Source organism: Lepidochelys olivacea (assembly GCF_965140295.1).
Source record: "Lepidochelys olivacea isolate rLepOli2 genome assembly, chromosome: 12".
Taxonomy (NCBI): Eukaryota; Metazoa; Chordata; order Testudines; family Cheloniidae; genus Lepidochelys; species Lepidochelys olivacea.
The window spans coordinates 37,548,520-38,125,235 of NC_140422.1; the positions used below are offsets into that span (position 1 = coordinate 37,548,520).

General features: G+C 42.7%; 3 protein-coding genes across 7 annotated transcripts; 1 reads left to right on the top strand and 2 right to left on the bottom strand.

The window, feature by feature from the left end:
- Window positions 1–22,080: 22,080 nt before the first annotated feature.
- SLC7A5 (solute carrier family 7 member 5) lies at window positions 22,081–82,893 on the bottom strand. Its single transcript, XM_084644321.1, has 10 exons — window positions 81,960–82,893; window positions 55,155–55,280; window positions 35,322–35,427; window positions 34,173–34,217; window positions 32,525–32,648; window positions 31,264–31,367; window positions 29,804–29,900; window positions 28,183–28,332; window positions 25,898–26,075; window positions 22,081–23,030 (listed from the first exon to the last, which is right to left on the bottom strand). The coding sequence occupies exons 1-10, from the start codon at window positions 82,537–82,539 to the stop codon at window positions 22,975–22,977; spliced, it is 1,566 nt and encodes a 521-aa protein (XP_084500447.1). The 5' UTR covers window positions 82,540–82,893; the 3' UTR covers window positions 22,081–22,974.
- An 11,176-nt stretch (window positions 82,894–94,069) lies between these two features.
- Window positions 94,070–126,778, bottom strand: CA5A (carbonic anhydrase 5A). 3 transcript variants are annotated; one of them, XM_084644982.1, is made up of 7 exons: window positions 126,508–126,778; window positions 111,966–112,163; window positions 102,624–102,742; window positions 99,964–100,059; window positions 99,744–99,806; window positions 97,672–97,827; window positions 94,070–95,330 (listed from the first exon to the last, which is right to left on the bottom strand). In XM_084644982.1, exons 1-7 carry the CDS (start codon window positions 126,635–126,637, stop codon window positions 95,151–95,153), a joined length of 942 nt encoding a protein of 313 aa, XP_084501108.1. In that variant the 5' UTR covers window positions 126,638–126,778; the 3' UTR covers window positions 94,070–95,150. The 3 variants fall into 3 exon arrangements, with proteins under 3 accessions (XP_084501108.1, XP_084501107.1, XP_084501109.1); XM_084644981.1 differs by lacking the exon at window positions 126,508–126,778 and adding an exon at window positions 115,384–116,197; XM_084644983.1 differs by lacking the exon at window positions 126,508–126,778 and adding an exon at window positions 113,364–113,467.
- On the top strand, window positions 115,713–387,912 carry BANP (BTG3 associated nuclear protein). Of its 3 annotated transcripts, XM_084644987.1 has the most exons (15): window positions 115,713–115,773; window positions 116,985–117,142; window positions 119,756–119,821; window positions 167,176–167,326; window positions 170,392–170,486; window positions 174,950–175,149; window positions 204,713–204,835; window positions 206,254–206,429; window positions 245,983–246,222; window positions 272,001–272,168; window positions 288,820–288,950; window positions 293,720–293,782; window positions 296,592–296,636; window positions 381,427–381,570; window positions 387,230–387,912. In XM_084644987.1, exons 4-15 carry the CDS (start codon window positions 167,257–167,259, stop codon window positions 387,299–387,301), a joined length of 1,527 nt encoding a protein of 508 aa, XP_084501113.1. In that variant the 5' UTR covers window positions 115,713–115,773; window positions 116,985–117,142; window positions 119,756–119,821; window positions 167,176–167,256; the 3' UTR covers window positions 387,302–387,912. The 3 variants fall into 3 exon arrangements, with proteins under 3 accessions (XP_084501113.1, XP_084501112.1, XP_084501114.1); XM_084644986.1 differs by lacking the exons at window positions 115,713–115,773; window positions 116,985–117,142; window positions 119,756–119,821 and adding an exon at window positions 142,670–142,754 and having other exon boundaries at window positions 387,230–387,911; XM_084644988.1 differs by lacking the exons at window positions 115,713–115,773; window positions 116,985–117,142; window positions 119,756–119,821 and adding an exon at window positions 164,482–164,498.
- Window positions 387,913–576,716: the final 188,804 nt, after the last annotated feature.

Consider the following 576,716-nt stretch of genomic DNA (forward strand, 5'->3'; position numbering starts at 1 on the left):
ATCTGGTGGCAGCTGTGAAATGACATGGTGGGCTTCATCCCACTGACACATGCTCATGTAATAAACCACCATATCTGGGCCTCACTGGCAGTCTTGAGAAAAAGGCCAAGGACTGGATTGGTCATGGGAATTCAGTCCCCACTCATGCCTGTCTAGAGGTGACCTCAGCTTGGCAAATGAGGAATTGGGTGCTGTTTGATTTTATAGCCTCCCATGGACCCTCCATCTCTACCTTCCTTTTAAGAGTAATGCACACAGGGGAGTGGGGGGTCTTTGTCCTCTTCTAGTAGCTGGTCCACATAAGAAGTTTATCAATTTGCTATTGCTGCTAGGTAATGGAATCAGCTCAAACAATAGAGCTTATGCTTTTAGCACTGAAGGTCCAGGCTTCAGACCCTGCTGTCAGCCCAGGGGGTGGTTAGTCATATAAGCATATACCACCAGCTCCCACCTAAACACTGTTATTTCCTTGTCTAGACCAGCCTCTTTCTAGTTCCAAACCAGCCAAGCTATATCTCTTGTGGGGATGCTATTCCCAAGCAGCCTTTTGCTTTTTGTGTAGCTGCATGGGTAAGCCCACTCTTTCTCCAAGGCCTCCCAAGGTCTGTCTCTGTGTTAACTTGTCCATTCAACATGACAGAATTATCTCTGATTCTTGTCTCTTCTCATTCCCTTTCTCCAGCCTCAGTGTCTCACCTGTACTATTGCTGAATCACCCATATTTGCGGTTAACCGCTGCTCATAAATCCAGCTTTCATCTCCTCTAATTGCCCTCAGCAGGAGGCATGAAAGAAGTTTCCTTGTCTCGATGTTGACTTTCAACTCCGCTTTCAAGAAAGCTTCGACATGTAGCACCTCTGGATTAATAATTAAAGTCCCATGGGCCAACAGCCGTTTCTGATGCAATGAGGTAGCCAAAGTGATATTGTGTGGGAGTTTGAACACGCCTCCTTCCTTAGCGCCAGGGCTGTTTGCGCTTGGAGCATGGCAATCATGAATGCGTCATTCGCCCAGCCTCAACTTGCACTGGTGGAGCAGAGCTTGGTACCAGACTTTTGTGCCCGAGGAAACAATGGCAGTTGATCCAGGAAGTCCACTGTTATGTAACTATTTGGGTTAACTTAATAAGCGTAATAAAATCTTATTAATCCATCCTCCCCCTCTATTCTAATCAACTTAATGAAGCAACAAGTTTTGGACAGGATTGGGCCATCCTGTACAAACTCTTTCACAACCCTCACATCTCTTCCCCAGCCCATGGGTAAAGAGTAATTTGTCTCTGCAGCTGAAGCGGTAAAGGCCTGTGTTTATGGAGCAGGAGGATCAGTGTTGTACCCCTGTTGTTACTGGGAAGCTCAAAGTGGCGATGGCTGCACAGTGAGAGCTATGAAATGGCTCTGGCTTTTCTCTTATGATGTACTGGCCCATAAGGGCTGTTACAAATAAGCAGTAGGTCAGAATGCAGGAGGCCCAAAGCTAACTTCCACCCCCCTTTCCTGTGCCCAGTGCAGGAAAGGATTAAGGGAGAATTCGGCCCCCAAAGCCACGCAACAGAAAGAAAATGCCACACAGAGTATTTTACAAATTTTTTCCCTTCAATTTAGCTTAATACTGAAAGAACGGCAAAAATTGTTGACTCTTCCTTGGGGGTTAGCAATTAGTACAGCTGGTCAGAAACCAGTAACTATTTTCCATAACACATTTTGAAATTGATGAAATGTTTTCAGTTTTTTCAAAAAAAATTCCAGCCTTTCTTAAAGAAAAAGTAAGTTTTGAGCCCTTGTGGCTGTGGAGAAACCTTCAAACCGTGACCCCCGGGCACCCTAAAGGCTCAAAAAGCAGAAGGCCAATAAAAAGAACAACCAAATCGACCATTTTAACATAATCTCATGATTTTAAAGGCAAACTCATGATTTTTGGTGGGCCTGATGCATGATTTTGGGACATTTGGGGTTGGCCATCCTGCATAGGGGCTATTTACGTTTCAGGCGACTTTATCTACCTAGGGTACTTGTGAGGTCTCCATCAGCAGGGTAGCGAAGCACTAGAATTTAGCAGTAGTGAACAGTGCCAGTTTTGAAGCCCAGGACATCCTCTAACTGGGTAGGTGGGCAACAAAGGAGAAGTGATTTGACTGCAAGGCATTACCAACAGGACTAAGGCTCCAAAGTATTAATTACATATGAGGGCATTTTACAGGTATTCATGGAGATCTCTGTTGGTACAGCACTTACCCTGATGGCTCTCTAATCCTGAATGGAGCCTGTGGGGATTACAGCAATATAAATATATCGCAATTAATGGGAAGAGAGTACATTTCTCAACACAGCTGTTTGTAAACAAAGGAATGGGTTGGGATAGGAACTGAATTGCACTGGTTTGAACATGTGTCCGCCTGGAGCTATACCTGTGAAAAACCACAAACACAAAATGGAGAAAGTGCAGACTCACTATTTCTAAAGGTTTTCTTCTGCTACCCAGCTTTCCCATCCCTCTGCGGTGCACTGGCTACACTCCAGGGCCTACAGCGGCGCAGCTGCACCGGTGTAGCTGCTCTAAGCCGACGGGAGAGAGCTCTCTCGTCGACTTCATTAATCCACCCCCAAGGAGCGGCGGGAGCCATGTCGGTGGGAGAAGCTGTCCACGCCGGCGCTTAGGTTAGTGTAACTCACATCGCTCGGGGGGGGTGGCTTATTTACACCCTTGAGCAACATAAATGATATCAATCTAAGATGTAGGGTGGCCATAGCCTGGGTCTTAACTCTGCTAATCTGGAAACTTTCAGCACCTGCTATAACCATCTCCATTGTTCTTTGCTCTACTCCCAACCCTCGTTAAAGCAACCAGTGTTAGAGGGTTTATGTTCTTGTTATGGGCTGCATTAAACCCCATTGAAACAGGTGGGAGTAACCACTGCCCTTCATTTTAAGATAATTGTAAGAAATCTTTAAGCTCCTTTATGGAAGCTGGTAGCTGAAACAATAGGAGTCTCCATCCAAGGGAGAGGCTCATGTCACCACTCAAAACAAAAGCACACTCAGTGCACGGAAATTGAGCCAAAATCAGGCCTGGTCTACACTGCCAAGTTTTGTCTGCAAAAGGCAGCTTTTGGTGCTGAAACAGCAGAGGTGTACACACTGCAAAGCTACTTTTTTGTGCTGAAACTCCTCAGTTGCAGCACTGTAATAAAACCACCCCGGACAAGAGTCCTAAGGCTTTTTACGCCATAGTGCCGGTGTAAACAACACCTTGCTTGCTTTTATTGGGTAACTGGCCTCCAGATGCTCTGCTTGGAATGCTCCTGCTGTCTCCCACACTGAACACAGAGGCAGGAAGGCGCGCACATGCGTGTGTGTGTGAGAGAGACTCTGTGCTGTGCACAACCAGAGAGGGAGGCAGGGGCAGATGTCAGGGTTTCCCTGTTCCCCTGCTTCAAGACAGGTTGCTTCCGCGGCTGTCTGAATTTAGGAGATAGCATGCTGACACACTCACTCTCCCCCAACACATGCTGTCTGTCCCTCCCCGCCCCCCGCCACACGCTCCCTGTCACACACTCCCCACACCCTCATTTGAAAAGCCGCTGGCAATCTAGCAGGATGCCCATGGAACAATGGGATTGAGAAACCTGTGTAAGCAGTGTCAGGATGAGCTCCACCCTGACATCTGGTGGTGAGGTGTGGCAAGTTGTGGAAAAGAACTTCAGGGGCCGATCTCATTTGCATAGGCACACCCACCACGCCTAGAATGAGACCATAGCTGCCCAAATGGTCACTTTGGCTGCTGTGGGATCCCCAGTGTCTCTGTTATTGGGGCAGGAAGAATAAATTGTTATTACCCTGATTATGGGAACTGTGCTTGGAACTGTACGTGGCCTTTTGTTATGATGGAGGGATTCACCATCAACTAAGTAGCACTCGCTAGGCAAGGGTCATGGGTTCCAAAACTGTGTGAATGGAGAGAGGCTGGGGACAAGTAGTAGTACTTGGTGGCATGGGCCCCTTGGTGAGGGCCTTACATGCTGATTGCACTTCCTCCTCTCTCCACTGTGGAATATCAGAGCTAATTTTGATTTCATTAGAAGTCTAGTTATAGGCTGCTGAGCTCACTTTGGGCTGACAGTGCACCAGCACTGGGGCTCCCCTACTATAAGCTGAATTCACCTAAGAGCTGAAATCACTGAGTGTTGTGTTAAGTAGTGGGGGAGCCTGAAGATATATTGTGGAGCAGTTTGCGGGACGGCTGGTGAAGCAGTTCGACGCGGAGCAGTGTGTGGATGGCAGGAGCTGCTTGTGGGCCGTGGAGCTGAGTTCGTGGGGCAGCTGAGCGAAGGAGTTCGTGGGGCGGCTGGCGGAGCGGAGCGCAGCTGAGCGAAGGAGTTTGTGGGGCGGCTGGCGGAGCGGAGCGCAGCTGAGCGAAGGAGTTCGTGGGGCGGCTGGCGGAGCGGAGCGCAGCTGAGCGAAGGAGTTTGTGGGGCGGCTGGCGGAGCGCCGCTATGGAGCTATGGGGCGGTCAGCTTCAGATCACGTAAGGTGCCTCTTACCCCCGTCCCATTTCCACCCAGGTTGGGAGGTAAAGCTCCGCCGATAAACTTTCGAACTCTGGGGCTGCCCTGACCAGGGACAGAGACTTTTGGGGCATTGGACTTTTGGGACTTTGGGTGATTTGGGGTTGCTGGACTCAAGAACCAAAGGGAAAAGGGCATGCCCCAATTTGCCTGGGGTGGGGTTGTTTTTGCTCATGGGTTGTGTTATGAATCCTGTTGGTGGTGTTTCCCCAACATAATGCCACATTGTTTCTCTCTGTTATTAAAAGACTTTTGCTACACTCAGACTATGTGCTTGCGAGAGGGGAAGTATTGCCTCTTGGAGGCGCCCAGCGGGGGTGGTATATATTTTCCCAGGTCACTGGGTGGGGGCTCGAGCCGGTTTGCATTGTGTTATTGGAATGGAACCCCTAGATATTGAACCCGGCCCTTGTTGCTGCCAACTCTGACGGGCAGAAGGGTTACACCTGCATCATGGGACGCTGTACCTGCCCCATGAGGCATTGCAAACCCTTCCCAAAGTACCCTGCGGCCAGTTGCACAGTGAGATACCTGCCCGCTGTGCACTTGCAAAAGCTGCTGGTGTGGATGCGCTCCAGCGACACAAGGAGCACAGTGTGGATATGCAACAGCGATTTAATTACAGCGCTTTAATACAAGCGGTATAACTTTTGGTGAAAAAACTTGGCAGTGTAGACATAGCCTTAGTTCAGCCTTGTGGGCAGAGGGGTTTCTCTGGATACTGTTTGGTGGCAGCAGCGTCTCTGTGTGTGAGACAGAGAGGCAGGAAAAACAGCAGAGAAGCAGCAGAAAGTCCAGGACACAGCCAGAACAACCACTGAGAATGTGGCCCTGAGAAAAACACCCAGCGAGAAGGAGTCTTACAGCTGAGTGCTTGCTGAAAAAAGACTTGGAATTGTGAGGAACTGAGAGCTGTTTGATTCCTGCTATAATCAGGGGGAAAGGACTTTGTACATTCATTGTAAATAAATAATTGCATCAAAGCAGTACCTAACATCAATTTCTTGTCCTAGCTGAAACAACCTGCTTGACCCCAACTTTTAGCTAACTGCTTGGGTCAAGGAGGAGGACCGCTATTGTATTTTAGTCAGTGCAGCAGCAACTACAGGGTTAATTATGAGTGCTGCATCACTAAGTGCCTCCATGTGTTGTTTTTTCACTGGAAGTGCATGAGCAGGGACCAACTATGACACATTTGAAGCCAGTGGGAGGTTTGAGCACGCAGCATGCAAACAGAGCGTCCAAAATAAGTAGCCACTTTTGAAAATGTAGGCTTTTATCTCTTTGGGCCTGATCCAGCACCCCTTACACTCAATGTGTGCCTATTGATTACAGTGGGAAGTGGATTGGATCCTAAATGTCTTTGTTTCCCCAACTGTAAAATGGCCTTCTGACATTGACCTACTTCCCAGAGAGACTGTGAAACTTAATTGCAAAGTATTATCTTTGGGCCTGATTCTGGTCTCACTAAGGGTCTGGTCCAAAGCCCATTGAAGTCACTGGGAGTCTTTCCATTGACTTCAGTGTGCTTTGAATCAGACTCTTAGGACTTGTCTACACGGGGAAATTGACCAGAATAGCCATTCTGGAATAGCTCCTCATGTGGACACTCTTATTAGCTATAGCACTTTAATTGCTCACCCTACCTTATTCCAGAATAACTTCCACATTTAGACAAACCCTTACGGGAGTGGAAATCAGTATCTCCATTGAAGAAGTAGAGTTATATTGGTAAGTGAGAAGAGGGTCGGACCTATTATTTACAGTGTTATAATGCCCTCAAACAGTGACAGAACACACACTGATGGCCATAAGATTTCTGACAAAGCGCCAGAATGCGGCTTCAGGACAACATATGGGCCCTAAGTGTCATCAGCCCCCAGTTCCTTTAACAACGTTGATAAAAAGGAGCAAAAACAAAATAAAGTTACAATAGTTGCAGTTTGGCAGCATTAGTGAGATTTGCTTCAAGCCAAAAATCAGCATTTGTTGCTGATTTTGTTATGGATTGGGCCAGTCTGGGGGTGAAATGTTGCTTCCTTTTCCCCCCGTTACTTCTGACATCTTGCAAAGTGCAAAAAGCAGTTTGCACTGCTCCTGATTCTCTGGAGCTTGCTGTCAGCACAGTACGTTCTCTTGGGATCACTGAGCCTTTTTGCAATGATCCAACCCGTTGCAATTGGACAGATACCTGACCCATGCCTCACAAATGCACAAAGCAGTATGAGCCCCTTGGTTGCCAGTGTCAATGGGAGGATAAAGAACAAGGCAGGTCATAGAGTTTGAACTTTCTTTTCCCCTCTAAAAGTCAGGTCTCTCTTTTGCATCTTTATCTGGGATCAAACCTCACCAGGGCAGGAGGATTTCTCTACGAACTCCCTGTACATATAATAATGTAGCTACCTGACTTCCTCATTGGACACAAACTCTTGACTGTATGAAGGTTGCACACCGTTTTCTGTCCCTGGACACCAACTTCTCCTCTTTTACATACGTACTTAGTTTGCCAACATCTGTTTAATGAAAGCAAAGGGCCAGCAGCCACCTTTATCTCAAGTACTTGCATGCCTGACCCTGTTTTGCTTATTTTCTGCCACGCAGTACATTGTGGGGATTGAGTCACTCATGATTAGCAGTAGCTGTCTCATTTGTGCAGCACCTGGCTGGGGCACGCTCAGTCCTCAAAAGGAAATATTTTATACCAAACCGACGTCTCTGTTTGCAGTGTAGTTATGCTGAGGATCTAGCCTGCACCACCACGTTCATGTTTCTCGTCACAGTGACAAGCCTCCTGAATGCTTAAAATGCTCATGCCTGATTTATGCGCTTTCGTTAGCCCAAGTCTAGGAAGAAAGCGCGATCAACAGAGCCTCAGAGGCAGGACCTGTTATTCCATCAGGCTGCAGTTACTCTATTTGATTAAACTGCATTGGTTAGCAGAAGAGGCCTCTCCACAGATTCTTCTCCTCACATCCTAAATGTCCTCCTAAGAGCATTAAAACCTGGAGCCTTGCCTGCTAAATTGACAAAACAAACTGGCATTAAAACATGCTCAAAGTGGGTAACGTTTTAACATAATTAAGCTGTTAGGGTTTTTTATAGGAATAGGGCCTGTTTCTTATCATTTTGTCATGGCACGCAGAGAGGCCTTTCAGCACGAGCACCTACACATGTCATTGTTATTCTTACCCTATGATATGCACTATTGTACACTACCCTGGAGGCAACCAGCTTAGCAACTTCAGAAAGGATACGACAACTACAGTATAGGAACGATTGTTTAGAAGTCTGTTTTCTGAACAGAGTCCTGTTTGATGGTATTGTGATTCATTTTCGATTTGAACTGAGTGATGGACCTATCGCAGGGTATAGGCAGAACTGACACATTAAAATATTAAATAAATAAAAATAGCTTCTGCATTTACACAAGTGAAGTGAAAAATTACAAGGGCCCTCAGTCCCCCCAAGTGAGGTCCTGTGGTGACAGGACGCCTTGGTCCCCCCGCCTAGGAGCCACTGCCAGAGGGATGTGCCGGTCCCTTTCGGGAGCTGCCCCAGGTAAGCACTGTCCAGCTGGAGCCTGCACCCCCTCCCGCACCCCAACCTCCTGCCCCAGCCCAGAACCTGCACCCCTCACCCCATCCTGCACCCAAACTCCCCCCAGAGCCTGCAACCCATACCCCCCCATGCCCCAACCTCCTGCCCCAGCCCAGAGCCCGCACCCCACACCCAAACTCCCTCCCAGAGCCCACATCCCACACCCGCTCCTGCACCCCAACCCTCTGCCCCAGCCTGGTGAAAGTGGGGGAGAGCAAGCGATGGAGGGAGGGGGGATGGAGTGAATGGGGGCTGGGCCTCAGAGAATGGGCATGGCAGGCATATGGCAGGGGCAGGGAAAGGGTGTTTGGGTTTGTGGGTTTAGACAGTTGGCAACCCTAAACTGGGCACGATAGTCCATATGGAGGAGAATAACGACCCGCAGCAGCAGATGAGGACAATAGGCCATACTCCACGTGTGCCTGGAAATCTCCATTCCTCTCATGTTTTTCCAGGGCACAGGAGGAGGGATACATAGTTATATGGACTTATGGTCTCCCCTCTCACTCCAGATCTCTCACGGAGCCCTCTGGGATTTGGTTATGAACTCCCACAAAACCTGATGCCCAGAGACTGGCTTGTCAAGGATGGGAGGTCCCTGTGCTTTACCACACTAGCCAGAATCATAGAATCATAGAATATCAGGGTTGGAAGGGACCCCTGAAGGTCATCTAGTCCAACCCCCTGCTCGAAGCAGGACCAATTCCCAGTTAAATCATCCCAGCCAGGGCTTTGTCAAGCCTGACCTTAAAAACCTCTAAGGAAGGAGATTCTACCACCTCCCTAGGTAACGCATTCAAGTGTTTCACCACCCTCTTAGTGAAAAAGTTTTTCCTAATATCCAATCTAAACCTCCCCCACTGCAACTTGAGACCATTACTCCTCGTTCTGTCATCTGCTACCATTGAGAACAGTCTAGAGCCATCCTCTTTGGAACCCCCTTTCAGGTAGTTGAAAGCAGCTATCAAATCCCCCCTCATTCTTCTCTTCTGCAGGCTAAACAATCCCAGCTCCCTCAGCCTCTCCTCATAAGTCATGTGTTCTAGACCCCTAATCATTTTTGTTGCCCTTCGCTGGACTCTCTCCAATTTATCCACATCCTTCTTGTAGTGTGGGGCCCAAAACTGGACACAGTACTCCAGATGAGGCCTCACCAATGTCGAACAGAGGGGAACGATCACGTCCCTCGATCTGCTCGCTATGCCCCTACTTATACATCCCAAAATGCCATTGGCCTTCTTGGCAACAAGGGCACACTGCTGACTCATATCCAGCTTCTCGTCCACTGTCACCCCTAGGTCCTTTTCCGCAGAACTGCTGCCTAGCCATTCGGTCCCTAGTCTGTAGCGGTGCATTGGATTCTTCCATCCTAAGTGCAGGACCCTGCACTTATCCTTATTGAACCTCATCAGATTTCTTTTGGCCCAATCCTCCAATTTGTCTAGGTCCTTCTGTATCCTATCCCTCCCCTCCAGCGTATCTACCACTCCTCCCAGTTTAGTATCATCCGCAAATTTGCTGAGAGTGCAATCCACACCATCCTCCAGATCATTTATGAAGATAATGAACAAAACCGGCCCCAGGACCGACCCTTGGGGCACTCCACTTGATACCGGCTGCCAACTAGACATGGAGCCATTGATCACTACCCGTTGAGCCCGACAATCTAGCCAGCTTTCTACCCACCTTATAGTGCATTCATCCAGCCCATACTTCCTTAACTTGCTGACAAGAATACTGTGGGAGACCGAGAAGGATCTGTGTTTCCCCCAGAGGTCCCAGCCTAGCCCTAGGGCATCAGAAAGGAACTCTTGGGAGACTTGTTATTGAGGTGGCAGCAGGAGGAAGGGCAGAGTCTGAAGGGCACTCGTGCTTTGGCAGTGCCCAGTGCCTTCCATCGAGCTGCCTGAGGGGACATGGTATAGGCTGAACTCTGCAGTCTGGAGCCTGGATGCTGGTGATAGCTCTTGGGACTTAGGTACCATCTTACCTCTGGATTGCTGCCCTCCTGGTGTCACTCCCCTCATGGAGATGAGGGATGGAAAGTCACTTGCTGCTGAAGCTTGTTTTTCCAATGCTACCCAATGTCTTTCCTGCCTGGCTGAGGTGACTCCTTACCAGACTGCGCAGCTAAGACAATGCCAACCAGAGCCAACTTCTCAATTCCTCCCTTGCTCCTTATCTACCCAAAGGAGAGGCAGCGGAGACAGCCCTTCCAACACAGTGAGTGGTGAGGGGGACAACAGCATTCTGTGCCTTACTATAGGGAGGCAGACCGGGAGACTTTCCTTATGCTTGGTAGGCCTCCCTCAAGCCCGCAGGGACATCAGCCACTGCAAGATGCCTCAGACAGGGAAATAGAGCTAAGGGGAAAACTCCCCCACATGCAACCACAGGCCTGGGGACACAGCTGGGATTTACTGAGCCAGCTTGTTAGTCATTCTTAATTAATCTTGAAAACAAAAGATTAGAATTTTTGTTCCAGGGAGGACTGGGGGAGCTGCCTGCCTGCCTGCCTGCCGCCACACAGACGCAACACAACTGCTGGGAACGCTGGGGGACATTTCCCTGCTGCCAGTGATTGACAGGACTGGCTCTGGCCCCAAGCTGCAACCTGGCTAAAATACTTGTCTAACAGAGCCATGGATTTTAGGATGATGAAGGAGCATTATCACTCACTTATACTGCTGTAGTCCCTGAGGGCTCATCCAGATCAAGCCACTGTATTAGGCAAACAAACACACACATAAGGTGGGATTTTCAAAGGTACTGAGGTGCCCAAAGATGGAGATAGGCACCTAACCTGCTTAAGAGCCTTTGAAAATCCCACTAGACACCTATCTGCAGCTTTACACTCCTAAATACCTTTGAAAATCTGGCCCTAAGTGGGTTAAAAGCATCTGTTCCAGTGACTTGTAATGGGACTTGCGCCCTTAGGCATTTTGAAAATCTCACCCATAGCATGCAGTAGGAGCAGTGGCGGATTAATGATTTTGCTGCCCCTGGGCCCAGAAATAATTGCCGCCCCCTCAGCTCACCTCCGCTCCGCCTCCTCCCCTGAGCGCACCGCTGGGTTCTGCTTCTCCCCACTCCCTGCCAGGGCTTGTGTGCGAAACAGCTTCACGAAGGAGGGGGAGAAGTGGGGGAACGCGGCACGCTCAGGAGAGGAGGCGGGGCTGGGGCAGGGATTTGGAGAAGGGGACCAATGGGGCAGGGAGGGAATGGGGAAGGGGTGAAGTTGGGGTAGGGCCAGGGGCGGAGGGCGCAAACCGGCACCGGGGGAAGCAGCCTCTGGCTGCTATTATAAATTTGCCACCCCTGCAAATTTGCCGCCTTAGGCTTAGGCCTTGTCAGCCTAGGCGTTAATACGCCGCTGAGTAGGAGAAGTCTTAAAAAGACCAAAGACCAAATGTAAACTTGTGAGTCATATAAGAATGTTACCCCAGAGAAGATAAAGGTAAGCTCTGGTGTAGCTCCCATGGCTTACGCCTACTTAGGCTATGTCTACACTACGCAGCTTTTAGCGATACGGCTGTGTGGCTACAGCCGTGCCGCTAAACGTCGTACAGTGTAGCCAGGGTTTTATCAGCTCTCTGGCTGATAACCCCCACCCGAGCGCCATTTGTACCTGGCAAAACTTTTGTCTTTTTGGGGAGGAGGGGTTAACACCTCTGAAAGACAAAAGTTGTGTCATTCAATTGCCAGTGTAGACATAGCCAAGGCTTCAAAGCAGATGTAGGCAATTTGTTTAAAAAGGGTGGATTGCAAAAGAGCTCTTTATGCAAAACAGAAGTTAAAGTTGTTTTCTGTGAAGTCATTCACAATTACCCCCCCACACTTTTAACATATCCTAGCACCCTCCTTTACCCCTTGTCGTTCTAATGTTAATGCTTACCAGGTAGCTTCTGATTCAAATATCTGTAGGCCACAACATTTGGAATAAATAACGGGTAATTGGTGGGTATTAAGTGGGGTTTCAACTGATCCAAATCCAGGAACAATTTCCCTGCAATGCATATTTGAGCAAGACTCTAAGACAACAAGAGTCATTATACACCCCAGGGCAAAATGTGAATCCAATTGGAAACACACTGGCAGAACTCATTTCACTTGAGAGTGAGGTTCCTTGCAAGGTTGTCCATTAAGGAGGAATTTAGCTAAAAAGGCAATTAAATTAGGGGTCCTGGTCTCACACACAATATGTAAGAGTTAAGATGCTTACTGAGACTAGACTCTGCAGTTATGGATTTCATCTGGTAACATCAAAAGTGAAGGTCTGATGAAGCTTTCACAGTGACATTAACACCACCACCACCGAGCTCTTAAATAGCAGTTTTCATCTGTCAATCTCAAATATGTTAGACTGCATGACCCTGAGAGGAGAGAGAGTGATTTTGTTCTAGGTTTGTGTAGCACCTAGATCAATGGGGTCCTGGTGCATGAACAAGAATCCTAGGCACTATGGTAATACAAATAATAAACAACAATGCTTTTACACAAAAGGGGTAGGTATCAATTTATGCCTGGGAAGTGGCTTGCCCAGTTGCAGAACCCAGCTCTCCCGAGTCCCACACTAGTGTGCTAACCACCAAACCCCACTGCCTTCCTCTGAAAGGTTATGCCTGCATCTATTATTCCCACTATCGAAAAATGCACCTATTTTCTGGTTACTTTCCTTATATTTTAGCACACCCCCATAATACAGGGATTTTGGAAATTAACAGCGGGCAACGTTTTCACATAATGGTCCATCTGCAGCCTGCTCACCACAAAAGCATTGGGATATATGTTCTTCTTATGAGATTTGTTTCCATGTGGTGGAGTATAAAGACAAGAGATTTAACTGTAAATTAAACACAAGATACTTCTTGTGCTGATACACTGAAAATTGCCATGTACGCACAAGAGACACTAATGCAGAGTTATTTCGCCTTAAGCATGTACCAAACAAAGTTTCATCCTCTCCCAAACCTCCCACTTAATTATTCTGTTATACAATGTCTTCATATGAAAGAGGCCACTTTGGCTTAAAATGTCAGGGGACAATTCCCACAAAGGCTTTGATGTCTGCTTTCAGAGCCAGTACTACCATTCAGTCATGCTTATATGGGATGGACAGTTACTAATGGAGGAGAAGTCAAAGGTGACCTCCAAATGGAAAAATAAACTGGCCCCTGTCCTTTTATGCTTCTTTTAAGTATGATGCAGAAAAAGGTGTGGAAGGTTTATGATCATTCCTTAAGAACATAAGAACAGCCATACTGGGTCAGACCAAAGGTCCATCCAGCCCAGTATCCTATCTACTGACAGTGGCCAATGCCAGGTGGCCCAGAGGGAGTGAAGCTAACAGGTAATGATCAAGTGATCTCTCCCCTGCCATCCATCTCCACCCTCTGACAAACAGAGGCTCGGGACACCATTCCTTACCCATCCTGGTTAATAGCCATTAATGGACTTAATCTCCATGAATTGATCCAGTTCTCTTTTAAACCCTGTTATAGTCCTAGCCTTCACAACCTCCTCAGGCAAGGAGTTCCACACGTTGACTGTGCGCTGAGTGAAGAAGAACTTCCTTTTATTTGTTTTAAACCTGCTGCCCATTAATTTCATTAGGTGGCCCCTAGTTTTTATATTATGGGAACAAGTAAATAACTTTTCCTTATTCACTTTCTCCACACGACTCATGATTTTATATACCTCTATCATATCCCCCCTTAGTCTCCTCTCTTCCAAGCTGAAAAGTCCTAGCCTCTTTAATCTCTCCTCAAATGGGACCCATAATCGTTTTAGTTGCCCTTCTCTGACCCTTTTCTGATGCCAATATATCTTTTTGTTGTTACCTTTTGACTTTTTGGCTAGCCGTTCTTCAAACTCCTTTTTGGCTTTCTTATTGCATTTTTACACTTAATTTGTCAGTGTTTATGCTCCTTTCTATTTACCTCACTAGGATTTGACTTCCACTTTTTAAAAGATGCCTTTTTATCTCTCACTGCTTCTTTTACATGGTTGTTAAGCCACGGTGGCTCTTTTTTAGTTCTTTTACTGTGTTTTTTAATTTGAGGTATACATTTAAGTTGGGCCTCTATTATGTTGTCTTTGAAAAGTTTCCACTCAGCTTGCAGGGATTTCACTCTAGTCACTGTTAATTTCTGTTTAACTAACCGCCTCATTTTTGCATAGTTCTCCTTTCTGAAATTAAATGACACAGTGTTGGGCTGTTGAGGTGTTCTTCCTACACAGGAATGTTAAATATTATTATATTATGGTCACTATTTTCAAGCGGTCCTGTTATAGTTACCTCTTGGACCAGATCCTGCGCTCCACTCAGGACTAAATCGAGAGTTGCCTCTCCCCTTGTAGGTTTCTGTACCAGCTGCTCCAAGAAGCAGTCATTCCTACCCTATCCTTCCTACCTGATTGTTGTCCACATTAGAAATTCAGGTCTTGTGAACCCTGGAACATAATGAGGGTGATGGGGAACCAGCAAAATGATACCACCACAAGAGAGAAATCTGCACAAATTTGAGAAGCAATTTTGTGGGACTGTCTAAAACTGCTTTTTGTTTACTTTTGTCTACACCTATTTAGCTTCAACACCTAAGTAACACAGGATTGAAAGGATGCCTTGGTTAAAGATTCAGTAGCCCCACCCTTTCGATTAAGAGCCAACAGCGCACATGCCTGGAGATCCACAAGTCATTCTCCAACAGAACCAGGGACAACTGGACTGGGGAGTGCACACTTATCTGCATGGTATTTCCAAGGGCCCCAAGGCAGGAACCATCTTTATTTTGTCTCTTGCACACTACAGATGGACGACATAAGAATAACTCATTTTTTAGAGTTTTGCCTGTTAGCTGTAAGTGGAGCTGCCATCACTTCCCTTGAGGGACCTACCGCACAGCCCAATGTATCTCACTGAAAGTTTGCCAGCCTCAACTATCCCTTTAGTAAATTGCATCATCCCTATATTTAATTATCCTTGCACTAATTTATCCTTTTATTTATTCCATCTACTCCTGTATTATACACACTAGTTCCATCCTTGCGAATTCCCCTTTCTCTTTAGTGTTCACACCCTTCAAGTATGTGTAAGCTGGTGTCATGACCTGCTTTCCTTGTCTCTTAGCCAAGCTATACATATTTAGCACCTTTAATCTCACCGCATATCTTCAAGCAAACTTAACTCTTTTTTATGCTCTTCTCTGAAATTCCCTCCAGTTTGCAGAAAGATTTCTGCCAAGGTCTATTACTTCCCAACTGCAGGGCACCATTCTTCTGTTTATGCTGCTCAAACATGCAGAGGGTTTTTTTTACGGGGTGGGGTACTTTTATCACATGATAATCTGTCTCACTGTCAGACCTAGGTCTCTTACAGCATTACTGCTTTCCAGATTTTTCCTGCCCATTGACAAGTCTAGCCCCATCCATCAGAACAAACAGAAATGAACAACAGTCATGTGGATCAAGATTCAGGAGTTATGACATCTGGGTTCTTTTTCAAGCTTCAACAGGCTTCATTGACTTATCCCAGGCCATATCACTTCTCTCTGCCTTCGTTTCCCCATCTGTAAAATGGGGCTCATAATACATAGTTGACAAGGGAGTTAGAGGACAAAGCCTCATGTCTGTGAGGAGCTTTGAGATCTTCTGAATGAAGCTGATACGGAAGTGCAAATTATCTTTGTTATGGTACATTACTATGCCAGCACCCATCTGCAAGCGGAACCCTTGAAAATGCAATTCAGAGGTCCATGTCAGATGACGTCATTAGGTTTGTTTTTGCTTTTTTTTAAAAAAGACAAAGCAGGCAATTTTTTGCAAATAAAAGTTTTCAAGGCAAAGTCCAGCAACAACACTTACAATTAATATTTCTTTGATCAAATAAAAACCAAAATATTTTAATGTAACAGATTTGTTAACCAGAAACAATAAAAGAATTGAGAAATACTAGAGAAAAATAATACATTGCATTAGACATCTCATTTTACAAGGCAATTTGATTAAGTTACTAATGACTGATAGAACAGCACTCTAGGACGATCTTGGAATAGCCATATTGACAAGAACGCAAACATTGTAAATAGCTCTTACTGTAGAAATATTAAGACTAAAGATATTTACCCATTAAAGTGAACAGATAATAATCTAGATCAACCATAAAATTAGTATTTTTAAAAAAAAAACAAAAACAACCAGGTGTAACAAAATCCTAACCTATATCTAGATTTTTTTGTTAAGAAAATTAAAACAACAACAAAAAACCTGCATAATCTTTAAAAGAAAAATTTCTAAAAAGTCAGATTATTCACTAGGTGCAAAATTCACCTGTTTTTGTTCAGAGGGCCAGCGCGAGGACTACACAACACTTCAAACTCCCTATTTTAAGGGCTTAAACGGGACTTAAGTCTTCACGCTGTCCTTCTGAACAAACAGGGGGCAAAGTTCTCCCTATACGTGAAATTCATCACAGTGTAGAAGACCCAAAGCCATCTGCATCACTTGGCCCCTCAATATGAGACTGCATATGGCACGCCGGACATTGTGCAGAACCTCTGTACTGGGGTGAATGTCACACTAAGGGAATAATTTAGGTATAAAGTCTCCCTCAGACTTTTCCAATTAAATTCAATATTTAAAAAAATATTTTTTGTATTAAACACTACAACTGGAGGGAGAGACATCCTTTCTAACGCAAGGAACAACAGTGATAAAGAGCAACTAAGGGCAGGACCTGTGAACAGCAGGTCTCTAAAGGGCCATCATCTTACACTAGGGACATCTAAATATTCCTCACTGTTCAAAACAATGGTTCAGCTCTACCAGTATTAGAAACATGGAGAACCCTATTAGATGGGCTGCCAGTTGCCGCTGTTACCTTGAGCACCGTCACTCTGTTCAAAGCAGGTCTGACTGACATCTTGCTTAGACCACCAGCAGCAGCCAGTGCCCATCTACACTACAGCTCCCAATGCTGCAGTGGAGAGAATGGTGAGAAACCCCCCTACCATGGACTGAGCCAGAGTGAGGCTGAACACCTGTCACTCCCAGTGGAGTCAGTGAAAACTGAGAGGAGTTAAGCATCTTTCATGATCAGGCCCCACAAACCCACTTGCTACTGTTCTCATGCAGGCAAAATTCCTATGAAAGTCAAGAGACCAAATTCATCACGGCCACAACTGGGTGTGCAGCCTCCATGAAATATTCAGCAGCCTAGGGAACTTTATAACTTCCATGGGAGTTTCACCTGAAGGAGTGTTGAGGTTTGGCCTGCAGTCAGTATCTTGAACTCCATTGTCCCCACAGGAGGATGCCACTTCCTGCAGCTGAATAAAGCAGATACTATGTGGGCTCCCAGAGTGAATACAAGGCTGTCATTGACTCCAGAGAGTCCTGCTGATGTTAAAAACGTCAGACAGCTCACTGCAAGAGCTTCAGCAAAGGTCCTGGAGGAAATTAAAGCCATCTCACTTCTGGCCTGCCTCATTTCAGCTCTAAAAGAGGACTCAAACTTTAAGAACATTGTTTCAATATATTTTTTAAATTAAAAAAAAATTGTAGTTGTTCAACAATTCTTTTAGCCTTCCCTTTGATGTCACTGAAAGGGGAGTTACGCAACCGTGCCTCGTAGTAGCAGCTCTCTGGTGTTTTGTAAATGGTAGCGTTTGGAATTATTACCACTGAATACCATCTGTTTAAGGTTTCAGGGGGGTTTCACAGACAAAAAGGAAAAGACCTCCCAGTGACACCACTAAATAGAAAATGACCCTGTCACGTTCAGACAAACCTAAATATGCATTCCAGAAACATCTTCAAATCATCAGGTACCTTCTTCCTTCCAATCACTGCCAATGGCCAAGTTATTTATTAATCTGTAACTTTGAATAATACACATAAACTGAAAGACCGGAGAGGTGGAACAGGCTATGTCACGATCCAGCAGTGGAGACAAACTGACCCCAAGAAAGCCACACCAAGGAATTTCAGTTATATTCCCATCTCAGCTGTCAGCATTCGCTTGAAGCAGGGAAGAACAACAGAGCAATTTAATTCGGGTTTCAATCAAACTGGATGATCTTTAAAGTTTGCTGGACAGCAACAAGGTATGTTCAGTGGGTGCTACTAAAAATAAAGCTCTGTTTACCACAACATGATATTCGGAAGGGGAAATGCAGCATATACTGCAGGAAGTTTAATCAACCAGGATAACTTTTTTTTTTTAATACACCACCACCTACAGTATTTCACCTGCCCTCCAAAATTAACACTGAAGTCCCAGTTAAACCCCTGACACCATCTCGATGAAATCCCAGCTGGCCTGGTTTCCTTTGCATTATTTTGCCGTGATGGATGTGGGTAGTACCCTGGAAGGATGACGAAGGGCATAGTCTCATTTCAATTAGGGTGGATGTTTATGGGTTAGGGGGACAGAGGAAGAGCCCTATAATGCACTGGGGAACATACCCATTGAATCAAGCACCCCTCTCCCTTACCCTCTAGGTATCAATAAGGCAAGGTTGCCATGAACATTCAGTGACAATTATTTCCCTGCAATTAATCCTAAAAACTAGTTGCCATGGTCCCATACACTCTATTCTATTAACACTACAGTAAGTTGTAGCTGTTGGGGTCACAACTGCACAACACTATGCTACAAAATTCATTTATAAGATACTTCCCTCATTGGGGAAATTGACTAAACGGCAACAGCAATTAGTCATTAGTCATTTACAAGTAACAATGACACTTTCACTGTGGTTTCGTTTGAGCGTGTGCAAGGAGAGGGTTAACCTCTCTCTTTTGGGTCACCCAGAACATACAATAGGATGACTGATCATGGGCAAAACCATATCTAGTCTAGATGATTTACATGCAGTCTCTCCAGACCCACTCTCAGCGCCTCATGCCCCCTATCAGCTGGCACATTTCACCCTGCTTTTGATCAGAAAGGCAGCAGAGGTCTTTCACTGGATGTACTCTCTCCTCCCATACCAAAACTTTAGCTTAACAAGTCCAGCCTCAAAGCTGGTATCTCCAAGCTTCTGAATGATAGTTATGGACCTCAGCATTGGGATGTAGATTCTACTGAGAGCATCTATATTTGTAACAGCAATTTCTTCTCGTTGCCCGAACTGCTTTCAACTTTTTTTCTCCCCAAACAAAATTCATTCAGTTTTACCCCTTTACCCATTCCCTCTCAAACCCCCAGAAATACATACATCTAGGCCACCATCCCCTGGATGAAGAGGACTACCTGGGATTCCCTTCCAAGACAATCAGTCTGGTCCCTGAAAGATGAACTTGCACACTGGGAAAACTCAGAATGAGATTTCAACCTTGGCCTACCAGATACTCCTCCTGCATCATCCTGTGATGATACAGCAGTTCTGTTTTTATGATATAGTTATTGCCATAGAAACAATGGTGATGTCACAATGGAGCATTGTGATTTCACCACAGGAGCACGCAGACTGACACAAGAGAAAATTTTTCACCGTTCGCGGATGTCGGGAAGGAAAGTTATTAAAGAGAAGCAAGCAGGTGGAAGTTTTAATTAAGACTTGTTAAAAAAAAAAAAAACGAACTCCCCAGTGTGAAAATCCTCCTTTACACATAGGTCTTAAAGGTTAAACAAGAGGAAATCCATTTTAATCTATTCTTCACCCCTGAAGCTAGTTCAGAGATGGGTCCAAACCAAGCAACGCCAAAACTCTGGGGAGGTTTGGAGCCGGATCTGAACTTTTTATGGCTTCAGCACAGCTACTAATTTACTTCAGCTTGGGGTGGGAGAGGGATGAAAAACCCTCTCTCCTGCCCCCCCTGATAATTCTGCAGTTGGCTACATGGCACTTAAAGTCCCTGCCAGCCAAGGGGGCTAGAGCCCAAGTCAAGAAATTCAAGCCTGGTACCCCATGTGGCTGGTCCTAAGAACACTAAACCCTAAAAGAAAAGAGAATCTAGCACTAGTGAAAGGAGTCAGATTGCCCGAGGTTTCCCCTTGCTGACCTGCCACAGCACCTCAACCTTGATCTGGAGGAGGAGGAAAAGAGGAGCTCAAATTCCCTGGCCCATGAGTTGTTCACCTGTCCACTGGGAATAGGTCTGAGACCTACCAACTCACTGCACATAGTTCCCCTCAACAGCTATCGGATGTGTCACTACCGACCCAGGCTGGACTGGAACAGGTGAGCTAGCAGTGAGATGTTTTACAGGACAAATGAGCCATCCACTCCTCCACTCGTACTTTCTAAGAACAAGGAGAATTTTTTTTTTTAATGGCAGCAACAGTGCTGTTTATATAACTTGTTGATTTAACTACAACCACCGGTCATTTTCTCCAGATGGTCTTAGGAGATGCTGCTGTCTGGAATTGCTACAAGCTGCCTGCCCTCCTGGCAACACAGCTTCATAAAAGGACAGTGCATCGACTAACAGCTTCAATATGCTTATTGCCTTTCTTTCCAGAAATCTTCCATGCTGACAAAAGAATGCAAAACAAAGCAGAGAGACACCTGACAGAGGCAGAGTTCTACATCCCTAACTCTACAGGGTTACTACTTCAAAACATCTTGCTTTACAAAAAACCAGTACTGCAGGGCACAAGTTTAATTATCTTTTTCTAAGGGATGGGGTGGCCAGGCAAAAGCATAAAGGAGACCCTGGAAGTGACCAGAACAGCTCATATAAGGAAAATATGCTTTTGCTTTTAAAAGAGACCACCACCTTTCACCCAGATGAGTTCAGGGCAATTTGTTACAGAATTTGGGGCCCGTGTCCTGCTAAAGAGACAGATTTTTTTAGGTAAGGAAGCAACACAGTCCTTAACAGAATGATCCTGACTACATGGGAACATAACAGGTTACAGCACTCTGCATGCAAGCATAAGAGTCTATATTCAAGTTGGAATGGGAAAGTTGGCTCCCTATAGTCACCCAGAAAACAGAGAGACAGTCACATGGCCCGTAGAACTGCAGATCCTGGTCAGCATCCAAAGCAGTACCACCCTCTGGGAGGCAGAACATCCTGGAAAGAAGGTCTAATGCCAGCCAACCAGAATCTGGTGCTGCAGTTTTACGTGAAGGAGCACTTTTCCAGTGCATCGCTTCTAGGAATGGTGAGAGAAACAGAACATCAGTCAAACTGATGGTAGACAGGTAGCAAAGTGACCCCGGAGGCTCCCCCATTTGGGGACACTCATGTTTCTCTCCACGCCAGTCTTACCTAGTCCCATCTCCTCTTAATACACTTCTAGAAGAAATGGTGAATACTGCATTAATAAAGACATCACAGCAGCCAATACACTCACATGCAATCTGTGAGAGTGAGCTAGGAGAATCCATTCCAAACATTCTCTGTATGACTTGTTTAAGAGCAAGCATCAATTACACTGAATGCTGATGGAGTGTGCCACTTGTTGGCATGGCACTCAACTCTGTATGTGCTTGACTCGAACCAGTCTTCAGGATAATGTAGAATGCAGCCATCTCACCACCTGGCCTTCTGCTAATTTTTCAGAAGGCAGCTTAAACTTCCCATGAAACCCTGCCCTTTGGACCCTCACCTGTACACCAGTACTAATTTACAGGAGTAGATGATATGCATTCTGGGTACTCAAGGATAACAATGGGACTAGTGTAACTACAAAAGTAGCCTGGCATGCTGGCCTAATAATCAAGAGAGGGGAACAGCAGAAAACAGGCAACTGAGCATGATCCAGATTGCTCTTTTCAGCATCAGAATGAAATCAAAATACATGTACATGCCCTATGCTCTCAGACATTCATTCTGCTTCACCTGGGCTTTCGCGGATCACTGCCATGGCACCTCACCGGCAAACTCCAAACCATCCTGGAGAATATATTTGTGTGAGTGTGTGTGCATGCGGGTGTCAATTATCAAACAACGCCTCTTGAACAATCTTTGCTTTGCAAACATCTCTAAGAATTTGCTAATATTTATTTTAAGTCAGTAAAAAGCAGAAACACTTGGAGTCCCTGAGGTGGGGGGAAAACCCAAAACTATATATATATATTTATATATATCCAATGGATTACAGTTTTAGTATCACTAAAAACAATAATAAAAACAATTCATGGGGGGCAGCGAAGAAGTGCCAGGGATCCAGTTAAAATCAGTGCAAGTCCTTGTTTCATACCAGCAGCGTGACTGTCTCAGTCCATTTCTTTTGTCTAGCTGTGGCCAGGAGTGTTTAGCCTTCTGAAGATCTCGCTTGGTAAGCTGGTTGGGTTTGTTGCATTTGAAAGAAAATGACTGGGAGGACTGTTTTGCAGCCCTGTGGCAGTGTGAAATCCCAGTCCCTTGCACAGGCACATGTGTAACATTGACGGCATTGGAATTTCCATTTCCTTGAGCAGATTCAGCTGCAGACTCTGTGATGGAGAAACTAAATGCTAACCTTAAATTAAAACAAGACAACAAATAAGCACAAACAGAACTGAAGTCCAGCCATCAGTCACACACACAGACACAGAGAGAGAGTGCCTGATCAGTTTCCCTCTAACTAGACATGCTGGAGCCTCTTGAGGTTACCAGTAGAAACTCCTCTTCCTAGGCTAAATTCGCACCCCAAGAACTCTTCTTCGAAGTGTTGCTCAGCAGCCTGGCTTGTTGGTGGTGATGAGGCCAGGGAGGGGAAAGCAGGGCATATCAGGGAGTGGGGTCTCAGGGATGCAGCAGCTCTACCAAGGTGCTCAGGGTATCTAGATTTATGAGGGATGAGAAAGGTTTTCTTTTGCGTTGTTTTAAAATAATAATGTGCGTTTCCCCGAGCCGAACGTCTCTGCTTTTCCTCCTTAAGACTCTTGAGGAACCACTTCCATCAGCTTCTGGCACAGGACTGTCACGGAATCTGAATGGGAGGAAACAAGAGCGAGTTAAAGGCACCGGAATGCAAGTTTTACTCATTTCACCCTGGAGAGCTGGTTGCTTGTTTCATGATCCTCTGCCTCAAATGGCCTGACAGGGCAGCCGTCCCACTTTCTTCTTTCAAAGGAGTCTAAGTACTACATAGGTCTTCACTGCAAATCAAATACAGTAAGTCCTCGCTAAACGTTGTAGTTCTGTTCCTGAAAAATGCTACTTTAGCTTATACATGTTATAAGTTTTAAACAAACAATTTAATACTGTACACAGCAGTGATGATTGTGAAGCTTGGTTCAGGTGGTGGAGTCAAAGGGTGGAAGAGGGTAGGATATTTCCCAGGGAATGCCTTACTGCTAAATGATGAACTAGCACTTGGCTGAGCCCTCAAGGGTTAACAAATGGTTGTTAATGTAGCCACACACTCTACAAGACAGCACAAATGGAGGGAGGAAACACAGCATGGCAGAGAGAGACAGAGACACACACTGTGTGTGTGTGAGAGAGAGAGAGATGCATTGGCCCTTTAAGTAGGCTGACCCCACTCTAAGTACATTGCCTTTTTAAGTAGATCAGCAAGTTGAGACAGCTGCCGCTGCCAGCAAGCTCAGTCCTCAGCCCTGTCATGTCCGCCCCCTGCTCTGTGGGGATGGGGTACAGGAGTGAGGGAGGGGAGGGGGACACCCTGACATCAGCACCCCTCTTTCCCCCCTCTCTGAACAGCAAGCAGGAGGCTCCCAGGAGCAGCTCCAAGGCAGAGGGCAGGAGCAGCACATGGCAGTGGGGGGGGAGGGACAGCTGAACTGCCCGGCAATTGATAGCCTGCTGGGCAGGTGCACAGTGAACTTAGGGGAGCTGCCAGTCCACTCTGGTTCCAAGCCCCCACCAGCTCGCTCCAACGGGCTGCTCTTTCTGCAAGCAGTGGACAAAGCAGGCGGCTGCCAAACAGCATTATAAGGGAGCATTGCGCAACTTTAAACTAGCATGTTCCCTAATTGATCAGCGACATAACAACAAAACAACGTTAACCGGGACGACGTTAAGTGAGGAGTTACTGTACCAAGGCCATACGCTGCCTCAGTCCTTACCCACGACTTCCATCTGAAACAGCAAGAGTTTGTGCATAGAATAAGGGTAAAAATTAACCCGATGGTGGTGTCAGAGTATGTGTATTGACTATGTGTACATTTCTAAATCCAGTCTTATGACCTGCATGCTCATGGGAATTATCAGTTATTACTGAACATATGTGCACATGCCATTTAACACCTGTGCATATAAGTAAGGCCCAGATTTCAGAACTGTACATGCAGTTACTGCGGAGTCAGAGCAACGGTGCCTACACGTTGTGAGACAGCATTTTTGCTTGCATGGTTCTGAGTATCTGATCCTGTTCATGCATTTTCCTTAAGAACACAGCGATGTTGCACTGTCACAAGCAACCAACACAAGGGCAAATCAGAATGTGCAGCCCACTGCTGTGCTTATACACAACTGTGCAACAACAAAAGAGGGGGGCACATGCACAGTGGAGCGGGGAGGAAATTTAATTAGGAAACATTTCAACTGCAAACTTATGAGGGGAGGTATAAATTGTAAGATTTTTTTTTTTTAAATCATACGTTACCTTGACAGTGTCTTTTTAAAGTGTGTTTCAAATGGTTCTGTGCCCTCACTGCTACACTGAGTGTTCCCTGCACATGAGACAATCTTGGCAGATACAATTAATAGGGATTCTCTTGAGCTGGATCTGATCAGATTATCTACAGCATATTAATACATATGCGGGCATAAGGCTCATGTATGCCTAATTAGACACTTGTCAGATTTCTTATTTTGTGTTCTTGGACTCTTTTCTCTATTCTCTGCTTAAAAGCCTGTCAATTAATATGCTAATTTGCAACTCAGTCGCTGTGGAAATAGTTTTACCCAGACCGAAGCCTGATACTTAGAATTAAAATAAATAAATAAAGTCCTGAGCACTGTTAAAAAGTACTTTTCTTGTTAATAGAAAGCACATAGATAAAGTTTGGCATTTCTGCTTGTGTGCTTTTCTAGGTCAGCCAGCTGTATTAGAGTCTCAGACAGATGGTGGAGTTTAGTTACTTAGACAACACAGCTTGACTTTCTTGAATCAGTTGTTCAGACAGAGAGATTAGGTGGTGCCAGGCAGAGAGCTCTCCCTCCCTGAACACTCGCTGTGGTGTCGACTTTGACAGCGGAGACACACCTATCTTACATGAACACCTTACAAATAAAGCTCCCAAGAGAATCTACCAGGATATTGTCCATTCCCTGGCTGTGCTGTCTTACGCTGATGGTAGGGAGGGCATTGACTGGACCAGGACTCGTCTCCCTTGGCTATGTGAAACAGACAACATGTTGGGGGCTAATTCTGATCTCACCTCCATTAGAATTAGCCTCTCTGCACTCAGATTTTTACACTGTATCTCCATCCCCCTTCCCAGCTCACCCAGCAGGCTATTTTCCTCTGCTAATAAAGCTACGACACTGCAGCTCTTCGGGTGGCATAAGAAAGGCAGCCTCCACAGCTCGCTGGGGATTTATGTCCCAACCCATCATTTCCCTGTTTGCGGGGGGCGGAGCGAGCTTCCTATGTTTGGTCTGTGATTTGCCATGACAACAGGTGGACTATCATTCTGGGTGTCTGGAGCACAAGTTGACCAACCCATTACCAGCTGGATTGTTTAACAGAAACCCATTATAGGCCTTTGCAATATGAATTACAGCCAGTGCTACCTGCCTTAGCATGCTTAGTAAGAAGTGAATCACCATCTATGGAGCCAAAGCCAAAGGTGCACCCTGCAAAGGCTGACGGCTGTGGCTATAACTTACAGATGCTTTGGAGGATCCACTTGGGTTTGTTTTTCCACCAAACCCCAAAGAAGTAAACGGGGATCCCACTGAGGATGATAGCAAAGCCGATAGCACATTCCACTGGTGTCATCCAGAAGGAGACCACGATCAGGAATAAGCAGGCCAGGGTGAAGAAAATGGGCAGCAAGAGGTTAACCTGGACACAGGAAACAAGAAAGGGGTGGGAAGTTAGTCCAGGAGAATCGGAAACAGAGGCCAGTTACTCACAATTGAAGTTTATGTCCCTACAATGTGTGTGCCTGGTTTTGACCTGGGAGGGGAAGTGTTTGGATTCTCAGACAGACCCTGTGCAGATCATACCCCTGACTGCTCACAACTGTGAATGAGAGGTTGTGGATTTTTAGTTTCCCATGGGAGGACAGGATGCTCTTCATCCATCAGTTGTGGCAACACCCTGGATAGCTAGAAGTATTATCACCCCTGGTTTACAGAGGACATAAATAGGGCACTTGGAAGGCTGGCCTGACTTCTGGCCCCTTTCTTCCTTGGCAGAGGTGCCTGGTTTCTAATCTTAGATGAGGAACTTTCTGGACTCCACTCACATCTGCGTCTGAGCTCTTAAGGGGTATAGTAGAGGGACCTGGGCCCACCCTCTCTATCTGGTCCCAGCCCAGGGTCCTCTGTGAAGCAGCACTGGCAGGTTCCTCTGGCAGAGAGTCTAAGTCCACTGATCTGAGCTACTTCCTACTGATGTCCCTTCAGTTTGAGGTGTGGCCCCTATCGTCCAGTCTGTAGTGACTCATCTGGAGTAGCCCGCAGGCCATCAGTGGCATCCTACCACGGCCTCAGGTCCCTCTGGGCATGGGTGGATATAAGTGTAGAAGGGGCCTAGCCTCACAATGTCCTTCCAGTCAAATAGTACAGTTTACTCAGTGCTGGGTGCTTGCCAGTCTTCTCAACGGTCTCTCTCGGTCAGGGACACAGTGCTGCTCCCTGGCGGCTGTCCCGGCCATCAGACTTGTAGTGATGCTCCCCTCACAGAGGGGGGCAGAGTGACCTTCTGCCTCTTCGCCAGTCACCCTGAACTGAACCAGCTTCTCTCCTTTCCTTCCCTCTCCAGTCCTAGAGCTGGCTGCAGGTACAGATGCATGGGGCTAGCAGGTCCCATAGGCTCTCATTAACCCTTTACTGCTGGTGTGACATTTCTCTGCTCCATCACAAAGAGGTGAAGTGACTTGCCTAAAGCCACACAGCAAATCCCTGATACACCTGGAACTGGAACCCAGGAGTTCTTGGCTCTCAGTCCCACACTCAGTCCATCCATTATATATAAAACTATAGAGTATCTCAACTAACAGTCCCGAATGCAGCAGTATGACTAATGTGAGCTGTAGTGATTTAGGTCGTTGCTTTAGAACACCACAGGACTCTTAAAATAAGGGAGCAGACCCCAGCTTTCAGCAGGGAAGCCACTTGCTAAGAGCCATCTTGGGAGCATTGATCTGGGAAGGTCTGGAACGTTTGTTGCTTTTTGGCTGTTGGCGGCTTGGTGGGGATTTGAGTGCACTCAGAAGATGACGGCAGAGAATGCCTTTGAGAAGGGCTGACTGACTCCAGTGCTTGACACGATCTTGGCCTCAAACCAGATGGGCCCATTGTGCTGCCAGGGTGGCCGAGGACAAATCAAATAAAAATATTTGTTTAAAAAACAAGCTACAGGGAAGAGAACTTTTAAGTCAATTTCACGCTGGTACAAAGCGTTCGATTGAGAGCCACACGGGCTGACGTCCTTTACTAATAATCCCCAGAGCAGGTTTAGCACGGAGAGCTTTCCTGTGTGCTGCCCTGCCAAGGTACCTCACCCCTGACACGGAGGGAATTTCCACGACCTGGGTGTCTCAGCCCTGCGCCTCTATACCGATGAGGGAGCCAATGAGATGGAGTTTTGTGCAATGTGGATTCCCACCTACCAGGAACCAGTCTGACACCAGACACTCATTTCACACAGGCCTCTATTCATTCACATCGAACTTGGCTTGCTCTAAAGTTGCACCTCTGCACAGTAAAGCAGCTGGATCTTCCACTCCTCCCTACACAGATTTTCTCACCCTTACTGCTGAGGGGGAAATTTCTATACATGGAAGTCACATCCTAGAACACAAAAGAACTGCCCCTCTCCCGGAAGTGCCGCCATAAAGCCTCCACTCCCACCACCTTCCCACTAGCATCACAGAAGCCTGAGCACGGAGGGGGAAGCTCTGTGTCTGCAGGGCTCCCCACTACGCCGCCAACACCATCCTCACCTTGATGGGCCTTTCCAGCTCTGGCTTCTTGTAGCGGAGCCATATCATGCCAACGATGGCCAGAGCCACGCAGAGCCAGTTGAAGAAGCTGAAGAAGTTGATGACGGAGAAGATGTCATTGGAGAAGGCGTAGAGCACGGTCATGAAGCACTGCGGCCAGAAACAGAAGTCATGAGCAAAGGGATAGGCAGGGGAGAACACCATACGCTACCAAAGACAAGTGTCTGAGAGCAATTGCCTACCATCCAAGAGCAGTGAAGGATTTCCAGACATACGCAGAAGAGGTGGCTTAATTTTTACTAATTTAACCAAGTCTGATCACTGCATGGAATTATTTCAAAGTGAAACTTGCAATCCAGGGGTCTACTATGAGGTTGAGGGCCACATAAACAAAACACAGAAAAAAAGAAGGGTGGGTTTTTTGAGGATGAAAAGGAGGGGAACTTTCTTAGTGCTTAGCAAACCAAGGGTCTGAACGAGTCAGACAGAATCAGCCACATTAGGAACAAGGAGGACCTATGGAACATTTCCCCACACAGCTCTGCTGAATGCACCTCCATTCTGACCCGTGCTACCCCCTGTATTCCCAGCCTGAGTGCCCTCTGTGTGGCTCACCCAATGCATTTCAATCACGACCAGCAGGGCACAGTGCTCTTGCAGTCCTTGATCCCTGCCACAGCTGTACCAGTGCCCCCAAATCCAGTCCTGCAGCACCTGCTGCTCTTTCTGTCTTGGCATGTGCTCTGTGGGGGCCCCCAGTCATGACATCCCCTGCTCCTCCCCCCTCAGCTATTCCCATTGTAGACAGAGAATTTGAAGTGCAGTCAGTCTGACAAGGATGAGTGAGGTGAGATTGAGCTGAAACATGGACTGGATGATTCAGCAGGGATCTCCACTAAACTAACTGAATCTGTGACCATGTCATATTCTATCTGCTCTTCACTTCCTCTTTCACCCAGCCACGCTTCCTCCCAAAGGTTTTTATTTTGAAGTGCAGAGACGCCCACAAAGACTGTAACTACAGCCACTGTTCTACAGCTGTGGGTGCTCTGAGAGCGTCAGGGAACATCCGGAGAACGCAGATCAGCCAGAGGAAAGTTGTGACACCAAAGTGACACACATTTTCCCCAGGGGCCACCCATGGCTTTTCAATTTACTGGGGCTGGTGGCAGTCTGGATTCTCTGCTGCAAAACTTCTCCCCTCCCGCAAGTTCCTAGAACTGTGACTTAACGTACAGTGGTAACAGCTGACATTAATTTACATGCTAAGAAACAGCATATAGCCTCATCAGTGTTGCCTGGCATTTCAGCTTCCTGTGTAGTTCTGCGGTCCCACTAGGATATCCTCACCCCATGCGCTTCATTAAACCTAGAAGGCAGGTGGGGCCTGGGAGGACTACTCCCTATGGCATACTGGCACAAGGAGAAAGAGGAGGTTCACCTTCCACTGGGACAACAAACAGTAATTGCTTATTTGGGTTCAGTGGAGTATCCCACAGTCATTTTCCTGCCACCCCAGGAGGGGCAGGCACTGATGGATCTTGGCTTGCTCCACCTTCTTGACTGGTTGCGTTCTCTCTGCCACGCGTCACCTTAATCTGAAAGCCCATAGGACACTTACTGTGAAGAGAAGAGATGGCACTGGAGTGAGAAGCTTGGGGTGAATCATGGACAGGACAGAGGGCAGGTGACCCTCCCGGGATCCCACGAAGAACAGCCTGAGGGCAACAGAGCAGTTAGTCCACCTGGCACAAGTGTTGGCAGTCACTCACTCAGTCCAGGTTTGCATTCAGTACAAAACACGGTACAACAGCGTGACAGAAGCATAAGCGTTTTGGAGTGAGCCAGGCTGAAATGACACTCTGAACCAACCTCTAGTATGTAAGTATTTCCACACTAGTGGTGCACTGCTATTCCAAGTGGCAATTTTCTGCCACTTGAGCTCCCCACCCCTGCTATTAATTATTTGCATTAGAGTGGCACCAGTTGAGAGCAGGGCCTCAATGTGCAGCTTGCCCTCTACATCGAGAAGGCAGAGTGTGGGAGGAAGAAAGTATTATCTCATCTCCATTTTACAGACGGGGAACCAAATCAGAGTGATTAAGGGCCTTACTGCAGGTCATACAGGGACTCTGTGGCACAGCCGAGATCTGAACCTGGCTCTCCTGGGTGTCAGTCCATTCCCATCCTCTCTCCTCTTTTTGGGGAATCCTCAGTCTTTGTTTTTGAGGCTTTATAAGCATCTGGGTTTACATTAAAAATGCTTTCTTGAGCACTGCTGTTAAAGTCCAAGTCTGTATTTATTAGGGGGACCTGACAGCAAGTGTGAAAAATCGGGATGGGGTGGGAGGTAATAGGCACCGAATATCGGGACTGTCCCTATAAAATCGGGACATCTGGTCACCCTGCTATTTATTTAGTCTGCAGCCGAAGACACCCAATGACTTCAACAGGATTTTGTCCAAAGACCGCGAGACTAAGGCCTCCGCAAGGACCTGGGATTTGGCCTTTGGATGCTATTTAAAGCAACGATACTCCGCTCACGAGCCACGAGTGGCTCTTTACTGTGGCCCCTGCAACCGTCTGCAGCACATGATCTTAAACCACAGTGTGACCTAAGTTGTTAACCAATCAGGATACTTTTACTGTGTTATCAATCAACCGCAGCGGATAAAATAATAGTTGGCCCGTCATTTTGCTCTGAGGATTACATTTATTTATTTTTACAGGCAGCGTGCCTAACCGGTCTTCATTTGGAGCTGTCCTCACAGGAGCGTAGATATAGATAGATACATTATACATTTTAAATGAAACACTGAATTCACACGACTGTGGCTCTTTGGGGTAATGTGGTTCGCTAATTTGGCTCCTCGGGCACTGAGGTTTGAGTATCACTGATTTAAGGCTTTACAGAAAAAATGATCATTCTCCCTCCTTACATAGTGCACGGACCCTTCCCTCTCTGCATCTGTCCAGCGGCAGAACCTCAGAGACCTTGCTCCTGTGAGGACAGCTCCAAACAAAGACAGGTTAGGCACAGTGCCTGTAAATGGGATCTGCAGTACTGAGCAAAAAACATACCGAGAAGAAGTGAAGAGGGATCCATTGACAGACCCAAAACACGATAAGCCAACGAAGATGGGTATGATCCAAGACATCATGCCAAGGTGATAGTTCCCAAAGTCCTAGAAGGAAGCAACATTCCATCAGCATCTTGCCTACAGGGACTTGTATCTATTTACCCAGACAAGTTTTTAACATAAAATGCCCCATTCAGGTTGACTGTACACACACAGACTACTGAAGATTTTTCATACTGTTTTTTTCACATGTCCAGAACATTTTACGGAATTACATGATAGATAGAAGGCACTTCCCTGACATGCAACCATCTCTGGGGCAGAACATGACATCCATTAGAACAGCTTCAGCAACACCACACAATGGTTTAGGACAGAAAGTCTGGGAAAATACTGGATCCAGCTGCAACAGCAGGAGGATTCAGATATGCAAAATGTCAATTTAGTCCAGGACACTGGAGCAGACACCCCTGTTTTGGCAGGAAGTGCCATGTTCTCTTTAATGAGTCTCAGTTTTACATCTCAGCCTGATTCATCTCAGTATTGCTCCAATTTTATGCCAGTGCAATTCCGCTATTTTAGTGGAGTCATGTCAGCATAAACCTGGAGTAATGCAACCAGAGCTGATATCTCTAGCAGCCACGGCACCACAAAGCACCGTGCTGGTGTCTGGGTTCAACGTTACCCACAGGAGAGAATGCTGCCTGTTGAACTGCCAACACCAATTTATGCAGGGCTGGAGGGTTCCCCTCCAATACGGACCACACCCAGTCTTGCTTAGCTTCCAAGCTCACACAAAGCTGCACACTCTCCATAGGGCCAGGGAGCCGGATTTGTGTGGGTGCTTTAATTTTAACTATTCGAATAATGCTTATTTGTTTTTTAAAAAAAAAATCAAGTGCAGACTGACCCTTGGAGAGATTAGCCCGGTTCAATATTGACGGTGCGACCTTTTCCCATAAATGTCACACTCTGGTAACTGATTGGACAGTTACATGGCCAGTAGCCGGCAGCTAGGGTTATTTATGAACAACAATGCCATTTATTTCCCTCCCCCATCCTTGCTTATTGCTCTGATTAATCCAGCTCAGTGTCATGTGGGGACAACCCTTCCCCACCTCCCACCTACTGTCAAACATCAGCTTCTTGTAAGCAGCCAGGGTCAGTGTTGAATGAATGGGAAGATCCAACTAGAGATAGCACGAGGGATTCAGGCAGCGTAGAGAAATAGATAAGAGCATTTTTGATGTGACTCATCTTACCACGGCCACAGCTTCAGACGACAGCATTTGTTCTGTTGACAGGGTAGTGAAGTAAGCCAAGTTCGTCAACACGTAAACTAAGGTGACTATGGGCAGTGAAATGATGATGGCTAGAGGCAGGTTTCTGGGAGGAAGAGGGAAATCATAAAGTATTAGAATCTGGGGCTCTGAAGATCAGTTGGAGACATAATTCAAGAGACAGCATGCTAGGGAGAGATGCTGCTGTTGCAGAGACCAGCCTTTCTGAATAGGTTTTTGCATTGGCTTAAAGACTGCCCAATTTATTCCGCTTTTCTTTGGTCTTGCAGAGGGTCCAATCTGGACTCCATCCTCCTTGGAGAAGTTGGGGAGAAAATTCCAAAAATAGAAGTAGCCCAGCCTGGGGGCTGGGAGGTAGCAGGAGATGGACTCTTGGGGAGAAGACAGTTTGTGAGTGGACTCTGGCTGAGCAAATGGTTCTTGGGTTCAATGCACAGACTTTCATTTCAAAAGAGCTGACATGGGCCTCCTGCCAGATACCAATGTTAGAACACGCACAACAGTCTGCTGGCCCGAGGATAAGCACTTGTGCTTGTGGCTGTCTAGCAAGGAGACGGGAAGATCAGGGCTATAGCTGGCAGTCACCAGAAAGCTGGCTGGACCCCTGCAGCCCATGGGAACCACGTTCAGCTGTAACCTAAACAAATCCTCAAAGAGAAGCTGGTGCGAAGGCAGATTTGCCCTTCCTGATAGGCTAACTTAGTTTGTGCACACTAATTTAAAAAGGAAATCCTTCTTAATGCAGCAGACAATCTGCCTGTGGAGCTCAAAGCTGCAGGAGGTCAGGGAGTCAGAGTGGCTGCATTCGGAAAGGGAGTGGACAATTACCGTCCACAAAAACATGTGTAATTACACATGTCAAGGAAAGGGTAAATGAATCTCATGCTTCGCAGCATGCTGATCACCACAGGGGTCAGGAATTGGCCTAAAGTGCAGCCAGCGGTGCCGCTGGCAATCACGCACGGTTTGCACCTCCTTGCAGGCATCAGGGATTTGCCAGAGATGTTCTGCTCTGGCGAGATCAATCTCATGTTACCAGATCCCCTCATATAACCCTGACACAGACAAGCTATGGAGAGAAAGGCCCATGCTTTGGGAGGAAAAAAATGCAGAGGTCAAGTGTGCGTGGCAAACAGTAAAACTACATCCTGGCAAGCCCCCTGGCATTTTGGTGAAAATATATATTAGATATAATTATGAAATTGCAATAGAGCAACAAAGAAAACCCCCTTCTGCCAGCAAGTCACAACTCTGAAGGAGCGGCTGCTGAGCCAGGCCAAGGAAATGGGACTTTCAAAAGAGACTAGAGGGGGAAGGTGGTTTAACAAGGGCTCCTCTTAGACAGAGATTTTCTTTTCCCCCTTCCCTGCAGAAAACCCCATCCTTTACTAACGAAGAGCAGTCTCATTATCTAGCATGCATCGCCCTCAGCAGAGGTTTTGTTTGCCCCCAAAGCGAGAGTTTGTTTTACATTCCCTGGGATGGCTAGTGACGACACTTGCTGCACACAAAGGATGGCTTTACGTTAACGGATGGAAGTGGCATTTAGAGGGTGAACAGCTGGTGAGTTTCCCTCTCTAGCCAAGAGCTCACCATGTGGTGCACATACCTGTAGGGGTTTATCATCTCCTCAGTGACAAAATTCAGGTAATTCCTGCAATTTAAAAGACAATGGTAATTCTGGTTACAGAGATCAATGAAGTTAGACAAAGACTCCAACAGCCTAACCCTAACCTCAACATGCATACGCAAGCCCCACTAGAGACACACAAACCAAAGCATGCTCTGCAAAACCGAGGGTGGCCGTGTCTCAAATTTATGGCACAAGGGCTGAGGCTACCTAAAAAACCTTCAAACAGAAGTGTTCTCTGCAGGTCCCAGCATGCAATGCAACCAGCTTGCTTGGAATAAGACGGATCACTGCATGCCGGAGACTTATGGTCAGCTAGCAGCGCCTCTGTATTGCCAGAGGAGGGCCACAATCTGCCTTTATTTTTATTGCAAATAAAGAGAGCCCAGGTTTCTGGGAGCACACATGAGAGTGTGAAGGGATTAATGAAGAAACCTGTAGGAGCTTTGGCTTGGAGTTGTCAATTGGCAGACTGATGGGTCAGAACTGACAGCTGGTGGTCACAGCTGCTGGGCCCACGACCTCTACTTTGACCTTTGCTCCTACACAAGCCACTGGCACGGTTTTGCCAAAATCCAGCCAGTTTGAACCAATGGCCCATATAAGGCATATTACCTCTGAGTTCCTGCCCACAATGAGGGATGGAGCCTTCTCAAGCCCAGAGCATGTGATGAATCCTTTCTCCCACGCTGCCTTGGTTAGCTGGAATAGCCTTGCTGTCTCGCTGCACCTAATTGTCCCCTGACTCTTCAAATATCCTTCTCCGTCTGTGACGATTCTGGCCCACCCAGACAATCCCACCTTATTTAGTGTCTCTTGGTTTCCCTGGAGTTCGCTCACCATATAACCTGGGCATTTTACCAGGTTGCCCCTATACTTGCTCCCTGTTTTAAATACTGCCACTGAAACCACTTTCTTGTACTTGCACCCAGGGACTGGGGAGGGGCTGTAAGGATTGAGCATGAAACACGCGAGACAAAAATGAAGCAATTGCACTGTTACCTTGGTGACGAGTAGAGCTAGACTAGAAGTTCTGGGCCGTGCCCTCCCTGCCAACTCTCTCAAAGAGCTGAAGACAAAGAACTAAACTACACTGTCACTGCAATGAGTAATATGCCAGCATCTTACCAGCCTCCATAGGCAAAGAGACCGCTATACAAAGCCAGAACGATGTTCCCCACATCAACATTTGTGCCTTCGAAGGAGTGTTCAGGACTCAGGTTTGACACATCACCTACATAGGGACAACAAACAAACCAGGACAGAATATTAAGATGTGAGAAGCAGACAAAGGCTGAATCCCAGAGACTGTTGCAGGTTGACACAGACAGGAGTTAGGCAGCGAAATGGTCTGGCAACACCTGGGGACAAAAAATCTGCCGATAGGGCATTAGTTGTGTTGATGCAAAGCAGGCTGCGTTAGAAAAGGTGTAGATAGGTTTCTATTGGGCTCATCTCCTACTGCGTTACTCCAGTTTCACATTGTGTGATTCCACTGTACTAAAACTAGAATAAGTGAAATTAACAACTAACTACAGCAAGAGTTCTCACAACTTTCCCACAGCGTGGATCATGCGAACAGAGAAGACCTCCTAGACACCTCCCCTCCCATTCACCGCTGCACAACATCCCATCTGACAACGGCGACGATTGCTTACGTGGGAAAGTCACATGAGGGAGCTAATGTATTTTTAGCTTCTTTTGATGCAAGTTAGCAAGTGGAAATCAGGAGATGAAAGCCCCATGAAAGCAGCCAGCTTTCCTAAGGGCACCTCTGAGCACCTAATCCCCAGCACCAAAGCCCACATGCTGTTTCTCCTGGACTCACCACTGCTGGAACTTGGGCTACACGACAAGTGCTACAGTGGTGCAGCTGCACCGATGCTGTACCGCCCCGGCGAAGACGTTCTACGCTGACGGGAGAGTGCCTCCTGCCAATATGGCGCTGGCTGGCCAGCGTGTAGGTCGCTGTAACTTGCATCTTTTTCACACCCCCGAGCGACGTAAATTAGATTCACTTAAGTTGTAGCGTAGACCTGCCCTAAGACACTTTATGTGCCAATAACAGAGGTTGGGGCCTTGATGCCATTGGCTAAATTCCAAGGGGAACAATTCTATCCTGCCTCCCAAAAGCTCCCCAGCCGTTTCAACCAAATAGGGGATCCTCGCTTATTCCCTGTCCTGAATGGTTGTGCAGCAATGCTGGGTGGCTGTTAAACAGCTGCTCCTTCCATCCCAGCGCTAGCTACATTTGAGCCGCGGTTGAAATGATTCCTGTATTATGCAGCTTGCAAAATGCTTTGGGATCCTTCCGGCTGAAAGATGCTCAAAAGACTTTGCTATTATATCATCCTTCCACCAAAGGCTGCTTTTTCTCGATAAAGACCTAGGATTTCTTCTAGTTTCACCAGTGACGCAATAAAGCAGCAGGTTATGGTATCCCCTTTGAATTGTGGGAAGGGAAGTCAGCTATCTTAGGGTCTAAATATCAAAAGTTCCTGTTATTTATCCACTATTGAATTAAAAAGCCATAAAAAGAGGATTTGATTGTAAATTTACTGAAAGCCCTTCCAGCACACCCACAGGGGTTATTTGTTTTGCTTTAAATCTCTCTGAGGTTGTTTTGTTTCATGCTGTTTGATCTGGAGCCTAAACCCAGCCACCTCTCCTTCAATGAAACAAGTGCGCTCCTTTGTGAGGGAGGAAGACAGGGGAGCAGCACAGGATTTGGTGAGGCACCTTAGCATCTGATCAGCTGGGTTGCCTCCCATGTGATTCCTCTTACAGCAGGGATCTGCATTAATCACACAGGCAACTGTTATCACATGGCAATCAGCAGCGCTCCGGGTTAACCCTTCTCCCTTTGGAAGGCTACATTCCACAGATTCATACCAGAGAAGGAAGAAAAGGGGTATTAAAAGCCAAGGCACCACTTTTTGCTTGCGCTGCAAAATTTCAGCTCCCACGCACCACCGGGCTCTCAGCAGCATCACGTTTACCCAGGCTGGCTAGAAAAGGAACACACAAAATAAAGCCGGGTGACAAGGAGACTGCTAGAATCTAGCACATTTTCATCCAGTAGCACTTTCTATCAATGAAAAAGGACAACTATCCCCTGCAATATGATGAGTCTGAGCTGGTTTGCTGGGGTGAGCTCTAAGTAAGTGCCAATGGGAGTTACCCAACTCAATGGCCTGTTTCGATATTTGTCCCTTCCACCTGACCCAATGCCTTTCATCCCACATGGTCTCTCCTTCACTGTCTGTCTCTGCCCTGCTGCCACTGCTCCCTCACCTTCAGCTGGGTTAAACCAATTAAGCCTTTAGCAGGCCCCTAGTGCCAGCAGCAAGTTGTGCCCCCCATTCTCTGAGTCTGCTCCTGCTGAGACCCGTGCTCTGATCGGGACACCTCCTGCATGCTGTACTTACCATTACGTGTTCCTCTGAATCACACGAGGCAGTCAGAGTTGGCTAAGGAAGCTAGGGCCAAGTGGCTCTCTATCAGATACTCTCACAATTCAGAATTGCCACCAGCTAAGCAGATTCTTCCTTTTGTAAGGAGCGTGGTTGCTTGCATGGTGAGAGTACACAGAACAACGAGATCTCTACGCATGAAAGAAATCAAATAATCCTGGGCCTGATCTCGGGACAAGAACTTGTCAACCCTCAAAGCGATAACTGGAAATTCTTAAGCAATTAACAGAATAAATAAATAATTGATAGATCAGGCTACACTGCAACCTACTCAAGTGCATGTTTCTTTACACCCCAGAACCTTGCCAAGGACGTTGAGTTGATTACCGCGGAAGGACTGTTATACTGATAACAGACTGTTCAGGGCTCCAGCACTTCTTTATTCCCCAACAGTCCATAGATCTCGGTCTGCCTTTCCCCCGGCTGCAGCACACAGTAACTGTCTGTTATCAAGGCCAAGCAGAGCTGCAACTCACAAGCTAGTGGCCAGGAGCACAGAATCCCTGAGTTGCCAGCCAGAAATCTGTGCTGCCAATGCAGGAAATATCCCCCAGCTGGGAACTTTATAGCTTCTGTGCAAAGAGAGTTTGTATAGTTTTAATCCGGATTTGGTGCTGTGTTGCGCTTCACAGATGCCTTGGCTTGGTGTCAGGGAGATTGGCTGCCTCTACAGGGCACATGATCAAACAGAAGTGAAATGAGCCACAGAATATGTGCTACAGAAGCAGTGTTTAAGCACCACAGGAAAAATAAAGCATAACTTTTCATTATTCCTTGGTTGGGCTGTGTGGGTGTTGGGGTGGGTGAACGGATAGGACATAACACACACACACCCCTGCACTTGCCATAGCATGTACCTAGCCCATGCCTTTGCATCACCGAGCTGCTAGTCAGCAGGGATGGAGTCAAATAATAGCTGTGTAGACGTTGTGGCATGGGCTGGAGCTCAGGCTTTGAAGCCTAGGGAGTGGGGTGGGCTTCAGAGCCCAAGCTCAAGGCTGATCCACAACTTCAAAGTGCCGTCTACACCAGTGGTGGGCAACCTGCGGCCTGCATGCAGCCCATCAGGGTAACCTGACTGCGGGCCGCAAGACATTTTGTTTATGTTGACCGTCCGCAGGCACAGCCCCCCGTAGCTCCCAGTGGTCACAGTTCGCTGTTCCCGGACAACAGGAGCTGCGGGAAGCGACAGGCCACAGGGACCAACCACTGGTCTACACAGTTATGTTTAGGGCGGTAGCGTGAGCGCAAGTCTGTCGACTGGGCTGGAAGGCTCGATTCCGCAGACGTGCCCTGAGTGGTTTAATGACAGAGCCTGCCTTCCCATTCAGTAGCAAACGTGCTCTGGAGGGCACACCCGCCAGAGCAGACATCTTCTTCCGACCCTGCACCAAAGTTCCATCTCCCCATATCAGGCAGGAGCAGCACATCCCTAGGGACATGCTTAACTGCACCAGCAAAGCCATATTTGTACAGACGCGGCAGCCAACGCGTTACACATTGTGGGACAATAAAGGTCACACCCCAGAAGTCAGTCCAGAAAGGTCTGCAAGTTATTTCTCCCCCACGGGCCAAGCCCTCGAAGCCTCACTGATGAGCCTGTCTGACTTCATCCGCCCGTCTTCAAACAAAGCCGAACAATATTCGCTAAAAAGGGCCCGGCATTTAAGCTGGAGATTCAGGGAATTCTGTTTGACACAGACAAGCATAGCATCTCCCACCCTTTTACCGCACGGCTCACAGTTAAAACTGCTGCACGTGCTCAGGAATCTGTGCAAAGGTACCCGTTCGCAGCTCAGACTGCCAGGGCCCACACATGCTCAATGGTGTCCAATACTCCCACGGAGCAGGATGTTACTATACAGGTGTAGAACACCGGTTACAGTGCTCTGTTTATACCCACTTACCCTTCCTTCCAGTGGATACCCCCTACTCAAAATACCGTCTGTTAAGAACACTGGCCTCACCTCATAGCAACAAGTGCTATAAAGGCAACATCCTTGCTTCCCCCTGCACTCTGGTTTAACTGGGTTGTACAATTACACTCTGCTCACAAATTAACCACATTAAGGTAACGAGTTCTGACACAATCCCTATTTGACGCCTGTAATTGTACCTGTAACCTCTCTGCCACCTGGGGCCTTCGTACAGAAGGAATCTTTCATTCCACGTGCTGCATGTTCAGACCTTTTCTTGGAAAGCCCTCATAATCGTATCAGGTCATGTCCATTCCCGATTTAATAATGCAGGCTCTTCTATTGAGGTTAGGCAATTCATTGTAATTAAACCTGTATAGCTGGGCTAACTGGCAACGAGAGGGGAATGCAGCCATCGAAGTCGAAGAGCGAAGGGGAGCGATGCATGGTTTTCCAAGTGGGTCTAACTCAGTAATGAAACCGAGCAAAGAGAAACATACACTAGGGAAAGCTCCCAGTGACGAGAGCTACTCAGTTGGGGCAATGGTGGGAGCCCATCAACTGAGTCATTTAAAACAAGATGGGCTGAAGCATTAGTGGGCCTATTGTAGGGAAAGCCATTCTATACTTGCCCCCGCAAGGCAATGGTTTAGATGGGACTCACATGGGTGTTGCTACCTTCTCATTTCTACAATCGGCCTATTCCTAGTGCTGCTGCCGTACGTCTAGCCTTGCCTGCTCTTTGTATGACCACTGCAAGTGAAGGATCCTCATCTCTTCTCCTGAGAGGTGACCGAGCTTGAGAGACTCTATTTCTGGCTCTGAAGGCATGCACTGGGGATTTCAGCAAGAGGCAGAGCTGCCTCGCTGCTTGTCAGTCTGGACTCCTGGGTTCCATTCACGGCGCCTGCCACCGATTGGCGTGGCCTGGGGCAAGTCAGAGCACATTTCTGCATCTCAGCTCCCCCTTCTGTAAAATGTAATAACACTTCCCTCCCCCGAGCGCTGGGAGGGTTAGTTAGCTAATGTTCATAAAGTGCTATTATTAAATTATTATTAATAATCATCATCCTCAAGACCTGGAGGCCCAAAGGGCATTCTGGTTGCCAAATTCCTTCCCCTCTAAGTGCATCATTATCTTCATCACAGAGCTCTGGGCTCTCAGAGGAGTCCAGAGTAGGAAAGAACTACTTGTCCACTCCAGCTCTGCTCCTCTGTAGGCTCATAAACCAGAAGGGGCAAAGGCTGCCTACCATCTGCCTTCCTAACCACTGCATCAAACCACTCATCTGGGTGTGACTCCTGCTAGATCAGGACCAAAATGGTATTCTCTTAGCCTCAGAAAACAACCTTCTTGATAGGTTATTGAAAGCTGCAAAGCCCAAGGAATCCATTTCAACAGCATCTTCCATACACCACCACTGCACACACCACTGTGTACACACAGCTTTGCTCAATTGTTTGTCTCCTTTGCATTTTGTTGCTACCAAGGAAGCATAATCAACCCCTTCCCCTGTGCAACCTGCTTCTGATTTCTTACAACTTTTGTATCCACCAGTGTGGAAGTTGCTCTTAAAAAATACAGAACTATTGGCTCCACACTTATGGGGCCATGTAGGCTGGGTGTCACAGGGCAAGCTTTCTTTGGGAATTAGAGAAAGCAAAGGTGGTGGTTAGAGATTTTAGGGAATGTATCAAGTTACTTCCATTTTTATCTTAGGTGCAGATGGGGTACTTCACAAATAACCCCCACCCCTTTCCCATTAGGGCAGGCTAATGGCAAAATGCAAACTCCAAACAGTCTAATGCATTCCCAGCCATTTCCCACAAGCTTATTTTATTGAGCACAGCAGGTTTAATCCACATCCATAGAAACTTGTAGCGGAGTAGGGGGTGGAGTGTGAAGGGAAGCCAGCCAACTAAGGTCCTGAATAGGGACTGATTTAAGGCCAACCAGCTTGTTCTGTAACAGAACCAACGACCCTTGGGGATGGCATAGCCACCTATCTGTTGCTTGTACTCAGTTTCCAGGATTGCAATTATCAGAAGCCACAGCCTTTAATCATAGCCCCATTTCAGTAAGAAGCTGTGGGGAAAGTACAGGGTAAACAAGAAAAGCTACCGATTGCATTGATCCATCAGTGGTCTGACCTGCTACTGCTACAGTCAAAGGCTGTTTGGAGGTAGACAGAGAAACTGTGCGGGTTGATGTGGAGGAAAAAAGAGCAAAATATGCAAGTTTTTAGTGCCATACAGTTAACAGTATTAGCACGGCTGTATTTTAAAAATGGAACCTTTAATCTGATTTGCTGTTTTGAATCTACCCTAGTGGCCAAAAGTAATTTTTCCTTGGCCAGTTTGCAATGAACTGGTGGGTCCCAAAGCTTAAACACCAACTTTGATGCAGCTAGGAGAATGTAGTGCATTTTGGGTACCTGCAAATAAGCACCACTCAGCTTCTCAAATACAGACAGACAGATGAGCACCCTGAAGAGGTAAACAGCCATAGGCACAAGTGTTTTGCCCATTTAGGGCTTGCAAACATGGTGTAGCCACATGGTGGTGACGATGGATACACAGGGTGTACTACACTGCCTATGATCGCTCTCTTCAAGCAACATTAAAATGTTGAGTCATCGCCTACACCCCCATTGCGGGACAGTCTTCCATGTGCACCATGCATAACTGCAATCACCACACACACAAACGGGCATTTGACCATACAGACCCTATGACTGGAAGAGAAATCACAGCAATTGTGCCTGTATTTTTATGCACGTTAATTTTTTTGCACCGGCAACTGCACATGGGCAAAGTCTAGGGGGTCACTAATCCTGCCCTTGGTCACCAAGAGCTTTAACACAGCAGCTGGCAAGAACAAACTGGCTGGGTAAAAACTAATTATGCCTCCTTTCAAACTAGAGCATGCAAACTGTGCAACACATTAACCTGCCATGCCCACCTGACCTCAGGCAATTGGCATGTGCCTGCATCAACTATGCCCACTTGGCCTCAGACGTTAGCATTCATCTTTGCTTGGAGATTAAATTGGTGGTTAGAGAGCAACAAGCCCATAAAGCAATCCTGCATAATTGTGTTATTCACCCTCCAGTGTGAAATGCCTGATTAAGTCTTCAACCTGTGGCCAGCCCAATATGATTTAGAGCTGCATAGAACACTGTCTGCTTTTCCAGACTCTCCATTCACTCTCCCATTTTGATACCTTCACCCACTTCTCTCTCTCTCTCTCACACACACACACGATGACAAAGAGGAACACTGAAGTTTATCTTGTAACAGCAGTTTTCCTTGAAACCTCAAGTGCTGGTAGAAGGTGACCGACTGACAGCCATGGAAACAGCCTCTCTTCTCATCATACCCACACAACTGGAATAGCATGGGCAACAACAGGGCAAGCTTTCCTTACCCCCATTCCCGTACATGCCTCAAGTGTGATCTGCAGGGCCAAATTCAAAAGATGAGAGGGGAGTTCAGTTTCCATAGCCCTTGGCCTCTCTGCTAAAGATCTGAAAGTGGGGGGAAAGCAGGAGGAAGTTGTGGCGCTGGGTGTTGCCATGTGAGCACCTGTCCACTAGGTATTTGCACTCTGACTCCCAAACTCATTCCAAACTGTCAGGAGTTTGCCACCATTAGATCTGCATAAGTGAGCTTCATGTCCAAGGTCTATGCCCCATTACTGGTCCCCTGAGTCAGCCAGCCAGCCAGCAGGCATTAGAAGAAAAATCTACTGACTGTTGTAACAATGTTAATTGTCTGCTGCTCTCTGAATGATTACGTAGAATTAACTCTGGGTATGGAGTGCAGGGAACATGGACAATGAAAACACTTGTTCAATCTGTGGCCCTATGTATTGTCAGTATCTGTCCGCAGTTTATCCTCTGAGATCCTTCAAGCCTGAGATTTTGTTAAATTACCAGCCAAGCACTGCAAATTTCCCTGTCAATTCAACAGAATATTTCTTAGCTTCTCTTTCATGGGACTCCAGAACAAACCAGACCTCTATAACCTGACCAATCTTTGCTATTCACAAAGGTTTCTTCACTCCATCCCTTGGTCTCATTACAAATTTGTCCTGACAGGCTTTTTCAGTGCATTCAACTGCCATTATTGCCAGGAGAGTGGAAGAGAGTAAACTTTCCCTCCTTCAGATCTGTTCTAATCAGGGGATTTGTCACAAACAAGGCAATTTTCTTTTTCTCCTGCCATGGAATTAGCAAAATGAACCTCACTGAAGGAGGTAGATCAAAAGGGAACTTCCTAGCACAAGGGAAAGAGATTCAATTAAAAATAAAGATACATTTACAAACACAAAGCCAAGATGTTGCCTTGCAACCGGAGTAGGTAGATAATATTTCTACTGGGCTTTTATGGATTTATTCTGTGCTGCTTTGCTTAGTCTCTGAAGGTTTGGCTCTTCAGTGCCTAACTCTTATTTTAAAAAGAGTCCCACGTACAGTGGGAAGTTTGCCAGACACAATCGTTCTTTTAAAGACCGTTTTACCCTGAACAATGAACCAGTCCATGAGGTGGGGGACCCAAGAGTACAGGATTATATAGTTTGCATATGATTAAAGGAAAAAATGAGGTTTGGGGGCTAATCTAAACCCTCCATGGCAAATGTTTGAAATTCAGCCTACCTACGTCTGTCCTTAATTCACCCTGTGTCGGTTCAAAAGCTGCAGCTCTCTGTGTTAGGTCTCTGAGAACACAGTGAAGTGAGTTAAGGACAGAATGGAAGCCTTAATTCTCAGTATTGCCACCACAATTGATTTAAGGCAGTCACTTTGAGGCTCACAGGCAAATGATTTAAAACCAGAATTCAAGAATTTTTTAAAAGTTGTGACCTAACAGAAATCTGAATTTAATTACTCACCCTTCACACATGCACCCCTCCAAAAAAAAAAATTGGTGAGAACAAGTTTTTGGTTTGGGTTTAAGCATGCCACAGCAGTGTCTGTAACCAAATATTGCAGCATTGGGCACAAGAACCAGAAATTGAATGTGACTCTTTTCACCGACCACTTTTTTTTTTTTAACACATTGAATTAAATCACCCAGCATCAATAGAAAAAAGGAAGTTAGGATTTTAAGAATGTTCAGTTTTAATAATTAAGAAATTTAAAAAAAAAATTAAAATCTGGTTTTTGACTTTAGAATGTCCTCTTCATGTTTTCCACGTCTAAATATACCAATGTATTCTTATGTGGTGCCACAGATTAAAGGTGCCAGCTTTAAAACTGCCCCAGTGAAGCTATTATATTTTTTCTTTAAACAAATCCTTACAGTCTGATTTCTTTAAGCAGGCCTTCAATAGAGCTATGGGTCTAAATGCAACAGCTGCAGAACTGCAATGGGAATAATCAGGATACAGTTTATGTGGCTCACTTCCTCGGAGAACTTTATGGCTTTATCAGATCAGATCCAAATCCAAGATCAGAAGGTAGTTCGCAGGCAGTCAAGGCCACCCCAATCCTCTTGGTTTCTCCCTTCAATTTTGCTCCAAAATACTCATCATCCATATAATAACTTTAATTGAAACCATAACAAACCAGAGGTAGACCCAGGAATATAATTCAAGAACCAGCTGCTGCAACTGGTTCCGTATGGTCAAACCCCTGAGCTCCACGGATGACTAGGCAGTCTTCCAGCCAAACAAATCTAGATGCAGACTCTAGCCCCAAGTGTTCAGACTCCCAGCACCTGTTCTAATTGCTAGATCACATTGCCTCTTCACTAGGCAATACCTGGCCAAAAAGCACCTCGACATGCTTGGAGAGAAGGTACTAAGTAAACATTAGCATATCACTAGAAGAGAGAAAAAAGACAGTCTGTAGTAGCAGTGGAGGAAAAACAGGGGTCACATCTATATTAGAACGTTCTCTCCCTTTAACTATATTTATATAGTTTAAACTGGTACAGCATGGATGCAGTTGTGACCTATTCATGTACAGGAAGCAGAATAACTATACTGACATAAGATACCCTTATACTGGCATAAGTGTGTGACACCATGACTCCCCAATATTCACCACTGTCATTAGGATATGTTTTGTACGAAGTATGCCTTGTGAGGTATCATTGTAAAAGTCTTGATCTGCTAGACATTAACCTCTCATTGAATTGTATGTGCTATCATCATATATGAAGTTATGAAGTTTGGCTATGTAGGTGTTACTGAAACCCATTCTGAGGTTGAACACACCCACAAGCAGCCTTTCAGGTACAACAGTAAAAAGGCCAAACAATGTGAATGGTTTATTGAGAAAATGCACACAAGCACCAGGATTACCCCAGGAACTGTGTAGAACAGAAACCTCTCAGAGATAGCACTACACAATGGGAACTGTTTGACTCAGGTCACAGCAAAAGAGCTTTCCAGCAAGTGGGAAGAAGATCTAAAAGGGGGACAATGACATCATGATGGTACCTCACTCTCCTCACAACAACACACCTGGAAACACCTGAGGGGCAAGGACTGAACTGGGGAAGTGATGATCCCAGGTTAGAGGGATTTTTAGCCTGTGTATGAAAGCCAATAGAGCTTGTGCCTTAGGAATCTGCCAGCCTGTTTATCACTCAGGGTGAGAATTTGCTAATTCATTTCCTACCTATCTAGTGTGTTAAACTCAGTCTCCAGCTTTGTTTATTTACCAAGATAATCTGCCTTGATCTGTTTGCTATCACTTAAAATCTATCTTTTGTAGTTAATAAACTTGCTAATAAACTGTCTAAAACCAGTGTGTAGAAATCATATTTGGGGCAGAAAGCTGTTGCATATCTTCCTCCATATTGAGGGAGGGGGCGAATTTCATGAGTTTACGCTGTACAGTTCCCTGTGCAGCAGAAGATGGTATAATTCTGGGTTTACACTCAGGGTGGGGGAAGGTGCCTTAGCGACAAGGAGATGCCTTAGCTGAGCCTTCCCATGCAGAGCCAATCTCAGCATCTGTGTGAAGCTGCAGCTGGGTGTATCCCTACCTGTGTGTGTGTGCTGGTGAAAGAGCAAGCTTGGAAAGCTTGGCAACTTATCATAGCACCAAAGTGCAAAAGGGAGCCCAGGCTGGCGGGTCAGGTGGGCTCAGTGGTACCCCAGTTCCAAGTGGCACCCCAGGGGCAATGCATCACAAGTGCATCCACATTAAGGCTTTTACCAGTATAACTATCCAGATTTAAAAAAAACAAACCAAAACATCTCATCCCTTTCTGTCCCATAATAGTAATACTGGTACAACTTTTAAGTGTAAACCAGGCCCTAGGTGTAGGAATGGACTTTTGCTCTCCTTTTGGATCTGCATTAGAGATGTAAACAGAAAGCTCATAAGAAAATGCTATTTTGCAAAGGGTAATATGGTCACATGTTTTCTTTGCCATAAAATTTTATTGCTGTTCTTAATGTAATAAAAACACTTCACAACAGAAAGAAAAGACAGAGCCAAGGACTGGGGGGGAATTGCAGACAGACAGGCTATAAAGTCTCCAAAGTTTCCACATTTGAATACGAGACTACAATATTGTTATTTTCCACTGTTTACTGATCATGTAAATATAAAACAGTCGCAGGAAAAATATTAATGAAAAATAGTTAATTAACTCCATTCAGACACAAAATGAAATGTCATGGGAACATACCAACCCTTCTACCTCCCAGACCTCAGAGCCAACCAAGTTGCTGCAAAAAATATTTCGAACTTGATGTGTACTTTGCTACAATTGACAGCCAAGGTTCAAATTCACGGAGCTCGTACCGCTAAGAGTTCGTTTTGTCCAAAGAGTACAGTGATTGGTCTAAAAGAAAACAGGGACACACAAAATAGAAATGTATTTCCTTTGGAAATAGGATTTATTGTCACCCACCTACTCAGAATTTAACAGGCTTTGAAAAAAATTACCCATTTTAAAGAGCCAGCACTTTATACAGAAGGCCTATTGATATTAGCCTGCAAGAGATCCAGCGACTAGATGTTGTGCAACCTTGTGTGATATGAGCGTACTTCTGTTACTGGAGAAAGAAGAAAAATAGTCCTCTTGCTGTATCATTACTGTAGCAGGCTTAGAGCTCTGTGGTGATATTCGAGGAGAAGTGCTAGCTTTGGGAAGGTGGAAACTAAAATATGAATGGAGGATAAGAAAGGGCACATGAGAGGAATAAGTGAATGTAGCAGACTATCAGTGAGACAGATCACTTGCCTCTTCCATTATGTGGCTGGTGAAAGTAAGTATTAGACAAGGAAGATTTCTCTACCTTGCATTTTGTTAAAGAAAAAACTAAACAAGCAAGAAGCGTAGGTCTCTTCAGTTAGGCCAACTTGTAGATATGGAATGACTGCGAGACTCATCTATTTCAGGGCAAGAGACTCTAAACAAAAGCTGCCTAGAGAAAAAGGCATGTGCAGTTCTACCTCACCACCATGTGAGTAATGAGAGTCTCCTGCCCAAAACCCACCATGAGTTTCAATTGGATAGCTTTATCATCAATTATTTGCACAGTGGTAACAGCCAAAGGTTCCAGTCCTGATTGGGGCCCTATTGTATTGGGTGCTGTATGAATAAAAAGGAAGACATGGTCTCTGCCCTAAAGGGCTTATTTGTCCTATTTGATTCTAATTGCGTTACTCTTCACTTTCTGTCCTAAATGTACTTCAGCAAGAGCTGTTAAATGTGCACTGTATTCCACACCAGAGTGGCCTGCGAAGTGCCTTAGAAATGCAAGATCCCATGGAACTGATCCTGACATGTCTGGGATTTTGCAGGATGTGGGAAGATCAACCCACCAAAAACTGGACATCCACATTTAACATCTTCCATGCAAACAACATCCCAAAATGTATTTACAGAGATAAATATTACCCAATATATTCTTATATTAGCAAACCACCATTTTCATGAAAGAACAAACAAACTGTTTACAATCCAGTCAACCTCTGACCCCTACACCCTGCCCTGTTTTGCATCTCACAGGCACCTGTTAAAGGGGCAGAAAAAAGGAGCATCCAGCTCCAATGAAGAAGACTTTGCTGGAGGGACTGAGATATAAAACACCCCTCATATGTTGGCAGAAATATTGCTTGTTAACACAAGTATGCACTAATGCTGGAGAGAAAAATGAAGAGGCACAGAGACAAGGAAGAAGGGAGGTTATCAAGTAAGATTGCAAAAGAGACACAGAGTAGAGAGGTGATAAGGAAGATATAGGATGGTTGCTACATGAACAGTGCTAAATTCTACTCTTGGTTACACCTGTGTGTCAGTAGAGTTCATGTGGATTTTACACCTATGTAACCAGGAGCCAAATTTGACTCATACTCTGCAAAAGACCTGAGAGTAAGCTTTGTGTGGAGTAAAAGTGCTCCAAAGATGTACAGCGGTATTGTTATTACGATAATAAATAGAAAATAAAAAACAAAGATTTCACTTGGCCCAGGGTAATTGCTGGGAAATTGGAGGAGAGGGTTTGTTTGTGTTTTTTTCCTTCTTCTAAAGGTGATAAAGTTCAGCAAAGCAGGAAAGGGGAGGGAAATATATTTTGCAACAAAGCCTTGAACAATGTTCCTCTAGAGCGGCAGGCACTGAGTTGAAAGGGGAATCAAATCCTCTGAAAAACCAAGGAATTCTGCAAAGACAGCAGTGTCTCCCAAAGGTCAGGCAAGAATTTAAAAGGCCGGGGGGAGGGGTTGGGGGTGTGTGAATTTGCCAGGACGAAGCTAGGAGGGACAAGTTATAAATATGTTATTGAACAAAAAAAGTGCCTGTATAGCTCCCTGAAAGAAGTTTTTTTTCATAAAACCCAGATTTCAAAATTCTCATCCACTTTTATCTATTCTATGGAAACGCTTTTTATAAGGTTTCAGAGTAACAGCCGTGTTAGTCTGTATTCGCAAAAAGAAAAGGAGGACTTGTGGCACCTTAGAGACTAACCCTCACTTTAGCTCACGAAATCTCATGCTCAAATAAATTGGTTAGTCTCTAAGGTGCCACAAGTCCTCCTTTTCTTTTTGCGAATACAGACTAACATGGCTGTTACTCTGAAACCTCTCCTTACAATGTGTATGATAATCAAGGTGGGCCATTTCCAGCACAAATCCAGGTTCTCACCCCCCTCCCCCTTTTCCAAAAACCACACACACAAACTCACTCTCCTGCTGGTAATAGCTTATCCAAAGTGACCACTCTCCTTACAATGTGTATGAAAATCAAGGTGGGCCATTGCCAGCACAAATCCAGGTTTTCTCACACACACCCCCACACAAACTCACTCTCCTGCTGGTAATAGCTCATCCAAACTGACCACTCTCCTTACAATGTGTATGATAATCAAGGAGGGCCATTTCCAGCATAAATCCAAGTTAAACCAGAACATCTGGGGGGGGGGGGGGGTAGGAAAAAACAAGAGGAAACAGACTACCTTGCATAATGACTTAGCCACTCCCAGTCTCTATTTAAGCCTAAATTAATAGTATCCAATTTGCAAATGAATTCCAATTCAGCAGTTTCTCGCTGGAGTCTGGATTTGAAATTTTTTTTGTTTTAAGATAGCGACCTTCATGTCTGTAATGGCGTGACCAGAGAGACTGAAGTGTTCTCCAACTGGTTTATAAATGTTATAATTCTTGACATCTGATTTGTGTCCATTTATTCTTTTACGTAGAGACTGTCCAGTTTGACCAATGTACATGGCAGAGGGGCATTGCTGGCACATGATGGCATATATCACATTGGTGGATGTGCAGGTGAACGAGCCTCTGATCGTGTGGCTGATGTTATTAGGCCCTGTGATGGTGTCCCCTGAATAGATATGTGGGCACAGTTGGCAACGGGCTTTGTTGCAAGGATAGGTTCCTGGGTTAGTGGTTCTGTTGTGTGGTATGTGGTTGTTGGTGAGTCTTTGCTTCAGGTTGCGGGGCTGTCTGTAGGCAAGGACTGGCCTGTCTCCCAAGATTTGTGAGCGTGTTGGGTCATCCTTCAGGGTAGGTTGTAGATCCTTAATAATGCGTTGGAGGGGTTTTAGTTGGGGGCTGAAGGTGAGGGTAGGCTTGCTCGCTAATCAAATCTGAGATAAAGCATTTCCCTATCTTTGAGAAAGTTGTAAGTTCACAGGGTAACTATACAAAGAAAAATAAGCAGAATACTTCCTTTGTCTTCTCAAAGAGAAATCTTTTATGCTTTTTAAAGCTGATTTTTTAAAAAAATTTCAATTGATAGAGAGTTTCGTGCTAGTGTCAACTGATTGCACTGGAGACTAAAATCCTCTGATAATTCAGTAAATTAGCACCAGTGCCGTTTATCCCTCCACTGACCAGCCAACATACCCTCAACCCAGTCCTGGAAAAGCCATCTCTGGGGCGACACGATATTCAGTGCCCCATTTAATCCTTACCTTCTCTGCAAAGACTGCCAATAAACGGGCTGAGTACTAACAGTATTACAGTAGTGCCCACTGTGCGCTAGGCACTTTCCATGCACACAAGACGACACAGTCCGGCCAGGATGAGTTTACAATCTGAGTGCACCAGCAACCCATGAAAGGGGGCAGGTGGGCAAGTGAGATAAAACATACAGCCTGAGCATTTTTACAAATCAGCATCAACTACCCCCAAGTGTGCCTACCTATTATTAGTTGGTCAATTTCTTATAGTCATCATACTAGAAATGGGTCTTGGGGAGGGATATGAAGGACGACACGGGAATGGCCTTACAGACTAGTCCAGGGAGAATGTTCCATACAAGAGGGATGATGTAGAGAAAAGTGCACAGACAGTTCTGGGAAGATGACGACAATTATGGGGGTGTTTCTGCCAACGCAGGATACTAGGAAACGGATGGGAACCCACGAACCAGTTACATAAAGGACACAAAAGAGTCATGGCATAGCAATTCTCAATCACTGCAGATCTTGGCTGGTTTCAACCTAGTAACCTAGAAGTGACAGGCCACATGTCCAGCATCAATGAACAGAGTTGCCTGATTCCCCTCCTGCTGACACACATTATACCTCTGCCAAAAAAATCCATTTGATTTTCGATTCTCCAGCAAGCAGGCAAATTGTACACAAGCACCGGGAACAAAAAGCTGGGCACCTGGTTGAACAGTAACTCTCTGTACTGCCATTGGCATTGGATGCCTGGCTCCTTGCTCCCTGTAGCATGGTTCGAGTGTACTGCAGAAGCTACATGTTCAGCTTCTTTGGGAAAAGGAGCCCCGCACTTCTCTTCCAGTAGTCAGTTGTGAGCAACATGGCTGTGCTACAGGCCCTGGGAAAGCTCTGGTCCCATCTGCTCACCCTCTGGTTTGCTTTCAGCCATCAATAGAGGGCACAATCTGATCAGTTACAATTGTCCGTCTATGTTCGTGAAGACCTGCAGGAGCCAGCATTGTAAGGGGTATCCCATTTCTGTCCTGCATACCTCATGGATGCTGAATACACAGACTGGTGGACGATTGTCAATAGACAACTGGGGCAGCTCAGGTCTCCGCACAAAGCCTGCAGTTCACATTTACCACTGCAATGTGCAGTGTGTGACCGACAGCCAACAGCAAACAAAGATAAGGGCTTTGATTAGTTCTTGATGAATGAACATGATGACCCTGTTGGAAACTGTCTTGGCTGCCGAAGGAGTGGTGTGCTCAGGTCACCATTGGGACAGATATTGCAATCTTATGCACTATCTTCTCTGTAACGCTTTTACCTTATAAATAAATGTATTTTGCTTTGTGGAGGCTGGTTGGTAGGTGGTGTACACTGCTGTGAGCCCTGGAGAAAGGATAACCACAGGTGCTGGACCCTGATAGGGAAATCACAGAGAGGAGTAAAGGGACTGCAAGCCTAAATTCCCGGTCTGGAGCAGGAGAGATGTCTCTGCCCGAGAGAGGTGACGACTGGGAGCCTGAAACCAATAAATGTTCCTGCACACATGCTAAAAGATCACCAGGTGTCACCCATCAATCTTATGGAGTCCTAGTAGGCCCTGAGTCAGTTTAAAGTCAGCCTTTTTATGCCAACAGCCCTTAGGTTGTCTGTTGGTCTCTGGAAAATCCGGTTTGAACCAGTATAGGGAAGTCTTCTCAGGGCATGGTACCTCTCTGGGGGTGTTACAACCCCAGTGATTTGCCACAGCCTCTGCAAAGAACTAAACACAGGGGACGGCAATTAAGGCAAATCACTGGGGTTGTAAACACCCCCAGAGAGGTACCACGCCCTGAGAAGGTTTCCCTATACTGGTTCAAACCGGATTTTCCAAAGACCAACAGACAACCTAAGGGCTGCTGGCATAAAAAGGCTGACTTTAAACTGACTCAGGGCCTTCTTTCTGACCCAGCAAATGGACAGGACCAGCTGTCCAACGGGGGGACACCAACCCTGGCGGAAGTGTTTGAAAGACTTTGACCTACTAGGACTCCATAAGATTGATGGGTGACACCTGGTGAGCTTTTAGCATGCATGCAGGAACATTTATTGTTTTTTGTATGTCTTCTCTGTAATGCTTTTACCTTACAAATAAATGTATTTTGCTTTGTGGAGGCTGGTTGGTAGGTGGTGTACACTGCTGTGAGCCCTGGAGAAAGATAACCACAGGTGCTAGACCCCGACAGGGAAATCACAGAGGGGTGTAAAGGGACTGCAAGCCTAAATTCCCGGTTTGGAGCGGGAGAGATGTCTCTGCCCAAGAGAGGTGACAACTGGGAGCCTGAAACCTTAAGTGGATGTCCTTGCAGAAGGCAAGGAGGGGTTCAAAGGTATAGTTAACCTGAAACTGTGAGAGTTATACAGCCCATTTAAGGGAATTTCTGTTCTCTCACGAGCTAAACATGTATCTGGGCAATAGCAGACTCCACACAAACACTGGGGTGGTTTTAAATATTCAAATATATATTTTTAAAAGTCTTGGTGACAGAAAGTTGGCACTTGGTGCAACAATGACCGACAGCAGGTCCCTGCTCAGACAGGAGTGCCCATTTTGCGTACAAGTTGTAAATTAACCAGGATTTTCTATTCCTCTTATTCCAATAAAGTCTCTTCTTATCACTTGCATGGAATTAAAGCAGTGGGTCAATTATCCACATGATCACTAGGATCCCTCTCACACCCTGTCTAACATGTCAGGGCTTACAGAAATATTAGTCTCCTTTAGATGTACCAATCTTTTATCATGGAGACTCTCCCCTGGGCTCTCTGATTTCATTCAGAATTACAGCCTTCCCTTTTCATTAAAAGACAACTTTGTGCAGGCAGTGATCAGGTTACCCAATAACATCAGGCTAAAGAGATCAAGATAAGAAGATGGACAGCCTGTTATTTAATAAATGTTATTTGGGCCCTTAGGTTTTGACAAAATTAACCAGGAAACCAAATTAACCAATGGCTGAATTCAGTGGAAGATACCTTGCATGGTGGAATACTTTGTGTACCATTAATATAAATTCTAGCAATCCCTTTACAGATATAAAATATGGCAGCTCATCCATAAACAAACCCATACACACCCCATCACACACTCACCTGCCTTTATAAAAGGACTTCTGGAAATGTCACTTAAGCTCACAGGAAGAGAACACAAAAAGAAAAGGAGTACTTGTGGCACCTTAGAGACTAACAAATTTATTTGAGCATAAGCTTTCGTGAGCTACAGCTCACCTCATTGAATGCATGCAGTAGAAAAGAGAACAGACTCTTGTAACGCATTTATGATAGCTTTTGAATGCACCTTTGTATAATTTTTTCTGGGGACAAATTCTCTAGAGCAATTCATATTTCTGGACCCATCTGAAGGTCACTTTAGTCTATTATGATTTTTAAAAACACAAAAATATTCTGGAGGGGAGAGCACATTCTGAAAAGCTGTGTAGCTACAATACCCCGCGAGGGAGAGGGGAAGGGGAATTAGACTGGATTATAATATTGCTATTACTATCAATTTATTTTTATTACTGTACTGCCTAGATATATCCTGAAATTTGCGAAACAGCCTTGCAGCCTACAAGCCTGACCCTCAGGACAATGAAAGAAATCCTGAATTTATTTTTAGCATCAGAAAGAGGCTAAACTCAGTCATCAGGATTGAAACAATATGGTGCCTGCAATTTCATGATGTAACAGGGCAAAAATTTTGTTCCACCACTGGTGGAGAATCAACCCCTGATCTTTCCCAAGGTGAGAGGCACAAGTGGCGCCATGTCAGTTATTTGGCAAGAAAACTGATTCAGTCATATTGAGAACGATGGAGAGGAGGAAATAACCTCTCCATATCATCTATAAATCCAGGTGTGAAGGTATCACGGCTTAGCATGTACACTAGGTTGGAGTTGGTGTGTTTATTTTTAAAGACAGTGGAAGGAATTCAGTTAAGGTGGCAACATAGCACGTAATTATTTGTCTCAAAAAAGAGTTTTATGTGCATTAGTGATTACATTTATTGACTTAAAAAAAAAAAACCCACCAAGATCACACAAGAAATAAGTGGCAGGGCTAGGAGAATCTAGGAGCCTGAACTTCCACTCCCTGGCTCTAACCACCAATCTGCACTCTCTCCCTCAGCAAAAACAGGAGACATACTCACCCTTCCCAAGCTGCACAAAACCAAGGATGATGATCAAAGCAAGAGCCAGCAGTTTCGCCGCTGCAAAAGCATCCTGGACACGGGTAGCAGCTTTCACGCTGTAACAATTCACCGCTGTGAGAAACACTAAAAACAAAGACATAAGGAGAGACAAATCAGTTTCCACTGCAACAAGTCTTTAGAACACAAAACATACCATGGGACTTCCCACCGGCCTTTGCTTTCTGTTAAAATTTAGTAAACACAAATTGCTTCAAAAGAAAGAAAGAAAGAACGAACGAAAGAACAGAGCTCACAACTGCATCCATCTTAGGACTTTCCTGCTTTCTAAAGACTTGGTAGAAAATCTCTGTATTGGGGTGGGCAAATTTTTTGGGCTGTGGGCCACATCGGGGAGACGAAACTGTATGGAGGCCCAGGTAGGGAAGGTTGTGCCTTCCGAAACAGGCTGGCCCCTGCCCCTATCTTCCCCCTCCCACTTCCCGCCCCTTCACTGCCCCCCCTAAGAACCTCCAACCCAACCAACCTCCCTGTTCCTTGACCGCCCCCTCCTGGCATCCCCTGCCCCTAACCATCCCCCCCCCCCGACCCCCTCCCCGCTCCCTGTCCCCTGACCATCTCCCCCCCCCACCCCGACAGGCCCCCCGGGATTCCCACGCCTATCCAACCGCCCTGCTCCCTGACCGATCCCCCCCCATCCCCCAGAACCTTCACCCCATCCAACTGCTCCCTGATAGGCCCCCCAGGACTCCCATGTCTATCAAACCACTCCCCACTCCCTCCCCCCAATCGCCCTTCCCGAACCTCTGCCCCAACCAACCGCCCCCTGCTCCCTGACTGCCCCCCAGGACCCCTTGCCACTTATCTTGTCCCTCCCCCCCGCTTCCTGCCCCCTTACCATGCTGCTCAGAGTGGCAGGACATGCTTATTGGAAAGCCTGGGAGGTGGGCGGGCGCAAGGCTGCGGGGGAGGTAGGACAGTGGGGGAGGGCCCGGGGGCAAGCCTCCCTGGCTGGGAGCTCAAGGGCTGGACAGGACAGTCCCGCGGGACGGATGTGGCCTGGAGGCCGTAGTTTGCCCACCTCTTCTCTATATTATTATTATTAGAGGTTTCAGAGTAACAGCCGTGTTAGTCTGTATTCGCAAAAAGAAAAGGAGTACTTGTGGCACCTTATGCTCTATTTATGCTCAAATAAATTGGTTAGTCTCTAAGGTGCCACAAGTACTCCTTTTCTTTTTATTATTATTAGAGTATATTATATTAAGTAGTAACCCTATGTTATTTAATGTAGTAGAATCCCTCCATATTATCCACAAAGTCAGAGATCTCTAGTCCCTGAGAATACTTATCTGACACTGGGTCTACATACTCCCTGGAGTATATTTTTCCGTATAGTCAAAGGTTACGGGTGAGGGACTAAAAATAAATATTTAAGATATAGTTGTTTTGGGATGAATCCCTCCCCCTTCCTATTTCTTGTCTTCAGATGGTCTCTGCAGATTACAGCTCTCTGGAGCAGAGACACATCATAAAAATAGTACTAACAGTAATTACTTAGAAGTATATGGCTTCAATACCTCCTAAAGCAACCCCATTACTCCTGTGGTCAAGCCAGCTTACATATAATAACCAAGGAAATACAGACTCCGGGAGCTATTTCTAGCGTTAATATATTACCTGTATTACAAGAGCACCCAATTGAAATTGAGGCCACATTGTGCTAGACACTCTGCAAACCCACAGGAAGAAGACAGTCCTTGCCCTGAGGTGTTTAAAGTCTCAGTAAACAAGACAAATACAGAGAGGGAGGGAAAGGGAAAGGAAAAGGAACTTGTGCAAAGTCACAATGCAGCTCAGAGGCAGAGCTGGGAATAGAAATCAGGTCTCCTGACTCCCCGACCCGCAGTGCACGGTCCACGAGATCACACTGCCTCCATTTTGCCACCTTTAATGTCAAAGAAAGCTGCTCACTAACAAAACCTTTTATTTCCTTTTAAGACAGTAAGGGATCACAACAGTTTTCACCCTGTGGTCACTCTCCGTGTCCAGCTCCCCCATCCTGCTGGGGAGATGGGCAAGTAGTGCCAGGTGAAACCAAGGTTAATGGTATGCCATATAGTGAGCAGGAGCCCACAGTCTGTTCTATAGAACTCTCTTCTGTTTGAACCCAAATCTAAGCACATCACCTCTCCCCAATGCAGAGACACCCTATGCTTGCCCCAGAGCTTGGATCCAGTACTGCACCCAGCTCCCCCCTGCTGGCTGCAGGCCTAGATCCAAGCAGTCACTGAGTTGTCTCTGGGGCAGCTGATCTTGTTGATGTTTTTCTTGAGCCATGATTTTGCAAGCAGGTTAGTTCTGATCTTCTCACATGTGGGCTGTAATGTATATTTTTTTAGTCTTCAGAAGCCTGATGAGTTTTCTAACAAGACAACAGAGGAGAAAGTCAGCCAAGCAGGGTGGTATATGTTCCAGGATGGGTCAAACTAGACCCCAGGCTACTGGACATCCCAATGCATGGCTGTCACCAGTTTACTTTTTGCAACAGGCATCTGCCTACAAATCACAAAGCAACCCCCATCCCCTATCAAACTCCTGTCAACACAACCTGGACTCACAGGATCCTCAGCCAAACACAGCAACACTTCCCCAAGATATGTAATATACAAGTCATTCATTCACTTCCCAGTTACACCTTTCATGCTGTGGGTAGGACTGGTGTGATTTTGGAGGCTGTGGAACAGAAGAGAGTGAGAACGGGCTACAGATTCACACACACCAGCTTCCCCGGCAGTCTGATCAGAAAGAAAAAGAGAGACAACAAACAAGAGTCGCTGTCAGCACCATGTGACAGTCCTGGTCCGGACTGCACTCGGGTTTTCTCTGTGGAAAGTAGGGGAGGGGCAACATGGTATCAAGCGTGCCCAGCTGACTGTCCTGGAAGGAATTAACGGGGGACGTGCCTGTGCAAAGATAGGGTGGATGGCAGAGAGCCATGTAGTCACACCACCAAGGAGAATTATTATATTCTTCTATCCACAGGCAGGGATGAGACAGTCACATTTTTATCTCTTTCCACTTTGTTCCGATGAAATCAAGGCAACACAGCCTACCACGCACAAAGCCTTCCCCAAGGGTCTGGAGGGCTAAGGTGGTCCTACCCCTCCAACTCTACATCTTGCTGACCAGCTCTTCTCCTTCCACCCACCCACTGATGAGGTGCAGCAAAGGGTTCTGTTTCAGAGGTGGGGAGAGCTGATTTGCAGATGGGAAACCCCCAAGCCAGGTGGTACTTTCCACAGAATTTTTAAAGAAAGATGTGATTATTCTCTTAAGTATTCCGCCCACCTCCCCCCAGGCTAGTCAGTGACCCCTCTCAGCTCCCTGCACTCAACCTGGCCAGAGAAATCCACAGGAGCTGGAGTCCAAGAGCACTGAGAGGCAAGGTCCTATCCAGCACTGCCAGCAGCTGAACTGCTTTATCACTGTATCACAATAGTGCCTAGGCACCCCAAGAAGGGAGCTGAGCCCAATGTGCTAATATCACTATTGTGGATATTAAGAAAAGATGATCCCTTCTTCAAACAGCTGTTTGTGCAGGGCTGTGAAGAGCCTTACTGAGCCTTCTATCCATAACAGGTCAGAGTTTACATTCCAGGTACAGCAGACATAGCATGGGTGAGATGCTTGCGTGCATTGGAGGGGGTTTTTCATTTTCAAATATTGGTGGGGGGCTCATTTCCTTTTCTTTGGGGGGGGGAAGGAGGGGGAACATAGGGGCTGAGATCTTGAATAGTATAGTCACCCATGGACTTCCAGCCTGAACACTGAAGTGATTAAAAAGCTGATTTTTCTCCTCTGGCCATTTGAAATAGCCACCCCAGGGAGAGCTGTGCAGAAAGTTTAGGCATGTGGAAACTGCTTAGATTGCACAAATTGCTAGACACATTTGTGCAGGCAGTGACTTAGATGGTGCAATCGGGCATGCCATGCAGAATTTGAACAATGCTGAAAACAGAAAAGGAGTACTTGTGGCACCTTAGAGACTAACCAATTTATTTGAGCATGAGCTTTCGTGAGCTACAGCTCACTTCATCGGATGCATAGCTCATGCTCAAATAAATTGGTTAGTCTCTAAAGTGCCACAAGTACTCCTTTTCTTTTTGAGAATACAGACTAACACGGCTGTTACTCTGAATGCTGAAAACCTGAACCTCAGCATTGATGTACCCCAAACTGGCAGAATCACACCACAGAAGCCTCCAAACTGTATTAGTTGATATTCTATAAGCCAGCTGGTAGTAACTTTCCTCCACCTACGGACTAACATCCAAAGGTCTCCAAACAGTTAACTAAGCCTCGCAGCCGCCCTATAAGGCAACAAAGAGAGGAAAAGCTGATAATCTAAGTGGGGTGGAGGAGTGAGCAGAAAACACACACATATACACACACTTAGTATTTTGCTTTTAAATGTTCTAATTTGTTAGTTCCTGACTTGCATCTGATGGGGTCTAAACATCTGATAAAGCTTTGCCTTACTCTTTCTGGGAACATCATATTCAGAAGAAATACCCAGTGGAAGGCAAGTTCGGGGAGTTACATGACTACCATGCTTCCAGAGCTGAGAATATCGTCTGTGGTGAACGTAGGTCTGCTTGCCTAAGGCCGCTCAGTACCTGACTACCATTTCCTGTACATTTGAGGGTGCAGGGACACACTATGCATGTGTGGATCTGACATAAATGGTTAGTGTTGCTCTTAGTGCTTGAATGAATCATCACAGTGAGTGGATTTCCTGGTGACTCAGCACAACTGAGCAAGACGGAACCATGATTGCATCATTCATTCAGACAGTATGAAAAACTCATTGTAGCACACAGCATGGTAAGGATGCTGGTCGTTCTAATGCCCAAGCTCTGCCCACCCAAGGACTGCAACAGAAGCTTGGCAGCAGCTTCAAGGCTGACCCAAATTTGTATAAAGTAGAGCAGATCACAGCCACCACTGTGCAACTTTCTACCGACGGCCGTGGTGAATTTGCCATCACTGGCCTTTTTAAATCAAGACTGGATGTGTTTCTAAAAGCTTTGCTCTAGGAATTATTCCGGGGCAGCTCTCTGGCCTGTGTTATGCAGGAGGTCAGACTAGATTATCACAACAGTCTCTCCTGGCCTGAGGATCTACGAAAGACAACGGGTACTAAAATGAAATGCTCGTTGTTGCAACTCTCTTGACAGTTAGAGGGGTTTCTTTTAAAGCTCCTGTTTCTGGAACCACGTGAATATGTGAGAATTTCAGCATTCATTTAAAAAAAGAATTCTGGCCCTCATGGTTGTAGAGAAAAGCATGAAAGTGTGACCCAATGTAGCCTAAAGGCTCAAAACTAAAAGAACCCAAAACGTTTGTATATATCAGGGGTCAGCAACCTTTCAGAAGTGGCGTGCCGAGTCTTCATTTATTCACTCTAATTTAAGGTTTCGCGTGCCAGTCATACGTTTTAACATTTCTGGAAGGTCTCTCACTATAAGTCTATAATATAGAACTAAACTGTTGTTGCATGTAAAGTAAATAAGATTTTTAAAATGTTTAAGAAGCTTCATTTAAAATTAAATGAAAATGCAGAGCCCCCCTGGACTGGTGGCCAGGACCCTGGCAGTGCGAGTGCCACTGAAAATCAGCTCGCGTGCCGCCTTTGGCGCGTGTGCCATAGGTTGCCTACCCCGATATATATCGTAAATTTTAAGCCCAATCTGGTGGTTTTGGGGGGACACAACCCATAAGTTTGAATGTTGGGGGTTTACAACACAAACGTTCCATCCTGACCCAGAGCTGCTCCATGCAGGACCTAAAGTTTCCCCACATGGTTCCTTTCAGGGCGGATGTAGTTCTGCACTGCATCCTGCATGGGCTGTGCTTTGGCAGACCTGCTTTAATGTTGTCAAGGTTCCTTCCCCACTCTGAACTCTAGGGTACAGATGTGGGGCCTGCATGAAAGACCCCCTAAGCTTATTCTTACCAGCTTTAGGTTAAAGCTTCCCCAAGGCACAGATTTCTTTCTTGCCTTGGGAACCAGGTTAGGTTAAAACCCTGATACGCTGCCACCACCAAGCGATTTAAACAAAGAACAGGGAAAGAGCCCACTTGGAGACATCTTCCCCCAAAATATCCCCCCAAGCCCTACACCCCCTTTCTTGGGGAAGGCTTGATAAAAATCCTCACCAATTTGTACAGGTGAACACAGACCCAAACCCTTGGATCTTAAGAACAATGAAAAATCAATCAGGTTCTTAAAAGAAGAATTTTACTGAAAGAAAAGGTAAAAGAATCCCCTCTGTAAAATCAGGATGGAAAATACTTTACAGGGTAATCCAATTCAAAACATAGAGAATCCCTCTAGGCAAAACCTTAAGACACAAAAACAGGAATACACATTCCCTCCAGCACAGCAAATTTACAAGCCAAAAAACAAAGAAAACCTAAAGCATTTTCTAGCTAGATTACTTACTAACTCTATAGGAATTGGAGAGCTGGCATCCTTGATCTGTTCCCGGCAAAGGTATCTCACAGACAGACAGGCAAAAGCCTTTTTCCCCCCCTCCAAATCTGAAAGAATCTCATCCCTTCATTGGCCATTTTGGGTCAGATGCAGCGAGGTTACCTTAGCTTCTTAACCCTTCACAGTTGAAAGGATTTTGCCTCTAGCCAGGCGGGATTTTATAGCACTGCATACAGAAAGGTGGTTACCCTTCCCTTTATATTTATGACAAACGTAGAGGAGAGAGCATAGGATTGGGAATGGAAGGCGCTGTAGCAAGCTGAAAAACCCTTCCCCCCGCGGCAATTAAAACCCATATAACACGGCTCCTTTGTTACATATTGGTCAAGGGAGATAAGACATATCCCCGTCCCTCATTACAACACTACCAAGTGGCCTGACTTGGAGGTGATTCAGCAAAAAAAGAAGCAGGCAGCACCATCACAGCTCAGCAGGAGCACGGCCAAGAGACAGAGCACTTATCATAGTGTAACGAGTGAACACACAGCATCTACATCAATGTGTTTTCTCAGAAAGGGCACTGTCAAGTTAGCTGTTCTGCAAAATAGCTCCCTGCCTGGGTAGCTAAGGCAACCTTAGGGTATGTCTACACTAGGGAAAAAGGTGTGTTTAAACATGATCATTAACACACAATAGCTTCCACCTTTTAAACACACAACTCGGTGGTGAATTCTGGGGAGAACCTAGCATTCACCTCAGCTAGCAAATGTGTTAAAATACAACAACTAACCCTGTTTACATGTGGATTTCAAAACATGAGCTAACAAACACCCTTTCTCCCCGAATGTAGACAGGCTCTTGGAGCGTTAACATTCATTTACTCCTATTCATTTAGCCATTTTGTTTCCTTTGCGACATTCCCTTTGGCCTGCACGCTAAACACTGGTCTCTTTTGTGAAAGTAGAATGAATTATATAGAAATTATAATTCATTAAAGAAATGCTACTTGAAGGGTTTGTTGAAATATAGTTGTCAGGAAGAGAAACATTAAGGAGTGTGAGACAATGGGTCCTCAAACTAATTAACTTAGAGCTCCTACTGAGCTAGGAGATTGGTAAACGTTAGTATGCAAATAAGACATGTATGTATATTTGTCAGTTTCTGCTTTCTTTTGTCTCTTATGTTAAATTGGCTTTGGCTTAGCTGTATAAATAAGTTATCTTGAGCCTCAGAGAGGGGCTCACATCTGGGTGCATTAGCAAAGCGGTTTGCTAATAAACAGAGTGGTCTGACAAATTATGTGAGTCCTGAATCTGACTTTGACATTTTCTGATCCCTCTGCATCTCTGGTTGCACCCCAACCAGCGAGGTTGTGCTACAGACTGGAAGGGGCTGCCTAAGAACCCTTCACCTGGTCTTAAACATAAAATGTTGTGGAAGTGTTTGTATTCATCTCATTTTTTAAATTCACCTTAAGTACCACCCGTGATATTGGGCATTAATAGAGAAATGACTTGCATCAGTTCACAGGGCTAAGAATTCCTACAATCTATGCCAGGCTCACACATTTTATGGGCTGGGGCAAGTCAGGACTTCAGTATGCCTCAGTTTCCTCATCTGTGAAACAGGAATAATACTACTTGCCTACCACACAGGGATGCTGCAAAGTTAATGTATGTAAAGTGCTTTCAGTGTTAGAAGTGCTATTCAAAGCGTTAAAGAATACTGTCTCATCTACTAGAGAGATGGATACATCATAGACCCAAGGGTGTGTCTACACTACAAAAAACGCCACCCCAATGGCAGAATCTCTTAGATCCTGGTCAACTGACTCAGGCTCGGAGAGCTAATGCTACATGGCTAAAATAGCAAAGTAGATATTCCCGCTGGGGCTGGAGCCTAGAGTCAAGGTCCTCCCCCCCCTCACCGGGTTGCACAGGCTAGGTGGACATGTCCACGTTCTTATTTCTAGCCCCGAAGCACAAGCCCTGCAAGTCAGTTGACCTGGCGGCTCTGAGGCTCACTACTGTGGTGTTTTTTCTGCAGTATAGACATACTAAATAGAACAGCACCTGGGCAAGTTTCACTGAGTCTTGAGGACAAATTTCAGTGATGTTCCATTTCTTAGGAGATCTCAAGTGGAAAGGGACAGGATTCTTTAATGCCTAAAGGTTTATTCCTTTGATCTGAGGCACTATGCATTAGAAGCAGGGCTTGAGTGGAAGATATTTACCCAGGGAAATTTCCATTCCCTTTAGTTCCCACTCAGCAAGTCCTAAGCTAATCACTCTATCTGAACCAAGGGGAATGGTGGTTGTCCCTCCATTAAACAGAGTCCTAGCTGACCACTGCTTTAATGGGAACAGGCGTAAAGCAGACAAGGTCATTCTAAAAAGGAGAATTTCAGCCCATGTTCAACATACATAGTGAGCTGATCCATCCTGTCTTGCTGCAAGAGCTTTACCGAACTGGGGTAACAAGAAGCTGCACTGATCTCAAGAGAGGAGACAAAGCAAACTGAAAACATTTTATTGTAAAATCCCCTCAGAGGAGGGTCTGCTCACAAGGATCCATGCACCTCTTCACCCCTTAACATGAGGTTCCTGCATTGTCCCCTCAAGAGATTTTAAGGGCAGCAGATTCCACAACGAACTGGAGGGCAAGAGGCAGAACATCCTAGAGCCCAAGGCTTTCAAGGAGAGACAGAGTGATCTTGTGGTTAAGGCATTAGATTGGGAGTCAAGGGCTATGGATTACATTGCCAGTTTTGCTCCAGTCTCCTAGCACGAACTTGAGCAAGTCACTTAATCTGTGCCTCAGTTATCCAGCTGTACAATGGGGATAACACTTTCTTACCTCACATGAGAGGCTGAGGACAAATTCATTCATGTGTGCGATACTATAGTGATGGGTCTCCCGCACCCCCTGAAGCACTTAGAACTGACCACCACTGGGAACTAGCTTTTGCTAGCCTTCTTGACGTTGCCTATTATCCACCCTCCTTCCCTGCTAAGTAGAGGAACCATACTTTCCTTCTTCTTTCTCATGCTCCTAATGCATTTCTTGCCTTTTATGTCTCTTGCTAGGTGTAACTCATTTTGTGCCTTAGCCTTTCTCATTTTGTCCCTACATGTTTGAACAATTCTTTTGTATTCATCCTGAGCAATTTGCACATTTTCACTTTTTGTTGGATTCCTTTTTGATTTTCAGGCTATTAAAGAGCTCCTGATAGAGCATGTCAGCCTCTTACTATTCTTCCTATCTTTCCTTTGCATCAGGATAAACAAATTCCTTTAAACAGATTCCAAAGGGATTTTATTTTAAACAGGATCACCAGCTGACAGCACCATGAATAAATCCCTTCAAAAAAGGGCCTAAAAAGGGTATTACTGTGCTCAGCCAGCACAGGAGAGCCCATATGGACACAGGCTCTGGGTGTTTGTAGAGCAGAGAATCCGTCCGTCTGTCCGTCCAACCTGCAGAGGTGTGGCCCTGCCCAAAGCAAACATGACATTACTTATACTGGCTTGCAGGCAAACGAGGGCAACTGCATCAGAAACACCATGACACAAACGCACGGCAGCTACAGTGCCACACAACACCTTAGGAATGCAGGAGAGTGAAGGAGTCACACCCAAGAAAATTTACAGTAAATTCTAGTGAACTATGGATACTGGATCTGGGACAGAAAGCCAGAGCAGTTAGGACAACCACAAGGGAATACTCTTAAAAAAACCCAACAACACTAACAAGCAAACAGCAAACCAAGAGCCCTTTGGCTGTTATACTAACCCTGTACATAGGAATGGGGGGCGGGTGTGTGTGATCTGATCATGTGCCATCACAGAACAGGTGCCGTAAGGGAATGGGGTTTGCTAAATATGTGCACGTGAAGCATAGAGCACTAATGCCTACCTTTCGTGTCAGGAAATCAATGCTCTTTTAAACGTGAATAAAATCTCCAGACCCTGGGCCAGCGTGTAAATATTGTAATTGCATGTAAAACAGATGGGACGCAGTTACACAGTGACTCAATGGGAGAGCTGAGAGCGGGAAAAGAAAGTCCAGATTCTCACCGGCCTGCTCTGACTTGTACAGTTTACAGAGACTAGACACTGAGTGCACCAGTCACTGCTGAACTCCAGAAATGATGACTATCTGGTTTACTATATAGGTAACCCAGTATGGAGCTATAGCAGTGGTTCTCAAATTTTTTTTTTTTTTTACTGGTGACCACTTTCACATAGCAAGCCTCCAAGTGCGACTCCCTTTAGAAATTAAAAGCACGTTTTAAAATATTTAACACCATTGTAAATGCTGGAGGCAAAGAAGGGTTTGGGGTGGAGGCTGACAGCTGACGACCCCCCCATGTAATAGCCTCATAACCCCTTGAGAGGTCCTGACCCCCAGTGTGAGAACTCCTGAGCTATAGGAAGGAAGCCCCCCCAGCTACTTCTTTCCTCCTCACATTTCATTAGCTGTATGAGTCTCAGTTTTTGGACTGTGGTGGTTACCATAATACCCTACATTTACACTGTGCTCAGGAGCCATACATTGCTTTGAAGATGTAAATTAAATGAATCCTACACTTCCATGAGAGGCGGCCAAATATCCCCATTTTAGAGCTACAGAAAGTAACGTCCTGTTCCGTCCACCTCACCCATCCAGGACCACAGGAACAAGATGTACACATCTGTCAGGTCAGGCAGGGGTACCATACTGTCTCCTTGGAGAGGAAAGGGCCAACTCTGGGTTTATGTGGCGGTGATTTAGGGCAAATCACAGCCTCTCTACCTTAGCTCCCCCATCTGGAACACTACGCAAAGGTGTTGCAAGGATTCACGTTGGAAATGTGCTTTTAGTACTGAGCATTAATTGGAAAGCCACACTTGGTCGTACTCATCTGGTGCTTATATTCATCCTTTGCTACAACTGCTCCTGAAACAGTTCCAACCTGTTTACACACAGCCCCATCCTACAGCGTAGGCTGTTCCTCCTGCTGTTCCCAAGTGTTGATTGAGGCCAAAACCGCTTTACTGGAAGGGATGATGCACCCACGTTCCAAAATACGTAGGAGAGATCAGATGAGTTGAACCAGGAGATGAAGAATGAAGCAGCCAACAGGAAACAACCTGGGAATGAAATGGGACCTGACACTTAGAGAGAACACAGCCTGGAAAGTGCCATGCTGTAAGCCAGGAGGAAAACAGTTGCTACGTGGAAAGGGAGGTTACGTTACCCCACTCCATTTGGGACAAACAGGGGCGGACATTATTCTGTTAAACACAGGGCATGACGTGGTTTGAACCACAGAACACTCAGTCGCAGAACTACCCACTGAAGGTAGAACAACCTGCTGTCCCCTGCAGGGCTCGTCTCAGGCCTAGGTACATAGGGACCCACCACATGAAGTTTAATCCCCATGGCAACAAGATGCATCACCCTGCTGAGCCCTCTCCTAGACACAAGAGAAGCTACTCTCTGACCTCCGATACTAGTAGTGTGGTTATACAGTAATGTAACCCCCGCTAGTCTCCAGTGTCTGTTTCTGGTAGCACCTCCAGCACTGCACAACCGAATTGTTTGTAGGGTCTAACACTATGCTGCTAGGGGTAGGAGCATGACATGAGGTTGGTGTAAGAGGAGACAAGACTAGCGCTGAAAGCAGACAGCAGGGAAAGAATGGGGAGAACAGGAGGTGAAGGACAGGGGTAACTCCAATATAAGATTACTCAAGTGAGGGCTAGCACACAGCAAGGTGGTATAATTTCTTGGTGGAAGGTGTGATAGGGAGATTGGCGGGCCGGGAGCACACCCACCCTCCAGCCCCGTACCCCTCTGTTAGGATGGTAAAGGTACATGTTCCTGACCTTAAGCTGGGGATCTTCAGCATTCCAACCACATCTAGGTCTAGGCCCTTAAGGAGCTATAATAAGGAAACCTGGGCCCTCCCTTTCCTGTGTCCCAGCCCAGGGCCCTGTTGGATCTAGGAGTTCTCAGAGGGGGTAGTGGGTGGAGAAGGCACTACCTGTGGGCCTTATCTGCCCTGTAGACCCCTCAGGCTCAACCATCTGTCTAGCTTCCTAAGAAGGATTCCTCTCTGCTGCAGCCTGTCCTCTACACTTTACCTGAGCTTCCTACCTCCTTTTAATCCCCTAGTCAGAGCACACCGGAGGTACCTGGACCAAGTACCGTCTTCTAACCCCTTCCGGCTCAGTATACCCCATCACAGGGGGTCGTAAGAAGAAACGTGAATAAAGAAAGACCCAAGATCTGCAAGCTAGCTCAGGATAGGAAAGTAGAAGACATACCTACACTGTACCAGGCGACTGGAGGGTAGCTAATGTAATGCTGATTTTTTAAAAAGGCTCCAGAGGTGATCCTGGCAGTTATAGGGGGGTAAGCCTAACTTCAGTGCCAAGCAAACTGGTTGAAACTACAGTAAAGAACAGAATTATCAAACACACAGATGAACACGATACACTTGGAAGAGTCAACATAGCTTTTGTAAAGGGAAATCATGCCTCACCCATCTATTAGAATTCACTGAGGGTGTCAACTAATACATAGACAAGGATGATACAATCAGTACTTGGACTTTTAGAAAGCCTTTGCTAAGGTCCCTCACCAAAGACTCTTAAGCAAACTATGCAGTGATGGGATAAGAGGGAAGGTCCTCTCATGGATCAGTAATCGATTAAAAGATAGGGGACAAAGGGTAGGAATGGTCAGTTTTCACAATGGAAAGAGGTAAATAATGCAGTCCCCTAAGGATCTATAGTAGGACTTGTGCTGTCAACATATTCACACGTGATCTGGAAACAGTGAGGTGGCAAAGTTTGCAGACGATAATTACTCAAGCTCGTTAAGTCCAAAGCTGACTGAAGAATTACAAAACTGGACAACAAAATGTCCAGATGAAATTCAATGTTGGTAAGTGCAAAGCAATGCACACTGGAAAAAATAATCCAAACTATACATATAACATGATGGGGACCAAATGAGCTGTTACCACGCAAGAAAGATCTTGGCGTTATTGTGGACAGTTCTCTGAAAACATCTGCTCAATGTGCAGCGGCCGTCAAAAAAAAGTTAATGTTCGGAACCATTAGGATAGATAATAGAAAATATCATAACGCCACTATATAAATCCATGGTACGCTCACATCTTGAATACTGCATATAGTTCTCGTCACCTCATCTCAAAAAAGCTGTGTGAGGATTGGAAAAGGTAAGAGACGGGCAACAAAAATAATGAGGGGTGTGGGACAGGTTGGGCACGAGGAGAGATTAAAAAGACTGGGACTGTTCATCTTAGAACAGAGACAATGAAGTAGCAACAGGATGTGTGCAGAAAGTGAGCAGGGAACCGTTATTGACCTCTTCACATCACACAAGAACCAGGAGTTACCCCAAATGAAATTAATAGGCAGCAGGCTTACAACAAACAAAATTAAGTACTTCTTCACACAACACACAGTCAGCTGTGAACTTGTTGCCAGATGGTATCGGTTTCCCCTGTGCAGTTCTTGGGTGTCTTGGTGGTGGGGTGGGGGTGTGTGATCGTTGCGGAGCCCTGGAGGGCGGGTGTGTGCGGGGGTCTGGACGCAAGGGGGGGCTGATGCCCTGTTTCCTGGCGGCTGGTGGCCTGGCCCTTCCCCCCGGCAGGGTGGGAGCTGGAGGGTTGGAGAGCGGGGGAGTCAGGTGACCTCCTGGCCCGGGGGGAGATGGGGCCGGGGGAGGGGGGGCTGGCGGGAGTTTCAGTTTGGGGCTGGCTGGAGACGTGGGGTGGGGGGCGGGTGTGGTTATCTGGCTCCCGGCCCCCCCAGGGTGGACCCAGCTGGGGGGTCCGGTTCTCTGCATCTGCGGGCTCTGTTTTGGACCATGTTCCTGTCACCTGGTGGACCTCTGTTTTGCTGGCTGGCTGAGAGTCACGTCTGGCTGCGGGGTTGGGGTGCAGGACCCTCTGGCTTCCCCAGGATCCCGCCTGAGCTCACACAGCTTCCACCTTCCTGGGTCTGACCTTGGAGCATTTAGCATCCTCTGCCCCTCCCTGCGCTTCCCACAGCGAGTCCGCTCGGGCGGGGCTCCTGCGGGGTCCTGCGCCCCAGCTTCACAGTCGGGCATGGCTCTCGGCCGGCCAGTGGAGCAGAGGTTTGTTGGACGACGGGACCATGGTCTAGAGTGGAGCTTGCGGGTGCGGTGGGCAGGGCCCCTTGGCTGGGTCCATTTTGGGGGGCGGTGTGCTGGACGGCCACGTATGCACTTTGCTCCATGTCTCCAGCCAGCCCCGAGCTGACTCTCTCCGGCCCCCCCTCCTCCGGGCTTTGTCCCTTTCCCGGGCGGTCGCCTGGTTCCTTTGTTCTCCGGCCCTTTGACTCTCGCCTTGCGGGGGGGGGGGGGGGGCGGGCCGGGCCGTTGGTTGCCAGGGGGCAGGGTGCTGGCCATTCTCTGTGTCCAGGCCCCTGCACGCGCCTGCCCTCTGGGCTGCTGCGGTGGTCGTGCACCCTTGCCCCACCGCCTGGATGCTTGGGAGCTGCGTGGGGGAGCCCCCGCACTGTTCAGAGGAGGCATTGAGAGCAGTCCCACTTCGTCACACAAGTCATGCCTGACTAATCTAATTGCCTTCTATGACAAGGTAACTGGCTCTGTGGATGAGGGGAAAGCGGTGGATGTGTTGTTCCTTGATTTTAGCAAAGCTTTTGGTACGGTCTCCCACAGCATTCTTGCCAGCAAGTTAAAGAAGTATGGGCTGGATGAATGGACTCTAAGGTGGATAGAAAGTTGGCTAGATTGTCGGGCTCAACGGGTAGCGATCAATGGCTCCATGTCTAGGTGGCAGCCGGTATCAAGCAGAGTGCCCCAAGGGTCGGTCCTCAGGCCGGTTTTGTTCAATATCTTCATAAATGATCTGGAGGATGGTGTGGATTGCACCCTCAGCAAGTTTGCAGATGACACTAAACTGGGAGGAGAGGTAAATACGCTGGAGGGTAGGGATACGATACAGAGGGACCTAGACAAATTAGAGGATTGGGCCAAAAGAAATCTGATGAGGTTCAACAAAGACAAGGGCAGAGTCCTGCACTTACAACGGAAGAATCCCATGCACCGCTACAGACTAGGGACGGAATGGCTCGGCAGCAGTTCTGCAGAAAAGGACCTAAGGGTTACAGTGGATGAGAAGCTGAATATGAGTCAACAGTGTGCCCTTGTCACCAAGAAGGCCCATGGCATTTTGGGATGTATAAGTAGGGGCATTGCCAGCAGATAGAGGGACGTGATCGTTCCCCTCTATTCGACATTGGTGAGGCCTCATCTGGAGTACTGTGTCCAGTTTTGGGCCCCACACTACAAGGATGTGGAAAAATTGGAAAACGTCCAACGGAGGACAACAAAAATGATTAGGGGACTGGAACACATGGCTTATGAGGAGAGGCTGAGGGAACTGGGATTGTTTAGTCTGCGGAAGAGAAGAGTGAGGGGGGATTTGATAGCTGCTTTCAACTACCTGAAAGGGGGTTCCAAAGAGCATGGATCTAGACTCTTCTCAGTGGTAGCAGATGACAGGACAAGGAGTAATGGTCTCAAGGTGCAGTGGGGCAGGTTTAGGTTGGATATTAGGAAAAACTTTTTCACAAGGAGGGTGGTGAAGCACTGGAATGGGTTCCCTAGGGGATGGTGGAATCTCCTTCCTTTGAGGTTTTTACGGTCAGGCTTGACAAAGCCCTGGCTGGGATGATTTAGTTGGGGATTGGTCCTGCTCTGAGCAGGGGGTTGGACTAGATGACCTCTTAAGGTCCCTTCCAACCCTGAAATTCTATGATATCATGAAGGCCAAAAGTATAGGTAAGTTCATGCAGAATAGGTCCACCAGTGGCTATTAGCCAAGATGCTCAGGGATGCAACCTCACAGTCTGCTGGTCTCTGAACTCCTGCGTCTCAGAAGCTGGGATTGGAGAGACAAGGTGGGTGATGTAATATCTTTTATTGGACTGACTGGCCTGGATGACGGGCACGGATCACTCAATTTCCCTGTTCTGTTCATTCCCTCTGAAGCACCTGGCACTGGCAACAGTCAGAAGACAGGATTCTGGGCTAGATGGACCACTGGTCTGATCCAATGTGGCCATTCTTATGTAAGAGAGTTGGCAACGATTGTCCTCTTACCCTTCTTTAGGCAGGGAAAATCCGTCTCTGGGGCAGGCAAGCTGGCACCTTTGACCAGAACTCACACAGTTAGGAGAGATAGAGACACCCCACTTTCCCAATCAGGAACAAAGACTCTTGCTTAGTCACAGATGAGAAAGTCTGCCTTCAGCAAAGCTAAATCTTGCATGGGGAGGTAAGAGATGTGATAGGATTGAATCCCTGGAGCTAGCTAAAGAGGACAACGGGAAAAGGGAAAGCATACTCCCTAATAAATGCTGACTGCTCCTTATGTTGCTGCCCAGACACGAGCACTTTAAATTCACAGAGGGAACCTGGCCAGATTGGAATCACAGGCATGAAGGGCAAACCTAGGGTGAGGTGAAAGTGCCAAATGGAGATGGTTTCATACAGATCATCATTTTTTGTAAACATTGGGAAACCTGCTCTCTAAATGAAACCCAGGTCCGGTAAACATGGACACTAGTAAGTCCTCACTTGGATTCATTTCCTGGAGAGCAGTCTGTTGCTCTGTGAAGAGTTTTAGTGTGAGGTGAAAAAAGTGTTGTCATTTAATAGATCTATTCTTTCACCTGGTCAGCTCTGTATGCACTACAGCCAGTGGGGCACTGGTGCTTGTTTAAAAAAAATAAATAAATAAAAAAAAAAATCCCTGTTAAGTGATTCTATCAACGGTGGGCTTCATGCAGTTTAATTTTTCTTACCCCCTCCATTAATTGTACATAAAAGGAATTTGTTGTTTTTACACCCTAGATGGCACTGACATGGCTTCTATGGAAACAGAGTCCCAACAGACTGGTGTTTAAACAGAAATGGATTCCTGGAGATTCAAACAGGGGTAACCTATGGAAATTATTGACAAATCCTGAGTGAACAGTACACTGGAAAGAGCAACTTTCAGATACTTCAGTTCAGAGGTGATGCACTCAAATCAGAAATGGATCACTGGCTGTGCTTTACCATGAAACCTCCTTGTTAAACACTGTGATGTTCAAAAACAGGCCTCTGTCTCTCATCCAATTGCTCCTCCGTCTGTGAATTCACAAGACCAGATTTGTGATGTCATAATCAATGTAATGGCAACAGACATACATCCTAAAACCAGAAAGACTCAAATTTTTGGTTTAGACACAAAACTGAGGTGGAGGAGGAAAGGACAAGGCATTTAAATGAAACAGAAATGCAACTTTTCTTTTAAAAAAAAGGCAACATGCTGTTTTACTCCAACCAACTGGACATCTTAGTATGTAAACGGACACAGCTCTCACATCAGTGGTACACTTCTACAAGAAGGCAGAGGACCTTTCCAGGCACACTAGCAGCTCGCAAGCAGAACCAAAGGGAACGATGATCAGCAGTTTGTAAATGCAGTTTGTAAATCAATAACGCCTATACGCCCCTCATCCTTCCTGTGCCAAAACTCTTTGGCTTTTTCTAATAATTTATCTAATAGTAAAAATCTGCTCTGTGATTGATTGACTGGGCAGAAACCCAGCTTGCTGTAGACAGTGTAGATTCGTTATGGCGGGCTTAACATGCTCATGAAGAGCCAGCATGAACAGTTTGCTTGGAATGGAAAGCAAAGTGATGCTGTGGTGACTGGAACACACCAGGGCATCACCCTTCCCTTTCCAAAGTGGGAGAATAATCCCACAGCACCAGTCACCGGTAGTTTCTCATGAATCCATACTTCGTTGATAATATGGGTCAGCCTTCCAAGACAGAATCCTCACCATGCTTCATCAACTCAGCAGCTACGCCACGAATACCAGCAGCATGGGCATTCTTGATCTTACAGGCTGCACATCAAACTTCCTCAACTGTAACATCCCCTGAATTACACTGAGGGGCGGTGACTGGACTCTTCACATCCTCCTGGCGCTGCGGATCTGCAGCTCTGATGGGGCAGTTGAGAAGCTCCTGAAAGCATTCTTTCCATCTCTTCAGACATTGGAAAGAGGTCATACCTTCATATTTAAATACACACTACCTAACAGCACTGACAAGAGATGGATCCTAAAACAGAGGACAGAGTAACTCTGACAGCTGCCTTCCAATCTGCATGCTGCAAGTGCTCAGTCACTATTCAAGAATGTATTACACACATGCCCTGTGTAACTGAAAATATCTGCTGATAATTTCTCAGGACACTCACAGATTTCATAATTATGTGAAAAGAAGAAGAAAATATTTCCAGCCTCTTCTGAGCTGGGCAAACCAGCACAGCAAGTGCTCATGCTGCAACAGTCAGCATTTGTGCTGCCGAAGAGAAAAAAAAGTGATCAAGAGTTCTACAGTATATACACAACAAAACTCGCAGAACTGACTATTTGATCTTAGGTGCATTTACAAATGTCTATCGCCATAACATCTAGGAATAGAACAAAAGCAATATAGTATCACAGAAGCATAATATTAGAGTTGATTGATCCTTGTAAAAGGATCACTGCAGTTGCCAACTAGTTTGGCTCATTGGTTAGAGCCAATTTTTTGTTTGTTTGTTTGTTTTTCCAGTGGGTGGTGGTAGGTGATTAAGAGGTGGCCATCCTTAAAGCGGAGTCTGACCCATAAAGGGTGGGGGGGTGGGAGGTGAGGGAGGAAATGCCTCCACACTCACATAACTTGAAAAAAGCAGATCCGATTTCAGTTAAAAGATGAATAATTTTTTTGAAAGTTTAAGTGGTAGATAATACAACTTAGCATTGTTAACAGGGTTTTATACGTACAAAGTGCTCTGTTGGGATTAGCTTCCTGATCCTCAACAAATGTCAAGTAGGTGGGTGAAGCATCAGATGTGCCAAAAAAAAATTATGTTTCATCTGGCATGCAATTTTCACTATTGCCATGAGGAATTCAAGATAGCTGCTTTGGATGCAGACAAGCATTTTGCAATTTCAGACAAAAATATCACTCGTATGCCTTTTTGATTTGTATCGATGTGTACATTCATGGCACGAGAATTTTTGGACAGGTTTGGAAATTCAGCCAGGTGAAGTTTGGATAGAAGAGGGATGGGAGACAAGAAACAATAACTAGACCAAATGAGAAACTTCAGGATTTCATAAAGTTTTACTCAAACTGAATGCTTCCCTCATTCTGACCCCATTCTTAAAAGCACCATTTTTGTTTCCAAAGCTACAAAACCACCTTTATCTTCAAGATTGGGCTACTTCTGATGCATTCTCCAATTTCATTTTCAGCAGCAATCTTTGGGAAGGTGGCTGCACTGTAGCATCAATCAACAAATTCAAGGTTGTGGACTTTATGAAAAATTCCAAACAGGTTTCGGCCTGAATCATGCTACTTAGCTTGCCTTGCAAAGAGCCAGGAATCAGCTCCCTATGCTAGCTGGCAACAGTGTGCTTCATTACGCTCATTTTGACCACGGGACTCTTGGAATGTCTGAAATCCCCCAGTTAAAGTCGCTGAGAGGGATCCTGGTGGGTTTCTCTGGAAAAGTCATTCCAATTCACAAGAAGTTTAGAAATCAAAACTCTGAAGGACTCTGCGGAAAACACAGAGTATTTAAATGCAATAAAATGTAATGGGATATTTTTGTGGAAACCAAGTCACAAAGGCACCAACAAGTGCAAGCTGTGCTACCTGGGTCCTCCCTCTCTTCCCATTTTTGTACCTAGCCCTGTCTAGTCTCAGCTCTGTTGCTGTCAGGAGCTAATATTACTCTTCAAAGCATCAAGCCACCCTTGCAGGGGCAGGTTAATTCTGAACATCAGTGGTGCAGAATAAACCCACCCAAGACGGACCAGCGGAATATTTATTTTGTGCCTGTCCACTGACTGCAAATACCAAATGAGTTTGCAATCCAGCAGACGGTTATTTGGTCTGCTGTTTACAGTGAAGTTAACGAAGCATCACACTTGCATGATATAAACACACCTGTTCCACAGCAAATATAGTTTTCAGCTGAAATGCTGCCATTGAATATTCACCTTCTTATAGGCCTGGACCATGACTCAGCATAGCACTTAAAGCTAACAGGGTGTTTAAATCTTTTGCTGAATCAGGGTTTTTAATAGAATGCTCATTCTTAAGCCCATCTGCGAGGATAGCTGCTAGTAATGTCCATACCTCTCATCTACTCCATGTGTCTTCCCACATGCTCATGAAGAGCCAGCATGAACTATAAACGGACTGCTGCAAATTCTTCAACTATTAGACTCTTTCCAGAAAAAAGACAGATGAAAAGTAATTGATCATTTAACTCGCAGTGATGTGCTTGCATGAGGGATGCCTGCTGCGTTATTTGCAGGGGGAGGAAAGGGAGTTTGAGAAGTCTACATACCAGATGATGACTGCTACAGTTTTGGCAGCGGCAGAGTTTGTCATTGGATTATTAGCAGGAGATTAACATAGGCAATTAATGAGTGACAAAATAATTTAAAAGCTAAAGAAACAGTCACTGTTTTGACACTCAAGGTCAAGAACAAAACAAAAGTCTGTATAAAAGCAGCATCAGCAAAAGAGAAGCGGAACAGAAAATTGTGATTTCAAGTATTTTGTTGAAAATAGTTTAAGTGGAAGTTAAAAGGTTGTTTTACACAACCAGCAATATATAAAGCATATGCAGCAGGCCATATAAACTGGGAATGGAGTTTGTAGAGGACACAAGGGTTCTTCTATTTAGAGCGAAGTTATATGTAAAGTGACTACCTTACACAGGATGTTTAGTGTCTTGACGAGTAACATACCCAACTCCCAATTTAAAACTGTTCCTTGAGTCATCTCCCCTTCAAGCATAGTTTTACCTGCCTCCTTACTCACCACCACTAACATTTGGATTGGGGAGATTCTGGGGGTTCAGAACCAGTATATCAAGGTCCTCCAGCCACAAGTGTGTGAAAGGCCAATTTCACTGCCTGTTGAAAGGCAACCTTTATGAAAAATGAGTTTAAGGTCTTTGAAGCCAACGCAGTTCAAGACCAGTGAATAGGCTTCAGCTCCACAGCAAGACATTACCACTTCAGAACAAGCACCTGGATGCCCATCTTACTTCCCAAGACAACCTATTTGTTAACGTCTCCAACATGTATGTCCGAAGACCAAATTTCTCATATCCTAAACTCTTGAAAAAAAAAAATCTCACTGCAACACCAAGCTCTCAGTGCAAACATTTAACAAACTGGCTTGTTAGGAAATCACACAGTAGCTCTCACTTGTTAATTCCTCAGACCAAAATTATAAAACCTACCTTCTGTTATACCTACAGGTTTTGGCACCTTGACGGCAACCAAGCAATTCCAGAAATCAAAGGTGTAGAAACTAGCAGGAGAGAAAAGTTCACTACTAGATGCATTGGATAACAAAGTAATCTTTTAAAGGAAAAAAAAAAAAGACATATGCAAGGATTTAACCCGAAGTATAAACAGAATGGTACCCTAAGGGGAAAATAAAGCTTAACGAAGAACACATGGAAATGATGCAGATCTGTAAAACTAGCAAGTTCTTTCCCATGGCATTTCGTACTAGATGTACAAGACCAAACTCTGCTCCAGGGAAACCATTAGTTCTAATGACTGTGTAAGAACAGTTCGAACACATTAATATTACCGATCAGAGAAGCAAAGCAGGCTAGAGCAGTGGGTCCCAACAAGGGGTATGCAGAGGTCTTCCAGGGAGTACATCAACTCATCTAGATATTTACAACAGGCTACATAAAAAGCAGTAGTGAAGTCAGTACAACCTAAACTTTCATACAGTGATTTGTTTATACTGCTCTACATACTATACACTGAAACGTATGTACAATATTTATATTCCAATTGATTTATTTTATAATTATATGGTAAAAATGAGAAAGTCAGCAATTTTTCAGTAACAATGTGCTGTGACACTTGCGTATTTTTATGTCTGATTTTGTACGCAAGTAGTTCTCACGTGAGGTGAAACTTGGAGTACGTAAGACCAGCTATACTGGGTCAGACCAAAGGTCCATCTAGCTCAGGACCCTGTCTTCCAACTGTGGGCAATGCCAGGTGCCCCAGAGGGAATGAACAGAACAAGTAATCATCAGCTGATCCATCCCGTCACCCATTCCCAGCTTCTGGCAAACAGAGGCTAGAGACACCATCCCTGCCCATCCTGGCTAATAGCCATTGATGGACCTATCCTCCATTAATTTAGCTAGTTCTTTTTTGAACCCTGTTATAGTCATGGCCTTCACAACATCCTCTGGCAAGGGATTCCACAGGTTGACTGTGTTGTGTGGGGAAAAAAATACTTCCTTTTGTTTGTTTTAAACCTGCTGCCTATTCATTTCATTTGGTGACCCCCTAGTTCTTGTGTTATGAGTACGCAAGACAAATCAGACTCCTGAAAGGGATACAGTAATCTGGAAAGGTTGAGAACTACTGGGCTAGAGGATTGGGAGTCAGGTGAGCTTATGTTATCATCCCTGCTCTGTCACTGAACACAGGTTGCAGCTTTGGGCATGTCACTCCTTGCATCTGTTTCCCAATCTGTAAAATGGGGATCGTTACCTTAGATCACAGGGTGCTGGGAGATCTAATTAATGTACAGAGCTTTGAAGATGAGAAATGTTAAGCAGTATTACTACCAGAGTAGGGCTTCTGATTTTAGATTTTAAACAACAAACACGACGACACACCCTCCCCCCCGATTAAAAAAAAAAAATCCCCACAAAATCCGTGTTTACCCAATAAACACCAGAAAAACACCGGCCATGGCTAGTAGTATCTAAGGGCTAGTCTACACTGAGCTGTAAGGTGGACTATGGGGGTGTGATTTCTAAATCAAGATCAGATGTTTTTCTAAAAGATCTGCTCTAGAAATTATTTTGGGAAAGCTCTATGATCTGTGCTACACAGGAGGTCAGATGAGAGACCACAGTGGTCCCTTCTGGCTCTGGAATCTATGAATCAAAAGCACGCCAACATGTTGCCCATTAATTAGCCATGCAGACTCCGCTGGTGTGCGTTAAACTTTCCCTAGTGCACTTTAACATGGTACTATTTGGCACACTATGGAACATTACAAAGAGATTACTCATTACAGCAGGGGTCTCAAACATGCGGCCCTCGGGGTTATTTCCTGCAGCCTGCCAAGCTCGCCCTCCCCCCGCTCCCCGCAGTGTGCCATGTCCCCGCTCCTCTGCCTACCTCCAGGCACTTAGTGCTTTCCAGGAAGGGGAGAGGAGTAGGGAGCCCTGTGCTCAGGGGAGGAGGCAGAGAAGAGGTGGCGCAGGGATTTGGAGAAGGGGTTGGAATAGGGGCAAGGAGGGGGCGGAGTTGGGGTGGGAACTTTGGGGAAGGGGTTGGAAGGGGACAGGAAAGGGGTGGAGTGGAGTGGGAGTGGGGCCGGGGGCAGAGGGTGTCAGTGATGCAGCCCTCGGGCCAATGTACTAATCCTCATGTGGCCCTCCTGGCGATTCGCGTTTGAGATCCCTGCATTACAGTATATATAAAGAGAAAGCCTCGAAAAAACCTCAGCTTTTGGGACAGCTATATAAAAATCAAAAATTGCTAAAAATAACCCCCCAAAAATGAAATTATAAACTCCCAAAAAACAAACCCTGTACACGTTCAGCACTCAACTCTCAGCCCTGCACTGCAGTGATTCAGCACAAGTAATCAAGGAATCTGTATTTACGTTACTCTAAAGCTTGTCATTTTGTGGCAAGCAAATAATTTGAACACAACATATACACACTCTCGGTGGTATGTATCATTTGCAGCATAAAACATATTGACATCAAGGCCACCAGTGCAAAAGATGCCTGATGCAAGTTTGAGGAAATCAACAGAACTGTTGTCTGAGGCTTCTCATTCTCAAGGAGGTGACACTTTACCTATATTGCCCATGACGTACATACTTCAATCTAAAAAGAAAAGGAGGACTTGTGGCACCTTAGAGACTAACCAATTTATTTGAGCATGAGCTTTCGTGAGCTACAGCTCACTTCATCGGATGCATGCCGTGGAAACTGTAGCAGACTTTATATATACACAGAGAATATGAAAAAATACCTCCTCCCACCCCACTGTCCAGCTGGTAATAGCTTATCTAAAGTGATCATCAGGTGGGCCATTTGTGCTGGAAATGGCCCACCTGATGATCACTTTAGATAAGCTATTACCAGCTGGACAGTGGGGTGGGAGGAGGTTTTTTTTCATATTCTCTGTGTATATATAAAGTCTGCTACAGTTTCCACGGCATGCATCCGATGAAGTGAGCTGTAGCTCACGAAAGCTCATGCTCAAATAAATTGGTTAGTCTCTAAGGTGCCACAAGTCCTCCTTTTCTTTTTGCGAATACAGACTAACACGGCTGTTACTCTAATACTTCAATCTAGTTTATTACAAAATTAGACAGGGGAGGCATGTGGCCATGGCTTCCACTAACCTTGACACTCTTAACAATTTAGCCACCAGCTGAGACACATCAAACGTCGTTCAGACAATGTGAAAAACTGATATGCGCAATCTACAGTCTGGCTTGCCAGCCAAGCCAGTTTTGCAAGGTACTTGTGAAGCAACAAGGCAGCTTGCGCATGAATGAATTCATAGAGACTGTCCCCTCCCATAATGCCCAACTGCTGCACCTTTCAATGGCCAGCGATCCTCAAATGGTACAGGAGTCTAGAAGAAACATGGGCCATTTAGAAACCCCAAATAACTAGAATCCTCTCCAAAACCCTTTAAAAAAAAAAACCAACACACACACAAATAACCCAATTGTAAAGTCAGTCACTCACCTTCGTTTGTAAAGTGCTTTGAGAACTAGAGACGAAAAGCACCATATAAGAACTAGTTTCAGAGTAACAGCCGTGTTAGTCTGTATTCGCAAGAAGAAAAGGAGTACTTGTGGCACCTTAGAGACTAACAAATTTATCTGAGCATAAGCTTTCGCGAGGTACAGCTCACTTCACTGGATGCACGAAAGCTTAAGCTCAAATAAATTTATTAGTCTAAGGTGCCACAAGTACTCCTTTTCTTTTTGCATATAAGAACTAGGTACTATTATTAGACCTAAAAAACCCACATGCAAGAAAAACCTACTCCAAAATAAACCCCAAAATTCCTCTTACTATTAGGAGAGGATCTAGAAGTGAACTAGAGGGTCAAACTCAGATCAAGTGGCAATGGAACGAAGGAGGAAAATGGCCCTAAGTTCAGAGGTATGGAAGTCAGGTTAACATCCCATTTAATGGAGCAAAGATTAGTGTTCCTAGATTTTGGCAAAGCTGCAGACTTCAAGATAGCGGAGGAGGGAAGGAAATGGTCTAGATTTCAGCAGTAGGGCAAACTTTAGGCTTTTAATGTGCATAGCACTGGCCCTAGATTTAGCAGGGCAATGTCAGATATCACCCTTACCACGATGTGCTTTGTCTACCTGAGGAAAAAGCATCCTGTGACAGCGTCAGGTGCAGCTGAGGGAGGTCTACTGGGAGCCAAGGAGGAGTTTAACCACTCTTTCAGAAATAGTGCTGAAAACAGTTTGCTCTTGGCTACATCTGCCACAAAACCACTTTCAGCACCAGTTCAGCTGTACCCAACTGACAGCCCTCCTGGCACAGAGTACCTCAGTGCTTAAATCACTCCATTGCCCAGGGCATAGAAATGCCTTGCCATAATGAATGGATTTTATCCTCACAACGCTCCTAGATGAGACCAAAAACTTCTCACCCCTAGGCACAGATGGGATGTGCACTGCACCTGTTACATGCTGCACTCCAAGGCCATTTCTGAAAGTCATTTCAGAAAGGGGGACGCCAAGGGGTCTGTGTGGTGGCTTTTTCCGTTTAAGCATCTTGATTAGAGCCTGCTGCTCAAACCAGACTGGGGGTTGGTGTCTCTCCACAAAACAGAGAACACAGGGCAGGTGGCCAGGGTGCCAAAAGAGAAGACAGCACAAGTGAGCGCTGGGATGAATTTGTCCCCCAGCGAGCAATGAGATGCAAGAGAAGACCCAGTTAAGCGTAGTGAAGCCACACGGGCGAGTAACAGAGCTCGGGGCAACAGACCGGGAGCTAGCCAGAGAGGGGAGCCATATGGGCCCACAGAATACAAGGGCAGCTGGCGGCCGGGGGCAGCTTCGGGGCAGCTCTAGAGGGGGCATCCGCAGCCAGAGGCGACCGAGCGGGCCGGAGCGCTGCGGATACTCACGGATGCAGAGACAGGCCACCAGCTTGGCCCCTTGGTCAGGCACCGGGCAGCTGGGGAAGAGCGGCTTGAGCAGGTAGGTGGCGAAGACCAGGGCCACGATGTACTGGGAGGAAGGCCGGATGATGAGCAGCTCGATCCAGAGCTTGAGGAAGGCGGGCAGGGAGCCGTACACCTCCAGCATGTAGGCGTAGTCTCCCCCGGACTTGGAGATGGTGGTGCCCAGCTCGGCGTAGCACAGGGCGCCCACGATGGAGAAGAGCCCGCAGACGGCCCACACCACCAGCGACAGCCCCGGCGAGCCGGCCTCCTTCAGCACCCCGGTGGGGGTGACGAAGATGCCCGAGCCGATGATGGTGCCGACGATGATGGCCACGCCGTTGAGCAGGGTGATGGAGCGCTGCAGCGCCACGCCGCCCCCGCCGCCCGGGGGGCCCAGCTCCCCGCCCGGGCCCCGCGCCCCGGGGCAGCCGTTCTCATGGGCCCCGCCGCCCGGCGCCGGCATCTTCTCCAGCGCCTGCCGCTCCTCCTCCTGCGCCGAGGCGGCCGAGCCCCGCTTCTTCACCCCGCCGCTGCCCGACATGGCCGAGGCCGCTGCGCGCCGGCTGCCGGGGCCCCCCCGGGGCGGCGCGCCGGAGGGATGCTGGGGTCCCCGGGCGAGGCGGGGAGGGCGCCGGGGCCCGGCTGGCGGACCAGCCGCCGGACTCGGGGCGGCGGCGGCGGCCTGGCGGGGAGCGCGCTACCGCGTGGGGCGGACCCGCGGCCGGGGCCGATGCAGGAGGCCGGGGCTGGGGCGGCCGGGGAGACGAGGCCGGGCCGCGCTGCGAGCCGCGGCTGCGGGTACCCGGGACTGGCCGCCCCGCGCGCCGCCGGCACCGTTTTGTCCGGTCCCGAGGCGCCGGGAGGCGGACGCAAGAGCCGGGCTCGCACGCGGCGGGGAGGAGAGAGGGGCCGGGGGGCGGGGCCGGGGCGGGGACCGCGGGAGCACGTGCGTTTTCCGCCCCGCGGGGCACCGCGCCCGCCCGGCACGGCACGGCACGGCACGGCACGGCGGGGGGGGGGGCGGTAGCTTTACTCACCGGGCCCACTCGGGCCACGGTCCTACTAGCTTATTTGGCCCCATGGCTAGCCTCTGAGCAACTCACAGCCTTTACCAGGCTTCTCCTCACCCCCTGCCTGAGGCCGGGAGAGTGCTCTTATCCCTGCTTTACAGGCGGGGGGCAGAGCGCCTTAGGGTACCCACAGCCTGGGTGGAGAGACTTGCCTCTGGGGGGCTTCTGCGGGCACTCTGGAAAGAGCGGGGCTTTGAAGGTGTAGCTTGGGTTGGCGCTCAGGCTTCAAAGCAAAGGACGGGGTGGGCTTCAGAACTCAGAAGCCAGCCTCGGCCCCTCAAGGAGCTGTCTACACAGCTCTTTTGAGAGTGCTAGCACAAGGTTCACGGCTGCGGGCTGTGTAGACCGACCCTCAGAGAGGAGAAGTAGCTTGTCCAAGGTCACGCCAGACGCCTGTGGCAGAGCACAGAATTGAACCTTGGTTTCCCAGTACCCTAACCCCTGGAAGATCCCTCTGCTCATGAGTGTTGTTACACACATGCTTAAGTTTCAGAGTAGCAGCCCTTTCAGTCTGTATTCACAAAAAGAAAAGGAGGACTTGTGGCACCTTAGAGACTAACCAATTTATGTGAGCATGAGCTTTCCTGAGCTACAGCTCACTTCATCGGATGCATTGGTTAGTCTCTAAGGTGCCACAAGTACTCCTTTTCTACATAGAATCATAGAATATCAGGGTTGGAAGGGACCCCAGAAGGTCATCTAGTCCAACCCCCTGCTCGAAGCAGGACCAATTCCCAGTTAAATCATCCCAGCCAGGACTTTGTCAAGCCTGACCTTAAAAACCTCTAAGGAAGGAGATTCTACCACCTCCCTAGGTAACACATTCCAGTGTTTCACCACCCTCTTAGTGAAAAAGTTTTTCCTAATATCCAACCTAAACCTCCCCCACTGCAACTTGAGACCATTACTCCTCGTTCTGTCATCTGCTACCATTGAGAACAGTCTAGAGCCATCCTCTTTGGAACCCCCTTTCAGGTAGTTGAAAGCAGCTATCAAATCCCCCCTCATTCTTCTCTTCTGCAGGCTAAACAATCCCAGCTCCCTCAGCCTCTCCTCATAAGTCATGTGTTCCAGTCCCCTAATCAATACATGCTTAAGTGTTGGCAGGAGTGTCAAGGGGCTTGCTTGTAAGATACTAAGTTTAGCTACCACTAAAGTCTACATCTTCCTGGAGAGGGTATTTAACTTTTATTTTTAAATAAAACTTCCAACTTTTAACATCAGACTCTCTTAACACTTGTGCGGGTGAGTAACTCCGTTATTGGGACAACTCACATGTATCAAGTTATTTACCTGCACAAATGTTTGCAAGATCTCTCCCTCACATTGTGTTATGGTTTCCCCAGTCATTTTCTTAGAGCGTTTATCTCCACTGGGAACAAGAAACAAAATATTGTTATCATCAGAATGTGCCATCTAGTGGTCTTTGAAACATGAGTATTTTAAAAAGTTTAAATTATTTAAACAAGCATTCACCCACATCTCTGTTTATGCACATATAGAAAAAAAATTAGAAAGACATTACCATTGCACCAGCCAGACTTCTGGAATCATTTAATTTATATGCATCTATCACAATTTGCAGTGAAATTACAGTATTCATGTTAGACCCAACTTTCTGACTGTATACAAAACTGTTACACCAAATTATTTTTTGAAAGAAGGGCAAAGATTTTCAAAGGTGACTTGATTTTGGATGCCTTGATTTTTGGACATGCAACCTGCAACACTTTGCATGGGCTCAATTTCCAGTGAAAGGGTGCACATCACCTTTTGAAAATCAGGTTCTTTCAAGTTGGGTACTCAAAAAATGAGGTATTGAATAGCTACTTTTGAAAATCTTAGTAAAAGTTGAAGAAATCTGGACCAACATTTCCTTAGATTATTAAACAAAGAACTTTAAAATCAAATTTACTTTTCACTATTTGTGGTGTTTGTTTATTTTTGCACTTCATTATCCTTGGACAATGAAATTAAATTTGCTATTTTTAGTTTTGTTTATAGACACTTTTATGTATGTGTTACCGTAATCATAGAAGACAAACATTTTCACTTTCTAGTTTTCATACAGAAGTAGGATGCTGCAAAAATTGGATTGCAAACACTAGAGAAACATTATTTCTAATAAAAATGGACTGTTCTGAACAATTGAGTGAAGATATTCATACTAATGTTGTTTGTAAAAAATTTGTTTTTAACAAAACCTGAATTGACCTGCACCTTTAAATGAAATATAGATCTACCTAGTGCAGAGGTGGGCAAACTTTTGGGCCCGAGGGCCACATCTGGGTATGAAAATTGTATGGCGGGCTATAAATGCTCAGAAAATTTGGGGTTCGTGTGTGGGAGGGTGTGATGGCTCCGACTGGGGGTGCGGGCTCTGGGGTGGGGGCAGAAATGAGGAGCTCAGCGTGCTGGAGGGGGCTCTGGGCTGGGGCTGGGGTGTGGGTGGGAGGGCTCTGGCTGGGGTTGTGGGCTCTGGGGTGCAGAAGGGTGGGACCGAGGGGTTCGGAGGGTGGGAGGGGAATCAGGCCTAGGGCAGGGGGTTGGGTCACTGGAGGGGTCAAGGGTGCAGGCTCCAGGCAGCGTTTACCTCAAGCAGCTCCCAGAAGCAGCGGCGATGTGGCCAGGCAGCTCTGCACACTGCCCCGTCCGCAGGCACCACCCCCGCAGCTCCCACTGTCCACGGTTGCTGGCCAATGGGAGCTGCGGGGGCAGCGCTTGTGGCAGAGGCAGCATGCGGAGCCCCCTCTCTGTGCCTACATGTAGGAGCTGGAGGGGGGACAGGATGCTGCTTCCAGGAGCTGCATGGAGCCACGGCACATGTGGAGCGGGGTAAACCACAGACCCTGCTTCCCGGAAGGAGCTTGAGGGCCAGATTAAAACGTCTGAAGGGCCTGATGTGGCCCCTGGGCTGTAGTTTGCACACCCCTGATCTAGTGCATTTAAAATTAGCCAACTTGTGTAGGCATTGGGAAAAATAGAGCAGTTTCTTTACTGAACACTAGGTTTTGAATGCGAAGCATTTCTTGTGTAAGTTTAGACAGGCTATGTGACCCTGGGACCTGCACTGGCGGAGGGCACAGGTGGTGCCTAGAGTTGTACAGGGATCCTGTGGGCCAGATACATGCAGTTCACCAAAGGGTGGCATGTGAGGTCTTTAGCAAGAGATGGACTAGCCCCCTGGTCATCATAATCATTGTGAAATGTATGTACCAATGATATTTAAGAATTATGTAGCAATGCTGAACAGGTTCCTTTCGGGCATGTGAAACAGACCTTTATGTTCCCGTCTGATCATACATGTATTGTCCACCTCATAACGCATGTCTGTTTGCCTACTGAGCCTGATGCTAATCAAGTGATTAAAAATCAACAAGATAAAAGCCACAGGAAGAAGCAATCAGCAGGGCAGTGTCCTGTTTATGAATTAGGACTATGGGTTGTTAAATCATATCTAGGGGTATCAAGAGACACCATGGATCCTTCACTGAGGAGACAAGCTAGCAGTGTGGTTGTCTTAGGAAAAGAGCATCACACCCACCCTGGCACTAACATGGTGTAAGGACTTTGGGTGAGCTAGTTATGACAGTATCTTGTTAATTAAGTCTAGGCTTTATAATGGGTGTTATTTTATATGTAACCATTTGTTTCCAATACTTCCACTGGCTATTGCTTTGAATCTGTTTTGTTAAATAAACCTATTCTTGATTTCACTGTAAACATACCTAAGTGCTGTTTATTAAGCAGAGCAGTGATCTGAGGTAGAACTGGTAAGCTGAGGTGTACCGTTTCTTTGGAAGCAGCAGATCCTGAGAGTGGCCAGTGGAACACGGGCTCGAACACTCCAGGGAGATGCTTGCAGGGCTCAAGGGTGGGGGTGTGCCAATCACTGACCTGCAGAGTGACAGAGAGGCCTGTGAGGCCTAGAGGAGATTGCTTGTGTTGGCTGTGGCCAGTGGATTTGGGGAGGTGACCCCTGGTAGGCACAGCTGACACTTCTTCATGCTAAGGGTGGGTGGTAGCAAGGTGCCTCCCAACCTTGGGTATCCCAGAGAAGCATCACAGATGGAATAGGTTTATTGTGAACATCCACCATTAACTGGATTTGGCATTTTCTTTTAACCCCATCATCATGTGTAAGTGGTGGTTTGCAAATCCAAGTTTAAAAATAAAACACGAAACACTTTCACAGCAAGATCTTATGTGCCAGCTTCTTGCTCCGAGCACAATATTTACAGAACTGCAACCATAGGAGTTTGTGCATGAACTGAACTGCTGTAATAGATACAGCTAATCATAACACACTTCACCAGAAACTAGCAGACAGGATCCAGAATAACTGAGTCAATAAGTCAGATGGCACATCATGTCTTGTAGGGATGTACACATTTAGTTACACAGCTACATAAACAGGACCACTTGTCACTGGATTTATTTTACCATTGGTTTAGACTAAATTCTTACCTTGTGGAGTTAATCCACTTACATTAAAGAGTGCACCTTTTCCCCAAATTTTATGTCCAGTTCATTTGCATCAGTGACATTGTTTGTCCTTTATCCCATTGCCCAAAGCTTTCTTGTGCTTTCAGCGTAGGTTCCGAGAGCTCCTCCTTCATCCAAAATTTGCTCTATTTATTCTATTTCTATACAATCCTGGTCCTCTTTGGTGCACGGGGGACCTTGCTAGCCGCAGCGTAAGGACTACAGCATTTCTCCACCCTGTCAGCTAGGCATACTTATCTCTTCATAAGACCCCAGTGGAATGCTGTAGAGTGACGCTAAAGGCCAGTTCAGAGAGCTTAATACTACATTACACAACGAATTTAATCTAATTACAGAAACTGGAGTATGATATACTTAATTGGAACACTTAATTTAAGTTTACTACATCTGAAGTTGAAAAAACATTTGCTTAATTAAAATGCATTGGCAAACTTATGCTTCATCATCATGTCCCGCATTAATACTTGCCTGTTGTGTAATCAGACTCCTTTAAAAACACTGCAAAACTGGAAACCTGAAAGTATATACGCTGTACTTCCTCTTAAATAAATAGGGCGGGTCTGCTCTCATACCAGTATTTACGTGTCGTTTGGATTTTATGGTTAATTTTGCTGCTGCAAGTGCAGGTTAACAGCTCCCCTCTCTTTAGGTTAGGGATCACATGAGACAAAGTAGACTCATTCAACAATCACTGTGGCTCACTTTAAAATAGTACCTTTTGTCTCATGGATTCAGAGCTACATAGTTGCCTTATTCCTACTGCACAGGATATTGCCCATTGATTCAGAATGACCATCAGCTTCTCTTCAGGGAAAGGTCTAGTGGGAGAACAGGATCTCCCAACTCTGACATCAGTTCCTTCTGCAAGGCCCCAGTTCAGCAGGCACATGTCAAACTTTAAGCATGCAAGTAGCTTCACGGATTGCAATGGAACTATCCATATTCTTAAAGTTAAGCACATGCTTGAATACCTTTCTGGATCAGAGCCTTAATTCTCCGTAGCTCAGTTTCTTCACCTGTATAATGGGGAGAACACCAACTGCACAGGGGTGGTGTTGGAATTAGTTCATACAATGCTTTGAAGATATAAACCAATATGTAAGGGCTAACTATTTGTATTACTTCTGACTGCTAACTTATTAGGTCTCCAAGTTATTCTGCAGAATCTTTGATGATGATTTGATTAACCAATCAATCCTCCATATGTTAATACTCAGACAGGGTGAGTTTGTCACATCAAAAGGACCTCCATAAGAAAGGCAAATAATGACCTGTATCGCAAGTAAATTGGCCTTTTGGTTATGAACACACAGGTTACTTCTATCAGGAAAACTGCCTTGATCATAAAAATCAGTTAGTCTACTGTAATCAAATAAGCCAATTCTCCAGAAAACATCTTGGATATACAAGTCTATTGTGTCTAATCAATTTCAGGCAGGAACAGTTAACCAGTATCTTAAATTTCCCGCTTTCACATCAACAAATGTATGTTTAACAAAATTAATTCAAATGGGAATCCACAATATCCATATGACATCTGAATCTTAAAGGTGCTATGGTATGGCAGGGTAGGACTGAAATTTCCTCATAGATTTCCTTCACAACTTCAGCTACAACCACCCATTTACTAAACTCTCTCTAGAACACTCCCACACCAGCATCTGTGTCCAGATACCATGCTCAGCTTCAACAATGGAACTCTACAGATAACGATATATAAGAAACCCGTATATCACCACATGTACCTTCACTGATCCAGTAACCACCACAAACAGACTAAGAAATCAGTTATCTACAGTCAGACACTCAGATACTGCAGAATATGCTCTGAGGAGGAAGTCCAGGATATACACCTTGACACAGTTCAAACTACCTTCACCACACAAGGACACTCCACCAGCAAAGTAGATTCCATCATGGAACAGGCCACCCAAATATCCTGAGAGAACTTGCTTCAATACATAAATAAAATCCCCTGATTGTACAGCCCTAGTTGTCACCTACCACCCAACACTGGAGCTCATACGGGCTATGTCAAACAATTACAACCCACACTCGATGGGGATTCCAACCAGAAAAATCTTTCCTGAGCCCCCTCCTTCTGGGCTTTACACAATCCCCCAACCTCGCCATGCTCATCATCCAAAGCAAGCTCCCCACAGACCATGACACTCCATTTCGAAGCACCACCACATCCTGCCAGAACAACAGATGTGAAACGTTAAAACATATCTTCACTGCTACAGTGATCAACACTCCACAGTACACACCTTTCAAGATCCATGGTTCCTACACATGCCAATCACAACATGTGGGGTACCTCATTCAATAGCCTCTATGTGGGTGAAACGAGACAAACACTATGCTCTTGAATGATCACTTTCCTGTGTGAGTTCAAAGACAAGAATATTGTCACCTTTGGGTGAACACTTTTCCTAAAGCAAACACTCTATACCTGACCTCTCCATCCTCATCATCAAAGGAAACCTGCACAACACCTTCAAAAGATGAGCCGGGGAGTTTAAATTCATAATTCTGCTAGACACTAAAAATCATGGACTGAACAGACACACTGGATTTATGGTGTATAACAAACTCCCCCCCCCCCCCGCCATTTTTTTCTCTTTTCTGGCTGGAGAGGAGTTAATAGGGCACTTCACTTTCAATGGTCCTTTGAAATGTGTGTTAACTACTTACACCAATAAACTTGTTAGTCTCTAAGGTGCCACAAGTACTCCTTTTCTTTTTACTTATACTAAACAATCTGTTCCACCCTGTATTTAGCTGTGATACTGGGAGTAAATCTGTCACACGTGAAGAAGAGCTCTGTGTCAGCTCGAAAGCTTGGGTCTCTCACCAACAGAAGTTGGTCCAATACAAGATATCATTTCACCCTCATGGTCTTTCTAATATCCTGGGACCGACAAGTCTACACACCACTGCATATAAAGAACTGCAAAACACAAAATGTGAAGGTCAGGAAATTATGAGCTATAGCAATAATACTTAAGTATGTTCAGTGTTAACAAATATGCAATATTAAAAAAGGAACTTAGCTGACAGTTTCTTTAGGTGATATCTAATAGTAACTGATGAATGAAATAGTAGAGTAAATGGATATTCAAAATGTACAGTCCTCCTTTCACACGGCTCAAGAGGACAATGAACCATCAAATATTCTTCAGTCAGTACTGCTTCTACACAGCCAAGTTCATTGTTTCAGAATTCCAATTCCAATACAGTTCAGTAGTGTCTTTCACAGCTTCACAGATCACAAAATGTTTGACATCTGCTTACACTCTACACATGATGAACCAGTTCATTGTTAGGGAGCAATTACATTATTTTATTGAAAGAAATTTTGCAGAACTGAAAAAAACCTTAGTTACACAAATACACACGCAGATTCTCTTGTACTATTTTATTGTGTATATATGCACGAGTTGAATATTTTCAAAAAATACAGCAGCTAAGAACTTCTTTATATCAGGTAACTAAGAATAAATGCATTTATCCCAGGAGAATAAAACAAGCCTAAAATATTCCATGTTACCAGATGATTCAATAAGTAAATAATAATTATGAGCATAGGATATACTCATACATATGTTAAAATACACAGTGCAATAACTGCCAAGAAAATAAGTACAGATAATGAGGAACATAAGGTTAAAAATGAAGGCTTTCAAACTTGACAGCAAATATGAATATTAAATAAGGAAAACCACTACAATGTTAGTTACATTATCAACACCTAGGATTACCAGGAAAAAAAAGGTCCCTTAACATGAATAATGAAATTCCAGTACTCTGGTAGCAAGCAGACTTTTGAGAGATCAATTTAATCTCCCATATAGGTATGCATTTCAAGGCAAGAAGAATTCTCTTCACCAAGACTTGAGGTCAAAAACAATGCAGCTCAAGTATAAGATAAGTTAATCACACACTGAATAGTGCTCTGAGAATTCTGGAATGTAGCAAATATTTTGTTGCAAATACAGTCATTCTAACATTATGAAGCCACCAAACAGCTAGGTTTTTATCAGAGTGATATTTAACTCACAATAATACTCCCTGTGCTGAGTTTGCCATGTTACTGCGCACAAGTTTGACAGTAAGACTGGACAGGTACTGCCCTGCAGTTACAATCCTCATTTCAGCCTTCCCTATCTTAATACCACTAACTCCAAGGTCATCTTTACCCTGCAGTAAATTAGTGCCACAGAAGTCCCCTCTTCCACCAGTTCCCAGGGGTATAAGCTGCACATTTCCAAAAAAATGCGGAAACTTTTAATTACAGCTGTATTAAATAACTAAAATGGTCATCATACAAGTCAGAACAGAATTATATATTCACACCCCTTTACACTGTGCCATCTAAAGTAAGTTAAGCCTTAAGATAACTATGTGGACATCTGTCAGACTTAATGCAGCCTTGCAAAGTCATCATGAAATGTAATTACACACTATTAGCTAACACATCAAATCATTTGCTTTTTACCATGATGCTGGAGAAATGAGGGGAAAGGCTGATGTCCCTCTTGCTGCTCCTGAAAGAACAACTCTTCCTGGGTGAACACAATTTTGCAAGGCTGATATAATCACCATACATGTAAAAAATAAAAGTCAAGCTTCTACTAATTGTATGAACATGGGACAATTTACCCTGTAATTTAAATATATATTCTTTCTTTGCCACACAGACACACAAAACCATATGAACATGTAAACACAGATGCAGACACAAGTAGTTGTGAAACTGTAACAGAAAAATCCCTGTAAAAAACTTGTTTATTGTGCTAAGAAAATATAACAAGAGTCTTTAATATTGACATCTGCTTCCAGATATTTTACCCTCATCAGAGCATAGACTATCTAACTGAAATGTACCCCCTGACTGCAGCTTATCATCTGCATAGCTGGCATGTGTGCACGTTTACGATAGACCCCGAAGAACAAAATGTATTTTGCATCTATGTATATTATGAAAGCTGTATCAACTAGTGAAATAATCTTTGCAAATCAAAAGAGAACAAGAACTTGCTAATAACTCATCAAGAAAGCTAAAATGCTTAAATCCTGGGTATGAAATTATCTAAAACCTGCAAAATCCATTCCACTGCCAGTGACTTAAAAAAAAAAATTTAAACCAGTAACTAGTCAGAAAAGTAACTTAGAGAGGCGATTGTGGAGTTCTGACTTATTTCAAACTAATATTCACTCCGTTTTTCTACCATAAGTAACCATTTTACAATCACTTCTCTCCATTATACCCATGTGAATATTTTAGATTAATTTAAGATACATTCAAATAAGATAAATTCATGGAGGATAGGTCCATCAATGGCTGTTAGCCTGGATGGGCAGGGATGGTGTCCCCAGCCTCTGTTTGCCAGAAGCTGGGAATGGGAGACAGGGAATGGATCATTTGAGGTTATGTATTCTGTTCATTCCCTCTGGGGCACCTGGCATTGGCCACTGCCAGATGACAGGCTACTGGGCTAGATGGACCTTTAGTCTGACCCAGTATGGCCGATCTTATGTTCTTAAGATTTATTTACTTATAGAATCCTAGTCATCATTAGCCTTTAAATGTAAAGGCAGCAGCATTAAGATTACAGAATACCGTAGCTGGCAATTTTTAACAGTTTAAATATCACTCCCTTACTGGGAGAGTGGCCGTGATCAGGGAAGGCATAAAAGATACCTTTAAATGACTGATTCAAAGTTACTGTCATCTTCAATGTGGTTCCACTCGGAAAAGTAGTTGTAGGAATGGCATTGCTGAGCTTCATGATCACTTTCAATGAATCCAGGCCAAGCATGCTCAGTTTAAAGAGCAAAGTGATGCTTTTCCTAGCTTGTTTGCACTGTTGTTCTAGCAGTGTTGGTCCTAGGACGAGAGAGACAAGGTGGATGAGGGAATATCTTGTTATTGGACCAACTTCTGTTAGTCAAAGAGACACGCTTTCAAGCTACACTGTGAGTACCTTTCCCAGACCTGACGAGCAGTTCTCGTAGCTCGAAAGCGTGTTTCTCTCACACACAGAAGCCGGTCCAATAAAAGATATTACCTCATCCACCATGTCTCACTTTTCCTAGCTGTGAATGCAGCAAACTTCATCTCGTCTCCAAGAGTCACACTGGGATCTTTCATTCTCACGCATAATCATGCATATAAGTTGTTCTACAGACCAAATTATGGCATCAGTTACTCCTTTCAGCCCCATAATATTTAGATGATGCCCTCAGTGACATCTGTGCCAGCCACTGTTTTCAGTTACAGGTGACTGAAAGTTGTTAAACCATGCTGTTGATGATGCACAAGAAGGAATGGAATCCAGCTCAATCCCACCAAGCTGTGGGGGCTCTGAAGGGCTAACAGATGTGAAAACGCTTCAGTGCGCAGATCGGATCTGACTACACACAGGACAGCAGATCTAGGAAACGAGAAGAGCCATTTACACACTCTTGCATTTTAGAATAGACCCACACTTTAAGGCAGATGGGGAAATTTTATTCTCAAGACAAAAAGGCCATCAGCTAGAGGCAGGGTTAATGAAGGAAGCAAGGACAACACTAAGGCACTCAAATTAACTAGGCAAAAGCCCACACTCAAAATAAACAGAGCCTCCCACCCCTCCACCCCACCCCAAAGTGTTTTCGAATCAAATATGCAAACCTGAAACTCTGTCATAAGGCTCAAAATTTAGCATTGAAGGGCTAATGTACTGATCTCACTCACACCGAGTGACCTCAGTTATTGGAGTCTTTGCCATTTACTAGCTAAGGTCAAGATTTCTCATTTGTTTTCCAAAATGACTTAAACAAATCTATTCCATATAACTTCTAAGGTCTAAAGACAGACTTAGTTTCCATCAGAAATAAAGTGTTATCCATTTGTACACAAATTTCACCCACATGATGGACATTAAACAAAGTAAAATATACAAAGTAAGTGAAACATGATGAATACAGAGAAAACTATGGCTAGCAGAGGTAGATAAAAAAAGGCCATCTGGACCATACTTTAGGATCAGTACCACATTACTCAAGAAACTGTTTTCAATCTTTACAAAGTGTATCCATTTTCTTTTTGCCTATAGAACGCGGTTTTCCCCTCCTCCCACAAAGTAATCCTACAATGGACATGATCTGTTATCTATGAGAGACTTCTTTTTGTGCCCCCAGTCTGCTAGTGTTGCTCTGTTGGGGTTATTAGTTTGAACAGAAGTCTTTAAGCAAAAGCATTTCATGAGATACAAACTAACCATGACATGGGATAGGGTGGTGAAACCCCACTCCCTTATTTTGCTTTAAATTCTGAAAATAACCCGATACATGCTATGAGTTATTGCTACTTGCTTTAGAAGTTTGGTAAAAAATAAGTATGTACTGCTACAGAAAAGCTGACCCACTGAAGGTGAAATGCCAACCAGTAAATCTCAAATCCCTTCAATGACTGACCATGAAATTCTATAGCATATACACACACTACATACAGAATTTTTAAAAATAAAGTGTCTGTTACTAACTTTTAGATAGTGTAACATGTACTGTCTCTTTTTAGGCTACCCTATGGGCTACGTTGGTGGGCATGTTCGCTGGGTCTTGTTTCAATGTTCAATAGGTGGTGGTTTCGGAAGGATGAACGGACGGTCCGATTCATCAGCGGCTGAAGCGGGCGGAAGTTGTCTACCATCCTCTTTTCTTCCTGCCCAGCTGAGGTAAAGAGCAGCATTCGAAACTCCTCAAGCTGGGAATGAAAAATGGTGAATGAGTGACTTAGCAGTCAGAAGAACAACCGGAGTAAAAGGAATACAGGATCACTCAGGTTTGGAAACTATCAGAGCTCGCACTAAACTCAGGTACGGAGAGGTCTGGGCATTAACTTGCAGCATATCTTCACCACCTGCTGGTAAAGAACATGTTCTCAACTATATCAGTACAAGATATGAACTGCCAATCATCTGTCATCTTCAGGTGAACTACATCTTTATTCACTTTTTATTTCTTGCCAATCACAAAACAGCGACGAGTCCTGTGTATTCCTGGGTTGGATATGCACCACCTTTATATAAATCTTTCTGTACTTCAGCCTTCTTAGATTACATCCTGCCTGCAACTTCTGTTCTCCTAATTCAGAAACACACATGTTGATGCATGGGAAACAGTAAGTCACATGTGTTGCTGCTAGCTCTCAAAACCCAGGCATCCAGCAGATGACGTTTTTAGTAGTTTCTTTAAGCCCATAAGGGAATTAGTGTCCTGTTCTCTGTCATAAAGGATGGGATTTTTAGGGAGCGAAAGGGAAGAGACAATACAGAAGAGTCTGAATTGAAAAAGGGAACACACTACACCTCAAATTAAAGTTTTCTTCTTTGCTCTGTTATACCTTTCTCTTCCTTTCAAGTCACTCTGTAACTCTTGCATTCCCCTTTGTGTAACATAGAGCCATATGCCCATGTATACTCCTATTCTTGACAATTTGGAATTTCTGAATTTATTGTTGGACATTAACTTCCCACGGAGTTTGTATTGGGAACTGACAGTCTTGCCATGTGTCATTGTAAAACCCTCAATAACTTGGTGAAAATGAATGAATTTGCCTTCAGTGCCTCCTAAACTAGGAGGAATTGTCAGGTCAGATCATGTGTCATTCAAATGGCACATTTTCCCATTTTTCCTAGATCTGAAACAAATCACTTTAATTCAGAGTGGTAGCCGTGTTAGTCTGTATCAGCAGAAAGAACGAGGAGTATTTGTGGCACCTTACAGACGAACAAACTGTTACTCACACCTTCTTGTCAACTGTTTGAAATGGGTCATCCTGATTATCACTACAAAAGTTTTTTTTCTCCTGCTGATAATAGCTCATCTTAATCGATTGGTCTTGTTAAGAGTTGGCATGGCAACCCCCATTTTTTCATGTTCTCTGTGTGTGTAAAAATACATCTTCCTACTGTATTTTCCACTGCATGCATCTATCTGATGAAGAGGGCTTTAGCCCACGAAAGCTTATGCTCAGATAAATTTGTTAGTCTCTAAGGTGCCACAAGTCCTCCTCGTTCTTTCTGCAAACACTTTAATGCCAAAATAATTTGGCCATTCTTGATGCATGTTTGTTTGGATGGGTGGAGAATACTGAAGAGTGCCAGCAAAAATTGTAATTTTAGCCTCTTGCTGCTCCTAATCTCTGTGCCTCTCCTGCCAGTTTGGAACTTCTCCACCTCTATTTCATGCCAAAGAGCAGTATTAAACTGGCAACTTGAGGCACTACAACTAACAGCAGCAGGTAATACACAGTGACAAGAACTGGATGAATGTTAGAGCACTCAAGTATAAATATCAACCTAAAACTGCCAAGTTCCTATTTGAAGTGGCTTGTAAATAGTCCACTTGCGGGCACCCTTTTTTTTTTTTTTTTTTTCCCCCAAGACTGTCGCTCTAACCAACTATTAACAAAACAATCCCTCAAAGGGCATTAAAAAAAGCTGATAAGCTTTGAGCTCACTGCACCTTCAGCAGTCAGAAGAAACCAAAAAGCAATTAGGGACTCTCCCCTTTTTTTTTTAAATATATCCTTGGAACCTTGCACAAGGGGAAGGGAAGGAAGGGTGTGTATCCCCAGTGCTCTGTAGAGGATTCTGGAAGTTTATAATACAAGTGCCTGGATTCCATGAGCATGTATAAGCAACGCTCACTGCCACAGGAAGACACTGAGGGCAAGAACTTTGCAAGACTCGTAAAAGAATTAGACATTTCTCTGGATAGTTAACACTATCAAAAAATTTTGAAGAGCTATTAAACGTCATGCTTAAGCCAATTTCTTAGGTCAGGATGAGACCTCTTTATGGGGCAGATTATCCCACATCTGCTACTGTGAGGCTCTTATACCTTACTCTGAAGCATCTGATGCTGGTCCCTGTCAGACACAGGTTACTAGACTAGACAGACCTTGGGCCAGGTGGCAATCTCTATGTCCTCCGCCTTACTGGTAAGTAACTTCTCTTTCTGTGGAGTGTTTATTTCCCCCTCTATCCCAGCAGGCAATAAACCATCTTTATTAAAAAGCAAACTATTAGCATGATAAATACCTGATTTTGATCAACTTCTATTGGTGTCTTCTTAATAATCCAGGTGACAGATTCAGTAAGTGGTGGAGTGGTCAAAGATCCATCATAGGTCCAATAATCTGGGCATGATGGCACCAAACAGGAGGGGTCAAAGACATCAAACTCAACAATTGCATCCTAGAATCCAAGAAAATTCATGTATTAAATATTTTAACTTCTGAAAAAAAACCTAGAGGATATATTTGAAAAATCTAAACAGTGATAAGATTAGGAACAATACAATTTGTTATTATTGATTAAATGCTGTCAATATTATTATTGAGCAACCGTAAAAAAAAAGTTAAGCACTTAAGTCCGCTTTCAAAAGTCCTGAGTGTGCTTTGACTTCAATCACAGGAGCAGAATGCTCAGTCTTTTGGAAATCAGGCCACTTACTTGGGAACCTAAAAATAAATACCTATTTTAAAAAATGTCAGCCCAAGATTATTTCAGTTTTATATGCTGAATGTGTATACACTCAGAGTTGAGCATTCTGTAGAATGTTCTTTTCAATGCACTGGAAGTTCTCTCTGAGCATGCTTGGTCAACATTTATTCAGAGGGGCTTTCATGGCATAAAATATATATATAAATATTTTTTTTCTCTGGAGAAAATTCTCTCTTAGAGGGTCTATTACAGGAAGAGATGAGGAGAGATTAATAAGACTGTGACTTTTCAGCTTGGAAAAGAGATGCCTCAGGGGGCATACGATAGAGGTCTATAAAATCAAGACTGGTGTGGAGGAAGTACATAAGGAAATGTTATTTACTCCTTCTCATAACACAAGAACTGGGGGTCACCAAATGAAATTAATAGACCGTAGGTTTAAAACAAACAAAAGGAAGTATTTCTTCCCACAATGCACAGTTAACCTGTGGAACTCCTTGCCGGAGGATGTTGTGAAAGCCAAGACTATAAGAGGGGTAAAAAAAGAACTAGCTAAATTCATGGAGGATAGGTCCATCGATGGCCGATGGCCATTAGCCAGGATGGGCAGGGATGGTGTCCCTAGCCTCTGTTTGCCAGAAGCTGGGAGTGGGCAACAGGGGATGGATCACTTGATGATTACCTGTTCTGTTCATTCCCTCTGGGGCACCTGGCATTCGCCACTGTCGGAAGACAGGATACTGGGCTAGATGGACCTTTGGTCTGACCCCGTATGGCCGTTCTTATGTTCTAAGAGTGATTGCAAGTCATTGGGTTGATATATTTTCAGTACTCTAGGCGGCAGGTCAGGCATGGGTCAACGTAGGCTCAGGTTCAATGACATTTGCAAGAGGGACTGGAAAACTTTCAGTGTTGACACTGCGAGCTCGAAAGGCACAGCTAGCAACATACTACACTGAATCACTGCACTATATCAGAGAATCAAAGAGGTCACTGATAAAATGCGTAAACAGCACAGAGCCAAGAACCAATCCTTGCAGGACCCCACTGGAAACACACCCGCTTAATAAAATCACCCTTAATATCAGCTTCCTGACTGCGAAAGTAGGGGCTGCAGAGACTTCAAAGTTATGTTCAGATAAGAAATCCTGACTGTAGGCTTTGATTAACAAATGTACACAGGAGAAAAATAATGGATACCAGAAAATCTAATATCACAGGCAGTAACCACTGACTGTCTCTCTTTACAGCACTGAGTGATTCTCTGAAAAAATTGGCTTTTAGTTACCATGTGAACATTTTTTAGTAGTTTGGCTTTGTATCAGAGGTCCTCAGCCTTCAGGTAAGGAAAATACTAAGCATGTGTCATGCCCCTCTGCAAAGATACAGTCTACATGCTTTTCTTGATTCAGGCAGATTAGAAAGCGATCACATAAAATCTGAAAGGTTAGTGATTTTCTCTACTTGAATCCAACAACTTTCCCTGTAGTTTCAAAATGCCCTAACCTCAGTCCAGTCCCCAACCCACACACATCAATGACAGTAATAAAGAGTTTATTAATGCCTTGATACTATCAAAATATTCTGTATGTTGATAAACTCACTAACAATAAGGATAGTGAGATGCAGTGGAATATTTAAACATTTAATTTAAAAATATGTATTACCTTGTGTTTAACTGCTGGTAACGCATCTACTAACTTCTGTAGTCCTGCATGATGAGCTCCCAGCTGCATTACACAGATATAAATGTGCAAGTCATCAAGAACACATTACAGAAATACCAACCACAAGAAGTTTAATAAAAAAAAAGTATATATATTTATCTGTTTTAATTTTTTAAAATTATATATAAAATGCATCACTACAGATGCAGTAACAGTTTACCTTCAAAAATACTCCTATGACAACCAAACCATTATTCTCCATGATAGCTTCTTCAAAGCTTGTGGACTTGACAGGATTCCAGTGTACTAAATGTAGCTGAAATACAAGTGAATGACAATTTCACACACATACACCAGACAGACAAACAGAATCAAAACAAATGCAGTTTGTCCTGGTCTTTGTCCTACATTTGACCCGTGACAATTTGAGATGTATAGCAGCTACCTTAAAAATCAAAAGCCACACAATGGGAAACAAAAAATATACTTGAAACTAGTATTTGTTTCTTTAGCTGCTTTTTTTTAAAAAAAGAACTAACCTCAGCCCCATACTTTGCATTTCACAGAAGACTGATTTGGTTTGTGGGTGACAGATTACAAGACTGTTATTCAAAGGTGCAGAAGGAAGTTAGCTGCATTAGGCACCTAGCTCCCCTTTGTGCCTTTAAAAATCAAATGGAAAATTTCTCTCATTATAAGAAAGAGATGAGAGATATAGAACAGACAGCTCTCCTAAGGTTAAATCCACCCCAGCCGAAGAGCTAGCCCAGCACAAGACCTATCTGCACAACTTTAAAGTGCCACGTAAGCCTTCTCAATAAGGAACTTAAGTCTTGTGCTAACTCTCTACATGGAGGTTAATTTGACATCTTATTCATAGTCTAGTTTTTAATAAATCTCAAATTACCAAACAAATAAGCAGACCCCACTATGGCATCATCAACTGGGGGGGAAGAAAGAGGAGGAAAGAACCATTTTCAAGTCCATCTCCATTTTCGTTGAATAAAAAGAAAATTATTTTCACATAAGTCACACTTTCCTCTCTGAGCCCAATGGGTATTTTCTCCCCTAGTCCCACCTCCTTTATTCACTGCTCTCTAATCTTAAATTTCAGAGTAGCAGCCGTGTTAGCCTGTATTCGCAAAAAGAAAAGGAGAACTTGTGGCATCTTAGAGACTAACCAATTTATTTGAGCATAAGCTTTCGTGAGCTACAGCTCACTTCATCGGATTGTAGCTCACGAAAGCTCATGCTCAAATAAATTGGTTAGTCTCTAAGGTGCCACAAGTCCTCCTGTTCTAATCTTAAGGCTTGTCTAGACTAGAAAGTAGTACTGCTTGAACTACGCTGATATAGTTAAAACATCTCCCCTCCCACATGGTGGATCCAGTTATACTAGTATAAGAATGGCGTTTACACCAGTTTGTAGGCTGCTGGCCTGTTCACTCAGCCCAGGAACGACTGAAACCATGCCCAGAGGCTGGTTCAGGCCCTTCCGAACAAGAACATTCAATACAATTATCCCTTCCCCACTAACCCATGATCTCCTGAAGGATCCTTACTACTCTCTGTGACGCTCTGTACCTCTGGGGAACACCCTACACCCCCATGTTCATCTTTATAAAATGATTGTGTGGTATCCAATGGAAAGTTTGTCATGTTGGGTGTCTTTGGAAGGCTCATAATGCACTGAGCATGGTTGTTAAATTATTGTTACAGTTATGTTATAATTTAATGTATTTAGTTATGAGGCTGAAAATGTATCCTCAAGGCTTAAAGCGACTGAACCACTGATCAAAGGGGAGAACCTGGCTGAAGAGCAGCTAGCCAGCCTGTGGTGAGAAGCATCTAAGTTTGTAAGGACATTGAAAGTGTTAAGATCAGCTTAGAATGCTTTTATTTCATTTGACCAAATCTGACTTGTTATGCTTTGACCTATAATCACTTAAATCTACCTTTATAGTTAATAAATTGGTTTGTTTATTCTACCTGAAGCAGTGCGTTTGGTTTGCAGTGTGTCAGAGACTCCTCCTACATATCAATTTCTTTGTTAAATTGATGAACTTATATAAGCTTGCAGTGCCCAGTGGGCATAATTGGACACTGCAGGATGGAGGTTCCTAGGGTTGTTTCTGGGACTGGAGATATTGGCTAGTGTCATTCGCTTGCAAGTAGCTGGGAGCAGCTTACATGGCAGATGAATCCGTGACTTCCGTGACCTCCATGACAAATTTGCAGCCTTAGTTATAGTTTATTCCAGTCTGAGAAGCAAAATAAGCTCTACCACTGTAAAGCACCCTTACACAAGTATAACTACATCCACAACAGAGTTCATAACAGTATAACCGTCGGTTCAAAAATATCATTCTCAACCATCATAGTTAAATCGGTATAGCTTTTCTAGTGTAGACCAGGTCTTCGTCTCATCCCCTCTATTTTCTCTTCTACCCTTTCCCCTAAATGAGAGTAACACAATTTGGGCAGAGACACAGTCCTGCCATCCAAAGCAGCATGGACAGTAACAGCAGTGACATTTTGTTGCATGCCAAGCGCTCATTCTGTGGCTTTCATTGTCTGCATTCAAAGAGTGCCATGTACCAGAAAAAAAGTGTTACTGGAATTTTCATTCAAGTAGCCAACAACCAATTTTAGGACCATGTGCTTTTCTGGAATGTATGGCAGCTCTCAGCTTATTAATGGGACAATGGCTGAACTTTGCTGCTAACTAGGACGGACAGTTACTGGTAAGCAGCAGTTCTGTACATTGACCACAGCTCAGTACTAGCTTTCTAGGCAGGATTAGGGCTGGAATCACTGAGTTCCAGCCTCCTCCTTGTGCAAATATCAGATAGGAGTACTGTTCAGCATTCCTCCCCGTACCTCGGCTGGGAAGACTTTGCTGTCAACCATGTGCTCTGAGCCCCATTCATTTATGGCTCCCCAGTGAAAGTGGAACTGCTTTAGCCTGTAATGATTTTCCAAGGGTCCTCCCATAATTACTAAAAAAGAAAAAGAAAAAACAGAAAAACAGTTACATTTAGCTGATAACTGATTTAGAACTGCCTCTGTGACATGTGAAAATAATACAGCTTTCTTCTCTCCTTGCATTGTATTTACCCAGGAAAGCTCAGATGCAGCAACTGCTTTACAGTGATGTTTTCCCCTTGGTTAATTTTACAGCTCAGTTCGCTAAAGCATCTAAACAAAATTGCTTGGGGCAAGTGTGAGACTTTAATTAGCCCACAGATGAACTCAAGCTAAAGTTAATTTATGACCTCCCATTTTATACAGTAAACAAAGCTTCTTCACCCAACTCCCTGCAAGGGAAAGAATCTTTACAAGTTCAACCAGGATTTGTCTGGCAGAGTCATGGTGGCTATACAGAACACCTTCTCTGAGCAGGTGCATCAGAAGTGGTTCACTGGGTTTTCACTGAATATTTACAACATCAGGATTGAAAGACAAAAATAGTCTCTCCATCTATGACATGATCAGTGAAACCTGGAATTGTAGGAGATACTGGAATTTCTCAGGTGACAATACAAACCATGAATATCCTCCAAATTCTTATTCTTGTACTAATACAATTAGTACATTTTGACAAACATACAATTTTAAATCTTTTTTAAATGTTACAGAAATTTAGAAAACGTGACTCTGCAAGAACTGTGATAGACACACAATTTTAGCATATCAGTCCAATATTAAACTATTTCCAAAATGCCTGTAAATATGCTGATATTTTGTATGTTGAAAACAATTTGGGTGATGATCAGGAAGAATCGAAACACTGTCTGCATATGTGCAAAAATCCAAAGCTTGTTGAAGTTAGACTGTATTATTTACAAGTGATATTTTGTGACCTTTGGTCACAATTGAATGTAATTCTTCTTAGCCTCATATTTATTAAATTATTAAAATAGCAACTCAGAATTTAGTTTAAGTAGGCGATAGACTTTTTGTAATTGGTATACTCACCAAAACTCAAATGATGTATCTGGTTTTGAATTAACTCCTGATGTTTACCTTTTTTCCTGGTGGGAATGATTCACTGGGTCACTCCAGATTAAAACACAGGATCCTCCTGATTCTAAATCCCTTTTTGCTAGTCACTAGATCATAGCACCTTCTAAATTACTGGTACCAATTACATCTAAAGGACTATTAACTAACATTATTATGTGCTTTACAAACTGATTTACTGATGTTAAATACATAGTACATAATTACTATTTTATATCAAACCACTATATGGATTAATTAATCCTAACCTCACTCTTGGAAGGAGGGGAATTAATTCTTTCCAGAGGAGGAGAAAACTAAGGTAGAGGGATTAAAGCCCAAATTTTCAGAAGTGACCAATGACTTTGGCTGCCCAATTTGTAAAACCCTGGGCCTGCTTTAAGCGAGCACCACAATGCCATATCATCCACTGACCTCAGTTGGAGTCATGAAAGTTCAGCATTTTTGAGAACTTTAGGCAAGTCACTAAAGACAGAGCAGCTGAGCGTCAGAACTTTGATTAGAACTCAGCCATTCTTGGATTTTAGTTCCATGTCCAGTCCACTAGACAATGTTGCTTTTCCAGCCATAGTTAAACCAGCCCAACATCTTGGCCTTGGCCTTCCAGAGTAGGTGTACTCATTTTTCAGAGCAAAATGCAAGACTCCCCCAGCAACCTTTCTATACGCAGGGGGAAGCAACTCTGGAGGTCAGAGTACAGACCAAGAGTCACATGACTCATTTGTGCCAAAGACTGACTATATGACCACTGGCAAGTCACTTGTCCTCTCTGCTGCTCAGTTTCTTCATGTGCATGCTAACACTTGCTCACCTTTATACACCACTAGGATCGGGGGGAATAAAAGGACTATGGTCTTGATCCTTCAGCATGGAAGCCAATGGGAATTTTGTCACTGACTTCAATGGTAGCAGGATCAGACCCTATATAATACAAGGGTGTCATTACTAACAGAGATAGTGATTTGTTCGCCTCCTGGCTAAAGGAAAGACACTTGAAAACAGCTGATGGAGCCATGTCTTTTTAAGAAGAATTTCATGCATTTACCTCAAACTTCCACTCACACTGTAAAATCCTAATTATTTGTTAAAGGAGCAGTATACCACCAAGATGTACAACTTGACATTTAACTCATCCAACACCCCAAGGCTAGTTATCTCAGCTATTTCTTGGCATCAGTGAAAAACTGAACATTAGTTTTAAAATACATTAAAGCTTTCTCTCTTCATTTTTTAAAGAGGTTCAGAGGAGACAGTAAAGCACAGTAAGTATAATGAGAGAAAAACGAAAAGGAGTACTTGTGGCACCTTAGAGACTAACCAATTTATTTGAGCATGAGCTTTCGTGAGCTACAGCTCACTTCATCAGATGCATATCGTGGAACCTGCAGCAGACTTTATATATACACAGAGAATATGAAACAATACCTCCTCCCACCCCACTGTCCTGCTGGTAATAGCTTATCTAAAGTGATCATCAGGTGGGCCATTTCCACCACAAATCCAGGTTTTCTCACCCTCCACCCCCCCACACAAATTCACTCTCCTGCTGGTGATAGCCCATCCAAAGTGACAACTCTTTACACAATGTGCATGACAATCAAGTTGGGCTATTTCCTGCACAAATCCAGGTTTTCTCACATCCCCACCACCCCCATACACACACAAACTCACTCTCCTGCTGGTAATAGCTCATCCAAACTGACCACTCTTCAAGTTTAAATCCAAGTTAAACCAGAACATCTGGGGGGGGGGGGTAGGAAAAAACAAGAGGAAACAGGCTACCTTGCATAATGACTTAGCCACTCTAAGTCTCTATTTAAGCCTAAATTAATAGTATCCAATTTGCAAATGAATTCCAATTCAGCAGTTTCTCGCTGGAGTCTGGATTTGAAGTTTTTTTGTTTTAAGATAGCGACCTTCATGTCTGTGATTGCGTGACCAGAGAGATTGAAGTGCTCTCCGACTGGTTTATGAATGTTATAATTCTTGACATCTGATTTGTGTCCATTTATTCTTTTACGTAGAGACTGTCCAGTTTGACCAATGTACATGGCAGAGGGGCATTGCTGGCACATGATGGCATATATCACATTGGTGGATGTGCAGGTGAACGAGCCTCTGATAGTGTGGCTGATGTTATTAGGCTCTGTGATGGTGTCCCCTGAATAGATATGTGGGCACAATTGGCAACGGGCTTTGTTGCAAGGATAAGTTCCTGGGTTAGTGGTTCTGTTGTGTGGTATGTGGTTGTTGGTGAGTATTTGCTTCAGGTTGCGGGGCTGTCTGTAGGCAAGGACTGGCCTGTCTCCCAAGATTTGTGAGAGTGTTGGGTCATCCTTTAGGATAGGTTGTAGATCCTTAATAATGCGTTGGAGGGGTTTTAGTTGGGGGCTGAAGGTGACGGCTAGTGGCGTTCTGTTATTTTCTTTGTTAGGCCTGTCCTGTAGTAGGTAACTTCTGGGAACTCTTCTGGCTCTATCAATCTGTTTCTTTACTTCTGCAGGTGGGTATTGTAGTTGTAAGAAAGCTTGACAGAGATCTTGTAGGTGTTTGTCTCTGTCTGAGGGGTTGGAGCAAATGCGGTTGTATCGCAGAGCTTGGCTGTAGACGATGGATCGTGTGGTGTGGTCAGGGTGAAAGCTGGAGGCATGCAGGTAGGAATAGCGGTCAGTAGGTTTCCGGTATAGGGTGGTGTTTATGTGACCATTGTTTATTAGCACTGTAGTGTCCAGGAAGTGGATCTCTTGTGTGGACTGGACCAGGCTGAGGTTGGTGGTGGGATGGAAATTGTTGAAATCATGGTGGAATTCCTCAAGGGCTTCTTTTCCATGGGTCCAGATGATGAAGATGTCATCAATATAGCGCAAGTAGAGTAGGGGCTTTAGGGGACGAGAGCTGAGGAAGCGTTGTTCTAAATCAGCCATAAAAATGTTGGCATACTGTGGGGCCATGCGGGTACCCATAGCAGTGCCGCTGATCTGAAGGTATACATTGTCCCCAAATGTGAAGTAGTTATGGGTAAGGACAAAGTCACAAAGTTCAGCCACCAGGTTAGCCGTGACATTATCGGGGATAGTGTTCTTGACGGCTTGTAGTCCATCTTTGTGTGGAATGTTGGTGTAGAGGGCTTCTACATCCATAGTGGCCAGGATGGTGTTATTACCAGCTATTGTCCAGCTATTACCAGCAGGACAGTGGGGTGGGAGGAGGTATTGTTTCATATTCTCTGTGTATATATAAAGTCTGCTGCAGGTTCCACGATATGCATCTGATGAAGTGAGCTGTAGCTCACGAAAGCTTATGCTCAAATAAATTGGTTAGTCTCTAAGGTGCCACAAGTACTCCTTTTCTTTTTGCGAATACAGACTAACACGGCTGTTACTCTGAAACCTATAATGAGAGAGCACTGGGGGGGAGGGAATTAAGACCCCACTCCTATAATGACCTCCACACCTGATCCTATTTGTTCATGTGCATCCGTGAGTACTTAGACTCATGCGAATAGCCCCATTCACCTACACAGGTTTACCCACGTGAATGAAGTTACTCACAAGCATGTCTATTTGCAAAATCAGACCCTTATGATGGACATGATAGATAAAGATAATAAACAGGGTTTACAATCCCTTTCCAGTCACTGACACTTTTTGGTTTTTCATGGCCTACAACAATGCTGATTGGTTTCACAACACCACACTTTAAAGGGACTCCCTCTTTTTTTCTAAAGCAGCAGCAGCTTGTCTGAAACTTTTTTTTTTAAACCTAGAAAGACAAGGTGGATGAGATAATATCTTTTACTAGACCAACTTCTGTTGGTGAGAGAGACAAACTTTCAAGCTCAGACAGAGCTGTTCTTTAAACTGACAGGTTTCAGAGTAGCAGCCGTGTTAGTCTGTATCTGCAAAAAGAAAAGGAGTACTTGTGGCACCTTAGAGACTCACAAATTTATTTGAGCATAAGCTTTCGTGAGCTACAGCTCACTTCATCGGATGCATTCAGTGGAAAATACAGTGGAGAGATGTATATACATAGAGAACATGAAACAATGGGTGTTACCATACACACTGTAACGAGAGTGATCACTTAAGGTGAGCTATTACCAGCAGGAGAGCAAATACTCACCAGCAGCCACACACCACACAACAGAACCATTAACCCAGGAACCCATCCTTGCAACAAAGCCCATTGCCAACCGTGTCCACATATCTATTCAGGGGACACCATCATAGAGCCTAATCACATCAGTCACACTATCAGAGGCTCGTTCACCTGCACATCTACCAATGTGATATATGCCTCATGTGCCAGCAATGTCCCTCTGCCATGTACATTGGCCAAACTGGACAGTCTCTACGTAAAAGAATAAATGGACACAAATCAGACGTCAAGAATTAGAACATTCAAAAACCAGTCGGAGAAACGTCAATCTCTTTGGTCACTCAATTACAGACCTAAAAGTTGCAATTCTTCAACAAAAAAACTTCAAAAACAGACTCCAAGGAGAGACTGCTGAATTGGAATTAATTTGCAAACTGGATACAATTAACTTAGGCTGGAATAGAGACTGGGAGTGGGTGGGTGATTACACAAAGTAAAATATTTCCCCTTGTTTATTCCCCTCCCACCCCCCACTGTTCCTCAGATGTTCTTGTCAACTGCTGGAAATGGCCCACCTTGATTATCACTACAAAAGCCCCCCCACCTCGATGGTAATAGCTCACCTTAAGTGATCACTCTCGTTACAGTGTGTACGGTAACACCCATTGTTTCATCTTCTCTGTGTATATAAATCTCCCCACTGTATTTTCCACTGAATGCATCCGATGAAGTGAGCTGTAGCTCACGAAAGCTTATGCTCAAATAACTTTGCTAGTCTCTAAGGTGCCACAAGTACTCCTTTTCTTTCTTTAAACTGAGTAATGTTACAAGTCCATTTCCATCCAATAGATGGCAGTGGTGCATATAAATAACCAGTACATTACATACCTTTCCCACACTCTCTCCCCCCCCCCCCCCCGACTTCTCTTCATTCTCCTGTTCTGCTTGTCTATAGCACCCAATGGCAGAGCTAGTCTCCTCTTTTGCAAGAGGCATGTTTTTGTCTAAGGTCAGGAATTCAGCATTTCTGTTTACCTTGGATATGCCCTTCTGTTTTCATCATTTTTTACTTTTCTTCAACATTTTCAATCTTATTTTTCAACTCCATTGCATTTGTATCCATGTTGCTTTCACCTCTCTCTCTCTCTCTATTGCAGCTGAATGATAGAAGCTGGGAGGAAGACAAAGCAGAAAGAGAAACCAAAGATAGAGGAAGAATAAGAGAGTGAAAAGCAGACTGTGGGGGAAAGAGGGAGAGAAGTTTAGAAAGTTGAAAGGTATATAAAAGAAAATCTGCCCAACTAAAAGCAGAACAGGTTAGAGTTTTCGTGCACTAAGTACAATACAATAGGATGGATAATGAACTTGTGCTGCATCTAAATAGTGCAATTATCCTAGACTGCTCCACTGTAACTAGAACACTAATAGAATTACACACTACACTGTAAAAACATGAACGTGCTACAGTGTGATTTCCTTGTTTAATGTAGACCTGGATGATGGATTAATATACAACAATATTACATTTGTGAAATAGTGACATGGGTTGTTATAACTTCAAAGAGGAACCTGGAAAGACACAGGGGTTTCAGAAATGGTGTACAGAAGTTGTAGCAAATGAGGTCTACACACGAAGTAGTTACATGACAGGCATTGCAATTTGGCCTGTAGGAGATGTTTTAGTATGCATAATCAGTTTGGGAGCGACTTTAGGATCTTCTGTTCCCAAAGACAGAAAAAAGGGAGTGATCGTCATCAAATGACATGAGGTGTTAACACTTGCAAATCTCTGCTAATAGCAACAGAAGTGCAATGCACAAATGTTTATGACAATAAGGAGGGGCAGCCAGGTGCTTGACACTCAATTTTGAGGGGAAATGATGGCTCAGAATGACTGGATAAATAGAATTCCCACACTTCCCGCCATCAGGAGATCTGTTTCTGTGCTTGTAATAAGTGAGAACAGGGACAGTCTCCACTTCAACATCTGAATCCCAACACTGCAAAAAAGCTTTCTGTAATGCTATTAATTGGGCAAATGTTGAACTTGTAAATCTTCCTTTTCTTGTTAACCTGGGGAATCCAGCATTCAAAGAACCCACAATAACGAATCTTTTTTATAACATTGTTTTCTCAATCCCTCTCCAAACATCAGCCAAAAAAAGTGTTGGTATCATAGAAATAAGATATTTATGAATATAGCATTGGGACACCTTCCCCAGAGTTTTTCTGACAGAAGTATTAAAAGTGTGAACCTCCTAAGCTAGAGATGTTCACAAGCATTTTCCGCCTGCCCCACAAAAGAGTCAAGCCTTTCCTGCACTGGAGAAATACTCATCCCAGACCACCTGTCACTCTAATTGGGAAGGTCTGAACTCATCCAGCTCTAAATATTATCTTTCCACACTGACAATTTGGATAACTACAGTGAATCAAATGCTATCCAATATCTGTGACCAACTGCTACTACTTAACAGAAGTTATTAAATATTCTATTCATACCTAATTGTAATAGAAAACTGCACTAATATGCTTTTGTCAAGTAGATTTTAAGAGGATCAACGATCAAAAACCTTCAGTTTAGCAGTAATATCTTGAATTTAAACTCACTTGAATTTTCAGTCCAAATTTTAAAATGTATCTTGCAGAGATAAAGACAAATTGGAGGAGTGGGCCAAAAGAAATCTGATGAGGTTCAATAAGGATAAGTGCAGGATCCTGCACTTAGGACGGAAGAACCCAATGCACAGCTACAGACTAGGGACTGAATGGCTAGGCAGAAGTTCTGCGGAAAAGGACCTAGGGGTGACAGTGGACGAGAAGCTGGATATGAATCAGCAGTGTGCCCTTGTTGCCAAGAAGGCCAATGGCATTTTGGGATGTATAAGTAGGGGCATACCGAGCAGATCGAGGGATGTGATCGCTCCCCTCTATTCGACATTGGTGAGGCCTCATCTGGAGTACTGTGTCCAGTTTTGGGCCCCACACTACAAGAAGGATGTGGATAAATTGGAGAGAGTCCAGCAAAGGGCAACAAAAATGATTAGGGGACTGGAACACTTGACTTATGAGGAGAGGCTGAGGGAACTGGGATTGTTTAGTCTGCAGAAGAGAAGAATGAGGGGGGATTTGATAGCTGCTTTCAACTACTTGAGAGGTGGTTCCAGAGAGGATGGTTCTAGACTATTCTCAGTGGTAGAAGAGGACAGGACAAGGAGTAATGGTCTCAAGTTGCAGTGGGGGAGGTTTAGGTTGGATATTAGGAAAAACTTTTTCACTAGGAGGGTGGTGAAACACTGGAATGCGTTACCTAGGGAGGTGGTAGAATCTCCTTCCTTAGAAGTTTTTAAGGTCAGGCTTGACAAAGCCCTGGCTGGGATGATTTAATTGGGGATTGGTCCTGCTTTGAGCAGGGGGTTGGACTAGATGACCTCCTGAGGTCCCTTCCAACCCTGATATTCTATGATTTAGCTACTATCTATTGGTAGAGCTTGGAGATTTTTTTTAAAGCAACTTGATCACATGTATTTGCTTACCACATTATCAAATCAGCATTATTTATTTTCCTCAAGAGTTTACTCAGATTAAATAGTTCTAACAGAACAATGTTCTCTTCAAAAAGGAACATGAACCTTGCTGGCTAATTATCTCAAATGCATTACTTTTATGTTAACACAAAGAGATAAACAGCCGAATTATTTCATTAATGTTTAATTCCAGAATTACAATTTTAAAATCAAGTACATTCATGCAAGCACTAGCTAAAAAAGACAATGAGATAAAATCAAAAGGAAGGACATACAGGCTTGTGCAATAAGTGTAGAAGGTTTGCACAAGGCACAGCTGAAGCCCTTAATACAGGGCAGAACCAATGCATTGTGATACTGATTACAATGAATCCTTGCTTAGAGAGAAGCTATTCCGTAAAAAGGGGAGAAAAGGCACCTTCTTTAGAAGAGGGTTATACTCTAACTTGGTTTTCAGCCTTTGTTTTCTGATTCTTACTGAGAGAGAGAGACAGATCTTACAGTATGGCATGGACAGGATTTTTCAGCAGCAGACAGAAACAACACATTAACCTGATCTTGTTGCACTCCTTACCTGATTTGTCTGTGGAATCGTCAAATTCAACCTGGAATGAGTACCCATTATTCCAGATATAGAGACATGTGTCTGGGTCATAGTGGATTTTCAGGGGCTTCAGTTGAGGGTCGTAAACACTGTCTCTCCACTGGATGTTGATTGGAGACTGCCGAGTGCCCCCAGAAACTGAAAACTCGCTCTGCCAAAGCGGATGCACTAAAAGCAGAACCCAGAATCAGTCTCTAATGTGTTGTACAGAATTTATGACAGAATGTTAGATCTTTTTGGCAACAGAAAGTGCCTCAGAATAGCATTTTCAAAGGCTAGATTCACATCAGCTGGTCTATAAGAAAATAAAGAAAACAGTACATTCCCACTTGTATGACTCAGATTTACCCAGAGAAGTGTAGTAACTTGCTTCATAGCTGTATCTGTCACAATAATAAAGCTATTCAAAGCAATTTTGTTTTCTCTCATTTGTCAGGGATAAATTTTTCCTCAATTGTCAATAAATTTACATAGGTCTTCTGTTTCGCTACTTAACCTATATAGAGCTGTGTCATGCCACTTTATTTTTGCTGATGTGTAGGCGTGGCAGGATTCAATTTTAATTTGGAACTATCAATAAAATGTGGATTTCAGGGGACACACTGAAATCAACAACAACAACAACAAAAGGCAGTCAGTAACAATCAGCATACCTGCAGGGATCAGGTATCACCCCTATGCAGGGAGCCCTCTCTAGCCCTGCTGATACAGGAGTAAGTGAGCAGGTCCATGAAAGCAGAACTACAGAGCTATGTTGCCTCAGGGCTGGTAACACCCATTCCTTGCAGGAACAAGGTGTGGGGGAGGCTGTGTTTGGCCTGGCCCAGTGGAGCAGAGACCCCTGGTCAGGACTGCATGGAGGATGAGCCCCCAGTTGTGGGAGAGGCCATCCTGCTGCTGAACAGTTCCTGCCAGGGTGTGGCTCCCACACTCCCAGCTGGTGGGTTAGCGAGTGAGCAGGGGCGGTGACACCCTATCCCTACAGGCACAAGGTGAGGGGAAGGCTGTGATCCTGGCCTGGTGAAGCATTGACTCCCCAGTCCAGAACTGCAAGGAGTAATCAGCGTCGTCATTGTCCCTGGGAGTGGGGAAGGCCACCCTGCTGCTGAATGCCTCAGTCCCCAGGCAGGAACCATTGAACAAAGGGGTGGCCCCATGGCCAGCGAATCCTCCTCCTTGCGGTCTTGGCCAGAGGTTTCTGCTGTCCCCCGCACCTTGTGCCTGTATGGATCTTGTGTCACCAGGCCCAGGCAGAGAGCCCTCAGCAGGTCTGCAATCACCATCCACAAGTGTGGAGCCGACTCTAGGCAGGAACTCTTCAGCAGCAGGTTGACCTCCCCTGTAGCCACGACTTGTCATCCTCCTTACCGTCCTGCCCAGGGTCATTGCTCTGCCAGGCCAGGACTTCTGCAGCCTCCCCCATACTTCGTGTCTCAGTGTTTTGGGCCTCTCCGCTGCACAGGGAGTCCCCTGCAGTCCCATGGTCAGCAATGCACTACCCCATCCCCCACAACTGTAAAAACAAAGTTAAAAATAGAAAAAAAAATTGAAAATTGAAAAAAATCATCACAATTAGAAAAAAAATTGAATTCTGCCAAGCCTCCTTACATACCAGTATGACCAACTGATATCAGCTCAGCTCCAGAGGCAGCAGGTAAACAAGAATATTCTTTGGAGGGCTCCATAAAAACTGGGTCTTTTCTCATCACCCTCCTCTGTTTATGTGGCACGTGGCTGGAAATGGATCCCTATTAAGCGCTTTTAAAGCACTTATTACAGCATCATCACTGATCTCACAAGGTGGAATAAAAAGGCAGATCTTTGTGCCTGCAAGGAGCCCCACTAACTGCCTAGGCAGATCAACTCGCAGGATAGGGACCTACGCATGTACTCAATTTCCAGAGAATCAGATTCAACTCATGTAAGGAAATGAGAATCAGGAGCCTGACAAAACCTGCCTGGATCTGGGAAGTTGCACGTGCTAAATGACTGAAGGACAGTGGTTCTCATAGTCGGTGGATCCCTGGAGGTCCACCAACAAATTTCTGGTCATTTACCAATTGGTCTGAAAATGAACCATAAAAATCTTGGAGGTGAGATGGGCTCAGATACTTTATTTAAAAAAATTGTACAAATTTACCTGCCTTATTTTCTTTTCTGTGAAAGGAAAGCTTAAATATTGTAACAGACCATTCATGTGACAGGTGACTACACTGTTTTCCCTCTAGCCTCTCAACAAGAACCTGAGCTCACTGAAGGTCACTGCTCCTGAGGAAGCTTGCAGCGCTGCAGCTCACTTATAGATCAGCCAGTCCCCAATCAGAACCTCACCTCTACAGCAGGGTGGGTTGGGACCCCTCAGAGGGTTGCGAGGTTATTACATGGGGGGGTCGTGAGCTGTCACCCTCCACCCCAAACCCTGCTTTGCCTCCAGCATTTATAATGGTGTTAAATATATTAAAAATATATGTTTTTAACTTATAACTCAGAGACTTGCTGTGTGAAAGGGGTCACCAGTACAAAAGTCTGAGAACCCCAGCTCTAGAGGAAATGCACACATTTTTCTCCTATTATTGTTAACACTGTTTCTGGACACTGTAATCAGGAAAAAGAAAAAGGAGGACCTGTGGCACCTTAGAGACTAACCAATTTATTTGAGCATGAGCTTTCGTGAGCTACACAGCTCACTTCATCGGATGCTCAAATAAATTGGTTAGTCTCTAAGGTGCCACAGGTCCTCCTTTTCTTTTTGGGGATACAGACTAACAGGGCTGCTACTCTGAAACCTGTAATCGGGAAAGTGTAATTAACAAGCTGCTGTAAATCTCAGCCCCTTCTATGTAACTTTTGAAGAACAGTCAGTCTATCAAAAAACGTGGAACTTCAAACGTGAGTTTAAAATTAAACAGAGACAGAAAAAGTGGTGATGTTAAACCAGCCCAATTCTGCAGGAGGAGAAGAATGTTGCTGACAAGGGGGCTGAGCCTGCGGCTGCATCAGCCCAGGATGTGATGGGGGAGCGAGAGACCTGCAGGAGGGAGGCTGAATGCTTCCACCCTGGGTGCCGGGCCGTGCCGAGTGCCCTGGAGACCCCCAGAGAGGGTGCAGGGTGCCCAGGGGAGAGGCCGGGGTGCAGGGGCTGCCCTGGGGCAGAGCGGTTCAGGGGGCCTGGAGGTTTCCAGGGGACAACAAGTGCTGGGTGCCCCCGCAGGCAGAGGCTGCGGCAGGATGCCGGGGGGTTACCGGGCAGCGGGTGCAGGGTGTCTCGGGGGGACGCCCCGCGCACCATCCCGGGGAACGGGGGCCCCCGAGGAGGGACTATCCCGGGCCGAGGGGGGCCGGAGGGCTCTGGGGCGCACGGCCCGGGGGACCCGCGGGTCGGACTCACGGGCGTCGCGGAGGCGGTAGGAGGAGCAGGCGGCCAGGCTGCAGGGCCTCGCCCCGCGCGGCTCGGCGCAGGGGGCGGCGGGCGGGCGGAGGCGCTGGGCCGAGGCCGCCAGGGCCCTTCGCAGCAGCTGCAGCGGCATCTCGGCGGGGCCGACAGCGCCGCGTCCGCCCTGCGCCAATCCCGGCCCCGCCGCCGGCTCCCCGGGGCCTGGCCCTGCCTCCGCCGGGCCCGCCCTCCCCGGGCCTACGCGGCCGCCGGGCCCGCCCGCTCGGCGGGCGGCCAGAGCCGAGGGCGGGGGGCGGAGCTGGCAGCCCCGGGGCCCTGGGTGGGAGCTCGGCGCCCCTCTGGCCTTATCCCCTCTCTGCCTCTCCGCCTTGGCTTGTCCTGCCGGTAGATTGTCCGTCTGTCTGTCTGGCCTGGCCCGTGCACTCTCATTGTCTGTGCCCGGTCTATCTGGCCTTGTCCCGAGACCCTCCGTCTGTCTGTCCCCCCGTCTGTCCGTCCTGCCCCGAGACCCTCCGTCTGTCTGTCCCCCCGTCTGTCCGTCCTGCCCCGAGACCCTCCGTCTGTCTGTCCCCCCGTCTGTCCGTCCTGCCCCGAGACCCTCCGTCTGTCTGTCCCCCCGTCTGTCTGTCCTGCACCGAGACCCTCCGTGTGTCCGTCGCCCTGTCTGTCCCCCCTGCCCCATACCCTCCGTCTGTCTGTCCCCCCGTCTGTCCGTCCTGGCGGAGTCCCTCCGTCTGTCTGTCTGTCTGTCCCCCCGTCTGTCTGTCCTGCCCCAGACCCTCCGTCTGTCCATCCTGCCCCTAGACCCTCCATCTGTCCATCCCCCCGTATGTCTGTCCTGCCCTGAGACCCTCCGTCTGTCTGCCCCCCCCTCTGTCTGGCCCTGCTGGTAGATTATCTGTACCCCCTGTCTGTCTGTCTCTGGCTTCCTGTCTGTATGTCACTGGCCCGTAGAGTTTCATTGCATGTTCCTCCATCTGTCTGTGCCTTTGATTCTCGCCATGCCTCTCCATCTGTCCATCCTGCCCCTAGACCCTCCATCTGTCCATCCCCCCGTATGTCTGTCCTGCCCTGAGACCCTCCGTCTGTCTGCCCCCCCCTCTGTCCGTCCTGCCCCTAGACCCTCCGTCTGTCTGTCTGTCCTGCCCCAGACCCTCCGTCTGTTCATCCTGCCCCTAGACCCTCCATCTGTCCGTCCCCCCGTATGTCTGTCCTGCACCGAGACCCTCCGTGTGTCCGTCGCCCTGTCTGTCCCCCCTGCCCCAGACCCTCCGTCTGTCTGTCTGTCCCCCCGTCTGTCTGTCCTGCCCCAGACCCTCCATCTGTTCATCCTGCCCCTAGACCCTCCATCTGTCCGTCCCCCCGTATGTCTGTCCTGCCCTGAGACCCTCCGTCTGTCTGTCCCCCCCTCTGTCTGGCCCTGCTGGTAGATTATCTGTACCCCCTGTCTGTCTGTCTCTGGCTTCCTGTCTGTATGTCACTGGCCCGTAGAGTTTCATTGCATGTTCCTCCATCTGTCTGTGCCTTTGATTCTCGCCATGCCTACTCCTGTCCCGTTGTCCCTCCCTTTGACTTTCCCTCTGTCTGTCCTACAGTCTGACTCTGAAATAGAGGTTTTGCACATTGCTGCATCGTCCCCCAGAACGATAATGTTGTGGCAGGTCACATCCCACCGCAGCGCAGTCTTGCTTCAATAGTTGAGATGCTTCCGTGCATGTCACAAGACGAGAAAGTCTGGACAGTCCTGCAAACGGTAGGGCAGGTAGCAGCCTTGCTGTGCCCCACTCCTCCAGCTTTAGATCTCCGGGTGCCTTACTGATGTGAATGAATTAATCCTCATAACTCCCTGTTATCAGAGCAGAAACTAAGTCATAGAGAATGTGATTCATTTGTTCTTAAAATCTCTGTTATTATTAGCACTAGTGTAGCCAGGGCGCAGGCGCTTTAATCATGGTGTCTGTGGTGGAATAGGTGCTGCTCTGTAAACATGTATGAGTGCTGTATGTCAGGGGTTCTCAACTTTTTTCTTTGAGTCGATGCCCCCTCCCCCCCCAAACATGCTATAGAAACTCCACGGCCCACCTGTGCCACAATAACTGGTTTTCTGCATATAAAAGCCAGGGAAGGCGTTAGGGGATAGCAAGCAGGGCAATTGACTGGGGCCCCATGCCACAGGGGCCCCCACAAAGCTACATTGCTCAGGCTTTGACTTCAGCCCTCAGTGGTGGGGCTCAGGGCCCTAGGCTTCAGCAGCATGCGGTGGGGCTTCAACTTTCTACCCTGGGGCAGAGCGAGTCTAATGCTGGTCCTGCTTGGTGGCCCCCCTGAAACCTGCTCATGGCCCCCCAGGGGGCCCCGGACCCCTGGTTGAGAAGCACTGCTGTATGTTGATTGCGGGTATTTACTATGTGAGTATATTGATATAGTTTAGTAGGGAGCTGTAAGGAAAGACAAGCAGGAAGGAAAAAGATGGCTCAAAATAAGCCAGAAAGGTGTAGTTTGGGAGCAACCAGGCTGCAGGAACCAGGAACAGGGACTACACTGGGGTATTTGCAGAAATTAGTAGGGCTGTCGATTAATTGCAGTTAACTCAAGCAATTAACTAAAAAAAATTAATCGCAATTAATCGAACTGTTAAATAATAGACTACCAATTGAAATTTTAAAAATATTTTTGGATGTTTTTCTACATTTTCAAATATATTGATTTCAATTACAGCACAGAATACGAAGTGTGCACCGCTCACTTTATATCATTATTTTTGGTTACTAATATTTGCACTGTAAACATGATAAACAAAAGAAACAGTATTTTTTAATTCGCCTCATACAAGTACTGTAGCGCAATCTCTTTATCGTGAAAGTACAACTTACAAATGTAGATTTTTTTTGTTACATAACTGCACTCAAAACAATGCAAAACTTTAGAGCCTATAAGTCCACTCAGTCCTACTTCTTGTTCAGCCAATCGCTAAGACAAACAAGTTTGTTTACATTTACAGGAGATAATGCTGCCCACTTCTTATTTACAATGTCACCATAAAGTGATAACAAGCGTTTGCATGGGACTTTTGTAGCCGGCACTGCAAGGTATTTACTTGCCAGATATGCTAAACATTTGTACACCCCTTCATGCTTTGGCCACCATTCCAGAGGACGTGCTTCCATGCAGATGACGCTTGTTAAAAAAATAATATGTTAATTAAATTTGGACTGAACTCCTTGGGGGAGAATTGTATGTCTCTGGCTCTGTTTTACCTGCATTCTGCCATATATTTCATGTTATAGTAGTCTTGGATGATGACTTAGCACCTGTTCAATTTAAGAACGCTTTCACTGCAGACTTGACAAAACACAAAGAAGGTACCAATGTGAGATTTCTAAAGATAGCGACAGCACTCAATCCAAGGTTTAAGAATCTGAAGTGCCCTCCAAAATCTGAGAGGGATGAGGTGTGGAGCATGCTTTCAGAAGTCTTAGAAGAGCAACACTCAGATGTGGAAACTACAGAACCTGAACCACCAAAAAAGAAGATCAACCTCCTGGTGGCATCTGACTCAGATGACGAAAATGAACATGCGTTGGTCCGCACTGCTTTCGATTGTTATTGAACAGAACTCATCATCAGCATGGACGCATGTCTTCTGGAATGGTGGTTGAAGCATGAAGGGACATATGAATCCTTAGCACATCTGGCATATAAATATCTTGTGACACCAGCTACAAAAGTGCCATGAGAACACCTGTTCTTGCTTTCAGGTGACGTTGTGAACAAGAAGCGGGCAGCATTATCTCCTGCAAATGTAAACAAACTTGTTTGTCTGAGCGATTGGCTGAAGAAGAAATAGGACTGAATGGACTTGTTGGCTCTGAAGTTTTACATTGTTTTATTTTTGAATGCAGTTATATTTTTGTACATAATTCTACATTTGTAAGTTCAACTTTCACAATAAAGAGTTTGCACTACAGTACTGTTATTAGGTGAACAGAAAAATACTATATCTTTTGTTTTTTATAGTGCAAATATTTGTAATCAAAAATAAATATAAAGTGAGCACTGTATACTTTGTATTCTGTGTTATAATTGAAATCAATATATTTGAAAATGTAGAAAACATCCAAAAATATTTAAAATAGATGGTATTCTATTATTGTTTAACGTTGCGATTAATCGCGATTAATTTTTTTAATCACTTGACAGCCCTAGAAATTAGGCCTGCAAAGGTTATCATCAGGGTAGGTAAGACTTTAGGTAAGGCAGGTATGTACATAGACTGTTGTTTTAAAAAAACCTTTTTCTCTAAATGCTTTGTTTCTAATGCAAAATAAACAATACTTTGTTAAGAAGGCTGTTTTGTCACTGTCAGAGACTCCTGAAGCATTGGTGCCTGAATTCACTTGGATCTGCTGGATAACAACAATTGATGCATAAGGTACTGTAACTCAGGGCCCAGCCTAGGAGTAGGGGAATCGTGGGATTCCACCCCGGAATAAGTAAAGGTATGAAGCTCAATACCAGGAGGGGGTATGCTCAGGCCTAGTTTACACTAAAAATTATGTTGGTTTAACTACGTCAGTCTGGGATGTGAAAAATCCACACCCCTGAGTGGCATTGTTAAGCCAACCTAAGTAAGTAAAACAGAGCTAGGTTGATGGAAGAATTCTTCCATCAACCTAGCTACTACCTTTTGGGGAGGTGGATTACATAGGCCAATGGAGAACCCCTCCCCTCAGCGTAAGTAGTGTCTGCACTGAAGCAGTGTAGCTGTACCGCTGTAGTGTTTTAAGTGTAGACAAGACCTCAGAGAGGCCACAAAGGGGACAGAGGTGCAGCCAGACCTGTAACCATGACAGTGTCATTTAACGCTGCTCAGAGCAGGTCTACATAAAATGGTTTAAAATGTCGGCGGTTGCTGTTGCCTGATCTATATTAGGGTCTTGGGCTGCAGGGCTAAAAATTGCTGTGTAGACATTTGGGTGTGGGCTGGAGCCCGAGCCTGAACATCTACATGGCAGTTTTTTAGCCCTAGGAGCCCAAGCCACATGTGCCGGAATCAGCTGACCCGGGCCAGCTGTGGGTTTTTTAGCCCCGTGTAAAGATACCCCATATGGTTAAACGCTTTGCTTGATTGCAGTGCTCAGCTTTTTGCAGGGTTGAGCCTTGAGTCCTTCTGATGAGACTGCCCTGTTACCAGACCTAGAGAGTTCTATCCCAAGAACCAACTCCAAAAATGCTGTATCAGATAGTCACAAAAATTAAGAAACATAAAAGGCAGAAGCAATTTCTCAAGTAACCAGGTCCCAGGCTATTGTTGGTAACACTGGTTGTGACTAGCACCTAGAATTGCACCCAGAAGCAGAGATAGCCCATGAACAGAATAGAACTCAGGTGTGATATGCTCACAGTGCCCCAGGTCCCTTCACTCAGAAGGCAGGTAGCAACACTCAGCAACAGATTTAGCTTCAGGGTTCAGCAAAAAGGCAACTTAATCTCTTTCTGAAAGGTATGTGAAATGCTGTACCAAACTTGCCAAACTGGTACCTGTTGTACTGCATTTTTTAAAATACCTTCAGGGCATGACTGAATCTTAGTATGTGTGTGTACATACCTAACCAAGTGGGCCCGAATTGACCCTTATTGGGGACTGGTTTCAGAGTAACAGCCGTGTTAGTCTGTATTTGCAAAAAGAAAAGGAGTACTTGTGGCACCTTAGAGACTAACCAATTTATTTGAGCATAAGCTTTCGTGATGCATCCGATGAAGTGAGCTGTAGCTCACGAAAGCTTATGCTCAAATAAATGTGTTAGTCTCCAAGGTGCCACAAGTACTCCTTTTCTTTTTGTGAATACAGACTAACACGGCTGCTACTCTGAAACCTGTCGAAGTGAGTCCAAGTCTAGATCTGGGTTCTATTCCTGGCTCTGCCACTGGACTGCTCAAATAAATTGGTTAGTCTCTAAGGTGCCACAAGTACTCCTTTTCTTATTGGGGACTGTGGGCACTAATATACTGCAAACAGTACAAATTAATCAGAATAAATAAATGTATTTGCTGCAATTTTTTAGATGTTATGTCCCACATGGGAATACATACTGCTCAAATGAAAACATAGATTTAAAAATCCTCAGATGTCTATTAATTACCAGTTGTGTCTATGGATGGTATATAGGCTTTAGAAGGCTATGAAGGGGCACCATTCTGCCCTCAGCTATGCCCTTGCAACTCTATCCACTTGAAGGGGCTGATGATATAGGTGCAGCAGATTAGAAGCTGGCCCAAGATACATTGTTTTAATTATTTGTCAATTGTCTTAGAAGTTTTATTCTAATGTAACTAAAAGGGGACACTAAATTCAACAGAATGACTCAGTGAGAAGAGATTAAAAGGACTGGGACTGCTCAGTTTAGAAGTGAGACGACTTAGGGAATATATAAATCATTAGTGGTGTAGAGAATGTGAATCAGGAAGTGTTATTTATCCCTTCACATAACACGAGAACCAGAGCAATTAAATTAATAGCCAAAAGGTTTAAAACAAACAAAAGGAAGTATTTCTTCACACAATGCAGTCAACCTGTAGAACTCGTTGCCAGGGGATATTGTGAAGGCCAAAAGCATAACTGGGTTCAAAAAAGAATTAGATAATTTAATGGAAGATAGGTTCATTGATGGCTATTAGCCAAGATGGTCAGGGATGCAGTGACATGCTTTGGGTGTCCCTAAACCTCTGAATGCCAGAAACTGGGAGAGGATGACAGGATGGATCACTCCATAATTGCCATGTTCCGTTTATTCTGTCCTTTCCCTCCACTCTTTGCTTTGTTTGTTACCTCTTTGTCATGTCTAATGTAGGCCCCAACCCTCCTCCTTGAGGTAGGGTCCTGTCTACCATCTGTCTGTTAAGTACCTACAGTACTATGTTGGTGTAGGAATAATGATGAATATTGTAGACCCAGAAAAGATCTAAATGCAACAGAACAAATCTCCTATATATGTTATACCCTCTGAACAAGTGCAGTGATATTTTATTTCAATTTACTCTGTTATATAAGCATCTTTACTCTCTGGCATCATCATGTCCTAGATTTTTTTCACCTTTGCTGTTTGAGATTGATAGATTAAGACTACCTGAATGGCTTCAAATGTCTTTGAATTGTAATTAGTTGCAGTTGCAGGGATTTTACCAGAGCTCTTTGAAATCACTCTTGAAAAATACATTTGGTGCTGATGTCAGAATCAAAAGCCTTAGGGAAAGCTTCTCACAGACGTTTAGTATCTTCAGAATTTACTAAAGAGGTGGGCTGCAATATTTAGGGTAGGTATTGAGACTGGTGTATTATATTATTCAGACTTTAGGATCGAGAATCAATCATTGGTAAGATCTAATGGGTTCTAGTTTGACAAATTGAAAGCGGAAAAGTTGAAACACTCTTGTTATTTATGTTGAAGTTTGAACTGCCCAGAGCCATGTGTGCTGCCAGACAGTTATTATAACTTATACAAACTTCACAGAAAAGAATTTGGAAGCCTGATTCTAATCACAAGTAGTGCAGTGTAAATCCTTAAATAACTGGATTTACTCCAGATTTATACTGCTGTAACTGTGATTAGAATTGGGCCCTACATCTTTTCAATGATATATCAGAATTTGCTTTTGGCAGAGACAAAATAACTTGCACTTATCTACAATTTCCTTAGATACTCCTGTGAAGAAGAAAATCAATAAGAATTTGGGTATGAAATTAGAAGAAAGAATATTAAAATTAATCCCCCTGTATTTCAGAGGAGTGAGAGGGTTAAAACGACAATTCCAGTTGGTTCTCAGGTTTATGGGTGGTCAGCTTTCTTTATTCAACTGTTCTTTTAAAATTGCTTTTTAGTGGACAATCTTGGTTTGTTTCCATGGGGAATCCCTAGAACACACTGTACGCAACTCTGAATCAAAACAGTGGGGACAGGGTACCAAACATTTGGCAAACTAAACATTTTGAGAACCACGCCCAGCTTGAGGGGGAAAAAAAATGCTAATGCTGAGCTGGTGGTGTACTTTCCATGGCAACACCTTCCAAATGGGGGGATCCACAAATAAACATATAACCAAAACAACATAAAGAAACCAAAGAAATGGTGGCTTTGCTTCAACCACTTGGATTGAATGTTAACAGAGAAGTCCAGAATGGGTTGATCTCTTTTTATGGCTCATAAATGTCTAGATTTGCTGGGTGATAGCATTGATTACTTGGCTATGTTCCGTCCCGACAAGGTGTTGAAAAGTTTTGTTGAGTTTATGTCAGTTTTGGATTATGTTGCAGGCCAGTTTATTGATGTAAACAGTCTAATGCCTTTACTTTTATCAAATGGTATGTAACGAGTTCTGTAAGCTTGTTAGGAAAGCAGCAGCGGATTGTTAAAGGTTGAGCTTCTCTTTGCTTCCGAAGTGTGTGGTTAAGATAGGAACCTGATAAAAAGCAGGTAATTCCAGCTGGCAGGGTAAAGCTAATATGGACTTAATCTTCACTACAGATACACTGTTACTGAAATCTTCCACTCTTTATCAAGCAGGCTCAAAAACTTGGGGAGGTTTTGGAGCTTGGACTAACACTAGCATGGGTCATTCAACATGTCTTCATAGGTGACTAGTAAAGAAGTTTATTTGTTAATTTATTTTGACTGAGAAGGAATAAAAAGCACCTGCTCACAAGCTCTGGGTGCCCTGCCAATTACAAAAACACAATACAGTGCCATCAGCTGAGCTTTCTCCTCCAGCCGCAGCACCTACTCAAACACTGCCCTCCACCACCACGTACAGTGGCCAATACCTGAATTCACCTAGTCTAGACGTGATAAATCGACCCCCGAGCACTCTCCCATCGACTCCTGTACTCTAGCTCCGCGAGAGGTGCAAGCGGAGTCGATGGGGGAGCGGCAGCAGTCGACTCACCGCAGTGAAGACACCAGGGTAAGTTGATCTAAGTATGTCGACTTCAGCTACGTTATTCACATAGCTGAAGTTACGTAACTTAGATCGATCCCCGCCCTTACTGTAGACCGGGGCTAACACATACTTCGGAACATGCTACATATAGTAAATCAATTCACTTAAACTCTTTGAAGACCTAATAATTGATAAGGTCTGATCTTTCTGATTTTAAAATGAACACACCATCACTCTTCTTCAAACAAATGAACAATGCCTTAATCTTTTTTTTAATATATGTTTTTAAATGGAATAAGTCAAGCTTCCTGAACAGTCCTGCAATACAGTAGAAATAAAACTAGCAGGGTAGCAAGTACAAAACTTTTAAACAGACTGTCATCTTGTGCTAAGAAAACATCTAAAAAAGTCAGAAAAGGGAAAAATACTGTCATCTGACTAATTCAAACTGTGCACTAGAAATAAATTACTAGATTTTTTTGTGGATCTTTTTCTACATTAACAAGGTCTGGCGCTAAGCTAGGCTCTGGAGAGAGAAAGTATGCATTTTTTCCAGATTAAAAAGTAAAAGACGTTTTTCAATGCTGGTGAAAGACCTATAGTTACAAGTTGTGCTACTTGTTGAGTGACTTATTCTGTCTGTTCTGAGAGGATTTAGTGCAGCTTTATTCACTGAAGTTTTCAGAACACAATGAACCAACTTTACATTTTCTGTTCTGTGGAGGACAAAGCAAGGAATTGGCTGAAATTAATTCAAATTCATTAGGGTAACATGGCACTTTACATCCTTGTAAAATTATATTATGAATTAATATGGAATTGCTGAGTGACAAAGAGTCTTGCATGTTGTATGTTACATAAGGATTCCATGCTCTGGAAGATTTATACAATACAATAATGCATCACTGCATTTGGAGACCAATCTCACAATAACTGGCTTATTGAAATGCCAAGCAATCAATGGCAGAATATTTATTTTGTGGTTTCAGAGTAGCAGCCGTGTTAGTCTGTATTCGCTAAAAGAAAAGGAGTACTAGTGGCACCTTAGAGACTAACCAATGAGCTCATGCTCAAATAAATTGGTTAGTCTCTAAGGTGCCACTAGTACTCCTTTTCTTATTTTGTGGTGTTACCTGCCAAAATGCATTTATGAATGAGGAACTATTAAAGTCTGCATTCTGCTTTGTTTTCTGCCACCCAGGTAAAATAAGGCTGTTTGGTCATTACGCAGGTGAATATAAAGAGTACTGTTTGATGATTCAATTGAACAAAGTATCACCTTTCTCTATATTCAAACAGGGCCAAAATTGCACTTTTTGAGAAAACTCAACAAAACTAATACATTTACAGAAATGAAAAAAGTATTCTGGATGAAATGCACTTTCTATGTGTAGGGTTTTATTATTTGTTATTACCCTGTGACATGATCTGCATACAAGTGATTAGACGTGCCTACCTCATGAGGAGTCCAGCCGCAAGTCATTTGTAGATATGTTAATAGTATTGTATACCACTAAACCCCTTGTGTCACCCAATCTTATTTTGCATTTTAGTAAGGAATTTAATGTGGATCTTCTGTACAGCCCATTTGGGGGCTTTGTGTATTTCTATCAAACCCTGTTTTCTTGAATTAATAATTTCAGTGTTTAATCTGTATAAGCCTGATCCAGAGCTCTTTGAAGTCAATGGGAATCTTTCCATTTACTTTGATGGGCTTTGGATCAGGCCCTAAAAGTGGTTTCAGTTACATTTACAAATATGGCTTTCATGGAAATCAGTCAGAGTGTCAGATAGAAAAAATACTGCTTTTGCACCCTGTGCATGGTTACAATTTAGAATCATAACCAGACCAATGACACCCATTGGCTCTCACTGCACAAATACTGAAGAATGATGTTTTAATCTCACACAACCAGGAGTCAAGGAAATAGTCTAGATATCATCAGGCTTTTCCATCTCCAGTTTCTCTCATTCTGTTATCTTTTGAAATTCTACTTTTGTTTTTTTTGCAATCTCTTTTCAAGGTCTCAAGTTCCCTGTGTTGGTCTCTACTGCTGTATTAGAAAGACAGTGAGAGCAAAACTTATTATTCTTATTGTCTGTGCCCCTCTTTGATAGCCCTCACTGTTGCTAACTCATACAGGTGTTCAGGGCACTATTTTAATCAAAATGAAATATACTCACATGCAGCATTCCTGTTTATCTGAGTGCAGGTGACCATGCTGCAGGGTCTTGCTGGCACCAATCGCTGCCCCCGAATAGTTTTCAGCTGCTTGCATAAATGTGCCAGACTAATTACCTTTATGCTGTTCATTAGTACAATCCTGGCACCTTGGTCAGACTTACAGCCAAAACAGCTTTCAAGAGCCTGGCAACCTATCAACACAAAGCAGAGATAAAAAGCTATGCAAGTACAGCTTTAAGATAACCAAGTGATCTCCGATCCTTTTTATAAGCCATTCTAACTGCATGGTACACACCTTTCTTTAGGGGGAAAAGAGACAACCACCCCGAACAAACAGTTAAATTTCAACAGCTCCCTGGTCTGGCTTCCTCATTGGTTGTAAAAAAAAATTGGGGGGGGGGGGGCAGGGCTAGTTGATGATTATTCTGCATGTGCTTTTCATGCCTCTTTTTTTGTCTGGCTCTGCAAACACTGCAGATTTGGAGAAATCATTCTTGTCATATGGAAGGAAAGGTTTCTTATTCATAAATATTACAATTGCTTCAAAAATCTTCATGTTCTATTACTTTTGTGGTGTTAAATTGATCTTAATTTTGTTTTTATAAAAATCACAAACATGACAATTGCTTGTTACTCAAGCTGAGCAATTTAGAGAAGGCAGCTGGGGCAGGGGAGATATAAAGCCCTTGCAGGAGAACAGATGGAGAAAATATTTTAATACAACATGCCATGCAGTGCAATCTGATGCATTTCAAAGGCTATGAATTTGTTCTTTAGAATTATCTCGATAAAACATCCCAGGAGAGGAGTAGTTCTGTAGTATCTAGGGACAAGGATGAACTTCCCCAGAATCAAGGAAATCTCCCTCACTGTCCTTTTCATGACAGTTCAACCACTGTATCAGCCAGGCAGTACTGTTTTCATTTGGGGACAGATTTAGGATTTTTCCATCCTGTATTTTTAGGAATAAAAGCACAAACATTCTATTCCCTATTTGTATTCTTTCACATATTTTTTCCAAGAATTCTATTGCTTTATATGACATGACTGTATGTAAATCCCTTCCTTTCATTTCTTCATTTCCCCCTCACAATGCTCAATATTATGACATGGCACTTGTTTTCGGAATCTCTCTGGTGGTACTGATACAACAAGTAGCTTCTGGAGCAGGGTTTCATTCAGGCTAGGTATGCAATCTTGGGCAAGCGTTTCACTTGGTAATGGCTATTCATAATGTTATAAAGTAGCAACCAGGCCTGGATAAAGTGAAGCTATTAGAAACTGAAGCCCCCTAAATGCCTGATGGCACCTTTCATAGTTCTCAAACAAGTGCTTACAGAAATTACATGGTTATGTGCGTATTGTAGGGAGAGTTTCAGGAAGAATGTATTTATAACTGTGTTTAAGGAAGAGGAAAGTTATTTTCTGAGGAAAGTTCCTCAGGGTAAAATAGAGTCATTTATGAATTGGTAGCAACTGTAAGATGTTGATTAAATTGTGAGGTCAAATGTGTGTTGCTTTATTTTGATCTTAGCCCTCAATCCTCCCTATGTTGCTGTATGTTAGAGTCTAATTAGAGGAAGAATGAAGAGGACCTATGTAGGAGACAATAGTCCCTGAGTTCTACCACACTGTACTGCCCCCTCAATTTGTCGATGTGTGAAACTAAAATACCAAATAAACTAAAGTGTCAGTCTTCATCTAATGTAACTTTTTCCCCACAATAGGACCTAACCAATAGGTCAGAGAGCCAATGACTGGCATGGTTCAGGTCAGATCCTCAGCTACTCAAAAATCAACATAATTCCACTGAAGTCCATTGAACATAGCTCCATTGAGGTAGATCTGGCATTTTGTATGGCTGTATAACACAAATGGCCGTGCAGTTTGGATGTTTTGCAAAATCCTATATGTTAGTATCTACTTCTAAGCTTAGAGCTGCCCCCCAAAATGTCCTTGGCTGCAAGACCTGGTCAACAAAGCTTTGGAGCCAAAGCAAGCTTATTTTTGGCTTCAGCCAAATATGGCTTTGGTTAAGTGCACCAGAGTTTCCAATTTATGCTTCCTGCAGTGAGTCTAGTTTAGCAAGTGGGTTTAAAAATATTTGCTGATCTGTCTTTTCAGAGGCTTCTCATTCCAATACCATATTTTAATCTCTTTCCCAATTAATGAGTTAGATTAATTAATGTCTTCAAAGCACTTTGAAGATGGAAAATGCTACATAAGGACTCTTACTATTAATAATTTAAACAAACTTTCTCTACAAAAAGGAATATTAGCAAAAATAATAAACACACATCTGACCTACTTTTTCTTATGTTTGTTTGCAAACTCCATGCAGTTTTAATCCCACAAAGCAATTGCTTCAATTAGTACTGTCCACTCATTATTTTATGATTAGTCTCACAAGATTTGGGGTTCTCTTTAAAGCTCCCTCCCTGCTCGAAGTCAGGGGACTACATGAAAATCTCAGCATTAATTTAAATAGAAAGTAAGTTTCTAGCCTTTATGGTTGTAAAATAAAGCTTGGAAAATATGACCACCCCCTGCCCGCGACTCAAAAACAAAAGGCAGATGAAAAGTACTCAGAATGTACTGGTAACCAGCTCTTGATTTTTAGGGGCTGACTCACAATTTTTGAATGCTTGGGCTCAGTAATATTTGTTCAATGCCCATTTTTCCCCGTAAACACTGAGGAACTGTATGCTAGGTCAGGCCAATAGCTTACCTATGACAATGCAGATGTAATAGGAACGGCCAAAATCTGCTCTTATTTACCCGAGTGTAAATTTGTAGTGTCTTCACTGACATCCACCGAGTGCAAGTGAGAGAAAAATTTGGTTTATATATTTTGAAGCATAGAAATTCATCACAGGAAAATGGAAGTGAGGAATTATGAACTTTCAGACCTAAAAAAAATATTTTTTAATTCACTAAAAGTAAACGTGAAGCATTTTTTAATGTTTTAATGTTCTTTTTAAAATCTGTTGAAGCACCTCCTACTCAGTCTGGCTTCAGGCTAACTGATGCCTCAGTTTCCCCCACTCAGGTCGGATCCCTTGACCTTCCCAGGAAGGATACACTCCCATGCTCAAATTTCCTTCCAGGCACAATTTTATTCTTCTAAACATAAAACTTTGGCAAAACCATCAAAACCGAAATTGTTCTTCTGCCCACCACAGGTTATAGATCCCAGGGACTTTTCCCTTTGCCTCTCTCAATGCTGAAAGAAAACACCCTTCCTTTCAGTCACAGAATCATAGAATATCAGGGTTGGAAGGGACCTCAGGAGGTCATCTAGTCCAACCCTCTGCTCAAAGCAGGACCAATCCCCAATTAAATCATCCCAGCCAGGGCTTTGTCAAGCCTGACCTTAAAAACTTCAAAGGAAGGAGATTCCACCCCCTCCCTAGGTAACGCATTCCAGTGCTTCACCATCCTCCTAGTGAAAAAGTTTTTCCTAATATCCAACCTAAACCTCCCCCACTGCAACTTGAGACCATTACTCCTTGTTCTGTCATCTGCTACTACTGAGAACAGTCTAGATCCATGCTCTTTGGAACCCCCTTTCAGGTAGTTGAAAGCAGCTATCAAATCCCCCCTCATTCTTCTCTTCCGCAAACTAAACAATCCCAGTTCCCTCAGCCTCTCCTCATAACTCATGTGTTCCAGTCCCCGAATCATTTTTGTTGCCCTCTGCTGGACGCTTTCCAGTTTTTCCACATCCTTCTTGTAGTGTGGGGCCCAAAACTGGACACAGTACTCCAGATGAGGCCTCACCAATGTCGAATAGAGGGGAAGGATCATGTCCCTTGATCTGCTGGCAGTGCCCCTACATATACATCCCAAAGCGCCATTGGCCTTCTTGGCAACAAGGGCACACTGTTGACTCATATCCAGCTTCTCGTCCACTGTAACTCCTAGGTTCTTTACTGCAGAACTGCTGTCGAGCCATTCGGTCCCTAGCCTGTAGCGGTGCATGGGATTCTTCCGTTGTAAGTGCAGGACTCTGCCCTTGTCCTTGTTGAACCTCATCAGATTTCTTTTGGCCCAATCCTCTAATTTGTCTAGGTCCCTCTGTATCGTATCCCTACCCTCCAGCGTATCTACCTCTCCTCCCAGTTTAGTGTCATCTGCAAACTTGCTGAGGGTGCAGTTCACACCATCCTCCAGATCATTAATGAAGATATTGAACAAAACCAGCCCCAGGACTGACCCTTGGGGCACTCCGCTTGATACCGGCTGCCAACTAGACATGGAGCCATTGATCACTACCCGTTGATAGTGATCAACTATTGATCACTAGCCCGACAATCTATCCACCTTATAGTCCATTCATCCAGCCCATACTTCTTTAACTTGCTGGCAAGAATACTGTGGGAGACCGTGTCAAAAGCTGCATCAGGGCCTAGTACAGGAGCCCATTTCCCCTCCCCAACTCCTCTCAGCTGATAGCCCTCTGTTCTTTACAGGGATCACCTGACACACACCCTCCCCCTTCCCAGCTGGGTCTGATCACTGAAAAGGACTGAATTGACCCAGCCCCTTAAAGGTGCAGATCACCTTGTTACAAATTCACTTATAACAAATGTGGTTTTGAATAGGAAATGTCTTTCCTTGCTGAAACTGGTTTTTGTTCATCATGCACATGTACTTCAATTTGTTATTGTAGGGTTGCTCATCATGAATGCAAAGCTGAAGGTGTTGGTTTTATGCCCTTTACTCTCATTTGCTTTTGTGTTCTACTGAAGTTGATTTATCTGTGGTATTTTTCTTTCTAAAACCTACTGCTTAGGGTGAGTTGTCTGCAGGGGTGAAAGTAATTTAAAGGACTTACTGGTACGCCGAAGTCCTGGGCAAGGGGGCGGGGCCTCAACCGGAAGGGGTGGGGCCTTTAAATCCCCAGGGCCTTTATATCGAGATTTAAAGGGCCTCGGGCTGCGGTAGCAGTGGCTGGGAGCCCCGGGCTCTTTAAATCACCGCCGGAACCCCATGGTAGCGGTAGCGGCCGGGAGCCCCGGGGCTCGGGCAACGATTTAAAGGGCCTGGGGCTGGGAGAGTCCCAGGCTCCTGGCCGCCGCCGTGACCCCAGGGCTCTGGCAGTGATTTAAAGGGCCCGGGGCTCCACTGTGGTAGCAGCTTCCGGAGCCCTGGGCCCTCTAAATTGCCGCCAGAGCCCTGGACCGCCACCGCTACCACGGGGCTCCAGCAGTGGGGCTCTGGTGGCGATTTAAAAGGCCTAGGGCTCCGGCCACTGCCAGGAGCCCTGGGACCTTTAAATTGCCGGCTTGGGGAAGCTGGCCCCTGCCGGTATGGTTGACTATGTACCACCGGACCGGCTTACTTTCACCTCTGGTTGTCTGTTAATACATTGCTTCACTACCCCTTAGTCGCTAGCCTGGAATCAAGGTGCCTACAGGCCACATGAAGTCAATGAGAGTTCTGCCTCCAAAAGGATGGCAAGATCAGGCCTTTAAGCATGCTCACAGTTATGAGTGTTTGAATGCCTGCTGTGTCCCTGAATTGTGCGCAATGGAGACACACTCTTTCTCTTCATGGAAAACTGAAAATCTGTTGTCGTCACTGTCAATTTCACTTTTTCTGGGTGTACTTTTCAGATTGCATGGGGCAAAGCTGATGCAATTAATTAAATATTTGCTTTCTTTCAACATACAACAGGGTAGTGCCATTATGTAAGCCCCGGCCAGCTCCAAACCCATGATATTAGTCAGAGGAAAATAGTGCCCGAATTAGGATTCCACTGGTTTGGAATTGTCCCACTTGGTTTTGGACTGAGAGAGGAAGAAATGTTACGAATATTCTTCTTCATGTACCAGGACTTGGAAACAACAGGTGCCCACCCACAGACCATACCAGCACCTCTCTGAAGCTACTGTCTTTTTCTCACAAGCTCAGCTTTCATTCAGAAAAGAAGATTCAAGCTGTTATGGTCGCAAAGAAAACCTCAAAATAAATGAACTGAGGGCTTGTCTACACTTGAAACGTGTCAGCAGTGTAGACCTGGCCTGAGTGTAACAGATACAGAGATGAGTCTGCGGAGAGTCTGGAACAATAGCTCTGCAAGGGCTGAACTGCCCCATTGATATCAACGAGGTGTTAACTCAGATGCTCAGTGGTTATAATTTGAAAGTCAACATCATTGGCTATTTAATTATGCATGAAAGAGAAGTGAGGGTGAGTCACAGATGTGCACAGTTTACTCTGAGTCTCATTTCCATGCCATAAGTGGGTGATGTTGGGGAGGTGCCAACACTCTTTTTCCCCCAGTCAAGAAGGAACCAAACCCAGGAACCCGGGAAAAGCCCAGTGAAACCAAGCAGCACCGACAATTACATTCAGTATATTTGCACAACCTACTGTGAGCCATGTCTCATTAAGGTGATTCTCATGAGTGGAGCTTTCTTGTTCAGTGTGATCCCTGCCATGCAGAGACGACCTGTACCTGCCAATAATGTTGGGGCAGAGTGAGGGCAATGGCTTCAGCAGATGTTACTGAGCATGCTCAGTCTGTGTGAACATGCTCAGTATAAGCCAAGCTGCAACTCTGGGGGAGCACGTGATCTGCCATCATTATTACAGACTGAATTAGTTCTGTTAAAGTAATCCTACTCAATTAGTCCTATTAAAGTAATCCTGAGTCTTCAACTTTCCTACAGAGAGCTGGCAAAGGATGATATAAATTTCATTGTTCACAGCTGTTTCTCTCAGGCCTTGATCCTGCTTGGCATGCAATTGTGAGGGCAAAGATGTTGCACTCCAAACAAGCAGGAGTGGAAGCTAGATGCTGGCACAAGGAAGGGTAACCATGATGCTTAGGTTGTGTCTACACTGTCCCAGTTCAGACTCCGGGGGTGTGAACAGAAGTGTGCCCCAAAGTGCTGCATTGTAACTCGCCCATGTGGATGCTGCTTCGAGATTGGATTGACGTAGTCCTGTTTGAAGAGAATTATGTTAACGTGAACTAGCAAGCTTTTAGTTTGGGCTGCAGCATCCATGCGGGGGAATTACAGGAAGCAGTTTGGAGTACATTGCTGTTCACAACCCTGCAGTCCAAACTGTGGGGCGGCATAGACAAGCCCTCAGACTTCTGCACTGAAGTCTCAAGCCTTCAGCATACCAGTTTCTTTGTAAGTAAGCAGGGTAAAAAGCTGGTGGAAACAAGGGGCATCCAAAGAGTTTAGCATTTCCTTCATTGGCCTCACCACTATTGCCCGGTAAAAGTAACCTCATGACTCACGTCCTTAACTCCCTATACTAACTTCCCATAGAATTCTGAATCAAGCTCAGGGTCTCAATTCTTATCTTCAAGGTGCTCCATGGCCTGGACCCAGGACACCTAAAAGACCACCTAAAACTCTTGGATTAAGATCGCTCCTCTACCACAATGAAACTTTCCAGAATAACAGTACAGCTGGTCTGTGCAAGAGACAGAACTTTCTCCAGGGCCTATGGGCCATCCCAGACTGGAACGAACCCTCCCAGGAACTGACCACCACAATCCTCTCCATCTTCTGCTCCAAATGCTTTTTCTTTAACATTGCCTTCTCTAACATATCTCTAAAAGCAAATAAATTCATACCTAAACGAGACACTCCACTGCACATGATTCTTCCCGCCCCGGCAAGAGGATGAAAGAACAAACAACACATGACAGATGTTGGTCATATTGCTTAATGCATGACTGGAAGTCCCTCAGAATCCATAGTGATATAAGAGCCTACATAGAATAAAACAGCTGCATATGTTAGCAGTGTCCTCATTAACATGGGATCTGATTCCCCTGTGCTCCCTTCGTGCTCAAGACATTGTTGATTCAAACTCAGCACTTTAGGGAATAGTTACTCGTGAGCAGTTATTTTAAGGGCACAATATTTTACTGTTAGAAAGACAGTTAAAGTGAATGAAATAGACACTTAAAACAATGATCAGAAGAAAAGAAGCAATGGCTGCTCAAACTTGCTGGGTACATTTTAGATCTTAGGATCATAGAAATGTTGGGCTGGAAGGTGACCTTGAGCAGTCATCAAGTCCCGCCCCTTGTGCTGAGGCAGGATCAAATAAACCTAGATCATCTCTGGCAGGGGTTTGTCCCACCTGTTCTTAAAAACCTCCAGTGATGGAGATTTGACAACCTTCTTTGGAAGCCTATTCCAGAGTTAAGCTACTCAGAGGGCACATCTTCACTAGCAACCTTAAAGCACTCTTGTAGCTCTGGGGCACTGTCTACATGGGCACTTTATAAGCACTGAAACTTGCAACACTCAGGGGGGTGCTTTTTCACACCCCTGAGCGAGAAAGTTGCAGTGCTGTAAAGTGCCAGCGTAGACAAGCCCTTACAGTTAAAACGTTTTTCCTAATATCTAACCTACATCTCCCTTGCTGCAGATTAAGCCCATGACTTCTTGTCCTGCCTTCAGTGGACATGAGAACTATTGATTCCTGGCCTTTGCATAACAGCCCTTAACGTATTTGGAGACTGTTCTCAGGTCCCCCCTCTGTCTTCTTTTCTCAAAACTAAACATGCCCAGTTTTTTTAACCTTTCCTCATAGGCATAGGTGCTGATCTTCTAGTGTGCCGGGGGGGGGGGGGTGCTCTCCCTGGCTCCACCCGAGCTCCCCCCACTCCACTCCTTCCCCAAACCCCACCTCCATCCTGCCTCTTCCCGTCCCCGCTATGCCTCTTTCCACCCCGCCCCTGCCCTGCCTCTTCCTGCCCCCGCCCTGAGCACACCCCACCCTTGCTCCTCCCCCTTCCCCACTGCATACCCAGTGCGTCCTGCGCACCGTGGAACAGCAGATCCATGGCAGGTGGGAGAGGCTGGGGGGAGGAGGAGTCACTGATGGGGAGCTGCCAGTGGGTGCTAAGGACCCACCATTTTTTTTACATTTCTCTGGTACCTGAAATCAAGGGGGCTACTCATGGGCAAACAGTTATGCATGTGCATGTTTGCAAGACTGAGGCCTACGAGACTCAATTGCTGCTTAGAGTAAGGCCATGTCTGCACTCCAAACTTTGGTCCATGCAAGTTACGGTAGCGTACAGCTACCAGAGTTTATACATCGCTCATGTGCATGTATATTTGGCCGCTTGCATTTGTGCTGCACATACTGACCAGGAGTGCTTGTATTGTTGCAAAGTGAGGTGCAAAGTCCAGAGTGACACAAGCTGCCATCTGGTGCAATGCCCTTTGGGAACTTTTCATAATGTGTTGTGGAATAGAAATGACTTGGCCAGGCATCTCTGAGAGCCAGCGATCAAGTTCCCAGCATGCAACTTTCTCCATCCCATAATGCCATCCAAGTCCCATAATTTTAATGCCTTTTTTTTTAATTCCACAAACCCTTGCAGCATTTTTCGGTGTCCCCCACCTCTGACACAAGTATGGAGCCTCCAAAGCGCTGTAGTAGCCTCATTAACCATGCAAATCTGGGACACTTGATTATTCTGTCTTTCCAGACCTTCAAGAAGTACCACAACACCAGAGGACACAACAATTTATTGAAGGACAGTTTGTTGAGGGACATAGTGTGACGGACAGACAGACAGTTTCCTGCAACATCCTGGGCAAACCCTATGGAATTAAGATAAACTTTACTGAACTAAATTAAACCTGATTGAATTAGGTTTAATACTTTTCTGATCCATTGTATTAAAAATACAATTGTGTATGTGCTCGTGTGGAATTGTATGTAACTCCTCTAAGAGGAGGAGGATGCTCATGAAATTTCTCTGGTTATTAGCCCCTTTGAAGCCACCCTCTGGAGAGGTGTGCTTATACTAGTTCAAACTGGATTCTCCAGGGACCAACAAACAAAGAAACGACTAATGGATCAGAAGCCTGGCTTTACACAGTCTGAAGGACTTCTTCCTGATCAAGCAAATGGACAGGATGTCTGGTCCGCAGAGGGCCCCAATCCTTAGGGAAAGGTTGGAAGAAATGGGCCTATTGAGGCCCCACAAGACTGTGTGCGCCTGTTCTGAGCTGAAGCTGTGATGAACTTGAGCCCACAAGGAAACCCATTGGGTGGGGTGTTGAAGAACGGCTCCTGCAAGAGCTCATGTTGGGGTTGGGGTGATCTCTGGTAAGCTTATTAGCATGCATGCAGGTTCTTTTATTGTTTTTAATATGTTTTCTCTGCAGTGCTTGTACCCTAAGAATAAAATGGGCTTGCACAGAAAGAGTTGTGTGGTAACTGTAACTGGGCAGTCACACTATTAACCGTCTCTGTAGAGAAAGCAAGCAGGCCTGCTTGGGCAGCCTGTCTCTGCTGAGAATAACACAGCGATGGCAGGGAACCTGCTCAGCCTGGAGATAATCCAGTCAGAAGGGAGAGCAATACATGTCTCCACCCAAGAGAGGTGATGGCCAGGGGAGCCAGAAGCCTGAGAGTGGGTGTTCTTGGTGGACCAGTGAGGGGAAATACCAGTGTAGTTGCCCTGAACTGGGACACATAATGGAAAACAATTCAAGGTTGTTGGTGGCATTCACAGCAGCTGGAAATGGTGAAGCGCCACTTCTGGGCCCAGGAAGCAAGCACTGACTGGTGGGATCCCATTATAATGCAGGTTTGGGACAATGAGCAGTGGCTGCAGAAATTTCAGATGCGAAAGGTCACATGCCTGGATCTGAGTGCTGAGCTCACCCGCCCTCCCCGCCCTGTATTGTCCTCCTCACTGTTCACAATAGGGGTCTCTGTCTCCTCCAAGGTATCCTTGTTGGTCTGTGGTACTGGTGGGGTCTCTGCCAAGTATGGTATGCAGCTCGTTATAAAAGCAGTAGGTCTGTGGTTCAGTACCAGATCTATTGTTGGCCTTGCTGGCCTTGAGGGATGCATAGCGCGGTTCCTTCACTTTCACGGAACACTGCTGCTGCTCCCTGTCATACCTCTTTGCCTGCATCCCCTGTTCATAGATGCCAGTGTTTCTACATCTGGTCCCTAGCTGTGCTTGCATGGCCACTGCTGCCCACAGGCCCAGGAGATCCAATCAATATCTCTCGTCTACTCCAGGCAGGAGCGTGTCTAGTGCAAGGACCCAGCATGGTCAGTTGGGCAGTTGCACACAACAAAGGAGAGCTGCTAAGTGTGCTCACCAAGGTGGGCAATCAGGAAAAGGCATTTCAAAAACATGTTAAGTGTCTTAAAGGGGGAGAGGGATGGTCTCCACTCCCTGTGAGCCCCCGGGCAGTGGAGTTTAAAATAGTGACCAGTGTCACAGGGAATGGGGCATTGTGGGACAGCTGCTGAAGGATTGACAGGGTCCATGCAGGTCATGCAGTATCTACACTCGCATTGCTTTGACCTCAGTAGGTCAACCGTGGCTCCATGCGATTGGAGAGGCGGTTCTCCTGTGTCACTGAGACATACTTCAGCTTAGACACGTGCGCAAATAGGTCAACGCAAGGTGACTTACCTTAGCCTATTGTAGTGTAGTTTGAGAGTGAAATACATTTAGCAGAGGTGTGGAAGCAGTACTGAAATTGCAGGAGACGCTGCAGGTTGCGATTGAGGTGCACTGACAGATATGACTGTGGGAATCCAGGTTTTCGGTATCATGGATGTTTCAGATCAAACAGATGTGACTTAATAGACAAGGCTTACAAATCTCATTAGCAGTCATAAGATGATATCATTACAGAGCTCTGTTTCAGAAATGCATATTATGTATTTTGTGACATTTTGATTGAACAGCTTTGCTTTTAATGTGCACCATATGTCAGTTCAATGTATTGCGACAGCACAATGCGCCTAGGACCATGTGTATGCTTCTTCCTGGGTGTAAGGTTTATTATCCAGAAACTTAATAAAAAGAAAAGGAGTACTTGTGGCACCTTAGAGACTAACCAATTTGTTTGAGCATGAGCTTTCGAAGCTCATGCTCAAACAAATTGGTTAGTCTCTAAGGTGCCACAAGTACTCCTTTTCTTTTTGCGAATACAGACTAACACGGCTGTTACTCTGAAACTTAATAAAGTTAACTCAAACAAAAATCTCCAAATATAGGTCATATTCAGATGCCATCAGTGATCCTAACTGCAAGTTCCTGACCACAGATTTTACGCATGGTCAAAGAAAACATCCCTAAGGAGATGTTGTAGCTAATGTTCTGCAGCTGCTCATATTCTCTTATCACCTCTTCTCTTTTCCGCCTATGTTGGGTTTTCATCTGCCCACAAATACCAGTTGTGAATGCCTGTCACTTGTTTAAACAAATGCCCTGGAAGAGTACATCTGTCTCTTTGGCAACCTTTGTTCTCCTCGTGCTGGTATAGTTGCAAAACTGTGTGCACAGAGAGTTAATTTTTTACCTCTGATAGTATGCTAGGCCTTGTGATTTTTTTAAGAGCAAGAAAGGGAAACTGATGAATGAGATACCAACTGGTGCCAGACATGGTGATCCATACTGGAGATGTTAGAATAGCAATTTTCCCAGGAAGTTCTTCTCAAATGAAAGCTAAAACAAGGGGGAAATAAAACAGATGTAATCTGTGAGCAAATGATTTTTAATAGCACTGTAGATAAAAGTTAGCATCTCTCTCTCTCTCTCTCTCTCAAAAAAAAAAAAAAAAGTGGGCCAAAATTTGGCCTTTTGAGTTCAAATAACAAATCAGGTATCATTATCTGAGTGGGAATAACAAAGCACCTTCTGGTAAGACACATTTGGATCTATATAAATAAAGAATACAATTAATATCCTGAAATTCTCACTCATTTTTCACTCCTGTTGAAGTCTATTGGAATTTGACCCAAGTTCAAAACTGAGATCCAGATCAGGCCCTGTTGATCTGAGCGCAGAGGAGGTCTCCAAGGTGGATTCCCCCCAGCTTGCATGGAGGAAGTGGGAGGATCAGTTACCTCTTCCATGTGTCACCATCTATCACCACTCCTTCCCATACCCTTCAAGGGAATCCCTCTCTGGCTGTGTGGATATATATGAACAGGGAGAGATGTGGGTGCTGAGATGGCAATAGTGAGATGGAGATTGCTGTATGACTGTCTTAACAAAAGCTTTCATAAGAAAAAGCAAATGGGCACTGATGATTATAAAAATCTAAAATAACACTTCCCAGTAAACTGGGCGAAAAACCCTTAATGGAGTTAATATACTTTTATACTACCACCTAGTGGCCACATTTTGTTTTCAATAATAAGAGGTCCTAGATATTTCTTACAAACCCAACGCACAGGGAGGTATACAGGACAACAGAGCCACATTCAGCCAAATGCAGCAAGCTATTGTAACTCATCTGGTAGCTTTGAAGCCAAAATCAACGATGACATAAATGGTGGTATAAACAGGTAGTAAGATGCGTGTTGGGGTAAACTACTGTAACTTGTACAGATTTGGCATTCAGTGGCTGTGTGAAACATGTGGAACTGATAGGCCAAGGGAGGAGCAAAATAACTAACAGGAAGGTGTATGAGGGTGCTGCACAAATACACCTTCTTCAGAGTCTGGCTGTGAGCTTCAATGCTCTTCTCATGCACAACTGTTTCATACTAGACATGCTTATGTGCTATACGATTACTTTAGAAGAAGCCCTACACCCTAGTACCAGACACTTCTCTTCAAGGCAGTGATCTTGTCAGTTCTCTACCTTCACCCACCACTAGGCCTGTCACACGAGCATCAGCTCCAATCACACCTCGGTACTCCTGGCGCACTGGTGCTACTTTTGGGGCAGCAAACGTTGCGACTGGGCTCTGCGTGATGCCCGCTGCTGTTATCTCTGCTCTTTGGAGCAACTCTTCCAGGGTCCCCCAGCTTGCTTGCTTCCTTCTCTCTCCTTATGACTATCCCCAATGATGCCTCACAGGTTTTCTTGCCTGTTGCTGTCTCTAACGTGCAGGTCTGTTGAAGTGCTGCACCTTTCTACCAGGCTATTGCTGCTCACTTCCTCCAGGATCCTCTTGCTTGAGCAGTGCATTGCCCCAGGTCTCTCTGCTACAATAGTATGCAGAGTGCTGCTAACCCCAGAGCTCTTATTATCACTCTATTTACTATTGTTGCAAAGGGGCAGTGTTCTGCTGAAGAACAGAGCTAAGGATGGAGAGCACTCCCTGGGGCCAGTTCTTTGCTGAACCCTGGTACTTTAGTAGAGCAGGTGAAAACATCCCCTGGGTAACACTCTTCATGCTCAAATAAATTGGTTAGTCTCTAAGGTGCCACAAGTACTCCTTTTCTTTTTACTCCTCATGTGGGTATGCCCCAGCCAGCAGTGAGCTGCTGCAATGGCCATATACTTTCCTCTGCATTCCCAGTCCCTGGTGCAGGGAGAAACCAGACGCAGTAAATGGAGGAAGTACTGGTGACTGGAACACATTGCATTCTTACTCTCCAGGGCTGGTGGATAACTCCTAAAGAGACATTTTTTTTTTTTTTTTACTTGAGCTTAAACGAGAGCAGTCCTGCTGCTTCTCTGACTTATGCCAGAGCCCACCAGGGCCCTCAACAGTTTGAGAATATGGGGAAAACAAAGGTATTTTAAAGCCACCTTTGCCTAATCCCCAATTCATGCTCCAAACACGTGAATGGAGCAATGGAAACCTAAGCCCAGTGTGTTATTTTTGCCAATTCCTACTGGCAGCCTGTCTTTCGGCAACATGTTGAACCTTGCTAAATGCTGCCATTCTGTTGTTTTTCACTCAGCACACAGTCAACCTGTGGAACTCCTTGCCTGAGGAGGTTGTGAAGGCTAGGACTATAACAGGGTTTAAAAGAGAACTGGATAAGTTCATGGAGGTTAAGTCCATTAATAGCTGTTAGCCATGATGGGTAAGGAATGGTGTTCCTAGCCTCTGTTTGTCAGAGGGTGGAGATGGATGGCAGGAGAGAGATCACTAGATCATTACCTGTTAGGTTCACTCCCTCTGGGGCACCTTGCGTTGGCCACTGTCGGTAGGCAGGATACTGGGCTGGATGGACCTTAGGTCTGACCCAGTATGGCCATTCTTACGTTCTTATTTGGTTTTTTTTTTTTTTGAAGCAGCACAAGTTCTGCAAGATCCAATAACCTGCCCACAGGGATGAAAATGTTGGAGTTTCCTTTAAACACACATTAGGATCTGCAGTTGACTTACAATCCACCATTTGGACATGGGTAGACTTCTTAGGGAGACTTGGGAAGGGAGTGATAGAAGGCAATGTGTCAATATGTGACAGGCTTGATGGTGGAGGATCTGTATCATAGAATCATAGAATATCAGAGTTGGAAGGGACCTCAGGAGGTCATCTAGTCCAACCCCCTGCTCAAAGCAGGACCAGTCCTCAATTTTTGCCCCAGATCCCTAAATGGCCCCCTCAAGGATTGAACTCACAACCTTGGGTTTAGCAGGCCAATGCTCAAACCACTGAGCTATCCCTCACCCCAAACCACTGAGCTATCCCTCCCTCATGTAGTTCTCATAGAGTTAGCCAGCCTGCTGCCAATTTTACAAGCTCAGTCAAGTGGCTCTTTGAATTGACAAATCTGAAGGGGTTTAAAAACACAAGACACAACACTGGGTTTTGCAAAACCCCTGCGATACCAGACCAGGAACAGAAGAAGGGGTACAGTCCGGGTTTCCAGCAATAACCAGACACAGAAGCCCCCGTGTAACTCGGCATTGGTGATTATGCATTAAACCTCACCGAGGTCGTGGGAAAATCTCCCTACTCCACAGCTCAGTGCGAGAGCGCCACACAACGCGGTGCCAGTGTGTGAAAACATCATAATGCTGCACGATGATGTCATGTCACGTCACGTCATGATGTCATGATGCCCCAGCTCAAGGTGATGAGATTTCATGGACTCCCAAAATTCATCCTTCTGGGGACATGGGGATGTATTCACCCAAGAGTAGTACCTAACGGGCATGAAATGGGGCTAACTACCCGCCCCAGCTTTCACAGAAGACGATCCAGGGCTCCTTTGGACTACAACTCCCAGCAGTTACGGCGACACGCTATGGTACTACACATCCCAGCCTGCCCCACGGGAGCGCCGGCCACAAGGCAGCGCGCTTTGGCTTCTGGGAGTTGTAGTCGACATTGGCCGTGCGGCGGTTAAGGGCGGTTGCGAGGAGGCTTCTCTGGGCGGCTGCGCAGCCTCCCGGGGAGGACGGGGGAAGCAGTGGGAGCGGCGCGGCGGCGCCTGCGCAGTGAGGACGCGGAGATCTCTCGCGAGGAAGGACGCCATTATCGCAGCCGCTCGACAAACACCACGAGAATTCGCCACCACACACGGTAACCGCGGCTTCCCGCGGCCGGATGGCTCGGGCCGGCTGCTGTTGGGCCCGAGGGCCGCGGCCCAGCACGGCTTCCCCGCTGCTCACAGCGTCGGCCAGGCAACCGGGCCGCGAGCGAGAGGCTCAGGGAGGGGCCGAGCCGGGGGGGGGCTCTGCCCCCGCCCCTACGGTTTGCGGGCGCTGGCGAGTCTCCGCCCCTCCCCCATGGGGCTGCTGGCACCGTGGTGGGGTCTCCCCGGGGGGCTGCAGCCCTCACGTCCGGGGCTCTGGCGGGGGGGGGTGTCTCCGCCTTGACCCCCCACCCCCGGCACTAGGCCCCTCACCGCACTGTGGGGGAGGGGCAGTTCTCTGCCTACCCCACTGCTGCCCCCCCCCCGTCCTACTGGGAAGGGTGGGGCTCAGCCCCCCCAGGCCCATTGGATTGCAAGGCTAGCATTTAGGGGGGAACACCCTACATTTCTCCTTCCCCCATGAGTAGCACTATAATGGGGGAGCTGTTCCCACCCCCGGTTTTGTGATGGTCTTTCTGAGAAAGCTGGTGTGAGGCAGATGTAATCCCACCCCCACTCTCCCAATGTGGCGCACACACTGCGTTGCCAGTGAGTTTTTATAAGGAATGCCTGTTTCTCTAGGTGCACCTTCTACCCCAATAATAGATTGTAAATAAAACTAGAGGGGGTGTTGGTGCCCTTTACCCACCCCAGGTATCACTTGTGGACTTCTGTAATGGAAAGGGGTTTGGGCTTGCACATACAAACACTTGATTGCAAAAATTATGTAGCTGGGCATGATGTTCTTCATGCAGGTGAATGACCTTTTCCCCGCTCTCCTCATTTGAGTTGATATTTTCTGAATCAGTCTGCACTTAGCCATCAGACATTTTTTTCCTCTTGTCTTTGGACTATTAAGATGTTTTAAAAGATTTTTTTCTCCTTATATGGTGAAAAGCATGAAACTTATAACCAAATATAGTCAATTAATTCTGCTAGGGGGCTATATAGTTTGTATACTCTTTTATTTTTAGTATTCCCAAGAGAAGAGTTTTGTTTATCTTTTAACAGAAGCACAAATTTAAAGGGGCATTATGAACTTAAAAAAAATCATTTTCTGAAAACTGTTTGCCTACTATTTTTACTGATAACACTTCATATTACTGTAAGGGAAAGTTTAGAGCTTTTTTTTTTTTTGGATACTTCTCCAATTAGTTTACTTTGTTTAACCTTCCTTTCTGAATAGTAAATTTCAGTTTAATTATAAAAAGAAAAGGAGTACTCGTGGCACCTTAGAGACTAGCAAATTTATTTGAGCATAAGCTTTCGTGATTAAGTGAGCTGTAGCTCACGAAAGCTTATGCTCAGATAAATTGGTTAGTCTCTAAGGTGCCACAAGTACTCCTTTTCTTTTTGAGAATACAGACTAACATGGGTGCTACTCTGAAACCAGTTTAATTATAGTTTCCCTTCTTTTTTAGGTCTTTCACACAACATACACAGAGAAATACTTAAAAAATGGCTGTAAAACAGTGGTTCTCAAACTTTTGTACTGGTGACCCCTTTCACATTGCAAGCCTCTGAATGTGACCCCCCCCTTATAAATTAAAAACACTTTTTAATATATTTAACACGATTATAAATGCTGGAGGCAAAGCAGGGTTTAGGGCGGAGGCTGACAGCCCGTGACTCCCCATCTAATAATCTCGTGAGCCCCCCCTGAGGGGTCCCAACCCCCAGTTTGAGAACCTCTGTTGTAAAACCATCAAAATATGCAGGGATAAGGGTGGTACTTGAAACTATTTTGAAGTTTTGAACACCAGAACTTAAGTTGAGTGTCCCTTTAATATTTTCTCTGAATAAAACAACCAATAAATTAATTTATTTAAATACATATTAGATTTTACACAACATTCATTTAACAACTAAAAATTCTAATTGATCCTGAAACCATAATAAATAGCAAACTGTATTTTAGCCTAATAACTCAGTTTGCAATAATACATTGGAAGATGACAGGTAGAAGAACTTGATAAATTGTTAGGGCAGTTAAAGATTGAATCCAGTTTTCATAGATGTGAACATCCTGCCTGTTTCAGAAATTGTTGGGCACATTCTGTGGATGTTGCTTTGTCCCAAAATCTAATTTATGGTAACTTACAGGTTTTAACATCTTTATGATCTTGTCAAGTTTAATTCATCAGGTGGCTGCAATACAGACCTAAAATTGTAAGGCTCTTTAAAATACTAGTAATGTTAATGCCTAATAGTATCACACTAATCCAGTGGACATTAGTTTTGGTGTCTGATAATGTTATGTTTGATGATCAGGATTCAACCAGTGCATGTTCTGCTAAATAATTTTTTTGAAATAGTCCTTGCTTATGTTTAAGTCTACGTTTATGTCAAGGAAGTCACGGAATCAGTGACTTCCAGAGACCTGGGTGACATTCTCTGCTTCAGCCCCAGGGGCTGCGGGACTGAGCTGGTAGCCAGCGGGCCCTAGCAGGGTTCCAGCGACAGGCGATAGGGGCCCCCCTGCAAGGTTCCAGCGACAGGTGACAGACTCCTGAGGGGGCCCTCCTCAGGGTTCCAGGGATGGGCAACAGCCTTGTGCGGAAAGGGGAGCGGGGAAGCAGGGTGATGCCTTGGGTGAATGGTTGGGTGTTTATTGTTTTCTCTTTGGGAAATATGGCCCCCCTGCAGCTTCCAGCTGCACTGAGCAGAGGGGGAACCCCATAGCTCCCAGCCACCAGGTGGCAGGGGAAATCATGGAGCCAGAGCAGCAAAAGTCACAGACAGGTCACGGCTTCCGTTAATTTTTGTTTATTGCCCGTGACCAGTCCATGACTTTTACTAAAATTAACCATGACAAAATCTTAGCCTTACTTATGTTCCCTGGACAAAAATCACAGACTTTTCTGTCGTGCACAAGATATGTTTTATACTGGTTTCCATTGATTACCTAAGGAAAGGTTAAATATATGAGATATGGGTCTTCATACCCTAAAAGAGTATTTGGGGTTGTCCTGAGTAAGATCCTGATTCTACAATGAGTGCAGAGTAGGTTCAACCCACATTAACCAAATTTGCATTGACTTATATGTGGATATTGTAGTTCTCTCTACCCCTTTTTTCATGTTGATTCATGTTCACATAGGAAAAAATTAGATGAATTCACAGAACATGTACATTCTCATTTTGTTTATCAGAACTTCCAAGCTCTGATATTTTTTTAATGAGGCATTGCTTGAGTTGGAATTTATGTGGTTCTTGTAAGAAATGTGTACATAAGGCTACTTCTCACAATAAAGTCAACCATTTGTTTTTAATGGGAAGAGATGGGAACTTCTCTGCATACACAGAAGCACATACAAAAATAAGACTATTCTAAAGGTCTGCAGATATTGCAGAAATTGAAGCAGGAATATATGCAAACCTACCAGCCACACATTTTTTGTTGTTTGAAGTAGTTATGCTGTATATACAAAACTCATTTCCAATAAAATCTTTTCTTCATGGGCGTAATTTCCTGGAATTTGGTACTTAGTTGCGATTTTAAATTATTGAAATTACTTATTTTTTATTTGTATTTTAGTTTAAAAAAGTAAAGATTCCATATTTTCATTTCTTAATTTCTGTGTGAAAAAGGAAATAAACAATTTATTTGAATTCAAATGCAGGGCCTGACTCACCACAGTTTAAGATTTTGATAAAGCTACGTCTAAATCCTTAATTTGCTCTGTTGCTGTGTTGCAGAACATATAGTAAGGCACTAGTCAGAATGCGCAATAAGTTTAAATTTCCTTATTTTAAGTACACTTGTATTCTGGTCTATAAATAAGACCATGTTTCGACAAATAAAATCATCCATTGGACAGAACCCTCTAATACCTTTCTGCGAAACAGTCATTTAAGGATCACTTGGAAGTTTGAACTTATTTTACTTTTGTTCTCTTACTGTAAATTAGAGCTTAATTATTTTACAATTAAAAATCAAATACTTCTTTATGTCCAGGGTGTGGATTTGTAGAAATAATAAAAATTAGGACTGGATCTGCTGCATAAACTCACTCATTGAACTTGTCTTCTAAAGATCAGTGAGTAACTTTTGAAAGTACATAAACGTTCATAGGTTTAAAGGCTGTAGCTATCCTCTTTTTTTAGGAAGACTTATGAAGTGGTATAAGCAAAATAGGATTGCCCTAGGAACATGATGTGCAATTCAGAAGCTGAGGAAGAACTTCAGCAGTGTTCTGCTCATGATTATAGATTGTTCTTCAATTTAATTATTTTGAATTATGTATACTCGGCAAGAATTTGAACAATATTCGTTTTCTCCCTGTATCTTAAAGCTCAGTGTGATAGTTACATCAGTTTCCTAAAGCTTGATGCCCTGAATAAACAATTAAACTACTTCCTTTTTGTAGAAATCGAGTGTTAGTTTGCAGGAAGTAAACATCTTAAAACAGGTTTCAGAGTAGCAGCGGTGTTAGTCTGTATTTGCAAAAAGAAAAGGAGTACTTGTGGCACCGTAGAGACTAACAAATTTATTTGAGCATAAGCTTTCGTGAGCTACAGCTCACTTAATCTTAAAACAGTTCTTTTTGAGAATAAGGAAGGGCTTCGATAAATGGAAGTAACTAACTGACTTGTTTTATAGTATATTATACAGGTTCATTACCATACTTTTTCTAAATTAGCTTGCTTGGAAGCTTGTATTAGAATGTTTACTTTTTCTAAATTGCTAGGTCAGAAGACTATTTTAATATAGAAATTTAATAATACATGCTAGAAAGAGAACAAAGTCACATTGCTCTTTCTGGTTGTGATGCATTCTGATTGAGATGAATCACATAAGAATAAAACACATTATTAAACAAATAGTTCTCTCTGCTAGATGCAAGTGTATCCAAATCTGAAGTCTCTACAGATTTGTAAGAAGAATAGTCATTTTTATTATAGGCTAGTTTCCTGAGTCAAATAAGACAACCTGAGTCAGTATTTATTACTAGTATAAGTAATGGTGTCTGTCCTCATACTAAATGCCTGCTCTTTGCCTGATATGAACAACATTTCTCAAGGCAGAAACCTCCATGACACCATAATAAAGCAGCTTTACTAGACAGAGAAAGGTTTCAGAGTAACAGCCATGTTAGTCTGTATTCGCAAAAAGAAAAGGAGTACTTGTGGCACCTTAGAGACTAACCAATTTATCTGAGCATAAGCTTTCATGAGCTACAGCTCATACAGTATGCATCTGATGAAGTGAGCTGTAGCTCACGAAAGCTTCTGCTCAAATAAATTGGTTAGTCTCTAAGGTGCCACAAGTACTCCTTTTCTTTTAGACAGAGAAAGGAAAACTTAGTATGCAAGCTGAAAGTTTGCAGTACTGTGTGTGGCAGTGAAAAGCCTGAATTAAGTGTTGCATCTTACAAAGCTTCCTGAATGAAGCCAGATTCATGTATGGGTCTTATTCCTGGATGGTGGCTAAGGTCTTTCACTGAAAACACTGTCTGCAGCTCCCTTCAGCCCTACCCTTATAAAATGGCTGGACAAATATAGTTGGTCTGATGGGTCAGAGGGATGCTGACCGTTGAAGCAGCTGTGCCGTAGGCTTTATACATAGGAAGTGAGCTGTAGCTCACAAAAGCTTATGCTCAAATAAATTTGTTAGTCTCTGAGGTGCCACAAGTTCTCCTTTACTTTTTGCGGATACAGACAAACACGGCTGCTACTCTGAAACATAGGACTTTGTGAGTGGTAATTATCACTTCTAATTTTACGAGGAAGGTAACTGAAACTTACTGCAGCTGTTTTCTGCACTAACTAGCGTTTCCCAATGGTCTTCCTAGTTAGCTCAGGAAGGTATTGTTCCAGTTTTCCATCCAGGCATATATCCAGGCATGTATATAACCTTGGTGATGACCATCTCTGTAAGGAAAAGGCTTAAACTTTTGATCAGCCAAAGATTAACAAAGGCGTTTCTGGCCACTGTTGTAAGCTGGCAGTGAAAGAAGAGTTGAATTTAGTAAGACCCAAACAGAGATGGAAAGGTAGAGAATAGAACTTTGATTGGTTTTCCTTACGTGCTTTAAAGTTTTCACAAGTGATACTGAGTAGAATTGATCATTTTATCAAAAATATTTTTGAAGAATAATTCAATTTTTGATATTTTTTTGTTTTTTGATGAAAAACTGAAAACTATTTTTTTTTTTTTGGAGGGGAGTTCTTTTCTGCAAAAAAACAAAACCCCCACAAAAATATGTCATGGGCAATTTTGATGATTTTTTTCCCCACTAAACTTCTTATAAAACATTATAAGTACCTTTTTTTTAACCAGAACTTAAACTATTGAACCATTGAAACAGCATATACTGTTTTGTAACACCTGTTTTTCAACACGTTTACATAAAACTCCATTTTCCAGGTACTAATAAGCAGTATTTATTGATCTGTGAACCAAGGTAGAATTTTCTTCTACAACATTTATTACTTATTTGGTATTAACTTTAGACTTCTAAGGCAAAGTGGTGAGAGCCTTTGGTCTAAAGCATCCTCTCAGAATCTCATCCATTTACCCCAGTGGGGGCAACCCGTGGGCCCGCACGTGGCCCATCGGAGTAATCCACTGGCGGGCGGTGAGACAGTTTGTTTACACTGATTGTCCACAGGCACAGCTGCCCGCAGCTCCCAATGGCTGTGGTTCGCCATTCCCAGCCAATGGGAGTCGCAGGAAGTGGCGGTCAGCACGTCCCTGCTGCCTGCACCGCTTCCAGCAGCTCTCATTGGCCAGGATCAGCGAACCGTAGCCAATGGGAGCTGTGGGTGGCCGTGCCTGTGGACTGTCAGTGTAAACAAACTGTCTCACGACCTGCAAGTTGCCCACCGCTGATCTACGCCTTTCTCTGTGGAAATAGAGTTAGCTTGCTACCATGACTCTATCCTTCCCTTCCTCTGAATATCACTCTGTAAGGCTGGGGTTCATGTTATAGAAAGGGGTGAAAAATACGGGGTGGTTCATTTTAATGTGGCTGTATTGGAGCAAAGCTGTCTGGGGCAAGGTCTGATGAAGAGGTGCATGACCTCCATGTGTGTTTCATGTCATCACCCATGTTTGGGGGCAGACTGTGCAGCCTTTTGCACTGAGTCAAACCCTGACCTGAACCCTCTCCCCCCAGGATAAAGTTGAGGAGCTCTGCAAGGAAGAGTCCATCTTTAGAGTCCTGTCTTGTGGAGTTTTCCAAAAAGAGGGTGATTGAGCTTTTATAATTAGGTAACAACATTCATTTGAACCAGACAAAAATACTGTCTGTTTAGTTTTCTACTGGACTCAACCTGTCACTGTGTTTGTTAAGCTTTATATTGTAAATGCTAAAATATAGAGATTTTTGTGTCAAAATCCTTACTTTGTTGTACTGAAACTGGAGAACGTATGTAGTGGAAATCTGGAATTACATCTGAAGATAATGAAGAATGTGGCAGTGTCTCTAAAACCTCTTCATAGGCACTAGTACAAATACATTCCAATCCAGTACAAAATAAAATGGTTTAATAAAATATTAAATAAATAGGGATTTTTTGTTCAAAATATCAAAAACAAGGAAAGGCAACAAACAGATGTCATAAAATACCTAAGGTGGTGTGTCAGTTATGTATTGTTTTTTAGCAATGGGAGCAAAGCATTAGAGGAGAAAATAGGATTTTAAAACAAGCAGCCTACACACACTTGTTGCCTAAAGTCCTACTATCCTTTGGTGCTGAAAGGCAGGTTCAACTTCTCCAGATCAGCAGGTTCTGGTGTCTTTCTGGCTCCCTCCAAACAACTACTGCCTCTTTCTTAGTCCTGCCAGAGTTTTTTGTTTTTCTCTGCTTGGTGGTTCATAAGTAAGGCTGCGTGTCTGTCACAGAAGTCACGGATTCCGTGACGTTCCACAAACTCCGTGACTTCTGCAGTGGCCAGTGTCAAACAAGTTTACTAGAACACCCAGTAGTTGGAGGCTGATATGAAAGAGGAATTGGGGGAGCCCACAAGCAAGGTACAGGAACACCCAGGAACATCATCACTCTATTTACTATTGTGAGAAACCTAGTTGCAACTAACCTACCCCTGCTGGGAAGGGTGCTGTCCTTATCTTTCATATACAGAACACACATGCACGTCTGCTGGAAGCAAGATTGAACTTTCTCTTTTCCCACACCATTTTGACAGTTCACGCTGTCTTGGCTGTACTGTGGCAGAGGTCTTTACTACTTTTCTTTCTTCCTAGCTGTCTTTAGTGGTAGTGAAACTAATCAGTCTGGTTAATTTCACTCTGCTGTCACAGTACCTAGGAAAGCTGTGAGGTGCTGCAAGAAATGGTATTGGTTATTCAGTAGTGGGCAGTCTTCGTTCAGAATTTATACCAAGCCCATGGCCCAGCGAGATGTTATGAATAAAAGGGTTTTTTTGAGTTATCAGCTTTGCAGTGAGATATAACGTAAAGTTTATAATTGAAGGTCACGTAATCCTTTTCACAAGAGTAAGAGAGTTAGCCGGGGTGTTCTGGCCAAGTTACCTCTGAGAACTGTTTTCCCACCTTATTCATTTTAGAAGTTTAATAATCTTTCCAGAGCTCTTACAGTACTTTTAATCTATACTGCTCAAAGTATCATCCCCATTTTACAGATGGGGAAATTGAGGCACGTATAGGGGAAGTGACTTGTGTAATGTCACTTAGCATTCCAGTGGCAGAGCCAGGAATAGAACCCAGATCTAGACTTGGACTCACTTCGACAGGTTTCAGAGTAGCAGCCGTGTTAGTCTGTATTCTCAAAAAGAAAAGGAGTACTTGTGGCACCTTGGAGACTAACACATTTATTTGAGCATAAGCTTTTGTGAGCTACAGCTCACTTCATCGGATGCATTCTCCCGAGAACCCAGGTCTCCTCTACCAGCTAGGCAATTCTGCTTTCTGCTGTTCTGTTAGTTACATCTGATACTCCTCCTGTGTAGAATTGCTGAACAGCTGTTACATTCCACCCTGCTTATGGCTGGCTTTCATTGGTGGAAATGATCCTTTAGCATTCCTTAACTATCTCAGATAGCTGTTGTGTTTTAAAGCTTAATATTTGTAAAGTGCTTTGAAATCCACTGAGGGTCACCAGAAGTACAAAATATTTTAAAAATAATTTAAATATTTAAACTTACCACTGCTTTTGTTGTATAATTTGTTTACACACATTGCATCAATCAGACGAGTTCAAACAAAGTTTCACTAGGTATATCTTCTAATTCACCTAAAATGGTATTGTGGACAGGGAAGTCCTCTTTGCCATATGTTGTGGTTTACAACAATAAGGCAATAACAATGCAGAATTTGGGCTTAATTATATTAATGTTCCATTATTTGCTGTCTTGTTCCCACTTATTACCTCTGCCAAGAAAAAGTTAGTTTTTTAAAAAAATTGTAGAATTGAATCATCATTTTGTTGGGAATGTATGAGACCAGACCTTTCATGAAAGCAGTCCAAAATAGTATTTGAATTTATATCATGTATTCATGGCAACAAGTGAGACACTGTCTCTTTTGATTCCCTTCTGCCCTGAGACATCTTATGACCACTGAGTTTCAACTGTGTTGTGTGTGTTAAACTGAGGATATTCTTTCCCTGAACACAAACCTCATTGATTTTAATTTAGTTGAATGAAAACATGTTAGTAAGTGGAAATTTTTTTACCTCTCATGCAGTCTGCACTTTGCATTAATCAAAAATGGGTTTAAAATATATATGAACATAAACTTCAAAGCATATGATTCAGATTGGTATAGATACATATGTCAAGCTGTCTAGAGTAGCTCATGAGCATGAGTGCCAACCTCAGGGCAGATTGTCAAGGGACAGGGCACAAATCCCCAACTGTTTGTATGTTCTATAATTAGATTTCATCAACCAAGTAACAAGTGTGAACTCCTAAAGTACTGTAACAATCTTAACGTGGAGTCACAGACAGTCTCCTTGGGCACTCTGGTCTATCTTGCCACCCTGGTATGCCTGTTTTTGTGGTACGTGGTCCCTTACACCAAAAATCACAACAGTTACTTCCAGTTCCAAAGAACCAATGACTTACCCAGGTCAGTTGTCTTTAGTTTGAGATCTGAGGTACAATATTTGTAGACAATCCTATGATACCAACTAAATATTTATTAACTAAGGCCTTGTCTACACTGGCAAGTTTCTGCACAGTAAAGCAGCTTAAGTTCTGACTTCTTACCAGAGGAGGACCATTCTATTAATTGAAAGCAAACAGAGCCCTGCAAAGTAACAGGAAATTTTCTTAAACCTTCATAGTGCATCATTTGCACCAATCACAATCAACTCCTAGCATTACAAGCACTGCACTCCTGAGCATAGCAACAAATATGAATGGCTTTTAGCTTCAAATTGCTGCCTCAAGGCATCCCTGATCTGTATGGCTCCACGCTGCGCCTCTCTAACACAAACCGTTGAAAGATGGTACCAAATCCAGACAGAAGCACAGGGATTTCACGGGGCATTGGGACAGGACCCAGCATGCCCCGCGACCCCCTCTGCCTTCCCACAACTCTTAGCAGCAGAAGAGGAAGAGATGCTCTGTGGGATAGCTGCCCAGAGTGCACCACTCCGAATACCACTGCAAGTGCCGCAAGTGTGAACATGCTATTGCGCAGGCAGCTGACAGTGTGAACACACAACAGCGGTTTCCTTTCAGTGTTCTCTGAGTGGTGCTGTAACTGCCGGTGCTGTAACTCTGCCAGTGTAGACATACCCTTGAGTTATTTACAAGGTTAAAGCAGGTAAACATGCGCGCCCAAATGAGATACAGTCTTACGCTCCAAAATGTAATAGTCGCTGATGTAATACGCCAGCTCCATATGTCCTTTAGAGCTAATCTAAGCCAAACATCTTGGGGGTCCCTTGCTTATGCTTAGAAATTTTCCCTCTCTGAATTCCAAGCAGCATAAGTGATAACAATTCCTCTTTGACAGGGATTTTTATACCCTTCCCTCAGCATTCAGGCTATGATGGGACTAAGGCTTGGGGGGAAGCAATCAACAAAGTCTTTTGTCTACTGATGTCCCACAATGGCTTGTTTGGCATCTATGCCTTCTATTGTTGGGGAGAAGATGACACCTCTTGTGGTTAGTTAGCATTTCACGCTTGGTAATGCTTCTCCATTGGCTGTGGGGATTTTCAATCTTAGCAAACATTTTTATGGTTACAGAGCAAACATTTAAATGTTACCACATAACATGGCATGCATATCTAATAAGCAAGATCTTACAAGCATTTCATAAAGTCTAAACACTAAATTCACTCTTCTAACTCTGTCTGTTTTAACAATACTAACACAAAGGTGAGTCAGACTGCTTTTCAGCTGTGCATTTGTCAATATTCAGTGAGGCCCAGGGGCTTTAGCATTAGCTGGCACCGTTCTGCCAGCATCACTACATACGCACTGTTATTTTCATACCATGCTACAAGTTCCTTTCTGTTGTTTGTTTATAGAGGTAGTCTAAACATCTTGGATAACCGAATTAAAATTTGCCCAGGCTGAACTTGCAGACAGGTTGTTCTTGGACCAGAATTCACGAACGCATTTCTGAATAGGGGATGAATTAATTATGAGTAAGATTTTTTTAAATCTTGGATATTTTCCCCTTTCCATGAACATTTTTTCATATGTGAGTACTTCATTTGGTCAGAACTTTAAGGTATGGTGAATCTCCCCCCCGCTGCCTTGTTGGTATATGCCGCCACCAACTTTTCTCAAAGCAATATTGCTGAAATGTAGCCAACTTTTAACTACCCGTACTTTTATTTTTCATACCCCTACATAAGTACCCACAATGGCAACTACATTTGTTAGCCCAGGATGCCCCTTCAGGCAGCAAAACATTGTTCAGTGTTCTTTGAATGGAAGATAAAATATACTGAAATTGGTCCCTGAGGTGTCCACCTGGAGTAATATCCTTGTCTAGACCAATTTTCTGAAAATTAGGAGCAATTGTCAGTAAAGATTCTCCACCTAGTGGATGCAAGCAATACAACTAAATAACTACATCAAATTCTGTACACTGTATTAACCCTAGGAAGGGCTGTAACTGATGTGGGTGAGTAGCTCTTGTTTCATAGAGGTGGTCGATACAGAAAACTTACATTGGCATAGCTACGTCTCACAGGAATGTGGAAAATCCACACCTCTGAGAGACATAGCTATGCTAACCTAACTCCCAGTGTACTCAGTGCTAGGCCGAGAAGAATTCTGCTGTTGACGTCACGGAGGTGGATTGACCACAGCAATGGGAGAACCTCTCCTATCGCTGTAGAGTGTGTCTACATTGAACTGCTACAGTGGCACAGTTGCGGCCATGCTGCTGTAGAGTTTTAAGTGTGGACAAACTCTTAGGGTGTGGATTTTTCACACCCTTGGGAGATGCAGCTATGGCGATGTAAGTTTTCAGTTTAGACCAGTCCTGATTTGTTATCATCCAGTAATGAAACCTATGGCTGAAGTTAATTAATAGCCAGAATAATTAAGTGTTGCATACTGGCTACGGAACCTCAACGTATGCATAAACTTGGATTAATTTAGGCCTGGTCTAAACCTAAAACTTAGGTTGACCTAGCTATGTCACTCAAGGTTTTGAAAAATTCACGCCCCTGAGGGACATAGTTAAGCCGACCTAATTCATTGTGTAGACACTGCTAGGTTGATGGATGAATTCTTTTGACCCAGCTACGGCCTCTCAGACGGTGGATTAACTACTGCAATGGAAAAGTCCCTTATGTCACTTTAGCAAAGTTTCTATGCTACCATGCCACAGCAGCACAGCTGCAGCATCTGTCTGTAGACAGAAAAGGAGTACTTGTGGCACGTTAGAGACTAACCAATTTATTTGAGCATGAGCTTTTGTGAGCTTATGCATCCGATGAAGTGAGCTGTAGCTCACGAAAGCTTATGCTCAAATAAATTGGTTAGTCTCTAAGGTGCCACAAGTACTCCTTTTCTTTTTGCGAATACAGACTAACACGGCTGTTACTCTGAAACCTGTCTGTAGACAAACCCTTAGACTGATGTCATTCTGCACATAGCTCAGTGGTTTGAGCCTTGGCCTGCTAAAACCCAGGGTTCTGAGTTCAATCCTTGAGGGGGCCATTTAGGGATCAGGGCAAAAATTGGGGATTGGTTCTGCTTTGAGCAGGGGGTTGGACTAGATGACCTTCTGAGGTCCCTTCCAACCCTGATATGCTATGATTCTATGAAAACAAGTTGAATACCTATCTCTGGGTATGTCTCCCTTAGAAACACTACTGCGGCACAGCTGCAGCGCTGTAGTGTAGACACGTACTACGCTGACAGAAGGGGTTTTTCCGTTTCTGTAGAAAATCCACCTCTCTGAGAGGTGGTAGCTAGGTCGATGGGAGAATTCTTCTGTTGACCTAGTGCTGTCTACACTGGGGCTTAGGTCGGCTTAACTGAATCTTTCAGATATGTGGATTTTTCACACCTCTGAGTGACATAGTTAGGTTGACCTAATATTTTGATGTAGACCAGCCTTCTTTGTTCAAAGGCCTGGTCTACACCTAAAAATTAGGTTGACCTAGCTACGTTGCTCAGGGATGTGAAAAATTCAGATCCCTGAGAGAGACAGTTAAGCCAATCTAAGCCCCAGAGTAGACAGCACTAGGTTGATGGGAGAATACTTCTGTCTACCTAGTTCCCGCCTTTTGTGGGGGTGGATTAACTACAATGATGGAAAAACCGCTTCCAATGGTGAAGCAAGTGTCTATGCACTGCTATACCTTCAAAGCCACACTTTCTACAGTTTATAAAGGAATAAAACAGTTGTGTATTGTTAATTTTTATACTATAGTTAATTGTAACCTATTGTCATTGTTACTCCATCAGCCGTAGTTATCATGGTGTCAGCTAATGTGACTCTTCACAATGATAGTTAAACATACTAACATTTTGTCATGTAGATGAGCCCTTTCAGTGTTTGGTTTAATAAAAATAAATAAATAAAACAGACATGGACAAATGGAGAAGTATCATGGGAGAGCATCCAAGCAAAGCTTAGTGGTGGGATACTGGGCAAAAGTAGAGTTTGAATGGTTAGTAAGGAGAGAAGGAAAAAGATGACCAAGCAAAACAGAGACTTGTACCAGCTAGGATGCAAAAGAGGGGAAATTATCTGAAAAGAAACAAGACAATGAACCTGAAGAGAACAAGAGTTTCTGTAGATTATGGAGCTTTTATGGGTTTAAAACTGAATCAGTTTTATTTAAGTTTTTAAGTTCTGACTTCTTACCAGAGGAAGACCAAACTTCCAAGATCCTTTGCTATTAAGGCATCTATTTAATTTTTCCTGTTATCATTCTCAATTTTTGGGATTTGCACTGTAGCTCATCAACACCATGTCTGAGCACCACATAATCAAAGTGATATTTTTAGGTTACCTACTTGTCTTAACTTCACTTTCATGCCAATCGACACGTACATTGGGAGGCCAGATTTCTGTGCTCTGGCTGCAGTAATATGTTTCTATAACCTGCATTCCTCTCTTTTGAGTCTTTTCAATACAGAGGTTGAAAGAATTCTCAATGCCAGCTGTACAATAGTAGCTCATTCTTAAAGGATAAACTGACCAACACCTATGCATGAGGCTGTAATGACTCTCAGTTTGTCCCCCTGTCCCACTCACAGTTGCCAGAAAGACAGAAGAGAAGCATTAAATATAATGATTTTTTTAGTGAACCAAGTCCAGTATTATGATGGTGCCTGGCTTTTTGCCTACAGGATCTTTCAGGGGCATCTCATTACAGACATACATTTTGTTTTATTCTGTATAGGGAAACTGAAAAGTATCTTTGAAATTCTTTAGCACTTTATAAACTTTCATATGTAAGCCCCATAGTCCTCGGTCAGTGGTGCAATATCTTTAGGTATGGCCTAACAGAGTCAAAAGCATTTACATTACAGTTTGGAAACTAAGAACTTCCTAATATCACATGTAATAGAGCTTGTTATAATTCTTATTATACATTGTAATATCCTAGTATTTTTATAATTAAACAGTAACAGTTGTGGTCCAGTTTAGTTACAGAATATAGGGTATAAACAATGAATGTTTTTACTTACCATTTTTGAGTAATGTGGAGTGGGAAGAAGAAAGGTAAAAGTTCAGAAATTTTAAGATGCGTTTTTTTCTCTTCATAGATTACAGTGCAAGTCAATGCAGTGTAAAATCGGACTTTCTATTTAAAATACTTTTGAGGTTTCATATTTCTATTTCCAACATGTTGGTGCATGAAGTCCATAGGAGGCTTGGCAGTTCTTCTGTTTACAATGCATTTGACCTTATACACTATTTAAAAGGCTTCTTTTTATTATGTTTTACTTATTAATATGTTATAGTATGTAGATATATAATGTATTTTGTGAGGGAATTATTCAGTAGTGTAGGAAGACTCAGTTCTGGCTGCCAAATGGAGTGACTCTCGTCTAGACACAGAGCCAGACTTTGGTTTTATAAAGGTTTTGAAAGTCAGAGAGGTGAAAGCCTGCGAAAAGCACTGTTGGGCCCTGATCCAGCAAATATTTATGCACCTGCTTTACTTAACACATGGTGAGTAGTTCCATTGACTTCAACGGGACTGCTCACAGTGTGTAAGGTTAAGCATGTATTTAAGTCTGTAGGACTGAGGCCTAAATCAGTAGTACCCATGCTGGATGCAGGGCAAATAAAGAAGGGGTTGACTGGTGACATGGAGAAGAAAATATATATTTGCAACAAAAAAATAACTATTTGAAAATGTGTGTTTGTGTTTTTCCTCTTCATTGGATTTATTCTTGTTTAAAGCAAAAGAAATGTAATTTAAAGTTTGGAGCAGGCAGAGGGGAAGTAAAATGTCACATTTTGGATTATATGGTAAACTGGAACAAATGTCCTCCTGTTACATACAATTAAAGTATTGTAGCAATCTGGCCACAGTAAAGTAGCACTCAGGAACATCAGCCAATATTTGCAGTCACTGAAACAGGATCAGCTGAAGTATACATTTCATGTATTGAAACTCTACGTTTCTAAATCACCTTATTCATACCCCCCCCCAAATTAGTTTTACAAAGTAAAATTATGTTTAATTGATACATGTTTGTATGTTAGAAAGGCTGTTGACCACACACCTGTAACTTGTTTTCCCACAGATTTTAGTATTTTAAATTAAATTTAGCCAGAAAAGATAATGCAGTCATATACATTTACCTATAAATATTTGTGTTCTTAAAGAAACATGGAATGTAAACAAAAATAGTTCTACCCTTGTCAGCTCTACCTGTTTTACACTGGTGCTTGTTTACAGTTCAAACATCACAAATAGGGCTCCATGTATTTGTGAATAAATGCTTTCAGGTAAAAAACAGAGTTACCTCTCTGTGGGTTTTCAGGCAGCTCTCTGTCTTTGCCCCCTTTCCCATTTATGAGTCTGCACTCTTCCTAATCAATTTCACTGTTGGAGTATCAGCAGTGATAGTAATAACGTTAAAAAAGCCCAAAAGCTGTTCTCAGCTCTGTACATGTGCCATCAACGGGCCTCTCTTCCCTCCCCCCCAAAAATTTGTAAACATAAATATTCTATTAAGTTGAAAAAGAAACAAAGTGTGGGAGTCTGGAAGGTAACAATACTTCAGATATTGGCTTCATTAGTATTTATTGTTAACCATACTTGGCTCTGTACAGAACATAGATTAGGTAAGGTCCCTCAAGAAGCCTACAGTCTAGGTATTGTATTTATTTGAATTAGTAAAAATTGTCTCTTCAAGACTCAAGTTATTTTATAGTCAGTCATTCTACATTGATCCAAACCCATTAGATGGAAAAACATCAAGGTGACAATATTCAGAAAACGTGTTAGGCCACGCCCAGAGGGATTAGGGGTGGGAGGCTGAGGAAAGAGTGAGTCTTTCGAACTGAGGAACTGCCACAGTTTAGTTAGTTCTTGAACAACAAAAAAATCACTCCAAATAAGATTAAAGCAATGCTTCATTGAACCAATCGAAAAAGGTTGCAACCATTTCTTTTGGTTCAGACTTTGTCTCAGTTTCAAACCTTATACTTTTTTAATTTTTGAATCTTTATCTCAAGCTCTGTTAAATGAACTTCAATTTGGTTTTCATAGCCTTTTGCTAAGAAGAGTGTAGAACTGAGGTGAAACCAATGAACTAGGGTACACTGTTTCCACGAAGTAAGCAGATTGGTGTGCATGAGAGAGGGGACTGGCACTCGAGTTTAACAACATAGGGTGTGTGAATTGCTAACCTGCAGAGGGAAAGAGCCCAGAGCAGAGCAGCCAAAAGCCACTAGCTGGAGACAATTTCCTTTAGTGGGCACAGTCAGGGCTCCCTCCTGCTGTAAGCAGGTGGTAGTGATTTACCCCCGATACTTCAGGCAACCCCCGAAAAAGTCACAGCCAGGAGCTCCACTTGCCGCTGTTTCTTTCCACCAGCTCTGCTCCCCTGTTTCTTGCCCCATCCTCCTCACAGATATCCCAAATTTTCCTAGACCTTCTATCGCAGCCCAACATCCCCATGTTTCCTCCATGGCTTCCCTCAACACCCACATTCACAATCCCTTTCTTCCACAATTCCCACAGTCATATCCCTGCTCCCCACCATGCTTCCTACTCTTCTACCTCATTCAGCTTTTAAACACTGACACATATCAATACTGATTCTTTCCAGATGGCAAGATGAATTCTGATCAGTGTTGATTTCCTCTGGAAGTTGTACCTAACTTTATCAGCCATGCAAAGAAGAAGAAAGGAAAAAAAGAAAGAAAGGAGAGTGGGAGGGGATTGTTCCTCCAGCAATAGATCTACTTCAAACAAACAAAAAACAGTACACATACTTACTTTGCAAATCTATATTACTACCGATTAGCAAAACCTCCTGGCCTAATGATCCCTTTACAAATTACAGGAGCTATTACATTAACTTCATCCATCTGTATTTTAGAAGGTGGCATTTCAAAAAATACTTGTCTTTGTAGTAGCACTTAGAACATGAATGAGTCACTGAGATGATTAAACCTAAAGATATATACTACGTTCCTTGCCTTCCTGTATCCCAAGAAAAAATTATCCTTCCAAAATTTGGGGAAATGTTCCTAGATTCTGAGAGAGAACTGTTATCATTACAGAGGAGTAACAGACTACTGTATATTTTGATGATGGAAATTTTTAATCCTCTGAAGGTTAATAAATCTTCATCTACCAAAACTTCATAAAGTTAATTTCACTTTAAGTCAATTACAAGTTTAATTTAGAGACTGAACTGTGTTCACTATCCTGTATCACATTTAAAATATCAAAAGGCAGAGAAGGGTGATAAAGAGTTCATGGTGTTCAGATAACCGCTTGCTGAGGCAAAGTTAACAGGTTCAAAAGTACCTGACTGCCTTCTGCCATAGAGAAATACCCCAAACTGTCATCTTGTCAGATCTCATATGCAAAGGCTGCACGAGTGCTTGCAATGGGAGACTTTTAGGCGAAAATAGATGTTGCAGCAAACAGTCCTAGTAAATGTGTACATGGGACCTTTTCCTCCTTATCCTATATACCTTTTATTCCTTGTCACCCAACCCCACCTCTCACTTGAGCATCTGTATCTTCCTACTGCTAGTCCCTAGCCTGCCAGTCAGCATAAAGCGTTCAATGTTTGACAGCAACCTAAAATTTTAATTTTGTTTTAATTTTTCCTGGTAGGGTTTGAGCAAAATCCAGTCAGACATTTTTGGATTAGTTAAGTGGGAAGAAACATCTTCTTCTACTATTAAACAATAGGCCACTTTTATGCACAGAAAACTTGAAAACAGACGAACTTAAACATAATGCTATATGTGGTTAACCCTCACTGAGGAACTGTAATTGTTTTCTGGAACTAAAGCATGCGCTTGCTCCCTGCTGGGAAATTCCAAGCACCTTAAACTGAAAATAAGCATTAATTGAAGTGTTTCAAATAGGAGAGTGGATAAAAAGAGATTTTTTATTTTTAATTAAATACAAGTTTCTTTTTTAAAAACAAACCTATTTGAAATTGACAACTTATGTTAAGGCCTAAATTCATTGTAATATATATTAAAATCATTTAAATTAAATGCAAAAAATAATATTAAATCAGTATATGTCTGCTGGCAAGTTTTAAAGAAAGTCAAACCATTGAACTGGTGGAAGTCACTGACTGAGCACCAACAAATTATGGTTCCAGAAGTGCTAAACCAGCTTTTGAAAGCAGTAGGCTCTTCTGCAGGTGCAGAGAGAATATCTTCTTCGTTTCAGTTTATTCAACTAGTTCAGTTCAATGACTATTGCATTCAAAGTTAAGAAGCCAATTTGGATTTGTAAAAGCAGGAAAGCTTGTTTTCCACTTCCAATCTGTACATTAAAAACTAGATGTAAAAAGATAAGATCTTCTAGTTATAAAATCTTGCAGGACAAGGTGACCAAAAACAATTACTACTTTTGTTTAATAAGGTCTTGTGCACCCTACACAGTTTCTTCAACAAAAGCCAGCTTTTGTCGACACAAAAGAGGATGTATACACACTAAATTTAATGCTCCTCCCACCAACTCCCCTGCTATGCTGACATAATAAAACCACCTCAAGGAGAGGTGTAGGGCTTATGTTGGTGTAGTTAGGGTGATGCATGTCTGTGTAGACACTACGTTTCTTACATCTGCTGTTGGCTGTTGTTCATGTCAATTTCATGGCTCGAGCTCCTGCCTTCTGAGCCAGGCTCCTGCCCGGTCTCCGTTCTAAACCAGGCCGCCACCCAGGCTCCTGGCTTGGGCTGCTGCCAAGGCTCCCCACTCCCTGCCGGGAACATGGCAGTTGACTGGACTCTGGGTGTGGATCTCTGCACTGGAGGCGAGAATCCCTGGGTGGCTTCCCCCGGCTCCCAGCTGGGAATGCGGAGGCCAGAAGCCCAGGGCGGCAGCTGGGCTCCTGGTGGGGAAGTGTGTGGAGCTGAGCCCTGGCTCTCAATCCCCCACACTGCCCCTCTTCATGCCCCTCTTCAGTCAGTGGAAGCACTCCTGGTGAGGACGCACACCACCAGCAGAAGAAGGGTAGTGTGGACATCAGCCACTGCAGCAATTAATGCAATGGCTGTAAGTCAACCTAACAGGTCAACTTGTCTACACTCTCCTTAGGAAAAAGCAATGAAAACCAAATTAAAGTTTATTTAACAGAGCTTGAGATAAAGATTCAAATAAAAAAAGTATAAGGGCTTGGAAACAAAAGGTTATAATTACAAGAAAAACAAAAAACACAATATATAACCTATACTTATTAACAAGTTACTTTCCTGTCTAGTAAGGTATTTCTCACCCACTGGTTCTTTCAGTGCTCGTCCAAGGAGGTGAGATCCACTGTTCATGAGACAACTCTCACTGGCAGAGTTATTCCTCTGTAATGGATAACTATTTGGGCCATTTCTTCTCGTATACAGTCACAAGCTATTGTCGCTTAGCCCAGGAGGCCGCCTCTTTGAAGAACTCTTCTGGGGTTCATTTGTCTTTATAAATCTCCCGTCTGCATCTACTCCAGATGGTAAACATAAGCCCCGTCCATGGATGTTCAATGTCCTTATGTTGATTAGGTCAGCTCTTCGACTTCCCCTTCTCAGGTGATAGGTTTCACTCCCAACAGATTTGAAACATAATTTCCTTCATGTCACATAGCTCTAAAGTTGTTTTCTGTATAAATATTTCTCATTAACCATGACAATTGGCTAGTTCTTAGCTTTTAGCAGATACCACAAGTCACCCTCTTTGGTGAAATATTGAGAAGATAGTCGGACATGGGTAATACACGTGCTTGGGCCTGTCTGCGTTACACTGCTCCCTACCGGCCTGCTCAGGCACTTTTCTCATCATGGTGGCAAATCTTCCCATGCTAGTTGTCATTGTTAAATTGTAACAGTGATTGTAAACAGCACATTCTGTGATCTTGGAGAAGAAAGGGAGAAAGGAAGTGGGGTAGTAATGGGAAAGGCAAGCAATAATGCTGTTGGGAGCCTTTATGCACCCATGCCATGGGGCAGAGCTACTAGGTTTACCTCCCGCTGCTCCGGGGCCCCTGCACAACCACAAAACCCCAGGGCACTTGCACTTTTCTGCTAAACCATCTTGTCTCTCCAAAGCCCCCCCTTATCCCCTCATGCCACTGTAGGTATCTTTCTCCCCTCTGTTATAGCCCTTTATTCTCTGCTGCCCACTCGGTCTCCTTGGCTCACCAGATGTCTGTATGGAGCACAGCTGGGGATGGGAAATAGGTAGCTGAGGTGTCTGAGTAGTTCATAGATTTTTAAGGCCAGAAGGGACCATTGGATCAGCTAGTCTGACCTTGACCTTCTGTCCACTATTCATTGGGTAGCTCAAAACTTGTTCTGAATAAGAGGAATAACTTCTCTTTTTATGTATATAATTTTTAACGTTTCAGAAATGGATTCAGATTGGGACATTGAAAGAATGTGTGTGACATCTGGAGTTTGTGAGGACTGATTTTTCAACTCAAGGAGTCCAAAGAAATATTGGGAAAACAGCAACATTTAAAAACAGGAGCATTTTAAAATGTTTCCTCTGGAAAAGTTAATTTTACTAGGAAAATTGTGCAGAAAATTCTGTTGTCCACTGAAGACTTATTACGCAAAATTTGTAGACTAAAGGTAGGTTTCCAAAAGTGCTTAGTGCAGGCCTAATTCTTCTCCTATTGAAGTTAATAGGGGTTTTGCCATTTACTTCAGCGGAAGCAAAGTTAGACCAATGTTGAACTCTTCTGAAAACTCTACCCTAAATTTAATCTTTTAAAGCATTTTACTCCAGCTTTAATTTCAAATTTCTGTGCAATTTCTGTCAAGTTACCAGTGCCTCCATAATCCATGTATTGTGTGTGTGTATACAAATAAACACATTTTTCCTTAATGTTTTGATGGAGGTTCTTTCTGAGTCTGGGGGCTCCAGACTCATGTTGTGCTATGCCCGGTGAGAATGTAGAAATGGCAGATTCTTGTTTGTAAAATACTATGCTTCATCATGACCTTGACCAGTTACCTGTACGCAATGTCTGATTTATTGAAAATATGTTTAAAAAAGGTGAAAATTAATGATGTTATGAGGAAATATTACCATATATGTGTGCCATTTTATAAATTACCATATCTTGGCTGTTTTAATCCTTTATATTCATTAACTGCTAAAAGACATCTGTCTAAGCTAGGATAAAGTGGGGCTTTGTGCCTGGAATTGTTTTTTTTTTTTTTTTTTAAACATATGCGAGTATTTCACCAGAACATGACACAAGAAGCTGGGAGTGGAGAAAGGAGGTCAGAAACGGGAAATTGTTTTTCACTTGCACTAAGGGAGGGCTTAACTAACTTGAACTAATTTTGTTATAACAAATGGATTTTGGAAGCGGAAAATGTGTGTATTGTATATCGGACTAAATTGAATTTAAACAAGTGAGTTACAGATCCCTTGAAAGTGATTTATAATATGCTGATGTATTCATAACTAGAACAGCACTGCTGGGCAAGGCTAAAATGAATCATGAAATATTTACTGCTATCTAGTGTTGTAAATACGGTTTTTTAAAAAAATCAAGATTTGACAGTTTGTCCCTTTTCTAATGTGTGGATTGAAAGATGCATCCCTTCAGATTAAGGGCAGGGTTCTGAATAGTACGCAGTTAGTGACATTATGAAACAGTAATTCTAGCACAGCTGTTTTATTATGTTAAGACTGGCCGGTTCCCAGGACTTCTGAGAAATGGCAAATTTAACTTGCCAAAATGGCAACCACATGCACTAACCTATTGCCAGTTTTCTTGGGCACCTTGCCATAGTCTATACAATCCCAACAGTTTTCATAGTGATCAGAATTTCAAATGAGTCAATATTGGCAGCAACATCATTTTGAGTAAACAACTCTGATATTCTGTGGCGTCCTCATTCAAAAGATACAGGCTTTTCTAATGAGCAGCTGCTGCTGAGGCCAATCTCAGAAGTCGTTGGTGACACTGTATTGTTTTTGAAAAAATTGCACTCCACCTGCCTGGTTTAATTGCTTTCGTGTGTTCAAGTGGAAGAAGGAAAGAGGAAAATGTTTATGCATAGTTGGATTTGATTCAGTGTCAAGGTTAAGGGATAAATTACCATTTCCATTGGTAAACCTCAAATTATCCTACTAGTATTCTTTGTGCCAGGTATTAAAAAAGACTGGTCTTCTGGCATGCATTGTCCATCCTTCTATAACTGTGGGGAAACACAGATGTGAACTGTTCCTATGATTTTAATTCAACTTTAGTAACCATATTAAGGAAAATCTTCAGCCTCTAAAGACCTTTGACAGAGAATTCTGCAGGAGCAGGGCTGAAAAATGTTTGGCTCTAGAATCAGGACCATGCTTTGGAAATAGATTTAAGCTTCATCAGCACTGAGCTGTAGAAATGCCAGGCTGAGGTTGGAGCCAAGAGAGTAAAAATTGAACTTTGGTTCAAATTTAGTTTTAATTAGCAGCAGAGAAGTCCCTAATCTCAGTGTGTGTTAACCAAGATTTTTACAGATCCCACAGGAATGTCACAGTTGCAGGGACAATGTCTCTATATATGTTTGTACGGGGCATTGCACAATGGGGGTGCAGTGTTGGTTTGGGTCTTTGGATGCTATTGCAATATAAACATTTAAATAATGTACCTGTTTTAAAAAAGCTTGTAAATGAAAAGAACCCTGCAATTTTGGAATGTTATTCCCTTAGTAAAGAGGCCAAAGTGTCTTCTGTTTTATTTCTTTCTGTAAATGTATGTGTAAGTATTGTTGTTATTTTTAAAAAATAAATTTTAAACAAAAATTATATTTAAAATAAAACACAAACACTTTACCATGTATTTAGTGTTGGTGAATGGCATTGAAGTGCCAAACTAGGGAGTGAAGGGACTGTCTTTATTCACAGAAGAGATACAGCACATACACTGGGATAGTGCAGGCTTTCCTCACAGGTCCAGATAGGACCAACTCAGAAGTGACAGGGGTATTTCAGTCTTGGTCCTCCTTGGAGAGCTACCAAACAAAGTGGCAATTAATGGCAGTTGACATTGTAGTTTCTGTGATATGGACATGTGACCGCTAGGAACTGGGCCAGTATTTACCCTATCTATTTCACAAGGATCGCTGAATGTTCATTAGGTGGCCATAACCAAACCAATCTGGATTTGAACCAATGACCTAAAGGTGAAAGGCTCTGATTCTCACTATCAATCCTCTGAGCCACAGCTCCTTTTAAAGAACATGAATAAAGTATTAATTTACTCTGTGTGTTAACATTCTTTTTTTTGCTGCTGTCTTTCAGGGTTGTACGAAGTGGCAGACCTTAGAGTGTGAGTTTGGGGCCTTCCGTGGTATTTGAGCGAATATTGTTGCCTGATTCTGAATGATGTCAGAACAGGATTTGGCAGATGTGGTTCAAATTGCAGTGGAAGACTTGAACCCAGATCATCCAGGTACAGTAGGGGGTAGCATTGACACAAGGAAGAGCAGTAAAATGTTATCTTCTAAACAGGGAATAAAAATCACTGTTGGGCTCATTTTACAAATTCAAAATGGTACAAAAGTTTCCTAGAGAATTTAATTCTGCCTTTAAAAATGAGTTTGTTAACATTACATTCCAGTAACTTTATCAACATGGCCGGAATTTTCCTTCTAGAACAGTTTTTTTAACATTTTGCATTTAACATCTTTAAAAATAGAGGGCTATATCCTCTCCCTGTTCTTTGTACAGAAGTAGTTTTGTGTAAAAAATCTAGGGTTAAACATTGCCTACAGTAAGTTTTTCTTCTTGCTGAGCATCTTTCTCAGGCTTTCCTCCAAATGAGAATTGCTACCCAACAAGTTATGAACCATAACTTTATAGTTGGTGTTTATTATTTCTTCCTTTACATGATTGAAATTCTTTGTATTGTACCAAAGTGGTAGCAGATTGAAATCACCTCCAAAAGCATTATTGTGACATTCGTTGTTCTTGAGAGTTTGTTTGTTAAAGGAAAATGTCAGTATTGGATGCTAGTTATTGGCCTCAATCTATATATGGAGGTAGTGGGTCTATGTGTATGTGTAAATGTGTGCAGGAACATTTGTAGGATTGTGCCAATAATTTGGGAAGACACTGATGTTAACAAGGCCCCATTCCTGCACTCAGAATCACATGGGTGAACGAACCTCTGCACTAATGAAGAACTCCAATGAAGCTGTTTGGGTTCTGCATGTGTGCAGTGGTTTACCTATATAGTTCTCATAGCAAGACTGGGGACTAGCTTTGGAATGCGGTATTAGATGATATGAGGAAGCAATGAAACACCGAAGACATTGTAAGCCTATTTGGTACACTTTTTTTCTTGTTTTTGTCCAATATATATATTTAGGACATATTACTTGTTTGCGGGGAGCTATGTTATTTATTTAACTTAGGTTTCTGCAAGATTTATTAATGCCAAATGCATCGTCGTGAATAGATGTTAATATCCAAGTGCCTAGATGCTTTGATAGGTACCTTTAAACAACAAATGTAAATAAAGAAAATCTAGAATAAGAGAGGTCACAAAAACGTTATATTGGTACATCAATACTTTTTTGATGAAGTTTTAAAAAAAGGTGAGAGGTGTGTAGTATACAAATGTAATTTATATACTAGTGATTATTTTAATTTATAGTATTAGAGTTTGTTTGCTGTAAAATGCTATATCCATGAAAAAGATCTGGAACATTCTTGAATTTTTTCGAGTAAACATGGTTTTACATCAACATGAGGAAATTCACAGCTGAGTGTAGATCTTAAGAAGGCTGAATATTTAAAATATATTTCTCAAAAAACAGACTACAAATCCCGTAGAAATCATCAAAACATAGGGCTGGAAAGGACCTTGAAAGGACCCTGTGCTGAGGCAGGGCCAGGTATACCTAGACCATCACTGACAGGTGTTTGTCTATCCTGTTCTTAAAAACCTCCAGTGATGTGGATTCCACAACCTCCCTTAGAACCTTATTCCAGAATTTATACTTAGAAAGTTTTTCCTAGTATCTAATTTAAATCTCCCTTGCTGCAGATTAAGCCCATTACTTCCTTGTTCTGTTTTCAGTGGACATGGAAACCAGTTGATCACCATCCTCTTTATAATGGATCGTACCATATTTGGAGACTGTTATCCGGTCCCATCTCAGTCTTCTTTTCTCAAGACTAAATATGCCCAGTATTTTTAATCTTTCCACATAGTTCAGATTTTCTAAACATTTTGTCATTTTTGTTGCTCTTTTCTGGGCTCTTTCCAATTTATCCACATCTTTCTGAAATTGTGGCACCCAGAAGTGGACATAGTACTCCAGCTAAGATTTCACATTTGCTGAGTAGAGAAGTACAGTTACCTCCGGTGTCTTACATATGACACTCATGTTAATGTATCCCAGACTGATATTGGCCTTTTTTGCAGCTGCATCACATTGTGGACTCATTTTCAATTTGTGATACACTATAACCCCCAGATCCGTCTCATCAGTACTACCATCTAGCCAGTTATTCCTTATTTTGTAGTTGTGCATTTGATTTTTAGCTTCCCTAGTGTAGTACTTTGCACTTATCTTTATTTAATTTCATCTTGTCGAATTCAGATCAATTCTCCAATTTGTCACAGTAATTTTGAATTCTAATCCTGTCCTCCAAAGTGCTTGCAATCCCTCCCAGTTTGGTATCATCTGCAACTTTTATAAACATATGCTCCACACCATTATCCAAGACATTAATGAAAATATTGAATAGTACTGAACCCAGGACAGATCCTGTGGGATGCCACTAGATATGTCTCCCCAGTTTGATAGCGAACCATTGATAACTAGTCTTTGAGTTTGGTCTTTCAACCAATTCCATCTAGAACAACTTTGCTTATGAGGATGTCATGTGGGACTGTCAAAAGCTTTTACTAAAATCAAGATATATCATGACATGCTGCACTCAGCATTTCAATGTTTCTCTTTATGAATACGCCATTAGAATTATTTCATAATTTCTCATAATATTGAGATGATTTTCCTCATTCAAAAGTAAGCGAATTACCAGTATTGCAGTAGTTTCTCTCCCTTGAGATAAGCTCACCATTATTTTTTCTAGATAATTTACATGAGATATTTAAGAAGCTAATATGCAACACATCATACTTAAGTTGTACATGGACATACCAAATATGTACAGTGCTGGATATTTTCATTAGTCCAGGTTATGTATTTTAATACTTAGGACTGACGTTGTTTCAGAGAGAAATATGAGAGCATATAATGGATCAAATAATTGAAATATTCGGTGTTCAAAAGGTGCTTTTCTTATGAAGTGCTAAGTAGAGTGCTTACCCATTGTTGTTACATTTTAAAATAAGTAAACAAATAACTGCTCTGCATAAAGCTAAGTCAGGCTAGAGCTGTTTTTCTCTGTGCTGCTGGATTCTTTCAGTTAGTCACTTCACTGTCTTCATAATTTATTTTGCCCCCAGAATTGTGGTGTGACCATGCTTACTTTTGCTTGCAGTTGTATTGGAGAATCATGAGGTGACAGATGAAGATGTAGAGCCTGCTCTGAAACGCCAACGGATAGAAATTAACTGCCAGGATCCCTCTATTAAGGTTGTGATAGTATACTTTTCTGTTGTTCAGAAGATCAGATACATGCAATTGCTTTTCTTTGGGGGAAAAAGGACGTTAAAAACAGAGGATGGAAAATAAAATATTAACAGTATATTTAAATGTGAACTGGGAGGGCGGGCGGGTGGTTACCCTTTTTGGAAATGTTTTAGAATTATTATTATTTTAATTATTTATCATTATTTATATGACTACAGTGCTATGAGTTATGGATCAGGACCCCACTGTACGAGGCAGAAAAAACACAGGAAAATAAAAAGGGCTTACAATCTAGGTGGTGGTGTCCGTAGTGATTGAGAAAGCAGGTAGCGGGGAGGCCTTGGGGGGAAGGGGGAGAAGAACTCATTTTAGCTATGTTGAGCTTGAGCTGATTGATAGATATCCTTAAGGAGATCAGAGAGAGAGAGGCCTGGATTCTAGCTGAGACAGATCTGGAGTAGAGAGGTAGATCTGTGAGTCATCAGCATAGAAATGTTAGTTGAATTTGTTTTGTGCGGATGAGATCACCCAGAGATGAGGTGCAGAGGGAAAAGAGAAGGGGACAAGTACGGAGTTCTGTGGATCCCACATGGAAAGCTGTAGAGGGGGATGAGGAAGACCCTCCTAAGGACACAGTGAAGAAGTGATTAGAGGTAGGAAGAGAACCATGAGTGGAAGTCAAAGAAGCCAAGTGAGGACAAGATTTCAAGAATATGTGCATGGTTGACGTGTTGAAAGCAGCTGTGACAGGTCAAGGAGATGAAGATGAAATACTGATTTGAGCTTTAACTAGGAATATATCATTAAAGACTTTGGCGAGAAAAGTTTCAGTGGCACGCAAGGAACGAAAGCCAGATTGGAGAGGGTCTAAAATGGAACCGGAGCGGAACTTCAGACAGTGATTGTAAACAGCACATTCAGGGATCTTAGAGTTGAAAGGGAGAAAGGAAGTGGGGTAGTAATGGGAAAGGCAAGCTGGGTCATGGGTGGGAGTTTTTAAGATGGGAGAGACTGAATACTGCTTGTTTGTATGGGGAAAGAGCCAGAGGAGAGTGAGAGGTGAATGAGAAGAATAAAGGAGGGGATGAGAGTAGGCATGAAGAAGATCAGGAGATGGGATGGGATGAGATGAGGTCACTGGGATTAGCGGAGGAGAGAAGATGAGAACCTTCTGCCTCCCTGACAGGAGAAAAGGAGAGAATTGTAGGAGGGGAAGGAAAGGCAAGCTATGGGGGAGGGGGAAAGTCTCATCAGATTTTGTCAGTTTTCTCTTGGAAGAAATTGGTGTGTGTTTTATTGGTAGTTAGCACAAACGCTCATATGGCTTAAAAGCTGGAGGATGGCTAAGTACCTCATTATCTTCCAGAGCCAAATCAGCTTGGTTACCTTTTAAAAACTCTTTTAAAATTATAGTTTTCTTTGAATCAGGCCAGCCACATTTGACTTGATTTCCCTGTGCTCACAGACCTTCCCCATCTCTCCCACATGTGTTTCTTATTGGTAGTGAGTATTGGTAATGTTTCAGTCTTGAGCACCAACAAACACGTAGATAATATTCTGCTGCTACACAGATTGGCGTATATAGTCTTACCTTCTTAAGATTGCCCTAGAATCTGTGAAGATCAGACAAGTCTTCCCAAATTAAGAGTGCAAGCTGCTCAGCAGCATTATCAAACAGTTCTATACTGCTCATTTTATACAATGTTTTCTGTAAGCTAGGCTAGCTGTGTAAATTTAATTTTAGATGGAGGCCACTAGGTGGCATGCTGGCTGTTTCTTAAAGTCAATTCAAGGCATATTTTATTATCACTAGGGTTGTCAGTTAATTGCAGTTAACTCACGCTATTAACTCAAAAAATTAATTGCAATTAAAAAAAATTAATCACTATTAATCACTATTTTAATCACACTGTTAAACAATAGAATACTAATTGAAATTTATTAAATATTTTGAATGTTTTTCTACATTTTCAAATATATTTATTTCAATTACAACACAGAATACGAAGTGTACAGTGCTCACTTTATATTATTTTAATTACAAATACTTGCACTGTAAAAATGATAAACAGAAGAAATAGTATTTTTTCAGTTCACCTCATACAAGTTTCAACTGTTTATTGTGAAGGTGCAATTTACAAACGTAGATTTTTTGTTTGTTTGTTATGTAACTGCACTCAAAAACAAAACGATGTAAAACTTTAGAGCTTACAAGTCCGCTCAGTCCTACTTTTTTGTTCAGCCAATTGCTAGGGCAAACAAGTTTGTTTACATTTACAGGAGATAATGCTGCCTGCTTCTTATTTACAATGACACCTGAAACTGAGAACAGGCATTTGCATGGCACTTTTGTAGCCGACATTGCAAGGTAATTACGTGCCAGATAGCTAGACATTCGTATGCCCCTTCATGCTTTGGCCACTGTTCCGGAGGACATGCTTCCATGGTGATGACGCACGTTAAAAAAATACTACGTTAATTAAATTTGTGACTGAACTCCTTGGGGAAGAATTGTATGTCCCCTGCTCTGGGTTTTACCCGCATTCTGAAATATATTTCATGTTATAACAGTCTCGGATGATGACCCAGCATATTGTTCGTTTTAAGAACACTTACAGTGCAGATCTGACAAAATTCAAAGAAGGTATTAATGTGAGATTTCTAAAGATAGCTACAGCACTCAACCCAAGGTTTAAGAATCTGAAGTGCCTTCCAAAATCTAAGAGGGATGAGGTGTGGAGCATGCTTTCAGAAGTGCTCCAGAAACTACAGAACCCGAATCACCAAAAAAGAAAATCAGCCTTCTGCTGATGGCATCTGACTTAGATGATGAAAATGAATATGCATTGGTTTGCACTGCTTTTGATTGTTATTGAGCAGAACCCATCATTAGCATGGACGCATATCCTCTGGAATGGTGGTTGAAGCATGAAGGGACAGATGAATCTGGCCTGTAAATATCTTGCAACCAGACATGCCAAACCCACGAAAAAAATGCAGAAATTGGGCTTGTGTTTGGCTTAATTGGCTTGTGAGTTGCTTGTTGGCCAGTTTTTCACTTGTAGCTTGTTGCTTCTTTTTTTTTGATCGGCTCCCGGCAAGCAGGGGCAAGGGGGCAGGTAAGGAGGGGAGAGAGTTAGGGGTGCATAGCGGGCCCACCACAGTCCCAGACTGCATGCTGGGGGAATCTAGTCACATAGAGTGTTGAGGTTCTTAGGGATTGGCTTGTTTTGGCCTTGTTTTGAAATGGGATTAGCTTGATTTTTGACTTATTATGAATGTTGGGGTGCTTATTTACCACATGAAAGTTGGCAACTGTGCATTGCAACGCCAACTACAACAATGCCATGCGAATGCCTGTTCTCACTTTCAGGTGACATAGTAAGCAAGAGGTGGGCAGCATTATCTCCTGCACACGTAAATAAACTTGTTTGTCTGAGCGATTGGCTGAACAAGACGTCGGACTGAGTGGACTTGTAGGCTCTAAAGTTTGATATTGTTTTATTTTTGAATGCAGTTATTATTTTGTGCATAATTCTACATTTGTAAGTTCAACTTTTCTGATAAATAGATTGCACTACAGTACTTGCATTAAGTGAAATGAAAAAGGCTATTTCTTTTATTTTTACAGTCTAAATATTTATAATAAAAAATAAATATAATGTGAGCACTGTACACTTTGTATTCTGTGTTGAAATTGAAATCAATATATTTAAAAATGTCGTAAACTTCCAAAAATATTTAAATAAATGGTATTTTATTATCGTGTAACAGTGTGATTGTGATTAATTTTTTTAATTGTGCGATTAATTTTTTTAATCGCTTCACAGCCCTAATTATCACTGTTTAATTACATAATTTCCTCCAGAAAAATCTTGCAGAATATGCCTTTCAAAAATGGATATATTTGCTTAGGAAAACAGATCTTGTTTCTTTCTTTGCATATGTCCAAGTTAGCTGTTTGATATAGAATTAAAGTTAGCTACACTTGTTGCCTTTGAGGTTATGTTATTTGTTTTAATGTATTGATATGATCATTCTACACATTTGTAAGCAGCTAACTTTATCTTTTTGGGGAGATCTTATCAAACTTACCCATTCGTGTGTTGAAGCATGTTTATAATCTTTTCTTTTTTATGCACGAGAGCGAGCAAAATGTTTTGGCTTGTCATCTTAAACTTTGGTGTGGCAGGTGAAGTCACTTTAATAAGATGATTAGGTAAAAAATTGTTCAGTTTGGATGCTGTTGGCTTCTAAATGAAGAATTACAGGAAGTCTATGAATGGTAATAATGCTGCTGGATTTCATCAGTTTTAAGGATGGTCAAATTTTGTGACTAGAAAGGTTGATAGTGTCCCTTGAATTGTTTGCCAATCATATTTAGGTGGCTCTTGCTATACGTATGTTCCTTAAGATAAATTTGTAAGTTTCTAAAAATGGCTCTTTTTGCCTTCTCTCCTCCTCAGTCGTTCCTGTATTCCATTAACCAGACAATATGCCTACGACTGGATAGCATTGAGGCAAAGCTGCTGGCACTAGAGGCTACCTGCAAATCGTTGGAAGAGAAATTGGACCTCGTCATGAACAAACAGCATAGCCCTATCCAAGTCCCCATGGTGGCGGGTTCTCCCCTTGGTGCTACACAGACGTGCAATAAAGTGCGATGGTAAGAAAAGAACAGGCCAGTCATCAATAAACCAATGTACCTTTTCAATACTATCCCAAATCCATCTCTCTGGCAATACCAAGCTCTGCAGCTTTATGTATACCTGTCAGGAGCTTGGCATTTTGGTTAGAATGTAGAATTAATTCATCTTGAAGGCAATTGCTGTGCCAGTTCATGACGTTACTTCTGTTTAGACTGAGACTAAACATATCACATTGGTACATGAATGGCTTGGAACTATTTCCACATTTCGTTTTGATTCAGACTGATTGATTCATCCTTCCTTTGGAAAAGTCGCATCAAATATTAGATGTGTTTTTTAAGCTTTTATTTCCTTTATTTTATATTAAAATGTCTAGTTAATGTGTTTATTGATTGTTTAGGCCATATCATTCTAATCACATCTCATTTTACTTTTATCTATTACAAATTAAACAGAATTGCTTAGTTACATGTGGCTGTTCCCTAAAAGTTCTCAGGAGAATAATATCTAGTGTTTATTTCTCAGATAGAATCATAGAGGTTAGAGATGGAAAATACCTATTAAATCATCTGATCCATTTCACTGCAAATGCAGACTTGACCTACAGTATATTGACTTGTGCATTGTCCAGTATGGTTTTAAATGTCTGAAGCATTGGTAGTCCACCCTTCACTTTGAGGATTAGTCCAGTCTAATAGATTTGACTGTCAAAGGGTTTTGTGTAATGATGAGCCTAATTTTTCCCCATTCGTAATTTCATTCAGTTTTCCTAGATATGCTCCCATAAATAATTTGACCTAAATAATTAATCTCTATCCTTGTTTACAACTTTGTAATATTTATAGAGTGTTTTCATAGTCCATCTCCTCCTTGGTCAATTTGTAGCCAAGATAAACATATTTAACTTTGCTTTCATAAGTCAATTTTTCCAGCCTCTGATCGTTTTCATTACTCTTCTCTGAACTCCGACTAGTTTGTGAATATTTTTCTGACCCATGGTACTCAGAAATAAACACTATGTTCTCGGTGGACTAAAGCATTATATAAAAAAGCTATTACCACCTTGCTTCATACTGTGAGGCCCATGAATGTACAGGTTAAAAAAACAACAACTTTGTCCTTCTTTTACTGTCATGTTGAACTGCAAATATCTGTCCAATTTTCTGACCACTGTCATGTCTGGTTCCCCTTCAGCATTACTACTTTATAAATAAATATGTCTTTCAGCTTATATTTCCCTCAAGATACACGCTTCCATTTTTGCATTTCTGGCCTGAGGGGTGTTTGCAGCTCTCATCAATTTAGTAATGGCAAACAGTTCATTAACATGTTGTTTACACCCTCTCTCAGGTTGTTAATGAAGTTGCTAAACCAGACTGGACGAAATACTGATACCTTAAAAAACCCCCATAGATTCAGATATTTTACAGACAGAAGGAACCATTACAATCATGTGATCATTCTTACTTACTGCATAACACAAGCCATATAATTCTGCCCAGTAATTCCTGCATTCATTGAGCCCAGTAACTTGTGGTGGAAGTAGAGTATATATTTTAGAAAGACATCCAGTCTTGATTTAAAGACTTCAAATGATGGATACCAGTTCCTTGGTAAACTGTTTCAATGGTTCAAACGCATCTTTATTTCTAGTTTGAATTTGTCTAGGCTTCAACTTCAACTTTAATCTACTACTGGATAGCCTGCTGGTCACACGCAGCCCAACTGACTACTTCGGGAGCAGTTGAGAGCCCAGTACTTTTGAAAACAGGCCGCTTATTTAGGTACCTAACTATGAAGTTTGGAATCTAACTTTAGGCACCCTTTTAAAAAAATTTTGGCCTCTCCTGCTTTACTGGCGATAGAAGTTACTCATGGGGGATCCATAATTGTCAGGATTATTCTTTCTTTGAAACAGGTACCTCATAATTGTCTATGATCTTAAGAAATAATTGTCAGCAATAGGTAATTCCCTTAATAGCTAAGCTGCATTTATCAGACTGTGGTCTTGTATGACAGGTGCTGAAATGTTGTATGTTAAAACATTTCAAGTATCCCGTCACCTACCCTTTATCTTTATCTATTGTTACAGGGACTTCCTTTCTTATTATTCAAACTATGTATATACATGTTTCTGTTAAATACAGATTTTTTTAGAAAGAAATTCAGGGTCCTGTATATAATTTAAAACTGTCCCCTTATAATGGGCTTTATACACAAAGCATACATTTAAAAGATTTATTCACAAGTATGTGACCTGGTTAGGAACCTATTGATGGATATCCAGTGAGCATTATCCTTCATCAGTAGGTTTTTCTAATTATACTGTTTTAATTCTCTAATGAATTTAGTGTTCAACCTGAGGCTGCGTTCTCTCTGTAAGGCCATGCATGTCTGCTGTAGGCATTCCTATGAAGTTTAGCAGTTAATCTCTCACTTTAGGATTTCAGATTTTTGTGTCTGTTTTTCTGGTAGTCTGAAAACATTTTAGGTGATGAGGCCCCTGCTACCCTGCTTCACATATACTTTTCAGAATTATAACTGTGAACTAAATGATCTTAAATAGTTTGTGCATTTGTTATTAAATATTAGAGAAAGTGGATTCCGAATCCAATGATTTCCAGCTAGTGTGTGGCTAGCTAAAAGGTAATAGCTTCTTCGCTGCTCAGGGGAGTAGGTAGGGGGAAGAGATACTTGGTATAGCTGTGTCTGAGTGTGTTTAAAGCATTCAGTTTGGTTTTTCTATTTTGTAGAATTACTTTTGTCCTTTGATTTTAATTAAAGATAGTTAGCATAATACCCTACAAACAGAAGCATTCCCTCCATTAATTATTTTAATGAAATATGAGTGACAGGTATAGTACATCAACTTAAAAAAGTTTTAAATTTTTGACAGCAAGTAATGAATTTTTAGGAACATCTTCAGCTTTGTTGTTAAGAAAACATTGACTTTCCCTGAAATTCAGTTCAATTTCTGGGCTATGTAACCAAAAAGAAAAATAGGAGTATATTCTCAAAGGACACATGTATTTAACTTACAGATCATTTCTGCTTTAACAAATCTTCTGGAGAGTAGGTGAAGAGCTGTCAGCTAAATACCAGAGACTCATTCACTTGGAAAGGATCCAGACCTGGTTCTGAGCCAGCCCAGCTTTGTTAATGGCTGGCTCAGTTTCACTGTGATAGGATGTATCACTAAAGACCCTATCTCTCATCTCAAAGAAACCGGTTCCACTTGTTGATTATTTCTAATTAAAAACCTGCATTCACTGTTCTGTTGTAGGACTCTCTCTTTATGTTCTCCCCCTCCTTAAAACACAGATGGCGGTGGAGAACTTCCAACTTCAGTTGGTATTTCAGACACAGATTTACAGATTCTACACCTGAATGAGATCCTTCAACCCCTGTCTCCTCCTGCCATTACAGTAATACCAGTTCCTCCATTGTAATAAAACCATTGTGTGCCGATAGAAGAGCTATGTCAACCAGATGGTGTTACATTTCACAACAATATCTTAGTTGTGTGCCAGCAACACAGACTTTCCCCTTTCCCCCCAGTAAATTCTTTAAGGTTATGATATCTCCTCTTTCCCCTCAAAGCAACTTTGAATGTTGTTTATGTATTTTATTTGGTGATTAGCTGCTTGTATTAATGTGATACAGATTTGCCAAAATTGAGGTTCATTTGTTACAATATTATATAGTAGAGTGTATAAATTATAAATTCACACATCAATTTTATTGCTCTATGATGTTTTGCTATTTTAAAATACTTGTTATATAAATTCGTTCCCTAAGGTATGTCGGTTTCAAGTGAGTCTAGGCCATCTTGTAATGAGAACAAGGGTGACTTGGACATGAGCAATTTTTTTTTCCTGAGTCACCTTGTGGTGGCATCTGACAACTATAGTGAAGCAGCAGAGTTCATAGCTAAGCATCCTAGATCAGGCCATCCTAGATTATGATTTGGAATGTCATACTACCTGCTTCTGCTGCAGAGACCAGAACAAAATTACACAAGGCTTGTTTATAAGATTGAGTGATATAGTATAATCTGGCTATGCAACTGATGTTTTATAGAGCCAGGAGTCTCACTTATGTAAAAATTGGCAGCTTGAAGCTCAACTTTCTATTGTTTTCCCTTGTAAGCTGAACATGCTGATTTATTGGGATAACTCATGCTTTCCTCCTTTTTTTTTTTAATGCCAATGTGTAGTTTCCAAGTTTTTAAAATTCTCATTAGGGAAATGAAGCAGAAGTTTCAAGGAGATTTGTAATAAATCACGGACCTCACTACATTATTAGCTTTCAGAGCAGAAATTTGTTGTATTCTGAATCTGATTTCTATCTTTATTAAGTAGAACTTTTCCAACATTCTTTCTTGGTTTTATTTTTTTGTTTTGTTATTCTTGAAGACTTGCTGACACCTCTTGGGAAAACTACAAAATATTGAAAAATGACTATTTCATGTGCTTTTGATGTTTTCACTAAATACATTGCATAAAAACTGAAGTCTTGTTCCCACAGTTGCTCTGTTCCTCTTGACTCCCACCTGATGACACACCAACTAACTGCAGTGCAGATGGATTTGATGTTACTCTAAAAGATTATAATCTTGGGTAGCAAACAAGCTGCATGAACAGGTGGAGTCTTGAGAAACAAAAAAGATTAATCTTCAGAACACTTAGTAGAAAGGAGCAGATAAAGAAGTCACAGAAAATCTGACACATGAGGAATTCTTTCTAAGCAGAATGTTACTGAGTTTTCCATGAGATGTTGGTAGGTTTTTAAAAAGGGACTTAAAGACAGTAAATACATACAAATAAGGCTTGCAATCATTAAAAATTAATAAAAAAGACTTAGAAAATATTTTCTTAATGCTTAGTGACTGCTGTTTAAAAATATGTGGTTTTCAACCTTATCTATGAAGCCAGGAATTTGATGGTTCCATAATATTACTGTTAATATGAATTAAACCGCCCCCCCATTTTTTTTTTTTTCAAAATTAGTGGAATAGAAAGATGTTCTTAGGCTGTAAACAGAATTGTGTTTAACTGTATAGAGCCTTAAAATAGCCAAGAACAGTACTACAGTAATGTAATAAATATCTTATTAGTAGGAGAATGTGTATTGTTTTGGTTTTCTGAGTCTTGTCTTGTCTGACGTCATTCAGCCTCTAACTCACTCTGTCCAGAATCTGACTGGCTCTCTGTCTCTGCCTTCATCATTTTTCCATAGTATGGCCATCAGCAATCCCTTACTTTTGAGGTAACATGCAACCAAAACTTTCATTAGCTCCCATAAGATTTTGGAGAATTTAAGGTAGTTCCTTCAGTTTGCTGTAGTGCAACACTTGATATCACTTAAACAGAAAGCTGCAAACTTGGAGCATGTTCAGACAGAAGAGAGGTGGTTCATAGATTTACTAACTAAATATACGGAGCTGATAGTGCAATGAAACTCATGTTTGTATATCTTTTAAAACATGTTCCCTGGAAAAATTCAACCTAGATACAGCATTTTTTTTTTTTTTGGTTAGCACCCTGGTGTTACCCAGTTTTTTCAACTGGACTAATCTAGGTAAAAGCTGTTCAAATGAATGGCTTCCAATCATACAGTGAAAAAAATCAGCCCATAGCTAATTGTAGTTTACCAAGATTTCCTTCTCTTTAAACTGTTACAAAGATGCTGTTCACACTGTAAAACTGAAGTTATATATTACTTTATCCTAGATCATAATGAAAACTGGTATTTGCCACTAACTTGCTACCAATACCTCTTCCCAAACCTCAAAGTATCCAGTCGGTAGATTAGATTGCCCAGCATGTGAGATTGAGCTCTTTGAGTTGGTCAACCCTGTTGCTGTGCACTTGGATGAGAAGTGGAGGAAGTTCTCTGTTCTCTTTGTGGTGGTGGTGGTGAGTCTGATTTGTACCTGGAATTTGGCACACATGTAGACTGGGTGTGGTTGATTCTTTATCATAGGGGCTTCTCGTTAATTGGTTAACTATGCCGACCCCTGATTAAAACTGTAAGGTTGTTATATTTTTCTGTACAGAACATGGACTGCAAGGCTAAATGCATTGCGCACCATTGTCAAAAGATCTCGAGTGACACCCATGAATAGGAAGATTTGCTCATGTTGACAAGGGAAAGGGGGTGGTGTCACCTTTTAAAAATGGAATTATTCTCCATAGTCTCTCCTCCAGCATACTAAGTAGGTAGCGTCTGTGAACTTAATTTTTTTTGTTTCCAAAAAGCAGTGTTTGTAGCATTTGACTAAGGTTGCTAAATAGAAAACAAAAACAGCATGACACAGTTCCACCACTAGGTGGGATTTGCAAACTTGTTTTTATTTTTATATGAGGTGTTGTTTGTCCTCTAATCAAGTAAAATCTGTCAACAGGGTGGGTTAGGTTTTGATTAATAGGATTTATTCTTCTAGTATGTATCTCCAGTGTGCCAACTGGAATGCCTTTTGGCTTTGGATGTCCCCAGTTCAAGGAGTTCAAGAACTATATTTCTGGACAAATGTTTCTTTTTGTTTTCAAGTTGTTTTGCATTCCAGTGATATGGAACATTAAAAGTTAAGAGAAAGGTTAATTTAAATGGATTTGCAAAGCATTGCAGCAAGAAAACAGAATTAGAGTACAGTTGTAATTCAGGAATAAGATAAAAGAATGTAAGATAAATTGCTGCATCGAAGGTCTTTAAGAAAAAACAAAACACGGGGGGGAAAAAATCCAGTCTATAGAAACAGAATCTACAACTAGAATCCTAGGGAAAAAAGTAATTAAACTATATATAATATGAAAAAAAAATATTTTCTATCAACTACAATAGGAGTAACTAGCCTTACACACATGCTTATGTGCTTTGCTGGACTGGCGCCAGTAGAATCAGTGAACTAAGAAATGCAGCTCCCGGACCTCTGCAGTTCTCTGTCAACAAAACTGGTGTACAAACAAAGCTATTTTAACTTAATTGCGATGGGCCCAAATCTGTAGCTGCAGCCTACACAGAGTTCCTTTTAAAAATCAGTGGGATTTTTACATGAAAATCAGCTCCTGAAACGGCATGATTGTTCAACCCTCATGTGAACATTTCTTAATCACACAAGTCATCCCACTGATGTTAATGCATGGGAAAAGATTGGTTGATTGGGTCTATGATCTGCGCTGAACAAAATCTATCATGTTCATTTTAGGTCTGTTTGCAAAATGGGGGAATAAAACCAGTATTGCAAAATGGAAAAGGACTATCTTCAGTGTGAAAAAATAGATCTCCAAGTTTCCAGAATGTTACAAAAATAAAATGGGAAAAACCTTCAAAACTATATGGAGAATGTCTTGTTCTTGTAAGATAAATTGTATTTTTCATAACGAAGTACACCTTAAAATAATTTTCATATTAAAAAAAATTAAACCTTTAAAAAATACAGTGCAATTTAGACTGGTGAAGGTTAGTAGCATTATTCAGATGACTTTGAAAGAGAAGGAAGTTAGTGATTATGTCCTTAGAATTGCAGCTGTTCCTTGGAGGAGTTTAGTGTATATTTGTTTCTGTGATACTCCATGCCAGGGGAAATACTGTGGCTCCTAATAAAGGGATGGATGAAAATCCAAAGACACTGCAGTAGTAGCACAGTCATTCTTTGGAAGGTGATCGCATATTTGACAGTGCTGTTGGAATGTAAGGAAGGACTATTTTAATTTAATCTTTTTGAAGCTGGTTAACATATCAAAGACTGGAGTGCTGAGAGTAGTCAAGTTGTGTATCTTTCCCCATATCCATGTCACCCAGAATAGTAGAATTTTAGTTTCTCTTGGATTCAGTCTGAATGAATTCTTGGTCTAGTTAGTAAACTTCCTCATTTGTCACACGAACACTTCAGAGACATGTATGAAAAGTTTGATGTTGATTCTTCTTTTGGTGGATCATGGAGTTACAGATTTATATCGATTACCTACCTTGCTGGCCAAGCCACGCTGTGTGTCATGTGTGTGTATTCGTGCTCCAGACGAGGTGGACCTGTATCATTCTTTGTACTTAGATGCAGCACAATTCGGCACTGAAAACCTTTTAGACCAATTCTTCTGTTTTGGTTTTTGATATTTTATCATTCGTGCTAGTTTAAGATGCACAGAAGCACTCTCCTAAACTAGAGTTAGATCCTGATTCTGAATATTAGAGCTGGATACAGGTACTTCTGAATTTAACCTTTTCCATTTCCTTTATTTTAGGTATATGAAGCCTTCATAAATTCAGACTCAGTTTTTGTGTTATGAATTGTTGAACAAATACTGAAATGCTGTGTGCTTTATCATGAGTGTAGATTGCACTTCCTCGAGTGATTGCTCATGTTGATTCCAACTAGGTGTATGCGCACCACATGCACAGTCGCCGGAGGGTTTTTCCCCAGCGGTATCTGTCCGGTCGGCTGTGGAGTCCTCTGGAGTTGCTCCTTCATGGCGATGTATATAGGTCCCTGCTGACCCTTCGCCTCTTCAGTTCCTTTTGCCACCAGTGACGGTAGGTAATTGGAACAGCTCCTCTCTTGCTAACAGCCAGCGATCCCATCGTGGACTTTTTCTCATTACCTGTAAATAGTTAAAAATCTTCGTGTATTAGTTCAAATAGTCTTAGTTAGTTTAGACAAGTTTCGGTTGGGGTGTTCCGCCCCACGTTTCCCTTCCCGGGGACCGGGGCATGCCTTGGTCTCAGGGTTTCAGACCATGCGGGTCCTATCTGAAGCCTATGCCAAAGGGAGACCCACACGACTCCTGTCTGAAGTGCTTGAGGGAAGCTCATCAAACGGATAAGTGTAAGATCTGCAGAGACTTCTGACCCAGGACCAAGAAGGAGAGGGACTTTAGGCTGAAACTATTCCTCATGGAATCAGCCCTTTGTCCCCAGCCGGCACAGGCGACGTCCGACCCCAGGCCCAGCACTTCAGTGCGGAGTGTGGTCAACGACACCCACTATCACTTCACAATCCTCCCCTTTGGCCTCTCGGCAGCTCCTCGGGTGTTCACCAAGTGCATAGTGGTCATGGCAGCCTTCCTGCGGAAGTGGCAAGTGCAAGTATTCCCGTATCTAGACGACTGGCTAATCAAGGGTCGCTCCCGGGTCCAAGTGGAGGACCACATGAGCCTGGTGCGGATGACATTCTACAGACATGGCCTCATTCTGAACATGGAAAAGTCAACCATAACTCCCACTCAGAGGATAGAGTTCATCGGAGCTCTCCTAGACTCCGGTCAGGCCGGGGCATTCCTCCCAGAAGCTCGCTTCCTCACCATGGGTGCCATCATAGAGATTTCTCAGAAGATTCCCCACTACTACAGTGTGAAACTGCCTGAAACTGCTCGGACGTATGCCTACTTGCATATATGTGGTCCAGCATGGCAGGCTGCGACTCCGTGCCCTTCCGTCTTGGCTAGCTAGGTGTACAGGCCAAACTGAGATTGCCTAGACAAATTGGTCACACTCACTCCTCCAGTCCCTCCGGTGGCGGCTCGACCCACAAGCAGTATGTGTGGGAATACCCTTCTCCAGGCGTCAACCATCGCTGTCCCTAGTCACAGATGTGTCAGCGATGGGATGGGGAGCACACCTAGGAAGACTCAGGACCCAAGGTCTCTGGTCCCAGGCAGAACTTTTGCTGCACATCAATGTCAGGGAGCTACATGTGGTTCGCCTTGCTTGCCAGATGTTTCGCACTTATCTACAGGGCAGATGTGTATTGGTATTGATGGACAATACCATAGCAGTGTTCTATATAAACAGACAGAGTGTGCTTACTCCTCTCTCCTGTGTCAGGAAGCCCTCAAGCTTTGGGACTTCTGCATTGCCCACTCCATACATTTGGAGGAATTGTACCTTCCGGGCTTGCAGAACAAACTGGCCAGTCACCTCAACAGGTCCTTTCATGGCTACGAGTGGTCCCTCCACCCAGATGTCGCAATCAACATCTTCCAAAGGTGGGATTTCCCAGATAGACCTGTTCATGACACGGTGCAACAGGAAGTGTCAACAGTTCTGTTCCTTCCTGAATCATAACCTGGGCTTGCTCAGAGATGCCTTTCTTCTCCCTTGGAAGGGGCACCTGCTGTATACATTCCCGCCCTTCCTGCTCATTCACAAGGTCCTGCTGCAGGTCTGATGAGAGGGAGCATCAATAATCTTGATAGCATCAGCATGGCCACGTCAGCACTGGTTCACAACGCTTCTAGACCTGTCAGACACACCTATGACTCGGCCCCTGGTCCTGGCCTTGATGCTGCAGGACCATGGCTGCCTCCAACATCCCAATCTAGAGTCTCTCCACCTCACAACAATGAAACTCCATGGGTGAATCCATTAGAGCTTGTATGCTCAGACTCAGGCTATGTCTACACTTCCGCAGTAAGTTGACCTATGCTATGCAACTCCAGCTACGTGAATAACTTAGCTTAGGTCGAGTTACCCGCGGGGTCTACACTGCAGGGGGTCGACGGAGAAACTTGGCACCGGTCCTGTGACCGATCGGCGGAATGGGATCACCGCTCACCCTCCCGCTGGCACCTGTCACTGAGACGCGAATCCCCTCAATCAGGGAGATTTTACCGAAGATAGGCCCGCTCTGACTCCTGGTTCCCCTCTAGATCTCGGTACAGGTCAAGCAGTGTAAGGCATAGATTGCCGGTCTGTCGACGCAGATCTGCAGAATTCTGAAGATCCCCAGGGTTCTGCAGGAGGAACTCGTCCCAATCGGACAGATTGGCGTCGAGGCACAGCGGCTGGCACTGCACTGAGGAGGGCCACCAGGCCAGCTGGTTGTGGTCACTCCACAGCGATCACTCTGCGTATGACTCTGGTGCTGATCAGGAGTCCCTGGTTGCAGGACAGGCCCCAGCACCAGTGGTACTGTCGACCTCATTGGCACCGCACCTGACCCCGTGGCCTCTGGGCCAATGGCCGGCAGCGTGGTACCCCTGGAATCCTTGGGGGTTCACCCAGCCTTCCGTGGCCACCCGGTCAGTGGAGGGGGCCTCAGATAAGCCATCGGCTGCAGCATCCTGCCCTCCTCTGGAGGTGGAGGCTCCACATGGGAAGACCTAGGGGAGCAGCCAGTTGGACCACCAGGGGATGTGGTGGATTCCTCGGTGCTGGCTTCATCCACCTCATCGCCGGATAAACCGATTATGGGTCCCCCACATCCAGTTGTGCAAGATGACGCCAAGGCTCATCAGGAGCTTTTGAAGAGGGTTGCCTCTAACCTGGGGCTCCAAGCAGTCGTCGGACTCACTGTTCGACGTTCTTTGCTCCATGGCACCTGCTAGAGTAGCTTAACCCCTACACGAGGGGGTATCGAAAATAATTAATGCCCTATGGAAAACCCCCTCCTTGCTACTACCCATCTCAAAAAGGGGTGAGTGCAAAAATTTTGTGCCAGCTAAAGGCCATGAGTATCTTTATACTCGTCCAGCCCCAAACTCCCTCGTAGTTGAGGCCATTAACCAGAGGGAGAAGCAGGGTCAACCGAGGCCACACCCAAGAAGAAAGACTCGAAGAGACTGGACCTGTTTGAGTGAAAAATGTATTTGTCTTCCAGCCTTCAGTGGTGAGTGACCAACACCAAGCCCTCCTTGGCCGCTATGACTACAATATGTGGCAGTCTATGGCCAAATTCAAGGTCTCACTGCCTGAAGGGTCCAAGAAGGAATTCTGGGCGATGCTTGAAGAGGGCACGGCTGCTGCAAGAGCGACCCTCCCAGCAGCCCTGGACGCAGCAGACTCCACGGCTCACACCAGGGCCTCGGCCATCTCCATGCGAAGGGCGTCCTGGCTGCTCCTTTCGGGTCTGTCAACAGAGGCTCAGCAATTGATGCAAGACCTCCCTTTCGATGGCCAGGCCCTATTTGCAAGCAGATGGACAGTAAACTGCATGGCCTTAAGGACTCCCGCACTGCCCTGTAAACTCTGAGGCTGTATGTTCCCAGTCCAGCCCGTAAGCGGTTCAAACCGCAGCAATCTCAGGGACAAAAGAGTCAACCCTGCCAGGAGCCCCCCCTCTCCCCCAAAGAAGAATAGGGGCTACAAGCGCCAGCTGAGATACCTGCCTCCTCTCTCTGCCCAGTTGGGCTTGACCCGCAATAAACAATGGGGCAAGCAAGCGTTTTGAGGGTGTGCTTGAGGGCGACCTACCAGACTTTACTCTGGATCCGTCTGTCCCGCTGTTCTCCAACCACCTTTTCTTTTCTTTTTTCTTCCCTGCATGGACAGCTATAACTTCAGACTGCTGGGTCCTCAATACTGTGATAGAGGGTTATACCCTACAGTTTACTTCTACCCACCCTTCCCATCCCCCTTTCCCATCCCTCTTCAGGGACCCTTCTCACAAGAGTCTCCTTGCACAGGAGGTAAAGGGGTTGCTGCAATTGGGTGCGGTGGAAGAAGTTCCTCTCCAGTACAGGAACAAGGGGTTCTATTCCCGGTACTACTTAATCCCAAAGTCCAAGGGCAGTCTGTGGCCCATCCTGGACCTGAGGGACCTCAACAAATATCTAAAGAAGCTAAAGTTCTGCATGGTCTCCTTGGCTTCTGTCATCCCCTCCCTGGATCTGGGAGACTGGTATGCCGCCCTCGACTTGAAGGACACATACTTCCACATAGTGATCTTTCAAGGTCACAGACGCTTCCTCCGGTTTATGGTGGGCCCCCACCCTATCAGTTTGCGGTCCTCCTGTTTGGCCTTGCGACAGCACCCAGAGTGTTTACCAAGAGCATTTCGATGGTGGCTGCTTACCTCAGGTATCAGGATATTCAGATCTACCCGTACCTCGATCAGTGGCGAGTCAAGGGCAACTCCAGGTCTCAGGTCCAAGACGATGTCGCGGTGCTGCAAGCCACATGCCACTTCTTGGGCCTACTGGTGAACAACAAAAAGTCTGTTAGTTCTGGTGCAAAGGATAGAATTCATCGGAGTAGTGCTCAACTTGACCTGTGCCAGAGCATTCCTGCCGCTAGAAGGGTTTCAGACATTGATGGACCTCATCGTGGAAGTCTCCGCTTTCCCCCTAACTACGGCCAGGGTTTGCCAGCACCTGATGGGTCACATGGCAGAATGCACATATGTTGTCTGCCATGTCAGGCTCTGGATGTGGCCCCTGCAGCAATGGCTGGCAACAGTCTATTCCCAGTCCAGAGATCAGCTGGACAAGGTCGTCAGCTGGACAAGGTCGTTCATTCCCCCGAAGGTACTGCGATGGTGGACAGATTGCATGATGGTCCTAGAGGGGGTTCCGTTCGACACCCCCTCCCCCTCATCACTCCATTGAGTTGGTGTCGGATATCTTGGACTTCGGCTGGGGTGCACACCTCGGCGACCTCCAGACCCGGGGCATACGGTCCCTGGAGGAGATGATGTTACACATAAATGTCAAAGAACTCAGGGCAATCTGCTTGACATACGGAGTCTTCCTACCTCACCTGTCGGTCAAGGTGGAGAAAGTCCTGATGGACAACATGGCCTCCATATTCTACATCAGCAGGCAAGGGGGGAGCACATTCATTGACTCTCTGCCAAGAGGCACTCTGTCTCTGGGACTTCTGCATCAGCCACAAAGTCCATCTGGAAGCTTGTCACTTCCCTGGCATCGAGAACACGCTAGCAGATCAGCTCAGCTGGGACTTCTCTCACCACAAGTGGTCGCTCCACCCGGACGTAGCCTGAATGATTTTCCAGAGGCGGGGACCTCCCCAAGTGGACCTTTTCGCCACCAGGCTAAACAGGAAATGCTGGAGGATTGTTCACGGCAAGGCCTGGGCAAGGACTCCCTTTCCGATGCCTTTCTCCTGTCTTGGTCAGGGAACCTGATGTACGTGTTCCCTCTGATTCCTCTCATCAGCAGGGTCCTAGCAAAGATCAAGTGAGACCAAGCATAGGTTATCGTGATCGCCCTGGCATGGCCTTGTCAGCACTGGCTCGGCACGTTCATGAGCCTGGCAGTGGCGTCTCCCTGGCCCCTGCCCAACCGACCGGACCTGCTGTCACAGGACCACGGGCGGCTCCTGCACCCCAACCTCGTGTCCCTCCACCTCTTGGCGTGGATGCTGCTTGGCTGAACCTGGAGGAGCGGAGCTTCTCAGATGAGGTCCAGCAGGTCCTCCTGGGAAGCAGGAAGCTCTCATCCACTTGGCCGGGTAACTCAGTCTGGTTAAGGTTTTCCTGCTGGACGTTCGTGCATTGCATCTCTCCCTTGCGCTCTTCCATACAGTCTATCCTAGACTACCTGCTTCATTTGAGGAACCATGGTCTGGCACACTCTTCCATTAGAACATCTTGCAGCCATCTCCACTTTTCACCTACCAATCCAGGGGCAGACGATGTGTTCTGATATGACGGTCAGATTCTTGAGAGGCCTCGAGAGACTCTTTTCGCAGGTATGGACCCCGTCCCACAGCGGCATCTTAACTTGGTCCCCTCCAGGCTCAGAGGCCTGCCTTTTGAGCCGCTAGGTTCCTGCTCCCTTTCCCACCTGTCATGGAAGGTTGCTGTCCTGGTGGTGGTGACATCAGTGAGGGGAGTCTCTGAGATTAAAGCCTTGACCTCAGAACTGCCGTACATGGTATTTTACAAAGACAAGGTCCAGCAGAGGTCTCACCTGGCCTTCTGCAGAAGGTGGTGTCTACTTTCCATATGACATCATCTTCTCAGTGTTCTGTCCTAAGCTGCACAAGACCAGTGAAGAGAAGCGGCTGCACGCCCTGGACATCCGAAGGGGCCTGGCTTTTTACGTAGAATGTACCAAGTCTTTCTGTAACTCTTCATTGCCACAGTGGATAGGATGAAGGGCCTTCCGGTGTCCTCACAGAGTATTTCCAACTTGTTCACCTCTTGCATATGGACATGTTACGATCTTGTGGGGGTCCTGCAGCTGCTGATTGTCAGAGCCTACTTTACTAGAGCTCAGGCATCCTCGGCAGCCTTCTTGGCGCACATCCCTATCCAGGACATCTGTAGAGCCACGACGTGGTCCTCTGTCCACACGTTTACCACTCATTATGCCATCACTCAGCGGGCCAGAGACGATGCTGGGTTCGACTGAGCTGTGTTGCAATCTACATGTCCGTGAACTCCTATCTGCCTATAGGGGTACTGCTTGGGAGTCAGCTAATATGGAATGGACATGAGCAAGCACTTGGAGATATGTTGCTCATGTCCATTCCCTGACCTGCCCTCCTTCCCCACCCTCGGAGTTTCTGGCAAGAAGGAACAGAGGGTGGGGGAGCTGGCAGTGCCCCTTATACCGCATCATGCGGGCACCACTCCAGAGGGCACCAGAGCCAGTCCCCTACGGATACTGCTAAGGGAAAAACTTCCGGCACTGGTGCATGTGGTGAACACACACACCTAATATGGAATGGACATGAGCAACACATCTTGAAGAACACCAGTTATGGAAAAGGTAACTGTCTTTTCTACTATTGTTGCACTAAGATGTTAAGGAGCCAAGTATGCAGTAATTAGGTGTCAGGATATCACAAGTCCAGGAAAACATATAACTTCCAATGTAAATGTTTAGTGTTGAGTTTCACAAGGTCAATTAAAATAACCACTTAATAACAAAAAGAAAAGGAGTACTTGTGGCACCTTAAAGACTAACCAATTTATTAGAGCATAAGCTTTCGTGAGCTACAGCTCACTTCATAGGATGCATCCGATGAAGTGAGCTGTAGCTCACGAAAGCTTATGCTCAGATAAATTGGTTAGTCTCTAAGGTGCCACAAGTACTCCTTTTCTTCTTGCGAATACAGACTAACACGGCTGCTACTCTGAAACCTGTCACTTAATAGCAAAATTTCATCTGCATTTAAGAGAGGAATACAATAATTTATACAAATATGTTGCTGAATTCATCTGTCAAAACATTTTGAGAAGAAGACCTGACTGAGATCTGACCTGGGTTGATTCACATTTCCTAAGCCAATTGCTATTAGTTAAATGGTTTCTAATGAAATATTGTGAATGGTTGTTGGATGATTCAGGTGGCAGTTTATTAATGATGGCTTCAAGCATTTGAAAGATTAAAAACTAAGAACAGATTGGAGTTGACATTTTTTATTTTGGGCTTGACTTTTAATCAGGTATAAAACAAAAACCTACTTTTAAAAGAAGATATTACTTTAATTTTTTTAATCAAATTTAATACTGTCCAGTGAAACTTTTCAGTAACATGAACTTAACATAAACCCGACTTAATAAAATCTCTGCAAGCTTTAGACTTAGACTGATTTTATTATTTTTTAAAGGAAAAAGAAATCTGAGAAAATAATCTTAACGATAAATAAAGGAATTTACAGAAGCGCAAAGGTCTGTTTTATAATGCAACACACAGATATTTATAATAGTGCACCAAGAAACAACAGAGTGCTGAACACAAACACATAAACAATTGATCTTGACCTCTCAGAAATGAATCTAGTTTGGTTATAAGTGGCCTGAGGATGAAAATCAAGAACAAATGCCTCCAGCTTTCATTAATAAAGGTTTGGTAGTGTGACTGATTTCTAAGAACATACAGTAGAAGTGTAGAGATCAGGGTGCATTTGATTTAAGTCACTACTCAGGAAGACTCGATTTAATCATGGTTTTCTGCATAAAAGTGCATTCTTGTTGGTTCTTATAACCTTAATACATGTTCTTCAGAGCTCAGATAAAGATAGATGTAGATTTCATTTTTAGAAGGTACACACTATGCATTTTTAAACAGTGATTTATTTTGAAAATTTTTCAGATTAGTTTTACAGCTATATCAATAATGGATGATTATTTGGTTATTTCATTTACCACAGGTAATTGAAGCAGATATTTATGAAGTCATTGGGAGGTGAACTATTTCCAATTCAACAGGTTAATCATTAATATTTGGAGGATTTTCTTGCCACGCTGTATTAGGAGGAGAACATCATCAGACAGACATATAAATTGTTTTATTTAACTAAAACAACAATGTTGTGTATTCTGGATTTTTTCTTCAACAGCAAACATATAATATTTTAACAAATCAAGCATATGTCCCTCGCTTCTCACATTTGTCTCCAGACTTCTTCTCCTTGTCCAGATCTATTCTGCCCCCAACAATCTTCTGTTCATTGAACTTTTTGAAACTTTGCACTTTTAGAGAGAGGTAAGGGATTGACGCTCTGTACACAGATTTGCAGAGGGATAATAGAGTTGAGGTCTGTTGTTTCTCACTTCTATATATTATTTATTTATTTTAAAACATTTTTGCTGTTAACAGGCATGTTATCTCAGAAGACACAAATCCACAGTTCGAGACCTGCAAAACTAAGCATCTCTGATGGTATCTTCTAGACTGAGCACTGAGTCCCATTGGGTAGATAGAAAGATTAACCTAAATAATCTATACAGAAGCCTGTGGAACCCCATAAGATTGGGTCCCTAATCCATGAACTATTGGAACTCATTTATAAAACTTTTCCTAAAAATTACATGAATATAGTGTCTCATACTGTAGAATTAGAATTTATAATCCCTATTCCATCATGAGATATCTTTGAGCTATAATGTATCTTAATTAAAATTGTCTTTAGATAGGTTTTTTCCTCAAAAGCATTTTATTAAAAAAACCCCGATTTAAATAAAAAAAAAATCAAATTTTTTTATTTAAAAAAAATTATTGATTTTTATCCACCCTGGTAAAGACATAAAATACTTGGATTAAAAAACAAAAGCACAGGATTGGATTAGAGGATTTGTGGGTAAATCCTAGTACCCCCATCAATTATTGGATTCTGTGAATGTTAACAAGTCATGAGTTTAAACACTTACATTAGCCAGGTGTTAGATGTGACTGACTTGGGAGAATAGTTCAAGACAGTCCCCTTCATTTATTAATTTGTTTCTCCCTCTGTCCAAGTAAATAGAAGGAGGAAGTTGTTCAGCCTAGTTAATGTAATTTTTATCTCAACAATATAAACTATTTAGAATAGTGGCTGCAATGCCTGTTATGTAAAATCATCAATAGAAATCGCTTCCTTGAGTATTTCTAAAGTGAAGAAGAGTGACTATTCAAGATAATATTATAACGTAGCCCTAAAAATTGTGATATACATTTGAAAGCAATACAACCATATCTTGGGAGCATATGTTATACACTGGGTATTGATTGATTGGGCTATAATATATTAAGTTTATAATAAACAGAAGGGGGCAGAAAAGCCTTATATATTAATTTGAGCTTCCATCATTGAGAGTTTAGAATGTATTGCCAAACATCTTTATGAAAATGCAGAATCAAGTTAAGAACCAATTTTTAAAAGCAACCTTCCTTGAAATTCATCGTATAAATCAGGGTACTTGCAACTAAGGTACCATAAAAAAGGTGAATCAGAAGAGATCATGTTACCAAATCATGACTGAAGGGGATTAACTTTCATCCCTCTTTGGCGGGCATTAGGTACATAATGTCCAAGTTGTAAATAAATGTGCAAATTATGAATTACACCAGAGTAAGGTGTCTATAACATATGTCACCCATTACAAATATCTGCCAGAAAACGAATGGTCTGATCTCGTAATTTAATTAAAGTAATATTTAAAGTTTAGGTTTCTAAAAAAAAGGAAGAAGTAATATGGCCAAAGACTGTGTCTTTGGTGGATTTCATTTAATTTCTTTGGGAGAAGTGGGTTCAGAACTTTAATGAATAGGGTGAGACAGCACAACTTCAGCAAGGTCTGTACAAGAGATTGGTGTAGTGCCATATGCTTTAGTTGGCAGTTGATGCCATTTTAATGATACACTACCAAATGTAAAACACAGATTATTTGGAATCTGAAAGACTTTCCAAATAGACTTTTTCCTTTCTGTAGCACTGTGCGTTTTCATACATCTTTATCCCACCCTCTTTGTTCCATACTGAAGGGAGAAGTATGAGAAACTGACAGGAAAACTGCACATAACTTCTCTAAAAAGTTATTTTTGTTTTAAAACTGAGTACCTTAAGAGGTAGGTAGGGGTGTGTGTGTGTGTGTGTGTGTGTGCGCGTGCACACACATGCGCATGTGTGCTGGAATGGCAGCATAATTAACCATTTTATAAAATGAGGATGATGCATTATCATGGTGCTAACTGTGGATACCTTCATGGTTAAATATGAAAAATAAAGTACCTTCCTATAATAATATCCGGGACTTATGTGGTTAAATTGTCTTTATAAATGCTGCACATATTTGTTATTCCATCTTCATTCTCACACTCTGTCTTCAATTGCTCCACTTTTCCTGGTGCTTTCCTTCGAAGACTACTGTATAAAATTGTTTTTCCCTGGGTAAGTCAGTTGCACGGTGAGCTGTGCAGCAGACATTAAAACCGCCTGGCATGTAATCATACTAATGAGTCACTGAGTAGTATTGAAGCTTTACACAAATCTTTGATCTAGGAGTAAAAATATTCTTCTAAAAATAGAATATATAAAAATATATACCAATGTGAACATAATGTTTAAAGCAAGTACAGTATTCATTGGGCCTTTTGTGTATTACCTTAGTCCAGAGAAACCTCATTAAACAGTTTTGAAGGAACATATTTAAAAATAAGCTCTGGATGTAGTGGGCTCAGGTTGTGCAACTGTTGACTTTTCTTATTTCTTCTCTCCTTGGTGTTTTTTTGAATACAATGGCTCCCTCTGACGATAACAGAGATGTTGGCTAAAAAGCCCTCAAATTGAGGATATTAATGGCATGACAGGAATAAAAATTGTCCAGTTAATGCAATACCATTCACTGAGGCACTGGAAATCTGTGGATAATTTTGAAAAATAAGCACAGATGTAATCAAATTTATGTGAGTATTAGTACCCAAGATAATTTGTCCCTTGATAGGCGTATGTCCTTTTTAGATAGTAAAGTCTGCATTACTTAGAACCATGGCTGTATTTTTTGCCCAGGAGAAGTCTGGGTAGTTAAAGTCTCCCATGAATATTGTAAACTGTAGTTTCAAGATACCTTGAGAATTGGTGCAGGAATTTTTCATTTTCTCTCTTCTACACTCTTGATGAATGATAACTTATATGTTCTGTGTTGCCGCTTCGGTTTCATTCCTTGTTTCCTTACCTGAATAATTTTGCTATCACATTCTGTTTAGTTGTATCTGTCTGACACTGCAGATACTTTTGAAATCTAAGGTGTGTAACCAGCCTTTTGCTTCTTCGCTTTTTTTACTTGTGCAAATGATATGCATCTATGTTGATATTTTGGTTATGTGAATCAGCTGATAGGTTTGTGGCATGCCCATCAGATCACTTTTAGTTCTTGCTGTTTGTTGTACTCCTTGCGTGTGAAGCTCTTTGACGCAGGAACTGCCTTTTTGTTATATGTTGGGCTCATAGCTATAGATTCAAAAATGAGAAAAGGTTAAAAAAACTGGGCATATCTAGTCTTGAGAAAAGTAGACTGAGGAGGGACCTGAAAATATGATAAGGGCTGATACAAAGAAGATGGTTCTCAATTGTTCTCCATGAGAGAGACAAGATGGGTGAGGGAATGTCTTTTATAGGAGCAACTTCTCTTGGTGAAAGAGACACGCTTTTGAGCTACACGGAGCTTTTCTTTAGGTCTTTGTACAGCTTGAAAGCGTGTCTCTTTCACCCACAGAAGTTGTTCCAATAAAAGATATTACCTCATCCACCTTGTCTCTCTCATAGCTGTGTTTGGGCCCAGGATATAACAACTCTGCAAACAATTGTTCTCCATGTCCACTGAAGGTAGGACAAGAAGTAATGGGCTTAATATGTAGCAAGGGAGATTTAGGTTAGATATCAGCAAAAGCTTTCTAACTATAAGGATAGTTGAGCATTAGAATAGGCTTCCACAGGATGTTGTGGAATCCCTATCATTGGATGATTTTAACAGGTTAGACAAACACCTGTCAGAGATGGTGTAGGTGTACTTGGCTCTCAGTGCAGAGGGTTGGACTAGATGACCTCTTGAGGTTCCTTCCAGCCCTACATTTCTATGATTCTGCGCTACCACAATAAAAACTATACTATTTTGAGGTGGAGACTAGCAAATATAAGCACATCTTCTTTCTCAAAGGTAGTCCAATATTCTGTGAACCTAGAATGCTCCTCTATGCTGGTCTCTCTTGTCAGTCGTTCTTTTCTCTCACTCAGTGAATCAAAGAAGTTCCTCTTCACTGTCCTTGTTTCACTCCAGTTGCCAGATTTCCACTCCATGTCTAGTTGGCAGCCGGTATCAAGTGGAGTGCCCCAAGGGTCGGTCCTGGGGCTGGTTTTGTTCAATATCTTCATAAATGATCTGGAGGATGGTGTGGATTGCACCCTCAGCAAGTTTGCAGATGACACTAAACTGGGAGGAGAGGTAGATACGCTGGAGGGTAGGGATAGGATTCAGAGGGACCTAGACAAATTAGAGGATTGGGCCAAAGGAAATCTGATGAGGTTCAACAAGGACAAGTGCAGAGTCCTGCACTTAGGATGGAAGAATCCCATGCACCGCTACAGACTAGGAACCGAATGGCTCGGCAGCAGTTCTGCAGAAAAGGACCTAGGGGTTACAGTGGACGAGAAGCTGGATATGAGTCAACAGTGTGCCCTTGTTGCCAAGAAGGCCAATGGCATTTTGGGATGTATAAGTAGGGGCATTGCCAGCAGATCTAGGGATGTGTTCCCCTCTATTCGACATTGGTGAGGCCTCATCTGAAGTACTGTGTCCAGTTTTGGGTCCCACATTACAAGAAGGATGTGGAAAAATTGGAAAGAGTCCAGTGGAGGGCAACAAAAATGATTAAGGTACTGAACACATGACTTATGAGGAGAGGCTGAGGGAACTGGGATTGTTTAGTTTGCGGAAGAGAAGAATGAGGGGGGATTTGATAGCTGCTTTCAACTACCTGAAAGGGGGTTCCAAAGAGGATGGATCTAGACTGTTCTCAGTGGTAGCTGAGGACAGAACAAGGAGTAATGGTCTCAAGTTGCAGTGCGGGAGGTTTAGGTTGGATATTAGGAAAAACTTTTTCACTAGGAGGGTGGTGAAACACTGGAATGCGTTACCTAGGGAGGTGGTGGAATCTTCTTCCTTAGATATTTTTAAGGTCAGGTTTGGCAAAGCCCTGGCTGGGATGATTTCGTTGGGGATTGGTCCTGCTTTGAGCAGAGGGTTGGACTAGATGACCTCCTGAGGTTCCTTCCAACCCTGATATTCTATGATTCTATGATCTTGGCCAGATTTACAAAAGCATTTAGCAGATAGGTGCCTAGTGGGATTCATAAAAGTGCCTAACCTGCTATCTGTATCTTCAGGCACCTGAATATGTTTGTAAATTTGCCCTCTTATCCTGTCTTCCTTTTCTTGCCTTTTTTGTTTCCATATGGACTGTAATTTTTGGAAGTCTACCTTCATTCTGCAGTGTCCTCCACTCTTCTTATCATATATTTCCTATTCCAGTACCAGGAGCCAGTATACCATTCTGTACTCTTGATCTGTAATCCAGGTAAGTCTGACCAACTCCTTTCCTATGAAGAATTATGTATACCTCTTCCTTAGTGGGAAAGCTGGTGAGGATGAGATCAACCTTTCTGATCCCTAGTGGCATATGATCTTCAATGGGCTGCATTACCTGGTCATAACTCAGAAATTTAAGGCTCAGGGGATGGTTAACGACCATACATTTCTTTTTATGTTTGGGTCAAAGATTTAGTTACTTTAATTTTTACATTTATATATATAAAAACAGGTTTTGTTCACGTTAAGTTACAAGTTAGTAGTATATATTATTCTATTTTTATACCCTTTACCTGACTGTGCATAACAGTAGAATGTTAATAGTTAAAGGAGTTAATACAATTTCTGATTGTTTTAAAATAGCCCAGTTTTCTTACACTCTGCCTATGTCAGTTGTAACACTGTCCAGAGCTACTGTTTTTTTTTCTATTTCTCTATATCACCACTCAAGAGCTGAGGCCAAAGGGTTCTTTGGAGACCACATATTGCTGTAAATTTAATTTTCAAAGCACTTCAGTTGTGTTAAAAATAACAGGAGTAATAAAGAAAATGTGTGACAGTTATAGTTATCGACACACAGGTATTTTAAACTCCCTTAAGTAACCAGCCTTTTTTTTTTTGGTGGTGGTAGTAGGATCCTTGGGTCCCTTGCACCATTATCTTACTATGGCTTAGTAGGTAAACATTTTGAAATTTTCATTTATGAGTGGTACAGTGGACCATGACAACGTGTTAAATGGCATCCCTCAGAGAACAATAAACCACAACAGACTTTGTTTAAACAGTTTTCCTCATTGGTTGGTGAAATTTGTCTTGAAACCAGTAAATCATCTCTGTGTGTTTGTCAGCCAGTTCAAAATTAACACCAGCCTTTGTACATAAACTCTGCATAAATGTCTTTTGTAATTTGGAAAATCTCTGGTTCTGACTTATATATTTGAGCTGAAAATATCAGAATGCTTAAAATGTTACATTATGTTTTAATACATGCTTTTTTTTATTTACCTTTTTGTACTGTCAATTGCCTACACCTTCATAAATCTGTTAAATACATAAGTCGCTCTGGGATGATGGCTGGTGTACTTTGGCCTCTGTCTGTAAAGAACCTAATCATAAATGCTCTTTATAAAGTCTGGCATTCTGTGATACTCCAGATGCTAGGGACCCAAAGATAATTTTCAATGACTGAACCCTTGTTACATTTTATGAATAAAATTATAGTTCTGGATGACAGTCAGGTGTGGCCGGGGGATGAGAGATGTAAATGACAAGAATCAGTTCTGAATGTCTGTCCATATGGAGCTTTTGACACCTCATCTTCTAGACATCAGCCTGATATTTTCCTTTACCTTAGTGCATGATGCATTCATTCTCATGATCTTTCCTCTCTGGGACTTTCGGGACCAGATTTTAAAAAAAAGAATTGAATTTGTTCATTGCTTTGCATCCATCCATACAGTAATGCAAATCCCCAAGTCAGGGATTTCCCCACTCACTGGTAGTTGGGAAATCTCAAGTGCACCTACAATTCCTGTCACAAAGATCAGCCTAGAGTAGAAGGACCCTGTGAATGAAAGCAGTGTTGACCAAGATAAAAAAACCCCCAGTAATCTGCTGATCAGAAGAAGTGAAAAGATCTGTAAGAACAGATATTCTTCTTAAAGATGCACTCGGGTACCAGCGAAAGAAAAAAGATGTAGATAAAGAAAGTTAAATTTTAAAAATGTTTTCTTGTACCTTACTTATTTGTCTGCTTGTGGGTGCAGTTCTCTGATTTATGCATGCATATGTGGGATTGTACATGCAGAGTAGGCTCAAAGAGTCTGTCAAAACATGAGGCTGTGTAAGTCTCCCTCCGCCCATCCTACTTTCCTTACCAGTTGGAGTTGTGCTATAAATATCTCATCAGTCTATATAAGTGTGTCTAAGGATGCAAGAAGAAAAACTGCATGTCTGAAACGTTCCTGTCTCAGTTTTTCCGTAACTCATTTCCATCCATCTGGAGAAACTCTTGATCTTGTACCTTATGGGAGACGAAATGTCAGTTGGTTCCTACTGTTTTATTTTTCTCTCCTAATTAGAATACTGATCTGGGAAGGGGAGGAAACATTGGTTTTGGGGGTACCAAAAGTTACCTTCTTTTATTGTCTGCATTCTGTATGACTGAAAGGTGATTGTCCAAGAAAAAACAACAGCTGAGACTGATGGATATGAGTCATACATTTTCCGAGTTAAGAATTACCTTTGGCAGGAACCTTCCTTTACAAAGTATACAAGGTTCTTTTGTGTGTGTGTTCTTTTTTTAAAGTCAGAGACTAAAATATAAATATTTGAAAATAATTATATTACTTGAAAATCATTAATTTTCATGTTCATTACTTGTATAAATAATACTTTGTTGGGAGGTGTCATGGATTGTTGACTTGGTAAATTGTTTTGTTTTTTTTCCCTAATCCATAAATATGTATTTACCTACAGACAATGTATTTTTTTTTTTGAAGGACATTTTTATTGTATTCAGAGCACCCAAAAATAGCTATGAGTATTCTTTTTCCATACTTCCTCAACTCCCTAATCTGTCCCCAGAAGTGTATATGCTGACAATGAGAGTTGTCTCATTCTTCCTATTGCTAGTTGATCTTTCTATATTAACACAGGAATAAACGTCACATTATTATTTGTCTTCATTGATGAATGTGCAGCTTCTGAAAAGCTCTGTCAGTTTCTGCACTGAATATTTAGTCTGTTTATTCTGCTTCCTTCTTAACTATGGAAGAGGAACAATTTTCAGAGGACTATCTAGAGATGAGAGGGAGCAAGAAGAAATTACAAAGAACCTTATAATAAAATGTTATAATATTTTCCTCTCTCAGATCTCCTAAGGCTGGCTGTGCCCAGGATTTTCATAGAATTGTAGGACTGGAAGGGACCTCATGAGGTCTTCTAGTCCAGTTCCCTGCACCCAAGGCAGGAATAAGTATTATCTAGACCCTCTCTGACGGATGTTTGTCTAACCTGCTCTTAAAAATCTCCAATGATGGAGATTCCAGAACTTCCCTAGGCAATTTATTCCAGTGCTTAACCACCCTGACAGGAAGTTTTTCCTAATGTCCAACCTAAACTGCCCTTGCTCCAATTTACACGCATTGCTCCTTGTCCTATCCTCAGAGGTTAAAGAGAACAATATTTCTCCCTTCTCCTTGTAATAACATTTTATGTACATAAAAATTGTTATCATGTCCCTTCTCAGTCTTCTCTTCTCCAGACAAAACAAACCCATTTTTTTTCAATCTTTTGACCTGGTGTAGAGCTTGTTGGTAGTTTTGTAGGTATTGTGCAGACTTCTTCATGTTGTCCCTGAAAACCTTGATCTGAAGGTCCTGTTCTCTTCTAGATTTTTCATTTTTTTTCCCTCTTGCAAGTGCAGAATTGAATCCTCATTGAGAATGGTTCTGTAGATAGCTGTTCGGAATGCTGTGGTATTGTGATTTGTTTATTTTAATAAAAAAGCGATAGCATCTGGGAGGATGGAGGAGTGTTTGTAAAGGGGCTTGATTCCACAAACTGATCTATGAAGGCACACTCTTGTGCCTGTGTAGTTTCCCATGGATTTCAGTGAAACTCCATGCAAGGGGGCCTCCGGTGTGGAGCAACTTGCAGGATTGAGGCCTTGGTGTGTAACTGTTGTCTCTTTAAAAAGTCATTATGCTTGCAGATTGGTAAAGTGGCCTAAATCATAAACTCCTTTATCTCCCAAATAGGTAATTGCTTGGGCTTGAAAACATCAGCCCAGAATAAACTTCATCTGGTATAAAGTACAGCAGCCTACCTCAGCAACATGCATTGCCAAGAGCCCATCAGCCACTCTGGTGGCTGCCCTGTAGGACACTGATCTAAATTTAAGATCTCGATCAAGTTATTTTTGAGGTTCTGAATGGACAGGAACCAGGTTACCTAAAGGACGGCCTCCTCCTCCGGACATGGATTGCCCTCAACAGCTTCGCTCCTCAGGAATGGTAGAATGCATTAAGAATTGTAAACTTCTTCATATTTAGGACCCATGTCAAATTCAATGAGTAATACCAGTGTCTTTGAACTAGTAGATGAAAGGTTTCTGTTTCCATGTTCTCTATCTACCACCAGTATTTCCTGGCACTAGATGGGGGAGCTGCCTACTGTTGTTCTGAAACCAGATGTAGCCTCCCCACACCGCTAAATTAGCCAGTTCCAAAGGGTTAATAAATCTGTGTCTGGATTAGTAACCCTGGGTTAAGTGCTTGCAGATAGAGCCTCTTTCTAGCTTTTTTTGTTTGGTTTTGGTTTTGCTGTGACCCAGTTTCCTTCCCAGAGAGACTGTTGTCCCCAGCAATTGTTGAAGCGGAACAACTATTTAGTTCCTAAAGGATAACATAATAGACACAATTTGGCAGCTTCTTGCTTATAAGGTTAATCATGGTAATTGTACATGGTGTCTGTATAAGTCTGTGTGTGCACCGAGATATACAGCACTTTTTCAACAAAAGCATGTTTAGTGGCCATACAAGGAGTATAGTGGCTTAAAATCTGAATCACCGTGCTTTCACCTCACTACTTATATTCCATTTGACCCATTTAGCCAAAATCATCCCTAGTGTAAGACCACTGATTTCATGGGCTTTTACGGGGGATGAATTTGGCCTCAGACAGAAACACTGAATAAAGCAACAATGAGCAGGCTGCGGTGCTATTGCAGAAAAGGTGGGGCAAACAAAAAACTGCAGTGTATTGACAAAGCAAAATTCACTGAGGAGCCAAAACACTGTGTGGCTCTTAAATCCAATGTTAATGGCTTATATCAGGGTGTTTCTGCTCTGTTCATTTTTAAGTTGGCTTATGTTAACTAAATGCCATCAGGCACACTTTAAAATGCTCTTAAAAATGAATTAGTTATTTTTTTTAAAAATGGGTTTTTCCCATTTTAGATCAATTCTGAGTTCTAAGACTTTGGGGTGGTGGGAAGAAAGCCTGAGGACTTCATAAATAGAAGCTTAATTTTACTGCATTTATCTCTATAGCTGCAATTAATTATTCAGCGTATCCATTAAAAATTAAGCCTTGGTAAGTGACACTTTTAAATATGCATTCAAAATTTATTGGAAATGGGGGAAGTGATGATAAAAAGAACAATGTCTAAAAGAAAAATAAAATGTCTTGAAAGAGTCTCAATCTGTTCTTATAAACTTCAAAATATAACCATGTAGTACATATAAAAGATGGGAGAGGAGGGGAACAGAGACCGGAAGCAATGGGAAGGAGTGGGTAGAGCAGGGCTCTAGTGTTGCTAACTTTCATGATTTTATTGAGAGTCTCATGATATTCAGTGCTTTCTTAAAACTGCAGCTGCTGGAATCAAGAGATTACATGAGAATCTGAGTTTTGTTAGATAAAAAAATATTCTAATTACATAGTCAAGGAGAAATGCTTGAAAATGTGACTTGAGTGCACCATAAACATTCAGAACCCAGAAAGCAAATTAAAAAATTTCAAATGCATTATTTAAAACAATCTCATGATTTTAGGCCAGTCTTGTGATCTTTTGAGACCTGACTCATTTTAAACGTTTGGGGTTGGCACATACAAGTTCCAGTACATTCTGTACTTGTTCACAGTTGAATTAAACCCCCTCCAGAGTATGTGAGGTTCACAGGGCTTCAGATCCAACAGATGGTTGTCAATCTATAATGAATCCCATTTGTTATGGGCAACAGATACAATTATACATAGATTACACACACATCCTTTGGCAGTAGGGCTAGAATGCTGTTCTTTTAGCTCATAAATACAGAGCTCCATCATGGAGATGAAGAACAACTCCCTTAATTTACTGTTAGTTCTTGTAGTATGTGGCTTATCGTCTCTGTAGGCCAGTCATGAAAGGGGTGACATCACATGCATATGGAGACATACATATACACACACACATACAATATGTTAGAGCTGAAATAGATAGAATACTGCTGTTATCGGATTGCTCAGGTTATTTCTTTTCTGTGATTGTAATATATGTCAGACTAAAGTTAAGAAAAATGAATAAATATCAGTAATATTTTTCAGATGTTGACCAATAAAAACAATAGAAAAAGTGCGTACAGTGATGAGAAATTATCTAGTCTTCTCCTTGCCACCCCAGCAGGGGAAAATGTGTGTGTGTTTTAAGTGTACTGTTGAGTATAATGAAAACATTTAGTTTTGCACACCAAAACTATCGCGTACTTTTGAAAGATTTTGTAATGGCATGAGAATAATAGGATGATGATAATCTCTGAAACCAATTAAAATAATAAACTGCCTGCCAAATAATTTTATTTACTTTACCTTTATTTTTATATTAACCCAAAATTTTACCCTGTGCATTTTTTGTTTGGATCATGGAATTCTTATCCGTTTTTTTTTTAACATTAAGTGCACACAAACAATGATCTAGTCCCATCAGTAACTAAAATTAGAGTCTTTTCCTTTTTCTCTGTTCTGCCCCCATGTCCTAAAAAAAAACAAACAGATTTGTTAGAAGATCAGGTGTCTTCTCAGTTAAGCCCATCAGCTCAGTTTACAGCAGAATGCTTTCCCCCTCCTTTTCCTTTGGGGGAAATATTCCATTAAAATGTTGCTTTTTATTGTACTGTTGCCGGTTTACCTTATAAAATCTTCACCCTTGTAGTAATTCTCCAAAGCAGAAATTTGAGGGCTCTTAGTAACTTTTGTTTACAGACTTCCTCCTGATTATCTTGAGTTGGTAAATTCTTTATCACCCTGGAAGGGGTAACAGACTGTTAATAATTTCAGTGAAGCAGTCGATCCCTTGGAACGGTATGGATGTCAAATATGTGGATTACAAGCTGTAGCATTTGATACATAGTAAACAGCTGTGATGTTGGGGATGGGGGAAAAACAAACCCAGAAACAGCCTTTCAGTTTTAGTGTAAGAGTTCATTTAAATACAAAGACTGGGTTAATGTATTAAAAATGGTTTGCTTCTTTACATTCTATTTCTCTCTGTTTTTGTCTTGCAGTGTTGTCCCACAGACTACAGTTATACTGAACAATGATCGGCAGAATTCAATAGTAGCCAAGATGGTTGGGCAGGAAGAGCCATTGAGTAGAACAGCGGATTCTCTGGAAAATATCCTTAGCAAGTTAGTAGCAACAATTGCAATCCTTCCCCTACACTTCATCATTTCTTACAGGAAAGCCAATAGAGGTCTGTCTACTGTAATTACAAGTGCAAAATAAGAACATCCTAGGCAACTGAGCCTGAGGAAAAAATATTCAAAAGTAATGAAAAGGGCCAGATTGACAGCCCTAAAAAACAAAGTCATCTATCAACAGAACAGGTACAGCGCAGTGCCTCAACGTTGATGTGGAGGGAGCATCTCTGAGGGGAAGGGTTAATTCAGTCTCTTTGGCCCACTGAGTCCTTGGCGTCCATGCTGAGCTTTCCAAGGAGGGGGCCCATTGTGTTGGGTTTCGCAATGTGGACTCTTGTCCTCTTTGAACTGTACTGAGACCTACCAACTCATTAACTAAAGGACATTCAGTGGCCATCTGTTGTTATCACTTCTGTTCTGGCCAAGGCTGGATTTGAACTAATTACTTGAAAACAAAGGCTCTGTATTGAAAACTGTTTGAAGTAACAAGCCATGCTAATTTAACAGTTATGTAAAGAAGTTTCTTTATACTTATTGGTTACATGTTGTGTATAGACATTTTGTTGATAACATTTTCAGATAGACTTAAACAGCAAACTACCTTCTGAGTAATTAACATTAGATAGTATCTATAAAGCAAGCCAAACAGCACTTACTTTTAAACAAATATTGACACTTACAAAAGGTTTTCATCTTTTAATGTGTTTAATTTATTTGTGAATCAGTATGTGTAGCTTTTTCATGCAATTTGTATAACGTTAACACATGGAAATTTATTTTAGAAAGCTGGGGTTATTGTTAAAATTTCTGACATCTGTATAAGGACATGTCTCTTTCTATAAACTTTCTTAGCTCTTTTTGGAGGCTGATGGAGTCAGTTGGGATGTCTTCTGTTCATTCTTGCCATACAATTAATAGAATATACATTTTATTTAAAGCTGCTTAACTGAATAGCTAAAAGCAATGGAGGGAAATTAGTCAATTCAGCTTTCTATAGATTGTTCTTCATCTGAACCAGAGGCAAATGGCTTTATTTTTATTTAATGTCCTACAGGGAGAAGAAGAAGAAACAAAATTCTTGTGTAGCCTCTTGTGTATTAATTTTTGTTACTATCAAAATATTTTTGGGTTTTATGTTAACTTAATTTGCAGAAATATAGTATGTATTTCATTACTTGATGTCAAAACACCTGCTGAATGCAAACAGTTTTAGGGTTATTCTGCTACTGTAGTCTTTTCAGCTAGGTAGCTCTTAATCTAGACAGACTAGCTTTTACTAGAAGAGTCATATACTCAGTAAAAAATCAAGTTGTTAGTATTTTTTAATGCACTAGTAACAGTATATTACATTCTTTAAGTCTAGAATCATGCTTTGCCAAACTGTGAATTCTTTTTTTCTTTCTCAGTGCTGTTCCGGGTCGTAGACAGAACACCATTGTGGTGAAGGTGCCAGGGCACGACGACAGCCACAATGAAGATGGAGAGAGCGGGTCTGAGGCCAGTGACTCAGTTTCCAACAGTGGCCAGTTAGGAAGCCAAAGTATTGGGAACAATGTTACTCTTATTACACTGAACTCTGAAGGTATGTGATCAAACTGTAAGGCCATTTGAGCAAAATGAGCAGGGTGGAGGAATGAGCTAAAATTCTATGAGAAGCTCTTGAGGTCATGTCCGCAGTTCAATCCTTAAAGAACTATGAAAAAATGCTGAAGTGGCCTATCCTATAGGAATCATCAGAAAAGACTGAGTAACAAGCCAAAATAATCCAGTTTCCTTTAACTTGCTGTTCATTTTTCTAGGCGGAAGAGCAAATTAAGTGTATTTGTAGTACTTAATAGGTATGCCCCAGAGCGCAGCCCTTGATTTAACAGACTCTGTTGTATTAGCAGTATAAGAACACTTAATTTCAATGTTTTTAAATTTAAAGTTTTGCAAAATGATTACCAAATACTTTGGTCCTATCTCAAAGTTGAAATAGAGAATTGGGGAAATAATTACATTCTCTGGGAAGCATCAAAATGTTCATTGCCTCCTATAACTTATTATGCCATTCCACTGATGCTAAAGTTTTCTGAAAGTAAACAGTTATTTTGGAAACTCTAAACAGTTTTTTAACAGGAAATTTCTATAAAAAATGTATTGTTTCTAGGGTAGTTCTCTCAACAGTTTCACAGTTTTCTACAACCTCTACACAACCCAAAATTTCTGCAAAACAAAGACAGTGGAATATAACACTTTGAAATGTGTCTTCTATAGACAATCTGTTATATCAGTGGTTCTCAAACTAGGGCCGCCGCTTGTTCAGGGAAAGCCCCTGGCGGGCCGGGCTGGTTTGTTTACCTGCCGCGTCCGCAGGTTCAGCCGATCGTGGCTTCCACTGGCCACGGTTCGCCACTCCAGGCCATTGGGGGCTGTGGGAAGCAGCGCAGGCTGAGGGATGTGCTGGCTGCCCTTCCTGCAGCCCCCATTGGCCTGGAGTGGCGAACCGTGGCCAGTGGGAGCCGCGATCGGCCGAACCTGCAAACGTGGCAGGTAAACTGGCCCGGCCCGCCAGGGGCTTTCCCTGGACAAGCGGCGGCCCTAGTTTGAGAACCACTGTGTTATATGTTGTAAGTACTTAGGGTATTAAAATACAAAGTGAATTCTAGCTGCTATATTTTATGCAACCACAAAAATGTTGAAAATATAAAACAATTAGAAAGACGCATGTTTTAGGTGAAAAGTGTCATGTGAGTTTAAAAAATAAAAAAGATCACAATAAATCATAGGTTTTTTATAATTGGCTTGATTAATCATGTCACTAATTTTTAAACAGAGGCCTGTAATTTGAACCTTAGACTATAGAGTCTTTTAATTAAGTTAATTATCCGCTAGCTCTTCTTTTATTGAATTCATAAATGAACCATTCCTTATATTTATTTCATATATGTTAGTGTGTGGTTATATTCATGCACTACAGGGCAATATATTAGTATTTGGGTACTCAGTTTATCATATCTTAATGCCTGATTTTTCAGAAAATGCTGAGCATCCACCCTCTGAAAAACAGGTCCCTTTAAGGTATCTTACACTGAGCACCCAAAACCTGAGGCTCTCAGAATGACTAACAACTTTTGAAAATGTTGGCCCATGCTATTTGGGGCAGGGACTGTACATCTTTTATATATACATAGGTTATGGTCACTACCAGAAATAAATGAATAATGTTTAGACTATTTCTCATGGAGTGCTTCTTGACTCTTCCAACCTCTGACATGCCTCCCGTGACAAAATCTGCTTCCAAAAAGTAGTCTGTATTGGGGGGAAAGGCAGGAGATCCGAATTTTGAAGTGCCCACATTACAAAGTAGGCTGGTTGAAGATAGTTTTGTCATTGCCATTTGAAGGTCTTGTAGCAATGGGATTTGGAATACTTTATTTGTGCAATTGCTGATGTTTTTGGCAATTTATGTATGTATGTATGTATGTGAAGAAATTGAGTTTCACTGTTCTGGTGTCTACAGAGTCAAATTCTTCTCTCAGACACATATGTTCATGTCTTATTGGCTCCCATTGTGAGGACATTTGTTCATACTTTGTGGATAAAATCATGTGGAGTTAGTCCCGAGCTGACTGCTTCGTTAGGGTGAGGGAATATCTTACAGGATGAATGCCAAGTCATCTGTTCTCAAGTTTCAGCCAGTGTCACTCTCTGAGATACTAGATGTGTTGTTTCAGAGTATCAGCCATGTTAGTTTGTATCTGCAAAAAGAAAAGGAGTACTTGTGGCAACTTAGAGACTAACAAATATATTTGAGCATAAGCTTTTGTGAGCTACAGCTCACTTCATCGGATGCATTCAGTGGAAAATACAGTGGGGACATTTATATACATAGAGAACATGAAACAATGGGTGTTACCATACACACTGTAAAGAGAGTGATCACTTAAGGTGAGCTATTACCAGTGGGGCGGGGAGGGGCGAACCTTTTGTAGTGATAACCAAGGTGGGCCATTTCCAGCAGTTGACAAGAACATCTGAGGAACAGTCGGGGGTGTGGAATAAACATGGGGAAATAGTTTTACTTTGTGTAATGACCCATCCACTCCCAGTCTTTATTCAAGCCTAAGTTAATTGTATCCAGTTTGCAAATTAATTCCAATTCAGCAGTCTCTTGTTGGAGTCTGTTTTTGAAGTTTTTTTGTTGAAGAATTGCCACTTTTAGGTCTGTAATCGAGTGGCCAAAGAGATTGAAGTGTTCTCTGACTGGTTTTTGAATGTTCTAATTCTTGATGTCTGATTTGTGTCCATTTATTCTTTTACATAGAGATTGTCCAGTTTGACCAATGTACGTGGCAGAGGGGCATTGCTGGCACATGATGGCATATATCACATTGGTAGATGCGCAGGTGAACGAGCCTCTGATAGTGTGGCTAATGTGATTAGGCCCTATGACGGTGTCCCCTGAATAGATATGTGGACACAGTTGGCAACGGGCTTTGTTGCAAGGTTAGGTTCCTGGGTTAGTGGTTCTGTTGTGTGGTGTGTGGTTGCTGGTGAGTATTTGCTTCAGGTTGGGGGGCTGTCTGTAAGCAAGGACTGGCCTGTCTCCCAAGACCTGTGAGAGTGTTGGATCGTCCTTCAGGATAGGTTGGAGATCTTTGATGATGCATTGAAGAGGTTTTAGTTGGGGGCTGAAGGTGACGGCTAGTGGCGTTCTGTTATTTTCTTTGTTGGGTCTGTCATGTAGTAGGTCACTTCTGAGTATTCCTCTGGCTCTGTCAGTCTGTTTCTTCACTTTAGCAGGTGGGTATTGTAGTTGTAAGAATGCTTGATAGAGATCTTGTAGGTGTTTGCCTCTGTCTGAGGGGTTGGAGCAAATGCGGTTGTATCGAAGAGCTTGGCTGTAGACAATGGATTGTGTGGTGTGGTCTGGATGAAAGCTGGAGGCATGTAGGTAGGCATAGCGGTTGGTAGGTTTCCGGTACAGATGTGTTGGGTGTACTTCCAAGTTCTGGACACCTGTGTTCTTTCTCGCTGGAAAAAGCCATTGAGAAGGAGGCTCAGTCAGATAAGACTGAGGTTTATATTGGTTAGCTGGGGGAAGCAACTGGAAGATGGGCACTGATGGCATTTGGCCTTCTGATTGCTGTTTTATTGTTTGTTTTCACAATGTGGAATTCTGATTAGATCACTGGCTGCTGCTAGATGATTTGGTAGGAGCAATGGCTAGGAGTGCATTTTCCATTTACCAATGCCTAGGAGGGTTGTGACTATTCAAATGGACGTTGCGACTGTCAGACATGCCTTTGTCACTTTGAGATTAGATTAATGCAGTATGTTGCGCGTGGGGCTACATCTTAAATACATCCAGAAACTAAAGCTGGTGCTGAATTTGGCAGCTCATTTGCTCTAAGCAGCATATGTTAGAGTGAGCATTTTACACCAGTGCTCCATGATCTGCATTGGCTGCCATTTGGTTTCTGGGTGGAGTTTAAGGTCCTGGTTTTGACATAGAAAGCCCTGAATGGCATAGGATCTGCCTACTACTCTCCTCCATGCCACATTTGTGGCCTGCAAAGATATTAAATTTGGAGTTCCTTCAGTATAAAAGATGGGAGCTGCAGACATGGTGTTCTTAATGAGGGCCCCTTTGTATATACCTCCATTGGAGCTGGGGGACTCAAGCTAGCATGCTAAAAATAGCTGTGTGGATGTTGCGGCATCAGCAGAGGCTTGGGATAGCCACCTGGTATCGGACACAGGGAGTAGAGTGAGCTTGAGCTCCAGTGGCTAGATCAGCTTCTGTTGGTGTTGCTGTGTCCACACAGCTTTTAGCATGCTAGCATGAGCTCTGCTGAGACGGGTCTCTCTTCCTGGGCTGGGGGCTTGCTCCCAGCTGCAGTTTAGACATGTGCCTTGACTTTGGAACTCATTTTCAACTCCTCCATCTACTTTTGTCTGAGTCTGTTGACCAGTAGAGTATGCTGCAAACTCTTTGTATTTTCCCTAGCTTCCAGAGAGCAGGGGGGAGGATGATGAGCAAGGGGATTTCTTGCTGTTATTTTTTTACCTGTCTGTAATTTGTTAGGATGAGTTAGGTGCAATTGGTAGAACAGTAAATTATAACAATTGTATTTTTAAATATTGTCAAAGGCCCTAGAGGATGTGCTAAACTTTTATTTTTTAAAACAGAAATTGAAATTAAAAATAAAATAAATATTTATTTATATTACTTAAGATTGTTATGTGTTTGTTTTCTCCTGAAGATGGCCTTTGCAAAAGTCTAATGTAAGTCTGACTAGTTTCTGAGGTGAGAATTTTGACATGCACACTGTTGTCAGAAAAGACAGTTTGTGACATTGTAATGCATTTATAGTTAAATACTTATAACAGCAAAAAAGTATTTAGTAACTCTTTTCTAAACTCTTGTCAGGTGGCACTAAAATGTTGCAAAGACTGTGCACTTTCTGGGAAGAGAGACCCCCTGCAATTTAAATTTCAATAATCTCACGTTTTACTGAAATTGTGCTGATTTGACAACTACTCAGGCTTTCAAGATGGATTTAATTTTCCTGGGTTTAGGGCTTTTTCCTGCAAGGGAATCTATCTACAGGAGAGGCTGATGTTGCTCAGCACCTTGCAAAAACCAGTCCCTTAATCCTCTGCTCCTTTGGAATGGCAAAATTCATCTTTTGGAACTACCACATTTGTATCAGCAAAATACAGACCAAATGGTTTATTTGTTAACATTTCATACAGCTCTGTGTCAGTTATTTGTTGCAGGGACGAAGTTTCTAATACTATGAAAAATATTTGTTGTAATCTGCCCTCTTTGACATGCTTGTTTGGCATAGGTTTGTACAGAGACAGACATTGGCCTTTTATGTGATTGTTGTATATGTAAATGTAGGTGAAACAGCTAATTCATTAATGTGGCACATCCGATTTACTTTGGACCTTTGGTAGAATCATCCCTTAAAAATCTCTCTGAGATTTATGAATGCTTTGAGAAATGGATTAGCAATTCCACCTCTGTCCCTCCTTCGCTCCAAGATTAGAGAAAGCTTTGCTCAGCTGTAGAGAATACTAAGGAAACGAGTTTACCATATGTCACAGAAATTAAATGATTAATAAGAAAAGTTTTGCAGAATGATAGGTCTGTCTTACAGATTCATTTTCTTTATTGATAAAAGCCAAAAGTTGCAGTTTACTCTTATATTCTGCAAAGAGCAGAATTTTGAATGGCTAAAGTTGTTCAGAGGAATCTTGAATGATCATAAAAATTTGTATTATTTCTTGAGAGGCCAGAATGGCACAGAACAAGTAAGCCTATCGAGTGGCAACTAAAATTATCTAGTCCTGTCTACTTTACAAAAATAACCATGTTTAAACAGGTTTGTGAAGTGTTATGGTTTCTGTCAAAGGATAGTTCCAGTCCTGTAGACGGATCCACGTGGACTGATCCTTGTGGACCTGCACAGTTGTAAGGGTCTTTTATTGCCCGTTTAGATGCCTTTGCAGGAACAGCACCCATATGATAACATTTATATTACATGTCAGTATATACAAAAACCCATGTTATAATCATGTTGAAGAGCCATGCTTTAGCTCTTCTAGATTACTAGACTAAAACATAGTTTTCCAATATGATTGTAACGTGCTTTTTTTCTACCCACAGAGGCAAGAATAAACCATGTTAAACATAGTTTGGCCACAACTGGCTTTGAATATGGTAATTTATGTTGTGACAGTGTGGATAAGGCCAAAATTATGTCAAGACATACCACAGGCTTTCAAGATACATCATACGATAATCCTATCTGGGGGATGTTACTGTGCCTCATTCCTTGTAGTGCTTCATAAACTAACCTGGAAATGATTTCAAGTCACAATACCAAGAAACTCAGCACTATGGACCAGATGCTGTAAGGTGCTGAATGCCTCCTCAGAGGTAAGGGAACTTAGTACCTTGAAGAATCAGGTTAATAGTATTGGATAACCACATATTTAGATGTTTGTTTGCTGTTTACAAAGGCCATTTTCCCCTACCCAATAGTCTTTCTCAGTCTTAGCAACACAATTTGTGCTCCATATCTGGACAATCCAGTTATTACTAGAGGTACACTGAATCAAACCTCCAGATTCAAGAAGCTCCAAATCATGGGAATTTCATAGCTTGTTTTTATTAATAATGATTCAAAATAGTTTTGTATGTGCAGTAAAGGATATTCTTTGTTTCTTAATAAAACAGTCTGCTTTAAAAATACTCATAAAAACCTAAGGTATTTACCCATATTATAAATTCAAATTATTGCCTGCAGAATTTCAGTTTTAAAAATTTAGCAGTAATTTATATGAAAAAAAGCATGTGAAAGTGATATGCTTTTAATTTGTATATGTTAAATTTCACCCCTAAAATGGGCAATGAATGAACACCCCTTAAAATGGGGCTCACAGTGGAAATACAGACAACTTAGTGAAATACAAATGGGACTAGTAATAAAACTGTCTCATATGAAGTAATTATGCTGTATTGAAGATAAAGCTCAACAACATGTGTTTTTTGGAGAACAATATCGGTCAAGAAATTCCCAGTGTGAGTCCGCTTTAAACAGGCTGAAAGGCTTATTTTAAATAATAACCACTACTTTCTCATGTTCTTACATTAATCCCATATTTTTTGGCATAGAAAATAGCAGGTGCATCCTTAATTAGTCCACGAAGAAATAACATTCTTTATACTGAACTCATATTTTACCCCTCAGCTATTAATAATACTATCAGCAAAGATTAGCCTATTGTCATTTTGAGTGTAGGCTTAATAAAGCGTAGTCTTGTACGGTATAGAATATCTTAGTTACAGCCTGAGTTTATCTCTTGGGAGATCAGAGAAGCGTGGTGTGTGAGGACTGGTTGTGTGAAGAGTACAAGGACATGGCAAAGCATTTTAGATTAAAAACCATGTGTCTGAGAATGGGTGATCAAGTAATGTTGATGCAAGTTGGAAACTTTTGTTCCAGAGTATCTCCTTTGAAGAGACTGCCTCTTCCAGAAATAATATTGTAAAAATAAATGCTGCTGATTTGCTAAGTGATTAAATATGGGTGGTGAATCAACTTAAAAATGGTGCTTTGCTTTGGGCCTTCTATTTTTGGAGTTCTGGGTTTAAGCCTTCATTTAATTCCTAAGTGAAAATAAGTTTGTGCTCACTTTAGTCCACATCAGAAAATCCCCCAGTCAGTTTGGCACCACTAATAGTCTCCAAGTAGAAGGGCTTTAGTTTGGAACAGCAACTGTGGCAGTGCTGATGAGGGGTTAGGCTCACACCTTCGGTTGTGTGTGGAAGATGCACAGAAACTGTTTATGCTAGCCAGTGCCATTAATCTTTTTGCTTCCATGAACATCAAATGTACACATATTTAACTAACAAAAAAGGTTTAAAAACCTCCTTGAATCATTTACACTTATAGCTGCCCAGTAATTTAGTTGGCATTGATGACTGATTCCCCCGACTGGAGTGCTATCACTGCTAGACTGAAAGATAGCATGTGTTGGTTCAATAGCACACTGATGAAACAGGCTTGTATTATTGAAGTGCTTCTCTGAGTCCTTGCCATTGATTGAGTGGCAGTATAGCTACTAACTTTTTATTCATACCATTGAAAGGGAGAGAGATTTTAAGCTGAAGAAAAAAGCAGTCTTAGCCTGAGAAAGTACTCCGTCCATATGTCTCCAGACTTTTGTGCAAGCACCTTCAAAATTATAGTAGAGGTCAAAGGAATTATTGCTGAATTGAGAAGCAATGGTGAGATGCAACACCTACCACCTATGCCTAGGAGAAATGAGAAACTTGGATAATCCGAATTTCCTTTTCAGTACCGCTGAAAAGGCAGAAAGCTTTTTGAACAAACATATATAGTGCATCAACCAGAACATCTACTGTAGTGACAACTGTCAGATCTTTAAAGCGGCTAGTAATATTTTTTTTCTTAAAGATGAGACTTGTTGAATATGTGTACCAGTAATTCAAACTTCTCAAGACTTTAATGAGGGTACGTCGTCTACTTTTTAAAGTTTATCATCCATGTGTTCTTTTTTAAGATATATTTTGAGTTGTGTCTGTGTCTTCTCTTGTCTTGGTTATTATTTTGAATAAAAATCCCCAATTAACTCACTACCTTTACATAAAATATTTCTTTTATCAGAAACTGAGGTGCCAGCTAGATTTAGCTGACATGGTTTATCTGAACAGAATATAGTTTTTTTCCCCAATATTTAATCAATCACTTCCAAAGCAAATTAAGCTAAACTGAATTCTAAATGAGTGTGTCCACATAAGGGACAGTTTAATTAATCCACATTAAATTCTCATTTTTAATTCATTTGGATTAATTTTCCGGAGTGTCCCTGTGTAGACATGCCCTAATATATAAGTGAAAACAAGAAACGAAAGTTATGCAAATTTTAAAGCATTGATTACATGTATCTTTAGGAAGACAAAATAAATAATATCAACAATTACTCCATTTGAATAAATGCCAAGAATCATAGCAAAATCTCCAGTGGAATACCAAAAACATGTGATTGAAAGCTGCCTGTCTTTTATCCTGCCTTCTGAGGTTAAATCTTTTACAATCTTTTTATATATTATTTTACACTCCAGGGGGAGCTCTGTGTCAAGTGAACTCAACTAAAGCTTTTTTTGATTGCGTCTAGTTTAATTTACAGACTTTTAAAAAAGAAATTAAAATGTTTCATAATGTTTGATGAATTAATATTTGTAGTTGATATTTGTAGTTGACGAGAGAGGGGAACTGAAATATAAACTCTTTTTCTGTATGGTATTTTCTTATTCTTTACGTAATTTTCCTGTAAAATTGAACATACGTTTTAATGAAAGTCCCACTCTGGTTATAATAGATTGAAGTCTTTCTAGATGATATAGGTTAAAACTTCCAGAAATGCTGAAGTGACTTGAACCTAAATCTCATTTTCAAAACAGAGTTAGGCACTTAAGGGCTTATGTTTCATTGACAGTTAATGGGACTAAGGCTCCTGAGTGCCTAAAGTCACTTCTGAAAATGGAATTTAGGCTCCTAAAATCAATTAGCTGCTTCTGAAAATGTTACCTATAGACTGAAAGATGTGTGTTAAACGCTCTTTAGATCCATGACAGAGTTTGTTGTTACCCTTTCGTTGTTGAATGTGTGCTCAGGGTAACACAGAGCAGTATTTGGAGGAATCATTGGACTAGAATTGGCTAAACTGCTGGCTCCGTTGTGACTGTTTCGATTTACTTTACAGTTATGATGAGAAAAATGAACTGTTTTAGTCTTTTGCTATATGCATTTCTAGTTCTCAAGGTCATAAATATGAAGATTATATCTTGTGGTGGAAGCACATCAATGGAGTGTCCATCTGCAGTGAAGTGTTTTCATACGAGTGACAAGGTGATAGGTTGAATATTTGTCAAAAGTAGCATTAAATGTTCTTATAAATCCATTTTTTCCCTCTGAAGTATGGCTTTTAGATATTTGATGAGTTACCCGAATGTTTCCATGTGCACACTGTTCCCATCTGCTTCAGAAGTCTTTTGGATAACAGTCATTCTCTGAATATATAGACATTTTTGTTTCAGTACAAATGCTTACTTAAAAAAACATTCTTATGAGTTATAGCATGATCTGTCAAGTATTAAACAAAACATTTTGCCACGCCAGCATTTATCAATTTGAATAGAGACTGGTCTTCTCAAATGTTTTGGTGGATTAAAACCGAGTTAACGTTCATGAAAACCAACTCTCCCCCCCACCCACACTTTCTCATCAGGCACTGTCCATTTTTCTTACTTTAAAGGAAACCTGAGTTTAAGTCTGTACATAGAGATCTTTTTCTTTTCACTGTTCTTAATTAAAAGTAACTTTTTTTTGACAGTGCAGATTTTTTAAAGTGCATTTTGTTTTGTTTTTTTTAAAGATGAATGGTTAGGCGGGAGAGATTTTTAGGTTGACATTAGTGATAGATAATGTGCCTTTGTTCTCTGTTTTGTTTAGCAGTCCAATATTATTGTCACATTAACATTTTCTTAATGTTGTTTTGGTGGGCAGCATATTCTCAACCTTTGTTCGACTGTTGCAGCTTTTTTGTCTGAGAACTACTTTAACTAAAAGTTTATAAAAAAACAAACAAATTAATTGTTCTGAAAATTCTCATTTAAGATTCCGGCACCCACTTTACAGTGTCCCCGTTTATCTTCTAACGATGGGTCAGAGACCCTCACCAACTGTTACTTACGGCCTAGTTGTGCATAGAAATTCCAGCAATATATATTTTTAGGTATATAGTGCATTTACCCACACCCGGGGCCTTTTAGCTTCTATTAGGTAGGGATGGATGTGTGTCTGTTATATTTTGGGAGGGTGTTGGAGTGGCGGGGGGTTAAGGGAAGACTCATTTATCTAGTCTATCTTCTGGAAAGGCCCCCAAAGCATGGAATAAGTTACATTTCCTCTTTCTGAGTTTGTGTATCTTGACTACAGATCTGTGAGTAACTGATATTTTTGACTTGCTGACAGTTCTGAATAATCAGAAAAAAACTGGTTTGGGTTGAACCAAAACTGAAGATTTTCAGAGTTTTTGGCATATTGAAAAAGTCAGGAAAAATTTTTTGGGTTATTTTTAATAAAAGCAAAGGCAGTTTCTGAAGGAGACAGTATTAAAGGCACAACCTCAGATTACCTGATGTGAAGGAAATATAGGAAGAATACTAAGAGGCCAATATTGCCTCATCAGGAGCTCTTTAATGACCTGAATATCCAAAAGGAATCATACAAAAAGTGGAAACATGGATGAATTGCTAAAGAAGAGTACAAAAGAATAGCACAAGTGTCAAGGTTCTTTCCCCTCTCTGAGCTCTAGGGTACAGATGTGAGGACCTGCATGAAAGACCTCCTGAGATTATTCTTACCAGTTTAGGTTAAAAACTTCCCCAAGGTACAAACTTTGCCTTGTCCTTGAACCCTGTGCTGCCATCACCAAGCGTGTTAAACAAAGAACAGGGAAAGAGACTACTTGGAGATGTCTTCCCCCAAAATATCCCCCCAAGGCCTACACCCCCTTTCCTGGGGAAGGCTTGATAAAAATCCTCACCAATTTGTACAGGTGAACACGGGCCCAAACCCTTGGATCTTAAGAACAATGAAAAAACAATCAGGTTCTTAAAAGAAGAGTTTTAATTAAAGAAAAGGTAAAAGAATCCCCTCTGTAAAATCAGGATGGTAAATACCTTACAGGGTAATCCGGTTCAAAACAGAGAGAATCCCTCTAAGCAAAACCGTTCTTTGTAATTTTTCCATTTCTGATATATCTTTTTTGAGATGGGGTGATTAGAACTACATGCAGGATTCAAGGTTTGGGCGTACCATGGATTTATATAGAGGCAATATGATATTTTCTGTCTTTTTATCTATCCCTTTCCTGATGATTCCTCACATTGTTAGCTTTTTTTGACTGCTGCTGCACGTCGAGTGGATGTTTCCAGAGAACTGTCCACAATGACGCCAAGAGCTCGTTCTTGAGTGGTAACAGCCATCTTTTTGGATGTATAGTTGGGATTGTTTTCCAATATGCATTACTTTGCATTTATAATTTCATCTACCGTTTTGTTGTCCAGTCACCCAGTTTTGTGAGATCTCTTTGTGACTCTTCACAGTCTGCTTTGGACATAACGATCTTGAGTAATTTTTTATTATCTGCAAACTTAGCCACCTCACTTTTCACCTGTTTTTCCAGATAATTTATTAATATGTTGAACAGCATTGGTCCCAGTACGGTCCCTGGGGGACACTACAATTTACCTCTCTGCATTCTGAAAACCGACCATTTATTCCTCGCCTTTGTTTCGTGTCTTTTAACTAGTTACTGATATGTGAGAGGACCTTCCCTTTTGTCCCATGGCTGCTTATGTTGTTTAAGAGCCTTTGGTGAAGGACCTTGTCAAAGGCTTTCTGAAAGTCCCAGGTATGCTATATACACTGGATTACCCTTGTCCCCATGTTTGTTGACCTCCCTCAAAGAGTTGTAATAGTTTGGTGAGGCATGATTTCCCTTTACAAAGGTCAAGCTGACTCTTAGCCAACAAATAGTGTTGTTATCTATGTGTCTGATAATTCTGTTCTTTACTATAGTTTCAACCTATTTGCCTGGTACTGAGGTTAAGTTTACTGACCTGTAACTGTCAGTATCACCTCTGGGGCCTTTTTTAAAAATTGGCATCACATTAGCTACTCTCTGGTCATCTGGTACAGAAGCTGATTGAAGTGATAGATTACATACCACAGTTAGTACTGCAGTTTCAGATTTGAGTTCCTTCAGAACTACTGGGGGAATACCATCTGGTCCCGGTGACTTATTACTGTTTAATTTATCTATTTTTTCCAAAACCACCTCTATTGACACCTCAATCTGGGACAGATACTGAAACAAATTATTAATCAATCTATTTGTAAGCACCAAGAAGATACTACGGTTATGAAGAATATCCATCATGAATTTGTCAAAAACAAATTATGCTAAATCAGCCTAATTTCCTTTTTGACTGGGTTAAAGGTCTTGTGATTTCGGGGTGAGAGGAGGAAGTAGTAGACAAGATACATCTTGATTTTGGTAGGGCCTTTGACACAGTGCCACACAACATTCACATAAGCAAACTAGGGAAATGTGATCTAGATGAAATTACCTTAGTGTGGGTGCACAATTAGTTGAAAAACCATACTGAAAGAGTAGTTCTCAATGGTTCTCTGTCAAGCTGGGAGGATGTATAGGACAGGGGTCTGTGCAAAGGTCTGTCTTTGGTCCAGTACTATTCAATATTTTCATTTATGACTTGGATAATGGAGTGGAGAGTATGCTTTTAAAAGTTGCAGATGACACCAAACTGGGAGGGATTGCAAGCACCTTGGAGGATGGGATTAGAATTCAAAATGACTTTGACAAATTGGAGAATTGTTCTGAAATAAACAAGATGAAATTCAATAAAAGTGATAAAAGGTTTAAAAAACCTGATGTATGAGAAAAGGTTAAGAAAACGGGGCATGTTTAATCTTGAGAAAAGAAAACTGATAGGTCTTTGAATATGGTAAGAGCTGTTATAAAGAGGGCTGTGACAATTATTTTCCGTTTCTTAATCTGCAGCAAGGGAGATTTAGGTTAGATATTAGGAAAAAAATTCTAAATGTATTAAGGATAGTTAAGTTCTGAAATAGGCTTCCAAGGAAGATTATAGAATCCCCCTCATTGGAAGTTTTTAAGATCTAGTTGGACAAATGCCTGTCAGGGATGATCTAGGTTTACTTGGTTGTGCCTCAGTGCAGGGGACTGGATTTGATGACCTCTCAGTGTGCCTTCCAGCCCTACATTTCTATGATTTCTAAAATTCTATGAAATGAAGGGCTAGTTTCACAAAAATGGGGAGATGGTGCCTTTCTTATTACCTTTTGTCTCATGGTTAAGGCACTCACCTGGGATGTGGGAGACCAGGTTTTGAATACCTGCTCTAGAGGAGGGATTGGAATCCATGGGTTGCCTCCTCCCAGGTGAGTGCCCGACCAACCAAGCTATAGAGTCAGTCTCACTTTCTCTGATCCAGTGACTATTAAAATATTTGGTACAACTTGAAACAGATTCAACAGGGGAGATTGGGAGGGACATACCCCAGAATACCCAGAGCCGGGGGGTTAGGACACTCACATGGGAGCAGGGAGACCTGAGTTCAAGTGCCTCTAGTGTTCTCACAACAAATTTTTTGATGGCCTTAGAGTGCGGCCACCAACTCTTGCTGGTGGCCGTTATAACAGTTTTTTTAAAAAAACGTAATTGACTTCAGGAAAAGCAAATAAATATGTACATATACATGTCCAAACCATTGTAATTTATTTATGTAGGGTTGTTTTTTTTTTGCAAATTCGACAACAACAACAACGTACAGTTGTCTCTATTCTTTACTGGACCTAAACAGAATAGAAACACAAATAAGGTGCTTTGCATGTTCTTATCTTTTTTGTTGTTGTTGTTGTTGTTTCTTTTGCTTTTTTGGATGTTGTTTTTTTAATAGAATTGCTAGCAAGTAAGTCTGCTTCTGTGAAAAGTGATATTTGTATGTTTGTTAATATCACTTTTCACAGCAGCAGTCTTGTTAGCTAGCTGGGAGGCAGAGAAAAGCGATATTAACACAATACAAATATAACTTTTCACCCCAGACTTACTCAGCCCTGGCAAGCTGGGGAACAGATTAAGCCTTGGATCGGGGGGTGGTTAGAGAGGCACTGGAGGTCAGGGGCGATGGGGTGGATGGGTCAGGGACTGAAGAAGGCAGCGGGGGCCACAGGCGATCAGGAGGATGGTGAGCCTGAAGCCCAGTGGCTGGAGCCCACCACCATGTGGCTGCAGCTTGCCGCCTGCCAAGCCAGGGCTGAAGTCAGAAGCCTGAACCCCACTGCCCACAGAAAGGTGGGAAACTCACACTGGCTGTCTGCTCCTCCAGCGTTTGTGGCTCCAGAGTGGGGCAGGGCTCAACCCCTCCTTTCAGATCCAGGGGAGGAGCTGCTGTTTTGCCCCTCTCCCCAATCACCACCCAGGAGGCTGTGGCCACTAGAAAAGCCTCTGGTGGCCGCATTTGAGAAATGCTGTTCTAGAAGCAGGGATTTGAGTCTGGATCTCCCATATCCCAGGTCAGTGCACTTACCACAGGCTAAAGGTTATAAGGGGACTATTGCCAATACCTGCCCCTCCAGTGGTTTAATAAATGGAGCCTAAATCCTCTTTTGAATCTAGCCAGAAAAATCAAAATGTTTTGTTTTGATAATCTTGAAATGGTTCATTTTGGCCCTTCAGAATTTTTGGTTATTTTCATTTTGACTGAAGCAATTTGTGGAAATTGACACAAATTTGCCAAATGTTTCAATCGACCTGAATCTGCATTTTTCGTCAAAAAACTTTTGTCCAAAACATTTGTCCAGCTTTAATCTTGACTTCTTGACTTGATGCTGGAGGTGCAAATAGGGCCTGTGAATTCACTGTACTTAAGAATATGCTTAACTTTAAGCATATGAGTAGTCCCCTTGAAGTCATTGGAACTACTTATTTTTAAAGTTATGTGCTCAAGAGCTTTGCTGAACTGGGGCCTTAATTGGGAAGTAAGGTTTTCATTATACTCACGTCAGTCCCAGCTCCAGAGAGCTTACAGTCTGTATCTAATAGAAGGCTGAGAATGGTGTCTAGGATTTTAATGCCAGTACACCATAACCATAGCAGCATGAAGTTTAGTTTTTAAATTTTCAATGTAAAGACCCAAAGCAAACTGCTGGATCTATTCCCTCCCCCACTCCAAATTTTGTGGTGCTCTGGATGCAGGTATTGTGCTTTGGGTCTATTTCGACTGAAAAGATAATTACCTTATTTTAATTGTGGATGTTTACATTTTCATGGTTTGTAGCAGCAGTCATGACCTCTGGGTCAGGGATTTCCTGGCAGTTAAAGATTAGCTGTAAATGAGCCCAAAGCAAAATTAAAGTAGACTTGGATTCTGCACTGTAGCTGATCATTAGCTGACAGAACGTCTGACTTGAAGGTTATTATTGCTTAATTATTTTCTAGTTATCTCTCTGTATGCTTGCATAAGTCTGTTACCACACCTTGGTCATAAGGTCTCTTTTCCTACACGTTGTAAATCAGTCACATTCCATTTATTGTTATTGGGTCATGTCCGGGTTGCATTACTTCCCTCAGGACTTTTATGTCTATCATGGGCCTTTTTCTTTTGCTTATGTGTTGTTTTCACTACTAGATACATGTTTATTTATTGATACATCCTCCCCTTTGGACTGTCTTTACATTCATCAATATGTAGCTCTCTCCTTATTACTTCCCTCCTTAGACTTGTTTGTTCAGAATCCTTGAAATAGCAATTTAAGATGACTATCGGATGGGGATGGCATATCATAGAACATCAGCAAGTCCCGCTTGACAAGCTAGTTTTTCCAAGTCCTCCTATTGCGTTCTGTAACATATTTTCTGTTTCTATGTGTATGCTCATAGCAACCCTGCACTTGTCACTGGATTTCAGACTAGGAAATTATATGATGGAAAGGGAGGTCTTGTCATGTAACTAAGTGATGGGCTCGTTCTGAGCTGTTCTGCCATTCTCTTTGGTGCTTTTCAGCTATTTTCTTTCTTGCCCTTAATGCCTGGGCAGAGGAGCCTTTAGGTGATTAGTTGTGATTTGGCATCTGATTTTTCTGCTTTTCTAATGTTTTATGTTGTCAAGCTTAGAAGGATCTATGCAGACTCTGAAAACATTTCACCAAGTTGAGAAGATACTATTGATGTTTTTGTATCTCTGCTGCAGCTAATCACAGAATTTATTTTAGCAATTGATTCCTCAGGTTTTCATGAAGTCCTTGCAAGTAGCTGCCAGGTATTTTTCTTCATTCTGATGTTAGTAAATTTGATGGTTTTGGTGTGTGGCAGTAAAGTTTCCAAGGAGTTGTCTTTCTCCTAGTTAAGTTGTAGCATGGCAACAGCAGAAACTTTCAAACTCACCAGTCTGTTCTGCAAATGCATTTGAGAATGTCATGGAAGAACTTCTATAAAACTCATTAATGAGTGAGACGTATTTGTCAGCATGAGGCGAAGCTCCAATATTTAAGAGCAGCTTTTATGTCTTGCATATTCTTTCTGCATAGCATCTGTAAGGTATGGCCTTTCCTTATTCATCCATGCGGCTAAAACTCTCATCCAGGCTCTGATTATTTTGTGTCTCAGTTATTGTAACACCCTTCTCTCTGGCCTTGACAAAAGCAATCTTACCCTATTCAGTTCTGTCCACAATGCTGCAGTAAGGATAATTTTTCTAGTCACCCCTCTCTTTGCATCCCTCTACTGACTTCTTTGTTGCATCAAACGTAAGACACTTGTCTTCACTTTCAAGGCCTTTCACAGTCTGTCCTCACCCTACCTATCGTCTCTCATTCACTGTTCAGATGTCATACCCTGCCTCTGACTGGCCCGTGATATCAGCCTCTGTTGGTTGCTTGTTAAGTTTTCAAACAAGCACCTTTGTGCTTTCTTCCATGCTGCCCCTCACATTTGGGTTCCCAATAAACATCTGCAAAATTAACTTATCTTCCTCCTTCAAAACCCTCATGATAACTCTTTTTCTGTGGTCCCTCCAAAAAGCTTGACAATGGCTCATCCATTAGGTGTGCTGAGACCACTGCTTATCATGCTAACCAATATTGTCTCATTGTTTTCTTGTGCTCCCCTGTCTGTAGCCATCTGTAGTTTCTTGCATTATAGATATTGATGATAGATTATTAGATAGTAAGTTCTTTGGGGCAGGGAGTGTGTTGGGTTGTGTGGGTTCAGTGCCCGGCACAATAAGATCCTGGGCCATGACTATGGTTTCTAAGTGCTACAGTAATACAAATTAAAAAATATCTCATAAGCTTTTTTGAGATTCTTTTATAGTCTTTCCTTTTTCTCCCTGTTGGAGATAGGAAAAAATCCTATTTTTTTTTGTTTGTTTTTTTAATTCCTTACAGGATTCCTTGTCTTTTTCTGTTTTGTTTCCTTCTTTATTTGTTTATGGATTTAAAACAAAGTAGTCATATAATATTTAACTGGAGTGTATTGTGAGTCTGTGTAACCAGATGTCGACTTTGCAGGGGTGAGGTGGTAGGAAAGGCCTCAGAAGGGCCCTCTGTCCAGCAGTGAACTTCATCCAAATATTGTTCTTTTCCAGCTTGGAGTGTGCTGTCAACCATAGAAATGGGTACTGTAGAAAACATTAGATCCTCGACAGGTTTTAATTACATCATAGTCATAAGCCTAATTGTAAACAACAAACATGATTCAACATTTACTCTAATGTTAAAAACATAAAAGGAAAACTACAAGTGTTAAAAAATGAGGATAAACAGCCTTTTCACAGAGAAAAAATAACCTTAGGGTACAATTGCTCAGTTAATTAAATATTGAAATCTGACCATGGATTTTTGGTTCATATTGCTTCCAGACATAGGGACAAAAATTAATGAGCCAACAATGGTGGCCAACAGTTATCGTATATGTCATGGTTATATGTCATCGTATATGTCTGTCCCCTTTTTAGTTTTTCTGAACGCAGCCCTCAGGTCAGGCCTTGTGCCATTATTCCTTCTGGGGTGATTTTCTGACTTTAGACTGGGCCCTGGGCTACAGTAGTACCCTGTGTATCAACCATTCGTATTCTGCATGTCTGACTGAGTTCTGACACCTGTCATTCTTCCTTTGGGAGTCTGTGACCCATTGTGCACAGTGACAAAACAGCCTTTTAAAACCAAAAATAGTATTTATTTTGCAGTAGGAACAAAGCATTTAGAGAGAAAAGATTTTAAAATTGTACAGTCTACAGTTGTCTATCTTACCTGAAGGCTTATCATCTCAGGATGGTAACCTAGGCAGGCATAATTTCTTCAGACACCCCAACCAGGGTCTTGTGTCTCAGTCTGGTTCCCCCGAACATCTACCCCTTTCCGTGGGAGAGTGTTACTTTTTAAACTGCCAGAGGTCTTTAATCTTTTCCTGTCCTGGCATTGTCTCTTAACAGCCCTCAAGTGTTTGCAGAGAAGTGGCTTATCTTAAGCCAGTCTTTCCTTTCCTGATTGTTTTCTCCAATAGTCCCCTATTAAACTAAACAAATACATTATACCATTACTTCCCAATAACCATACAAATGTATAGTATTAATAAATTATTACAGAACAACTCCAAATCTGTCACAACATAAAGGTGTGTTTGTACAGGTACTGTCACACAGATTTGTTTGTACAGATACTGTCTGTCTGTAGAAAATTCTGGTTTATTTTGGAAGGGTAAAATTTACAGAACCCCACATTGTGGTGGAGGAAAAATATTCCTGACTCAGTCGCTATGGAGATTTTACATCTTTGTAACAAACATCAAAAGTACGACTGGCTGCTCTGTACATACCAATTTTGGTGGAAAAAAGTAAATTACTGAATTAGGAAATTTAGGTAAATTCTGATGACATTTTTAAAAATAATGTAGCAGGACACTACAGATGGATTCACACATCAAGGACTTGATTTTTAGAAATACATGTGTGCAAACAAAGTGTGTCTAATTTAAACATGCAGTTACCGTGGTTGTGTGAACAACTTGGTCAAGTGCACATGCAAGTGGTCAATTCTATAGTTATGGTTATTTGCACTCTCAGTTGTGGCAGCTGCACACAAGTTGGTACTTGAATGCACAAACTATGTTTGTCTATACATTTCTATAAATTTGGCTCAGAAATGAAATACAACTATTAAGGAAACAACATTAGAAAATTATACTCTTGGTTTTAACATAGTTTTCACTTGAAAATTCTTTTTCATACTGAAATTCTGTTTTGGATGTTTTAGGAAGCCTAAGGATTTGGAATGTGTATGTAACATTTTTTGGCTTCATACTATCTTTAGGCTTCTTTAAATTTGTTCAGTGTCAGCAGCTAACTTGCTTCAAACAAATCGAAGGATGTTCTAGCAATTCCAAACAATGCCCTAAAACCAAAGTTGTGAATGTCGCCTTTTCAGATGAGATTGCTCAGGTATAATTCTGGTATTTAACAAATACTAAAACCAGGTTTAGGCCTTGTCTACACTACCAAGTTTTGTCGACAGTAGTGATGTCGATACTCAAAAATCGGCATCATAAAAATCGGAATGTCATATTCACTCTTGCTCCCTCTGTCGGCAGAGCGTGTCCACAGTTGGGGCACTATTATCGACAGTGTGAGCAATGCACTGTGGGTACCTATCCCACAGTCCAGCTCAACATTTTCTATCACTAGGTGTTGTGGGAAAGCGGAGCAGATCGGGGCACATCTTGGGACCGTGCTCAATGTCCTGTGATGCATTGCTTTCTGTCACAGCACTCCATGGGCTTCCGGCTTCCTTTTGCGGGATTTTTCAACAGTCCTTCTTTTCTGTGTGCCCCAGCATCTTTTGTGAGAAGGGATGGATCCTGCACTGCTCTCCTATGCTCTGTTAACTGTCACAAAGACATCACGGATTGCAGTGCAGTTAATCGTGAAGTTCCTAACTGAAGAAGACTCCCAGTTGCCTGATATACTGTGTGATATGGATAAGAGCAACTTTAGATTGCTTTTGGCATTCACAGAACAGCTGCATAGGGCTTTTGGGACGTCGCTTTTGGGCTCAGGAAACAAGCACTGAATGGTGGGATTGTATCATCATGCAGGTCTTGGATGATGAGCAGTGGCTACAGAACTTTCGGATGTGGAAAGCCACCTTCCTGGAACTGTGTGCTGTGCTCACCCCAGCACTGCAGTGCAAGGACACCAGAACGAGAGCTGACCTATCAGTAGAGAAGCATGTGGCAATTGCTGTGTGAAAGCTGGTGACTCCAGTCTGCTACCAGTCTGTCGTGAATCAATTTGGAGTCAGGAAGTCGACCATTGGGGCTGCGTTCATAGAATCATAGAATATCAGGGTTGGAAGGGATCTCAGGAGGTCATCTAGTCCAACCCCCTGCTCAAAGCAGGACCAATCCCCAGTTAAATCATCCCAGCCAGGGCTTTGTCAAGCCTGACCTTAAAAACTTCTAAGGAAGGAGATTCTACCACCTCCCTAGGTAACGCATTCCAGTGTTTCACCACCCTCCTAGTGAAAAAGTTTTTCCTAATATCCAACCTAAACCTCCCCCACTGCAACTTGAGACCATTACTCCTTGTTCTGTCCTCTTCTTCCACTGAGAATAGTCTAGAACCATCCTCTCTGGAACCACCTCTCAGGTAATTGAAAGCAGCTATCAAATCCCCCCTCATTCTTCTCTTCTGCAGACTAAACAATCCCAGTTCCCTCAGCCTCTCCTCATAAGTCATGTGTTTCAGACCCCTCATCATTTTTGTTGCCCTTCGCTGGACTCTCTCCAATTTATCCACATCCTTCTTGTAGTGTGGGGCCCAAAACTGGACACAGTACTCCAGATGAGGCCTCACCAATGTCGAATAGAGGGGGACGATCACGTCCCTCGATCTGCTCGCTATGCCCCTACTTATACATCCCAAAATGCCATTGGCCTTCTTGGCAACAAGGGCACGCTGCTGACTCATATCCAGCTTCTCATCCACTGTCACCCCTAGGTCCTTTTCCGCAGAACTGCTGCCTAGCCATTCGGTCCCTAGTCTGTAGCTGTGCATTGGGTTCTTCCATCCTAAGTGCAGGACCCTGCACTTATCCTTATTGAACCTCATCAGATTTCTTTTGGCCCAATCCTCCAATTTGTCTAGGTCCCTCTGTATCCTATCCCTGCCCTCCAGCGTATCTATCACTCCTCCTAGTTTAGTATCATCTGCAAATTTGCTGAGAGTGCAATCCACACCATCCTCCAGATCATTTATGAAGATATTGAACAAAACCGGCCCCAGGACCGACCCCTGGGGCACTCCACTTGACACCGGCTGCCAACTAGCAGTTAATACAACTGCGTTAATACAACTGTGCAGGGAAATCAATTGCATCCTGCTACAAAGGACGATGTCTCTGGGAAATGTGTGTGAAATAGTGGACAGATTTACAGAAATGGGTTTCCCTAACTGTGGAGGAGCAATAGATGGCACACACATTCCAATTTTGGCACCAGACCACCTTGCGATGGAGTATATCAATAGGAAGGGGTATTTCGCCATGTGTTGTAGGTGCTTGTGGATCACCGTGGGCATTTCACTGACATCAACACGGGGTGGTCCAGGAAGGTGCATTTTGATGCCGTCATCTTCAGGAACACTGGCCTGTATAGAAAACTATAAGCAGGGACTTTCTTTCCAAACCGGAAGATTACAGTGGGAGATATTGAAATGCCCATAGTGATCCTGGGAGACCCGGCGTACCCCTTACAGCCATGGTTCATGAAACCTTATATGGGAAACCTAGACAGCAGTAAGGAGTGATTCAACAACAGACTGAGTAGGTGACAATGGAATGTGCCTTTGGCAGATTAAAGGCATGCTGGCAATGCCTTTATGGTAGGTTAGACTTTAATGAGGATAATAATCCCATGGTCATAGCCGTGTGTTGTACGTGAGTTGTACGTTGCATAATTTTTGTGAAGCTAAGGGTGAAAAGTTTGTTCAGGGGTGGAGTGTTGAGGCAGACCACTTGGCTGCTGATTTTGGGCAGCCAGTCACCAGGGCTATCAGAGGGGCCCAGATAGGGGCAATTCGAATCAGGGAGGCTTTGAGGCAACACTTTGAAAATGAGACCCAATAATGTATATCTCTTTGATTGGTGCAATGTTACATTACATGTAGCTTTCCTAGGAAGTAATGGTGACATTTGGGGCCTTACATTCCAGCGAGCACATGAATAAACTGCCTGTGTATGTATTGGTAGTGCTTGCTATCTCAGTTTGCAGAAAGCAAATGAAGATGAGTTACCATTCAACAACTTTGCTTTTATTGCACAAGAAACAGCACACATGAAGACGCTTGGTGCGAAAGGAGGAACCTGGGAAGGGCAGACTTTCAGAGCTGTCATTATGAAAGTTGTCCAAGGGGGTGGAGTGAAGGGGAAACCAAGAAGTCCCGGCAAGTGGAAAGGATTGTGCAGGAGGAGTTTTGATAGGGGGGTATGGAAAAGAATTCTGAATGTGTTGCAGGGGAGGGCAGGCACACATCTGCTCAGTCTGCAGCATTATTAAGGACTTCAACATCTGCGTTTGCTCCTCCATTACTTTAATCATCCGTTCAGTAGTGTCCTTAAGGAAGTACTGATTTTCTTTTCTGTCCTTTCCACCACTCCTTGCATTCCTTTTTCTCTGTATTGGAGAAGTGCAGTACGTCCCGGAACATGTCTTTCTTTGAGCCGTTTTGGGTGCTTTCTTACCTGGTGTAGATGCTCGGTCGGTGTGTGTGGGGTGCTCCTGAAGGCCACATCTGCCGAAACACAAGGAACAATGCACAGAAGCATGATTGTTAAATTTATGGACAGCATTGAAACATTTCAGTAACATACACGCTTTGTATCATAACAATCACTTTCTCACTGACCCTAGTGAGGCACACATCTCTGCGAACACCCAAAGCATGTATAGCAAGACACACATTTAAAATCACAAGCGTTGGCAACAATGCAAGTTAACTTTCAGCATCTGAGTAGTACTATTGAACTTATTTTGACCTACCTGCATACTTAAAGTAAGGAACATCTGGTTAAGAACCTGGCTGAATCAGAGCCACAACTGGTAGAACTATACTTAGAGAGACTTAAAAGGTATTTGTTGAAAATATATTTATTTTTCAAGCCTAACCCTTTAGAAATTGGAAAATGATCTTTAAAAATGTTATAAATAACTCTATTCTGTATGCACATTTGTTTGTTATTGTAGGGTTATTTGTGAGTGTTGGGTTGCTGACGTTGGACCTGATCCAGAGCCCAAAGGAGTCTCCCAACTTGACTACTGTGGGCTTAGGTCAGGCCCATTGACACTTTTTTTTGTTTATTTTATTAGAAAAAACAACACCATTTCCTGTCCTGCTTCTCGTCCCCACCACCATAAATAAATAAATTAAATAAATAAATGTAAAGAATTAGTTAGCAAAGAGATGATTTAAAAAGGACATCTTTATGCTTCCAACCTTGTAAGTGTGTTACTTTAAGAATAATTTCTGAAGAATAGATAGGAAAGCATCTTGACATAACATTATGCATTTGTATCTGGCAAGGTACTTGGAAAACAGCTAATGACTTACAGATTATTAAATATAATAAATAGGATTTAACAGTTAAAATATGAGATTTATTTTCCTACAAGCACAGTAGCTTGACAGGTTTCAGAGTAGCAGCTGTGTTAGTCTGTATTGGCAAAAAGAAAAGGAGTACTTGTGGCACCTTTGAGACTAACCAATTTATTTGAGCATAAGCTTTCGTGAGCTACAGCTCACTTCATCGGATGTGCCACAAGTACTCCTTTTCTAGTAGCTTGGCAGTGTTTTTCGGAATATCTTTTTTTTTTTTGTTCCATTTTATTTTTTGTAAGTGTTCTTCCTGCTCCTTCTAATGCAAGGCTTTGATAGATGGTTGGAAAACATAAGAAAGCCTAAAATCAGGAAAAGGCGATAGAGGTCTGTCCTACTTTTTCCCTATTTGTTTTCCACGTACCGCTTTAAAATGGGTACTGACAAATGGATCGTATTGTCCCTAAGCACAGTGGTGCTTCTTTCAGTGGCCCTTCTTGGTAATTTATTCCAGATGTTTAGAACATCTAAAATGAAAATGTTTTTCCAAAAGTATTTGTGTTCCCAGTTTTGTAACGTTGAGATAATTTTCCTTGGGTTTGTTTTCTTGATCGTTTTGAAGAGTTTGTCAGTTTCATAAATCTCTTCATAGTGTAACGTAAAAACAATTAAGTTACGAGAAAATCATTTTTCTTGCAAAAGTCCAACAGCAAAGGAGCCAGTATTACAGTAGATGTTGGAACCAGTGTCGTGTAGAAAATCACAGAAGGGCCTGTGTGTATTGTATGTGGGATAAGTAATAACTAAAGCTAGCTAAAGAATAGGACCTCAAGGTTAATTTTCTTAGAAGTGGCACTTGTGTCATCTTCAGGGTTAGTTGATTGTGCCAAAGAAGGAGCTTGAATTCAAGGCTGAAAAATTGGTTCCAACAATTGGCTGTTTGGTTGGTGCTACTTTGGAGCTGTTTTTGTATCTGATGGTGTCTGGATGAGATATAACTTAATCAAACCACCACCAATATACTTGCAGAGAAGGACTGTTTGTCTCTTTTTGAATACTATATACCATAAACCATGCTGAAAAGAATACCGTACAGTTAGTGAGGGATAGCTAGTATCAATCAAGGTTTACTTGTAAGGCAGTAGCTAAACAGTAACAATCATTAACATTAAAGTTCACATTTGCATAGTCATCTTCTTCCGTGCAACATCCTGGCTATAGCACCTATGAAAATGTTGAACTTTCCATTGTATATCTGCTGCAGAATTGTCTCTGTTTTTGAGAGAGGGAAGCCTCTCCAAATTATTCTGTTCGGAACCTGTAGTAAATTTCCTTTAATTCATATTTCATTTCTGTAGATGTATACACCTATTTCCTGTTTGCTGCTGTGCTACATCTGCATGTTCAGCTAAAAGCATCAAGGACTTTTCCAGAATAATTACCAGTTCCTTTGTTTTTCCTCATTACAGTGCTATAGTGCTTTCCGTTTAGTGGATTTATGTATTTTTTCTTTGAATCAGTTCTTCACTTCAGTACAGTTTTACATATATGTCTGCAGAGCTGCTTTTGATGTATAAGACCTCAACTATCCAAATTGTCCAAAATCATCCTTTCTAGCCTGCCATTTTAGACCTCGATCCTGCAAAAACAAACACGCACTTCATTTAAACCATGTGAGTGACCCCACTGAGGTCACTGGGACTACTTATGTAAAGTTCAGCATACATTGAAGTCTTTGCAGGAAATAGAACCATAGAATTTAATCTCACATATGAGACTTTGTCAGATGTATGTTGTATTATCCCTAAAATTAATATCTACACATAATAGGGCAAAGTTAGTGAAGCATGACTTTTCCTTCTGAAACAAAGGTTGCAATACTGTATGCTAGTTAGAGCATGAGACTTGGAGTCAGGATTCCTGATTCTAGTCTTGTCTCTGCTGTGGACTAGCCAGATCTTTCTCCACCTCCATTCATCCTAATAGTAAAGTGGAGATAGTAATTGTGGTGGGTTGGATCACAGAACCCCCCTGGGAGCTGCCACCTGATGTGCCAAGACTACTTCTGCCCCTGTTTTCCTGCCCAGTCAGCTTAGGACTCCAGCATCCTGCCTGGTTTGAGCCAGACCTGCTAGCCTGCTGCAAACCCAGACCCAGGTCTGAACCACGTCCCCCAACAGCTGTAGGCTTAATTGAAAGCAACTTAAGAAGTGTTCCTGCCTTTAACTCTCAGATGCCCAACTCCCAATGGGGTCCAAACCCTACATAAATCTGTTTTACTCTGAATAAAGCTTGTACGAGGTAAACTCATAAATTGTTTGCCCTCTATAACACTGACAGAGAGAGATGCACAGCTGTTCCCCCCCCCCCCCCCTTGGGAGCCTTCAAGATTCCAAACCACCATTAATGGCCCACACTTTGCATAACTACAGTAGGCCCTCAGAGTTCTATTTCATATTTCTAGTTTCAGATACAAGAGTGACACATTTATACAACTACAGTGACCACACTCAGTAGATTATAAGCTTTGTAATGATACCTTACAAGAGACCTTTTGTATGAAGCATATTCCAGTTACATCATATTCACACTCATTAGCATATTTTTATAAAATCCTACAGTGTGTCACAGTAATACCTACCTAATTTAAGAACTTTCATATCCCTTCCTTAAAAGTATATATATATATATGCTATATAAGTATAAAATGCTGTTATTATATAAACCTTGTTGGTGTCCTTAATCAAACAACGTCTACCTACAATTCCTTTGTTTGATCACACAAATTGGGTTTACAGCCTTTCTGGAACCCTCACTTCCACAGAAAACAAATATAAATTAATTAATATGTTAAGAAATGTATTACATACCTTGAGGAAAACAAGCAATCATTTTGTACAAACCTCTCTCATCTCACCTTGCTATCCATTGCATCTAACCTAAAAGATGAACATTCAAACCCTTACTGACCTGAGTAGTTCTGGATTGATCAAAGAGTTCTGCTGACTTCAGTGAGGTTACATGCGTGAGTCAGGATTACTCATGTAAAGAAGAGTTTGCATGACCAGCTCCAAGATTATAAACTTTTTGAAGCTGGTAGCTTTTCTTTGTTCTGTCTATGGAGCGGCAGGAACACTTATGGCACAAACAAAAAATATTAAATAACAGCTTTTGTGTGCCTGATATCAAAACTGATGTGTAGTTGGCTTAGAATCCAAGTCCCTGTATTGACTAATAGCTTTGTAACAACTATTTTCCACTACTTGAGGCAGTCTCTTAAACTGAGTGTTCCATTTGTCTACTAAAGCTTTTAGTACTCTAGGATGAGCGTGGGGTTCAAATGTGCAGCCTTGTTAATCATTGGATCGTTTAACTATTTAATCACCTTCTGGTTGGCACTTTCATAATTCTTCATTTTTCATTCTGAACTATTTGATTTAGGAAGATAAATTAAAAAGTGGGGGGAGGAAATATGCAAACTAGCTGCTCTATATCTGTTGTGTTCACTTGTCTCTGAATCCCCAGGCCCTTTCCTCAGAGGATCAATTCTTTTATGTTTGGATGCTCCTGCTGATGTCACTTGTGCTAGTGAGTTTGCTTATTTCCATTTCCCTATTGTATCAAGAGTTTTACTTACTTTCCCCCCCTTTTTAAATTAGTCCCATTCCCTTGCATCTTTTTTTAATTAATTTGATTTCTGTTGGCACTTTAGACCAGGGGTAGGCAACCTATGGCATGCGTGCCAAAGGCGGCAAATGCATGCCAAAGGCAGCACACGAGCTGATTTTTCAGTGGCACTCACACTGCCCAGATCCTGGCCACCGGTCCCGGGGGCTCTGCTGCTGACCTGGGGTACTGGCCGCCGGCCCCCTGTCAGTCAGGGTTCCGTCTGCCGGCCCCACTTAGCCTGCTGCTGGCCCTGGTTACCAGCCACCGTTCTGGGGGCCTCTGCTGCCGGCCTGGGGTCCTGGCTGCTGGCCCGGGGCAGTGAGGGGAGCAGACGGGGCAAGAGGGGGCACAGCTCAGCACCCCCACCTTAAGAATTGTTCCAGCGCCACTGTACTGGGTTATTTTTAAGTCCTGACTTGCTGCTTACATCACGATCACACCACGTGGAACAGCGCACTGCATTTAACGTTGAGATTAGAATGTACATGCAAGAACTGGAATCAGAATTTTCTGACAGATTTCAAGATTTCCAGAGATTTGGCCCAATGCTTTCTTTTCTAATTAAACCTGAAAAGTTCAACGAAAGCGCTTTGCATTTGTCTGTATTTCAGTGGATGGGTGTTGAAGATTTCGAAATGCAGCTCATTCAGTTAAAAAGCTCAGAACTGTGGGCATCAAAGTTTGGAGATCTGCGGAGTGCACTTGAAACTACTGAGAGAGATCATGGGGCCTGTATTCTGACCTGCTGGATGTCTCTGCCAGTGAAATTAAACTGTTTGAAGAAAATTAAGTTTGCAGTGCTTTCAGCATTTGGATCCACATACTTGTGTGAACCGGTATTTTCACACATGAAATCTGTCCTCTGTCCCTCTCGGAGCCAATTAACAGCTGATCACTCAGAAGCCTGTGTGCAGCTTAAAGTATCCAAATACATGCCAGACATTGGAAAACTCAGCAAGGAAAAGCAAGGGCAAGGATCACACTAAACTGATAAGATCAGCATTTTAATTTAATTTTAAATGAAGCTTCTTAAACATTTTTAAAACCTTATTTACTTTACATACAACAATAGTTTAGTTCTATATTATAGACTTATAGAAAGAGACCTTCTAAAAATGTTAAAATGTATTACTGGCACGCAAAACCTTAAATTAGAGTGAATAAATGAAGACTCGGCCCACCACTTCTGAAAGGTTGCTGACCCCTGCTTTAGACTCTTAGATGTTTTGGAATGAATCTGCTGAAATATTGTTCCTTGCCTAATTGATCCTTAAATGATTTGCCCCAGTATTTTATATAGTTGATTCTTCTTGCCTGTAGAGGGTTTTAATAAACATTCTGCATTCCCTCAGAGTCTGCTCTTTTTAAACACAAAAAATAATACTCCTGTACTTCAGCACTCTTAACACCTACCCTTTTCATTTTTATGATGTAGTTCAGAAGTATGCTATGCAAAATGTTTGTATCAAACCTCAAATACAGTTAGCCTGAGTTTGGGCTTGATGCTTAGTATATTTCTGAATGTGGGCAAAGGTTGTTCGCACCTCCCTTCCTTGGATGAAATCCTGTCCCCATTGAAGCCTATGGGAGTTTTGCCATTGGCTTCAGTGTGGCTAGGATTTCACTCCATTGCTTTTTTCTCTCCAAATCGAATCCCAGTGAGCCCAAAGGCACTTGCCTTCATGTCATGTTCTATTGCTTTCCCCAGTTCTTTGGGGATGTTGGATGGACTGTTTACTATTTGGGAGGCCACTGTGTATGGATCACTACCTTCTTCACATCCTAAAGGGACTTTTCGAGAGAGGCACAAATAGCTTGTCTCCCAATAGTGCAACAGGAGAGGGGCAAACACTCCTATGCCTGTTGCCAGGCTGTTCTAGAGAGCTCAGGGGCATGGTGTCCCTTTGATTTTAGCAGATTTTGTCAAATTTGAATGTCCAGGTGAATACCCTGCAATTCAAATTGTAAGGTTGAATTTGCAAACTAAACCTGCAGGATTCTCAGAGCCTTGGAGTTTTTACAAATTAACTTATTTAACAAACAACCGAACATTTAAAAAAACATCACAGTTGTGACAAAACCTAGCAACCCTGTTCTTAGCTCACAATGCTGTAAGCTCTACTTGTGTGCTTGAGAGAGGGGAGAAGACAAGATAGGGCTGTAGTATTATCTTTAATGCTTTGACAGTTGTGTAGTGTTCTCACTAAGCTGCAGTAGTCTGAGTTCTTGTTAACTTTTATGCAGTGTGGCTGTTAGCCCCAAAATAAGTTCCTAATAAACAGCGATATGTATTGCAGGATGTCAATCCACAGTTCAGTTAGGAAGTAAATAATAATAAAGATGTTTTCAAATACTGTATTCAAAATTTGAGCTGTTGCTTAGTTGCGATTGTTCAGGTAAATCTCTTGCTATTGCTCCATGATTGGATGAACTGCAAATATTAGTGTGTGTAAAGGCTGCATAGGCAGTTCACAGAGTACTATTTCTACTAAGCCTTGAACTCAAACTAATCCCATCTGGAGCTTCAGAATTTTCTCCTATTCGGTCCTCTGTTACTCATAATCTGGTCAGTTCTTATTGTGCAGAGTACATCTGGGCAAATAATGCAAAAAATTGTCCAAAAATATTCATTGTAATTTTTCAACGAATTTTCTTCTGATGTGTTCATGCAACTTTTGTGCATTGCTTTCAGTGAACATTCAAGGCACTGAGTTTTACTTTTAAATATTTTTTTTCCAGGAAATCTCATTGCACAGTTACACGTCTGAGTATTGGCAGAAACGGAAATTTTAATTTGTGTACATATTTGCAGTTCATCCAGTCAAGGAACAGAAATACCATGTGATTTAAATAAGCTGTTGCAACTAAGCAACACTGCTCAAAATTTGAATGTGTGTGAACAAGCCATAGAGTAAAATATTTTAAAATATTATGATTATTATATACTTATCCTCCTATCTCATGGATTTGTGGGAAGGCTATTGGTTAATATTGGTGCAGCACTTTCAAAATCTAAAGGACTATTTAAGTGTTAAGTAATATTATACATACATTATATTTACATACTCTGTTTATGGTGTCTTGAAATATTTAGGTTACTGTGCATAAGCCTATGAAGTAGAGCTGCTGATATCCTTTGTATAGTGAATGTATTCTACATTTGGTAGGGTGCTGCATCATGTCTTTCTTTGAGATCTCTGACAACAAATGGCGTTGTTATTCTTTTTCTAGGATGAAAAAAAAAGCATGACCTGTTCTGTTTATACCATAAGATGCCCCATCTTTTAGTCAGTTTCTTCATGCTGGCTTAAAGGCAGTTATTCTTTTAAATGTCTAAGCTAAAGTCGAGACTTTGAATTACCAAGAAACATACTGTCTCAGCTGGTAGAGTCTCAGAGGTATGTGAAGATGCATTTTTAAATTTCAGAGCATTCCACTTATGTGGTTAAAATAAAACTGCAAAATTAGTTGCTTTAGGCTTTTAAGTAAAGCCAGGGGAGTGTGGGATCTGAAGCTTTATTTTCTATGTATTGAGAGACAGATTTACTTTTAAACATTTTTTTGGAATGTGTTATTGACACAAATTTTACAGGGTTAGTAGTAATTAGATATTGATAATACTGCCTGAAGGCAGGTATAGTGTAGGCTGGTATTGTGTAAGTTTTCTTTGCACAGCTCAGTTATTGGGTCTCAGGGCTGTCTTGCAACTAGGGTTAAAAATTATCTTTTTTGGAGGAGAAGAGGGGAATCTGATCCACACAGATTTGTTCAGCACAGTGCAAAAAGTTCTGTTTAAATATAAGTGCTTTATCACAAAAGTGCCTCTGCAACGGTTATCCCTATACTATAACCGGCCAATGGTGTTCAGAATTTGTCACCTTCAGTTCTGGATACCAACAGCTTATCCAAAGTGGAAGGCTGGAGGTTTAGGCTGGTCTGTCCTCAGGATTCTCTTTCACGTCACCAATTTAATTCCCAGTTTTTGAGTCCTACTTGCAGCAATGCTGGTTTTGTAGTGTCAAAGCTCCTTCTGAGCAGAGGCTGACAGTCACAGCAAAATCTGTGCTGATTTTGTGATTTTTAGCAGTGCCCACTGGTAACTTATTAGAGACCTTCAAATTCATTTCACTTGTGATATCAAAATTAAATCTTTATATTAAAATATGAAAGGCTGGTGCACAACGGCATTGCACCACCTAAGCCTTCACATCCTCACCCCAAAATGTTTATTTTTTACATTAAACCCAAGCTATATTATAGTAGACATTAGGATACTGAGCATAGTTCTTGTGAGAACCGTCTTTATTGAACTCCTCAGTGACCTATTAAAGCCAAATAAAACTAAAGAAACAAAACTCTCTAGCCAAATGTTTCTGCTAAATTCCTTCTTGTTTTGAAAAGATTTTTATTTATTTTTCCGATTACAGAGAAATAGAGAAATGAGGCATAATAGTGCTCAGGAGTCTTTCCAGTGTTTAAAATGACCCTAATAATAATGCAGATCCAAGTCAATAAGTGTAAAGTTGGATATAATAAAGGAAAGAGAAACTGGAAAGTGTGCATAACTTAATCAGCTTAGATTGTCTAAGCACATGACATTAAACAGTTTTCTGAGTGTATCTAAATCCACAAATGTTAATATTTTGAATGTTATCCAGGTTTACATCTAAACAATTTTAAATAATGGCTGTTCAAATTACGTTTAAATTCCCTAGCCCACCATGAGCCACTAAGTATGTGTCTCCTCTTTCTGTCCCCAATTCAGCAAGGTACTGAAGCATGTGCCTTATTTTAAGCATGTGAGTAATCCCTTTGACTTTGTGCTTAAAGTTAGGCACACACTTCAATACCTTGCTGAACTTAAGCCTATACAAGTGCTTCGATACTGATGTGCATGTGTTTTTTCCCCTTAATATATGTGGGATCACAAATAAATGTTCAGTGATGGAAAAAATAGATGATGTTTATATACAGTATTCTGAATGGCTCACTTTGTAGTGCAGTCATCTTCCAGCCTGAAGAGTATGGGTTCATTGAAGTATATCGGAGCTATCTACTTCATGTAATTCAATTTTTGGTGCCATCTGTCAGATGAGGCTTCAAACATAGGTCTCTTCTAACTATCTTTTGACATTAAATATATATTTTTCCAAAAGAATACAGGAGAAACCCAAGTGCTGTAGCCAACGTTCCTGTTCTATGAATAAACTTGTTTTATGTTTTTGTGTGTCTCTTTTTGCCTGTCACTTTTTTTGCTTAAATGTCTTTTGGAGAGCATACATTTAAAACTAGTTCTGTTGGGTTCTCTTCTGTAAGGTTCATGTTATGTGACTAGTCCTGGATTTTAACAGTGCTTGTTTTCAGTCTGCGATGCTCAAGCATAAACCTGGTTTTAACTGTGCTAGGATTGGAAGTTAATAAAGTCTGCACTCTAAAGTCTTTCCGTTAATCACTGCCACTTTGAACTCTTGCAGTGGCAAAGGAGTCAGCCTAATTGCTGGAGGTGTTTTTTGTTTTTTTTAAAGTTGACTCTCTTACAAATCTGCCAAAATATTATTTAATTTCTCTGGAGACAGGAGTTTATTTTTGTAGAGTAGGAATTGGTTTATTTTCAGAAGATTAATTCTGCTTTGTGCCTTTGTACTGTAGCTACCAGGCGTTTTCCTCTGGCATAAGTGCCAGAATTGCACCCAGCTTTGTTAGTAAAATAAATAAAACTATTCTGAATAATGGAACAAGTTAATTCTTCAAATATTTACATGGGCAGGTGTTTCACTTTCTTTTTCTTTGTTTTAAAGGGATGATTGATGGCACCTAGCGAGAGAGTGGAACCTAGCTTTGCTTCTAGTCTTATTGCTAATACTCATATATCAAGCTAGTTAAGGGAACGAATCCCAGAAGAAAGAAGTGAGTAACAGTTAAGGGTCAACCATCTCCCTGTGCAGGAAAAACACACATGCACACACATCAGAAAGTATTCTACAGAGGCTGAAACGGCAGCAAACCTTGTCTGTTTTTTGTTCTCTTGACGCAAGCATTTCTCTTTACGAAAAGTTTTAACTCCCCTACTCTGTTTCTACATCAACAAATGTTTGTGCAACAGATCCTAACACCCCTTTCACTCCACCTCTCTCTCTCACACACACACATTCTTTTTGAAGCCAGTAGAGTCTCTGGTCACAGTGAATGGCCAACTGTCTTGTGAGATGAAAGAAATTAACATCATATGGCTAAGAAGGATTTGAGAATGGTATTGAAAAGCAAGCTGCTTTTCTATGCAGTAGAATGGAGCGAAAAGAAAATGTATGATCTTGAAAGAATAGTGAAGAAGAGCTAGAAGTTCTGATCAGTGTCATGAACTGAGCTCCTGAATTAGTGAAGAGAGCAATCCAGACATAAACAGCATGTCTTAAAACTCTGTATTTAAAAGTAGCGATGAGCCTAAAAGTCCAGATCTGAACACCCCCCCCCCCGCTACACACACCAATATTTTGGAGAAGAGGTTCAGGATCTGAATGTGGATCCAAACCTAAATGTATACACCTAACTGCATGCACACATAACTGCTTTGCCAATATTCAGTTACTGTATGCATCTAACTCCTCTGCCTAGTCTGCTCCACCAGTAATGCCAGCTTTGCCCACCCCTTTGTTACTCTCACTTCAGCCCTTTCTATATGGAACACTCTCCTGGTGTACACATCTGTAAAGCCCCCTCTTCAAGACCCACCTTTGCTGCCAGGCATATAAGACATTAACCAATGAAGAACAGCTAGGTTGAGGGGCAGATGGGGAGAGTTGCCAATGTTTTTGTAAATATATAATTATTTTTAAAAATGTATTTGTATATTTGACTGTGTCCCTGTTCCTATACCCTTTTTGTTTCTTTTATCTTTTAAAATTTGGAGCTCTTAAGGTTAGAGTCGAGGGCTTTATATGTGTTTGTACAGCGCCAGGCATAGGTGGAACCACTGGCTACTCCAATATACACATTAAATAATAATAATTGGTTAATTGCATGTGTAGTTCCTGTAGTTAGAGTGCTGCCAGTGTTGGGAACTGAAAATCTGGCTTTTAATCTAAACTGCCTGCCCCTGTAGTATTTGTGTGCCAGAATCATTCCCCTCTGAACCCCCTCCATTCCAACTCCACTGGCCTTCATTCTTCTTTTGACTACTCCATCCGCTCATTCTTTCTTCCATGCCACTCCATGTGACTGGAACAGACACCTAACTCCCCTATGGCTAGCAACCTCCCTGTCCTCTAATCCTCTCTGAAAACTCCATCGTCTCTATGATTCTTCCACCATTCACCTTTACTCTTACGTTCTCCTCTACCACTTGCATATCAGACCTTGGCAGATGAATTAAATAAAAATAACCAAAATGGATTGTAAACTCCTTGGGGCTGGGACCTTGTCTTATTTTCTATGGGTAAAGTGCCTGTTACATCTATGATACTGTATAAATAATAATGCATATGTGTATAATAATGATACTTAGTAGCTATATAGCCTGCATAAAGTTTGAGTGTAACACAAATGCTAGCTAATTATTCCCCTGATTCTGCAAAGACTTATGCATGAGCTTAATTTAAAGCATGTGAATAGTACCATTGAACTGAAAGATAATTTAAAGTTAACAATGAATTTAAAGGTTTTCAGGATTGGGGCTTAGTATAGCAATATTATATGTATATGTAGCCTAAACTGCAAACTCATATGTGTATCCTGTATCTGAATGGTTGGCAGACCTTTTGAAGTGTCTAGTCAATGTATTTTGTAATGTTAAAGATTACAATACGTGAATTTTTATGTACACTTTTATTAAAGATATAAAGCCCTGAAACACTAAAATAAATTTAAAAAGCACTACAATATTGTAGCAACTTTTTCATAAGATGCTCTGTGGTTCTGAAATAAAATTGTACTTACGGGGATCACTGGTATGAAAATAATAAATATTTTCTATTTTTTTAAAATAAGGAAAGGAAACAACATACGTGTTTTTCTAAGAGAAGGCAGAAAAACCCACAAATGACCTGTTAAGCAACAGAAACTTAAAATATGAATGAAATATAAATGAACAATTCAGATAAAAAGTTTAACAAATTAATACCACAGTTGAATTTCTTATATTATTAAAAAACTGCCCAACCCACAGAGGAAATGCTGGTGATTGATATCATTCTGGGATTTGAATTGTTGTTCAGAATATTATAAGTAACATTATCTGTTGTCACAGATTACAGAAAAAAATTCCACTACGTTATTTGTTTTTCTTTATATTTTGGCATAGTTGTGGAATTTAGATTCAATTACACTTTGGGTAAGTTCTAGTCAAACTTGAAAACACTCCGGCTTTAAGATAATCCTTTCCTAGGTTTTTCAGTTTTTCTTATATTGTCAGTTTAAAGATAGTATGACATGTTGATTCATCTTTAGATATTTGTGTGTTTTCTGTATCTCTTCTGTGTACTGTAAGTGCATCATATTCAGGAAAAAAAGCTTCTGGATAATTTCTCCTTATAAAAGCAGAAGATACTTCAGTTTCGGTATATTCTGAGATGCAATTTCCCTGTTAATTATTGGGGGTTGAATAAAGGAAAACTAATTACACTGTCAGTTTAATTTATTTGCAGAAATACTAGGCTGTTTTAACCCACTGATCTCTCATCACTGGGAGCACTTTGGTACCATTTCCAGATGTCTATCAGTCTCGCAGAAAGGTTTTCATTTCAAAGGCAGCACTCTAACACAGAGAAATGCAATAGCCTGACACATTCAAGACGATTTTGTTTGGATTGAATCAAAGAATTGCTGTAAACATTGAGTAGAAATGTAAAAGGGCCATTGAAGGTTCCACACAAGCCATTTTTTGTTTGGAGAATTTCACATTTACCAGTCCTCCTGCTATGGGATACAGAGGCAAAGGGAGAATCTATTGTAGTATTCTGAAAGTACAATGTGAATGCAAGAGCTGAAATCATTTTTCAGGGCTTATGGTATAGGTCAGCACAATCAAGTGCTGTATTCTCTTCCAAATTGTAAGCAATAACAGTAGAATTACACATAGTAACTTCTATAATCAGTACTACTAGTAAACTTTCATTATTCTGTGAATGGAAAAAGTCTTTGATTCATATATGCTAAGTTTCAGAGTAGCAGCCGTGTTAGTCTGTATTCGCAAAAAGAAAAGGAGGACTTCACTTCACTTCATCGAAGTGAGCTGTAGCTCACGAAAGCTTATGCTCAAATAAATTGGTTAGTCTCTAAGGTGCCACAAGTCTTCTTTTTCTTTTTATATATGCTAAGATCATTCATTAGCATGGCTGCAGATGGAAAGGTGCTTTATAATTGTTATGAATTATATTATTAGAAATATTTTTAATAATTTGAGCTAAATTGAAATCAGGCAGTAGAGTTCTGATAGCAGTTTATAGAGTAGTTCGCTCAAGTTTGCTAGATTCTCTTGAAAATAAAAACATAGAAGATATATTAGAAAATGAACACAGCCATACAGTCATTTCTCTGCTTTGCCTTCTGTGTCCAGTTTAATCATTAGTAGCAGGATATCTTTTTCTAATATTATTAGATGCCAGGAATAGTTGCATTCTGAACAAGTTATAATCAATCCGAGCAATTGACTTCCCTACCATAACATGCAGATGCCATCTTGCACATTGCAAAGTGTAACTAATGCATTGCAGGCTGGGGGTATGAAAAAAAATGTAAACAAAAACAATTAGGGTTCTTCATTTTTCTAGACCAGTGACAGAAATATAAGAAACAAGCAAATTCATTAGGGAAAATTGGATTTGTCTAAATAAAAAGATAATTAGAACATTACATTGTGCTCACATTTTGATGCTCTACAAAAGTTTGATATTAACATTAATGGTTTATGTGTGGAGGTAAATATTTTCCTTTACTTACAGATATATGGCCATCTGATATTTCTGTATCAATACTGTATAATTTAACATTTATTTCATACTATCACTATTCATTGCAATAAACTTGGATCTGATACTTGCTACATCAGTCAGTCCCAGAGATCTTGTCTCAAAAGCGATCTTTAGAGCATGAGTTTCTTCCTGTGTTAGATTTTATTGCTTGCTTCTTGCACATAATTTAACAGAATGCAGGCTAACACAGTCCAATAGCTGGAAATAAAGATCATGCTTTTTCAGGGGTCACATAAGCCTATTTACCTTGAAAAGTGCTCATTCATCTAAACTTTTTCATGGTTAGCAGATGAATAGGATGATTATGAAAAACAGACATTTGTGACTTTGTGTATACCATAATACTTCACTACATACATGTCTTTAAAAAATAAATCCTATAGTTAAAAGATCTGTTTCATATTCATATCGCTTTCTGAAGATGTGTAAAAAAGCAATACAAGTGCTAGCATGGCATGAATGAATGGCATGAATCCCAACTCAGTCTCTTTTATGCGTTTTACCCCACTAAGCTGTGCGAACATTGAAATTAAATCCAAACAGTCTGTGTCAGTCATTATTGAAATGTTAGGCTTGACCACTGGGTTATTCCCCATATATTGTCAAGATTGTTACAGGAAATTTCATTTTAACTGGAACGAGCAAACAGCCTGGCTTAGCATCTCATCCAAAGGGACTGTACATTTCCTTGCAGCTGCATCCCACACTCCAGGTGTGACTCTGGTGTCCACACTGAACTTTAGTTCAATTTCTGATTTGTGGCTTGAATCCACAGACTTCTGGCACTGCCAACAAAATTTAATTTCCATTACGAATTCAGTGCTTCCCTTAGCTTAAAATGAGTATTTATTTTCCCAAACCATGAGAGGCCAGAGCAAGAGGAAAATCCACGGTCTTCTATTCAGGTATAGTGCTGGCAGCCAGTATAATGAATACATATTCTTCTGCTAATGACCTCACCCTTGACCAGGAGGAAAGAGACACTAGAGAGATGAATGGTGATTCATGCTCAGTGCTGGGGCTGGTCCTTTGGTAAATGACGTGTTCAGGAAATAATGCAGACTACCGTTCAGTAAGTCTGAAACAAAACAAAAAGTTTAATTTGAGATCTTCAGCTACAGTTGAGTGATTGTCCTTGGTAAACCCCTTAAGTAATTAATCAAGGAAATTACCCCTCATCACTAATTATTTATTTTCTCAACTTGTCAGCCTTGCTTAAGCTCATCTTGTTGCATTGCTTAAGGGGAAAATTGTGATTCAAATTTGTGAGGTTGGAGGGACAAGGCTTACCAGAAAAGTGGCTCACTCTAAGATATCAGCTTCCTTACCCCACAGACTTGCCCTTATCCTTATTTTGAGGGGGCTGAATGAGCACGACTAAAGGTCAGAAGATTTTCTGTGTTCTTTTGCTCATTGGCCTCTCTTCAGAGACTGTTTAATTTCATTTGTGAGTTGGACATCTGGACCAAGACCAATTGCTCATTTTTTGGAGGCCACAGAACAGCTGTTCATGGTAACCACTTTTGGTCACTGCTGATGTGAGTTGGATAAACACTCTTTATCCATTACAAATCTTGTGAGCCAGCCAGTCACTATGAGCTTTGAAATAAGTTAAGGGAGAACATAAAGAAAATGGGAAGAGCTGATGATATTTATACATTTTAAATATAACTGTTGCAGCCTGTGCCATCACTTAGAATTTCCTCGTTCTCTGTTTTTAGAGGATTACCCCAATGGGACATGGCTTGGAGATGAAAACAATCCTGAGATGCGAGTCCGTTGCCCCATCACCCCAGCTGACATGCTGCATATCAGCACCAACTGCCGCACAGCTGAGAAGATGGCACTGACGTTGCTAGATTACCTCTTCCACCGGGAAATTCAGGCTATCTCCAACCTTTCAGGGCAAGGGAAGCATGGGAAGAAGCAGCTTGATCCTCTCATGATTTATGGTATTCGCTGTGAGTATAACCCGGAAGTTTCTGATCTTGTGCTGTGTAGAGAGATTTCCATCTGCTTTGTCTGACAATTGAGAGCAAAAGAGAAAAGCAGAGCGAAATCTTTAGAACCAAGTGTTCTAAAATGTTCATGCACATTCCTTTTTTGGTTTATTTGTCTCAATATTTTTGGGGAGGCCTTCTCAGTATTGGCTAATGTTATAACCTGCTCAGGTATTTGTATGCATCTCTTGACTCCAATCCTGCCTCTCCTTCTCCTGCTCTCTAGTCTTCTCCCTCCCCCCTCAAAAAACCCCCACAACAACCCATAGTAATTAAAATGTCCTTTGGACATCACACATTAGATACAATGTTCATTGCCCTTTACTGAAATAAGAGTGGGGCCCATTTTATTTATCCTGGTGCCATCTATCTCTCCAATTTATTTAGTCTAATCTCTGTATGAATAACCCTTCCATTGCTGTGGCACCTATGTGCTGTCATTAATTTAGCTAATTACCTCCACTTGCTTGTTGCTCAGATATTTCATTATCTGCTCCATGCTCTGTATTTTTTTGTGGTTCCATTTTGAATCTCACTATAGGAAGTACAATCCCTGAAAGATGATTGGCTGACCTGGTGACATTATTTTAGCCAGCAGCCCAAGCCTAGAAATATGGTCAGGCAGGTCATGCATCAGTCTGACCAACTCCTCCTTTACTCTACAGTTATTTTGGTCTGCACATTTATTTTTAAATAATACATTTTTATGTGGCAAAGAGAGAGTAGCTCTAAAGAACTACAGCACATTATAACAAGTCATGGTCCAACTTCATTTTTCTAATATCTGCATTTTTTGAAGTGTGGTTCTGCTCTTAAAAAGTAGCTTCATTATGTTACTTCTTGAGTTATTTTTGTATTTTATGCTCACCCCCCATGTAACACTGAGCATACTTTGCAAGGTTTTGATTTAACAGCAGACATTATCTTCCAAATAACTTGCTCTGCTCCCCTCCCCTCTATGGCACCAAACTAGCTAATCCTAGGGAAACCTCGCTAGCAAGCTAAGTGACAGTAGATTCCAGAACTTGCAGTCAGTGGAAGTCCTGGACAAAAAATGCATCATATTCAGAATGTATGTTCAGGCGTCAGCTCAGATGTATTTCCCGTCGGGTGAGTTGTAGACAATGCTCTGCCTCCCTGCTTCTGCCACTCTCACTCTTCAGACAGACAGCTGAATGTAGGTGGCATGGTGGAACATAGAGGATGTTTGAAATTGCTTCTACTGTGGTGTTGAAGTGTGTATTGCACAGTCTTCTTCCAAAGAGCTGGGCTGAGACTGTCCATTTATGTTGGGCCCAATCCTTTTCTCACTGAAATAATTGAAAACACTTGTCTTGACTTCACTGATAGCAGGATTAGGCCAATTATCTTATTTAGAAACATGTTGTCGGTATAGCTCTTATGCTGCTGTAGTGTAGGAGGCAGGTTGGGTCAGTCCTTAGAAACACCGCATCCAAACTACAATGCTTCTTTCCATTTACTGTGGTCAGAAGCATAATGATAGGGTCTGGAAACATAGAGAATTGCAGGTTTTAAAGATTGTTGTTATATCATGACAGTTTTCATTGAGTTTCTCACAGCTCATGGTAAGCTGAGTAGAAAGACATTTATGGGGAATAGTCTTGGTGAATATTCAAACTCTGGGTTTGTTTTTTAAGTCATGAAAACATTAGAAGTAACATTAGAATTGTGCTCAGCTATCCCAAATGATCAAAATAAATTACATTCTGTCAGAGTTGGGTGTGTTTTTTGTTGCCGTTGCCACCAGACAGATGTTTTCTTAGCTTCTATTTATGGGAGGATCCTAAAGGACCAATTTAAATTAGTCTATGGTGGGTGTTTCCTAGAAATCTCTCAGGCTCTCTTTTTGGTTTAGGAAGCCACTCTGAGTTCAAACTAGTTCACAGGTACAGAGCATACCAGATGTAGCACATTTCTAGTTGAGAAATCCCAACCATGGTGGTAACTGAAATAATGAAAAAAATAATAATCAACTTGTTTTTGTTGGAAATATAGATACAGTTCACATTATCAAAATAATATGAGCTTGGATCTCAGTTTTGACCAACTGGAAACAAATGGGGAGTGTGGATTGTCTAGATGGTTAGGGTATAAATTCCAAGTGGAATAAACTCATTTTATTTTTTATCAGTATGTATCATTTCAAAGGGTGGACCTCACTCAAACTGAGATGAAGGAAATTGTAGCAGGCTCGCTGCAGTTCACACAAATGTTTCCCTACTTTAGGGAAAAGTTAAATACCATAAAGCATGTGGTTTCAAGATAGGAACTCTTAGGATGATAAAGAGTTCATATTGTTTCTCCTTGTCTAGATGAGTGTTAGAAGGCTATCACAGGCCTACAAACAGAGTTGCAATATATATTAGGGATATAGTTTTTTCTGTAGGTTTATAGGTAACCAAGACGTGGTGGGAGGTAGATTATGGTACATAAAGTGTCTAAAATGTTCTTAGACGTGTGATGGACAGCCTGACTGTGTGAGTAAGCAGTAGGCACCTTGCTGATATGACACTGTGGTTACTAGCAGCAGATTACTCAACCAATTGTTTGATGACAGCAGCCAAGTTGACTTTATAAGTATAGTTTACAGTTTACATTTCAGGCAAGGGAAACCTGCAAATGCCTTCTGAATAGCTGAAATTCTGACACAAGCCATAACACATATAGGGTACCTCTGCTATCCATACTGTCTAAAGCAGTGGTTTTCAAACTGGGGTACATGTACCCCTAGGAGTGTGTGAGCTCTTGTCAGGGGGTAAGTGAGAAAAATCCTGTAATGGTGGACAATGCATTTAATTTAGTAAGACATGGCAATCTAATCATAGATATATTATGACCCTATTTCAGATGCGGGTACATGGTAGACTACATTATTTGGAAAGGAGTATGCAGCCTAAAAAACTTTGAAAACCACTGATCTTAGGTATACAGAAATAGTAATGTTAACTTGGAATTATATGGGGAACCATTGAGCGACAATGAGCAACAGTCCTGATTGAAACGAGTTTTATAGGCAACAAACTTTGAATTATGCATTCCTGAAATTATTTTATGTAGTTCACCTACAGAGTATTACAGTGGGAATAAATTAATGTACCGGGATATTTTTGTGTGCAGTTATTATTTGGAATGCCAGCTAACTTTAATCTTAACAAAAAACCCCACCAATTAGAGCATGTTTGAATTTTTCTGAGGAATTCAATACTGCATCATTATATTTCTGCTATGGCAATGCAGAGTTACATGGAGAAAGTCTGTGGAAAGTGATTGCTAATGAGCCTGATAGCACTGTTCCTTCTTCAGGAAGGACTGAGTTTGGGAAGTACACTCCTAATGGCCTCATTTTGTTGATGATGTCACCTGACTACTGTGGTGGGGAACAGTGGGCTAAACTAGAAATATCCTGTTGAACTTGCTGCACTGTGGCCTATCATTGGTTCACTCTGTAAGAGAAAGCCTTCAAAGGCTTTCACAGTGTTGTTTGATCATGTATAAAATGCGTTGGTGGCTCTGTAAGGGCTAATAAGACCTACAGATAATTTTGTTCTTGCAAATTTTGGAGACCTCTTCAGATACTTATGTAGTGTAAATGGTACTTTTTAAAGTTACTGAATGTAACACTATTATTTTCACAAGTTTTTATAAGGCTAAATAGGTTTTATTTGAAAATTTGTTCATAAAAAAAAAACAAAAAAAAAAGCAGTGTGCTTGCAAAAAGTGCACATGCAACCCCCCAAATTTAGGTGCGCAAGTGGGATTATTGTAGCCCTAAGTGCTGTTCGTGTGTGCAATTACTGGATTTGTATATGCTAAGCAGGCTTTTGAAAATGAGGCTCCTTAAGTGAAAGTGTGTGATCATATTTTGGCAATATACGACTAAGCTGATATAATTTAAAAGGGAGATTCTTTGTAAAAGTAACCCTGATTGAAGCTAGGGGTACTTTACAGCATCTAAAACAGAGGTCTGTTGGCTCCACTCAGTGTCTAGACTAACATGTTGTCTTTGTTCTGCAACAAATCCCCATGCATCCAAAGAAGAATACACTCCCTAAATATAGACAGTTGCAAGAATACCCACATACAGTGTGTTTAGGGAATCTGAAAGTGATTGTATGGTTAATGAGGCTTAAAATAACATAGCCAAGGCATCATAAAATTACTACAGCACTGAATAGGGGTATGGGTGCGGGTGTGGGATGTGGACCTTGGGAGGGAGTTTGGGTGTGGGAGGGCACTCATGGCTGGGGTTGGGGTGCGGGAGGAGGTGCGGGCTTCAGAAGGGATTTTGGGTGTGGGAGGGAGCTCAGGGCTGGGGTTGGCGTTGGGGTTGTGGTGTGGGCTCCAGGAGGGAGTTTGGGTGCAGGAGGGGACTCAGGCCTGGGCTGGGGGTTGGAGTGTGCGAGGAGGCACGGGGTGTGGACTCTGGGAGGGAGTTTGGGTGTGGGAGGGGGCTCAGGGCTGGGGTTGGAGTGCGGGAGGGGGTGTGGGCTCCGGAAGGGAGTTTGGGTGCAGGAGGGGGCTGAGGATGGTGCACGGGTTTGGAGTGCGGGAGGGTGTGCGGGCTCCAGAAGGGGGCTCAGGGGTGGAGCAGAATGTTCAGGTGCGGGCTCTAGGAGGGAGTTAGGGTGCGGGAGGGGGTTCCGACCTGCAGCGGGGTGGGGTGCAGGAGGAGGTTCAGGGTGTAAGCTCCAACTGAGCGGCACTTACCTCAGGTGGCTCCCTGTCGGCAGTGCAGCGGGGCTAAGGCAAGCTCCCTGCCTGCCCTGGCTCCGTGTGGATCCCAGAAGTGGCTAGCATATCCAGCTCCTAGGCACAGGGGGGCCAGGCGACTCTATGCAATGCGCACTGCCCACACAGGCGCTGTCGCTGCGGTTCCCATTGGCCTCGGTTCCTGGACATGCCGGCTGCTTCCAGGAGCCGCGGGGAGCCAGGGCAGGCAGGGAGGCTGCCTTAGCCCCACTGTGCTGCTGACCGGACTTTTAACAGCCCAGTCAGCGATGCTGACCAGAGCCGCCAAGGTCCCTTTTCGAGTGGGTGTTCCGGTTGAAAACCGAATGTCTAGCAACGCTAGTAATAATTCATAAACTCCCAGGGTGAAACCCTGTTCCTATTGAAGTCAGTGGTAAAACTCCCATTGACTTCAGTGTGGCCAGGATTTCATTCCTACAGTTTATCAATGATGCACTGAAAGAAATGCTAAGCTCTGCAGTGCCATATTCTCTTGGCCTCACCAGTCTGTAGGCCAGCTGTCTTTTATTGCTGATGTGTTGTTCCATAAACTCCAAGAAAAACTAAGTACAGCAGTAGGGTGGGAACTGAATCATATCATTGTCCTCAATATGCAGTTTGCTGCTGCTCCGTGCAGTAATACTGTGCTGCGTTTATTTTAAACTTACATGAAGATCTAATGTCATCAGTTAAGCATATGCCAATCATAGCTAGCAAGTTCAGGTCATCATGGAGATCTTTTTGTTCAAGTTTCATCTTCCAGTTTATCAGTGGAATGCTTTTCCTCCCTTTCTTTTTCTGGGGAAAAAAATAGCCAACCAAATCTGTATTTAATAGAAAATATTTTGAAAAATATAGCATGCAGAAGCTACTTTTTCCCAAATGAAGGCATGTATGTTTATTAAAAATTCTTGATATATTGCATAAGTTCTGCCATAACAGAAAGGCAGAGTTTATCTTTGGAGGTATATATTTTCATTTAATTGTTTGTGGGGTGACAGTGGTAGTGGAGAAAAAGTTTTGGGCAAGTAACCAGAACAGTTTAAATATACTATGGCTTTAAGTAGCTCATTACTTCAGCCCTACCAAAAATGTAGGGATTTTCTGGTGAAACATGATCTAAGAATGTCAGCAGTTAGGACTTTCTTTATTGTAACTGAAAATGTAGGCTTAGCTCTTATGCAGTTTTATGACAGCATCTGCAAACGTGCTTTTTTTTAAAAAAAAAAACAAAACCAAACCCTAATTTTTTACTGTAGAAAGCGAGAAATGCAATAAAATGATGGATTGCTGAATTGCTTTACTTGTGATCTTAGAAAATACTATAAAAGAGGGAATTTGTTGTTGGTGATGAGCACTAGTGGAGTAGTAGTAGTGCCTTTATAAGTCACTTTCAATATTTCACAGTTCTTTTAAATTATCAAACAATATAGATAAAGCTGTTAAATGTTAGTTACTGCCTGAATGTGAAAAAGACTTGAGGTTTTGCAATTTTCTAATAATTTTCACATTAGCAAACAAGATAGCTATGAAAAAAATTCTATCATAAAATCCTCTCTCTTCTAGCTTGTAACTTTCTGGAAAATTTCTCTGTGTAGAAAGTTTAAGCAAAATCTACGCAGCCTTTTTCAAGTTCTTTCTGAAAAGAAGTAGAAACTAAATCTGAAAAATGATGAGCAATACCAATGTCGGAAGTAAGGGCATTAGATTAAAAATGTCTGTGTAATTCTGCAGAGAACTTAGTACTGTTCTGCTGAATGTTGCCCTCAGCCTATTACAGCACAAACTGTTGCTGACTTCAGTTCATGGATTAACGTTATTTCATCTTGAATACATCTGTGTAGAGATGTTTAAAATAGCATAGATCTACTGCTAAAATTGAAAACACAGATTATGTGACACTATCAAAATATATGTAGGAAAACAGGCTTCCACATTTTTCATATTATGTTAAAGTCCATCTGAGAATGTCTGATTCAGAGCTATGCTATAAAATGTCTTTTCTTTTTCACTTGGTATGTGGCTGTTAAATTTTTTTTTTTAGGAAGGTCACAATCATACTATAGGAAGAGACTTGGTTACCAAAGTTTAGTCCTTTTGTAGGTCATACTTCTAATACTGGTGAAAGTAGATCTGTCTTTCTTAGTGACCAGATTAGCTCAAAGAGTTGTAAACATAGTGCCTGATAGAAAAATGAACTATAGGTTTGTCTGGTCCAGGAGAACTAGTGTGAATAGCTTAAATAGAATTAAACACCCTACTCCTTTACAAAATTCATTAACGTGACCTTTCTTCTCACGATGCAGAGGCAGATCACCCAAATCTTTGTATTAGGAAATGCATTTGATTCGTGCCTGATTGTGTAATTTGTGCCAGTCTGACCGGTGTATGTGTATAGACATTCATTCACATAACCCAAATATATGTTACAAGTTGTGCTGGTCTGAGCAGCTCATAAAATAAAAATGTATCCTGCCCCAGCTTGCTAGGCCATCCAGTGTGTGGAGAGGCCCTGCAGGTGAATTGTGTGCCAACTGCTTTTGAGAAAAACTGAGCTGTAGCCAATGAACTACACCAATCACTGGACAAAAACTCTGCAGAGGAGAGCACAATGGGCTGAAGCAACTACTAAAACACTAGATGGCTATGTATAAGTGTTCTGCTGCATGAAATGGGGACATCTTCGCTTCTAGCCACCTGCATAATTACCCCCACCAAACCTCTTTACTTGGGCATTGCACAGTTTACAGAGACCTCAAGATGGGAATCTTATAAAAGTGAGGGAAGTGATCAAAGTGATTCCATGTACTGGGATTTTTTTGTTGTTTTTTGGCCTTCTCAGGAAATATATTTGAGTATTATAAGCTGTGCATGTGAAGTCGAATATCCAGTTCTATGACTGAGGAGGCTACCCTTTAAATATTAGCATCTTGACTGGGCAACAAGTTGTCATTTAAAATACAGAGATCACTATTAATTTATTGTGTCAGCTTCAGCCTCTCTCTTTCTGAGGATTTTGGTCTTAACAATAACGTAAGTCACAAATGTTCCACAGGTCAATTTCATCTTCAGTGGACACTGACCCCATGTGATATCAGAGGAGGAGCAATAGAAAGTGCTGCATTCACAGACCATAAGCCCTAGTACCACTGTGCCAATGTGACTGCTTTATAGGTTACTGCTAGTAGTTGCCATTATTATAATTATTTAATAAAGGGCTATCAAACTTAATTTATAAAATAACAGAAATAGAAAAGATCCCTAACCATTCTCCCTTAGACCTTCTCTTTACTCTCCCATCTTTTTTATGGTTTTTTGCACCCTTTAATTTTTTCCCCTCACCTCTATTTTTATGTTGTCCTTCCCTTTCCATGATTCTGCACTGCACCATGTGTGATGTCTGGACACTGATTCTATGCATTGGATCGGTCTCTGTAGTAGGATGGAATATAACCACAAATAGAGTTTAAAAGCGTTTCGACCAGATAAAACAAATGTAGCCACAAGTCTTTCGTGGGCCCAACACCTGGAGCCGTGCATACGGCACTTGGATTCCATCAGGAGAGGTAGAAACTCAAGCCGTTCTCATTTTGTTTAATATCTTGTTCTAATAAAATCCTCATTAGAGAGCTTAAATGACTCATAGAGCAATCTGTATTTTCATGCCAGATGAACTGTGTAGGGTTATGTAGATGTGAGATAAACTAAAAATCTTGCTCTTTAAAGAGGGTGGGTACTTTAACTGGGGTGGGTTAATACTGTAGGGAGCCCACTGTAGAAGGCCATATCAATTTTGTTTTTAAAAACATCCATCACACTGATTTCATCCGATCCTTAATTCCAAGACAACTGGCAAACTAAAGAGAGTGGGTCCCTATTTCATACTTAAGTTCATAGCTGGGGTATTAGGGAGAATAATAAAGGAGTATTGGAAAAACAACAGTCCAGTGAAAAGATTGGGTACAATTCAAATCCACAGTTTTTATATCTAGGCTCCATTACTTAGGATACATTTTGATGTGATTTCTCCTTTCTTCAACCCGTGGCAATGACTGATCGTTCCTTATTAGCCTCCTGCCTTACTAACAACCCTCTAATGGCTGGCACTACAGTAGAACTGCAGAGTTACGAACTCCAGAGTTATGAACTGGCTGGTCAACCACACACCTCATCTGGAACTGGAAGTATGCAATCAGGCAGCAGCAGAGCCGGAAAAAAAAAAAAAAAAAAAGAAATACAGCACAGTGTTAAATGTATACTAATAAAAAAAGTAAAGGGAAAGTATTTGACAAGGTAAGGCAACTGTTTCTGTGCTTGTTTCATTTAAATTAAGGTGGTTAAAAGCAGCATTTGTCTTCTGCACAGTAAAGTTTCAAAGCTGTATTAAGTCAACGTTCAGCTGTAAACTTTTGAAAGAACCGCCATAACGTTTTGTTCAGAGTTATGAATATTTCAGAGTAATGAACAACCTCCATTCCTGAGGTGTTTGTAACTCTGAGGTTCTGCTGTATATAGTATGTGGACATACATAAGGGGCCAAAGTAGGTTTGGACGTGGTACTTTAACTACAGTCAGTTTACTGAGCAGAAATAAACCTGGCAAAAAGGAACAAAGAAATAAAAGATTCACACTTTCTTTTACCAATAACCTTTCCTGTGTTCTAGAGTAGCCCTTTGAATTCAGTCTCTCAAGACTGTGTAATGCAACAAGTGCAGGCAGGAATTGATGTGGATCCAGATGTGGTGCCTCAGGATAACCTTTATGTCTCCCACTGATGTGCGTTGCCTTCAAATATTGTAGTCTCATATTACAGCTACTAGTTTCCCCATATGTCTTGCTCTTAAAGGTGCCACACACAGTAATAATAGTGTGTTTTGTGAGTCTCCGTCTATGCCAGACTCACAGAGTATCTGAATCTGTTACAGCCCCAGCTATAGGGCGTGCGTGTCTGCACTGGTGAGCTGTTTTTAAGGCAGTGGGAAGTGCTTTTAGTGAAAGATTTCTTCTACCAGTAATGCTTTGATCTATGTCTGTTTGAAGACCCACCATTACTTCTGCCTGCCCCCTTCATAGCTTTTGCTGTTGTCAGATACCATAGTCTATCTCTATGGCTGTCAATGTGTTAGGTCATGGCTTTGAGGTAGGGCAGTGCTATTATCTCCATTTTACAGACAGGGGAACTGAGGCACAGAGAGATTAAGGGTTATACAGGAAGTATATGGCAGACGGGGAATTGAACCAGGTCTCCTGAGTCCTAGGTGAGTGCCCTAATGACCACTGCTCTGGTCTCCCTGTCTAACGAACCAGCTCCTTTTGATAGCCTCACAGCACCTGAATCATGGTTCACTCTTGGGTCATGCTCTATGGATTCCCAGTTAGTAGTGGTATTTACTACAAAGGAGGACTTGAAAACAAAGGAACAAGGAGGTGGAGGCAATGATGGCCTTCTCAAATGGAGGAGAGTGCTGGTTAGCTTAGAGCCATCCAACAGATCTTTAAAGAGAAAGAGAAGAGGCACATCTTTATGTTGCCTCTTACCCCCAAACAAATTCCATTATTTTTTGTAGAGTGTCTCAGGGAAGGGGGCTGATGCCACAATGCTGCTTTTTACAAACACATCCCATTCCTTACAAGGAGCTGCAGAAGTGTTGCTTCAGTTCCAAATGGCTCCTCCTTTGTAAATCAGTTAAATGCTGCCACATGGAGGGACGTGATAACCCTTTTTTGGGCTAGGCAAGAATATATGAAAGCATATCAAGTTTATCTCAGCACCACAGTTCTAATAAATGGCACCAGTGCTGGCGTCTGCTTATAGATTTGATCTGAAATACTGTAATTTTATATTGGCTGGTGTTCTCCTCATTTACTTTTCCTGGACAGTTACTGTTTAATAAACTGAAATTAAGGCAGCAATTTCAAGAAATAAATTATTGGCAATGTTTTTTTCTCCCTTTCCCTGTTATTTTTCATTACACTAACGGTGAATTTATTTTCCACATCTGAACACAACTGTTTAGCCAGTCAGTCATGAACATGATATCTTTTAGCTTGATTGCGCATAATATGCTATCAAGAAGCCATCCGTTCATCGACTTATAGAAACTAGAGATGGAAAAGACCTCTACTGTTTTAGGTCATCTACACCCTCCATTTCCAGCCAATGCAGGATTGTTCCATACCATCTGTTCCGACTCCAGTACTTTGGTCAGTCTAGTTCTAAATATCTCAAGTGCAGGAACTTCCCCCACAGTTCTGCTGGGAGGCTGCTCCTGTTGTAAAAGGCTTCAAACTAGGTTATGAACCTAAAGATAGTTCAGGTTTAGTCCCCCATCCCCCCTCAGATTTTGCGTGTCACTCGTGCATGTACAAGATCAGTTTACAGCAGGGGGAACAAAGACTATTTAGGAAACGCTGATGCCTTTAAACATGAGAATTGGTGCTGCACCTGGATGGCTGAGCTGAAGAGAAGGAGGAGGAGAGTGCTCTTTTTTTTTTAAATGAAATCCAGGAAGCTCTTGCATTTTTTTTAAGCCCTTGTGTGCAACCCCCTCCTTCACTGCTCTTTGCCCACTGCATACTTGCCATCTCTAATTAACAATATGTAATGTGTTGCATCCAAAGAGCTTCTTTACTATACTGTGAATCTATCCATAGCCACAAAATTACAGATGGAATGGAAGTGTGTTTGTATCACAGTTCTAATCACTAATTGCTTTGCGTTAATTCTTCCATATGTAGAACTTTTCTAGGGTAATGACTATTTGCCTGTTTATTTAGAATGCAGGACAGTTATTAGAGTAAGGGAGTGGCAATGTTGCTTTAGAGCAGTGGTCTCCAACCTTTTTTATGACCAAGATCACTTTTTGAATTTAAGTGCAACCCAGGATCTACCCTGCTCCTTCCCTGAAGCCCCACCCACTCCATTCTCCCCCCTCCCCCCTGCTCTCCCTCACCAACTTTCACGGGGCTGGGGCTGGGGCAGGGGGTTGGGGTTAGGGAGGGGATGCGGGCTCTGGGCTGGGGCAGAGGGGTTTGGAGTGTGGGAAGTGGCTCCGGGCTGAGCCTGGGGCTGGGGGTTGGGGTGCGGGATGGGGGCTCTGAGTGCAAGCTCTGGGAGGGAGTTTAGGTTCGGGGGGGAGGGGCCTCCGGGCTGGGGCACAGTGTGGGGGTGCAGGAGGGGGTGCAGGGTGCAGGCTCTGGGAGGGGGTCAGGGCTGGATGGGGTAGTGGGTATGGGGTACAGGAGGGGGCATGGGGTGCTGGCTCTGGGAGGGGCTCAAGGCTGGGGCAGAAGTTTGGGATGCAGGAGGGGGTATGGGGTGCTGGCTCTGGGAGGGGCTCAAGGCTGGGGCAGGAGTTTGGGATGCAGGAGGGGGTATGGGGTGCTGACTCCGGGAGGGGGCTCAGGGCTGGGGGTTGGGGTGAGGGCTCCCACCAGGCGGCACTTACCTTGGGTGGCTCCTAGTCGTCGGCACAGCAGGGCTAAGGCAGGCTCCCTGCCTGCCCCGGCCACATGTTGCTCACAGAAGGGGCCAACGTGCCCCTGTGACTCCTGGGGAAGGCACTTGGCTCCACACACTGCCCTTCTCTGCAGACACTGCCCCCGCAGTTCCCATGGGCCGCAGTTCCCTGTTCCTGGCCAATGGGAGCTGCGGGAGCAGTGCTTGCAAGCAGGAGCCGCGCATGGAGACCCCTGCCCTCCCTCCTCCCCCTGGGGCTGTCGGGGTGTGCTGGCCCCTTCCGGGAGCAGCATGGGGCCAGGGCAGGCAGGCAGCCTTCCTTAGAGGCAACCCTGCGGCACCACCGGCTTTTAGCAGCCGGAGATCGCGATCGACTGCTTTAGGGCATGATTCTGAGATGTGCTTAGGACTCTCAACCCTCATTGACTTCAGTGGGAGCTGGTGTTTACTCACTATTTCTTTGGCTCAGGCCCTGAATAAGCAAAGTATCCTCACAGTGCTGAATGGATTTCTGGACAAGAAACCTTTCCTTAACTATCAAAGGCCTTGTAAATTATGGAACAATATTTTTATCACAGGGTTTAGAAGACAGAAAGCGTCTGAAAAGATTTAATCCCTATTGTCATGGTGAGAGGAAAAGCTGTCCAGCCACTGAATACAGTTTGTTCAGTTGTGCAAGAATTAATGTACATCTCATATGGAAAAGGCATTGCTTCATGCAAGAAAAGTTATGATTTCTTGAAACTCATAAATTGAATTCCAGAAAGTTGCATAGCCATTCCTCTCAGGCTTGGAAACCTACACATTTCCTTTTTGTTTGTTTTTTGTTTTGAAAGGGTTAAACAGTGAACAATGGAGATGCCAAAGGCTGATAGTTCCACTGGTGGTAAAATGTAAATAAATTCATACAGTGTTCAGATTTCTGTCATGCCAGACCTTTCCAAACCCACAAGCTCCTTCGGAAGGGGAGAAATTTTCGTTGTTGATTCATAAGTTAGTTTTTCTTGGCGGCACATATGGTGGCTTTTGCCATCCAGATGGAATTTTGAGACACTGTGGAAAGGGCTTATGTAACAGGATGTCTCAGAAAGGATTTTAAATTATATATATTTTAAAGTGACAGACCTACATTTTTCCATCAGCTTTGCTGCACGTTGTGATATCAGACTAAATTGTGCTGCCTTTTCCAGCATAAACATAACTGTTTTTGTTAATTTATCTTTCAATATGTGGATATCAGAAACTGTATAGAGCATGACTGTTGGCAACAGCTCTTCAGAATCAGAAATATTTATTTTCACAAAGAAAGCACTGTCATTTCTGTTATAGGTGATTCCTCCTACTTAAACATCAGGCTTTAATTTCAAACTGTGGATTGCCCCACACAGCTGTAAAGTCATCAGTTATTTAGTTTTGTTCCAAGGCAAAACAAAATTACATTTGAGGAACTCTGGGGATCTGTTTCTCCATAAAGATCAAATGCAGAAAATTAGCACTTACTCGTCCAGATCACAAATAGATGTTGTGATATTAGTACTTGCAGTTCAGTAAGGTAAATGTAATGACAGCACTTCGGGGGATGGCCTCCTTGAAGAATGCAAGTTCTGGCAGAGAGAGCTATGGTTACTCAATAAGGTGACAATATTTCCTTTTTGCTTGTTTGCTGTTTTAACAGAATATCTGGGGATGGCTAAGGCAAGCAACAGTTGAAGTCCCTTGTGATTCTTAACACTGTTTAAAAACCATTTTAGAGATGAAGACATTTTGAAGATCATTTTCAATCTACCATGAAAATGTTTATGAGCTATTCAGTAAAAGTGGCTTTGGTCTAATATTGTAATTACAATTTATCATTGTTTAGATATAGTATACTAGTGTACTATAGTGGTATACTTGGATGCAGATTTCAGGTAAAAATATATATTTGACAAAAGGAAATGAAATGTGAATCTTTTGTCCATTTAGAGGCAACTTCCATTGTGTGCCATGAATTCTTGGAGCTGCAAGACACATCAGAGCCTGTTTGTGCAGGATGCTGCAAAGGGAAGGGTAGATCTACATGATGGAAGGGAGGGAATTTTTGTGTTTTGTAGGGGATTAAGCTCTGTGGGCTCTTGGGCAAGTGAACTGCTATTTAGTTTTATTTTGGTTCTTGTAACTTTTGTTTGGGGCACCTCAAGCCTTGGATAGATGCTCCTTTTAATTTCTCTGTAAATCAAAATAAATCAATATATTTAAAAAAATTTAACCTATGTTACTAATGAAACCTTGATTCATTGGAAAATTTTTTAGAAACATTCCAACATATTGGGAGTAGTTGGTAGTTTGCCTTTGTTTTATGTTAGATTTTTTTAAAAATGTGGATGCTGGCTCTTTTAATGTGTTAATATGTGTCTGTGCAAGAGTCCAGCAGGAAATGGGCACCAGCATTCGAGTCCAGTGGCTTTGGTTTGTGGTGTTTTGTAGCATAATATACCACTGACAGTGCATTCTAGTCCAGAACTAGGTGCAACTGGCATTTCATCATTTTAAAGGGGGGAGGGAGAGGATTCCCATCTTGGGTTTCATTGCCGTCGCACCACCGCCCCCCCCCCCGCCTTCCCACTTTTGCTTGTCTAGCTGTGGGCCCACTTTAAGTCAAAGTATTATAGTTTTAATTTATACCGTAGGCAGTTGTCTGGAGGGGGCAAGATTTCTGGCAATTAACTGTAAAGGATGAACAATCTGATGCCCTCATCCTGCAATTTGTTATACCGGGCAGCAGTTGCATTTGCCTGGAGCCTTTTTGACTTGAATGGAGTTCCATGCAGGTGCAGCTTGTCTGTCCTCACATAGCAAATTGCAGCCTCCAAGACTTTAAGATGGCAGAAGAATATGTTCCGATTGAAGCAGTGAAAAATATATATGCTCATTTCATCTAACGTGTGTAGATACGTATTTCTGGAATTTTGAAAATTCTTTCTTGATTTGATTAAATAGTTTGGCTTTTATTATAGCTTCAGTGCAGCTTCTTGTGTGATCTTCCAAACTGTTAGAGCTCTGTTTACATAAAATTTTCATCAGTAAATTGTCTGAACTGTCTAACAATTTTTACAAATAGTTGTTAAAACCTGACAGACTATAGTTTAACATTTCATCTGGTTATCTTTAATGTTGGTAGATTAAACCATTCCCTGTTGATCCCCAAGAAATGTTCTGACCAGACAGACATTTGGTTAGAGCTCTGTTTTGTTTTGGGACTTCAGGCAAGAGAAGATGGTTTCGAGTTAGTTATGTTGAAATGGCTACAATATGTTTTATCCATATTTATTAGAAACTAGCATTTTCATTGTAAAGAGATGGCAGTGAAGGATAGGATGCAATGTCAACCCATCACATTGCTGAATTTAGGGACTTCTCACAGAATAAGGAACAGATGGTGTAAGGACAGTTACAGTTACAGCTGCATTATTGGATTTGGGGGAACAATGAAATAGACTAACAGTTGTATGTTCAAAGCTTTATTTGAAATAGACTAATTTTTCTGCCTTTGTAGCTTTAGGGACATAGTTTCATATCCCATTCCAAACATTTTGTAAAACAAATACAAATATAATGTTTAGGGTTCAAGTCCTTAAAGCTAACGTGCAAATCTGTGTAACCTCTGTAAATGCAGTAGACCAATTACCATAGTATCTGGACGCCAGCAAAATTATGCAAAGCAATATACCATACTCTCAGAAGGACCATAATCTCCACTTTTCCTACACTTAGTCCCCAGTTCAGCAAAGTACTTAATCACGTGCTTTGCTTTAAGTCAGTTGACTTCAATGAGCTCACGCAAGTGCTTAAAGTGAAGCACATGATTAAGTGCTTTGTTGAATTGGGGCCTTAATGCTATTTGTGTGTGGGGTTTCTTTTTCTTTTAATGTTGGTTGATTTCTCTTGCTTTTCTCAAGGGAAATGATTCCTGGGTCACTCTGCAATATTTATTGTGGTGAGGATTGTGCAAAGTGATGGACTCTGCGTTTTGCCATGAAGTGACATGGGGACAGGTTCATTGTGTTCTCTAGTGGGATCATTGTGGGGTCTCGGCAGAGGAAGCATTGCCCTGCCAACTGAGAGTTTCCCTTTAAATCACATTTGTGATGCACAGAGGTAATGTAATTCTCCAAATATTGCCTTTTAGAGCTGGTAACCTCCAGTTAGAAAACGTAAAGCCACGTCTGAAGGGAGCATTTAAAATATTTGATTTCATATGCCAGGATTTTTTGGTTTTGGTGTCAGCAACAAAAGGGTTCATAAACCTATCTGTAGCCACGTGATGGCATAGGACTTCCACAGTTTTTGAGACTATATTTTTAAATGGGCCCTGTATACAGTTTTCATTGTAGTGCACACATCTTGCACCCTGTAATAGTCTTTGAATAGTAAGCATGCTTCTTTGTTTGATATCTCTGGGTGTGATGGTTTTAAAAAAGAACCATGGAAATAAAATGGAAAACAAGAATTTTTACTCAGTAGCTGAGTCGTTTTAAAAAGGCCCATCTTCCCCCTTTCTCTCTTTTTGGATGTGGGTTATCTAAAGAATGAGAACACTATTCTGGGACGTGATCACCTGATGTCATAATTGACATTTCCAAAGCATGTGCTATTGGAAACATTGCCACATGTAGGCAGTTCTGCCACCTGGCCAAATACACCAGGCTAGCTTTTCCATGAATGTGCACATTTTTACTCTCTCCTCTTCCCCCCCAAACTTGAACATTTTTGGGTTATTTAAGAGAAATATATTGGCCTCCATGCTGTGGAGATGAAATATGGAATTTACAAAAAATAAAAATCTCAAACAAGCAAACAACGACTCTTCTAAAATTATTTCTGTATGGTCAGTGCATGACCACAGTTACACTTGGAAGAACTGAAACCTAAAGACACGAAACCAACTTCAGAGGTGTTTACTGTTCAGATGTGAAGTATTGCTCAGAATTTAGTTGTCACACACTATTATCAGTGCCAGTGTTAGACTCGTTGGGGCTCAGGGCACAAACCAAGGAGTGAGCCTGCAGACCAAGGCTGAAGCCCAAACCCTGGGCTGGGCCTGAAGCTCGAGCTGCCTGGCATCACTACTCGTCCCTCCAAACGTTCCTCTGCACCACCCTAGGGGAATGCGCCACACAGTTTGAAAACCTTTGCTTTAGTATAACTTATTTCCACTTTTAGAGATTAAATTACAGTAATACTCTCATTACATTTAGCTATAGTGACTCTCTAGATATGGCATAACTTAGCTTCGCTAGGCCCCCTGTGGCATGGGGTCCCGGGTAATTGTCCTTCTTGCTACCCCAACACCAGCCCGGCTATTAGTTTAGTAGAAATGACTCCAAATTTGCCACCTTCTATTAAAAAGAAAAAAGTTTTGTTAGCCAAAGTCTCAAATAATCACCCCACTTCACTGTTCCATGCATGCAGTAATTCAAAGCCTTAAATTGTTTGACTTACAGTTTTCATCTAATTCTGGTCAATATTTTGTTTTTAAAAAATGAAAAAAAATTGTGCCTCTTTTAAATTTCTAGTTTGACAATCTACTTTTCCTTCAGAAGTTGAAAACCATGTTGGAATTGTAAAAAGAAAAGAACACTTGACCTTTATTTATAGATAAAAATATATATTTATTTAAATGAATGAAAATGCAGCTATCTAGTGGTCATGGGATATGTGTATTCATTATATGTAAAAACCCAAAACAAAACAAAAAAGAAATCCCATGGTAACTAGGATCAGTGGGCAGTCAATATGGAATTCTCTCAGATACCTGAATATAATAAAAAGATAAACACTCTTATCTTTATTTTCTAAACTATCCTATATTCAAAGAGCGAAGGTGGTATTCTTAATTGTAAGTATTTATAAATAAGCAGCAAAGGCTTACCAAGAATCCTTCTCATTTTATTATTAGGAAATTAAAGCAGTTGGTATCAAGTTTTGTGTTTTAGGGGATGAAATATTGCATTTCTTCTTTTGATATTGTAATTGTATTCTCCTCCTACATTTGTTCTTAAATATGTTCCTTTCTTTAAAACTTAATGCTTGCTGTGGATTGCTTCCTCTGCTAAATGAATTCTGACTTTTAAAGAAACAAGAGGGCTATTCTTGTGTATGTACTTAAAGAAACAAAAAAAAAAGACTATCCACTTTTCTCAATACACTGCTCATCAGGTTTCTCTAGAACATGAAAGTACATGTTGTTTTTACATGTAGACTGTGTACAGAATTTTTTTTCTTATGTTCATTGCATAGATATTGTCAGGCCATCTATAAAATCTTTCAAAACATTTTTTTCTGACCTACACAAACATGGTAAAGAACAAACCTCCTAGTTTTGGAAATATGTTGAATCCTGTTTCATTTGAGTCATATTTTAACTTTTCCATATATGTACCCCATATTAGAATTCACATTGAATCCCAAATTAGAATTCAAAACCAAACTCGTACTCCAGTCCAGGGTTTCCCCTCAAAGAATTATTAAGAAACGCTTGTTTAGTTTTAGATTTTTTTATTTTATTTCCCGAGACAATTTATTTTCTTTCCTGTCGTTTGTTTAGTGTGATGGGACCATTTGTTTTATAACTTATTGCAAAAAATTGAAGACTGGAGGCAAACCAAATGGCTTTCTCTGTGTGTATTTCCAAGAACCCAGAAGTGCTCTATGAATCCTTTGTGCAGATCCCATGCTGCTCCTGCTGCTATCTGGGCCATAGAAATTGCTCAAGCTCTTAGCTCAGTTTTTTATTAACTTGTATTTTGAGTCTCACATGTATTTTATTTTAGAGAACTTTGTTTAGGAAGTGAGGTTCCCAAAGAAAGCAAACATTGGACCCTTAATGTTTAAAGACAAGCACATCCTTTGTTTGGAAAATTACCATTGACCATTCACAGCCCTAAAAGAAAGGATCTTCTGACAATACTTTCATCTGTCATTAGATAGGCTATATTCTTTACTCCCACTATTGCCTGTATAAGAGCACCTAGCCCCCAAAATACTGTTATTGTATACTCCTTTCCCAAATTGGTGAATTGTAACTGTTTTTCTGTACTTTTCATCAGAATGGTTACATGGTTCCTGCATTTATTCAGAGATGGATTCAGTTGGAATCTGTACTCTTTAGACGCCAGAACGATTATTGTATTGTCTGAGTATTCTCCATGCTGCCTTTGTCTGTAGCTGTTCTGATAGAAGATTTACTGAGTGATCCCCATGCTTTTCTAGTGTGGACTTCGCCAAGTTAGGAATCTCATTTGCAATATCTTATTTTATTCCTTCTGTGCCATTCTCTTTGGAGGGTTGGCATCACAGAGTTGCAGTTTGTATCCACTTGAGGCCCTTGACTAAATGCTGGTCTAGAATGTAGTCAGTTACTGCTTGAGAACAGAACAGAAGATAGTATTGTAGTTTTCTCATGTTATTAATGCTCAAATTGCCATTATCTGTACATGAGTCCCAGTACATCACATCCCTAATTTAAAAAAAGGAGTACTTGTGGCACCTTAGAAACTAACAAATTTATTTGAGCATAAGCTTTCGTGAGCTACAGCTCACTTCATTGGATGCATCCGATGAGGTGAGCTGTAGCTCACGAAAGCTTATGCTCAAATAAATTTGTTAGTTTCTAAGGTGCCACAAGTCCTCCTTTTCTTTTTGCGGATACAGACTAACACGGCTGCTTCTCTGATCCCTAATTTAGTTATAATGAACCTTTTTGTTAGGATGAATTTATCCACTTCTAAAGGATGCCACTGTACTTCTATTTACCATTTAGCTGAATGGTAAAAAATGTTCTTTGAGTGCTTGCTCATGTCGATTCCAGTTAGGTGTGTGTGTGCCGCTTGCACCATCATCGGAAAGCTTTTTCCCCTAGCAGCACCTGTCAGGTTGGCTATGGAGAGCCCTAGAGTCGTCCTCCATGGCGGTGAATATAGGTTCCTGTCGACCCGCTGCCTCTTCAGTTCCTTCTTACCACCAGTGACAGTCGTTGGAACTGCGGTCACTTGCTTCACAAGTGCTTCCCCTAGTCTTTCTTATTCATAGTTGTTAGTCAGTTTGTAGTTTTAATTATTATTAGTTAGTTGTTAGTTAGAATTAGTTTTAGTTGGGGTGGGGTGTTCAGCCCCACCCCAAACCCTTTCTTCTCCTCTTGGGCTTCGGGGCATGCCTAGGTCCCAAGGGTATAAGCCCTGCGGAACCTGCCACAAGCCCATGCCAATGTGACTCTTGCCTTAGGTGTCTGGGGGAGGCGCATCAAACAGAGCGGTGCAAAATCTGTAAAGGGTTTTGGAAGCCCGAGGACGAAAAAGGAGCGAGACTTCAGGCTCAAGCAGATCCTGATGGAAGCAGCAATTTGTCCCTAACTGGCCCCGGGCCAGCAGGATCCGGCACCAAGCACTTCCTTGCAGAGCGCTCCGGCCTCTGTGTGTGAGACAGTGCCGAGGAAGGACTCTGGCCATAGAGACCCTCGGCACTGGTGTTCCCCAGTACTGAAGCCTGTGGAGACGACTCGGCACTGCTCCGACTCCCAGGTTCCCAAAACTCGTGGGTGGACTACCTCAACAGATCCTTACACAACCACAAGTGGTCCATCCGTCCGGATGTAATTCACAGCATTTTCCAGAGGTGGGGAGTTTCCCAGGTTGACCTGTTTGCCACACAAGGCAACAGAAAGGGCACGCAATTCTGCTCCTTCCAGAATCACAGCCTGGGCTCACTTGTGAACGCATTTTTCCTCCCCTGGATGGAACAACTGCAGTATGTGTTCCCACTCATACACAAGGTCCTGCTCAAGATCTGCAGAGACAGGGCGGTGGTCATAATGGTGGTGCTGGTGTGGCCCCACTAACACAGGCACATCACACTCCTGGAGCTGTTAGTGGACACCCCAATCATACTGCCCCACGTCCCAGACCTGATCAACCAAGACCATGGTCGCCTTCATCACCCCGACCTCCAGTCCCTTCATCTCACAGCCTGGAAGCTTCATGGGTTAAACCCCATGGAACTGATGTGCTCCGAGCCTGCTAGGGAGGTCTTGCTCAGTAGCAGGAAGTTCTCCAGCCGGGCCACCTATCTGGCCAAATGAAAAAGATTTGCAATCTGGTGCGCTCAGGGCCGTACACCTCCAATGCAGGGGCCCATACCGCTCATCCTGGATTACCTACTGTACTTGAAATAGCAAGGTCTGGCGGCATCATCTATCAAGGTGCACTTGGCAGCCATTTCTGCTTTCCATCCGGGAGCAGCTAGGCATTCTGTCTTTGCCAACCCCGTGGTTGAGTGTTTTCTGAAAGATCTGGAAAGGCTGTACCCGCAGGTTAGACAACCGGTCCCAGTGTGGTCCCATTTGAACCCCTGGTGACTTGCTTGTATACCTATCATGGAAGGTGGCCTTCCTAGTTGCCCATATGACTGTCTGTCCATACCATTTGTAGGGCTTCCGTCATCATGTTATTTAGGTATGAATTGCATGATCTAACTGCACACATGTGCATGTATGGTTCTGAAAATCTGAGCCACTGTTCTCTCTCCCTAGTTTAAAATTTGCTTCTTGCCTCCTCACTCCCGTTTAGCTTATGAGTGCAGTGGTTTACAAAATTCTGTCTCATCTGTGAGCTATTTCACTCTAAACAGGTGTCCTCATCTTTTTCCAGTGTTTCAATATTACTACCTGTTACATTTCACCATATCATCAGTGTATCCATTATCTATTTGTAACAGAGAGAGGCCTCCTTTCCCTATTCTTCCTCAACATGGCAAATTCTGAGGCATCCTTCGTGTACAGCCCCATTACGCAACATCTGTTCCCATATGCTCTTGGCATGCAAGCACTGACTCCCCTACCATGAGCAGCATGCTGCAGCCCTGAACATCATGTCTCCAACAGCTTATGTTGTTTGATTCCTGTTTGTATAAAGTGACAGTTAGCCTGAGATGTCCCATGAATTACTTCGTAAAACTTAAACCTTGCCCTGCTGTATTATGCTGCCAGTTCCAAATACTGTATACCCTTGCCTCAACCCCAGAATCCACCTGCAATTTGTTGATTTACCTCTACTGGAGGCAGTGTGCGACCTGAAGAAGTGTTTAAATGTATTTATTAATGAAATTTGTACATACTGAAGGGGAATATATGGAAATCCAGGGTTACAAGAGTGATTGCCACAGTATAGTATGTGACAGTGTATCTTATCTGGAAAGCTTTGGCACATAGTGACAGCTGAGATGTACTCAGAGTTAAAACGCAACTGCTTTTACTGGATGTTGTTGAAAAAAATTATAAACCTATTTCTGTATATACAGCATATTAGTTTGTAGGGCAATAGACGACACTCAGAAAAACGTGGTCTCGGTATTTACAGTACAGAATGTGCTTTCATTTTGCTGACACCTACGGAAAGGAAAATATTATACAGCAACTGATAGTTTCAGTCAATTTTCTGCCTCCTTTCTGAGGCAAAATGTAGAAGTTATAAAATGATCTCAAAAAAGCATATTTTCTTGCTGTCGGTTGCCAGTGAGAACTTGTGGGGCTTGCAGTGCTTCTGTAATGGGCTCTTTGATGCCAATTCTTTCCTGTCTTTAGTTAGTTTGCCTTTGTTCATTTTCTGGTTGCTCTTTGAACAAATATGCAGCTAATTTAGACCATCAATAAACAGAACCAGTCTTAAAAAAATGTAATGGCTTAATGCCTATAATAAACCAAATAGATTATATATAAAAGGTGGTAAGATATGCATATGAATAAATGAAATTCTACAAGAACTTCCATTTATTTAAAAATTAAAAGAAAGCGGCAAACATTATAACGTTTACAGTCTTGTAAATCTAGAATTTTAGCCCTTTCAGCCCCAATCTAGCAAAGCACTTATACACAGGTTTAACTTTAACCACACGAGCAGTCCCCATGATTTCAGTGGGACTACGCGAAAGCTTGAAGTTAAGCACATGTTTAAGTACTTCACAGGATCAGGGTCTTAATGGAACGCTTGATGGTAAAACTAGCTGGTTGTTGAGAAGAGAGACAATTTGTGTCAAGAGAGGGGGCATAGGAAACAACTTTATATTAAAAACCAGAAATTTAGACTCAAAATAATCTTTTACGTGTTGAGCCTATTAGATTGGGATATGCAGTTAAATATATTATTAGCAATCTTTCACTTAGCAAAGCCCTGTGAACAGGCCGATAAAATAAAAAGCACCAAGGAAGCCTAAAGAGAGCTTCATTGGTTAACAAAAATGGTTGTCTTTCCATTCTAGGAATTTTGAGTGACCTCATAGTCAGCTGAGATGAATTGGAAACTCCGTTCTGTGTTGCTGGGCCTATTGATTGGTTTAGCTGAGAAGCAGCCAACTCAATTTTCGATCAGAAATTGGACTAAGTCGTAGTTGTGGGTTTTGTAACATAACTCTTTCATCATTAAGGTAGTTAGATGGGATTTAATTGCAATATTACCAAACCCAAAAGTTTAATCATGACTCAGCCCCTCAAAATCATGACATTTTAAAGAAAATATACATACCTTTTTTTGCCTTATAGTTTTTGAAACCTTAGGGTTTATTCTTTCAAGCTTTTTGTCTTCAACCGTGAGGGCTAGAAACTTCTTCTTCTTCTTCTTTTTTTTTTTTAATGAAAGCTGAGATTACCATATGATCAGATGACTTCAGGCAACTGGGGCTTAAAGAAAAACAACAAATATTGCAAGACTTGCAATAAAATCATGAGAACTGGCGATGCTGTATTGGGAACTAGTGAAAATGCTGATAATGCCTTATGTATTTCTTTTCCATTATTTTTAACCATACTGTCCTGGAAGCAGAAACCATTTTTGTTACAGTTGAAACACAACCCTATGTTTGGTGCTTGCTTCTTCTGTTTTTCTTGAAACCAGACCCATGTTTACTGCAAAGCTTGTGAACCTGGACTGAGTTTGCAACAAAACCAAACCAATGAGTTTCACTGGAAAATCTTTGTGCAGCTTAACTCACAGGATCCTTTTATTTTTACACAGTGGATGGGGAAACCAAAATACTCTGTTGAAACGGCTATATTAGGAAAGTGTAGAAAAGCTTCCTTAGAATGACCTGACTTGATAGCACTAGGAATACCTTCAAAAGGTCACTTCCTTCATCTTGCAATTCATAGTTAGGTGGTTTTGAAGAATCAGCAGACATGCTCTAGAACATTGGTTTTCAAATTTTTTTCCTCGTGACCCAGTTGAGGAAAATTGTTGATGCCCCGTGACCCAACATAATTTTATCTTTTGACTAGAGTTTTCATAAAATCATAGTACTGCAATACATTCCAGCTTTAGCCCACTTTACATAACTAACATTAGACACTAGCCTAGTTATGCCTATGGTAAGGAGTGTGGGAGGTGGCCCAGCGTAGGGCAGAGGGTAGGGTGTGGGGATGAGGTTTCTGTTTGGGGGTGAGGCCTGCAGGGCGGGGCTGGGGCAGAGGGGTTCAGGATGCAGGAGGGGGCTCAGGGCTGGGGCAGAGGGTTGGGATGGGGTGGGGTGAGGGCTCTGGCTGGGGGGTCAGGTTCTGTGGTGGGGCCAGCGATGAGGAATTTGGGGTGCAGGCAGGCTGCCCCAGGGCTGGGGCCAGAGGACTCCCCCCAGCCCTCTCCCTGCCAGCAGCAGCTAGCTCTGGGGGAGGGGCCTCTCTCTCCCTCCGCTGTCAGGAAGCACAGCGTTCTGGGGAAAGGGTCCTTCTCTCTTGGCTGGCAGCAGTGAGCTCTGGGGCCAGGGGAGAGGCTTGCAGCAGCCCTGCAAGCCCCAACTTGCTCCCCTCCCCAGTTCACATCCACCCCCTACCTCTGTTCTCTCCAGGTCCCTGCTGCGCGGCCACGATCGTTATAATTTGAATCAGCAAGGTGACCCAGTGTCTGACATTCTGTGACCCAGTACTGGCTTGTGACCCATACTTTGAAAAACACTGCTCTAGAAGGCTTTTTAAAAAAAAAAGACAGCCCCTCCACTTTAGCTTATATATCAGTCCTGTTAGAGAATTAGTCCTGGCATCTAGTCACCATTAGTTTTATAGAAATTGTGACTGTAGGGGAGGTTAAAATATAGTTTTGTCTACTTTTGGCCAAGGAGCAACTCATCTATCAAATTTTCAGTACTGTGCATCCCAAACTTGATGGTGCCATTTCCACAAATGCGCATGCAAATTGGGAAATTGCATATACTGGTGGCCAGTTAAATACACAACTGATCATTTTGCACACATTCAGTTACTTGATTTGTGTGTGGTAATTTGTGTGATGGTTGCTGTAATTGCACACAACTGCAGTTTTGATAATCTCTGCCATCGAGCATCTCATATTCCTTGAGGTGACTTTGAGCACTTATCAACAGATGCTATTTCATATAATGCCTTCATCTTCTTGAATGTGTGAGAGTCCTTGCAGCCCCCATGTAGATAAGTGCATTTCACACAGAATGTGGATTTATATTGTGTCCTATCCTTTTGTGTGTTTTTTCCTCTTTCTAGGTCACCTCTTCTATAAATTTGGAATTACAGAGTCCGACTGGTACCGGATCAAGCAGAGCATAGACTCCAAATGCCGGACAGCTTGGCGGCGAAAACAGCGAGGCCAGAGTCTTGCGGTGAAAAGTTTTTCCAGGCGAACGCCTTCTTCTTCATCTTATAGTGGCTCAGGTAAAAGAAACATTGGAAAAATGGAAATTTACCCTAAAAAATTCATTTGTCTTTCAAAATACTTGAAAATAAAATTAGCTTCTATTAATCTACATTTACAAGAGGCTCATATGTAGACCCTACAAATTGCAGGATCTTTATGTAGCTATAATGCACTATCTATACTTGAATATAAACTGAGAAAACCGATGATGAAATTTCAAGTGATCATTTTGGAATAAGTCTGTGGCTTGTTGCAGCTTTTCTTGCAAGTAGAGTTTAATGTTGATGAGCAGGTGTGTGTGTGTGTGTGTGTGTGTGTTTCTGGCATGAGATGGAGGAAGGGAAGCCATCCACCAAACCATCAATAAATATGTTCTTGTTTTGAAATGAAAATTGTAACCGATTTCAGTAGGTAAGAAACATAATAGTTTCAATGGGTTATAATGTCTCGACTCCTTTCTGCAATAACGTTCTAGTTTGATTGCCCCTTCCCCAACCCCAAACAAAAATGTTGGCTGTTAAATACAAAATCCTCATATACTAATAATTTATATGCAAGTTCATGCCATTATGTAGTATACCCACTACATGGTAACCAATTGTTAAGCTTTTTAAGTAGAGGGGCTGTATATTTATCTGTGATTAAGATTCATAATAAGAATAAAAGAAAAATGAATCTTGTTGAAGAAGTCTTTTTTTCACAGTATGTTCATACAGTTTATTAGGACATGTTTAATTTTGTTCACAAAATATCTACCAGCCATCCTTAAAAATCTAGTAGGGAGTTCTATGTTTCCACATAGATATAGGCATGAACAATAATACAATGAAAAATGTTGACCTAGGAAATATTCTCATGGGGCATTTTTGGCTCATGCGTATATTAAAAGCAGTGTTGTGGGGTGTTCGTACATCATATATTAAAAGCAGCATTTTGGAGGTGAGCCCAAAGAAGAGGAAGTAAGTTTACTTGCCTCCATGAAGTTTCTGGTTGCATGTTAACACTAACCGCTGTATCTTACGCAAAGAATGTCTAAATCTGCTTTCAATGGACAATTTTATATACTGAAACTTGAAATAATTTCCAGAATCCTCAGATTAAAACAACTAATCAGCATAATGATTACCATAAATTATATTTATTGATAGGATTTTATTTTGAGGCTCTCTTTCAAAACTGTTTTCTTTATATAAAATGCAATAGTTGTGGACCTTAGAGTCACGTTAGCATGTACATATTGACTGGTGTTGGAGTTCATTATGGAAAGCTATTACTCATTAATCTGCTCAGTGAAAAAAGGACCAACAGTGAGATATAAAGCCCACAGATGCAGGTTGAGGGCATTTTGTCCTCTGAAAGCCACTATATTAACTCAAGAGGCAGTAGTCTCCTATCTAAACAAAAACTGCACTCTCTCTCTCTTTCCGTTGTAGCCTTTAAAAATGTCTTTTTATCCTGAATGTGATAAAGTTCTACTGAAACATCTGCACATTTAGCTTTCACGGCAACGAGATTCTCTTTGCCAGTGGTGGGACACAGACAGTAATAGTAACCTCCACCTTTGATAAATGTGGATGAAATGTTCCATGGGTTTCATGGTTTCTGTGTCTTACGTTTTCCTCAGAACATGGTTGGTCCTATTTCCTGGGATTGTTTGAGGTCCTGTGTGAATCCACCAGGTATCGTCACATCCAGGAACTGTGAAAACACTGTTAACAAAAAGTAGCAAACTCTAGTCAGGCTCTGCTGCTGCTCTGAAAACATTTATGGCATCCCAAGAACAGGTGGGAGCCGTAGTGTTTCACCTGAAGCTTCTCCAGCAGCGATTTGAAAAGAGTGGAAGAGGTATAATGAGAGCAGGAAGGAAGGGATAAGAGGCAGGATGAGAGTATAGGGAAAAGGAAGGAGGAAGGATTTTTTTTTTTAAATTGATTCATGCAGTGTTAGGAGGGGGGAAAAAGATAACTTTTGGATGACAGAGTTGTAATTCCATCTCAGTGTTCAGGTAAATACATGAACCACTTAGGCTTTGCTTTTCTGGTTTGACATTCCTGGAACCCCTTGGTTGAATTACAGGCCCATAATTCATAGGCTTCTGTTACTTATTATATACACTGTATAATGGATGTGGCAAAATTCCCACTGCCAGCTAGTAGGGAAAATAAATCATATTTTACAGCTCTGAAGTAATCTAAGGTCTGTATTTCACAGTTATGACAACGTAGCTGTCAAATATGGCTTTTTAAAGTGTTACATATGAACCCAGACAACTTTTTATGGTAGCATTTGCTTCAGGGAGCAATGTAAGGTGAGCCTTGAATGGTCTGAAATTCAGCTACTTGAGAAACTCTCTCTTTCCCTATTGTTTGCCCATGCTGTTAAGAGAAGCTTGAGTGTTCCTTTAGTCAGGTCTTAGGATACAACACTATGGGAGAGATTGTAGAGTCTTCTCAATACCTGTCCTTCCCTCACCTATGGAACTCTCTTATTCTGCTTGTTTGCTGGAGCTGGTATATTACTGCTTTCACGTCATACTAAGGTGCACCTGCTTAGACAGGCATTTAGTTTAGAATTTTGTTCTGGGCTGGTCAATGAATGTTGCCGTTGGGCAACAATAACAGTAATGACTGGACTGTCTAGTATAGATGCTTCTGTTTGATTTAATTAAGTTGTAGATACTGTTAGGTGACTAAGTACAATGAGTGATCTATATAAATGGGTATATAATGTGTATTTTAATTAAACATCTACCTTTTAGGTAAAATATGGTAGTTGCTTCACACAGGAGAGGAAGACTATGACTTGCATAAAAAATACATCTCAGGATTAGTCTGCCATCAGAAACCGTTCAGTTTTCTTTCTGTGTTCACTGTGATGTCATCAAAACATTCTGAAGAGTGTGTGGCCTTATAGCTCAGTTTCTTGTGAAGTATTACGGTTGATCTTCCTAAACAGTAATGAACAGGAGTCCTAATATTTGCACAGTCAAGAATAATATTAATTATTATTTTCAATGCACACTTTTGTGCACTCAAATAAGTAACAAAGAGAGTCCAAGTCTGACAGGATGTGATAAGTGAGTGTCATAAACAGACCAGGAAAGTGGGGTGGGAGAGGAAGGACAAAGTTTACAGTAATATCTTACAGTTAATCAATAAGGCATGGTCATATCTACATAGTTTCTTTAAATTAGTTTCTCTGTGTTTCTTTTAATGCTTCATAGGCTTCATAAGACAAGGTGGGTGAGGTAATATGTCTTATTGGACCAGCTTCTGTTGATGAGAGAGACAAGCATTCAAGCTTACACAGAGCTCTTCTTCAGGTCTGGGAAACATAGAGTGCCACAGTTGTCTTGTAAATATTTGAGGCAGGCAGCGATGCCGTCATTGTGAGGGATGTTGGTATATCGGGAAGTGACATCCATGGTGGTGAGGATGGTATTCTGAGGGAGATGGTTAACATTGCAGAGTTTGTGGAAGAAGTCAGTTGTGTCCTGGAGGGAGATGGCCCTTTGTGTAGTGAGTGGTTTGAGGATGGGCTCTATGAGTGCCGATATTTCTTCAGTGAGAGTGCCGTGGCCAGCTATGATGAGTCTGCCTGGGTTCCCTGGTTGAAGGATCTTGGGGTGGGTTTGTGGGGGACGAGTTTGTAGAGTGTTTCTTGGAGTTGTTTGGGGAAAGATTTGATGATATTCTTAAATTCCTGGGTAAATTGTGGTGTGGGGTCTTCTTTGAATTCCATATACTAGATGGTGTCAGACAGTTGTCAGTTGGTCTCATTAATGTAGTCTTCATGGTTGAGCACTATAATGGCACCCCCTTTGTCTGTTGGTTTGATCACTATCTGGTGGTTAGATATCAGGGACTGTAAAGCTGTCCCCTTGGCTTTGTGGCAGAACCGAGCTTTTAGGATGGATGTAAATGAGGTGAGAGAGGTGGCTTGGTTGAATAGGTTTGGGGAGCTTGTCTCATGTTTAGGTGGCAGCACATAGGAAGGTATACGGTATAGTAAAATAATATATAAAACACTACCATTATGGTATTTAGCAGTGAAATTATTGTACTGCAGAAATCATAGTTGAACAGTAGCATGGACGTCCAATAGGTGGATGTTATTCTTGACTATATTTTCACTTTAATATGTGTTTAGAGTCCAAGATACTTTTATCTTCCAGCCACAGATCAGTTTCCCATGATGCATACAGAAGACAAGAATGTTCGAGGTACGTATGATGGCCTTGTTGGAATGGAAAACACATTTTTTTAATAACTGTTTGTTTTGTAGATCCCATTCAGCTCTGAAATACAGCTAACTGTCGCCCACCCCAAACTTGGTAGTACTCCAGTCCGTAGTGCAGGATAGCAGTTTAAATCAAATGCATAATTCAACCAATAAATAAAAATAATATTCCAGCTATGTTTTTCTTGATGTGGACTGGAATGTGGTAGAGTCTGATCTGATCTGTCAAGGTTAGCTGTTCATACAGTTCCAAATATTTTTAACATTTTAAGCCTGAATAGCTTATCTCTGTTGTTGATGATGATAACTAGCAAGCCAGCTGTATAAAAAGTCTTTTAGCTAGTGGATTTCTGGAAAGGAAGAACTGAACTTCAAGAATCTCAGCTTATGCTCTAATAAATTTGTTAGTTTCTAAGGTGCCACAAGTACTCCTGTTCTTTTTGCGGATACAGACTAACATGGCTGCTACTCTGAAACCAGTGAATAACACATGTGTTTTAAAAACAAATAGTTTTTAACTGAGAATATCACTGATGTATTTCTTTGCACAATACAAGGCATGTGTTGACAATTGATTTGGATGCACTTCTACCATGGCACATTTTAAAATTAGTTTTAGAATTTTACATATCCTTTTGGCATCTTTTTGTAATTGTCACACTTGTTTTAAAGTTCCTGATAATTTTGAAGGTCAACACATTTTCCTGTTGATCAGATCAGTCAACCTGTGGAACTCTTTGGCAGAGGATCTTGTAAAGGCCAAGACTATAACAGGGTTCAAAAAAGAACTAGATAAGTTCATGGAGGATAGGTCCATCAATGGCTATTAGCCAGGATGGGCAGGGATGGTGTCCCCAGCCTGTGTTGCAAGAAGCTGGGAATGGGTGACAGGGGATGGATCACTTGACGGTTACCTGTTCTGTTCATTCCCTCTGGGGCACCTGGCATTGGCCACTGTCAGAAGACAGGATACTGGGCTAGATGGACCATTGGTCTGACCCAGTATGGCCGTTCTTATGTTCTTAATTAAGCAAAATGAATGAGTTTGGTAAAATGTAGCCAGCTTAAAAGCCACTATCAATTTATTAACGGCTAGACCTTTGCCCTTAGCCCCGAGTGTGGGGTTGTGTGTAACTGTGCTGCCCTAGGAGAAACTCTTTGGCAGAACTGTGACTCCCTTATTGTTCCCATGAGCTTCCAGTTTACTTTGGCTCCTCCCAGTTCATACCTCTCCTCCATCTCTTTTCCATTTACTTGTTTGCATAGGCGGGAGGGAACTAGTAGCCCTATTCAATTTATCTTCCTCCCTGTGCCTAGAGTAGCCATCTGAGCAGGCTGCCCAGTTAGGAGAGTGAGCCTTACAACCCCTTATTCCCCGTACTTCTGCCTTAGGCTGGGCCACAGTGTGGCCCGAAGGCTTTAAAAGCTGAAATGTCTCAAAACTGTTATCTGGGGAGAAATATTCTGCAAGTCTGAATATTTATTTTATTCCAAGTCCATAACACATCTCTATTTCAGTGTGATCACACCAGAGCACAGCATGTAGACTGCCTGCCTGAGCTGCTCCTTACTCTGTGTGGGAGCAGCCGTCTAACAAAACACTGTGCATTTTATTCAGAGGAGAAAATAATGAACTGGGCACACAGTAGCAGCACCCTAGTGCAAGTCCCTCCAGAGCTGGGTGTAACCAACCTAGTGTCCTGGAGGAAATAAACTATACAGAAAGCTCATGTAGTACTCTAGGATGGGGAGCAATATAATGTTTACCAAATAATGAGGGACAAATTGAAACACATTTTCTAAGCTTATAAGAAAGCATTGCAGATAATGGAGAGTGGAAAAACTTTATTGACCCTTTCACCAGGTTCAAGGTGATAAAATAACTGTTGGTTTGTAGCTTTGTTTAAACTCATTGGTTGCCAGATAGTTAATTCTTCTTGATATCCCCTTGGGAAGTGTTAGTGGGGGTTCAGAAAGTATTCTTTTGAAAATGTATTTTCTTTCATATTATTTCTACCAACTGATACGTGAAGTGGACGCACAGTGTCAGTTTGTCTGCATTGCAGCCCAGCTGTTCTGAAAACATCATTTAGAAGCTTAAAAATATTTGTGAGGGCTTGGGGTATGTATGTGTGCATGAGGGTATACTATAGTCTCTGTATTAGCTGTTTTCCTGAGTTTTAGGTTAGTTTTTTTCCCCTCCTGAGATTATTGATGAATCTTTATATGAATACAGTGAATGAAAGGCACTAATGAGGAAAAAGATCTAACGTAGAGCTGAATTACATACCGGTAATTAGCATGCAGTGATGTTTTTAATCACATATCTCTGAGGGCTGATTAATCTCAGAATAGCTTTCAATTATAAATCACAGTGTGTGTGTTTCAGTCAGGGGATGCTTATTAGTACTTTTTTTTAAGTGCTGTAAAACAATGACGTTCTCTTCTGTATGGGACATTTGCGTGCCCTTGTTCAAAACTGGGCAAGCACAAAGCAATAGTTTAATACTTTTATATTTGGGAATGGCAAATATCTAACACGTCTCACCATCATTTAAAACAATGTGTTCTATTAGTCCTGGCATTTCTTTTAAGAACACAGTGAATGAGCTGTTATACAATAGCTTTTGATGAAAATGCAGGCCCTAATTAATTTGTACATTTATAATAACCAACCGTGTGGAAAAGAGCTTAATACATGACTGGGTTAGAATGCTTAACTACATTCTTTTCGGTGGATATGTGTGGTGGACAGGGCCAGCTCCAGGCACCAGCGTTCCAAGCAGGTGCTTGGGGCGGCAGTCAGAAAGGGGCGGCAGAGTTTCCGCAGTGGCGGCAATTCGGCAGTAACTTCTCCGTTCCACCAGCTGCGGTGGCAATTTAGCGGCAGCTTCTTCTCTCTCTCCTGTCGTCCGCGGCGGCAATTCGGCGGCGACAGGTTTTTTCACTGCTTGGGGCGGCAAAAACAGTAGAGCTGGCCCTGGTGGTGGATGTGTTGAACTGCAACCATCCATGTTGATGTAGGTTGTGCTGCTGAATGGCATACTCTGAGGAGGGAGACAAGGATTATACTGAGCGTGTAATTTGTAGGGGAACTGGATGCATAGCTTAGAGGATTAGTAATGGGATCTAACATTTTTTATCTCTCGGTTGCCGGTCTATGTGTAGTTCAGGTTTGTAGTAACCAAAGCTGTTACCATCTGACAGCTGTTCAGTATATTATTTGAAATGAATTTGGTGCAGTCTAGTTCCCAGCAGACAGGTACAAAACTTGTCACTATTGTCCTCCTAGTTGGCAGTTCCAGCAGACTGGCTAAGGACTGGGGTAGCCATGAAGACTGAACTGTTGGTGGGAATGTGGAGAAGCTTACATGGTCACTGCCCTGCAGCATGTCCTATTCTGTGACCCAGTAGATGACTTCAGTCTGCAGAGCTTCTGATCTGGTATTTTTTACCATTACTGTAGTGTATTCACTTCATTTTTTAAAATTTGATTTCCTGAAACCTATCTGGCTGTAACCTGGGTTTCTTTTTTGGGGGTCTGAAGAGCCCATTATGAGAATTGAATTGTTACGTGCGTCCTTGTCAAAATGATCTGGATACATTCACATTTAAGGAGGTTGCATGTGCTTGAGTGGCATTCCTAGATGCTTGTGCTGACTATCATTAGACATGTTAAACTTTATGAGTGAAATGTTCAAACTGAAGTATTTTTCTGCTTGTGCAGTATATGACGTGACTAGCTTTATATCATATATCTTAAAATTAACAAATTTACTCTTGTCTTTTCAGTATATCACAATTAGAAGTTAACTGTGCTGACCCCTAGTCTGTGATGCCTAGGGCAGCATGAGACGGATACTATAGTTCTTAATCAGGCATTGTCAATGGGAGTTTTGCCTGAGTAACTATTGCATCAGGATACTGAAATCTTAAAAGTTCAAAAGTAACTAATCTCTAGACTAAATATGTCTAATGAAGCAGTTAGAAAAAAAATGAACTTATGCCTTTTCACTGCTATTCCCCTCCCCCCCCAAGATATTCATTAAGATTGCTCTACGTTTAATTGGCTGTGCAAGTTTACAGCAGTCGCAGGATTTATGGGCTGTGTAAAGTAATTGGAGTAGATTGTTGGGCTCAGGGAGAAGTTGTATTCCCATATTTCATCTGGCACTTCAGTTTGAAAATGTCACCCTTTGTTGTGCTTGAGGTATTAATTGCAGTGGTCTGTCCTGCTCTTTTCCAAGCCAGGCTTTTAGTTCTCAACGTGTGTGTTTTTGTTTCTCGTTTTTTCTGACAAGAGCCATACACATGGCTGCCAGAATAGGTTAAGCAGATATCCTTTTAAAAAACATGCATAGTTGTTGTGGTTTTTTTTTTTTGGGGAGGGGGGGAAGCAAATTGGGTCCATTTTTATTTCTGTGAATTGTCCAGTAGAGGGTGATGTAAGGTGACGTAGCCAGTACTTGGGCCCTTTTTTTGGAAGGGTAGATATCTTTGATTTTAATCTGTTTTTCTTATTCTTCTTTTTCTAAGAAAAGAGTTCAGGCCACCAAAAACCGCCTTCCCATTTGTTAGTAGAGCTCCGATAGTGTTATGTAATAACTGTGAAGTGGAAGCGCACTCTGGATAATAATATGCAAATAAGCAGAGCAAGCGAAAAACCACTTTGCTCCAGAATCCAAACCTCCATCCTTTCTTGCCAAAACAAGGGAGCAGATCCTCAACTCGTGTAAATTGTCATAGCTCCATTGATGTCAGTGGAGTTATAACAGTTTATTCCAGCTGTGGCTTTGCCGCCAGAATTTTTGAAGAGAAGTAGAGATACACTTATGGTTTTTAGCTCCTATTTAAAATCAAATTGGGGTGTGAAGACAAATATCTACCAGTCTATTTTAGGAGACTACTTTAGAAATAAAGATGCAGAAACCCACAGGGAGATTTAAATAGAGATTAATTCAAAGAATGAATGAAGCAAAATGACAGCAGAAAAAATGATATGGGAAATGCCAGAGGTTTTTCCATTGGCATAAGGAATGTTCAAATTGATCTTAGTTGAAAGTTAAATACACACATGCTTGAAACAGTTGTGAATTACATTTGTCAGACAAATCCTATCTTCCTTTCACAACTCCTGAAGAGGATTAACTTTGAAAAATATGCCACAGAAACATGTGTTTTAGTGGGGTGACTTTCTCAAGTGTTGAGGATTAGCCCATACAGATAAAGACCTTTTAAAGAGAGATTTACCTTTTTTTGGCTCATGAGAACATACAGTAAACACAGATTTTAAAGGGTCTAATTTTCAGTTCATGGAAAAGGAACAAGTCATTTATAACATTTTACCATTTCATAACCCTCCATTTGTGAAAAGGTAAAAGCAGCATCTTTCGTTCAAAGGAGAACTGCGCCGCTATTGCATCTGATCCACCTGAAAAGAAAGATGCTGTGAAAATACCACATTGCTGCCATAACAGCAGCAGTAACTCAACTGTTCAGATGATGTCCAAGCAAATCCTCCATTCTAAAAACGCAGTGGAAAATTTCAACAGGAGAGTTCAGCTGTACAATTTCTCAGAGCCAGGGATTCTCTGTTATGTCAAAGTTGTAAATATGAGGCCAGATAGTTTACATTATAGTGATTTATAACTGTTGACATATTGTCCATTCAAGCTGTGTGCTATTCATGTTTGTGTTTGTTTTTTATGAGGAATATTTAAAAATGGATAAATATTACTTTTGCCTGGTCAGAGCTTTAGAGGGGAAAAAACAATTATACATAAAGGATGTTTTGTTTGTAGACATTGCTGAGTTCTCTTTTCCTTTCTTCCTTTTTTGTTACTAACTCTGGCCATTGCAATGAAGCCAAAGACTGGAGTCTATTTATAAGCAAGTTTGCTTCTTGAGAGATGTACAGTTCTGAATACATTTGACCGCATTCCTCCCACTTCAGATTGAGCTTGGTATATGCAGTTCTGACCAACCCCTGTTTAAGTTTGTTGATGTAAAAATAGTTTTTAACATCTGTAAAGTAACAGCTGGACTACAGCAAATACAGGTCTCTTTGTATTACTCAGTTACAAACAAATTTCAATATTTCTTTAATGGGCTGCAGGCCTTGCTAACTCATGGATACTCTTGAGTTACAGGCTGTTCCTGGTAGGGAAATAAGAACATATTTATAATGGGGGTTTAAGGTTTTCTCTGAAATGTAGTATTTCCCTGATACAATTATCAGTTCCAGGCTATAGGAAATGCACTTTTAAAATGTTGTTGAAGTTATAGGTGAAACATATTTCTTACCCCATCATTCTGTTCCATCTTGAGTCCAACAGTTACTGAATGGAAGACTCAGGACCCAAGTTTCAGAGTAGCAGCCATGTTAGTCTGTATTCGCAAAAAGAAAAGGAGGACTTGTGGCACCTTAGAGATTAACAAATTTATTTGGGCGTAAGCTTTCGTGAGCTACAGCTCACTTCATCGGATGCATTCAGTGGACCCAAGGTGTCTGGTCCCAGGCAGAACTTTCGCTGCACATAAATGTCAGTGAGCTGTATGCAGTTTGCCTTGCTTGCCAGATGTTTCAAACCCATCTACGGGGAGATGGGTGTCAATATTGACAAAAAAGGAGGACTTGTGGAACCTTAGAGACTAACAAATTTATTAGAGCATAAGCTTTCATGAGCTACAGCTCACTTCATCGGATGCATACAGTGGAAAATATAGTGGGGAGATTTTATATACAGAGAGAACATGAAACAGTGGGTGTTACCATACAGACTGTAACAAGAGTGATCAGCAGGAGAGTGGCGGGGGAGGAGGGGGCGGGGACCTTTTCTAGTGATAATCAAGTTGGGCCATTTCCAGCGCTTTACAAGAACAAAGTGCTGGAAGTGGCCCACCTTGATTATCACTACAAAAGGTCCCGTCAACCCCTGCCCGCTCCTGCTGGTAATAGCTCACCTTTCCTGATCACTCTTGTTACAGTCTGTATGGTAACACCCATTTCTTTTTACGGATACAGACTAACATGGCTGCTACTTTGAAACCTGTCAGTATTGACAGACAGTCCCACAGGGATGTTCTATACAAACAGACAGGGTGGTGCTCCCTTCTCTTTCCTGTGTCAGGAAGTCCTCAAACTGTGGGACTTCTGCATTACCCATTTGATACATTATACATAACAGCAGAACCCATTTACTCTGAACAGGGGTATCTGGTATTGGACCTCAGAGTAAATCATATGTTGGGCCTGATCAGTGACATCAAGTACTCCTTTTCATCAAGTACAAAGTCTCTGATCCTTATAACTAGTACAGAGAGATTTTGTTTTTCCTTCAGTGTGGGTCCATTCGGCCCAGGCCAAATATTTGGTCCTGATTCCTGTGAAAAAACTTGTATTACAAGATACAGAAATCACATACCCATGAAACTTCATGAAAATTGTGAGCGAGTATTTAAGCACTGACTTTCTGTGAATTAGGATAATAGTCAGCCATATGGCACACTGACCCAGCCTCCATCAATAGCAGGAATAGAACCACAATTAGAGCAGAATATGCAACAGTTATACATTATTTATTTTTCTCTTTTTGGTAGCTTTACTTGGCTGCTTTATTTATACTTTCTCTTGACTGTCTTTTATGTAATTAAATGTAAAAGTAATTTAAAGCTGCTTATTTGGAGTACAAAAACAAGTACACTTTCCACCAGATAACTAGATTCTAGCTTAGCCATATTGAGTTGGTTTTCAGTTTCCAGACTTAGGTTTAAAAGCACAAATTTGTTGTCTTGCACTAGTCTGTTAATAAAACAATGAGTGTGAGAACAGATACTAATTAAATAAACTATTTTTTCAGCGCATTGCAGCTAAAACATTAGCACATTAGGATAAAGCAGGCTCTAGTAAAAGTAGGGGGTCAGTGAATGCACCTCACATTAAGCAGGACGGGGATGACAACTGTTTACAACACTCTGGCAGTGTAAGGAATCCTCTTGAAGTGGATGTAAATGTAATTTTACACCCACTTTAAAATGTCTTTACTCACCTCTGGCAGTTAAGGAGTAGAGAGAGACAGAGTGATTTTGCTGCAGCTGCAGCTCATAGTGGGGACGCTGACCCAGGGGACCAGAAGAAAGAGGAAGTTATATAAGTAAATGCCGGGCAGGAGAAGCCCTCTTTTACCTGGATCAGGTGGAGCAGCACCCACCCTCCCACCGTTGGAAGTGGTGAAATATCAGGTATGGTCAGGATCCATTCTCAGCATTGCACTAGTCGCTCCTTTCTTGGGGAAGCTGGGAAGGAATTTTCCCCTCACCTCCAGACTGGTCTAAGGAAAGTGTGTGTGTATGTGTGTGTGAGGGCGGGCTGTTTCCTTCCCCCGCTGGTTCAGGGACAGGGGTTAGTTTGGGTGAATGTGGCACAGGAATTAGGCTATGATATCGCAACTCATTATGTTGATTTGGGACGGATGTCCAGTGCAGGTGCTGCTCAGGGAAGGGATACCGTGATCTGATAAATGCAGTGGTAAAGGATTTAAAGGAGGTATTTGTTAAAGGAGCAGAAACAGGATGGTTCAGGGCTCCAATGACCCACCCTCCTTTATAGCCCACCTTAACACTCATTCGAGGATTGGGGGAGGGTAAGGTCCCTGCAGCAGGTGGGCTGGGGACTAGGATGGGAAAGGGGGAGGGTTGATGGAAGCACCCCTGTTGTATGTTGAGATGATCATGGAATTTACCTGAACTATACGCTTTTATTTGTGGGGTGCTCCCAGATAATTAATAATAAAGTTGCAGCCTAATTAAACTACATCCAGTGTCTCCTGTCCTTCCTAAATAGCTGGACAGTGAGCACTATTGTATTAAAGATCATTTAGTGTTTCTAGAATAAACCTTCAAAAAGATTAAAGTGGAAGTTTTCCATTGTGGAATAGGGTTCCTTTGTTTTGTGTTTCAATAACTGAGCCCTCCTCCCACAACTGAGTCCTTTAAAATGAAAATATGTAGATCATTTAGTCATCTTCTGTGAGGACTAGGCTCATCTAGTCTTTATTTAAACAATACATAAAATGGTAAGTTATTAATATAAGAAAGCTGTCCACTGTAGAAGTGCAGTAACATTTCATAACTTTAATATTTTCATTATGGTTATCTGTGCTAATATAGATTCGCAGTGTCTCTTTATGGAATGCTACTGTGTGTGGCAAGGCGCACCCCATTACGTTACCATATAGTGAAGAAGTCATTATTGGGAGTGGGAGGAGAATGGGGAGTGAAATCCACATTTCTAAGAATTTCCTGAATGTAAATTTATATGATTTACCAAAATAGCATAGAGAAAGTGGTTACAATCTATCAAGGAAATAAAATGCATTTAAGTTTCTAAATCCATGTTGACATGACTAGATAAATCCCTTATGGTTAACAATACTGTCTATATACATGAGACATTATGGTCTCAGTTAAACTTCAAAAAGTGCCCTCCAAATAATATTCTCACATAAAAGGAAGGAAATTCAGGACTGGTGCTGAATTTTAATCATCCCTGTTGTGTTGGGTATTTTAAGTTTCATCCAAATAGTAGATGATCTGACATACCATGTGTGCTGCAAGAACCATGTGTAACTGAGCTTTAACTAGCTGTGTCTCAGTTTGTGGGTGCACATAAAAACCTTGTCCCTATTCTCTGCCACTCTGCTCCATTCTCTTCTTTCAGAGAAGGATTCTTGACCTTATCAGTATCTCAGTATTGCTAACCCCAAATATTATAAAATTGAATCAGGCTTCAAAAAAATTGTGATTAGTTAAAAATCATGGAATTAAAAAAAATACACTTGCGATTCTTTTTTATTTATCTTCTAGTTTTTAAATTTTAGGATACATTTTTCTCTGCAACCATGAGGTCTAGAAATTTACTTATTTTTTTAATGGAAGTTGAGATTCTCGTGAAATCCTGACTCTAGCAATTGGAGTGTTAAGAAAAATACACAAGACTTGCAATAAAATCACAGGAGTTGGCAACACTTTGCCTGCTTACAAGAACAGAACAGTTTAGTCCTTCATGTTGCAATTCTGAATGCATTGCAGATATAATGTAATCTTCAATAGCTCCAGCCAGGCAATCCAAAGGAACAGCATGATTTGGTATATGTATTACAGAAAAAAGAAAAGGAGTACTTGTGGCACCTTAGAGACTAACAAATTTATTTGAGCATAAGCTTTCGTGAGCTACAGCTCACTTCGTCGGATGCATTCAGTGGAAAATACAGTGGGGAGATTTATATACACAGAGAACATGAAACAATGGGTGTTACTGTACACACTGTAACGAGAGTGATCACTTAAGGTGAGCTATTACCATCGGCGGTGGGGGGGTGGGGAGAGGAACCTTTTGTAGTGATAATCAAGGTGGGCCATTTCCAGCAGTCTGAGGAAAAGGGGGAGAGGGGGTGTGTGGGGTGTGTGGGAGAGGAATAAACAACGGGAAATATTTTACTTTGTATAATTACCCAGCCACTCCTAGTCTGTATTCCAGCCTAAGTTAATTGTATCCAGTTTTCAAATTAATTCCAATTCAGCAGTCTCTCCTTGGAGTCTGTTTTTGAAGTTTTTTTGTTGAAGAATTGCAACTTTTAGGTCTGTAATCGAGTGACCAAAGAGATTGAAGTGTTCTCCGACTGGTTTTTGAATGTTCTAATTCTTGACGTCTGATTTGTGTCCATTTATTCTTTTACGTAGAGACTGACCAGTTTGGCCAATATACATGGCAGAGGGACATTGCTGGCACATCATGGCATATATCACATTGGTAGATGTGCAGGTGAACGAGCCTCTGATCGTGTGGCTGATGTGTTTAGGCCCTATGATGGTGTCCCCTGAATAGATATGTGGACACAGTTGGCAACGGGCTTTGTTGCAAGGATAGGTTCCTGGGTTAGTGGTTCTGTTGTGTGGTATGTAGTTGCTGGTGAGTATTCGCTTCAGGTTGGGGGGGCTGTCTGTAGGCAAGGACTGGCCTGTCTCCCACGATCTGTGAGAGTGATGGGTCGTCCTTCAGGATAGGTTGTAGATCCTTGATAATGCGTTGGAGAGGTTTTAGTTGGGGGCTGAAGGTGACGGCTAGTGGCGTTCTGTTATTTTCTTTGTTGGGCCTGTCCTGTAGTAGGTCACTTCTGGGTACTCTTCTGGCTCTGTCAATCTGTTTCTTTACTTCTGCAGGAGGGTACTGTAGTTGTAAGAACGCTTGATAGAGATCTTGTAGGTGTTTGTCTCTGTCTGAGGGGTTGGAACAAATGCGGTTGTATTGTAGAGCTTGGCTATAGACAATGGATCGTGTGGTGTGGTCTGGATGAGAGCTGGAGGCATGTAGGTAGGCATAGTGGTCAGTAGGTTTCCGGTATAGGGTGGTGTTTATGTGACCATCGCTTATTAGCACTGTAGTGTCCAGGAAGTGGGTCTCTTGTGTGGACTGGTCCAGACTGAGGTTGATGGTGGGATGGAAATTGTTAAAATCATGGTGGAATTCCTCAAGGGCTTCTTTTCCATGGGTCAAGATGATGAAGGTGTCATCAATGTAGAGCAAGTAGAGTAGGGGCATTAGAGGACGAGAGCTGAGGAAGCGTTGTTCTAAGTCAGCCATAAAAATGTTGGCATACTGTGCGGCCATGCGGGTACCCATAGCAGTGCCGCTGATTTGAAGGTATACACTGTCCCCAAATGTGAAGTAGTTATGGGTAAGGACAAAGTCACAAAGTTCAGCCACCAGGTTTGCCGTGACATTATCGGGGATACTGTTCCTGATGGCTTGTAGTCCATCTTTGTGTGGAATGTTGGTGTAGAGGGTTTCTACATCCATAGTGGCCAGGATGGTGTTTTCAGGAAGATCACTGATGGACTGTAGTTTCCTCAGGAAGTCAGTGCTGTCTCGAAGATAGCTGGGATTGCTGGTAGCATAGGGCCTGAGGAGGGAGTCTACATAGCCAGACAATCCTGCTGTCAGAAAGTTGCTTTCAAACCTTGAAGGAAGATGGTGTGCTGGCAGATGCTGAACAGGTGGAATGAGGATTAGAGAAGCTGAGAAAAATTAAAAAATTTGCTACTTCGATGGTCCATTCACCTTCATGACACTGCCTTCTGAGTTTCTTGTTGTAGCATAACTTGCATTTATAGCAAAAATACATGTGTAAATTTGTCATGTTTCAGAGAGTAAGCTATAACAAAAGCCTTTTTATTGTACCTCAATTTGTAACCTGACCTGTAGGCTAGTAATGAAACTGCAGGCAAAGCATAAGGGTAACATAAACATTCTGCATCTGCTTACTCTCTGTTTCTTTGTTAGTTTCCTACCTATCCATTATTGCATGGCAACTGGCATGGAGATGTGCAAATGAAATAAGGTTGGATTTTGTCTTTTCTTTTTCTTTCCAGAGGGTACTCAGAGCACAGTGTCAACATCTAATGAAATCCAGCCGAACCAGCCACAGGCCCTACATTATGCACTGGCTAATGCTCAGCAGGTTCAAATCCACCAAATAGGAGAAGATGGCCAAGTCCAAGTAGTATGTACTCATTCTTCATAATCTCCTCCAGTTTAAAAAGTCCAGAACACTGAACATTTATGTGCCACATAGCTCAGATTCAGCTCTTTCATCAAAAAGATGATTAGCTTATTCTCCACCCCCCCGCCTCTTAATCATGTTTCAAAAAATCCTTCCCTCCAAATAGTAATCCATCCATTTATGATTCACATGTCTTCCTTTTTTTGTAAACTGCATTCAAAACCCTTTTTGGACATCTGTTAGATGAATCCTTTACATGTGTGTTCATTTAAATGTATGTATATAAGCAAACGTTGTAAATATTGACGTTAAATTATAAAAAACCATGTTTTAATTAACTTAACATTTTGACCCAAATCCACAAAAGCCAGGAAATTTAAAAGTTAAGCCAGACACTACTGCAATAAGTCAAGCCATTGTGCTTTTTAAATTAATGGTGTTGGTATACTCTGAGGAAACTTTCCTTGGCTTTTGTAGTTTTATGTCACAATCTTAATGCAAGAACTATTTTGTATGTAATTAAATAATTTTAAAGGAAAAAGCAGAAGTGAGGTAAAAAAGGTATTGGAATATGTCATATTGTGGACCCCTAGCTTTAAAAATTAAGACGTTATTATCTGTATAACTGTGTAGCGCTTAGGAGGCCTAGTAATGGACCAGGACCCCATCATGCAAAGTGCTGTGCAAACAGAAAACAAAAAGTTGATCCCTTCCCCAGAGAGCTTAGTATAAGTATAAACCAAGAGAAGACAAATGGAGACAGACAGACAGAGGAGTACAAGGAAATAATGAGACAAATTTGGTAAGCATGATCGGCAGTGGTAGAGGGTAGTAGAGTGATGCAATGAGCGGGGTGACATGATCAAAGCAATGAGCCGGGAAAATGATCTTTGCAGTAACATTCTGAATGGATATAGTTAAACAAGATTGCATTTGTCAAGGTCAGAGAAAAGGATTTTAGAGTAACTGAGATGTAAGATGATGAAAGCTTGAACAAGACTCGTAACTGTGAAGATGCATAGGAAAGGCCATACCTCAGAGGTGCTACGCACAAAGGATCTTCAATACATAGACATAGACATAGCTGGCTGTGAGGACTTCTGAGTTGAAGATGATACCCTGAGTGACAGGCAGGATGGTGCTGTTACCTACTGTAATCAAAAAAGGAAGTATCAGGGAGAGGTTGCGTGGAGGGCAGGAGAGGTAAGCGTAGGAGATTAAGAACTCTGCTTAAGACATATTGAGCTTGATCTGATGCTAGGCATCCATTAAAAGATATCAGAGAGACAGGCCAAGATTTTAGTTTGGAGAGAAGGTCTAGAGTGGAGAAGTAGATCTGTGAGTCATCAGCATAGAAGTGGTGGTTGAATTTGTGTTTGTAGATAAGATTATCTAGACATAAGGTGTAGAAGAAGAAAAGGAGCTAGAGGACCAGAGCCCTCTGGAAACTCCCTCAGAAAGTTGAAAAAGGGATGAGACAGATCAAGGACAAGCTGAAGAAGTGGTTAGACTTAGGAGGAGAACCAGGCAAAGATAGAGTCAAAGAAGTCAAAGGAGGACAAGATTTCAAGAAGAGCAGCATGGTCAATGTAGTCAAAGGCAGCTGACAAGTCAATGAGGCTGAGGATAGAGTACTGATTTTGAGCTTTGGTTAGGAAGAAGTCATTAGAGACTTGGGTGAGAGCGAGTTTAGAGGAGTGAAACTGGTGGAGGCCGAATTAGAGAGGCTCTAGGATAGAATCGGAGGAGAGGCACTCCAAACAGCAAATTCAGAGATTTTAGAGATGAAAGGGAAAAGGGGTGGTAGTTTGAGAAGAAAATGGTGTTGAGGAGATTTAAGCATGCTTGTAATGTAAGGATAACAAGCCAGAAGAGAGTGAGAGGTTAAGAGGAGGAGTAAGGGAAGGGTATGAGAGAGAGAGAATGAATCCTGGCGCTACGGGTTTGGCTTTAAGAAAAACAGCAGATACCCCGTAAGACTTGCCATAAAAGAGCAAGAGTTGGCAACAGTGCATCAAGCAAGTCTTTCAGGCCTAAAGATTAAGGCAGAGCTCATTTTCAGAGGTACTAAAAACTTGCAACACTCATTGATTTGTAGATTATTATATAGGTTATTATATAATTCCATATTTAGTATTGCAACAGTCTGTAGCAATCTGTGTTATTTCTTTACGTAACATCAAGCAACTTTTCCGTGTTGTAGGGGAATTGCCTGGTGAAATAAAGCTGGCATAATCAGGGCCTGAAGTGAACATGCAGTGCACTCTGATTTTTCACGGGCACAAAAGTACCTAGGGACCCATTCTAGCCAACATAAATTAGAGCAACCCCATAGCTACTGGAATTTGTGCCCCAGGATCAGAAGGGGGAAGGAGGTATGGCTCCATGTCTGTCCTCATTTTCTCAGAGGCCCCAAGTGGTGATAAACTGGTATAAACTGTTTTTTTATGATGCGCTGTCCTAACTTGTACAGCATTGCACAATTGGCTTGATGCAATTACGAATTTTCACAGCTTTTCTTGGAGCATCATGCACAATGGATGGCAAATCCTGTATTTCTCTGGAAAGGACTGTTTCCCCCAAACAGCAACATATCACAGGCTAATTGCTTTCCTTGAGGGTCTGTAGGCTAGATTTCCTATTGGAGTTAGTCTGTAGGCCAAATGATTAAACCTCTGGAATGTGGCAGAGCTGTAAAGAAACTTTCAAAACCAGAGGTATAAACCCTCTTCAGCAGTAAGCTTGTAAAAGAGAAACCTCCCTTTGAAAAGCAGTGTTGTTTAAAAGAACTGGGAGTCAGGGTTATTGGGATCCACTCCCAGCTCTGCCATTGACTAGCTGTGTGATCTTGGGAATTCCTTTGTGTCTCAATTTCGCCATCTATTACAATGTATATATTAATTCTTACCTACCTCCCAGAGGTTTTGTGAGGTTTAATAAACGCTTGTAAAGCATGTTTGAGATCCTTGCATGAAGAGCACTCTTGAAATGCAAATTACCATTATAAGATATGTAGACAAAAAGTCTGTAGCAGTAGATGTAAAAGGTAAGGGCATACCAAATAAAACTAAATTTTCATCTATGGAATCAAAGTTTAAATCTAACTTGGAGTTTGGAAAACCTATTGCAATCCCCAGTCAAAATCTAAACATTGCTGCTATAAATCTGGTCCAGTAGGTTCTGTAGAGAGGCCCAGGACCTCACCAGATGGAAACAACATTGCACTTTGTTCTCTGGAAAATGATTTGTGTAGATCAGGCTTCGGGTCATTAGCGGGGCATAATGCATTTGTGGTTACCCGCCCTATACAGTGTGTGTGAATTGCTGATGGCCTTCAGATTTCAGCATTGCCTATGCTTGCACATTCAGACACACACAAATATTTACACGGAAAATGCAAAAACCCAAACCAACAGTGCTGGGACGGTCTGGATGCCCAGGAACTGCAAATGCAAATTTTGTTTGGGCGATAGGACTAAAAATAATAATTTTTTTTTTTTTTGTGCTTGAATTGCTTAGGTGGCCATACTAAAATCATTGGCCTTGAAGGTTAACTACGTACCTGCAATGGATGATTGAACAAAGTCAACTTTTTTCTTTATTCTAAAATAATTGCCAAAACTATAAACGCAGCATAATCACACCTTTTTAATTTTCAATGCTCTTCCCTGGGAACCTCTGAGAGCTTGGTGTTAAGAAGGGAAGGCAATTCTTATCTCGACATGGATTGAGTCTATGCTCTAATTTTATATACAATCCCTATTGTCAGTTTGATACTTTCAGTATGTTTTTTTTTTCTCCCTATAAATAGCGGTTTCCTTTCAAAGGAAATGAAACTGTTTGAAATACAGGGATCTGTGTTTCTTTGAAATTCACATGCAATTGTTCTTGTGTTATAAAATAAGAAAGGCCTTTGACGGTATTCCAAATGGATATCTTTAATCTCAGTTTCATACAGGCATATTAAAATGAAAACAAAGCCTTATAAACTCCAAAGTAGGTTATTTAGAATCCAATTTTATCAGCAGGTAAATTACAGTAGCAAAAGGTTCTTTAGGCCAGTCAGGATACACAAGGAATCCTTTCACTTTCCTCCCCAAATTTTTACCAAATGGAATACTTGATTTCTTCCAGGAGTGGTTGGTAAGGGTCATCAATGTAAAGTATCAACATTATTAAAACCACTTTAGGGCCAGATCCTCAACAGGTGTAAAAGCTTGGCCACTATATATCCCTTTTTGTATTTAGCTCAGCTGTGGCTGCATTTCATCTGTGACAGAAGATTTTTATATTTTACTGATATTATATAAATATTATATATAAAAGATTATATATTATATATAAAATATTTTTCTATTTTACTGATATATCTCAGGCTCTGATCCTGTAGTCTCTCTGAGTTGTTTACAGGTTTGGTCCCATAGTTTGTGGATCAGTTAAAATTGAAAACTGCTCTGATATCTTTTGAGGAGAGAGGCACTCTATAAATGTAATCATTATTCCCATTTGTGTCCTCTCCATCATTGGACGGTTAAATACTTTCCCCACAAGGCGTTCTGTTCCATCTGAACTTCTGATAAAAGAATGGAGAAATATGGATACACTTAATTTTTATAAGCAATTTTTATACGTTTGTGAGTTTCAGTGAATTATTTCCCTCCATCTCCAAATACATAAAACTATAATGAATCTGAGATAATAGCATCTTCCTCTAGTTTTGATTTTCTTCTGATGCTTCTTGGTGTTTTCTTTTGTTGCGGATCCCACAGGGTCACCTCCACATAGCCCAGGTGCCTCAAGGGGAGCAGGTCCAAATCACACAGGACAGCGAGGTGAGCCAAAATGCCACATGTCATCTGAGTAGATACTGGTCAGAGACTAGGGCTACATTTCTTAAACCACTGTTCTCAGCAATGCTGAAATAAGCGAAAGAACCCGGTGAAAGTGGAACTGAATGCATGTGGTAGAGCCATATTGAAAGATGCCTCAACCTCAGCAAATGTAGCACACTCCTGCTCTGTCTATAGCTTTATTTGGCCAACCAAGGAATGCCATGTGTGTTTTGTATTAGCAAATTGTGGCTTATAGCTGATGTGCTTTTTAATGGGCTTCATGGGAGGCAAAGTACAGTACCTTCAGGGTACCACTATAGCTAGTACAACTTTTGTGCTTAACAAGCGCTGCAGTTCAGCAATAAAGGATTTTAGTAATGCAGCCTGCAGAATATGTCCAAAATATCTAACGGTGTCTTTCACTGAGCTGCAGAACTTACTAGGAGGATTTTTGAGATTCCTGTTAGTGAAAGTATTTAGAGAATGAAGCAGTTTCTAGAAGTCTGGCAGTGACCACATGCCTCAATTACAGTTCTATCAACCTCCTGTCATAAAAATAGTGCAGCGAAAAGAAAACTGATTCTCCAGAGTTATGGCCCCAGCCTTGAAATTATTACACAGGCAAAACTCCCATTGGAGCCAATCTGTGTCCTATGTATTTTAGAATGCATGAAATAGTATGGTATACTGGGGTCCTTTGGTGAAGGGTATGTTCTGATTCCCTGCTCTGAGCTTAAAATTATTACAGTAAATAGGAGTGAGTTTTAGTGAAAAGAATTCTCCTTTCAGGGGCTGGATGGGGTAAAGAGAAACAAGAATGAATTTTCAAATTCTGTGGCTCTGAACCCAGCTGTGGTCAGGTGGATATTTGTTGTGAAAGAGTCTTCTGTGGGCATGAGGAATCACTTCAGAGACTAAACTCCATTGACCTCAGTGGGAGTTGCCTGCATATAAAGACTCCAGGAAGAAGGCTTACGTTTTAGCCAGGCGGTCTGAAAACATCTGGATTATAATTTATTCCAATATACACTCCTTTGAAAGAAAGTGGAATTGCAGCTAGTCCGGATGGATTGATTTAAATCAAGATGATTTAATTCACCAAGTGGAAAACCTTGATTTAAATAATTGATTTTAATCAACTTTTCCATTTGTTCTTCAGTTATTTTCTAAAGAAAGGTGCATTCTAATTGGTTGATATAACCATTAAAGCATGTTGATTTACAACTAAATACAGCCTTTCCACTAGATTTGTTACATTTTTTTTGCTATCTAGCAGGGTACACGATAACTATGTTTATTTAGGCAATTATATAGCTTAATATTTTTGGATTTCTATTAATTGTACATTTTAGTATATTGGAAAATGGTGAATGATATATTGCTTATTTACTAGATAATTAACTTCTTGTCATGATTTGTGTCAAGCTGCATTAGGATGGTAACTATAATTTAATTAAACACACAAAACAAAGTTTACTTTTATTAAACAAAACAGCCTTAAATGTTTTGGATACATAAACTTTCTGTGTTTCACTTTACAACTAAATGATTTCCTAAACAGAGGGATTAACTGTAGGCAGTAAATTAAACTGATTATTTCAGGTCAGACTGGGAACATTTTCAAATATGCCTAAGTGAAAGTGACTGGAGCTTAAATTCTCTTGAAAATGAGACAGTCACCTAAGTTACTTAGACTGACCGATTGTGCCATATTCATAAAGCTTGGTGTCAAAAGTTAAATGTTTTCTTCCTGATTCTTTCTTTATATAGAAAAGCAGTCTTTAATTCAAAGTTTTTGATATTGGCTCATAGATTCAGCATATTTATTTTTTATTAAAATGTTTTAAGAGATTATAATAAATGAAGGCCTTGACATATTTTGTATTAAATTCAGATTTTATTTTAAACAGGTTTATTTTTAAAGAGAAAAACTTCTTATAATTTAAATAACAAAATAAAAAAATTGTTGATTTTTATCCACTGTGCTGACAGTAGTATAGAGTGTAAAAAAGATGAAAATGAAAGAAATCAGTATGTTTTTCTCACAGATATTTGCCATTTTACCTCTTGTGCACAGAGTGTTTTGGGGAGTTTTTTTCTTGTTTTGTTTTTGTTTCTTTTTCCTTAAACATATTTTTAAAGGACCTTTTAAAGAAATTAAATTGGGGTTTCTTTGTGTAATGAAGTTCCTTCCCTTTTTAATTTTCATAGCTAAAGGTCTTTTGCAAATAGTCTACAGCATTCAGAATCTTTGGTAATACGTGCCTAGGAAATTCCTATAATAGAACTCTTTGTTCACATTTTGGGTTGAGTTTTAATAAAGTAAAAGAAATGGCTGTTAGCACTAATGATAGCTTTGTAACAACAGACATTATATCCATTAGGAATGGCACATACATTTCAGCCAAAGATTTAAAAAATTACTCTACTAATTTTAGGATGACAAATGTTTTGAATTGTGCATGTTTGCAATTTTATAAAAATGAGGGAATATGAGAAGGGAAAATCTACCTCCATAAAAGCCATATAAACAGATTGCTACTTAATCATTTTACTATAACACTCTTTCCCCTCCACCTCCCCGCAAAGAACTGTTGTTTTAAAATGAGAAAATCAGTAAAATAGTACAGGTATCCGTTCTCTGTGGTTAAAGTGCAGGAGCATTGTATTTGTGTTTTACTGCCAAAAAACATAGACCTTCAGAAGAATTTCCTAAACTAATAGATTTCCTCAAATAAATACACATCTCCTTGAGAAGTGCTACTTTATTACTAATTCGCAAGTTCTGTTTCTTATTCTTATTTTACAGGGTAATCTGCAGATACATCAGGTTCATGTCGGTCAAGATGGGCAGGTAGGAACTGATCCTTCTCAGTTTTAGGTAGTGTTGCTGTTCAGTCTTCATAATTAAATGTTACGTATGGATTGACTTCATATTACCAAAAGGTGTTTTAATGATCAAAATGTGCGCAATGTCTTCTATTTAAATCTTTCTGGCATAAACAGAAAAAAATATTAAGCCACCAGTTGGTATTTTGCCTACTTATGATGAAACATTGTTTTCTATTTGACCAGCATTATTTCATCACTCATGCAATAATATACTTCATCCATATGTTTTATAATTTTCTTGTCTTTGGCTTCTTCATTGTTGTGCTAAACTAGACTGATTATCTTGTGCACAGGATGTTCCTTTTCAGGCTTTTGTCATTGACTGTCAGTGTAGCCATATGTGGACCATAAGCTATGCAGACATAAGAAAATTTAAGCAGACATTTTTGTATTGTAGGAATGTCTAGAGAGAGAGAGAGAGAGCGATCTTTCACATCTGGTTGTGTTCTTTTTGATAAGATAGCTTTATTAGGCACTTATGCTATGTGGAACAGGATTAAACTGAGTCTCAAGCTGCAGCAATGACTCTGCGAGATTGTTTGAATTAACATAATTTCCATATCAGGTGGAAGTGAAGTTGCTAACATCTGATCACAGGACATCCGTTACCAAATTATGTTAGGTTAAAATACCCACGGTAAAAAGTACTCATGTAAGGGAAGCTTTCTGTCCAGGCCACTTGAATGAACAACTGTTTTTGTTCATGCTGAATATTATAATACAAGCTGTGTTCAGATCTATGACCAGGGCATGAACTTTGGCAAGACACAGGCCACTTGGACTCTGAACCTCTGCGGAACTATTGGAACTCTCAATCTTTGGCCATTCCTGGCCTTTTGTGTGCTGAAACAACCTAACCTGTTAAAAAAAAAAATCTCTTTAGAAAATTAATTGTATGGATTTTAATCCGAAGTGTCTTGTTGTAGTACTATTGTTAGGCCACTGAAATAGGATAATATGGAAGTCACGTGTTGGAACAGTCTTTTTGGCATTTCACTACTTCCTTTATCCCTCATTGGCCCTTCTGCATGCAACAAAATGCCAAGTAAAGTCTTATGGGAAGAAATAGTGCATATTTAACCCTGGAGCTTTTATTTCTCTTTGATACTAACAAGGTGTGCAGATTATTTGCAATTTTCTGATATTACAAACCTAGCGGTGTTATTTCATACCACATAGGGCACAGTTTATGCCATAGTAAATGTTCTGAATCTCTGCTTCTGTAAATAGCTCCAATGCATGTCAGTTAAAATATTTTTATTATTAAAACAGTGTCAATTTACAAGCAGAAAGATTTGGATGATCACATTTTGCTGATGGTACCTATGCGGTGATGGTTAAGTGAGCCCATTAGAGTAGCATACATCCTGTGTGGCTGTTTCCCATGCTGGAATAAGAAGTTATGATGTGAATATGAGTTTTCAGGGCTGAACTATTTTTGAAAGAGTTCATGAAATTTTGTAGATCTAATAGATGATTTCTAATTGGTGGAAACTTAGAAAGGATAAATAAGAAAAAGTTATATATATTCCAGAATTAGGGTTGTATTACAGAAGAGAAGAAAAATACAGATGAATCAGTTTTGGCTTAATTAACATCAGCAGGTCATGTATACTAGGGGATTTTTCACTGTTACTGGAGTTGAACACCATTGTGTTGGTAGGAACAGTTCTGACCCTGCAGAAGTGATTGTGGCTACAATTGGTTGTAAAACTTCTGCCTACATTTTTTCCCCATTTTCTTATTAGTTTTAGTTGTGAACCACAAATGATAGTATTGCAGACATCATTGACCCTACTTTTCAAACTTCATTTTCACGGTATGTTACAGGATGCAAAACGAATAGTGTAGTCTTTTTATTGTTTTCTTCATGCTGCTTGTATGGAATTCACAAAACTAACTGCTATGCCATGTGAATCACCAGGGGCTTTTGTCATAGGACAGCTTGCATATGTATCAAAGCAAGTACCTTCCCCTAGGCACCAGTATTCAATAACTTTTGCACTTTTGGGAATACTACTTGCTACTTCCTTTTTTCCTGCAATCTTAGAAGTGTGAACAAGTATGCAATGGGTGGGGTGATACTAGCTCCATCCTTAATGAAATTTATGTGCCCCTGACTGTGTGCATATTATCAATGCTTTATTATATAGATTGTAGAAGCATCAAGTGGTCTCAGTGAGGATTGGAGCTCTGTTGTTTCAGGAAGGAAGAATGGCAGCTTCGGGAAAGGTCCTTTTGTAGCATTGTCGATGTACACTGTGCTGTGTAATGGCTGTACCTGACATTTCCTCAGTCCTTTCCCCAAACGTAGTATATTATCTGAAGGTTGAATATGTACAATACAGCCAAACATCAAATGGGAGAAGTAGTAGTGTGTGGTCTCTTCTGCTGGAGTGCTTCTCAGAACATTGTCTGCTGTATTCACCCAACTGTCCAGCACCACTTAGAAAAGTGAATTTATTTTCCCCTTTTTGTTTTTGATCTTTAATGCACCTTACCAGGGGAACTGAAGGACATCAGTAGTGAATAATTTGTCACTTTGATGGCTTTCAAGCAGGCATTGAATATTCTTGCAAACCAAGATTTTATTAGATCTTTTGTTTTGCTGCCAACAATCCCATTGGAGCACCAATCCCAGGCTTCCAGATTCCACCTATTAATGTACACGTCATTAGCACAAAGATGCAGGCAGACCTTCAGTGGGCTATCACCGTTCAGATACCGTTTTGTACTACAGCTTTCCTGATCTAAATTGTCACCCTGATCCTCAGGAAAGGGCTTTTACAGCAATTAGTCCAGGGTACAAAGAATAGGATTGTGCTAGCTCCATATTTACTAAAACAAAACATAGTTTAAATCTACCATTAAATTTTATCTGTGAAACTTTTCCAAACTGATAGCTATATTTCAAACGTTGGAGAAGCTGGCAGTACTAGATCTTTCTGCGTAATGTTGCCAGCTGTTTTTTCTTTTTGGTTTGTTTAATTTTTTGTTTTTGTTTTTTCCTGTTGAATTTTCTGTCTTGGTCATTGCATTGAATTTGGCTCTTGCTTTTCTGGCATGGCTGTCCATGGAACCAATGAAATCATGCCAGAAAGAACTCTCTACCTACACATGTGTTCTATTAACTCAAAGTTTCATATTTCAGTGGAAGTTTAATAAAAATACCAAACTGCAAAAATAATTAGACTTTGTATTAACTAATAGCTTAAGTCCTCAGACCAATGGGAGTTTTTTTGTATTTGGCAGTGATTGTGGATTACCAGAAGTTTCCTCATTGTCTCTTTCTTTCCCTTGATTCCACCCCTCGACCCCTGCACCCTTCACTGCATTCCCTTTTTCCTTTTGCTGAGCTTTAGGGTGTTCTCGGTCCCTAAAGGTATTAGATGTATACATGCTCCACAACATATGTGAAGATAAGTCAATGGTGTTCAGAAACCCTACCCTATGTGTAGAAGTAGGCAGAAGTATAACACATTCAGCATTTCAATACCCCTTTATTTCATTTTCTAGACTTTTCTTTGTACATCCTAATGCCTTACCAGTTATCCAGTTTAGGAAGTATTTAAAATGACAAATGAGAAATGGTTTTCAGCTAGTGGCTTTTAGTTTACAAACAAAACAAAAAGTTAATGCTGTTTTAAAAGTCAAAATTTGATTGAATTTATTCCTAATGAGCAGGTAGTTTGCTATGTATGTAGGCTCTTCATAGAGGGAGCATACAAGAGGTTAGTTTGCTTCTTTATCTGTGGTGTGTGTGCGCGTGTGTGTGTGTTAGTGGCATCTAGAGAAGTAAGGAGAATCCAAAACAAACTGTAGAATCTGTCACAGGTTTAGTGAAAAGAAAGCTAACTACTATAAATTGCTGTCTATGTAATCTATCTGTTGTGTGTTTGTGTAAAATATGTTGTATACAATATTAAATAAATAAATATAATATTTTTCTACCACCCAAAAATATGCTAGGCACCGCACAGAAACAAGTACCGGCATGGCCCCTGCCCAGAGGAGTTACAATCTGAAACCAAAATAACATGCCAAATGAGGTAGGGAGTGAGAGAACCCTGGTGACATTAAGAACACATAGGTACTCAGTTCAGTGAGGTATGTATACATTGTAGTGGTAGCATTCATTTTTTTTCTGCTCTGTTTTGCCCACCTCAGTCACTCCTCATGGGCTTCAGGATAGCAGTGAGTTTAAAGAGTGGTTGACTGTGGCAAGGGAGGTGGGTCAGCAAACAGGTTTTACAAGAGCACCTCAAGCATAAGGGATGGCATGGAAGTCACAGAGCTGATTTTTGAGAGGCAGAGATGAATCAGTGTCCTTGGTAGAGCAGAGAGGGTGATGGTAGAGTAACGTGAAAGGAGTTCAGAGTTGTAGGGATGAGCTGCCTTCTGGAGGTCAAGTTCAAGAAGAGTGTACATATCTATGTAATACATTTGTGATGTTGAACTGTCAAGTTCGGGTCTGAACATCCCCAGAATGGATATGTGTCTGGTGTGCAGCTCAGACCATTTCTCACACACACTGCATATAGTATCTCAGTGTGCAATACTACACAGATGACAATATGTTAAAATGATACATAGAGATATAGGACCTCACGACCAGATCTGGAACATCCCATGTGTTTTTGTATGATCTGCTTGTTATGGTCTGATGTGAAGGACAATCTGTACATCTTTGTTAGGGGGAATGGAAGTGGCACAGAAGAAGGGGCCCCAAATGTTTAAAAGATATCTAATTTGTCTGCCAGTTGACAGATAGTATACTCCAATGACCATTTATTTCCGCTTAGCTTAAACCAAAAGGTAATTATGCTTGTTTATAAAGGAAATTATTTAGAAACCCAGCTGTTTCTGAGAAAATTGTAACCCAGTCCTGTTAAGATCTACTTTCTGTGTGTCTCTTTCCCTCAGTGCTAATTACTACATGTTAGGTGTCTCTCTTAACATGAAGTAATGGCACCTGTGACAAAGTTCCTCCTCTACCTTGGTGGGTCATGCGCTCATTGACAGATTTGCTCCCCTCGGAGATTCATGGCAGCCCTCAGTTTGGCCGTTTTCATGAACCCACAGTCCAGGTCGACTCCTCCTGTGTCTGACCAGGAATTGGGAGGTTTGGGGGGAACCTGGGCCCACCCTCTACTCCGGGTTCCAGCCCAGGACCCTGTAGAATGCACCTGTCTAGAGTGCCTCCTGGAACAGCTGTGCGACAGCTACAACTCCGTGGGCTACTTCCCCATGTCCTCTTCCCAACACCTTCTTTATCTTCGCCATCTTTATCCTTGCCTTCCTCCTGGTCTCTAATAATACTTGTACTCCTCAGTCCTCCAACAGTCCGCCTTCTCACTCTCAGCTCCTAGTGCCCCTTGCTCCCAGCTCCTCACACGCATGCCACAAACTGAAGTGAGGTCCTTTTTAAACTCAGGTGCCCTGATTAGCCAGTCTTAATTGATTCTAGCAGCTTCTTGATTGGCTGCAGGTGTTCTAATCAGTCTGTCTGTCTTAATTGTTTACAGAAAGTTCCTGATTGTTTTGTAACCTTCCCTGTTGCCAGGGAAAAGGGACCTACTCAACCTGGGGCTAATATATCTGCCTTCTATCACTCTCCTGTAGCCATCTGGCCCGACCCTGTCACACACCATATAACTGATTATTATCTCATTAAGATGCAATTTAACCTGTAACTCCAAGAACAATTTTTAATAATAATACAATTTATATTGATTTAAATTAGACTTTTGCTGAATTTTAGGCTATAGAACAAGTTAAATATAACCAATGAAAATATTGGAAATAACCTTTTACTGTCTGAAAAACATAATCATAGACGAGTAAGTAAATTTTTTTTAAACTATTTTACTAGGACTATTTTGCTAGTTAGATTTTTTTCAGGGCTATGAAAGATCATTATCAGGCAAAATGTCTGATTTATATTGATTATACACAGTATATTGCTGCGAGGAACATAACATTTGCATTGTGTTTGTATGCAGCACCTCATTACCCAGGTAGCTAGCACTATATAAGTTGAATAATGTGTGTGTGTGTTATTTCATAGCAAAATTAATTACAATAAACTGTTCTAATTCTCTTTTCTGAATACTCATTGTAATTGTTCATTTTGATACTGTAGAGCAGATACTGTTAATATGTATTAATAAGGCCTATATAAACATTTTTAATCATGCCTTGTCTTGAACAGCGAAAGAACATGTACACAACAGGTATTGTTTTGTTTCAGATACTGGGAATTAGGCTACTATAAGTTCGTGTTGAAATCTCTACTTCAAGTCCTTTACTATGACATTCTGCTCTTCCTCTGTGCCTCACTTCTGAGCAGCAGAGGGCAGTGCTGTTAAGATCATTGTCAGATGCATGTTTCCTTAGCAAAAGGTTGAGGAAAGGGGGTGGACTTCTAAATTGCAGGCACGGTGCTGCTCTGATATCCCCCTTGTGAACTGTCATACCATGGGACACAGAGACATTCATATTCATGTGGGGTTTTTTTTGCGTATGCCACCGACAGAGAGGAGTGTGAGTGAGTGTGTGTGTGTGTGCGCGCGCAAAGCCCTCAACTTCCATGCCAGCTGTGTAGTAGATTGTTGAAAAAGCTGTTTTCCTGTTTCAGCACATCTGCTTTGAATAATCTACACAGAGAAACAAACAGAATTGTTAGAAGAAAAACAACAAAATGAAAAACGCAATGTTGTACAGCTGGAAATTAGAATCTGTTAGTCTGGTTTTGAAAAAAATATAATGATTCATAACTGGCAATTCTTTGAGAATTGATTGTACAAAGTTCTTGCAGATCTGCTTTGTTCTTCAGAAATGAAGGTAATGAGCAAAGCTCATTTACTTATCTGTGCTTTATACACATTTGAAACAAAAGTGTTAAGTATTTGTGAAAGAAAAATAAGGTTGCTTGAAGTCCTTGATTGTGATAATTTTCATTGTGAAGTGGTTTTTTTGTTTTAGTTTAGCTTGAAGACCATCCCTCATGCATGCATGCGTGTGTATATATGTATATATTTATTGACATTAGTCCACACAGTAGAACAGCTGTTCCCCACATTGGGCACTGCTCTTTCAGGTCCTGTTTACCATCAGCATTCACCGAACTGCTTACATTTGAAACCTTAGCCTAGGCTGGTATAGTGGGATATTATTTTGCTGTGGAGATGAAATTTGGCAGATATTATAGCAAACTAAGACTGGAAAATGAATTTAAAATTAGTTTAATATGAAGATTTTTAGAATATTTTTCCATCTTATTTAAATGTACTGTATATTGTAAGATACAAAGTACCTCCAGAAAAAATAAGCGTGGTAATGCATTAAGACCAATATAATCTTTTTTCTAAAGTGAGAAATTGGTAATAAATATCATAGAAATAATAAATTACATCTTTAAATACTGCATTTAAAAGCTATATAAAGCTTAAATATTTAGAAAAAAAAAAGAAAGTTTCTGGAAGTCTGTTTTAATCATTTACATGGAATGATATCAATCACACAACACACAAATAATTTTTCCACAGTTAATAAATGTTGATGAGGCAGGCAGTTAAAATTTGCACACTTGTACCCAGTTTGTAAAAGTTATGCATGTTTTCTATAATGGCAGACAAAGCACCATGAAATAATGTTCTGCGGTATAGTTACTGCTTTGGGATCATAGTCCTGGGCTCTGTATAATGCTCTTTGATATTCAGTTGAGCAAATTCTGATTTGACATGTAAAATGTCAACTACAGGTTATTAAATTTAATTATTGCAGAGCAAACTTATTTTTGCCTTAATAGAGTGGAAAATGTATTATATATCATGATGGCAATCAGCAAGAAAATAAAAAGATGAGTAAAATGTGAAAAAAATAAAGGACGGGAGCTGGTACTGAGGAGATATTAACTAAGCTAGATGGTACAGTATGCACACAAAAGATATCAGAGAATGCTTTTGATTTTTGAATGGAAGGTACGGGATGGTATTGACTTACAGGCCAACTACAGAGCATATTTTAATAGGAATCAGAATGGTTGATTCAGTACACTACTAGTGCAGTTTTCACAAGTGCCTCGGTGACTTCAGAGCACCATGTTTGACTGGGCTTCAGCTCATCTTTTGCATTACCATTGTCAGGATGCAACTGGATTCTGAAGTGGTTGTGTAGACAGGACCACACGGAACCATGTCTTACCATATGTAACCGAGTTAGACAATTCTCCTGCCACCCAGGTATCCTTGAGAGAACATCCTAAAGTGTGTTAACAACCAGATTACTTAAAAATGTTTGAGTTCTAATTATACCTTTATAACAATTATCTATAGTAAACATCAGAGGTGGGTTGGTAGACAGGCCAACTTTGCCAGTGGTTACTGCAAGTCTGGGTTTCTCTGGGAAGAGACATCATTCCCAGACTGGCGCTTCTGTTTCTAGTTTCACTGTTTAGAGTCTGGTAATCTGTAAAATATTTTCCTTGTTTTTCTCCTAAATCACTTAAAGAATGCAAAACTTTCTGAAATTCTTGCCAGACCGATACTTTATACTCTGTTACTTTAAAGTTTTGGGTTTTTTTCTGTTTCATTTCAAGAAAGACAAAAGTGTTTGTTTTTTTAATTTTGGTAACAGTTCCATCCCATTAATTTGACCACTCCTAATAATTTCAGTCACTATTTTTCCTGCTTATGAATGTTTTAAAGATGTTTGGGCATGTTTTGGAACTCAGCAGCACTGAGACAATCACTGGTTTTTTTTTAAAAGAAACCTAGCAATATTCATAACCTGTTTACAGAGGACACCAAAGCAATATTAGTTATAGGGGTTTTTTTTCTGCTCACTATTTCTCTTCTCACTGCACTAGCCCTCTCTTTTTTCTTCTTGTTACTTTCCCTGGAATGCACTACTATGAAGGAGTTAAAGGACTCCTGCTTCATTATACCACATAGTCAGCAAGGTCACACCCTGCAGAACTTTATCATACTGTAACATTGTTTAGCAAACCCAGACTGTCTGCACTTAACTTTTTGCAGAGAGAGTTGCTGGTTTATCACCTTGTTTTCCAAGAAGATCATCCACATCCAGTATGTTCCGATAAGCCACCAAGAACATGCTTAGAGCAGGACAAGAAACACAACTGTCTGCTTCCAATAATTTGGGCCACTCCGTAAGTTGTAGTCATGGACGCACTGATGGCACATCAGGTTACTACTTTTCACTCTGACTCTTTGCTGTTCATCAACAAATATTCCCGTTCCTCCTCCAAGAAACTGCAGGGGTGAATGGGAGCGCTTTGACGTGGCTCAGGTCCCTCTTCAGATCAGACCTATGGAGTCATTATGAGCAACTGTTCCTCCACTTCCAGAGTCCTCACCTGTGAGTCCCACAAAATTCAGCCTTCTTCCTGTGTTATCCAGCTTCTGTCTGAAGCTGTTGGGAGAGTTGGTGAGATAACATGGGCCAACATGCTGGCAATATGTAGATAACACCCAGCTCTACTTCTCCTTTACTTCAAACATAGGCAGCACAATTTCCCATCTTTTTTGATGCCTAACTGTAATCAGCTGGCTAAAGCTGAATCTTAAGCAAAACAAAGGTCATTCTAGTAGAAAGAAGGAAGGGCTTAGAAGAATCTATCTCCTTTATGGCATCCCCCGTTATCAAAGAGATTTTCTCAGTTGTTTGTCCACAGCCTTGGCACCCTTTGGACTTTTCAGTGTGATTGGATGCCTGCATAGCCATGGCAGTAAAAAATGATCGCTTATATCTGTCATTGGCCAAAAGATGATGCTCCATCTTGTCAGACTTAGGCCTAACCACAGTGACCCATGCATTTGTGATCTCCAGACTTGATAATTGCAACTTGTTATATCTAAGAATGGAGCCATGCACCATGGAAGCTCCAAGTGGTACAAAACAGAAGGGGGAAAATGTTGTCAGGCTACTAAAAAGCATATGTAGAGCTGAGGTGTTTAAAGAATACTAACCTTTTCATGTAGTCTGTATTAAGCACAACAATAAATCTTGATGACTGATGAAAATCAGATCCATCTCTGGTCCACAATAAGGTCTCACTGTGTCGTTTTGTGCAGTGAGAATTTTGTGACATTTCAGCCAGATGTCTTCATATCAAAACCAGAAATCTTCTGCAACTCATTTAAGTGTGTTAAAACTAAAATGCATTTCTTTTTGTCTCCATCTCCCCTAAGACAATTGTTTTCTTGGGGTTCAGATTACATAGGATACAGGAAATACGCTTTTTAAATTTAAAATATAATGTAATATTCTGCACATGAAGAACACACTTATCTTTTAGGAAAGTACTAGGCGATTTGCACTGAGTTTTCAATCCCTTGCCAAATGAGTGTTTAAGATACAGTAAGGTACGGTATGATTAATTGATTGTCTTTCTATCTCTATTGTTCATCTGGCTAATCCTTTTCATAGCTTCTGTTTTTTTAAGCCAGCCACACTAGGACAAAGTACTTATAATACTTTAAATCAGCTGAAAGAACATGCAGTAATTAGGGGAATAAGGTTCACATAGCAGGGCATATCATTCTGTGTTTAACATTATTTTAGAGTTGTAGAAAGAGAGAAAAATCCATACAGTTTGCAGTAGGGACTTTTAATGCTCTGTTTAGAGCTGTCTCAAGCAGGGACTGACATTCTAGGACTATTAAATTACCAGTAGGTGAGTTATTTTAGACACTGAAATCCCACAGGAACAACATAGAATGTTCTCAGTTCTGATCTCAGATGATATTTTTATTAGATTTTCAAAATCGGTGTGTCTCTTACTCTAAATAAAATTTAGTACGTGTATTTGGAAAAGTTGTCACTCTGGATTGCTCAGGCTCCAAGCCATTCTTTTTTAAGAATTAGTATTCTCTGTACAAAATTCTAGTGTTAAATTGGAAGAAGCATTTTAACTTAAACTTGTTTTGTTTTTTCTCCAGCCTCCAGGGACTATTAGCTTCTGAGCAAGAACTGATCATCTACTAACAGTTCATAATTTGTATGTCTTGAAGCACAGATCAATTTTACTCACAAGGATTCTTTTTTTCTTTGCTACATAGGCTAAGCTCAAAAGAGTCTTGAGTTCTTAATGATCAAGTTTTATAAATCACTTTGTTATTTACATCTATTTTCCTCTGAAACACCTTATTCCATGCTTCTGCTGCTAAGTATTTGTGTTAAAGAGAACAAATGCTACAGAGCACAACAGAAGGAGTAATTAAGTTATTTATCCGGTTGGTGTGATGTTTCAGTTCACTGTTTTGATATTGGACTCTAGTAAAGACAGTGAAAAAGGGATACTGCAATTCCAAAGTACTAAAACAAAAGGTCCACTGTCTTCAAATCCACTCCATCTGTCCCAGCTTGTGTTGTGCTTTCCAAGACTCCTGGGACTTTACTTCTCTCACTGAGTTGGTACGGCAGTGTTGTTTGCCAAAAATAGGTTGGTTCATTAGGTTGTCTGGTAAAAATGTTGAAGACGCCACAATTTGGTGTAATGCAATAAATTCAGACCTTGGTAAAGTTTTACTGCTACCAGCAAGTAAATATAACTAGTCTTATGAAACTTGAAGCGAGAAGAATACCAGTTAGTAAGTATTTTTAAACTCCAGAACTGCATATTTTTGTTAGGAATGAGAAAAGTATTACATTTCACTTTTATTAAAGTGGGGGAAGAGTGGTACAGCTCAGGGATATGAAAACATTATTGCTCTCTATATGCTGTAAGTGTGAACAAATGAAATGCCGTAGGGGTGGGGAGGGGAATCAACCTAGAGAAATCAGTGAAATTTCAGACACATGTAGCACAAAATGAAGTCACAAAGGCTGAACCAAGAGGCAGTGGTCTAAAGTGAAGTGAATAAGGCTCATGTAAAAATGACACAATAATTCTCCGTTGGAGTTTTGCCATTGACTTCAGTGGGGTCACATTTTGCCTCATAATGAATTTGTTTTATGTTATCTCAATGTGCAGCGATGTACTATACTGGCTTTGCAGTTTCTAGACCTAATGTATATGCTAGTACACACACTATAGTGTTTGAAAATCAGGGGAAGCCTTAGGCTGAGGCTGAGTGCGTGGCTGGTTAGGGCACCATGTCTAAAGATAATAGCAATGGGTCCAAGAGGTCCCAAATTCCTCTGCTTCTCCAATTGTGCAATTTTTGCCTACTTGGTCTTTCCCTCCCTCCTCCATTCAGATATAAAGACTGGTCACCTATAAATTGCAGTTGTGACCCATAATCCTTTGTATTGACAACCACAATGCAAAGGACTGTGAGGTGCCCACCACACATGGCTGGGCAGAAGTCCTGTTAGACTGGATGAGGAAATGACGTGACTGGGGGAATAGATGAGTTGCTGAAATGAAGGAAGGGTGGATTTGAGCAAAAGGGTAGGGCCTCGAATCCCAGTTTTGCGTATGGACTCATCACACGTAGGGCTCCAGTGAAAATCAAGCCTCTGTCCTTAATCGCCCCCTCCCCAAGCACATGTACTCCTACCTTGTCCATGTATCTCTGTCTCCCTCAAATCCCTACACACTTATCTGTCTCATTCACCCATTGTGAGCTCTCAAGGGCAGGTACTGTATTCTTTATTACTTGTTTGTACAGCATCTAGCCGTGGGGCCTACTCCTTGATTGGGGCCCCTAAGCACTGCTATAATACAAATAATAAATAATTTTAGTATCAACACTAAATGTTCTGTTGTTGCTAAAGACGTGATAGAAACACCATCTCTTTGGAATTTGAAATACAGAGTAACCAAAAAATGACCTCTTTGGAAATAAACAAAGCATGATTAACACTTGAACAATACGGATGGGATTTTCTAAAGCACTAGTAAAAAGAAAAGGAGTACTTGTGGCACCTTAGAGACTAACAGATTTATTTGAGCATAAGCTTTCGTGAGCTACAGCTCACTTCATCGGATGCATTCAGTGGAAAATACAGTGGGGAGATTTATATACATAGAGAACATGAAACAATGGGTGTTACCATACAGACTGTAACGGGAGTGATCACTTAAGGTGAGCTATTACCAGCAGGAGAGTGCGGGGGGGAGAGAGAGGTGGGACCTTTTGTAGTGATAATCAAGGTGGGCCATTTCCAGCAGTTGACAAGAATGTCTGAGGAACGGTGGGGGGTGGGAATAAACATGGGGAAATAGTTTTACTTTGTGTAATGACCTATCCACTCCCAGTCTCTATTCAAGCACTAGTGTTGCCCTAACTCTGCTCCCAGTGAAGGCAGTTGGAATTTTACCATTTAGTTAGTTGGGGCACAGTTAGTTCAATACTGAGCTTGTTTGAAAATCTCACCCTCAAGTCTCCCCAGGAAGAGATGCACTGTGAATTTGAAAGCATATCTTAGACCGTTGCCCCATTTTACGGACAGAATATGCTTAAAGGGGTACAATGCAAAGGAATACATGGCCCCTGCTCCATGGAGTTTTACAGCCTAAAATCACACATCTGTGAGGTTCTGACCAACTCCTTTAGGGTTGTTTAGCTTCTTTTACCTCCACTAGGATGGTAGTTGAGGACACTCCGCATTTTGCCTGATCGAACAGTAAATGGGAAGGTAAAATTATGCAGACTAGACTGGTCTGGAAGGCCAGAGGGGAAGTTAATGCAGTTTTTAAATATACTCTAGGTGTCTAAGAGTCTTTGTTAGTTAACAGAGTAACAGCCGTGTTAGTCTGTATTCGCAAAAAGAAAAGGAGGACTTGTGGCACCTTAGAGACTAACCAATTTATTTGAACATGAGCTTTCGTGAGCTACAGCTCACTTCATCGGATGCATCCGATGAAGTGAGCTGTAGCTCACGAAAGCTCATGCTCAAATAAATTGGTTAGTCTCTAAGGTGCCACAAGTCCTCCTTTTCTTTTTGTTAGTTAAGTCGATTAACACTGTTCTCTTGTTAATGACGCTCAAGATGAGAACTGTATTTTTTCCCTTCTGTGGGAAAATTAAATGAGATTAATCATCACTGAAGAACAAAATAGAATAGAATAAGCTGCTCTTTTTATGTCTAAATTGAATGCTTTTAAGTGTATATGTATTTGCATGGTTAATCATGGTTTGGGTCTAGCTGCACCTTTGACCTCTGCCTTCTTAAAGTGTTGTTTAATCTTAACATTGTCACAGTTTCAGGGTTAACTGCACCTATAGTCTTTCTCTGTGATCCTTTGAGGGCATGCACTCAAGGTTTCAGGCTCCAAGCTACATCCTCTCTTGGGCGCAGACCCGTATCTCTCTCCCTCGTTACCGGGGGTTTTAAGGCTGCACGGCCCTCGGTCATGCACTGTGACAACCCCAGCAAGCCAGTCAGCCTAAAGGCTAGCCCCCTGTGCATTGCTTTCTCTTCAAGAACAGTGACAATATTTTTACCAGTCACCATACAGCTTTTCCAAAGCAAAGGACATGTATTTTTAAGGCAAAAGCATTATGGAGAAAACACAAAAAACAATAAACAGGTTTAAACCCAGAGTAAACATACCGGAAATCACCCATCAGTCTTCTAGGACCCGAATAGGCTAAAGTCTTTTGAAACTTTCAGCACAGACTGGGGCCCCCCTATCACCTAAGTCCCTGTCTGTTTATTGAATCAAAAGGAAGGCCCTGAGTCAGTGCAAGCTTATCCTTTTATACCGAAAGCTCTTTCTTTGTTTCTTAGTCTCTGGAAAACTCAGCCTGACATAGTATATGCAATTAACCTTAAGGGCTGGTACTTCTGTGGAGCTGTTTACAATCTCAGGAACTGTAGTAACCACACCCCATTGTTTTTTGGTTCCTGGAGTAGCTGTGCTAACTCTTGCCCAGTGGAGTTGCATACAATCCCCAACCCACAATGATCCATAAAACATTCATAAACGTAATAATATGGTCCCCAAAAATACAGCATGGGATTGCAATGTCTGTCACACACAAGGCGGAACAAGAGAAAAGGGTTTTAAAACAGCAAAAGTGTTACACACACACCTGTCTTACCAGAAGTCTTTTTATCTTCCACATAGGGACCATAATAGGTCTATCTTCCTGCAGACACCCCAACCTCCTGGAGGTCTGCAGTGTTCAGTCTATTCCCAAGACTCACAAAATCTGTCTCCTTCAGGGAGCATGTGTGTCTATAAATGATCCTTAGTCTTTTGATCCCCACCTTCCTGGGAGGGATGGTGGGGGTGATTCAGCCATGGGAAAAGCCTGGCTGGTGGGAGTGGGGAGAAGTGGAGGTAGCATATCACAGTTAATAGTTCTGGGTGTTTGTGGAGGAGCTATCATCTTCCTTCCTGGCTAGTTTCCTGATCACCTGGTAGTTGAATTAACCCACTATGTGCATGCAGTGAACATCTTTACAATACTCCAACAAACATACCGAATTTCTAGATTATTACAGGCAACTCCAAATCTATCACACATACCAAGGTTTGTGCTGGGGCTGTGGACTTGAACTATGGATCATAGTATTCTTAGGACCCAGTATAGTCCAACCAGCTACCCAGTGACGTATTAACAGTCATCTGAACTAGAAGTTCAACTGTGGGAGAGAACTGATTGGCAAAACTCCAGGGGTCCTGTTTGGTTCCCTGCTTCTGTTTAAACCAAGCAGAGGGACAGGAAGTCATCTGTGCAGCTGGGTTTTCCCTGTTTAGGATGGTCTCTCCTGCCCTTCTTGCTGCCTGACTCTGACCTCCTGGTATACTGGCCTGGTCTGCTTCTGACACCTGCCTCTTGGTCTGCCCTCTGGCTTGTCACAGACTCTGATCTCCTGGTAACCTAACCCAGCCTGCCTCCTGACACCTGCCTGTCTGTCTGTCGTCTGACTTGCCTTAGATTCCAATCTCCTGCTATCCAGACCTGGCCCCACATCTCTTGGCTCCTCACTCCTGTACCGACCACAAGGTCAGACCGCCTGTGTCCTGGTCATGACAGTCTTCAACCTCCTTACACTAAATATTTACTGAAGATATTTACATGGATAATCATCTTTTGTGTGTCAAATATAGGGTGACCAGACAGCAAGTGTGAAAAATCGGGACGGGGGTAGGGGGTAATAGGAGCCTATATAAGAAAAAGACCCAAAAATCGGGACTGTCACTAAAAATTGAGACATCTGGTCATCCTAGTCACATAGCATGTCTTCTCCCTTATTATGGCAAAGGAGTGAAATGTCAGCTCAGGGCCACTAGTAGCCATGGTTGAATGCTGCTAGATGGAGTAATTGTAATTTGTTCTTTCACTCCCCAATCCAGCAAAGCTTTGTTTTTCAAGAGAGCTATTACTAAAAGCCATACCAACTCTAATGAAGTCAGAGGAGTAAAAAGAATTCCTAGAATGTCACAGAAAAGCTGACCAAATGGACTATACTGCTTCCTGTTGATATTGTTACTAGTAGTAGCATTAACACATTAATATGTTTCCATTTCTTGGAGCACTTTCAGTTTGCTATGACATGTTAGTTATCCTTTGCTAAAGTAAATATTCTGTTTGCTTTCGGAAATGTTTCTGTGCAGAATTTGGAAGCAAACATATTCTGAAGTGATGTAAGGACGTTCTGCTTTAATGGAGTTTAAAAACTAATAACGCCTGTTCCATTAAATGCTTAAATCTTCTAGATTCATAATCATACTAAGGCAAATTGGTTTTGTTTTCTTAATTTTATGTTTTCCTTTCTCAACCATTTCTCCTTTGTTAAATATAAAGCAGAAGAACCTTCCTTGTAGTATCTTACTGTCTGTCAAAAAAAAAAAAAATCTATAGATAACAAAATTAGGCTACATTTACACTGTCCTGCAGTTCAGACTGCAGGATTGAATAGCAATCTGCACCAACGTGCTGCTCTGTAACTTCCTCCTATGGGCACGAACGAAAAGGTTCCTAATTTGTGTTAACATAGTGCTGTTTGGAGAGAACTTTGTTAACATGAACTACTAACCTTTTTGTTCAGGCCCACAGAGTCCACACGGGGGACTTGCAGCGCAGTAATTTGGTGCAGATTGCTATTCGTACCCTGTAGTCCAAAGTGCAGGGCAGCATCAGTCGTGCTGGAACCGTTCTTATAGTGAGGGGTGCTGAAGGCGGAAACCATTTTATTTGGGTTGTTACTACTTCAAGACGGGGGTGCAGTAGCACCCCCAGCACCTCTAGTTCTAGCAATTATGGGCAGCATGGACAAGCCCCTAGTCTTGAATCCCTGTGTGAAGGGACAGCACAAACTTTGAGTGAAGCATATTTTGACTACCTTGGTTCTCTCTTTTTGTTGCCCCCCTCCCACTCCCAAATTGTTTGCAAATTCCAGAAAACTCTTTATATTTTCTCGGTTCAATGTGCTTTTAATAAAAAAAAAAAATCAGCAACCATGTAATAACAAACTAGTATGTACATGCAACAGATGAAAGTATGTTTGAGAAAGAAAATAGATCACTATTCAAAGCATGCCGCGCTTGGAGATTTATTAAATTATTAGGAAAAACCTTGAATATTTTTAACCTGATATTATGAGGTCTGATATACACCTCAGTAAAGGCAATTGAGAAGTAAAAGCTAGGACTCCATTCCTAATTCATTCAGCCTACTGCGATGAGATGATGTCCTATGTAAAGACACATAACATCCATCACCTGTTATTCTGAGCCTTTGTAAAACCTAGAGCTAAGAGAGTCTATGAGAAGCTTCAGCCAGATCAATTAATTCTCTTGCTTTCATTAATTTGAGTCAGAGGCTTACATCTGTGCATCGAGAATATTTATTTTGGATTTTTTGCCAAAATTCATACAAATGCACATATTAACTCCAAAAGCTGAATACGTTAGCCGTGGCATTTTCTGTTAAAAGGAAATGCCTTTTTCTGTATTAAAAATATTTAAAAGATGTTTCTCCTGCTCTGTTGTAACCATTTTTTAACCATGTAGCAGAGTTTGGTGTTGGTTTTATGGTGATATGTCCCAATTAAATAATTAGAGTGGATCAAAAAAGCTATATTTTTTGTGAATTTTGAAATAAATACATTTTAAAAAAATCTAATGGAATTTCTTAGTTTTTCAACATAACAAAATCCCAAAAGGTTTCAGTCTCTCCCCACACACCCAAAAAATCTAACCCCTCAGGTTTTTTCAGTGTTTCAAAACCCAACAATTTTGACCAAAACTAACATTTTTTGTATTCTAGATATAGAGAAAGGTTGACAAGTCATCTAATTTTACAGTCATCTAATTTTTTTTCACAGTATGTTTCTAACAGGTGAAGAAATAATATTTTAAAAGAAAATTTACAAAATTTCACAGTGTAAAAATGAGTAAGAGATGCCCCTTCTCTGGCTATGATTACGTGGCTCCATCTATCAGTGTGGTTTTATGGTTGATGTGATGTTACCTGCATAGTCACTACTGGAATCTCAAAGGAAGAAAGACTCAGCAATATTAGCAATAAGGCCCTGATTCTGGAAACATGCATATGCTTAACTTTACTATCATCAGCAGTTCCATTGACTTTAATGGGGCTACTCATGGTAGTAAAGTTAAGCAAGTGGTTAAGCGTTAGCAGGATCACAGCCTAAGTACAGTTTTAGTAATGCTGTGATGTGACTGAGAGGAAAGAAGGAGAGTTGTGAATTCATAATCCGCTGCTCAATGACCCTTGTAGGCTGACTACCGAGGAGCATTGGTTTCAAGGAATTTTGATAAATTCCTTTGAGCAGGTCACTTTCACAACAATACTTGTTGGATTGTAACAGCTGTGAAGAATGCCAAGTTTCAATGCATTGCCTTTGAGCTATAAACTTCTGAGTGCTGATTAACCACAATGTAGCTATGGGAGCTCTCTAGTAAACTGTTTTTATATTAGATAAGCAGCACTACCAGTCTGTAGACATCTTATTTGAAGGGAGAAATATTTGCATTAACAGATGTGTAAGGAAGAAATGTGCCTCTTTTTGGAGAGCTGAATGAGTATAATTGCTTAAACCAAAAGATAGGGGGTGAGAGAAACACTATCCAAATGTCTCTCAGCTAAGATGTCGATCAATACTACTGCGGATTGGTGGTGCTACAGGAAATGCAGTGGTTGCAAAATACAAATCAGCTTAAAATCATTTACTTAGAACCATAGATGCTATGAATAGTTTGCAAGCTAAAGGAACATTTTCAAGTCAGTACTGTAGTTTGGAAGTCCTGTCTTTCTACAGTTTCTCAGAAAGAGGTTACGTAGATAAAGAAAGTCTTCTGGTGAACAAAAGTATTTTGTTTCAGTGAACAAGAAGCTTTGCAAGCTAATAACCTTGCCCTCTAGCTTCCTTCTTTGTTTGTTTGTTTGTTTGTTTCACAGCAGAGTGGCAATTTGAAGAGATCTGAAAAATTTGCACTCCTCAGCTTCTTTTGAAGACACTGGCTGTGATATTATTTTTCCAAACCATAAACCATGGTTCCTAAAGGATGTTATAAAACCATCATCCCCCCAAGAGTGAATGTATCATGACTGAGACCAGACCTTATTACTGATCAAAGAAAAATGTTGTCCCTCCATTCAGAAAATATATAGGAAATATGTTAAACTTAAAAATAAAGAAATTAAAAAAGAATCTTGATGCATTAGAGGTTTTAGCCATAGGAATTAGAACCATGTGTTCTCATTGCAAAAAAAGGTTAAGGTGATTGTTTCAGATTTTCATAAAAATGTGACCATACAAATTGCTTTGTTTTAGTTAATACTTAGCACAAGCAAGACTTTATTTTTTTGTCTAGAATTTAGAGGACGGCAGTATTTTTGTCTCCAGGATCTAAGAGCCTCTGTTAAATTTAATGTGATTTGATCATCTGATTCCCTTACACCCCTTTATAAATCCCAGCCTCAAACCTTAGTGATTTACCTACAAAAGCCAATTTTCATCCCTGTTATTCCAGTGTGTGCAGGAGCAGAGATGTTGGCACAATGCCATATTATGGTCCCAAATCATAATTTCATGCAAAAATTGTGACATTTGAGAGACCTGCAAGTAATATTAAAGATCAGAAAATGCAATGTATTGTCAAGTTTTCCTGTGTTTTCATTTCCTGTTTATTGTTTTATTGATTCAGTACTCATGTCATCTTGATTTGATTGGCTGTTTCTGACCGTTTTCCTCATCACTATAGTTTGTTTGTAGTCTTTAAAAAAATGGAACAGTTTTGTGCCGTACATTTAGACTCCCCCTTCCTTGGTAACAAAATGAGGACTTAAAATCTTTGCATTTTATGAGGACATAAACATGTCAGGATTCTACTCTCTCAAATTAATCAACCCATAGCATATTCTTGCATAAGAAAACCATATTTTTATTGTACTGTACCATCTGTAAAGATAGCTTTAAAAACATGACTATAACTAATATCGGAAAGAAGACACCAATAATTAGGGTTAATATTTATGATTGTTTTATACCCAGGAAGTTATAAATGCTGACTGTCAAACAAGGCAAGACTGGACTAGTTCTCTTAATTTTTCTTTTGAGCTGATCTTTTAAGTTGAAAGACATAACTCTTCCAGTTGCACAGAACAAGCTACATTGTTTTGCCACCTTGCCCTTTGAATGAAACTTCTCTTTGTGTCCCATTTCCCAGAAGACAATGATTATCTCTGGGTCTCTGCCATTTTCATCTACTTTTATCCTTCTTGCAAGAATCTATAAAGGGGATGATTCTTTAAGTGAAAATTCTTAGTTTCTGTTTTGTTTGCGTGTGGAGCTAAAGTTCCCAGACTGTTGTTAGAATAACTTCAGATAATCTTTATCTTGTATCTCATTATTATGGTGTTTTATATCAATGATACACATCTTTATAGGAAATTGTCTTCCTAAATCTAATACCTGCCACTCACAACAATCTTTTCCAACAAATTATCTCTCTAGCAGATTTTATTCATTAAGCCTGTTTAAGACACAAAACTGACCAGAACATACAGTGTTTCACAACAGAGTAAACAAAGACAAGTTTGTGGTCACAACTATCTGACATGTTCTCTCAGTGATGCTGGGAAGCATTGGATTCATGTTCTTGTTGTTACTGTGGCTTTTAATTCCCATTGCTTTCAGGCTCATTGGAGCAGTCAATGTGAGTATGGAAGACCCCATAAATTTCTCAGCATCTAAAGTTGGAGAGTGAATCATTTCTTTCTTGGAACAACTTTAATAGACCCAACCCAATGAGAAAAATGTGTAAGACCACTTCTTCCTTTATTTGTTCTGTGTTTGAATGTTTTCTCCAAACTGTTTTTATCATGAATGCATGAGTAGTTTGAGAAACACGAGAAACTTTTAGAATTCTAACACTTGCAGAACCACAGAGTAGACTGCAAATCCTCTGCAGCACTTCAAGAAGCATTTCATTGTGAGCAAAGCTGAGCAAGAGCAGGAATTTCTGTCCTATGAGAAGTTATGCATTTCTCTGGGGAAAAAATCCAACTTGGAGCAAAAGTTGAAAATGCAAATTTCTTGAGGAACAGAAGTTTAAAAAAATATATTTTGAGAAAAAATAAAAAATATTTTTTTCAAAAATTCCAGTCTGATCTCCCTGAGGCTGCTAGGGCTCTCCATTCCTTGGCATCCTGCCTGGAAGGTTGCACTGGAGCTGGGAACCTGGAAGCATTTTGTCAAAATTGACATGTTCCTGCAGAATTTTTAGCTTGTGACAAATTGGCATTTTTCAACAGAAAAATGTTCCACTGGAAAATTTCCAACCAGGTGTAGTTATGAGTACTTTAAGAAACAGAATGAAGGTTCAACAAAGTTGAAGAAAAATAATTCGTATCTGTCATATACATAGTTCACGGATGCACACTTGCAAACTAGATATTTTTTACCCAATTTCTGCAGTTTCTGCAGTGCTTAGAAAATACTGGATTCCAGGAGTTTATTATGTATCCTTGTTGGAAAAACATATACAGCATTGTTCCTAGTTTAAAAACAACGAGGAGTCCTTGTGGCACCTTAGAGACTAACAAATTTATTTGGGCATAAGCTTTCGTGGGCTAGAACCCACTTCATCAGATGCATGGAGTGGAAAATACAGGAGCAGGTAGCAATACATGAAAGGATGGGGGTTGCCTTACCAAGTGTGAGGTCAGTCTAACAAGATAAATTCTGCAGCTTCACGTTGGAGAACTGGAATTAATTTGCAAACTGGATACCATCAGATTAGGCCTGAATAAAGACTGGGAGTGGTTGAGTAATTACAAAACCTAAACCTAATTTCCCCAATACTAATTTCTCCCTACTGTTACTCACACCTTCTTGTCAACTGTCTGTAATGGGCCACTCTCATTACCACTTCAGAAGTTATTTTTCCTCCCTTGGTATCCTGCTGTTAATTGATTTATCTCGTTAGACTGACCTCACGCTTGGTATGGCAACCCCCATCCTTTCATGTATTTATACCTCCTCCTGTATTTTCCACTCCATGCATCGAATGAAGTAGATTCTAGCCCACGAAAGCTTATGCCCAGATAAATTTGTTAGTCTCTAAGGTGCCACAAGGGCTCCTTGTTGTTTTTGCTGATGCAGACTAACACGGCTACCACTCTGAAACCTGTTCCTAGTGTATTTAACTAAGAAGTATGTACAGTACAGGAATATTACATGGCAAAAACAAAGTGCAATTTATAACTCTCAGAGGTGACGCAAACAGCTAGTTCACATTCATAGAATCCTAGAATATCAGGGTTGGAAGGGACCTCAGGAGGTCATCTAGTCCAACCCCCTGCTCAAAAGCAGGACCCATCCCCAATTAAATCATCCCAGCCAGGGCTTTGTCAAGCCAGGTTGTATTCCTGCTGCTGCTGCTTTTTCTAAAACATTATAGTGTGTTTCCTTCCATATAGCAGGGAAATGACAATTATATAGCACCTTGCACCTTGATGGATACTTTACAGGGTCCAAAGAGGGACACAGTCAACTCACTGAAGTGCAGTTTAACGATCGAAAGGAAAATTAGTCTGGTCACGCAGGGATGCTGGAACAATGTGTAGAGTGGGGGTACTGAGAGCCATTGAACCAAACTGTAAACCAGTGGTTCTCAGCCTGTTTACCATTGTGGGCCACATCCAATACTACCTGTATGGCCCTGAGGATGTCACATGGGCCTCAGCTGTGTGCTGATTGGGCCAGAAGTGGCCCACAGGCCGCATGTTGAGAACCACTGTAAATCCTGTATATGATAGAAACTACTTCACACCCCTAGCTCCAGGACCTATGTGGTCGATAATATATCCCTACTGCCATATTCTTATTATTAGAGCATGGAATTACTATCCATTGAGATTCTGTGGTACAGTTCAGTTCATTTAAGATTTTTACTTCATTTGATTCTACGCTTTCTTTCACATATAGTGCCACTCCCCCACCAGCATGACCTGTTCTATCCTTCTAATATATTTTGTATCCTGGTATTACTGTGTTCCATTGATTATCCTCATTCCACCAAGTTTCTGTGATGCCTATTATATCAATATCCTTATTTAATACAAGGCACTCTAATTCACCCATCTTATTATTTAGACTTCTAGCATTTGTATATAAGCACTATAAAAACTTGTCACTTTTTAGCTGTCTGCCATTACATGACATAATTGAATGGGACTCTTTTTCATTTGATTGTTTCTCATCAGATTCCACCCGCATTTTATCATCTTTCACTTACTAGGACATAGAGAATCTCCATTAATAGATCTTCTCCTGAGGGATGTCTCTGTCTGAATCACGTGTTCCTCTGCACCTGTCGGCTTTCTCCAGAGCCCTTAGTTTAAAAACTGCTCTACAACCTTTTTAATGTTAAGTGCCAGCCTTCTGGTTCCATTCTGGTTAAGGTGGAGCCCATTCTTCCTGTATAGGCTCCCCCTTTCCCAAAAGTTTCCCCAGTTCCTAATAAATCTAACTAATTATATTTAACTTTTGAGTAAAGCACTTTTTTCTGAAGTTTTTAATATTAATTTGCATTTGTAAGTGTGTTTAAAAGTTTATTTTGTTTTATATATAAACCATTTACAGGGCCAAACTCCACCCTGGCATAACTTAATTGGATTCAGCAGGTGTTATACTTGGGGATGAACTTGGACCTCTGGATTCATAGTTTAGCTATATTTTCATACTGATTTATGTTTACAGTGTCACGTATTTTTGGTTTGCATTCTTTAACGGGTGTGGTGAATAAGTTTGAATCTGTGTTTTATATAAAACAGTCCAGTATAACAAACATCTTTGCTGGTCTGAAGGAAAGAGACTTTGTGATGTTTGATGGTGTGAAGGAAGGACAATGAGATCAGGAGTCAGAAAGTGTGCATTCTAATCCCATCTGTAATTCTAATCCCAGCCACTTGGTGGTTTTGGGCAAGTCATTTCAGCTCTTGCTTCAGATTTGTTGTGTGTATAATGGGAAAATAACAGTTACCTGCGTCGGGTGTTCTGCAGTGCTTGTAAATATGTAAATATATTTACAATATATTTATATTTATATTTACATTATATTTATATATATTTATCTTAGTATTACTAATATATGACATATATTTTTAGTAAAGAAAAACTAAATTACTGTTATCCAGCGTTTGAGACTAGCAGTGAGATCTCTCAGTTTGAAATCAGTGCGTCCCACTTCTTTCAAGACTTTTTTTTTTTAAACAGTATTTATTACAGGGGCCTAAAAATTATACTCCAGTGATAAATCCTTCTTTTTTTTAGACAATTGGCATCAACTGCTGGCTGACTTAGAATGTTTCTTTAATGACAGTGTCTATGATCCAGCAGCGTTTGCTGAACTATTGAATAAACAAAGACAGATAGAAAAATTTGGGGGAGGAAAAGCTATTTTATTTTGTTGTTGTATTACACAACTTGTCTTTAGCGAACTACACGACTGATTTTTAATGCCGTATCTACAAAAATGCACCCAAGTTAAGTCCCTTTGTGGACTCCATACTATTTCTGGAATTTCATCACAGTGTCATCTATCTTATCTAAATTTAGAGGTGTTTAACACATGATAAATAAGTCACATGATGCTTTATGGATGTCTTGACACATCTGAGTGAGTTAAGGATAGAGGGGAAACATTATGCCTCATTTGCATTGCTACTGCTAATTAAGTTTCTCACATCCTGATTTAACATAGTTTTTCTGCATTTCATTTACCGGTTGTTTCAGAGGAAGAAAGGAGAAGTTCCAAGTTCCATAGACAACAGGTGGTAAATTGGCCAAGGCCAATTAGTGCATTTCGATATCATTAGTGAACTGCAAGCTTGTAGCCAAAAGCTAAACTGGCAGCAAATAACACTACTGGCTAAGTATGCATTTTCATACCAGTACATATTTATACCCACACTGCACAGTTTAAAAATCCTTAATACAAGTTTCCCACACCCTGCATCAGCCCTCCAACCCCCTTGATAGTCCTCCAATTTGTGTGCGGTTGGAATATTTATTGAGGGTTAAAGCAATATCTAAGTTTTAGATCATTTCATGCTGCTTTAAACAGTGTATGGTTTTAGATCAGTTGGAGCTGCTTGGTTCTTAGGTTCCTATTTTTGAAAATTTTAACCTAAAGTTAAGCTCCTAAATCCATATCTATGCTCCCAAATAAATAAGCTTGATTTTAAAAAAGTGCTGAGCACGCAGCTGTACTTACTAAAATCTGTTGATCCCCAGCAACTTTTCAAAACAAGACCATTTATTTAGGAGACCAAATATTTGTTTAGGAGCCCATTTTTTAAGGTCCTTCTGTTTGAAATCTTGGCCTAAATTGTTTTAAACTGGAAAATATTTTATCATAACACAGCTTGAGTGGGGGGACAGCAATAGTGATGGCAAGGGTATATTTTCAGCCACAGGTGACCTACATCCAGGTTTACAAAGGCTGAAGAAACCTGAATGCAGGGCAACCTGGAAATTGTTGCCTGAGCTGTGGATTGTGTATTAATTATTTTGATTACTTAAGAATTCCCAGCTAACATTCTGAGGTTTGATAGGTTCTTGTCCCAAAATCAGGCCCGGGTATTATTAGAATTACTGTTCAGCTGGAAACCCCAACATGCCTGGTTGCAACACTCATGCTTAGGAAAAAACTTCTGTATTTTGTAATAGGTCCCTCTTAGCAAGTAAGAAGTAAGTCCTGAGAAAGGGATAAGAAGGATCCGAGTGAAGTTGCATAGGTAAGGGAGGATATTCCAGGCAAAAGTAGTTGTCTGAGTGAGAGAAGGGAGGACAACAACGATGGATGGCTTGGAGTCACTGGTGGAAGATGAAGACCAAGGCTCTGATCCAAAGCTCATTGATATCAATAACTGCCTTTCCATTGACTTCAGCGGGCATTGGGTCTGGTCCTTGAGAGTTAACAAGGCAATATGGGTTGATACCATGAGCAGGAAAAAAAAGAGTAAGATGATCTATGGATGTAGGAAGGACTGTGCAAGATTTGGAAGATGATTAATTTGAATGTGGAAGGAGATCAGTAGCTAGTGCAGTCATTCAGAGAGGGTTGACATTCCTGGAGCAGCAGGCAAGGAAGACTTTACCTGATGCACCTTGCATAGAGTTGAGGGGTATGATATGAAAAATTGGGAAGGCAAAGAGAGAGAGAGAGAGGTTACAATGCTAAATCTGAGATCGTTACATGATATTTAGTTCCAGCTTCTTCAGAACCAACTTATTTATGAGGGCAACACTGCAAGTAGACCAAAGACCCCCATGTAGTGAGGCGCTCAAGCTTCCTCCTAGCAAACTGTAACTAGCATCAAATCTGCAACATTAAAAAGGAATTTCAGCAAACAACATGGTGCTGCTCTGGCATTACTTATCTCCTCTTATTCATAAAGAGGAGCATTAAAATAGATCAGCCACCATCAGAGCAAGAGACAGTGGGCCAAATTTGGCACTGGCACAAATCCTCTTGTAAAGTTAGGGCAAAATCTGGCACAATATGAGAGACTAAGGACCAGGTAATAGACTGAGTAAATGCCCCTTTCTTTACTTCAGTCTCTTTAGCCACTGGCTTCAAATCCAGGAGCAGTTCAAAAAAGAAAATTAGCATTATGGGCTCATCTTAATTTTCAGTTTCAACATATGGCCCATTGCTACTCACTTAAACACAGTTGGTAGTCAGGTAAACATAGCTGCCAGTACAGAAAGAAACCCACCAGGTCCCTAAACTCTGCAGGGCTTGGTAGCAGCCGGGGGCCGGAGAAACCCCATCGTTATTTCTCTGTAGAAAATATTTATGCAGGTCAGAGTCACAACACAAATATTGTGAAAATATTTTTACAGTGAAAACAGCCAGTTGTATGGTATATTTTTAGAAGTCACTGTGTGTCAGAACAAGAAGGCATTTTCAGTGTATGTAAAGTAAATAACCAGCTGTTCTCCAGCTTTTAAATACCACTGTGCTATCAGCAGAAGAGGTTATTTCTACAATATGAAACAATTAGTGTGCCCAACAAAAGCCCGCCAGGAACTTTCTACAATCATAATAATTATGTTTGTCTTGGATTACGATTTATTAGCTTTGAAGGATTTATTTAGATTCTCTTCTGTTTATCTGTTGCCAGAATGTTAAAAAATGGCCTTTCACGTATAATATACTAAGCTTGATGACTTAGTATAACTTTTCCATGGTTCATATTTTCTGTAGCAATAAATAAAACTTAAGAATAAGTTATAAATATTTTAAGAATGTTTTTGTCTTTCGTTAGGTCTTCATGATTTAGACTTTAATGAGCCAGCAAAAGTTTCAGTTGGAGCTCTTCAGTCTAATGTAAAAATGATTATTCAGAATTTTACTGCTGAAAAATAAGGTTGGCACTTTAGAATTAGTCTTGTTGACTGCAAAATCCTCATCTATATCAGTGCCAAGGAAAGCATTACATAGACCAAACAAAGTTAGCCAAACTCAGACGCCCAGATTGGGGTTATAGGGTTCAACTGCCCCAAGCCTCCTGACTTCCAGTCCCATGCCCTAGCTACCGGATCAGATGGATTTGTGGTATCACAGTCTCGTGTCTAGCACACAATGGGTACTTTAAGAAATAAACTTTTTTTTTTTTTTTTTTTACTTCTCATGAATCGAGAAAAGTAACTTTCTGTACTACAGGATGAAAATGAACTCATGCAATTAGCCTCAACTCAAGAGGCTCTTGACATTTTGTTTGAGTTAAATCTGTATTTCATTTGTTGTCTGCTTTTCTTGTAAAATTTGGAAGCTAGTTTTCTGGACCAGAAGAACATGGGTGACAGTTGTAGAAATTAAACGAATGCAATCTGCTTTTACCAGTTTGTTGTTCGAAAAATGTTCTCAGAGACACTCTTATTCTGTGACCAGATGTGAAAACTGAAATGTCACCATAGATGGGATTACTCTAATCTACTGCAGTTGTTTTTTTTAGTTTGCTGTGTGGAGCATGTTATTCTGAAACACTTCCCACTGGAATATATTACTGATGTTTAGTACGTATAATGATTAAAAATATACCACCTAAGACAGTTTTATTACACTCACTAGCAATCAATTATGCAGTCATTGGATTAGTTTCCTACTGTTACCAGTCCAAAAGTAAAAGTGGAAATCTCCCCCTCTAAATCTCTTAATGTTGGCGATTGAATAGAATTTATTGATTTAGATTTCTTGTTAAAGATGGAGACTGAGTAAGACAGCGTGTTTTAAAGTAATGGTAGAATAGATAACAGAATTGTTTATGCACTGTTTTTGTAATCCACTATATACTTTGTTCCTTGGGTGACATTTTCATTGGTGACCTGTTTAATTTGTTGTTCTGAAAAATGCCCCATTACCAGCTGTCTAGAAGGTAATTGATTCAGTGAGATGAGTGTTTTCAATAGGATATTTGTGTAAAACTACATTACTATTTTAATTTTGATTAATATCTTCATATGTAAAAAATGTCCAGACCTATACAAGGCAGAAATAGGGTTTTGCTGAGTCAGTGACTAAATGGATGGCTCGAATAAAAATATTATCTAACTTTCTAGTGTTTTTTACTGATTGATATAGTCTACTTAAAGGATTTAGAGACAGAGATTTCCTATTCCTAATGTAAAACAGATCTTTTTAAAAATGAGATGACAGATTTCTGTTTTGATTAGATTCTGCAAAAGCTTTAAGTACTAGTTTTGGATTTCACAGATCACTAAGTGAGAAGAAATAGAAGTGAAAGAATTTTCTCACTAGATACCTCTGGAGGCTCATCTTAAATTCTTGTTGTTGTTGCAGAGTATGAAGTTCATATACATTAAATCAACCTCGTATAGTACCTTTATATTCTTAAATTTAAGATATTAACTATATGGTGATATATAGTAATTAGAAATTTATTTCTTCTGCTGTACCTGTTAAACAAAACTATTAGCGTGCAGTCTGCTTGCTAGAATTTTTAAACTTTATTTTTAAACCTATTATATATTTCTGTTTTCTGAAAAATATGACCTCTTATAGTGTCTGAGTTGGGCTCCCAACTACAGCTGCTGTATCTCAGTGGGCAATGTTTAAGTCAGTTCAGTATAATATTAACATTATTAATATGTAATTGGAATGAACACCCTGAAAATCTTAGTTAGCCTATAGAAATCTGCTGTGAGGAGGGTGCTCGTTTTTCATCAGGGATGTGTAAAATAAACCCATTTTAGAGAGAGGAATTTTTCCGAGCACTCATCTATATTGTGCTCAAAGACAGGTAAGAGCATGGAATTTGTAAGGCTTCTTATGAACCATTCTGCCATCTGATTTTTTGTTATATCTTTTAATATGGAGTGTATTGTCAATTTCAAACCCCTCCATTTTATTTAAGATGGTGCAAATTTATTTAATTGGCGATGCAAATTTGCAATAACCCTTTTTAAGTTTCAAAATTGGACAATCTGCACCATTTTTTTGTTGTTGCTGTTGCAATAATCCAAGTGGGCTTTGTGTATGTGTTTGTGTGTTCAATATATGCAGTGCTCAGAAACAGTACACAGGAATATTAGTGGATCGTTTTCATTTTATATATTAATGTCTATATAGAGATATGTAATTTTCAGCTATTAAAATGAAATGTGGGCTTAAATTCCACATTCCGGTTCCCCATTTGCAGAATTCTTTCTGATGTTTGGACTCTGGTTGGCCATTTTTCTTAATTCACAACAGCAAAAAAGAAAAGAGTAAGTGGATTGTTTTGGAAACATTTTATATTCATCTCAAATATGGCTTCATTTTTAAAAATATTCTATGCTCTCTGTCAAAACTTTTTTTTCCCCCTCTGACCTCTAGTCTGCTTTGTACTCCGTTCACCCTGCTATGCCTTGGTGTTGCAACAGCAGCTGCTGAGGCAAATGCTGATGTATGGTTTGAAGAGTCCTGCAGTACCTCAGCGCACCAGTGTGAGCTAAGGATGGAATGGTATCCTTAATCAAACATTTCTTAGCTTTGCTTGGTTTAAGATAGTTCCCGAATATTGGAAATTTATGTTATCTAATATATAAAGGGAGGATATACCTTAAGTATTGACATAATAAGGCATCAGCATTAGTAAAAAAAAATCCTGCAAGAAGCGCGAAGATGAAAAATATCTCATGTTATTCTACACTAAATCAGAGCAATTAATGAAAATAGTTTTTTTCCCAGTATTTTCTTTTGTACAGTCCATAGCAGATATGAAAGGAATGAAATAGCTTTCATTCTTATATATTAATAATTTTATTAATTTTTCCAAGTATAACAAATATACCAAAACACCAGGTTTACCATAGTACAAAACATAAATAAAGAGTCTTAGGATAATTGGTTGGTTGATGATTTGGTTGGTGTTGGTCCTGCTTTGAGCAGGAGGTTGGACTAGATGACCTCCTGAGGTCTCTTCCAACCCTAATCTATGATTCTATAAAGGAAGGCGAGGGGAAGCGACATGTCTATCTTAAGGTCTGTGTTAATCATAAACGTCTAAAAAGTCAGCCCAATAGCTCTGAATTTTTCTGGCATTCCCCTTCTGCAGAATGCCAGTTGTTCTTTAGCTGCAAGGTCAGCCACATTGCTGAGCTGGACATCAGTGCTCAGTGGGGATCAACTTTTCCATTTTTGCAGGATTAATTTTTTCGCGACAAAAGTTGCATGTTGAAACCATGTTGCCTTGTTACCAGGTAACTTCCAAATATCAGGAATATATCCTAGAACAAAACTTAAGGGGCAGGGCTCCAATTTAGCATCCACTATCAAATTGGTCTTTTGACCCATGTGAGAAATTCTCGATACACGGGCACTCCCAAAACATATGAGCTAATCTAGCATCAAGGGAGTTACATTTTCAGCAATGGTCAGCATTTATGAGGCCCATTGCCATTAGCCTATGTGGGGACAAGTATATTTGAAAAAGTGTCCTTTGGTGAATAAACCATGGTCTCAGGTCTATAGTTGTTTTTTGAACATTAGATACAATTGTGTTTCATTGAGTTGGAGATTGTTGTGTATCCAAATCTCTGTCCCAAGCAACTCTCAAATTATCAATCTTTAGCAAAGATTTTTTGGGCCATAAAATAGTAAAAGGATACTGCTGGCTGAGTAAATCCAGGAAGTTTCCTCCAAAATAATAAAAGTTCTGGAGCTCCTGGAGCTCCCAATACACTCTGCCCAAATACAGTCATAAGTGAATGCTTTAATTGAAGATATTTCCATGCACTGGAGCAGGGCAAGCCACGTTGTTCACCACCTTTGGCTGTCAGGCCTCACCCACTCCTCCATCCATGACCACTTGGCGGCATTCAGTGCCTTCCTCCCCCTGTGGATGGCTCTTCTGTTTTCACTCACCCAACCACCGTCCGCTTCTTTCATGGACTTCCTATCAGTGTGGAAACCTACCTTCTCCTGAGACCTGAATCTTGTCCTCTCTGCCCTCACTAAGCTGCTCTTTGAACCCCTCACAACCTGCTCTCTTGCCCACCTCTCCATGAAGGTGATCTTTTTGGTGGCCATCACCTCGGTGAGACAGGTTAGTGAACTGGCAGCCATGACGGCCAACCTGCCCTTTACTGCCTTAAGGACAAAGTCCTACAGACTGTGACTTCTTGTGAGTCCTCGCACCCAGCTCCAGGCTGACCACTGCTCGCTACTCTCCCATGTCTGGAATCCATTTAGGGACCATCACTTAAAGAAGAAGGGAAGATTACTTACAATAACTTGAGGATCTTTGAGATGTGTGGCCCCTATTCGGATTCCAGTACCTGCCCACCATTCCTTCTGATGTGGACTCCATCGCTTGCTGGTAAGAGGGACCTGGAGCGGCGTTGACCCCCATAACATCTTAAAGCCGCGGGTGCACTACTTGGCCGACACACAACACACGTGCAGGTCAATGGACACTACTTCAAGCAGTTCCAGCTCCGCAGCATGGCGTGCATGTGCACCCATGTCTGGAATCGAAGTAGGGACCACACATCTGGAAAGAACCTTCAGTTACAGTAAGTTACCTCCCCTCACATCTTTTTACAATACTTTCCTACTTGGATATTAGCTTTATACACTTGTATAGTGCTAGGTCTCTTTTTACACTATATCTTTTTAACTTGAAAATCATATATTGTCTTTAAAACATCTCTGTGTGAAAACACCTGCCAGATGAAGGTGTATCTTATTTATTATTGTAATCCAGCAGAAAGCTGGGCCATTTTTACAGAAACACTTCTCAATATATATTTTCAAACAATTCACAGTCAGCCAGCCAACAATAGCCCTGGCATCTTTCAACTTTAACCTTGTCTTCCTTGAAATTCATTTAACAGCAGCAATGACATCATCATCATCTAATAACTTTTAGAATCTTTCCCATGAAATGATTGCTTTGAAATCCATATGGGGAAAAGATATTAGGAGAGGTGGGAATGTTCATCTACTTCATATTTTATATGAATTTATATGCATAAAGCTCTGTGTGTGTATGTATATATACAGGAAAGTACTGTAAAACAATGCGACAAAAATTCATCCTGTTGCTTCCTACCTCAGGTCAATTAAAATCCATGATATTACCACATAACCCTCATTCACCCAATGAATTTGACAAAAGATATAAAAATGGGATATGGATTCGAAGGCTGAGGAAGTTCAGATCCAGAGGCTTGGTACGGGCCCATCTCTTCATTAAACTACCAAAATGCTTAATCAAAGCCTTTTAAACAATGATGCAACTCAGTAGTGCAGAGGTCCCCAAACTGTGGGGTGCACCCCCCAGGGGTGTGTGTGTGTGTAGGAACATCTGGGTGGGGGGGAGGAGCCCAGGCCAATCCTCATGGGGGCAGGGAGCACCACCCAGGCCCCGCCAGTGCTGCTCCAGTCCCACCCCCAACCGCGTCCCTGGCTCCTGACCCTGCACCTGGCCCCATTCCCAGCCTCAGCACAGCACTGGTCCTGGCCCCGCCACTGGCCACCGCTCCGTTCCCAGCCTGAGGCTGAGGGCGGGGCCAGGAGCGGAGATGCACGAGGCTGCGGGCCTGGCTGCTGGCCGCCACCGCAGCCCGACTGTGGTTTTGCTCCCGCCCCCAGCCTCAGGACCTGGCTGTGGCCCCACTCCCGGCCCCAGATCCACCCCCAGACTTGGCCCCCTTACCCCCATCCGTCCTGTCCCCCCCATCCCCAACCCGAGGCCTAGCTCCAGCTCTGGGGGAGGGGGGGAAAGCGTGAGGCATGGATACGGGTAAGGGGGGGCATGACCCTCAAAAGTTTGGGGACTGCTGCAGTAGTGCATACTGAGACATCACAACAATGTACCATATTAGTATTTAGGAAGGCACATTGCAATACCAAATTAAATCCATCCCCAGAGAATTATATGGAATACTACTATTACTTTGCTTTTCTAAATATTTTATATTTATACACACTGCAAATATGTGTGTCCTGTAACCATTTCCAAAAAGTCTTTGACCAGCTTTAATTGTTTGTCTCATATGAATGTAGCCTGATACTTGAATGGCTAATAATTGTATTGGTTGCCAAAATGATACCAATCTAATGAGCTGGGGTCAGTAGGGTTCTAATCCCAGAATCAGACACAACAGAATTAAAACTAATAAGTTCAATATCTTGTGGGGAACCCCAGGGTGTATGGCAAAGACACTCACATTGAGGGCAAAGCAAAGTCTTAGTCACTTTTATTCACACAATCAATAAAGACAAGACAACTCCAAACCATATAAACAAATAGCAGTAATATAGTACTGGGGATTTCTTTGGTATCATTCCTTGCATATGCTCATGTACTTACATACTCACACCTTTCCTTGGGGATCTGATGGTCAGAGATAAAAGACTGGCCCTGGCATGCCAAATGAGTCCAATGATCCAAACCCCAATGCCCAAAGGTTGGTGATAGATAATAACAGTGAAGAGCTGAAGGGTCAAGGATGGAAAGCTTCCCACCCAGCTACATGGTGACCTAGCCTATTATAGGCCTGGCATGAGGATTCAGGTGCCCAGCCTTCCATGTCCATATCTAACTTCCTCACCCTAGTAATGTTGGGGTGCCGTTATCCTGTATTTAGCACATTAATGTTTTTTACCTCATTACCATATATGTCAACTATTGCTAAAGCACGTTTGTGGTTAAACTTCTGCCAATGATTTTATCCTCAAATATCCAAGTCTACTATCAGTTCAGTATTCCTGCAGTTGCCTGGCATCATTATGTACCAACTCCCCTCTTAAACAGGCTATTCCCAGTTCCGCAAAATCTAGGGTAACCGTCAGGCCATTTTACCTGTGCTAAGGGTTACAGGCCTGCTTCACTCATTCTAACCTGCTTAAGACAATGTCTTGCAGGATAGAGGGCTGTAGGTTCCTTGTTTTACTGCTAAGTAAAATAAAAGGCTAAGCTAGCTGTATGGGCTACGGGGAGAATAATCTTAATGCAACAGACAAGCACACTCTGTCACTTTTCTTCTAATAAAAACGTTCCTTTCAAGCAAAAATGTTCCTGCATTGTGTGCTAAAGCAAAAACAGAAATCTTGGAGAGTCTAGGTAGCTCAGGGAATTAATCCCTTATGGAAAACCCTTCCCTACCAGAATTAGTGGAAAATATCATTTAAGCCACAAGTGAAATGGGTTTGGTATTGACTAGTTCCAAGAAGCATCCTATTAAAGTCACAAAAACAACTGTACATCAAGTGCAGGTCAGGCAAAGGGAAATGTGGCCAAAAGAGACCCATGACAGAATGTGTTAGATAAATATCCACTTTCAAAAATTGATCTCTGCCGGTTGTTGTGCATTGTCTGGCTTATGTTGTTTCTGAATAGGAAATGTGCATTTTTTCCAATCAGTTTTCACTGTTAAATCATATCCCTCCAAATTACGAAATCATAAAGCTTAGAACTTTACAAATATTAACTACTCCTTACAATGTCTCCCTGGAATAGGTGAGGGTTAGCTCTAAAGTGACACCGAGGCAGGAATGTTCAGCAATTTGCCCCAAGTCACAACGAGAGTCAGAATTATAAAAGAGAATTTCCTGGCTGTTAGTTCTTTGCGCAGACCACTAGACCACACCTTTCTCTAAACATAATGGACTTTAACAGTAAAGCTCAGCTGTCAGAGTAGGTGTAGGGTTCAGCAATACGTAGCCACTTCTGCTTTTTTCCATGTAACTTGCTAAAAAAAGTTAGATTTAGCAATTTTCTATGGCCTGGCACATTGAAATCATAGTAGTTTGTTCCAATTTATATGCACCAGGATCTATTTTTAGTGATACCCATCTTTCTTTTGATTTTTTTTTTAGTACAGTGATTTCTAGTTGTTGCTAGCTAAAAGTGTTCCAAGCTAGACACAGAGCCCAAGATATTCCTGGAAAATAATTCTCAGCCAGGAAGGCTTAGTTTTCTTGGAGAAAAGGAAAAACCTGAACATTTAATGACCCTAATTACTAATTAATTTTTAGTAGTTCCTGAGACTGTTGAAAATGTGTAGACATGGCTTGACGGATATGTTAAAATATTCACTACATGAAGCTTTTAGATAGCATGAGGTTTTTAGGTTTGTTCTGGCAACATTTCAAAAGGGTTTGTAATCTGATAAATGGAAAACGTGAGCACTGTTTGTGAAATGTACTTATATTTTACATTAGTACTTGCACTTAAGTGCTCTTGGCTTTCTCTTTGCTTTACACTTGAAAGGATATATTGTCCTTCTGGTACTAATAAAATAATAGAAGGCTTGAGAGCCTGGTGTTTAATATTATATTACCCCATATTGACATACATGTAGGTATTTGTGTACTCCTCTCTCACTGTGATTTATAGAGCAGTGAATTGCTTATTTATGGTTTAGTGACTCTGGTACAAAGCCAAACTCAGCAGTCGTTATGCACTGAATAGGTATCGTTAAGACTGTAAGCCTTTATATTAACACTAATTAGCCTCCAAGGTATTGTTGGAGGAAGGGAGAAACTGGCCTAGATATATACAGTAGTAGTTTATTGTTAACTATCCAATGATTTAATTGCATTTGGTTGAACATACTGTTCAGGGTCTGTGGCAAGTCCGTTAGCTTAACATGAGAGAGTTTTTTCAGTCCAAGCATTTTTAAAAAATACTATGACGTTAAGCCAGCATCTGCCTAAATAAAGAGAGATACAAATGAGAGAATGGCAGCATTCCTCAGCAATGTCTTTGTCTGAGAAAAGACTTCCTGGATCTGAACACCTCTCCAGAATCTCACAGGAATTCTCAGCCACTCCATTTGTTTGTAGAATCATAGATATTGGAGATGGAAGAGACATATGTAGTCAACCTCCTGTTGGTATCGAATTTGTTCTCTTCAGTGTATTCTCAAGAGCATCATTCAGTCCATTTTTCATAGGATGGAGGGTACGTTTTCTCCCTCCAATTATGGTTGCATTTTTGGCACTAGTTTCTACATTTCAAGAACAGGAGTGAGAGGAAAACCCGGAGAGACCTGTTTGGATGGAGTAGAATACAGTACTAATAGAGCTATAGCCAGGACTGGCTAGCTTCCAAGACTGAAAGTGTAAAATCGACTAAGGGGCTAATATTACAAAGGCACTATTAATACCAGTAAGTCACTTTTAGGGAACTCTGAGAGGGGAACAAAATGAAACTAGAGAGCTACCGACAATGGGCAAGAAGATGTGTTACACAACATATTATGTATTCTGATAAAGCAGGACATATAACAACATATGAGAAAAAGTGTTTTGTCTGGGCATTGATAAAAATAATCTTCAAGATGGTCTCCTGTTGAGACAGTTTTATTCCAAAAAGAAACTCTATGTGAGTAATTATTGTGAAATCTGGCACCCATTTGCAGACTTGGAAGAATGACCAATAAACAAGGGCAAATGTGAGATTCATTGTATTTTATGAAGACTGGTGATTCTTGTAAGCACTGAACCTGGACCCAGTAGAGCCGACAACAAAATTTTTGTTTAAAATAGCTGTTGATAAACACAAAGATCAAACAATCTGGATGACTATTACATAACCCTTTAGCATTTGTATTTAAAATCACAATTGATTAATCTGTACAAAAATGTTTGAAATAGTGTCTTTGGGAACTGAGAATTAATACAGGACTGTCTGTCTGAGAACTGAGGGCTTTTTATGAATCCCTGCTGGAGAGAGAGCCATATCACTCTGTGTGTGTTTGTTTGCATAAAAGCAAGACTGGCTAATGGAGAGAGACAAAACAGGAGGTCATGTAGGACAGGAAACAGTTGATAGAGCCCTATATGATACAAAGTTTGTATCCGATCCGCGATCTGCAAAAAATTATGTGCAGATATCAAGTGGACATCTGCATATTTGCAGGGCCCTAATGATTGACCTTTCTAAGGGCCAGTTCTGCACCCATATTCACATTTCAGAGTAACAGCCGTGTTAGTCTGTATTCGCAAAAAGAAAAGGAGTACTTGTGGCACCTTAGACTTATGCTCAAATAAATTGGTTAGTCTCTAAGGTGCCACAAGTCCTCCTTTTCTTTTTGCATATTCACATTGAGTAGTATGTTAAGCTACTCAGTGAATAAGTTTATTCAGTGCTAGTAAGGCAGAACCTATGAAGTAGATATTCAGTAAAGACTTACTGATTTTGGAACATGCAATACTATAGCTGTGAAAGAGGTTACAAATTAGTTTACCTAGAGCAGCACAAACTCCAAAGCCTATGGTTATAGCTTTCTTTTAATTGACCTGTATTTTCAGCTAAACTGGTCACATTCCTTAGTAAAGTTCTGTGAATATCAGTTAGCACTTCATTCTCTTCTCTCTGTCGTAACATGCCCTGTTGTTTCAGGATAGGGCTCATTTCTATTCCCATCAAAGCCAATGGAAATTTTTCTATTGACTTTAATTGACATCAGATTTGGACTTGAAACCTTACACTCCATCTACAGATGCTCATTTGTTTGTTTAATATTTTTTTCTCTTTTGTGTATGCTCAGTAGTTTGCAGTTGGAAATCTTGTATTGTAATTGTTCTACTTAAACTAAATCAATATAAATCTTATTAAAAAATTCCCAGTCAGCTCTCCTTAAAGGAGTTTTCCCATATTTCCCTCTTTCTCTGCAGTTAACAAAGTTCTGCAGTCCTTACAACCATAGCCGCATTCTTTCCTTTCCTTACCTTTCTCCATCAGTTAAAAAAGTTTTAACATTCCCAAATATTATGTGAAAATTCTCATGCAGTCCTTTGCATTTCCTCTCAGGATTCTGAGTCTAGGATGAAATATGTGTGAAGTGCCCTTCGGGTTCTGGGAGGAGGTAGAAACTGGTTCAAATTGGCAAAAGGTGAATGTCTGAGAACATGAGATTTTTTTTTAGAGTAACGTTAAGAGAAATTAAAAGCATGTTGAACTAGTTTACCTAATTGGCCAAGTTAGTGAAATATATATATGTATGCACATAATATAAAAAAGTGAGTACAGTACAGGAAATATTTGTATTCTATGACAAATGTAGCCATTTGTTACTATTTTATCATACTTTGGAACTAGACTATAAAATGACTCCCAGGGCTGGAAGAAATATGGTTGAGAGTCCGATTGTGTCCTACTATTCGCGAACCTGTACTAATTCAGCTATAGAATAAGATGTAATGTCAAACATGTAAGATCACTAATTACGCAAAAGATAAAACCTTTTATTCTTATGTAATGTTCTACATGCAGAATGCCACAAAGCACTAAAAAGAGGATGTTGGCTAGAGCAAATACTTTATGAATCTGGATACGGCAAGTCTCAGAGAGACAGCACAGGAGAAATAACATGAAGATAGAACAGAGTTAGATAGGACTGAGATTTACAAGGATGCAGAGAAGTATTTTTACTGGCTAGTTGCTGTGAGGGGAGCAGTAGTAAGAGAAACAAAAGTGATTGAGAGTTAGAGTGAAACGTTTTAAATCAAGCAAAGATTATACATATATAATTGATCTTTTTATTTAATTGCTATGAACTCATTTACATCAAGGCAAATGCTAACCCCTCTTTCCAAAAAACTCTTACTACTGTAGCCTTTCAAAATATTGCCGTATAAACAAAGATTCTGAGTATACACCAACACAGTGTACAATACTCAGTGCATACAACATATGCAGTGAAGAGTATCTTTAAATATTTAGAAAAATGAATGTGTTGTATATGTGGCTGCCTGTCAGTTTTTCTGAATCCTGTCTCCTGGGGTTTTATATTGATTTTTTTATTATTATAATTATTATTTATTTATACCTCATTCATTTTACAACTGTAATTTTAGTCGGTCTACCAGAAAAGCCAGTATTCAGCCACATACAGAATTTGCTTTCAGTGACAGAACGCAGTTCTTAAGTAACTTTGCAAAATGTTTTTGTCAGATTTAAGTCCTGAATAATGCTTGCGAGTGAGTATGAGAAACGTCGTACTGCCAATTTTAAAATGAAAGCGCTCGTTTTTTGTTTAACCGTCTTTGCTTTAAAAACCATTAACAAGTGTGCAATAGTTGCAGCCTCAGCCTCACTGTTCAGCAGTTATTGTAACTCCATCTTTTACATTTTAACAGGCTGGGAGAGAAGACAATGAAAATAAATATGTGGGCTTGTTCCGGGGCCATAATGTCACAACAGTTTATGCACAGTATGAATGGATATGGCAGTTGCCTTTGAATTTGAAAACATTATGCAAGAGCATTAAAACATGCGACCCTCCTTAAAAGTCAGTGTATCACCACAACACTAGTAAAGTGATAATAAACAGCCAAGTTTGTGTGCAACTGGCCTACATTGGCCTGTGCATGGCACCTAAACTTTAAGTTATAATGTGAATAATGCCTAAAACTTATCCTAAACATAACATTAAAAATAATGTCAAGTATCAGGTGGGAGCTGTGTGAGTCTGTATACACAAAAACAACAAGGAGTCCGGTGGCACCTTAAAGGCTAACATTTATTTGGGCATAAGCTTTTGTGGTCTAGAGCCCACTTCATCGGATGCATGGAGTGACAGTTACAGCTGCAGGCATTACTATACTGACACATGAAGAAAAGGGAGTTACCTCACAAGTGGAGAACCAGTGTTGACAGGGCCAATTCGATCAGGGTGGATGTAGTCCACTCCCAAGAATAGATAATAATAGGAGGTGTCAGTTCCAGGAGAGGCAAAGCTACTTTTGTAATGAACCAGCCACTCCCAGTCCCTATTCAGGCCCAAATTAATTCTGTTAAATTTGCAAGTGAATTTTAGTTCTGCTGTTTCTCTTTGAAGTCTGTTTCTGAAGTTTTTTTGTTCAAGAATAGCTACTTTTAAATCTGTTATAGGAATCTTCCTGGACATTCAATAACAGATTTAACAGATAACATCTCTTACAGAACACATCTTCCAAGCCTGTCACACACGTTAACTCTCTTAACATCCTGCAAGGCAGTATTATTAACCTTGTTTTGCATGCTAGGAAATGGAAGCAGTGACTTGTCCAAGGTCACCAGAGGCAGTGGAAGTGCTGGGGTTAGAGCATGGGAATCCTTGGCTCCCTGTGCACTCAAGACATGGCTTTATACCCCTGAATGTTTGGGTAGCTTATTTTCTGCTTCGTGTCGTCAGTTGGTGTAAATTGTCATGGCTCCACTGGAAATCATAAAAACATAGGGCTGGAAGGGACCTCAACAGGTGATCGAGTGCATTCCCCCGTGCTAAGGCAGGATTATGTATGCATAGGCCATCCCTGACACAACTTTGTCTGTGGAGGCATGACAATTTGCACCAGCTGAGGATCTGCTCCCATGTGTTTTCCTTACACTTTCTTAAAATAGTATGAGCTTCCAAGACTGATTGTGCAATGTACAAGAAACTTCTCCTTTAGTTCTGCGGTAACCATCAAAGCTTTCAATTTGCCAAAAGATCCTATTGTAAATCAGGAAAGCAGGGCTTCAAGGGAGGTATTCTTCCCCAGGAAAGGAATAAGGCAGTGCCCATTCTTAAAACTCTCCTTATCATTCATATCATTTTTACAGACTGCGCTGTGAATCATGAAGAATCCAATTTAATCTACGGTATTAATAATGAACCTATTACTGTGATATCTAGATTTTGATTTAAGCTTTTGATGGAAGCTCTGCTCCTGGATTTGACTCCATTCTCTGTTGGTCAGAGAGCATATACTACTGAAAATCTCTTCACCTGGCCCTCCCTTGCTCAGGACTAGTACTGGAAAAACTAGTCCCTTCCTCTTGTTGCGTAGGCACCCTCTGTTTAAACACCCCCAATATACACACTTTGCTTTGCTACACTCTCAAAGATACTCCCGAATGGACCAACTCTACATAGTTGAGGCTGCATTAGAAAGCCCTTTAATCACTTGCAATCTATTCATCAGGTCAGGTTTTAGGCAGATTCCTGAATGTCACTGCATTTCCTGGTCCGGAGTGCAGGCGACTTGGAACTATGTTTGACATATGATAATCTGTACTGTGGCATAAAGCACTTTCCTCTGTATCCAAATGTGGTGTGATTTCAGATGGGCCATAAGCATATGGTGGGAAAGTATAATTCAGTAGTTTGTGTTATTTGCTGTTGGGATTGAGGACCTTTACTTTTCTGTGCAATTATTTCAGTATGCCTTGTCTGCCTTTGGTTTGCTGAATGGTCATGTTTCTGACCACTCCATTATGATTCATTATTTTCAAAATGCAACATTTTAAAGAAGGTTTTAAATTAATGGGGAATTTTAAATGACTAGTTTATTCCAAATTTTATATTTATTTTAGGGTTTTTTCTAATAACAGAGCTTGGCAAATGATATCATACACAATTATCTAAAATACAGTAGTTAATTAATTATGTCTTGGATTTTCAAAAGCCTAAGGGATTTAGGTACCCAAATCCCACTTAAATGTGTTAGCCAGGCATTTAAAAATGAACCTATGTGTTTTCAGTACATCTGTGGTGATGGGTCTACTTATGAATTATTATTTCTGAGTTTCTTTAGGATTACATTCGCTATTTACTACAAGTAAGTACTGGTAGTTTGAAGGACAATATTTCTACTGAAATACATTTCATTTTACATATCCTCAAAAGTCATACTTTCAACGTGACTGTAATTTCAGTGATATTTATTCCATGTATCATCCTTGCTTTACTATTATAACGTTGTTTTGTCTTTAGGATGTATTTTATTACACACACACATAGATGCACCTGCTGTATTAGGAAGTGCCAGTATTATGGTTGCTCATGCAATTCTGTTATGTGCATCTGCAACAACCTCCCCCACTTTAGTGTTAAGAATTCTTGAAACTTTTTTTAAGACACTTTTGCACCTCTAGTATTTGCTGCAGCCCTTTGTTTGGCTAGAGAGGATGCCTCAAGCTAGGGAAATAGCTTTTCTTTGTTGCAGGGATTTGGCTCAACTTTTGCTAAAATTTAAAGTGTTAAAAATAGCCATTTCCTTTCTCTCATTTGCATACATCACGAAAATGTTGGTAGCCATGCCAAATAATAGCATATTGTTGCCAAAGCATCCACAGCCACTCTACTGGGAACACCTTGGAACAGCCACAATGGGGAGTTGTTACAGTTATATATAACAGAATCTGTTTTACCTTTATTCTTAAGAAGGAAATTGCATATAAAAATTATGTTAAAAGAACATTATTTAGGTTCAAGCTCTGGAAAGTTAGGAAATGCCAGATTTGTGGTTGCCTGGGCAATCTTAATTTTGTCTCCTTGTGTTTCTGCATTATAATACAATATTTAATTACATGATCACATACAATTTTTGCCACAGGACCCCTGCTCCATTCAGTTCCTAGGATGAACACACAATGGGCAAAATTAAAGTTCCACAGGCAGCAGTAAATCTAGTACTTGTAACTTTCAAATGCTTGACTTTGCAACATAATATTATTTTAATGTATTTTAATAAATTGTATATACTGGACTTAACCGCCTCGTGGTGTCTCAGATTGTTTTTGTTAGCAGAGTTTTATGAGAAACAGAAGAGCTTTGATAAAATATATCATTCCCACATACACTCAATATATTACATGTCAGATTGCTCTCAGTTGCTTTATATCTATAGGTGCGGACTCCATGGGTGCTCAGGGGCTCAAGCAGCAACCGAAAAAATAGGGTGTGCTCATTAATCTTTTGAGGGCCCTTGTGCCCAGATCGAAGCCCTGCTCTGCCCTGAAGCCCTGCCCCAAAGCCCCGCCCCTACTCGGTCTCTTCCACCCGGGGCCCCGACTGCCCTGGCATGGGGGTGAAGAGTGGAGAGGAGCTCCCACTGGCAAAAACAAAAGTCAGTGCCTGTGTTTATATCCCTTGTTTCTTGTGCTCAGTTACTCATCCAGTTTCTTTACTTTATTCCGGTAATGTTAACCAAGAGTCAGCAGTAATAGCCCAAAGCCAGCAATTTGTGTCTTTTGATATTGGCTTTTAAGCTTCATAATTGAACTAGAAATATTTGTCTCTCATTAGCTGGCTGCAGAAATATTCTATTCATCTAGTAGTTGCCTAGAGCTGGAATATGAGACAGAGAAAATGAACTTCAAGTGCCATTTGTTTTCAGATAAAATAGATACTTGCTTTCAAAATGTTTTGATTAAAAAATATCAGAGGCAACTTTGGAATATCTTCTCTCTTGTTTTTTTTTTGCTTTACTCTTTTTCACATAATTAATTTATAAACTAATGAAAAAGGTTATGAACACAAGAAAGCTATGTACTCTGGGCCATAAGTTACAAAGTCTGTAAAAGTAGTTAGCCGTGTTTTGTTAGATATAGATGAGATAAAATGTTTTTGTGGTGTGGGGGAAGAGTGTGATAACTGAGACCCACCTGGAGTTCAGTGCTTGAGTCCAGAAGGGTCTGGATCAAATCTGTCCAAATTCCCATCTTTGCTAGATCCAGGCAGAACAGAGTAAGTTGCTCCTTAGTATCTGTCAGCAGTCTCCAGCTGGAGGATGTAGCTTGGTCAGATATTTCATCAGTTCCTCTTTCAAGGTGTTTTGCTTTTTTGCTAATCCATACAGCTAAAAACGCTCCACCTTTCATAGTCATTAAGAATACCTACTGGCAATTCCATTTGAATAGCTGCTTGAGGCCTGTAGTACCGGAGGCTACAATGAGACCATATTTGTATTTTAAAAACTCCTCTTTTATTGCAAGAAAATGTGATTTGACCTTTCTCCTGACTCTTGCCTTTAAGCAATCTTTGGAAACAAGTTCAACCAGTCTCTTTCTTTCAAAATATTTTGTCAAGGGCCTCATATTCATATGTAACTTTGATGATTTTTTGCTATAACATTTTAAAAGCACTAACAAAATTCTTCACTTTCACAGAAGTATGCTAAACATTTTAGGAATAATAATACATATTACTTATGCATCTTTTAAAAACACACCCGTCTCAGACGATAGGCACATGAGCAAGCAATATTAAATTGAAACATTTCAGATTGGACTTTGATATAATAAACTCTTCCCAGCCCACTGCAAAGTATATTTCAGCTTACTCTTGCCGCCCTAACTCAGTCCCTTCGCATATGCAGCACGACCCCAAAATCAGAAAACTCAATGTTAGACCAGGTTCCATAGTCTTGGACCCTTTGTTGAGAACGTTGTACTGTAAGTCAGCTCCTGTTTAACAAGATACTCTTCAGACATTAACATATTAGCCAGATGAATCAGAATACAGATTTTTTTCAAATGAATATTTATTAAAAATTATAGTTTGCAGTGTTGTTATAGCCATGTTTGTCCCAGGATATTAGAGAAACAAGGTGGGTGAGGTAATACCTTTTATTGGGACCTACTTCTGTTGGTGAGAGACAAGTTTTTGAGCTACACAGAGCTCTTCTTTGATTCAGAACTCCTTATAGCTCAAAAGTGTGTCTCTCACCAGCAGAAGTTGGTCCAATAAAAGATTTTACCTCAACCACCTTTGTGTCTCTATTAACAAGGCCACCTAAAACAACAAAACAAACCCTCTTGGTTTAAGTGAAAACTCCAAAAAAACCTCTTGATTTTAAACTCTTGTTTTTAATAAAAATGAAAAATCGATAACAAAAAGGTGTGAGCAAAGGAGCTAAAGACAGAATTCTTAAGGTCGACCAATTAGGAGTGTCAGTTCAGTCTTAGCCCTTTCCCTTTTTACAAAATCACACATGTGATTCTCTTAGGTACAGTCTCTACGCAAAAGAATAAATGGACACAAATCAGACGTCAAGAATTATAACATTCAAAAACCAGTCGGAGAACACTTCAACCTCCCTGGACACTCAATTACAGACCTAAAAGTGGCAATTCTTCAACAAAAAACCTTGAAAAACAGACTCCAGTGAGAATCTGCAGAACTGGAATTAATTTTCAAACTGGACACCATCAAATTAGGCTTGGAATAAAGACTGGGAGTGGATGGGTCATTACACAAACTAAAAGCTATTTCCCCATGCTAATTTTTCCCCCTGCAGTCACTCACACCTTCTTGTCAACTGTTTGAAATGGGCCATCCTGATTTATCACTACAAAAGTTTTTTTTCTCCTGCTGATAATAGCCCACCTTAATTGATTTGTCTCGTTACAGTTGGTATGGCAACCCCATCTTTTCATGTTTTCGGTATATATATATATCTTCCTACTGTATATATATATATCTTCCTACTGTATTTTCCACTGCATGCATCTGATGAAGTGAGGTTTAGCGCATGAAAGCTTATGCCCAAATAAATTTGTTAGTCTCTAAGGTGCCACAAGTACTCCTCGTTCTTAAGTACTGCTACTCATAGCTAACCAACAGAATCTATAACCTGTTCAAGAATTAAAGCCTTTCTGAAACAGTTCACTTTGTTACAACTGAGTGAATAGCAGGTCTGCAATGGGTAGCAGATTAACATTTTATTAAGATTCATTTCTTTGCCTTTGTATTTTGGTTGTCCATGATGGGTTTTATCTAATGCAATGTCCCAAACTTGGGACACCTCTTGTTCAGGGAAAGACCCTGGCGGGCCGGGCCGGTTTGTTTACCTACCATGTCCGCAGGTTCGGCCGATCGTGGCTCCCACTGGCCGCAATTTGCTGCTCCAGGCCAATGGGGGCTGCGGAAAGCGGCGCGGGCTGAGGGACGTACTGGCTGCCACTTTCCGCAGCCCCCATTGGCCTGGAGCGGGCAAACAAACTGTCCCGGCCCGCTAGGGGCTTTCCCTGAACAAGTGGTGTCCCAGGTTTGGGAAACACTGGTCTAATGAAATAACACCATCCTCATATTCATTTCATTTTTAAATTCCATGAGCCACGCCTTGGCTATTAAACTGTTTTAGCTTCTCCAGTGTTAGATGCTCATTTGGTAAAGCAATATTGTCAGAGTTAAACAACCTAAAATGTAATTATAATGCATTAAAAAAACCACACATTTTTCATTTTGTAACTCTTCTCCATCATAATCCTGTATGTTAGCTCTGCCGAATGAGAATTGCAGCAGTCCCATTTTATTCTACTGGTAATCCAGTAGCCACAAACGTGGAGGGCTAGGTGGTGGTAATCCCATGTCCACTTCATTCTGCCCCTTGTAAGCAGCCAGGGTATTGAAACACATAAACATCCTGCTCTACAAATGCTTTACAGATCTGTATTCTTGTCCGTTCTAATCATCTATCAGCTCACAAACACATAGCCAGAAAGAACAAATTGACAGTAGTCTCAACAAATGGGACTCCTAGAAGTTTGTGGATGAGTTGCCAGCCTTGAATCTGGGTTAACACGATTGGCAACCCTGTCTTTTAGAAGAGCTGATAATGGGAAGAATTACCAGGAGAGCAGTTTACAACAGGAAGGGTCAAATGTAACCATCCTAATGTAACTCCACTGCAGTCAGTGAAGTTAAACCAGGGGTGGGCAAACTACGGCCCCGGGGGCTGCATCTGGACCTTCAGATGTTTTAATCCGCCCTCAAGTTCCTGCCAGGGAGCAGGGTCCGGGGTTTGCCCCGCTTCAGCTGGGGAGCAGGCTCAGAAGTTGGTCCTGCTCTGCGCGTGCTATGGCTCTGCACGGCTCCCGGAAGCATGGGCATGTCCCCCCTCCAACTCCTACGCGTAGGGGCAGCCAGGGGGCTCCGCACGCTACCCCCCGCCCTAAGTGCAGCCCCCACAGCTCCATTTGACCGGGAACCATGGCCAATGAGAGCTGCAGAGCCACGCTTCTGCATAGGAGCTGGAGGGGGGACATGCTGCTGCTTCTGGGAGCTGCTTGTGGTAAGCACTGCCTGGAGCCTGCACCCCTGAGCCACCCCCCTGGACTCCAACTCCCTGCCCCAGCCCCTGATCCTACTCCCACCCTCACCCTCCAAACCCCTCGGTCCCAGTCCAGGGCACCCTCCAAACCCCCAACTCCTCATCCCCACCCCCATCCCAGAGCCCGCACCCTCAACCAGAGCCCTCAGCCCCTCCCACACCCCAACCCCCAATTTCATGAGCATTCATGGCCCGTCATACAATTTCCATATCCAGATGTGGCCCTTGGGCCAAAAAGTTTGCTCACCCCTGTGTTAAACCATAAATGACTTTGCCTTAAAAGCTCAGATACTGGAGTGGGGCATACAGCTGAAGAGGGAACTGTCTGCTCGGGGAGGAGAAGGGGAGGTGTGCATGCACATACAAAGGGGTGACATAAGACTTGATACACTGGATCTCTGCCACCAGAGGATCCTCTTATGCTGCTGGCTATTCTGAAGCTTCTTGAAGGCCAAAATCTGATCGTGCTTCAATACAAAGCAGTCATGGCCCCAGGAGGATCTGGGCCAAAACTTTCAGTGCATGGGAAATTTTGGGTCTGTCAAACTCATGATTGTCTCTTCAGTCACACATAATTCAGCAGCATGATTTGTATCCTTAACATACAGACTGATTACTCTCTCACCCTATGGTTTGGAAGGTCAGGTTAATCGCTTTGTTTTCTTTGGGTGGAAAGCTTGTGCTGTTATCGACCTACGAATAAACAAAAATTCATTTTCAGACATGAGCCCAAATACTTTTTCTTCCTTCTTCAGTTAATAAGCTTATGTTTGAAGCTGAAGTCGAACTGCAAACTGTAGTCAAAATGGGGGAAATATTCTTCACTTTCTCTGTAGTGTAGATGCAGTATTACAATTTTCATACATTTATGCAAAGTACCCACATGGAAGACTTTGTGATCCAACCGTGCTTATATTGTACAGAAAGGTGTTGATGAAGCTGTTAAAACTCAGTGTGAGGATAGAAGGTTTTCCTGCTTCTGTACATCAGTTGTTATAGCCACATCAGCAGTTTCAAGTATGGAACTAAATGTAGCGTCTGGGACTCTAGCTCCCTTTAAATTTTTCTCAATTAAGAAAATATTGAGAACTCACTTTTGTCCTTTTGATTATATAGTTTTAATGGAGCTGGCAGAGGAAATGCAGTGTGCAATTCAAACTGCTCTTAAACTGTCTTACCATCTAGTATTTCATCAACGTCATGCCCATGAACTCTCAAATATTTACCATAAAATAAATTGACTCCATTGTACACTAAACTTATCTTTATGTACAGTAATAAAATTGTTTACAGTGTGTATTGCTTAACTGCAATAACATCATTGCTTGGCAGGAGGGTTTCTGATTGAATTTTTTCTTCGGTGTTGTAGATGATCTACCGCAGTTTCTTTGTAGAGGAGCCTGTTCAGAATCAAACACTCTTGGATTTCTTTTAACTTTCTCCACTTACACGTCTATTCTGAAGTCTGTGATGGATCATCTCTGCCTTTTTTATTAGATGCTTATTTGGATGGTATTCTTTTCAAAAGCTAAATGTACAAATGACTGTTTGAGTACGTGTGAGAGAGACCCCCTCATGTACATGGGCACATTTTCAGATTTGTGCAGTTACTGCAGTTGTGTGCACAACCTGTACTTTAATGTGTACCATAAGGTACTTTAATAGAATTCCATTTAGTAGTTTGAGATGTCCAAGCATATGAAAACTGCTTTCCCCTCATCAGTTAAGAAATTTCAGACAAGCACACAACTAAAAATCTACTTGTTTTTGAAATCTCATCCTTGCCTTGGATTTAGGCCTCATTGAAGACAAATAAATGCCTTTTACCTGTCTGAAGAATTTTTACTTAGCAGTAACAAAGTTGATAAGTGTATCAAAACATAGCTCTGCTCATTGAAGGCACAAAGCTCCAGATGCAGGCATGCATATGCTTCCTTTGTAATCTACATGGAATGGTGTGCAAGCAGAGAGAGAATAGGTTTCTGGTCTGTTTTATGTTTTGTTCTGTTGCTCAGTAGAGATCCTGAAAACCCCTGTGGGAGCTGTGTCATGTAGCCATTCTGCTGTTTCCTTATACAATGCCTTGATAGCTTAGAAATTCATTTGGAATGTCAGATACTGTAGTTGTGTTTTACATAGTGAAACCCCACTGATTTGTAATGGTTCAAGGAAGTGCATCCATCTGTATGGAACTTGGCTCTACATTCAAAAGGATTCTTTGTAAATAAAGCTTGTAATGGGTATAGAACAGGCCTGCGTGGGCCCCTGCAAAGAACACAGTAAATGTCATAGTAGGCCAGTTCAATTATGTGAACAAAACGACAATATACTTTTACAACAGTGGAAATTAGCACTGTGGCAAATTTTGAACCCAGTACAGAAATATCAAAGGTCATCAAAGGTTCATCCCATACTATTTGCCTTGTTGTAAACATTACTTAAGGCTAACTTTTCCCCTTGCTAGAGAAAAGAGTTGGGTTGCCTCTTGATATTTAAGACCAGGGTAATATTTTCTAATGTACAACATTCAGCAAAAGACCTAGCACAAATCCATGACATATAATCTAGTATGTTGCTAGTCAGAATAATTTTCATACATGTATTCAAAATGCACGTAGGGTTTTGGGAACAGGGAAGGGACCTTAACAGGTGATCGAGTGCTTTCCTCCATGTGAAGGCAGGATTACGTATGCATAGGCCATCCCTGACACAACTTTGTCTGTGGAGGCATGACAGTTTGCACCAGCTGAGGATCTGCTCCATGTGTTTTCCTTACACTTTCTTAAAAAAGTATGTGCTTCCAAGATTGATTGTGCAATGTACAAGAAACTTCTCCTTTTGAACGTTTCATTTGTAGCTTTGAGAGTATATTGAAAAGTGACAAGTACGGGTTTAATATAAATACCTCAAGATGAGTTTGCCATCTGATTCTGGCCTGCCCCCAATAGGGAGGCCCCAAGGAGGAAACCGTTGCATTGAACCATCCTGTGATCCTCAGATCTTTTCTCTCACACTGCACGGGGACACCAGTTCTGCTGTATCTGGCAGATTCCACACTCATGGAGGGTGAGGTGAGATTTGCCCTTTAGGAAGTCCTTTCCAGCTGTCTGTCCGCACACTCAAGCAGGGAAACCCTACACAGTTGTGCTCAGGAGGTTGCAAAGCTAAGGGCTAGGAATTTCCTTAAAACACATTTTGTGGAAAATTTTATCTAAGGGTATGTGTACACGTGGAGGTGGGAGTGTGATTCCCAGCTCTTGCGGATGTATTTGTGCTAGCTCTCTTCAAGCTAGCATGCTAGAAATAGCAGTATAGCCGAGGTAGCCTGGGCAGCAGCAAATCGTGGCGCAGAGTTTTGGTGCCGGCTAAAAACCCATCTGAGCCCCATGGGCATGGCTAGCCTGTGTCGCCACTTGCCATTACCGTGGCTACACTGCTATTTTTAGCATGCTAGCTTGATTACAGTTAGCACGACTATGTCTACACAAATTGGGAATCACACCCTTAGCTCCAAGTGTAGATATAACATAAGTCTCTCACAAATCTGGGAAAGTTTCCTGTTCACCATGGGCAAGTATGTCCGTCAAGGCCTGCTTGCTGCTGTTGACTTTTAAAGTCCAGTTATTGGCTTGCTATATATACATACAACATTAGCTACAGATGCCATGAGATGTTCAACAGTTTTCACCCCTATAGTGTTTTAGAATTATTCTTCAGTGTGTTATCCTAGCATTTGAAAATATATAGGGGATTGCTGAAGGTTTTTGCTCTGGGTATGAAAGGAAGGAGGAGGCATTTTTAAGTTAATCTTTCCCAAAGTCGTTCTGCTACTTATCTCCTCCCTGCGTTATTGACTTCTCTGTGTGGTTGCTATTCTACATTGAGTGTATGATCTAGTTTCTACGTCAGACCCATGGGATTGATCTCATTACCACTCTATGAAAATTGGTATGTGACAGCTGATTTCAAAAGGTCATGTGTGCTGAGCTCTCTCTCTCAGCGTATGCTTGGGATTTTCAAAATATTTTTGAATTGTTGTGACTTTTGTTACATCCAGTTCATACAAGTAATGAAAATAAAAACTGGATCTAGTAGAGGTCATGAGTTACGTAAACTCATATAAAGTGAAGTTTGGAGTCCTTGCATTTTTATTGCTGTCACAGTTACAACAAGATGTAACCAATTAATTTTCTTCGGGAAGACTTTGGTACATAGGGATAAGATTTGATCCTAGAAATGCTGTCTTATTTGGAAGGAAAGGAAAATGTGTCAAAAATCAGACTTTCCTGGTCCACATCAGACTGCAAACTTAGGGCTAAAATCTACCACTGTTATTCACAGAGAGTAATAATTCACTCCTCCAATAGGCCAAATGATTTCAGTGGCGTAGTTTATGGAGAGAGCATGGTACTTATGTCAAGTAACGGTGGCAGAATCTAGCCCTTCATATTTATTGATTGATTGATTAAGTCCGAAATTGTGTTGTGGTTTTCTACACAGATTTAGCATGTTCTGTGTTATATATGAAGGAAAAATGCTTTCTGTTACCACATGCTATATGGAATCTTCATATTAATAGCATCTTGGCATTTTACATTCCCAAGGCAGTCCCAGAAACCATCTGAGAGCTGCAAATCTGGTTCATAAATACTGTAATTTGTATCAGGACCAGATTTTATCAAGTCCAAATGTTTTTATTTCCAAAATGTTGAATCTATTTTAAGTCTTTATACAAATCTGTAAGAATAGCCCGCCATTCAAGGCCAAATTCAGAGGTGATATGTAAAGAGCGTACTGTAAGTTACTATGTGGGTTCTATGTCAATTTTAAATTAAAGTTATTTACACATCAAGGAAGAAAGCGTAAGTTACATCAATTTAGGCTTCCTTAGACTTCCCTCATACCACTTTACATATCACCTCCGAATTTGGCCTTGGGATAATTTCTATATATAGACATATGTTACACTTACTGATAACATTATCAGGTTCCTGCATTTATCATTTTGAAGGCTACACGTTGTGAATCATTCATTTCTGCCTATCAAACGTGAGATTGTGTGTATATGCCAGAGAAGTCTATAGATTCAGTTTTATAAGTTCAATACCTGCTGTTTAGTTCACAGTTTTTCCGTATATGCTTCAATATGCTTAGATTCCTCATAATTAAACTTTTATCAGACATTTGTTCTTCCCACAGTCTGAATGGAAAAAAGTTTCATTCTGGCAGGACAAAAGATTGTCTAACAGCCTGGGGAATGTTACTACAACACACTTTTTTTTTAATCATGAGAAAAACACTCTTTAAATATGTGTGTTATAAAAAGCTTGTGTTCTCGTTGCAATAGTAAAACAAATTAAACATTTTAAAAGCAGGCTGTTTATGCTGCTCTTGTGAGTTTCAGTTTTCGTCTTGGATTGTTTGGCCACACACATGCATGAGGTATAGTTTTGAGTGTGATTTTTTTTTTCAGTTCCTTCTCATTGATATGACCTTTTTGTATGTGGGTAAAATCCTGGTCAGGTTCAACTTAATACGTACAAGTATTCCTGAACAAAAAAAGTGCTTATTGCATTTAATTTTAGGTTATGCACTAGATTTACATTATCCCAGCTGGGTATTAAACTGTGTTACAGAACTGGCAGTATGTTGGGGAAAACCAGATGTGTACTCTAAGAAAACAATAGTTTCAGGTCCAGAGTCTTCATAGAAGTCTGCTTCAAATTCACACCCCATGTTGTTCTCCTTTTCCCTGAAAGAAATTGAATTTTATTCAAAAATGTGGGGGGTGGTGGTTGTTTTTTTAAGTCCAAATGATGATTAGAAAGTTTAACATGCATGCAAATGTTATCTGAATATTGCTTCAGAAAGAAAAGAACTTTGGTTGGCCCAGTGGCTCAGCTGGTAGCGAAATGTCTTGCTCTGTGGGAGACCCTGTTTTAAGTTCAACCACAGGCCAGCAATGGCGTGAAGCTCCACATAGGTGAAGCTCTCAGATCAGCAGCAACGAAGAGATGAACTGTGAGATTGCATTATGGACGGACGTTTCCTATTGACAGGCCACAGAGTAGTCATCAAGCTTGGTTTCCACTGCAGAGGAAAATAAATATAAAAGGTAAATGAGCAAATGGCAGCCCCATTCAAACTGTGTCATATGCTTGGGAAATAAGTGTGTCCTTGATAATAGGCACATGGTTGGAGTCAAATCTGATGAACAAGGGAGAACCAATGCTCAGCTATCTGGGCCAGCTGTTTTCTACCCCATAAAGAAAGAGAGAGAAGAATTGTAAATTGTGAATGTGTTTCCTAAATATGTTTACAATGAATTGAAGTAGTTTTCTAAGATATGCTGGAGGCAAAGTGCGTAAACAATTTATTTCTGCTCTTTTGTATTTAAAGCTTATGTACAGCTAGGTTTCAGTTATCAGTAATGTTACAAATGCCTTACCATTAATTTTAGAACTTCATGGTATAGGCTTATATTGCAGGCAAGCCACAAAACAAACCTGAAAACCCCACCTCAACAAAGATTTCTCTTATTTTCTCGTCATGAAATGTAACTGGGTCTCAACGCAGATTTTTAATGGTTTGTATAATTCTTTCATGTCAGATTATTGGCTCCAAGTCGAGGAAACTTGATTAAAAAAAAATGAAAACATCCATTTAATAACCAAGCCCTTCATTTTCAGAAATGGGTAAATATCATCTGTGTAACTGTAACATTTAGAACTTGACATATTCAAACAACCTTACTTTTTGTTAGGATTCATTCTGATTTTATTACTCTAAATAAGAAAGCGTATGTTTGCATCATTACAAAGGCTGGTGTGAAAGAAGCATCAATTCACAGGCTACTCTAGGGTATAATAAACATTTGTCCTGCTATTGCAGTGTCTAAAGGGAAAGCAGATGTGAAATAAAATTCCTGAGCAAGGTTCTCTCCCTGATGGAGAAATTGAATGGAAGTGATAAGGTCCTACCTGAAGAGCAATGTGTGTGTGCTCAGTGAAATCTGAATGGAGTTCAGAGGTTCTAATAAACAGAGAGCAGTGATTCACACTAGCCTTAAGGCGCCATTAAATCCCTCGGGGCGGAGAAAAGCTTCTATAGAAATTACCATTAATACAAGGGGGAACATCCAACTTAAATCAGTGTTTCAAAATTCACTTACTTCAAAACTGCTGTATTTAGATTATTTTTGATGTTCTGAATTTTAAAATGGTAATTTTATTGTAGTGAAATGTACATGGTCAGTTTATTGTAATGAAATACTATTTTCAAATACACACATTTTATATACCCATATATAAATAAAATGTAGGTATTTGCAATATAATCTTAGGGTTTTTTTGCCACCATTGCAAATTGAGTACATTTTCATTGAGCTGTTTACAGTGATACCTTTGTTTTTTTCTTGAGTAGTTACAGATAATTTAGGACCCATCAATGTGTGTAAATAAATAGTTAAATTGGATTACATAGGATTTATTAGCATGAATTTTACTATCGGGCAGTAATCAAGATTAGAGCCAGAGTTAAGCATATAAAGTGTGTCTTCTATGGAACCTTTGTTTTGTCCTATTAGTATTGAAAACCGGCTTAACCTCCCACTTCTATTTCTGAATTACTGGGTTCAATTTCCCCTTTATTTATTCTTCCATTGATCTCTTATAGTCTGCTCTATACGTGTTTTGAGGTATTTTTGCCAGATACTCTTCATTCCATAGGCCATTTGATAAGTGTTTATTTCTGGATTACATTCTGCTACCCTGTACATAGGATCTTAGATTTGTGTTTCCCTTTTTCTCTGAGGATAGACTCAGAACTGTAGCTTTTCTGCTTGCAAAAACTGACATTTGTTTTCAACTTTGAGTGCTTTGAAGGTCCAAGAATTTAAGGGCCTCCTGTTTCTGTATAAACTGAGACAGATTGGATCTTTGTAACTGAGAGAATTGAGTTTTGGTCACCCTTAAATCCATTTTACTAAGACCATAACTGTGCCTTGGGTAGAAATAATTCAACCAGTGACCATATGTCCCGTTTTTGGGGACTTTTTCTTACATAGGCGCCTATCACCCTCCACCCTCTGTCCCGTTTTTTCATAGTTGCTATCTGGTAACCCTAACTGTAACAAATGTTTCTCTGAATGGTTACATGGAATCCTTCTCTTTTGCGTTTATAGGGTAGAGGTTGGGGCCTTCTAGAATGTGACCTTGGCCACAAGAATCTCAGTACCATATTTTAGGATATTTTGTTAGGCTTGGTCTTTTTGTAGTCAGGTACCCGTTCAAGTTTTAACTAATGCGATTTAATTCAGAACACAGTAATCTGAATTGTTAGATTTAATGAGCAGAAAACATAATTTTTTAATTGTAAATAGCTCATGAAATTCAGATCCACCACACTAGTTTCTAGGAATTGTGGAATAATTCCACTTTCTTCACCCTTCGCTGCAAATCATGTTTGATTGGTATAAAGGGAATAGTGTTGGCTACCTTTCAAACAACCCTAATTAAGATAACTTGGGTAGTTTTCAAAAGTCCTAAACTATTGTAATGGTTCTTCTAACTCCCAAGTACTTTCTTATGACTTTCTCACACATTAAATAAGATCTCCTGATACTGTGAGTTCATGTTCTGCTGGAGGCTGGAGTTAAATTTTTGCGGAGGTATTTCTTTCCACGCTTCTTGTGAAGAAGCCATCAGATGCTTTTGTTTCTATTTAAAATATAAATTGTGCTGAGTACATAAAAAATACAGGAGGCAGTATATTTATTTTCTTTTCCTTTGAACTTACCAGAAACATAGTACAATGACTGTCCTGAGCTTCTGTGTACAGGAGGGTTATGCCACTGTCACATATCGTTTTCTCCACAGTTCTCCCAATTTATTATGAGCCTGCAGCGTGCTGTAGAAACAATGTTTTGTTACCCTGACAACAAAAGCCCAACTTTTGGATGTCATTTTGCTTGTGTTTTTGTAGATGCTGCCACTTATGATGTAAATTAAATATTTGAGGAGTTTACCTCTGCCCCCACCCCCTTTCCATTTTTCTGCTTTTTCGTTCTGGTATCAAAATTAAATCACAGTGCTGAGTGTAGATAGAGTGTTTTAGATTTTTAAAAGCCACATATTGTACGTATGTGATACTGGTAGATATTTGGTGACGAGGGCATGCTAGTTTTAGGCTGCGCATTTGCTACAATTTTTTTTTTTTGCTTTATTTAAAAGGTATAAGCCCCATTCAACTTAGCCTCTCCTCAGAATTAGGATCCAAAATTCTACGGATAAGAAGTTATTTTCAAAGGGACAGAATATTGTTTCCCATTGAAATTGTCTGAAGATTTTGGCAAATGTCCACACTTCATATTTCTCTTAAAGGGAAGTCCTTCAGCCTGCATCTTGAACTTCTGTTTTTCAGCATAACTAATCTCGTCAGGAATTTGATGACTGGAGGATGAGACCAGCATCTTGACATTTTAGAACCCTATGTACATTTATGGGGTTGGCTGGGACTTGCCATATAAAAAGATAAAGGGAAAAATCCATGACCTTGGAATACTGAGTAATCATCTCCCTCTTGGCTCCCTTACGTCACAACAAAAGATTTCCCACCAGCCAGACACTGTGGTGACACCGTTTATTATTCACTGAAGAACTTTTATCTGTGCTGGGCAGAGAGTATGGGTCACTCTTTTATGGCTTGCTCCTCATGCTTTTGTGTTCAGCAACAGCATCCCGATCAGATTTCTATGAGGTGGAAGTATTTTTCTCTGATATATCCATCTCTTAAGCTAAAACCCTTCTTTAGTACTTCTCAAAATAGGGAGTTATTGTAGAATCATATGTAATGTCTGTTTCTGAAGCCCTTATTTATGTGGGCTGTTCTGTTGATTTTACTAGGTTTACACCCATAAGTAAGTCCTTCAAGGCCAGACCCTTTATCAGAAAATGCTGATGTTATGTGTATAGATTTAGATAATCTTTTCCCCTTTTTAGACTGAATTTATAGAAGGATTACAAGTGCATTAACCGAACCTACATGGCATTGAACTGGAATGCTTGGGTATGGAATTTCTGGAATTTTATTGATACTTTTGCTGAAATGTGTTTGATGTGTGTAAAATTATAGATCGCCTTTTAAAAAAATAAGTTTTAAACTAATTTGAGTCAGCTTCCCTTCTTCCTTATGGCAATGTTCTCATCTTTTCGACTGTTACAACATCTGCATCTCTGATAACCAAGAGAGCATAAATCTTCAGATCAACTTTGACCTTTTGTTCAGGTAGAATATGGCCTCAGGAAGAAGGACGGCCATTAGGGTTGCCAATTTTGGTTGGATGTATTCCTGGAGGTTTCATCACATGACAATCCTGGAGGGTTGGCAGCCCTAATGGTCATGTGGATTGGGAGTCTGCACTCATCACAGACTTTGAGCAGACAATTTTCTGTGCCTAAACTTCCTCCCCTGTAAAATATAAGGGTGAATATACTTCCCTACCTCACAGGGTGTTTCTGAGCCCTATTTTACTAATGTTTGTAATGCACATTGAGATTCTCCAATGCTGTAGAGACCTGATCCAGTGCCCGCTGAAGTCAGTGAGAGTCTTTCAAAAGGCATTGGTTCAGGCCTTGTATATGCAAAGTATTATGACTTTCACCAACAGTCTGGCTGGTGAAATGTCCAGTGCATTACAACACGGCATAAATGCTTTTTTGAGATATTTCCCTCACTGCGGGTGTCTAGTGAGAAAAGTCCATTCCCCCACTAGTATATCAGCAGCAGACAATAAAAAACAAGGTAAACCAGGTTCTCTAAGAATTTGTGATGAGTCAGATGCACAAATATGATTTGATTACAAACTTCTGACCTCAGAATAGCCTCTGTAATTAATTACAGAAAATGAGTCAAGATGAGGCAACTCTTCCTCCAGTAACAAGATAACATCCTAAAATTACAACCTCGCCAAATCACCAATTCATTATAAATAACTTCTTTGAGTTTGTGCCATCTTTATAATCTGATTGGAACTGTAAGTGTTTGTTTTGTCTTGTGTACATTATTGTGTCTGCTGTACTTTTTAGATGTACGGGTTGGATCTAACCCCCATAACAGTTAATGGAAAGACTCCTTTTAACCGATGGGAGTTGGATCGAAGACCAAGCACTTTGAGGAAACGTTTGTTTGTTTGTTTGTTTGTTTGTTTTGTTTGGCAGACCTCACCTGTTGTATACATTGTTTGTGGATCTGGTGCTGCCTGACTGCAGTATCTATCAGTCTCTGAATAATAATAAAGAAGTGCATTTGACGCAGATGTGAATTACTCATGCATAAGATTTCTTGTAATCTCTCTGCATTTAGATCGAATGATATAAATCTTGGTTTAGACCATTATTTCATTGCAGTTAGCTTTGAATCCTTTTCAGACACGATAATAGTTCATAGAATATGTTTTCATTATGCTGATTACCCTTGTTCCTCCATAGCATACAATTCTCCTAGGAGTTATTATTCTGCTCGGAGCTCTCAAGCCTGTACTGCTACAGTACATTTGTCATTTCCGTTGATATAGTGAAAACAGGCACCAAAACATATTTGACTGCCACACCTTTGTTTTGATGCATTTGTTTTAGTTTAGGCATAAAGTACAAGTGGCAGGATGTGTTTTGGTACATTGGGCTGCAGGCTTTAAATGTCCATTATTAAATATTCTATCTCCTATTGTTCTAAATATTTTAGAGATTGGGCCAGATCCTCCAATTCAGCTGATCTCCTCTAGTTCAGTTCCTCAGAGCTAGTTAGAACAGCCTGAGTCCTGGTCTAATTTATGTCAGCTGACCAAAGGAACTGGTATCTGGGGATTACTGGGGCATAGGGATGTGCCCCTTTTCCTTAGATAAGCCCAAGTATCACAGGCTGGGAGAGAGGATGACACAGGTACCACTATGGTGTTACTCTGGTAATGAAGAGCGAAACTTAAGATGGTTTGGAGAGCTACTGTGCACTGCCAGCCCAGCCCAAATCAGCCAGCATGGACCTGGCCCACTGATTGTAACTGAGTTTTGGTAATTTTACTTCTTGATTGCTTTCATAGAATCATAGAATATCAGGGTTGGAAGGGACCTCAGGAGGTCATCTAGTCCAACCCCCTGCTCAAAAGCAGGACCCATCCCCAATTAAATCATCCCAGCCAGGGCTTTGTCAAGCCTGACCTTAAAAACGTCTAAGGAAGGAGATACCACCACCTCCCTAGGCAACGCATTCCAGTGTTTCACCACCCTCCTAGTGAAAAAGTTTTTCCTAATATCCAACCTAAACCTCCCCCACTGCAACTTGAGACCATTACTCCTTGTCCTGTCCTCTTCTACCACTGAGAATAGTCTAGAACCATCCTCTCTGGAACCACCTCTCAGGTAGTTGAAAGCAGCTATCAAATCCCCCCTCATTCGTCTCTTCCGCAGACTAAACAATCCCAGTTCCCTCAGCCTCTCCTCATAAGTCATGTGTTCCAGACCCCTAATAATTTTTGTTGCCCTTTGCTGGACTCTCTCCAATTTATCCACATCCTTCTTGTAGTGTGGGGCCCAAAACTGGACACAGTACTCCAGATGAGGCCTCACCAATGTCGAATAGAGGGGGACGATCACGTCCCTCGATCTGCTCGCTATGCCCCTACTTATACATCCCAAAAAGCCATTGGCCTTCTTGGCAACAAGGGCACACTGCTGGCTCATATCCAGCTTCTCGTCCACTGTCACCCCTAGGTCCTTTTCTGCAGAACTGCTGCCTAGCCATTCGGTCCCTAGTCTGTAGCTGTGCATTGGGTTCTTCCATCCTAAGTGCAGGACCCTGCACTTATCCTTATTGAACCTCATCAGATTACAGCTTTGTACAGTCTCTTCTGGTGTTTTCAGGGTGGGAAATTACTGGAACTAGTTTTAATACAAGAAGCCATCATGGGATACTTTCTTGTGTCTTTCAGTGTTGCAAACTCATTTTAACAAGAATCTTGTAATACTAGGTTATTTTTCCTAAAGTTCCAGTCTCCTGGAGTCATGTTATTTCATGAGACATAGTTATTGTTTTTAAAAAAAGTAAATTTGTAGCCTTCATAGTTGCAGAGAAAAGCTTTAAACAAGTCCCCAGGATATGCTACAAGTTCAAAAGCCAGAAATCAAATAAAAAGAACTTCACATTTACTAAATAATTTAAAAATCTCATGATTTGGGGGGCTTGTTTTGTAATTTTTAAATGTTTGTGGTTAGCAATGCCATATGTTACATACAAGTTAATATAGACAAAATGTCCATACTGTAACTTGCACAGAGCCTCTATTGACTGTGGCTAGTAGAGGGTGACAGAACAGTCTCACTGTGTTGCTTGAGGTGCTGTCTTTTGGTTGACGCATAAATTGATGTCCTAGCTGTTAATGGAATGAAATTTTCGAACACAGCTTCTGAAATTGTTGCTATGCAAATGGGTAATTGTATGTCATGCAAATGGTTAATTATTAATTTAACTACACACAGGTTGAAGAGTGTGCACAATTATCATGCACAGATTTATAAGTTGGTGTGTAGACAGCTGAAAATATGACCTAAAGGTCTGGTGGCAGTGTTTGTTATAGTGGAGGTATTAATTTAAGCTTTTTGGGCAAAATCCAATTATCCTGCCTCCCACTAACTTCCTATTTGTTGTTTTAGTTGGCTATTATTCTGTGCTTCCTGTCCAAAACAATTGTGTAGCTTTGTTGCAAACTTTAGAACAATGTTTTTATTCTAAAGTTATGGGTTGTTATCTTACACATTTGAATACAAAATAAAAGTGCTATATGTCCTGTCCAGAAGGTACTGGTACTGCATCAGCCATTCTTCATTTTCAAAACGCAGCTCCTCTCCACATTTATATTCTATTGTTTGAAGCGGGGGGAGGTTAAAAACTACTATGCATTTTCCAGGCAATCATGCAGAATTAACAGGTCACAAAATATTGTTTCAGTTGATTAGAATCAAGAAAAGAAGAAAACAGATTGATAGATAGATGGATCTAATCCAGGGGTGGGCAAACTTTTTGGCCCAAGGGCCACATCCGGGTTGCAAAACTATATGGAGGGCCGGTTAGGGAAGGCTGTGCCTCCCCAAACAGCCTGGCCCTTGCCCCCATCGCCCCCCTCCCACTTCCTGCCCCCTCAGAATCCCCGACGCATCCAAACCCCCTGCTCCTTGTCCCCTGACCGCCCCCTCCTGGGATGTCTGCCCCAACCGCCCGCCCTGAGACCCCACCCCCTATCCAACCCCCCTTCTCCCTGTCCCCTGACTGCCCCAACCCCTATCCACACCCCCGCCCCCTGACAGGCTCCCTGGGACTCCCATGCCTATCCAACTGCCCCCTGTCCCCTGACTTCCCCCTGGGACTCCCCGCTCCCTGCCCCCTTACCATGCTGGAGCCAGCCATGCCGCCGCACTGCCCGGCAGGAGCAGCGGGCCAGAAGGCTGGTGGTGCAGCGAGCTGAGACTGCAGGGGAGGGGCCGGGGGCTAGCCTCCCTGGCTGGGAGATCAGGGGCCAGGCGGGATGGTCCCATGGGCCGGATGTGGCCGCGGGCCATAGTTTGCCCACCTCTGATCTAATCTATCTACAACGTGTGTGTGAGAGAAAGAGATAACATGATAGAGAAATGTGTCTATGCTATTTCTATTTTATTACATTTAGGTTCTGATACCACGCTCATCTCCGTGTTTCATGACTGTTCATGGTATTTTTAAATGAATTATTTTTCTCTCATTTGAATTATTTCCAAGAATATCTTCTTGTTTCTCAGAGTTATGATAGTACTACAATAGAAAAATAGAACAACAAAATACGATAAAATTTGTAAAAAGGCAAACGTGAAAATGGATGAAACCTTACGTTTTGTGTTTAGAGTATATTAATACTTTGAAGGCAGAAACATTATTGAATCAAATCCATATTTTCTTTGGAGCTCTATGCTGTAGCACAGTGTACAGTTTTATGTAAAATAGTTATGGAAAATACCACCTTTGCTAAAAATTGTTGATTTCCAAAATCTGTGCTTGTTTAAAGCTAGATTCCAATAATGAATGAACTCACAAAATGTTAAGAAAAAGATTTTTAGTGTTCCTCTACTGCTATCATTGGATCTTTTTACTCCTTGGGTTGAAAATTAAATGATGTAGTGAATTTGTTGGTTCATTTTTGCTGTGGGGAGCAGTAGCATTTACATGTGGAATATCCCTTATCCCATCAGATCCTGACCATGATGCATGTTAATCTGAATGGAGGTCTAGGGGGTTTCCACCATCCTTTCCCTTCTGAACTGCAGCTAATTCCCCATATCCCATTTCCCTTCTCGCAGGGCTCCATGGAGTATTGCACTGATCTCTGCAGCTCTCCCTGATACCATTAATTGGTATTTTAGATTGGTGGCAATCACTCTGAGTAGTACTCTTACTTCACCAACATAGGCTGAGAACTTTACTTCTGAGATCTCCTAGCCTTGCAGCACAAAGGGCTTAATAATCCATAGGCGTCTGAAACCTGGATCTCATGCAATAAGGTGTGCTACAGATATGTTAATATTCTTTTGAACCAGGAATGGAGTCTTAGAACTTTTAGTAAGTAATCTAGCTAGGTATGTGTTAGATTATGATTTCTTTAAATGGCTGAGAAAAGAATTGTGCTGAATAGAATAACTATTTCTGTCTGTGTATCTTTTTTGTAACTTAAGGTTTTGCCTAGAGGGGTTCTCTATGTTTTTGAATCTAATTACCCTGTAAGATATCTACCATCCTGATTTTACAGGGGGGATTTCTTTATTTCTATGTACTTCTATTTTTATTAAAAGTCTTCTTGTAAGAAAACTGAATGCTTTTTCATTGTTCTCAGATCCAAGGGTTTGGGTCTGTGGTCACCTATGCAAATTGGTGAGGCTTTTTATCCAACATTTCCCAGGAAAAGGGGGGGTGCAAGTGTTGGGAGGATTGTTCATTGTTCTTAAGATCCAAGGGTCTGGGTCTGTAGTCACCTAGGCAAATTGGTGAGGCTTTTTACCAAACCTTGTCCAGGAAGTGGGGTGCAAGGTTTTGGGAAGTATTTGGGGGGAAAAGACGCGTCCAAACAGCTCTTCCCCAGTAACCAGTATTAGTTTGGTGGTGGTAGCGGCCAATCCAAGGACGACGGGTGTAATATTTTGTACCTTGGGGAAGTTTTGACCTAAGCTGGTAAAGATAAGCTTAGGAGGTTTTTCATGCAGGTTCCCACATCTGTACCCTAGAGTTCAGAGTGGGGGATTTAGAACAACGCTTCCTCAGCTCTCGTCCCCTAAAGCCCCTACTCTACTTGCGCTATATTGATGACATCTTCATCATCTGGACCCATGGAAAAGAAGCCCTTGAGGAATTCCACCATGATTTCAACAACTTCCATCCCACCATCAACCTCAGCCTGGTCCAGTCCACACAAGAGATCCACTTCCTGGACACTACAGTGCTAATAAACAATGGTCACATAAACACCACCCTATACCGGAAACCTACTGACCGCTATTCCTACCTACATGCCTCCAGCTTTCACCCTGACCACACCACACGATCCATCGTCTACAGCCAAGCTCTGCGATACAACCGCATTTGCTCCAACCCCTCAGACAGAGACAAACACCTACAAGATCTCTGTCAAGCTTTCTTACAACTACAATACCCACCTGCAGAAGTAAAGAAACAGATTGATAGAGCCAGAAGAGTTCCCAGAAGTTACCTACTACAGGACAGGCCTAACAAAGAAAATAACAGAACGCCACTAGCCGTCACCTTCAGCCCCCAACTAAAACCCCTCCAACGCATTATTAAGGATCTACAACCTATCCTAAAGGATGACCCAACACTCTCACAAATCTTGGGAGACAGGCCAGTCCTTGCCTACAGACAGCCCCGCAACCTGAAGCAAATACTCACCAACAACCACATACCACACAACAGAACCACTAACCCAGGAACTTATCCTTGCAACAGAGCCCGTTGCCAACTGTGCCCACATATCTATTCAGGGGACACCATCACAGGGCCTAATAACATCAGCCACACTATCAGAGGCTCGTTCACCTGCACATCCACCAATGTGATATATGCCATCATGTGCCAGCAATGCCCCTCTGCCATGTACATTGGTCAAACTGGACAGTCTCTACGTAAAAGAATAAATGGACACAAATCAGATGTCAAGAATTATAACATTCATAAACCAGTCGGAGAACACTTCAATCTCTCTGGTCACGCAATCACAGACATGAAGGTCGCTATCTTAAAACAAAAAAACTTCAAATCCAGACTCCAGCGAGAAACTGCTGAATTGGAACTCATTTGCAAATTGGATACTATTAATTTAGGCTTAAATAGAGACTGGGAGTGGCTAAGTCATTATGCAAGGTAGCCTATTTCCCCTTGTTTTTTCCTACCCCCCCCCCCCAGATGTTCTGGTTTAACTTGGATTTAAACTTGGAGAGTGGTCAGTTTGGATGAGCTATTGCCAGCAGGAGAGTGAGTTTGTTTGTGTGTGTGTGTGTGTGTGTGTGTGTCCCTGGGGGGAAAAAAAGGGGGGGGGTGAGAAAGCCTGGATTTGTGCTAGACATGGCCCACCTTGATTACCATGCACATTGCAGGGAGAGTGGTCACTTTGGATGAGCTATTACCAGCAGGAGAGTGAATTTGTGTGTGGGGGGGTGGAGGGTGAGAAAACCTGGATTTGTGCTGGAAATGGCCCAACTTGATGATCACTTTAGATAAGCTATTAGCAGCAGGACAGTGGGGTGGGAAGAGGTATTGTTTCATATTCTCTGTGTGTTATAAAGTCTGCTGCAGTTTCCACGGTATGCATCCGATGAAGTGAGCTGTAGCTCACGAAAGCTCATGCTCAAATAAATTGGTTAGTCTCTAAGGTGCCACAAGTACTCCTTTTCTTTTTGCGAATACAGACTAACACGGCTGTTACTCTGAAATCGGTGAAAATACAGTAAGCCACAACATTCCATGGTTTATCTAACTCAAACAAACTGCATTAGCCAAAAAAATTTGGCATTTTTTGGTTAAATTTGTATCATTAACCACAACAGCTGTGGTGTATGTTCTCTACGCTTCTTCAGTTGTTTGTACAGGCACAATCTCAAAGTAGACATTACAGAATAAATCTATGTTGTAATATATGCTAAAAGTAAAAGCAGATGAGATGGATGTTTTATTATTTGTTATACAAGGAAACTATACAGATAATAAAAATGCACTCGGAATTATTCTTCCCTCCTTTTTCCTCTCGGTAAAGTGGAAATTGGTTTTGGTTTTCATGGCATTTTGATTTGGCAATTCAAGAGTGGAACTCTCACTTAGATTATACTCTACAGGTGTTAGCTAATAAAGTTTTGACAGATTTAAGGTCACTTTTTACGTGGATGGATTCAAGATGCTTAGAAACACACAGCAATGGGAGTTTCTCTCTCCCTGTGTGTTGGACTTTAATGTGCTCAACCTAACTTAATTTCTTATTTCATTGGCTTATGGCATGTAAACAACGAGTTGCAAATTTATGGCCAGATTCTGAAATTGAAATTAAAGAGATTGTTGGTGGATTGAAGGTGCTACTCTTTGTGAGTAAGATTGTATGATGAATCTGGCCCTTAACTTCCGTAGGATATCCTGATCTTTAAGAGAAGTGTATTGCTGCTATATAAATGTTTCCAGTTCATTTAAATCAAATATAGCTTTCTTGTAAAATACAGACATTTCTTTTAAATTCCCTAAGTGGTTTGGGACCTGGCTTTCTGAGAAACTACTTTTCTCACCATGCAGCACCACCACAATTGAGGTCAGATGGGGTGTTCTTGCTATCAGTCCCTAAGTTTGAATGTCTTAGGCTAGCAACAGGACATTCTCAGCAAAGGGTCCTTGACTTTGGAATTCACTTCCCTGTCACTGATGCCAAAGAGCCTAACTCTCTTACTTATGTGGGGCAGTGGGGTTATTTTTTGGCAGAGTCTTTTGTTGACTTTGGTCAGTGTGTAATGCATTTAGATATTGTTCATGCACTCAGTGAACTTTATCATGGGTACATTTTATAAATTTAATAAGTTTGTGTGAATTTTGGCACTTCAGATAATACAGAAAGTGATTAAAGTGCGATCAGGAAAGAATTAAAGGATGTTAAGAATAATTAATATCAGCCAACATGGTTTTATGGATTAGGTCTTGTCATACAAATTTAATAATTTTTTGATGAGATCACAAGACAGAGTTAAGCAGTGACTTGATTGTGATCTACAAGTACCCATATGGGGAAGAAATTTGACAATAGACAACTCTTTAAGTTAGCAGAAAAAGGCATAACGAGATCCAGTGATTGGAAGCTGAAGCTAGATCTATTCAGATTATAAATGAAGCACAATTTTTAACAGTGAGAGTAATTAATCATTGGAGCAATTTACCAAGGGATGTGGTGGATTCTCCATCACTTGAAGTCTTTAAATTGAGACTGAATATCTTTCTAAAGGATGTGCTATAGCTCAAACAGAAATTATGGACTTGGTGCAGAGGTTATGGGATGAGGTTCTTTGGCCTGTGTCATGCAGGAAGTCAGACTAGACAATGAAGGGTCCTTTCCGGCCTTAAAATCTATGAATCTGTGAACCCCCTGGAAATACTTTTACCATTGGATAAAAAAACCAATGTTGGGTTTGTACATACGTGTCCGAGGCTGTCGTTTCTTTCCTACAGATGCCAGTTATAGTGGCAATAGTAATGAATGCAACTTCATCTTGAAAAAATAAGGAATTACGATATTTAACTCTTTTGGAGGAAGTGTCGACCTTTCATATTCTACCTGTTTCCTAGGTCTTGGTGTTATCATAATAGTTCAGTCTCTATCTTCATTCACTCCTTTTCTGCTCTGCTGATGCTGCCAAGAGGTCAGTTTTATGGGAAGTGGTCTGTGAAACCACTGAAATGGTTTTGCATCAGACACCAAACAGCCATGAGATAAGAACTTTCAGTCGCTGATGACCTGGGTTGAATCTGAACCAGCGAGGTGGAAGGATGTAACATAGATCCCATTACCAACACCTGGAAACTCTACGCCCTTCTATATTGGGTTTGGTTTTATTGTCATACATTATTCTATGATTGCTCTGCTTTCTCCTTTGGCAAACTAGCAGAACGCATTTCTCCACTGAAGTGAACAAAAAAGAAAAAGAAAGTATTCTTTATGGATGGTAGAGCCTTAGAATTCCTCCCATTTGATTCACAATTGAGTTGACATACTGTGTGTACCCTTCTGGATTCCTGAATTAGTTCTGTATTGTTTGAGAACTAGATTGGACCAGACCTCTGATTTCTTGGAGAAACCGATTAATTTACAATGATAAAATAATAAGTTAATGTTGTAAAAACTGCAGCTTATCAGAATCTGGTTGCTTCAGTTATATTCATCTACCTGCCCAGCAAATCTACTGAATAAACAACGTTTTGCTGGCACCATCTATACTGGATCTTATTAGTCTTAAGGCTCCATGAAGAAAACATTAAGACAGGAAAGAATGTGTTAATGGGTGTAATAAATCTTATTTAAGTGAGTAGATTTATCAGTTCAGCTTATTAATATTTAAAGAAACTACATGTGCTACTTTGAATGCCTTCATATTAGTTTTGCTATCATTGCAGAAGGAAAGTGCATGCCCATCTCAGAAAGATAGGCAGATGTTTCTTAAATATCTGCCTCAAGATTAAATGCAGCTTTCTATGAATCATCTAAACCTATACTTTTCTTCCTATCTTCAGGCCCAAACTGCCCTTTTAAACAAATTATTAATTGGACTGTGTCACTGGGATCTTTCCCTTTTCCTGGGTATGAGTCTTTTCTTTTGTGCAAAATTTGCTGAAACACTTATTTGCCAACAACCAGCATTGTAGTATTTTCAGACATGAATATTCTATAAACCACCACCCTCTCACTGAATCAAGGTCTCATTCTTTAAAGGAACAGCATCTTTTATTGCATTGCAGCATTAGAAATATGAAGAAATGATGGAAAAATACATTGAATTCCTATTGTGTAGGCTATTCCTATACGTGTTTGCCCAGGTTAATAACAAAGCACAACACTACAGTAGCAAAAAGAAAAGGAGTACTTGTGGCACCTTAGAGACTAACCAATTTATTTGAGCATAAGCTTTCGTGAGCTACAGCTCACTTCATCGGATGCATACTGTATGAGCTGTAGCTCATGAAAGCTTATGCTCAGATAAATTGGTTAGTCTCTAAGGTGCCACAAGTACTCCTTTTCTTTTTGCGAATACAGACTAACACGGCTGTTACTCTGACTACAGTAGCAAGAATTTGACAGAAATGAGGGTGAGTAACTTGTCTTTTTTGTGGAAACAGACTTTTCCACTTTTTTCCTCTTTTGCAATTCAGGGCTTAGAGAGTGGCTTCATATAGTGTTGCTATCTAGAAGAATAATTTTCAGTGATAAGTATAAATCCTCTGAGAAGGTGATATGTACTGTGCCAAGTTTGGAAACTATGCTGGAATGATTTCAGGAGAAATCAGAAGAAAGGTGCATTTTAATCTTTTTTTTTTTCTTGTCTTGCAGTTGAATTCTAAATTGGAACTATTAGTTATGGACTGAAAGCTGTTTTTAAATGGAAAGGAGGAGAGCAGAGAATGTAGCTGGGTTTTATTATTATTATTATTTATTATTATTATTATTTTATTTAATTTATTATTTGCAATTATTTATTAATATTATTACATGCATTTGTATGGCAACCATCACCATGTTACCTGGCTCAAAATGAAGTTAAAACTTTTTTCCGAGGTTCACAGAGCTTATACCCTTCACATACCCGGTGCACAGTCAACTTCTGGAACTCATTGCTAGGGGATTCTGTGAAGGCCAAAAGTATAACTGAGTTAAGAAAAATAATTAGATAAGTTCATGCAGAATAGGTCCATCAATGGCTATTGCCAAGATGGTCAGGGACCCAGCCCTATGCTCTGGGTGTCACTAAATCTGTGACTGCCAGAATCTGGGACTAGAAGACAGGGAATGGATTACTCGATAATTGCCCTGCTTTGTTCATTTCCTCTGAAGCATCTGGCATGGGCGACGGTCAGAAGACAGGGTCCTGGGCTAGGTGGACCATTGGTCTGACCCAGTATGGCCATTCTTTTGTTCTTATCCTTCAGCAGCAAGACAGACTTAAAAAGGAAAGAGATGAGAAGAATATTGAGAGAAGACTAGATAAAAAGGAACAAGTGAGGCTGAAATTCAGGTCAAAGAGAGGATAGTGGTATAATACTGAAAAACTCTGTGTCTTTGTTATATTTCTAAGCAGCACACTCCCATAGATTGTTGCTGCTGGGAAAAGGGATAGTGTGGTTTTGTGTGTGTGTGTTTGGGGGGGATCTGTTTGTTTTGTTTTAGTTCATTTTATCTAATCTGCCTGCCTATCTGCCTATTATGTTTATCCCTATGGTATCTAGGTACATACAAAATTAAGTAAAACAATCATTCAGTCAATAAGACTGTATCCTATATTTTCTACCAGCACCAAGAGCATGTGCTTAATTTAAAAAAATAAAAAAGTTTTTCCTTCTGTCACCTTTAGGGTAGTTACTGGGGAAAAATGAATCTATAGAACTGGGTTTTATTTCTTGTTCTGAAGTTGGTGAGATCTTTGCTCTTTCTCATAGTTGGTGGGCGAGAATTCCATAGCTGCTAATCAGCTGTAAGATTCTTATTCTCCTGTCCTTGAGTCTTGTCGTAGGTAAGATCTTCTCCAGCATGGGGGCTCATGGTCACCAGGAGGGAATGGTAATCCCTGAGGTAGCCAGGGTTAGTCCATTGAGGGCCATGAAGAGCTGCGTCAGAGCTTTAAATATCTGTGCATGAAAGCACTGCTAGCTCAGGGGCACACTCACAGAAACATGTGGACCATAACCTGCCTTGGAATACCCACCTGGACTTCTAGTGAGGTGGGCCAACAAAAGGGAGAGACACTGAGGTAGGCCCACTTCCACACTGAATTCCTGCCGCTGGCTGTGGATTTTCTGGTAGGTGCCTGCACACTGTGCTAGCCTGAATTTGACCCCGATATTCAAAAATACTCTTAAAAAGAAGTTTGCTTCAATTAGTTGCAGGAAGAAAGAAAACTTTAAGACTCCAAATTTTTTTTAGCTTAGATAGGATGCTCCTAAAATATCGATAGTGTATTATGGTGATGGGGTCTTTATAAAATTTATGCAGTTATAGTGTGTTAGTGCAGAGCCTACTAATGTCTAATTAACACTGAACATGTTTTGGCATTTAGTTTTATTCCATCATAAAAGCTAAACATTTATGAAGGAAGAATTAACTTGTAGATGCCCATTGGCAAGCGTACGTTCTGTATGAGATAAGCATTTATAAACACCATGCAATGTTATTTATTTATTTTTCAGTATTTGCTCAAGCATACTGACTGGTTGGTTTCCTTTCTTTGGTAAAAATTACCCCCATAGCTTTTCTGTTGAGGGGGAAAACATGCAGCCATTGTTTTAACTTCATGGAAATAAATTGTGAGGAATGCAACAAACGATTGTTCCAGCTTTCTAATCACTTGTCTTCTCAATCAAAATAACTCTACAGTGATGTCATGTAAGTCATCCTAAGGTCAGTGGCAGGTAAGAATTATAGAATTGAACTGGTAGTCCAGAGATCCTATGAACAGCCAAACAAAGACTGTATTCTTATCATTTGCTAAGGTTTTCACACACAGCTCCTGATATCCTAGGGTTGTATGATTTAAAACCTTCAGTATTTTGTCTCTCTTTTTTAGCATTTGCGACTTTGGTGTGATAATTTTACTTGTTTTATACTTCATCCAGGAATTTCCATGAAATTTGCAAACACGTTAATGTAAAAATCGGGCTGACTGAAGTGTCCAGGCATTAAGATAAATTACTGAACTCAAGCTACTTTAGTTGTTTGTATTAGTGGGGAGCATGATCTATCAGTTAGAGAACAAGACTGGATTTTATTGTCATCTCTGTCACTGACTCTCACTGTGACCCTGGGCAAGTCACTTCACCTCTCTAGACCTTGGTTTCCTCATGTGTAAAATGGGGATAATAATATCCACCTTTGTAAAAAGCACTTTGATTACCTTGTATTAAAAATGCTCTATAGGCCTACTCCAAAAGATGGAAAGACTCCCATTGAGTTTAGTGGGCTGTGGATCAGGTCCTTTATTTGCACAGTGTTATTATTACTGTATGTAGCAAGTAGAAAGTCTGAAGATAGTTCTTTTAGTATAAGCTATTTTATAATATCTTTTTAATTTCGGTATTAAGGCAGGGATATACAGTAATATAGCTGTGTAATTTTTTGCCTGTGAATGAAGAATTTTCTGTAATGCCTACATGGAAATTAAATGGGTGTTTGTTTAATATATTTCGTCCAGTTGAGTTTTCCTCTGAAGAGGGACTTTACTTCTCTGATTATTTGCATTGTTTTATGAATACAGTGTGGTGGCTTTTGTTCTGTTTGGTAGGTCCTCTTGTCATTTGATACAAAGAAAGTGTGAAGTCATGTGGAGAGGGGTCAAGTATGCTAGGGTGACCAGATGTCCCGATTTTATAGGGTCAGTCCCGATTTTTGGGTCTTTTTCTTATATAGGCTCCTTTTACCCCCCAACCTCTGCCCTGATTTTTCACGTTTGCTGTCTGGTCACCCTAAAGTATGCTGAACTGTGACTGAATTTGGATTGATCCTCTCTTTGGCTCAACAAATTGAAAATAATATACTGCACCATTAGGGCTGCAGTTCTAGGTTTTATTTCCAAGTTCTTTTTTTAATAAATAGGGTGGGTCAAGTCAGGAATTTTCCATCTCCATTCTCATCCATTCATGTTGTAATCTCAGAAGCAGGGCAGTAGTTTGAATAGAAGTTACAAGAGTTACTTTATTTGATTTAGAATATAATCTGTAAATATTGAAGACATTAAGAACTTTCCCCTCACTCCCCTCTTTGAAGTTCTCAGTCAGCTGGTTTAATTTAGGGTTGGGATTTTTTTTTCTTGTTTTCACTTTTACTCTCTCATTTGTCCAATGGGTGTTTCACATGGTCAGTTACAGCACTTTCAGTAGTTAAGCATGATTTAATCAGATCTAAGACAACAATTAATATAATTTGTGCAGTGGGTGGGGAACATTAATAAATCATTGTCAGCATCTTTAATTCATAAATACCAGACTTGTTTTGAAGTGTTACAAACAAACAAACAAACAGTGGTTGGGCCTGGAATACAAATGTGTAAAAAGGAGCACAAAAGAGTTTTATTCGTTGACTAGTTTTGAAAGAAGGCTGTGGTCTCACTTCCAAATGATAAAATATCCTAGCGAGCCTGACATTGCGTAAGTAGCATGTTGGCACCAGAATTCCCTTTTCTAAACCACAGAATGCACCCACTGTTGCATTTTTTTGACCAAGGCTTTCTTGCACTGTGCCATTCACCTATTCTCATAGCTATTGCAGGAATATATTTCAGGTCATTATTGGTTAAACATATTGTGCACAGTGTATTCTTTTCATCACCAAAATCCTCATTATCTTTGGTGTTGTCTTTGTTACTCTTATCAATGTGGATTAACAATGAGGCTCCTGATTAAATATGATGACAGCAAGAGGTGGGAATTGAACTTAAATGCACTAACTCTATATACTGTGTACAAAAATGAGTTCTGTAATGCAGAAAATCTGAGAAAAATGCAGTTGAATAGGAAAAAGAAAGTTCCACTTAATAAAAAAAATTGTGATGGAAGGTGCATGTATGTGGGTTCCAAAAAAATGAAAATAAAAATAAAATAAAAAAATCAGTGAATGGAAATGTTACAGTATCTTGTTTTAAGTATTTAGATATTTTAATAGGCTAAGATATACACAGAAAGTCATCCAATTCATGCAGATTTACAATAGGTAGTTAACAATGGATTATTACCATCAAGGAAACAATGTCTGTTTCCTTGTTTAATACTCCAGAGTGAGACTTTGGAATTTGCATAAAAGTTGAAGTGATAGCTGCCACAGTTTCAGTGGAACTGCACCTGTATTCCTCCTCTGTGGTCCACCAAAGGCACCCCCTTCAGGCTTCCTGGTCCCAGCTGGCACCTCTCTTGGGTGAACACCTGCATCTCCCACCCTTCCCACTGGGGATTTTAAGGTTACACAGCTCCATCCATGCCTTACATGATGATATCCTTAGCAAGCTAAACTGCCTAAAATGGCCAGCCTCTGTGCTTTACTTTACTTTTTTACTTTTACTTTTCATACAAGGGCTATGAGTCTGAGCACTGCATTGCCCATAGTTATAAGTTACCACACAGCTCCTTCCAAGCAAGCACAATTATTTTATGGTAAAAGCTTTACAGAGAAAACATATTAAAACAATAAAGGAACTTACATGCATGCTAAAGAACTTACTAGAGGTCACTCCCAACTCCAGCCTAGGGCTCTATTAGGTTTTAGTCCTTCAAAACCCACAGCTTGGTTTTCCCCATGGTTACAAGTTAATCCATCTTAGATCCAGAGACCAAGTTGGGCAGATCAACTGTTTCTTTATACACCTGAGTCTTTGATTATGGCCTTCTGTAACAGGTAATCAGCAGACAAAGACCCTTTCCTCGTGGTGTAGCTTCACAAGGCTGCATTTTTGCATAAGCAGCATTGGGGAATTTGCATTAACCTCTCCCTAGGGATTCCCAGGGTTGTCCCAAAAGTCCATACTTGTCTGGCACATTTTCAATATAGTGTTTTGAACTCCCAGGCGGCATTGGCAATTTCCTGGGAAAAACTAGTTAAGGGCAGAATGCTGGTAAAATACCAGCTTAAACTGGGAATAATAAAATTATTATTAGAATATACTAATAAAAAGTATTGCAAAATATTTTGTGATTTGACAATACTTTTCCAGTAATATGAACTGTTTAATTTTAGTTAAAAGAAATAAAAGAAGAGCCTCAATCTAAAGCTAAATGCTATTGAGTTGGCTACCTCAAACAGAAACTGAAACTTCTGAATCTGGGAATTCCCCTTCTTTGTTTATCAATGAAAATTTCAAACAAACAAAGAAGGGGAATTCCCAGATCCCAAAGTTTCAGTTTCTGTTTGAGGAAGACTGCCAAACTAACTGTCCAGTCCAGTACTCCGTCTCTTGATGTGGCTGGCTGGAGTGCAGCTGAGCTCATGGAGTACAGTGACTCAAATCCAAATATCTCAACATGAGCTAAGGTAGAAGACCACTTGCCCTAATTCTCAGCTATTTTGAGAAAGTTCACGAAGATGGTAAAGAGAGTTTTAGATGCAGAAATTGCAAAGAAAAAGCGATTGGGAAGGCAGACCATATGAGGAAACATTTTGCAAAGTACAGTGGGAAGAACAAAGGGACACAAGAATCACTGCCTTTGGCAAAACGTATGCAAGTATTAGAATCAGAATCTGAGGATGAAGGTAATGATAATACTGCATTACCATTGCCAACTACACCAAAACAAAGTGAGATTCAGGTCAGCCAAAGACGAAGAGGAGGAATTGTCATGGTTCTTCAACCACAAATAGATATCTTTGTAACAAAAACAACTATAGAACTGAAACAAAGGATAGACTTGAAAAATGCAGAATTTTTATGGTGGTAATATTCTCTTTTCTGCTATTGAGCATACAGTTTTTCAAGCAATGATCAGCTGCCTAGGGCCAGGCTACAAAGCACCCAACCAAAAGCTGGTAGCGGGTGAACTGGTAGACACGGTTACTGATGGCTTGAGGGTGTAAGTACACAATGAATTACATAGAAAAGCAGTTATACGGATACAAGGTGGCTGAAGTAATATGCACAATGACCCACTAATAGTTAACTTTGTGCAGATAGGGAAAAAAACTGGTTTACTTATCAGCTGTTGATATTGGAAGCAATAAGAAGATTGGAAAGTACTGTGCTACTCTGGCAAGAGAAGTCAAGGCATTACAAATAAACTGTATGGTTATGTTCTTAAGAGCTACCTGACAAACAATTTGGAATTAGATGACGACGCTTTGGTTACGTATGGATGTGTATCACATTGGCTCAACCGACTTGGACAAGACCTTAGACCAAGTACTTTCATGAAACACGTAGATTTACAAAAGCATTTCCATAATCACCATCAACCTGGAGCCTGGTTAAAAGAATGCCTAGGATCTGTAAAACCTAAATTCCTGGTGACACATGATGGAACAGTCAACAAACGTGCCTAGAAACATACATTAAAAATCAGCCCCATTCTCTCAGAATTGTGAGTGATCGTGAGGCAGAACTTGAAAATAAAGTGACCAGTATAATTAATAATCAGGGGATTTACGAAGAAGCAAAGAACTTGATCAGTCAGTTGAAACCAGTTGTTGTGGCACTTGACAAACTCCAAAGGGATGCACCAACAATTGCTGCTGCATGCAAAGTATGGTTGCATCTATTGATAAATGAACTGCTGTAAATGGCCCACCTTGATCATCACTACAAAAGGGTTTTTTTTCCTGTTTTTTTTCTCTCTCCTGCTGGTAATAGCTCATCTTACCTGATCACTCTTGTTATAGTGTGTATGGTAACACCCATTGTTTCATGTTCTCTGTGTATATAAAATCTCCCCACTGTATTTTCCACTGAATGCATCTGATGAAGTGAGCTGTAGCTCACGAAAGCTTATGCTCAAATAAATTTGTTAGTCTCTAAGGTGCCACGAGTACTCCTTTTTGAGGAAAGAAATTCAGCTGCACAAGAAGAAACTGCAAGGCAGTGCTTGCTCATCAAAAATGCTGGCTTTCTGCCATATTTACTTGCATTTAAAGTAGAAGAAGCTCCATATCCAGAATCAATGTTTTCATCCATTATCAGGGAAACAGTATCTGCTTATAACGTGGTTGAAGAATGCTGATATTCCATTTGGCTTCATAGAACTGGTGGTGCAATTGCATCAGTGTCCAGCAACTTCAGCAAGCAAACTTTGGATATCATCAATTCAAAACTGAGGAATAGGCTCGTTCTATTCCACTGCATCCAAGTTAGTCTTCTGTTGCAGAATGCTGCGTGGCCAAATGGACCTGGGCTGGTAGTCTGCAACTCTGCATGCTTCTGATTGCTTAATGCTTCATGCCTACAACTCTGCATTATTGTTGTTTTAATGTACTCAGTTTTTAAATTTTTTCTTTATATAATATTGAACATTGAAATGAGAGTCATGGCACGCGTACCTTCCTTGAGAGAATACCAAGCCAAACTATATACAGACATTCCAATGTTCAGTATTATAATTATATATATTAGTATTACACCGACTGTAGTTTTATTTTTTGTTTGTACAATCCTCAGTTAATTTCTGAATCTACTGCCTTATGTAACCACAATTTGAATATGTAACTAAAACTAAGTGTAATATGGGGTGCATTTAATGAAACAGTTTTTAAAATAAAGAATGCCTTAAACTAGGACTAAGTAGTTTTCCTGGGGTGGTAAAAACTGATTTTTACCTGGTAAAAACCACCTTTGGTAAATACCATGCCATCTCTGCTCCCAGGTCTTACATCTGTCTCCCCCAGAGAGGTTATATACAATCATGGCCCACAATAATACATAAACTTAATAAAATAAAGTCTCTCAAGGATATTGCTGAAAATTGCCATCTCTGTCACAATAGCATCACAGCATTTACACAACAGTGAGACTGAATCAAGGGAAAAATTGTGAAACTGTGTTATTTTCTGAAATGTTGGTTGTTAGCCATTAAAGCTGTTTATCCAGATGTTTTAGAACACTGCTATTTTATGGTTCTGTCTGTGAGATTTTATAACTTGGAAACAAAGGATTTATATGAGTGATTTCCTTAACTTCTGAATTCATGAAGACATTGCACAAATATAGTGCCAGAAGAGAGGAGAAAGTAATTTTTTTTATTTTAGCCATTTATACTGACCTGTATAAAGTGACATTTTAAAAGCCATCATCTTTGGGACAGATATGGGTTGCAGTATTGCATTCTTTTCTATATGAACTGTAAAGAGCTGTCATAGTAACTCATTGGAGGCATAGTTTAATCTTAGTGTAGGAAAAGCTTTTCTGATTTAAATGCTTCTTGTGAAGGGCAGGTATTTGTTGTTATAGTGAGTGGAATCTTTGTCAGCCACGCAGATGGCTGCTGTGTTGTGATAGCCATGTTGGTCCCAAGATATTAGACACACAAGGTGGGTGAAGTAAGAACTTTTGGAAATTGGTCCAATAAAATATATTACCTCACTCACCTTTGTCTCTTTAAGCAGGTGGCTGATATTTATTCTCTGATACACTTAAAAAAAGTAAAAAGGCCAGGGCTACCTAATCTCAAACAGTACTATTGGTCAGAAAATCTTAGAAGCATTACCTGTGGGATTGGTAACTGGTTAAAAGATAGGAAGCAAAGGGTAGGAAAAAATGGTCAGTTTTCACAAACAAGAGAGGTAAATAGTGGTATCCCCTGGAGGTCTGTACTGGGACCAGTCCTATTCAACATATTCATAAATGATCTGGAAAAAGGGGTAAACAGTGAGGTGGCAAAATTTGCAGATGATACAAGACTATCAAGATAGTTAAGTCCCAAGCAGACTGTGAAGAGCTACAAAAGGATCTCACAAAACTGGGTGACTGGGCAACAAAATGGCAGATGAAATTCAATGTTGATAAGCATAGTAATGTACATTTGAAAACATAATCCTAACTATACATATAAAATGATGGGATCTAAATTAGCTGTTACCACTCAAGAAAGAGATCTTGGAGTCGCTGTGCGTAGTTCTCTGAAAATATCCACTCAGTGTGCAGCTGTAGTCAAAAAAGCATTGGGAATCATTAAGAAAGGGATAGATAATAAGACAGAAAATATCACAGTGCCTCTATATAAATCCATTGTATGCCCACATCTTGAATACTGCATGCAAATATGGTCACCCCATCTCAACAAAGATATATTGGAATTGGAAAAGGTTCAGAAAAGGGCAACAAAAATGATTAGGGGTATTGAACAGCTGCCATATGAGGAGAGAGTAAAAAGACTAGGACTTTTCAGCTTGGAAAAGAGACGACTAAGGGAGGATATGATAGAAGTCTATAACATCATGATTGGTGTGGAGAAAGTAAATAAGGAAGTGTTATTTACTCCTTCTCCTACCACACAAACTAGGGGTCACCAAATGAAATTAATAGGCAGCAGGTTAAAACAAACAAAAGGAAGTATTTTTTCACACAACGCAGTAAACCTGTGGAACTCCTTGCCAGAGGATGTTGTGAAGGCCAAGACTACAACAGGGGTCAAAAAAGAACTAGATAAGTTCCTGGAGGATAGATCCAGGATGGGCAGGGACGGTGTCCCTAGCCTCTGTTTGCCAGAAGCTGGGAATGGGTGTCGGGGAATGGATCACTTGATGATTACTTGTTCTGTTCATTCCCTCTGGGGAACCTGGCATTGGCCACTGTCAGAAGACAGGATACTGGGCTAGATGGACCTTTGGTCTGACCCAATATGGCCGTTCTTATGATGGACAATAAAGAAGGCCATTGGATTATTAGTATAGAGCAGACATTGACTCAGATTATAACCTTCTGAGATTCCTTCCTTGGACTAATCAGTGGAACAGCCAAATTGGAAACCATTCTGCAGTTAATAGGACTCTAGGAATTTGGTTTAAAATTAGGGGAAATTAATATGTGCTTTTCTCCCATCTTGACCTCCACTGAGGGAAACAGGCACCTCTGATCCCCCCAGGTTTGCATGAATAGGAGGTGATAAAAAAGGAGATATTTCTGTGTTGTAAACACCTATACCACAATCACATTTTTATCATTCTTGACATGCTAAGAAAGAAACCTTTCCCTTAATGTCTGTTCTTTCAAATTTTGGAAATGAAAAATTGAAAAGAAATAGGTCCCAAGAGAAAAGACTGAATTACAAAGTTACCCAACAGAAAGGTACAACATGAAAAGTCTGTCTCATTACGTACTCTGAGTAAATTCAATACAGAAGGACTCTCTCTCTGTTAAACAGCAAGAAGTATTTCATGTAGGTATTGATATGGAGAAATGGCAGATTGATTTTTAAATCACAAAGCTGTGTTGTTAGTGCCAATAATCTTGTCAAAATTCAGTATAAAATAACATACAGGATTATATCCCCTCCAAACTGTATGCCACTAAAATGAGTACTACTAAAGCTTGCTGGAAGGAATGCAATCACAAGGGTACCGTAGAACATACAACCTGGTACTTTTCTAAACTTTGAATTCTTTTCATGTAATATTTCTATAATATAGATATAATGTAAAAGGGATGTAGCAGTCCAGTCACCCACAGTTATTCTGGGGTTTGGCAGTCAGCGATAACATGTGCAATGTCAGAAATTGTCAAGAATTGTTGCTCTTGGCTGGTAAATACTCATAAATTCAGACCGTGAAGTGCCGCCAGTACAGCATATCACATGGTTACAAAATATAGGGCATGGAGAGGAAATGGATAAATTAACATATTCCTTTAAAAACAAAATCAAGCAGTCTTTTTCATTATGGTCTCCTTTTCTCGACTGCACTTCAGCACACCCAAAATCCCTGTGAGATTCTGAAAATGACCCTTGAGGTCACTCTAGGACAGGGGTTGGCAAACTATGGCCCACAGGCTGGATCCAGCCCACTAGCCGTTTTAAGCCCGCTGGGTCAGGGCCGCATCGCGCAGCTCAGCCCCACTCTGGTGCTCCAGCCGGGGCGCTGTGTCGGGGCTGCACCATGCTTGAGGTAAGCGCCGCTTGGAGCCTGCACCCCTGAGCCTCTCCCCGTGCCCCAACCCCCTACCCCAGCCCTGATCCCCCTCCCGCTCTCCAAACCCCTCGATCCCAGCCCAGAGCATCCTCCTGCACCCCAAACCTCTCATCCCCAGCCCCACCCCAGAGCCCACACCCCCAGCCAGAACCTGCACCCCTTCCTGCACCCCTTCCTACACCCCAGCCCCAGCCCTGATCCCCCTCCCACCCTCCAAATCCCTCAGTCTCAGCCCGGAGCCCACAACCCCCTCACATACCCTAACCCCAATTTTGTGAGCATTCATGGCCTGCCATGCAGTTTCTATTCCCTGATGTGGCCCTCGGGCCAAAAAGTTTGCCCACCCCTGCTCTAGGAGGTCACTTCCTTTTATCCCCACTCCTCTGTGGCCATCCCCCTGGACACAACTGAGAAATCAAATTTTATAAAAACCTGGGCTAGGATAATTATTTGTTCTTTCTCTGTTGTTGGTTTTTTGTTTGTTTAAATCTGCTGATCGGTGTGGTTTGAAAAGTTTATTGTACAAATTACAGCATATGGAAGCTAATTATTTCAGCATTTGGTATAGGTTTCAAAGAAGAGATTATTGGGGAGACATTATTGATTCAATATGCCCAAAATGTATTCTGACCTCTCACTTCTCCTTATCATAAAAGTACATACTTAAACTGTTCTGTAATGAGTAAGATGGTTTCTGATTGCTCAGAGCCAACAATGAACCTAACCTAAAGCAGTCAGCATGCAGATCTATAATGATTCACTGAGCACAAACATTCATTAGAAATAATCATTAAATCTACACATTTATTATATAGTAGGAACCCAGTGTAACAATATATTGTCAAAAAATTAATGTCTCTGGCTGTGAGAATGAATATCTTGGCTTTGTCTCCTTATTTATGCAGCAACAAGAGACTATTCTTTTGTAAGAATGTTCTGTTCCGTTGACATTCTCACATAACTCGGCCAACCGATTCAAGGCCTCTACAATAGCCACTACTAGAATTATAACCCCTTCATTAGTTATCACCGCTGACCCAATAAGGTATTACATTCAGCACCAGAGTAATAGCTGTTAAATATTTTTGAAAATGTATATAGATGTAATATACTTCCCTAATTACTAGGGCTGTCAAGCAATTAAAAAAATTAATTGTGATTAATCGCACTGTTAAACAATAATAGAACAGCATTTATTTAAATATTTTTGGATGTTTTTCTACGTTTTCAAATATATTGATTTTAATTACAACACAGAACACAAAGTGTACAGTGTTCACTTTATATTTATTTTTGATTACAAATATTTGTGCTATAAAAACAAAAGAAATCGTATTTTTCAATTCACCTCATACAAGTACTGTAATACAATCTCTTTATCATGAAAGTTGAACTTACAGATATAGAATTATGTACAAAAAATAACTGCATGCAAAAATTAAACAATGTCAAACTTTCGAGCCTACAAGTCCACTCAGTTCTCCTCCTTGTTCCGTCAATTACTCAGACAAACAAGTTTGTTTACATTTGCTGGAGACAATGCTATTCACTTCTTGTTTACAATGTCACCTGGAAGTGAGAACAGGTGTTCACATGGCACTGTTGTAGCTGGCGTCGCAAGATATTTACGTGCCAGATGCACGTAAAGATTTATATGTCCCTTCATGCTTCAACCACCCTCCCAAAGGATATGCGTCCATGCTAATGAGGGGTTGTGCTCGATAACAATCCAAAGTAGTGCAGACCGACGCATTTTCACGATGTTCACTTTCATCATCTGAGTCAGATGCCACCAGCAGAAGGTTGATTTTCTTTTTTGGTCGTTCGAGTTCTGGAGTTTTCACATCAGAGTGTTGCTCTTTTAAGACTTCTGAAGGCATGCTCCACACCTTGTCTCTCTCAGATTTTGGAAGGCACTTCAGATTATTAAACCTTGGGTCAAGTGCTGTATCTATCTTTAGAAATCTCACTTTGGTACCTTCTTTGTGTTTTGTCAAATCTGCAGTGGAAGTGTTTTAAAAACAAACAACATGTGCTGGGTCGTCTTCTGGGATTGCAGTAACATGAAATATATGACAGAATGTAGGTAAAACAGAGCAGGAGACATACTATTCTTCCCCAAGAAGTTCAGTCACAAATTTAATTAACGCATTATTTTTTTAACGAGCATCATCAGCATGGAAGTATGTCCTCTGGAATGGTGGCCAAAGTATGAAGGGGCATACGAATGTTTAGCATATCTGGCACATAAATACCTTGCAATACCGGCTACAAAAGTGCCATGCGAAAACCTGTTCTCACTTTCAGGTGACATTGTAAATAAGAAGCCGGCAGCATTATCTCCTGTAAATGTAAACAAATGTGTTTCTTAGTGATTGGCTGAACAAGAAGTAGGACTGAGTGAACTTGTAGGCTCTAAAGTTTTACATTGTTTTGTTTTTGAGTGACATTACGTAACAAAAAACCCCCCAAAATTTGTACGTTGTGCTTTCTCGATAAAGAGCTTGCATTACGGTATCGTATGAAGTGAATTGAAAAATTCTGTTTCTTTTGGGGGCTGCAGGAAGGGCAGCCAGCACATCCCTCGGCCCGTGCTATTTCCCGCAGCCCCCATTGGCCTGGAGCGGCGAACCGTGGCCAGTGGGAGCTGCGATTGGCTGAACCTGCGGACGCGGCAGGTATACAAACCAGCCTAGCCCGCCAGGGGCTTTCCCTGAACAAGCGGCAGCCCTAGTTTGAGAATCACTGGTCTATGTTGCAAGTGAAATCAATATATTTGAGAAAATGTACAAAAATATCAAAAATATTTAATACATTTCAATTGGTATTCTATTGTTTAACAGTGCAATTAAAACTGTGATTAATCACAATTAATATTTTTGTGCTTGAGTTAACTGTGATTAATCGACAGCCCTACTAATTATCTTTTCCAAAGTGATTTTAAGAATGTAAAAAATTGCAAATTTTATGAAAATATGGCCTATAGCATTAGCAGTACTGTATATCCTTGTAAGCTAGGGGCATCAGACACCTGGTCCATTAACAAGAGCCAGTCATCCCTTCAAAGCCCTTCTCCTGCCCCATATCATGGGCTTTAGGATACATCTATAATAAGAAATGAAGCCGAAGGTTTTTATGCAAACATAGAGTCTAGCAGAAAAAGCCCCAGCTCTGGTTAATTACAACACAGCACTCTGGTCACTGGCTGCAGGGCTCTAGCTTCTCCTCTCTTCTCACTGAACAGTTTATGTAGAGCTTCTGGGTTTCTTCTGGAGGTGTCCTTGGGACGTTAGTCCCCAGTGCTGCTTTATTACACTTATAGGAGTCCTGGGCAGAGATCTTCCTCTGCCTATTGGGATTAAGGCAGGGCCTCTGATTCTACACCTTGATTCAAAGGCCACTGGAATTAATGGACAGGCTCCCATTGACTTGATTGGGCTTTGTATTAGGGCCACAGAACAGCATGATGTAAACACTAGTGTTCCATTTTGTTTCTCTCCTCAGAATGTTGGTGTAATTCCCACTAGACTAATGGGAATTGGGTGCACTCGTTACAAGGAAAATAGGTTCAGCAGTTAGTTATAGGAAGCAGTGTGTAAGTGCTACATATTATTACCTGTTAGAGGAACAGCCTCATTCTGTTTTTGTTAATCAAAGGTGGTTTTATTTTAATTAAAGAAATGAAACCTGTAGTATTTAGCATAATCCCTCGGGATGGTTTTGTTCTGTCACTAGTGCTGATACATTTTGAATATAGAACTGTTTTGTATCATAAGCAAGGTAAACATTTCCAGCTATGTTGGCTATTAACCCTTTCACTAAAGAACTGAAGGAATCCAGATTTTATAAAGCACAGCAAAATGCTTCTGGCCTAACTGTCCTTCAGTATGAATACCATATTCTCTTGGAAACCCTTGCAATTTAACTTAACCATTATTGGTGGATAGTTTTTTGGTGGGGTTCTTTTGTTGTTGTTTTGGTCTCACATCTGTTTTGTAGTTACAGATGTTTCACAATGCCTTTGTAATTATGGTTATTTACAGGATACTTTCTCTGTTGGTTTGTCTGCAGGTGTTACACGGTGCTCAGTTGATAGCTGTTGCCTCTGCAGATCCTGCATCTGGGGGCGTAGATGGATCCCCACTCCAAGGGAGTGATATCCAGGTCCAATACGTCCAGCTGGCACCAGTGACAGACCACGCTGCTACTAATCAAGTACGTATTTTTTCCCATTTGAAAGTACTTAAAAAGATGCAAATGCCTGTCAGCGTAACTATGTTTCTGTCCACAAATATTCTATTCCCTTAGGGTTTAGAATACGCAATTTCTCAACTCTAAAAATGTCTCCTAAAATGAGTGCCTCCATTTATAAACAGCCTTTGACTATTCCTGGCCTTATTCCTACCTCTGAGTCCTTGCTTGAGTGCCCCTAGAGAATAGTCATTTTAGTCATCATCATTTTCCTGAATCAGTAAAAGAGGAACACCAAGCTGATAAGATAAGAGAAAGATTTTTGCCTGGAGTCATATCAGGAAAGCTTCTTTCAGCCTGAGGTTCTCAAGTCCAGTCTTCTTGAAGGGTGCCTGCCCTTCCTGCCTGTAGTTCAATCATTTTGATCTACTGCCTGGATTTCCCACATCAGCTGCAGTGTTAGCAATTATAAGCAAGCACTTGAGGCTTTGTTTTAAAATGGAGGCATTATCCTTCATGCCAACATGAATGTTCGTGTAGCTGGCTATAGAAAACTCTTGTTTTTCTCAGGAAATATAAAGATACTTGCACTTGGCAGTGATCTCAGGCCATCTGACTGCAACCCGACAGTCACTCACCAAGAGTACATGCCTAATATTTCATCCACTCAAAGCAGTGACTGATGCTGACAGCAACAAAATGAGGCTGGTCTTAAACAGTGTCAAATTTTCTAAGGTAGTTGCTTTACTCCCAACACTGCTCGAAGGAGCCCAGAAGGAATGCAAACTGAGCTGCCAGCCGTATCATGTACAGTGTTATGACAGCAGTGCCCCTAGCTGGCTCTAGAGTTAGATTTTGTCACTATTCCTATTGTAAACCCCTATTTTGTGTGGATGTCTAACCTGGCTGCAAAATGGGCAAAAAATTGCTTTATCAGCTCTCTGGGAAAGAAAATGTTGCGTTTTGTAAGTTAAGATGTTCTCCAATATTGTGTATGTGTATTGAAGGTTACCAGTTTGACCGGTGAGTTTTGGACTGTTAAGATTAAAAAATAGTTTCAGTTTATAAACCAAAGTCCTGATTTTTTGAGGGCCTCCTGAGTGTTGCAGAGCATCCCGGACTCAGATTGGAGTGAATGCAAGTTGAGGTTGTGGCAACAAGAGAGTTTTAAATGGCCTGACTTTCACATGAATTTTGAATACAGGGGTGTAATAAGCAAGGTCTGCTGTTGACAGCGTATTTTGTCATGAGTGGAAAGAAACCCTTCCCAGGTGTGCTGGAAGTGTGCATATTCAGAATGATGTGCGAGAGCCATAAGCCTTGACATGTAACCTGAAGCTGGTCTATTGTGTCCAGGAGCTTTCTGGTGTTTTAATGCCACTGGAAAAAATAATAATAATAGTAATTATGCATTTTTATTTATAGATTCCCCTGTGCCTGAGGGCCTCTGAACGCCAAAAGAATATAGCTAGAACTATGACTTTACAGAGAGGGACTGTATGGCCCAATAAATTATCAAACCAATGTTAGAACAAAATATTCCTGTACATTCTCTACCCATAATGTACAATAAATAAGGACAAAAATAGTGTTTTTACTAATGACCACATGGCTCTTCCAAAGCAAGGTACACTTAATCTTAGGGCAAAAGCGTCACAGAGAAAATATATGAAAACGAAAGGAGGTCCCACACGCTTACTAACCACACCAGAAATTGCCCATATTCCGCATGAGGAGGCTAGTGGTACAATGTCCTTTCCAAGTCTTCAGCAAGGGTTGGGGTCTCCCTTTGTACAGAAGATCCCATCCGTTTGCTCACTCAAAGTGAAGGCCCGGAGTCTGTTTAAACTCAGCCAAACATCTTTCTTTGTCTCTTGGTCTCTGGAAAACCGAGTTTGAACCGGTATATGCAAATCACCTCAGGGCATGGTACCTCTCTGGAGTTATTTACAGTCTTTGGTCTGGTCTACGCTACAGACCTATATCAGCATAGCTATGTCGCTCAGGGACGTGAAAAATCCACCCCCTAAGCAACGTAATTGTAGCCAGCTAACCCTCCGTGTGGACAGCGCTATGTCGGCGGGAGAGCTTCTCCTGCCAACAAACCTACTGCCTCTCAGGGAGGTGGATTAACTAACATCTTCACTGAAACACTGCAGCAGCACAGGTGCACCGATGCAGCATTTTACCTGTAGAAGTGCCCTTAGCAGCTCATCTGAGTCTGTTTTGAGTTCCTGGAGGAGCTGTGATAACCCTTCCCCATGGAGTAGAGCACAATCCTACATAAATCATTCATAAATTTAAAACAACAGTCCCCAAAGATACTGCATGGGATTACAGTGTCTTTCACAAATGTCGCAGACAATAAGCTTCTCAGTACGGGGCTCTTGCCATATTTATTTATTTAAAACCTTTAAAGTGCCATGCACACTTCTGGCTCTATCCAAGTAATAAAATACTGCTGCATCACACATTCAGAGGTGCTTGTTCATAGTAAATTGCCATTCCAGATCTGGGCCCCAGAGGGGTCCCATAAATCACTTCCCACTGAATTTGTTAGGGAGCCATTTTTTTGTGACATTATCATCCCTCTCACCTATTAGATCTGACAGGCAGTTGGTTGTCGAGTCCAGCAGTAAACATAGGCATCTGTCTCCCACACGATTGGCAACCACAAAAGGAGTCACTTTTTTTCAGAGACACTTTGCACTGTGTTAGGTTTTTACATTGTGGCTAACCTCAGAGATTTATACCAAGTTGTAGATAAACTGAAAGGAATGTAAAACAAGAGGGGTATGGAAAGAAATGCAAAAAAGGCTAAAAATAAGTTCACGGTAAATATTTCCTAGTTTACACAGACTAAAAACTAAGGAGCTATAAATGTAAATTAGTAAAACGAACCTAATATTTGCATCACCTTAAAAAGTATGCATTACTTATGAACTCATAAACAAATAACCAGTTTGGCTGAAATGATGGAGTGGTCCTGCATCGCTGGATATGAACTGATTGGATAAAGGCAAAAATATTAAATGCACATTTTAGCTCAGTAATGCAGCAGCAACATGTATTATTTATTTTTCCAGAAAGTTCTATGCAGAGATATTTTCGTGCTCTCAAACATTTTGAATCTGTTTCTGTATCCAAGCTTCTCAAAAGTGGCCCTCTTTGTCCTCCAGAGCCAAAATCCAGCACCCTGCACAAATTCCAAGTTCAAAACATCATATGTGAACACCTACTTCAGGTCTCAGAGTAGCAGCTGTGTTAGTCTGTATTCGCAAAAAGAAAAGGAGGACTTGTGGCACCTTAGAGACTAACCAATTTATTGGAGCATAAGCTTTTGTGAGCTACAGCTCACTTCATCGGATGCATGCTGTAGCTCACGAAAGCTTATGCTCAAATAAATTGGTTAGTCTCTAAGGTGCCACAAGTACTCCTTTTCTTTTTACTTCAGGTCTGAAAATCAGCCTCTAATTTCTCACCTTTGTGCCCTCCAAACTGTGCCTTATTGTTTTGGATGCCAGGTTGCACATGTAAAATTAGAGGCAGAAATGAGGCTCCTTTGAAATTAATCACTCCTTTGAATTGAACTGAAGCAGATACGACTGCCCTGATGTTCAATACTAATTTCAGTTTATTCAAGCACAGTTTTGTACTTGCAAGTTAATTTAAGGCACAAGTGTTAATAACTAGAAGTCTGACTGGTAATTTGTGCTCACAAATCAGGTACTTAGACATCTAACTACTAGTATGTCGGCAGTGCATTGCAGGCACAAAATTGCAACTGCATGTCCAAAGGTCGGGTTGACATCTGGCTGATATTCAGGGCCTAGAAGTAGTTTGCATACTTTCATGTCCTGATTGCATTATTTACTTATAGAAACTAATGATTCTTGACATATTATTAATTTGCAAGAACAAAATGTGGTAATATCACATATTATTTTTTTTCACTGAAATCTCCTGATTGGGGGTCAAATTTTGGTTAACACGGGGGGAAAACCACACAATGCAAGCTCACTTGTAAGCCCTTCAAACAGTCTCGTACTTCTGGCCTGATATCCTGAATCCTGGATATATAGTCAGTGCTTGTGGTACAGATATTTTTTCCAGGTGTTTAGGTGGTAGCTTTAAAGCTTAGCGGTTGACAAGCTGTTAGCATTATTCTCCTGATTGGCACTGTTGTATAGGACAAGTAAATAAGCAATCAAATGACTCGTAGAATTCCACAGGAGAAAAAATTGTAGCTACATGTAATTACTAGCAACAGAACACACAAAAGCAGGCAAGAATTAATTTCACAGTGAAACCTTAATTTAAGAAGAAATCTTTGACAAGTTGATCTTCACAGTATTTTTATTTGAATAAGCCACTACCATCCAGCAAAGTGTTTGGGTCGGAAAACCATTAGCTGTGTTTCACTCCTGGTTCCTCTGAAGCCCCATCCCAAGTGTTGACGCTAGTTTTTCCTTATTAGGAGAGAGAGGGCAGTAAATAGGGTGTCAAAAAGTATCTTTTCCTGTAATGGCAGTGTTGCTACTCTATTGCTTTTGCATCCCGTCCTGTTCCCAGAGCATCAGCTAGCTCAAAGGTACAACTTATATGACAGTCTAGGTTCGCTTTGCTTCATGCAAATCTCAGGCACAATCCCCTGAGGCTCTCCACGTTAGCTACTCATATGGAGGCCTCGCTTGACTGGATCAATATGTGAATAACTCCCATTCTTAACGCAAACATCTTTTTTTCTTTTTCTTTTTAAGAGTAAACTGGTTGTATGGGGTTTTGGTTTGTTTTTCTTTTAATCCTGTTCATACAGGTCTATTTCCTCTCTGTAGGAGTCAAGAATTCTTGGCCTCATTCTAGAGGGAGAAAGTTAATTTCTCAGAAAACACCAGGATTATTTACAGTACTTATATTCTTATTTGACCTTGTTTATTAGGTGTGAATTGTACTTAAATGTGCCTGTCTTGTGTTGTCTGAGAACCCTTGGAGGAGTATATAAAAGGGCCCATTGTACACGGTAAAGGTGGAATGCTACTGCGCTAAAACTTATATAAACTCCCATTTCAATTCCAGTGTAGGCCTGATCCACACACAAGTTTTGGGTTGGTGTAACTATTTTGGTTAGGGGTTTGATTCTTTTTACTGAAATAGTTGTACTGATACAACCTTTAGTGTGGATGGAGTTATACCAGTATAAAGGTGCATTATAACAGTATAGTGTATTCCCCTTTCTGTATGAGCATAAAGTGCCTTCTGCCCATCTTTGGAAAAATAAACTCCTTTAATTTTGGACACATTAGGAAGATCTGGTAATTAATTGAGATTTATATGTGGCCAAAAGGAAGATAATAAAATATTTAGCATGAAAAAAGATACAGTGTTTTAACAACACTTTGCATTTTTATTAGCTTTGTGTTTTTCAAAATGCTCTACAAATGTGTACTCAGCAGTTTTCCCTATACTCCTGTGAGCCAGGTAAGTGACATGATCCCTTTCTCTCAGGTGGGGAGGATGAGACGGTGAAGCAACTGGCATAGAAGGCCACGCAGCAAGTCAGTGGTGGGGCGGGGATTAAAGATCTTGAGTAACTTGCTTTTAGATTTCTTCTTTAATGCACTTGCATTAAGAAGTTAATATGAAGTAAAATATTAATTCATTTTTTGTGTGTTTCTTTCCATAGAGCACAGATTCCCTTCAATCAACTATCCAGCCAGAAATGCAGATAGAACACGGAGCAATCCAGATCCAGTAAAACAGGAACTGTGGAAGCTTCATAGATCCAGATGCCAGTGACCACAGTCAGAAGCTAAAGGCTGCCGCCCACGTACAACAACAGGAGAAAGGATGTGACCACCAGACTAACGGACATTTTCATTTACGTCTCCTGTAAATATCACTGTTCTGTTGGTCTGTTTGTTTTTACACACATGGCTAGATCCTCACCTGGTGTAAATCAGTGTAGCTCTGACTTCAGTGGAACTACATCACTTTACACCAGCTGAGGAGTTGGCCCTCTAAATATACAGGTTCATCCCTTAGGTATTTAAGGAAAAATATTCCCTCTATGAGAAAAAGAAAAACATCTAATCAACCAAAACATTAAAACCAAATTAATGTTTTATCCCATCATTTCTTCTGTGAATCATACCACTGAATGTCCGTAGCTCTCTTATCAAACACATTGCTGCTTTGCAGTACGTGCGTTATCACATATAGAAAATCAAGAGCTCAAATATTTTTCATTGTTTAAATGGCTTTTTTATTTGCTAAGGTGTTTATAACAAAAAAGAAAATGTTTAAAAAAAACAAAACAAAACCCATACTGCAAGTATTAGCCTTTTGCTGGTGATTTCTGTTCAGTGTAATGAAAAATTGTATTTGCAAAAGACTAACAATTTTGTTTGTATTGTTGCTTAACTACTTTTCTAAGGAAAAAATGCTATCAAATGCTGTAATTATGCATTTCTAAAGAATCAAATAAATGTGTATTTATGAACAGTGTAGTTTCCCTCTCCCCACAGCCCCCCATTGTATATCCTTAGGTGAGAACACATTTTATGTTGGCTATTTTTATAACACTATAGCTGTGAAATATTTATAGATATCTGCTGTCTGTAGAGTCTGCTGATAGTCTAGTCTAGTACCAAATTCAGAGGTGAGTCTAAGTAAAGTCTACAGGGAAGATGAGGTCTAGTCTTACTTTGGTCCCACCAAATAGGCATGACGCTGTCATTAGCCAAACCCCAGTCTATGGATTTGCAGTGGCATTCCATCATGGGAAAAATTTGGTTTGTTCCAATGTGAAACTTTCTGAGCTTCAGAGTCTGCAAATTGCATCTTACCCACTAAATTTATGAAGCCATTTCAAACCAAACTTTATGAGGGTTCCTCAGAATTTTTCTCCCTGGAGTGACTCCCAGCTCCTGCCTCCAGTCCTGTGGGGAATGGTGCACTTTGTACTTTCTGTGAGCAATAGGTAAGTGGATATGAGTTAAACCTGGTTAGATGATTCGTTGTCAAGAATTTAGGCTGGGATTAAGTAAATTGGAGTTGGTCACCCGACTCCTTTAGTCAATCCTCTTTGAAACCCCAGCCTTATTCTGTTCATTTTTGCTCTTTTTATTGACTACATAGTTCCTGGATAGATGTTTTCTACTTAGGAATCTGTTCTGCTGCTGCCACATATGCTTTATGCGATATGAGGGTTGCTTTCTCGGGAGGTGTTGATCTAGTTATTTATTCCAATTACTTTATCTGTGTTGAGCCAGCTGAATAGTGCCCTTTAGATTAAATCATTCTGTAAGATTTGTGATTCAGTAGTTCAGTAATGAGGTCTAATTTGGTAGTATTCATGATCTTGAAATCACTGATCTGTCTCTGTAAGAGACTTTCCTACATCCCTTTTCATTTCTCTGGCACTCTGGGCTTACTCTGCTAAAAGGTTTCAAAAAATAGAGCAGGTCCACAGTTACCTCAAAGGCCACCTCTCCACCTGCCCCACCCCTCCAGAAGTGAAATATTGACCCCATTGAAGTCAATGGGAGTTTTCCCACTGATTTCAACACACCCAGGATTTCACCCCAGATGTGTTTATTTAGTAAGCTAATTTAAAGGGAAGAGATATTGTTTTCAGGACCATTATTGGCTAATAGAGAACAGACCTGCTTGTGCGTTTCAGCCAGTGAGAAAAGTATAGTTGTTTATTTTTGTAACTGAATAAGCTAGGTTCTTATTGACAGATAATATATTATATATCTATTAAAATGTTAGTGAATGAGACATAGCCACAAATTCTATTTGGCTTAACTTAGGAAAACATCCCTCCGGAGCTGTAGGCCTCAACACCCAAGATTTCTTGCAAATATTGTCCCTGGTAAGTAATAAGTTTACTGTAAGTTCACACTTTTCATTAGGATATTTGCTGAGGCACAAGTACAATACATATTACCAGCCAGAATCTGTCAAAACTACATTTACAACAGGTTAAAGAATATGGCTACTAGCCAGTTTCTTTTTTAATAGTGCTTCCCAAACTGGGTGATGTTTAAATAACTTTGCATCCAAAGGGAAGCCTAAAAATACAGTGATTCCTGCATGTTTTAGAGTGGCTGTTTAATAAGAAAACACTATTTGGAAGTGACAGTGAAGAAGCTTGGGAAGGTGAAGCTGCTGGTTATTGAGGATAAAGCTACATAATCCTCCCTTACCATATTCCTGTTGGAGGTAAAACCTTCATGCTCTCCATCAGAAAGTGCTGCCTTCCCCCCCTGCTCTGAGACCTGAGGAGAACAACAAGTGCACATGCTGCATTGTGTAAACGCAACACATACGCATTTAAACCATAGTGTCCTCTCTCTCTCTCTGCATTTTGCAGCTAGAGTACAAGATGGAGCCGATGGCAAAGGCTTGGTGTCAAGTGATTTTTCATTAACCGTTTGAGCACTGCATGCTTTTGGCAGGAGAGGATGAAAGTGATGATAGGGGTGTGTGTGTGTGTGTGTGTGTGTGTGTAGATACCAGTGTGTATCTATATATATCAAAGAAGAACTAGATAAATTCATGGAGGGTAGGTCCATTAATGGCTATTAGCCAGGATGGGCAGGGACGGTGCCCCTACCCTCTGTTTGCCAGAAGCTGGAAATGGGCGACGGGATGGATCACTTGATGATTACCTGCTCTGTTCATTCCCTCTGGGGCACCTGGCATTGGCTGCTGTCTGATCAGGGTGAGTGCAAATCACTTAAAATAAATAGGAAAAGAATATTAAGGTTCTCTTACGGATTCAGATATTTAGATTGTGCACTCCTAGAGGCAGGGACTATATCTTCCCCTGTGATTGGCTAACACGTAACACATTGTAGGCAGTATCACAGTATAAATAATAGTACTTCAGAGAACAAGGGCATCAGTGCTGGATCAGGTTTCAGAGTAGCAGCCGTGTTAGTCTGTGTCCGCAAAAAGAAAAGGAGGACTTGTGGCTCCCTACAGACTAACCAGTTTATTTGAGCATGAAGTTAGCTGTAGCTCAGGAAAGCTTATGCTCAAATAAATTGGTTAGTCTCTAAGGTGTCACAATCCTCCTTTTCGTAGTGCTGGATCAGATGCTTCTGTTGGTTGTTCCCCTTCCCCCAGCCTCTGTCTTTAGATTAGCAGGTCGTTGAGGAAGGGCCATCTTTTCTTGAATGTCTAGAAAGCAGCTGGTTCATTGTGGGCCCTACCATATACAAATAATACTAGTCCTGCATAGGAGGACATAGGATTCAATTCTAAACTGATTTCCCCTCCAATGGACCCCTGCATCTGTAAAGAGCTGCAATGGGCCTCTGTGCCGGTGCAGTGGTCTGTCCGTGTAGAGTTCATTGCAGGATTGGGGCCACAGTGATCAAAAACTCTGTGAGGCCTTACAGTTTGCCTGGCTCTGAATGAGGCCAAATTAGCCTTGTTTCACTTTATTTATGTCCAGAGTGGTGGTGGCTTGACCTTTTAAGCAGACCAGTTGGGAATGGAGCTTTCTTGTTATGTCTCCCTCATTATTTTCGGTCTCTGCCTTTTTAATAAGAAAATGGCTCTTTTCCCTTGCAATAAAACGTCTTTAACATCCTAATTTTTTTTTTAAATTGGATTTTTCACCATACTCCTTTTGTTGGGGTTGCAGATATTGATAACATGTGACTGCAGTTATTCATAAAGAGAGAATGTTTATAACAGAGTAAGTCCTAGTCTTGTCAGCAACTCACCTTATGACCGATGGGATAAACAATGTCTGAATAGTGTTGTATTATTTAATAATATTTAGACTTGAAGCTTTTCTGGGCAGAGACTGTGGATGACATCTTGGCCCCTTTGAAGTCAATGGGATTCTTTCCATTGCTATCAAAGGGGCCAGGATTTCACTGCTTCTATTCACACACGTCTAAAATTCCTACCACATTGTTGGTACAATTATCTACAATAATAATGAAAAATGCTTTGAGATCTTTTACCATTGGAGGCCTGGTTCAAAACCCAGCTAAATCAGTGCGTGTCTGTCCATTAACTAATAAGGGCTTCTATGGTCCTCACCCAGCAAAGCATTTAAGCATGTGCTTAACATTAAGTATGTGAGTAATTCCATTGAAGGCAATGGGATTTGTCCTTAAAGTTAAGTGAGTGCTTTTCTGGATCACGGCCTTTTCCAATTCTAATACAACTTTTCTGAGAAGGGGTAACCAGAACTGCATTCAGTAGTCAAGGTGTGGGTGTACAATAGATTTATATAGTAGCATTATGATATTTGGTCTTATTTATCCCTTTCCTAATGGTTCCTAACATTCTGTTGCTTTTTTGATGGTGGCTGCACATTAAGCAAATGTTTTCAGAGAAGTATCCACAGTCACTCCAAGAGCTCTTTCTTGAGTGGTAACAGCTAATTTAGAACCCATCATTTTATATGTATAGATGTGCATTACTATACGCTTATCTATACTGTATTTCATCTGCCATTTTGTTACTCAAACAAAATGGCAGATGAAATACAATATAGATAAGCGTAAAGTAATGCACATCTATACATATAAAATAATGGGTTCTAAACTCTTTATAACTCTTTATAACTCTTTTCAGTCTGCTTTGGACTTAATTATCTTGAGTAATGTTGTATCTTCTGCAAACTTTGCTACATCACTGTTTACCCCCTTTTCCAGATCATTTATGAATATATTGAACAGCACAGGTTCCAATACAGATCCTTAGGGGACCTCGCTATTTACCTCTTTCCATTGTGAAAACTGATAATTTATTCCTAACCTTTGTTTCCCATCACTGCTTGCTTTGCTTAACGGTCTTTGGTGGGGGATCTTGTCAAAGGCTTTCTGAAAGTTTAAGTACATTATATCCACTGGATCACCCTTATTCACGTGCTTGTTGACATCTTCAAAGAGTTCTGATAGATGAGGCATGATATCCCTTTATAAAAAGCCGTGTTGACTCTTCCCCAGCACATTGCTTTCATCTATGTATCTGATCATTCTGTTCTTTACTATAGTTTCAGCAAATTAGCCTGGTACTGAAGTTAGGCTTACTAATATGTAATAGCCAGGATCGTCTCTGGAGCCTTTTTAAAAAATTGGTGTTACATTAGCCATCCCTCCAGTCATCTGGTACAGAGGCTGATTTAAGCAATAGGTTACATTCCACAGGGTGAAATGCTGACTGTATTGAAGTCAACGACAAAACTCCTACTGACCCTTGAGTGGGTCCTAGATTTCATCCCTTCTGTCTGCCTGTTTTAGAGTTTTATACTGCTGCCCATCAGCATAGCTCTGAACACCTTGTATGTAAAACTGAACGCAATAGTGAAATCCGTGGAGGGCTTTGCAAAGTCTGAGAGCCCGTGCAATGTGCAACAGAAGCCAAAGGAACAGGAAAGGTGAGGTAGCTGCATTTAAACTTCCTGCAATAAGTCAAGCTTTTATGGTTTCTAATGGTGCGCTAGCTGAAAGTTCCTACAAGTTGATACAGAACTTAAGCTCAGGGATCAGAGCAGAGAATCATCTCCTGGTATTCTGTAATGCATCACTGTGTAAGTACTGAAGACCAAATGAAAACATCACAAAATGCTTTAAAATATAATAAGTAAAAGGAAGTTTTAGGAATCTTGGGACTGAGGTGAGATCGATCTCCACATCCCAGGACTGCATTTGCTGAGGGACCGGAGCACCTCTGAAGACCTACAATCTTTCTCTCCCCTTGAAGTCAATGACAGTTCAGACCTCTTAGCACTGAAAGCATCAAACCACAAGTGTATTAAAGTTTGATGGACTGGAGCTCAAGTTTAAACTATCTTAAAAAAAAATCTCTTTTTTTGATTTATCGTAGTGTCTCTTTGTGCTGCAAAAGTAGTAGCGGTAGAATAGACAATGGCTCACCGCGTCTGCTGTAACCCAAACGACAGCTAAATTTGTTCCTTAGGTTTGGTTTTAGGCTATTAATCCTGTTAGAATCCCATTAAAGTAGGGAATGCTTACCAAACCCCTGGTAAATACTTGTTTCAATTGGGGAGTACCTGAAATGCATCCCTCTGAATCCTGCTTGCTGCATTGGTGACTATCTGGTTCACAGAGCTTCTTGTGAGCTTTGCATTAGGAAGTGCAATGTGGCAACTAGCATTAAAAAAAAAAATCCTTGCAGAATTTGATTTTAGACAATTATTTCTTTGGCAATCTGTGTGCCTCTTGCATTTTTAAATGTCAGACATAATAATGATCTTATATTTATAGAGCTCCCTTTGTCCAAATGGATCCTAAAGCACATTACAAGTTCTGCTGATTTAGACCAGCTATCTGCAGTCAAATTCATTTATTTGGATGAGACTGGGGATGTGAAAGTCATTTAGATACTCTGGGGTTTGGGGTAAATTGAGGCCTTTTCTTTTTTGAATGTAGTGGTACAAGATAAGGTAAGTGATCTCTCAACTAAACACAGTTTGACAGTACGTATATGAAATGCTTGGTGCCCCACAAAAGCACAACTAATTAACAATGAACAACAACAATACATAAGACTTAGGTACAGCGGTAAAGAATCCTGCAACAAGTTGAAATTACAGGGGGAATTTAAGTGGTTGGAATGTAATTACCCATTTACAATTTGGCCAGAACACTGGGGTTAACACCCCTATTCTTTCAAAAAGTACCCTGGGATTTTTGATAATGTTTTCTTCCGCAGCAGGATATATTTGGCTGGAAACGGACAAAAAAGAATTTGCTCTCAGCTGCAGCTTTACATGGGAAATCTTGATCAAGAGCAAATATTACATCTCCTTTGTTTTTTTAAACAAGATGTATTCCAGTTGTGAAAATTTTCTCATGCTTGTTTTCTATGAAAAAGAAAAAAAATGCTTAAAAGAAACTGGCAAAGGAAAATGATTCTCCAATATTGTTTAAACAAATTTGGTTTTTTGAGCTAAATACAGAGAACATGAGAAGAAAACATGCTTAAGGTTTTGCTTATTGTTACAGATACTACAGTTATCCAGTACACTGGAAAAACCCCAGAACCTCATCTAGTTTTCAGGTAAAAAATGCATGTTTTTAAGTGTTTTAACAAACTGTCCAGCAGCCTGGAGTGGGCCTGAATGACTATCCACTAAATAGCCTTCGGTGGAATATTTTCTTTCAAATTTTTAATTCAATTTTTAAACACAACAAAAATCTTTAAATAATCTGGTTGTGAAAGAGATCAACAAAAGCTAGGAAATTCTGAGTTAAACCTGACACCTCTGCACCATTATCCATGGTGTAAACTAACTAAGGAAAGATTATTCACTTTCGCTTTGTGGGTCACAGTCTGAACATCTATGGTATTTAATTTTGAAAACAAAATCACTGCTTACTCCCTGGCTCCCCACTTTTTAAAGCCAAGCTCCCTCTATGAGTCTCATTTGTATTTAGGATTCATTTGCCTTTGCTTCCCAGATTGCCCTATGCGTCATAACGTAGAACCTGGAATTGGAGCAGGGGACTGGAAACCAGAGGGACTTTCCCGTTAACCACTTCCGAAGGGGAAAAAATACCTTTCCTAAACTTATGTCTAAAAATAATCTCATTTTAAACTGTGAACTAGATATAAAATTTACTGCAGGCTTCCTGAAGAAGCGAGGCGAAGTTGGGGAGCTGGCCAGCACCAGCCCGGTGTGTGTGTGAAATATGAATTTGAACTGTCATTTTTTTCAACATACATATAAGCTGCCTAGATGCCTTTGTTGCCTGAATTTGGCACAGCCATGCCTCTCCCTTCAGAACTTCGGATTCCATTTTTAGCTGAACAATGCTGCTTTTTCCCCTCTCTTTGCCTGGATGTTTCTCCCCCTTTCTCAATAATATTTCTTTTTGAATCCAATAAAAAAATAGAACGGTTGTTACTGCATTGATCCTACCAGAGAAGTGAGGTCAACTACTTCAAATTTTAAAAAAATAAATCATAAACCCATGGGCTGCTGGGTGCCAAACAGCTTTTAACAGAGAAAACAGCTGTAGGCTTTACGTTGTGCATGGGGAGTGCTCTCTCTTGCTGCTTGGCATATTTAACAGCCAGGATAAATGTCACAGCTGGAATGTGTGTGTCAGCCATTAATTATTAATATAACCAGTTTTGTATTTCCCCCGAGCTGCCTACTGTAGCAAAATTAAACCTTCGGAGCATCCCTGTTGATAATGAGATGCTGATAAACAGTAAATCACCTTGCACAGAGAAGGCAGCTTATCTCTCAATCTAGGTTCTTAGATGGCAACCAAAATCATGATCTCAGGGATGGTCTTTCTTTCCCACACCCCCCATTTCCACCCTTGCACCTCCCCATCCACCCAACTGTCTTTCTACTCCTAGCTGAGGGTCACGCTCTTAACGACATACAGGAGTCTTAATCAGAGAGCCTGGATCATCCTGGTGCAGAGCTCTATGGTTTTGTCTCCCCTGCCCATCCCCCTAACAGTTCTGAGATTGCCTGCTCTCCGTCTGGTCGTGAGTGTCTGACTTGCATAACTGCTGTTATTTAACAGCAATTTTATTTTTCAATAATGTCACTTTAAATATACAAATATCTCTATTCCAGCCACCCTAATCCTTCTGCTCTGATTAGCTCTGAGTATTTAAGTTTCTCCCTCTCTTTTGGCAGTGACTGAGTCGAGTGAGAGTGTACAACACCTTATAAATATGAGCCGTCTTTGTGCTACAGATATGCACCTGACTAGCAAAGTTTGTTCTGGAATCTCAATTTTCCCAGGATTTGGCGGCATTTGGATCTAAGCCCCTTTGAATCTTTCCTGCATTAATCAGTGTATATTGCAGCACTAGCCTTTAAGGCCAGAGAAGATAATCTGAGAGGCCAGTTACCCTGTTCCATGTCCAGGGAAGCAAATGTAGCAGTAATTGGGACAGAGGAAGATGGTTCCAGTGAGCAGTTAGTGTCTGGGTCCTTTAAGGATCTGATAGCAGGAGTCAGTAGAGTGGTTGGGACAAGGGTCCCCTCTCTCCCAGCCAGCACAGACAGGTGTTAGTGGTTATTAGACCCAGCTGGGAAGTTCAAGAGACTGATTAATTGACCAGGTGCAGGTGGGTGACTCAAAAGGAGGCTCCAAGCTCAGTCAAGGGAGCTGCCAGGAGACTGTTGAAGGAAATGCTCAGTCTGGACACATGCCCAAGAAGGAGGGCTGCGTAACCCCAGCATCCAAGGGGAGAGATTGCAGCCTTGGGGATGGCTAGGCCCCAAGGAGGACGACTGTAAAACCATGAATCTAACAGGGGAGCTCTTGTGGGAGAGCAGAATAAATTAGACTCCGAGAGGGAGGGAATAGTATTTCAACAGCTCTGGGTATAAAGTGAGAGTTTTGCTTTGTTTTTTTAACTTCAGAGGGGAATTGAGGAAGGGTGCTTGCAGGACCATGCCGGGCCACAAGGGAGCACCCTGGGACAGCACCTATCTATGCAATGTACAGTGATCAAGTCCTCAAACACAGGGATAAGTACCGGGTAAGACTCAGAGGCGACTTGATTTAGAGTGTATAAGTATCTTTTTGGGGAGATAATACTGGTGCTGAAGGGCTCTTTCATCTAGCAGAGAAAGGCAGAACAAGAGTTAATGGCAGGAAGCTAAAATCAGACCAGTTCAAATTAGAAACTGAGTGTTAACCACTTAACAAAACTACCAAGGGCAGTGGTGAGAGGTGGTTCTCCATCTCCTGATGTTTCAAACTAAGACTGGATGCCTTTCTGGAGATCTGCTGTAGCCAAACACAAATTGTGCTTTAGTCAAACACAAGTTATTGGGCTTGATACAGGGACAAGGGGGTGAAAAGTAATGGCCTGTGATATACATGTGGCCAGGGTAGATGATCTAATGGTCTTTTCTGGCTTTAAACTCTGTGAGTCTATGAATTTACAGCCCGAGGGATGCTCAGCTCCACTTGTGTGATTAGGCCTTGATATGTGTGCAGCCCAGACAGTTCAGCTTGCGTAGGTTTTGCAGGACTCTTTCCCCTAATTTAGGAGATGGGACGGGACCTCATGTCTTGGGATATGCAGCTCTAGGTTAAGCAAACATGAGATAGCGTCCTGTAGGGAACTGTAGCATGGTACTGGCCCTTTAAGGTTAGAGGAGGTAGTTACTCTGTTCCATCTGTCCAGGGCAAGCAGAGGAAGGCCTTGACTCAGTCATTTGGAGAAAGGAAGTTGGTTTCTGGGAACAGTCTGCATCTGGGAGAACACAGGTGTAGGAAAACCCAGACCACTGTGCCTTTAAGGGCCAGGGCCCAGGAGCCTTGGAGAATGGGCAGAGCAAGGCTCCACTCTCTCCCAGCTGGCCCAGAGAGGGGCTTGGGGTAATTAGACCCACCTGGGAAGGGTCAAGTGTTCAGGTGACTGGGGGCTGGGTTACTCAAAAGAAGGCTGCAAGCCCAACCAGAGAGAATGAGCTATTAAAGCCAGGGTGGGGGAGGAAATCAACCAGGATACAGCTCCAGGCTAGAGACCTGTGTGACCCTCTAAACTGGAAGGGTGAGTTATATGCCAGGGAGGCCAGATCTTAAAGCCACAGTCCCTAGAAGAAGGGCTGTGCAAATCTCTAAGCTTAAGGATAGAAGAATAGGCTGGGGAGCATAGGTGCCGACTTACTCAGATCCCAGAGGGGGGCAGGGCGGCTGTGTTCTCAACCCCCCGCTCTGCCCCAGATCCCACCACTTCCTCCAAGCCCCCACTGCCACTCCCACCCTGCTTCTTCCTGCCCCCACTCTGCCCCAGGCCCTGCCCCCACTCATATTCTGCCTTTTCCTGCCCCCGCTCCTCCCCCACCCCAGTGCCTCCTGCATGCGGCTGAACAGCTGATCCATAGCGAGCAGGAGGTGCTGATCTGTGGGCTGGCCCATGGGTGCTGAGCATCAGCTATTTTTTTCCATGGGTGCTCCAGAGCACCTATGTTGGGGAGGCTAGTACTTAAAGGGCAGAGTCCCTAAGAGGAAGGCTGTGAAACCCTGAACTTTGGGGGTCGGAATGGGGGCTCTTTTGGGAGCTGGATGGTGTTTAATAAATTAGATCCCCAGAGAGGGGGACTAATCACTTAGAAGACCCTTTGCTGTGAGTAAATTATTTCTGGGACCTTGGAGGGAAACTGAGGCAAGATCCCTCCAGGGCCACTCCAGGCCCCAAGCAGGCTCCCTGGGATAGCACTTGTCTGCAGGGACAATCCTGCATTGGCTGGGAGATGGCCCAGATGATCTAAGAGGCCTCTCTTTACACAAGCCTTGATAATTCCAAAAGGGGAAGGTACAAATTGTAGCTGGGAGGATGCACTCTGCAGCCTCCGCTGTATGACTGCCCTAAGAACCTAGACACCCTTGCTGGATGTTATTCCGCATGGAAGCCACTGAGCTTGTATTCTCCAAATGGCCTGCAGGCTAGGAGCAACCTGTCAGGCTAGGAGGAGCACTGTGATGGGGTATGCAACCACCCCACTGGGTTTGGGAGCTGCTGTCAGCTCCATCGGCTCCACCCTGCTGCACCTGCCCCAGGTGTCAGGCTTGTAGGGGGGGTTAAAAGTGGGGAGCCCTGCTCACTTGGGAGCTGACTGGGAGGGATGGCAGACTTCCAGCTCTCGCTCTGAGAGAGAGGCCTAGCTGGGGCCAGGAACTGAGTGAGAGATGCTGCCTGCTCGACCGCTCTGGGGGAAGGGGGCCTGGGGAGCGCTGCTGCAGGTAGTGCCCTGCGTGAAGGGGGCAACAGCCAAATAAACACCTTTTCCCTTGTGCACCCGACCGCAAGACACAGCAGGGGTTGGCCATGAGCCCAGGCCCGATTCTGTCACAAGCGCTCGGTGCCTTTTGCCCCCCTGCCAGGCAGGGAGAGGCACTTGGCATGCAGATAAAACCAGACTTTTCTTCATAGGCCCTCCGGATTTGTGGCTTGGCAGCTCTCACTTCCCGAGGACGTCACGGCTTGTCTTGAGACCCTGTGAGGGGTATGGATCCATCCTGGAGGGCTCAGGTCAGTCATCTCTCTAGCACATCAGGTGGCTTTTCAGACTGGTTTACGGAGGCCCCTGCAGGCAGGTGGGGGGGGGAGCACGCCCTGCTGCGCTGCTCGTTCTTTAGGCCCATTTACTGGGACTCTCCCAGCTGCTCAGGAAGATCTCAGAAAACATCCTTCCTAGGAGCTAGCATGTAGCGAACCACCCGTTTAGGTGCTCGGGCCAAAGACACCTGCCTAGGCTCCTGGCTCAGCTTACTTTGTGGCCATCTCAGCTGCAGTATGGCCAGAAGAAGGGGATGGATGGCTAGGCTGCTTTCTTCAGCATGTTCAGTTAGTGCCTATTGAAGTGCTGAATGCCGCTGACTCCGGTGTCTATCCCCTGCCAGGTTAAAGCCTGGGCAGCAGAAGCGCAAAGTTCCCCAGCTCGCCCCCTCCTAATGCTTCTCATCCGTCACTGGGGTTGGGCTGGGAGCAGTTCAGCCTCTGTGTCCCATTCGGTCCATAGCCTTGACTCCAAGCCTGCCCTGGAGAACGGCAGTGAGGGCTGGTGGGGGTGACCCGTGGCAGGTCTCTGGTCGGGGAGGCTGAGAGGTTTTGGGCCTACAGTGGAAGTTCTAGCATTCAGGTTTTTCCTGTAAAGGCAAAATTCACCCAGATGCTCTGGGCATGCACAAGTCCTTCCAGTGGGACTGCAGAGAGGGCCGCTACATGTTGTGTGTTTCGGAAGGGTCTTCTCCCCAGCTCTTAACAGGCTGTTGCAGAAGGGGCCAGTGCAGGGAGCCTGGGTTGTGGGGTTGCCACTAACGGACCCTTTGGCTCCAAACCCAGATGCCGGCAGGCTGGTGACAGCAGCAGCTATCCCGTCCCATCCCACGAAGCATCAGATTGGGGGCTGCGTGGTTCCTAATTGACTAGGGCTGTGTGGGACCAGGGTAAATTTCATCATCAGTGTAAACAGTTAGTGTGATAGGTTTCAGTTCACAGTTGATAGTTTGTGGTGGTCTAGAATGGGAGGAGGGGGTTGGTACAGATTAAGAACAAATAAAACTCAAGACAGAAACAAGCAATAAAAAAAAAAGTTCCTTGGCATCTGTGATTCTCAATGAACAAAAATCCCTGAAGGTCCAGCATTAAAAAGAGTTTTCTTGAAGCCCAGAGTTAGCAAACGGAGCATCTGTGATCTTCCTTTCCCCGAGAATTCAGCCTTCCTGCTTCCTCTCTTTGCTGTCGCTGTACCCAAGAGTTTTCTGTGGGTGTTCACTCGACACTGCCAGCAGGAGGGAGGGGTAAGTGAGTGGGAAGGGGGTGGAGAGGGAATCCCAGCTTGGAACTTGAGACTTTCCAGCTGAGAAGGAAAGATTCAGAGATGCAGACGTAATTATACAACACTGCAATCAACTCCTGTGTCAAAAGAAGTCAGGAAAAATACATAAATAACTCCACAGCCACATTTAATATAGTGCAGGACATATATCAGTAATGCCACCACTTCCTCCAGGGTAAGTATAGAAAAGCTTCATGTCAAAAACGCTTGCAAATGGTTTGAATACTTTGAACTGGTTCTGTGTAGACTTCAGAAATTGAGGTAGCTTTAAATTCAAGCTTTTCTGGTACCAGCTCAAATAGAAACTCTCTAGCTTAGTGCAAGTTTCAGGCTTGCTTGCAAATAATCTCCAGAACGAAACTCTGATGTGGAAGGAAGACAAAGTGTAATCTATATTGTTTCCTGCTGTAAATTCAAAACTCCAAGTGGAGTGCCAAGAAATTGAAAAGCACACTCATTTAGTAGGAATGCAAATCTGTCTGTGATCTTTTATCTGAAAACATAAGGGCACTTCTTCCTTAATGAATTTACTCCTCGCTGCAGTCAGTTGGATTGGCTCTGGGTACCTTCCTGCTTCAGTGTAATGAGCAGCATAGCATCAGGTAATCCACATGTTAGGATGATCTCTCCTGAAGCTGTCACTTTAAGGCTCTCAAGTGTCCTCCGTAAGTCTGGCGTAAGCAATAAATTTTGCTCTGCTGCATGTATAATGTACGATAGCTTCTGTGATCACTGAGGCGGATTTGTGGTCAGTCCATTTGTCTGAATGATCCATAGGGGTTTTGTTGATGTAGGCAGAATAAAATGGCTGGAAGGAGAGGAGGGATGATTCGAACTAGATTCTCGGCAGGACACTCTCTCCCTTAGTTGGATGATGTTAGGAACAGTGACTTATTGCATGCTGATTAATACCAGTCTTTATAGAATGGCTTTTGATCAGTATGCTTCAGTTCAGAAACAGTTTCATGTATTTGTGTGTGCGTTTTTGTGAAATGCCTGTTTTCCATTATTAAACTGGGAGACAAACTAAGATGACTGTCATATTTTCCTAATATAAATTTCTCTCTCTCAAACCTCCTTGAAAACCATTAATTTCAGCAGTGTGTCCTGGTAATGCAGCTGTCAAAAAGCCACATGCTCGGAGGTGGGTTTGCAAGCCCTGTGTTTCCCTGGGTCAGGTCCTCACTGAAGGAAAGGATGGATGCCCAAATGGAAACATGGAAGGGGCGGAAGGGTTGGAAAAGAAGGATGTACAATGTGGGAGGGGAAGAGAGAGGCTCTGATGTTGAGTCTCAGATGATGTAACTCAGGTGGCGGACGGGGATTTTCCGCCCATTTCCAATCCCAAAACAGCATCCCTCTTGTCCTTCTGTTTCCTGCACTGATTGTTCTTGGCTATAAATGCTTGTCAGTTGCAGCTGTCTGGATCTAGGTTGGTTATTGATGTGAAGCAGCAATTTCTTACACCTTAGGACTAGCGCCCAGGGATCCCGGGAACCCAGCTGAATTCGCCTGGGGTCTGCACTCATTAATGAAACCAACATTTAGCCCAGGTCATGGGTCTGAAACCTTGAGCTGGTTTGGCCTAGGTTTACCTACCCCACCCCCAGACCCCTTCCTTTCGACTGTAGTAGACTACTGCTCCCTTATCAATGAAGTCTTCCAGAACCCTGTATCCAACATGCCCATCACTGTGATGTCTGCATACCAATATTCTGCAGGGCCTTCACCTGCAACCCTACTGTCTTCCCACTCTGGTATGCTCTCCTCTGTAGGGATTTTCTGTGGCTGCTTCCCTCAATGATGAGTCTTCCGGGGAGCCCTCTGGTGTGACCATCCCCGTCCCCCGATCCAGGGAAAGTCTTCAAGTGGCAGGAAGCACTTGCTCCCTTTGCCTCAGCAGTGACAGGAGTAGCAGTATACAGCTTCCTGTACTGAGCCAGGCCCAGAGACCCTCCGAGGTTCCCTGCAACGTTGCTGGGAGAACTCAGACCTACCCTAGCTTCACATTTGGAGCTTTGCGCTGTAGCTGGGGAATCCCTAGGCTGCTGAGATGTTGCTGGGGAAAGCCTTGATGTGCACTTAATGAAGCGTCTCTGCACCAGGCCCAGTTCAGGTGTCTTATAGCAGAATTGTCATCTCCTGGATGTTGTCCTGGTTCCAGGGAAGAGTTACCCCTCCAGGCAGCAGCCCTCCACCCCCAAGGATTCTCTGTAGGGGGAAAAGACCAGCTGGCACCCACTGAAACTCTCAGGAGAGTCAGGTTGGAATTGTGGCAGTGGAGGCTGGTGAGTTGGGGTTACAGGCTGGCACAGATGCCAGCCCCAAGAAAACTTCCATGGAAAAGGCCAGGGATCCCAGTTCAGGGTGATAAACACAACCGTGTAATAAAGGAAACAAATCTGTCTTTCCGCCTTGCTCTGGAAGCATGTGGTCTTCTGCTGAGCAGGCCAGAGAGATCTTCAACTCAGATGACCTTATGCTGCAGCAGTGGGATGATGGGTAGTCCTCAGTGCACAGCACCCTCCTGTAGTATATGGCCAGTAAATCCAGTCCCATATAGAAACAGGCATTCTTGTCATTTGTACCCAGGTATGTTTTTTAGCCTAGTAGAATTTGCCACAGATGAGATTAGTCTAGGAAGAAAAAACCTCCCTGTCGTTTTGCGCGGTTGGGTGGTAGTGTGTCCAGAGCTAGTCTGAGCTCTAGTCTTCATGTTTTGGGAGCATTCAAGGCTCCTTTACCACTAGGGTGACCACCTTTTCAAAAGGCAAAAGCAGGATACATGCAGGAGCTCCGTCCCCTCTGTGGCCCCACCCTCTGCTCCTCCTCTTCCCCTGAGGCCCCACCCTCTGGCCAGGCTGGAAGCCAGAGCTGGCCTGCGGTAAGAGCTGCCCAGGGACCCCGGGCTGCTGTGGGGAGTCCTGGACCCTCCACCTTACAGAGGCTCTTATGGAGTTCTCTACCATGGCCTGGCTTGGGTGGGGAGCCTCAAAGGGAAGAGGAGAAGCAGGGGCAGGGCCTCGTGGTGAGGGGGGTCTAAGGCCCACCTCAGCCCCCGCCCCCCCGGAAAGGGGCAAGCGCCACCCCTGCGCCTCGGGCAGGCACGGAGCAGCACCATAGGGAATCCGGGACAAATGCTGTCCCAGAGTCATTCAGCCTGGGACCGGGACTTGAACTCTGCATTTCGGGACTGTCACGGAGCGGGACTCACCCCTGCGGCGCCTCCTGATGGTCGTCCAGGGAATTAGCGTTCCAGCCTCTGGAGCGCCCTCTGCAGGCCGGTGTCCTGTTTGCCGCAGGCCCCCGTGTCCCTCCTGGACCCCGGTGCCCCTTTTATCCAGGGTGCTGCCCTCTGGCAGTACCCCCACAGTCTCTGCGTCTCCCCTCCTCAGGGAACCCCCACCCACTATCCCCACCTCGTCCCAGTCTTTGGCTACTGCCAGTCACCATTGAGCCCCCACACGCTGGGGCGGACTGCAGTGTATAAGCCAATCATCACAGGCAAGGGGGGTTTGGACCTGCTGCCTCTGCCTACCTTTGGGCTGCCCCCTGCAACCCCAATACCTATCCGGCCTTACCCTAGGCCTGCAGCCTGGGGGTTTCCAGGCCGGAGCTCCGCAGCTCCGTTGGCCTTCCCCCAGCCCTGCTCCACCTCAAGGTACTCTGGTACACTTCCCAGCAGCCAGGCCCGTCTCCCTCCACAGCTAGAGGAGACTGTCTGCACCTGGCCACTGCCCTCTTAAAAGGGCCAGCTGGGCCCTGATTGGGGCGTGGCCACAGCTGAGCCTGCTTCCCCCAATCAGCCTGGAAACTGCTTGCTCCCAGCCACAGCCCTCTCCTGGGCTGATTTCACGCCCTTCAGGGCAGGAGTGGGTGACCGCCCCGCTACAGGGACTGTCCCGTCCAGTTTGGGCTGGTGGTCACCTTAGTTCGAATTCTGCCCGTATGCTGGAGTTTTGCTATACACCCGCCTATTGAATCGTCTCTGTTCCGTTTACCATGTGTTTTCAGCCTGTGACACCCCCCCCCGCACCCCACCCTTCGGTGTTTTAAATTCAGCTGTTTTTATTCTTGGGGGAGGGGAGGTGGCACAAGACCTAGTACTGGGTCAGTTCTTCACAGTAGCAGTGCTTGAATCGAGGCCTGTGGTGACTAAAGCAGTGACTCACTGGTCTCCCTGAGGTTGTGCGTTGGCAGGGTCAATGAGTCACAAGGGAGGATACATTAGAGATGGGGAGGGGGGAAATAAACAAATGTTTCCTCGTATTTATTGCTTGTATAACAGTGCCCCCCAGAGACCCCAGCTGAGAGCTGGGGCCCATTGGGGTAGGTGCTGCACAGACGCAGGGAGAGACAGTCTCTGCCCTGAATAATTTATAATCTAAATAGACAAGACAAAGGGAATATTACCCTCATTTTACAGATGGGGAGCTGAGGCACGGAGCAATTATGTGATTTACGCTAGGGAGTCTGGTGGAGCCAAAATTTGAACCCAGGTCTCCTGAGACCCAGTCTGGTGCCTTAATCACAATCCCTTCCTTTCTCTCGTTTCAATGTCAGAATTACAAATGGAGAAACCCTGTTAGGGCTCATCTAGTCCATCCTCCTGTGAGTGAAGGATTGTTCCCCGCAGTACATGTTGATAGTGGTTTTGATTGGATTAGTTTTAAATGTTCCCAGGAATGAGTCTTCTACTACCGTTGTAGTCTAGTTGTGCTCAGTTTCAGGAAATCTAGCCAGCTGAAATTCCCTTTCTCAGCTTCATCCCTTGATCCCTAGTTATACCACCTGAAATCCATCATATTCATCATATCCATCATGCTGGAGTTTACTGGTGCCATGATTTTTCATTTAAACGAATTGCTGAACTAACTTACTTAAATGGACAAGTACAGTGAGCTGGGACTCGGGAGATGTGGCTTCTATTCTGGGATCTTCCACTGGCTTGCTGGGTGACTTTGAGCAAGTCACATTACTGCGCTGTGCCTCAGTTTCCCCCTATGTAAAATGAAGATAATGATTCTTATTCTTTTTGTAAAGTTCTTTGAGATCTACACTGAAAAACATTCTAAGATCTAGGTATTATTATATTCTTCTTGTTCCTGAGTGTTATTTTTTCCCTCCTTTAAATCTTCATACAGTGAATGCTTCTAAACACTCCAGCACTCACTAGTTTTGTTCCTGAACTAAAATGTTGGAAAGGCCATTAACTGGGGACAAGATTTTGCACTTAGCCTGACTGTGTGTCTGTTTAGGAGCATGGTGGAAACAGACAACAATTCTCAGCCAAGAAACTGCAGCCTCATTGGACAGACGTTAAATTTGATTGTTGCTCCTGGCCGCAAGGAACCCTTTGTAGAGAAATTCTCTAACAGTAGGTCAGGGATTCTGCACCAAGTGGGATACATGGGTTGGTGTATGTGGGAAGCGGGGAGAAGGAACTAGCAACAAACAGAACAATTATTCATCCAAATTGGAACCACACTGAGTTATTTTGTATAAATCCTCTGTCACCAGGCCCAGTTTCAGATGTAGGATGCCTTATAAAAGTTTAAATTTAAGGACGCTGTGACGGATGGACCAAAGCTGGCTTCTCTTCACTGCCATCTTGGCAGAGACACGAGGGAGTGGCCAGAGCTAAAAGGATGAGCTTGTGTTAGAGAGTCAGGCTCTGTAGCTGAGGGCTGTAACAGATTCACTTCCTCTGGGTTGGGCATGGGATGTGTGTGTATGTGCAAGACACACTCACCAGTAGGTTACACTAGCACTCTTCAGAGCTGGGATCTTGGAACATGGCTGCTTCTAAACTTTCCAGAGAGAGAGGAAACCTCTAGTTGTTAATGCAGTGTCTTCTCCAAGAGGCTGCTCCAGCTTGAGCCAGCCCAGACTCATCTTTTAAAATAACCCCGGGGATGCTCAGAGCAGAACTCATCATTCTCCAGTACTTGGGCGCTAGTGACTTGGCTGCCAGGTGGCAGCCGGACACTGGAGTGGATTTAGCCAGTTAGCAAATGTCTCCAACCACTCCCCAGACTCACTGTGTCCCCAGACTCATAGCTGAGGATGACTGGAGACCTTGTGTTCAGCAGGCTGCAAATTCTGCTAGGTGAGCTGATCTCCAGCCAAGCCAAAAGAAAATGTGCCATGATAATCTCGCTTGCAGTGCCTCTTGTCTCAACAGGACCATCCAGCCCTGCCTTGTTCCAGCAGCAAGGGCTGCTGGGACTTGTGGTGTGTGGGCAGTGTTTGGGTGTTATGGAAGCCAACTGCAAGGCATGCTGGGTAGAGAACTCTCTCTCCACAGTTGTGAGGATTTGCCGTTTCCAATAACCACCCTTACATGGGCCAAGAAGCGAGAGATGGAGCCACAGGCAGGTTTTCAACCAAGGGGTGGGGAGAGTGGTGGAACTGGGGGATATGAACTGAATTCAGTCTCAACATGGTCTCACTGCACTTGGCACCAGATGTGGGGAGAGCCTTGGCTGAGGAATCACTGGTAGTGCTTTGATTGGTCAGGTTTGTGTGCATGTGTGGCCCAGGGACCCCTTGATGCCAACTGGCAGAGGACACTAAGGGCGAATAGGATTTACAGGGATCCCCTGTGTCAGATATCTGCAGAGCAGTTCTCCAAAGGATGGCATGGGAGGTCTCTACCAAGAGCCAGTAGCCCACTGGTCACCGTCATCATCGCAAGATGTATGTACGGACGTTATTTAAGGAGTGATGTATCTGTATTAAAACTCAGGTTGTTACAGTGTTGGCGTTAAGGCAGGTCACCAGGAGGTGATGTGCCTTGGAAATGTTCCTTTCAGGGACGAGATAACAGGCACTTGTCTTCCTGTCTGGCCTTTTGGGTATTGGATGCCTATTTGCATACTGAGCCAGCTGTCTCTTAGGGTATGTCTGCCCTGCAAGAAAAAGCACCCGCGCAGCGAGTCTCAGAGCCTGGGTCTGCAGTCTCAAGCTTGTGCTACAGTGCTAAAAATAGCAGGGTAGATGTTTCCACTCGGGCTCTGAGAGCCACACCGCTTGCTGGGTCTCCAAGCCCAAGCGGGAACATCTACCCTACTGTTTTTAGTGCCATAGCATCAACCTTTCCAGTGTCAACATACCCCGAGGGCCCATGGAAGCACAGAGCTGTCGATGGGTCGTGCAGGTCCCATTTGGTGAATGCTGCCACTAGCAAAGTGCTCTGGGTAAAGTAAGAATGGACCTGAATTCTTCCTCAAATCCTTGAATGGAGCTGTTTGTGGCTCAGTTAAATATATATCCACACATCTGTGCACCAGCCCTGAGTGGGAATATCTGAATATCGTGCAGGAGACTATTCTGGCAGCATTTCTTACCTGGCCAGAACAGGAGCTATTGGGAATCTTGGTACGGGGTGATGGATGGACAGGTCCTAGTTGGAAGCTTGGCATATTTTAGCCCAAAGCAGGCATTGGTAATGGATCTAATCCAGGGCTGTGCATCATGTCTAATTTTCACAAGCCATGATTGGCAAGGGTCCTATCCTAGCTTCTTTGGCATGCCTGTGACACCCGTTAAAGCCCAGTGAGTATTTGAGTGTATTTGTGCCCTCAAGTTCTATCACTGTCAGGTTCAGGGCAGACAACCTGAGCGCACCATGTTCAGCACTGCCCTGGACCCCTCCCCTGTAGTTGGTCAGTCAATAATGGTAAATAACGAAGAGGAGAGGTCACAGATTCACAGAGATCTGGATCACCTGGTACACTGGGGGCAGGCAAACAATATGCATTTTAATATGGACTATAAGGTGGATAGAAAGCTGGCTAGATTGTCGGGCTCAATGGGTAGTGATCAATGGCTCCATGTCTAGTTGGCAGCCGGTATCAAGTGGAGTGCTCCAAGGGTCGGTCCTGGGGCCGGTTTTGTTCAATATCTTCATTAATGATCTGGAGGATGGTGTGGATTGCACTCTCAGCAAGTTTGCAGATGACACTAAACTGAGAGGAGAGGTAGATACGCTGGAGGGTAGGGATAGGATATAGAGGGCCCTAGACAAATTAGAGGATTGGACCAAAAGAAATCCGAAGAGGTTCAACAAGGACAAGTGCAGAGTCCTGCACTTAGGACGGAAGAATCCAATGCACCTCTACAGACTAGGGACCGACTGGCTAGGCAGCAGTTCTGCAGAAAAGGACCTAGGGGTTACGGTGGACGAGAAGCTGGATATGAGTCAACAGTGTGCCCTTGTTGCCAAGAAGGCCAATGGCATTTTGGGATATATAGGTAGGGGCATTGCCAGCAGATTGAGGGACGTGATCCTTCCCCTCTATTCGACACTGGTGAGGCCTCATCTGGAGTACTGTGTCCAGTTCTGGGCCCTACACTACAAGAAGGATGTGGGAAAATTGGAAAGCGTCCAGCGGAGGGCAACAAAAATGATTAGGGGACTGGAACACATGAGTTATGAGGAGAGGCTGAGGGAACTGGGGATGTTTAGTCTACGGAAGAGAAGAATGAGGGAGGATTTGATAGCTGCTTTCAACTACCTGAAAGGGGGTTCCAAAGAGGATGGCTCTAGACTGTTCTCAGTGGTAGCAGATGACAGAACAAGGAGTAATGGTCTCATGTTGCAGAGGGAGAGATTTAGGTTGGATATTAGGAAAAACTTTTTCACTAGGAGGGTGGTGAAACACTTGAATGCGTTACCTAGGGAGGTGGTGGAATCTCCTTCCTTAGAAGTTTTTAAGGTCAGGCTTGACAAAGCCCTGGCTGGGATGATTTAATTGGGGATCGGCCCTGCTTTGAGCAGGGGGTTGGACTAGATGACCTCCTGAGGTCCCTTCCAACCCTGATATTCTATGATTCTATGGCTAAAGGGATACATCAAGGAACTAAGAATGCCATACTTAAAGGATGGGGGACTCTATCCTGGGAATAGTGACTCTGAAAGTGATTGGAGGGCCGTGATGGATTATCAGCTGAATAAGGACTCCCAGTATGATGCTGTGGCATAGGTGCTGGAAGTAGGGGTGCTGCTGCACCACCTGGCTTGAAGTAGTAATAACAATCCAAATACATGGTTTCTGCCTTCAGCACGCCAACTATAAAAATTGTTCTAGAACTAACTACACTGTGGCCAAAAGAGCTAATGTGATCCTGGAATTCACAAGTGGGAATTTCAAGGAGTAGAGAGGCTATTTTACCTCTGTGTTTGGAACTGGTACGACAGCAGCTGGAATCCTGTGTCCAGTTCTGGTGCCCACAACTCAAGAAGGATGATGATAAACTGGAGAGGGGTCAGAGATGAGTCATGAAAATGATTAGAGGGTTAGAAAACCAACCTTAGAGTGGTAGACTCAGAGCTCCATCTATTTAGCTTAACAAAGAGAAGGTTAAGGGTCGACTTGATTGCAGTCTATAAGTATTTACATGGGATACAAATATTTAATAATGGGCTCTTCAATCTGGCAGAGAAAGGTCTATCATGATCCAATGGCTGGAAGTTGAAGCTAGACAAATTCAGACTGGAAATAAGACGTACATTTTTAATGGTGTTGTGGCAGGGCAGGAGTAAAGCCCCTTGAATGCCCTGCCAAAATGCTGGCTAAACCCTGCTTTCTGGTAGGAAAGCCAGGTGCAGGGGCCCAGGCAGCCAGCAGAGAGCCCAGCTGCAGGCCCTAATGAGGGATGGCTCACAGCAATGACTTGAGCTAAGTAGCAGCAGCTGGGCTGAGGAAGGGAAGGGCTGTAAAAGCCCTGGAGAAAGCTTCATCAGGAGGCTAGTCTGGGAGGGGGATAGGAGGCTTACAGCTCTTTCTCCTCACCAAAGGCGAGGAGCCTTGTGGGCCAGGAGACCCTGGGAAGGGTCTGAAGGGGGATAGCTGTTGGGGGAATTAAAGGGACTACACGGTTGCTCTGTAAATAAAGACACAAGGGTGAAGCACCAAAGAAGGCATTGGGACTCTTTATTTGGCCGGCCAACACAGGGCACAGGCACGAGGAGGTGGAAGCCTGTGCGGAACCTGTGACAGGTGTAAGTAACTAACCATTGGAACAACAAGCGTGGTGGAGTCTCCATCGCTGACAATTTTCAAAGCAAGATGGGATGTTTTTCTAAAAGCTCGGCTCTAGGAATTATTTTGGGCCTGTGTTATACAGGAGGTCAGACTAGATGATCATAATGGTTCATTCTGGCTTTGGAATCTATAAATATGGTGATACTCCGTACATTGAAAACTGCATGACACTGAGCAGTAAATAATAGCTCCTTTATGCTCTATTGCTAGTACTGAAATGTTAAAGTTGCCCATTAGTTTAGGGTTCTTGCACGACAAGCCAGGCGTTCAAAGAAACTGGCATGTGCAAAAGTAGCCAAATCTTGCCTTCCCTTTTTTGTTGGGTTCATTCACTGGCTCAGCTGGAGACCTCTCTAGAGGGTTTGCACAAACAGAGCTGATGCCTGGTGCAATAAGTGGGATTATCAGGCTATTTACCTCCATGATCTCTTTACAACATGAAATGTTTGATGGGTTTGGGCACCAAAGCCGCAGGAATTGAGTTAAATTTTTTTGTCAGCCTTCCACTTGGTTCAACACCTTTTCCCAGTGGCCTGTTTCTCTCCTGTGACTGGTTTTAATTAACGTCCTCTTCCCCATGATGTGAATGGTCTTGGTCAAATTGCTGCCTTCAGATTGCTTCCATTGCCCCTCTCTCGCTAAATGCTCCCCCAAGATTTGCATGGAGTAATAGGGAGAATTTGTTCCAGTGTGGCTGGCTGGGTCATGCCTGCCTGAGTTTTCGTTTGCTTGGCATGATTTCTTGCAGCTGATTCTCTAGTCCTAAATTCTCCTACCAGTGTATTTGATGGTGCAGAATGCTGTAGGATTTGACTGTTTCTATAGCACCTTAGAGATGTGAAATGCTACAGAAGAGCTATGGACTACGCTGGCATTTATCACCTGATTCTATACAGGTCAGAACCCTGTAATCTTACTCGGGTCCGATGACATAAAAATGATGGGGAAAAAACCCTACAAATATTCGTTTTGCTTTTAAAATGAATTTATTTTTGTTGCACTAATGCCCCTCTTTCGCTGACAGACTGTGATTCAGTGTGACCCGAAAGTAAGAAAAGATCCACCTCCAGTGTTTTGAATTTCAAAGTCCCTGCATCTCGGGCCATTGAGTGTTTAAAGACAATTCGGGAACTAACAAAAGCTGCTGCACTTTTCTGCTTTTCATAGAGGTTTTCCCTACAGGAATTTAATCCAGATATCATGCACAGAAATATCCAAAGGCTACTTATACCTATGTACAGGAGAGTAAAATTTTGCACTTTCCCTTCAAAGATCCAATACCATGTTAAAGCCAAAACACACCCGCTGTCTGTAGAGAGTATAGAATATGCATGTGTTACATTACATGCACGAAAAACTCTTACAATCTGCTTTCCTCGCCTCTCTATGTGCCTGAGCAGTGCTTGACCTCGAAGCTCTTCACCCTGAGAACAACCAGTTGGGAAATACCCTACCGAATTTTATAGAAATCTGTCCACTTCCTCTGTTTTTTTAACTCTCATAGAATTGAATAGAGAATCCTTGCTGTCCAGTTCTATAGGATGGTCCCTATACAGAGGATCTCATCTTCTATTAATTTCTATAGAACCCTACTAAGTTTCTACAAATCCCTGTTAAATTTGGTTGGTCTCATTCATGATTGTGTGCTGCCTTAGTGTTGGTGGGGCATTAACTAATGAAACAGGGTAGCAGAGTAGGCTGACTAGAAACGTTTCTGTTGTAGAAAGTTTCTGTGCACAATCACTGGTTGTGGTGATAAAGGAAGTGATGGCTTCTCAACAGGTGTGGCATTAAGGATAAAAGTCCAGGGAGTTAAGGCTGGGGGAGGGGGAATTGAAGGGGGCTCAAATGCAGAGACACTGATTTAGAGTCCCTGAAGTCTCTTCGCTAAGGGCTCAATCTTGCAAGGCACAGATCACCTCTAGGGAGGGGTTGCTTTACTCTCACCTCTCGTTGATCTCAAATGAATTTATGGGTGCTCAGCAGCTCCCAGGAGAAACTCCCCATTTTGCAGGACTGGGGCCAAAGAAGGCCCAGTAGTCATTTGTCAACTTTGCCCACCCATAAATACCCCTCTGATTCGTGATGAATTAGAGAGGAAAAATTCATTCTATAACCATTGCCTCACCAGTGTATGTTACCTTATCTTATCCAGGGTATTCTGCTTCTAAGCAGAGCAGGTTGAAATATGTGAATACATTTTTTTGCAGAAGATTTGGGTATAACTTTCACTCTGCAGTTTTCAAAACGGAATGCATTTTTGTTTTTTTAAAATGCTGAGTTTTGCAAACAAATTCTCTCCCAGTGTTTTGGGGTTTGTTTTTTTGCCTTTTGGTATTTTTCCCTTTCACCCCATTTTGCCACTGAAAAAGGGGGAAAGTAAAATAGGGGAAAATCAAAAATCACTAATAGTCCACAATATTATAAGATTTTTTTTTTGTATTTGTCCTTTTTTTAAGCCTTTGGGATTGCAATATCATGTGAAATCACTTTTTTGAAAATAAGTATAATTTGCAACCTAACTTTCACACCAGTAGCCCAATGTATTTAATGTTGTCAGATCAATCTCTCCATCTTTCTTTTTCTCTCTTTCTTTCTCTTTCGCTATCAGAAAACCTTCCAATGCCAGATGAAAGAGAAGCAAGTTTTTTCATTTCTTGTTAGATACATAATTAATGACATACTCTCAAAGTGGGAACATTTAGATCAGTTGGCTTTACCTTAAGTAAACTCTGACTGGAGTAAAAACACCCGTATAGTTGGGAAGAGTATAGTTGTGATTCCTTCTCCTAATGAAGCTACTGTGGGTCCTGCCACTGGGAGTCTGGTAATTAATTACAGTTACATAATTTACAGTTTAGTCAGTGTGAATGCATTCATTGTTTTTCAAAAGACCCATGTGTATATCTATCTATGTCTGTGTATACAAAAAAGTTCAAAATAATGCTTTTTCACTTCTTTAAACACTTTGGGCTAGATTCATAAAGTACTTAAGCATTGCAATGCTTAACTTTTAGGTGCCGTACTGCCGAATGGAATTCACAACCTGGAGTTAGGTGCCCAGGCTCCCTGTATAATGCACAGGGAGAGTTAGGCATCCAAAATGGGATTAACAGAAGCCAGCATATTGAGCAGGGAACTAGCCAGTTGGAAATGCCCAGGAAGGGGTGGAGTCTAAGCCCCACCCGTCAAAGGGGAAGTTGATAATGAATAAAAATCAGATGTTAGAAACTGTAGAAAATTGATAAGGGAAGTGAAGGCACACAAGAAGAAATCTATGGCCTGTGGAGATAAACTCCTTATTTTCCTTAAGTTATATTTGGAACAAAAAGAATCTTGACAATTGCATCGATCCATTACTAGACAGAAATGGTTGAATTATCAATAATGGTGCAGAAAAGAGAGAGGTGTTCAATAGATATTTCTGTTGTGTATTGGGGAAAAACAGATCATCTTGTCCCAGCATATGGTGATGGTTACACTCTTTTCATTCCTCTAGTATCTCAGGAGGATGTTAAACAGAAGCTACTTTCAAGTTAGACATTTTTAAATCAGCAGGTCCAGATAACTTGCCTCCAAGAGTTTTCAAAGAGCTCTCCACGGAGCTTGTTGGACCATTAATGTTGCTTTTCAATAAGTCTTGGAGCACTGGGGAAGTTTCAGAAAACTGGATGAAAGCTAATGTGCTAATTTAGAAAAGGGTAAATGGGATTGCCCAGGCTATCATAGGCCAGTCAGTCTGACATGAGTGCAAGGCAGGAAAATGGCGCAGATGATATTGGTCTCAATTAATGAAGAATTAAAGGAGGGTAATGTAATTAATGCAAATCAATATGGGTTTATGTAAAATAGATCCTGTCAAACTTACTTGATTTTTTTAAAAGATTACCAACTTGGTCAATAAAGGTAATAGTGTTGACAAAATATACTTAAATTTCTGCAAGGCATTTGACTTCGTACCACACGATATTTTGATTAAAAAACTAAAATGATATAAAATTATGTGGCACACATTAAATGGATTAAAAACTGGCTAGCTGGGCTCAAAATGTAACTGTAAATGAGGATTCATAGTTGAGGGGAGTTTTTCTAGTGGGGTCCTGCAGGAATTGGTTCTAAGCCCTATGCTCATAAACATTTTATCAATGACCTGGAAGAAAACATAAAATCATCACGGAAGAAGTTTGCAGATGACATAGAAATTGAGGGAGCGGTAAATAATGAAGAGGGCAGGTCACTGATTCAGAGTGATCTAGATCCCTTTGTAAACTGGGCACAAACAAAAGATATGCATTTTAAAATGGCTAAATGTAAATATGTACATGAAGGAACAAAGAATGTTGGCCATGCTTAGAGGATGGGGGCCTCTATCCTAGGAAGCAGGGACTCTGAAAATGATTTGAGGGTCATGGTGGAAAATCAGCTGAACAAGTGCTCCCAGTACAATGGGATGGCCAAAAAAGCTAATGAGATCCTGGGATTCATAACCTGGAATTTCGAGGAGGAGGAGTAGAGAGGCTGTTTTACCTCTGTAATTGGGACTTGTGCATTGGTAAAACCCCTGATGTGGACTTGGAAGGTGCATGTAGAGAGCTCTGTGTTACCTTGTGCCTGCCTGCCCTGAGGCTAGGTGGGGACAGCATTGTCAGTTCCTTATTTACAGATTACCCAGGGCTAACCACATTCACCCATATCCTTAAAAAAGAGCAGAGGGCTAGATTGGGTGTTGCCCTGGGTTCGCATCAGTTTGATGGTGTCAGAATCTGGTCCGGAGTCTCTTAATTGGACAGCTATTTGTTCTGCTCCGAGCTGCCTCCCCCTTTACTGGTATTTCCAAAGGCTGGCCTGCTCTCTCCCTTGTGGCAGAGGTTTTCTTGCGGACACGCATTCGCACTAAGCAGATGATGATGAATTTGTTTCTACTTAAGAATTTTTTGTTTCAGTTGACACAACGGCGTACGCACCTTCCAAAGGGAGTTATTAGCTGGCTGTGGGATTTAAATGAAAATGACTTCTAAATGCACGGTTAATCAGAGACAGCTGTTACCAACAGCACCAATGGCCTCACCTCTTTAGCATCAGATTAAAAATCATTAATAATAATCAGGGGAAATCCATGGAGGAAGCCGGCAAATTTCCGCCTTGCCAAACGCTTGCACCAGCTGATCTTGATGGCTTGGGGGGACGGTGGACACCAGTGAGCTATCCCCAGTGACCGGGGCTTGTGAGTTGCAGCCAGGAGCGGGTTTGACTGAGCACACATGGATCTCGCATTCTTCAGGCACTATAAAAAGGAGCGTGAAATGAACAATCTTTGGAAAATGCTAACAGGGATGGAAGTGCAGAGCTAAGCGCTTGGCTTTGGGTTTTTTTCCCCTCCTTACAGAGTGATCTGGATTTCAACAACACAACTGGCAAGTGAGCAAATGCTCTCCCTCTCTCTCAATTCCCTCTGCTTTTTATATTAACCTCCGTCAACTTGTCCAAGTTTGTGAGTAGAACAAAAGCTTTTTTCGTGTAAAGTTATGTGCTCGTTTCCAAATACTCTCTGGGGTCCCTCTGCAGATGCCCTTGCTCCACACACAACATCTCTCACCCGCAGGCTTAAATGGGAACTCCATGCACCAGTCGAGGTCAAGCGTGTGGCGCAGTCATTGCATCCATCCAAGGTTCCCCTCGATCTGATGCTCTCCAAGGAGGCATCTGCTCAGGGCTTGTCCTCACATGGAGTTGTTCCTGAATAACTCCATCGGTGGCAGTCTTATTCCAGAACAAGAGTGCCTTTGAAAATGGATTAAACTAAACAGGCTCAAGGCTCTCTTGTTCCGGAATAAGGGTGTCCACACATGGAGTTATTCAGGAACAGCTATTGCACTTGAAAGTCACAGCTGACCTTAATCGTTGTTAGCTTTCAAGAGTAAACAGAGTGAATGGAGGTGTCTGTAAGGTTTTCTTCGGAAGATGGGATGCTGCTGAGCACCTGACTGTTGGATTCAGTTTGCAAAACAAATTCATTTTATCCAGGTGGCAGCAGTGTATATTGACGAGGAAAGATAGTTTTGTGGTCTCTGCCACAAACTCCCTGAGTGATCTTGGGCAAGTGGCTGAGGGCCAGATGTTTCAAGGTGGTGAAGCGCCTGACTCCCATAGAAATCAATTGGAGCACCATGCCTACATACCTGCTAAACATCTGGCTGTGAGGGCCTGATCCAAAGCCTATTCAAGTCAAAGCGAGCCTCTCCACTGACTACAATTGGCTTTAGACCAGGCCCTCAGTATTTCAGTGCCATCCATAAAATGGGAAGAACAGTACTTTTCTGCACTCCTTCTGTCGTATCAGTTTTAACTAAAGCTCTTTGGGCAGGTACTGCCTCTCGCTACATGTCTGTAAATCCCATGACCTGGATCTCGGTCTGGGCCTCTAGGCCCCACACAAATACAAATAATGATTGAGTGTGTCCTAGCCTGGGGAGATTGCCTTTAGATTCCTGACCCAGACTTTGTGATTACCAAAGAGAGCGAGCCTCAGAGGTCTGATATGGAGCTAGTGCAGGCTCTGTTGATGCCCATACAGTGCAGATGTGATTAGTGAAGCTCAGAGGTATGGCTCGTACTGGTGAGCCTCCGTGCGTTGATTTAAGGTCCTCCCTGTAACCAGAGACTCAACAGCACCCTCTTGTCTTTCCTGAGTTCCCAGAAGCACTGAGAACGTACAGCTTCTACTCTGTGCTCCAGGAAATCAGGCCATAACTTCGAATAGTGCAAGGAACTAAGACCAGATCCTAAAAGGTCCCCTAACTGTGGTTGAAATTGAAGGGAGTTAAGTGCCTACATACCTGTGAGGATCTGAGCCCTAGAGACCAAATGAGTCATTCTCTATCATGTGGAACTAGCTAACACCGCATTCCTTCCCCATTCCGCAGATACCCCCAGCTTCGTTCACTTACCTTGAGCTGAACACATACTGCAGGTGTAGGCTACCAGTTGTGACTCTCCCACATTGTCTGTTTCCCAGACTCCTCTAGCCGGGAGGAATGCAGCTTTGCGCCTAGTTAGCCCAGGGGAAAGAGATGCCGATAATTAGCCCTTCAGCTGCCAAATAATGCTATTATGCAAAACACAGACCTCGTACCATGAACTTCTGCTTAGGAATATCCCTCCCCACAGCTTTAATACGTCATGAATAATATAAAGGAACAGAGCTATTAAACAGCCTCTAGGTGAATTAACAATTCCCATCTCTCTCAATGACATTCCTCCAGGGAGCGAAGTTGCACTTTGTAAATGGCAGTTGCACGGTAGGATCCCATCAAAGAAGCTTGCAAACATTCAGTCCAGAACAGATAGTCCTTTTTTTTTTTGGTGACAAAGACTTCACCTGCAGCGTGTCGCCCTTGAGTGCCCAGATGCTGTCTCTCTCCAGCAGACGTCTGGCAATAAGGTTGTTACCTCTCCAGTCCCATTTCTAATTTGTCCCAGCAGGCAAATGGGAAAAGGCAGGAGGCCATCTGGATCAGCGGCTTTGCAGGCAGCACAATCTGCAGAGCAGAGTGTCTCGAGCAGATGTCTGAACCTGGAAGCAGCATCTGCAGGGATCCTGCTTCCACCGAAGCCAGGGTCGGTCTGCAGAGAACAGACTATTCCTGCGATAGACATGCCCCGTGTGTTAGATGTATTTGCACAGATGCTCAACAGAGGGAGCAGGAAGCCAGGTTTCCCACCAGCCCCAGGGGAAATGACAGCCCCACCAGTTATGCTGTGGTAGGGCCAAGTACAGGAGAAGTGATAATGCCAGCTGTTGTTACACATCTCAAAGTGGGTGTGGCGGGTCAGGGGCATGTCCGTAGCCTCACCCTCATTCTGCACAAGCTGATGTTCCAGGTCTTGCCCCAGGAGCGGAGTCCACGCTGCTCTTGCAGGCACTGCCCAAGCTGCGTACAGGCAGATAAAACACCAAGCAAACCTCGGTCCAACCCAGCGAGAGCTCTGCCTAGTTTCAACCCACATTCACTAAGATTTGGAACCCAACCTGGTGAGAGTTGGTCAGGATTCTGCCAGGAACCTCTTGGAGAAAACTTGGCTGGGGCTGCTGAGCAGAACTTGCCTGAATCTGGGATGGACGAAGCGCCCTTTGGGCTGCATATCCGGAGGCAGCCTGTCCCAGAGTCTAGAGCTAACACTCACCCTCTCTGTAGCTTTGGTGTGACTACACCTACCCGATTCAGCTCTCACCACAGCCCTGATCAAAACCTCTCTGTCATGAGCTGCATCTAGAGTGACCAGATATCAACTGTGAAAAATCGGGGGGGGGGGGTAATAGGCACCTATATAAGCCCTGAATATCGGGACTCTCCCTATCAAATCAGGACATCTGGTCACCCTAGCCGCATCACAGGCTTTGGGCGTCAAGCTGCTATACACTGATAAAGCTCTTTGCTCCAAGCTGCGGAGTCACTACTCAGCTGTTGACCCTCTTCCCCTGCATTTTGGGGTGAAACAAAGACATCCTTATTTTTGCCTTCCCCTTGGTTCTGCCTCTCTCCCTATTAACTCCTGGCAAAAAACCCCCCAGCCCCGGGCGATCGTGTGCTGGCTAAAGGCGGTGCATGTCGATGTCTGTGCTCGGCTGCTTCTGCCATCTGGAACTGTATGTGTCTCTCTCTTTCTGTCTCCTTCCCAACTAAGCTGAAAACACGTCTGTCCTTCTTTGCCCAGGCTTGTAATTTCTCTCTTCCTCTGCTACTATTTGGCTTCACTTGGTCACTGAAATTTAGGCCCACATGGTCTCTGCTGTTCTAGGAATTACAGCCCAGAAAGTCAAAGGGTGTTTAGGTGCCTAACTTCAATTGAGCCTCACTACTCTGAGGGGCTGGACCTACAACCCGGGAACTATTAACGTGGTGCTACCCACAGATCTCAGGCCACTCAGAGTTTGGGAAGCGTATTTACCCCCATCTTACAAATGAGGAAGATGAGTCACACAGAGCTGACGGGACCTGCCCGAGGTCACACAGGCTGTCAGTGGTAGAGTCCAGAGTTCAAATCTTTGGATGCCGAATCCCGTCCTAGCCCTGGGACACCAAATTCGTTCATGCAGGCAAACATTTGGAGGTTCTTTTGTAGCTATAACTCTTTAAAGCAAATTGCCAGGTACTATCTCGTTTCTGGGGATGCAGAGCTGCCCAGTTGTCCAATGTGGCTCATGCTTCCAGAGTAGGGTCCTGAGAAAGGGTGAGTTCCTGCAGCATGCTCTGTTCACAGGGAAAAAGAGGCAGGAGCTCTCCAAATTGCTGCCCCCTCCCCCCCCCCCCCCCCCCCCGGCCATCCCAACCCATTCATTTGCCTTCTGGCCCATGATGATTTTGCTGGTTTCGCTCTACAGCTGATGCACCCCTGCAAGGCACCGATCCAAACGTGCCTTCTGTTTTCAAATCTGATGGAGGCAGAACCTAGTGCCTGGCGGGCTGCAGCCTGCTGCTGCAGCCCATCACAATCTCCCAGTAGGCAGGAAAATATTTAGCTCCCAAAGCAGAGAAACAGAAGGCAGTTTACTGCACATAGCCCTGACCTGTCATCCGTTTCCGAGATACAGATTTCCACGGTGGCTCCAGAACAGTCATAGATGCCTGGATTTTAAAGCTAGAAGGGACCATTATGACTCTTTGATCTGACCTCCCGCCCGACACACCAGAGATGGTCACACACAGATTCCTGCATCAAGCCCATTTCATGTGGACATTCTTTAGCAAGACATTCGCTCTGGGTTTAATGATTTTAAGGGGCAGAGAATCCACCCTATCCCTGGTAACCGACCCGCCTCTTGGAAAGCGGCTCGAGGTGCACAGTGTCTTGTACGGTAGTGCCTCAAGCTGGATAGTTATGGCTCCAAGCACCATACCAGCTGCATACTTCCCAACCCCCATGTCCTTGTGGGACCCATGGAGACTCGAGGAACAGAGATGAAGTGACTGGTCTGAAGTCACACAGGGCATCTGTGGCAGCACCAGGAATTGAACCCAAATCTCTGCCTAAGGCATTGACCCAAAGCCCCTCCTTCAAATGCTTGGAGATTTTTCTCCTCCTTGAGGGGGGCAAGGGAAATCACCTTTCATTTTCTCTCTCACCTCCCCCATTCAATCTCTTCCTTGGAAGCCTCCCCCAGGTCTTTAAACAGCCGGAAGATCATGCCCAAATAAACATTTCTTTAAATGCATGGGTGCCTACTCTGTGGGTGCACCGGGGCTCAAGCACCCACCCCCAAAAATAGGGGTGCTCACCACCCTCAGGGCCGGATGAATCTTTTGTGGGTCCGGGTGGCTGGACTGTGGCCCTGCTCTGCCCACGCGCCGCCTTTTCTCCCTGAGGCCCCACCCCTGCTCAGCCTCTTCCCCTCATGGCTGCATCTGCGCTCCGTCCCGAGACCCAGCCCAGCCTCAAGGACCCCCGCTTTATCCTGAGGCCCTGCCCCCGCTCAGCCTTGAGGCCTCGCCAACCACTTGCCCGGGAGAATCAGGGTAGGAGAGGAGCACCCGCCGGCCAAAACGGAAAGTCAGTGCCTGTGTTTAAATGTTTCCAGCATTCTGGGGCCCAGTCCTATGGGGGCTTCTTCCCTTCCTGCTCAGGTTGCAGGGGAAAGAGGCAGCCTGGCCTTGTCTCTCTGCAACCTTGCAAATAAAAAAAAAAATACCCCCCCTTCCAAACCAGGTGCCTGGAGCATTGAGTGATTCTTGAAGCCAACGGTGAAGACAGTAACTGCCTCGAGAGCTGCTTCTAAGCAAAGTCCTCTGAGTAGCTGTGTAGACTGGAGCTCTATCGTTGCTCTAACAGGTTACTGGTAAAAATCCTACCTTTGGCTGCAAATGCACTTTGCTGATTGCCAAGGTCAATGCAATCTTTTAAAGATTAAAATCTTCAACGAGCCACTCACTGTCCCTGCCAACATCAATGCACTTTGCTGAGTGTCACCCCTGGAAGGTTTTCGCTGCTGGTAGGGTAATGGGGAAATGCTCCCCCATATAGCCCTGGGGGCAGTCGCACACTGAACAGTCCGCAAACAGTTTGCTGCCTGAGTGCAGCTTGGAGCTCTGCGCAGAGGAAAGAACTGAATGCAGCCATCTCTCCATTTGTGTTTACCATATGATGTCTCTAGCAATTCATCAGTCTGCACAGTATGAATGGAAACCTATTAACTAGCCTTGCAATCAGCTTTGGCCCAGATCTCTCAAGATCTAGGCCTTTGTGGGAATCACAGATGGTAAAGCTAAGAAAGATGCTAAAGGGATCATGTGGTCCCTCTTCCCAGGGACTAGTATGGGATTGTTCCCTATGGGATGCTTTCTAGTGCTTAGTCCAGTCTACTTTTTGAAATCCCAAGCGATGGGGCTTCAACAAAGCCCCTTGGGAGATCATTTCACCGTCAGGGCACTGGCAAAGGAAATATGCACGTATACGATTAGTCCTTGTGCTTCTATCTCCATGAGTTTGAGCTGAGCCTGAAATAAAATGGAGATAACTTCCTGTAGAACTGCCATTGGTCTAGGCTGGGATTTTGACAGTCTGAGTGCAGCTTGAAAGGTATGGAGGCTGTGATTACACTTGGCTGCTTATCTTGGCTATCAGAACTGCCTGGGTGTGGAAGTCTCCAGAGGGATGACTCTCATGTCACTTCAGCATTTCTGCTTCTCGCCTGAACTGAGACTTGCAAAATAATGAGGTGGGGGAGGAAGCAAACTGTGTGTGATCTCTTATTCTGGGAGAGCGGTAGAACTTTGCCTTTGCTGCTTGTGAGTTCGCAGATGACACTAAGCTGCGGGGAGAGGTAGATATGCTGGATAGGAATAGGGATAGGGTCCAGAGTGACCTAGACAAATTGGAGGATTGGGCCAAAGGAAATCTGATGAGGTTCAACAAGGACAAGTGCAGAGTCCTGCACTTAGGACGGAAGAATCCCATGCACCGCTACAGGTTGGAGACCGACTGGCTAAGCAGCAGTTCTGCAGAAAAGGATCTAGGGATTACAGTGGATGAGAAGCTGGATTTGAGTCAGCAGTGTGCCCTTCTTGCCAAGAAGGCCAATGGTATATTGGGCTGCATTAGTAGGAGCATTGCCAGCAGATCGAGCGCAGTGATTGTTCCCCTCTATTTGGCACTGGTGAGGCCACACCTGGAGTATTGCATCCAGTTTTCGTCCCCGCACTACAGAAGGGATGTGGACAAATTGGAGAGAGTCCAGCAGAGGGCAATGAAAATGATCAGGGGGCTGGGGTGCATGACTTACGAGGAGAGGCTGAAGGAACGGGGCTTGTTTAGTCTGCAGAAGAGAAGAGTGAGGGGGGATTTGATAGCAGCCTTCAGCTATCTGACGGGGAATTCCAAAGAGGCTGGAGCTTGGCTGTTCTCAGTGGTGGCAGATGACAGAACAAGGAGCAATGGTCTCAAGTTGCAGTGGGGGAGGTCTAGGTTGGATATTAGGAAACACTATTTCACTAGGAGGGTGGTGAAGCACTGGAATGCGTTACCTAGGGAGGTGGTGGAATCTCCATCCTTAGAAGTTTTTAAGGCCCGGCTTGACAAAGCCCTGGTTGGGATGATTTAGTTGGTGTTGGTCCTGCTTTGAGCAGGGGGTTGGACTAGATGACCTCCTGAGGTCTCTTCCAACCCTAATCATCTATGATTCTATGAGTTATGTCCCTATCCCTCACTCACGCCGATAACTCTTCTACAGCATTGCACCAGCCGCATACCCAGGATATTACAGAATTGTCCCCTAGACGGCTCTTCCCTTGTCCTGCGTGAAAACAGCTTCAAGTGCACACCTCCTCTTTGCCTGCTGCTCAGGTGGAAGGAGACTTTGGGGAAGAGGATGTGGGTTCTAGTCCTGTCCTCACTGTGAAATTTAACTGATAATCCGAGATAGCTTAATGGCTGCTCTCCTTCCTATATTAAACCCAGCAGGGCTGCATCTGCCGTGACACTCAGAATGGGGAAGCAAGGGCTAAAGGTGGAGAGAATGGCAGGACAGGGGCTGTGAAGGGACAGAATTAGGGAGGCCATCCCAGGTTCTCCTCCCCACTCCAGCAACCATCTTTTTCTACGCTCTCTCTCTCACTTGCAGTCCATGACTGCCTCCAGTACTCTAGTCCCCACACAGGCTTTCCCAGAGCCCCCAGTTCCTTGCAAGCCCCCTGGCTTTCTGAGGCGTGCGACGTGTGGAACACCTCTGTCTCACCAGCAATTAAATGTCACCAATGAAGTGCAGAGAACTTAGCACCTGGGAGCCAGGTGTGACTTTAACGGCCATGCAAACGCCGAATCCCTACCCCATCCCCAACAGTCCTGGACTTAGCGCCTGGTCATCAAAACTTACAACACAGCATAAACCTCAACTTCTTCCTAAATCTCTGGAGATTGTTTCCCTCCAGGACCATGCAGGCCCACAGAGCTGTTCTCACCCCTTTCTCTATTGTGGTTGGAGCTAATTGGAGCCATCTGGCAACATGAGCCAGGACTAGTTACCCTGTTCCTTAGTGCAGGGGTTAGCACTTGGGCCCAGGCTGACTCCACAGTAGAGTGCAGCGGTTCTCAACACAGAGATCTTCCGGGGGGTACATCAGCTCATCCAGTTATTTGCCTGATTGTACAACAGGCTACATAAAAAGCAGTAGTGAAATGAGTACACATTTCATAGGGACAATGCCTTGTTTATACTGCTCTATATACTATACACTGAAATGTAAGTACGATATTTATATTCCAATTGTTTCATTTTATCATTATAGGGTAAAAATGAGAAAGTGAGCAATTTTTCAGTACTAGCGTGCTGTGACACCTGTATTTTTATGGCTGATTTTGTACGCAAGTCGTTTTTTAAGTGAGGTGAAACTGGGGGTGCGCAAGACAAATCAGACTCCTGCAAGAGGTACAGTAATCTGGAAAGATTGAGAACCACTGCTACGAAGGGTGGTCTGTTACTGCCCCTTATTCCCTGTGTGTAATCTTCATGGCTAGTCACCAGCTCGCTGTTCAGTGAGGCTTGCGCAATTAATTAATTTGATATAAGAATGCAATCATGGGCAGTGGGTATTTCAGCCTCCCCTGCCCACGCTCTGCCCTGAGGCCCCCTCCTGCCTCCCACTCTTCCCCCGTGGCCCCAGCCCAGGGTGGGTCCTCTTCCCCGAACCAGGTGGTGGCACTCTGGGGCTGGGGGCACTCCAGCAGGGTGGTTGGTGGGCTGGGCTGGCTGGCGAGCCAGGACTTGGGTCAGCTGTGGCGGGGCTCCTCTGGCCATGGTGGGGGGCTTGGGCGTCCGGTGGAGGAGGGGCGGGGCCGGGGGCGGGCTAGCCTCCCCAAACAGGCAGTTCACACGCCGCCGATGAATGCAATGGGCTGGTTTGCGTTGGGTCTCCCTGTCTGCAGAAAACTTGCTAACTTTTTTCCCCTGTGTGCCAGTTGCTCTGTCTGCTGTGGGGAACCACGGTCTGGCTTGGGAGACTTTCCAACAGTCAGAGAACAGGGATGTCTCTGTTGGGGTCTCCCATGGCTTGCAAAGAGCGAGGGGTGAAGATGGGCATCGACTGGGTTCTGAGTGGCTGGATATAAGTGAGGTTGAGCATGCCCTCCCTGCACGGGGGTTAGCGTTTGGCTTTTGCCTTGCAGACAGTACAGTGGGCTGAACACAGGAAAGACAAGGGGGTGGTTTAGGGCTAAAGCATAGAGCAAGGGGTCAAGAGACCTGGATTCTGCTCCCAGCTCTGCTGCAGGCACTGTGTGACCTTGGGTGAGTCAGTTAGGGTCCTATTTTCTTGAAGTAGCTTCTAACTTTTGGTGCCCCTTAGGGCACGCAGGGCCTGATTCTTTCAGAGGTGCTGAGAACCCACTGAATTCCTTTTGAGATGCTGGATGCGTAAGACCTCTCCAAATCATGTGCTAGTTTCTGAAGTTGGGTGCCTCAGAAATTAAAGACCCCCAAATTAGAGGCCACATGGGGCCTTAAGGTCCCTGCACTTCAATTTCCCTAAATGAAAAATGAGATCTGGAGAATGAATTAGTGTTTGTAAAACACCCTGAAGGTCCCACAACAGAAGGGGTTTTATACTTATTAGAGCTGCAATTAGGCAACATGTGCAGATAAACTTTTAAACTAGCACCTCGGTTTCATGCAAATGTCCCTTAGTAACAAGGGCTCTGATTTTCTATGGAAGCCAAATGAGTTAGGTGCCCAATGCCCACTGTAATTCAGTGGGAATTGTGTGCCCATTTCTCTTAAGCTCTTTGGAAAACCACAGCCAAAATACCCTGGCAGAACCATCTCTAAATGGAATTCTGGTGAAGTCTGCAATGGCACTTTGATCCGGAGGCGATGGGCCTGTTGGAAAGGCCTGAATAGAGAGTCTCAGTCCAGTTCCCCAACAGCCAGTTAATCACAAAACTAGCCACTCCAGCTGGCAAGGAGCGGCCCCAGCAGAGTAGCTAAGGATTGATTGACCACTGGCAGACAGCGGTGTTCTCTCTCAGAGGGGTGTTTGCTCCAGCCAAATGCTGAGGCATGTTGATGGAGCAGGCTTATGCATGCCAACTAGCTCCTGATCCCTCATGTTTGCAGGTGTGGCCGATGGGGGAACTCATACTGGTGCTGCACCTGTTCTTTGGAGCTGGCAGTCTCCTTGGCTGCTGGTCTGGCTCCTTTCACCAACGCTTATCTCCATATGGAAAAAGTGTGCTTTAAAAACGTTCCATTGGTGGCTTTCTACAAGCAGGGCAACTTCCTCCCTTGTTTCTCTGGAGAGTTGTTTCGTGCTTGGGGGACCAGGGTGCCTTATGTTTTGGCCTCTACAGGGTCTCTGCCTGGATGTCTGGTCCCTCCTGGGGCATAGGCCATGCTGAGCACTTGCTATTGCTCAGCTGGGAGAATTGTAAAGGAAGAATTAAGCATTTAAGCAAACAAAACCTGGAAGCTCTGATGGCCTTTGGTCAGAGGGGACACCCTATTGTGGCAGGACACCATGTTTTCTGAGTCCTGGTTGCTTTGCCTGGCTGAAAGATCCTCTAGCACATCTTGGATTTTAGGATAAACTCCTCCTAGCTGGGCATTGAATCTATTTATGTCGAGGGAAGCGATGCTGATTCAGGGCAAACCAGCAAAAGGTTTTTTTTATTTAAAAACTGGCAATTCTTACGTGCAGCGGGGCAGAGAGTGCTTCAGACATCTCTTCTCTCCTTAGCCCGAACACCCGCTTCCCTTCTGGTCATAGGGTGGCCTGCTCAGCGCACACCTGTGGACGAGCTGGGAAGGAGCGGGGATGGATTATAACAGAGGTGGGTCCAGGCTGAAAAATCAGGATTTTTGAGCTGCCAAAAGTGCAGGAGCTTTGGTTTGCGTCCCTTCCTTGGGCCCTTAGGACATCTTGTCCTCCCAAGAATGACTGTGGTGCAGCCCCAGATGAGGTTGAATCACCAGCTGAACAACTGTAATTTCGGCTGGGGTTATGGTTTACAGAGAAAGCACCAAGGAGAGAAATCCAGGCCATGCTAGGCCAATTTATCTAATCCCATTGCCCAAGCGGGGGAGCAGTATTGGTGGTCAGTTGTTAGCTTATTCTCCAGTGCCGAGGGTGGAAGATAGATCTACACCTTGAGGACTCCACTGGCTACCCTTGTTACTTGTGTGTGTGACTGGGCTTGCTCCAGGGTTCTTATGACTCTGACCCCTCTCAAGTGACTGAGGTTTGAAAATTAATGATCGGTCTTCAAATACTTGAAAGGCTGCCATAGAAAAGCTGGAGAAAAGTTGTTCTCTTTTGCCACAGAGGACAGGACAAGAGGCAATGCGTTCTAACTCCAGCAGAGCAGATTTAGATTTAAATCTCAGGAAAAACTTCCTAACAGTAAGAACAGAAGGACAGTGGAACAGATGCCTCGGGAAGTCATGGAGGCTCCTTAACTGGAGGCTTTCAAAAAGAGGCTGGATTGCCATCTGTCTGGGATGGTTTAGACACAACAAATCCTGTGTCTTGGCAGGGGGTTAGATTAGCTGACCCTTGCGGCCCCTTCTAACCCTATGGCTCTATGATTCAGTCTCTTATTACAATGGGTATCTGGGTGGTGGTAGAGTGTTAGGATGGTACTTTTCAGTGGATGAGGTGAAAAGGGCAGGAGCAGACAGCTCAAGGTTGTGTAAGTGGCATGTGTCTGTGTGTCTATGGAGGTGGGGCGGGGGGCTGCCATATTGAATCTGTGCTTCTTCAGGTCAGCATGGCCCAATGGGAAGGGTGCTGGACTGGGAATCTGGAAACCTGGTTTCTAATCTTGTCTTGGTTCTGATTAAGGGCAAGTCACACCCTTCTCTGTGCCTCAGTTTCCCCATCTCTAAAATGGCGATAATGCTACTGACCTTTCTTTGCAAAGTGCTTTGAGATCCACAGCCCCAAAGTGCTGTCCATGAGCAAAGCGTTGTTAATCGTGGTCGGTCCATCCCACCGTTATTTCACCCCTGTACCGAAGGCCAGCCAGCGTGAGAGCCAACAAAAATGAGGCTGCAGCACAGTCACAGACCCAGAGCCTCTGGGAGTCGGGAGGGCAGACGGCCGGGCAGCCTGACAAATGGAGAGAGTTGCATCCCTGTTTTGGCTGCTGTCATTTTGTAGCACCAAAAAGCTGCTCAATGTGTATAGCTTGGCCCTGCTGCAAGCGTAATCTGCAAGCGCTGATGGGTTTAATGGTCCCAGCATGACATGTGAAAGGGGACAAACTGGAAATGAATGTTAATTCTTTACTATCCACCTCTTCGAAAGCACTACATGAATGCCAGAACTAACGAGTCAGCCCTGCCTGCGTCCCATGCCCCCTTAATTGCCTCACTGCGTGCAAACCGAGCTAGTTTCTGTCAGTGAAAGACATTTTGTGCTATCTGCAAAGCATTTTTTAAACCAAGAGGCATGCAAGATAAGAACAGCAAAATATCATCCCTTCCAAGTGCTGTGAAGAAGGAGAGGGGGCTGTGGGTGGGGAAGCAGGGCTGTCTCCCATGCCCAGGGATTGCCAAGTATGTCCTGACTAAACACAGCAAACAACTAGTAAAGGGGAACTGTAGGGCTCTGAGGAATTGGATGCAAAGCCCTTCACCTCTGGATGACTGGATCGCACCCGTCCCCAGTTTGGTAGTGGTCAAGAGATGTCACTATCTGATAAACAAGATGCTGTTTGTGTCTACGGAGCAGGGGTGGCCAAACGGTGGCTCGTGAGCCACGTGCGGCTCTTTTACCATTAAAGTGTGGCTCGTTGAGCCCCCAACATGCCCCCCCCCCCACCTACCAGACTGGGTTGGGAGCTCAGGACCTCTGACTTGCAGCAGCGTGGTGGGGTCTCACGGCTTCTCCCCAGTGGGGATGCGGGGGGTCTCAGGGCTTCAGGCATGCATTGGCTCTCGAACATCTGAAGATTGTCGCATGCGGATTGGAGGGTCAGTATGTTTGGCCACCCCTGCTTTGTGGTATGGTGCTGGGTGCATTTATAAACACAGTGTTAGATCCTGGAGAGGTCTGTTTTCTGGTTTATGTGAAATTAGTCTGCTGGCCTCAGCCTAGTTCGTACAGGGCAAGTGTCCATTTCACAAAACCCAGCCGGAACTATTAGCACTATTTGGGATCTTTGTTGAAAGCCTCAGCAAACTGGCCAAGGAACATCTGAATGTTGGAGGCTGAACTTTTCATTCATCCTTAGTGGGTTTCTTTCCCCCCCACCCCGGGCTAGAGACGGGCTGGAGTGACAGAGTTTGGATAAGATTCCATTTCCCCAGACTGGGGGATGATTAGATTTCGTGTGGGGATGCAGGTCCAGGGTTGTATGTAGGGAAATGGGCCCTGCATTTGCCCGGGTTGTATCTGCTGGCTCCTCAGAAAGTATCCCAGGCTGTCAATACAGCCTTGTTCACCAGCGCTATATTCACTTAGATTTCTTAAAGGAGACATCTGCTCAGAAAGCTCATGAGCATAAATTTTCTCAGGGGACATCCTGTCTCCAACCAGCCTGAAAATACGCTGAGAATAACTCTTGGGATAAAGTGAGCTGTACCTCACGAAAGCTTATGCTCAAATACATTTGTTAGTCTCTAAGGTGCCACAAGTCCTCCTTTTCTTTTTGCAAATACAGACTAACACAGCTGCTACTCTGAAATATAACAATGAGGGTATCCCAGGAGCTTTTGTCCTCCTATCCCTCCCCACCTTCCATTGCCCCCGTTGCTGTTCCTTGTAGCTAAACTTAGGGCTCTGGCGGCCAGAGTGTCTCTGAAGAGGAGGGCAGTGGGCGAGACATGCATGCTGGAGAAGCATCTTCATTGGAGAAGCCGCAGTGTTCACTCCCCTTTGTTGCAGGCCAGCTTCACTGATTGGGAAGGAGGTGTTGGGGTCACGACTCCACCCTCATCCTGCCCTCTCCCTATCTGCTTATAAGCAGCTAGCACCCCTGGAGGCATTAGCAGAGAGGAGTCAGCTTGTGGCATGCGGGTGCAAGAAACTAGGGGAAGCTCCCTGGTTCCTTTTACACTGTCCTTGGGCCATTAGATTGTAAACAATTGTGGGCAGAGACCTGCTATTTCAATGGGTCTGCACAGAACCAGGCTCCCTGGCAGCACTTAGGAAATAATAAATGGCAAAGCACTGCGTATGCTAGTTAGAAATCTTTGCTGTGCATTGAAGATCTCCCTGCTTCTCCCTGCCACCCCAGCACACAGCAGAGCCTTTCCTTCCCCTCCCATTCCCTCCTAGATCTGTCTCTCTTGGAAATCTGTCTCTGATCCTGTGCAGAGACGGCCCCCCACTGGAGTCTTTTATCTGATCCTTCCTGAACGCTGGATAAAATGGAGCCTGGATCAGAGCCGTTGCTGAGTTTGCTCTTTTTTTGCAAAACCACAACCTGACTGATGAAGTTTTGCAACCTCCAGACATCTCCCAGCTGGATGTAGCTAGTTCCTGGGGCCTGTACCTTGCCCATTCCTGCAGCTGTGTCTCAAACCAATTGCAACAGAGCCATCCCAGCTCATCACCTGCATAGGTTGCAGGGGGACAAGAGCTTAATGATGTGACCTGGTCCCTTGTATGAAGACAACACCCAGCAGGCCGAATTCCTGAATGCCCTGTGACTACTTCTCACCAGCTACGTTGGTGCAAAGGGGTTGCAAAGAAGCCACACAGGGCTCCCATGGGATAACCCTGGCAGAGTTCCTGGTGCAGGAGTTGGAGCAGACATAGCCTGAGCGTCCCTATGTTCCAGCTTCTGTAAGGCACAGCTGCAGGGTTGGCCTCATGACGATAAGGGAAGCGCAAGCTGCCTCTCCTTTGTTTCTGTACCAGATTCTGCACCACAAATTGGGCCCAGAGTATGGATTCAGACCTGCTTTTTACCCACCTGGTGCCTAGCAAGTTTTCCACCATCCTCTCCATGCCTTGCTGCAGTGTCCATTTGGTTTGTTCTTTAGAGTCAGTAGCTGGTGGCTGTTGGTGTTAATATCCTGCCAAAGACAGATGGATAAACAAGCCTTTGAGAGCTCTGTGTGTGTTGTCATCACACCCACTGAAGTCAAGGCGTCGGCGATAAACACTGCAGCCTGGCAGAGGAAGAGTCTCCCCTGTCCTATGCACCGTACACATGGGTCTGATTATAAATGTGCTTGCCTGGGTGTTGTGGCTTGGAGAGTGTAACATGCCCCACGCAGACAACCACAGGCTGGAGGAACTGCCTCTGCTGGCAGGTCTGAGGTGCAAAGAGAGGGGGTGTGTGTGGGGAAGATAATCCGTTCCATCAAGCAGAAATTGTGAGGGGGAAGGGGGGAAGATCATAGGGCTGTTTTATTTTAATTTCAACATGGCATCAAAAAACTGTCCCAGGCCCAGCGGTTTGTTCGCAGCTTATCATCATCCCTTTCCTGTCACGTCCTGTAAACAGGCCAAACAGGGAACCAGATGTTGGACAGGGAGTGCTGTGAATGAAACCAGCGAGCCATTCTGCTTTCTCCTTTCAGACTGGATCTGTGTTAGCTAAACTCCCTGGGCCTGACTCCCCATTGACCTGCACTTTGTGCAGTCATTTACACTAGTGCAAAGGATGTGAAAGTGGGTGTAAAATCGGGGGGGGGGGGTGTAATCAGTCTCAGCTGATGGCGTTTGAGGGGAGGGAGAGACACTGGTTACGTTTTCAGCCTGGCAGATCAGACTGTTTGGAAGGTGATGGTCCACAGAGCAGGCAGGGAGAATGGGAAGCTGCTTTTTCAAAGAGATTGGACAGTAATGCAAAGCAGGAGGGATGTTTCTGGTGATGACATTTATTTTTACTGGCAAAGACTGTACCACTGACAGCTCTCTACAGTGGTGCTGCTCCGAGTTTCCCACGTGGACAACTGCTATGATATTCTTCTTGCGTGTGTTCTGCTGGAGGCACGTAACCTGTGCGTGGGTGGGAAAGGTTTCGGATTTGCCAAACTTGAGTCGACAAACAGTTCATCTGATCTTGTATCTTTGCCCAGCAACAGCCACTGTAATAGGATTCAGGTGAAGGTGTAACATCCAAATCTTATTACTTTATGATTTATACGTTGTCACAGGGGCTCCCGCCCAATAATGCCAATAAGTGCATAGCACTATATACCACGGAGGAAACCGCTTCTTTGAGGCCAGCCTGCGATCAGCTAGGGTTTGCTTTTAACAAGACCTGAGCATCTGCATCTCCTGCTGAAGGCAACTGGCACTATTTTGAAAATTCAGCTCCCAAGAGTCCAGACTCAAAAGGGTTGATGCACTGTAGAATTTGTATCCTAGCATAATCCCAGAAGCAGAACTGGCTAAAAAAGGGAAGTCACTATGAATGCTTCTGAGGGTATGTCTATACTACCTGCCGGATTGGTGGGTAGCGATCGATCCAGCGGGGGGGTCAATTTATCGTGTCTAGTCTACATGCGATAAATTGACCGCCGAGTGCTCTCCCGTCGACTCCGGTACTCCACCCGGGCAAGAGGCATAGGCGGAGTCGACGGGAGAGCGTCAGCCGTTGACTTACCACTGTGAAGACACCATGGTAAGTAAATCTAAGTACGTTGACTTCAGTTACGTTACTGAAGTTGCGTAACTTAGATCGATTCCGCCCCACTCCCCACAGTGTAGACCAGGCCTGAGAATTGATTTTCAAAATTAGCAAATTTCCCCCCCATTGTTAAAACACATTACACTGGGAAAATCCATCTTAGATCTTATTGCGTAGCATCCCCATGCTGCCGCCATTACAGACAAAAAGGGTTGGACTCCAAAAGGACAAGAAAAAGCCAAGTTGTCTTCTTTTTATATTTACATATATATATATTTGTAATGTTGCTAAATTTATCACTCAGACCAAGGTAGCAATTTCTGAGGCCTGAAATAGAGAATCTGGTTCTGTTTTCCTCGAAACATGGCTGCGTTCTGAAAGCCATGACATTCAGTTTGCTCCCTGTATCTGCTCACCTTCACTGCACGTTAACATATGCACAGCAGACCTGCAAGCTCACCCGCAGAATGTGCAGCGTGACCTCAGTTAAGAAAACACTCCGCCTAATCACCTCCAGATCTGCCGCCGTCTTTGATCAGCTTAAATATCAATCTATCTTATGGTATAAATATGTAAAACATCCTTTTGTTTCCACACTGGATGGAAATAAATCATTGCTTAAGTTTATGCAACAGCGAGGGAGTGTGGGGAGGGGTAGCGACGGGCTCATAACTCATGAGAGGTGCAGACTTGAAGGTCATTACTTCATGAATGTTGATGTTTCCTTTTCCACCAAGTCCCCGTTCTGCATTATTTAAATATACCAGATCACCCACCCTAACCGCAGCAATTGTGAACCGTGCTGTCAAATGACATTCATGTGCTCTCCGACTTAACGTTTCGGATGAGCCTGTTTTCAATATTGCCGTGATGCATGGGATTGGCTTGGTTCGTGTGTATGTCACTGCTGCCCCCTGGTGGGAGGAGTATGTCAAGACCTGGTCATGTTTGTTACAAGTTCTCTCTTCACCCAGGGAGGTGGGGCTGCTCCTCTCGATTCCTCTTTTGTTTTTGAAGCTGGTTATGGCACTGGACTTGCCAATGACTGGCTGTGTGACCTTGGCCCAACCACCTCACCCTTTTTTCTCCTTCCCCTTCCCACCCTTGCTCTGTATTATCTGTTTAGATTCTCAGCTCTCCATAGCAGGGACTGTCTCTTGGTACGTACTTGTGCAGCGCCTTGCACAATGGGACCTCGATCTCAGTTGAGGCCTTTACAATGTACGGTGTAATACAAATAACCTGTGCAACAGGCTGCTCACCAAGATGTATGTATATGTACCAAGCATAGTTACATTATAGTCTAGCTTTTGCTTTGGATTCATTTTAATTGTGTGACTGTTGCTAGAGTTTTCCCTACACTTCTATCCCAGGCCCTAAGAAACCCATTCTTATGTCCTGGTTGGAGCCCACTGAATTCCTCTATTAATATTACTCAGCAGAAATTCCAGTGTACCTTCACGTCGGGTTCAAGCACGTGACAACAGGATGACTCTGCAGAGTAGGCTTAAATCCCCAGAGTCTGCCAAACGTTATGCTGATCTTCGGTTGAAGCACAGAGTTAAGCCCCTCAGCATGCAACAATTCCCGTGTGGTATTAAATCAGCTTATACTAATATCTGGCAGGAAAATGGAGTACAACACAGTCAGCTGTTTGGTGTACTACAAATAAAGCCCTTGTATCAGGACATTGTATCAGGCTCAATGTCCCCACTTTGTTTCTGTCTGTACATAATAATCAGTGACTGTTAGTCTGTGTCAGCTGACCTCTTCCTTGGATCAGACCCAATACTGATCCAGCAGTGCTGCTGGCTGTTTGATTGGAAATAGCAATTTGTGCTTATTCGTGCCTCTGTTTGTACGTCTTTCATTTTGCAGCCTGTTCCCTTCTAGGAATAAATACACCCTATATTTACCATATCAGAGAATTGAAATCAGTGCCAGGAAGCTCTGTAAAAATATAAATCAACATGATAACTGATGATTAGGGAATCTATTTTAATGCTGATCCATAAACCAGGAAAATAAACAGAAAATCTCTTTCCTGTGTGGGGGAAAACTGAAATCCCTAACCAGGTCACCTAATATTCCATAATATTTTTTCACACGAGAAGGGGCTTCAGGTCTAGTGTTCTGCCTTAATTCTTACTTGTGTCATATATTCTACCTGCATAAATTCCCCATGCTGTCGCTGGGTGTTCTAAAATCCTTCACTTCCTATCTTAACCTGTAATGAGGCATGCTTGATGTTTTCGACTGGCTGATACAGCCACACACACCCCGCCCCCCGCAAGGGGGCTGCATTCTGGGCAGAGTGATTCCCATATGTAAACTTTGTGAAAAAAGCAACATCAGTAAATAATATTAAACCATATTTCACTGGTGTTATTGTTGCTCTCAGATGTCCTATAAAGAGAGCACAGAGAGCAATACGGAGATAAGATACTGTGCATAGAAGAGTGCAACATGATTAATGAACCTCTTGTCCCAATGAGTGTGATAGGATATCTTGTGCTACTGTCCTGCATCAACAGTATTTATATATCACATTTTTCTTATTATTTTTCTTATTCAAAAGGTATTTGGCTGTCTCTCATGGTTCAAGGACAGATGTGAAGCCTGGTGAGCTGAACACCAAAATCTGACATTTTTCCTGACTGAATTTTATTCTTTGACCACAAAGACCTTTTTCCCCTTCTTGTTTGTTTGTTCCATTTTCTTACCTTTGCCCTGAGCTTGTCTAGGCTTCCAGCGGTGTCCATGACAATTAAAAGCCCAGTTTATCAGCATCTGCTAATATGGCAGCACCAGCAGCTGGCTGCAAAGGGGCTTAGGCCTTTCTGGTTCCAACCGTAAAATGTACCGTAGGGAAAATCTGGTGACACTGGCATTCGGTTCCTTCCCTTGCAAAAAGTCCAAAATGAAATGAAATCCGGTGCAATGGTGCCATTTGACCTCTCCTATTTTCTGGGCATTGAGTTTTATTTGAATGTGTACCTTTTTCTTTCCACTGTTTCCTTGGCTGCTTAGCAGCAAGCTGACAGGTATTTGCCTTTCGTACAAATCCGTCCCACCTCAGGTACAAGCTGCTGCCTTTGAACCGAGCTCGAGAGCCATAAGTAACGGTGTGTTCGTTTCACATCTGTTCCCGACTTCTGTTCTTCTCCACTTGTGATTGGAGGGTGGAGCTGGCCGTGCATAGGTCGTGCTTTGTGCTAGCTCCCCCTCTTCCAGGGCGAGGAGGAATTCACCCTTTTTTGGACAGGCTTTTTGTTGATGCTGGTTAATTCTTTTATGGCTGATCCTGTGACACATCGTGCAGCTGCTGGTGCTTTTACATTGTAGAACTAGCACGGAGCCCGGGATAAGAAAGGAGCCTGCCCTGACTTTAATTCCTCTTGCTAGGTCCATGTGCCCTCCAGCCAAAGTGTACAAGAAATGGCTTGTACCAGGCTATATGCAATGATGAGCTGCCAAGATCTTAACAACGGGTTCCCTCCTCACCCCATGACGGGGTCGTTGCCCACCCCCACCCCCCGGGACTCTGCCCCATCCAACCCCCCTGCGTTCCTTGACGACCCCCCAGGACCCCTGCCCCATCCACCTCCCTCCCCTGTCCCCTGACTGCCCCCAGAACCGGGCAAGAGGGTCTCGTGGGCCACCGTAGTGGGTGCCCACCCCACCCCTAAGAGCCAGAGGGACCTGCTGGGGGGCGAGGTGGGGAGTCCCGGTGGTGCTTACCTGGGACCGCTCCCAGGAAGCAGCCGGCAGGTCCCTCTGGCTCCTAGGGGCGGGGGAAAGTAGCTGGGGGGGGACCAGGGGGAGCGGCTGCTCCCTCCACTGATCACATCAAAAGTGGCACCTTAGGCGCCGACTCCCTGGGTGCTCCAGGGCTGGAGCACCCATGGGGAAAATTTGGTGGGTGCAGAGCATCCACCAGCAGCTCCCCGCCCCGCGCCCGGTCCTAGCTCACCTCCGCTCCACCTCCTCCCCTGAACCCACCACCCTGCTCTGCTTCTCCATGCCCCCCCCCCCCCCCGGCCAGCTTCCAGCAAATCAGCTGTTTGGCGGGAAGCCAGGGAGGGCTGAGAAGCAAGCCGCGGCTTCCCACTCAGGCTGAGGGTGGCAGAGGTGAGCTGGGGCGGGGAGCAGTTCCCCTGCACGCGCACCCCCCAACCCCACCCCCCGGGTTACCTGTTGCAGCGTGGGTGGCCCTCCTCACACCCGCCCCCCCCGCCCAACCTCACCTCCGCTCTGCCTCCCTGGGCCTGAGCGGGAAGCCGCGGCCTGCTTCTCAGCCTGCCCCGGCTTCCTGCACGAACAGCTGATTCGCGGGAAGCCTGGGGGGGCAGAGAAGCAGAGCGGGGCGGCGCGTTCACGGGAGGAGTCGGAGGTGGAGCTGAAGTGAGGTGAGCTGGGGCCGGGGGTGGGGTGGGGAGCTGCCGGTGGGTGCTCTGCACCCATCAAATTTTCCCCTTGGGTGCTTGGCTGGAGCACCCATGGAGTCAGCACCTAAGGCACCACTTTTGGCTGGTTAAATTTAGAAGCCCTTTTAGAACCAGTTGTCCCTCGCGGAACAACTGGTTCTAAAAGGGCTTCTAAATTTAACAACCAGTTCTATTGGGGGGAGGGATAGCTCAGTGGTTTGAGCATTGGCCTGCTAAACCCAGGGTTGTGAGTTCAATCCTTGAGGGGGCCATTTAGGAAACTGGGGCAAAAATTGGGGATTGGTCCTGCTTTGAGCAGGGGTTGGACTAGATGACCTCCTGAGGTCTCTTCCAACCCTGATATTCTATGAACTGGCTCCAGCTCACCACTGGCTGTATGCCACCCATTATGGACCCAGCGTGGATAAACCTGAGAAGGTTCACAAGCTTGGGCTGAACCTTTTAAGATGTCTTTCCTCCTTCCTTGCAGAGGAGTCGGTGGGAATTTGCGTGCTCAGGCCCAGAGATCGGTTCCTCCAGCCCATGAGTGTCTGTTTTATGGATGAAATTAATCCCAGGGCAGAGGACCTGCATCAGGTTCTTTGCACCAGCTACACCTCATTTAGAGTGAAATTCACCCGTGCAAAGGAACGACACCACTAGGCCCCACTTAAATCCTCAAAATTGGGCTTAAAAGGAACTTAGCTGATGTGTAGACTGGCTGTTGGCCCCGTACAGAGGGGTGAACTTCAGCCTTCGCATTTAGTGTCGCGCTTACATGTTGCATTGCATTATTTTTCTTGTATGAGCCCTGGGCTGAATTTCACCTTTGACCTTGCACAGGTAAGTCCCTAAATCAGCCCCACATTTCAACAATCAAGCCAAGCCCTTTTCCACCAGCAGATTTTACACCGTGGCATGAAACAATGGAGCCAGTTACTTGAGTTACCCAATCAGCTTGCTGATGTAGGAAACACAACCCAGACTGCCATTACTTGTTCCGCCCTGGGGCGAGAGTCATGGTGGTTGTTTTTTCTTGTTGCTTTTTTTTACATGGAAAAGACAAAATTCTTCCAATATTGTTCTTATCTGTTGGGCAGTTGCAGTGGTTCTGTCGTCACCGCCAGCTCACAAATCTGTGAGCCTTTTCCCTTGCAATCGAGATGTTTGAATACCAGAGATAAATATGTTACCATGTATTTCCTGTGTTGGAAGCATTCTACCCAGCTGAGCTGGGCTGAAGAGCCTATTGTTTCATTTAAAGATATCCAGCGATTTGCTAATAGACACATGAACCTCGATAGCGGACTGCAAATGCTATTTGTTTGAGGTTTCCCAGAATTCAGTTTGGAAGGCGTCAGTCTCCAAGCATTTTAACTACTAGCTTAGGGGCCGCAATGGGAACAAGGATGAAGCATTTCATGGCAAAACTTGTTGGCGGGCTGAATCTGATCCTGCAGTGGTTTTACACTAGTTTACACTTCCTTTGACTTCAGGGGCGCTACTTCTCATGTATACCAGCGTACATGAGGTCAGAATTGGTCTGTTAAAGGATCAGAATAATGATGATTTAACTGGGAATTGGTCCTGCTTCGAGCAGGGGGTTGGACTAGATGACCTTCTGGGGTCCCTTCCAACCCTGATATTCTATGATTCTATGATAATAGCTTTTTAGAAAGTTGGTTACTCAGGTAGCAAAAGTGCTTGACTGTGTCCAAAGTCTGTCTCTTGATGGTGACTTGTGGCAGGTCATGTGCCAGGCCTGTATCAGGCTGATGGAGCACTTCAGTTTTCTCAGTATTGAGTGAGAGTTTGAGGCTTCAATAAGCTTGTGCAAAAATGTCCAGTGTGGACTGAAGGTCATTCTCCCGTGTGCATGAGGATGGCACAGTCATCAGCATGCTGAAGATCAGTAATGGATGCCCTGAGGACTCTAGACTTCTAGCGGAGGCATCGAAGATTAAAAAGCACCCCCATCCATTCTGTACTGAATGTCAGCTTCCCTGGGGAGGCAATCTTTAGTGAGGACCAAAATGACCACTAAATAGATGGAGAACAGGGATGGGGAAAAAATCGACAGTGAGATCCAGCATGGCATCCAATGCTCAAGTGCTTCCTTCGGGAAATTGCTCTGATGTGTTTGCACAGACCGTGACCTACAGCAGGACACCAAGATCCAGATCTACAAGACAGTTTTTGTTCCTACACTCCTCTATGGATGCAAAACCTGGGTGACCTATTGACAGCACTTCAAGAGTCTGGAGAGCTACCACCAGCGATGCCTCCGGAAGATCGCTCACACCAAGTCAGAACATCGCTGCACTAACATCAGCGTCCTCACTGAAGCCAATGTCACCAGCATTGAAGCAATGATCCTCCTGCACCAAAAGCGCTGGGCTGGACATCACGTGCGGATGCCAGACTCTCGCCTCCTAAAACAAGCCCTCTACTCTCAGCTCACCTATGGTCAGAGATCCCATGGTTGTCAGAGGAAATGCTACAAAGATAAACAGAAAGCGTATCTCAAGAAAACTGATGTGGACATCACAAGTTGGGAGGAGCAAGCCTCCAACTGACCCCAATGGTGCCACATCCTCCATCAGGCAGTGTCCCGCTTCAAGGAGAAGCACCTTGCCCTTGAAGCTGAAAAGAGAGAAAGAAAAGGAAGGAAAAAGAAAGAACTTTCTCCCAGCTGGCCCACCAGGAAATGTCTGTACCGACTGCAGTTGGATCTGTGGTTCTAGTATTGGACTCCTCAGTCATCTCAGGACCCATATGTAAATCCATGGTAGAGATCATCCTTGAATCAAGGGATCACCGATGATGATGATGAATAGCTTTTTAACAATGTCTGCTGCCTTGAAAAAGGAAGTTAATGCCTAAAAATGAAACTAAACTGAAAAAAAAAGTAGATGTTAGTTTGGGTGACATTGCTAAGCACAGTGGCCTCATTTTCTCCTATCAGGGAAAAACAAGATGAAAGACTGTGAAGCCTGTCTCGTCCAAGCAGCAATTTGAAGTGCAAATCAGAGGAAAGAATCTGCTAGCGCTCTGAGATCCAGAGCACAAGGAGACACCAGAGAACCCAACGCCCATTGACTTCAATAGGAGTTTGCCTCATAAATATCTTTTCAGGATCTCAACCCAGGTTCTTTTTCTCTTTATGGATGGAGACTTCATGCATCTCTTCTAAATCTGAGGACATTGAAGAGGGCTGTAATTAACAGAGGATTCAATTTACCCCTATGCAGAGGCCAGCACAAGACCTGTTCACCACGTAAGCCCTATTTTAATGACTTAAATGGGACTGCATTGGAGTGTAGGCCCTGAATCTGCACAGGGGTGAGTGTGCAAGAATCTCACTTGGAAGAAACTATAGGAAGCCCTCTGCCAGTTGCTCCAGAAGGTAATGCTGGAACCATCATTCTGACCCTTGCTAATTTTGGGGAGGTGTTCCAAATACATATCCCTGCAGATTGACCTTTCCAGAAGAGAAACTCACCAGTTCAGATCCTTCTCCTTTGTATTATATTTCAAAATTTCCTTTCACCACTCAAAAATTACACCCAGATGGCGGGTGAGTGGTGCATTAGCTGCCTCTCTGTTTTCCAAGGAGGCGTATCAGTACCGTTCTCCATACGGATACGTTGATCGTCTCCAGGGACCTACTCTTCCTCTCATTGATAATCTCAGATGCACTCTGCCTGGGGATTGCAAAAGTGATTCCCCCCCCCCCCGCCCCTGCAGCTATCTATTATATCTATCTCACTTGTAAGGCACTTGTTGTTTGCATTTTGCAGCCTCGTGCCTTCAGCAGATGTGCTGTTATCACCCACCTTCAAGTGGTGGAGGTTGAATGGCAAATCCTTTTTTTTTTTTTTTAATGCTGCTAATTAGAACTCTTGCTTTACGGGTTTTATTGCTCACATGCAAACCTAGACAGGAAAACTATTCTTAGCAAACACCTGCCCAGCTGGCTGGGTTCTCTATTGCATTGGCTGGCCCTGGTGAAGCCTGAGAGCATTACAGCTGCCTCTGCTCCCTTCATTTCTGGTCTACATTCCTCTCTCTGCCACATGGCGTTTCACACGTCCTGTCACTGGCTGCTGCTGTATCTTAACCTATTTGTTACACATTGGAACATAACCAAATTGCTTAGTGCAAAGAGCCCTTCATCCTTGTATCATGGGCAATGGAAGGGGAGTCTGGGCTTGTGCTGCAGTGTTGCATGGGGAAGGGGCATTTTACATGGTCTATGGATGGTAGGTGCTGGCCAAAAATAAGAGAAACTGAAACCTGGGATGGGATCTTTCCCCTTATTGTAGCTGGGCTGGACTGTTGCCATCAATCCTTGCCTTCTCTTCACCTGTCCTAATGATACCATCTCTCCTCTGCATTTTAGGTAACTCTACAGTGGAATATATATATATATATATATATATATATATATATATATAAACTGCTTTCACAACTGACCTAAGGGCTGCGTGATTTTGTGATCAGAGCGAGGGTCAGCGAGTCAAGAATATTGGATTTTGTCTCCTGTCCAGCGACTGATTTGCTGTGTGACCTTGGGCAAGTCTCCTAATCTCTCTGCCTCAGTTTTCCCAAGCTGTAAAACCTGGTTAATATTTGCCTCAATCACAAAGGTGCTGTCAGGGTTCATTAATGTTTGTGCAGCCCTTGGAGATCCTATTATTAGCTGCCTTCCTCCATTTACTATGCTTTGGCTACCTTTGCTCTGCCCTGATCTATTACCCATCATCATCCTCCTGCAATTCCCTCACTACTAGGGAAGTGGCTGATTTCTGTACAAACTTCTGATCTGCCCATTACAACCCTTGTGCATGCTTAAGGATTGGAGTGCATATGCTCCTCTATCAGAGGATCTAATCATGTGCAGAGGATAGCACGTATCAGGAGTGGACAAAAGATTCAGTTCCACTGGGATAAACACCCTGAAGTTGGAATTCTTACCCAAACCTCTTAGGCCTGCAAAATTTGGGTGGAGGAGGCAGCAAGGTCGAGCATGTAATGTGCAGGACTGGACGTCAGGACCTAAATGTCTCAATGAAACGTGTAACAATTTCCTTTTTAAGAGAGAGATGCTTTAAAATCGTGCCTTAAAATAAATGCAACACGAAAGATTCCCACTCCAGAGGAGAGAGACATGGGCAGCTCTGTCTGCTTCTTGGAATGAGACCAGACTAAATGTGAGGCACTAATTGTCTCGCAGCACTCAAAAGATCACTACATTAGAAAGCTCGTGTAAAAATGAAATACTGACCTGTGCTGGAATAGAGTGACAGGTTCTTGCATTCTCCATGCAGGCAGAAGGAAAGGAGAATTGGATTCCTGCGTGCATAGGGAGTTCAATATTTGTTGCTAAAGGTGAGGTTTCCAAAAGCCTCTGAGAGTTAGGAGCACAATTTCCATTGACTTTCAGTGACACTTGTGCTCCTAATTCTCTTAGGTGCTTTTGAAACAAATCTCCTCCTAAAGGCTTTGACCCAACTGGATAGAAAATTTCAATTAATGGCTGTACAGAGCACACCTATCTCTGGTATGTAAATACTGTGCAAGGTTTAACAGCATGATAACAGCTGCCCCAGCAAGGCCTGTTGGTCTATTTCTCCATATTCTTGTAGTTTTCAGTCCAGGCTGTTGGGTCTGAGTGTGTTATTAGTTCTCTGCCCTGCTCTTGATTCATTCATGAGCTGTTGTTATTGAACACACTCTTGGGGGTTTTTCTGTTCGGTCTCTTTGGGGAGTGCTATGTTGAAGAGGTATTGATTGCACATTAAAATTCAGGCATGACACATTCATGGGAACTGATTTTATTCCATTTATATTGTAGCTGTTTTGATTAAATTTGGACATAAATACTGGTGATTTGCCCCTTTCTTTTTATAAGAAAATATTCAGGTTTCCGTCGTAGATAGAAAGCCTGCAAAAATTCATTTCAGATCAGGAGAGGCTTGGTCTGGACAACTAGACAGGTGCAAAACAAAACTTCAGAGATGCAACCGGAGGAAATGTCTGTCTGTGTGTGTGTCGGTGAAGGCATTATAGAAACATGGATATTTTTAAAAAAAATGTTTTGAAAATTTACTATTGGGCAGAGATTTGTGCTGAGAATTACTTTTTATTATAGCTGATTTATTACCCCGTGAAAATGGGCTTTACTCCTGGAAAAATGTATACTGCGAATACCAGAATAGCGCAATCCAGTTTCCATAGGGCCCTCCAGCATTCATGTAGAGCGTTTTCACAAGGGGTGTCACAGCTGGTTTCCACTGGACCACTTTTTGCTGGGGAAGTAGGAATCTTGGCAGTCGTGATTTTTGTTGCTTCTCCAAAGGCAGACTTGACACCGTTAATGTGCCATGAAAGGTTTCTCCATAGGAATTGCACGTCCTAAATTGAGCTGTGCATATAGGATTGAAGAAGAGCTGTCATCTGCATTTTAAAACGTTTTTCGGTGTGAGGTTCTAGGCTCTGCATCCTGTATTCCCTGCACATGCCCAAATCATTGATGTAGACATTCACAGTCTGAGGAACACAGTGTAACAAAGGCAATAACAAAATAAGCCTGTTTATAACTTTATTGCAGTAAAGATTTAAGATGACTCCTTGCAGATGTGTTAAATGTAAGGGCAATAACTGACACTCTTCTCAGTGTCTTGAATGCATTAGAAAAGCAACCTGTTCGGTGCCCTCTGATTGGCTCACCAGTTTGGTTAAGAAGTTCATTTCAAATGTAGTAGGTAAGGTTATAAAGGTTGCCTCTTTTTTAGCAAGACAGTATAATCTCCTTGATGAAGATAATATGACTCCAGTGGGACGCTGGTTCTGATATGAGTCCCTGCTTGTATTAATTACTTTTAGGGGTGCCACTCACATGAAGGAATTGATTGTATTTGGGGCAGGGTTAAGATAGACCAAGGTAGCATGGGAAGGACAAAATTATAAAGTGTGTCTAAACTCCCCACCCCTATCTACGCTATGTCTACACTACGTCAACATCTACACTTGGTTACAATACTGATGATCACAGCTTGGATGGACCAGAGAATCTAGGCTGTTATTTTTCTACTTAATGGATCCTGAGAAGCCCAGGACGCATGGGAGAAACTGTTCTTTCTCTCTTCTGGAGTTTGTCAGAAAAGGAACAGGATTCAGCTGAGGCGGAAATGTTCTTAACAGCTGCTGATCGTAAAGGATTTTACAACTGATAAGAGATTAAACTGCTTGTTGCCCAGAAAGTGGAGCGAGGTGGGGAAAGGCACCTCTGTGCATCTGCAGTTGACGTGCAGTGTGGATACGTGAAGAAACCATACTAAGCAGTTTTGTAGCAGAGGGCTGCGTTCCAGCTGCAGAACGAGGCCAGTTCATTTTACGAGTCATAAGTATGGCCTTCCTTGGGAGAGGGTGAACTGTGTCAGTCTTTTTATTGATGAAAAATGGGAGCTGTCTGGCAGGTCCTATGGTGTTACACTATTGCATATAGGTGTGTGCACAAGATATACTTCGCTCTTTTCTAGAGTGGTTGGAAAATTTTGACTTAGTAAAAAATCAAAAAGTAAAATATTTCAATTCAGTAATGCAACTACTGTATGTTATAGGACTTATTGTTTGGATGCTTCCTGCTCCCGTTCTGTTCTGTGGCTGGGCTACCTCTCTCATAATGCACCATGGTCTCCCATATTGGTGAAGGGAAGCTGTGCAGCTTGGGAGAACCTGTTAATGGTGCATCATGGGAGATCTAGTTAGGCTGGGGAGCCCATAGAAAAGAATGGGGACAACTGACCTATAGCTCTCATGAGCCACTGTGGCGGCATAGAAAATAAAACTATTTTGGTTTTTTGCCTGAAAATTGAAAATTTTGGGATTTCAAGCATTTACTTTTTTTTAACAAAAACCTGACATGTTCCACAGAAAGTGGATGCTTTTCAAGAAGAATTTCACTCTACTAAAACCCCAGTTTTTCATCAAAAAAACAATTTCGGCAGAAACTTTCGCCCAGCCCTACTTTTTGATTCCTTTGTAGGTGTCGCTGTGGGCAGGATGGATGGAGGAAATGGGTTTTACATTTCCTTTCAGCATTGCTGAGATCTGCATGCATCCTGATCTCTTCTAGACGCGAGTTTCAAATTTCTGGGCCAGTTGCTGAGAAAACCCCATCTCGTGCACACATGAGCCTCATTCTTGAATGCAGTCCATGTGGAATACAGATATCTTGGGAGGTCATAATTGAGGACAGCAGAGTGGCCTGTAGCTTACTAGGGCCAGTCTCATAAAAGTCTTCGAAGGTGAGGACTTTGAATTTGACTAGATATTTAGTGGGAGGGAGGCCGTGCAGAGAGTGGAGCGCTGGGGTGTTGTGTTGGGCAGATGGGTTGCTGGTCTAAACCACCAGTAGCTCTTTTTAAAAGGTCAGTGGTTTCAAACCTACATGTGACCTGGTGTGTCTTTTACTGTTTTAAAAAATAAAGGAAAGCTGCTGATGCTTCATGGAGAATTTGAAAGACGTTTTCTTTTGAGTTGATTCAGCTGTAGACACTTCCATGGAAAGCACAACTTTCTTTATTATGGGTCCTATCTTGGCTTCAGTAGGCACTTGGTCCAAGGGAAGACTACAGGGTTGGAAGCTTATCATAGGAGCTTATCAGGTCATTATGTCCCATGATGTGGATGCCTTGTATCAGAGGTGTTTGCTCGGGAAATGGATATACAGTAACATCACACACCAGAGAATCACATCTTCAGGTGAGAGATAAACTCGATGAGCAGATGGTCATGTAAGAACTAAAGAAGTTGCCTACATACCTGGTAACCTTAGCAATAGAGAACAAGGGAAGAGAAACTCAGAAGGTGAAAGGTACAGTATATCAGCAGGAGTGGTCCTCAACTACAGACTAAGGGCCTGATCCAAGTCTTTCCATTGACTTCAATGAGAGTTGGATTGGACTCTGTGCTGTTTGGTCATGTCAGGGGTCCGGAACAGCGGTAGGCTGGAGACTAGATCTGACAGCCGTCTTAGTTCATAAATTTTTGCAAGACTTTTGCCAGAAGCTGGGAATGAGTGACGGGATGGATCATTTGAGGATGATCTGTTCTTTTCATTCCCTCTGGGGCACCTGGCATTGGCCACTGTCAGAAGAAAGGACACTGGGCTAGATGGACCTTTGGTCTGACCCAGTATGGCTGTTCTTAAATGGCACCTCCCTTTTCTACCAGCTTGAATGATGGAAATATCGAGGGCTCAGCTCTTCTCTTGAGATTTCTGGCTGAATTTGATAAAGTCTAGCCCTTTTTTATGGTTTTGGCTCTGTCCTAGAACCAAAACTGTTGACAGGTTCAGGCCCAGAGACTTGACATTCAGATCTGAGGTCCTGACTCTACTGTGTTCAAAACAGAATGTCTTTCACAAGGCTCCCGTTGTCCCTTTAATGTGCAGAGCAGCAGCAACATAATGTATTTCTTCATAAATGTGCTGTTGGGCTTATCCTTGAGGTTTCATGCACTATACATGACATCTACACTCTTGTACTAGGCCTTGCTTGTTTCATATGGTGCCTTGGGATGTCAGGCATGCAACCCACAGTAAAAATGTTATTGTATTGTATAGAGCAGTCTTTGATTCAACTCTGCTTTGTCCTGTGTGTACAGGGACTCCTCCGATAGAAACTTAACTTTGAATTTGGAGAAACTCTAGCATCTGGGGGAGGGAACTATCACATTCTTTAATTTTTTTCTTAACTGATTGCTTCCCATGCCTCCCCCCACCCCCCCATTCCCACCCCCTTAACTCCAGATTAATGATATTTTGTTGTGGGCTCCCGGATATTATGATGAAGTCTTTTCCTATCTGATCTGTAACTTACCTTCTAATATTAAGGACCTGATTCTGAGTGATGCAGCCAGGGGAGGATGACCAGATGTGGTTTTGTGCTGTCTCAATTCTAGCCTGCTCCAGAGGGCAGTGCAATCTGTGGCATAAATTAACCCACTGCTCGATGTTGGTCTAATTTATGGCAGCCTCTTGAGGGCTGGCTGGAGGCTGCGTCACAGCCTAGAATCTCGGTAGCAACATGTACCCCATGCCCACGCAGCGTCTGCACCAGCAGAAACTCTCTCCAGCCCCCTGAGGCATCTTCCTGGTCCCCATGTGTCGCTAGAGCAGAGTATAGGGCTGCATATGGAATCTCTCCCAATGGAAAGTGTGCATGCTCAGAAGCTCTGAAATCCAGGCCTAGCAATGGGAGCAAGTCACCTGTCCCTGGGAGAGCTAGTCAGTGAGGGAATCTGCTGGGGTCAGTTAAGAGCACAAGAGCTGAATGGAGGTGACAGAGTAGTGCCTGGCTTTCTCCTCTTGGCGGTGTGCTTGGCTGACTGCAAGAGCTGGGCTGTGTGCTGCTCCGGAGGGAAGGGATTCTGCGCAAGCTGGCATGCTGGTGCCACTGAGGCTAGCTGAGATGGTGATCTTGTTTCTCACAGTTAATAACTCCCTAGCATATATAAATGAGAGACATCTGGGCTGGATGGGCCTTCTGGGATGTCTTGTATTAGTGCCAGCAGGCTGACCAACTGTTCAAGCCACCTGGGGGCTAACTCCTAACTCAAAAAGCAAATTTACCATCTATTTTGTGGCCTGGCACTTCTTACATTAACCTGCAGCATGGAACTTCGGACATATTCCCAGCTATGTAACTCAACTTTTTGACACCAAAGACGTTTACAGAGAACATTGCAGCCTGCTCTGGGGTGTAGCATGGCAATTGTTTAACAGCCCACAAGAACCCCTGTGTGTTTATGTAGGCAGTAAAATAAACCTCAGAGCCTAGCACGATATTGAAGGTTATGGGGGTATTTATTACCCCCCCCCCCATTTTACAGATGTGCCCTATGGGGGAGCTAAGGCGAGAGGGTAAAGGATCTACTGAAGGTCATGTGAAGAGTCCTTCTGAGAGTGGGATTTGACATCTATAGACCCTGGCTTCCACTCCTATGCTTAGTCCATACCCTTGTCTGATATTTAGCTAACTGGTCTGCAATTTACTGGTGTATGCGTAAAAAGAAAAGGAGTACTTGTGGCGCCTTAGAAACTAACCAATTTATTTGAGCATATGCTCAAGTCCTCCTTTTCTTTTTGTGGATACAGACTATCCCGGCTGCTACTCTGAAACCTGGTGTATGTGTGTATTTTTTAATCTTCTGTTTATTTAAGGAACACTATCTTGCTGGACGCTTCCCAGGTTATTGCATCCAAATTGAGTAACTTTTAGGTTTGCTAAACTTCTCCAATTTCTCCATTAGCTATTGTCTGAAAGCACTGTTTGGTGCCAATCCTTTGGCCCTGGAGCTGTGAATTCTCATCACATAGCCAATTGTGACCCTATTTCAGAGGAATATTCCCTACTTTATTAGCAAAATAGTTATAATTTTTCCACTCTGTTCCTGCAAGAAACTCTCCGAATCCTATGTGTTTTGATGTGGTTTAAAGGTGTCTGTATTTTTCTCCCCACATGTCTCTCTTTAGCTTTCAAATATTGGCAGGTGGACTTGGTGAGCCTCCAAGTTTTATCATTGCCAGATGCCGATATTTATCCTCTTTGTTTTCCCAATCTTGTGTCCCTGTAAATCTGATTTAGGACAACAGCTTTCTTAAACTTAAATAATTATGTAATGTCTCTGCTATGTACCACACTTACCTTCTGCTTCTTTGCTGTCGCTCTGGAGAGGGTCCGCTTTCTTTCACTAACAGTTGTCCATTTTGTATAGCAATAAAACAAAACAAAAATACCACCAAACCCACTATTGCTCCTAGTGAAGACAGGTGGATACTGAACAAAATACACTATCTGTGTCACATGTGTGAAACTTGGTTGACTTGCCCACTCCTGTTTCCCACTCTCTCTCTTGTGGTTGGGAGACAGCGTGATCCATGAAATAAGGCACTGGACTGGGAGCTAGGAAGTCTGAGTTTTCTTCCCAGTTCTGTCGATGATCTGCTGTGTGACCTTAAACAGGTCACATCAACTGTCAGTGCCTCAGGTTCCCCAAATACAAAATGGGACTGAAATGACCATCTCTCTTTTTGTAAAATCTGTGAGGTCTATGGCTGATAAGTGCTCTATGGGCATGATCCGAACCTCATCCAAGCGAATGGAAAGGGTCCCATTAATTTTTAATGGGGTTTGGAACAGATCCCAGAAGAGGTAAGTATTTTATGAATTCACTCTTTTTATTAGCATGGCTCCAGCTTCCACGCCGGTTTTCGTAGCTGCCCTTGTTTCTGACTGCACTGAAGTGAAACCCCTTGATCAGTTATAAATGAATAGTTTAATGAATTATTTCGGGCTGTCCATCTCAACGCAGTAAAAGTGCTCTAGGCTGACCTTTTACAGTTGTACATTCTTATAGGGATCCTTAATTTTCAGACAATACAACCACACACCAAAGTGGAAGCCACACGCCTAACTGGAGTAAGGGCTCCCCATGGGAGTTAGGCACTTCTGAAAATCCTAACTGGCATCTAGATGCATCTAAATACCTTTAAAAACCTGCCCCAAAGTTCTTTCTGTTTAAGGTTCCTCTGTTGGCCCCAGGGCATCTTTGCAAACCTTCCTTATGGTTTTCTGGAAAGTAGCTGGTGTCAATTTTAATCCATCAAAGTCTTGCTTAATTAAAGTCACCTGATGCAGTTATTTCCCAATCCTTCAGTGTTTCCTTTTAAAAGTACAGGATGCTAGCTCCCTGATCTTGTGCAGTCTAGCAGCTGGAGAACACTAACACTGCAAGTGGAAGCAATTGTTTTTTCATAGGAAACCATGGCAAAGCTCTCCCTAGCTACCTCAAACCATGCACACATTCAAGCTGCCTATGGTATCGTGTCTCAAGTTCCCCTTTCTCTAAAGTTTCCTCAGAGTATAAGAAAGATTGGGCCTTTTTCAATGTGTTATTGTGTCCCTAGCGGCAGCCGCTGTAATGGTGTCCCTAGCCTCTGTTTGCCAGAAGCCGGGAATGGGTGACGGGATGGATCACTTGACGATTACCCGTTCTGTTCATTCCCGCTGGGGCACCTAGCACTGGCCCCTGTTGGAAGACAGGGTACTGAGCTAGATGGACCTTTGGTCTGACCCAGTATGGCGGTTCTTATATGAATTTTTCACTAAACCCATACCAATTTGATAACTAGAGGGCACGTGTTTCCTTCAGAACAACATTCACTTCCTGGTACGCTCTCATTTACTTTGGTCTTGTTTCCATTGTTGGGTTTAGTGTGCAGGTGCTGGCTGGTCATATGCAGGAGGTCAGACTAGATGATCGGGCCTTAAACTCAGACTCTCTAGAGAAAACAAAATCCCCATCTTTGAGGATGGTGCCCAGGGAGGAAGGATGATCTCAGAGCTGATGCACAGGGTTGGGTACTCAGAGAGCTCAAGTGAGTTTTTGCCTCTGTGGAAATGAACAGCCAAACTTCCACTGGTGTCAGTAGGGCCAGGATCTCACCCCTCAGTCCTGCTCCTCGCTCTACCATTGACTGTGAAAGTAAATTGTTTCCCCAGTCTGAGCTTCAGTTTCCCCATCCATAAAGTGGGAACAATAATATGTACCTCCCAGGCACTGGGCAGCCTAAATCATTAAATTCTAACGTACTTAGAGATGACTGGGGGGAAGTGGGTAGAAGTGGAGAGTATTATTAAAAGGGAACAAGGGAAGTAGGAGGGAACAAGAGTAGAATGTCTGAGCCTGTGTGTTAGAGGGTTTGGGCTGGCTGTGAGAATAGACGTTAAAAACCTCAGTAGCACAGTGCATTTATTCCGAGACGCTTGATTTCCGGAACCTGAACCCATAACGTACAGGAGAAAATCCCGCCTGGCCCTAAGAGTGAGACTCTGTAGAGCACAGACAGTGGCGAGACTTTACCTCCCAAACATTCTTTTGGTGTAGCGGTGCGAGACTCACCGCCGTGGCGCCTCCTGCTGGCCATTCTGGGATTAGCTCAAGTCCTTCTGCAGGGCTCCCTCCTCCGGTGATGTCTCTCTCGCTGTTACTCCTGTTTGGCTGTCCCCACCACTCTGGGACCCACGTCGCTCCCCGGACCGTGGCGTCCTCTTCTGGGCACAGCAGGCCAGGGAGAGACTGCCCTCTGCTCTGTTGAGCAGCCCTTTATATATGGCCCCTGCTGGCCCTGACTGGCTGCTGCAACAAACCACCTCCAGATTGGCTCGCTTAGTGAGCTCTCCTCTAATTGGAGGGTTCTACGCAGGCTCCCTCTGGCCTGCTTTAAACCTTCCTCTTCCTGGTGTGAGGCAACTGTCTCACTACAGTGTACATTGTACATCTGCAGTGTGTCCAGAGTCTAAACGGCTTGCTTTCATTCGGCTTCATTCGGCTTTACATTAGAGAGCATGAAAGAAATGTGCAGACCAAATTTGATAAGATTAAGGTCCAACTGTAACATATTAGCATCCATTTTCCATAACGACCTAGGAATGCAATCTCGACGGTGAGATGGAAGTATCAGAATGTCATTTTAATGGACTCTGCAGCTGAGAAGTCACAAAATGATTCTGTTGAAATGGGATTTTAATAGACTTTTTCCCTGATACTCGCCACAAAGGCTTTTCTGCTGCAAAAGGTGCAGCAGTTTGTATGAAGATTGAGCTTTTGTGGGCAGCCTAGTTCACATGTAATTATGCTGTTGACCATTCAGTAAAAACTTGGCTCTAGGAAGCGCCCTTTTAGGAAAGGAGTTTTTTCTTAGAGATGAGAATTGAAATGGAACATTCGATACTTAAATGTCTCTCTGTTCGCTACTCCTTTACCATGCTAGCAACAACAAAAAAGAAAAGCGGATCATTGTTTTCTGTAAGGCCAGGTCATACTAAGTTTTACTAGCTTGTTAATTTCAAGTTGTTAATTTAAAGTGATGCACCCTTCACATGCAATGGTGAAGCTTAGAAATGCTCTTTGTTTGACTTTTGAGACAATTAGCTAATACAGGGAGATTACGATCTCTGGAAAGGATACTGGGTGGGGGAGGTGGGGTGAAATGTACAATAAAAACAAAAATGTGGACATAAAATTGATGCAAATGGGAAAAATAGAAAAGTCCCTGCAAAACACAGGAAATCAGATTTAACTGCTTAATGATCTGCTTTCAAATAGGCAGAGATCTCTGCCGGGCTGTTGAGTGGTGTTCTCATCTGGGAGTTTTTTGTCCTTCAGATATATTGTAGCAGGTGAGCATTGGTTGCTACCACTGGGTAAATGTTTTCTTTGTCCTATTCTGATGCCACAAGAAGCACTAAGGTGAAAACTGTTGGAAATAAAGTTGGAGCAGGTGTGTGAAAAAAACAGGGTTTTTTTGTAAATTTGGTGCCTACTTTTATGTCCGTAGGCATAAAAGAGGGTGTTTGACGGAGCTGGCAGGCATGCATGCAGATAGGTTTATTGTTTTTAAGATTTGTCTTCACAGAAACTCTTTTGTTCTAAATAAATAACATTTGCTTTAAGGAGGTGCCTGGCCACTGCTTACCTCTGTCACTGCTCCAGGAGAAAACAGAGCTACAGATGCTGGAGATAAGTCTGTAAACATGACTGGTGTGGAGAAAGTAACTAAGGAAGTGTTGTTTACTCCTTTACATAACACAAGAACTAGGGGTCACAGGCAGCAGGTTTAAAACAAACAAAAGGAAGTATTTCTTCACACAACGCGCTGTCAACCTGTGGAACTCTTTGCCATAGGTTGTTGTGAAGGCCAAGACTATAACAGGGTTCAAAAAAGAGCTAGATAAATTCATGGAGGGTAGGTCCATCAATGGCTAATACCCAGGTTGGGCTGGGATGGTGTCCCTAGCCTCTGTTTGCCAGAAGCTGGGAATGAGCGACAGGGAATGGATCACTTGATGATTACCTGTTCTGTTCATGCCCTCTGGCACCTGGCATTGACCGCTGTTGGAAGATAGGATACTGGGCTAGATGGACCTTCGGTCTGACCCAGTATGACTGTTCCTTTGTTCTTAAGTCAGACCTGTTGAGGTAACCATGGTTAATTACAAGGGGCTCCGGCCCAGGGCTCAGTCTGAGAATGGGAGAATCACGTGATTGCATCCTAAGAGAGGTGATGGCGAGGGCTGTAGGTTTGTCACGGTGGTAAAAATGTCACCATAGCGTGACTTTTCTTTGTCTGCCTGTGTCCATGATTTCAAAGGCCGTGCAGCTAGGCAGAGCCCCCCTGGGCTGTGGCCCAAATGCTTTTGTCACCACAGGGCTGCTTTCAGAGGTTCACCTATTGGGGGTAGCAGGTGGTGTTCCCAATACTTTTCAGGTTTACCAGAGGTGTCTGGGGGGAATTTATCCCACCTCCTTGCAGCCTGAGGGAGTCTAGTCTGTGCCCATCAGAGGAGATTCTCGGAAAGCAACCAGCTGAAAGCAACGCAAGCGCTCCACTCTCAGCTCTGCATGCCCTGCTCTGTCCCTGTGTAGACCTCATCTCGTTACAGTCGAGTGCCCAGTTCCTTGTCTTCTGGACACCCGTAACATGCACTGATCTGAGGCTTCTGTGGAAACAGTGTGTCCAGTTTACTCTCTTCACCTCAGTTCAACACAAGGCACTCGGACAAGCTTATAGGAAACCCGAATGGAAGTTTGTTTAACAAAGCTTGAGAAAAAGATTCAAATAAAAGCCAGTAAAAAGGTTAGGAAACAGAAGGTTACAGGTAAAAGAAAAACGTAAAACTCAATCTATAGCCTATACTTATTAACAAGTTACGCTCCTGGCTAATATATTTCATTCAGGCCATACAGTGCTTGTCCAGTCCAGAAACTGGGATCTGCTTTTCATGAGACACTGACTAGCAGAGTTTCTCCTCTGTAATGGATAACATCTTGTGCCTTTCCTTTTCCTCTTATACAGTTCCAGGCTTTTTGGCTGTTTACATAATCAAACTGTTTGATTAACTTCAGCTCAGCCCTGAAGGTCCCCTATTCAGAATCATTTCTCGGGGTTCTCTTGTCTTTATAAAAGCTCAGGCCTGCACCTGGTCCAGACTGTAAACCCAGGGCTGGGCTGGGTTGAAAGATTTTGATTGATCTCACTCTTGAGTGAGTTAGCAGAGATCCCACCTGCGTCCGGTGACTTCATCTCCAACAGGTTGCTTCATCTCCAGCAGTTTTGGAACATAATATTCCATGTTTTGCATATCTATTAAAATATTCCCCACATAAACATCTCACAATAACCATGGCAATCAGCTAGTTTTTAGCTTTCGGCAGAGACAATACTCTTGGCAGTGTAATTTTTTTCATATATCCCTGGATTAAACATGCCAAACTTACTTTAGAGAAAGGGGTGATGTTGATTCTTGGATTCCCATTGCTAGAAATACGAGTATCAAGGGCTTCCTGGGATATCGGGAGGATGATCAGACACAGGTGTAATGTACCGCTGCCTGGGCATGTCTGTGGGTTTTGATGGGAGAGAGCAGCTTTAATTTCCACTGGGGGCTCCATGGGAGAGTCACTGGCAGAGGCTGCAGCTGGGATGTGCTTAATTGGCTCAAACCCTAGCTGGCCACATCACCTTCCCAGTTGCCTGGCCTATTGAGAGAATTTCAAAATGCTTTGTTTGGATTTTTGACCTTTTTAAAACCTTTGTTGCAGTCTAACTCGGTTAAATTTTGAAGCAGTCATTTTGAACTGGAAAATAGGAATTTTTCATTTCAAACATGTTTCATTTTGACAATTTCAAAACTTTTTCCTCAACTCTTTTTCGAGTTGGGAAACAGATTGAGACTGACACTGTTTTGGTTTTGATGCATCAACGTTCGATGAAAAACGATTAAGTCAAATATTTCCCAACCAGCTCTCCTTTTGTGTCTACTGCTAGTATGGTGGGATCTCCTTCCTAAGTAAACCAGTCCTTGACTTCCCTACCTAACCTGGACTTTCCATTGGCACAAAGGTTTTACGGGGATCTGGTTACATGAAAACAAATCCCTACCCAAAACCGGAACAAAACATGATCGTATTTTTTTTTTTTTTTAAATATATAACTGCAGTTTTGGCCCTTGGAAACCAGCGGCAGGCGGGAGTGATGCAGTAGCATTGACGCTTGGTTGTTAACAATTCTGGAATGTCAAGTGTGGCAGGCAGTGTGGTTCAGTGAGTAGAGCAGGGTTCTGGGATTCCAGACATTTGGGTGCTGTTTTGGCTCTGTCGCTGACCTGATTTGTAGCCTTAGGCCAGTCGTGTCACTTCTCTCTGCTGACCTCCTTTTACAATGCTTTAATGCATACTACACACTGCAACATTTCTTTTTTTATAAGGGTAAAGACAGCCTTGTTTTCCCACATACTTCCGAAGCATGATGGGTTTTTTTGGTTCTTTGATCTTCGAAGAAGTATTGGGTTTGCGAAAGGCAGCAGCTTCCTGTTTCTGTATAAAACACCCCATTCGTCAAAACCCGCTTTGGTAGTGCCATTGAATAATATATCCGTTCCTGTGAGTAGCTGCTGACCAAAATCTTGCTTCAGTTGGTTGGGTGGAGGTTTGACTCTCGCGAGGTTCTGCCTGTTAGCGAAATGGATTTCGAAGCTGTGCAGTCTGTCGAGGTCCCACCCACATCCCAAAAAGCCATTTGTGTTCAAATTTGCTACCAGGCAGTTTTTATCGTACTAGCTGATCATTGCAGGATGTTAGGCTGTGAGCAGTGAGGAGCTTATCAACCATTTTAGGAATGGATGGGCATCTATTAATGAAGGGTATCAGTTTGTCAGATGGTGCTAAAAGACATTGCAGGTGGGGTGCTGTGTGTAAGAAGACGACAAGTGTTTTCTGGGGATGAGCAGATTTTCTGTTGTTGTCTCTTTGAAGTGCAGGTGTTTTAGAATAAGATCGTAACAGTCATAGGCAGCCGCTTCCTATCTGTTTTATTTGTACTAGGGGAGTGAAATTTAATCCAAAGGACATTTATATTGAATTTCTGGAATATCTTTTACTGGGTGGGACACTCATGGTGTCTAGGGAAGAGTCCTGGCCCTGGAATCTAGGAACAACTGTCTGGAAATTGGACTTGATGCTGTTCTGCACTTACAGAATCTTCCATCTGTAAATCTCAAAGTGCTTTTATTGGAGCATTAAGGAATTAAGCTTCCCGGTGCTTCTCGCCTCTCCACCCTTGAGGTTGATACTGTATTTGTCATTGCGAGCTGTTGGACTGGTTCAAGAGACACAAAACACAGGCAATCAGGAGGGAGGTCCCTGAGACAAGGAGTAATGGAATTTCCCCAGCCCAGTGTCCTACAGCCTTTGTGACTCCTCCACATCTATGTCTTAAGCAGCTGACAAATATTCCTTCCCTTGGGCACCTAGAAGAGGGGAAACTGAGCTAAAGTTAACCCTTTGTTCACTGGGGTTAACCTGAGACCAGGTGCCATCTGCTCATGTATACAGTTAGCAAGAATGCACCCTATTAGGACTGGAAAACTAGAACTGAAATAGTCAACGTGATTTCGCTAGCATTTTTCCACACAGCAGAGCAAAGGGTTACTCAAAGCTCCATGTATCTGTATGTGATTCACCACCATGTGCAATCTCTCTGCCATCAGAACGTTATATAAATTGCCTCTTTGAATAGTAAGATTTTCATTGAAGTCTTATTCGTCTTGGATAAAGAACAGTTCAAGCACATTTCTTAAGTCTTGATTTCATTAACATGGTGATGCAGTTCATCAGAACTCATAAATATTTATCTTTAAAAATTCTTTGCACAATTTCAAAAACATTTGCCATATTTTAAGAGGCGGTTTCATGTTCTTTATTGTGCAACAACCTTTTCTTTCCATAGATACACTGACAAATCTCTCTGATGGCCATAATGAATGGGAAGCCATGTTCTCTTCCAGGCATTTCACAAAACCTGGCATCTCATGTTTTCAGAAGCACTCCCAGAGCGGGAGTGACACACAGGGATTCCCCTGGCGCATGTCATGAGTCAAAAGGATTTGCAGTATTGCCAACCACAGCAACGTAAAAATCACGAATCAGGAGCTAAAAATCATGAGGTTTTTTTTTTTTTAACAAATAAATTTTTGTGGGGGAGTTTTTTTGGTTATTTTATTTGGCTTCTGAGCCTTTAGAGGTGCCCTTGGTTCATGTTTGCAGGCTTTTCTCTGGAGCCATGAGCCTTGGAAACTTATTTATTTTCATGAAGCTGAGATTTCCAACTAATCACATGCCTCCGGACACTCAGGATTTATGAAACACATTGAATATTGTCAGATGCATCCGATGAAGCGAGCTGTAGCTCACGAAAGCTTATGCTCAAATAAATTTGTTAGTCTCTAAGGTGCCACAAGTATTGAATATTGTGAGATTCATGATAAAATCATGAGTTGACCACACTGGGCTTGCTAAACATTGATACATTAGGGCATCCCCCATGATAGATGCAGGGCCTTTCGTTTGGTGCTAGGGACCAGCAGGGAGAAACTGATGGCCCGAAGAACTATTTACAAAGGCATGAAAATAGCAGTGGGGGAATGCACAAAATGTGAGACATTCATTTGGGTTACGAATCCAGACCTTCCTTTTCGGGTACACTACAGCCCCTTTGTATTGCTGGGGCTATTCTGGAAAACCAGGAGCAAATTACAGTTACGCCCACTTACACATCCAGAATATGGAGAGGGGCCTTACTGTAAATGAAACTCAAGCCCCCGATGTTCCGGATGTTTCTTTCAACTCCTCTTGCAATATTCCTGATATTTTCTGATGTTGGCCATGTTAAAAAATAAAATGGAAACAGCCTTTCTTGTGGTTCCTTCGCTTCAGCAGGACACAGAAGGAGCAGAGGCATCATAAAAGTGGGGTAAAAGTTCTTGAAAAGAGATCCATCTGTTATATGTATAGATAGATGTAATTTGAGATATAAATAAATCTATACATTAACCAAACTTTTATTAGTATTAAAATGTTTGATATTTAAGCAAAGTTTTTAGAAAGCTTTGGATTTTACTCCAAATAGGCTGCTCACTTTCATACATGCATACTTTTGTTTTAAAACATAGATTGGGGGGGCAACTGAGTATTTCACATTGTTATAAAAATAGTTTTTTGATTTTTTGTTTTTCACATTATGAAACAGATTCCCTGATTTAAAGAATAATTCAACATGTTATTGAAAAATGGGTAACATTGATCACAAATGGTTCAATGGAAAGTTGTTTGGCAGAGCGGGGCTGGTCACTTTTTATTTTTAATTATTTCCCCCCCACACACACTTTTTTTTTTGTTTTCCTGTCTTAGGTGGCCTATTGATTCCAAGCACTGATTCCATCCTGAATGAAGTCTTCTCCAGAAGTCCTGAACCAGGTATTTATTTCTTTCATTTTATTTACATTAAAATGCCAGGACTGATTCTGCTTTCACTTAGCCCAGTGTATCTGCATCAAATTCAGCAGCATTACTCCTGGCCTCGAACCTGATCCAATGCCCATCCAATCAATGGAAGGATTCCTATTGACTTCAATGGACATTGTGTTCGTGGTGTGAGAGAGGTGAACGGAGCCCATTGGTTTGATCCCAATTCTTTATTTGCAATAAAGTGGCCAGTGTATCTGTCTTCCTAGCTGACAATTGCAGGAATTCAGTTATTCTACAAACCCTATTAGTATATTAAAGAGACACCATCAGCCAAACCTATTTGTGTTATATTTTGCTTTTTATTGTGTTCATTAAGCAGGAACCCTTTTATTATTAAATAGTTTGTTCCAATTTGTCATTGTGGCAGGTGGGGTTGCTCTGTAATCCCCACCCTATGGGACCAAATGTGGTACTGCAGGCATCCCCACCTTACTCTGTAAGTTTTGGCCACCCTGACCCTATGCCATCAGCTCGGCGTCATTTTGTTATTCAGTTGTTGAGAGACGAGCAACTCATGATTTGGCTGTCTGAGCCTTTGCATAAAGAAACAAAATCTCAAATGCAAACACTTTCTTATAGTGTTTGGAGGCAAGGCCCTGACCTAGCCTTGGGGTTCTGTCCTAGCACTGATGAACTTCTCTGTTCCATTCTTCCCCAGGTCTGCTCCTGGGGAGATGCAGGCGAGCCTTCTTAACTGTCCTGCTGGCTCTTGATTGGTCAATGTTTCCTCCAGGCCCTTCTATGCCCCTGGAGGACTGTCTTGTTGGCAATCTGGTCTGAGCGGGTTTTCTTTGAGCAGAGGGTGTCGGGGGCACCAATGCCTCCACCAGGGGGCAGGAAGGCCTGATAGACCCTCTCATGGTCATGATTCAGATTAAAATTACCGTGGAGTAGCTTTTTAATCGTTGCAGTAGAAATTGCTCTTTTTATTTTCCTTTGTGATATTGACTGATAAATGCTAGTTTTAAAATAATTTTAGTCAGTTTTAGTCAGTGTTTCATTTTTCAGCTCTCATATAGTATTTCATCTACAGGCCTCAAAGCACTTTACAAAAGAAGGTGAGTATAGTTAACCCCCTTTTAGATGGGGAAAATGAGGCACAGAGGTGAAGTGCATTACAGGAGATCACACAGTAGGTCAGTGTCTGAACCAGGCCCTCCTGTTCCCTGCTCAGTGCTCTGCCCTCTGTACCATAGTGCTAATAATTAACTGCCCTTAAATGGTGCTGACTATACACCTGCAGTGTCGCTGAATGGAGCAGGGACAAACTAGCTTTCTCTGCAATGGAAAATAGCGGCACGGTGTGTGCAGGTGAGAGCTAGATTGTCATCATGGAAAATGCCAAAGGGGTGTGGCCTCGGAGCATATCAAGTGCCCCCTCCATCCATCCAGGAGAGCAAGAACGACAGTGTTAATTGATTCATTCAGTGTCAGTGAGACGCGATGAATGTGGGACAGGCCTCGGTGTATCTCCAGAAAAGAATCCTTATTTCCTTATTAACAAGGGTGTCCTTAGAATCTTCTTGTTAGCTTCCAGCACTGTCATATGCCCTAACAGGGGAGCCAGCACTCCTGTCGGCTAGGCACCAGTGGGTTCCCCTGGAGCAGGCTGACTGGGGATATGCAGCTAATTAGCTGATCAGGCTCGGGGGCTGATGAACCAATTAGCATCAGCTAAGGGGTATAAAAGAAGAAACAGGAAGGCAGTGGGGGAGAGTGGACCTGGGCTACCAGAGCACAGTGTGCGCGGAGATCCCAAGGAAGGGAGACCTCCGTTTCTCTCTGGCCATGTGGGAAAGGGCTAAAGGACAGGAAACACTGTAAACACCTTTGCTACACAACACTGTATTGGTGCAGGTGATGGCAATTTCATGTCAGGAGCTCTGGAGCAATGTGTGCAGTGGGGGTGCTGAGAGCTATGGAACCAAACTGTAAACCCTGGATAGGATGGGAACCACTTCAAGCCAGGGGGTGCGGGAGCACCCCTAGTTCCAGCACCTATGTTTCATGTGTGTGTATTTACATTCCCACTTGCTGGAGAGTCTGAGAGATGTCTGGGGCATCAGAGGGTGGCGATGGAGTGTGCCCTGTTACAGGGCCATATAACTCCCTCAGTCCCTGTCTGCTCATTTTGGTCTACTTCTTGCAAGCTGCAGGAATGGTGTCTTGTGCCTGTGCAGAGCCCCATAGACTTCCCAGATGCTGCGTATCATAGATCAAATGTGTGGAAGAGGAAAAGCCCTGCCCGTGTCTCGAGAAATCGAACATTTCTAAAGTATTTGAAATCTTGTTGATTCTTGTCATCCCAGTCCTCAATCTCCTTTCATCCCGTTAAAGTGGGGGCTGGATCACGTTCTCAAGTGACCGCAGAGACCCTGAGAGGCATGGGAAGTTCTGATTGTGCAGTTAAGCCATACTGAAGTACTTCACCTACGCATGTGATAGTTTTCATGTGCCCCTTCCTGGTGTTGTTTTTACTGTACGTTATTTATAACCCTGCTAACATAGAAATAAGTAGAGCAAGCATACAGCAACAAGAAACAATCATCTGGGTAAAATTCGCCCCTTTGCAGAGGGCCAGCATAAGAGCTATGTGTCTCTTTAATGTGGGACATATTTGGTGCACAAGCACTGAGCCATCCATTTGCATAAGAGTCAATGTCACGCTTAGTGAATATTCTTCCACATAGAAACTGCTGATCTGCTTTCCTGGTATGTGCGACTCCCTTTTCTGTGCTTGTTCCCCAATCAATTCAGATGAACAAGTTTGCATGGCAGGAACATTTATGGGAAATCAAAAACACCGAGTGTACTTGTGCAAATAAATATTCACAAGAGGATTTACATTCAAAGTGCTTGCACGACCATTTTGGAAGGCTCTTCTTAGAACTCACCAGATAGATGTGTCGAATGTTTACGAATGTTTGTGGGCAACTAGCAAACAGAAAAAGTCAGGGAGACTCCAAACTGAGTAAGCTTTGATCACCATGGCTGCGAAAGAAATGAAAGTATGTGGCTCGGGTGAGTAACTGGCTGCCATGAATAACAGAGACTTGTAGCAACTAGTTTGTGTTTGTAACAACCACAGTAGCGTTACATTTTTGTAGGTAAATTTCTGTTAAAGCAAATGAGTGGGGAATCATTTCCTCTTTTACTTACATTTCAGGGCTTTGGTCTATGGCTGTGCTTCCCCATCACAAAAATCTAGGGCAGGGTAAGGCAGGCAGCTGCTGTCAACACGTGTAGCTAGAGAAACACAGGAGCCTGAAATTGGGACTTGACAGGTTTAAAAAAAAGTTTTCCAATCCATGATGATTGGGTGAGCTAAAGTGGGGGTGCAAAACATGTGCAGTTTCCACGCTGTGGCAGATGGGGTGTGTCACAGGTAAAACAGCCAGCAGGAACATGTACCTTTTGGGAGCCAAGTCTGATGTTAGTTTTGCTAGAAAAAATCAAAAGTTACTACTCAACTCAGTGAAGTTAGGTGGAATTTAGATTGTTGCAACTCAGATCATAATCTGGCCCTATATTTATTTTCTCTCTGTGTGTCCCTGCTTTGCATTACACCTTCCCGTTAGTTGTTTTTCTTGCTACATCCCTTCCACTCCTTCAGCATTAATTTTTCACACACACTGGATGTTAAATCAGGACGAACTATGCTACTTATTACTGATACCTTTTTTCTGTCCAATTTACAAATTCATCCCTGGTATCATTCCAAGGCCCCTGATTTGTAACATTTGTATCAGTGTTGAATTTGAGGAGAGAGGCTTAGATCAGTTTGGTTAAGAGTCAAATAAGTATTCAAATGTTAGGTTTCTTATCCAGACAGAATCCAATCTCTGAACCTTTTGAAATTCTCAGCACCACATGTATAACCACTGGTTTCTGCACGGCTGATTCCTGTAGCAAAATATTGGTTGTAATGCAGAGTTCATTTTATGTCTAAATGCAAGTCAGCTGCAGTGCAGTAATCTTGAAAATGATAATATTGATCATTGTGGTGAAATAAATGGTCTGACTCTGCAAATGGAAATCAGACTGGGAATTGGGATCACTGGAGTGGAGAATTGTTTAAGATATGGAAATGCTGAATTAATTGGCAGCTCTGATTCTAGCAACACAATTAGTTTATCCAGAGAAGGTCTAATTATTTGGGGCTGGCACAAGTATTTTCCCTTGTAGTGCATGATTCACTTGTGTGTGTTATCCCCTCTGCTACAGCATACTGCCCCCTGGTGTCCAGACAAGAGATGATGATTAGAGATAATAGAATCCTTTTCTGTGGTAGAAGCAGTTTTGGAAAGTCAGCAACTCTCTTTGTAAACAAGACAGACCTGTTACTATGAACCACGTGCTGCTTTAAGCTTTTTTCCCAGTCGTTAATAAAGCATAATCACTTTATATAGTATGTGAAAGTCTCTAAATTTGTGCCCCCCAATGTTGAAATACAAACAGATTCTGTCTGTTAAAACGCCAGCAGCTATACTCCGTGGCTCAGGATAGGGGATTATTATTGTTTGGGGATTACAGCTGGGTATATTACAGAGGGGATGCATGTAATCTGTAGCACTTTGGAACAGAGGAACAGTTAGCTTGATAAGGAGAGTCACCATTTGCCTACCTCTAGTTATATTAACCCTTGGTAGTCTCGCCTATTGATATGTAAGTCTTTGGAGATTCTCTCATATGAAATCTCAGTTATTTCCAGATCTACAGATATAATGCTACTCATCCTCATAAACCTCAGTTTTGCTGACAGTGTCTGGAAATGGCCTCTCTCATCAAAGTTTTCACAGTGCAAATGGAAAGAAGCCAAATATTTTCAATAGAAAACACTGGCTTTTTTAAAAATTTCCTCTTTTTCATGGTTGTTCCTTGAATATATTTCATGCATTATCTTTAGTCCATCAAAGTACACGTTTAATAAAGGTCTTACATTTCTTCCTGTATCTGACCATCTAATAATGGTTCAGGGTGGCATATCCTCATTTCCATGGCAACAGGCTGTGGTGAAGGTGCAACCCGTGGTGTTTACAGTGAAAGGAAAGGATAAGAAGGAGAAAGAAGGCAGTTTGAGACTAATGCCAGCTATTTGATCCACAATGGAAAAGATATTTAAGAAATAAACTACTATATTTTATATTGCTGACTTCTTCTTGTAACTATATGTTGCATTGCAGTAATGGTAAATAGCACTGTGTTTAAATATATCATGGAATAAGGATGGTCTTGTGGTTAAGGCACTGGACTGGGAATCAGGAGATCTTGGTTGAATTCTTTGTTTTGTCACAGGCTCCCTGTGGGACCCCGGGCAAATAATTTAATCTGTTTGTGCCCCAGTTCCCCATCAGTAAAATGGGGATAACGCTTCTCACCTCGCAAGGGAATTTAAAGATAAATGCATTAATGTACAAAATGCGCATATACTGCAGCAATGGGGTCTGCAACTAAGGGTCTGTCTCCACTGCAGTTAAAAACCCGTGGCTGGCCCCAGTCACTGACTCTGGCTAAGGGGCTGTTTTAATTGCAGTGTAGACATTTGGCTACAGCCTGGGCTCTGGGACCCCACAAGCGGGGCAGGGGTCCTAGAGCTTGGGCTCCAGCCCGAGCCCAAATGTCTACACCACAATTAAACAGCCCTTCAGCCCAAGCCCCGTGAGCCCAAGTCAGTTGACTCAGGCCAGCCGGGGGTGTTTAATTGCAGTGTAGACATATCCTAAACAGACACACATTTTCTAAGCTTTCCCTGGCACTGAAATTGCTGTTGAGCCATTTTTTCATATTTGCATAACAAAGACTCTTAGCCGTTATTCTTAAAAAACAAAACAACCCAACCAAATAACCTATGTACATGTGTCTTTCAAGTCCTCTTTATATCTTCTGCTAAGTAAAATGGATGATCTTCCCAGTCAGTATGAAACATCAGAAATATTCCACTGTGTGCTGGTTGGAAGGAATATAGTTGGGAAAAGCTTTGGAAAAGTAACCAACCAGCCTCTAATCTGTGACAATTTCAGCACTGAATTGTAAAGATGTACAGTAATTTATTCCAGGATTCCAGTGAAGATCAGCTATTTTATGAGTTTGCTGATTTTATGACTAGCGAAGAGCAAATTTCTGGATGCTTGTCTGACTCAAACTTGGCTTTGGTATCTCCATCACTGGCTATAAATTAACAAGTAGACTGGAAGGATAGTTGAGCTTTGTAGCACTATTTGGAATAAAATGCTACCTATCTTTATTTTTAAAAAATGCCAACACACACGGATTAGAAATACCAGAGTGGACTTTGGCTCGTCACATTATGAAAGTTGCTATACATCAGTTCATTTTGGGCAAATTGTGTCAGAGTTGGGTGTGCTTTGGTTATGCCTCGGTGCAATGTACATACATCAGTGTTAGATTGTTGTGCAATGCCATGAAGGTATAGTCTACTGGGTGGGCTTTCCTTTGTGAACATAGTTGGAAATAATTATTCAAGGAGTGGGACTCAGATACCTGCCATGAGAATAATCTTGTTTTGCTGACCCCATCAAAGATTAACTGCTACGAAAGGAGGAGAGAGGATTCCTGTGTTTTTGGAATGCATTAAGGCCATATGTATCTGGCTGGATTTATTTAAGCTTCTATGTGTTGGAAGAATGTATGTAAAGTAAAATAAACATTGACTTGGGCATTTTACAGAGTGTGGTGCAATTTGCCTGATTTTTTGAGAAGGGTGATGCCTTTGGATGGGGGATTATAATAAGCGGACTGGTTCCCTTTGAGTTTACTTCAGTTGCTGAGATTGATGTCCAGAGAGAATATGCTGAGTTCAACCCAAGAAAGGTGTAAATTAACGAGAATTGTATCTAGCTTCAGGCCTAGTTCACACGGGTGAACGTCCATACCCATGCTGAGTCCCAATGGAGCTCTGCAGGAGCAAGGATCTGCCTATAGTGATCTCATTGAAGGACTGGGGCCATCACCGTAAGTGACTATGTTCTCTTTATTCACTCCCATTTTACCTATAATAGATCTTTTGGCACAAACGAGGGCTCCTGATCTAGCTTGTTATGTTGGAGGGTGTTGGCAGCTGTTATTAAGTGTGTCTTTGATGTACGGACAATCACAGACCTCTCTGAAGCTGATGGGAATGCTAGCTACCCTGGATTCTAGCTAAGTAGAAGAAGCAATTAAGCTCCTTTTATGGAATAAGATAGCAGAACCATGGAAGCCACCACCCAAAGCACTGGCCACATGGAAGGCCTGAGGAATAACTAACTCAAGGAGAATAAGAAGGGTTTTTCTGGGAACTGATTGCAAATACAGGGACTGGGCCATTGATAGGATTACAGATGTGTGTCAGAAGCAGAAAACAGCCAGAAAAGTAAGGAGAAAGCCATAGAAGCACTGGTAGCATGGCCCTGAGAGAAAGCCAAGCGAGCAATTCTTTTTTGCAGAGTGCTGGCTGGAAAGGCTGTCTTGGAATTGTGAGCAACGAAACTGCCTGCTGCTGTTTGTCCCTGCTGTGCTAAGGGAAATGGAAAGTTGTGTTCATTCTTTGTAAATAAACAGGATTGCACCAAGCAAATATCAGACTCATGTGAAAAATGTGTTCTCTAAATGAAAACAACCCAGCAACGCTCTGAATGTAGGCTAACTGCTGGGACTAACAGTTTATTTCTGGTATTTATTCCTATAATGTGTCTGAGTGCCTCACACACCGCTGCGATACAGAGGGGAGAGCTGAGATACAAAGAGACTAAGTAACTTGCCCAAGGTCAGACAGGAAATCTGTTGCAGAGCAGGGAACTGAACCTGGCTCTCCTCAGTTCCAGGCTAGCATCCTAACCACGGAGCTGTCCTTCCTCTTTGTCACAACAAACTAGTGTGCAAAACCTAGCCCTCATGATCAGCTATGAATATCCAGTGTGGAAGCACGTACAAGAGGAAAGACCCATTGACTAAAGGGGCTTGAAAAGGGGTAGCTATAATAAACCAGGAGTTTAAAGTGATGGAAAAATATTTTGGGCCTGTTCTTTTGAATGTTGATTTTGCTGGTATGTGGCAGTGGCTGCTGGATGGATGCTCATTTCTCTGGGTTTCCTGTCTCTTGTGGATTAAATGAAGAAATTTAATGTCCCATAGGACATAGTTTTTGTGTTTAAATGCAGTAAAGGCAATGCCATATTAACATAATCAGATTTTAACAAATGAGCGCACACACAGACTAGAGACGCTTCACTGCAATATCGTTTTAATTACTAAGAAAAGAATTACATTTTACAAATTATGATAAATTGAATTTTATTGCAGTTCATGTGAGGACTTATTTTATAGTAAATTACATTAGACACTAACAAAATCCTTTCCCCCTCTAAGGTTTATTTGAAGCTTGTTGAACTTTAACTGGAAAAATGAGCTGTGAATTGACTCCGAGGCTTGCAGAGGCAGTCCAAATGGTGGTTTGTATATACGGTTTAGATTAGTCCAGTTTAATTCCAGATTGCATGCATACATTTCTAACATCTGTGAAATCAAAACCAGACACTTCTGCTTTATTAAAATAAAGCTTCTCATGTGTCCCTGCCCCTAGTTAATTTGTTAGGATTCAAATACTGAGTTGTGCCTCTTTTGTTTTGGAGCAAATGTCTTTCTCCTCCCCTCCCCCCCGCCCCTTTATTGGTTCAGTCTAGTTGATAATCTCTGGGCTCTGACAACTCAGACCTAGCTCCTGAGCCTGCTTGCAAGTCCTACAATGAAGTGGGTGGCTTTTGTGATAAGGATGCTGTGTGTTCGGGAAGAACTAGAATGAAACCACGTGGCGATGTTACACATCAAGTTACACATCACCCTCATGCGTCTTGACTCACTACTAGCATGCAGCACATTCCAGCTGGCCAGCAGTGACTTTCCTTTTTTTTTCTCCTGCATCTCCCCATTCCCATTCCCTTGAGCTACCCATTTGTCCCCAAAATCTGTCTTTAAAAAAAAAAAATTTCTTGTTCCTCCTCTTTTTTTATCGTGGCTGTTCAATTTACTTTGTGACTGGCATTGACCTTTGATTTGTCTTGGGGTGGGGGGAACCCCACCTGCATTTAATAAATAGGTGAAACCTGTCTTGGTTCCGGTCTGACAGGACCAAGTTATCAATTGCTTCAAGGAGGTGGCATTTAAAAAAAAGAGGGCACAAAGAGTGGACTGAGACTTGGGGGTTTGGTGGGGTAGATACTTTGTGGTGATATCTCAAGGCAGTGGGATGCTTAATACAGTGCAATATATAGTCCAATGATCCATAATCCTTAATAATAACCAGATAGCCTCATTACTTAGGTTTTGGGAGGATGTAATTCTCTGTAATGTCTCCCAGGGGAGCAAGGTTGTGAAACTGATCTGTGTCATCTTGGAACTCTTCAGTAACTCATTTTAAAGAGCTTTGCCTATTCTCTGTGATTTACACCACACCATTCCCGAAGGCCCTGATGCAGCAAATCCCTTCGTATGTGCATCAAACTGAGGCCTAGGGCGCTGATTTCCACTGAACAAATACTGAGGATTTGCTTTAACAAACCAGACCGTCGAGACACGGGAGGCTCAGTCTGTTCAGTTTATCGAGATAACTTAATCTTCCTCTGTAAGTATCTCTGTGGCGAGAAAATTTCTGAGAGCAGAGGGCTCTCTGATACAGCAAACAAAGCCATCATAAGATCCAGGGGCTGGAAGCTGAAACTAGATACATTCTGGCTAGCAATAAAGCGTGGATCTTCAAAAGGGAGGGTAATTAACCATTGGGACATATTACCAAGCAATGCAGTGGCATCTCCATCACTTGAAGTCTTTAAATCAAGGCTGATCTTATTTTTAAACAACAGCAACAAAAACCTGACTCGAGCTCAACCACCAGCCATGGGATTGATGCAGGAATTACTGGAAGAAACGCTCTGGCCTGGGTTATGCAGGAGGCTGGACTAGAAAGTTGCCACAATGGTCTCTTCATAGATTTTAAGGCCAGAAATCCAGTATTCTTCCTTAGGCAGTGGCCATTACTGAAGGCTGTAGAGGAAAATGAGCCCCTCCTCACAACCACATGGCAGTGCACTTAACCAACTGTCCAGTGCTGTACCTGAGAGGAAGAGATCCCTCCCTGATACCTGCAGATAATTGGTTTATGCCCTGACGCATAAGATTTGATCACCATTCTAATGCCAGTGGTCTTACAACAAGGGTAACATTACAAGCAGTGGATCATAGAATCATAGGCCTGGAAGGGACCTCAAGAGGTCATCTAGTCCAGTCCCCTGCACTGAAGGCAGGGCTAAGTATGATTTACACCATGCCTGACCGGTCTTTATCCAACCTGCTCTTAAAAATCTCCAATGACATAGATTCCACAACCTCCCTAGGCAATTTATTCCAGTGCTTAACCACCCTGACAGTTAGGAAGTTTTTCCTAACGTCCAACCTAAACCACCCTTGCTGCAATTTATGCCTTTTGCTTCTTGTCCTATCCTCAGAGGTTAACAAGAACATTTTTTTTCTCCTTCCTCCTTGTAACAACCTTTTATGTACTTGAAAACTGTTGATATGTCCCCTCTCAATCTTCTCTTCTCCAGACTAAATAAATGCATTTTTTTCAATTTTCCCTCATAGTCATGTTTTCTAAACCATTAATCCTTTTTGTTGCTCTTTTCTGGACTTTCTCCAATTTGTCCACATCCTTCCTGAAATGTGGTGCCCAGAACAGGACACAGTACTCCAGTTGAGGCCTAATCAGCGTGGAAGAATTACCTGTTGTGTCTTGCTTACAACATTCCTGTAAATACACTCCGAATGATGTTGGGTTGTTTTTTTTTCCCTTCTCCAGCAGTGTTACACTGCTGACTCATGTTTAGCTTGTGATCCACTATAACCTCCAGGTACCATTCTACAGTACTTCTTCCGAGGCAGTCATTTCCCATTTTGTATGCATGCAACTGATTGTTCCTTCCTGAATGGAGTACTTTGCGTTTGTCCTTATTGAATTTCATCCTGTTTACTTCAGACCATTTCTCCAATTTGTCCTGATCATTTTGAATTTTAATCCTATCCTCCAAAGCACTTGCAACCCCTCCCAGTTTAGATGTTATCTTGGTAGACAATGGGCCAAATTTGCCAGTGGAATTATACTAGGGATGAATTAGGTCTGTTGCAGGAGAGGATCTGCAACTATTTAAGTGTATTCTATTTATCTTAAAGTGTAATTGACAATATTTATGTGCCCTGCACTGATCAAGAGGGAAGAACTAGGTTAAGACAGTCCAGTGTTTCTAATCTTGAACATATTGTGCAGTGTGAATAGACAGCAGGTTTATGCTTCCATTTTAATTGCATTCCCTAAAAAAATGTTGAAAAGAATAAAATAAAATTATAAGCAGTTACAGACATTTTCAAATCCAGTGGCCACATCAAACATACGCTGGAGGGGGGCTGTTTCATATGAGCATAATTGCATATGCACGCAGTCAGCTCAGCCTTCCCTCCAGAATGTTAGAAGACAAGAGTTTGTGTACAATTTATAATAAATTATTCATCCCCTTTTTTATTAGCATCATAATTGTTTTTTGCAGTAGCCCAAGTGAATGCTGAAGCCGTTATGAAAGAACAGAAATTCCATAAATAATTTTTCCAGGGTTTTTTTTTTTTTTTCATTTAGTTACTTCCTGGATTTTTCCCGCTCTTTGGATTTGGATGATTTCAGAGAGCAATGCATGTATTGTTTTCTGTTCTGCAGGTAAAAGGCACAAAACATTTTCTCCCCCAGCGTTGTGCACTAATACTTGCAGTGCTGAAGACAGATGAAAACAGTTTTGTCAGAGAGGATGCCAGTCCTTTCCACACTCCCCTGAGAGGAACACCTAACCTGTCAGCAGCTATATCCAGCAGTATTCCAGTGCTCTGTCTCCATCCTGGATTGAAATTCTTAGCAGTAACCTCCTATGCTTTTATGTCAGCAGAGCCGCAGATTTGAGTGTCTCACACTCTGTGTTTGGCAAACTGTCGTGCCTTAACACTGCTGAGGTCACTATTAAGGGTTTGCATTAGAGCGCAAGTTTGATGAAGTTGGAGTATGTATTGCTTTCGGGCAGCTGCTGCTGATGGAATTGAAAGCCTCATGGAGTGTTAGAGTGTGTAGCTGACAGCATTATACGCAATATGAAGGGGAAAAGGAATGCAAGTCTTTCCCCTTAACTTCTTATTTTCGGGCTTTTCGGGTTTTGGGTGGATGAAGTGTGTCCTGATGCAGTCTTAACTGTCACTAATTAATTTGAGGGGCTCCCATGAGATCACTAGGTCACTTAGACTACATATTAATAATCCTTTAGAACCCTTTCCTTCCCTATCATTTCACAGTAAAGTAATAAACTTGATTTTTATTTAACGTAGGAGGGCAAATCCAACTTCTATGGTTGGCTGCTTAAATTGTAAGTGTAAATGGCAACGTAGAAGTTCAGTTCCTTGTTTTGCATGCTTTGGGGGGGTCCTTTGCTGTGCAGATGGGGGGTTGTGCACACAGTTCTTGCATCGACATTTTTCAATAATGATCTGCCGAAGAGTAAAATTGTAACAAAACCTTGTGCCATTGTGAGTTTGGATCCTATCTGATTCAGCACTTTATTATGTCTCTGGTGCCCCAAATCTAACGTACCCCAATGAAAGTGCTCTCTGTCTTTCAGCATAGAATAAACCAGGAAGGTCTCAGTTAAGCAGTGTACTTAAGCATGTGCCGAACTTAAAGCATGTGCCGAACTTAAAGTGAGTAGCGTATAAGTACCTTGAGGCTAGGATCCATATCAGCTTCTGGCTCTTGCCAGAGCCAGACTGGTGCTTAACAAAGTCCTAATCCTCACCTGTCTCATCTCTCTAGTTTGGGTTGTATGCCGTTTGGAGAAGGGACTGCACTTCCCTCTCCATGTGCGTGCAGCGCTGAGCCCCCTGCCAATGCTCAGTAAATTCAGCATGGGCTTGGGAACATGGTCAGTTTCTGCAAGAGGATCTCCTGCTACCTACATTTCCCAACTGCAGCAGACATGGTATTTCTACTTGTGATTTTCACTGTAGAGGGGTGGAAAGTAATATCCTTTCTTGGAGCTGACCCATCCTTCAGTGAAAGCTCTGGGAGGTCTGTTTATTACCAATGAGTGACATGCTGAAATCCTGACACAAAGTACTTATGTTCCAACGTAATTATTGACTTTCTGCCAGGGAATGTGCATGTCCTCCCAAGAGCTGCTTTCATCCATGCTGTGACAGACACACACAGACACTCTCTCTCTCTCGCTCTCTTTTGAGCTGCCTTTGAAGAAGCAAGAAAGGAAGGGCATAATGTAGGTTGGACCACATTGCAAGAATCATTGCTTAGCCATGCAGCTTGATTTGGATGCAGGCATGCTGACGTTAGGCAGTCCTCTGGCATTTCAGTGGTTCTGTATCAATGCCAGAAGATGGCAGCCCCTGGAGTAGCAAAAGGTCTCCATTCCAGGGCATCCTGGCTTGCCATGAAGTTGCGTCTCCAATATCAATCAGAGCGGGAGAGAACATGTGGGAAAGATGGCAAACCTTAAACTGAGTGATGGAGCCCAACCCTTTCTCTCAGGTGTGGGTAAATGTCCTGGATTATTTGTCAATGGAAATTTTAAAATAAATGTCATCCATATTTGCCTAGAAGCAAAAGGGTTCATGAGTGAAGTGTATTGCTTGTGTAAATCCTGGTGCACCAAAGAAAATGGTGGTGCAAGGGATAGTGGCGACTCCATTAATTATTTATTAAATAAAATATTAATGAAAATAATTAAAAATAAAACAATAATTAAGATAGTGCAGGCTAGCAATATCACCTGTACTTGTTTTATACACCCACCGAATACTGAATCACTGCTCTATTCGTCTTCACCCTTTTTTTTTTTTAACCAACAGAACTTGCTTTCTGCATCAGGTGTTGAACGTGGGTTGGTCTTGTCTCCACCAGTGGCTAAGCCTGACTGTGTTCTACCATGTTTGGAGGAAGCAGGTAGCTTTGTTTGGCATCACGTTGCAACTATTGACATGGCCTTAGAAGTGGAACATGCAAGGCAGAGTGGTGTGACTTGGCTTTTGGGAAGAAGCAGAGGGAAGCTCAGAATGGATGGAATTCAGTGGTGACACGTGCTAAGTAATTCCACCCCGGAGAAATAATTGAATTGTTCCTACACTTTTCTGTGTTCTAAATGTACTGGATCAACTCAGGAGAAAGCCCTAGATTTCTTTTGTGGACTGCTCTGTGAAGATCTCAGCTCAATGGACAGCAATGGTAGCAGAGGAAAAAGAGGTGAACAGCAATGTTAGGGTTCATTTGGAACAGAACAGAGAATAATAGGGATAATGTTATAATGCCATAATATAAATCAATGGTATATCTTCTGCTGGAATACCGTGCCAGGCTCTGTTCAACTTATCTCAAATGAGATATAGCAGCATTAGAAGGGATTCAGAGATAGGAGATGAAAATAGTTAGAGAGAGGAAAATTGAGGAAGAGCGACGGAACAAATTGGAACTGTTTACTTTAGAGAGGAGGTGGACACGAGGAAGAAAGATAAAAGCATAAAAACAATGAAGGGTCTAGAAAGAGGAGAGCTGAGAAAGGCAGACTAGCAGTTCTCTAATTTAAGAGCAAGGGGACATTCAATGATGCTGAAAACTGGCAAATTCAAAACTGATAAAAGAAAATGCTTTTTCATACAACATGTGATTAACCCGTGGAACTCATTGCCACAAGATATCATTTAGAAAGATTCAAAGAAAGATTAGACATTTATATGGATAATGAGAATGTCTGTGCCCCCGTGAGGTAGGGAAGTATTACCCCTGTGTTAGGTGTGAAAGTTAACCATGAAGCAGTCATGCCAACCAGACCAAAGTCAGGCTAAGAGAGGCTGCTGGGAAAGTCTGAAAGTAGAATGAAGGAATATTTGTTTAAGTTACAGAGAGTGAGAAAGAAGGGGAGGCTTGCATTCCTTTACTTTGTACCAGACCTTGAGATACAGAGGCGCTGTTTTCCACTCCCTGTTCTTGTGTTATGTCTGTTTTAACTCCTCGTCTCCTGGTTGACACCCATACCGATAAGAAAGTTAGTGAAGCATTACGATTTCCTAAAAGTTCTCTGCAATAAGGGGGTAGAAGTGCATGCATAATAAAGAAAGAGGATTTTAACTAACGTGGGGGGCGTGGGCTGCTTTATGAATAAATTTGTGACGCGACGGAACTGTCTATAAAAACCTATTAGTTTACTTAGAGGCGGCTGGTTCTCTTTGGAGACGGTCTGCTCTCTCTTGTTGTGTGCACTCTTCAATAAAGAGCTTTGTTCGGACCTTGCTGGTGTTGCCTGTCTCTCTCCGGTCAGACAACGAACCGTGCCGTCTGGGGTTCGAGTCCTCGACACCTATTTTACAGACTGAGGACTAAGGCAGAGGGACTTAGTGACTTGCCCAAAATCATATAGTGTGTCTGTGGTGGTACAAGGACTTGAGCCCAAGTCTTGGACTAGTGCCCTAGCCACTGGCTCTTCCTTCCTAACTGACGGGTGTTAAGAATAAGCTTTGTCTGGGAACAGGTTATCCCACAACTGTCCACCACAGAATGTCTTGCATCTTCCTCTGAAGCGGCTGGTTACTGGCCAGTGTGAGAGAGAGGTTGCTGAACTAGACGGATCTCTGGTCTGATCCAGTCTGGCAATGCTGTGCCCCAGTAGCTGTCCTTCCCTAAAGGGGCATCTCTAGGAAGGAGAATTTAAAACCAAGCAGCTGCAGGAAAAGTTTTTTGATTTATTTACCTGATACATGGCCCTGTAAGTCACTGGGATCAGAACGTGGCTCTGTCTTGCTGCATACTACTGAACAGCCTCTATCGTTCACCTGTTGCTACTTCTTTCCCTCTCTTCCTATTTTCCGTCACCGTTCGTCTGCCTGTACTTAACTGTCCCCATTCTACAGCCAGGTACATACCTCAGAGGTTAATGTATGAGGAAACACAGAACTTCAGAAGAGTTGAAAATCAGTTTGTCCTCTCTCCATGTGCCTGCCATGGCCTGAGTTCAGGGCTGGAGTTTGTCTTCCAACAGTGGACAGTATTGCAGCTACCTACAGTCATCTGTCCTTCACTGTTGAAAGAAAGTTAGCAGCGATGCCCTGGTTCGATTCCAGTTTGGATAATTACATTCAGTCAAACAGGAAGTGTTGATTCTTTGTAAGAGCAGGGAACTGAGAATCAGGTGGTCTAAGATTGAAGTGAAGAGGACGGGAATTCCGGATGCCGGGGTTCCGCTGTTCTCCTTGGTTAGTCTCTCACTGCTATTGAGCTGGACAAGGAGTCTGGTTTTGCAGTTAAATACTCCTTTGTCAAAAGTAATGCCAGTGTGCAAAGTGAAGGACGTCAGTAGTCATCAAGGGCTTGCGTAGTTTCATTAGCTGAGCTGCGTGATAGGCTTTTGCGTTGCCAGCAAACCGTCTTTACTGGTGTTTGGTGTGAAGTTACGTAATATCATCTGCCCTAGTGATATACCGGAAACCATAGAATTATGGGGTTAAATCATGTTGTATACTGACCACCCCATCCCCAATAAAACCGTTACGATGTAGATCGAAGTGGGACCTTGAGGTTTTAGATTTCTTAGTATCCAGCTGGTCAATTGTTTAGGTTTTTTTAATTTCAAAATATTTTATTTCTATAGGATGCAGTGAGGCTGAGTGGAGAAGGAGAAATATCCTAAGAAATACGTAGGCACTTGCAAATTGAGATGTGGGGATATTACAAGGATGCATGGTGTGGTGGTAGAGAGAAATCAAATGCCCTTAGTGATTGAATTGCATGTTTGTGTACTAGTAGCAACAAATAACTCCCCTCCCCTCCTTGTAAGGATTAAACGTAGCCAGAGAAATGCCGACCGGTAACAATTAGAGTATGACACGTAGCGGTGGGTGGTAGTTTTGCCACAAACCCTGTGTAGTGGCCAGCGCATAGTTGTGTGGTTCCGGAAACAGGCTGGAATGTTTGATTGAGAAATATGGTTCATAAGCTGCCTGCTGGTGCTGTCTCCACTACAGATTCTGTGCCAGAGCTATACTATCCTCTAGCGTTGGAGGTGGCGGATGCAAGACTCCGTCCACCTAGGGCAGGGGAACGTAGCCCCCTCCTGGGAGCTGCCCTCCCCTCCTTGCTGATCCCCACGGTACAGGGCATGCCTTACATGCCATTAACCCTATACGCAGCACACAGGCAGGGGCCTTTACTCTCGCATGTATGATTACATCAAAACATTCAAACCAAGATGCCTGAGCTTAGTCTCCTAAATCTATGTATAGGCACTTACTTGCTGCACTTGTGCTTTTCCTTACCCCTGTTGCATTCTAAGTCAATAACAAATCATTTGACTGGCTGGATTCTGAGAGATTTCCCATATCTGAATGGGACACGGATATCTAGATCTGGCATGTACTTGGACACCTTACTATAGGATTTGGGAACCTATCCTCCAGCAGCCAGATTAGAAAAGACGCCTAAGAGAGAAAAATGCCCCACTGCCATTACATTTCAATGCGACGCGAGTGCCCAACTCCCTTAGGCTCTTTTTGAAAATCCTAACCACAGAGCGTAGGGTGGTGGTGTTCTAAACAGATCAAACCAAAGGATGTGTGTACTTGACTTTCTAACTCTTAAGCACACTGGTTTTTAGCGCTCTAAACTGGTGGCCAGACATGCCAGCTCGGGAAGGTTAAGTAAAGCCTCAAACTCCAGGTCAGTCCAAGTCCCTTTGCTCAAGGCTGGCTTTATTAACACCAAGAAGATTCCAACCCCAGAGCAAAGGAACACACCCCATTTGGTGACAGCCACCAGAACCCTTTCCAGCTCCCAGCAAGTTGGGAGGGGAGGAACAGGGAACACCTCCCCCTTAGGTAGCAGCTGCTTCACCAGCTCCCTGTTTGCTTTCATAGATGCACATGGGGAGAGGAAAGAATTGAGACAAGAGCCCACTGCATAAGTGCCTCTTGTTGTCCAGCTCAATGGGTAGCCCTGGCAAGACTTCAAAACACTGGACGTGAGTATAGTTCTCTCCACCAAACTGATGAAATTCAAATGGGTCTTCAGGACATTATTTCACTTAGGAGCAGGCAAACCAATGAATAATGCACTAGGGTCATCAAGACAAATATTTGCAGAAGAGCTGCTCTTTACACAACCCAAACACACACTGTGACCGGATGGAAAGGTGGCATGTTATGTCCCGGTATAGCAGGGGTTGACAACCTTTCAGAAGTGTCTTCATTTATTCACTCTAACTTAAGGTTTCGCGTGCCAGTCATACATTTTAACGTTTTTAGAAGGTCTCTTGCTATAAGTCTATATGATAGAACTGAACTATTGTTGTATGTAAAGTAAATAAGGTTTTTAAAATGTTTAAGAAGCTTCATTTAAAATTAAATTAAAATGCAGAGCCCCCCCCCCCGACCAGTGGCCAGGACCCGGGCAGTGTGACTACCACTGAACATCAGCTTGCGTACCATAGGTTGCCTACCCCTGCAGTATAGTTTCTCTGCTTGGTTTGGTTGCTCCCAATTGAAACGGCATATACTGAAGATGCATTTGAATGTAATACAATTAGGGCTTGGCCTACACTACGGACTTATGTCAGTATAACTGTGTCGCTCGGATTTTCCACGCCGCAGAGTGACACAGTTATACCAGTCGCATCCCTGGTGTCAACAGCGTTGTGTTGATGGGAGAGATTCTCCTGTTGCCATAGCTACTGCCTCTGCAGGAGGTGGAGCACCTATGCCGGTGGGAGAAGCTCTCTTGTCGGCGTAGGAAGTGTCTTCACCAAGCGCTTTCCTGGTGCAACTGCATCGGTGCAGCCTCCGGAGTGGTGCTAGCTAAGATGAAGATCGCAAGTGGAGTTGGTCAGAAAAATGTTGACGGAACATTTTTTCATCAGAATTTGCCAGCTCTTCAAAATTGAAACGTTCTGCAGGACCATGGAGATTCTGATCAAATTCCAGCGCAAACCTGCCTGCGTTCCTGCCAACTCACCCACTTGAGTCCTCAGCAGCCTGCATGGCTCCCAGGCCTCCTGGGTCCAGTGCAGCCCACCAGACAGCTCCCGCTGGAGCTGGGGCACCCAGTAGAGCTGGGTGGAGAACTGTAACTTGATTTTTATAGAGAATTTTGAAGGTTTTGGTTTCCGTTCTGAACTGGAACTAAACCCGATTTAAGAATCTTAAAATCCTCCATGAACACCAATTACCATTCTCCACCCAGCTCTAATTATGAGGGCTAGCCACCTTCCTGCTTCAGGACATAAGCTTCCACTGAGCTGAGGAAGAAAAGCCACCTCAGGTTACAGAACTGCAAGCCTAGGGACATCCTGGGGAGATGTCCCTACATATTCTGTTGAAGCATTGTGTGCTGCCCACTCACGAAAACAGGTTACCAGAGTATGGACCATTGGTCAGTTCATAGATTTGAAGGCCAGAAGAGACCATTATGATTATCTAGTCTGTCCTCCCGCACAACATAAGCTGGAGAATTGTGGTTCTTCTGCCTTGACATTTTATGCAGTATTATTTCTCCTTTTGTTCTTTGTTGTTGTGATTGGCTTAAGCCTAGTTTTCTTTTCTTTTTCAATCCAGTAATTTGTCAACATGTCAGTGAATAAGAATAAAATTTACTCAGGGCCAGGACAATACTGGGAGAAACGGCAATGTCAGAAGTTGGGCATCTCTTTTGTTTTAGGGGAAAGGCAGGCTCAGATCCTGAAACTAGTTGTCCTGAACTGGTAATTAATGGGTTGTGATTTACAAAAAGAGATACTAAGTAGGAGGCTCCGAAATGCTTTACTCAGCAAATAATAGGCAGTCTGTCTGTTAGATTTCAGGTGTCCTGGAACAAAAGTTACATTGAAAATTTATTTTTATTTCCATTGTCCTGCTCTGAATGCAACACTGTACCGTTTCTACTTTAAATTAGCTCTCATGCATTTTATGTTTGGGGTTCTGGTCTCATCCAAGTACCAGCATGTTAGCCAGGCTAAAGTTCAGTACCTGAGTTAGGAGTAGGGTGACCAGATGTCCCAATTTTATAGGGACAGTCCCGATTTTTGGGTCTTTTTCTTATATAGGCTTCTATTACCCCCCACCCCTAGTCCTGATTTTTCACACTTGCTGTCTGGTCACCTTAATTAGGAACCAGAGCTAGGGTTTGGTTTGATGGCATGAAATCGCATAAGATTTCTATCATCCTGGATAGTATCCAAGTCAGTTTTGGAAAACCAACCCCTCCTGGTTTGGGGCCTGATCTGGAACCAAAATTGAGAGGGCAGATTTGGAGCTGGGAGTTAAAAAATCTTACAGGGAAGGGAGAAAGGGTTTTGCTGTTGGGTACACTATGGAACTCCACCTCCCCTTCCACCATCATCCAGTGATGACAAACGGGAATGGAGGAGGGGCTCCCTATTTTTGGGTCCCCAGATCTGCACGTGCCTGTTCAGTTCTTGTCCCAGACAGAAGGGGCATGTTTCCCAGATCTGATTGGGATGCAACATAGGATGCAGGATATCGTGTATGATTTCAGTACCATTAAACCTGAACCCTAACTCTGGCTGAACTTCTAACCCCAGAACATTGAACCTTGGTTTGGGCCTGCCCCAGCGCTGAAGTCTGCCATCTTAGCCTGTCTCCACTATATACGTTTGATATATGAAAGAAAGAGACCTTTCCAGGCTAGAGGCTATATTGAAGCATACACATGCTTTTACTCCCTTGGCGCTTGTTATGGGAAGAGGGAGGGAGGGTTCTTCAAATAATTATTCTGATTTTTGCCAGAGTTCCTGCTTGAAAATTACTTAGTGGGACAGATTTTTAAGGACCTGATTGTGACTGGCCCTTGCACAAATGTTCGGGATGGTGGGGGGGACACGAGTAACCTCACCCCTCTAGAATGCCCTGCACAAGTACCAGTCACAATTGCAGTCCCCACACTCAAAGTGCAAGGACACGGATAGTGCAATCTACACTCTGGCCTGTGTGCTGGGTGTCTTGGTGAAGCACTGGTGAGGAGGCATTGCACTTCCCCCTTGTGGGTCAATGCCTAAATGGCAGTGTTTGGCCCAGAAGTGAGTAGAGGATATTTGTGTTGTGGTGGCACCTAGCAGTCCAAGTCCTGGATCAGGTCCCTACAGTGCTAGTTACTGTACAAACACAGAACTCAAACTGTCCCTGCATCCAAGAGCAGCATGTGGACCTGCTGCATGCATACTTTAGAGCATACAAGCTATGTGCAGACGCAGATAGGTCTCAGAAACCCATTCACTTGTTTGTGTACCTTCTCCATCTCTGCATGCATATCCAGTAAGTGTCCGTAGAAAAGTAGGTGTCGAGATGCATGCACAAACTATGCCCCTGGTGGATAAAAGCCAAGAGTTAGATGTTCGTCCATCCATATTTTATCTGGTCCTGGGTTTCGGAGCACAGGGGCAAGTGCACAAGTTTCTTTAACTGCTGCTGAAGTTTCCCCCCCAGCGACAGCTTTTGTGCTGGTATGTGCGTGGTGGTTACACAGCCTGTGAGGCAGCCTGTGAATAAATAACAAAAGACGTGCAGCCAAATAGCTAGTTGCATGCCCATGTGGTTTAACTTTTAAAAAGCCGTCCATCTATTCTGGGCTTACCTCCCACTAACATTGACGTTGTCACTTCCAGAACCCGGTGGCTTATTGCTTCAGCTTGTCTGAGAAGGAGCAAACAGGAGGGTCTCATGCTTAAAGCAACTTCACTAAGGCATAGCAATGCTATTGTTTAACATTATGAAAAATCTGTGGGTGGATAGCTGTCCTTGCTGGCTTTCCCTTTGGGTCTCTGGTATTTTGCCAGTCCATTATAGATGGGTCAGAACTAAAACCAGCACAGGATGCTTACCAGAGAGAGCTGATTGCTTTTATTGGAAAGTGGGTTTATGAAATGGGGAATCTGATTTAGCTGATACCAGGTTTTGATTTTTAGTATTGTGACTTATTTGCATTACAGCAGCACCTAGAGACTCAAACCAAGATCACGGCTCTATTGTGCTAGGCAGCAGCTTTAAAACAAAGGGAAGTACTTCTTCACACAGTGCACAGTCAACCTGTGGAACTCATTGCGAGGGGATGTTGTGATTGCCAAAACTATAAATGGGTTCAAAAAAGTACGAGATAAGTTCATGGAGGATAGGTCCATCAGAGGCTATTAGCCAAGATGGTCAGGGATGCAAACCCATGCTCTGGATGTCCCTGGCCTCTGACTTCCAGAAGCTGGGAGTGGATGATGGGATGGATCAGACAATAATTGCCTGTTCTGTTTATTCCCTCTGTAGCACCTGGCATTGGCCAAAGTTAGAAGACTGCATACTGGGCTAGATGGACAGTGGTCCAACCCAGTGTGGCTGGTCTTAGGTTCTTATATATTCTTATGCTGAACATACCCAAGTAAGACACAGGGTTTATAGTTCAAATAGACAAGTCAAACAAAGGGTTGGGGAGAGGAAAAAATATTATTCCCGCTGTACAGATGGGGAACGAAGAGGCAGACAGATTAAGTGACTGTCCCATGGTCACACAAGGAGTCTGTGGCAGAACCAGGACCTGAACCCAGATCTTCTCAGTCCCATTCCAGTGCCTGAAGTGGGTTCTATTTCAGTTGGCCAAGACGAGTCTGACTGTTAGAATTCCGGGCTGGCTCTGAATTCTCCTGAAGTCTGGTAAGATGTTTGTGATTCCAAGAGTTTGGAGTGATCAAAGCTAATTGTTACCAAAAATGTAACCAGGTTTGACCAAAGCAATGGCACACTTCAAGAAGGGTAGCTTTTAGAGGCTGACCTCGTTCAGTCTCAGTGACATTCATCTTTTGCCTCCCAATGCAGCTGAACCATGTGGGTGTCCCGCTAACTTTACACCTTGTTGTACTTTAATCCTAGACTCATGGAAATGTAGGACTGGAAAGGACATTGAGAGGTCACCTAGCCCAACCCCCTGCCCTGAAGCAGGACCAAGTAAACCCAGACTGTTCCTGACAGGTGTTTGTCCGACCTGTTCTTAAAAAACTCCAGTGATGGGGATTCCACAACCTCCCTTGGAAGCCTGTTCCATCATGGCCAGCCCTGATTCAAGCATTGCCGATGGCTGCTCCATCTCACTATAGGACAACCATTCACTGCTATTGTTGTTTTTCCAGTATAGCTGATTGTAGAAACGACCGACAATTTCATCGTGACTTACATGGGAGATCACTCTCGGAGAGCTGTAGGGCAGAGGAGAGGTATAAAGAACAGCTGAACCTTCCTTGGGGAAAATGTTAGACATTTCAAAGCCATCCTGTACATTGCATCCACTGGAGTTCTCTTCGTTGTGCCTTGTTACAAAGGACATTTTCATGATCAAAGTGTGTCTTGCTTTGCCCTGACTTGCGTACCATACAGTCCCGCTAATGGCAATGGGGAATTACTGGATATAAATCAGGGCTGCATTTCACTCAGGATCTTTGTTTCTTTGGCGTTTCTGCTTATTCCCCACCTGAAGTCATAATCCTCGTCTGTCAGGTTGTCGTCATGTCCTCAGTAACATAATATTTTGATTGTTTTGTGTTGAAATGACTGTGTTGAAATGTTTTGATGTAGTATTCTAGTCTATATTATAATCCAATACAAAATAAAAATGTGTAAATGGAAACTAAATGTTTTGGTTGACCCAGAACATTTTTTCCCCCAGAATTTTCCTTCACAGAGAATTTTGATTTTTTTCCCCATTCTGATTCAGAACAAAGCCAGATTTTGAAATCTTGAAATCTCCTGTGAAACAGAACATCCGTCCTCTAGTCTTTAGCTCTGCATCTGCTTCAGTCTGCATCTTGCTCTGGCTGGTAAGGAGGAGAAGCTGCGAGTGTTTGCAGCTGTATCGGTTCAGGTGGCTGTCTTGTGTCCATTCCACAATTCTGGTTTCAGTTCCAGTGCTGGACACGCATTATTATTAGATTATGCTTGTAACTAGGGACGCCAATGATAGGCCAGGTGCTGGATACACACATAATGAAACGATACTTCCTTGCGCCAAGGAGTTTACAATCTAAGGAGTAGATGCTTCCAGAGTTCCAAAATGAACCGATACACCACAGTTGTAAGGTGCACCGTGTGCGAATGCACCAAAAAGGTTCTGTCTGCAGCAGTATTGTTGTGCAGATGAGCTGAGGGCCTGACCCAAAGCCAAAGGGAGTCTTTCCATTGACTTCAGTCAGTTCTGGATCAGAGCCTAAACCTCTGCAAGGACAAGAGAGTTGCTTGCCCTCTGTGTGGAAATGACAGCCCTGCTGTGGTTTCCTGGCTTAGTATCAACACAGCATTTTTATTAGATTAAGGCCCTTGGGAAGGGAAAATTTGAAAGGGTGGGGAAACCTTCGCTTTGGTTCACCAGCTCTATATGCGCTTTTCATCTGGTCTGGTTACGATCATCATCCTGGGGAGTAACTGACCATGATGATTACTCTGTAGCAGCTCCGTCTATGACTCTTCAGTCATGCAGCTGGATCAGACTTACAACAAAAACAACCTCAGTTATCCTGTTTGGATGTAAAAGTGGGAGTGTGTTCCATGAGAAACAGCGATGCCAGAACGTAGAGGTCAATGTTGCTCAGTGTTTCTTGGCAAGCGAAAGCACCGTCATGTGGAAGCAGGTGCCTGGGGATCCACATACGGGATGAGATGAGCTCCAAAACATGACTGGAAATAATGGCACGTGGGAAGGTGACTGAGCCAGAGAAATATCGCAGAGCAGCGCTGGGAGGCAGCCAACTCACCAGCAGTCCCCCAAAACCCATCGGCCACCCTTATGTGCAATGAAGTCATTAGAAGCTACACAACTGTTTCATCGAGTGTGGGTTGCCAGGGAGAGGACAGCTGCCCCTCAAATATGTGAAGGCACCAGTGAGTTTCTGTGGTGCACCAGTGGCCAAGTGTGAAGACAAGTACGTAAGTCTGCTGCTTACATGGACGCTCTCACTACTGAGACCCCAAACACTCTTGGATCAGTATGTAGAGCCAGTGTGTTCCCTTTGTTCCGGCAAAAGGTTTGATCCTGCTTTTCTTGCATGGAGGAAAAAGTCCTTAGTGCCTTCACCCCAGGATTCATGAGGGATCCTACAGTAACAAACCAGTCTGCACAGGGGTGCAGGGAAACATCTCTGTAAAGGAACAGACTTTGGTTTCAGATATTATTATAAATAACAAGTGGAGAAAGTTATGTTCATAGAAGTATGGAAAACACCATTGGCTGTGTTCTTTCAGACTCATTTTTAACCTCCTTTGATAGTATGATGAGGTCAGGGCACAAAGTTTTGAGTTTGGATTTTCAGTGTCCCAAGGTTCAGGGGTGTTTGGATCATAGGTGGGCTTCTCTTTTAATCTGCAGTGATGGAGGTTTAGGTTGGACATTAGGAAAAAGTTCCTAAGTGTCGGGGTACTGAACAAGTTACCTAGGGAGGTTGTAGAATGTCCATCACTGTAGGTTTTTAAGAACAGGTTAGACACACAACTGTCAGGGATGCTCTAGATAATACTTAGACCTTCCTCAGTGCAGGGGACTGCGTTAGATGACCCATTTCAGGAAGGATATGGACAAATTGGAGAAAGTCCAGAGAAGAGCAACCAAAATGATCAGAGAGCTAGAAACCGTGACCTGTGAGGGAAGATTGAAAAATGGGGTTGGTTTAGTCTGGAAACGAGAAGACTGAGGGAGGACATAAGTTTTCAAGTACATAAAAGGTTGCTACAAGGAGGAAGGAAAAAAAATTGTTCTCCTTAACCTCTGACGATAGGGCAAGAAGCAATGGTCTTAAATTGCAGTAAGATAATACTTAGTCCTGCCTCGAGTACAGGGGACTGGTCTAGAAAACCTCTCGAGGTCCCGTTCAGTCCTAGGATTCTATGATTCCCTTAAAGTATAACCTTGTCTCCAAGGGGCAGGACTGGGGGATGAGGGTTGCAAACCTGGACAATAAGTGGAGCTCTTTCTACTCTCCTGGAGCAATCCAGACAGGCTTGCCCTGTTGTCCAAATTGCTGTGGCCCCATGTAATGGCCTGTAATGCAGTTTTGATAAGTTTCACATTTTGCTCTGAGAAATCTGCAGCTTTTCATTGTCACTCTCAAGAACTGGATCCACTCTGAAGTGCAACAATACATGGAAAATGGAATATTTTGCTTATTAAAGTAAGTTGGAGTCCCATTTTAGGGGCTGGCAACCAAAACTCTGAGAGCCTAAGGAGCTGGAGAGCATAATGCCGCGCCCTTCCAAAAGAAACCTCGGTGTGTGCCAGTTCTTTTATTGATATTGTTAAAATAAGTTGAGTACATTAGAAGGTATTATTAAGAGCGCAGAACTTAAAATATATCATTTTTGTTATTAGGCCTTTCTAAGTGAGGTGTCCTACTGCAACCAGATAAGCCGTCCCATTGCTGGATTACATGCTGGAACTTACTGGAAGCTTTTCGCCACAAGAATTTGAGGGAACAGATTATTTTCAAGAAAATAAACGGGAGAAAGAAGAAAATAATATCAAAATACATAACCTCAAACCACACTGGAGAAATTTCCTGACAGAAATTCTGTGTCTCATGACCACCTGATTATTTCTGCTTATATTAGGGGTTTTTACTGATGCCCTGGAGGAATCTCAACTAGCTGGGAAGGGTTTGGGTGGGGGGAAGGGGGTCAGCTGCACCTGGAAGCTTGGAATCTGGAGTCAGTCTCCCCCCTCTTGCATTCCACTCTTTTTTATTTTGCGGGAAAGAAAGCAAGGGAAATCCTGAAGGAGTCCAGACATTTTGAAGAAGTGTAAAGTAATTGACCTTACTGACTGGTCCATAGTATTTAATGTTTCATGATTTGCACCTTGACGTGAACAAATACTGATGTTGGGGAAAAGGATTCCGGTGTACTAGGGGATTTTCTAAATGAAGAAGCAATTAAAATGAGACTAGCCAGCTAAGTATTAAGGCAAGGAGAAGAGAAAGCGGTCGTAGTTAATACAGCTGCCCACAGGATGACTGGATGTCAATGTTGTCGGATACATTGCAGAGGGTAAAGTCTCTGTGCCCCACTGGATACCTGCAGCAGGGAAAATACAAGGGTTACACTTTCAAAGTTGGGTGCGCCCGTACAGGGAGATGTGTGAGCATGTAGCAGGCTTGTGCGCACAATGTATGTCCAGTTTGACACCCAAGTGGCATCTTCACATACATACTTCATGTGTGCGTGTGTATTGGGTGTTTGTGTTCCTGTTCAATAGGCATGAATTTACGTGTGCTGTGGTACATGCCTCACTTTGAAAATGTGGCCTGTTGTTTTGGCATTTGAATATGTGTAGAAAAGAGCGGAGTGTTCATCTTTGAACTGGAAACGGAGAAGGAAAAAAATGTCTGACAGGTTAACAGAGGGAGAAGTGATCCTACCCCCACACACTCCTAGCTTAGGGTAAGAACAGCGTGAAAGGCTGGTTCGCTGAATAGTGCTGCAATACAGAAATACTGCGATACTGTCCGGATGCTGCAAGCACACAGCAGGACATACAGCAAAAGGAGTTGGAGATGAGACTAATTTGATCCAAAAGGAGCGAAAAACATGTAAATGGAAATTACGATTATCCCATTGCAGGGTGCAATCCAGACCAGTGTGGGGTTGTGTTACCACCTTCCCTGCAACTTCACAATGATTTGCTGCTGTAGCTCCCAACCTGGGCCTCACACAGACATCCTAACAGCATGCAGCTCACACCCTTTATCAATTACCATGCCCCACGACTGATGCCACCACGGAAAAGGGTTTGTCTTTCTCCCCTTACAGCTAGTCTCAAATCATGCGCGTTTAGTATCTGTAATTTCTAGACTCAAATATTCCTGACGCCAGACAGAGGTCTCAGTCCTGAGAAGTATCAAAATAAATATCGTAGCAGTGCCCAGCTGTTTTAAGTGAAATACAAAGTGGTGGTTTATAGCTGTATATAAATGGGTTGGGGAAATTTTCAGACCACTTATGTATGAAAAGGTCCAGGAAGTTGTGAACGTAAATTAAAAGCAATGAGCATGTACCTTTAAATGCCTGCTTGTCTACAAAGGTCTATATTTCCACAGAAAGGGTTCATTGACTTTCAGCATTTTTCCATCAGACCACATCAGACCTGCCTTTGATGCTTTCAGTCCCTGCAGCTTGCCTACAGCAGCGAACAACTATGAAAAGGATGCTCAGAGCCTGCGCAAAGCCACCAGCTGCCAGTGTCTTGCTGGGTCTGCCAAAGGGTGATCAGGCCCTAGAGTGGACTTAACTAATTAGCAGAGTCCCCACGCCTGTGGCTGGGTTTGCCAGTTGTGTTGGTGGCATGTTGCCACAGCTGCATTGCATAGAGCCACCACAAAGGGTCCCCCTATCAGGAGACCCACAAGGGAGTGGCTCGTTTGCCACATGGAGAAGGGCTGTGTTATGTGGGTCTTAGCAGGAAGTTGCTCTTTGCATAGCGTACATTGCTCAGCTCTGTAGCCGAGACAGAAAAATGAAGAGTGGGACTGAAAAGGCAGTGAGCCCAGGGCTATTTTACTTAGCTACGAGACAGAGTGAGTATTGCTGGTGGATGGAGTGAACCAGATGCTACGTCTATGCTACCTTGCAGTTCAGACTCAGGGAGTGTGGCTAGCAGTGTGCATGGAACTCCCCTGTGGGCGCAAACTAAAAGGTTCCTAGTTCACATTAATGTAGTCCGGTTTGAAAAGGATTCCATCAGTGGTTCCCAAATTTGTTCTGCTGCTTGTGCAGGGAAAGCCCCTGGCGGGCCGGGCCGGTTTGTTTACCTGCCGCATCCGCAGGTTTGGCCGATCGCGGCTCCCAGTGGCCGCGGTTCACTGCTCCAGGCCAATGGGAGCTGCTGGAAGCGGCAGCCAGTATGTCCCCTGGCGCGCGCCAAGGAACCTTTTAGCTCATGCCCACAGTGTCCACATGGAGGAATTACAGAGCAGCACTTTGATGTACACTGCTATTCACACCCCAGTAGTCTGAACTATGGGACATTGTGTAGACAAGCCCAGAATTGGTGGATTCGCAAACTCAATCAGATTGGTGTGGGGTTTAGATGCTGCTTGTAATTATTAGAACTGGGAGCACTGGCTGTTGGGAGTCTGAATGGGGGGAAGTTGAGGAGGCGGAGTGAGAGCTACCGAGGGTGCAGCAGCAGCTTGGTAAAGAGGTTTCCACTTTAAAAATAAAGTCTTGTTGAAGTTTGTTAGTACCTTGCCCGGTTGCTACAACAATTGGTATGGCCTGCAAGATTTCAAGTGCAGAGAGAATGGTTCCCAAAGAAGACTGTTTATTCTAGTCATGTCCAAAGCATCATGGGCAAACCGTCTGATAACAAAATACTGTCCCCTTGAAAGAGAGTCCAAAAAAGAAAAGATTCATTCAATGAGGGTACCTAGGGTCTGCAGTGTACATATTGTAATTTACCAGATGCGAGGGCAGCTGTTCTCTCTATCATGGCAGAAGAGTCATGTCCTGGGGACATGCATTACTGGGACAATTATGTACATTAAATGCAAGAGCGGGTTGACCAAAAATTGTGTTTGTTTCTCTGTCAGTTTTCAAATCCTATTAAATATTTTGTTCCTAGCAGCTCTTTGCACCCCTTTCTCATTTCTAAAAGGTCTGAGGAGGTCATCTAGTCCAACCCCCTGCTCAAAGCAGGACCAACCCCTACTAAATCATCCCAGCTAGGTCTTTGTCAAGCCAGACCTTAAAAACCTCTAAGGATGGAGATTCCCCCACCTCCCTAGGTAACCCATTCCAGTGCTTCACCACCCTCCTAGTGAAATAGTGTTTCCTAATATCCAACCTAGACCTCCCCCACTGCAACTTGAGACGATTACTCCTTGTTCTATCATCTGGCACCACTGAGAACAGCCAAGCTCCAGCCTCTTTGGAATTCCCCTTCAGATAGCTGAAGGCTGCTATCAAATCCCCCCTCACTCTTCTCTTCTGCAGACTAAATAATCCCAGTTCCCTCAGTCTCTCCTCATAGGTCATGTGCCCCAGCCCCCTAATAATTTTCATTGCCCTCCACTGGACTCTCTCCAATTTGTCCACATCCTTTCTGTAGTGGGGCCCCCAAAACTGGACACAGTACTCCAGATGTGGCCTCACGAGTGCCGAATAGAGAGGAATAATCACTTCCCTCGATCTGCTGGCAATGCTCCTACTAATGCAATCCAATATGCCATTAGCCTTCTTGGCAACAAGGGCACACTGCGGACTCATATCCAGCTTCTCATCCACTGTAATCCCCAGGTCCTTTTCTGCAGAACTGCTGCCTAGCCAGTCAGTCCCCAGCCTGTAGCGGTGCATGGGATTCTTCCTTCCTAAGTGCAGGACTCTGCACTTGTCCTTGTTGAACCTCATCAGATATCGTTTGGCCCAATCCTCCAATTTGTCTAGGTCACTCTGGACCCTATCCCTATCTTCAAGCATATCTACCTCTCCCGCCAGTTTAGTGTCATCCGCGAATTTGCTGAGGGTGCAGTCCATCCCATCACCAGATCATTAATGAAGATGTTGAACAAACAAAGGGGGCTGTGTATGCCATGGCTGCCAGGGGCCTTCATTTAGCAGAGCCTGCGCGATTCAGTTGTGAATCTGGGTATGGGGATGGCTCCGTGGAGCCTGCTGTGGGGTGCATGTACCCTTACGTTCTCCACAGCCAGCTATGTGGCGGGGTTCCTTGTGCCCACGTGCCCCACCCTGCAGAAGAGATTGCCTGGTGGATCCTCTCCCTTGTAGCTCCACCAGTCATTTCCCCAGGTATGGGGTATGCAAGTGGTGGGAGGCTATTCCAGCCTAGAGGCTAGAATAATGGCATGGGAGGAGGGAAGGTTTCCTTCTTCCCAGCCGTTCACCCCCTGAGGAACTCCTCAGCACACAGTCTGACTGCTGGAGCAATCATTGTGGTCAGAGCTTTGGCCTCAGTTATTTCCCACTAAAACGTGCTCAGTTTGCCAGTGGAAAAAAAATCCATTTTTCTAACTATCAAGCCCAAAAGCTCCCCTTGGGCTCAGAAAATCCATCTGTGTCTTCCTGCCTCGGATATCCTCAACAGTCTGTGCAATCAGATCTGATGTCATCTCTGCAAACATGACCATTTCGCTGCTGATGCACAAATGGGAATAGAACCTGGCTTGCTGCATTGGTAGACACATGTAAGGGCAAGTGGCATGGGAAGTTGGGACTCTCATTGGTCTTCCTCTGCAACTTTCTTGTAAACAAATGGATGCTTCGCTTTATTTTTGTCAATTCAGATCTGATGTCATCTCTGCAAACATGACCATTTCGCTGCTGATGCACAAGTGGGAATAGAACCTGGCTTGCTGCATTGGTAGACACATGTAAGGGCAAGTGGCATGGGAAGTTGGGACTCTCATCGGTCTTCCTCTGCAACTTTCTTGTAAACAAATGGATGCTTCGCTTTATTTTTGTCAATTCCTCTAGCCCAGTAGCACAAGAAAAACAAACAAGCGAGGCAGGGAATGTCTTTTGTTCTACATTTGTACAGCCCCTAGCACAACGAGTTTGCATGGTGTCAGTATTTTTTTAAAATATTTTTATAATTCTAAAATGATTAGGCTAATTTTTGAGGGTAGGGAAATAAATTACTCCTGGCTTTGAGGTGAGGGTTTGAACTGGTTCAGAAGGACACTTTGCCACTGGTGTGAGGTAGAATGGCACAAGCAGGGTTAAATTCTCCTGGGGTAAGCAGGTGTGGCTCCATGGACTTTGTTGGAGCTGGAGTTGTTGATGTGGTCATTGTTCCCTGAGACATGAGCCAGTGATCACCTGTGTTCGTTTGGGGCAGGTGCTCAGTCATTATCAGAGTTAAAGATCCTGAAAAAGGGGCTTAGTGTGGCCAAGTTGGGAGGAAGAGAGAAAGGAAAAATAGAGAAGAAGCTTAATTATGTCCTCGATGCACAAGGTAATACTGAGGGGTGTCCCGAGCAGCTCAGAGACAGGGTACCTGCAATACATCTCTTGCAATTACCATGTTTAAGGACTTGTCTACACAGGACGCTCAGGAAGATGAACTTGAATTAACTTTTAATGTGGATTGTTAGACTGCATTAAATGCCTTTGTTCACAGTCTTATTCAGAATTAAAGGGGCCTTAATTTGATTTTGCATGATTTAATTTGGAAGTGAATTAAACTAAATCAAAGGAAAGCCGCTTCCATTCTGAATAAGAGCATCCAGTCAGGGGTTTAATGCAGTTTAACTAATCAGTTTTAAATTCTCACCTTTAGTTCATTTGGATTTACTTTCTCGAATGTCCCAAGCCCTTAGTATAGGATAGAGCCAGGCAAGTAAGCCACCTGCTGTTAGGTCACTCTGTGTAAACTACATAGGAATTGCCTTAGGGGATCAGACCAGTAGTCCATGTAGTCCTGTACCAGATACTTCAGAGGAAGGGGCAATGCCCTTTAACTGCAGGCAATTATGACCTAACCTGCACCCTCCCTTCCTCCGCCCCCAGGGAAAGTTTGTTTGTTTGATTTTTTTTTATCCTGACCTCTATTAGGCAGTTATATCTCTAAGGTACTTATACAACCTCCTTGTGGCACCTTAGAGATTAACAAATTTATTTGAGCATAAGCTTTCGTGAGCTTCAGCTCACTTCATCGGATGCATTCAGTGGAAAATACAGTGGGGAGATTTATATACACAGAGAACATGAAACAATGGGTGTTACCATACACACTGTAACCAGAGTGATCACTTAAGGTGAGCTATTACCGGTGGGGTGGGGGGGAGGAGGGGAGAACCTTTTGCAGTGATAATCAAGGTGGGCCATTCCCAGCAGTTGACAAGAACGTCTGAGGAACAGTGGGGGGCTGGGGGGCGGGGATAAACATGGGGAAATAGTTTTATTTTAATTAATGACCCATCCACTCCCAGTCTCTATTCAAGCCTAAGTTAATTGTATCCAGTTTGCAAATTAATTCCAATTCAGCAGTCTCTCGTTGGAATCCGTTAGTCACTAAGGTGCCACAAGTCCTCCTTTTCTTTTTGCGAATACAGACTAACACGGCTGCTACTCTGAAACCCGTGGTATCTGAGCAATTCACAATATGTATTTGTCCTCACAGCACTCCTGTGAGGTGTAGGGCATGTATACGTGGGGAAACTGAGGCACACAGCAACTAAGGGACTTGCCTAAGTCACAGGGAGTCTGTAGTGGACAGAAAGTAGGGCTAGCACCGTAATGACTAGAACCATCCTGTGCCCTGATACAAGTGTATTTTCAATCTCTTCTAAAACTCCCATGTTTTTAAAATGCTTTTTATTATAATCCTGGATATCTTCACCATCCATATACATGTCCAGTCCATTTTTGAATTGTGTTAAGCTCTTGGCCTCAGTGATATCCTGGGGCAATGAGTTCCACTGACTAAAAATGTGCATTGTGGGAAAGTTAGAAAAGACTGCATGCAGCCATGAAATTGACATATCTTCCGTGATTAGCCTTGTCAATAGTGCAGACACCACCTTGGATCTTAGTGGTTAAAGAAAGAAGGGCCAGCAGAAAATAAAAGGGCTGTGTCTGTTACTATTTTCATTTCTCTGTGACTGTGTGGTTTAAACTCCTAATCCTTCATATTACAGCTTTGTTTTGTTTCCCTTCTATCCTGATCTAGGGGAAAGCTTTTCTCCTGAGCCAGATTATCAATGAGGAAAAATGAAGATGTTTTCTTAATCATAATGCATTCTCTCCTTATCCCCTGCCAGTTGGGTTCCCTTGCATCACTGCTGCTGCATATTTCTGGGATGCAGCGAGATTTCTCCTGTTCTTTGAGGTTTGCTGCTATTTGCTTGAATTTCAAACAAGATCTTCAACAAAAATGTGCACACGGATTTAATTGTGAAAAGAGCCAGCACAGAGATGAACTGTCTCTGATTCTATTTTGTTTATATCCTCAATGCTCTTTGGGAAAAAGCATTCACTCTCATTTGGTGCAATCCGCTTTAGATAAGACTAGATATGTTTTGTCTCTGAACAGTAAGAGACAACACTTTTGTTTCTAATTGCATTTTATGTATTTACCAAACCTAATAAATAAAGGACAAAGAGCTTCAGCATGGAATTCATATTTTTTTCTTAATTTCCTGATCCAGCTGTTTCATTATCAGCTGTTTTGTTCTCTATAGTCCGGGTTCCAGATGTGCTCGGAATTAAAGTGTCAGCTGAATTAGAGTGCAATGCAATCTTATTTTTTGTTGCTATCCACTGCTTGCAGTGAGTGCAGCAATGGTGAAAAGTGCCAGGCAGTACAGCTTCAAGCCTTCTGTTCATCCACAGCGCTGGTACCAGTGGGTCAGCTGCAGTGTAGGCATCCCACATATGCTGCCTCCTGTCAAAGTGCCTCAACCTTGTGCTGGAGGGACTTGTGGTCTCTCTGCCAAGGCATTCCTTGGTCTCTCTGCTGAGAATGCCAGCAAGGGGGGCAGCCTGTGGTGCTGGTTTTAGTACTGTGGGCACCAGTCCACAAGGAACTGGAAAAAAGACTCCCCAGTTCATTGGACATCACCCACCAAACATCAGTCTGATGGTAACAACTTTTGGTTACTACCACTTTGGCTTGGATTTGAGCTGGTGATCGGCTCCAGACTCCATTACCCGTTCTCTGAGCCCGGAAAAACAAATATTTTCTGTGGTAGATCACAGAGGAGAGACTGGGTGGGCTGGGGGCTAGAAACAGCCATATCAGAGTTCTGATTCCAGTGGTTACACTCATGTTCTGTGTGTCTTTGGAGCAAATCTCTTAACATTGCTGTATGTTGTTCCCCAACTATAAAATGCGGGTAACACTGTAATGTCGCCAGAGTGTTGCAAGGATCAGTTGGTTGGTAAAGTGCTTTAAAGATATAAAGTACAATATAAATGCCAAGTATCCTTAATGACTAGATCAGGGTGTGGGCAACCTGGACTCCGGGATTCTATTTCTGCCTCAGTGAGCTAATGAGTGTTAAGCATTATTATATAACTCTTCACAGAAAAAAAAAACAGATATGCCATAAAAAGGCCAGTATCACTTTCTTTTAAGGAGTTCCATTTTATTATTCATAACACGCAGATCACATGATGGTAATTAAATTTGGTGTTACCAGGAACTTGAGAACATTCGGGTAGCTGCCAACAAGTACATGGCATGCGCTTCAGTGAATTAAACGTTATCAAGACAGGCTGTACTAGGGTAGGCTTTGAAGGCTGCAGTATCTAGTGCAGGCATCATAACTTGGTCAGGACAGTTTAACTCGGGGGAGGAGGGGAAGAAATCCACCCTCTGCCCCCAAAAAACAAGTAGCTTCTTATGGATCCAAATCCCTGCATCCAAACACTCCCATGGCTCCGTGTGTACATCCCAAACTCGATCCAGATCAGAATTTTAGAAAACACTACCAACTTTATTGTGGGCCAATCCAAAAACCCTCTCCAAGTTTGGAGCATTCAGAATCTAACTCTGGAAGCATGGGCCACAGGTTTCAGAAGTTTTGAGTTCTAATCCAGATTCTGCCCCTGATCGGCTCTGGCTTTGGTTCACTTCCCCTCTTTCACTTGTCTGTAAAATGGAAATTAGGCTAATGCAATGCTTACTTAGCTACCTCGTGGAGTGTTGTGAGGATTAACTAGCCAGTGGCTGCACTGTGCTCTGAACACACAAAGTGCTACTTAAATGCAAAGTGTTATTACAACCAGCATCGGAATTTCATAGCTTCATCCCATGTTTGCTTTTTCGCACATGATGTTCGAAGCTGGTGGCACATATCTGATGATACCATGCCGACCTGTGTTGGAGAGTAGGAAGTAGCTATAGTGCGGGAATCTCCTGTTAATTTACAGAAGTAACTCTTGTCCTTTCTTTTCCTGTTGCAGTAAAATCATTGTTGTGTTCGGGTGAACAAAGTGTTAAAACTTCTTGGTAAGTGACAGAGGAGTTCACTCCATTGCTTCTTATTTTCCATCTATTTTTCCCAGTTCAGCTGGCTCCTTTGCTCATCACCCCTTTGCTCTCTTATGTCTTTGGGATACAAACTGGACCTTGCTCTAAACAACTTTAAATGCATGATTATTACAAGGTGGAATGAATCATTAGGAGGTGGAATAAAAAACCTTTATCAGGAAGATCTTCCGTGACTCCTGAACCAGGACAGCAAAACTAGTTATCAGTGTCTCCAAATGGACTGATAACTAGTGCTAGTTGGAAAATAGAATTTCCATCCTATGAGAAATTCTGATATTTTGGGGAAGAATCCTCCTGATTCATGATGAAAAGTCAATTTTTTCCCCCCAGAATGAAAATTCTGAAATATTTCCCTTTGGAGACATTGAAAAAATTCATGTTGATGATTTGTAAGCATTATAATAGAATATTTCATTCTTCATATACTATATAAATATATTAAAATAATAGTCAACATGAAATGAAAGACTGCTACAACTTTGAATTGAAATGAGAAAGTCAAAATGAACCATTGAAATTGTCATGTTCCCACACAACATTTAGATTTTGATGAAAACTACATTTTCTGACAAAAAAAAAAAAAACCACCCTGGTTCATCAATTTTTTTGACCAGCTCTATTGATACCCCTAAAATGACATTACACTGAAGTTATGTTACTGACTCTAATACATGGTTAAACAGAATCTTTCTCCCTTTTGTCATTGGTCCTTCGCTTCCTTCCCATTCTCCTCCTAGTCCTGTCTATGGCTTTGGGGCTTTTTTTAATCTATACTCTAATTTCCACAGCCCATGAACTCAATGGTTTGAATTTTAAATTGAGACAAACAAAAGAGGAGATAGGCTTTGGTTTTGCAAAATCTTACTAGCAGACACATCTCTTAGTCCTCTGTCGGCCAGAACTGCTTTTAATCCCTTTATTTACTCCCCCCCTTCCCCCAAGCTCTGATTGCCTCATTTCTGAGGCTGTGAATAAGTGTGTGCCCTGCAAAATTTCCTGCCCTTAATGGAAACTTTCTCTACAGCTTCAGAAATAAATACTGTCTAGTAACTAGTCTAGTAACTGCCACAGTCTTCTGGATAAAGAAAAGGAGTACTTGTGGCACCTTAGAGACTAACCAATTTATTTGAGCATGAGCTTTCGTGAGCTACAGCTCACTTCATCGGATGCATACCGTGGAAACTGCAGCAGACTTTATATACACACAGAGATCATGAAACAATACCTCCTCCCACCCCACTGTCCTGCTGGTAATAGCTTATCTAAAGTGATCATCAAGTTGGGCCATTTCCAGCACAAATCCAGGTTTTCTCACCCTCCACCCCCCCACACACAAACTCACTCTCCTGCTGGTAATAGCCCATCCAAAGTGACAACTCTCTACACAATGTGCATGATAATCAAGGTGGGCCATTTCCTGCACAAATTCAGGTTCTCTCACCCCCTCAGCCCCCTCCAAAAACCACACACACAAACTCACTATCCTGCTGGTAATAGCTCATCCAAAGTGACCACTTTCCCTACAATGTGCATGATAATCAAGGTGGGCCATTTCCAGGACAAATCCAGGTTTTAAACCTGAATTTGTGCAGGAAATGGCCCACCTTGATTATCATGCACATTGTGTAGAGAGTTGTCACTTTGGATGGGCTATTACCAGCAGGAGAGTGAGTTTGTGTGTGGGGGGGTGGAGAGTGAGAAAACCTGGATTTGTGCTGGAAATGGCCCAACTTGATGATCACTTTAGATAAGCTATTACCAGCAGGACAGTGGGGTGGGAGGAGGTATTGTTTCATGATCTCTGTGTGTATATAAAGTCTGCTGCAGTTTCCACGGTATGCATCCGATGAAGTGAGCTGTAGCTCACGAAAGCTCATGCTCAAATAAATTGGTTAGTCTCTAAGGTGCCACAAGTGCTCCTTTTCTTTTTGCGAATACAGACTAACACGGCTGTTACTCTGAAACCAGTCTTCTGGATGTTTCTGGGCCCTTCAAGCTGATCTGCTCTGCTGTCAGTATGTGTGCAGAGAGACAGATGATTCAAACAAAACTCCACATCTCCTTCCCATGGCTACTTCTCCCTTTCTTTGGACTTAAAAAATCAAATGCTGCAGTATAAAGCATGTAGGTTACATTAATAACTATAGTTAACTGATACCTGGTTGTGCCACCTTTTCTGTTTGCCTGACCTAAATGTAGCAACATGGGAATTGGGTGGAGGGAATTAAGAGTTAGGAAGTGGTGTCACAAAATCGGAGAGAAAGGATGACCTAATGGTCAGAGTAGGAGACTGGGAGTCAGGACACCTACGTTCCAACTCTAGCATTGACTCGCTTAATTGCTTTGGACAAGCATCTAGCATTGTGGGGCTCTGGGCACATTCACAATATAAATGATAGAAACAAGAAATGGGCCAGACCACATAACCTGAATCTGAACTTAAGGAAAGCCTGGGTCCACATTTTGCAGATTTGGCTTCTCTCTCTTGTAAACATTGTGAGCATGGGCATTTTTTGATGCCTCTCAAAACTTCCAGATTGGATAATGCTATCTAGAGAGCCTCTTTTGCAGTATCTCATTATTTCCTGAATCTCACAGACGGGCAGCAGTTTACGAGCACAAAAGTTAATGATTTCTCTACCATCAAAAAATGCGTCTCTTCAGTTGAAATGTTGGCGATAAAGATTTGTAGGGCGGGGGCCAGTTCCTGCTCATCTTAACAAGCTGTCTCCAAATAAAAGATTTGTAATTCTAAGCAATTAAAAAAAAAACCTCTTGAAAAGAATCAAGTGGAGAGCTTCTATATTGCTGTTTTCTTCCAAATAATATGAATTCCCAAGCATTGCTGAAGAATAACAGCATAGCAGATGTGAATAATTTAGATATTGAACAATAAACCTTTGATCTACATATTTGAACGGGACCAACTTTGCTTCTATGGAATGCCTGAGACATATTTACTTCTACCACAGCAGAGTGTTAATACAATAAAATCAGAGGAGAAGATGTAATATTCTGTGACCTTTAGGCATTTTGCATTTCACTAACAAGTGTGAGAAGCATGGCCTTTGGTATAATGCTAGGAGTCACAGAGCTGGGTGGTTCGTTCTGATGTGTTTGATATATGCTACAATACATAGCCCAACACAAAATGGCATCATGACAGTGTCATGGCCGCCATCTTGCCCAACGCTATGGATTGAACAGGAATCCTGCAGAGCTAGTTGCATGAGTTGTTACAGCTTGAGCTAAAGAGCCAGATTCCATAGCTGGAGCCTGTAACAGACTCATATCTTCTGTGGATTTGGTACAGATGGGAGTGTGAAACACATGCTAACTAGCGAGTTACAAAAGTATCTGACATTACAGGCCTGAATTGTCTGCCTCCGGATGCACATGTGTGCATACACCTTGTTCTTCCCTGCTCCGTGGGGTCAGTTCCCTCCACCCCTCATGCACTTCACAAAGTCTTATCCAGAATCTGTGTAGGGAGGGGGCCAGAGACTGGGTGGGATTGAGGCACATGTGAATGAGCCAGGGATGAAGCTGGAGGCAGAACCCCTCTGGTCTCATGGAGATTCCCCAGAAAAGATAAGATAGCTTGGGCTGTTTTATCTTTTCTGCCAAGCCCCAGCAGGGTCCTATGGGTCAATGGCTCCAATGATACAGGGTGGGGCAACCAGAGGGACATGCCAAACTTAAGTCTGACCATTTGACTTCTCCATTTCCGCACCATAGAATGAATTTGGGTATATTTTTGTTAGTGTTCTCACTGACTAATATTGGACTTGTTTTGTAGCTGAGAAAGTACCATAGACTCTTTTGAAAAAGACTCTGACCGTGAATGTATCCCACGTGATTTCTGAGATGTTAGTAATTTTTTGCCTTTACTGTGAAAGATGCAGGAAGCCTGGGGGGAAAAAAAGTTTGCCTTCAAATTTCTCTAAATTTGTTGTTTTCATTGTGTTACCTGCTTAAGCCAACAGCTGCCTCTTCCTAAACGTAATCTGAAATCTTTACGGTTGTTCACCGATATTTTTTTGTTGCCACTTATGGGATTTTGAGGCTAATTTTTGCAGTTTGGGTAATCAGAATGAAAAAAAAAAAGAAAATTAAGCTTTCCTTCATGTTTATATATGGCACATGGTTGGATCTCGTCTAATCCATATGGTAGATGAGATTTGCTCCAAAAATTGTTTCCTTTTATGTCTAGCGCAAACCATAGAGACCAAAATATGAACTTGTGAACTTAACTCTATGAGCATTATTAGAAATCTTGCATAACAAAAAATATACTGAATACCAAATAATACAGTATGTGGTTATCAATCAGTGTATAATGTAAACCATTCTCATGTGTCGCTCCCAGGGATACTTTTAAATTTGCTTTGGATGGTTTTCTTCATTGGAACTAGTTTAAAATGTTGTTTGCACATATGCCAGTCAGCTCCTTAGTGTTTGTAGATGCAAAAAAGATTGTTAAAAAAGGATTTATTTTATATATAATTTTATGATCTATATAAAAATATCAGTCCACTGCTTTAGAAATAGTTAATGGGAAAGATGTTCAGGTGGGAGTTCAGTTAGCACCCAGGTTTGTCGTCTGTGTCTGTTCAATTTGGCATCACTCAGTAATGAAAGTCAATTTGTGGTCCTATAACTTCTCACTAGTGGACTAGCCCATGTCGCAAAGCCTCGAGAAGTCATAATGCCCCTGATTAGGGTGATGAGGATGGTCTAATAGGAGCAGCACATGCTGGGTCTGATATGTAGTGCAAAAACCAAGATCACTTTAAAGTGAAAGGAATATGTGTGCTGATGGGAGATGGAGGATTGGTAGCCCCAGGGACAGAAGTCTTCTCTTTATTTGCAGAACGGCACTGCGGGCTTCCCCCCTGCTACCTCACCTTTGTGCTTCTGTGTGGACTGGGAAGGACCCTGTCTGCTGGACGAAAGAAGAGTTCAGTCTCTGTGGCCCACCCAGACTTTGGCCTCTATGCCAAGACCAGCCAACAAGAGGGCTGAATGTGACTGTGATTTCTCTGATGTGCAGTTGGTAGCTGCCTCTAAGAATCAGCTGGGGGCTATCTCCTTCATCTGAACAACCCTCAGATGGGAACAATGTTTGGTCTGTGCTAAATTTAAGCCAGTGACCTAGATGTGAAGTCCATCACTCCTCCACCATGCACCATCTTCACTCCCTATTCACCTTTTGAGAGAGAAGAGGTGTGTACTCGGATAATTCAGTTTTCCCCTGCTTTTGCACCAGATGCTCGGTTGGTGTAAATCAGTGTCTGAAGTCAAAGGCACTGCACTGCTTAACAAACAGCCCTTTTTAAAAAAAAATCCTGCAGATGGAATTCTCTGTAGCATAAATTTCATTACTTAAAAATTTTGGGCTGTGGTAGATGAATGCTAAATCCAATTACGAAAGAAACCTGGAAAAGTACCCAGCTATCTTTTAATGAAAATCTAACCATTTTGTTAAGCTTTCATCAGACGCTTCAGATTGCACAAGGGACCAGTGAGTCTGCAGCTGAGGGGTTTGGTGGATCAAAGAGAATCCTAGTAAAATTTCCTACGCCCAGCTGTTTATTGTGTTTCTGCTATTGCTTATTAAACCTGAGCTGATTTGATGGGGAAAAGGCAGGCTGAAGATGGTTTAGCTGTTTTAACCGCCTGCATGCTGGTCATTTTAGGAACATCCAATGCCCCTTATGGGCTATTGAAAGGATCAGGTATTTTCTAATGTCTCATTGATGGTAATAGAATGTTAATAGACTGAGAGCAACATAAAATGGGCAATATTCAGCTCGCTTTCCTCTAGTGGTGTTAACCGTACTCATTTGTAAAGTGCTTGGATGAAAGATGCTATTGAGGACCAAAATGCTTTTGCCATTATAAAACTGTTGTCATGTGGGAATTCGGAGTTGTTGATGTGCCTCACAGGCACCTGAGTTAAGAGATTCTTGTTTATTGGTAGCAGTATAGGGCCTATGACATGGTTGTGCAATTAGGATTGTACTGGAGGGCAGTGACGTACATACACCACAGCCACTATGTTTTATTATGAGATGGGCAGGTCCCTCTGGCACGGTAACTTTGGATTACCTTCAGTTGCTGATTGATTAGAACTGAAACATTTCACATTCTTTGTGTTTACAGGTGACTGTCTGTTTTAACTGGAGATGCTCAGAAAATTTAGCAAAAAGCAGAAAATATTTTACATGAACATTTTTGAAAAAAAAAAAAGCTTCCCATTTTCTAGCCAGTTCTAATTTTAACCTCCCATCAGTGCTTCCCTTTCTTCAGCTGACTCCAGTCTTTAGAGAGGGCTTTACCCACTCCCTCTCCTTCCTGGAATGCAGGGTCTTTCTTTGCAGATGGCATTTGTTTGTACTGTGGTTACTGTTTTGAAGAAATTTTAAAAAATAATTCCTTTTTTAGGATTTGGGGGAGGACTTAATATATATCTATTTACACTTTGCATACACTAAAGCCATCACAAGCTATGCACGGCTGTAATCAAATCTCTATTCCAATCAGATAAGAGCTGAGATTTTGAGGAGTAAGTACAGACTTGGTTTTGCTTTGACGAAGGGGAGTTTACAAAGGTATAAACAAAGGAGCATGTCCTGAAAAACGGTAACATATTTCTATACTTTTCAAAAGACCTGAGCCATAACCACACAGGGCCATATTCACAGGGAATGTGTAAGTTACACATCAGTAAGTGTTCAAGTATCCGGAACAGAGTCATTAAATGCAGAGGGACTCGAAGTTAGTGTAAATTAAAGCAGGTGGTGATGAGCCAGAGGTGGGTGTGAAGACCAAAGAGTCTTGACTCTCAGTTTCCTGCTCTAATAGTTTTTCTTGTCAGTGATGTCCCCTCCATGTGAAATTCCTGAACTGCGCTATTTAAAGACTGGCTGTTCCATTCCCTTATGTTGCCAAATGCCTCTTCCCTCTGTTGGTCGTAAGTCTTCGGGCTACGATGGTAAATGGCTGTGGTAAAAAAAGGAGAATGGAATGTTGTTTTGGTCCCTACTGAGTTTTGTCAAAGTCTTGCCAGTTTCACCTCACATCTTATAGAAAACATATGTTTTAGACGTACACAGAGATAGAAATAGAGACAATCCGAACATCAAGCAGTGCATTAGAGATCTCCAGCATATCTAATTAAATAACATTGAGTCGTAGAAATGGAGGACTGAAAGGGGCCTGAATAGGTCGTCTAGTTTCATGACTGATTGAGCAAACTAATGCATTGTATTGAAGCTGCTGTTGGTTTTCAATCTTTTGACCCACAACTTCTGTTTTCTTTTTGGTTGTTTTCCCATATTAGGGGAAATCTGCACTTTTCCTCTCCGGAGGCAGCATCTGGCACAGTTTGCCTCCTGACTTTGCTCTCTTTGAAACCTCAATGTAGAGAAGAGAAACTGGATCAGTTTGGAACCCTGTGTGTTGTATCATAACATGGGGCATCAGAATAGCATTTAAGATCTCTCACTGCCTTGAATAACTCTTGTTTATAATGGCTGCTTCCAGTAGTTCAGAATCTGTTCTTCTCAAGACCTATTGCCAGTGGCAACATTTGTATGCTTTGGCATCTTTTAGTTTGGCATTAATGAAATGCAGCTGCATGGTTGGACTAAATGATGCTTGGCCAGGACTCCGTATGATCAGGCCTCTAGTGCCCTGGACTGTAATGCAAAAGTCACACACTGAACTCCCTGGATGGAGTAGGACTCAGAAAAGGAACAGTAAGCTCTGTTAAACTGCTTTCTTCCCTCCGTCTGTTCGTATCTGCTGGAAAGATAGTCCAGAGTTCAGACAGGATTGGGAGTCAGGAGACTTGCTGGGCCACAGAGTTCATTAGTCACCCTTGGCAGTATCTCTGTATTTGGATTTTCCCCTCCTGTAAAGCAGAAATGGTACACGACTGCTTCAGAGAGTTGATGTGGAAACAAAATTAACAGAAGTGTGTGTCCAGCACTCTGACCTATAGATTCAGAGATGCAGCGATAAAAACTATAGCTCAGATAGAAGTAATGGGCTTGATGCAGAAATTACTGGGTGAGCTTTCTATGGCCTGTGTTATACAGGAGATCAGGCTAGATGATCACAATGGTCTCTTCTGGCCTTAAAGTCTATGAAGCGATGAACCTTCAGTAAAAGAAGAACTTTAGGGATCATAGAGGTGGACTAAGACTAAACGCTATCTGGATTTACTGAATCCAGTCACTGTTTAAGATCAGGCTTCTTTTGAGGAACCCAGTATTTGGCAATAAATTAATAGGAGATCCAGGAATGCACCCAAGAGTCCCTGCAGGAACCATAATGAATCTACCCCTGAATAGCAGCCTTGTACCCTAAAGGCTGGACTCTTAACTCAGTGTAGGAACAAAACTTCCCTATCATTTAAGGTGTGAATGAAGAAAAGGAGGGATGGGATTTACACACCTCAGCAACTGTTTGTTAGGCTTTGGACCAGCCATATCCTGCATTTGATCCATGCATGGACCTTGCCCTGAAAGTGAGGAGCATGGTCTAATGTTTAAAAAAAAAATTGACGGCATAAAGAATAGTGAATGATGCCTGGCCTGGATACTGCATGCACATCGACAGCTAAGAGCATGAGCCCCAGCATTGCCATGCTCATCAAGAGGGACTCGTAGAGGGGTGCCCCAGGAAAGAGAACATGAGCAGCTTCTCACCCCAGCCCAGCTATGGCATGGCGAGCCTCGTTCTCCTGAGGCAGTGGGAGGGAACAGAGGGGTTATAAGAAACAGCGGAAGGAGGGTAATGATATTCCATGTACTGGAAGTAGTCTGAAAAAGTAGTCTGGAGAAGAGAAGACTGAGAGGGGACATGATAACTGTTTTCAAGTATATAAAAGGTTGTTACAAGGAAGAGGGAGAAAAAAATGTTCTTCTTAACCTCTGAGGATAGGACAAGAAGCAACGGGCTTAAATTGCAGCAAGGGCAGTTTAGGTTGGTGATTAGGAAAAACTTCCAAACTGTCAGGGTGGTTAAGCACAGGAATAAAATTGCCTAGGGAGATTGTGGAATCTCCATCATTGCAGATTTTTCAGAGCAGGTTGGACAAACACCTGTCAGGGATGGTCTAGATCAATGTTTCCCAAACTAGGGCCGCTGCTTGTGCAGGGAAAGCCCCTGGCGGGCTGGGCCGGTTTGTTTACCTGCCGCGTCTGCAGGTTCGGCCGATCGCGGCTCCCGCTGGCCACGGTTCGCTGCTGCAGGAAATGGCATGGGCCAAGGGACATACTGGCCGCCACTTCCCGCACTTCCCATTGGCCTGGAGCGGCAAACCGCGGCAAGTGGGAGCCGCAATCGGCCGAACCTGCAGACGCGGCAGGTAAACAAACCGGCTGGGCCTGCCAGGGACTTTCCCTGAACTAGCGGTGGCCCTAGTTTGGGAAACACTGGTCTAGATAATACTTACTCCTGCCACGAGTGCAGGGGACTGGACTAGAGACCTCTCGAGGTCCCTTCCAGTCCTATGATTCGATGATTCTTCTTCTGACACAGAGGGACTTCCTAGTCCCCATATAGATCCTCATAACCTGCCTCCCACACAGCAGCTGTGCGGCTTTTGCCCCAACTCTTGCATGCCCAGTGCAAGGGACAAGTGCAGCTGTGTCTCAGGGAGTCGGGGGTGGGGGCGGGGGCAAGGTCCTGCTCCAGCACTGGCCTTTTGAAAAAGCCACACAACCTGCAGCTTCTCTTCCTTATCCTGTATACAGAGCATCCCACCTACTCAGAGGCCACGGAGTGAGGGCGCTGGCTCAGGTCAAGGCCCTGTTGTATCAGCCAATAGTATCTGCAAGGCTTTTCCCAAGGGGAGAGGAGAGCGAGAGGGAGTCTGGAAGGCTTTGGCAGTCTTCTGGCTTTTTTTTTTGGTCTTAATGATTTTTCTCTGTTTTGAGCTGGAGTCTTGCCTACAGGTTGTGTCGTCGTTGTTTGTTTGAAGGAGTTAAGAAATCAAAGGGCCTTTGTGCTCCTCGCCCTTGCTGAGAAATGGAAATGTGCATGTGATTTGAAGTTTTGAAATGCCACGAGTGAGCCTCATCCATGTCTGCTTGCTCTTTATTCCAAAGTCACATCTAATTAAGTATTTTTATTGTTTAGTTGAAGGAGAAAGATCAACTTCTGGAAGTGTTTTTCAGACAGATCAAACTGCAAAGTTACCTATTTCTTTTTTCCTCATTCAAACTTTGTCCTGTCTTAATTCACTTCCTGTGTCCCACACTGTAGAACAGAGACCTGAGCCCATACTGTATCTTGTAACCTGTAGCCAATAGCCTTCTGTCCATTTGAGCATCTGAAGATAAATTACTGACAATGAGTCTGATTTGTTGAAGTCATTGAGTTTTCCATTACACACCTTAAGAACTTTATGCATGTGCATAGTCCTGTTGAACTCCATTGGACTATGCATATACATAAAGTTAATTGCATGCCTAAGTGTTTGCAGCATTGGGGCCTTAGTTTCCAAGCACAGTACTGAATGCAGAATCGTTCGTGCATGCAAGAAAGAATATGTGTATGCCAATAGCAATGTGCATGTGATTGTTTGTGCAAATAATCGTGTGTGCAAAACTAAAGGTTTAAATTTAGAGATCAGGTTTAGGGTTCTTTTGAGGACCAGACGTTTGGTAATGATAGTTTTTGAATTAGTGCCCCTATTTACAGCATATTTATATATTCAGAGGTTTACATGGTGAAAGTGGAGGCATAGCCTGCCCTTCAGCGATGGCTCAAGAATAGTGCTACTTACACACAAGGATGGCACCCAGGGATTGTTTTAATTGAATATTGTCTTGGGATGTGTGGTTTGAGACTTGGAGTTTTGTGTGGGAATGATCTTGCTTTTAAAAACATTTTGTGCCTTTATAGAAATGATCTCAGGAAGCAACCGCAGATGACTGGTTTTAGAAGCCAAGAGAGGGATTTAAAATGTGACCAGAGGGCGTAATTCTCTCACCACGTGCTTACTTTGTTACCGTGAATGGCAGTTTTAATGCATTCATGAGGGGCGAATGGACCTCCCCCCCAAACATTAATTTAATTACAATCAATGCCTTGCTATATGCTGTATGTATACTGTATACACCAGATGCTACAATGATGGGTACTTTAGAAACTACATGTAATAATGATGCCACTGTAGCAAACCAAAAAGGATAGGGCCAGATTCTCTCCTCCATTATATCTCTGCATACCCGTGCCCACAAAATGTTGACTTGATTGTGGTAGGATTGGGAAACTTTGGTGAAAAATGTGAATCTGTTTTAGTTTATTTGTCAGCCATTGCAACACATTGCTCAACATCACCTTACTCTGAGATCAGGCAGAACTATAAGGATGATCCAGAGGACAGGGTGCTAGCCTGAGATTGAGAACATTTCCCTGTTCCCTCACAGACTTCCTGTGTGACCTTGGGCAATGTCTACGCTGCAACTAGATATCCGTGGCTGGCCCCTGTCAGCCGTCTTGGGCTCGGTGGAGCCCAAGCTCTGGGACCCTCCCACCATGCAGGGTCCTAGAGCCCAGGCTCCAATCCGAGCCCGGCCGTCTACACAGCAACGAAACAGCCCTGCAGCCCAAGCCCCATGAGCCTGAGTCAGCTGGCACAGGCCAGCTGTGGGTTTTTCAGTGGTGTGTAGACATATCCTTAGCCTCTCGGTTTGTCATCTGTACAGTGGGATTAATAGCACCATTCTACCTCACAGAGGTACTGGGAGAACACATACATTAAAGGTTGTGAGGCGCTCAGATACTCTGGTGATGTGGGTCAGATAAGTACCTCAGACAGACATAGACCAAGTTGGTTGCTGGCACTCAGGCCATGAAAGGTTGCATCATGCTGGTCTGGACTGATAAATATCTCTTAGTCTATGTCTACACCTGTGGTGGCATGTAGAGTACATACACTGCATGCCTCCCTGCAGCCCGGGTACCCAAAGCAGCATAGACAGTAAGGCGAGTAGAATAGAGACACGCCTAGGACATATATGCTATATGGCTCTCTGCATGTGCCTCCCATGTCTACACTGCTATGTTGAGTAGTTTAGTGTCCCGCTGCACAGGGCCTTTCTCAGCTACCTCCTCCCTCCTAGAGCCTTTCACTGCAGCACACATCTACACACCGCAATGTGCATGCGGGCTGCTTTTCATTGTGGTGGTCAGCTACACATACCCTATGCACCACCGCAAGTATAGACAAGGCCTTCTACAGCAAACTGAGACTCCACTTAAACCAGTTCATAAGATGGTGACTCTGCAAAGTTCAGATGTTTTAAAACTATGTGTTGTTTTCCCACGGTGAGTTTCTCTCTTCGCTGCTGGTAGCACAGAAGACGTCAGCTGGGTTAGCAGTGAATCAGATAAACTCCATATGGATATGAGTAAGCTTGATGACTTCTCAGTGAATCTCTCCCTCTTTGGAAAAGCTCTGGCCTGGATTAACTTGGTATTTACCATTCTAATGGAAAGGCACTTATCATCCAAGTGTGCCTGTCAACTAGAACTGTTCAAAAAATTTCACGTTTTCAGCATTTTGATGAACACTCTTCACTAAAAATGTTGACAATTTTTCATGGTAACTTTTTGACTCACCCTCCCCCCTTTTATTTTTTTTACCAGCTCTGCTACCATAAATTGCTGTAACAGACTGGCAACACTTGCCTGAAGTGCCCTCTGAGTTGACATTGATCCTGCTGGGAAATGATTAAGTGGGAACTGCTGACCTACTAAGGTAAGTGACTCATCACCCACATGGATATAAGGGAAGTGGGAATGGAAAGAGAGAGGATCTAGGGTGTGGGCTGAGTCATCCTGAATGAGGATCCCTAGAAGAAGCAACTGCTGGATAGGAAGTTTGAGCTGAACTTGTGTTCCTGTTAATTTCTTTATTAATAAAGATGCACTCCTGGAAGACCTCGTTTTAAGAAATATTGGGAAAGGCACCTGCCTCACAGTTACCTTCCTCTTTACTAGTTCTAATACTTAAGTACCTGGTTTGAGTGCAGAACAGCACTAAAAGATAAGCCCAGTCTATGGTAGGAAAGCTATTTGTGCTTGAAAGTGGTTTTTAAACCACTGATTTAGGGAGAATCTGCACTGCTGTATATAGTGTGCAGAGTTACTGAGAGCTTCTAAAATCATAGAATATCAGGGTTGGAAGGGACCTCAGAAGGTCATCTAGTCCAAGCCCCTGCTCAAAGCAGGACCAATCCCCAACTAAATCATCCCAGCCAGGGCTTTGTCAAGCCTGACCTTAAAAACTTCTAAGGAAGGAGATTCTACCATGTCCGTAGGTAACGCATTCTAGTGTTTCACCACCCTCCTAGTGAAAAAGTTTTTCCTAATATCCAACCTAAACCTCCCCCATGGTTTCAATGCATTAAGGCCATGTCTACATGGGGACACTCAGGAAAGTGAAGTCAATGCACATAAATCAAAACACATTAAACCCCCATGTGGATGGTCTCAAACAGGAATCAAGTGGCTTTAGTTCACTTAATCCCAAGGAGGGTTAACATGGGGTTGCTAATGTGCTTTAATGTATGTGCATTGACTTGACTCCTTTAATTGACTTGACTTACCTTAGCTTTGCTGAGTGTCCTTTAGACAAGTCTCCAGGGTGAAATTCATCCCTGTACACCCTTCCCCCAGGACAACCAAGAGTGAATCTGGTTCTCACCTTGGTTCTGGGATTTGTCTGAAAGCTCTAAAGGGATTAATAGACAGTTAAATGCATTTCTCCTTTTTCAATTCAGTTATTATTCATCTAGGTCCTTTTTCGATTCAGTTATTATTCATCTAGGTCTGGAACACATGACTTATGAGGAGAGGCTGAGGGAACTGGGATTGTTTAGTCTGCAGAAGAGGAGAATGAGGGGGATTTGATAGCTGCTTTCAACTACCTGAGAGGTGGTTCCAGAGAGGATGGTTCTAGACTATTCTCAGTGGTAGAAGAGGACAGGACAAGGAGTAATGGTCTCAAGTTGCAGTGGGGGAGGTTTAGGTTGGATATTAGGAAAAGCTTTTTCACTAGGAGGGTGGTTAAACACTGGAATGCGTTGCCTAGGAAGGTGGTGGAATCTCCTTCCCTAGAAGTTTTTAAGGTCAGGCTTGACAAAGCCCTGGCTGGGATGATTTAATTGGGGATTGGTCCTGCTTTTGAGCAGGGGGTTGGACTAGATGACCTCCTGAGGTCCCTTCCAACCCTGATATTCTATGATTCTATGATTCTAGGCTGCAGCTCACCTGTGCAGAGAGACCCAGCACCAAGCCAGTTCACCATTTAAGCCCCTAAGCAATGCATAGGGGGGAGATCAGCCTGAGTAGCTATTCTCTTCAATGGATGTGTCTACCCTGCTTGGGCATCTGCCCCACCAGCTCCCAGAGTTCTGTCCTAACATGAGAAAGGGCTGGATTCTTTGGGAGCATCACTTTTTCTGTCACCCCAAAGTCCTGGTTAAGAATCTGACTGCGTTTTTCCCAGCATGTCACACTATATAAACTATGTTTCATTAGGGCCTGGGCTCCACATAAGGGCATATGTGGTGGCTATTCACATGGGGGTGAAATTCATCCTCGATGAATAATAATAATTAGATCAGAAAAGGGAAAACCACATAGAGCTGTTAAGCTCAAATCCCAGAACCACGGGTGACTAATAGATTTGCTCTTCGGCAAGTTGAACATTTTCTATTTTTATTATTTGTTTGGGTGAACCAAAAAAAAAAAAAAAAAGTACAAAACCCCAGACTGCTCTGTGCCGACTTGAGTCATGAAAACCTTTTGCAATTCCATCCCATTCTCTGGACCCAGCCACCAGAGCCGTGGGCTATAGTGATCCAGGGCTATAGTTTGAAGGAGTTGGGTCATTTCACACTTTTGAGTGGAAACTATGTGGAACATGAGTGAGGGTTTATGTGTTTATGCGCACACACACCACCAAAAAAGGCAAAACTTGATGATTTGTACCAAGTTACTCTTTGAGTTGTTAAGTTTGCTTCCAAGGGAAATTCTAAGGAATTCTAATCTATGTAAACAAAATTTGGACAGAAGACCCATGCAAACTCCAAGGAACCAGAGAAACAGCCCAGGTCTGTACAGGTCAGGGTTTGAGTTTCTCTTTCAAAAGTTGATGTATACCAAGGCTCCAATTCTCCATGCTGGCGGAGTCCTGTTGATTTCTCTGGGACGCTGTGTAGGCATAAGCATCATGAGTGCATCCAAATACAAGCTCAGGGCCCAAATGTGTTCATGAAGAAGGGACAGTTCTTATATTTTTAACAAAATATAATCTCCACTCTGTCCCTCTAATCAAAACAGTTGGGATGAAACCAAATATTGAAATCTCAGAACTTCCTGCAGGATGGAAATTCCATGTTTTCACCAGCTCTGTTAAAAAGCATGTCCTCATTTTTTCCTCCTCAAATATCCCTTAAGTTTCAGATATTGATATATCCAAAATACATATGACCTCCTGAACACCTAACACAGCATAAATAACCCAGCTTCTTATGCTGGTTTAGTTGCTTCCCGTGCTATCAGCAGTTGCAAGAGAAACATGAGCCTTGATCTCAGGGATGGGCAGGTAAACAGTCACTCACTTGACTCTTAAAAATGTCTTTGTTTGTAACACAAGTAGCAGGATTCTATTCTGAACCAGTTATTTGCCTTTCTAAGGAGGCAGTCTGGCATCTGATGAAAAGCACTATGTAAGAGCCAGGTATTATTGTTTCACAGAGAGAATCTGCTCATCCCAACATTGAGCAGACTTCCCGTGGGAAATGCTATGGCAACATTTACACTGAGCGGATTCTTCTTTACTCGAAAGAGTGGGGGGCTTGGATTTTTGTGAACAATTTTTGTTTATTTAAAAAATTTCCAGTTTTTTTCGAAGAGAAACCGAGGAAAATTTCTCCAACAAATGACCCCTTCCCCCTGGGGAAAAAAAAAAAAGAAAAAGAAAAAAAAACTACTTTGTTTTGAAAAAATGAAAGACAAACAGGTTTGAAATTTCCCTAACCTACTTCTGGATTTTGCAACCAGCTTAAGTTCCTTTTCACAGGATTTCCTGCAGCCCCCAGTACTGAAATTCATATAAAGGGTATAGGGTGCTTCTGTTTTCCAGTCAATCTGACCCACTCCCAATGTACCACAGCCCAGCACAATTAAACCCAGTGTTTGCAAATGAGTTGCAATGTTATTACATGCAGTTGCATGACTCAGCCTGGGAATCTTTGATGCAATTGTAGCTATTGCTGTCTGGTTAAAGATGACTGTATGCCCATGGGGTGAAATTTACCTCTTCACAGAGGGCCAGCACAAAGTGCTCCAAGATGTTAATATCCATTTTAAGGGCTTAAGGGCAGTTAAGTGGTGTACAGGGGCCTGTGCTGTATGTGTTCAGTGCTTCTTAAACCTGTGAAGTTCCTCAGTCACCCTGGATTTGTTACATTATTATTATTATTACTTATTTTGAATAAGAGGACAGAGCCTGGGGCAAACTGCCCTGTTTTGATTAGCACAGTGTTCTGGTCCTGGAACATATATCATATGATCTGCGGAATGCACTGTGAAATGCATGTTTATTTATTTATTTACTTTTAAACTAAACTGGGTATTTCTGTGCCTTTATTCTGGGCCTGGGAGCCACCTGGTCATTGGCAAAGCGGACAGTGCTGAGGGTGGGAGGCCTGCCTTGAGATCCTAAACCACTTTCTGACTGCCTTTCACGCTGGCTTCGTATTTTAAAAAGAACAATTTAGTGTTTAATAGTCCCATAAACTCTTTAATGTTGGGAGATTAAAAGTTGTTCTGGCTTTTGTCCAGGAGAGACATCAGATGTGAGCTTGTTTCCTATTTCTGATCCTGGGAGGAACCCATACCGCTGATGTCGTCATCACAGTGCCTTTTGCCACCAGCAGGGGGCTCCAAAATTGTCCCTGATGAACTATTATTTCAGCACAACTCTTTTGTACAACCGTCTTTTGGGTGAGATATAAAACAAAGTGCTCCATACCTTATTAAAAGTCCCCTGCTGCTATTCAGAGAAGCAGGAGTGTTGGTGCTGGTGGGCCAAATTCTGATCTCATTTACGCTGGTGTCACTCTGGAATTGCTCCGATTGACACCAGTGGAGTTGTCTGGGTTCACACTGGTGTAACTGAGATGTGACTCTGGCCCCGTGACCAAATGCCATGTTAAGTGATTACATTCTGCATATGCACAATTTTGATTTGTCTGGGGTATTCTTGTGTGCTTTCTCTCCTATTGTCGCTTTGGTGGTGTTTTTGCATGCTGAGACGCAGCTGCTACATTTCACTCCAGAGATGGCTGCCTTTTATGAAAAGGTGAGCTGATCTGTGTATATTTAGTGGAGGTCTGTGACACTGGGAAAATGGGATGGTAGGCAAAACTGTGACACACAAAGTGTACACTTGGAATTGACAGCCATGAATTGTGAGCTATACCTTCCAAGTATGTAGCTTGGGAAGTGATTTGGCGATCCTTCAGGGTAAAAGATGTGAGATTCTAGCACTGCAAATATAATTTGGTTTCTCCTTGCTCTGAAATAGTTCCCTCTATTTGATCTTTCAGACTGCTTTGCTGAGCAAAATGGGTGAATTTTACTTTGTTTACTCTGTCTCGCCCAAACCTAAAACAAACCCTAGACGTTCATATATATCTCTTTCCAACCACGTGTGCTGTGATGTTCTCCTTTTCCTTTTTTCAATTTACAATTAAATTGAAGTGTGTCCAAAATAAATCTTGGGTGATATTATGTTGCCAGCATGACTCCCTTCTAACAATCATTGCAGGCTCATCAAACAGTCCTCAAGCAGACACATGGTATGTTGGAATGGAACAGTACGAGCTTCTTAGTTATACAGGTGTATTTTTCAGGTGTAACCCAACCAATTACAACGAAACTCCTGAAACCTTTGACAAGATTAGTAAAATAAACTCTCTCTATATCAGCCAGTGGTTTCCTACTGCTAAGTTTGCTTACTACTAAGGAGAGGCATAAAGAGCACCAATGGGTGAACCTCCAGAGATTGTTTGATTTGGATAACAACCCATCAGTTTGGATGACTGTACAAAGCTTATTCAAACTGTCAACCTCTTGTATCTGCAAAGCTGCCCTCGGACTTATGGAAAGGCCTGAGTTGCATAGTTCTGATCTGAAGAATTAGAATGCCCCCAAACTTGAAGTGGTGCTGGAGAGCCTGAATTTTGGTTTGGTCTGTGGTAGAGGGCCAACTGGAAAATTGGGCCTTTATGTTTATATCTCCAAGATATTGGGCATGGACCATTGGATGCTTTAGACTTTGTGTGCCCCCAAATTAGACACTCTGAGTGATCATGCTGTTTGTGCACGCAAATAATTGACAGACACAGAGAGGCAGAAATCACATGGGGAGACTGGATCAGGGCTAGAAGTTGAGTTCAAATCTCCTGAATCCCAGTCCAGTGCCTTAACAATGAGGTCGTCCTTCCTCTTAAGTTAGATACCTTTGAGAATTTAATCGGAGTGGATGCAGGACTATAGTATTCAAGCCTGCATGTTAAACACCTAACATTTCTGGAGTGTTTGGAGCCAGAGTTTTAGTTGTGCCTAATACAGACTTAAGGGACAGTTGTTAAATTTGAATCTGAATCTTGGGTTTGGATTTCAGGTCCAGCATGAGAATATTTGGATCTGGGCCTAGGTCTGTCTCCCTTAAAAATGTGGGAAAGTTTGGTGATAGTGCGGGGAAGACATTGACCACGCAGGCACCTGGGTGGAAAGACTGAATGTGTCTTTGGATAATAACTTCTGAGCTTCTATTGGGAGTCTGTTCTTGCAAATCTACATAGAAATATCCCGGCATCTTTCTTGTTTTCATAAACCCCATTGTCAAAATGCCAGAAAAGGTATTTTGGGAATGAGAAGAGTAAATGTTTAAAGTTCAGAGTCAGGCACTAAAGACAAAATTCCCGTTCAGTCCAGTGTTTTCATGTGAAACAGATTATTTAATGTGGGATTCTTGCAAGACTTTCCCCTTCCAAATGCTTGAAAAGCCACATTAGTTCAACTCAAAGGAGACAACCTTTGAAGTGTCTGACATTCTGTGCCTGTATTTACCCTGCGAAGGAATGGGCCAGCGCCAGGCAGGTAAGCAAACAACCAGCGTATCGCTTCTAATGGACAGAAAGATGACAAAGATTTCTAGTGGTTTTTTTCCAGTGGCAAAGCTTGTGGCATTTTGTTCTGACTACCGGAGAATTGCCAGCCCCACTGGCTCAGGTTCACAGCACAAGGCCAAAGGGATTTGTCTTTTTTTCAGCTGCACCCAAACCTGCTAGGCAGCATTGGAAATTGCAGCCATATAATCCTAAGAAAGTAACAAAGAGGTGAGTAAAAAGCACCTGTGGGTCGGAGCCCAAACCCCAGCTCCAGACACTTGCAAACGAGGGGAAAGTTTGGGTCCAGAACATCATGCTTCGGTTTGGCTCCTTTGTTTTAAGAAGGCCCACCCATCTGGATAGCAGATTCTCTACTCTCCTTCTTTCACTTGCTTGGGGTTCAGATGAGCTGATGCCGGCCCTCTGCACAGTCATGAATTTGACCTATTGTTAATGGGGCTTTAGATTTCCCTGCAGGTTGGAGGCTTACTTGTAAGCTTTTTCTGAGAGGTATGGCAGAATGGTTCTCTCTCTCATACTACGGGAAAGTGTCCCTTCTTAACTTGAGTTTTCTAGATTCTCTCCCATTCTCAAGTTGATCAGCATACGGTGTTCTGACCTCCAAATCTAACTAATGTGTCAGACCAAGACAAGTTGCTCATGATGCCTTATGGATTTCTAACCCATGAGTCAGTTAATGGAGAACATACACTTCTGCATTGATGGAGCAGTGTTTTAATTGACCACTTGTGTGCGTGCCTGGATGAATGAGCCATAGTGGGAGTCTGGGTTGTTTTTGTTTCTTACTGATTTTTAAATCGTTCACCATTTTTGTGGTGGTCTGGAAGGTTGGGTGGAAAGGCGTCCAAGAGCTGTGCATTCCATTTTGATTCATGAGGACTCTCCAAAGCCCACTCTTTGCAAGGATTTTGAGGCTCCATTTGTCAACATTCAGAGCTCCCATTGATTTGAGCTGGAGTTCTGTGCTTGGCCGGGCCTTCCCATGCATAGGAGACTTGGAAGATCAGCAGTTGTTTTTATCTGTGTTGGGCGGTGGGGTCCTCAGAGGTGGGGCCTGGACAGACTGAGAGGCAAATGAAGAGTTCCTCCAACAAGGGAAAATGTAAAAATTACAAATTGTAGAATCATAGAAGATGAGGGTTGGAAGAGACCTCAGGAGGTCATCTAGTCCAATCCCCTTCTCCAAGCAGGACCAACACCAACTAAATCATCCCAGCCAGGGCTTTGTCAAGCTGGGCCTTAAAAACCTCAAAGGATGGAGATTCCACCACCTCCCTAAGTAACCCATTCCAGTGCTTCACCACCCTCCTAGTGAAATAGTGTTTCCTAATATCCAATCTAGACCTCCCCCACAGCAACTTGAGACCATTACTCCTCGTTCTGTCATCTGCCACCACTGAGAACAGCCGAGCTCTGTCTTCTTTGGAACCCCCTTCAGGTACTTGAAGGCTGCTATCAAATCCTCCCCTAACCCCCCCCTCCGTTCTCTTTCACAGATTAAATAAATCATCTTTCCTTTGGGGTGGGGAGGCCTTGCCCCCCATTTCCCTGGGAACCCTGTTTTGTGTCTGGCCAGAATCTGGGCAGCCCCAATACGGATATCAGGAAAGCATTTGGATACCCCAGTTGTTGGTGCTGATAAAGAAACCAAATAGAAACTTCCTCCCCCCGCAACCCCACTTATTAGTAAGTAAAGTCACTGAGAAACTTCAGCAAGTGCAGAACATAGCTGCCCACTTACTTAGCAGGATTACTTATAGGGTGTATTGTACTTGTGCTCCATGGACTGCACTGATTTCCAGTTTGTTTCTGGGCTTAAGGTGATGGTTTGCTCTTCATCCTTTCTGTCTCTTGCAGCTTAAAAACCAGCTCTCTGAGTTGAGATCTGCTGGGCCGCTGAAGGATGACAGTTATTCATCTTGCGGGGTTGGGAAATGGGGTACTAAATAGAAGGGCCCTTGAGTCTGAAATCCTTTCCCTCCTTGTTCCCTACTTAGTTTTACAGAACTAGGGTTTGTTGATGATTGGGTCCCAGAGCAAGAGCTATCTCTGTTCTTAGGCACTTTCTACTGGGAGGCGTGAGGGAGGGGGAATATAGGGAGTTCATTATTATTAATTAATATTGGTTCAGCTCATGAGTATAAGCATGTGGCTTTGATGGTTTTTGGTACATGCTCATTGAAGCCTGTAGAACTGCATTTACATAAACTGGGGAAATAACCAAGGTTTGTATGTATTTTGAAAATAAGGCGCTCTGACATGTCTTGGGAAGTTTTCTCCCTGTGACATATAGCTCAATTTATACAAGAGGTTACTCTTTCTAGAGTTCCCCCAAAGAATCCACAAGCCTTTGGCGTTAGATCCTCAGCTGGGGGAATTCGGGGAACTCCACTGAAGTGAGCGCACACAATGCCATTCTCTGTTTCCTAGACAAACAATTTTGTTAACTGGTTTTTGTTGGCCACTTGGGTTGTCAGTTGAGACAGGCTTGACTGGATTCACTTTTGTAAACATGCAAAGATCCCTTGGCTCCCTGAACTCGGTTAAAGAAAGGGACTTCTGAGATTTCAAGCATCATAGAAGACACGTAGGTGCCTGGATACTGCAGTGATAAGGCACGTGTGATCAGCCAGGTAGATCAGTATTCTAGACTGTAATAGCATTGCACAAAGTGAATGCTCTCCTCTGTCTGGCGCATGGCATTGTGCAAATAATCGCCCTAAGGTGCAAATAAAACATATGGAAATAATAGGAGAAATGGATCCATCTCAGGTGCAAATTCTGGAGCTAAACCCTGTTTGCCATCATTTACAGTGATTTAGCCCTTTAGTACTTTTGAAGGCAGCCTCTGGAAATTACTGTCTAATCTTAGTGTTTTTGGATGACTTGGGCCAGGAATCCTCCCACCGAAAAGCACTGGGCATGTGTCTCGTGTTTATAGATTCTCAGCATCGCATGCTAAGGAAGGGCTGTGCTGGTTTATAGAATGGTTTCCTAGTCTCCGGAGCGCAAATGGGGAAGTGACAGGTTGATTATTTGCACTCCACGGCAAACAGCTATGTTGAAAAGTTTTTCATGTAGCTGCAAGTAGCTGGGATGGGGGGAATCTTTAACAAGCTCGGTGTCTTAAACATTCCAACTCAACCAAGGGTTCTATAAACAAATTCCTAAATAACATAACTCCCTCCCCCCACCCCTAGACACACACACACACACACTGCATTACCATGGGGACGTGTAGTTCAAAATGCAATGACATTTCATTTCCCTCTAAATAGATATGACATCTTGTGAATAGTACAAATAATGAAATCATGTGCTTATAGCCAGCTGGTCTGCCTGGACTTCTTATGTCGGAGTCTGTCTGAAATAATATTTACCCTTTGATAGGACTTTGACTCCCTCCTCTAGACTCTCTCTCCCTTTCTCTTTTGGCTCCTCTTTTTCTGGGCGTAGTGCCTTGTGACAATGTGGTCCAGTGAATAGAGCACTAGATTAGAGATCCAGGTTCAAGTCCATCTCTGCCACTGGCCCGCTGGGTGACCTTGGGCAGCTCACTTCAGCTCCCTGTGCCCCAGTTTCCCCATCTGTAAAATGGGGATAATGATACTGAGCTGCTTTGTGAAGGGTTTTGAAAACTGCTGATAAAAAGAACTATGTAACAGCGAGGTGGTATTGTTATTCTGCGGCCCCATCTTTATATTCTACGGCAGCTCAACCTCTGAGGACTGAGAAATATTTCAGTGGTTTCAGTGATTTCCACATTAGGCTGAAGGTGCCTACTTCTTTACTCTATCAAACAACTTCTCTGATTCCCCCAGTTCGGTCAAGGTTGCTAGTGACTGCATCTCTCTTTGTGTGTCTCTTTCCTTGACAGCTGTGTTGTATCTGTCCATGGCTATATGTTTTAAACTCTCCAAGACAAGGGTTTTGTGGTTCAGTTAGTGTATTTTACATGTTGTAAACCACTGCCTACAGTTATCTTTATGGTGTAGAAATAATAATATACAGATATTGCTTCACCTGCCTCTGAAATGTGACGGCCTCTGGAGTGGAGTGTGGCGGCTGCTTAACAGTGCACAGGAAATGAAGAATTCATATGCGATTTTACACATGCTGTCAGATTCAATCTTGAAAACTAAAGCTAGTTGCAGTATTGTCAAGTTTCAGAATCTGAATTTATCAAACAATTTGCAAGAGCCTTTTCACCCCCTCTGGTGTTTGCAAGTCGATGGCTACGGGTGTGATCCTGCACCTAGCTACAGATTTCACAGAGTCCCCTTGTGCAAGAGTAACTATAGGCATGTGCATAGCTCGTTGTAAGATAGCGCCCTAATAGCTTAGGGCCAGATTTTCCAAGGTATTTAGGGACCTGAAGAAGCAGACAAGTGCCTCGTGGCATTTTCAAACGCACCTAAACATCTAACTCAATGGGAGATAGGCATCGAAATACCTTTACAAATCTGATGTTTGGGGCCTGCTCCAAAGCCCATTGACATCAGTGAGACTTCAACCAGCTTTGAATCAGGCCTGCAAGGACCAATCCTGTTCCCACAAAAGTGAATAAGGTTTTTCCCCCCCCACTGGCCACAGGCTCAGGCTCAATGTCATTTCCTAAGAGCTATAGCTTGGCTTGCACCAAAGCCCCCGTATCTGAAACCTCTCTCACGTTGGAGTGTTCCAGAGCAGAACATAAATTTTGTAGCTCCGTCCTATTTCCATGCAGAACGTGACAGTAAATTCACCCTACAAACAGAAGCTGCCTTTTCTTTTCTTTATTTCTTGCCTTGCATTCCCTCGCTTTGGTGCTGAAATAATAATCGAATGCCTCTAAAATGATTTATTTAGCAAAAGGAGCAGCCCGATTATCTTTGTGTACGTTAGGCAGCAGTGACACCATTTTTACACTCGGCAAAATAATGGTGTTTTTACACCAATCTATCATGCTTAAATGGATATACATGCCCAGTTTTTGTAAATGATTACGGACCATTGTTTTATGGTTCTACAAATTTTTTTGCGTCAAATGGTTTCTTTTTGGTATGAAATAAAATCCCATTAATTAGCAGCAAGCTTGTACCATTCCAGAGCTGGCAAAAAACTTCAGGGCAAAGCCCGGAGCTCATGGGCTTTGGAACTGGCACCAAACAAATAAATAAAAAAGAAGAGAACAACTCCATAGCGAAACATGTGGTTGCGCTTTTGCCTCATTTGTATTGTCAGCCCAGTGATTTACAATGGATCAAATTCGTTCCAGAGCATGAGAGCAGATTAACATGTTTTTTGGAACAGAGGGGAGAGATATTAGACTCTTTTCCTAGAGGTGTGGCACGCCTGCAGTTCACTGAAGAACTGCTTTCCGTGAGGAACGCGTTCTCGCCCTGACCCTGATTTGTGGCCGCTGCAACGTGTGCAGCAGGTTCAGAGTCCGATAAAACTTTGCTGCCGCATCCTGTGCGATTCAAAGTCTGTTTTTTGACTTTGAATGTGCTCTTGGCTGGCCAAAAAGACTCACCAACTTCTGGACAGTCCTTCATTTGCCTATGTTTTTTTAAATAAAACTTGATTTCCACCAATAAGTGGCTGGCCAAAACCATCCTGTGCTGTGAGCCTGGCCCTGCATAGCGCGGCCAAAGGGACAGTTTGGAGAGCTCCCTCTTATTCTAGGCTTCATCATAACTTCAGCCTTTTCCCATGACAGCAGCGCATGCAAGGGGGAGAGAGACACAAACCTCCTGTTCATTCTTTCCTGAGATCCATAAAGATGTGAAAAGAACGGGAGGACTTGTGGCACCTTAGAGACTAACCCATTTATTAGAGCATCAGCTTTCGTGGGCTACAGCCCACTTCATCGGATTCATAAAAGATGGGAGTTATCTTTAAGCGTCACATCCTGAGGCATGCTGGCAGGGTGTTGTGCGTGTGTCTGTGTGCAGATAGATAAATAGCTATGCATATATGCACACACACAGCACCTACGCTCTTGCTGTAGCATTAACTTATCCAGGATTCTCAAGCTATCTGGGCTAAATTGACTCTGCAATTTTTAAGTGAAAATTGTCTTAAGCAAAACAACCCTTCCAAACAGCTTCCTCCAGAAATGATTGTTTGGAAATCTACAAGTTTCTCTCACATGGGTGAGTCACTAACACTCTCTGAGTCAGGCCCCCTGACGGCTCCATGAACATGACTTCATTGCTGTAGATTTAGACTTACTGATAACTGAAATTTTCCCAAGAAAGAAAAATAATGACAGTGGAAGTCAAAAGAGTGGGAGTTACATATTCATCCCGATGTCAGTGAAACGAAGAGTTGAATAAGTGATTCACATATGGGGGAGAGGAGTGCTAGCGTATATCGTTATGCTCAAAAGGTACATGGGAAAAGAAAAGCACGAATGTGTAAAAAGGATTTGCATAATTCACGGAGACTGTGTTCGTGTGTGTGCGTGCACGCATGCATGTTTGGTTGTTATCCCTTTGTTTAGTAAAATAATGGAGAACTTTGATAATGTGTAGGAGGACAAATTCAGTCATGTGTGAAGGTCCTCAATTCTGGATCTATGACAAGAACATAGGGCTAGTATGAATAGCAGAGCGTGCTTTCTTCAAACTCCAGTACATATAAATGGTGGAATCATGTCTAAGAAGTAGCATTACATCAACCAAGTCATCAGCAGCACTCTGAGCTCCCAAAAGTTCTTCTCATGTCTTCCAACTTCCATGACTGTACTGGTTGCCATTCACCCTCAGAGTCTGGTGATTGCGTTTGGAAGATCAGAAGCTCCGATGCGATTTTTCTTGGAGGATTGGCCTGTCTCACCCAGCCACCCGGTAGCATGACAATGCTTTAGACAATCCTTTCCTTTAGTAGACCTTTTGCTTGGTCATTTCTTTCAAAAATATCTTGAGGCAGGCAAAGCACCTTGACCCAGATAACGCATGTTGCAGATAATCTTTCAAAAGTCTTCTTCTGAACTTGCTAGATGTGCTGAAGAAGTTTCGCAGAGGCTCAGATACCTTCTGAAGAGATAAAGAGAGAGCAAGGGATAAAGAGTAAAATAATGTGGTGGTGAAGGTGTAGAAGGTTTTCAGTCCAGTTCTCCAGGTGGATCTCAGTCCAAATATAATTAGGCACTTGCCTAGATCACGAAAGACACGCATTGTCCCTCTTGATCACGTGTAGATTAAAGGCCAAGGACTGAACTGACCATAGAATCTTAGTGGCTCCTGTTTCTCATAGAAGTGCTTGCACAAAGGGGAGGGCTCACAAAGCACCGTGTGGATACATGTTCAAAGGACAAATGCAGGACTGTGGTCTCCAGGGGTTTCAGTCCCAAAGACTTGCACTCTCCCCAAATTCCTTAAAACAATACTATTAAAAAAACCAATGCAGCGGGTGTAAATAGGATCAATGGAGAGCTTTCTGTTTTCGGACAAAAATGTTGATTGTTCCAGCCCCTTTCTCACTCTGGGGCCTGATTTAAATAAGATACAATCAGTAAAAGGCATAACTGTTAGAGAAGAATTCCTGTTTAATTATAGACTAATACAAATCATACAAAACAAATGAAGTGCAACAGATGAGAACATGTGGCTGCAAAGAGGATCCTGAGATGAAGGTGTTGGTACAATGAATCCTTCTGGATGCCATCAGTGGAGAACACAAAGTGAAGCCAGATGTTAACTATTGTGTCCTGGCTAAATTCCAGCTGTGTGCTTAGTTAACTTTCTGCCTACCTGTAACTCCCCTGGAACAGCTGTTCCAGCGTATTTCGCTATATTTCTCACTCCAGTCCTTTGAGTTGGCATCACACAGCTGTGATGGGATGTACGTTTTATGGAAGGAGAGGGAAGTTGCCTAGGTCATCAGAGTCAAGCTGAGTTGTTTGTACTTCTGGCTTCGGGGGTTGTTTTTAAATAGCATTATCACCTCTACAGTGAGTGCAAATAGGCTTGGCAGGTGCCATTCCATTGAGAGGAATAAGTGGAAATTCTTGCCCATGTTGGCTTTGCCATTTCACTCTGGGGATTTTTTTCTTTCTTTTTAATGTTAAAATGTATTTGAGGCACTTCAAATTCAAGATATGTCTGAATTATAAGAAGGACAACAAAGTGGAGACCTCTGGATGCTACCCTCACATCCTTAATCCTTATCTCTTTGCTGTCAGTCCATTTAGACCAATAAACTATCACCAGTAATGGGCAGTAGTCAGTTCTTCACCCTGCAGTAGGCAGTTACAGGCAACCTATCCTCAGGGAAGATTCCCTCCTAACCACTCCATAGTTAGAGACTGGCTTGAGTCCTGAAGCATGAGAGTCTATATCCCTTCTCCAATTCCAAACTTTTTTTGTAGCATTTACTATTATAACTCTTGGTATTATCATTCTCCATAGAAATTTCTAATCCATTTTGAATCCTGCTAAGCTATTGGCCTCAGTGATATCTTGTGGTGGTGAGTTCTACAGGCTGATTGTAGCTGTGTGCAAAAATGTTTCCTTTTATCGATTTTGGATTTTTCAGCTTTCAGTTTCTGTGACGGTCCCGTTGTTTTGAATCATCCCACCATGAAACTGGAGAATAGAGGCTATGTGATCAGGTGTACCAGGCATTGTCTGCCCATCAGAGGCCCTGCTGCTTTGGTATATCCTGCCATACAATGGTGTCCTTTTGAAAGAGAAGAGCAGCAAGTTCAGACCTCCAGGGGTTGCATAGGGAGGCCTCTCAGGATCATCTTCTGGCAGAACCAGTAGGAATTGGTCCTCCAGTGGCTAGAAGGGTTAGAAGCAGGCAGTGGCCAATCTGGGCCAAGTAGGCCAGATAAAAAAGGCTGGCTGCTTCTTGCAAGGGCCAGTTCTGGGTGATGTTGGAATAGGAGAAGACTCTCCCTATCTTCATCCAAGAAATCTGGCCTGGTCAGGGGCCTAACTCAAACAGCATTTTGGTTTGCCCACCGACATGCTGTTTGAATTTGCCCAGGTGACCATTTTCAGTTAAGTGTTAACTAATTTTCTGTAAAACTGAGGCCAGCCCCTAACATGCCTCCTGGGCAAATTCAAACTCAGGAACTAATCCACAGTAAGTACTTTATTTGAGGAATTTAGCCTCTTTCTGGTTGTGAATTGCCTATGAGCAGTTAGGATAATTGTGAATAATTATCAGTCTCTTGATAGTTTGCGAGCCATTCATTGTGATTATTGAGAAGTAGAGTGGCATTGGTTGGTGCTGATTGGGCATATAACATCAAATGATATTGTTTCTTTTCCTTGATTGGATGGATCAGATCTGTTTGGTTTTGAGCACGAACACTCACATTGATGAGTCTGAACTTTTTCGTGCTGTGTTCGCTAATATTCTTTTACAGTTTATTATTTCCATAAACATTGCCATCATGAAACACATTCACAGGCAACAAACACAAAGTTACAGTAAGTAGTATTTTATTATTACTAATATTTATATTGCAGTTGCACCTAATGACCACAAGCAATTTGTGCCCCATTGTGCTGGGTGCTGTACAAACATATGACAGTCCCTAATCTTAAATAGTGCCTAGAGGCCCAAACCTGTTCTGGGCTATATTGTGCTCGGCAAAGCATGTGCACATAGTAAGAGACAGTCCCTGCCCTGAAAAGCTTATAAACTAAATAGTCAAGACAGATAAAGGGTGGGAGGAAAAACAGAGGCACAAAGGCTGGTGGCTAGGGCTAGCAGGGGCTCAACACCCCCCAAATCTACCTACCTATCAGCTCATCAGCTGCCAGCCTCCCTGGTACCTATGCCCAGCTCAGTAGGCAGAGCCCTGATGTGCGCCACTTGACACTGCAGTGGGCTCCTTGAGCCTCCTGCTAGTGGTGAGACCCAGTGGGCCGGACTGGGGAGCTGGAACCAGGCCCAAACCGAATCACTGCTGCCTGGGCTTGCTCTCCAACCCCTGGGCCCAACACCATGGGACAGGAGGAGCCAGAGAGAGTGCAGGGCTGGGCAGGCTCGCTCTGCAATCCTCGAGTCTAGTGGGATAGGAGCAAAGTTGCTACTGCCTAGTGTGAATGCAGATTGGTCTCACTCTTCAACCCCCCTGGTGGGGGTAAAGCTGGCCCTACGCGCACCCCCCGGCCCGCCGCAACAATATTTTCATCCACCACCTGTGGGCATAGGGAGGTGAAGTGACTTGCCCAAGGTAACACAGCTGGTTAGTGACAGAGCTGGGACTAGAATCCAGGTCTCCTCGCTCTATCCAGTAGCCTGCACTGCCTCCCGAAGTCAAGGTCCGTTTATTTCAGCAAATGTTGGTGGGAGCTGTTTTGAGGCATTTGCCCTGCTTTCCGGTAAATGTGTTGAGCTTCCTGACAGAGAAGTGTTGCTGTAGCCTGAGGTTCACAGACCGAACTCGCAGGGTCACACGCTCAGGCCCTTTCTGAGGCTACGCCGAGCAGTAGCATCGATGTGGAGGTCTCGTCCTGCTTGGTGGGGGGAATGATGACCAGAGGAGGCTGGAGATCAAAGTGAGGGAAGAGTAGGCAAATCTCCCTAGTTGTGTAGCAGTGCAGTGAATCCCCTGTGGAGCAAGTGGTGCATTGACAACGCATCTTTCCTTGCTTGTGCACAAATCCGTGCTCTAGGAGAAGATACAGGAGACCACTGACGCAGAGAATTCCATCCAGGAATCCAGTGCAAAACATGTATACGTTTGCCATGCTTTAGGGTTGCGTTTGCATCCCAATTCTCCTCATAAGGAGCATGTGAGCAGCTTGTAAACTGAATGTATTTACTGGGCAACATTATTCGAGTGCAACACCCCTTGAAGTCCTTGGGGTTCTATCAAGTGTTTCTGAGAGGAAAATTTGGCCTGAAGCGTGTTCATTAGTCAAAAGCTGGCCCGGGCTCTGAAATGTGGTCATTAGCGTTACTAATTCCATGATCAAAAAAAGAGAGAAGAAAGTAGAGTTAGCGTTGGTAATCAGTGTGTGCATTTGCCAGGAGGTTTCATTAAAAGATAACAGATGCTTCAGATTTAACAGTTCTGTGGGATTATTAATTTGTTTTAAATACATCTGCTACCACTGAATACTGTAGGACTACAGGCCCATTCATAACTGTGGCTTCAGTTATGCTAACAAACAGATTATGTATATTTTCCTACTGCTGAAGAATTCACGTGGCCAGGTCCTTGATAACCAGCATGTCCAGGGAATGGATAAAGGACTATGCGTTTCAGTGACTGCCATAGGGTGTTCAGGCCTTTGGAGGCTTATTATTCTGGTCCCAAATCTGATGGCGTGACTGATTCTGTGCCAGTTTCTACGTGGTCAAAGCAACTTCCAGAGAGCTGCTGCATATCCAAAGCCCTGGGTGGGTGCGCTCCTTGATCATTGAGACAAAACTAAATGTCCAATTACACTTTCTCTTTGAGTAGTGAGGGACCAACGTGACTCTTGGTAGTACCCCCACAACTTCTCTTTCTTTGAGGTGTAGGAGAGCAGGCAGGCTGGGAGCTGTAGTCCATTGTGGCAACCCACGTTCAGATTCTTGGCTTCTGGCAAGATGATAATAGGAGGCCACCTGTCTACAGACCAGAGACCTTGAAGGAGCCACTGTCTCTGGATTGCCTTTCCGGGAAGCAATGGGCGTATAAAACAGAAAGACACCAAGTCTATTTTGTAGTTGTTTTTTAAAATGGCTCTGAGAGTATTGGAAGATGCCATGAGACTGTGTAGCTTTCACTCCCTTTCAGAGCTGCTTAGAATAAAGATACCCAGACAAAGGGATTTTTTAAAATATTCATTTATTTATTTACTTCTTGTTAAGACATTCCAAAGACATTACTCTCGGTATGGGGCCTGTGGTGCTACTGTATAAAAGACACAAAAGACACCTGGCTGATTTGCATGGTACTTGGCGTTACCTGCAAGTTAAATTCCCTTTGCAGTTGTTCTTTTACACCATTTTTTTCTTTTACGAAAGGCTTTTTCTCTAACAAACAGCATTTGCCTTTTATGACTGGGGCACAGGTTCTTGCTATGTGGATTTGACAGCTGCTTTTCCAACCTGGGAAACAAATGGGAGAGAGAAACTGATTTTGTGGATCTTTGCTTCCATTGTTCGTGGTCTAGCATTTTTTTTTAGAAGGATGAAAAAAGCGGTGGGGAGTGCTAGCAGATTACAGATATGCCTCAAACCAAACCTGCTGATCTAAACACCTCCAAACACTACTCAGTTTTGACTCACCCCTTTTGCAGACAAATCTCCCATTGGGAGCGATTGGGAGTTGACATACGTTGGTGTAAATCAGGAGTCACTCCTTTGAAGTCAGCCAGAGTTAGAAGTCTGAGTACAAGGGTATGCACTCTGGTTGCTAGCCTGAGCTGAAGCCCTTGCCACCAAGTCTACGCTGCTATTGTTACCAGTGTTAGCTAGATTAAAGCTGACACATTTACACCACCCCGTCCTACAATCACACCTGCCACTTGCAGAGTAGACATGGCCAAGGAGAGAGGTGTGACTGGGGCCAGGAACAGTTTGAGACTGCTGTCTGCCAGAGCCTCCCTGAGGGAAGGTGGGACTATTGTTTGATTTGTCACCTGTGATGCCTGTGGGCGCTGAGTCCATCTGCTGTAGATGGTGCGCCGTGTGATGGGCATGACAGCTTCCTTCCACCCAACAGGGCACCTGGCGGTAGTTGGTCCTGAGCTCACGGTGACTTGCTCGCAGCTCTGTTATTTCAGTGGAAGTTATTTCGATTGTGGAAACAACTACAGGCTCCAAGCAGGGATCTGGGCTCCATTGGGCTAAGCATTGGACACGCACAATATAAAGTCCCTGCTCCCAAACCTTGCTTTCTAAATGGATGACAAGTGCCAACAAGTGGGGTGTGTGTGTGGAATGGGAGGGCAGGGAAGGGTAAAGACAAGGTAGCCATGATCTCATTGCAGCAGGCATAATGAGCAGCGGTTTTGGCTCACTCATTGCCCAACTGTGGTCGCGTGTTATTTGTAGGGATCAGTGTAAGGAATGAAGGGGCTCAGCACTTCTCAGGGTCAGACCATTTCAAAGGGCAAGGGGAACATTTAAAAAAACACTTAGATTCCATTTTCAAAAGTGACTTAAGCACGTAGGGCTAAACTTTCAGATATACTTAAGAGCCTAAATCCCACTAGGCACCTACTCTTATTGAAATCAATGGGAGTTAGGAGCCAGAACACTTTGGAAGATCCCAGTAGGTGCCTGGCTGCACCTTTAGACACCTAAATACCTTTAGGAGTCTGTCTCATTTAAATTCAAAGGCACGGAGGAGCTTAAGTCCCATTTTCAAAAGTAGCTTAGGCCAGGCCTGCAGTACAGACCTATATCGGTATAATGATGTCGCTCGGGGTGTGAAAAATCCATGCCCCTGAGCGACGTAGTTAGCCTGACCTAACCCCCGGTGTAGACAGCACTACGTTGGCAGGAGAGCTTCTCCCGTTACCATAGCTACCGCCTCTTGCGGAGATGGATTAACTACACCGATGGGAGAAACTCTTCCATCAGCGTAGTAGCGTCTTCACTAAAGCGCTACACCTGTGCTGCTGAAGCATTGTACGTGAAGACAAGCCCTTAGACACTGTTGAAAAATTCCCCCTGAGTCTCATTTAGTTACCTATTCAGCCTGATAATGCATGTTTTTACCAGCAGAAAGATATCCCCACTGCATAAGTCATGAGATATGTTTGGCCACGGCTCATTTTAGTGGAGGCTAACGTGTATTTAGTTGTGGATTTATGGTTTTCAGTTGTATTGCTTCTGTGATATCTCAATGAAAGCAATACCTTCTCAAGAGCATGAAAGGATTAGAATCTTGAAAGTTTTGGTTAAACCCATAAAGAGCTACATCTAATAGGCAGCCAGCACACAGCAGGTACCAGGCACTGGCTGCCAGTTCCCAGCTATAAAAACACGCCACTTGTACAGTTCACGCAACATGCACAGATGCACTGTAAATGGCTGCCAACAGGGAGGAGGAGAAAAGGAGACCATTTGGATGGGAGAGGAGAGGAGTTGTGCATTTCTTCCCAAAACAAAAAAAAAAGAGCTCGATATGCAGGCGGAGTTCTTCTGGCAACAATAACATATGGATGGGAAGCACATTAGTAGATTTTCCTAGTCTGGAGCGTGCAGATGTTACTGCGTCCACTGAAATCATGGCAAAAAGCATACAGCATAACTCACCTACTGCACTGGTGCAATTTTGATCTCCCCCTGTGAAATCAAGACGGATTCCATTGAAGTCAATGCAGTTGCACCAGTGTAAGCCAGAATTTAGGCCCTACTTATTCTGGTCTCAGGAGTGGTATTTTGATAGGTAGAATATTAAATGCTGAAGATGGACCTGGATCAAATTTCTGGACTTTATGGAAGTTCAGAACTAAACGCAGACTTTACAGCTGCACCCTATTGTCTCTGAGCCCAATAAAATCCTTGATCTGAACCAACCACAAGCCCAGTGAAAGTTTAGATCTAGATCAGATTTCATGGCTTGGAGCCATCACTATTTAGCACACGCAGTATGGTCCTGACTCTGCTCTCACTCAAACTGGTGTAAATCAGAATTAAATCAGCTGAATTTCCCCAGTGGTATAAAGCTGGTGTAATTGAGAGCAGATTAGGCCCAAAGGATTTCCTGAGGAGGAAATGAACTCTCCTCTAACCCTGACCTAGACTGAAAGGTCATCCTCTTTCAGGAGGAGCTTTGCGGGAGCCTGAGACTCAATTCGGACTGATTACCACGGCACGCTGTTGGGGAGTATGAAGCTGAACGATGGCTAGTTGTGTTTCAATCTCACCCTGTTCTTGGTTTGTTAGGAGAGCTGATGCAGCGAGGAGTGGAAATCTAGAATGAACTCACACAGGAAAATAAATGATAAAAGCCCAAAGCATGTTATCACCTGGGGGTGAACACTTTTCAGAAAGTGATCACTCTATATCTGACCCATCAGTCGTCATCCTCAAAGGAAATCTGCACAGCACCTTCAAAAGATGAGCCTGGGAGCTTACATTCATAACTTTGTTGGACACTAAAAATCATGGACTGTACAGAGACTTTGGATTTATGGTTTATTACAACAATCTAACGCCCCCTTATTTTGTCCTATGACTGCAGAGATGTTAACGGGCCTCCATCTTGAATGGTCTCTTAGATTGTGTGTTAACTACCTAGTCAAAACAATCTGTTCCACCTTGTATTTAGCTGTGACGCGCCAAGTGTCTTTCCCAGACCTGAAGAAGAGCTCTGTGTAAGCTCGAAAGCTTGTCTCTCTCACCAGCAGAAGTTGGTCCAATAAAAGATGTTACCTTCTCTCTCTAATAAAAAAGAAAAGAGAGAGAAAGAGAAGAACTTAACCGATTGAGGGGCGACACGTGGACTTCTCCTTATGATAGGATCACTTCTGTTACCCAAGTTAACTAGAGCCAGGCCAGTGGGAGCGCTCTCCACCAAGATACTGGCATGTGCTGGTTCATGGCAAACAGATATTTGCTTGTACGGTAACTCACTCTTTGACTTCATGAAGGTGGATGCAAATGATGTAGCTCATATGGCAGCAGTTTCTGTCTGAAAGGAGGGAATGTTGTGTGCTGGTTAGAGTGGATGTTTGGGAGGTGATTCATCTGGGTTCTGTTACTATCTTGCTGCATAATGCTGGGCAAGTGACTTAATCTTCAGTGCATCAGTTACTCCATCCACAACACTGGAACAAAACGTGTGTAGTGTCCCTTGCCGTAGAGAAGAGACGGGACTCAGGCGTCGTAAACCCAACAGGGATTCTTTATTCTGAATGCTGGATGCACATGGGCCCAGGTAGCTTGTGGACTGAGGAGCACAGTTTATACTGCATGGTGTTGCCACGCAGGGTCTGCCTGAGTCCTGGCCCATATTAAGTCATAAAGAAATGGGTTGGGGACTGCACTATATCTACCAAGCTGGGGAGATGTAGTCTGGCCAAGGAGTCTGCCTAGAGAGGAGAATGGGGGCATGAAGCTTCTGAACTCAACTCCTGTGGGAGCTAAACTCCCATCCAGACCAGGGCTGCTTGCTCAGCTACAGTGACTCACCCCACGCACATCAGCTCTGTGGCCTCAGGAAGTCATGAGATTTCCTCGTCAACCTTCTCCTGGCGTTGGCCAAGGTGGCCATCCAAGATGCCAGGAGGAGGCTGTTGGACGGGGGGGGGGGGGGGCTGCTCTGCGACTCTGGGGCCTATTTCCGTTCCTCCTTTAGATCATGTCTCCGGGCAGAGTTCCTCTGGGGCATGTTCCCTGGTTCCCTGGATGCCTTTGAAGAGCCGTGGGCCCTGTCCAGGGTTCATAGAATCATAGAATATCAGGGTTGGAAGGGACCCCGCAGGTCATCTGGTCCAACCCCCTGCTCGAAGCAGGACCAATTCCCAGTTAAATCATCCCAGCCAGGGCTTTGTCAAGCCTGACCTTAAAAACCTCTAAGGAAGGAGATTCTACCACCTCCCTAGGTAACGCATTCCAGTGTTTCACCACCCTCTTAGTGAAAAAGTTTTTCCTAATATCCAATCTAAACCTCCCCCACTGCAACTTGAGACCATTACTCCTCGTTCTGTCATCTGCTACCATTGAGAACAGTCTAGAGCCATCCTCTTTGGAACCCCCTTTCAGGTAGTTGAAAGCAGCTATCAAATCCCCCCTCATTCTTCTCTTCTGCAGGCTAAACAATCCCAGCTCCCTCAGCCTCTCCTCATAAATCATGTGTTCCAGACCCCTAATCATTTTTGTTGCCCTTCGCTGGACTCTCTCCAATTTATCCACATCCTTCTTGAAGTGTGGGGCCCAAAACTGGACACAGTACCCCAGATGAGGCCTCACCAATGTCGAATAGAGGGGTTCTCTGTTCAGTGTCCCGCTCTGGCTCCCTGATTATGACTGTGACCCACACTCCCATCCCTGTTTTTTCATTTGTTGTCCCCTTGAATTGCTTGAGGCCTGGGTTTAGTAGCTTTTCCCCTTAGGGTGAGGGAGGGGCCTTTCGATGTGGGTGGGCTTGCGCTCTCCCATTGCCCGGAACTCAGTAGGTACAATGGCTCCCCCTTCCAGCAGAGCCTGTCGTGACAGCCCTCCAGCAGGCCGCAGCAGCCTGTCCTGGGCAGGGCCCGGGTCAGATGTCCCCCAGGCACAGGTACTTCACTATCCTTTCCGGAACTGCAGGTTAGTCTGGGAGCCTCCTGCTGCCTCATGGTGTTACAGACCCCCCGGGCTTCCAGCCTGCCCTCGAGCCTGTCCCTTCTCCTGCCCCAGCCTTGCCCAAGGCTTGTTCTAGCCTTTTCTGTGCCTTGCTCCAGCCCTGCACCTGCTTCCCTGACCCCCAGGCCCAGGACTGACTCCATCCCGGCTTCACCTTCGGCCTGCTTCCGGACTCTGACTATGATCCTGATTTCGCTTGTCTTATGGACTCTGACCCAGTTCTGACCCATGGCCTCTTCCTGGAGCCCAGTTTCAGCACTGCCCTCAGCCCAGTCCCGACTCTACATATAGTTTTGACCCTTGGTACCTGTTCTTGACCACTGCTCCAACCACCAGGTCTGACCACCCAGAGCCTGCTATCTGTGAGGCATCACTGAAGCATTTCTGAACCAAAATTTTTGGTTTTCAGCTGAAATGTTTTGTGCTAAAAAGCCAAAGTTTTGATGAAAATGAATTTTTTTTTCATTTTGATCAATATTTTTCATGGAGGAAACCCCCCACTCTCCCATTTTCCAACCATTCCTTGTGTAAATCTTTGTGAAACATTTATGTTTAAAATCGATTCTGTCTGCAGACAATATACCCTCGTCTCTGACTAGAATGGCTTTCAGTGTTGTCCATGAGTCATCAATGTTCCTTTTACTTTTACCATATATGATAGAAAAAACACTCCTGACTGATCTCAGAAGACACAAACAAACCTGGTATTGCTTAAACACCACCAATAAATATTTGCTTAAGGTTAGAGTTTGGACAACCCATAATAACAAATACAGCCTCCTGTCTCAGGGTTTTGTACCCGTGTCAGTCACTATAGTAACCTCAGGCCTTCTTGCTCTCTATTAGATTGCCAAAGCAAACTCTCTAATGGAATTCTTGGAGTGTCAGACCCTTCTCCCATCCTTGCACGAGCCAGCACACTAGATATGGCTCCTGAGTTTTTTTTTTTTTTAATACTGCGATTTCCTGAAGAATAATCTATTTTTTTCAAATATATTTTCATAAAAAATACTCTCAGGATCAGTGCATTTCAAGTCCTGCCTCCAATGGAACGAACTCCTGGCATTTCCTTGTTGGTTATTTTTGCATGAAATTATTAACGGTGTGTTTGAACTCTCTGCTGTTATTATTTACAGCATCTCTGTGTCTCATCTCTCAATAGCCATCCGTCAACTTGCTCAAAGTTTGCTGCATGTGAATCGATTGATGTAGTTCCATATGCAATAGATCGCTGTGTCCATTTGCTTTTGTTCTTGGACTATGCCAATGGAAATGCTGCTGGAAAAAATTCTCCAGTCGAAAAGAGGTTAGGTGCCTGATTATTGGGATTCTAATTTGCAGGAGTTTCGTTCCACTGGTTTTTTTCTTGGAGATCTTGCTGTTTTCCCAGATGGTGGAAACATTGTGTGGTCAAGCCTGTCAGCCATTAAAAAACCCTTCAGAAACCAAACCAGCGTGGCGCCAGGCGTGCCATAAGCATCTAGTGGGAATCGCTCTGATCTCTATTTATAAAAATTCCCATTATGAAGTACAACAAGGCAGTCTGGTAAAGCAGATACTGTTTCCATAACACTAGCAGCTCCTTGACTAGTAAGTATTGGTTGGTGAGTATTTGGAACTGGTGCCTTCTGTTGGATGGAATCAGACTTGCCCAAGTGTCTAATTGTAACAGCCTTGAAGAATTCTCCTCTGCAGCAGCCTGTGCCTTTTCCTTTTTCTTTTCTGAAGAGTGAGCAAAATATCATCAGTTTTCCTGTCCTCCTCATCAAAATAAGGGTTGGGCAAGTTGATTTTGTGTCTAGGCTCAGTGCTTATATGTTGCTTTGATATGATCAAAGTGCTCTATATGTTCCCCTCCAGTGGCTGGGAGACATTCAGAGACCTATTGGTACTCTAGCTGCTGCGATGGAGATTCTCTTTTAGCTCAGTTACTAGGGGTCTCTGTTTCTGGAGTGGAAGGTCCTGGGTCGTAGCCTTCGTGCCACATGTTTGTACCATCTCTGCCCCAGTTTTCCTACCTGTAAAAATAGGGATGATAATATTTACCTGTGTCATGTTGCGTGGGTCAGTCAGTCAGTGTGTGCCCCGGGCTTTGAACATGTGACGTTCAAAGAGCCGAGTGCTGCCCTTGGATGGACATGTTCTGGCACCTGTTTATTTCAGTGGGAGTGGCACATAGCCAATTAGTGCCTGATCCCATGCCACTGAAGCTTTACCATTGGCTTTAGTGGGCACAGGATCAAGCCCTGAATGTAGAGGGCCAGATATGGATTTTAGTGAATGCCGATGTAAATCTGGAGTAACTCCACTCAGGCTAGAATGTGCTGCTTTGAACTGTACAATTCATTGCACATTAGGACAGTGTCTACGTTTTTTGGTTGAGTCCATGGGATTTCTTATTTCCAAGACAAAGTACTTTGCGTAGTTAAAGTGAGTTCCCTTTGAACAGATGTGGCTAGTTTGCAAGGACTCTTCCTCCCAGAGTTCTGATCCCAGCCTTATATGCTGAGCTGGATTTGAAAGCCCAGGGTTTAGACATTGTTTTATGGCGCCATGAGAAGGTGTGCCATGAAGGCTTCATGATGTTGGTAGGTTGCTGTGCAGTTGGTTAATGTGAGTATCCAATGCTTGAGAAATCAGTGGAAAATAAAAATAGCTTAGTAAATGGCCTTGTAACTATATAGTGTCCAAGTTACATTGCATTAAAACACCATCCATCATGCGAGTTTGTCTCTGAGTATTCCCTGGGCATGCTGTCCAAAAGTCCAAGCAACTCCAGACACAACAAGTAATTCCATCTGCCTGCCGTAAACAGAGTGAAGCAAGCATCTTGGCTTTTAAACGTAACCCATCTTGAAAGAAAGCAAATACAATTGACAGCATTCTGTGTGACTTGTTAGCCTGTATTTCTGCTGGATTTTTCACTTCTCTAGCAGCTGGGGCGAATGGGAGGAAGTATTTAGTAAAGTCAAAGCGGTGCACTGTTGTGTTTAGGTGTCCTGTGTATCGCACAGGACGGGGGGTCAGGGAGATCTAGATGTTAGTCCCAGCAATAGTGTGAACATAAAAGAGGAGTAAGCAGTTTATTCATAATCACACTTTACGTTCAACAGAGAGTGCCCAGTTATCTCTCTAGGTTACTTATCTTGCCCCCATCACCAGAGTATCTGAGCACCTCACACGCTTTGATGTATTTATCCTCACTACATCCTTGCAGAGTAAGAAAGTGCTATTATCCCTGTTTTACAGATGGGGAAACTGAGGTACAGAGAGACTAAGCGACCTGCCCAAGGTCACACATGGGGTCTGTAGTACAGCAGGGAATTGAACTTAGGTCTCCCAAGCCTCCGTGTTACCAGCTGTGCCTGTTACTTTGGGGTATGCTCATTTATTAGGGTTACTCTTTTGGGGGGGCGGGGTTCTGTAATTCTATTAATGTTCTGCTTATGCCACTTGTGTGTTCATATGGAGCTCTTCTCCTTCCGTCTGCAAGTCCCCTCCCAATGGAGCTACCCTGCAGGATCAATGTTCCCCAGCACTGGGTTCCTGATGAACACACACACACACACACAACAGAGCAAGTCTGAGCAGACCGGTGAATCAGCACTCTCCAGCTGATTCCCTTATCTGTCCCTGTACTCAATGGGCTGGGTTAAGCAGCACTTTCAGCTGCCCCCCCTTACGTGCCACAGGTTCAGCACGTCCCTGTCCCCACTTTCGTGTCACAATTGTACTGGTCGTAGCCCACTTGATGAGCAAACTCCACAATATTTTTGGGCGCTACAGGGATCTTTAGCTTAGGTAAAAGAAGCATTGCTGCGGAGTAAATGGGGGAAGCTAAAAACACAAAAGAGTAAAATTCAGAGAGAGAGAGAAGCAACCAGCCTAACCATAGAAGTTATTTATTGAATACGAGTACTAACTGCACAAGGAGAGCCTAAACAAACACAACCGTTACATTATTAAAGGTTACTACCTGAGGTAGAAAAGAAAACAGAGCGGGAGAGAGAGAGAGGGATCTCACCCACTCCAGGAGGCTTGAACTGGTCGGGGTTCCCAGGTGATGGTGGTAGCTCAGGGTCCTGAGTGCTGGAGACAGGCAGAGCCCCCAACAGGATCCGTCAGGAGATGGAGTCCCAGTGGAACTGATGCAGAGTTTGTATCCATGCATCAGAACACTGATTGGAGGGTGAGTAGGGATTTTTGTGGAGAAAATACAATGGTTCAAGGGAGAACATTAGATTTGTTTATAGGTAAACTGATGACTTAAGGGTTTCCTTTAGGATAAACAATAGGAGCTGATCACTCTTGGCTATGGGTGGTGTTTTCTTCCAGGGAGCTCACAATGCAACTAGGCTGCTCAGTATTTTGGATATCAGTCAAGGGTTTCAGAGTAACAGCCATGTTAGTCTGTATTCGCAAAAAGAAAAGGAGTACTTGTGGCACCTGAGAGACTAACCAATTTATTTGAGCGTGAGCTTTCGTGAGCTACAGCTCACTTCATCGGATGCATCCGATCAAATCAAATAAATTGGTTAGTCTCTAAGGTGCCACAAGTCCTCCTTTCCTTTTAGTCAAGGATTTATTACTAGAATCGGTCTGATAATTGCTGAGCTGGGTGTGTGCAGGCGTAGGTTCATTAACAGCTGGAGCAGAGATTCCCATGATGCAGTGCATCCCCGCTTTTCTGGTCCCAGACTTCAGTGCGGTCCTCTGTTCTTCATTCTTTATGCTAATCCCTGTCCCATCTTTCATGCAGATGAAGCTAGGGGAGTTCTCTGTTCTTCATTCTGTATGCTAATGGAGATGTCTTAATCTTGTCACCCTTGTCAGGAGGGGTCTAGGTGTGTCTCCCAACACCCTTCACTGCTCTCTTCAAGCCTTTTCTCTGATCGGTTTTGGCTCAAGCAGAGGCTGGTGGTGGAGGGGTGTCTTTCATGAGTCAGACAGGCTAGATACTGCCCCCTGGTTCCCCAAAAACACAGAGCTGACTGGTATCACCAGACTAGCACCCGTTAACCACTGCATCAAGATGGGATGTGCAGGCCATTTTGGTGTCTCACTGTGTGGCTCTCCAGAGTGTCCCTAGGAGAAGTTCCTATCAAATCAAGCGACTGCTTGGGATTTTAGGGGCTGATTACCAGCCAGGGTGGCGAGAGAGGTAATCCCAGTTTGGAAGTAAAGTGGGGGCAGCTGCGCTGTTCAATCTGAGGACTTTGCAGAGGGGTGGATGAGTTGTAGGGCTCTGAGACATGCGCGGGGCTTGTGCTGACCACAGTCCTGGGCAGGAGCTTCCCTGTTGGGTTTGTGCCTTGGTTTTGTGTGTTTGAGTGTATTGCCCGTAACCTGGCTGGGTGGGATCCATGGAGGGAATGCAGCCAGAGAATGCCAAGTTTGGAACAATCTAGGCTAAACGACAACCTTTCCAATAGACACCCCACTTGGAGTGTTCAGCCTTGGGGGTACCCAGTCATGGGTTTAGAGGGACATCAGGAGTACAGCGGCAGCCCTCTCCCACATTCGTCACACCTGTTGTTGGCATTTGTGTATACGCTGTGTATGGGGACAAAGGAAGCTGTGTGGTTCTGCCTCTCCAAATCATTTGGTGGAGCACGTCTGATGGCACTCAGGAAGTTCATCAAGGGCGTATGGCTTATCTACATGTCCATCACCCAAGGATGGGCTGATCTGAGCACTGTGTGAAATCACAGCCTAGATGACCAGGGCATGAGGAATTATTATTTGTCTTTTGGTAACACGCAGTCAGGATTGAGGCCGCCTCCTGCTACGCAGTGTACAGCAAGTTCACATCCTCAGGCACGATTTAGAATTAGCCGGCTATGTATTTATTACTATAATCTCATATTTGTATCACAGTACTCCAAGGTTATGATCAGGATCTGGACCTTGTACTTTACACAGTCCCTGCCCTCAAGAGCTTCCAGTCTAAGGCTCTATATCCTGATTGCAGACATTTGGCTCTGTGACTGCAATGCGCTGCCCTATCCCCTCCATCCGCAAACAATTAGTTTTCCTTCCTGTCACCATTCATTTCAGCATCCAGCCCCTCTTCGTTTATAAAGGCCCTATTAGACTTGCCCTCGGCTGACTCCCTCTGTTCCCTCCACTTGCACTGTCGCCCCTCCTTCCATTCACACCATCTCTCTGCAGCTCCTGCCATCTGGAACGGCTCCTCTGTATCTCACTGTCTCATCAGCTCTCTCTGTTGCTTCACATCTCAGCTGAATGCCAATCTGTTCTCCCCTGTCTGTGCCTCTCCCTTTCTCTGTACCTCAGATAGTCCTACTGAGCACTGCAGCAGTATTGTCTAGCTCTGTAACATGTCTTGTGTGGGTACAGTTGCTCTGAAAGTGCTATGCACAGTGAAGTTGTATTGTACTGTACTTGTATTGTACTGTACTCCAGGTAGAATCAATGACTTGCTGGCAGCCTCTCCCCTGTATTCTACAAGGGGATGGGTTTCATTGGGGCCCTCGGTCCTGCCTCATCTCACAGGCACACAGTGTTTTTTATGTACATGCACTCTGGGGAACTAACACCTTTAGACTTTGCACACGCAAACCTCCTTTGGACAAGTGGGCTTTGTACCTGACAGTTCCATCACCTGTGCATGCAAGTGTGAGCCTCTGTCAAAGCTCATGTGTTCAAATGGAGGCATGGGCCCAGAAATCAGCCCCCATGTATCTCTTCAAAGAACATAAGAATGGCCATAGCGGGTCAGACCAAAGGTCCATCCACCCCAGCATCCTGTCCTCCCAACAATGGCCAATGCCAGGTGCCCCAGAGGGAATGAAGAGAACAGGTAATCGTCAAGAGTTTATTGGTATCTCAGTGTAACTCTCTGGCATCTTACTGCCATATCTACAGTGGACCATTTATTTTTGGTTAGTGTTGGGCATGTGGAACTAGTGGTGTCATCATAAAAATACAAGTGAATAAACTAGCCTAAACTAAACTCCATATCCCTCAAATGAGAAGTGGGTAAACTCATGTTTACCCTTGACTACATGACTATGTGGAACCACTGGAAGTCCTTTCACACTGTGGCTTTTGTGGGACTCCAGTTAGAACCACCTTCCAGATCTTCTGCATGCTTGTGGTAATTCCGTGCACAAATGACTGTGCATTAATTATCTCCACATGCCAGGTGGATCCACAACTATGATTCTATTTTTGTGCATGCATTTGCACACCTTAAGTACTAGATGCTTATGTAGAAGAGAGAACATTTTAAAGAATAGAATTCTCAGATGCCTGTTTCAGAATGGCTTTGACTTTTCCCGAGTGCAGTGAACACAAACAGATCTCCTCAAAGGCCAGGGTGACTGGGAAATTATTAATTAGGTAGTGAGTGAAAGAGGAGATTGCAGTGTTTGGATTTCCTTTAAAGATCATTATTTTTATCCTATGCTGACATAGCCCAGCACAGCCAAACACAAATTTCCATCTGGGCAGAACAAACACAGAGAGAAAAGTCCTAGAAAGATGGAAAGAAAGGAGATTGTTGCACATTCTGAGAGAGATGATGGTTGATAAAGTTTAATCAAAGTCTGGACACTTATTTTAAAAAACAAAATGAAAACATATTCCCCCCAAAAAGTGAAAAATAGGAATACAAGAAGTGATTTGAGAACAAGAACCAAACTGGACCTCTCCCAAACTCTGGAAGTGAATCCAAGTCAAACTCTTTTTCTGAGGCCACTTCCATTGTCTTTTTTCTATACCCTTCTGCACTTATACATTTAACCCGGAACTGAAAATTCTAAAATCTCCCAGAGTGTACTGGAATTTCTTATGATCTATCCAGCCCTAGTTTGCAAATCAGAGTGTTTTAAGACCCAATCCTGCAAGGTCCAGAGTACCTTTGGCTGCAGTGGACCTCAGTGGTTGTTGAGGACACCTAGAGCATTACAGAAAGTACCTTGCAGAATTGGATTCATAGGTAGTTTGGAGAAACATTCACACTTTGGGGTACTTATCTAAGACAAACATCCCGACTCCTTTGATCTTCACTGATCAATAGTAAAAGTGATAACAAGAAAAGAGATGACTGTCTGGAAATAGGTCCAAGATGCAAAATTAAAATCCATACCTAGACTTCAAATATGCAAGAGTTTTGGATGATCCTTGGGGTTGGTTCATGCCCTTCTCTTTACGTTACCTTGACCATTAAACCAAACCCCGTTGTGTATGTTGTTTCTTTTAGGTGCTCAGGAGGTTTCTGCTGCCATTTGAATCACACTACAAATGATGATGCACTTATGAAAAGAAAAAGTAAATCATCCAGTTGGACTGTGCAACGAGCCCTTAGAAAAAAACTGACTTGAAAGGTATGTGAGGTTTAGAGTCTGGAGAGTACCATAGCATAGCCGCTGAGGAAGTTCATTTCAATTTGGAAGAACTGTTCAGTTCATCCGACGTTTTCCCCTTTTCTGTTCACAACTTTTCCAAGAGTTTGTGTGAGCTGGTATTTGGGGAATGGCTATTCCATACTTACATGCTGGCAAAGTTATGGGTGTGGGAGTATGGATATTTGCCATTCGTGAAAGAAACGCTTGTGCAGTTCTATTACATTTATCATCTAATCAGAGAACAGAAACAACAGCATGTGGCTAAGGTGGCCAATTGTGCACCATGAATAGAAAATAGTGATGTAGCTGAAGTGAACAGTCTGTGAAGAACTCACTGGCTGAGATTTTTTTGCATAAAGGTGTTGGACAAACAATCATGCCTAGTAAATAAATTAGTCAAAATCCAAGCCTGTTAATGGGTAAGTTGTGAAAAGGAAAAAAGGGTAAGACTGGAATAAATTGTTTGCTCCTAGAGATCCTCCCAGCTCTAGTGATGTGCGTTCCTTCTGCACAGTAACAATGTGCCTTCCCCTCCCTAGCCCTTTCATGGCAACCATCCTTCTGGGAGGCTTTCAACCTTCCCCTAATTAGTATCACAATAATGAAGCTTGACTTAGAAAATATTATTTTGTCTTTGACGTGCTTTGCAATTTGATATCAGAACAGCCTGACTTCCGGACAAATGAGCTTCTCTAAGGGACAGGCAAGCCAGCTCACTTTGCTGTCCTAGGAGATCGCCAAGTTTAGGGAAAGCTTTGTGTGGAGATTAAAGGATCTGTGGCAAGGAGCCAGCCGTATCCAGGCTTCAGGAATTGCTCATACTGGACATACTGTATTAACGATGCTGGATTATGATTACAAACAAAAATACACTATGAATAGACAATACGTTGCTACCCTCAGGCCTCCACAGGTTAATGCCAGCATTTCCTTCAGCCAAGATTAGTGTGCAGCAGACTAGTAATAATAATAGTTTGCATACATGTAGCCCTTTTTATCTTTTATCTCTAAGGCCAGTTCTTAATTTGTGCCAGGGCTGAGCCCTGTCACCTCTCGGCTTGGCAGTTCATAGCCCTGGCACCTCTCGGCTTGATGCATCAGTTATGAATGTTTGAGCCCCAGCACCTCTTTCATTACAAATTAAGACCCGTCTCAGGCCCTACTTGAATTGCAGGATGATTGTCAAAACCCTGTGGCTGAGTTGTGGACAAGCCATGGAAAATTCCAGAAAAGTAATAATAGACCTCATTATTTGCAGTATTAAAGTCCATTATTATTTTTCTGTAATTTTCTACTGCCTGCTGCCTGGGGCTCAGAGCCGGGGGCTCCCACTGCCGGCCACCCGGGGCTGACAGCGGGGGCTCCCGCTCTCAGACCCAAGGCGGTGAGGGCTCTCCCTGTCAGCAATGCACACGGCAGGGCTCCCGCTGTGAAAACTGTGGTAGAAGCCTAATATTGCAGAATCCACAATATCACAAGTTAAATATGAGCTTAGTTATTTCCGTTTTAAAGATGGGGGTAGCTGGGACCTAGAGAAACAATTTGCTCAAGGTCATCACAGCAAGTCTGTGGTAAAGCGGGGAATAGGAGGGTTATGGTGGATAATCAGTTTCCAGCGTGACACTGTGGTCAAAAGGGCTAATGCAATCCTGGGATGCCTGAGCAGGGCCATCTTGAGTAGGAGCAGACCGGTTATTTTACTTCTGCCTTTGGCACGGGTACAACTGCTTCCAGAATCCTGGGTCCAGTTCTGGTGTTTGCAATTCAGGAAGGATGTTGATAAATTGGAGAGAGTTCAGAGAAGAGCCACAAGGAGGATTAAAGGGTTACAAAACCTGCCTTAGAGTGATAGACTCAAAGAGCTCGATCTGTTTAGCTTCCCAAAGAGAATGTTAAGGGGTGAGATCGGGAACGAACTTTTGAAAAAGGGCTCATCAGTCTAGGCACAGCCTCTTCAGAATGTGGGGTTATCCAAACAGCAGCAAAAAGCTGGTGAGCCCATGTATGACTGCAGCCCTAATTACCATGAAACCGAATCCTGGATTCCTTTGTGTGAGCGTGTGAATGCTTCCCTTTGAGGGATGGCCTTTGTTTCTATAGAAAACACAACGTGGTGAATTATGGCAAGGAAGAGAAAGAGGCCTTTAGTACCTTCTGCAGGAGTTTGCTGGCTTTTGTTTCATTTCAAAGCTTTCCTCTCCTGCAGGGTTGGAGGGAATTTGCCAACATGCAAATCTGGCTGTGGTCCTTGTTGTCTTTCCCCTTTCACACCTTCCCTTGGGCCAAATTCAGAGGTGATGTAAACAGTATGAGTTACATGTCCTGGGGACAGATTCTGATATCTGCTTCAGGCTGTTGGTGTAAATTATATCATAAACTGGCCCAGTGAGTGTAGGTTGCTGTATATAATGAGATAGGGGAAAGCTCAGATTGTTTCAGGAAAAACCACCAGCAGCAGTGTGTTTTTTCTTGTTGACCTCCTTACACTCTCCTGGTGTTTGCATTTCCTGGGCATGTGCATAGGCACTTACCCATGTGTGACTTCCACTGGCACTTACCTTGTCTCTAAACTGTGTGTTCACAGAGATGAACTTTGCAATGGCAAAGTATTTCCCGGAGGTAAATTCATTTTATAGGATAATTTGTGGTTCGTCTTGGTAGCAGGAAACAAGCTCACAAATCCATTGTAGGGAATCACTAGGAAGAAATGTGTCTCCTCTGGGTAGGCAGGGAGATTCTTGTAATCAGACAGCCTTCCTGTTACCCTGTCCACGTACTATTGTCACAATACTTAGCAAAAAAGGACAATTAGTGTGGTGGTATTTATCTTAAAGTCTCAGAAGAGGCAGCTAAGGTGTAAATAATGCAGGTGAAGGCCTGTGGCCATGCAGTGGGAACATCATTCGACACCTATGCTGTGAGAACACTTCCTTGTATGCTTTTGAAGCCAACATAAACATGCGCGGATGAGTGATTTGCACAGCTGATGGGAAAATGTCTGGTGTATCAGTAACCTGAGTCACACCCCACTTTGGATCTGCTCCAACTCCCAATCTGGCCAATGGGAGTCTTTCTATTGACTTGAACTGGAGTTGGATCAGGTCCCTAATCCCCACAGGACACTGAGAATTTGAGGTCCTGCCAAGAGCACCAGAATCTTTGTAGAAGTGTGTGTGTGGGGGGGGGGGGGGGCGACCAATGCCAAAGAGCCCCATCCCTCCTTGCAGCTGGCTGCTCCTGCTGTGAACTTCTCTCTTCTGTCACCACAGCAGCCCCTGGTGGGGAAAAGGTGTAATTGCAGTGCCTCCCTGGCAGGATCTATTATTTTGCTGGGGAAAAAAATCTACAGGGGACATGAATTCTGCGCATATGTTTCTTTTGTTAAAAAGGGAGGGAGGGGCATGGCCTCTGACCCCCCTGCTTCTGGTGCCCACGGGGCCTGCTACATAAAGGCCCAAATTTTCAAGAGCAGCCTCTTACTTTGCTCTTGGATAATTGTAAGAGGGTACCAGATGGTTGTGTCTCTAGTGATCAAATATGACAGATTTTTTTTTTCCCAAGGCCAGATGACAAAATGGCCAGAAGAGTGTCTCTCAGCTTTCTGTTGCTTTAATTTCTTGGCACCACATTAGCAGATGTCTAAAACTAGGAATCCTTTTCTCCTCCAGCTGAAAAAGCTTTTACAGCAGGTTAAATGTTGTGTCTAAGCTGCCTTTCAATGGTTTTCTGCAGTATAAAGTGCACGGGAGTGGAGTGGAGTTTAATATGTTTGGTTCCTTTGGAACAGGGAAGCTTTGAATGCATGGACTAGTTACGTATTCCAGAAATGAATTGTATTATCCTGCTGTAGGTTTTTTAAAATAAAAATAGGTTGGCTGAACAATGCTCACCGTTTGAGCGCTTGCTGTATGATGAGCAGTGACTTGAAATATGTTGACTTAACCTACAGTGACAGACTAAAACTTTATTGTTTCTAATTTTAATACATATTTTACATAGGTGAGATGACATTGTTATTAAAAATGAAAACATTTGTTGATCTAAAGCATAAATGGACAGGTTTCAGAGTAGCAGCCGTGTTAGTCTGTATTCGCAAAAAGAAAAGGAGTACTTGTGGCACCTTAGAGACTAACCAATTTATTTGAGCATGAGCTTTCGTGAGCTACAGCTCACTTCATTGTGCTGGAAATGGCCCACCTGATGATCACTTTAGATAAGCTATTACCAGCAGGACAGTGGGGTGGGAGGAGGTATTGTTTCATGATCTCTGTGTGTATATAAGGTCTGCTGCAGTTTCCACGGTATGCATCCGATGAAGTGAGCTGTAGCTCACGAAAGCTCATGCTCAAATAAATTGGTTAGTCTCTAAGGTGCCACAAGTACTCCTTTTCTTTTTGCATAAATGGACTGTAGCCTGAAATCCTTTTAAGTGGTCTATCCTTCTCTTGATGTAATACACTTGAGCTTGTGAGCATAAACAGGGTCCACCGATCCCGTGATATGCATTGGGGCCAAAACCCAATATATAAAATTATCTTAAAAACAAAAAACAACCGAACTTCCTACTTCCTGTTTGTCCTCAGTGCCTGCACTCACTCTGGGGAATAAGCTAGGACCAAGTTTCATAAGTACAAGTTTAATAAGTGCAGCTATAGTCTGACTTGGAAGTGCTGTGCTAGGCAAAGTTAGATTGCTAGGTGTGTTGGTATGGATATATGGCTTAGCTTGAGCAAAAGTTTGAGGTATATCCAAACAGCAATAATTACAGCTCTGAATGAGCCATAGAAAATGAAAAGATGGGAAAAGGGAGAGGTGACGTGTATTAGAGGTTAGCATGAGGTCTAGGGGTTTTTTTTGTGTTGTTTGTATTTCAAGTTCTGCAACAAAAAGATGCCTGCCCAAACCTTTAGATGACCTGCCATACTTTGAATTGCTTACATCATGCAATAAATAAAGCAACCCTCAATCAAGCTTGCCTCTGAGCTATACCAGCTGCAATCGAGTCATACCATAAGCAAGCCAAAACCTCTATCTGCTTCAGACCTCGTCTCTCTTCGCACATTTTGCTGTTAATCGGCTTTCACTGGGAGAGAGGAAGGATAGTCATGCGGCTGAGGGTATTTGGAATCAGATAGGAGTTCCATTCCTGACTTCACTGTATAACGTTGGTCAAGTTACTTCACTGCTCTGTGCCATAGTTTCCCCATCAGTAATAAGAGGATAATGCTTATCTTTCTCAGAAGAGTGTTATGCAGAGAAGTGGCTGGATTTTCAAAGGTGTCAAGAGTTTGCCCCCCTTTTTGACTTTATTGGGCTTTTTGGGTCTCAGCACTTCTGAAGATCGGGACATTATTGTAAAACAACTGGAAATACTCGTGTGGAAGGTCATAGTGCAGCATGGGTAGATATAAGTGCAAAACACATATTGCTGTTGATGGCTAGATGATCTCAGCTGAAGACAATTTGGAAGTGCTCATTTCACCCAACTGACAATACCCAAAAAGCGCCATCAGTTATTTCACAGAGTACAGCAACATGGAACACTCATGGCCATCCCTTCCAATTCCCCGCGGCATGAACATAGCATGGGGCTGAAGCTATAACTCTGTGTCTCTCTCTTTTGCACAAAGTTAGCAGCCTAATGTTGATTGTGGTTTGGAAAACACCTTCGTCAATGATATGGTCCATGGGTTCTCAATGTGTGGGTTACAACCATCCTTCTTTTCTTTATTGCTGGATGAGATGGAGGGGTCAGGGCCCAGAAACAAGGGGAGGAGGATGTGAAAACCTTGTATTATAACGTTGAGTCGTGGTATGGAAAACATTCATAACTGCTGCTTATGGGCAGTATGTCCCTGTTGGACAGACTCCCACAATACTTGGGAATATACATGACTGTATATCAGACGTGTCCCAGATGACTGACATAACAAGGCTCCAGCCCTCCACTTCTCTGAGGGGAATTTGTGATCACGGAACCACTGTAAATATATGACTCTTACTTTTGGCAGCCTCGGCCAAAGAGCACTCTGCATTTATATTTTGAGAGGGTTTTTTCCCTAATGTTCTTCTTTGTGAACTTGTATGAAACACATCCGAGAGCCAGGAAACCTTTTAAGTCTTCTTCCATCTGCTTCTTTAGTCTACAGTACCCTGAGTTGTACAGTTAAAGTGTGGGAAGCATGTGTGCATATGTCCTGATGTTCCATGATCAAACAAAGAAGTGTTTATTTCTCTATATAGGCCCCACTACATATACACTTGATTACAGTGTACCTTCCCTGTGGAGAACATAGCAAATACTAAAGGGCTCTTTCGTCTAGCATAGAAAGTCAGAACAAGAACCAATAGCTGGAAGCTGAAGGCAGGAAAATTCAGATGAGAAATTAGGCACACATTGTAAGCAGTGAGGGTGATTAACCACTAGAACGAGCTGCCAAGGGAAGCGGTGGATCCTACATCTCTTGATAGTTTCAAATCAACACTGGATGCCTTTTTGGCAGACGTGTTTTAGCCAAAGACCAGCGATCATCCTCCTTTCCTTTTTCTGTTAGCACGGTTGGGTAAGGCCAACTTCTGCTGGTTGCTTGGCTTAGTAACGACCACCAGCCACCTCAAGTGTAGGCCCCTTTTACTGATGGGGGACGGAGGCACAGAGGGTACATCTAGTGATGAATCAGCTGACTTGGACTCGCAAGGCTATAAAATTGCAGTGAAGATGTTCAGACTCGCTGGACTCTGAGACTCTGCAGGTGGGTCTCTGAGGGTCTCTGACCTGAAGCCCGAGCCTCTACACTGCAATTTTATAGACCTGCAGCCCAAGCTTAGGGTGGCCAACTTTTCAAAAGGCAAAAGCGGGAAGCAGGAGCCCCTCTGTCCTCTTTGGCTGCCCCCATCCTACTGCTCTTCCTCCCGAGGCCCTGCCAGAGAACAGCCCCTGGCCTGTGTCCCGGGCTCCCCACAGCAGCCCGGGCTTCCTGGGTGGCTCTTACCACAGCCTGGCTCTGGATTCCAGTCTGGCCGGGGCAGGGGAGCAGGGGGCGAGGCATTGGGGGAAGAGGAGGAACAGGGATGGGGCCTTGTGTTGAGGGGGTGCTAAGGCCCACCTCGGCTCCCCCATCTGGAAGAGGCTGGTGCTGCCCCTGAGCCTCAGGCAGGCATGCAACAGTGCCACAGGGAATCCGGGACAAATGCTATCCTGGAGTCATTCAGCCTGGGACCAGGACTTGGACTTTGTATTTTGGGACTCTCCTGCCCAATTGGGCCTTTCCCGCCCCCCCCCAGGAGCACACTCACCCCCACTACTGTCACTGCATGTGATCCTAGGGCCCCTCTCAGGCCCAGGAATCTCCCTGGCCTCCCCCAGGCTGGGTGCTGGGGGGAGCTGCGTGCGCCTCCTCCCCTGCTGTTGCCCCTGACTGTAGCCTCACTGGGGGCGAGGGATGGGGCTGCCCCTTGCCCAGCGTGGGGCAGGAGCGGTGACTGCGGGCGGGGGGGCCCCTGTGCTGGTGGAGGGTCCCGCCGGAAAAGGGAAGGGTCTGAGGTGAAAGGGCAGGCTCAGTCAGTTTGCCCTGGCAGTGAAGTTGGGGGCACTAGGACCCTGCGGCAGCCGTTGCTGCAGGGAGGCAGCAGGGAGCTGCATGGAAGAGGCAGAGGCAGGGATGCTCTTCTCCAGGGGCGGGGAGGGGGCAGCAAGCAGGGGCCGGGGGAGGAATGGGGGGGCTGCAAGTGGGGCCGGGCGGGGCCCCTGGGCTCTGAATATTGCTGGTGCTAAGGCACCACGTGGAGATAGAACTCGCCGCCTCTGGATCTAATGGTCCCTTCTGCCTGAAGCCCTATGAATCTGTGAATCTAGGCCATTTCCAGACTGGCAAACCCTTCATTTTATTTTTAAAGTTGCAAAGGATGAGCAGGAAATGAAGTAAACAAAGGTCACATTTGTGCTGGAAAGGTTAAATGCAGAATGTCGACTGGTTCACTGCAGATATACACACACCACCTGGGCTGCAGCATCACACGGTTAGAAATCAATTGCCATTGTACTTAACTTCACAGCCACTCAGAGCAGCTGTCTGTGGACCTCTGGCCTGCTGTCAGGCATATGGTAGCCGGTGTTGATTTTGGTTGTGGGCAAGTGGATAGGTGTTGGGCTTTTTTTTGCTAGCATAGCTGTAAGGTGGTGATTAAATCACACCAGGCTGTGAGCCCTCAAATATATACCTGTGGAAGTGAGTGCTGTTAAACATCACAAGTCTCCCTGACATTGAAAGCATCTCCCGAGTATTCATATTGGGAGTCTGACCACTGGATGTTGCTGAGCTCTGATCACTGGAGCATGCCTCTTTCTGGCTCATAGTCCAGCAGCGCCCCTGTGCATAGTGAGAGACAATCCCCACAGTGAATTGCTTACAGGCTAAACAGGAATACAGACCCTGGGCAAGAGGGGAAACAGGCACAGAGGAAGCCAAGTGGCTTGGCCAAGGTATCACACAGCAAGATGGTGGCATAACCAGGAATAGAATCCAGGTTTGTGATTCCTATCTGTCTTTGGTATGTATTTGGCCCCCCCTTACCACAGTATCTGTGTACCTCAGAATCTGTCATGTATTTTTCCTCATGAAACCCCTGTGAGATAGGGCAGGGCTATTATGCAGATGGGGGACTGAAATCTGCAGAGGGTACGGGCCACATTTTTCAAAAGGGGCCTACGTGCCTCTTTCCCATTGGTTTCAATGGGAGCTAGGCTCCTCCTCACCTTTGAAAATCCCAGTAGGTGCTTCTTTGTATTTTTAGTGCCTAAATATCTTTAAAACCCTGCCTGTTACTTGCCCAAAATCACATAGGAAGCCTGTGGTACTGCAGAGAACTGAACCAAGTTTCTCAAGTCCTACTCTAATACCCTATCCACTAGACCTATGGTTCTCAAACTTTTTTTTCACGGACCACTCGAAAATTACTGAGGGTCTCGGTGGACCACTTACTGATCTTTCCAAATGTTGTTTGCACCCTTAGCTAACTATTGTAAAGTGCTTTGGATAAAAGCGCTATTTAAAAAAACCTTAATAAAAAAACCTTAATAATAATGAACATTTTTTTGTTCTACAAATAAAAGCACGCAACTCAAATTTTAGTATGAGTCATCTTACCTTTCTAATGCAATGGATGTGCCCTCTCTCCCCAGCTGCAGCAGCCCCCAAGCTGGGGCTGGGAAGGAGGGGGGTCTCTCCCGCACCGCAGCAGCCCCTGAACTGGGGCTGGGGAAGAGGGCCATCTCTCCCCGGTGGCCGCAGCCCTGGAGCTGGGGAAAGTCGCCTCTTTCTCTGGCCACCGCAGCCCTGCACATTGGAAATTCCCCCCATCCCCTCTTCTCACCCCACTGCCCCCTCCCACCTACCCCTTATTCCCCCCAAGGCCACCACCTCACTTTAAATGTGCATCTTCTCCAGTGTCCAGGCACCTAATTAGTGGAGCCACGCCTGCGCGGCTCCACTAATTAGGTGGGTGGCCCTTCATTCTCTCGTGTGCTGCTGCCCAGGTGCACACCTTAAAGGGAACCATCCGCGGACCACCTGAATGGAGCTCGCGGACCACTGGTGGTCCACAGACCACAGTTTGAGAACCTCTGCACTAGACAACACTAACTTTCCCAAAGCTCCCTTTCCCCAACGTTTCCACTCTGTATACATCCCCATGGGCACGTAGGCTGCAATAGAGATCAGGTACAGTTATGCTATGTAACCTAATCAGCATGTATGCAGGCACAGAAGCCTTGCAGTGCTGGGAGGACACATGCCTGCACAGGTGTGATGTGTCGCTGTGCATCTTTCCTTTGAGAATGCACACGCCCGTACCGTGATGCTGCTTATCATCCCATGGGAAGGCATGTTGTGAATCATATAATAATCCTGGAAATATCACTTTCCTGTTTCTGGGAAAAGTGTAATGTCGATGTAACTTGAGCCTGTGCAGCTATCTGATTGCTCAGGTCTACGTGCGGTAAGGCAGGGATATTTCTAATATTACGTGAGTACCTTGTACATTCTGGTCTGTTAGCAGATATGCCCTTAGAAACACAATGCACATCAAACATTTATTATTGTTGCTGTTCGTCCTTGGTTTGGAAGTAAAACCTTTCTAGCTGTAAGTGACAACACCAAATCTGATTAAAGAGCCTGCAGTTTTCCTCCTGTCAGGTCCCTCATATACTTCCAATGCTTTAGAGTTATCTATTTTCTAATACACTAAGTAACACCGCTAAAACCAGAAAAAGGAAGATATATCGTCCTGTAGGCTGCTTTAATTCCACTTTAGACAAGTGCCTACACTTCCCTGATCATTATAGTTGAAAATGTAGTGATTATTGGCATATGCCTTCTCTATCAACAAGTTCTAGGATTGAAATAATTTAGTTCTCTGGGCCCTTGAGGATCTTTTTCTAAACACGCCTTCCTCTCTAGTTCTCAGTCTGAATGATGCTGCCTAATCTAATCTGTAACTAATTACTAAAAAATAAACCAACTTAAATTGTCTCTGCTCACTTGGCCTGTTAGAATTTTGCCAAGATTTCTTTTTTTTATTGGGTGTTGAAATATGTACTTGACTCATTAGAATGTCAGCTCAGATTAGCCTCATACCTTTCAGCTGTGTCTGGTTTGCAGAGATATCTGATTTAAAGGGGATCTGCCAAGCTTTCACAAAAACACAGTTCTTCCAATATTCCAAATCAGTACAGCAACATGGGACAAATCCTGATATCCTTCCGTGTGCACAGCTCCCATTGACTTCAGTGTGTTACTCTCCTAGGCCTCCATTCAACTTTTCTGCCCCTGGGAAAGTACATTCAATATATGGAACTCTTTCCCTGTTATGCTGGGTTGTTTTTGACAGACACCCCTTTGGCGCCGATATCTTCAAGACAGGGATCTGTAGAGGATATTTCCTTTTGGGGGACGGGTAATCATCTCTCTTGATGTTTTTTGAAAGCCTTTTCATGTAGATTTCTGTTCCCCACCATCCAATTTCCATTTGAGAGTTGAGGTGGTACCATGCACTGTAGTATGTTAAAACTACGTCAGAAAAGCCGTGAGCAATGTGCATTGAGGAGATATATGTAACACGGCTTGGTGCTTAGTACAGTGTGTGATGTAGGATGCCCAGGAAAGAAATTATCACAATTACTATTTATCTTTTGGAGGTCTGTAACTGTTTTTGGTTTTAATAAGAAATCCTTATACAGGCAACCCCTTCACCCCGGCCCCTTTTTTCCCCTTGGATTATAAAATAAATAGCATCTCCTGAAAAATTACAGAGAAAACCAAAGAGGTTTGTAACATTTTGCATATTTCTTTAAGTCCTGGAGTGGGATTCAAACCTATGATGATCTGGTCTGGAAGTGTATCCTGCTAACTGAGCTACTGTAATGACTAAACAGATAGCCAGAGCAATCATTTGTTTGCACTAATTAAATGTCACTTGTTTAGCATAGAATTAACATAATACAAAGACTGAGCAAATCACTGGGGATAAAAATGGGGGACTCCTGCGCTTGCAGAGTGGAAATGGACAAATAGAACCCCGTAAAATTTCTTCCATCTCTAATTATCCTTCTAGCTTATTATTTAAAGCCTGTCCATTGGGGTTCTCTAAGAGTGGAGCAGACAAAATTTCAGGCTGTATTTGAACAACAAACTATAAAGTCTCACTTAGTAATTGTTGTCTAGTAAATAAATATATTAGGACCAAGTTTTAAAGTGCAGATACTGGCAAGTGTGCTAAGGAGGCATAATCTAACAACGAAATCTGACCAACAGGCACTGGGGAAAAGGCAAAGCACTTCCTACAAGAGTGCTCATCAGGGAGACAGTCTGTGCATTTGATCAAAGATTGCAGCCGGTGGTGCTGAATCAATGTGAATAGGGTCAGCTAGGAAATGAGAGACAAAACTGAAATCAGAAGCACCGCTCAAGGGTTTTTCAGTTACTTGTACAAGTTTCCATTGATACTTGGCAGTTTCTCTAAAGCATCGCATCTAGAAGATTTAAACAGAGAGTTCCTCCTTATGTGCTTAATATCTGGCTCCTGTTTTACACTGCTGCTGGCCTTGAGGGGAACAAAAGTGCTAAATCACAGGCCGCATGGCAAGTAGCAGCCCTCTTTGTTCCCACTCTGCTGGCCCAATCCCGTTCTGCTCTTCCGCTTCTGGGGGTTTCATCATTCTTTATGGAATTGTTCTTAAAATCTGATAAGCAGACACTTGGCTCAGGGTGTGTTAGTCTGCAGTGTAGCTACCTACTGAGGATCAGCAATGCAATCAGTCTTCTTGGTGTGTTAAGACTAGATTTTATCATAAGAAGACAGGTTCTGGGCTTGCGGAGCATGCAAAAACAGTAGTTGAATTAATGCAGGTAAAGGCTTCTGGTGAACAGATCAATTCATCTTAGCAGCTTTGCTAGTGGAGATGCTCCTTTGTGACTGAACTGACCACCCAAGAGGAATTCATCTGTGCATAAAAATTGTATGTGCTGTGATGTTTTCCCTCTCTCCCCCACCTTTCATGTATCACATGTTGTCTTAGATTGTAACTTTTTCAGGGCAGGAACCATTTCTATCTAAGTTTGTACAGTGACTAGCTCAGTCTTAATTGGGCCCCCTGGGTGTTACCATAATATTAGTAACAAATGACAGTACTAGCTCTCACTGTGCCCCTAAAATGTCTCCATGAAATGCTTTTGGCAGTAGAATTGGGTCAGAGCTAAAAAGTTTAGATTCCAATCTGGATTGAAACCTCTCCAGAGTTCTAGGCTTCCAGATCTAGGGTTTTCGCTTGGGTTCTAGTTGAGATGACATACTTACCTGAAATTCCTCAAAGTTCAAGTAACTTCACATCTAAACTTAGTCTGGACCTGTCTTTCTTGCCAGGCTGAGTCAGACTATTGGTTTCCTACTGTCGTCGACTCAATGCCAACAGAGGCCAATTGCTGACACTTTGGAGAAAAGTGGAAAGTTGCCATGGTGTACTTGATTGTCACTGAAATGCCACACACATATATATATATATATATATATATATATATATATATATATATATATATATATAAAATCAGCAACTGCAGGAAAAAAAGGTGTTTTAAAAGATTGATTAAAAGCCTGTTTCAGCTTCACATTGCTGATTTTATTAGAATAACGTAACATTAATAAAAGGAACAGTGCAGCTTCAGACCAAACTGAAGTTGCATTGATCAGATATTCATGGTCTGATAGTTGATAGGAGTTGGGGGGGAGCAAGAATGGGGATTAAAGATGTTTGCTGTTTTCATCAACTTTACGAAGGCATTTGATTTGATTTGGAGGGATGTTTTATGGGAAATAGTAACTTCATATGAAGTGTCAGATAAGATAACTGCAATGATAAAAGCTATGCATGAAGACTCTTGGGCTGCTTTAAGAACTGGTAGAAAATGAAGCAACTGGTTCAAGTCAAAGTTTGGTGCAAGCCAAGGGAGCATGGAATCATCATCACCTTTCATCGTGTTCTTAAACTGGATGTTAAGAATGGTAGATGAGTTGCAGAGAGTGACATTGGATGATCTCAAATTAAGCTACTTAGGTTATGCAGATGTTATTGTACACGTGTCAGAATTTGCTACCTTGGAAAAATGGTGTAGTCGACTTACAATAAATGCCAAGAAGACAAAGTGGTTGCATCTTGTAAAAAGGGCAATAGATGAAATGTTGAAATCCAGAAGCGGTGAGGTCATAGAATACGTAGAATCTTACGTGCGCGGAGGATGCTTGATCAGAACCAATGGTTCCATTGAGGATGAGGTTAAAAGGAGATGTCTCTTAGCCACAAGTGCTGCGCAGAAATTATGGACTAATAAACACATTATGTTTGGTACCAAAGTGAATATTTATCAAGGCATTGAACCACCACTATTACTCTATGGTCTAGAAGCAGCTGCATTAAATGAAACAGACATCAGAAAGTTGGAAGCAGTTCTTGGAAACATGGCAGTGTCAAGTGGAATGATTTTAAGACGAATGAAGTTAGAAGGAGAGTAGGATGTGAAATAACAGAGACTGGCTGCAATCAAAAAGATTCTGATAGCAGAGATACTGCAGAAGACACACACAAGATAGGATTGCCAACTTTCTGATTGCAGAAAACCGAACACCCATGCCCTGCCCCTGCCCAGTCCTGCAATTAGGAAGGCCAAAAAAGAAGTTGAGGAACAGTCAGCCAAAGACTCAAAAAGTAATAGCAAATTTTTTTGAAGTACATCAGAAGCAGGAAGCCTGCCAAACAACCAGTGGGACCACTGGACAATCGAGGTGCTAGAGGAGTGCTCAAGGACGATAAGGTCATTGCGGAGAAACTAAATGAATTCTTTGCATTGGTCTTCACGGCTGAGGATGTGAGGGAGATTCCCAAACCTAAGCCATTCTTTTTAGGTGACAAATCTGAGGAACTGCCCCAGATTGAGGTATCATTTGAGGAGGTTTTGGAACAAATTGATAAATTAAACAGTAATAAATCATCAGGACCAGATGGTATTCACTCATGAGTTCTGAAGGAGCTCAGATGTGAAATTGCAGAACTACTAACTGTAGTCTGTAACCTATCATTTAAATCAGTTTCTGTACCAGATGACTGGAGAATAGCTAATGTGACACCAATTTTTAAAAAGAGCTCCAGAGGTGTTCTCAGCAATTACAGGCTGGTAAGCCTGACTTCAGTACCAGGCAAACTGGTTGAAACTATAACAAAGAACAATATTGTCAGACATATAGATGACATAATTTGTTGAGGAGTCGTCAACATGGTTTTTGTAAAGGGAAATCATGCCTCACCAATCTACTAGAATTCTTTGAGGGGGTCAACAAGCATGTGGACCAAGGGGATCCAGTGGATGTAGTGTATTTAGAGTTTCAGAAAGCCTTTGACAAGGTCCCTCACCAAAGGCTCTTAGGCAAAATAAGCTGCCATGGGATAAGAGGGAAGGTGCTCTCATGGATTGGTAACTGGTTAAAAGATAGGAAACAAAGGGTAGGTATAAATGGTCAGATTTCAGAATGGAGAGAGATAAATAGTGATGTCCCCCAGGGGTCTGTTCTGGGACCAGTTGTATTCAACGTATTCATAAATGATCTGGAAAAAGGGGTAAACAGTGAGGTGGCAAAATTTGCAGATGATACAAAATTACTAAAGATAGTTAACACCCAGGCAGACTGCAAAGAGCTACAAAAGGATCTCTCAAAACAGGGTGACTGGGCAGCAAAATGGCAGATTAAATTTAATGTTGATAAATGCAAAGTAATGCACACTGGAAAGCATAATCCCAACTATACACATAAAATGATGGGGTCTAAATTAGCTGTTACCACTGAAGAAAGAGATCTTGGAGTCATTGCGGAGAGCTCTCTGAAAACATCCACTCAATGTGCAGTGGCAGTCAAAAAAGCAAACAGAACCCTGGGAATAATTAAGAAAGAGATAGATAATAGGACAGAAAATCTCATGTTGCTTCTATATAAATCCACGGTATGCCCACATCTTAAATACTGTGTGCAGATGTGGTCGCCTCCTCTCAAAAAAGATGTATTGGAATTAGAAAAGGTTCAGAATAGGGCAACAAAAATGATTAGGGGTATGGAACAGCTTACATATGAGGAGAGATTAATAAGACTGGGACTTTTCAGCTTGGAAAAGACAACTAAGGAGGGATATGATTGAGGTCTATAAAATCATGACTGGTGTAGAAAAAGTAGATAAGGAAATGTTGTTTACTACTTCTCATAACACAAGAACTAGGGGTCACCAAATGAAATTAACAGGCAGCAGGTCTAAACCAAATAAAAGGAAGTATTTCTTCACACAACGCACAGTCAACTTGTGGACCTCCTTGCCAGAGGATGTTGTGAAGGCCAAGACCATAACAGGGTTAAAAAAAGAACTAGATAAATTCATGGAAGATAGGTTCATCAATGGCTATTAGCCAGGATGGGTAGGAATGGTGTCCCTAGCCTCTGTTTGCCAGAAGCTGGGAATGAGTGACGGGGGATGGATCACTTGATAATTACCTGTTCTGTTCATTCCCTCTGGAGCATCTGGCATTGGCCACTGTCAGAAGACAGGATACTGGGCTAGATGGACCTTTGGTCTGACCTAGTAGGGCCATACTTATGTTCTTATGCCCCACCCCTTCCTTGAGGCTCCACCCCACCACACCCCTCTCCGAGGCCCCTGCCTGCCACTCACTCCATCCCCTCTTTCTCCGTTGCTCGCTCTCCCCCACGCTCGCTCATTTTCTCCGGGCTGGAGCATGTGGCTGGGGTGTGGGAGGGGGTGAACAACAATGGAAACGGTTACGTTAGGGTGAAAGAAGAAGAAAGGAATAGGCTTGCTTTTTTAAGCAATGATTCTCAAAGCATTAGGGGAGCACAGTAACTGTGAGTGCATGTGCAGAGAATGGTGTAGTGGAGCTGGTGGGAAGATGCAGGGGTTTTTTCCATGAACCGATTTTGACTTTTTGTTGAAAAACCAACAAGTTTTTGACCAAAAAACTGAAAAGTTTGGGGGGTTGGAGATTTTTTATTTCTTTATTTTTTGGGTGAAAAGTTGACATTTCTGTGAAAGTGTCCAGTTTCCAGAGGAAAAAAAGTAGTCAAAACCCAGTTTTTCATGTAAAAACTATTTTGACAGTAATTTTTCAACCAATCCTACCACATATATATCTGCAAATACCTGATTTGTGTGCACAAGTTAGACATGCAAATAAACACATGTGTGCCTTAATTTGCAAATTTGGCCCCAGGAGGGACCACCAAAAAAAGCTCAGGTTGACAAGTGGGAATGACTCCAGTAAGGATGGCTGTATATTCTTTAGGAAATAAAATCTCTAGGCGGTCCCTAACAGGCCATTAGGATTGTAGGTATAACCAATCAATCATCTTATTTTCCATAGCTCCCTCACAGCAGTGCAATCGCTCCCATCCACAGAGCACTTTATAGCAACTAACCACTGGAATATAAGTGCAAAGACTGGTGTAGCCATATATTTTACACTGGTGACATTCAATAGACATGGAGGTATCTTCTGCAAATAAAGCTTCTGCTAATAACATGTTGCTCTTCTCTAACACCTTCCATGTAGGAATTTTTAACTATATGACAAATATTAATGGATTTAGCTCAGTAACACTCCTCTTAAGTTATGACCTTTTTACAGGTGAGGAAACTGAGGCACCGAGTGATTAAGTGACTTGCCCAAGGTTGCAGAGGAAGGGGCAAATTCATCCTTATTATGCAACTTCACTGGTTTCAAGTGGAATTACACTAGGGATGTTTTTGTCCTGAAGTCTGTGGCAGAGTCAGGAATAGAACCCAGAACTTGATCATTAAGGTCAGGACGGAGCTGTCTCTATCTATCTGACTCTCAGTTGCGCACTTTGACATTAATGCTATCAGTCACACTAGTAGAGTGTCAAGTTGCCTGGAAATATTGTATAGCTTTTCAGACTAACAGAACTGTTCAGTTAACTGTTAGCAGTGCATTTGTGGCAGTCACAATCCATTCATGCCCATACCAGCACAGAGATTAGAGTCATTTCCTTTTCTTAGCTGAAGAAACTCTGACCAGATAACTTGAGCACCTGACAAGGATATTTTAGCTCTTTTTCGATGGGGTGAAGAAAAGTGTTCTTCTGGCTATCTGTTAATCAAAGGGAGGCACTGATTTCTCAACATTAACAGAGAGGTGGGAAAAAAAGCGCAAAGGAGATTGATTACTCAAGGAAATGCTGGGAACCCGCTGTACCTAAAAGTCAGAGATCCATAAGCCATGTTACTGCTCTGCTACCATCACGGTGGGGTCCCTGTGAATGTTTATGTGGTGGTTGTTATGCTAGAGGGGCCTTTAAAAAACCTCAGATATCACATTTTTGCAGCAGTTTTCATGACCACTTAGTGTTATTTTTGTCCCGGTGCTCCTAAAAACTGATGAGAACAGCCAGGAATGAAGCTCGGGCTTGTGAGGAATCACAGTCGACAGGGTCTGTGTTTCAGAGGCCCATGCAATGGATGAGATGTGCAAAGTGAACAGCCGCACACCTGTCACATGCGGCTGACTCCTGCATTCGTGACTCCATGTGTGGGGGGTGCATTCTGCATGGCTTCATCTAGGGCAGGGGCCATGGTCACTCCAGGCTAGTACCTGCCTCCAGCACTGTCATATCCACCCACAATCCTTCCCCTTTCCTGACTGACCCAACTGTGCATGGGCTGTGTGTGGTATTCCTTCCTTCCTTCCTGGATCCTGTTCTACAAATCTCTGGCTTATTCCCTGCAGTGTGGGTTGAAATGCAGCATGTCCTCTCCAGTGTCCAAATAGAATTTGGATTTCACTGTCTCTAAACCTCAGTTCCATTGAGTTTTCTTCTTCTTTTTTTTTTTGGATTAATTATTAGCTTTCTATCCCAAGAGCAATAATACTTGTTCTTGATGGAAGCTCACGGCAGCCAAGTTCTTAATATAGCTCCTCCATAAACATATTCTCCCTACACCTACATTCTGAAGCCTTCCGCTCCCAATCCTGAGTGTTAACAGAATGTTTTTCTACTCTAAAATAAAGAAAAAACGTGCCGCTTTTATCCTGTGGCACACAATCCCTGCCAGTGCATTTGAGCTAGAGACATCCCACTAATACCCATCTCTCCTGCAGAAGGGACCAGGGACAATTGCATCGTGGAAACAATTCTTTGCTCAAAGGCTTGCAGCTGGCTTTAGCCACATGATCAAGGGAAAGGCCCTTTCATTGCAAATTAGTTTGACTGCAAGGCCTGGTATGTGCCTTTGTTGCTTTCCTTGGCATACCACATCGTGTGTGAAGCCAGGCAAGGGCGCTGGGGCAGCCGGGATATGTGCTGGCGCTGAAAGAAGGGAGACCTCTGGGGCTGCACAGGGCATTACTAACCCTGATTGCACAAGCTCTTGGCACACCCACAGGTCAAGATTGCTGGGTTTCTAGCTGTATCGTTCATTTATGGGTTGTAATGACACACATGGAAGATGAGACTGTTTACAAACAGCAAAGAAACAGTTAGAATCTAGTTTCAGAGTAGCAGCCGTGTTAGTCTGTACCCACAAAAAGAAAAGGAGGACTTGTGGCACCTTAGAGACTAACCAATTTATTTGAGTATAAGCTTTCGTGAGCTACAGCTCACTTCATCGGATGCATTATGCTCAAATAAATTTGTTAGTCTCTGAGGTGACACAAGTCCTCCTTTTCTTTTTTAGAATCTAGTGTAACTTTTATATTAGATTTAGGGAAAACAAGGAAGAACAAAAGTAAAGTCTTAGAGAGAGAGAGAGCACGCAGGTGAGCATTCATTCTCTCTCTCTCTCTCTCTTTTCTGGAACAGGTTGCAGTAATGCTGAAAAAATATGGCTGCTGCTTCTGAGGCAAAACCAAGTTCTTAGAAATGTATAGTGGTGAGCTAGGGGGTGCTGTCACTTTTTAAGATGTCTCTCCAACTGTGTTGCTGTAACCATTGTTTTCTTTGCATATCTAAACATTAGCCTGCATACTTCTGTCTTCCCGGCCCCTTTTCAGTGATCCTGCAGAGGAAAATGGATAAAGGAGGAGTACCCCTTTAAGACTGGGGCAGGACGGGAACCCATTCTAGGGTGTAAAACAGAAATTGCTCAGTTGGGTGGAGGCTGTGGTAGGGGGAGAGCTTGTGAGAAGTGAAGGGACCTGGAGGCTGCGTGTGTCTGATTTTTGTCTCTTGCTTTTCCTTTGCAGCGTTTATTTTTAATATTAATAAACTCGGATTGAGGTTATGTATTTGCACATCTAAAGTCCTTGCTTTGTTTGCTAAGAGCTCTGGGATCCTGATGACCCCCTGTCACAAGCAGTACACCAAACACCAGTGCATTACAGGCCTAATCCAAAACCCATTGAAATCTAGAGAAGGACTCCCATCACCTCCTCAGGCTTGGGATCAGGCCCTCAGTGCATTACAGGCACACAGCTGCAAGCACAGCACGAAGGGGGATGAGCTGAACACTTCAGACCTGCATCCAAAGTCCTTGTGTTTTCTGGATCTTTCCAGGTTTGTCTCGTGCTAATCCAGAACGTCCGTACGGAAAATATGTAACTTATTACATAGATTTCAGAGTAACAGCCGTGTTAGTCTGTATTCGCAAAAAGAAAAGGAGTACTTGTGGCACCTTAGAGACTAACCAATTTATTTGAGCATAAGCTTTCATGAGCTACAGAAGTGAGCTGTAGCTCACAAAAGCTTATGCTCAAATAAATTGGTTAGTCTCTAAGGTGCCACAAGTACTCCTTTTCTTTTCATTACATAGAGTCTCTATGCTGCTCAACAGCCGGACGGAGTTCCCAGACACAGTCAGAGAATGTGAGACACCACCTTCAGCATGACTGCCCCCAAAGCCACCCTACCCAAGTTAATCAAGGTTTCCCCATCAGCTGAAAAGTGCTGGCCTTGAAATCACAATTGTGTGTGGCTGGGGTGTTTTGTGACACCTGCAGCTGGTACCATTGACCTACCCCATGGATTTTGTAACTTCCCCAATGAGCTTGTCCCCAGTTCAGCCTCAGACCCACCCTTTTTGGATGCTGCTTAGTGATTTGAAGGTGGTGGTGGGGAGAGCCTTAGAAGGCAATTGGGAGCCACCTCCAAATCTTTTCTTTTCAGCAGGTATTACAGGATGTGATCATATGTAGTGCTCCCAAACACGCCATGTGGCTTGGGGGTCTGGAGGCTTGTAAGTGGAGTTTTGCTCTCATGGTTCTTTATAATAGCCCCAGAATAGAATTTCCTTGGGTGCATTTTGAATTGAGAGGGGGCTATCCTGAAAGGTTTCCATAAGATGTTCTTCTGCCAGCCCCAGGCATTCAAATGCTGTTGTCTTACTGCAGAGCAGCAGCAAGGGGTTACTGCCATTTTGCTGCTTTTGCAGACCAACGCGGGAGACTGTAAATTAATAGGGCTGAAGTTTTGTTACTGAAGACCATTCAGAAGGGTTTTCTCCAAATACTGGGCTGTGGAAGTGACGCAAATGGGCATGATCCAAAGCCCTTTGATGTTAATGGAAAACTCCTATTGACTTAAAGGGCTTTGGATCAGCCCCATGGATGGCATCCAGGACTGTGGTTAGTATTGTAGAATCAAGTGGTGTCGACTCTCTGGTCCGCCAGTGTACCACAGCCCTGTTTTAGAAGGACCTACTGTAAGGGTAAGACAGGAATTCAGTCACTGGCCTCTACTCTCACCCCCAGTAAATCTGCCAGTTGTGAAGCTGTTTTATTGAAATGTGGACTCTTGCCCACCGGGAAATGGAGTGAGAACAATATTGCCCTATGTAGGTCTTGCTCATTTCTGGGAAGCACTCCGTGCTATCTGGTAAATGTGGGGTGTTTGCTGGTTTTGGGGAATGTCACCAATCCCGTTTGAAGGTGACCATTTGGGGCCTGCTCCTGCTCCCATTGAAGTCAGCAGCCAAACTTCCATTGCCTATGATGGTTGTAGGATTGGGTCTGTTGTGAAGGTATTTTAAGGTGTGGGGGGATTCGGAGGGGTTTTGTTGCTCAAGATGGTAATCCTTCCATCTCAAGCTGTGGCCCTGTCACATGTCATAAGTTAAGCAGGGTCGAGCATGCTCTGTTCTTAGATGAGAGAACTCCAAGTAATGCTAGTGACTCTTCTGGTCATTAGTGGATGAATACCCCAGCGTTGGACAGGATGGCACCATGCTCCCAGACAATCCCATCTGTTGCGTAAAACCTAGTACTGAATTGCTGGTCAATCATTAAAAGGCCTTTTTCTCTTGTTGGGTGGAATCATGCTAATAAATTCGCATCTTCTTGAAGTCAGGACTCCCTTAGAATGGGCCACTAGTTCTGAGACCTGGCTTTCTAAGGGTGGTTCTATGTATACCTAGGCAATAAATGCAACGTATGTGATTGTAATCAGGTCTGCTCCTTGGAGGCATAATGGAGACACAAAACTAAATAGCTGGTGCTTTAAATGTAGGTATCCACCATTACTGTTTTGTAGCATCATTGTATTAACAGACCCTTCACAAACATGCATGTATTAATGACTTCAAACATTTTTTAAATGTTCATCAAGATAAATGAAACAAAAAATGCGTGGTTGACAGCTTTAGTAATTCAGTATTTTGAAATGTTTTTTAAAATCTATTTTTAATAACTTTCTTTTTTGAGCCAATAATCCACAGCCCACCCTGTCTGATTCTGCTCCTCTCAGCTTTCTTTCTGTTTAAAATCAAATCAAATCCTCTTCTCTTTTAACAGCTGCAATCTTACTTGGTGTTTTTTATTTTGGAACAGGAGTATTTGCTTCAGATGGGTGGGATTTCACATCAGGAACTCTAAGCATTCCTAGTCCTTCTCACTACATTCAACCCTCTCTTATCTCCTACTGTAGCATTTTGGAATATGGAACCATGAGGGCAAAATAGGACTGCTGATAATTATCTCAGGTTTTCAGTGCAGAGGTTAAAAGCAAACCTGTGGGATTGTTCTGGATATCTAGGCAATTAGAATTGTTGCTAGGTGATTAGATGCCACCTTTACCAGCAGGGAAAGTTTTCCAAAGGTCTAGGCTAGGATGTGGTGGCAGCCCCGGTGCTTGAGTGATTTAACATTGGACTTGATTATATACCGTAGTGAACATTCAAGCCTTGCAGGAGATTGGAGATGATGAGGCCTCTTCCATCTCTAATTTCTGTACCGCTTTGGTATTTGTTTTAATGGCCATTTTATACATGTGCCCTAATCTGCAGTTATGGAGAATGTCACAGAAAGGTTATGTGTGTGTCTGTATGGTAGATGAGACTGATCTTCAAAGTTCTGATCTAGACGTTTACATTTCCTGGTGGTTGGAGATGAGGCATCTGGAAGGTTGGTTTGACCTATTATGAAGAGAATGGTCAGCCATGAGGTTCCTATCCATATCCCGAGATCCAAGGAGCAGGGTGGGTATTTGGTTTGGTCCCATCTCCGCAAAGTGTGTAGAGAGGCATGTGTACATGCAACATGACCAAGCAATGCTTGCTGTGGACCTCTTAGTTACATCGGTGACTGATGAGAAATGGAATTTTGGCAAAGCCCCTTTTGTAATATTAGGGGTCTTTTGAGCCTTTTCACTAGTACCTCCAACATGACAGCCAGGGAAAGGGAAAACTGAAAAGAAAACAGGACTTCAGAAATCTGGCTGAAGCCCAGTCCGTTGTCAAATTCTTACTGCCAGAAAGATTTGGCAATATCTGTGCAAGAAAATAGGCTTTAATTTTGCAACGACGTATCCAGAGTATGGGGGGGACAGTCTGACTTCTGGTTTTCAGGCAGTATTGCTGAAATAACAACACGCACAAAGCAGACCCTCTTGGGCCAATAATCTTCAATGGTAGCTTGAGTGAAAACTGGTATTTGCATATTGGACAGATAGTAGCAGCCACAGGGGTAGATGAATTTTGTCTCTGTGGTGTACTTTGCTCCTAGAGTTGGGGAGTAAATAGGTGTAAATAGTCCAAGAAATGCATGCTTTTCTCATTTGTGATTTTTAAAGCATAGCTACTGGCTGTTGTGTAACAGGGTTACTCTAGATGGAACTGTTCGGATGACTGTTTAGGGCCTCTAAAACATTCTCATCTGGAAATAGAGGAAATTGAAAAAAAATTGATTTAGTTGCAAATTAAATGAAAATACTTTGTTACCGTTCGGCCCTATTGCAGTTGGCATCTCGGGTGCTTTCCTTTACGATGTCCTCTTTGATTTCTCCTGACCTTATTCCTGTTACTTACTCTGAGTTCCTAACTTTGCCTACTTTTGCTGAATGTTTCAGAACCATAAACCTGATTGATTACTATGCTCAGCAAGGTGTTGAATTATTTATGGATCTGCTGGGATCCCCGGACTTGCCAGCAACAGGCATCCAGCCAGTGAGGAAAGGGGCCAAATTGTGAAGGGGAAAGCCTCTGCACACATTGAAATTAACTTGAGGAAAACAGAATGTATGGTAGTTCAGTATTGTTCTCTGCAAGATCTCACGTACACATCCAAATTGGTGTCCTATGCAGTAATGTTCCAATTGCAATGGAAAAGGCCCTAGAAATTCTAACAGTGGTCTTGATCGTGGTAAAACGCTATTAGTGTCCAGGAAGGTCAGGCACTGTGGCATAAGATGAACTTAGTTCTTGATCTTTCAGGTCTAGAAAACGGTGCATAGTCAGGATTGTAGCGTATTGCAGCTACAACCGGCTGTCTCCATTCAGAGGATGCTGCAGGCCAGGACTGAGGTGCATTAGTAGAGCTGTGTGGGAGGGAGACCTCAGATGAAATAGCAGGAGGCTCTCGTAGATCAGGAGTGACGTGCATTGGCAGAGAGGTTCGTATGTTTAGGAAAGAGAAGGAGTACAAAAGGGTCAGATGCATATGAAGAGCGGAAGAGCAGGGAGTGTTTAGGCCCTGGGTGAAATGCTTTGGCAGAACTTCCCATGGAGACGTGCCGGACTGCTTGGACTGGGATTATGTGTGGAGAAAGAGGAACCAGAAGGCTGGGGTGTGGGTCTCTGGACTGGAATAGCATAGAATGCGGCAGGTCAAGCCCAGGGTGCGTTAGGTACAGCAGCTGCCCATTCTTCTGCCTGCCTCGAGCCTGCACTGTCAGGTCTTTGCACCAAATTCCTACAAAACGAAATAAAATAGTGAGAGAAGTATAATGAAAGCAGTTAGAAAATTAGAATAGTGGGTGGCTGGCTTTCCTCAGCTGTTAAAGCCTTTAATTACCCTTTTCGAGTTCTAGTCCTGTTTGGATGCACAGGCTTTGGGAGGAAATGGTGAAATAATAAAAGCCATTCATAAAGTGAGATGGGGCTGCATAATCCCGACTCCATTTGTTATTCCATTTGTTGGAGGGGGGTGGGCATCAGAGCCCGAGTTTTGGCCCGAGTCTGTTGACCCAGGCTGGGAGGCTTGCTGCCGCAGGCTCTGTAGACATATCCATAGATGACTGAAATGAGAACAAGTTGACTAAAGTCTGAAATGGCCACATGAGTTAGGAACAACGGGTCAGATTCTTTCCTATGGTCTAGCCCCTTTGCTCTGAGCTGTCCATTCCAAGGTCCTGGATAGCTGCTAGATCTCCACAGCTAGGGATAAACCCTGCGTGGCAGAATCCCTAGCTAGCGTAGTGCCAGAATAACCAGTACACCTGACACCCCCAGCTGGCCCCCTTGCTGAAGGCGGCCTGGCTGGAGTACTACCGCCCTGTGGCCATTCTCAATCAGTGCAAAGGCTTCTTGGGGTCTTAGCCAGCCAATGTAATTTGGAGCAGACCCCAGGCTGCTCTGAGGAAGGCCAGGGCCAGCCAGAGCTGGCCCCAGAATTAGGCTGTCACAGTTGGCGCCTGTGCAGCATGCCAACTAAGTCATGCCCAGGGGACAATGGACGCGGCTGAGATGCTAGCCCAGTGAAAGGATGAAGGTATCCCATTTAGTCTCTCCAGCCTGATAGTTCTGAGGCTGATTGTTGCTGGGGCATTTTGCCTGGATTCCCTAATTCCAGATGAGAGATTTTAGATAGATTGGAAGCTTCTGGAGCTCCTGCCCTTACGAAGATTTATTATGAGCAATTGCAAAGAAGATTTCTCCTGTTACTGGCCAGGAAGTTAGAATAAAACAGAAAATCTTTGTTTCCACTTTAGATGTTTTAAATTGAAATGTTTAAAAATACTTCATCACTGGAACAAAGCTGTGTGTTGCCTGTTTTTGTTTGTTTCTTTCTTCTTCCTGAGCGAGGCACTGCCCGGAGGATAGACAGCTTAACCAAAAAAATAAAAATAAAATAAAATCAAATCTTTAACATGACATTTTGTACAGGCTGGAATGATCCATTTGTAATTGCTGTTAGCTGCTTGGTTTTGCAGCGTTGCTGGAACAAGGTATGCCTCAAGGTGCCATTTCTACCCCTCCCCCCCATGCACAGAATATATTTTTAGTGTTAGTTACAGTGGTAGATTTCTTGAATTAACATTTTAGTTGAGAACATGAGAGCTATGGTCTAAGGAGACAGTTGTTAGCAATATACATCTGTATTCTCCGTATATCTTGTAATGGAATGGCTAATGTGCATGGACCAATGCCCTCTACTGTATAGAATCTGAAATTCTCCACCCTGTATCAAGGGGCCTTTAGAATTCACAGTCATTTTCCTTCAGATCAAGAGGTTAGAGGCCAGTGCTTTTGAATAGGAGGATCTGAGTTCTATCCCTGCTGTTGCTATAAAGTTTCAAATGGCCTTGGAGTGCAGTACTGCGACAACTTGGAAGGCTTAAATGGCCACAGGTTTGTTACAATACCAATTCAGTTCAGGCTGTGAAAGCTGCCTTGTGGATCATGCATATGGTAAATGATGATAGCTGTCAGATTTGGCTTCAAGGACCAGATAACCTGGAGGGGACTATTTTAGGTCTCCTTTAAGCGGTATTTGGAAATGTGTTGGCCATTTTCAGGTTACTTTAGAAAGCAATAGGTTTCAAATCCCAGTGCAAAGGGGGCTGCGGTGTTGCAGTTAAGGCCACATTAACGTAATAGCTGATAAAGCAAGGGAGCACTTAACATTCCTATACACCTGCCCGTGGGAGCTGGAATTGTAAATGAGCTTCTCTTAAATGATAAAACACATCACAGAATTGTTAATAAAATTCTCACATTAATAATATGCGTTGTGCCTTCATTCATCTTGGTGCCACCATCTTGATTAGCCAGGTTGTTAAGTTAATATTTATTTGTATTAAAGTGGCACCTTGGAACCCTAATCACAGACCATTGTGCTAGGCGCTGTACAAAAATAAGGTCCCTACCCCAAGGGTCTCTCAGTCGTCCAACTTTGGTAAGGTGTGAAAAGTCACCTCTTCTTTCCCAGCAGTGTCATCCAAATGCAGTGAACACTCATCCTACTGCAGGCTGTGGCAGTGGGGTAATGAGCTAGCTATTTGCCAGCAGAAGTTTGTAATCCAAACCAAATGGCCAAAAAATGCATACATTGATCAAATGTGAGTGGCAGCAACATTCATTGAGGGTGAGGCCCACTCCACCTACACGAAGCCTGAGTTAGCTGGGCTCGATGCGCGTGAGCAGTTGGGGAGATGAATTCGATCTCCCTTATTCCAGGGCCAGAATCCGGTGCTACTCGGGAACTCTCTTGCAGCTGCTCTTTCAGCCTATATGCTGGAATAGCGACCAGAGTTCCTCTGTACCTGTTGTGTGAGGGTACTGGGGGCAATGATCTGTCGATCTGCATGGATTCACAACCCCTTTCTTCCCTCCTTGTGGCCTTCTGGGTTGCCATGGAAACCCTTTCTGGGGTGTATAGGGTGTGTGTGTAAGCACCCATGGGGGGCTGCTCTGCCATTCATTGTCCCACACAGTCCTTATGCAGAGATTAAGTGGTACAGAGGTAACTGCCCTGGCCCTCCACACCATGTGTGAATTTCACCCTTAAACATCACAAACCCTGCTATGCTAGGTTCCTACGTGTCATTTATTTTAACGCTGCTCCCCAGCAGGGATGGTGTAATTATAAGATTCATATCACCAAAGCTCACTGAAACCACAGGTTCCAGTATCAAGGGAGGTCGACTCAGCCCTTCATCCTTTTGACATACAATAGAATTCCCTGGAGTTTATTCTGTGTGTGTGTCTGTCCTTATCTGTTTCTCTTTTTTTGTCCGTCTGTCTCACTGATGTGAATGTGAAAAACAAGTTTATGTTGGTTACTCTGGACATATTTTATAGGGGCAGGAGTTTGCCCTAATGTCACTGGACAAAATCTCTCCATTGTTGTTTTACAGCGTCCTTTGGATTGATCAGCTATTTCCCTTCCCATAATAGGTGTCTGCATTACTCCGGCATTGAGTGTACAGAGGTTGTGAAGCACTTTAGAATGAGGGGTGGTATAAATCTGTGAATTATGATTGCTAATAAAAGGTCTTTATTAACAATAAATTCCTTTTAAATAAATCAGATGCAGATACAAAATAAGAAACCCAAAGTGGCACATGCCATAAATTATCAGCAAATATTACATGCAGCCTGACAGGCACAAGAGCATAACATGCTTTAAACAGAAAAAATGAATATCTTATAAAGGTGAAAAATAAAGAAGGTTTACTGGGTTATACGCATTTGTGTGACTTCACTTCTTGACTCCTTTCCCATTTACACAGGGTTAGGGATGCTCGTGATTCTTTGCCACTTCTTCCCGTCCATGGCACAAGTTCATAGGTCTTGGAGTTCTAGTCTTTTTCTCTTCAAACTTCGCTTAACAGAGTTTTTCCATTGTATCCAAGTCTTCCATGTCCTTTCTTGCTATCCTCTTTGTCCCACGCTTTCTTTGCTGTTCATTCTTTTGCCATTCTTATCACATGTCCATCTCAAATGTGCGCTCTCCAGTCCATCTATAACTGAGAGTCCCAAGTTCATCTTATCCCTGATTTCTTCCACACACACTCTGTTTATCCTCTACTTCCTACCATTCTCCTCCTTCCAGTTACAGAGAATCCACCATTTACTTTAGTTCAAAGCAGCAAGTGACCCATGCCTCAGGCTGCAGAGGAAGGTCACCTCTTGCCCCCCAGGAGTCTCTACCAGTCTGACCTGGAGGAAAATTCATAGGCAAGGCCCTGTATACTCACAACAAGCTGGACCTGGCTCCTCTTGCAAGGCCCCATAGTGTTTGCATCACCCCAGTACTGATTCCTGGTGCAAGCGCTGAAGAAAGCGTGGGCGTCCCTTTGGGCTTGTGTTTCCTCAGAGGTAGCTCAGGCCTGTCTCTGGGAGGGGACCTGTTTCCTTCTTCCTCTCCATGCTATAGGCAGGGGCAGAGTGACTTGAAATTCTTTGTGGGGCATTGAACTCCTTAGGTCTCCAGCTGCCCCACTGCCCCTGCTTAATGGAAGCTTCGCCTGAGGTAGGACTGGGTAAAAACAGCATCACAGAGTTTCGGGCCAGAGGGATGAGACCTCCTGTGTATCAGAGGCTGCCAACCCCACCCCGCATCCGCACACTAAACTCAGCAACAGAAATGAGACCAAAGTAAATGAGACCCCCAGGAGACTAGACTATTATGTACCACAGGCAGAGAATCGGCAGGACCGAGGTGCACCAGTGCTGGAGGTCCACTGCAATGGCCGGGAAATGTTTGAGCACTTCCGAATTTGGCTCGTAGTTTTTACTGGGAATTTTGCCTGAATAATTCTTGAGTAAGAACTTTGGCATTAGGTCCGTGGGTTGGCTACAGCCAACCAAGCAAACATCCTTTTCAAAGTCAAGGGAAAATTCAGAGATGACTTGCAAAGAGAAAATATTTTTTCATTTCTGCTTTTTGATGTACAAAGGGCAGAACTAAAAATGTCAGTTCTGCTTCTTTCTTTTCACACTAGGAATACCGGTGGGTGTTTTGAATCTTCCCCAGAGAGGTTTTCCCCCAGCTGTGCGGTAGGGGGTTGAATTGAATAGGTGTTGAGAGTTTTAAGAATTCTGACCATAAATTCCTCCCCCTCTCCTAGTTGCTCAGGTTTCAATTTCTTGTGAGGTTATAAACCAACCAGTTCTCCAGTTGTCCATAGAGTTTCAGGCTAGACCAGACTTGTAATTCTAATTTAAAAATGAGCAAACTTAACTCACTTTGGCCTATTTTATACATCATAAAGAAGCTAGAAAGGGTCACAAATGCAATTAATTTTCCTTTGTGGGTCAATTTTAACCAAAGCACCATGATAGGAACAAAGATACAACAAGAGTAGCCCCCCCTTTAAAAGCTGTTGAGCCTGAGAATGAAATAGTTAGGTAGTCTGCATTCCTGATCTATTATACCGAGAGAGGCACATTTTTTACCTGGGCTTGGGAGCTGCCAGCTGACATGGTGCCAATTCTAGATGCCTGCCATTAACCTTAAAACAGTCTCACATTGTTGGATTAATGAGTCACCCTTGTATCAACACAGAGACAAGCCAAGCATATTATTTCTTCTCAGGGAAATTACTGGAAAAGACAATTCCTTCCTTTTAAAATCCCACTTCACCTCCAGTTTTGGCATCCGGTAGCCAGCGTCAGCTGTTACTCTGCAGCATGCTTTGGGTTTGGGCAGGGGTTGTTTGAGGGATCGGGAACTAGCCCAAACCTGGGTTGGGGGCGAGTTTGCTTCTTAAAATATATTCTGACGTCACGGTTCCTTGGTAAGGAACACGGTTGATGTCTGGAATGGGAATAGGGCAGGCTGGCACTTCACCCAGAGGAAAATAAACAAAGAGGAGAAGCCTTCTATTGAGTGGGACTCCTAGCCAATTAGAGAGGAATTTGTTTCACGTATCTGCATGTTTTTCTTCTTACCTATATTAAGGTCGAGTTGGTAATCCTCAGCCTCTGGTTGCTTACTATATCTATAGGTAAGGATAGATTAGATAAGATAAATAGATATTTAAGGAACACTAAGACTGGCCAGAATGAGGTTGGGAACCCTAGCAGAAGGATTGTCTTTTGTAAATGCTAGGCACTATTACGCCGTGAGGATGGATTTAAAAAAAATGAATACTTTTGCTAGGCTGGATCTGGAGACAGCAGACGCAGTCCTGAGTGACAGGGAAGGAGAATGTCACACATGGCCTGGTTCTTCTAGGTTCTCAGCACCTTTCTGGAAGGTACTGAGCACCCTCAAACCTTGCAGGATTTGGCCCACCGTCTTGCAGGAATGGCCTCTTGTGAGTCAAGGAGCAGCATCCAGCTGTGCCGCTTGGGAGAAGGGTTTCCGTTGGGCAGGGGAAATCAAGATTCCACTCTGAGATGGAAGTGGAGAGGGAGGATCCTAGAAGAAACAGACGGATCTATTTTTTCTTCCACCCCCTCTGCTTGCCAGGTTGGTGTAAGACTAACTCACTACATTATACTGTATCTCATTCCTTCAGTTGTTATGTTAGGGCATAAGCACTACCATCTAGGAACAGACTGATCCTCCCTCTGTCTCAGTTGTCTGTCTCCAAGAGTGGCTGATGCCAAGTGCTTTAAAGGAACATGCAAACCTTCTATAATGCACCTAATTGTGCTATCCAATCCTGTGGGGGGAATTGCTTCCCGACCCCAGCTGGTGCATCTGTAGGCTGTATGCGAACATCATCTTGATCTAATATTCATTTGGAAAAAGCACACGTCTCTGCATGTCCAATAATGAACTCAGAGTAACTTCCCTCATGCATTCACCTTTTGAACATGCTCTCATGTCTTGAATACACTTTCTATGTGTCTCTAGTGTAGCAAAAACAGTGACTTGTCCATGAAATAAACACAAATGGAAACCCTTTCCCGGGAGATCTGGGAAGTGAATGTTGGAATGTTAAGATATGCATCTTATGCACTAAGGATTATATCCTCCTCCACAGGCAAAGTCTCAAAATGAAGTCAACGGTATATTCAAAGTAGCATTGCAACATTTACAATAATTAGAAAAGCACATGCTGAAGGGGTGGGGGTATTGTAATGGGATATCTAGTCTGTCAGCGATAGGTTACTAGTTCAGCTCTCATCTAAGGTTCTAATGCATTTAAATCCAAAGAGTCTAATTTGCAGAGATCTGAGCACACAATCCATCCATTGACTCCAACTAGAGATGGGGGTGTTCTGCCCCTCTGAAAATCAGATCACTTACTTTGGTGCCTGAATGTGGAGTTAGCTGCCTAATTTCAGGCATCAAAGTTCTTACTCCTCCTGCATTTCCATTGGCTTCTTTGGGAGGAAAGCTGCAGTTAAGGGCTTTGGGTTGGACTCTCAAAGGCCCAAAGCGCACTTAGGCTCCCAACTCCCACTGTCTTCCAAGATGCCTTTGAAAATCTCCCCCTTCACCATCTGTCCCTCGGCTGGCGGTGACCAGGTGCTGGTGACTGTTCAACAGCTTGAAAGGAATGGCTGGTGGTGGGGATCCGAGGTCAGATCCTAGTGTGGGAGGGGTCCAAATAACAAAAAAAATTACTAGTCCTGTTGGAAATATCAACAGACATCCAATAGGATGGGAGACTCATCTGTCCATTAAGGGCGTGGTCCCTTCCAAACAGGGACGAGGTAGATTTGCTGGGAGCAGTAGGTGAGAAAAACTTGCAGAACCATTGTCCAGGATGTACCCATTCTGCAGCCAAAGAGAAGTCACACTTTAGGGATGTTAGTTTGGAACAAATTTGACCCACATGTCAGTAAGAGAAAAGACTGGATGAAGTTTCAGGTGGGAAGCAAGAGGGAAGGAAAGTCCCCTTATTGTAGCTGATCTGGTTCACCCACCACCTAGCGTTCATGCTGATTGCTCTATCAGTGAAAGACCTGCCATGAAAGAACGTACATCCAATGGCAAAGCAAGCGAGATTTGTTTGCTGACTCATGTGGCCAGCAAGGTCATGGAACTGTATTGTATATCAAAGCAATGTTAATATTAGGAAATTCCATAACAAATCATATTTTCACTTGACCTTTCCGTTTCTGGAAATGTAGACATAATAAACAAATGTGGAAGGGATGAGCTTGTACTGAAATATGAGCATATGGTAGAGTGGAAAATAAAAAAAACAAGGAAGCAATTAAATGCACAATGAAGGGAATTAACCAATATGCAATCCGTTACATATTTATTTATACTCAGGGGCATAGCAAATAATAATAGGGTTTCCACAAGGAAAATGGCCTCTGTTCCTTATTTAAACACCCTTATGGAATCACAGCAGTTACAGATGGAAAAATCCTTTTCTATCTCCTTGTTCATTCGGGGTTCTTCCATGCAGGAGATTTTCTAGTGCTTTTGTCTATGCTTATAGAATGGTTATGGAAATGCAGTTTCTGCAGCATCTTAGATTGTAAGCTCCTTGGGACAGGGTTTGTGTCTTCATATGTGTTTGTACAGCGCCTAGAGGAATAGAATTCTGATGCTGCTTGGAGATTCTGGGCAGTGCCATAATAGAAATATTAAATAACCACAGCTATAAGAATTGGCTAGAGATGGGCAGGAAGGAAAATTGGATTTGCTTTTGCCAGCTCTCACTGATCGGGTTTCAGTTCTTCAAGCACAAATTCAAGGGCCGTTGGGCTCTGTATCCCATGTGTGCACCCATCCTAACATTCGGCAGAGAGAGTTTGGGGAGGTTAAATAGGTTTTGGTCTAGGCCAGTATTTCTCAACCTTTTTTATACCAGGGACTGGCTTGCTGCCAGAGAGACCTCAGAGACCAGCGCCGGTCCACGGACTGGTCATTGAGAAACACTGGTTTAGGCCATCTGTAATTGGCTGATTTGAAATGTAGTCCCCAGATTCAACTCACCACTGCTCATGTGCTTAAAATTAGGCAGCTGCTCGTTGAATTGCGGCCTAAGCGTCTAGGTAGGTAGTCTGATTTTCAGAGGTAGTGAGCACTCGTAGCCTCTGATGACCTTAATGGGAATTTCAGATGCTCAGCTCTAAGACTATTTTTAGGTGCTTAAATATGTGTTTAGTGGTAAACTTGTCAAAAGCTTCCAGTGGGTTCTTAAGTCACTTGGGTGCTTTCAAAAATTTTCCCCCGGGTTTCTAACTTTAGGTACTCAAGTCTGAAACTTTTTGGTCCTTGTCTTTTGACAAGACTGAAGTCCTGCTTTGGAACTGCCCACAGAACCCAGATGTCTCAAAGCTTGGCTCCTCTCAAGGCTGGCTTTGAACTGCTCATGACGCTGGATGTGTTACTTTTTGCTTGCCATTAAAGGCATCTTTTCCATCTTGCTGAGCTGCTTGATGGATTCCAGCCTCAATGTGGTCTTCTCCGATTCTGCTGTTTGTCGTTGGGGGGCTTACGTCTCACACTAAAGGTTGTTCCATGTGTGTGGTTATACATGGAAACATTTCCAAGTCTTTATCCTATTATCTCTGGAGTCCCATAAAGTTTGATTTGAGGACATAGCTTTTTTCCCCATTTATCTCTGGCATTTTGGTTGGCATGGTGCTATTTGTGAGCATGATCTAAATTCTTCTAATCTGGGTGATGCCAATCTAGCATACTGTTTGTTACCGTATAAAAAATGATGGTGATGCAGTTGACATAATTAACGAGTTTGCTGGAGCGGGGTGAGGTCTCCGTAAGGATAGGATATCTGTGCCTCTTCTCTTTGTGACTCAGAATTGTTCATTGTTGGCCCTTCTCGGGATGCTAATGGAATGCAGAATTTCCCTTTTACATTTGGGTCTGGATATTATTATACCAAAAAAAATTATGATCCCTAATCTTGGTTTATTTATGGACCTGGCTTCAGCTGTTAAAAACCCTGTTTCAAATGTGATTAGAGCTGCCTTTTGTCAGTGAAAAGCTTTGGCATCCGTCTGTTTCCCTTTGGATGATTCTCCTATGGCCATCATTATCCTGGCTGTTTTGATCTAAATGGGTCTGCACTGCATTTGAGCCTCTGCTTTGTTAATGGGCAGCCACCTTCATTCCTGAAAGGCCAAGGAGACAGCTAGAGAAATGATTTTCAGAATTAGACTGCCTCCCATTTGGAGCCATCTACTAGGAGGCATTTACATTGCTTTGTGGGATTAATTAATTAGTTAGTCTGCACAACATTTTGGAGGTGTAAAATGTTATACAAATGCTAATTGGTGTTAGGTGCTTTTAGTTATTCATCATTTATCTCTAACTATGTATGACTATCTTGCAAATAAACAACAACAACCCACCACCAAACAAACAAATGAAAAAACAAACGGCTTAATGGAATCTTGTGGTTGAAATATCAAACACTGAACATTCGTGAACATATGGGGAGAGTCTGGTGGGGTTTTTTCCTCACTTGCCAGTTACAAAAATGATATTGCTCCAACTTTGATACATTCCCCCCCCCCCCCCCACACACACACACTTTGGGCTCAGACAAAGCATGGAAAACTTCAGGTAGAAAGGCATTTGAGAACATTACGAGAAATTGAAAAGAACGGGGTTAGAACAGAATTTGGAAATCAACCTTAAGTAGAGTGGGTGCTACCCAAAGGCATGCTAGTATAGATTCAAACTTTCTATCTGTCTGAAGTACCAATAGGGCCTCCATCACACTAGTACCTAAGCACCTCACAGTCTTTAGTGTACAGCACTTATCTGAGGCAGGGAAGCACTATTATGCCCATTATACAGAGGGGAAACTGAGGCATAAAGCAGCTAAGTGACTTGCCCAAGGCAGTCTGTGGCAAAGCAGGGCCTTGATCTTCAGTCTCCCCTGTCCCAGGCGAGTCCTTACCCACAGGACCATCCATCCTCTCTGCTTTCCATACAATAAATACCATCAGTGCCCCCTTTGTTCTGCGAGAGAATGTTGCTTCTTAGAGATGCATCAGAACCCAAACCTTGGATCCAAAGATCTTTGAATTTTGGATAAGTCTAGATCCAGATGCCATGGTTGAACTAAAACCTTGGTTCCAAATACCGCTGAACTTTGGTTTGATTGGAATACTTGTCTTCTGAGCCACTTAAAACAGAAATTTACAAAGTTGGGGAGAGGTTGCCTTCATTTTCTGGGGCTTTTCTTTTCTCTGTGTTATGCCACATCACTCCCATTGTGGTAAGTGAGAGCTATGTCTGTGTCAAAGGGAGCAGAGACTCCCACCTGTATGCTAAACATTCCCAGAAGGATGTTCGGGTGCTTTAGTTGCAAATGTTGATTTAGTAATGTGAAGACCAAGCCAACTCAATTGAGTCTTTAACTGTGAGGAACTTATCCCAGACATGCTGTGCAGTTAACAGTGATTCTTGTGGCTGAATGCCCACGATGCTTCTGTGCCCAAATTCTGCATTTTTATTTACTAACCTTAATATCACAGCATATAATTTATCCACGCTCCAGTGCACTGGCATAAAATAGAGATGTCAGCTCAAGCAGTGACTACACAGTCACAAAGGGGCAATGTGGAAAAGGTTCACAGATGGACATGTATTTCCCCATGTGAAAACTTCTTATTTACGCAGTCTGGTGTTGGATCCAAACTGGAGGTATTAGCTTCTTACCTTAGATGGACACACAATGTCACTTTCTCCTCCACGTTCGATTACACCATGATGGCTCAATTGGATGCCTTTGGGAGCATCACAAACCACCAAATGCTTCAGAAGGGGAAGAATTAGTACCCAGGTTCAGGGAACACAGGAGAGTATAGGAGTCTGGTAATGAGGTAGGGAATCTTTCATCGTTATCTTGCTGCTTTGAATTCAGCACAGGTCAGTAGAGATTGAAGAACATTGCCGTCTGATGATGGTTTGGTGGCCTGCATGAAATGAGCTGGTGGCTCTCCCTCCCAGTCCTAGCAGAAAAGGTGTCACATGGCAACTAACTGGCAGCCTCAATAGAGAGGCCAAGGCCTGAATGAGGCCTGGAGACTGAACACATTTCGCATTCTCAAAGGAGGTTCCCCTAGCGTAGGGTCAGCAGGGGGTGAAGAGGGGGGAATACAGAGAGGATGTAACTCAGGCCCTCCCTGTGTTGTTAAATTACCTTTCTCTATTGCCAGGGGTTTTTGTTTTATTCCTCCCATTGTTTAGAAACTTAAAAGTAAAGCTCCTTTCTCTGTGGCCAGTCTTGTTCTATAGGGCAAAGAGCTTTGTGCCCATGTTGATGCAAAGCACCATGGCTTTTATAATACCAGCCGACCCCGGTCATCGGCAGCTGGGATTGAATCTGGGATCTCTGGAGCTTAGTGCATGAACCTCTGCTGCATGAGCTAAAAGCCACGTGGCTCTTAGCTAAGGCTGTAGCAGACTCATTAATCTCTAAGTGGTGTCAGTACATGGGACAGAGCACCACACCCGGGAGGTGTGGG

Bases quoted from the DNA above. Each gene is read 5' to 3' on its own strand.
- SLC7A5 (XM_084644321.1), bottom strand. From the start codon at position 82,539: ATGTCGGGCAGCGGCGGGGTGAAGAAGCGGGGCTCGGCCGCCTCGGCG. The intron at 35,428-55,154 runs GTGAGTATGTCT...GTCCCTATGTAG, and splicing joins TTTTGTGCAGCTTGGGAAGG to GTGATGTGTCAAACCTGAGT. The intron at 32,649-34,172 runs GTATGTGCACCA...TCTTCCTCCCAG, and splicing joins GAGATGATAAACCCCTACAG to AAACCTGCCTCTAGCCATCA.
- CA5A (XM_084644981.1), bottom strand. From the start codon at position 116,182: ATGGACAGACGGAGGGTCTGGGGCAGGACAGACAGACGGGGGGACAGA. The intron at 112,164-115,383 runs GTGAGTCCGACC...TTCTGCTTTTAG, and splicing joins CTACCGCCTCCGCGACGCCC to TGCATCCGCTTTGGCAGAGC. The intron at 95,331-97,671 runs GTATTTATCATG...TTTCATTCCCAG, and splicing joins TAGAAGTTGATCAAAATCAG to CTTGAGGAGTTTCGAATGCT.
- BANP (XM_084644987.1), top strand. From the start codon at position 167,257: ATGATGTCAGAACAGGATTTGGCAGATGTGGTTCAAATTGCAGTGGAA. The intron at 167,327-170,391 runs GTACAGTAGGGG...TTTTGCTTGCAG, and splicing joins CTTGAACCCAGATCATCCAG to TTGTATTGGAGAATCATGAG. The intron at 175,150-204,712 runs GTAAGAAAAGAA...TTTGTCTTGCAG, and splicing joins ACGTGCAATAAAGTGCGATG to TGTTGTCCCACAGACTACAG.